The sequence below is a fragment of the Emydura macquarii genome, unplaced genomic scaffold (genome assembly GCF_026122565.2).
Source record: "Emydura macquarii macquarii isolate MOO-44397 ecotype Brisbane River unplaced genomic scaffold, CSIRO-AGI_Emac_v2 contig_1390, whole genome shotgun sequence".
NCBI classification, from domain to species: domain Eukaryota; kingdom Metazoa; phylum Chordata; order Testudines; family Chelidae; genus Emydura; species Emydura macquarii.
Window position 1 is genome coordinate 24383830 of NW_027131527.1, and position 576716 is coordinate 24960545.

The window sequence follows — 576716 nt, forward strand, 5'->3', positions numbered from 1 at the left end:
AGGTATTTCAGTATTTAGGAAAGAGCCCACTGCCATGATTGTTTTGGGAAGATCTGATTCACCAGAGGCCTGTTTCTATACTAAATAAATACCAAGACAATCTCAGCTGGATGGTGGAGTAATTGCAGCTTTTGAAAAGTAGTCACTCATCAGGTAGGGCAGGCACAACACAGGAACAGAAAATGCCCTGGATCAGGGTCTGGTACTCTAAAAAGCCATAGCGTGCTCTCCATTTAAGAGATGTTACTCGCATAGAGTCATAAAATGTCCTCATTTTAAGGCCTACTCTATCTGGCCTCTTTTTGTTAATTAGTAAGAAGATTACTTAAATAAAACTCCCAGTTTAGTTAAAAAACAGACCTTGATAGAGGGTTGAAAATCAGGACTTTAAAGGCTCTATTACGGCTCTGGGTGTTTGAGATCGTGAAGAAGAAGAGATGCAGTGACTGATCTGAGGTAGTCTTTATCTGCATAGAGCAGAAGCAGGTATTAATCTCCAGAGGCACTGGGGGAAGCACTCTCACCAATAGCCCCTGCTACAAAAAGTCAAAATTTTCCAAGGAAAGCAGACACTTTGTGCAAAATTTTGTTTAACTGAAAATCCAGTTCTCTGTCAAACAGTACTGACAGAAAATTTTCACCCAGCCCTATGAAGTAAGTCACCTATCTTCCAGGTAACATTTTCTGCATCACTGAAATACTGCAGGTTTCTGAAGTGCCTATGCTAAACAGAAACAAGAGACAGCTTCTCTTTGCTTTTCCAAATGGCACAGCTGCAGCGTGGGTGCTTCACACCAAAATGCATTCAGGGCACAGATACTATCTTCTGTTTTGTCTTGCAAAGTGCTAGGCACACCCTCAGCACATAACAAACAAACAATAAAACAACAATATAATTGTGGCTGGGATTAGATTGCAGCTATAATACTCTGCCATCTCTTTAGTGCTCTTTCATCTCACTTTTGGCAGCCCACTTGCCGATTTCCTATCATAGTTTGATAAAGGTCAGCAAGGCTATCAGTTACACACGAGATCAAGAAATCCAAAACATATTTCATTAAAATGCTTTCTGCATAGGAACAGAGTGCAATTTATAACATCCTTTCAATGAATTTTTAATCTCTGTATGCCATTTTCTCCAGAAGACAAAGGCACAATACACATCCTATTTCCTCTCCCTCTCCTCCAGGGTTTTTGTTTTTAACTCTATCTACTTTAATCCCAATTGCATATGTATGTAAAGTATATACTGCAAGGAAGGCTACCTCTATGGCCCTGTGAACAGTACTTCTTTTAACAAAGGCTGGTATATCATAGCCATAGTTTCACACTGCAGGAAACCAAAAGTAAGCTGTGTAAGCACTTGAGCTTCCCTTCCATGGCACAATAGAGTTAAACAATCCAAAGTTCTGTGACTGCTTCACCTTTACATCTTGTCTGACAGGTCTCTCTCTCTTTCTCCCTGGACTGTCATGTAGGATGTAACCCTTTTGCTCTGTCTGTTTACATTACACAGTAGCTCCTCTAGTGTGTCTCTCAATCTTTACCATACAAAATGCATTCCCTTGGATGCAGTCAAATCTGTACACAGGACACTTCCCAAGGCTTAGTGTTGCAGTGGCATTCATTAAACTTATGTGCATATGTATAAACAGTTACTAGATGTTTCAATTGTTATTTATTCATTGAGCTTAATAAATGAGTGCTTGCCCAATATTCTGGGAGCACCTACATAATTTACTATTCACAATATATATCTTAATAGACTGCCAACATGAAATTCCACTTACACAGGCCTGCAGCATTCTGCACTGGCTTCAATTTCCGAATGGTTTCAATGCATAGCATCATGTGGAGCACACTTTACAGTAGCATAACCTCATGTGACAAAGGGTTGGATAACTGACAAGACCCACGTTGGTGAGAAAAGACTGCACTTTTCATATCAAGGAAGAAGAAAGCAGTTTTGCCCATGGCCTCTACCAATATAAGATTACGTTAATACATTTTAAAAGGATTTGGTGCTAGTTTTTCTTTCAAAAGTCAATTGACAGGTGCTAGACAACATTAGAACATCTAAGTTTTGTAAATGAAAAGTCAGCATCTCCTTGAATAACTCTTTAGTCCTCCTCCTCCCTCCAACAACACTGGATGAGATCGGAGCTGACACACTGTGTGTCTGAATAGCTCTTTCAGCACTAGGTTACAGTTTAGATGTCAATATTCCGGACCTAAAAAACAATGAGATTCTTGATTATTTTTGTCAGCCCATCCTGAGCTTTTACTTCATTATAAAATTCCCAGAAATAGGAACATTGAGCTCTTTCCAACCTCTTATCAAAATGTTTCAAGAAAAACATTTTGAATAAGGTAATTCCTTAAAAAAGAAAGAATTTGTATATATCAGGAATAACTTATGAAGCAGAAAAGTCTACTTCAAACTTACTCTGTACAACTAAAATATCTCCTGTTGGATATACTGCTTTGACCTATTGATTTATTAGAAAAAGGAATCTAAGCTTGTTCATAAATGAAAATATATACTTTCATTGATGTTATCCAAGAGAAATAAGTTAGAACATCCATATGTTTTCCATCAAAAGTATAAACATACAAAAGGAATTAATTCTGAAAGGAACAACTTTGGAGGATTATTGTCTGAAATAGCAGATGCATTAGTGTCACAGAGCATTATCTCCTTCCATAGCAGTGGAGATGGCACCTCAATTACTCACTATGGTTTTTGCTCAGGCAGAGAAAAAAGTTAAAAAGAAAACTTTAAAAATTGATGTTTTTTAAAAAAATCAGATTTTTATTTAAGTCAGATTTTTAAATAAATATAAATTAAATACAGGTTTATTTTTAAAAATGAATTTAAAATTAAATTTGAAATGGACAAGGTCTAATCTTATTATATTCTATACAAATGATTTAAATTAAATACAAAACCAATATTAAGCAATACACGTTTGCTGCCGAATTTTAAAGAAAGTCAGACTGAACTGATGGAAATCACTGGCTAAGCACCTTGACCCAGAATTTGTTGAAGTGTTGAACCAGCTTTTGATGTAGTAGCCTCTTCTGCAAGTGCAGAGAAAGTATTTTCTCCATTTCACTTTATTCAGCTTGTTCACTTCAATGGCTCATTTATTCAAAGTTAAATACACCTACTGGGAGTTGAAAAAGGAGGAAAACTTGTTTTCTTCTAATCTATGAATAAAAACTAGGTGTGTGAGGATGAAGTCTACTAGCTCCAAAAATCTTGAAAGATATGGTGACTAGAAACAATCCGTGCAATTCACCAACTACAGATAATACTTCCTTTGTTTAATAAAATCAGTTAGTTTTACATGCACAACACATTTTGATAATTTTTCCCTTGTGTATCTAGCACATCTAATGTTTATTTAATTTCTTTAAAATGTTTTTGTGCATTTTAAATTTAAGATACATCTAAATAGACCTTGAGAATTTTTACTTGTAATTTAATCTAATAAATAAGAAATGCATCCTTCACTATTTTCTAACATAAAAAATGTGAAAATTAAGAATCTGAATAAATGTAAATTAAGCTATATAATTGCTTAAATAAGTATATAGATCTCATGTATCCTTCTGGTTAGAAAAAAGAAGCCTCTATAGATGTCCATGTTTAGGGGTTGGCAGGAGAGCTGGGCCCACCATCTCCACTAGGCTCCACTCCAGGGCTCAATGGGAGGCGGCTATGTCCTGCCTCCTGGGGGTGCTATACAACTGCTTCCCTGGATGACTTCCTACCAGTCCCCTCTCTTCCCACAGGGTGAAATAAACAACTAAAATACAAGGATAAAGACTCTAATCTTCAGAAAGTCACAGGTTTGGGCTTGGTCGGGTCACTGTAGCCAGGCCTCTGGCAGCAAGAGCTGCTGTGGTGTTCCTCCTCAGGAACTTAGAGTGTTGGTCAGCTCTCCTTCACTGTCTGCCTTCCACTAAGCTACTCTGGTCCCCTCTTGAAGCTTCTCCGCCAGCCTGTGCAGCAGGTGCAGTGGGGCGAGGCGACCCGGGTCCAGAGCACGGCCCTTCCTTTCCAGGGTGGGTTTGTACACTCCACCACAGAGTCACAGTGCCAGGGTTTCCTAATATAACTATTATAGGAACCCATGGACTGAAGTCCATGTCATGGACAGGGAAGCGGTGCATATATCCCCGCAGACTTGAGAGGAGGGAAGAGCAGAGTGGACACCTGCCAACCTGCTTCTTCTCATACCATTCACACCTGCCCCACCCATCAGGAAGCATCCACAGAAGAAGTTCCATGGGGTTGGGGAAATGGTAAGCATAGTATGGAAGCACCATTGTCTCTTTTGTCTTCCCCACTCCCATCATCTGCATCTCAGCTACCACCAGCAAAGGGAATCATTAGTGGTCATGACTTTTACACTTGATTTAAAAAAAAAAAAAATCAGAGATTTGCTTTTGCCTTAGAAAAATGATCATCTATAATTGCAACAATGGAAGGGAAAAGTTAACAGAATTTTTTAAAATGAAAACAACATGAGCAAAAGTGTTGAGAAATTATAAAGCTGAAATTAGCCACCAAAAACAGTTTATTTTGTCCAAAATGCTCAGCAGCAACATTTATTTCGACACAGACAAAGTAATTAAAATTGTTTACAGGATCAAACAAGCTGTTGTTAAAATATTATGATGTAGTTGACAGAGTGGGAGGGGGGGAACCTCTGAAGAATTGTCTAAATACTTTACAGATAATGCAGAAAATTTACAAGAAAAGCATGTGTGAGAGAGGAAAGCCGCTACAAGAAAATGCCAGAAAATACACAACAAATGGAGCCCAGCCCACAGGCGTTAGTATGGCAGTGCAAGTGTGCAATAATAAATAAATTGTGACAGCATTATATGCTACCACAAAGAGCAAATTAGGATACCCTTCTCAGCACTGTTTTAATGATCTCAATTTTATGTTGAAATGGGGAGAAGCTATAAAAGGTAATCCCAGACAGCCATTCCTGGCAGTTCCAATTGTGCAACCTCTAGGATTTTGCTCCTCCAAGCAAAAGTCTAAAGGGCTATGAAAATGTCTTTGAAATATAAGGCAAACATGGCATTCAGTAGGCTAAAAACTTTAACATCTCAGGGAAATCTAAAAGTGACATTTTAGTCACAAGTAGGAATTATTGTCATTACCGAGAATTATGAAGAAAACGTTTAAAAATGGATAAGACCATTAGGGAAATAGAGTTCAAACACAGAATGTTCATTAGTTTAGTTCATGATATCAGTGATATAAATCAATATTCTAATATTCTAAATCTTTTAAAGCAAAGATTCACTGTAGTGGTGACAATGCTGCATCACTTGATGGGTATAACGTTACCACTGGCATGGAAGTGGCTGTGCAAATAATGTCATGTTTCTGTGGAGATGACTATGCAGGTACCTGCATCAAGCTTCTGAGCATATCTTCTGTGAGTTAGACATTTCTAGAAGCTTGAGCAGAGTCATATTGCTTCTGGTAGTCATGCCATTAATCAAGTGGAGTGCCTTCTCTCCAACCAACTTGACTCCTCTCAAGTGATTTGCTAAATCTCAAACAGCTGTGTAAGTGAAATGTTACATAACGTAGAAAGCTGTAACATGGCTGCCTCCTGAATACAGCAGAGTGCCAGAGTGAGATTAAAACACCAAAAAAGAGAAATGCACTTTCAGAATTACATCTCCCAGGCAGCACTGTGGAACAACATGGGTCAGAGGAAAATTGCAGCTAGGGAAATTTAGCTTGGACATTAGGAAAAACTTCCTAATCATCAGGGTGGTTAAGTACCTGAATAAATTGCCTAGGGACTGTTGTGGAATCTCCATCATTGAAGATTTTTAAGAGCAGGTTAGACAAACAACTGTCAAGGATGTTCTAGATAATACTTAGTCTTGCCTTGAATGCAAGAGACTGAACTAGAAGACCTCTCTGTGTCCCTTCCAGTCCTACATTTCTAAGATTCCTGAAAAAAGTGATACAGCGCCTATAAGAAAAGGGGAAAAGAAAGTTAGACATGTGGTAGCTTCTTGAATTGTTAAATTAACCAAGACATAATAAGGGGTAACTTGATTTTCCTTCACCAGTTCATGACTCCTACTTATGTGTGGCTTTATGAGCCCATAGGAGAGGGACAAATTAGCTCTAATTGTTCTGGTTGGATTTACCAAAACGCTACATTGTGATTCACACCTGAAAAATGTCCTTAAGTAAAAAGCAAATAAAGACAATTTTATTTCAAAAGTTCTCGGTTGCTATAGACTCATAGATATTAGAGATAGAGGAAAAGCCCTATTTGGGACCCCCTGGTCCTTCCCCCTGCCAGTGCAAGATTGTCCCTATCAGACATTTTTGAGTGCTTTGTCCATTCTTCTTTACAAATATCTCCAGGGATGGGGCTTCTATCACTTGCCCTAGAAAATTATTCCATAATCTTATAGCTACAAGCATGAACCAGATAAGAACTAGTTGAAACATCGGCTCAGTCCCCAGTGCTCAGGACAGGTAAATATCCCATCCCTTCTGTCCTATCACCAGATTACACTGATGTATTGATCTTATTTAAACAGAACTGCATTCCCCCATCCTTCCATATCAGGTCAACCCTGAGCGCAACTGAACAAAATATTTGTAATGGTCGAGATCAGTGGTTCCCAGCCTGTGGCCTGAAGGCCAGCAATGGCCTGTGGGGGCTTTCAGAGTGGCCCACCACTCCCCGCCTGCTGGCTGCATAAAGAGGCACTGCCTAAGGACCTAGATGGAGTGTGTTGCAGTGGGACTAACAGACCGGTGCAGGCTCTTTGCTGCAGCCAAGGGGATGGGAAATCAGTGCTCCCCTCCCCCTGGCTGTAGCAGGGGGCACGGCAAAGTGCTTTGCCTGGCTCCCTCTGGCTCCAGCAGAGTGAGGGGAGGTCAGCGCTCCCCTCCCCCGGCTCCAGCAGAGAGCAAAGCGTACTGCCTGGGTCCCTAGGCTCAGCAGGTCCTTGCTGAAGCCAGAGGGAGGGGAGATCAGCGCTCCCCTCTCCCAGCTCCAGCAGAGAGCAAAACACTCTTCCTGGGACCCTAGGCTCAGGGATCCCTGCTGGAGCCAGAGGGAGGGGAGCACTGAGCTCCTGTTTCCCTGGCTGCAGAAGGGAGCCATGCCTAGGGACCCAGGTGGAGCCCAAGGGGCTGCAGGACAGGTGGGTTTCCATGCTGCAGCCAGGGGGACGGGAGAGCAGCGAGGAGGGAGGCAGCCTCCTTGCTGAACTTTTTCCGTCTGGCTGCAATGGGGGAAGAGGAGGGGCTGCTGGTGGAGACTGGTGGCCCTACAAGGTTGTAAATATGGTATCTTTGGCTCTCGAGCCAAAAAGGTTGGGAACCACTGGTCCAGATGAATCTAGGTAAGTGTAGTGCCCCTTTCAAGAGTCTCTTTCCTTCCCTCCCTGGCATCCCTAATTATTTGTTGAAGACAATGTCAGCCACCCTGCTGGGCTCTGAATACCTCTGACTGGAAATCTCACGGGTCCTGAATTGCAAAGGATGCCATCAAGGGACACCTTAGAATGTATTACACTTTAATTCCGGAGCAATCTTGCTGACATTGATGCTAATCACCACAAATAAATCCCAAATGCAAGTGATCTTTGAGTGTCACTGGGAGTTGTGCTGCACATGTTAGTGGAGGGCAGGGAGGAGCATTCAGGAACTGGGAGCTTTCTGTGGAGGGAGGATGTTACTGCAAATCTGTTTGTTGGGAGACCGTTACTAGGCGCCTGTTGGGTGTTAACTTATTTTGGGGGAAAGTCACTTGGAGCCTTGTCCACACTAGACTTTTCCCCTAACATTTTCTATTGTTGCCATCAACTGGTGTAGCTTCATCAGTGGTAGGGAAGCTAGCTAGGGCACCAGCATTTTAATCACTGTGCTATCTAGTTCTGCTCTGTGACAGTTGACGTGAGGCCTGGTGGTTAGCGTCATAGTCAAAAACAGATGCAAGGGTTGACGCCAGCTGTAGAGACAGGACCAGGCCAAGGGCAGCACTGAAACTGAGGTTGGGGCAGGTTGGTCACAATCCATAGACAAGCCAAATCAGGATTGTAGTTGGAGTCCAGATATTGGCCAAAGCTCAAAGCTGGGTGGGAATCAGTTCAAGGTTCTGGGGTGTCAGAAGCCAAGCACAGAGCTGGAGCATGGTTGGAGTAGGGCTCAGGCAAGACTAGAACAAGACTGGGCAAGAACTGGATCACGACCAGCCCTGAACCGAGGGAGTCTGTACCACTATGAGGGAGCAGGAGGGTTCCTGGCCAAGTAGTGCTTTTGCACAGACACACTTGCAACTCTGGTGGGGTCAGAATATTAGAGAGATGGATCTAAAATTTAATTTTGCAATGAAAATCTAATGTGCAGGTTCTACTACAGTGAAAGCAATACATAGCTAAAAAGCTGGAGACAGAGGTATCAGAGATATATGTATGTAATATAAATCAATATGCGGAGTAACTTTTGTGACCATGAAGAACTCCCCTCACATATTTCAGCAACATAGTTGGATGAAGGATCTCAAGTAGGAACAACAGTCAGTTCCATTTTAAAAAATATATTAGCATGTACCCTTGAATCTTTTCTAAGGCAAAAGAAATAAATCTCCTTAATGTGTTCACTGTCCTATAGTAAATTCGTGGAGATCATCAAATCACTCATTTTACTGAAGGCCATTTCCCATCTAGCTCGTTAGTATAATTTTCAATCCAGTGAAAGCTGGGTCAAACTGACATGAGCAACTAACGGACTGAAACATTTAATTTTGGCAGAAAAGTTTGCACGCTCAAAAAAATGTAATGTCTCAAGTGCAAGATCAAATGTTAGATGTGTTTATTTTGTTTAGAAGGATTTCAAATGTGCATCAGCATGTATTTGTCTCAGATCCCCTATGAAAAAATAAATGTTAAAAGGGAATTATGTTAACAAAAAGATATCAAGAGCCAAATCCTGCCTGATTTAAAGCACAGGCTTTAACCAAGGACAGAATTTTTGCCTTTGAAAAGTATAAAGTGGAAAGGGAATAATTTCGATTTTTTTTTCTTTTCCCTGCACACCATAAAATTAGCAAAAAGAAACAATCCTTCTGACTGCCAACAAGATCAAAGATAGATGTAAGAGCAAAAATACTTGACACAGTGGAGCTTAGAATGTTTATTGTTTTAAAAAAATACAGCAAGTTTGTGTGAGTATTTATATATAAAGATATAGTGTGGAGAGATGTAATGTGTATGAAAGAAAAATGCTCAATATACAAATATATACAAAAGTGTTAATAATTGCCATATATGCAATAACTTCTGAAGGTCCAAATTTTAAAAAGAAGAGAGGCTCTGGGCCGCATGTAAAAATGTGTCTAATTTGTGCATGTGATAACAACTGTGCATACAAATACAAGTATTTATGCATGCAAATGCCCCGTTAGATTTCTACAGGCCCACTTGCATATGCAACTATTCAGTCTGCACACACGACTAGGTGTGCAAACTGGGCATAGAAATGCACACTCGTTTTTGCACAGAACTCTGAGAATCTGCCCTTCTGAAAATCTAGCCACTTAATGTCTTTGTATATTTAACATTTACAAATATAATTCTATGTAATGAGTAGTAATAAATCATCATAGCCTAGTGCATGACATAATTATGTGGCCATATAATTGGTCATATAATTCCTGATAGTTGGAAACTGCTGCTTAATTATGCTCTGGTATCTAAGATTTTATTTTAAAAAGTCTCAAGTCTTTATTGTTGTGATGATAACTTTGAAAATAGGATTGATCCAAAACAATACTGATGCACTTATAGCTGCCGAGCATGCAGGCAGACTGGACAAACAGCTCTGAGAGAGGAGTGACTTGCTTTAATTCATGTTAATGGAGTGTGAACTCTGAAACCTAAAAATGAAATGCAAATATTAGCATTGTTAATTGTTTTACTGGTGATAATTTTGGCAGAAGTATCATATGAATATTGTTGTCTGAGGGGGCAGATATAGGGGTGAGGGGCAGTGAGGTAGCTAGTTGCTCTAAGAGTTATAAGGGTGTGGAATGAAGAATTCAACCCCACTCCTCTCCAAACGTGAAGTCATCTCCATCTTTACTCAAACAGGCGAGGAAAAGAGGAGATGCAGAGATTATAAAGCTAGAAGAGAACACTGTGATCATCGAGTCCGATCTTCAGCATAACATAGGCCATAAAATTTCCCTGAATTAATTCGTATTTGAACTAGAGCATATCTTTTAGAAAAACATCCAGTCTAGATTTAAAAATTTCCAGTGATTGAGAATCTACTTCAGCCTTTGGTAAGTTGTTCCAATGGTTAATTACTTCACTGTTAACAAATTATATCTAATTTCTAGTCTAAATTGTCTGGCTTCACCTTCCAGTCACTGGATCTTCTTATAGCATTGTCTGCTAGATTGAGAAGCAATCTGTTCACTGTGTAGGGACCTATAGACTATGATCAAGTCATCCCTTCCCTTCCCTTTAATAAGATAAATAGATTGAGCTCTTTGAATCTTCCACTATAAGGCATGTTTTCCAATCCCCTAATCATTCTTGCGGCTATTCTCAGAACCCTCTCCAATTCGTCAACATCCATCTTGAATTGCAGACAACAGAGATGGACACAATTATTCAAATACCAAATGCAGAGGTGTTATGAGCTGGATGAAACCTTGTTATGGGTTGTGTTAAAACCTCATTGAGACTGAGAAGTATGAACTCACCCTTTAATTAACATAACTTTAAAGATAAGCCCCCACCTAAGTCAAAAGGAGTAAGGGATCCCACCTGTGACAGATTGCTAGCCCCTAGAGCTTACCCAGTACTCTGGTCACTAATGTACTAGCTATTTCCACCCTGTTTTGGATGGGGGCAGGAGCAGAACAGAGGCAGAGGCATAAAGCAAAAAAGAGAGCAGTAGCTGGTGAGCACAGGGTGACCCTGGAAAAACCTTGAGAGAAAGCTTTTGGTCCGTAGACTGAAGAGGCTTCGGGCTGTAAGATAAGGGCTGGGCTACACTGGGAACCTTACATCAGCAAAACTGTAATGTCTCTCAAGGGTGCGAAAGAACCACACACCTGAGAGATGTAGCTATGCCAACCTCACCCCCCCTGGTGTAGATAGTGCTAGTTCGATGGAAGAATTCTTCTGTTGACCTGGCTATCACCTCTCACGAAGGTGGATTAACTACAGCGATGGGAGAACCCTTCCTGTCACTGTAGTGAGTATCTATATGGTAGTGCTACAGCACACTGCAGTTGTGTTGCTGTAGCGCTTTAAGTGTAGACATGCCCTATGAAACTGTTCCTTTTGTTCTTGGTTCCTTCTGCATTCGAAAGAGCAGGGCTGTGAAGTTTCTTTGTAAATAAACAAAACTGCATAAAGATACCAGACTCCATCAATTTCTACTTGCAACTGGAACATCCCCAAACCCTTGAACTTTGACTAGCCACTCGAGTCAAAAGGAAGCAACAATAACCTCTCTCTCTTTCTCTCTCTCTCTCTCTCCCCTCCCATCTCCCCCCCTACTTAATATGCCCCACTTTATATAGCCAAATAGCTTATTAGCCTTTTTGGCCATAGCATCACATTGGGAGCTCATGTTCAGCTGTTTATCCACCATCACCTCAGTCTTTTTCTGAGTCCTCACCCTAGTATCAAAAGCTTCTCCATACCTCACTGAAAAATGAAGACAAATATTTGTCAAAATTTTTTAAATTCCAAATAAGAAAATCCAAGCTGTAATTTGCTCCCCAAGAAATACGTTCTTTCAGTCTTTGTGTTCAAATTATACCAGATGTCTTGGCTTTGTATACTGCAACTAGTGTCAACAAAACTGCCTGAAACAGCTGAAATGCCCAAGAGAAACTGTCTGGAAGATCTACAAACCAAATCTTTATCAAGCCATTTGATCATTTGGATGATGGAGAAACTAGGATTTAGACCGCAATGAGATCACATGCCATTATAAATTCTTATTCTCAGGAAGTAACAATTTGTATGTACAAGAAGTTCGCTCTTTGCAAAGATTGGTCATAAAATGCTCTGAGCCCCAGAGGAAATGCTATTATACATAAAATATTTGGAAAAGCATGATGACTATTTTTTTAACTGTACAGCAAACATAGTGGTAAATGAAGAGGAAGCAGAACTTGGCTATACTTTTTTTTTGGGGGGGGGCAGATGTCATTTTTTGAAAGTTTGTATATCTCATTTCCAAAATTTGAATAAGGACGATTTCCTCTTTTCTGTCAGTAAAGATAATTGAATCATAACATTTATATTAAGTACACCTCCAGAAAGGACTCTGCCCATCTTTAAGAAACGTGAACCAACAGAATGGAGGCCTCTTTTAATGCTGGAAAACAAAAGGGTTGATTTTCAGAGCACTTACAATGCCTATTGACTTCATTTTGAGTTGGCTTTCCTCAGTATCTCTGAATATTAGCTCATAACAAGCAAAATTTGGGGCCTTCCTAGTACCTTTGAAAATATGAGGATCAAGAACATTAATGTACCCCATGCTGATTTAGCAACAAAGGGGTTAATGCTGGGAAATGCTGATTGGCAGGCCCACAGCAGCTGGGAGGATGAGGGGATTGGGAAGCAGAGGGGTAAGTGGCTAACCCAGGAGTGAGCAGACTGGAGAAAGGAACGCCTACCAGCAAGCCTGCTGAAAAGCTGCTCAGAGACAGCACCCTGAGGGGACTGGACCAGTAGGATGATGAGCCTATAGAAACCAGCAAGAGGTAGGAAGGCACTCAGAGCATGGTCAAAGTAATCAATCCTGATTCAGTTTGTCTAGGTAAAGGGCCCTTAACTGGAATCCAGTGGAGTGGGCAGGCCTGGGTTCCTCTACTAAATCCCTGAGGGACGTAAGAATAGAGGAGGTTTTCAGACCCTCTGAGCACCAGGAATTGATGGACAGAGCAACCAGACTGAGTGGACTCAGGTCCAATGTTCCTCCTGGCAGACAGGACACCGTTTCACTGACACACCAGTCCACAGTTACCATCAATCAACCAGAGATGTAATTATTCACAGAACAGTCTTTCTTGATGCAAAACCACTTCTATGCTCTACAAAAATGATTTTATAATAATCACAAATCTCAGTAAGAGAGGAATGCCCCATGTCTTTCAGAACTAGAGCTTCGTGGGAATGATTTTTTTCCTGAGAAAAATTTCAATTAAAATGACAATTTTTCTTTTAAATTAGTTATGTTTTCATTGAAAACCCTACTACCAAAAATGTTCAACTGAATATTTTTCAGGTTTTATTTCCTCCCCTTTTTGGCAAAAATTTCCATTTTGTCAAAAAAACCCATTTTTATTAGGAAAAAAAATTTTTTTGATTAAAAGTTTTGACCAACTCTATTTATATCAGTAGGAAAACAACAGAATAAACCTACCACTTAATAGTATGGATCAAGTTTAAAGTGTAAACAAGTTAGAAAATATCTACCCTTCTAGTATCCATATTTCTGTCCATACTATATCTGATTCCCTGTACAATTTATCTCATTTGACATTCTTGGGGAAATTATTTACAGTGCTGCAGGATTAAACTTGTGCCATTACTTAAACTCTTCCTTTGGATGAAATAAGCAAATCATTCGCCTATCCTTCCAAAACATTTCTTCATCCTGTTTTTGCCTCTGAGTTGTCAGGCTTGAGCCTGTGTGTACTGGGGAAAGGGGAAGAAACAAACAGCATCCTGCTATTGTCAAGAAAATTCTTTTTTTCTTACATACAGTCCATAACAGAGGCCCAGACCTCAGTTACCATAACTGACCCATTTGACTCAAACTTGTCCAGCCTGTTTCTCTATACTGAGATCTAGCGAAGATAAGTGCAAGAGGAACTTAGGGTAACTACAGCAGCTTTAGAAATAAAATCATCCATAATGTCACCAAGTCTCTGTGAGCCAGCAGTGCAGTGTCACTTTTTAACTAAAGAACCCAGCCTCCTGGTTGCTATGCTGGACCCTGTCAGCCAGCCCCAGAAGGCCACTTTTGTTCTAAACTCTGGTCTACACTGGAAGGTAAAGTGGATTTAACTACTTCAGTCAGGGATGTGAAAAATCCCCCTAAGTCCCTGGGTAGATAGTGTTAGGTCGATGGAAGAATTCTTCCGTCAACCTAATTACCGCTTCTTGAGGAGGTGGATTACCTACACTGATTGGAGAATGCCTCCTGTGGTGATATGCATTGTGGTTTTAAGCGTAGACAAGTTCTTAATTACTGGAGAAAAGGGAGATGAAGAAAGAAATGGCAGCAGCCTACTGCAGAACAGCAACAACCTGCAAGAGATGGTGTGTATGACTTACTGAGATGATCCTAGTAGAAGAAAGACAGCCCAAAAATGGGCCAATGTCCAATCATTTTACAAAATGAGTAAGTAGGAACAAATGATTATACAATTTTGTTATATATTTTACTTACTACACCCTCATGCATTATTCCCTGTAGCAGTAACCACTAATGCTAGTGGATACTGACCTGTGTCATGTTACAGGGCCATTGGTCTCCATAATCCTTACCTAGATCAGGTAGCTGAGGCCAGGACATTAAGTTCCATTGCCTCTTCCGTTGCAGTCCTGTGAGCCACATTATTATTACGTCCCCCTTCTAGACTTTGTGGTTTAAACCAAGCATTGAGAATGGTTCTGCCAAAAGACTATTTTTGCACTTCTGAAACCAATAAAAAGAAACTAAATCTACACATCCTGGGCACCAGAAAAGGGATCTCTCTTTTCCTTCAGTAGCCAGACTATTAAATTAGATTTAAACCAGGAAGAGAAGAGGGGGAGAGAAGTTGAACACATCATGTTAATTATTCTTCTCTAACATTTTGCACTTAACAAAATGCCATTGATCATATCACTACCAAGGCATCATTAAAAGCACACACAACCCTCCCTGTAGTTTCATGAAACAGATGTGTCTGCATATTAAATTATATCTTACTGTTCAACTGGGGCAATTTAGAAAAGGCGTCTCTTTTTAGTTTCACTATCAACACAAGCTGGATTGGAATTTTTTGGCCAATAAATCCCTACTGAATGACAGTGTAAGGACTTAAGATCCCAACGCTGAAAACATTATTTTTTCTTCCTTGTGGCATGTCAAAGCAATGCACAGCCCATACCTCATAAGCTGTCATAAATGCTCCCTTAAAGTCACAAATGCTGAATCCACTTTATGTGCATAACAGAAAACAGCCTTCCAATCCACAGCACAATAGGTTGTGTTGGTGGAGGGCAGCTTTCATGAATGATTTAGTGGTGTGTGTCGATGAAATATACATTTTCTCTCCAGCCATCAGTTTCTTAGCTGTGAAGCTTTCCCTACGAATTCTGAATGCCTGGCTTTTGGAAGATGAAGGCGGGTCTCTCAGAGCTTGTACCCAGAAAGAAGAGTTAGATTATTATTTTGCCTAAATTGTTTTGCCCATCTCTACCACTAACCTGACAGACCCTAATAGCACAGCTAGTCCACTCCATTGGGTCATATATTTGCAACCTAAAAATTCTGTAATCAGGTCTCCACCAGGTAGAGGCCATTAAGGTTTATCACAGTCTAAAAAGGTACTATATTTATAGCCCTTGTCATATAACACAGTAGAAGTTATTTTTGTATTGTATTGTTTTTATACTAATGAATCCTAGGACACTTCAGTGCCTCAAGGATCACTGGCACCTGCACTCAATGTCTAAAATGCAGTTACGTTATGTGGCCACATACATGGCCACTTAATTCCCCATTTTTGGGTATTGCCAGATAACTGTGCTCCAGAATCTCAGCTTCCATTACAATCCCGTTCCTCCTGGATGCCAAGAGCCCTAAATATCTGCTATCCCAGCTGTCAAAACCTACAGCTTTCCTCCGACATCTTCCATACTGAATTTATGTGGTGTTGTACAACAGTTTGTGGCACACTGATCTTTTGGGGGCAGAGTAAAATAAACTAAATTTAACAGCAAATTAATTAACTCCAGGGATAGCGTGCTGATTGTACTGGATAGAACTGGAGGTTGGGCAGGAAGTGGGAGGGCTGAGAAAGGATAATACTGCATCCTTCTAAGGTCCCTGCTGCATAATTTAGGTCTAAAGTACCACTTAGGATTCAAGTCATTGGCCATAGGACACAATCCTGTAGTGGCAGGATGATGGGCTAGATGAGTAAACAGGTCTTTTTCATATACAACATCTACATTTCTATGTACTACAAGTAGGTTGCGAGATACATCTGTATAAAACCTCTAGGTGTGGTAGGGCTAGGGAGTTCCTCTTGACCTGACAGAAGTCCATGACAAAACTCTTCGTGATTTCAATGGGAGAAAGAATAGGCCTTAAGTGCTGTGCTACAGACAAGTTGCTAGGTTGATAACTGTGCATAGGAAAACTGGAAGATTGACAAGAGAATAAAATTTTATTTTATTTTATTTGTTTAATTAAAAGAATCACATATTAAGCAGAAGAGAAGAACTGGAAGTCAGGTGAAGAGAAGCTGTAACTGATGGTGAGGATTACCCTGGGAGGATTTACTGTTCTCTGTTCAAACAGTGAAACAAGAAATGTTGTTTTGGTAGAGAATGAATCGGCCAGATCTGACCATCCTTATTCAGGCTTCTCCGCTTATTACTCAGAGTTTTGCCTGGTCTAGAAGTAGAATAAGTTCTAAGGCTACTCTGAAGTGGCACAAAGCAGTCTTAGCAGGGACCAAGATCCAGCCCTAAGAATCTATTAATTAAAATGTCTATCATCTGCATATTAGATATTAACTATGCATGAGAATCAGAGCTGTTTGATTTATACTACAGAGTAAATAATCCATGCTATAGAAATTCCAAATCAGTTATTAACAGTCTGTTCTATCAACTTTCATATAGTTGTAAAACCAATTTTCCATGGTTTCTTTTAGCATTAACAGAAAATGTTAAAGAAACTCCTGGAACAACAAAGCACATTAAACCAAATAAAAATTAAGTTAAAGAAATGGTTATAGTTTCACAATACTCCCCAAAGCAAAAATAGTCCAAGATGTGTTTAAAAATTCATGCTGACTTTTTAGATTTTTCTCACCTCTCACTAGGCAGATTTGTGCTGTGTTGAAAGAATGATCGTTACTGCTGTTTGGATCCCAATAATTATACATGTATGTTTGTGGCTGTTTGTACTTGATATTACTCCAAGTAGTCTATAATCTGTATCCTTTCTTCTGAGACTCTTACCACCAAAAGCGAATCTTGATAAAGAAAATGGAAAAATTCATGATGACACTGTCATTTACTCAGACCGATTACCATCTCATGGACTGTCTTGGCCAAGGTTAAGGATAGTATGTCAGCATTGACTTTATCCTTAATTTTGACTTTCTTTGGGTGTGAAGATTTGCATCCCACCCTCAACATTTTTTTACTATTGTTCTGTTTGTTTGTAATCACAGTGAAGGCGGTTTTTATACAATTTTTTTTTCTTTAAATAATACAGAATAGTATACAAATCTTGCAAAAAGGTAATCTGTGTATGTATATATGCAACCTAAAAAATTCCAGCTCCTGGAATGCTCATACAGGTAAGTCTCCCACTGAAATTAACCCTGAGGTCATTTCATAGACAGAGAAGTTAATGGGAGTTTTACTTGCAGTGTCAGACCTTTTGTGAGCAAATTAGATTTGTAGGTTTTCCATGTACAGTATCTCATATTAATCACAGAACTCTTCCTCTCACTCCAGGAATTTAATTAAAATTAAACTATCTGTAAATGTATAATTTCTATAATTGGAACACTTGAAAATATTGTATCTTGCCAAAAAACAGAAGAATACGTTTAAACACTGTAAACTTGCAAGTTAAGAAAGGTCTCACCCACTCTGTATATATAATCCTCACTCTACCTATATTATCCTGTAATCCTGTAATCCTTACTCAGCCATAGCTGCTGTGACTTCAGTGAGATTCCGTCACCGCAATGCCTCAGCAACAGCACTCATCACAATTTGTCAAAATGCTATTGTTTTCACTGAGAAGAAACTTCTGCCTCTGAAACATTAATCGGCCCAACGATTGTAGGTTAGGTAACACTTCAGGGATTCCCATTATGGTCACAGCAACTAAAACATTGTCCCCCATGCCCCTCCAAAATCCTGCAGGGTGTGTTTGCAAAGTCTGCAAATTGCTGTGAAAAGCTCTTTTACAGTGAAATGACTGCTTTGCAGAACCTAGAAGAACTGTAAATAAGTCAGTCTTTAGCTGACATCTGAGTTTAGTTATAAAATTTGCATTACTATCATCCCTAGTGAGCTTTTAGTTTTTACACTGGTAATGTAGGTTGATATTTACTGAAAACTAAAAATATAAAGCTGCTGACTAAACAAATAAGGCTGGACAGCCATGTCCTTCTGTCCTGGCAGTACTGATGCAATGAGTGTTTGTCAGCAAAGATAGCATTTACAGGTATTTACAGGTATTACAGTGTCTTGTGAAAGACAAGAGAGGTCTCAAACGTCATAAAAGTCTTTGCCTTAGGGAAATATACCCTTCTGGTTTTATAGGGTGTATTTTTTCACATGCTATTCAGCATATGCTTATGTGTGATGTTTATCCAGCATGAACTGTTTTTGTTATTTATATTTCATAATTTTTCAGGGCAGCATTTCCTTTCCTTCCCCAGGGCCTTGGCTGAGCTGTTCGTTTGACTGCCTCCGAGCCCAAATCTAATTCCTAAACTGAATGTGTTTTCTCGTTGCTCAGATAAAGGGCTTTAGCTTCAGAGTCATGACTAGCATGGGGCTGGATTTCATAACCACCTTACATCTAGACCCACAGTGATGATGACATGCTGACTCATCTATGAATGATCAAAGTACACACTCATCATAACACACAGAAAGTAATTCAAAAATAACCTTCCCAATCCACAGCCCATCTCCCTTATCTCTGCCATGCTTTAATTATTGGCCACTAGAGGAAAAATGTGCCATGATAAGAGCTTTAAAATTAAGGCCTGATTCAAGACAGCATCCATATTCAGGAAAATACGTAAGCATGTGTTTTAATTTTAAGCATGTGCTGAAATCTAACTGAAATCACTTTTGTGCCGTTTGAAGGGGCTTAAGTGCTTTCCTGGATAGGGGATGGATTTAAGAATCAGTTTAAGTGTAGTCCTGAATTGGGGTTTATCTCTATTAAAAATAGAGATACTATTATGACTGGCAATATTTTGTTAACAGACAGATCTGGTTTTGGTTCTGAATGAATAAAACCTGCTATATTGACTTACTTCTAGCCATGACCGAGAAAAAGAGGAGGCAAAGAAATTTCATTTGTACCATTTTGCCTTTGACTTTACTATAGTTTAGATGTGCTTTGGAAATAATCCTTCTTTGAACAGGGGAAGAGATTGATTTCACTTTAGCCCTATTTGAAGGTGCACAATACTGTCGAGCAGTTAGGATTATGTACCTGTGACTCTGGTAAACCAGCTGCCAGCTCTTGCCAAGGCTGTAGGCATCAGCTGAGCACTAACAAATTCATAGCTGGAAACCAAATGAGCTCACCGATATGCTGATATTGTTCAAGATAGGTGTTAGACTTGTAAGGATGTGTTTCGTCTCTCTACGAAGTGCTTGTAAATCACTGCATGCATTAATCTCACTTGTACTGCCTGTATTCCATGCTACGAGGTAAAATACAAATTTGTTTTATAATTGTAAAAATGCCTGCTCTGAACTTGTGAACTCATATAGAAAGAGGGGCTCCCGCTACCCATCCAAGAGGACTATCAAAATTAAGTGGGCCATCATAAGTCAAAAGCTTTATTCACTGCCCCATACGCCCCGGGTGGGGGGAAGTACATGCAGAAGGCCTTGTCCCATTGGTCTGAATGCTGGAAGAGGGAAATAGAAATAGCTAACATGAAGATTTTTCATCTCTTTGAAGTTTGGACTCTTATAAGGGCTGGACCTAAGAAACAAAAAGCAGAGATTCCCAGGTTCAACCTGGGATAAGTCCTAAAAAGACATTCAGTGCAGACAGATTACTACATCTCTGTCACCTTTTGAATCACAGTCTGAAACTCATTTGTGTATATATGCATACTATAACCTGTAAATAATTCTCATTTGTTTTCCAAGTTAATAAATCTTTAGTTAGTGATAAATGGTCACTTAGGCCAAAAATCACAAAATGTTTAGGTTGCTTCTAGTATAAAGACACCAGTCACTTACCCCAGGTCAGTTTGTACCTTAAATGTCACAGCAAAAATTATGGTTGTAGCTAATCCAGTAATAAACTAAGTCCAGCTTGCCTGGGTGGCAAGATAGACTGGAGTGCTCAAATGGACTGTCTGTGACTCCACGGTAAGACAGTGATTTAGGAGTTCACATTCGGTACTGGGTTGGTGAAATTAATTATAGAAAATACCACCAGTTTGGGGTGTCTGCTCTGATTTTGACGGTCGGCCCTGAGGTTGGCACTCTTGATCACTCCAGGCAGCATGACAGTACCCTTCATCTAGATAGCAACTTCTCAGAGCCTTTGACCTGGCACTCTGTTGGCTTTATTCTATCATAACATAGGTTCTAATCCTGCAAAGGTCTGAACGCTTCCCTGTAAGGTGCAAAGCAACCTCAGCTCTCATTGAATTCAATAGATGATGTCCTTTGTTTCATGTTGGGCAGGTACCGTGACCTGCCAGTACTTGACTTTACTGAGAAGGCCTGCAGCCAGTAGTTTCTTCAGAATTGGATTTTGATACCCCTCTCTGAGTTTTCCAGGGTACTAACAAAACAAGTCTAATGGAGACTAGTTTTTGTTTCAGAAATGACCAGATTTTGCTCTTCAACCACTAACTGCTGCTCGTTGTGTAACATAGTCCAACTGTACCTACTGCAGGACTGTTGTTGCGAGGGGGAAGGGGAAGGGAATTGTGGTGCAATTACTGAAACGTTAGAAATTATATTATTAGATTTCTAAAGTCTTTGATGTTCTATAGAAATAAAGCAATCCATTCTTCCTCCTATTTCACAGCCCTGGAAAATTCCATTCAATGCACCTTTCAGCTAATAGGAGTGTACACCAATCAATTCTCAACAATCCCTTGCAATAGAAATTGATGTTGATGACGATAGAGAAATCTTCTAATAAATGAGTCCCTTTACATTAACTTTATCAATTCTCAGTTACAAAGAACTCGCATTTATACTGAAAGGACCAAATGAGCCACCATTTATATGACAGGTTTTGTCATTTCAACCAGTGCAGTAGAGTTTAATCTCGTAAATAAAGAATGTGATCCTGTTGTTTAAAAACGTCTGAAAAGACTCCCTTTAGTAAACAATTTCTTATTGGAGTAAAATGCTTAGACATTACCCAGTAATTGGGATATGCTGAATGCACTTGCTGACTTTCCTAGGATAATAGTATTCTGATACTACGGAAGAGCTGAGCGTAGACGTTTTTTTCCTTTCTCAAGCTGCTCACCCGGTAGATTGAAGTCTGGTTTCCATTGAAAAGTTCTATTGCTAGAGCTACATTGATCAAGGTTATGAAAAAGATATGCCCCTGACATTGCCAGTGTCACCCCCAGTGTAGACCCAGCTATGTTGATGGAAGAGGGCTTCCATCAAACCAGTTAACTTTGCTCAGGGCGGCAATGTTTCTACACAGACAGAAAAGCCCCTTCTGCCAGGGCTCTGCACTATAGAGCTCTGCTGGCATAGCTATGCCGATTCAGCTGTACCAGAATAGTCTCTGCATTTAGAAATACTCTGAGCACTTTTATTTCTGTCTCCACATGGATGTGTCTATTCCATTATTGAGTCTCCTATTTAGCTTTAGTTTTTAGAAAAATCACATCTGGACCATGTGTCCCATATTCATTAGCACTGAATGGAAAATTAGATAGATATATTCTAAAGACTTCTTTAATAAGGGACTGGTATCAAAACGTCTCACTGACAGACACTTCTGTGAGGCCTATTGAATTTTGCTTCTGTTTTTTTCATCATTTACAAAAAAACTAAGCAAGGTGACCTTCCATCACATTGATTGCACAGAAGCTTAGGAGTGGCTTTGGGCACTGATATCAGCTGCACCTCAATTTAGTAATCTTATTGTCTCTCTCTAAAACAGGTCATCTGAAAGCCAATTCCTCACTCTTGCCTGTAGGGTACGGCTGTTGGTATTACATACCAGATATTTCTGTGACTAAAATGGAACTCTTAACTCAACATTGGGAGATTAGATTCAGATTAACAGAAATCAAATCAATGTTTTTGCAAATGCCAGCCATATGCATCATTGTACTGGATGCATTAATATAGTATTTCCCTTGTATGGTCTTTGCAAAAACAAAAAAAAATTTAAGATTATTTACCAACCCTCAAATTGTAGCATTTGTTTTGCTACTTAATAACCATGTTACATATTTTATGAAGACTTGCATGTGCAAAAGATCATGTCATTATTATATGCAGCTGTTAGAGACCTAGAGAGCAAACAATGTGCTACTGGCATACAAATTATATGTTCTGTTCATAGTTAAATATTTGTACTCTTTTTGCCAGATTTTAATCTCTTTTGAGGCCAACTGTAACATCTGAAATAGAACATAAAAAAAATGCTGTGGTGCAGGGGCACAGATGGTTGCAACTCAGAGTATCTCTAAATAACATTTCACTTTTCCTCTAATGAATGGCAAATTGTGGGAGAAAATAAATCTTGCACCCATAATCCCAGCATGCACGGGGGCTGACAGCTCGCAACACCCCAATAATGACTTTGTGACCCCTTTAGGGGTCCCAGCCCCCAGTTTGAGAACCCCTGGTGTATAGGAAAGTGACACCCATGGTGGCAACACCCCTCACAATGATAGCATCGCTGCCTGCCTCAAATATCTACAAGACAATGGACAACAGTGAACCATCCACCCCAAAACACATTGCCAAACTCATCCATTTCATCCTCACCCATAACAATTTAACATTCAACAACAAACATTTTGTTCAAACCATAGGAACAGCCATGGATACTAGTATGGCCAACATCTTCATGGGCCACCTTGAGGAAGAATTTCTGAACAAATGCACCATGCAACTGATGATATATCTGAGATACATCGATGATATTTTCATCATCTGGACAGATGACCTTGTGAAACAAACTCACAGCCAAACCAGGGCTGCTCACTCAGCTGCTGCAATGAGTCAGCCCTCAGGCATGCAGCAGCAACCTATCACTGAGCAGAGCCTGGGTCAGATGAACCCCAGGCTCAGGTATTTCCACAACCCCACCAGACAGAGCATCAGTCTGAGCAACAGTGCTACCCAGCCAGGAGCTCTCCTGCTGTCCTGCCATGCACCAGACCCTTGAGACTCCCAGTCTGCTCTTGTTCCCTCTCCTGCCCCAGCCTTGTTTGAGCCCTGTCCCAGTATAATCTTTGCCCTACTCAAGCCTCGCTACAGCCCTGTCACCAACCCGCTCCAGCCTTGCCTTCACCTTCTGATCCGCCCCAACCCTCGGACTCTGACTACTCAGCTCCAACCTATGGTCTATATCTGGACAACAACTTTGATATTGACTTGGCTTGTCTTTGGACTCTGAACACTCTGGCCTGCACCTGGACTCTGGCTATAGTTCCAATTTGGTTTTGACCATGGCCTGTCCCCAGATCTCAGTTTCAGTGCCACTGTTAGCCCAGGCCCAACCCTACACCTAACTGCGATCTACACTTCAACCACTAGGCTTGATCATCAGAGGCAGCCCCTGACCTACCTAAATTCCCTCATAGATTTCCATCACAACTTCAACAACCAACACCCATCCATTAAACTCTCTCTAGAACACTCCCACACTAGGCTCAAATTCCTGGACAGAATGATCAGCTTCAGTGATGGAATCCTACAGACAACTACATACAATAAACCACCCTGGTCACCACACCTACCTTCACAGATCCAGGTACCACCCTAAACACATCAAGAAGTCTGTTATGTACCGCCAGGCACTCAGATATCACAGAATATACCCAAGGAGAAAGTCTGGGATATACACCTTCCTTAACACACTAAAAACTGCCTTCATCAAACAAGGACCCTCCACCAGAGAAGTATATCACATCATGAAATGGGTTACCCAAATACCTCGAGAAAACCTGCTTCAGTATGGAAATAAACAGCTCTCCAACTGCACAACCCTAGTTGTCACCTACTACCCACACTGGAACCCATATGGGGTATCATCAAACAATTACAACTCATACGCCATAGGGACCCTGTCCTGAAAGAAAACTTTCCTGAACGTCCTCTTCTGGCTTTCAAACAACCCCTGCAACCTCTCCAAGCTCATAATCAGAAGCAAGTTCCCCACAGATCAGCACACACCAACTAAAAGTGGCACCAGACCCTGCCAAAACAACAGATACAAAACCGGTAGATATACCTCCTCTGCTATGATGATCAAAAACCCACCCCACAACACACCTTTCGAGATCCTTGCATCCTAAACATGCCTATCACAACATGGTGTACCTCATGCAGTGCACTACATGCCCCAATAACAACTATGTAGGTGAAATGAGACAATGGCTAAATTCTCAAATGAACTCACACAGGAAAACAACAAAAGACGAAAACACTTTATCACCTGCAGGTGAATACTTTTCACAAAACGACCACTATATTTCTGATCTGTCAGTCCTCATCCTCAAAAGAAACCTGCACAACACTGTCAAAAGATGAGCCTGGGAGCTTCAATTCATAACTTTGCTAGACACTAAAAATCATGGACTGAATAAAGACACTGGGTTTATGGATTATTACAACAACCTATAAGTCACTAACTGTCCCCTTCCCCATCTTTTTTCCCCCTCCTCTCCTCCCACAACTGGAAAGGTGTTAACTGGCCACTTCCTCTTGAATCCCTTGAAATATGTGTTAACAACTTATACTAAAATATCTGTTCCACCTTGTATTTAGCTATGACACTCGGAGTGCATTTTCCAGACCTGAAGAAGAGCTCTGTGTCAACTCAAAAGCTTGTCTCTCTCACCAACAGAAGTTGGTCCAATAAAAGATATTACCTCACCCACCTTCTCTCTTTCTAATATCCTGGGATCAATGCAGCCACAAAACCCTTGCATACACAAATAAAAGGTCTGTCCTTTAGAAAACTTACTTTGGGCCAGTGGTTCTCAACCTATTTACCATTGTGGGCTGCATATGCAGCTCTCTATGTTATATGGGCTGCATCCATGCAATATATATACTACCTGCACATCTACCAAAAAATAAGGTTTACTATTTGTTATCTGACAGCAATGTGATTCACATTGATATAGTACCTTTCATTTGAAACTGCCCACTGTGGCTGCCTTGTCAGGCACATGTCCCTTGACGTTTGCTCCCAGACAGGGGCAGGGGTGATCCCACCCAGCAAGCCATAGCTGGGAAGCTGCCGCTCTCCCCCGAGAGACAGGAATTACAGGGCAGCCTCCTGCTCTGGCTGTGAGCTCCAGGACTGGACATGGCCAGCCAAGGGATGGGCAGATAGTCGCTGTCCGCTGCAGGCAGCCCAGGGCATGTTGCAGCCTGGAGCACGTTCATCCCTCCCAGAGGTGACACATAGCTGTGGTTAGTAGGGGGGCACGTGCCCCCCCATTTCTCCAAATGCCTCTGGTGCAGATGCCTAGAAGTGAGGAGGTCACACTCCCCCTGGCAGCAGCACTCTGTCAGCCCCTTCTCTGACCTCTGCCCCAAACCCTCCCCTCCCCCTTTTTTCCCCATCCCATCTCCTTTCTTCCCACACTGTCCCCTGCCCCATTCCTCCATCCCTCTCTCTTCCCCCTGCCCTTCCCCATCCCTCTTCCTTCCCCACTGCTTCTTTCCCCCACCCCACCCACTTGCCCTGCCCCCCTCACAGGCACTCACCATTGTACAGAAACAGGACCCAGCACCCCTAGACGAGGATGACAACGGGCATTCAGATCTAGGAGGTAGTGTTCCGGAGCTGCCAGCCTCAGCAGGGGAGAGAGGCTGAGCGATCTGCCTCCCCCCACCCAGACAGGTTGAGCAGAGCAAGGCCTGCTCGGTGCTTGCCTCCCTCCACCAGTGTTAGCTGGACTTTTAGTCTGCAAGGTTCCCTTTCTGACTGGACTCCTGTCACCCATAAACACAGTGTGTCCCTGCAGCTCAGGCAGGGAGGGAGAAATAATCAAGTTACCTGCTGATGTGGTTCTTCCTGCAGCTCTGCAAAAGCGGAAGAAACTGTGTTTGCAACGCTCATGATAATAGAGCAGTGCAGGTCCCATGCTTCTGTCACAGATGGCAGACAGTGAGGAGGGCTGGGTAGTTTTATGGGATTTTTTAAAAAGGTGCTAAAATTATGGGATATGGTGATATTAAGGGATCGAGAGCGCTGCACGCTGGAAACTTGACCCCTTGCTCCCAGTCACTCCCGTGCAACTTGTTTCCGCCCAAACATGCATGACCAACTCCTCCCCCCACCAAAAACGACAGGGTGCTGGACAGTGGAACATTGCACACTGGAGTGCCTGTCCATGGAGCGCTGTGTTGTACATTGACACAAGCACTCTTGGTGAGTACACACAGCATCGATGCAAGGAGCCAAGTATGCATGCGCCCGAGTGATGAACGGCAGCAGCTTTATGCCACTGTAACGTGTAATGCAGACATGGCCTGCCCGAGGAGGGAAAAGACATGAAAAGTAGACTTACTAGCAGAATCCAGGCGGCAGCAAGCTCATTTACATTACATTTTTATCCCTCCAGGCAGCTCCACAATTTGGTGCTGCAGAACTGGGGGCTTTTGTGTTTTGCCATCTGCAGCGAGGCATCTTGTCTGCTGAAGAGGCAGGATTGTCTACCTTCTCTGGTCTGTGCATCTCAGAAGGCTTTGAATGGTTTTGGGCTTGAAATGGGCCCTGCAAGAATAGAAAAGCTGCTTCCATCGTAAAGGAAAAAAAGCCCTATTAGCTCTAATCTCAGCTCCACAGTGCTCATTACCTCCATTTAAAACCACCTCAGACTTTTCACCTTCAATGAAGTGTGCATCTCAAAGAGCTGCTTTGTAGAGTGTTTATTTTTCTCTCTAGTTAAAAGAAATGAAGTGCATTGAAATAACCTCACTACTTTACATAGCCATTTAGGCAGATTCTCTGCTCAAGGATAAAGTGCTCTGGGGAGATTTCATAGGGGTGACCTAAGAAAGGGAGAACTAAAGGGAGATAAAATGCATGCATAATACTGGGGACTAAAACACAAAGTTCCTCTTTTTATCTCTCTGCCTGTTGAGCAAAGTGCTATGAGCCAGATCACACTGACACATAGAGATGCCCTCAGAAGAGCTCCAGGGGACCAGGGATATCTGTGAGACTAAACTTGACAAGTTCAAAGGAGAAACACTAGGAGTCCTACAGCACAGGTAAGGGTTGCAGCCTCAAGATACTGCAGATCCCCTAAGATTTATGAGAAAGGGCATTCCTTCTACCGGAACCATGCTACCATTGCCAGAATCCCCAGCCCCTGCCCAGGCTACCATGGCTGCAGAGACAACCCAGGCCTGCTGATAGTGGGGAAGCAGAATGAGGGCAGCTGGCTTCATCACTGGCATGCTCAGTACAAGCCAAGTGGAAAATCTGCAGGGGACACATGAGCCCGCATGCCCTCTCACATGTCGTCTCTGCATGGCACTTGCAGCCATGAAGCATACCAAGCAGGAATGCAGGGGACAGACAGAACTGAAGGGGGAGACATTTTTATTTAGAAACATTGGGGTGTATGTAGTCATGTGACCTAGGGTGCTTGCCAGCATAGCCATTAGTAATTAAAAAAGCATTATTGATATCTATAATCATTTTAATCATTTAATATTTTTACTGATTGTATATCCCTCTTTAATCAAATCCTTACATACAATTTCCAGTTCATTTGTTTGTTTGTATGAATCTGAATTATTTGTGAGGTCAAGTGTGGTAGCTGCTGCCTTAATGTGGTTAACCTTTTGTCTCACTGGAGGCACTGCCAAGTAACTTTATATTTTAGTACTCCAAGAGAAGAAGTCAGGCACCTATGAGCAGCCCCATGAAATGAGCCCAGATGACAGAAACTTTGGAACTGTCCAAAGACTGTAAGGTATCACTCTGCTGTTTGCACATCAGACAGGAATTCAGCCAGCGCTGAAAGAGGGGTTATATGCCTTTGTCACACTTTTCTTTCTCATGAGTGATCTTAAAAACAAAATCACATAGATTTCAAACTTTAAATCTTCTGCACAGGAAATTAGGTTGTATTTAGGATAAATTATTAATGATTGATGTATCTTATTGTTATGGTTATATAAACTACAGACGGGGTCAGGTAACTCTAAAGTGGTGCCGTTGTGACATCAGAACTAACTCAAACAATCACCAGCCTTCATCTACAGCTGCTTTGCATAAAACAATTCTATTGGTTGTAATGTCTCTGATATGAGGGAGACTGGTGACATGCTTTGAATAGTTCTCACTGTTAGATTGCTTGGCTCAGCTGTCACTGTTCTTTAAAGTTTACATGACTGCATGCTGGCTTGAGCATCAGTACTTTAAAAATGACTATTGCACCACAGCTCTTTAAACCAGTAATGTAATTGCATATTAAGTGCCAAATTCACCAGTACCCTTCCACCGCTTTCTGCTGCCCTGACAATGCAAGTCAGCCCATGAACCCTGATTAACTGGCCAGGGTACTTTAACCAGTAAACCAGAGCAGTACAAAACTGCTAATTTGCTCTGGCAAACTGAAAAATATCAAAATTTAAAGTTGATATGACATATCTTCAGATCATTACAAATATTGCAGAGGAGCATTCACAGAGGGTTTATGTAGGACATTTTTAAAAAGCTAGGGAAACTCAAAGACAAACTATGTTAAAAGGAAGTTAAGATTGAGAGTGTGTATCAGTAATTTAAAACAAAATATGTCTGATTTTGTCAAACTTACACAAAATGCTAGATTTAAATATCAACATTATAAGCCACATTTTTCCTTCACACACGTTTTTACACTAATGCACGCTCATATATTTCCACAGATTTATGTTGTAAACCAATGTAAAAGAAAGGCTATGTCTATGCTATGAACTAGGTGTGTGCTTCCCCTGCTCATGTACACGTACTTGCAGTAACTCAGTGAGAGCTAGCACAAGTATAAATCGTACTGTAGCCACGGTAGCATATGCAGTGGCAGCAGAGATATGGCTGAGCCATTCTGAATACCAACCCACTGAGGCTTTGTACTTGGCACAGCTCAGCCATGCCTCTGCTGCCACCACCTTTGCTACCACAGCTACACTATTTGTACTCATGCTAGCTCTAATTGAGTTACCACTAGTATGTGTAGATGAGCAGGGGACCCCCCACTCAGACATAGCCAAAGAGGAATCAGCTCCAACCTATCTGCCCATAGCAAAAACATCTGAAGCCAATAATATGAGTTAATTCTTTATTAGAGAGACAAGATGGGTGAGATAATAGCTTTTATTGGACCAACTTCAACAATAAAAGATATTACCTCACTTACCTTATCTCTCGAATATCCTGGGACTGACATGACTACACCTACATTTAAGTCTTGATGACAGAATTGGTATATCACACGGTAGCTGGCAAACTGGACAGTGGGTGCAATTTAGAACTTCATTAGCAGCAAGATATTACCAGTACTGGTGATATCCTCTTCCATATATAGGGAATACCTGCTCAAACCAGGCAGACAAGAATGATTCCCTGTATGCAGTGCTACCTACATCTGAGAGAAAGGAAAGAGACTCTCAGATCTTCACTGTGATGTAATCCTATCCGTACAAAAGGCAGCACAGTGAAGTCAGGGCTGACATCAGCACTGTGCCTGAGTGGGAGATGAAGCCTAGCTCCTTTCCTGAAGGGATTTTTTAGTGTCTACATCAGGAACAAAGCAACTGGGTGCAGTCCCATTGCTGGAGGGGCACATGGGGGAACAGGAGAGTGAGAAAACAGAAATAAACAGAAAGAGGTACAAGAGTCCCAGTCTCCTCGCCTAGCCAGTCTTAGTCTCCCCCTCCAGCTTGCTGTCCAAGTCCCAGTTTCCTTCCCTCCCAGTATCTGACTGTCCACAGATGCACTCAGTCCTTGCCCAGCCAGTCCCAGGTCCCCACTCCCAGTTCCACGTCACATCTTTCTCCCCTCTCCCTGCCCACTGGATCCCTGTCAGAGGGTCCTCCCCGAGTTCCTTACCCAATTTCAGTCTCTCTCCCACGCTGGCTCTTTACTCCAGTCTCCTCTCCCCGTTTCCTTCTACCAGGCTCTTTGGCCAGCCAGTGCCAGTTCTTCCTCTGCACTCCAGCTCCTTGTTAGATCTGTTGTTCCCTCCCCACAGCCCTCCTACCTAGTTCCTAGTCCCAGTCTCCTTCTCTAGTCAGTTTCAGATTCCTTTTCCCAGCTCCTCAGCCAATCTCAGTGTTCCCTACCTCAGCTAACTCGCTCCCAATCTCAACCCCATTTCCCTCACTGGCTTCCAGTCCCAGTCTCCTTGCGTAACCACTCCCAGTCTCCTCTCACAATGTTGGCTCCCACTGCCAGTATCCTTGTCCAATGAATCCATCCTCCATACTGCCAACCACCAGCTTCTAGACCCTGCCTTTACTCCCTCCCAACCTCAGTCTCCTTTCTCAGCCAGTGGCAGGGAGACAGTCCCAGTCCTAGTCTCACCAGATTCCTTGTCCCAATCCACTCCTTTCCCTCCCTCCAGTCCAGGTTTTATCCACTCTGCATTTGAATAAGACAGCTTCCTCCTCTATGCTGCTCGGGTGCTAGCAAGAGGGTCATTGTGAGCACAGAAAAGACAGGCTGCTTGCTCTCGGTTCTGGTGCCTGGCCGCATCCCAGGACAGAGCAGCTGGAGGAGCCATTACATGGAAAGTGCTTCTGAACACCCATAGCCCTGGGCTAGAGCATGCTCAGTTGCTGTGGGGATGGTATACATATGCAGCATGCTCAGTGTTAGGAGCTGTGAGAGGCAGTAGTGTGCTCAGTGAGAATGGAATCTCTGGAGATTTAGTTGTCTCTATTGAAAATGTATGACCTGCAAATCTTCAAAGACTTGACCAAATTTGGGTGGATTCATGGTGATGATCAAAGGCACTTCCTTGATACAAAGGTCACCCTCCTGCCCAATTTCAACTCTTTGCTCCAAAGCATGGGGGAAGCAGAGCTGTTCAAAGAAAAGGTCACCAGAATTGTTTACCATGAGCAAAAAACAATATATTTCCCCCTAACCTCATTTGTGGTAACAACTGAGTGGTTTGTGGATGAAATTTTCCAAATAAATTCAGGCTGAGAGAAAATCGTTCATGGAAAATTTCAGCCTAAATTGTTGAAGTGTGGCAAAGTTGCAAACTACTGAAAACTGGGTCCTGTAACAGGAAGTGTAGGGCAACCTTAATATATAGTGCTACCGGCCCCACCTCTACTAGAATAAAAGATGGGTAATGAAGGCGTGCATTCTGCTAGGAATGAGTACAATTCACAAACCTGAGATTACCATTTTCAATTTTTCACCCAAAGTAACTCCCAAAGGTTAGTTGTTCCTTTTTCCAGCTGCATCTTTCATGTACTGCTACATCCCTGCGGGTAAGTGGATGGACGTATGGATATGCTGAGTCAGATGATTTGTCCTCTACCTGCCAGCTAGACAATGTACTTCAAGAGTGGAGGAGCAGCTATGACCAGCCAATGAAAGAAGTCGGTTGTCTACCTCAGAGCCCAAGAATCTTAGGTGATTGATTCCACCGTGATAGGCACCCTTAGAAATATAACAAAACAACGCTTCAAGACAGAAAGTAGCGGGAAGAGTAGCCCCTACTGCTCGGCAGAGGGCATGAGTTTAAAAGAAACCTCTCTCTCAGACTTGGCATGCTGCATGCCCTTAAGGCAGAAACTTATCAGGGAGGTTGGACATCTCTAGAAACTACAAAAGTTTGAAGGCCAAATCCTGACTCATCCCATTAAACAGCAGTAAGAGCTGCTTTAGCACTTTTATTTAATTTATGCTGTCTGCTTGCACCAGACCAATCCTGAGGACATTCAGGTTGTATGGGAAGGTGGGGATGAATTTATTCACTTTCACTTTGAGCTGCAATAATCTCTGCAGAGATATAGAGCAGGGAGACAAGGAGACCAAAACGTATCTCTATATTTTAAACACACACAGAGATTTATACCTTGATGAGAGTGCAGCTGGCTTTGAGGAATCATAGGGGGTTATGCCCTTCTCCATCTTCCAATCTCCATGGTGAGGTGATACTTCTTTATAATGGACCCTGATTTGCTCCTGATGACATCTCATTCTGAAACTTTTGAGTGGGTCAGAAGACCTGTTCTGTTTTCAAAGGCTGCTTAGACTTATCCAGACTCTCCAACTGATTTACTGAAGAAAGAAACGTGCTTCACTGTAGAGACAAAGGAGGACTGAGCACTAACAGGACCTCCACAACAACATCCTCAAGTGCTTAAGGGGTACAGCGTTACGGATTCCATCCCAGGGCAGGGACCAAAGGATACCAACCATTGAACAGTTTTGTGGTTGAACCGCAGGGGGTGTTTCCCTCATGATATACTTACACACCTCTGGTCACATAGCTCTACTAGACTGTTTAAGCTACATCTGGACTCTGGATGCTCGTGGACCAGGATTTGTTCTTGTGTGTCTAGGTGCAAGTTGCTTAGACTCAGGGGTGAGAATGACTATGTGAACACCTGGGAAAAGCACACATGCTCAGTGCATAATTTGCTAACTCATAATTTATTTCCATGTTGAATTTCTTTACACAAGGTTAAGCAGGAATTCCTCATGCAAGACTGCATATGTGCCATGATCCAAGTCTTAAAAGAAAGCCACTCTGGGGTGCCCAAAATTGAACTAATTAAAACTGGAAGCTGTGTACACACACAGAGTGAAGAATACATCCATCCTGAGAAACTGGAGTAATACATTTGACCCCTGTTAATTACCTTTATTTAGCATTAAGTATAAACCCTCAAGTGATCTGTCAGGCAGAGAATATTTTGAAAGTTTATGCTTACTTGGATTATATCATCATTGGAGTTACATAGGAAACAGTAATTGCCATACTGGATCAGAGCCATGGTCCACCTAGTCCAGTATTCTATCTCCAGCAGTTAAGGGTAAGACAGAACTTTAATTCTAATTCTCTATTTTCAGTTGCCTGTATCAGTCTCAGAAAATTACCTTTGGGGCTGAAATTTGTCATGCTTGGTCTAAGATCAGAAGTGTACTATAAAAATCTGTTCAGCCATTTTTGTGTTATCCATGCACAATTAAAACTAATATTAGTATTCAGGTGGGTTACATGTGCATGTCCAGGAGGGAATTTATTGGTACAATATATCTGCTATACTATATGTATTTCACTGACTATTTTTATGTCATAAAAAATCAGGTAAAGTCATAATGATTCACTGACTCTAAATAACAAAAAAAAAAAAACCCAAAAAACAAAACAAAAAAACCCACCAAGGAAATGATCCCATTTATCTTGGAAAAAAAGTCAAAAGCACAGAAAGAATTTTGGTCAAATCTGATGTTATAAAACATTTTTTAATTTATTTAATATCATGTTTTCCTACTCTGTAGTTATATATTTCTGAAAAAATAATATGCAAACAGATTATTGCATAACACATCTTTTCCAAATTAGCCCCGAAATATTTACTAAATTAATATTTTAACACAATAAGAAAGGTGTTTTCATATTTAATGTTAATTTTCCAGAGAGTTTTATCACATAAGATATTCTGTGGAAAGCAGCACCTATTTTACTTCATTGTAAGCCATTATGAAGATCATACACAAGCCTCTCAGACAAAACCACACAGACGGAAACACGAACTAAATAAAGAACCTCACTGATGGTGTTCTTGCAAAGTGAGTATTTCACCTGGCCATGTATGTGGGATATTTTGCATAATGGTCTATAGACCCTCTAGGATTAATCTATTACAGAACAGATATACACGGCTGAGATACAGAGAAGTGGTATTTAGCATTATGTCTATGCTTGCTTAGGGCTCACTGTCTATGTGAAATGAGAATAAAATAATATTAAAATGAAAGTAACCATTAAACAGAAAATATTGCCTTATGCAAACAATGAAAAATACTGTATTTTAGTTTTGAGACAGTTCAAGCACATACAGCATATACATAATAAAGCATAGTTCCTCCACCCACCCACCGTCCCCATCATTTAATGAAGCAGTCATGAAAAGGTTGTATACTGGTTTAAAACTCAACAACCGACTAGTGCATTCTGCCTGCTCACCTTTTAAAGACACACATAATACGAAATGGATACATTACAGTGCTGTAGTTTACAATATATATTTTAAATTTACAAAATACAGAAAAACAAGATTTCTTGCACTCAGATACTGAGCATTAACCCTTTGAGTACTAATTCCCACCTGCAACACTGCAGAACACATTCATCTGACTTATGTACTTTTATAACATTGCAACAATTATAATTGTCATCTATATGTACACTGTTAGGCAATGTATTCCTATATAATTTAAAAAAAGAGTAGGGACTAATAAACTGCTGCTAATAGACAAATGATGGGTTAAAGCACATAAAGATTTCTGCAAAATATACACTGTAAATTGATGCTCCATCAAGGGGCTTTTACTATTTGTTCTGCTCTTTATAGCAATGTATCAGTTACCCAAGCCTGTGTTAGGATATGACAGACTTGTTCACATGGCCATATAGCATTGTGCTTTGTCTTTTTATTTACAGAACCACTTCTCTCCTTTCATGGTAGACATTTTTCTTCCAGCTCTATATTATACAACTCATTCTGACTTTGCATCCCCCCCTTTCTTATTTGAAAAAGCAGTTTCAATTCACATAAGGATCATTATAATTCAGATCTGTCCTGTGAGTTGATGCTTTGTGTCCAGACATTCATGGAAATATAAAAAATTTCTTGCCGAAAGCCTTGTTAACAGAGAATGTTACTGACCCTAAAATGCCCTATGGTTGAGCAGAATTAATGAACACAAGTAACAGCTTTTGAAGGTCAAATTTGCATTAAAGGATAAAGACCATCTGAAATTTGCTGGGAGGGAAAGTGGCTTTCACAAAAGATGTGAAATTAATAAATTAGTATATGGAAAGTTATGTTTCTTGAAAATGATTAAACGTTCACTTTCCTAACAACTCTGGACTACACTGTTCATATGATTAAATAGACAATATAATTTATACAGTCTCTCTGAACTAGAGTAAGTTATTTTTAAGAAAATCACAGTAGTCCTCAAAGAGTTAATGATAAAACTACTCTACCTAAACAGATGTTGAAAGGTTATCGTGAAACAGCTTACAGATTTGTTCAAAAGGCATACTTTACAAAGAGGTGTAAAACTTGTTGAGACAATTGCTATTACGCTGCACAGTGTCACATACAATGAGTAGTGCATGCTCTGTAAAGACATTAGAGTGGACCCTTATCAAAGCTATTATATAACTTTATACACAGGATTGTGCCACTTAAACTAGTGCAGTAGTGATATTTTGTAGATTCATAATGTTCTAGATTAATACCAATAAGGTTTCCACAGCCTTTTACAATACTTTTTTTTAAACACATGTAAACACTAGAAAACAGCAAATGGTATATCCTGACATATGTCATGCAAAATACAACCAATACAGCACCATAGATGTAACAGACATTACCTAGTACTTCTTTCCAACAAGAAAAGAGACATAACAGAGACTGTACATTACATGATTTTACAGGCCATATGCTACAGAAGATCTTTAGAGGCAGTATCGCTTTGTAAGTCTAAAAAGCTGTATTAATCATTTTATAAAATCCTGCTCCTCATTTCTATTGTTGTAACCTCTGATTAAAATCCATGGCACAGTAATAATATTTTGATACAAAAATAAATAAGTAAGATGCTAAGATGCTGATATGTATATAAAAGAGTCTGAAGTTATCACAGAATTAAAAAAAACCCAAAATAATGAATTAAAAGTGATGTATTTCTAAGAAATACAGTTCTTTGTAACAAAAGGATATTGCCTCTTATATTCAGTTCTCTAGGCTTCAGTTTTAAATTCTCTCCCAAACCAATTTTCTAACATTCTTTTAAAAATAACTTCACTTTTAAAACACTGCCGCTACTTTTCTTTTTTAGTCTCTTATTCAGAAAAGAGAAATAAAAGTGGAAAACCTGTACAATTTGTTGATGTGCTACACAAACATGTAATCTTATTCAGTTTAGAATAAAACCAAAACTGAAGATGATTTGAGTTGAAAAAGACAATATAGTGGCCCATGAACTACACAGTAGTTTCATTCTTCCAAGGGCCAGTTTTGATATTTCCTATACTATCTGAATTGTATATCATGGCTTCATGCACATTTCCCTTGAGAATTCCATTATGATTAGTTGTATTAAATGGCAACGATTGTGTCCGTGGATGCATCTCAAAATGAGCTGTATGGTGCACACTGTCATCTTCTGGCATTTTAGCACAACTGTATATTACAGTACTTGCATCGCTACTTTCAGGCTGGTTGATGGTAGGATATGCATCACTTTTTGCACAGCAAGGCCGTCTGTGCCCCGACTGACTATCATGCGTACTGTGCGGACTGTCTGTATGTGAACTGTGGATGCTGCCATCAATGCTTGAAGGAATGTGATAGGCATATTCTCTTTCTCCTGCAGACCTATGTCGACTGAAGTAACGTGGTTTAGTTCTGCTTTTCAGACATCTGTGAATGTGCATGTTGGGCCTGAAAGTTTCCTCGTTATGTACGTGTATATGAGCTTCATCATCCAAAAGTTGATCACAGTGCATTTTTGCACAACATGGTGTAACTGGTGAAAGGCAGTTAACATGGTTTTGTACAGCTTGTAGATTAGTAAGCTTGCAGTGACTAGCAGCCTGATGATTAAAAGCAGCTGATTTGTTAGGACATGGTGACTCTTGAAGATAAGGTGCATGAACCTGCATGTCCCCATTGACATTAACCTTTGGGCGGACGTTAACTTGCACAGAATATGTGCTTCTTCTAGACGGACAACAGGACCACCAGCAATGCCACACATCATCTCGCTTTGCACAGTGATGGATAAGGAGGAAAAGGCCTAAGGTCACACAAAATGCTCCATAGAGGCAGCTAAATATCATATCCAAGAAATGTCCTTGAGATACAGCGAGTGCTCCAAAGGTCCAAGTGGCAGTAAACAAGAACAAAGTAAACGCCGTGGCTCGAAGCTGAGCCTTAAATGAGTGCTCATTTTCCAACAAAGAAGAAGAAATCATGGAGCATGTTGTCTGGGAAACTGACCCAGAGTCTGTAATATGACTATGGCCCACTTCGGTACCTGGCAACTTCTGCTGATCTTCTGTCCTTTCTTTTAATTCATACTTGCGTTCTGGATGACGCTTCAATTGCACATATGTGCAGAGAAAATAAAAGCAGGTGACTAGCACAATAAATGCTACTGGCCCATAAAATGCACCAAGGCTAGGTTCCCAAGCCATCCAACAACTGCAAACAAACAAACAAAAAGTAAAAGTCAAATTAATTTTTAAACCCAAATTTGACATAATGGACAAGAACTTCTCCTAAGTAGAATACATCGATTTTGGCTTAGAAGCATGATATCCTCCTGATGTGTATGAAGAACTCCCGTTAATGTCAAGGAAACAATTAAATGTTAGTGATGGGAGGGACAGAATGAGTATTAATGTTTATTATTCTGAGTCATCACTTTCAGTCCCACTAAACACATATTTGGAACGAGATACTTGGAGTCTGGATTTACTGACTTTTTTTAAAAAAAGGGACTAGTACATTGTAATGTAGTATATTAATGCTAGAGTTCTCCCAGGAGGTTATTTGAGTTGGGCACCCAAATCCCATGGAAATTTAAGGACAATAAGCCACCAGATTCCTTTAGACTCTTTTAAAAATCCCAGCCTAAATAAATATCTTAAAGACATAATGAAGATATTAATTGCAGGTACTGCATGAGAAACACAAATGAATACAGTTCACCTATTTGTATCATTCCAATTTTCAGTATTCTTTTTGGTAGGGGAGAGAGGAAAAAAGCAACAGTAAAATAAACAGGATATAAGAGGAAGGAGAGAGAGACACATGCCCAGCCGTATATAAGCTCTGATCATCAGATTCTGCACTAAACACAGCTCATTGGACACAAAAGTTGGAATATAAAGATAGCTGCATATCACCTTTGAGCTCCCCCAGTTTTTGGAGTTGCTATGGGCTAGTTTGGCGCTTTGTTAAGTTTGAGATGCCTCAGAGCTTTTAGGGAATTTTTATAGACACTGTATTGCTCAGGTAGTATAAAATGGCTGTAGCAGGGAACAATATCTGGACCAAACTATAAATATCACAACCATATATACTTTTAGAATATCAACTTCATACTTAAGGTTAAAATCCTAAAGATAGTCAACATGGCAGTATAGGCTGCAAATGACTCAGTTGGTCATATAAGCTGGCTGTAAACTGAGCAGAACTCTCCTGGGGATGAATGGTCCAGTGAGTAAATGTATGCAAAGGAGAATCTATGCTTGTGTGGTAAGGAGCTGCCAGGCAAGGAACACCTTTCCCTTTGAGAAACCCTGTACCTAACCCTTGATATTCTTGCTACCTGTAAGGATCCATGAGATTAGAACCTGGGTCTGTAGAGCCTGGGACAGCTGATATTCCCAAATCACCACTGGGAGGCCAGGCAGAGCCCTATCCAAGGAGCCTTATGGAGATTAGGCACTGCAGGAAGTACTGCCCAAAGAGTCAAGATTGACACCGTTCTACAGCCTTTTCACTGGCCCCTGCTCACAATTTAAACCTGGAGTGTGGCCCACGGAGTTGCCTGGGCAACCACACAGATTTCTGCTCTTCTGTGACTCTAGACTCACCTTACTTTCTGACCTCCAGTCTCCAACCCCAGCCTGACTGACCCTGACTCTTCCCTCCTGATTCCTGACTGGTAACTGTTGCTGGTATCTGAGTGGTGTAAGCAAGAAAGATCACATGAGGAATATGTTTGTTAGAGACAAGCTCAAACGAACATTCATGAATGAAAAAAACAAGGAAATACAGGCTCAGAGGGTTGGGTCATGTAAAGCACAGTCCTGACAGCCATGTGGGTAAGAGAGTCCAGCAGATCAAGACTGAAGGAAAAAGACAGAGAAGCCACCCCAAGAGGAAGTGTTGGGATGTTATAAAAGAAGACATTATCATGTGGTGTGATAAGGCATATGGCATTAAACAGAACACTTTGGAGGGAGAGGATTCAGAGTGGACTCCATTTGATGGGACTGATGCAAGGAAGAAAAGCCCACTGTCCTGTTGGGAGGTAGACGAGATTCATTGACCTTCCCAAAGTCATTGTCCAGAGCTCACTCTCTACACAGGGAGTTCAGAGTGAGAGGTAACTCAGACTATTTTGTGTGGGCTCCATAATGCAGAAAATGTTATGCATGCCAACAATGGGTCCAAAGTGAAAGAAAAGTGGACAGGAAGAGGCATAATACTTTATTTACAATTCTTATTTAAAGTCCACTAATAAAAAAATATGGTCACTCATTTACAGCCACCGGTATGCATAGTTCTTTACAGGAGAACAGAAGAAGTCCCCCGTATGGGATGTGATCCATCTAATACAATGGTTCTAAAACTTTTCCATGCTGGAACTTTCAGACAGCACACTATCATGTAGCTAGAATCCCTCTCCACCCTGCACACCATTTAGTAATATGAGTGATCATACTCTCCAGGTTCAGAACCCCTAATCTAACAAGATTCAACCCTGTTGTGTTTTGGTCAGCCTGAGTAGCATTTACATTTGATTATTACATTTATGTTTTTGGTTCTGGACTCTGATCTTTAACAGATACACACAATTTTTTATTTATTTCATAAGCACGTCAGGGATTAAGTATTCTGCCCTTCTGACACGTATGTCAAAAGATCAAGGTGATTTTACCCCCAAGGTTGTAGGAAAAAGTGGATGCCTACTTTTCATTTGGTAAGTGTAAAGCACTGATATATGTGCACATATGAAATAAGTTCCAGTGTTGCACATCTGATGCAAAGTGAAAACCAGAACATTCCCCAGTGGAACATTCTCTGAGGATGCTGTTGTTTCAAGTGGAATCTCATCATGGATCACTTCAAAAATCTGTTCCTCAGTTCCATAAAAAACACATTGAAGTTACTGCATCTACATTTTTATGTATTAACATTATTAAAAATTAATCAGGCACATATCCCACTGTGCTGTTGTTCTATTGGTATCTTTCTTAGAGAATTTTATAACCATACCTCACCTTCTTTCCATTTTCTGTGCAGATTGTGATACCTGGTATTGATTGTCTATGGTTAAAGTGATTAAAGAAGTAATCTGTAATTGTGCCAAAATAAAAAAATTTCTCACAATTTTATGAACATAAATAATCAAATCTGTAATATACTGTTGAATATAAGTGATTGTCGAATTGTACATGTTTGAATAAATATGTTTTTAATATATGACACGGATGGTCTGAATAAGTGTCAGGATAAGCAGATAAAGTTTGCCCAGGGTCTTTACTAATTTACTGTCAGGTTTTAAAATGTAATTCTCTATGAAAATGATTATGAAAGGTCAAATATTTCATTATTATGCCTTTCACTTTGTTTCCAGACAACTCTATTTCTACTCATTCCATGGCTGCTTTGAGATATATCAAGATGCATTTTCAAAGTACCACAGCATTAATTGAAGCTGAAGCCTTTCCAAGAATCAGTAACATTGTATTGACACAATGGACCGAAAGATCCATTAGCGCACCGGTCACTGGCATGATGTATCATCTCAGTGCAGTCAGTTTCAATTGGTATTCTAAGCCACTTCCTGTTTGGCTTTTCTGGAAAAAGCCAATTGGGTCTTTCTCTGGCACTCTCACCCCCAGACAGCAAGAGCAAATAACGTAGCTAATGTGCCTGAAGCACCCACACGTGACAGCTGTACAGCCAGCTTGGACAGACTGGACACTGGAGGGTTGGCTCATAACTGCAAGACAATATTGCTGGGATGTTTCTGGGTTGATGAAAACACAAGCATGTTTTTTAAAGGGAAAAAAATCTATAGAGGTTTTTTGTTTTTTTTTTAAATAATTATGTTGACATTACATTAAATAACTCTATAGTTACAAACAATTGTTTTTATCTCCTTTTAAAGTGGGGGCTAAAAGTGTCAATAGCACCCCTTTAAAAATGCCATTGTAGCAGTCTTAATGATATTAGGCAAAATGTGCAGGGACAATACGGTGGGCACCAGATAGGTACAAGCAAGCAGAGGTTTCTGGTCAGCTCAGTGAAGTGTGGAATGTATTCCTCTTACACCAGCTTGTGTACAAGTGGGTGTTTTTCCATCATTGCCCTCTTTGGGGTCTCACTGAGGAGAGTCAGACAGTGAGCACTGTGATGTCCACTGCACAAATGAGCAAGGGGTAGGGAAGGTCATGTTGAGCTGTCACTCCCCATCCAGCACAAACCCATGCAGAGCCAGCTACCGTCTGGTTGTACTGTTTTAAACAGGAGAATACACAGTAAATCAAACAGTAGTTAGAGGCATAATGAAGATTTTGTTGTTTCTGATTGGCTGGTGTAGTCCTTTTTATACAATATATGCAACACCAATACATGATCACACTGAATGTGGAAACAATCGGTCTGATTCTCTTCTCACTTACACAAGTGTAAATCAAATGTAACTGCATTGATATCAGTGGAGTCAAACTGACATAAAACTGATAGCAAGTGAGCAAAGCATCAGGCCCCAAACTGAGACAATGATCTTTCACAGCCTTTATTCCATGCAAGTTAATAGGAAATTTTATCTTAAGCTATATGTCTCTGTCCCTTATGAAGACAGTAACATTTATCAGCATCTAACAGAGACCTATGACTTATTTCAGAGAGTATTTTGTTATAATACTATATACTTACTATGAGGCATTGCCTTCAATTCCATAATTATTGATGTTGGTTGCTGCTGTAATTCCACATATAATAAAAGGAACACCTCCACTAATTAGATAAAATCTGTCAAGAGATAACAATTGATGTTTTAATTTTCTTGGTTTGCAATTGCTAGAATTGTTTTTAAACAGTTTTTCTTTCTTTAAGTTTTGTAAAAAGGTAACAAGGCACAATACAGCCTGAAACATTAAATATCAGAGACATAAGATCAGAAAATCAAGAAAATAAAATAGTTTTTAAAACCCTGCACTGTATAAAGTAAATAGTATTTACATTGATCCATTTCAGAATTTCCTCACAATCTCTTGATTTGTCATTTCAATATGTATAGTTACACTCAAAAACAAAACCTCAGTAATGAGAGAGTTATCCTAACATCTCAACACTAATATGTATATTATAACATTACTGGTGCGAAGATTATGAAACATCAACTTCACTGGGCTGGTCATTGTGTGCGGACGGCTGATACTCATCTTCCAAAGCAAGTCCTCTTTTCTCAACTTGGTCATGGTTATGAGGGCCCTTCCCGCTTAGGTATGGGAATCTGGTGATAAAACTTCCCTCTGCCTACTGCTTCTCACCAGTGAAAGGTGGTGGAACAGCACCCTCACTAACAATGTAATGCCCTAATCCTGCATCCATGTGGGCACACCTCTGAGCCCCTGATCAAGGCCTCACAAAATCTAGAAAAATATACATTTTAATCTTTCTGTGGCAACTTGTATTAAAAGACTGGAACGCATAATTTCACACTCATTTAACTGGTTAAACACCACTTTACCTGGAACCCAATTAATCCCAGTAAGGGGAATTAATGCTAATACTGTCTCAATTAAGCAGCAGTCATTACCATTCAGTACCATTAGGCTAAATCAGATTCTTAGGAGATGTCCCTTTGAAGCAGCCATTCTGTTTTATTATGTCCAAATTCAGCAAAGTATCCTATATTTTACATTTGTATAGCACCTTCCCACCCAGTACAAACAACAAATTATGCATATATGCAGCACTGAACTGCTGTCAGCTCTGAAATAGAGAGCAGCAGCCAGCTGGTGCACAGGAGACTGAAGAATAGTTGTTATAATGAACAGGAATTTTGTTCAGTGGCACAAGGAGAAAACACTAGTCTTACTGACAGTGTTAAATTGTTTAATATCCATACAGAAAACTTCAGTTTGTGGAGTGCTGTCTGAAAAATCCATGCAGTAAGTGCCAGTCAACTTGCTTTATCTAACTTTAGGATGGAGGTCTGAGACAACCCTGCCTAGATTTGAACCTGTGGCTGCAAGGACATTAAATATTTCAAACAACAGAACGAAGGCCCTCCAGCAGCCCCTGGAAGCTCTGTTGCTACTCTCTTTGTGCATCTTCTCTCTTCTCCGATTTAAATCAGCTTTTCTTTCTGCAGAAATAATTCCTCTCTCTTCAATCAACTGTGGAAGGCAGTAGAGTTAAATTATAGGAAGGGATATTTTTCCTTACCAGGCAGTACTTTCTGCTCCATCAAACGAAAGGGTTACTTATACATTATTGTGTGAGCTTCTGATCTGCCTATATTTTCCAAAATATTGATCAAACATTAAATAATCTCACACTCACTGTAAAATAGTAATTGTACAGATTGCTGAAACTGAGGTACAGTGAGTGGAAGTGACTGGCTCAAGATCACACAGCAGGCTAATCAAAACCAAGATTAGAATCCAGATTGTTTTGGCTCCCAAACCCAAAGTTAGAGATCAATTTATAAACTGAAAAATCTCAAAGCAAAGCCTATAGAATACTTTGCGCTAAGGTTCCAAACTGTAAAAAAGGCAAAGAAACCTAATAGAAAATCACCCTGCATATGCCTGAAAAATCTTTCAGCTTTTATAACTTTCAAAACTATTAGGTATATTTCCTTCAAAATTGGCTCAACTATATCTCAATGAGTTCTACAGAATAAGCCAAGTCCAGACAAAATCCGTTCAGTCTTTGCTACTTTAAGATTATGCAATCATTTTGTGATCTGAGCAGATAGGACAAATGTAATTTAATTAATTTATCTTTTTTTACACACATAATTCAAAACTGGATGAATGAAGTTTTCTGAAACTTTAAAAAAATTACTCTGGGTAGAGACAAAGCATGGAAAATTTCAGCCCAATTTGAAGAAACACAAAAACAGATGTATAGATCATTGTAGGAAATCACATTTCAACCTTAAGTATAATAGTCACAAAAATTTCACTATATTACAGTCTATAATCTCACTTTCTACCTATACACACATTTCTTACAGGTTGAATATACATTCACATACATTATATATCCTATAAACATTTTTATTGTAGAGCTCTGAACACTATGAAATATGAATCTGTTTTAGATTTTCAAATGAAGTATATCATGTCAGTATCACATGGGGTATTGTGCTATTCTGTATACTGGTAATTCTCAGATGCCCTGGAAAAGGTTAGCGTCACAATGCTTCAGAAATGTGACCATATCCAGCCAAATTTCTGTCCTGTCTCATTGCTAAAAGTAGGAAAATATATTCTAGAAATGACATAAATGCTTTCAATGCACCTGAGGTGCACTACACTGATATCCATCACAGTACAGTGCCTGCCCTATCTCATTGCTATTAAAAACAAAAACAAAAAAACAGGCAAGAAATGATCCTATGTACAAATGATACTTCAGCTATGGTATCAGGCCTCCTCAGGGATAGGAAATAAACCCCCAGAAGATATGCTGCAGAGAAATGACACTGGGTATCAGATGAATGGCACAAAGCAAAAGGAAGACAAAATATGGAGAAATGGGAGTTAAAGTATAAGAGCTAGGTTATAGTCACTTTGGGGCAGAGATCATGTATTATTGTTTATCTGTACAGAGACTAGAACACTATGAATGCTATAAGTATTATATAAATGAACAAACAAGTAGTATCTGAAGGGTGAACAAAGAGGAAGAGGCATTGCTCAGGGTGGTCCAGAAGAATATAACTAGTAGTTTAGGAAATTTAGACCATTTATAATGCGGTCTATGAAATATTAGAAGAATCTGCCAAAAGAAGAAGTGGATGAAGGCTCATTATTTGAGTCATTTAGAATGACTGGACAAAACACTGGGGACAATTTGGCAGGAGACTGGACTATGTGACGTAATATGTCTTTTCAATCATTAGCCATTATGCAATATTTTATCATTAAAAGGAGAAAATGTATAAGTGCAAATAATTTCTAAGAAGAAGCCAAAAACAGAAATGACAAATCAGAGAGAAGAAAAACCATAAAAATGAATAAAAAAGTGAGGAAAAGGTTGATAATAATTAGTAATACTTGGTACTTATAGAGCACCTTTCATCTGAGGTAATTAAAGTGCTTTATAACATTAATTAATTTAACCTTACAAACCCCCTGTGTGGTCGATAAGCATTATTAACCTTGTCATATTGATGAGAAAACAAACAAAGAGAGATAATGTGGTTTGTCCAAGGTCACACAGAAAGTCTCTCACTCAGAACCAGGCTTCTTGATTCCATTAAACACAAGACTATCTTTCCACCTTGTTACAGTAAAATGAAGGGAATGGGTCACATCATTCCATTCAGGAAACAGTTTCCACATCAAAGAATTTCCAAGGAATAAGATTTGCCTCCCCTTGGAGTGAACAAAGGCATCACCCTTCATTAAACTCAGACATCTCCTGGATCTTAGCAGAAGGACAGATGATTCACAAGGAGGGCTGGGTTGCTCTGTACTATTCCCTGCGGCTTGTTGGTGCCTGGGTGTCCCTGCTCATATTTGGTCATTACTCCTGAAAGGGTTTGACAGCATGGAGATGAAACCCTGTGTGAGTTAAGCCCGACAGTGTTAATACTACCTTCCATTGGTATTTTCTTCTTGGGTTGCCAGGGAATGTCACAAGCAGCAGCTCCTTGCCACCCAAATCAATGGAGACCAAACATACAGATTATACCCAAAGGGAGTTCCTTTGAGATCAGTACAAGGAGGGTACTGATCCGGTTCAGCTCCTCTTCCTGCAACATATTTTCTGCTGTTTCAACAGATTTTCAATTATTTTCATTTACACAGCAGGAAAAATCAGGGAGAATATTCTTGCCCAATGATACAGATACACAAACTAGTACAGAATTCGGTTTGTGGTGTGAACTGCAATTATTTTCCATAGATTATACAACACACACATCTCTCCATCATATTTTATTCTCATGTTTACTTTTCTAATACCATCAATCTTTTTTCATTCAGCTGCTCAGAGTTTCCCTTACTAATTATGTACTCCCCAAAACCTAACTTATCTCCCTCTAAAATGGGTACATGTTGGTTTCAGAGCTTGGCTCTGTACCCTCTGGTTCAGTAAGAGGCTTTTCACAGATATGCAATCAGGAATCTCGTGGGTTCATATAGTTCTGAAATTTTCTTTTATCAACCTGCTAATTACCTAATTCACTAATTACCTTCCTCACCTTTGCATACAAGCCACTTAATTTTTTTACAATCCATTTCTATTTGTACCTCACTCTCCTTAATTAAGCTTGGTCTATTTTTTATAGTTTGCGTAAAAGGCTTACAGCCAAACCAGCGCCTCCACTTTGAATTTTTATTTCTCCTGTGTTTTTAATTGCTCCACTTTTTATTTAATGTGTGTACACTGACTCATCACCAGATTCATCTGGTGTGTCTGATCTATGGAATAGATGGCGTTATAACATCTTAGAACTATTTAAAAATTGGTAGATATATAGGCTAACTGTTAAGAGATGGATACGTGACATTGGCTTGCCTAAACTTCAAACAACAGATAAAGGTGCTTGCTGTTCAAATTGTGACCTTGTTGGATGCATACAAACTCAGCAGTTGTATCACCCACAGGAACACAGACTGCTAGCTAGAAAAAAGGCTTCCCATGATCAGGAACTCATTTGACATCTGTATATATATACTTACTTACTTGAATGATACACTCCTTCCATAAGGAGGAGTGCCTATCCTTTGCTTCATGACATACATTACAAAGTTATAAAAATAGACTAATCCTGTAACCCCTTCTGTCCAATCATACACATATATAATAACCCACCAGCTGAAAACATATTAAGATCTTTTCAATCTCCCACTAGACTTCCCAATCCTTTGCAGACATGGAAAATAAATGGCCTTTGCAATGTACCCTGCAGGTTGATAAAAGACAATTTCAGAACTATCTGAACCCACGAGATTCCTGGTTGCATATCTGTGGCCTGGTGAAGATGGACTGGGGCGGCTGATGAGAAGTTATTTTTCTTATCTTTCTAATTCCCATACATGGACTCTCTCTCTGTCTCCACAGGAAAACATCTACTAACATCAAGGATCAGAGCTAGTTTCACCACCTATTGTGGCTATTTCATAGCTCATGTAAGTTAAAGATGACAACTTACGCTATCAGCAATGAAACACACCAGGAAATAGTAAGATAGAAGAGCCATGTGAGTGGGTGAACCCAAATCTGACACCGCTGAGTGTATTACTGTGGAGCTGGCTAATATGTGTAGGAGGGTCTAGGGTGGGAGTGATGCACACACATGAACAGAGGAAATGACTCGAGAGACTCAAGAAAAACTACAGAGAAGAAATAAAGGTTTTATAAATAAAAACTGATTTTGACACACTATTTATAGAATATTGTAGAATGGTTTTAAAGGGAAGTTAATCCATGGGGGTAATTCCACACATAAAGGCAATTGCCAAGCAATGACTTCAGCAGTCCCTGAGGAATGCTTTTTAGTATTTGCACGTTGTTGTTAGTATTGGGCTACATCCTTGCCATCACTCTGAGTCAGGGCCTGAAAAAACACGCAATGCAGAGAAATGTTAAAAACGCCCACGCTAATGTTTTGGAACACGCACACTGAATATTAAAAGTTCCTGGTGCTGCTGCCCAGAACCAGCACGACACTTTCTATTACATATTGTGATATTAAAAAAATAAATAAATTAGGCACTACTTTAGGTGATGTCATTGTCACCTCGGTATTTGCTGTTTTCCGGCTTCCTGTCTGAAAGATCTTTTTGACTAAGGTAAGGCCTATTACAAAATCCTTAACACTGTACAGCTGATCTGGCAGAGATGGGCTAATATCACCAAGAATGAATGCAGCAACATCAGTTCTTCTAGCATGTAATACGTAATACATTTTCCCAAGTTTATTTCCATAAGTGCTGATCAGTAAGTCACCACTGAATCAAAAAAAAAAGGTGAGTTCTTTCAAAACAAAGAGTTCCTTGGTATGTTCTTTCCAAAGAAAGTTCTTCCAAAGTTCGTTCTTGTCATGCATCCGAAGAAGTGGGTTTCTGCCCATGAAAGCTTATGCCCAAATAAATTCGTTAGTCTTTAAGGTGCCACAGGACTCTTGCTTTTTTCCAAACTAAGAATTTCTTGGCTGACAGTTTAGCTTCTCTTTAACCGTAATCCAGTTTTCAGCTGAATATCCTCACCTCTGGAATTTACTTGTTCCAAGCTCCCAGAGAGCCCAAATTTGTTGGCATTGCAGGCATAATGCAAAGCCTATCTATTTTCCTAAACTTTTACTGCAGGGGTGGCGGAGCAGAGGTGAATAGAATGAGTGGGAAGCATGAGTTCAGTATTCTCACCTGATCTTTATTGTTGCCATTGTGTTGATTAAAATGTGAACATATTTTAAACCTATTTTGATATGCACTTAGAGTTATAGATAGGTACATTTTAGAAATATAAAGAGAACAGTGAAACATTGATCCCCTTCCTCCTCTCACTCTCTCCACCCTCCAGAAATGTGTATCTTTGTGAAGAGAGACAAGGTGGGTGAGGTAATATCTTTTATAGGACCAACTTCTATCGGTGAGAGAGACAAGCTCTCTTTCTCTACTATCATGGGACCAACACAGCTACAACAACACTGCATATCTTCATGAAGGCAGACATCTATTGAGCCCATTAGCTTCAACGACAGTCTGTAGGGGTGCATGGCCTACGTATCTGAAGGCTGCTTAAAGAATCAGGGCCTAAGAAAGGAAAAAAACAGAGATGTTTTTCTTTTTTGGGGGGAGGCATCTAATTGTTTTATAATTATACCTGGGCGGAGATTGAGGGATTCGGGCATTGTCTCCCCAAACTGGATACAAGGCAGAGGTGATGCATGGGGGAGCTGCCCAGATTTCTCAGATTTTTCACACCCGAGTGATGTAGTACACTGCAGTAAGCATGTAGTGTAGACCTGGCCAAAGACTCCTATTGACTTCATTGGGAATTAGATCAAGCACCTTGAAAAATTACTCTGAAAATCTATAACAGAGATATAATTTTCTGTGAGATTCTATAGGATGATGTAAAACACCTATGGAAAAGTCACTCTGTGACCTTTAAAAGTTTTAACTTGAGTAAAATATTACTCTGTTTTAACTTAGGTCCACAAAATTATTTTATTCTATCTAAAACTGAGAAAAGCTAAAATGGACATTCAGAAGTTTTTTTTGTGAAAGCAACTGTTGAACTGTCGGTGGCTGATTCACTGAATGATTAAGACACCGTTTATATATATGGAAAACCAGAGAAGACATGATTCATAGTTACTTGAAAGTATGAAAGTACTTCGTTCTGTTTTTTTAAGAATTTGTTTTCATGCTAGTGTTGATTTTTAAGTGGCAACTGGTAAACATGGCAAAAAATTAAGTTAAGATAAAAATAAGGGTGATTAAATAATGAACGTAAACTGTTTTATGATTTCAAATACACTGTAATTTAAGTACCACTAACAATCGGTAGATCCAGATGTTAGACCTATATGTATTATTAATAGTAATAAGCCCCTTGTCTCTCCAAATATAGAAGTCAAACTATGCATATGAAATTATATTGGATTTAATTTTAAAATCTTCATGAAAACACTCAATAATGGTCAGAAGCTTTTGAGCTACTCGGATGCCATGGTGATGATAGACAGACAGACAGACAGATTAGATAGATAATGGAGCTGTGGAAGTTGCACCATGGTTATGAGCTTGATTTTTATACTCCTCCTCCAAGAAACCAATCTCCCTGAAATTTTGCATGCTGCAACTCATCTCATGGTAGAGTTTTTCCAGGAAATGTGGTAAAAATCAGAAAGGAGTTTTAGGAGTCATGGAGTTTTGCAAATGGATCTGTCCTTCACTTATAAAAATATCCATATTTTGGATCATCAGGTCCCCAAAATATCTTAGCCTACAAACTCCAAGTTCAGTTTTGTTTTGTTGACCTTGCTGAGGGGAAATGCCCATTAGTTTTAAGGTTTTTTTCTCTAGATAAGTAAGGGTGTAAGTAGGGGGATTGCATACAAAAAGCTATGTTTAAACAAAAAGTTAACGTTGCAAAATCAAACACTCAGAGTTAAGAAATGCCAGAATTAAGACTGGATGTATAACTTAATATACTCCTTTTGTGTGAGTACATCATGATACGTTTAATTACTTGATCACGTACTATCTTTTCCCACAAGACCCCTGCCTCATTCAGTGCACAGGCTGCATGGTGCTCACTAAAAGAATAACTATTTTTTTTAAAATCCTCCTTATTCAATGTGTGGCTTTATATCTTATTTACCACACACCTTTCAAGCTCTGAACTAACTACCGAATTACTAACTTCCCCTTGGGAAAGATAAGGCGACTGAGGTAATATCTTTTATTGGACCAACTTCTGTTGTGAAAGAGACAAGCTTTCGAGCCACACAGAGCTCTTCTTCAGGTCTGGGAAAGGTACTCCCAGCATCACAGCTAAATGCAAGGTATAACAGATTGTTTAACATAAGTAGTCAGCGCATATTCTAAGGGATCATTCAAGACAAGAGTGGCCCATTAACACCTCTGCAGTCATAGAGGGAGTTAGTGGGTTACAGATTGTTGTAATAGACCATAAATCCAGTGTGTCTGTTCAGTCCATGATTTTTAGTGTCTAGCAGAGTTATGAATTTAAACTCCCAGGCTCATCTTTTGAAAGTGTTGTGCAGGTTTCCTGTCACTGTTATTTCATTCTTTGTCCCCTGCAATCATTTGCCATCTGGGCGTTGTGGTTTGTCCCTCTTCACTGAGGGGGTGGGCCTTTAGTTTTGAGTAAGCATTTGGCCACCCTTCCCAGTATCTGCAATAGCTACACACCCTCCAATTTCTACAGCAAATGAGGCAGGTGTCCCACAAACACACACCTCCTTCACTAAACCTTCCTGATCCTGAATCACCCATCAACCTAAATGGTTAAAGTCTAGCAAAGTTATAAGCAACAGAAAGGATAAGGCAACCTTAACTATAGGTTAGCTCGGCCTATAATAGATATCTTTATGGCAGGAAAGGGGTTAACTCAGGGACCATTACAGCACAGACAGAAATCTTCTAAGGCATAGAAAAGCAAAATGAAGTGCCATACAAAGAATGAGTTGTCTCTCCTCCAAAGTCCAAGCAAGGAGAAAATGGGAAAATTAAAACCTCTGATACTTCAGAGTCGTCAGATTTTGGTGTGGGACAAAGCCACACCGTTTTGCTTCACTGTCATTGGGAATCATCCAAGCTATATTCAATTATAAAGGAACAAGTGGTAGGTGAATATTTTAGCTTAATAAATATACAGATTTTTTAGGTACTCATTTCACTTAAAAATACATTTTTCCCTCCAATACTGATAAGTCAGAGTTGCGTCAGCTTGTTGGAAAATTTTAGCATTAATTTGAATCAGGCTGCTAAATAACAGAACCTATACTGCCGTTAGTTAATAAAATGCAGTAATTAAGTAGAGTGTTCCAAGGTTTCAAAATCCTTGTGGAAAAAAAAAAAGTTATTACCTTAAGCTTGTCTGAGTTTTCTGAGTAAACTACCTGCCTATATTCTGTTCTATCAAGCTAGCAAGATTTTGGTGCTGACAAGTTTATTTTCATAAATATAAATAAATAAATATAAATCTATATATTATGTATTTATAAATATAAATATATAAATATAAATAAATAAAAATCATAATATTATGATTAGGGGGCTGGAGCACAAGACTTATGAGGAGAGACTGAAGGAACTAGGCTTGTTTAGTCTGCAAAAGAGAAGAATGAGGGGGGATTTGATAGCAGCCTTTAACTACCTGAAAGGGGGTTTCAGGGAGGATGGAGCTAGGCTGTTCTCAACGGTAGTAGATGACAGAACTAGGAGCAATTGTCTCAAGTTGCGGGGGGAGGAGAGGGGGGGGAGGTCTAGGTTGGATATTAGGAAAACGTTTTTCATTAGGAGGGTGGTGAGGCATTAGAATGGGTTACCTAGGGAGGTGGTGGAATCTCCATCTTTAGAGGTTTTTGAGCTGCGGCTTGACAAAGCCCTGGCTGGGATGATTTAGCTGAGGTTAGTCCTGCTTTGAGCAGGGGGTTGGACTAGATGATCTCCTGAGGTCCCTTCCAACTCTATGATTCAAACTGAATACATAGCCTGCCACCAAAACATTTTTAATGACAACAGTATTTCACAATTGCAGACCAAAGATTCGGAGAATAGAAAGATTTTGAATCTAAACTCCAGTGCACTAGGTTCACTCTTGCCAGTTCAGGGAGGTATAATTTGGAATGCATTTGCCTACACTAACAGCCGACTTTGTCTTGGAAGGGGGTAAGAGGAATTCACTTTAGGGAGTGCACCTTTAGCTTGTGCCATTAGCCCTCCCAGTGCAAGTGGCCTAGCAGAAGCACTAATTCATACACAGCTTCCCTGGTTAAGCTACTTCCATGGTCAGTGCCACATACAGGATCTGTTACGGCTTTTTGCAAGTGGAAAGGAATTTATAGGCATTGAATGCAGCTGCAAACTGCCCTTGTCTCAATAGATTTTCTGTTGCCAGTGCCCCAACAGCAGAGTCTGAGCTAGCAAAGGAAATCAGGCCCAGAAAATTTGTTCACCAGAATAGAATTAAATTAATAACTCCAACACCTCAAAGAAAATAAAAATTGGGACAAAAGATATTGAACAAATTGCACTTGCACATAAGGGACTCAGTTATTTCTTGGGGACAATGGAACTGCACTGCCCTGGAAGGGCACCAGGAGGCTCTTTTCCTGGAGCTTCCAGGCATGCAGAGGTTGCACACTTGCTAGTCTGGCCCTTTGCGGGGTGCTACAATTCCCTGGTGCAAGTCAGTTTTGTTGGCCCGTACACAGGGAGGGAAAAGTCATGGCCCTGCCTCTTCTCCAGCCCTTTAGGAGATCTATGAGTCCCCCCACTGCCCAAGAGACAAGGGCTGGAGCAGATCCTAAGTATGGGGTCTGCAATCTATGTGGCTCTTACTGGGACCATATTAGTGGGGAAAGCTCTCCTCATGTAAGGGTCGAGCAGAATCTGGCCCAGAATGAGGGTGGCAATTGTAGAGACTTTCACTCAGGCTTAATGAATAATAACTAAGTAGCAAGAATGAGTAAGGAACTAGTCATGTGAAAATAAGTAAATACAATATTTCTACAGCCTATTTGTGATCTGTAAAATATAAGTAAATGCACAAAAAATCATATTTTTCTAAGCAAAGGACAAAAGTAAAGGAGTGCAAAATGAGGATTCAAATTACAGAGAAAAGATGATTGTTTTAATTCTCTGAGGAGAATTATATAATGTAAATAAACACCTTTCTCCCAAAATACTCGCATTTGATTCTCCTCTACCCCCACATGCATTTTCACTGTCATCTTCTCCTTAGGAATTAAAATAAGTTTTTCAGTGCTGTTTAAATGTTAATTTCTAGCCGTAAAATGTCTGATACTCTTGTCGTAAGCAATTCATTGCTTCCTCCTTCTTCCGGGCATTTGACTACATCAGTATATAGCTGTTATCTAAAATTCTATTGCAGCTCCAGTCTGCTGAATCACACACAACTGCATCACCAGGCATCACAGAGTACACCTTTAGAAAGTCAATTACCACCAAGATGTCCTTTTGCCTTTCAGTGAGGAGAAAAGAACCATTAACCTATCAACCCTCATCTAGGCAAGAAATTCTGACAACTGCCTATTTATGACAATGCCATTTTATATCATATAAAGCTGAATGGAAAATAAAGCATACAAAGATAATGATAATAAGTTCTATGACCTTACATTCTGCCACATTTAATACATGGTTCACATTATATTAGCATCAATGTTGCACAGCTGTCAATAGAATCAGCTTGCATTTTAAATAGAAAATATAGATTTATTTGGTTCAGCTTGATATAAATTGTATTAAGTCTGCCAAAGAAACCAAATCAAACTATCAGCAAAGGGAAATGCATTGTACTTTTGATCAAGTATGCAAGTCCTTGATAGTGGTTCCCAGTTTATGTTCCTGTACAACTGAAATAGGAAATGGTAAGTTTTTAAATGTAATTTACTCTAATCTTTTATATCATTGTGGGATCATGAGTGCAGTTTCCTGGTTAGCACTGAAATGTATCTCCTATGCTACAGAGCTATTAGTTTATTTTGGCCATAAAATAACATTTTGTTTATTTGGCAGAATTCTCTCTCCTGTATGAATTCTCTTATTTAAAATGGAATAGTCAGTCCCATGTTTTGTAACCTATGCACACATCTTAAAAATCTTTTCCCACTTGTATAGGAAAAAGAACCTGTAGAACTCTTTATACAGTAATTGATTCAGTGTGGGGATTTTTTTCCTCACAGTAGAGTCACCCTACTGTATTAAAATTAAATATCTGGACAATAATTACACCAGGAGTTATATTTATGACTCCAAACGTCATTATTTGAATCATGGATTTCACAAAAAGTGTGTGGAACTGTTCATTTGCCATGACAAAAATGTAAAGTCTCCAAGAAACACATGAAATTTTAGCTTTCTACCACTTTTCTTTTACTATACATGCACAGAGAGAAGCTGGAGAAACATGGAAGTGACTGAGCAAGCAATTTAATTGAGTGATGGACCTTACTGGTGGAGCCAGATGGCCAATTCTTAGGTTCCCTCAGCGAAGCCTATAAACTAGATCTCTGAAAACAGCAGAGGAAGAATGGAAGACAATACAAAGAGGAGGCAAAGGGATAGGAGACCCGCTTCAGGGGACCTGGTCTATCCCCTTATCCTAAGTTCATGAATCTTCTTTTCCCTCCTCTCTTACAGCAATGAATAGTCCAGCTTGAAGGGTAGGCTCCTTGTTCCAATAGCCAGAGAGATTTAAATCACTGAGAAGTGAGAGAGTGGAAAATATCTCAAGTTATACAGAGAAAGGAGACCTGATTTTTCACCCTAGTCTGATATCAGTGTTCCAATTCTAATTATTTGATTGCAAGTCCTGCAATACTTGATGTTTTTCTTAAACCCCAGACCTTGGAGAAGATGATTGAATGTGAATCTCAGTCTTCATTAAAAAAAAATAAAAGTTTCTAACACTGGTGGTTGTGGAGAAAAGCTGGAAAATGGGAACCCTAGTGGCTCAAAAACCAAAGGACAAATATAAGGAACATCAAATTTATTATATTTAAAATCTCATGATTTTTTACTTTAATTAATTATTCTTGAATGATTCAGGTTAGCAATACTGCCTACTGGAAAGAATGCTGTTAGGAACGTACAGCTCCAACAAGCTAAGAAGCACTTGGAAATTATTTTTATCTTTTTTTCAGATACCAAAACATTTCTAGCAGATTATAAAGCTTTGTTTGAGTGATAACGGCCAATAAAATAATGTGTTTAGGAAATTTAATATTGCCCAATGAACTTTGCCATTTGCTCCATAAAAAATGGGCTATTTTCAATTAAAACAAAAATTACAATCTTACACATATGGTATGTAAAATAAAGGTAAATACATCAGCTGACTTCCTTTGCATAATGGTCAATAAATGATAAATATTATAGAGATTAACCTGTCAACTATTTTTAAATTATATGTACTCTGAGCATAATGTAGAACATTTTTAGCTATCTGGCACTATATAGTCATATTTTCCAACAAAGCTCTTTATTGTGAAGTCAAATTTAAAGTGAAATGGTATATTTTGTCAATTTTACTGGATTTGTAGTGCATATTATATGCATATCTATGAATGAGGGATTTTTTCTACAACACACAAAATATATGGTTATGCTATATGTACATATATATGGAGATATTTCCATGGACTGTTGAAAGATTAAAATATACCTTTTATTTCTGTGGGCATAATTCTCAAGATACAATGAAACAAATCTTTAAAACATTCCTAAAGGGTAGTTGCTACATCACTAAAATTAAACAGAGATAGTATGTCGGGCTACTGTATCTTTTTTCTACAGTTATGGTCTAATCACAATTTACTCTTTCCTCCCATCTATTTAGGTATTCAGATTTATTTTCAACTTCATGTATCTAAAATCTAATCACAGACAGCTACAGCTACACAGCTAGAGCTACTTTTGCCTCAGGCAAAGTGAGAGAACAAATAGCACTGTTTAAGACAAGAAGTAAACCAAACAAATAAAAATAATACAATTGTATTATTAAGTCTAGTTGGTCTAATTGAAAAATTCAGTCACAAACCCAGAAGGCAATTCAAAATTGAAGAGACTTTATAGAAATGCCTCATGGATATCATCAAAACCCCAGCTGTTGAAACTTATTAACTGTCCGTTTTTGTTTTGTCATGGACAAAGCCAGCCTGCACTTTACAGAACAGATGAAACATTCTCCAGAAAAGAATGATTTAATAGATAATAAATTCCTCTCAAGTTCACATTCAGAGCACCACACAGAAAGCAGTATCGACCCCTATATTTAGGTTGCCTAACACTTCCCATTTTAAAAATGTTTCCAGTTTTTTTGGAAAGGCTCTAATGCTTCCATGGTTAGCAGCAGGAACTTGAAATTTGGCAGGAGGTAGTCTTGCAGGTGGGAGGGTCAAGAAAGTGCCAACTTGAACCACTGAGGACATGATTTTCAGAGGCGTTGAGCACTAACAACTCCAGATGAAGTCAATAAGAAATGCAAATATTTAGCACTTCTGAAAAATTAGGTCCTAGCTGCCTCAACTCAGCCACCTAATCATTGGGGCACTCAAAATTAGTGAAAATGTTGGTCTAAATGACTTGCCCAATGCCGTACCATGCCATAGAAAATAATTACTATTGCCAAGGTATCTATATGACTGAAATGTGGAAATATTTCATCATTTTTATTTCTCCCTTTTCATTTCCACTCTCCGTTTTTCTCTGTCCACTAATATTGGCCAAGCAAACATCTCAAGCTCAGGACTGAAATGAGAGAAGAGAGTACCATAGCTTGAAGAATTTCCTTACAGAGCATGAAGACTGGAAGTCCAAAATCTTTTGATGGAACAGTGGTATGTAGGAAAATGCAATTTCCTCTAAACATTCCATGGGAGCATGTCAATGCCAACAAAATTTTCGATGGGAAAGTCAAAATGTTTTTAGATTTTCCTGTTTTATTTCAATAATGTTTAAATGTTTCATTCAAATAATGTCAAATGGTTCATTCTGTGTCAACCTGTATATAATATGATTTTATTATGTTATATACACATATCATTTAATATACAGTATATATTTTTCTAATATAGTGTTTTGATACCAGCAGAACAAAATGTTTTGATGTTTCTGAATTGAAATTTTTCAAAATTTCCGTTCCATGACAAATTTTGAAAATTCAACTTTTTGCTCTGATTTGGAAAAAACAAACTTTGAAACATCAAAGTTTTCTGTGGAACAGAAATTCCATTTCCTAACCAGCCCTAGTTGGAATGTACAGTGATGAAATCTGAAGTGGGAGGTCCATATATTAAATGTTATGTGTGACTAGATAGACACACCTATGAAGAATACAGCAGAAAACCAAAATCTTAGCTTGATTAACTGTAATAAAATGGTTACTTTGGATGCTATTTTAATGTTATGTCAAATGCACTTTATCATTTCCAGTCTCTCATGGTGAAGCATTAGGTGTAAATGCTCTTTACAGATACACTGTAATGCCAACATCACTGCTTGTTTTCCTACTATAAGCTTTTAGTTAGCTTCAGTGTTTAAAATAGGATATTCTTTTATGAGCTTCCCTCTTTACATGTGCTAAGTGAATGGTGGACCAAGTCATTATTTAATACTCAAATATACAAATCCAGATGAATATATTTTGATGGTATTACTATGGAACAACAATGGCATCCAGTAGCCCAAACCATTTATTCTCTAGCCTTTAAGAAATTTAATGCACCAGAGAGTGATTGCACTATGGCATAAATCCCCTTCCAAACAAAATGCTACGTTTAGGGTGTGTAGATGTGGTGCCAAAAGTGGCAAAAGTGAGTTAATTCAAACTTTCATAGCTTATAAATCCAGAAGGGACCATTATGAGCAAGTAGTCTGATCTCCTATATAATACAAGCTAAAGGACTTCTCTTAGTTCCTGTTTCAACTAGAGAACATCTTTTAGAAAAGCACCAACTCTTGATTTAAAAATTTCGAGTGATTGAAAACCTACTACTGTCCTTGGTTAGTTATCCCAATGGTTAGTTATCCCAATACTCTCAATGTTAAAAATGTGCACCTTATTTCCAGTTTTAATTTGTCTGACTTTAAATTTCAGCCCATAGCTCTTATTATACTTCTGTCTGCCAAACTGAGGAGCCCATTATCAAATTTTTATTCCCCATGTAGATTCTTATAAACACTGATCAAGTTACGCCTTAACCTTCTCTTTGCTAAGCTAAGTAGAAGTCTATCACTGTAAAGAACTTTTTCCAAGACTTTAATAATTCTTGTGGCTCTACTCTGAATCTTCTCCACTTTACCAACATAAATCTCTTCAATCTCTTATGATATCTGTCAGACTAGGTTTTGATCTCACAGTGATCAGAGAGTTTTGGAAGGTACTACTCATAACAGCCAATGAGGTAAAAGTCCACTTAGAATTGACTGGCTTTTGTCAATTTGATGTGTTTTTTAAAAACCAACATTGATTGAAAATATATAATTTCTATTGAGGTTTATATATTATTATACAAACATGGGCTTATAAGGTTTTTTAAGGATTTCTGAAATCTTTGCAAAGAAGGGAACTTGGATAATTAAGTTTGCAATACTGATGAATTGCTGGAAGATGGGTTGACCAACAGTTAAGTAATGAAGCATATCTCTTAACCCAAGATTGGCTAAATGGCTATGGTGAATACTTACATCATGAATAATTTACACACATTTTTATGTGCACATTATACAATCTATGAACATTACATTACATGGGTTATGCATTTGTATTAGGACTGTGTAAAACTCAGTGACTTCAATTATCAGGACCTTTGGTGAATTCTTTTCAAGTTTTGCCTCACATTGGTTTGTAATCTCTTGAGTTTTAGGTTTGAATGAACCAAAAAACACAAAGCAAAATTGAATCACATAAGGGAATTAACAAGGGCATGAGAAACCTTGTATCAAGATTTAAGATTGGTATTTTAGCCATAGGAGAACTGAATTTTAGCTCACCAAAAAGATGGGGGAGAGAAGGTATTTCTGTAACCTTCTTATGTACATTATTTAACTCTAAATGAGATAATAGCTCATCTCAATGTTTCATTTGCAGTGTGCAAATATCATTCTTTATAAATATCTGTAAATAATATTTTAAAGTTATTCGCTGTGGTATGAACTTGTGATTCAATTCCTAATGGTGAATCCTTTACAGGATAGATGTTATATGTATAAAGGTTCGGAACATCGGGTCCTAGTAAACCCATCTCTTGTACTGATCAAGAGGGAGTACAATGAAATCCAGAGTGTTATATTTTTTCCATCCCCAGCAACAGCTTTTGAGACCCTCCAGTACAGTGTGTGTTTTGGGAAAGACATTCTGGACTCACAGTGCAAGTCCCATAGTAAGTCCAGTACAATGTATACCTTACCAGCCTAGTTCTCCTTAGTTTCATTGATAAATGATTCATGTAATTAGTGGTGGGCACATATTGTGTTAATTGTACTCTATTATACTGTTTCATAATGCCAGTAAACAGATAGTATTGGGAGATAAATTACGTTTTGTTGACAGCCAGTGGATTTAGTTTGAATTGAACAGGCAACATCTCATATTATAGCCCTGGGACTGAGGGACAGCGAGCTCCTGCCAGGGTCAGGGGAAGGGGCGAGGGGGAAGCGAACACCTCCAGGTCCAGCAGAGCACAAAATGTGCACCTCTAAAGAGGTCCAAGTTAAATTTCTGCACACACCCCGACAGCAAGCAGCTATATACTCACATATATGTAAATGTATGTGGTAACCATTCAAAAGTAACATTTGTCAATGGTTACCACACTAAAATCACCAGTGTCTTCCTCTACTCTTACAATAAGAGATATCGACATGGTAACATTTGGCAAAAGGTGACTTTTTAAATGGTGACCACTCATTTCCCATATCACTATATAGCAGGCAATAATTTAAATAGAACCACAAGGACTATAGACTTAAATCATTTGGTGTTATGAGCTCGCATTGTATGATTTTATTATTTGTTTGGCCATGACAGAGGGATTGGTGTTGTACTGGACCCAAAGATAAAGATTGTCCCTGTTTACAGGCTAAAAGACACAGGTAGGTGGAGTTCACACCGAAATCTAGAAAGTGTGATGCTTAACTTTTCTTTATTCCTTTCCTTTATGAACTCATAATTTATAGGTATTTAGGAGAAGTGAGTTTTATATCTTTCTTCCATCTTCTAGCTTAGGCTTTTTTTCATATCTTTTTTGTTGGATTCTTGTTATTCTTTAAATCATGCCAGTTATTCCTCCTTATCAGTTGTTCTCTGTTCTATGCAGACAAAGTCTCTTTAGCACTACACTTATTGTACTATTATATCACAATGTAAATTGGAACTACACGCTATTCAGGGGATTGATATATTTGACATACTAAGTTCAGATAAATAGATAGTGATGCCTTACGTACAAGCTATAGATTAACAATCTCCCACTGTACAAAATTGAAAGAGGTCTTATATTACACCAGGAGGATCACCGCCCAAAAGACATATCAGGCCAGATTCTTTTCTGCATTCCAACCCTTTGCAATGCTCTGATAGTGCAAGGGGTATGGAAAGCCACTGAATCCCCCCAGGAAAGGATTCTCCCAGTGTGGGGAAATATGTAGCTGGCATAAATCTGGCAGAACCAGACCTATACCACATGCGTTGAAACTATGAACATAGAGGTTGGGTCAGGGCTACAGGAGGGTTGACAAAGCTCTAGCTATCCTCCTATGGTATAATGGTCCTGAAGGGCTATAGTTAGACAGGGTACTTTGAGGAGCCCCCAGCTTCATTCAAGCATGCCTGGGCTGCTGCAGAATTACTCTCAGATGTCAGAAGTCACAACCAGCTTCTTTGACACTTATCCCTTCATTCCAGAAGACAATGCATGCAGCTGAGTATGTAACCCACAGCCCGAATATTTGCACTAAAGGACATGTTTAATCTAAAGCATATTTTTTCTGTGCTGACTATAGAACCTCTCTGTTACATTACAGGCTCAACTATGGAACCATTACTCATGCTGGCGAATACATACTGTGAGACTCATGCAAGTAGTCCAGCTGACTTCAGTCAAGCTATACAAGTATATTCTAGACACACACACAATTCAGTACTACAGACATGCAAAGTCTCACTTTTTATTGGTGGTCCAATTTCACAGTTTACAATTTATAATCCTGAACGATAACTAAAGATAACCAGCAACTCAAAACCTTAACCAGCTGCTACTATTGAATATAACAAAGTAGCATATTTGAAGCATGAAAACATGATGGAAACCACTCTCCCTGGTGACTTCTGACTCCTTCCTAGAGACCTTTCTCCTTTTCTGCTTTCTCCAGAAGGCAGAACTTCCTCCAGTTCATTTTGCTAATAAAGAGGCAGCATAAAAGCATGCTCTTTTAAAGTCATACACAAAGGATATATATTATGGATTACAATGCTACTAAGCTACAGAGAAACTGTATTCAAATAATGATTTGAATCCACAAAACCAAGAAGAATTAGAGTTAATGGCAAAAATTCAGGTTGACATTTCATCCTTAGCTCACCCTATTAGAAAGTAAAAAACAAAGGTACAATGGCAGAAGTTCATGAGTGTCAGCCCAGATTTTTAGTTTTAATGTTGAATTATTTTGCTATTGTCAGTTTAAGTTGGATACCTAACTGGAGCTACATAAAAACTTTCACATATACAATGAAATTCATGCATTCTGGCTTTCTGCTGTTTTTTAAAAACTGTGACACACGCACAAATCTATTTTTGGTAGCTCCTGTCCCAGATTTTTAACTACAAGCAAAAACAAAACTTTTGCATGGTATATAAAGGACAAAGGCTAAATTACAGAAAGTCACAAGATTTTGAAGAATGAATCTTTTTTTTTCCCTAGCATTCAGACTAGCAATGATGAAAGACTTCAGAGAGAAAGAATAGAAGAAGAAAATAATATGGCTATTTTGATGTGCTGTCGTGTTTTGTTTGTTTTGTTTTGTGTTTTTGAGAAACACAAATTTGAGGTTAGAAACAAAAATTGGCTAAATTGCCTAAAAATGTTGGGCTAATAATCCAGTGAATGGGAGATTTGCTAGAAGAGGAATAAGCAACTAGCGCTGCCATCATCAACAAAGCTGCCAGTCTCAAAGTGCATGTTTCTGCACAGTTTCCTGTTCATTAGGCTGCTTAGTTTACAACCAAATGAATTTATTTTGGCCAAGGCTCATGATCTTTTTGCATTCATTTTTCTTGGGGATTCATAAGATTGAGTTTTAATGGCATGAACACTCACAAAAAAGAAATTTCAAAGTGATATGCACACACATTTGTGGAAAATAAATTTTGTTTGCACAGGTATTTGCGCTGGAAGTGCCTGCACACTCAGGGAGCAGAAGCAATACCATGTAACCTGTTTGACAGTCATCATCAACATATATAGCAATATCAAATATTCAAAGGACTTTTCACAATCAACCCATAAATTAACACATTTGGGATTTTTTTTTTAAATCATGAAATAATTTAGGACAACAGATAAACACAAGTAAATGTAATTTGTGCCTAAATATTCTGAGATAAAATTTGAGAGGCTATATTTATTGGATAAATTAAATTTGATACTCAGCTCTAGTGATTGTATACAAGTGTAGCTACAGACCAAGGCAACACAGAAGAGAAAATTGTGCTCTATGGCTATAGCTTCCAGTGTCTTTCACAATAAACAATAGAGCCTTTGGAGGTAAATGTATGCAGCAGTTTCGCATGCCCAGTTTTGCAGGCACTGTTGAAAAACCACAGGTACTAACATGAATTATTCTGTGAAACTGATTACTGCACAATAGATTAATTTACAATCAGATAACGCCCAGTGTCATCTGGATTGTAAAAGAAAAAAGATGGGCCAATTTTCACTCTGAGGTACATTGGTGTAAATCTGGAGTGACTGCACTGATAACAGAATTTGACCCAACAAATACGGCATTACCCATTTAAACAAGGAAAGGCTCAGTAGGGGCATAAACTGCATACTGGACATTGACCAGTATTGTTGGAGCACGTGAAATATGTTAAATTGCGAGACTATTTCAAACTATGGAAACTGTGCTGCTGATATGAATAAGTATAGGAATATGCAGGTAGTTACTATAATTTACTGGCACTAATAGAGGGGAAAATATACGTGGATCAAATACTTCCCTGGGTTAAACATGTGCAGCTGACAATGATTTCAGTGAGAAATCTCAGTATGTATGTGTGTCTCAGAGCAGAACTTGGCCTAAATATTTGTTTTGTTTTGCAGAACTCTACAGCAGTGTGGTACCTGAACAAAAATACCTGGAGGACCAGCAGCCAGCTTCTACTAGACTCACAACATTCCCGAACACTGCAGGCATATTTGGAACACATTAGTTTCAAAGTCTCTTCTGTCAGAGCTTGGTTACATAATAAAAGACTATAGGTTCCTACTAGTTCCACAAGGCTGTAGGAACTCAGCAGTACACAAAGGCTTTTGAAAATGAGAACACGGTTAACAAAATGCTTAATTTTAGATTCCATATCCCATATTCATAGTCTTTCCACAGAACATTTTTTTGATTTATTTAAAAATGCACACAGCCCCCCAATATTTTCTAGCTGACAGCGACTTGCCTCCTCCCTCTTTTAGTTCTGTCCTCCTTTCCCTCATTCTCTGACTACAAGACCTTCCTCTTTTTGCCTGCCTCTAAACACCACTGCCTGCCCACTGATCCCTAGCCTGGAGACCCCTCCCTCTGCTGATTCCCTCTTCAATCAGCTTGTAGGGAGCAGTTCATATGAACCTGCTCCAGCAGAGGCCCAGCCTTTCAACCTTCTCCCTATCAGCCTATTATAAGTAGGTGAGAGATATACAAGAGTGCCGGTAAGAAAACAGTCTATTTCCCAGCTCCAGTTACCAGTTATGGACCAGAGTTCCAGAAGGTCATAAACGGGAGAGGGGGAGGGTTGTGTGTGTGTGTGTCAATGTTCACTGACTCCCAATGCTGCAGTCACACTGCCCACTAAAAAACTAAATCTATGATTTAGGCTACCCAAAAAAACATGATTGTCTTAAAAATCATTAGATGTTTAAAAATAATGTATTTTAGGTTCTTCTTGTTTTCTTTTTGGTTTCTGTGTCTTTAGAACACACACAGGCCATATTTTCATGGTTTTTCCTGCAACCATGAGGACTAGAAACTTTTGTTTTTAAATAAAGCTGAAATTCTCATATAATCACATGAATCCAGGAGTTTTAAAGGACACATGAAGTATCATGAGACTCATGATAAAATGGTGAGAGTTGGCAGCACTGCACTCCTGCTTTCTCTTTCCATCGCCCATTTTCTGCCATCAAAAGTCCTCTAACCTGATTGATGACGGGCCCTTCAGCCTGGGACCTAGCCCACAAACAAGATGTTAGCCAATGCATATAGGTAATAGTCACACACGTATGTACACCACATGAATAGGCATTATGCACATGGTATTATTGTAATATATATGTGTACTGAGTTGTGTAAGATAAATTGCACTATGCCTATTCTTGTTCACTTATGCTAAGGCATATAGCCCATGATGCCCTGGGACAAGTATAGCTCAGCTTTCGGCTTAAGCAAATACAAAAACTGGCAAAAATATTTTCTTCCTCCTCTGCATTCCACTAATATCATCCTGTCATCAAATCCCTTCATGCCTTCCTCCCATTTTCTGCATTATATTCTCACTATTACCTTTAAGGATGTGGACCATTCTCCCCGAGACCATGTCAGCCTTTGTTTCCACCTGCACCCTGTCTCAAGCCCAAGGCCTTCTCAGTTCCCTCTCTCTCTCTCTCTAAAACTTTCTTTACCCTCTCTGTTTTGTGCCTTTTTACACACTGCTCCTACCCTTGAAACAGCTTCTTTCTTCTGTGCCAAACTTCCTTCTCCCCGTGCGCCTCTTCACATCCCACTTTCTTCACTGGCTTTTTCATTTGCCCTCATTCCTAGCCCTTCAGTCACATGCATTGTGCCGGTCCCAATTACAATGTATGCTTCTCGGGACGGGGAACTTGTCTATATGTGTTTGTAAAGTGCAATGTACCCCCATAGCACTGTATAATAAATGTGGGAAGTAAAATCAATGTGAGATTAAGGCTGAGAAATCCGAAAAATGAATTCCATCACATTGAACAAGATGTATAATTTAAGGTGTATAATTTATGATACACAACACTATAAAAATTGAAATGTTGAAGTTAACATTTAAGAAACACATAACAGGAAAATACATGTAAAACATGTCCTACTATGTAAAACATAATGGAATTAATGTTAAGAACACAAGAACTGTCATATTGGATCAGGCCAGTGGCCCATCTACTCCAGTATCCTGTATGAGACAGTGGCCTGTATCAGCTGGTTCTAAGGAAGGCGTAAAAAACAATACTGTAGACAGTTATGGAGTAATCTGCCTCCAGGTTTCCTCTTAACGCCCAATAGTCAGTGATTGGCTAATGCTCTGAAGCATGAGGGCTTTATGTCCTTCCAGTACTTACGTTTTAATATTTACTATTATAAGTCTGGACATTGCATAAGAAACCTTCATTTGTCAAGGTCAGTGTTGCATTAACTTTAGTTATAGCATTTAGTTTTCTTATTTTTTTTTTAAAGTTAAAAGAAAAGTGAATATAAATGCAAAAGGCAAGTTAAATGCTTTCAATGTCTCTAGATGTAAAGTGCTTGAGGTAGATATGCACAAAAAGCAGTCAAACGCTGAGCCACCATACAGGCCTTAAGCACCTAGCTCTCTATAGGTGGCTTTGTTGCTTACAGACTTAATGGTTTAAAGGCAACATCAAATGACTCCGTGCCTGCCCAACATTTTTAATTGATTTACCTTTAGGGTGTCATGAAAACCAAATTAAAAATACTCTACCATAGTTCTGTGCATAGTCCAACTTTAAACATTCATAACATTAAAACTACAGGTGGAATTTTCATTTAGATGTCTTCACATTTGGATTCTTCAATGAAAACTATAAAAAGCCAGGTTTGCTAACTTCACCCACTTAGAATGTACAAGCACGAAAATGCCATCTGGAACAAATGGGAAAATACATATAAGTGTATTTTTCCATGCTTTCATAACACAAAAAAACTGAGTTAATTTAATTCAAACCTTTTCCCCAAAACATCAAAACTAGCCAGCCAAAATCACACACTTCTGGCTCTTCTGGCTGGAGATTAAGTATGGAAAATTTCAGCCCCAAGGGAATTTGTCAGAGGATGTTATAAGCAACCAAATAAAAGGATGTTAAAATGGAAGATAGATTTCAACTTTAAGCATCGTATTTGCTTCTTGCCAATACAGAAGCAAATACAATAGTACTTATAACAATAATCACCACATATTGCATAGATGTAATTAATAGCCATGAAGACCTGTAATGCTCTGGTGACTACAGGCAAGTTATGCTTTGGTTTGAATGCATTACAAGACACCAGTGTGTCGTTATCTCATGATAATTCACATATTCTATGTGCTTACCTGTTCTTTAATTTTTAATTGTATTTACTACTTGTGAAATGTGCTGAATTGTCAGCACTGACAGACTGAAATATTCTATTTACTCTATTCTCAAAGCAGATTATCACACAGGAAACTATACCATAAACTGCTCAACATTATCTCATCAATGTGCCCAATCCTTTTATCGAGAGACAACCTTCACAGACTGAAAGGTAGCCAAGGTCTCCTGCCCATTTCAGTTTTGGTCTCTTGGCAGATACTACCAAAAAGAGACCAGTTAGTGCCAACTGTGATGTGACACCTTTCCACAAGGAATTGATCTAAAGCCTCCAACTCATTTCACATAGGCCACTGAATTGGCAACAGACACTGAAGCAAACAAACATTTTAAAAGCTAGTTGTCATCTCCTCCAATTCAATTTAGGCCATATTCTCAGGGCTACAAACCTGCGTTAGCTGAGCAGCTGAGGATATTCCCCGCATTGGATAGTATAGAGCTGGCATAACTGTTTCTACAACATCCTCTCTCAGTCCCTCCATTAAAGGGGGCATAGCTACGGCAAGTGTGGCCAATGGAAGGGGATAATCCCCAGCTGGTGTAAATACCTCTTGGGGGGTTATTACCAGCGGGCACAAGTTAGAGCAGCCCTAAGACTGCCCTAAATTGTGCTGGAAACTGAAGCAGCCTCTGATGGGCCACAGGATTGGCAGCCCTAAAGGTGACATCAAGCTGCATTTGTTCCCTCAACCCTCCTTGGGTTCTCAGCAGAGTCTATCTGGAGATCCAAAGACTGGGACAATTGAGTAGTGCAGACAAGAACATTATACAGAAACTGTGAATTAAACTGTGCCAGCTAGGGAGTTGTACTATATGCAACAGTCCACTGGCCATAGGCTTATTCTAAAGCAGCAGTTCTCAAACTTTTTAAATGGAGCCCCCCCATGGACTTTTGTGCAACAATTGCGCTCCTCCTTCCCCTGATCCTCCGCCCACTTTCAGAAAAAAAACAGGGCCTATATATCATAGGCAGAGTTTGACTGCTTCATTTGGGGGAAGGAAGGGGTAACAACAGCTCCCCTGCAGCTCTGGAGCCCGATGTGACCCGCCAGAGAAAATGGCAGCGGGGGCAGGGAATCGCATCTTGTCGTTGGGATTTTCCTTGGGCAGCAGTGCGGATGCAGCCGCCACCTCCAGGAGCCTGCAGAGCGGCAGTGGCAGGTGGCTGCTGCTGTGGGAGGTGGCTGCTGGGAGCAGCACTCTGACAAGAGACGGAAGCAGCTGCGCAAAATGTGGAGCATTTTGCTGGACCAGCTCTGTCCCCCGCCAGCAGTGCTGGGCCTGCCACTCACAGCAGTCTCCCCCCGCCTCCGCTCCCCTCCTAAGGGTCCCCCACTCCCAACACCTGCCCGGAGCTGCCCGTGTTAGGCACCGGGGTCCCCTTCACCACCCGGCCCGACTCTCAGCCCAGTGCCCCTCACCCAGCAGGGGGTGACGGCTCCATCATCATAAGTTTGGGGGGTCACTGCCTCCTCATGCCCCTCCAGACTCCGCCCATGGCCCTCCCCCATGATCCATCTCGCACCCCCTTGGGGGGCCCGCCCTCCAGTTTGAGAACTGCTGATCTAAAGGATGGTGATGTTACTCCAGATCATACTGGCTATAGCCACACATACTATAGCCATGCACATATACCACATAGCGTCAGCGTATTTTCTTTCCAGTGTATATTTCTTGATAATAGTACTCTTTTCTTTATGCCTTTCTCCATCATATGATAAAGCCAAGCAAAATATTTTGAAATGTAATAGCTTAAATCAATTATTGACAAAGAAATTGCATATATATATATATATATGTTTGTGTGTGTGTGCGCGTGTCTATACACACACACACACACACACAGATAAGTGGTTTTGATTGACAATGTATTTTAAGAATACCCTTTGTTCCATATTCTGCATTGTATCTAATAACTTCTCTTGGTATCTTATAACATCTTTTATTCATAACACTTTAAAAACTAACTGTAATGCAGCACTAAAATGCTATAACCTTTCTGTACACTTACGTTATGCTGTCACAAACACATAGTGCTTATACTATATTGTAATTATTATTGATTACTGAATCACATATTGTTAGTTGTTTGCTAACTGTGTTCCAAGTTTCTGTAATGTTTCAACCAGTCAGTTATATATTATACTTATTAGTTCCTTGAGTCACATTTTGCTACACTAATTCTTTAATCACTTCACTGCTTAGCGTCCCCCCCCCCGTCCCCCACACACACATATCCCTACCCATACACACAGCTGAAAGTTTCTAATTGGATGCTATATTGGGAAGTTTCTAACTGCATTATTCACACCATGCCAGCTGTGCCAACTAGAGAGTTGTACCATCCTTTATCACATATTCACAATTTTCATAAGCAATAATTTTTATCCTGTATTTTATTTAAATAAGCCAAATATTTTCATTTTCTTATTTCCTTAATAAATTGTATCTGTACTAATCACCTCCAATAAAAGTCAAAATGGCCTTTTCTGTAATTGTAGTGGATATTATTCCCTAAACAGAGGAATGGTTGATCATGTACGTCACAAACCTTTGTCTTTATTATGGCAGTACCATAGCCATAATATAAATATTTGAAATATATCCTTATGCATTTGTCTTTAGAACTGTTTGCGTAATCAAGTTTCTACCAATGCAACACGGTGCGTTCATCACAGAAAATATCCAGAACCTCCAAAACTGACAGTGTTTTCTATGAAGCCCCTGCTGGAGTTTGAATATATTATTTTCAAGGATTTTCAGAACTTGCAAAATTTCCAGTCACCTTTTTCATTTTGCCTGGAGCAGCACATCAAAGTTGTAGTTTTATCTAGCATACTTTGCCCTCTAACTTACCCTCTACAACAGGGGTGGGGAACCTCCGGCCCGCGGGCCGGATCCGGCCCGCGAAAGAATTTGAAGTGCGCGCCGCCGAAAGCTTGCCGCCGAAACCCCGCCGCCGTCTGCTCATTTTCGGTGGCGGGGGACTTCGGTGGTCCACGGCACTCCGGGACTGTAAAACCGCGCCGTCGAAAAGGCAGAAACGGCGGCGGCATTTCGGCGGCGGGGGTGGAGTCGGTTTCACGGCGGCGGCGGGCACTCGGCGCGGACATGGCCTGCGAATGATGGTAGGCATATGAAAATGGCCCTTGGCAGGGAAAAGGTTCCCCACCCCTGCTCTACAATGATGTATATGACTAACTCAGAATTTGGAAACTGTAGAAATATGTGCGAGGATTACAAGAATTCTGAATTTCTAAGAAATATGTAGATGTGGATTTGGGACAGAGCACTGAAAACTCAATCCAAAGCATAATATTCCAGAGCAGCACATTGTGGTTACAAGTCCAGCCAACCTGATACAAATCACAGCAGTCATAATAAATCCCACTGAACCTGTGTTATTTTGGAAGCATAACCATGATGATAGCTTTAATAGTTTCCATATTACTAGCATCTTAAACCTAACCTTTTGTGGTTTTCTTAGTAAAATGACAGTGTATCACCCATATGTTGCCTCATTTTTTTTCTTCTGCTAAAAAGTTTGTACAGATTCACTGAATACCCTCAGAATTTGGGAGATTTCAAAGCATGCCTTCTTGCAAGTCATCTATATTCCAAACTGATAGCTCAAATGGTCCCAGAGATATACATCCTTCACAATGCTTTTAAGTAGCTTGTTTACAAGTAATGAATTTACCTACATAATTTTCCCTTTGAAGTGCCTATCGAGCTGCAGTAAGTAGTTCATTTGCTGTTTTTAATATAGAGAACAAACTTCATTGTATTCCCAAATTACCAATCATCTCAAAAAGACTGAGTATTATACCACCTTTTATTATTGCACATTATATACATCATAAATACTGAATACTGAAACTTAATAAAAAGGCATAATTTTGCTGAATACATTTATACCTGACCTTTTAAAGCTCCTTTCGCGGCTCTTTATTTATTTATCTATTTATGGTGGTATGGGGTATTTTAGTTGGTTTTTCCACTCTCTCGCTCGTATTTCTAGCATGCCCATCACCCTGGAATCTAGGCATCATGTATACCCCATTTGTGCTTTCAAACATAAAGCATCAGCAATAAAAAGAATACTTTTTTACTTTGGCTATAACAACCAGAGATGTAAAAATTTAAAAAAATCTATCATGGCGACACCCGCAACACTGTGATGAATCCTCTTAGTTCTAAAGGGTCAGCCACTTTCATTTACTTGTTCTGTGCCCCCAGCTCTATCTGTTTTTACCATAGGGATCTTTCATTTTCACCTTCTCAGTCTTTATCCTATGTTCCTGGCGAACAATGCTCCTGGGTGTATTCCAACATCTAATGCCCATATCAGAACAGCAGCCTTTTAAAGGTATGATCATGTATCACATGCATGTTAAGTAGTTTGTAATATCAACAAATAACAGGACCATTTTCTGAAGTCTCAGATGAGCCTAGAGATATCTTTCTTTCTGGTATCCCGTCTCCCATCCTATCCATGATCAACACACTCATAAAGCTGGATTCTGTCCTCTATTTGGTACTGTCAGGCCTCTCTCTTTCCCATCTCTCTTCATTTTTCACCCTGTGCAATGGCCTCTTTTTGTTTCCCAAGATTCTGGCTATAAATCCCAGCATCAACTGGTCTTCTTGGGATTTGGTCATCCTGATATAATCTGTCCTCTATGTTGCATGTTCCTATGACAACACTGCTTAACAAGATAGGGAGGTAATTTCTCAGACAGCCATCATGAGACAGTCAGCATTTTTGGTGGTGTTAATGTCGCACTGACCACATCATCTTTGCCTGTCAGAGCTGCTAAAAATTTGGTGGGGCTGCCTTCACAGAACGTGGAATTGTTCAAAGATTAGGTTCTGTAAGTAAGTTATTAATAACAAAACAAAATACCTAAGTGGGTTCAAAATACCTACCTGGGTTCAAATATAGTATCCTGGCACAAATTTTCTTCTTTAATTTATATTGGTGGTTGTTAGCTACTGTATTTTATATTTCAATATATAATGGATTAGTAACTCCTTGTAAAGTACTGTATCTTGCATGTTTAATTTTCATCTACTGTACTTTAGCCAGTGCAAAAATTTAAAAGGCCATATTTATTTCAGCAAACTGGCAAGGACCTTCCTGGCAAATATATCAAGCTTTAAGCCAAGAGCTATAAGTGTTACGGAAATGTAGAGAATGTGTCTGAAAGTAGCTATTATGCACTGTGTCCTCTGAGAGACTTCTGGTATTCAAGCAATGTGCAAGCTTGGGAATACATGAGAATTGCTAACATTTCCATTGTTCAATAATGAATTAACCCAATTACAGCATGATTTGAATATGATCTAAAAATATACATTACAATTATTGGAGAAAAAGAGAGAAGTTTATAGTGTTAACTTCTTCTTAAGATTTTCCACAGCTAACATGAGAAACATACTTATGAATGTCTGAGGCATTAGTTATATTCCTTGTTTTGTTAATGTACCAAACTTGTCTGATTCTACCAATGCTAAAATTCAAGCTAATGGTCCAATCTATGTTGTCCACTAAATAAGAGAGTGCACTTGGCTAGGACATATGGTAAGGCAAAGTCATGTGGGACTAACTCACCAGTATACCTAGAAATAGAAAAAAAGCGTTCTCTCCCCCTAACTATTAATCAAAACAAAAGTGTATAATGTATATATGAAAATTGTGAATATCTGATTATACTCCACTGTCTTCCTATGTACAGTGCTTAGCATAAAAAGGCCATTACATGGAACCCCAGTACAAATAATAATTATTACTATCAATGTATTTTTAATATACCAACACCTACAACCTAGGCATCACAGATTTTTCACTGGGAGGCAAAAATCATTGGGCTAGTCCACTACTACTGTGATTATGAGAAGGCTTACTCAAAGAGACACATCTTTCCATTTAGACATGAAGGTGGTGAGACTCTGGCTCATCCTGACATCTTACAGAAGAGAGTTCCACAGCCAACAGTCCTTCAGGGAGAGGGCCCTGACTATGGCTCCTGAGAGTTTTGCTCTGGGCTTTGTTAGTTGTAGCATGCTCTATTACTTGCAATATCCATGAGTTGTAGAGGATTGGGAAGGGAAGGGAAGGGCAGACAGTCTTTCAGATAATCAGGAGGACACTTGTCAAGGATTTATGAATGAGGAATGGTACATTCACTGTAGTATGAAAATGGACTACCATGAAGGAAGCTTAGAGAAATTAATATTTAAGGACACAGAAGAAAGAGGAAAACAACAAGCAGTTACTGATGCTTATCTAGTGACCCCTCTTTTCCAATTATTCTTTGACACTAGGAGACATGAATTCCTAAGATCCATTTCTAATGAAAAATGCACTGGAACTTAATTGAATACATTTCAGAGACACTGGTACCAAGGGGTTAGTACTGTCTTTGACTGTCAGAGTGCGAATTATGCCACTTCATATGATTTGACCTGAAGATGACAAGACTAAAGATATGAACATGGCCAAGCAGATGACATGGCCCATTTGGCGAAGTCCACACATCTATGAAAGGACCCAAATTGCAAAGTCCTTACATTCTGTAGAGGATTTGCCTCCCTGGGCCAAACTTGATCCCAAAATAACTTCATTACATTGATGGGTGTTACACAGGGATGACTTTGTACTTATGTGGTAAAGATTGATAAGGGAAATTTTCTAGACCCTGTGGTTAGCGAGATCTCTTGCTAAAGAGACTTGTAACTTCAAGTATATTAAAGATTGACACTGCCTTATAAGTGACTGATGTTATTGTGCCTCAGAGAACTAAATAAGACTCCTGAAAAGTTAAAGGAGCATTTCTTATGCTTATACATGCTTTGACTCTTAGGTACCAGAATTCTAAACATTTACTGCCTCCCTTATAGTCCAGAAACATTGCACTCGTCTTTTTGTGATGTAGCTTAAACATACCACATGTGACCAAACTCAACCGTGCCACAGGGTGGTATGAGGTCATTTATGTAAGTCAATGTAAACCACTGTGTAAACAGATGTAATTTACACAGTAAAGGGTGAAACCGGAAGGGCATATAAGGAAAAGCAACTAAAAAGGGACAAATAAAGTAAAGAGTAAATAAAGAGAGGGTCAAATAAAGTAAATGAAACTCTTGTATCATCCTGCATAATTAGATTCAGGCTCCTTCTGCTTTACCTCACAACCACTTCTTAGTTGCTCTTCTTGTTACTCGCTCTCCAACTCCACTGAGTTGTACCCATTAGCACCAATTCACTGGTGTGCAACTTTCACAATGTTCAAATCTCCTTCCAATTTGGCCTTTTTTATAAAACAAAAACAAAAACCTGGCCTGCTGATAAACTGGGATCTACGGCAGCAGTGGGGTCAGGGAAGCTGCCTACAGTATTTGCAATAAATGGAGGGGTGATCCATAAGAAGGAAAGGGTTTGCCAGTCATAAGGGCAGGCCTTAGGGCACTCAGCCCTGGCATATGTACCCTACATGACCCACATTTTCTGCAGCGAGGTAATTACTAACGCACATCTTTCAAACTGAACAAAAAGGGCTGTTCTACTGGTTTATTTGGTTATTCAATAGAAGTTGCAGCCAACTTGACTTCCATCCAGTCTCTCTGGGTATTCACAAACTCGCAAATGCATTAGCATATAGATGTAAAACTTTAGACCCACTTGCACCTGTGGTTTAAGCACTGTGCTTGTCAGTATTTGAACCATGCCTCCATTGCTTCATATGATTCACACTGAAACAAGCAGGGCTAAAACAATAGGACAAGAGGCTAAGTAAATGACCTGACCCATATGGCTTCATTTAAAGATCTGCGAAAAGAACTGAGCTGCAAGGCCAGAGGTTTAGTGAAGGACTTATTACCAGATGTCAAACGTGATGGGGGAGATTTTCTAGACTTTGTCGCTTAGCAAGGCTTCTCTCAACACAAAAGGCAAATGCAATAGACAAGTTTAAGTGCTAGATGGATACAGCTGGATACCAGTGACTGACTTTAGGATACCTGAGAGAACCAAAGGTAACATTATATCCTTGAAAGGACTAAGGGAGCACTGATGCATATTAATGTATTTTGTAAGTGTGGGTTTTGGAAAAAAGTACCTGTAATTTAGTGCATTGATTAGAAATTAAGTAGGTTTTGTGGTTGATTTGCTTTGCTGTGATAATGGTATGATAGGGAAAGCCTTTTTGGCCTTATCTTTTATATAAAACTGAAGAATCCAACTGAGTTTATGTAGGAACATAAAAGCCAAAGTTATACTGTAACTTTGAATGAGCTTTCAAATTAGCTTTTCTCTTTGTGATCAATCCTATTTTCTAATGAATTATATCATTTCTGATAACCTACGTCAGCCAATGCTCTGTGTGTATATATTATATGTATACACACACACGTGCTCACATGCAAACTTTATATGAACCCATTCTCATGTATGATGGCTTGAGTGACAGCTGGAAATAAAATTGTCTAACCATTCCATTGTAACCCACTGTTTTCAGTCATTCACAGTGTTCCAAAATGTTGATTTCTGGAATGAAAATTTCCAGGCCTGCTCTGTGCCAAAAGATGAAAAGTTTGTTAAATGTTCTTGTCATTTTTTGGAAAGAGTGAAAAATATGAATATGTTCCCATTAATTATTCTTAAATTATAAACTTATTATAAAAATAAATATGGTTAAACTAGTGCCATAAGAAAATTTAAATTTAGCAGGTTACTAGTGCTCACTGAGAAATGTGACTGAGTATTCGGGTGAAAACAGATTTAATTTGGCTGAGTTCTGACCTGCTGAAAATTGCATATGCACATTTTTAATGACAATAATGCTAACCTAGGTGAGGTGTGTAGCAAAGGAAGGACATATTGCCCATTCAGTAAAGAGCTACTATAGCTATATACTGTAAAGTTTGCTGTAGGAATGCAGTGTATGAAGCAGAGATCCTAGAAGCCCTATTGCGTTCAGCGGGGCCCTCGGAAGATGTGCATTTTGTACATTGCACAAGGAACAAGACAAAGCTCCACAGAGACGATGGTCTCATTCATTGCACAATTTGGGCCTGCTTGGCAAGTAGAGTTGCATTTGATGACACAAGCAGTCCTTGGGACTATTTGTGTGAGCTACAGTTTGCCAGGCTAGCCTCCCGCAAAGTAACAAGTGAATGAGGTAAACGGGAGGAAACCAGAAGATCTGTTTGTCTTGCAAACAATTCTCAAGTTTTTTGAAAAATTCCACCAGCTGAAAAATAAAAAGGCAACTTAAATGCCTGCTTCCCAAATGGGGTCTTTGGTCTTATTCATTATTTTATTTATTTATTTGTTCAAATTTTAAAAATTCAATTATAGGGGCCCATCCAATGCTCTAGGAACCTACCCCATAAACTAAAATCCACACCATAAACAGAAGGACCCCCATAAACATACATACTGAGCCCACATCCTTCCATGCAGTCCTTTTTTTTTTTTTTTTTTTAAAGAAGGAAACAGATGCTCAGAAGGTTAACAAATCTGAGCTTTGGCAGACCAAAAGGGGTTACCTTTACCTTCTTATTTATTGCTACTAGAGAAATGAGCCAATATTCCTGCAGTGATCTTGCCATACATTTGCACATCATGTCCAGATCTTTTTAGCAGGCAGAGTTCTTGTGAAGTTAAGTACATTTGTACTTAAGTACATATTTAATTATTTTGAAATAGTCTACATACCTTTATTTATGTACTTCAAATAACCTTTTTAAATGCAAGTACTTTTCCAAAATAGTTTTTTTGAAACAATCACATCCCTCTCAACTGTCCTGAATTCTGGCTGGTTCTCAGAACCCACTGTCCTGGCTTGGGAACTTCAGGCCCTGTGTTCCAGCTGCCAGGGAATTTCTCTGTTGGCTCTGCTGTTGCACCAGCTGGGAACGGTGGTGGCCCCATCCTTTCACTTTTGATTTGCTCACTGCACCCAGCAGTGTGGAGACTCGCTCCCCAGCCCAGAAGCAGCAGGAAGACTTGCAGCCCAGCCCGGCCCAGTGGAAGAGTGAGTCAGTGTGTGTGTGTGTGTGTCAGGTGATTGGGGGGAGGAGGGTAGGCAAAGCAGATAGATACATACCTCTCAGTGTCCTGTGCATTGAGAAAGCAAGCTCAGTACCTGCATCTCTCATAGGGTGGAGGAAAGCAATATGGGTGTTACCTGTCACTGGACTGATCCAACCTACCTAACAAGAGAATCAGCAGCCTTAGGCTTCCAACGCTTTGCTGGAACACATTAGTACAACAAGAACGCTTTTCGATTGACTGAGATCCACTAACAGTTTGATCTGGACTCAATAAAAATAACCTTTGTAGTCATAGACAATGGTAACAATTTTCTTAAAGCCTTCAAGCTGTTTTCAGATTCTGGTGAGCTGGAGAATGATGCTGATAAGGAAGTGGATACACAAGATTCTGATATAGGTAGCTTTGAGAGTCCCAGTGAAGTTTTGTCAAGCGACTGCTAGTGTATAATTTACTTGCACACATAGGACCTATTTTTCATACACTCTGAATTCGGTAGCAACTACTGATGCTTTTGGGGCTGTCACCAAGAATTCTCCCTACAAGTGGTCTTTTCAGAAGTATGGCAGGTAAGTGCTCTACACTGCACACCAAAGTTTAAAGTCTGCTGAGACTGTGAATGACACACTTGAAAAAACAATTTCCAAACCTACCTCCATGAGCTGGAATTCAGAATTTGATTGCTTTCCCCACATTTGTGACATGAGTAATAGGATTTAAATTGTGATGGAGCATCTCCAGCTGCCAAAATTCCCCAACCCAGAGCTGGAATTCTAGGTGAGTTGTTGGACATGATGTCCCCAATTTCCACTGCACTTGACAAACTACAGGAGAAGGAGAAGAACATGGAATCTTTCTATGGTGCAGTTCTGTCTACTGGATTTCAGTTAAAATCCAGACTTGACATGTTTTCTCCAAAATACAGGTCTTGCTTGGTAGATAAGTTGAAGGAGGGACTTAGAAAATGGTTTGGGCATATTTTGACCCTTGATGTAGCAGTGAGTAACAACAGTAAAATGTAATTCGCTGTCATTTCTGTGTCATACCATTTCTTAAATTGCATTGACTGCAGAATTAGGATGAGAGAAAAATTGCAGAGCAACTTTTTAACAAGATCTGATTTGTTGTGACACGCACTGAAACCTGTAGATCAAACTACAATATCCAAAGCTGCCACTAATTTATATGGCTTTGATGATCAGGAAGGCATCTGCATCTGACTCTTACTTAAGAATTCTTGGGATGCAATTCCTCAACGATCCATTGTATGAACTGAATCAACTGAAACGATATCCAGCAGTTGCTATTCTTTTTATCAAATTTAATACCAAAGGGCCAAGCTCTGCTCCTGTGGCAAGACTATTCAGTTGGGCTGGACAAATCCTTTTGCCAAGAAGGAACAATATTCAGGATGATATATTCGAGATTATGCTGTTATTGACAAAAAATGTCCTCTTCATGGAATTATATGCTGTACGTAATATGTACATATCTTATGCTGTGCATAATATTCTTATATTATATACAGGAAAGGAAATGTAAATTATTTACCTTTATAAGAGATTTTTTCACTGTTATTCCATGCTTATTTGTGTGTATGAATGAAACTTTATTGTTGCTTTTTTTCCCTCTCTCTTCCACTATGTGCTTATTTTACTGGAGTGACCAAACTTACTGACCCCTCGAGACCTCGCTCCTTGCTGGGCAGAATCCTCTAGGCCTACCCCCCTGCTGCAGGGCAGAACCTCCGAGCTCTCTACCCTAGACTGGTAGGTGAAGAATGGGGGGGGGGGGCGGGGGGGGAGGGGGTGCACACGAGGCTCCGCAAGCTGCACTTCAACTATAGAAGAGCCACATGTCATAAGCCGCAGTTTGGCCACCCCTGCTATATTATTTAGGTAGTAGTCCAAATATTGACCAGACAATTGCAGGGAACACAAGAGTTGAAAATACTTGCACTTACTCTTGTACTTTTACTTAAAAACACATAAATACTATTTCCATAGCACATTTATACTTGTACTTACAAGTGCTTCTGTAATGCATACTTGGTGCTTATACTTAAGCCCTTTCATCAGTTCTTATGGCAACACTGCTCACAGGGCCAGGATAGAATAACGAAACAAAAAATTCACCAAGGCTGAGTGGAACACAGTCCCCTTTTCTGGGCACTGTTTTATTGCAGAGGTTCTGTTTTAATCTAACCTGACACAAATTTAGCAATTGTCTCTAGCTACACAATCCTTCTATACATTTTTAAATATGTCTTCTATGCAAGTATAATTATGCAGGTTAACACCCATATTTCCAGATGCACTAACCCAGTTTATAGTAGTCTAATATTATTCTTCCCACACACAATGTAATAATTCTAACAGAGCTCTTTAACGATGGATTTTCCGCCTGCCCCTCTTATGAATCTCTCTAAAATACATTGTGCAGTATTCAAACTAAACTAGTCAGTCCCAAGAGACCACATATGAAGCCCAAGGATGCACCATGTGCACAACCTGATCCTATCCATGCTTGACACTGAGTTGATGCCAAGTTTCAAAGCCCACAGCCAACCAACAGAAGAGGACAAAGAGTTGGTGTTTAATCTGCCAGCTGAGTATTCCTTCTCTGCCAGAATAGTGGTGGGCACTTTACAAATGTCATACATAGATAGGCAGACAGAATAGATTTAAATAGTTCCATTCACTCTGAAACAAATCGAAACTATGTTTGTATAAACACATGTACAGCAATGACTTCTTTTTTGCAGTGTTAATGGTCAGAATTTAACTGCACAAAATGTAGTGAAGCATTCATTTGATACATGTCTTATATGCATTCTAAAGCATTCAATTGAAGAACAGTTTGGAAAATGCCAGAATTTTAAGAGTTAATGAGTTTCTTTCACTAAATTGGCAGCTTGCAATGAAAGCTTGCATTTTATATAATCATTGAATCATGCAGAAAAGAAGCCACTATACTCAAAATAATATTGCCGAGGAATAAGTTTCAGTAAAAATATACTAGTTATATAAGAATTTCCTTTAAGTTCCTAAAGCATTTCAGTTTTGGTCACCGTACCCATTCATATCAGGAAAATAATCTATAGATGGCTAGTATTTCTTTCAGCAACCAAACACCCTTATCCTTAGTCAAGAAGCAGAGAAAATCTCTGCTTAAAAAAAAAAAAATCTACAGGGGAAATAGATTAAATACTATTGTAATTTACTTTAATTTTTTCAAAATTATTAAATGCTATAGTGATAAAGCAGAAATCTTTTTGCAAGGCATATTTTAACAAAATAATAGAATAAAAAAGAAGTTATAAAATTCAAGTCCCAATAAAAGCAATAAAATGGTATTGCAAAGACCCATCAACTGCAAAACTGACAAGACAAAAAGTTGATAAAAACCACAACAGGTCTACACTGATTTTTACATTGCTGAATTTAATAAACATCTCTTTCTGGGCTAAATTTATCTTTATGAGTCAATTTTTTTAAAATGGCACAAATAGGCTAAAAATGTATATCTGTAATTGTACACACAATTAGTATAAAACTGCATGCCCAAATGGTTAAATGTACACGCAAATGGCAAGACAGATTCCTGATTATTTGCACACATAAATGCAGTAATAGTGTGTGTAACTTCAAGTGTCTTTTACACACAGAGGTCGGGTCTCCATTTTGAAAATTTGGCCCTTTGGCATTTATTCAGTATTTCCTACTACTTCAGCTGCTTAAAAAACTGAATCAAGCTCTTTGAAAAATGCATTATGTTTTTTTAATTTCTTGGTAAATATTTGGTAAATGCTGTGCTACTGAGTTATTGTTTAATTTCCTGCTGTAGAATCCTCCAGTGAATCACAACAGACATCCTTACGTTTCCTACAGCAAGAGTACATTAAAGGAGTGTATAAACATCCATATGCAAACTGGGAAGCCAGTCAATTCTACACATTCATTGAGAGGAAAGAAAAGCTGTAGAAGAGCAGCAAACTGTGCAGTTTTTGCCATGTACACTCATAGATATGTTCCAGAGGGGTAGCCATGTTAGTCTGTTTTTAGCAAAACAGCGAGAATCCTGTGGCACCTTAAAGACTAACAAATTTATTTGGGCATAAGCTTTCGGACAGAAATCCACTTTGTCTGATGCATGAACATAGATATGTTCAACAGAAGCAGAGATACCAGCCAAACTAGACCTATACACCTGAATTACTGATAGCAATTTACCTTGTAGTTTTTTTTAATTGCCTTTGCAGGTCATATTATATACATTTTACAAATGATGGCCCTGATATGTAAAAGGGCCTCACCTCAGCATTTATTATCGTGAGCACTATTTTGCACAATTATCTGTGGGTGCCAAAATTCAGGTAATCTTTTTTGTTTGTTTTTACAAAAAATCAGCCCTGAAAAAATTTCAGTATTAGCCTTTACTTATGTGAAAATATTTCATGCATTCAAAGGTACGACAGCCAATGTCAGCTTTCAGGTAAAAAAAAAACCTAACATTAGCTGGTTAAAACTGATTTCTTATTAATATACTAACAATTTAAGCATTATCAAATGGATTTTATAGAAATATTATGAAACTAGTATTAGCCATTATGGAATCGCATCGGACATTTCAGCAGTTGCATCTCTAAGACATATGATACTCCGAGTGAGAAAAATAACTGTAGAATCATTTTAGTTAGCTATTAAACAATTATTTTCATGTGCTCTTACAGCTAGAAGTAGGTCTATCATATCTATTGTAAAATTTAAAATACCTACTATTTATTTTCACTGGCTGAGAAACTCCATACGATTGCCACAACCAGGGCTCTAATTAGAATAATCTTTTCTGTAACCTGATTGTCTGTTGTTTTCTTCTAGCTCTAACAGAATTTGAAGAACATTCAATACACTGGATCTGTGTAACCTGAACAATTTTCTTCCTTAATAACCTCACTACCACACTTGAAAATTGGCAATTATTCATTTCGCCATGAGCAAATAACTGAATGACTCAAATTCACATCTGTGAAGAATGGTATAGTAAATCACAGATTAGCACCCTCAAGATCTCTCAACAAAAACATTTCCCTTGCTTACACCTAAAACAAGGCCAACATTCAGTGTGAGCCTTCTCTCTACTAGACACATTTTACGTAAGCTTTAATCAATTTCATCTTTGGAAAGAAAATATTTTAAAAAGCAGAGAACTAATGACAGTAATAAACATTTCATTCAATGAGGTCTGGATTATAAAACTCAAATCTTTCCATGGAACATAAGTACACAATGAATATTTTTATATAATTTTAACTATCTGGATCAGGTCCACACAGCACGGACTATAAGGGCCATATAACAGATTTTATATTCTCAGTAAGAGCATAAGAATGGCCATACTGGGAGATCAATGGTCTATCTAGCCTTGTATCCTGTCTTCTGACAGTGGCCAGTGCCAGGTGCTTCAAAGGGAACGAACAGAACAGGTAATCAAGTGATCCATCTCCTGTCACCTATTCTCAGCTTCTAGCAAATAGAAGCTAGGCACACTTCAGAGAATGGTTTGCATCCCTACCCATCCGGGCAAGTAGCCATTGATGGACTCCATGAACTTATCAAGTACTTTTTTAAACCTTGTTATAGTCTTGGCCTTCATAACATCCCTATGCAAAAAATTCCACTGATTGACTGTGCATTGTGTGAAGAAATACTTCCTTTTGTTCGTTTTAAACGTGCTGCCTATTCATTTCATTTGGTGATCCCTAGTTTTTGTGTTATAAGAAGGAATAAATAACACTTCCTTATTTACTTTCTCCACACCAGTCATGATTTTATAGACCTCTATCATATCCCCTCTCAGTCACCTCTTTTCCAAGCTAAAAAGTTCCAGTTTTATTAATCTCTCATCATATGCAAGCTTTTCCATATCCCCAATCATTTTAATTGCCCTTTTCTGTACCTTTTCTATTTCCAATATATCTTTTTTGAGATGGGGCGACCAAATCTGCATGCAGTATTCAAAATGTGGGCATACAATGGATTTATAAAGAGGCAATGTGATATTTTCTGTCTTATTATCTATCCCTTTCCTAATGATTCCCAACATTCTGTTAGTTTTTTTGACTGCTGTTGCACATTGAGTGGATGTTTTTAGAGAACTATCCACCATGACTCCAAGGTCTCTTTCTTGAGTGATAACAGCTAACTCAGACCCAATCATTTTATATGAAAAGTTGGGATAATGATTTCCAATGTGCATTACTTTGCATTTATTAATATTGAATTTCATCTGCCCTAGTCACACAGTTTTGTGATGTCCCTTTGTAACTCTTCGCAGTCTGCTTTGGACTTAACTATCTAGAGTAGTTTTGCACCATCTGCAAATTTTTCCCCCTCACTGTTCAGCCCTTTTTCCAGATCATTTATGAATATGTTGAACAGTACTGGCCCCTCTACAGACCCTTGGGGGACACCACTATTTACCTCTCTCCATTCTGAAAATTGACCATTTTTTGCTATTCTGAGCATTTTTCTACAGAATTGACTATTTTGGACTGAGTTTTCATGAAATTATGGTCCCCTAGTGAGAATTCTTTTGAGATTATCACTGCTATAAACTCAGAAGAATTCTTTCCAGATGGTCTCCTCTATTGAGCATCTTAACAATCTCTCAGGAAATAATAGATCATTTCTGGTGTGGGGTGAAGTGGGTGGTAGGAGGACTGCCATAGGATTTCTATGGAATGAGGAAGAGTAGGAGTATGATTTGTGGGCATGAGGGGAAAGTGAAAGTCATTATGGACCAGTTTCTGATAATGGAATAGTACTATACTCCACAAGCAGCCACAGGATTTGGCTCAACAGGAAATCAATAGGACTCCTTGGGTAGGTAAGTGCTATCTGGCATAAATAAGGGTATCAGAATCTAGCTGTATATAACTTCTACATATTTCAATGTTTTGAGTGATATTAGCCACCACCAGCTCTGTAAAGTTGTAGATTTTTCCACATATTCAACAGACATTTCTGAAGTACTCTAAGGGATTCAGGTTTTCAGTGGTGTTATCTACAGTTCGCACAACTAAAGATGACAGCACAAAAAAAAAAAAAAAAAAGTAAAAAAGAAATGCAATGACTGTTTAGCATTTTTAACAATTCTTAGGAACTCAGAAAAAAAAATATCAACCTTGAATGTTATTAGTCCATACCTGAGCAATGGCTGTTTTGGATAAGAAGGCTGGTCACTGTTTTGGCATGGCTGAGCTTTTTTTGTGACTTGCTTATAAATATTCCTTGCAGTTACTCCAATCCATAGCATAGTGGAGAGGGTGGAATAATGCAATACTATGCCAACCTAAAACAGGGTGATAGTTATAGAAATCAGCAAATGGCCAGTAAAATAACAAGACTTTGTAATTTAAGCCAATTGTACAAATGCACAAGCCGAACCAGAATAATTTTATTTTAAATGAACTGAATTTGTTATTACCTTAACAACATTTTTGCATTTCTCTGGTTACTTCTAATCAGTGCAAGAGAATTAAAATGATTTAAAAAGCAGGTGGCATTTCTTACTTAAACTAATGCTTAAATTATAATTGCTAATATCTGAGACACCAAGTAAGATGATATGAAATCAGAACACACAAAATCTGTTTTCTGAGAACATCATTAGTGGCTACTCTCTGTATGTGAAAATTTAAGCTTATGGAAGATTGGCTTGATCCTCTAAGTTTTGTGAGCAAAGACTCTGCCACTGTTTTGCTAATTATGCTGCCTATAATGCAAATTTAAAGTCTGAGGTCAATGAAATGGCAAACTTCTTGTCTGAAATTATACTATCAGCATTAATTTTAGTAAATTTTGTAGGAGCAGTGTATCTTATTTCTCTCTCAACTAGATACAGCCACATATGACCTCATTAAATGACCTGTTAGTAGGTTGGGATCAGATCCTAGCATTTCAGACATGCTAAGAAAAAATATTTTTGGTGTCTTTTAAGGATCTTGCCATCTTTGCCACATCATAGCCAAAAATAGATGAAGAAGACTGGCATCTTTCAAAACAGCCCTTTGTATAGAAATAAAAGAAAAAGGAAGTACAAACCTAACAGCGTGGCTGTCCTGATCTTTCCAATAAACTGCCATGTTGTATCATTAAATGTAATACAAAAATACCAACAATGCTAAGATACTAACATCTGTACTATGCTAGTAACTGTTATTCATTACTGTGGAAACAATAATTGGAATTTTATCCAATCTCCAAAGCTTTATTACATTAGCTAAGTCTCCATCTGATTATATAAAATGAGGTTACCTTTGAAACAATAACCTGACATTTTGCCATGACAAGTAAAATATTGCTATAATTGGAAAGCACATAAATTTTTAGGGAATACAGAGAATTGCTGAATAAAGCTAACACACATTTATTATAATGATTTATCTAAACTAAAGTTCCATTTTTGCTTAAGCTGAAACAAAATAATTGATGGAAAGAGGAAATTTTGTTTAGGTTTAGTAATACATCACAATACTTATACACACACAATAAATATTAATCAAGAGAAAGACCATTGGAATTATTTTCTTTTTCCTGGACTTGTCTGACACATAACACAGGGGAGGGTATGGACTTCACAGGGGCTGTCGCTTGAGGTGAGAGAAGCAGAAATAAGAGAATGAGACATCTATGTACCATCAGCTGGCAGATGTTGCCAATTCAAAGGCAACTGCTGTTTGGGTTTAGTTCATGTGCAGCTTGCATCACAGTTTTTCAGGGACCCAGTGAGTACGAGTATGAATCCAAGGCTGGGTGTATGTGTGTGTGTTTGGGGAGGAATAAGGAGGAAGAATCAGAAAAAAACAAGGGACCAAGTTGATAACGTTGTTCCAGTTATTTCAGTGTAGGGCTGAGGTTGTGTATGGTAAGATTATTCAGCAAAAATATTTCAAGAGTTTCACAAATGCATGCGCATGAGGGATAAGTGTACATGAATGTGTGAGGTTCAGAAAAAATATGAAATGATAAGATTCACTCCATTCCCTATTGCCGCACCAACAGATATGACCAACAATATGAATTACTGTGGATCCTAATAAAATCGTATAATAAAATATTAATAGTGGCCACTTCACTGCAGTATCAAAGAAGCAACAGAAAAGGGGGACAGAACAGAATTCCTGTGTGTCACCCTATCCACATGACTTTTCTTTATATCAAGCCTGTCTTTCGGAGACTAGACCCTTCAGTAACATAGGAGGAAACATGCTAACAAGGAAGAGAGACCAGAAATACTATTAGCTGTTATGCAACCACTTAAGTAATAAGTCTATTTAAAAACCTATTGGTATTTCCTGCCTTTAACAGAGGAGAACATGTTTTCTGGCCCTGAATGACTGGTAAATTTGAAGGATGATGGTGGCTCCAGACTTCTTATTTAGCCAGACATACATGCAGGCATTCATGAAATATGCTCAGTGCAGATTGGGTGGATGCATTGGGCTCCTATATTCAAGTCAGAGGGCAACAATGCCCTTTTTCTTCAGAGATTCTAAAGCCAGAAGGGACTATTATCATCTAGTCTGACCTCCTGCTGCCTCTTCCTGCTGATGGTTTTGTTTGTGCCTTACTTCATTCCATCAACACTGGATTAGAGGACAGAATTTTTTTGCTGTTAAATATGTATTCAATAGAACAGAAGTGTTTGTCATGCCTGGCTTTGGAATATCTCAAGTTTTGTAAGGGCATCCTCATGCAAAACCAGATACAGGATATGGGAGTTCAAATGTATGTGGTGGGTACTGAAAGTCCCAGTGGGTTACATGATTAAGTGGTTTAGATTTATTTGTGCATATTGTGTTATCGGACTTGAGTTGGGATACATGGACAGATGCCATATAAAATCCAAACAAATAAATAGATTAAAAATTAAATAGTTTAAACATGATGAAAATATGCTTGATGTGGATGTGGAGCTCAGGTTCATCATTGTGTACAGATGATGTACATACTTGTGAGAAGGGCCCTGTTTCCAGTATGGAGAAAAGGATAAAGATTGGAGATATTTGAGTAGTGATGTTCATCACAAGAGAGTTTTGTACTGACAGTCCCATGTGTGCTTTCACCGAAAACTAGAGGGAGACCAGCCAGAACCGTCTGCATATGTTATAGCCAATATTTCCTATGTTGTCTAATAACTTCAGTTGCTAAAGCCAAAATCCTCTTTTTTTCCATAATAATTGCATGATCTCAGTCTTTTTAAGGGTTTTGTGTTCTTGGAACTGCATCACTGGAATACACACCATTTACCTGAAAAACTTATTACACTTTTTTAAAGCAAAAGTTTTGAGAAAATGATGTATTTATGTCCTCCTTTAAAAATTTGTTCACTGTCTTAGAGGTAGCTTAAGTACCATGTGATGTTACAGTTGCTATGGTAATGACTGGTCTCTTATTGATTACCAGAACAATACTTGGGTAAACCCACATAAAATATTGGTGTTTAATGCTCCCTTGGACAGCCTTAATTTGTACTTCTTTCTTGTTGTCAATTTTTCCTTTTTAAAATTGCAGACATGTTCTGGAGAAGATTGGTTTTAATTCAGTTGCTTCGGTTTGGTTGTGGCTGCACATACCCCCTGAAATCCTGGAGAGGTAGGAATTAAGGAGTTGATTAATCTATTTTAGGTACTTATATAGTCACCATCACCACAGTAGCTGGGTGCTTCACTCTCTGTAATGTAATTACCCTCCCAATATCCTGGAAGGTAGGGAAGAATTATTACCTTCATTTTACAGATGAAAAATTTAGGCCCAGAGGTCCAGATCCACAGAGGTACTTGGGTGCCAAATCCCCAAATTTAGGTGCCACCATTATGCACAAAACTTCCACTTGGTAGCTGCCTACCCCTTAGGCACTTAAACTAATTTGGTACCTAAGTTTTTGGAGTACAAGTTCCCTAGAACCTCTACTTTTCTGCCTCTGGGCAAGAGCACTGCTGCTTCTCTTTGGGTGCTCAGATGCCTATCTCCTACCTAAGTTCTAGTTTTTTTACTGAAGTTGTTCCACGTCAAGTAAATAATTGAATAATTAAGTATTAATTGGGCCAGAGAAAATGTGAGAATGACTCTATAGCTTAGAATACTCCCCTAATCGATCACTAGCAGAGATAGGTGCCCAAGTCCAGGCAGCAGGGAAGCACCTATCTCTGAGAGGGACCAGGGTCTAGGACACATCCATTTCATCCGCATCTCTAGAGCTCTGCAAATCCATGGATATTCACGGACCATTTTTTGCAGATTGTGGTGGGATGGTCCCGACCTCTGTGACTTCTGGGGCAGAACTGGAGCAGCTGCCAGCCAGGGGTGCAGCCAACAGCTGATCAGCTGTTAGGCTGCTGGCAGGGCTCAACAGTGGATCAGCTGTTAGGTGGGAGGGACAGCTAAGAGGGCTCATCAGCTGTTAGGTGGAGCACAGGGCTATCAGCTGTTAGGCTGTGGGCAGGGCTCAACAGCTATTAGAGGGTGGGGCTCATCAGCTGTTTGGGGTGGCAGGGGCTCAACAGCTGAAGAAGGGATGCTGGCTCCATAACAGTTGATGTGCGGATGCAGGTAAATATTTTAGAGGGCGGATTGCATGTGGGGTGAAAGTTTATTCCTGTGGATGAGGATCGGATGTAGATTCACAAATTTGTATCTGCACAGGGCTCTATGCATTTCTCACTGGATATTTAGGGATCTCCCCACCTACTAGCATGCTAGTTTGTGGATTGCATTTTAAGGTACCCATCTCTTCCCACTCATGCACAGGCAGCTGAGTGCCTATCTCAGACTTTAGGGATCACAGTCTTGTTCCTATGATTTTCTAGGTGCCTAAAAGTGAGGCATAATGTTGCAATGCTGTACTACAGAGGAAATACTCTGTAAATGCTGTACTACTGAGGAAACTACTTGTTTTTCTTTAGTTCAACTATTTGACTTTCAAGGAGATAAAAAGGTGCACCAGTGACCTAATACAGAAAACAGTCCTTGTTCCGATCATTAACTCTTTCTCCTTAAACTGGGATCGTTGTGTGACACTTAATTCTGGGGTAGAGGGACGGTTTAATGTAAATATTCTGCAAAGACACCTGCTGGCTAACGAGGAAGGGTCTGAATGGAACTCAGTTTATTATTCCATATAGGTAAAAGAGTTGTAAATGAGGTTATGTCATGTGCAAGAGAAAGTGCAGGGGGTGTGGAGCTGAGCATGATGAGAAAGCTAAGATTTCATTGAAGAGAAGATTCACTCCACAGCACTGAGAGCAGTGACTCCAGGTTTATTCCATCAGAAAAGGCTGCATTTGGAATTTTCTACCAAGTACTGCACTATGAAACAACAGTGCAGACTTCTCTCTGTCCTTTCCTTTGTTCCAGGGCTGCATTTATAAAGCAGGGAGAGACACTGATGGTACTGTAACTGTATCCCCTATGGAATATATATTCAATTGTTTTAATGCTTCTTTGAGATAAATAATTTGAAATAGTATCTTTACAAAATGTACGATTAAACAGCAGTGTTATGGTAATATTTTTGATGGATACATCCTATCTGAAATACTATCAGATAGTTCTGTACCAGTGTTCTTTACAAGGGGCTGTTTCTACCCAGGTCCAGTTGTGCTTGGAAGAAAATAAAAAAGGATCAGCCAATCCTGGTTTCTGCTTACACAGTCCTGAGGGACACCTGAGCCCAATATGGCTATGTAAATCGGTTGTGCCCTGGGTTGACTGATATTGAGGATGGTTGTACTCATTGTGTGCACCCAATCCACAGGGCCTTGTGTGGAGCTGCTTAAGGAACTATTGAGTATCCTCATATAAATGAGCTCTCAGACATCCTGAGAAGCCATCTGCAGATCCCCCTTCAATCCAGCATGGGCCCCTTACAGGTTACTTCAAACCCTGCTGCAATAATGCCTACAAAGCTGTCACAAGAGGAGAGAGGTACCAGGACTGGGGACTCTGAGTGACTCTTTTACATGTGTGTTGGCAAGCAAGGAGGTTAGGAAAAGTCTCTGGTGGTGAAACCATGTCTATGAGTGGAAAGCTTGTTCAGTCTGTGCTGTTAGCTGAAATATCCCCATCATGGGCTGTTCAGTCCATTCTATTTTCCCTGCTGTCAGTGAGCGCCTCTCAGGGAATCAGAGAAGCAGTGCACATGCTCAGTGAGCCCAGTGTCATCCCTGGACCGTAGCTGGAGTATGGCGCTGACATTGTCCATAGACAGGGCATGATGTTACGTGGATGAGTAACCCTAATGCAGCTGTTTTGGAGGGCATGTGTGTGGGGTCTCAGGATCTGTTGAGGTTTCTCTAGCTGCATAGTGTGACCATGCTTTACAGTGGCTCAAGATTTGGCTTAATACCATGACAGGAAATAAGTACCATATGCATTTCATTTTATGAAAAAATGTGTGTAGTTTATGTATTACTCATAACAGAATTATTAATAACTCATTTAACTAAATCTATTTTTCATTATTACTGTTAATATTGTTACTGTGCAATCTGCAAGGTAAATAACCAGACAAAAATTGTAACAACAGATGGTCAATTTGTGACCATGTAATTACATGGCCATGGCTGTCCTGTAAACTAATCTGCTACCCCCCACTTGCAAACTACAGATAAAAAATGGTAAATGATGTTAAGAATTGCTAGAATTTAGAGATTAATTACCATGCAATTGGCTAGATATTAAGATATATTTATCTCAGAATAATGAAATAGACAACCATGTCATATAAAATAATGTCATATAAGACATAGTTCACAATTTTGAGCTTACTGCATTAGAGAAGCTTATAATATTTATAGGTGCTGTCTGCTGAAAGTCACATACAAATGTAAATTTTCAACTTTCAGAATAGGTTACAGAAAATTAGAAACCTCTTCCTAACATTGGTTATGGGAGCTGTATTATAGAAATTTCTGTTCATATTTAAAAAATAGTCTAATAGTATAAAATGTAAAGGTCATGTTTCAAAGAGTGTTTGAATTTTAAGTTGTGAAGAACAGGAGAATACTAGCATGGAAGTGTTGTCTTGTGGTTAGAACAAGAGAACATGAGTCAGGATTTCTGGATTCTCCTTGTGGCCTTGTAATGTGACTTTCACTTAACTTCTCTGTGCCTTGGTTTATCCACCTGTGCAACTGATATACTAGTAAGAATGTCACTTGAGTATTTTGAGGTTATTTGTGTTCATAAAGGACTTTGACCTCCTCCAATGACAGTACTATAGAAGTACAAAGTATTACTTCAGCAAGAATAGCCTTGAAAATTCTCATTGGTATATTACACAGATCCAAAATATTTGACCATGATTTTAATTGGATTATATTTAAGAATTTCATAATACATTAAGCACTAACTGTATTAACTATGGGTCGAATGCTGCCTTTATTTACACCCATGCAGTGACACTGAATCCGTTATAACAATGGGGAAAATTTAGTCTCTTGTTTGCTTCCCTCAGACAGCAATAATTCTCAATTAAATTTTTACTTTATAAGTAAATTCTGAGAAAATACAGAAGGGCAGTTTACATGCTGCTATTTTTAGTAAGCCTGCTGAGCAATTATGAGTGCTTAGAAGAACAATTGCAACACTTTTTGACTCTCGTCGTTAGCAACAGAAATATTATAATGCATGAATGAAGAAATATTTTTTTAATTAAAAAAGTGGGCAAAGAATAATGAATAAATTAGCTAAAAGAGGCAAGCAGGCAAGTTGGGCCTCTATTCTCAATTAAGACTTATTACTGGGGATGCGTTTTTATCCTCTTGACTGCTCAAACCCATGAAGCTCTGCTCACTTTTGAATTAAATGTGAGAATAGAACTTCTAGTATATCAGTACTGTGGCTAGACTGTGCAGACTCACTTCCATCATGAGTAATGGAAAGAGATCATCCACACATTCATTTTCAATGGGCTGGGTCTCAAAACTATAGCCTGTTGAAGTAAAGGGGAATACAAATCTCATATTAGAGGTCTCAAGGCTAATACCGTTAGATAAAAGCCAAGTGTTGCATTCACAGATATTTTTGCCTAATGAAATTCTGTAGCAAAGGTCAGCAACAATATCATTCATTAGAACAGGGGCATATGTTGTAAAAAACTCCAGAAAAAATTATCAGAGATACAAGGCTGGATTTTAACTGGCCTTGTAAAGCTTTGCTGAGAGGGGAGGACTGATGCAGCCTCCTTCCCTTCCTGTCCTGCCAAAGGGCCGGTCAGAACCTCAGTGTCTGTATCCAGCAGAGCACAGAGACCGCTCCCTCTGTGAGTGTCTGGGGATGTAGACCATAAAGGGGGTTTAACATGAGGAGCAGCAGCCTGCACAATCTCCCGCCCTCCCACCATCTACATACCAGGAAGCTCAGTGAAGCTTCCTAATACACCCAACACTTCCCAAGGTGTCCCAGGCACAGGGAGGCACAGAATTGCTTCCCATGCCTGAGCTGAACTTAAAAGACATAATTATATTATAAACATTAAGCTTCCAAAATTATATTCAGTGATTATACAGTGGGCATAAAGGGCCTACACTACATGCTGAAACAGGTAGGTTAGGATGATGATAAGCAACCACAATACTAATAATTCTAACTTTGCCCTCCAATCCAAAGATCTCGAAGGGCACTACAAACATGAATAAATCATAGCTCCCAACACCCTGGTAAAGAAGGAAAATCGTATTAACTCAATTTTGGTTTTGGATAGGGAAACTGAGGCACAGAGCTGTTACTGTATTTGGCCAAGTTCACACAGTGACTCAGTGGCACAGATGGAAAGAGAATTCAGAATTCCTGACTTCCAGGGCTGCATATTAGCCACAATCCTCATAATGATTACTAATTCTGGTGCATATGTCTGATAAAATACAGAAGAGTCTTTGATAAGAAAGAATATTATCGGTATTAAATCAACACATATAATTTCACGGTCTTTTTTCTTTTTAAAATAAGAATAAGATAACAAAAGTACTTACAGCTTGACATATAATTGGGTATTTTATCCGATTGATTCCACCAGCAAAGACAGCAAAAGTAAGAGCAGTATGGAAACAGAAGTTGAGAAGCATGTGCCATCCTTTTCTACTGATTCGGATTGTGCTGTTTAAAATTAACATATTTTTTTAATTCACATCTCGATTGTGAAAATCTTAAAATGCATTCTCATATTTTTGGAAAAAATATTTTTGAAATATAGATTTCAAACTCTCAGATTCTTGACTACCAGGCTACCTGCAGCATAGAGGGTCTGATATGAAGCCCATTGAAGTCAATGGGAGTTTCTTTTTTACTGACTTTAATGGGCTTTGAATCAGGCCCAGAATGACGAGTGATACATGAATGTATGTCTTTCTGCATGATGTCATATATACAATAGTCTAAATATGACAACGCTGAAGGATTACATGTAAACTAAAGATCAAAATTCATTGCATTAAATACAATCTTGATTAATGTTTATCAGCTTATACACTAAAATACACTCCTGCTCTTTTAAGTTGCTAATGACTTTTGACTACTGTACACACACACACACACACACACACACACACACACACACAGTTAAAAATCTTATTCATATAAATGAAAACACAAACTTTCTAAAACCAAAGCGATTCAAAAGCAAGAAAACAACTCTCTGAGAAAATGAGATTTATCAAACTCTTTGCATAAGGTTGTTCTGATTCCAATACAATTAGTGTACCTTTCCAATGGGCTACTGTGGAACTGGAAGCTAGCATCCAGTAGTTTGATATCAAAGGTGGCCTTATGTCCAGGAGCTTTATATTGCAGTGTCAAGTGATAAAGAATACAGGAAATTTTAGGAACAGTATAAGGCTATCTAGACATACATCTTCTCCTTTTTAGGGGAAGCTACAGCGTGGGAACAAGGTCACCATAATATTTTATGGATTTACAGTTTTCTAGTCCTTAAATTTTGTGTTTCTGTGTGAAACCCAATATTTGAATGGGTAATTTTTCTAAATGTAGTCAAGAAGGACACATTACCATATGTTGCTGTTTAGAAGAGCTTGTTTTGGTATGTGTTGTCACATGCAGAAAGATTAATTATTAATGTTTTTGAGGGCAAAGTTCAGTTTCCCTTTTCACCCACAGAGTTTAGTGTAAATAAAACCCATTATTTGGCTTTCTATAGATTTTTACTTTTGAAGTACCTTTCTCTACTCTTTTTTGGCTATATTATACTGTAAATTTTAGTAACGGAACCATTTAAGCATTTACCTTTGCACAAAGAAAAGATAGATATGGACTGCTTCAGTTTAAGGCTGACCACTCTAACATGAAAGTGTATTTGCTTCTGTATTGAATTCCTACCTGTGATGCACAATGTAAGTGATAATGGACGCAAACAGGCACAATAACATGACTGCAGTACATGCATATACCACAGGGTGCAGGAACTCCCCTGGGTACTGGGGAAAGGAGAGCACTGTCTTCAAATCCTGCCGAGGAAGGAAAATAAAATTAGCATTTTAAGATAATCTAAGACTTCACTGCAATACTCCCATCATTCCCTATTACCCCCCTCTAGATTTTCACATGCTGTAATTTGGAACAGAAAAGTAGATGATGAACTTTATCTGCATAAAGTTCATGAATTTACAATTAGATCAAACTGCTCTCCATTCGTCCGCATATAGTAAGGGGGAAATTAACTTTCTTCCAAAGGCAAGTCTATCCTAATTAAAAAAATCCAGAAAGAAAAATGTGCAAAATTCTACAGCAAGCCGGCATCAGTAACGTCTATGGTATCTGATAGCATGATCCTTATGCATCTATTTTACTATGATAGTGAATACAAAATATCTATTTACCATGAAGGTCCCTAGATGGCAAATATTCTACTTCCAATGTACTCAATTCTTCTTATGGAAACAGAAATGTGACAAGAGATCCAAGATAACTAACTGAGAGGATTCTTTATTAAGATACTACAGGAGTCGGATCCTCAGCTGCTGTAAATCAGCATAAATCCATCTGGCCCAATAAACTGGGGTGAAATGTCTTTCCATAACAGGGTCAAATGCCACCCTTTGATACAGGCATGCATAGCTTCTGTTGATGTCACTTCAACAGCAGCTTCACAATTACATCTAAGGGCAAAATCTAGCTGCAAGAGTTCTTTGTAGGTATGTTGGAGATGTTGCCACAATTATTCAGAGAAACAACATGGCAGCGAGAAGTGAGAATATTGACAAAGGACATATTTTGGTGGACTTAACCATATCAGATTCCCATACCAACCTGTTGGATACTCACCCTGGTTGTGCCTGGCATAAGGTCCCAAACACAACTAAGACTCTTGGAGATAACCGGAGAAGCCACATCAGCATGTAAAGTGGATTGAAAGGCAAATGTAGCCTTTGTTATAATGGAAGACGATGAGGTGTCTCTGGCCATTCTGGGTCAAACTTGAAAAAACAATAGAGGTCCACTGGGACACACTAAAATGCGCATGTCTGTGTGCCTACATTTTTGCAAGCAACTACTACAACTGTGCATATCAATCATTACTTGAGCTAATGTACATTGCAATTTGCTGATGTCAGTTTCCATACACAGTTACATTAACTGTGCATGCAAATATAAATAGGCAAATGTGCATGACCTCTGGATCTGTAGTTTTAAAAAAATTAGCCTTTTATATTTGTCAGTTAAAGGATGGAAGAAACTCATTAACAAAATGAACATTTTCCAGTACTCTTAATAAAATGAAGCCTGTGTGGTAACACTCAGGAAAACCATAGAGGGACTGGAAAATTGAAGTCACCTAGAAGCTAAGTAGGCACATTTTACAAATTTTTTTACAGTTAAAAATAATGTAGAGACATTGGGAAAAACTAGAGTTCCTGCAGGTGGATATGAATATATTTGGGGTAACAGCACTTAAGGACAAAGAATGAAAATCATGAAAATTTCATAAACTACAATGACTTGATGAATCCTCAGCTTAACAGTTAAGAAGGATTTATAAGTATTAAGATTCATTAAAAGGAGTTTTTCTTATTTGTTGGTTCTAATTTTTGCCCCGTGAAGAGAGTCAACCCATTTAATGACTTGAAAGAAAGAGATTAATCGGCGTCCTCTTCTGGGAAAACCACAAATCTGATACTAATGACTATAAGGACTCTAATCACACCTTGGCTTGGTCTACACCTAAAACGTAGGCCAACCTAACTACAACACTCAGAAGCCTGAAAAATTCACACCCCCTCCCGAGAGATATAATTAGTCGACCTCAGCCCAACTGTACACACTGCAAAGTCAATGGAAGAATTCCTCCATGAGAGAGGCTCCTAGCTTTGATCTGGCAGCTCTCTAGGTCTAGAGACCTATTCTTCTGTATATATTTAAAATATAAATTCCATTTATAATGAACTTGTTACTTTAAATTAATTCTTTAAAATTTTAAGAATTAACCTCCTCCCATTCCGCCCCCCCCTCCCCCCCGATTGGCTAAGAATTGTGCAAACAGTTAGTCTGTGCTAGAACATACAAAATATTAACTCATTATTCTCCTTCCAAAGCTTCCTTAAAACTCTTCTTTGCTGTGAAGCCTATATCTTGATCACAGTTAGGCTGCTGGTATGCTGAGACCACAGACTACCATAACCAATACTGTTCCACTGTTTCCTTGGACTCGTATCTGTCTGTTGTCTCTTGTCTTATACTTAGATGGTAAGCTCTCTGGATCAGGAACTGATTTTTTTGTTCCTAGTGTTAAAATAATACAAATAATACATAATAAAATAATAATATTAACATCCTAGTCTCCCACACATCTGTTTGTATCATCCACCTGTTCTGGCTTATCTTTTAGATTGTAAGCTCTTTTGGGCAGGGACTGTCATTAACTACAAAATACACTGCCTAGCAAAAGGGGGTTGGGTGTGGGACAGACCTCTATGCTACTACTGTAATATACATACAATAAAACTAGAAGTGCTCTGCTGACAAAGATAAAATAGTATCAGCTTCTAGCTCTCATTAATGTGGTCACATTTATGGTGTATAGAATACCTAAACCATGGTTAGAATTTTGTTTCTTTGCCCTTTACTTCCGTTGAAATGTATATAACTGCTACCATAGCTGATATAATAATAGTAATACAATTATTTAAACAAGTAAGAAGAGAAGAAAGCACCTTTCTTATATATCTGCTGTAACCTATTATTGAAAAAAATTATAAAAAGCTAACAGAGTAGAAAACAGGAATAAAAAAAACCCCTCAATGCTGCTTTAAGATATATGTAGTATAGAAAACTTAAAAGGCTTTAATTGACATGGCATCATTTCACATATTAAAGAGTTAGCCTTTAATCTAGTGTAATAGTGTAGATGCAGGATTCGACCAATCCTTCTACACTCGAGTGCTTTCATGAAACCAAATGCCATATGTCTTGCAGTAATACAGCCATTTTTTGCCTGCAGAAAAGTCATGGACAATCAGCCTTTTAAACCTATTTCCATTAGAAACTATTAATAGTTTAATCTTTATCTCTTTTCTGATCTTGTACAGCAAGTCTCCTAAGGGGTGAAATTTTAAGTAAAAGTAATGTAATGTATTATTGCCATCGTAGAATATCCTTTTTTAGAGTTCTGAACACTGAAAACTGATTTCATTACAGATAAGTGATAAATCTATCCTGTCTGCTTTTTAATGATAATTAAAGCTTATTGATCTGTCAACCTCCCCTGAGTGATCTGGGAGAGACAGCATGCAGAAGATAAAGTTAATTTTTTCATGCCTTATGCAAAGTAATATAATTGTACATAACATTTAAACAAGTCTGTTTTGATTTTATTTCCTGGAGCAGATTCAAAGAATGATAATACTGAAAACTGGCAGGAAATATCTGAGGGAAAAATGTATATACAGTCAAGCATTTTGACATTCTAAAGGAACCACTGTCTAGAATTATACGGCCAGTAAAATGCTGCCCTAATCAGAAATCTCCATTCACTCCCACTAGCAGTAAAGATGTTAAGCTCACTTATCACAGGTGTAAATGGCTACACCATATGAAAGGCAGTAGACAATCAGGCCCATAGAAACTAGAGATGGAAAAGATGTATTACATCATCTAATTCATCCCTACAGGATTTAAAAAAAAAAATTCACCACAAACGGTTTTCACCACTTTCCCTTTGGAATTCATACGAAAATCAGTTGTCTATTGCACGCAAATCCATAACGATGGCCTAAAGGGTAATATAAAAAGTATAAAGTGTTGATAAATTATATAACAATAGATAATCCAGCGATATCCAACAGCAAACCCTGAGAAAGAAGGGGGAGAAGATATTTTGCTCTAGAAACCAGGTGTGCACAACATTGTCTGTACTCTTTCACTAAAATATATGAATTAACAAACAAGATAGTGCACTTTAGAATAGGTACATTTTTGTAATCCTTGTATTTATATTGGCTAGTTCTGATTTTATTTTTAATAGGATTCAAAGTCAGATAAAGTGCTATGATTGAAGAAAAATATATAAATATGATTGGCCTAAGCTTTTAAAAAATAAGTGCCTGAAGTTATTCTTGTACGGATCTAGAACTTTCGCTGACTCTTATTTTAACTATCTTAACTTCACTTGTTCACAAATGTGGACCACATGAACAGGCTTCATGAAATTTCTGGCACTTCCTGCTTCCAGTCAGAATGAAAATATTGTGAGAGCACCCTCTTTTATAATATTGTGATACTTCTTTTCACCCTGATCAGAATCAGGAGAGTCAAAGGGTGCATGGAAATGTAATGCAACAGGAAAAAGTCAATCAAACTCTTTAGAACTGACCCCGTACCACCCTCTCCTTCTTCCCCAGTTTTCTCCAAAAGAGAGTTCAGGGTTGTTCCAAGGTTTATGCTGAGCTAAGATTCAGATTGGTTCTATGGTTGTGAAACTGGCCTGGCCATCCCTGCTTATCAGGTACCAAATAGATGACCTCTGACTATGCCACTCTTCTGATCAAAGGAGAATTATTGACGTCCATGCCAAGAAAATCAACAATACTTTAAATAATTTTTAAAAACTAGAGTGATACATTAAGTCCTGCTTTACTGTGATAAAAAATAGGAAACAATTTCAAACTTCACATTTGTTTGGCAAAACTTCATACATAAAAAAAGGAGGAGTTCTAACAGCATTTATTAATCAACTTTCTCTTCATTTAGAAGCATGCTGTTTAGGCGAATTGGAGAATTTCACTTCGATTTATTTACTTAATGTGTGGAAATTATTATGGACAAAAGCAATCTGAAATGGACAGGAATGCATTGTACACAATTACAATAATATTCATCCCCATTAAATTGTGATTGTGTTCTAAGAAAAAAGAAAAAAAGAAAAACAAAGGAAAATATCTGACAAAGATTTAATCTCTTTCTACACAGATTTCAAAGGTTGTCACTATCTCATTAAGAGTTAGAATTCTCTGAGCTATATGCTGTGATTGCAAGAAACTACACTACTCAAAAAAAATAAATGCAGTTTTTGCAGAAATTAAAATATATTAATATAACACTCATATTTGTCTACCCTTATTAAAAGCTTCTGCTTGTTACAAAACAAATGTTGGTAATTATGTATATTAATGCTTTTGAATTTACACATTTAAAATGCTACAATAAATCAGAACAGTTTGCATTATATAGGTGAAGATCTCAAATTAATTATTAATAAATAAGATTCAATAATAAAGCCCCATAACACCTCTGCGAGAAACTAAGCATTACTACACCCCTTTTATACACAGATAAAAGGAGGAAGGGAGAAGGTAAGGTGACTTACCCAAACCCATAATACAAATTAGTGGCAGATGCAAGAATAGAACTCAAGAGTATTGGCTCAGGCTCCAAGTCTTCAGTTCTAACCACCAGACCTCACTTTTCAGCAACTGATCGGGGGAAAATAATGTTATGCAAAAATCTTGATATTATGCTCTCACTTCTAGCCACTTGCCCAGGCAAAACCAGTGTGAAGTGAGGGTACAAATATACCCATTTTAATCTTACTCCCAATTAAAGTATTGAAACTTTCTCTCAAATTTATATCACTTGAACAACATCATGGAGAGAAAAACGGCTAAACGTAAACACCTACATAAACATATTACTCATAGTTATTAATTATTATGGATAAAAATCTCAAATTATATTTACTAAATGAAAACAGTATTAAACAGTCTTTCTGAAGAAGGCCTCCACTAAACCTAGATCTTAACACTTTGTGGATCAGAGACAGCAGCAACTCTAGAGAAATAACTCAACATTCCTCTTTTGATATTCAAAAAAGAAGACGTCTCTCTGTCAAATACATAATAGCTATGATGAATCTGAACATGTGCTGTGCTAGCAGTTCAATGCACAGCTGGATTAATTTAGGCATCTACCTCATCTTGTTCGAGAGTAGGGTATACATTATCCCGATAGTAATGCAAACCTTCAGGATCATTGTAACTTTATTGCTGCACTTCAATTTACTTATATTAGTTCAATTTACTGCTATTGCCCCACAATGTAATAGTGCTTTATGACTTTTTATTGTTCTGTAGAGTGTATATTACACAGCTGGTTTTTTAAAAATACCCTATACGAGTATATTACATCCCATTCTGACTCTCAGACAACATGCCACCTATTTTTAATTTACTGTTAAGGTTAAATACATTAGGTGATCTGGTTAGATGAAGCTATGTATTTTATTATAATTTAATAGATTACTATAATAATAAAATGCTTCACTATTCTGATATGAACTACAAAACACCTGGGAAACCCTTAATCTAAATCAGACTCAACAAGTCTTTCATTTTATGCCCCAAAATGCCACATTAACAAATAAGGCACTAACATTTAAAACAATTAATGCACATTATTATGCTGCTAAGGTTTTCCATTGGTTCTTCTGGAAGATCTTGGGTCATATCTGGATAACCATTACAAAGTCACTTTTTATTTCTTTTCTTAAAAGGGATTGAGAAACACAGGACAGGTGCCATATTACATTATTTAGAACTGTACCAACTACTAAGGCAAAGTAGGATGTGAAAGATTTTGTTTTGCTGATACTTTGCACAGATCAAAAAGGAGATATATATATATAGGGAAAAGAAAGCTGGATTAATGAGACAACAAAAAAACCTAAATCAAAGTAACAAATTAAATATAAAAAACCCTAGGAAATCCACCATGTTACAGTTCACCAAATGATATAAACATGGAGTAAATTTGATACAAGAGTCTAAAATAAAAATAAATTAGTCAATCTTTAAATTGGTATATGATTTTTGTAAACAAAACAAGCAAATGAGTTGCTTGTGTTTAAATGATTAGTTGCCATTTAACTACTAAGCAAATTTTAAGTATGGTAAGTTGAACTGAAACAGTTCTAGAAAGAGACAGACATTTTGGGTGTGGTACCTGCAAAGTCAACAGGTGTTTTCTTTAAAATATTTAGAAAAACACCTTCAGAACAAAAATAGGTTTCCTACTTGGAAAAACACACAAATGTCCAGAAAAAATAAGTCCATATAAGCTATAAAAAGGTGAGATATGTTTAACACCATCTGATCTTCAGCAATAGGATGTTAAATTCTGAACCATTTAGATCTGGAAGAAAAAATGATCAAATAACTCTGAGGGAAATCTGTTCTTATAAAGTAGATAATTCCGCATTTAACTACTCATTGTCACAGCCTTGTGCAATGATTGGCTGACATCTATGCTCCATCTGACAACAGCAGATTGGTATTCTCTGCACACGTCCTCTCAATTCCTGTCGTCTATGTTTGCTGTCTTTTACAAATATACACAATGCATTATTTACTCAACTATAAACCTTTCAAAAACATACACAAGCAGTACCATCCATGCAAGAATACACCAGCATTTAGGAAAAATTCAGTATTAGGCATATACAAGTGACTAATCAATTTACCATCAGTTCACAATGACCTTTTTTAATGATGCAAAAGATTGTCAACAACATGTTCTTCAGTCAGAAACCTTACATTTTTTTTGTTTGCTTTTCTTTCTTTCCTCAACCAAGAAGCCATTTATTATTGCGTATGTGTGCCTTTTGTTTTCATTAAAGTAACTTTCTGTTAAGCATGGTAGTTAACTGCAGCGTGAACTGCAAGTGTGACTGAGAACAGACCAAAGCAGGCTGATGTGTTAGCATTGCACAGAAATATTTTCCTTCATGAACTGCGATTTAGCAAAAAGAATATTATCATCAATATACAAACTAAAGCTCCCAGAACACCAACAAGGACAGAAAAGTCCTTGTTTCAAAGAGGGTGAGATATTATTCACTTCCATTTATTAAATGATTCAACAATGCGGTATGCCTGCAACTAATTAGTATGATCAACACAGTGCAAGGCAGGAACAAAAGCAGACAAGCCTTCTGAGATATATTGATGCAAAAGCACAAATGAGTATACATTTCAAAAACCTTCTCCTGTAATTTACAACCTTCACATATTGATCATTCCTTGATGGAACTTTCACTTGACAAGTTTGAATTAAATGTCATTTACAATTAGCCTAATATCTAGAGAGAGGCCTGAGATAACCATCAGGTTTATTCATTTACTAGCAGATAAATAATTTACTTTTCTTTATGGCTGTCTTGTATAAAACATCATGAGAAATGAAACCTCAGTTACTGGCAAGCGAAGATGATATATGTACATATAAGAGGAATACATCTGTGTATGCGTGTATGTGTATATATATATATATATATATATATTTACAGATATATTTGCTAAGACACATACTCACCATTAGCACTGCAAAGTTACTGAAGTGTGTACACTGAATGATGGTAATATTGCCTGCAGAGCTAATTATGTGGCACCCTTCTCCCCACCAGCCTCCATGTCCATCTAGAAGGTCAAAATCCCAAAAGGCTGCAATGGGGTCTGTACCCTGTGCAAAGTGCCTCAAACCTATAGTAAGAGGGGTGGTGACGTTTCCAAAACTGCATCCATCTGCAAAAGCAACAAACTGAATCAGAGAAATAGAGTGGAAAATCCTTTATTGCTGAATGCTGTATATTCACAGAATCTAAAATGTACTCAATTATGGAAAACCAAGCAATAGCTATATGTTCCTGTGTGTGTGAATTAAAAGCAAAGGGAATGTTCAAATAAAGAAAAGTTTACTACAGTTTAAATTAATCTGAATGACCATTCAGCCTGTTGAAGTGTCAGATTGATCTGATCATCATTTATCAAGCTGAATTTGTTGTGTAACAGTCTTAAATTAAGACTAACGTTATACTGTTCACTCATGTAACTGAAGAAAGAGCTGCCCCTTAGTATGATTAATAGCTAAGGTAATTTTGCACTTTTAAAGTTACATTAAAACATTATTTTAAGAGCAAATGGAAATGTGAATGGTATTCAGAATAAAATAAAACTAGTACAATTGCCAAGGTGAATAATTAATTAAAATAATTACTCACTGGTCTGTAAGATTAATCACATTGAGACAAAAACCTCTAGCAATACCTGTTTTAGATACTTCATATAAAAAAGCATGCTGGTGAATATTAAGTTACATTCAACAGGGCATTAACTCCCCCAATCTTAATTTTTATTTGAGTCCAGAATGTCGGTATTACAATTTTCCTTGTACAGATTAAAACAGGGTTCTTTTCTATGTCACCCGGTTTGAGATATAAGCTTCTGTCACAACAATATAAATAAATAATAAAACCAAATTTGCATTCTGTTCCTAAAATAATTACATTTCTCTTATGAACAAGTTAATTTGAATACAAGCTTTCAGATCTGAATAAATCCAAACACTTGTGTTAAAGAAACAGACAGATCTCAGCCTCTCAGCATAGTGTATATCCTGCTGCTCCATTCTCTACATAGTCATGTGAAACCACAGCTTTCAGATTCAAAGAAATAATGAATAACACTCCTCACCTATTTTAGCAAAGACAGCTGGTGTGGTAACCGTCCTACGTTTCCCATCATCTGCAAGATTTGATGAGTTTCCTGTGCTAGGAAAGAGTTTTCCATTCCGAAAGACAATAAACTGTAGCTTGCAAGTGGAGTTATCAACAGATTGCAAGGCTGAAGACAGAGAGAAGACAGACGGTGGCAAATGAACTGAAGCTACTGCTACAGCATTCTGTACAATGAGAGGAAAAAAGAAAAATTTTAAATGCAAATCACAACAGGGTTGCTTTCAGTATGTTTTAAACTCCCTTACAAGAAATGTATGCTGCCTCCCTTTTCCGACAGACTAGAAGCAACCAAAGAAGCAGGAGCAGTAACCATGGGAATAGGATTGGTACAGTGCATATTAAAAGGGAAAACGTTTTGATTGAATGTGTGAGTCTATATGGTCAAGCTCCCTGCTGCAGAGGTGAGAATGGTTCTTACCATGCCTGCTAGAGGGTCCATCAACACTGCAGATCTGATTTAAAGAGACAACCTCTACCAGGTTTTCTCCTTCATTTAAAACAGAATCAGACAAGTTACATTAAAATCTTTCTGTGAAAGCATACTTAAAGAGTACTGAAATAATTTTATTAATACAAAAATTACATCAGTGGAGAATTCTAAACAGAAAAAAAATGCAGTGTAGTAAATATATTTTATGGGTAGTATTTCATTCTTGCTTCATATAGAGAAAATTATTCATCTAACTCCATGTTTTAATAAATCTGGCATTAAAAATATATCAAAGTATCAATGTACCAGAAGAAAGCAATGTTAATCTGAAGTGAATATAAAGACGGTCAGATCATGATAATGGCTTTGAGTTGCGAATGTCTTACACACTATTGTGCGAGTAGTGACTTCACTTACAAAATGCACACACCATATATACAAAATATAAACACACCAAAATGAATGTTATGCTGATTTAACTCATCATTCATTCTTCTTTCTTCTGCACAAGAAGCAACCTTATCAGTAGGCACTTAGATACATACAAGAAAAAAATAAAAGGAGAGCAGAGGGTAAGCAAACAGGACAAGAGACTGGCCTGACTCTCAATGTGAAAAGTCTATTTATTTAAAAACAAAAAAATTGAAAAAATGTTCTGAGTTATTTACATTTCCCCAAAGGCAAAGTATAGCTTCCAGGCACATACTTTGCATAAATTATCACAAAATGTTTTTCTAACACATGTGCAGTACCTCTTTGAAAATTACAAAAAATCATCTGTGCAATTATGTAGTAGACAAACATGACATCCATATATTTATATGTGCTGGGAAGGACACATGTGGGATAGACAACATAATACTATGCAGGTGACTGAGCTGAAAGGCAACAAAGTCATAACAGATGTTTCTTGTGACATCATAGGTATGAGAGCAAAGCTTGAATGGCCTGTGATGTCATCAGAACTCTAAGATGAGTATGTATAGGCTTATTTACAATTTTCCTCTGTTGCAGTGCATATTCTGGAAGTGTAGCAAGATTTTAACAAGACTAAAGTGCTTAAAATTATACAAAAGTCCCTACACTGGATGGCATTTTCTTGCCTGGAAGATGCCATTTGTTAGATAAAGACATTACAGAAAAACAGAACGAAAACAACAGGAGAACATTTTGTAGATGTTTTTAACCTCACTATTAGATTTGAAAACAGCTAAGGAAGTAGCCATTGTTAGGATGTTGGAATTGTGACATTAGCAGTAAGTCAGCCAATCATCATGCATTCAACTTCAGATAATTTTTATACTGCAGTCACATTGATTACAAAACTGTAACATTTCTCATAGGTTATTCCCTCATGCTTCTAAAAAAGTCATATTTCACTGTTATAATATAAAGTAACTGAAAATATGAACCTCTGATGTCATCGCCTTAGCCACAAAACTGTTTTCAGCAACTAGAAGTAATGATTTTTACTAGGTCCATTCATCAAATTTCAGCAAGTCCCTATTGAGGACTTCTCTGGGGCTCCATGTGAGCATGACTGAGGTTATAATTTATTTATATTGTTCTTTTATTATTATTACTGTGTGCTGGAATCAACAAAAGCACAACATTACACAAATTATTTAGTACATAAAAAGGAGAAAGCTAGCAGCCCTTGCATAAGATTATGATAATGAGACTGACTCCTAAAAGCGCTGGGATAAATAATGAAGTACCATGACTTGACAAAAGCAGCCCTGAATAAACTGGATGAACTAGATGAAGGGGGTTTTATTTACTGAGATAGAAAACTACTAAGCCAATGTGATTCTCAAGCTCTTCCATATTGTGACTTCATGTTACAGCCAGAAAAAAAAAAGTTATGGATCCCCTCCCTTTCAACTAAGTATAAAGGAAAGGAAAGTGGTAACAATGCCGTTGGGCTTCCTCAGAATCCCCATATTGAAAAGCCATTATGTAAACCAATCAGACTTGGAATGCTGTCCATGTATTACAAATGATTTGTGGACATACCTAGAGTTAGCTGGGGAAGTATGATGCGCATAACACTACAGAATGGCAAGTCAATCAGGTAATAAAGGACAAAACTAATTACATTGTTGTATGCAATGTAGTTGTAGCCCTGTTGGTCCTGATTATTAGAAAGACAAGATGGTAATATCTTTTACTGGACCAACTTCTGTTGGTGAGATACACTCGAAAGCTTGTCTCTCTCACCAGCAGAAGTTGGTCCAATAAAAGATATTACTCACACCTTGTCTCTGTAAACTTAATTACAGACAACTGAAAAATGTTTTCTTCATCAGTAGAGCTGAGAAAATAATCTGTAACAAGACACTTCATTACTGAATTTTGTCTCTTTTTCTCTTTACAAAAATTGCCCACAAACAGATAGCAATTTTCAAAATTATAGCTATTATTTTGAAATTAACTTCCAAAAATCTCTATGAATAATTCTAGTTCTGTAGTTCATTCATGAGCAGTTCACTGTGAGCATTTGATATGTGAAATAAAGGTTGTTTTGAGTGGACATACAGGACACGTGGTATTTTTTGTTCCCTGATTGGAGATGTGTAAATCTAAAGAGCAAATACTCATGATTATGCGTTCAAAATTTGTTTTCCATGGATATTCTGCAATGTTTATTAAAACTGGCTGTTTCAGCACACATTCCTGCCAATAAACTCATCTGCTAGAATATTAATGGAACACACACACATGGAACACACACATATTCATATTGCTGTTTAAAAATATGAACAAATATTTGTAGACAATTTTTGCATCTGAACGAAGTGAGAAGACTTTTTTCAATAGCATTGCTCATATGGGGAAGGTATACTATACATTAGAATTCTCTCTCTTCTGTAACAGAGGAGGCAGCACGGTTCCATGGATAAAGCACTGATTGGAAGACTTGGCCTCTATCCTTGACTCTACCGTAAATCTTCTGTGTAATTGCAGGCAAGCCACGTCACCTCTCTGCCTCATTTTCCCCACTGGAAAATTCAGTAATGATATTCACTTTCCTTTGTAAGGTGTTTTGAGAGCTACAGCAAAGAAGCACTATAGAAGAACTAAGTTTTATTATTACTGATAATATTAATATTACATCTGGGGAGACTTTTGACTGAATGAATCAAGTGCCAATTGCTGTACTATATATAAAAGTTTTATTATGGTTGAATTGAAAACATTTCCCCGGTTACAAATTTTATTGGAGCATTATAGTATGAAACCGCACATATGTGGCACTCTACAAAATTCAACTAACAGTGTTATGAGAAGGTGCTCCACTGCTATGATAGCAAATACAGCACTGCCCTAAAAATGCCATCTGGTGTCCAGCAAGGGAACTGCAGCTTCACAAGGAAGTGTAGATTTAGCAATGATATCTGGCATTTGCACAGGGAAAGGCAGGAAAAGCTGCCAGCTTGTGCAGTTGATTTAACAATTTATGCACTCTGTGGGGTTTTGCAAAATAACCATGTAGGTAATCCAGTCATGACAGCAAGGTTGTTTGCTTTTCATGTCTCACGACTGTATTCAGGCTAGACGCACCCTTGAAAAGGAAAACACTACAGTGATTGGAAATAGTTCAACAAAATGATTTTCCACTGGAAACACTGATGGGTTGAAATCAAAAAGTTCTGTGGGAATGTGAAATTCAATGTGAAGTTCTGTGGGAATGTGAAATTCAATGAAACTCCGATGGAACTCTGCCTGCCAGGAATGTTTCAAAACCCACCTGGTTTCTTGCCAGCTCACCTGCCTGGCTCCTCAGCAGACCACTGGAGGAGCTGAGAGTCTGCAAGCCCTAGCTCATAGCTCCTTGAAATCCAGGGCTCCCAGAGTTTCTGGCTTTCTCTGCCTGCCAGGTGGACTGTCCTGGAACCAAGGCTCCCAGCCTCCTCGTCAGCCTAGAAGCCCTGTGAGCCCCAGCTCCCTGGCCTGCTTGGCTCCTTCTATGGCAGGCAGTTGGGACTCCAGGGAGCCTCAGAAACATTTAGAAAAGGTTGAAACAAAATGCCATTTTGACTTTTTCTAAATAAAATTTCAGCACTCTCATTTTGTGGAAAATTTTGACATTTCAATTTTCGTTTTATTTAAGAATTTTATTTTGGAATTTCCCACAGAATAGGAATTCCAGTTACCAGCCAACTCCAGAAAACTCTAAAAAGTTTTCATAAGAACCCAAGAGAACAACACGGAAATCAAAAATTTTGTCTGCAGTGTTGTACCTGTGCAGTTGCAAGGATATTAGAGAAACAAGATGGGCAAGGTGATATCTTTTATTGGACCAACTTCTGTTGGTGAAAGACAAGCTTTCGAACTACACAGAGCTCTTCTTCAGACACCATCCACCTACTTTGCCTATCAAAAAGTCTAACATTTGAGTGGATAACCTCATTCCATAAAGCAAATGATCCTCAGAATATTGAGAGTTACTGAATCTTGACATTTTTGCAGATCACACATGTGTGACTCTTATTAAAAATGTTTAAGGAAAAAGATAAAAGATTTAAAGTGCATTTCTTCCCCAGGCAACTTTACTCTGGCCTGGGATCCACTTTCTCATAACTTATGCTAGCATTCACAAGGAGTTTTTAAGTTTTTAGAGAAGACATCGCTTAAGGTGCCTCTGTGATATAGTGACCCCCTTCCTGGTTGTCTTCTAATTTGATGACCTTTACTACTTTAAAGAGACCTGCTTCTGTTTTCGGTATTCCTTGTCTGTCCTGCTTTAGCTAAATGGAACTGCAACGTGTAAGGAGACAATGCATCCATTATCAGAGATTGGTTATTAACATATTTACTTGGTTACCCTGTGTTGGAGTGACATCCATTGGACAATTAGATATACTGCACCAATCCAAATTCTTCTCCTAGTGTTGTCCTTGCTGTTGCCATTACTATATTGCTGTGGAAGAATAGGAGGGTCTTGTTCCACTGAAGCTGGAGTGCTCCCTCAGCTGTAGTGAGTCATGATGTAACAGAAGCTCTCCCCTTAGCCTGCATACGTCTTGTAAGGAATGCTGTTGTACATTTATTTTTCAAATATTACAATATAATATCATCAAATACTTTCTGTGAGCTTGTTAGTTGAGGTTTATATGGTGAGGAGATTGAGGCAGAGACCTGCAAGAGCCATTGTCTTCATTATGTATCTCAGAGATAAATGGATTTCATGGACACCTGTTTGAGTTGTACACACAGGCCTGGTGTACATTGATAATGTATGTCGACAGAATGTGGCTTCTGTCGACCACATAAACTATGCATCTCCACTGGCATGTCAGTTCCGCCGACCTAAATCATGGTAAAATTTGACTTACTAAAACCACCTCCGCAAGTGGTGTAACGCTGAAGTCGAATTGTATGGGTCGAATGAGCATCAGTGTAGGCAAAGTGCAACCTAAATTGATGTCATTGGCCTCCAGGAGGTATCCCATAATGCTCTGTTGTGACTGCTCTGGGCATTTGCACTTTGCTGCACTGTAGCCATGTGCACAGGAAACAGCCCCACCCCTGAAGCCATGGGAAATTTTAAATGCCCATTTCCTGTTTGGTCTGCATGGAGAGAGCTTTGTAGCTGAACTGCTCATGAAGACTGCATGACCCAAACACACTCCAGCATGGAGTTGACCTGAGATCTTGGATTTCATCAGCCTGTGGGATGAAGAGTCTGTTCTGGCTCAGCTCCAAGAAGATATCACATGGTATGGTGGAGAAGGGCCACAACAGGACGTGCAGCAGTGCTGTTAAAATCAAAGAGCTGAGGCAGGCATATCAGAAAACTAGGGAGGCAAACAGTCGTTTTGGCTCATCACCAAAGACTTGCTGCTTTTATGAGGAGTTGTATGTGATTCTTGGCGGTGACCCCATCACTGTACCACCACGCAGCATAGATACCTCCGTAGAATCCCAGTCCAGGATGAATGAGGAAGACTCTGTGGATGAGGGGAGGAGGATGAGGAGAACAGAGGGCAGGCGAGCAGGGTATCCGTTCTCCCTGAGAGCCAGGACCTGTTTATTACCCCAGAGCAGCCCAGTCAGATGCAGGACAATGTGACTGACCGAGATGCCGGGGAAGGCACATCTGGTGAGTGTGTATAGCAAATCATATTTCTGTGGTTATGGCACCAGTCCAGCTTCTTATTTCTGTGAAAAAAGGAATCTGTGTGTTTGCGGGGATGAGCTTCCTGGGTGTTGGTCCACTTAAGCAGAGGGTTACCCCCGGAACAGATTATTTATGTGCACAGGGTTGCTACGAGAATCCTCCATGGATACCTCCAGGAAACTTTCCTGTAGGTACTCTGCAATCCTTTGCAGAAGGTTTCTGGGGAGGACAGCCTTATTTCTTCTGCCACGTTAGGACACTTTTCCATGCCACTGTGCTATTAAATGAGCAGGCATCATTGCAGAACACAGCATAGCATCATAAGGGCAAGGCCTGTACCCAGATGCTTATGGCAAATCTTCCCTTTCTTCCTGTGTTACCCTCAGAAGACTGATATCACACATGGTCACCTACGGAGGATGGCACAAGTTTACAGTACTCAACCAATATAGTCACTGAGTGTTATTCCCCTGCCATGGACAGTGTCCTGGGCCCCAATAAGACAATCCCTAGCCATGACATTCTTTTCATAGGTGGTAGGGGTCCAGGAAAGGGTGCCCCTATGTTTTCTCCAGGGACACTTCATGCACACCCTCCTCCAATCCCTTTGAACCACCTCCTCCCAAACCAGTCTTTGGGATGGTAAAGGGGAGCCCAATGATCCTGGTCCTTGGTTAAGTGTGGATTGAGGAATTTAGTGCTACAGAAACTTCCCTATACTGGATGTAAGGGCCCTTACTTACCATGGCTGGAACGCCACTCCGACCAGTGCAATAAGTACAGATTGGTATGCAGGCCTGGTGTTGCCTTGTGAGTATGAAGGGAAGTTCTTTTTACATTGTAACATTGCTTTTTGTCCATGGGATCAGCTAACAATGGGAACTTTGTGCTTTGCTTGCCTTACAGTGGACAGCTTGGCCTTCACCCCAGCTTCTACTCCTGCAGAGTGCCTTTTCCAGATTAGAAGGTGAAAAAAAAACCTCGGGATGACATGTTCAACGAACTAATGAACGCCTCCGCGGCTGCTGACACAGAGCCTGGAGGATGTCATTGTCAGAAAAACTGAACATGGATATGGAAAACAGAAAATCAGCCCAGAAGCAGGAGTGTGCAACGCAAGAGGAGATGTTGCATATTATGAGGGATCAGTCTGACATACTGAGGCATCTGGTAGAACTCCAGGAAAAGCAGCGGCAGGACAGGCTCCCTCTGCAGCCCCTCCAAAATGCTCAACCAACAAGCACTTTCTTACTAGCCCCCACTCCCCCAAGTGCTCTAGGAGGAGGTTGAGCAGGGTGCAGTACGTGCTCCACTCCACGCCGGTGGAGGGAAGCAGAAAGAGGCGATGGCTCCTTTAAGAACTGGGAATGTGCATGCTTTGCTGTTTGCACAGTCACTCTTTGCTCTGGATCCCCTAACAGCCTTATGACAATGTTAAAATATCTTCCTTTCTCTCCACTGTAACAGATCACCAATAAAACTTTACTGCTTTAAAAAACATTACTCTTTATTCATTGAGAGCTCGGGGATTGTCGGTGGGGGATGAGGGGGAAGGGAATGATGGAGCAAGGGCGGGGGATGGGAAGGGAAGGCACAGCACTGACATACATACATTACTGCTGTTCATTGCAAAAATGGGTTTTCAATGCTTCCCTGAGGCGCAGTTCTCCACGGTTGGCTCTCAGCATTGCACTGGTATCTGGCTGCTCAAAATTTGCGGCCAGCCTATAAGCCTTCACGACCCAACCCAACAGGAACTTTTCCCCCCTTGTTTCACACACATTATGGAACACATAGCAGGCAGACAGAACAGTTATCCCTGAGGTTTAACCTAGTGAGCAAACTGCACCATCATGCCTTCAAGTGGCAAATGCACATTCCACCACAATTCTGCACTTGCATAGCCTATTATTGAAACGCTCCTTCTAACTGTCCAGGTGCCCAGTGTAGGGCTTCATTAGCCAGGGGAACAAGGGGTAGGCAGGATCCCCCAGGATCACTATTGGCATTTCAACGTCATCAATATTTACTTTTTGGTCAGGAAAGAAAGTGCCCACCTGCATCTTATTGAACAGACCCAAGTTCCTAAAGATGCACGCAACATGCACCTTTCCAGACCACCCCACATTGATGTCGGTGAACATCAATGCCCTTTGATCCACAAGGGCATGCAATACCATTGAGAAATATCCCTTTCAGTTTATGTACTCTGTGGCAAGGTGGTCTGGTGCTAAAATAGGGATGTGTGTGCCATCTATCGCCCTGACACAGTTTGGGAATCCCATTGCAGCAAACCTGTCCACTATGTCCTGCACGTTTCCCAAAGTCACTACCCTTCTTACCAGAAGTCTATTAATTGCCCTGCACACTTGTATCACAGCAGCTCCCATGGTGGATTTACCAACTCTGAATTGATTCCCAATTGACCGATAGCAGTCTATGATTGCTAGCTTCCACAGAGTGATGGCCACTCGCTTCTCCACTGTCACAGCAGGTCTCAAGTTAGTATTCATGCATTTCAGAGCTAGAGACAACTCTGCACAAAGTTCAATGAAAATGGCCTTTCACATACAAAAGTTCTGCAGCCACTGCTCATCATCCCACACCTTCATAACGATGCAATCCCACCAGTTAGTGCTTGTTTCCCGGGACCAGAAGCAGCGCTCCACGGATTGACGATGGTACATGACAGCCTGCAGCTAATGGGAATTGTTTTGTTCTGTGGCTTGTAGTAGAGCGGCTTTAGTAACATCGCAATTTTCCACGCTTCGGCTCCTGTCTCAGCCTTGAAAATACTGCAGGATAAGTCATGAGGTATTTGTGATGTTCACAATGATAGTGCAGAGCTGAGTGGGCTCCATGCCTCTCTGGCAATGGCATGCGCGCAGCAGAGAAGGGTTTGGAAAAATGGTGCAAAAAAAAGTTCGTCTGTTTATTTTGGACAAGAGGGGAGGAGGGAGGGTGCACATTGCATCATGGGAGGATGACAACCTTCCCAAAAGGCACTGTGGGTAGTTGCACTGTGGGATATCTATCCACGGTCTACTGCTTTGATTATCAATACAAGTGCAGCTGGTGGGGATGCAACCCCCCCAATGCAATGCACGTGGTGTGATCATGCTCCTCCAACTTCATAAGTTTGGTGGGTGAAAGTCGACTGATATTAAATTGACTTCACTCCGCAATGTAGACATACCCACAGTAGTACACAACACTATGTAAAGCACGAAGGATTCTTTCTCCAAGAATCAGGCAGCACAGACAATACTGAAGAGGTTTTTTCATGATACCAGGAAGTCTGATAAATCAGCTTCAACTTCATGGTGTTACAGTGGTCAGTTATATACCCTTTCTTATCAATTACATAGTACATTTTAAATTCTTTATCTATTCACTTACAAATACAGACATTGTCCCATCAGGAGAGAATAACAGTGATAATGGTCATTACATACATGCAGAGACACTTTTAATCACTTTACCTACATCAAGGATGCTAGGGTTACACTCGGTGGGGGCTAGGGTGGAGGAAAAAGGGGGGGGATCCTCACAGATAGGTGACAGACAGACAGAAATTCTAAAAGCAAATGTGCTGTTCTCATTGGAATTAGAATCACTAAGAGGACATCTGGCTTTCTGAGCCATCAGATGTTTCCTTGAGGATCAGGTATGCTCGTTAGCCATTTACATGAGATTCGATTTACAACTTGTTAGCTGAAAACAGTCTCAAGCCTTACAACTACAAGAAGACAAACACATATCTAAAGATGTATTTTATGATAGTATATTAAGCTAGCTGAGAAACAGCATGTACTCATATAGATAGAGGTTGTGTGACAAATAATTCAAACACCCAAAAGGAAAGATTTAAAGCGGTGCACGCAACTTTAACTTTTGTATTTCCTGACTTTTAAGTGCTTCAACTTTGCTTGACTTAAATTATTCTTCAAGTGCCGGGGAATCCACCACATCCCTAGGTAAACTGTTCCAATTATTAATTCCCCTGATTTAAAAATTTGCACTAGAATAAGAGATCAGAACAAAACTGAAACTCTGGCAAAAATGGAACAAATGTAGCCACCTCAGTCCTACAGTCTGAAAGGCAAAGAAATGTAGGAAATAGGTGCAGTGCTTCAAAACATTAAAGAATTTGATGAGCTGTCTAATGGATTGGGATGCATTAAGGATATAATACATCATATTGATACAGATCTGAGTGTGCCGCCAGAAATATATGCACCACATAAAGTTGCATTAGCAGTAAGGGAGCAAGTAAAAACTGAACTTGACTGAATGGTAGTAGCAGGTATTATTGAACAAATACAATGACTGACTGAGCTAATTGTATGGTCACTATGATAAAATCAAACTGAGGATTTATGAACAAATAGTGAATATCCAAAAGATAAAAATAAGGACCTAAAACAAAACTGCTGCTTCACAAAATTTGCTGAGGAGGTCATATCTAGACTTCAAAATAAAAGAGTATTTTCAGTTTGGGATGCATGCCAACAGTTTAGGCAGACTGACTTGATACAAAAAGTGCAAAACTCCGCACTCTGTACTCCCTATTTTGGTAGGTATTTGTTGAAGCAAATTCCCTTTGGGATTTGTCTCAGCACATGAGGTATCACATCCCAGATCTTTGTGGTTCTAGATTGGGCAGAAGTAAATGTTGATTTGCTGATTTGGGATAAAAATAATTAACAAAACAATGAGAGCCTATGTAATGTTCTGCAACATGCCAATTAAAGGAACTTTAAATCAAACAGAAGCAAATGACTTTTTGAATAGAATGTATTAGTTATAAAGAACACATACTTGGTGACAAAGTTTGACAGGACCTAAGAAAAGTAAAGCTAATTGTACAAATGGAAAGTCCCAAACAAGGAAACTTTACAGAGAGTCATGGCCAAGTCAATTTGTTCCTGATTTGTGACAGTCAAATCCTCCACTTAGAATGCTGCTTGCATATGCAGAATGGTATGGAGATGATTGGCAAGAAAAAAAGCTTATGTTCTTGTAAATTAAATGACAAATATAAAATGATTTAACCTTACAACAGGTCAGCCGGCGAGAAAAAAATAGGAACCTCCAAAATAAATATTTATTGAGTCTATAGAGATGGAATTGCTGTATATGACAGGATAATTGTGCCCTACAGACATTATGTAATAACAATACTGCACAGCATGAGGTTGAAAATACATAGTCCACATCCACCTATGCACTGAGAAATGTAAGACTGGAGTCCAAGAAGTCTCATTCTGGCCAGGCATGGATTTGCCATAAGGTATAGTGAAAGTGTGGAATCTACAGTAAGTAAATACAGAAAATAGAATGCAAAAAAACCTGAAACCACATGAAATTCCAGATCCTTTTGTATCAGTGCCAGTGCAAATGTACTTGAATTTAATTGAAAGATCATACTATATATAAAGTAATGGACAACTATTATGTATTTTTAATGAGGTATTACAAAATATACCAAGTAGCAATACTGACACAATGCAAACCAGCTTTCTCTCCATGTGATTTCAGAGTTGCTAACAAATAATGGCTCATTTCAGCATTTCTCTTTGGTATATTACCTCAAACACACCAAGTCACATCCTTTTTATGCATAGTTAAACGTTTTAGCAGAAAAGTCAGTACAAATAGCAAATAATTTTGTTTTAAAAAACATGGTCGATTCAACTGATCCATACTTAGACTACAGCAACCCCAATGCTGTATTAGAATCACCGTTTCAGAAGTGCGGAATCCACTGAAGTCCATTGAAAATACAAGTGCTTAGTAATTTTGAAAATCAGGCCACTTATTTAGTTGCCCGAATATGGATTTAGGAGTCTAACTACAGGTACCCAGTTCTCAAAATTTCCACTTTAATGCATAAAAATTAGAACTGCTACAGACATGTTTTAAACCTCAGAGTAAACAACTTTCTTTTAGTTTTTAACTCATTCCTAAGTACCATGAAGAACCAAGAGACCATCCACCCCTCCACTAAGAAGCGCAAGCTTCCAACCACCTTGAAGTATGTGATAGTCTGGCCATTCCACAAAATATCACTATTCAGTGCAAATAATCTAGCTAACTACTAGCCCATATTCAGCCAAATATTCCTGATGCAAAATCACTGAAAATGTGGTAGCAAGTAAATTCTAACAACACTAATCTTCTGCCACTGTCCTAGATTTACCATACCCATTTAGGCTAAGATTGGGACATAGCATGGAGACAGTACTGGTAGCACATCCCAGTCACTTGTCCTTTATTCATGGTAGCCATGGATATAGCACAAACTTCTGTGCTTATACTGTTGCTTCTGTCTGCAGCATTTCATGACTGATGCACATAGAAGTAAGCTCTGTTTACTCTGTGACTTGGCGGCCATGATATTTTTCATATTGAAACCTGAAAATGTATGAAACATTATGTCAACTTAATTTAATATAAAAATAAATTGCATAGGGCTACTGTACAGACTGTATTATTTACTTTCATATTTAATTTAAATACAAACTTTAATTTTAATGAACCTGCCACATAACTTTCAATCTGCCCCACCAGAGCACTCCGAAATTGGCGACCTTGCTGCAAAATTTAGGTACAGCTTGATACAGAATCTGCAGAGGCTTATATACAAGATTTTGCAGGAGTAAATGGTACATTCCAAGTGGATAGATCTCTTAAAGCCATGATAAGCAATCACTCATTATTGCTAAGATCCCAGAGATGAGATGCTTCCTGAGGACACTGGACATTCCATCTGCTCCTTGTTCTCCCACATATGGAAGATACAATGACCCACTCTGGCATTGCCACAAGATGACAAAATCAAACAGCTCATGTTGAATGGCTGTATCATATGCAGAGTGCTCCTTTATTTGGCTAGCATTCTAACAGGGAAACAGTCGAAGCACTAGCTCAGTTTCTGAAGCCCGATAATAATTATTTATTTAAAAATAAACCTGAAAATTAATCAGAATAAATGAACACAAGCTTTCCAGAAGTGTAGGATTAGGACCTTCAGAATTGTGGCTTGTTTGGGAATTTGTATCCTTCTCTTCATTATCAAAGGTGAGTATGTGTGCAATCCCATGTGTCCTGTTCTAAAAGGGGATGTTGCAAAGGAGAAGGGGGACAGTTGGGGAAACTGGGAGGACTTACACATTGCAGGAAAGGGGAGATCTGTCAATCAGAGGTATGGAAGGAGGGAGGGGCCGTTATCTAAAATGAAATATTCTTAAAAATTGAAATTTGGGACTATAAGGGGAAAAGACTGTAGTTTGGATTATTTCTTATGCTCTCAAAACTAGTTCACCTGTCCCGAACTGTAAATCCAAGATAGCCTCATTGTGCTTGTCACAATGCAGTGGCTTGCTTATTGAGTGGACCATCACACTGAGAATGCATGTCACTGATGTTCCTGGAGCTGCACTGGCAGCTTTCAAGTGGAATGGAAGGTGCTGTTTTTGACCTTTTAAGTCTTAAAATGGTTTGGGACAAAGTTACCTCTGATGACATAATATCCCTGTTATATAGTTTGTCTTTGCAGAGAGAAGCACACATGTTCTCACTGGAGCTCCCTTTCCATAATGGGAGGTAGCAGTAGGCAGCGTGTGCTCCAGAAAGTTCCATCAGGTCTGGAATTCAATTCCCCCTGGGCCTCTTGCAGCCTGTATTTGTTAACCTCTGGGAATTATACATTTTCTCCCAGAAATATTGAGTGAAGGTTGCCTGAGGTGTGGGGATGTATTTCTATTTTATAGGAAATGTTGTTTGCCACCTAAGGCATATTGGGAGTGAGGTTTTATGGTGGAATAAGGAAATTATTATTATGATATTGATGGGATTATAACGTTAATTGTTACAAGGGCACCCAAAGAATAGGATGGGCATCTGTTGAATTCTTGAATTTATTTTATTTTTTTATAAATAAAAATAAACAAACAAGTAAATTAATAAATTTCATTTGTGTAACTCTCTTGATGGCTCCTATAGCCACATTCCATAGTCTTCAGGGCTAGCATCATGGGACACAGGAGATATGAATCACAATGAGACCCAATAGCTACCCAACCAATAGCCTCTCAGCATTCACTGAATTGAATTATGGATGAGCAGTGCCAGTTTTGAACAAGGAATCATGTGAATTCCAGCTCTACTATATTACCAGACATTCTTTTTTGCACATGAACACATTTGATTTCCATTTACAACTAGTTAAACCCAGTCAATGCACATGCCTCAGAAGCTTTTAGTTTTTATTTTCCACTCGGGTTCATAGAAAAAATATTTAACATTGAGACTCAATGAAATTGTATTTGCATTTGGATAGAACACCATATTTATAAAAGGCAACAGTCAAACTTTTACTGAAGTCTTACACAATTTAGATACATCTGCTTACTGAATCTGATGTGAACAGATGCAGCCATTAGATGATGTAATAATTTCAGTGACTGAATATTACAGCTCTTTAAGCATATCAGCTAATAAGATTCTATATTTCACAGAACTATATTCACATTTTGTTTAACTAGATAACTATAAAGTTCATCAAGGAACATGAGTGGGAATGCGATGCAAAACAAAAATTCACAGAACTCTCTAACGCAGTTAGTCATTAGAATGTTGAGACTGAAAAGGACGTATAGTGTACTGAAGTATTGGTATTACATGATTTTTAGCATTCTTAATTTTTTTATGTGGATTAACAGGGTGTTGATACATGTTGTGAGATACTGATATTATTGCCCAAAGGTTACTGAGGCATTGCTACTTTTTGTTTAAGGAAGAACATAAAGGACTCATTTGATGCAGTCAATGAGAGTAATTTCAGTTATCTTTGGTTTTTCTGGAAGTGGTTTGGAGAACTTCTGTATCATAAAACCTCCACCCATCGTTCTGCCTATTTTGGTCCAATTCACATCAGTCTCCTGGATTATCTAGCACCAAAAATTACCAATGACCACAATTTCTTCCTTCTCTTAAAAGTATGGATTACCTCATCGATTTAAAAAAAAATTACATTTGATGTTGAACAATTCACACACAGTATTCCCCAAACTGCAGGGCACCACCACAGAAGGATGTGGGTTTACCACGGGTCATAAAGGCACTTCAGATCTCTGTTCATGTGATAAGAAGGAGATCTGAAAAGGGAGAAGCAGTGAGGCTGATGTTAAGTTCTGCCTCTATTCTAACAGCCATTTGCAGACCCATCCCATCTTTTACAGTGTTCCAAGAAACAGCCTTGCCACCCCCACATGATTAGGGGCTCAATCATCCCCAAAGAGGTCACATATTCTTTTTCCGGTCCTTCTCCCTCCCCCATGAACCAATACCATCTCCCTCTCCCCAAGATGGACAGATATCAGTCTCTCGTTTCTGATTTTCCAAGGGAGACAAATAGCAGTCTCTTCTCGATCTGACAGCTTCTAGAATGCAACTTGAAGGAATAAGTAATTGAGAGAATTATCCCTGGGTCAAAAGGCTTCATTAGCCTGTTAATAAAATTCAAATGTCACAAAGGTGGTGGTTCTTACACTGGAAGGTAGACGTAGCCCAAACCCTTAAGAAATGTCTTCAAATTTGTATGAACAAAAACAGAAGACCATTGGACTGTGGGTTATACAGTGAAATAACTGACGAGTGGATTTTAATAGTGGCAAGAGCTAGACATAACTTTTTCAGAGAAAACATGCAGTCCAAGACATTGATAATGGAGGAAGATAGAGGCTCTGCTTTTGCCAGATTGCAAACCACCATTATTTCATAGCATATGTCTTTTTGTAGAACTCTTATGAAATTCTTGAAGAGCCAGCTGGACCTAACGTGAACACTATGGGTGAAATTCTGACCCTACTGAAGGTAACAGGAATTTTGTAATTGATTCATTTGGGCCAGGATTTCACCATAAAAGTCTAAGTCTAGCAGAGTGTCATGCTAAGGGTCTGCATGAACTGAACACAGGCCTGGGTGAAGGACCTCGCTTTGTACTCGGGACAAGAGACCTGGAGCTGCTACACTGGTAAGTGATACAGAGGTTCCAAAGCTATGACTACAGTTTCCAATTACCAGCACTGTTGAGCCCCGTTGGAAATATAAAGATGATGTGAACCTTGTCCTTACTTTAGCTTTCTGAAGACTTGAGGGTGATGTGGTAGAGAAGAGAAAGCTTAGCTGTGACATCAGTCCATGGGATCAATGTCCTTTAATAAAAGCAGATCCTTAATAACTTTTGAACAATGTAGAGGACACTTAGTACTGTCCTAGAAAACAAAAGATATAATTGGGGATGTCCCCATTTTTAGAATCAGCCTTTAGAGACACTTGTGTTGATCCTGTTGTTTCAGGTCCTTTGCAAAGAAATTATCTTGCAAAGAAATCTAGAATCACAGGGAAACCCTGAATAAACTACTGCCGGAGCCATGTGAACAGGGAGTAGTAAACCCTTCTTGTAGTAGTACATTCAGACTGTGCTGTATGTCAGAATATATGGTGTCAGACTCTTGAGTCAAAGAAGAAAGACATTCTGAACCACACAAATCACTCACAGGTCTAGCTCACTCATTTGAAGTCTGGATTATCTGATAATAAATTGTTAGTCAATCTAGGTTAGCTCTCCAACATAGGATGGATTGATGCATACAAACATTGCATACAAACATTGATGGAGATGGCTGACAAAATGGAAGCCTCTCCTCACCCTGAATCAATCTCACTAAGGTTTTTCTAAGGCTCTAACCAGAGAGATATCTAAACATCAAAGAACATTTGCTATCACTACCAACAAAGGCAATGACAAATATCCTGAGGCAACATATGTAAGGTCTTAATGTTCCCTTTCTCAGGCTTGGTTGCCACTTCAGAAGGTGCTTTTAATTGACAAGGGTTTTTTTGTGGGAGAAGGGGAAGATCTTAGTTAAAATTTCCAAAAGTGCACAAGTGATTTAGGACTCAATGATTTTTGAAATGGGACTTAGTGCTTTTGAAAATTTTAACCCATTATTTTTGCAAAAATAAAAGGATAGTTTACACAGCCAGTAAAGTTTTATTTTGCAAAAGTAGATTGACTTGAGAGTGATCAAGCCACTATAGTATTCCAGAAGTGAATGGAAAGCCCTTGTCTTCTAGTTCTCTCTTTTGCTTATGAATTAATATAAGTTTTCACATAATAATGTTGCAGGGACCTTATCCTTCAGAGAACAGTGTTCATACAAAATAGCAGTCTATACACCATACAGTACTTATTTTTGAATCTTGTACATTAGGAGCAAATTTGCAATTTAATCAGGAAAAAAAAAAAGAATTGTTTTACATTATTATATACAAGCATTTGCTATATCTTGAATATTTTTGGTCCTCCCATCTTGCTGTACTGATTTTCTAATTCCTTTCAGTAAAGGTCAATTTTTCTGGCAGCAGTATATTTAATGTGTTCATAAATTCGTACCAAAGGCCTTTAGATTAAAGGGCTTCATTTTATCAGTCAGACACATCAACACTTTGTATAATTCAGATTTTCTCAAGGGCTTCTGCTGGTACATCAAACTAATCTTTAATTAAAAAAAAAAAGGCAGCATTTTGTCATCTTTACTGAATCACTTCCAGTCTCCTATTAAACTGATATACCTTTTTTAAAAGACATAGTGAAATTCGTTTTCTATCACAAAATCATAATATGTTCACCATTTACCTATGTATTATTTCCCCTTCTTGAGTCTCTAACTTTACTTTCAATATTAGTGTACTAAAAGAGTGGGAGTGCTTTAGTGAATTTGGCACATGCATTTTTGCACTCTCACTACTATTACAAGTGGAGGAATCAATTATTTAAGAGCCAAGAGCTGAGAAAGCATGCTCAGAGTGGAGGGGGGGAAAAATCAATAAAGAAAAAATTGGGTCTCTGATGCCAACTGAAGGGCTAACACGGTGTACAAAATTAATAACCTTTCATTATTAGCTGAAAGACAGTAGATTTGAGAAAGTTTTGCAGAGTCCTAAATTGCCTATCTCAGTAACTGGAAGAACCATTAATTTTTTCTCATCAATGATTCCAGGTCTTGGAAACTATATACACCTAAGGTTATCAGAAAATGCTTCTGACAAGGGCACAGAGTAAACTAATGACTAAATTCTCATTAATTTCCTCCTTTCCAGCTCTGAAAGTCTACAGTATAACCGGGCAGGATAAAAGAAATATCTGCGATGATGTCTGTTGTGGTTTAGATGAAACTAGACTAGACTAGGCTCACAAAGCAACCAGTCAATTCTGATACAGCTCTTAAAAACTAACTATAGAAATTTGGTGCTGCACTTCTTCCATGAAACATATAGCATCTACAAAGCAAATGAAGATAATGCCTCTCCTAAGTTTTCATTAAATAAATTGTTTAATTTTGATTAAATGAAATATATAGATTGAGGTGTCCCCTTTTCCTCTAGATATAAAAATAAAAACTGAACACAATAAAATTGATTGAGTTCTTTTATGCTCTTCTGCTACTCAGAATGATGATGCTACTACATTCCTTCTATAGTACATACTAAAAATACATTGACACCCATATTCAAAACAACACAAGTTTTGATTACAACTCATCTCCGTATTTTATAACCATGCTAGGGCTCTTGGAAGAACCTTATTCAACGCCCATTTTCTGGATTAGCTTGGGTACCCTTTAACTTATTAGATTTTCAATGAAAACATTTATTAGCAATAAACCAAAATGATGTGCTCTGTAGTGATTGTTTTTGTTTGTTTGTTTTGTATGTTGACATGGAGAATGCAGGATACTTGTACTTGCTAAGCCATGGTTTATACCATAGTTTCTCAACCTGTGGTATGGGGTACGCGAGACACAGGCAGGGGGTACGCGGCAAAAAATACAGTGAAGGGAGACGGGCGGCAGCCGCCAGCTTCTGGGGGAGGCAGGTGGCAGCTGCCGGCTTCCTGACTGGTCCCACCTCCTAGCTGGGAGGTAGACAGCAGCTGCTCCAGTCCTGGGAAGCTGGGCGGCAGCTGCTGGCTTGGGCAGCAGCCACTGGCATTTTGGGAGCCTGGCGGCAGCCTCCTGCACCCTGCAAGCTGGGCTCGCAGATGGGTAGTTGCCCCCTGCATCCTGGCTCTGAGCCGAGAGACAGCCTCCCGCACCCTGGCTTGAAGACGGGCAGCAGCTGCTTGCATCCTGCCCACAACCTCGTGTCCCAGCCTGTGCGGAAGCCTCCTCCACCCCAGCTTGGAGCAGGTGGCAGTCGCCCATCTCCTGGGTTGGCAGCCGGGCGGCAGCCGACTACAACCTGTCCCAGTGGGAGCTCCCCTCCCCAGGTCAAAGCCCAGTGCCCAGAAAGTCAGGCGGAGAGCCCAGCCGCTTGCCCAGTCCTGAAGCCGGGCTCTACCCGCAGGCTTACTTTTCAGTTTCACTGCTCTAGCTGAGAAGTGAAATTGACAACTATGATAGGCCCAGATTTTACCAATATAAAATTGTTAAGAGGGGCCCACACAGTGTGATTTGCCCCAGGCCCGCACCCCGCTAAGGACGGCCATGGTGAACGCTGCTATCCACTCTGGTGGGCCGCTAGTACCTGCTCGTATCTCACAAGTTCTTGCCTGTGTGAGGAGATCACCACGTGACCCCGCCATCAGGCCATAGTGATTGGCTGGCGTTGATCTTTGCTCCTATATGGAGGTAGGGGATGAGGAAGGAGGAGAGAAACAGCAGGGGATTTTGTGATATGCCACAGCCACACAGCACTGCAGAACTCAGAACTCTCCTGCTTTACGAGAAATACAGTTGTCCAGCGGTAAAGGGGAAAAAGATTGTATTTCTCAGAGTGGAAAATTGAGTGTTGGGGTACTTATTCAAATTTTCAGAAGTTAGGGGGTACTTGCTACTTAAAAGGTTGAGAAATACTGGTCTGTACAGCATCATTGTGTTAGCATTACTCACCAAGTGGAATTAAAAACTGCACTACAGTTACCATGACAACCAGCTGTCTCCTTCATACAGCATCAGTTTGAATTTGTGCAGACCATTTCTAACAAAGATTTAAGTCAACAAATTCAGTCTTGCCCTGAGGTAAAAACCTGGTTTAAGAACAAATAAATAAAATTACTAAACTGAAAATATTTAAGCTCCATACACGTTTAGCCTTTTCATATGACTTTGTTCTTCAAATATCTGCAGTGACTTTTGTCAGAAATTAAAGGTAAACAGAAATCTCCCTGTTCAAACTATAGCTGAGGGGCAGTGAAATTCTTGACCCAATATCTATCCAAGGTTATTTAAAAGCTACAAGAAATTTTTGATATACTGCGCTCCCAGACATATTACGCTTTTCAATTTAGTATTATTTTTGCAATTCAGCCACATAATGAAATAAAATATAGCAACACCAATGTTTATAACTGCGTTTCAAGTCCTGCAGTTCTTGAAGCAGTGAAACTATAAAGTTAGGTATTATGAATCCTTTGTGTTTCAACAAATCTGCAAATTAGCTTCTGAATTGAAGAGTAGAGCTTGCATAACCAAATAAATAATTTAGGGCAAATTGGGTAGAATAGATAGCACTGTTCTCAATGGTCTAATATATTATACACTAATATTTATCATCATCTAATTATGTTTTAAAATGCCCTTTCCTCCAAAGCAGGCAGTACATCATTATCTATTCAGAGACACCACTACTAAATATAAATTTCCTTTTTTAAGCTATCTTTTTAAAAAATGAAAGAAACTCCAAGGTTAAGAACACATTTTCTTTAGGGGAGGGGGGGGAGGGAATCCTAAAAAAATCAGAAAATACAAAATTGAGGCTTACACTCCCCCTGAAAAGTGTGACACTGTGACATGCAATATGAAACAAAACAGGCAAAACACCACAAGTTAAGCACAACGTTAGCTTTAAATCTTGTTGTTGTTGATGATTTGTTTGATAACTGCATTTAAACAGCATCAAAATTTTGTTCTGATTAATAAAGGAGCAAAATAAAAGGAAAAAATCTTTCATAGAAAGACAGCAAATATATATTATATTCACACAGCAAGTGAAAGAAAGAGCTATTTTGTCTTCATCCCCAACTTGTTTTCAGGTAAGAATGCGTACGTGTGTGCATGTGTACGAGAGAGAGAGAGAACAAACAATAATGTAAACATCCACTCTTCTGACCAGAATTTTTTGGATAAACAAATTATGTGTCTCAAACATAAATCTGTAATCTGAAAGTATCTGGAAAACATATATTAATTAATCATACTTATTATTATAAAACATTTATATTGCACTGACTATATATTTCCATTTTGCTTTACAGAACAGTAAAGACATTCTGTGTCTTGAAGAGCTTACTAAGCCCTTACTAAGAGCTTACTTTTAGGCTCCTAGAAAATCACTGAGATTCAAAAAGCCCGAGTTAGGCACACAGACTCCCTGTAAAATGAATGGGGAAAGACACGTGCCTTTGAATATGACTCACAAAAGCCATTAGGCTACGCATGGAGCTGCCTAAGCTAGCCAGTGGGAGATACCAACCAGAGGGATGTATGCTAAGTCTTACCCCTCTTGTGGAGATAGGTGCCTAAGTCCAAACTGCAGGCAGGCACCTAGCTCTGTTGGTGATTCTCAGCTGTGAGCCCTCTCTTGAAATTAGCCCCACATCAGAATATCTACAGCCCAATGGTTTGAGCACTCACCTGAGAAGTGGCAGATCCTTGTTGAAATCCCATCTCTCCTCAGGTGGATGGGGAACTTAAACTGAGGGTCTCCAACATCTCAGGTGAGTACCTTGACCACTGGACTAAAAATTATGAGAGAACTTCTTCAACTATCTCCTGCCCACCCCCTTGCTATTTTGTGTGAGCTCACCCAATCTGGTAGGCGTGCCCAGAGGCAGTCTTAGGCAGCCAAACACCTATCTCCCCTGGTTTGTGAATCTCTCTGGGGCTTCAATAGGAGATAAGCACCAGACGCCTAGAGGGAGGAAACAATGTGCATGCTGAGAGGCAGAAACACAGGCATCTAGGAAATTTCTAGTACAAAAAGTTAGGTGCCGAATGAGTTTAAGAGTCTACGGAATTCAGTGGGAGTCTTGTGCATCGCGGTGGTCCTGAAACTGGGACTTAGGCACTTAATTCTGATTGTGCATCCAGGCTTAAACAAGAAGGCAACAGATCCATTCAGAAGAGACAGTGCCTCTTGGGTAAACTATTAAGAGTTCTTCACCTCAGTTTTCTAAGAGGTAAAATGGTAAGAAGAAGAATATTTCCTGTGCTTGCAAGTCCTCTCAAATCTTTGTATATAGTTTTCTTGTTCTGACAATTGTAAAACTCCAATTTTATAGTTGGATACACTGAGACACAGAAAAGTTGCAACACATCCACAGGGACATTTCAGAGGGAACTCAACTGCTCTGTGTTCTTAAGGTTCAAAGGAGTTTGTGTGCATGTGCACAGTAGTAGTGAGATTTGACACTATCTCCACACACTGCTAAACTTTCCTGCTAAAAATTTACTTTTATCTCAAAAATCTTAGCGATACTTCTGAATTTACTTACGATTTTACTTATTCATTTTGATAGACTCAGATATTCACCACATTGCCCCGAACAGCTTGATTGTGGGTTATGGGTGGTTGTTTTGTTTTTTTAAAACCAATTCAGACAAAGAAACCACCTGCCCAAACCATCCATCCTGATAATGGGACAGCTCATCCCTTACTCCTGGAAGTGAGGTATCAGGGAAGAAAATCTCAGCAAGGATCCCTGTGTAGCGATTCCCCAACCTTGTCTCTTCGGCGAGGTAGCTTAAGAGATCACCAGAGATCGGCAGAAGGCCAGCACCATCCACAGACAAGCCTTGTTACTCTACACTGGCTGTAGTCTGCAGCACCACTATTGCCTTGTGTTCCTGGCAGCATGATTACACTGGAGTCACACTACCAGGTACTTCCCTGTGTTGCTGCTGACTTTGGGACCCCGAGGGTAAGGGCTCTGCAAACACAGGTAATATAGGCTGACCAAGCCCCACATGGCCAAAATGAGGGACAGGGGCATTTTTACCCAGGTCGCAATCCATACAATCCTTCCCTTGTCCAGTCCAGTCCAGTCCAGTCCAGTGTCCACCCCTCCGACCATGGACTTTGGTCCCTCACAAGATTTCTACAGGATCCAGAGAAGAGAGACACTTTTATTTAGCAGCTGAAGTTCACTTCCACATGCACATTCTTGTGCATGGGCATTAGGGGTGAAAGCTATAAGTTACTCTGGTCAATAAATATTACTCAGATCACTTTGCAGAAAGAAAAATAAACTCTGAAGAAAGCCATAGTCAGGGTCATTACATCAGCACTAGCAGAGGTGGAACAGCCAAGGGAATGAGGTGGGGTAGGGGTTGACTGACATTAATAAAAGTATTTGACAAGGGGCAATTGTAAGAGAGCCGCAGACTCAGAAGTTTGTAAACCATGAGTTTAATGGGTTAGACGTGGGCCTGCTAGTCAGGGTCTTAATCTACTCAGCGCAAGTCGTAACCATGGTTTCTGAAATGGTACTTAACACTGTATGTCCCATTGGTTACATTTGTTGTTAAATCATGTTCACTGCTGATTCAACTGCACCTGCTGGTGATAGCCATTGTTAACAATGGATAAATTTTGATAGTGAAGACAAAGCTTTATTACAGCTGAGATGACAACAGGCCCCCCGAGACAAGGCTTCCATTTTACATGCTATTTTGTCATGTTTGTGCTTTTTATAGGTCTGTTTTTTCACATTTGAATACAAAAAAAAAAAGGACAAACCTTGTGGAATTGGAGATCAGCAAATGTTGAAAATGTTGTAGTACAACAATTGCAAAAATAGTTCATTTATTAATTATTATTATTATTAATAATAATCACAGAGAGGTGGTGGGATAATATGCATAACTGGAATATTGGTACAGAAGGGTACAGCTTGCTCAGGAATGACAGGCAGGAAAAAAGGGAGGAGGTGTTGCCATGTATATTAAAAATGTATATACTTGGACTGAGGTTGAGATGGAAATAGGAGACTGACTTGTTGAAAGTCTCTGGGTAAGGATAAAAGGGGTAAAAACGGTGATATTGTGGCAGTCTACTACAGACTACCTAATCAGGAAGAAGAGGTGGATGAGGCTTTTTTAAACAACAAACAGAATCATCCAAAGCACAGGACTTGGTGTGGATGGGGGACTTCAACTACCCAGACATCTGTTGGGAAAATAACATTATCCAACAAATTCTTGGAATGTACTGGAGACAATTTTTTTATTTCAGAAGGTGGAGAAAGCTACTAGGTGAGAGGCTGTTCTAGTTTTGATGTTGACAAATAGGGAGGAACTGGTTGAGATTTTGAAAGTGAAAGGCAACTTGGGTGAAAGTAATTGTGAAATGGTAGAGTTCATGATTCTAAGGAATGGTAGGAAGGAAAACAGCACAATAAAGATACTGGATTTCAAGAAGGAAGACTTTAGCAAACTCAGGGAATTGGTACATAAAATACCATGGAAGCAAGTCGAAGGGAAAAAACGTTCACGAGAGCAGGCAGTTTTTCAAAGAGATATTATTAACAGCACAAGAGGAAAGATAGGAAGTATGGCAAGAGACCACCCAGGCTTAATCAGGAGATCTTCAATGATCTGAAACTCAAAAAAGAGTCCTACAAAAAGTGGGATTTAGGCCAAATTACAAAAGATGAATATTAACAAATAACACAAGTATATAGGGACAAAATTAGAAAGGCCAAGGCACAAAATGAGAGGAAAATAACTAGAGACATAAAGGGTAACAAGAAAACACTCTACAAATACATTAGAAGCAAGAGGAAGACTAAGGACAGGGTAGGTCCTTTACTCAAGGAGGGGGAAAAACAGTAACAGAAAATGTGGAAATGGCAGAAGTGCTAAATGACTTTTTTGTTTCAGTTTTCACCAAAAAGTTTAGTAGTGATTGGACATCTAACATAGTGAATGTCAGTGAAAATGAGGCTAAAACAGGGAAAGAACAAATTAAAAATTACTTGGACACATTAGATGACTTCAAGTCACCAGGGCCTGATGAAATACATCATAGAATACTCAAGGACTGACTGAGGAGATATCTGAGCCATTAGCAATTATTTTTAAAAAGTCATGGATGACAGGAGAGATTCCAGAGGACTGGAAAAGGACAAATATAGTACCAATCTATAAAAAGCGAAATAAGGACAACCCGCGGAATTACAGACCAATCACCTTAACTTCAGTACCTGCAGAGATAATGGAGCAAATAATTAAGCAATTAATTTGCAAACACCTAGAAGATAACAAGGGGCTAAGTAATAGTCCCTATGGATTTGTCAAGAGAAAATCATGTCAAACCAAACTGATAGATTTCTTTGACAGAGGGAAGGGGGGAAGCAGTAAACGTGGTATATCTTGATTTTAGTAAGGCTTTTGATACATCTCCCATTACCTTCTTGTAAACAAACTAGGGAAATACAACCTAGATGGAGCTACTATATGGTGAGTGAATAACTGGTTGGAAAACCGTTCCCAGAGAGTAGTTATCAGTGATTCACAGTCAAGCTGGAAGGGTATATTGAGTGGGGTCCCACAGGGATCAGTTCTAGATCCAGTTCTGTTCAATATCTTCATCAATGATTTAGATAATGGCATAGAAAGTACACTTATAAAGTGTGAAGATGATACCAAGATGAGAGGCGTTGCAAGTGCTTTGGAGGATAGCATTAAAATTCAAAATAATCTGGACAAACTGGAGAAATGGTCTGAAGTAAATAGGATGAAATTTAATCAGGACAAATTCAAAGTACTCCACTCAGGGAGGAACAATCAGTTGCACACATACAAAATGGGAAATGACTCCCTATGAAAACATACTGCAGAAAGGGATCTGGGATCATAGTGGATCACAAGGTAAATATGAGGCAACAGTGTAACACTTCTGCCAAAAAAAAAAAAAAAGCAAACATAATTCTGGAATGTATTAGCAGGAGTGTTGTAAGCAAGACACGAGAAGTAATTATTCCGCTCTACTCTCAGCTGATTAGGCCTCAACTGGAGTATTGTGTCCAGTTCTGGACACCACATTTCAGGAAAGATGTGGACAAATTGGAGAAAATTCAGAGAAGAGCAACAAAAATGATTGAAGGTCTAGAAAACATGACCCATGAGGGAAGATTGAAAAAATTGGGTTTGATTAGTCTGGAGAAGAGAAAACTGAGGTGGGACATAGTAATAGCTTTCAAGTACATAAAAGGTTGTTACATGGAGGAGGGGGAAAAATTGTTCTCCTTAACCTCTGAGAATAGGACAAGAAGCAGTGGGCTTAAATTGCAGCTAGGGTGGTTTAGACTGGACATTAGGAAAAGCTTCCTAACTGTTAGGTAGTTAAGCACTGGAATAAATTGCCTAGGAAGATTGTGGAATCTCCATCATTGAAGGTTTTTAAGAGCAGATTAGACAAACACCTGTCAGGGATGGTCTAGATAATACTTAGTCCTGCCATAAGTGCAAGGGCCTGGACTAAATGCCCTTTTGAGGTCCTTTCCAGCCCTATGATTCTATCATTATTATTATTATTACTATTATTAATAATAACAAACATTTATATTGTGCTAGCCCCCATCAGCCCAGTTGTGATTGGGACTTCACTGGGTTAGGCATGTACAAACTAAGACCCTATTCCTACAAAGACTTATGCATGTGATTAACTTTATCCAATGCGACTAGCCCCATTGACTTCAGTAAAGTTCATTATTTGTAAAGTTAAGCACATGCAAAATCTTTGCAGGATTAGAAAAAGGACAATCCCTGCCCCCAGAGGGCTTCATTTCACAAGCTTCCCAAATAAGTTTGGGAACCTTTCTGTCCTTGTAATTTAAACCCCTGGGGCAATTCAAGTTAGAGGGATGGTGAGAACCAGCCAAACAGAAGACCTGTTACTCTCCACTGGCTGTAGCCTGTAGTACCCTCCATTGCCATGGGTTCCTGACAGCATTGCTCTAGCTATTCCCCATGGTTTCCCAGTAAAAAATGAGATGAACTGCTATGACTAATAATAAATCACACCTCTGCCCCTATCCTAACCTACAAAAAACAAAAAAGGAACAAATGAAGAAAACAAACAAACAAACAAAAAATGACTTAGGCTAGCAAAAGTGGGCTATTTTTAATAATACATATACACTGTATCTGTGTTTCCCATTAGATTTTTTCCTCAGGTCTTCTGTCTGCTCTTTTTTTCACCGATTCTGTGTAAAACCCTGCCCTCATTGAAATCAAAAGGAGTATTAACATGGCCAGGATTTCATTCTCTGTGTTTGGCTTTCAATCTGCTGATCTGTTCCATTTTTCATCCTTTCATTTTCTTTCACTTGCTCTTTATTTCATCGTCTCCCCTGAGCATATCAGAAATACAACAACATTCCAATTCAAGGTGAACTTCTGAACCCTTGATCTCTAAGTGGGTTTGATATTAAAAGAAACAAGTTAATCTATTCCAAAATAAAAATGCTTGATATATAAAAAGAAAAATACTTTAATTCAAGCCATGAGTGGTGTTTGACTATTTGCATAGTTGAAAAATAGATTCTGGGTCTTTCGGTTTTATTCCTTGCCTTTTTGAAGAAGAAAAAAATGTATTTGCCTAAACCTGAATAAATAGCATGCCTCTTTACTGGCCTCATCCTGCCTGTTCAAGTGTGTGTGTGAGGCCTTCCCCCTCTTCCTGTGCCATAGATCCACCACAATGGGATGTGGAGGAAGGGGTAGGGTTTGACTCATTGTAAGTAGTGAAAGAAAAATCCAGTCCTATATTTTGAACTGCAATAAAGTACAGGGAATACTTTTTAAAAAAAAATTCCTCTTTCTTTTTGTGAGATCTTCTCCCACTGTATGCAACTAAACCAATCTGTTCCTGGTTCTTACTTGCAGATGAAAGTGGTTAATTTCCCAAATACCATGCAAATAATGTTCCATAGTCATTCGCACCTGTGCATTAGGGTGAACACTACTACTAAAGCAGAATTCTCTAGTTCATACCTCCCCAATGCAGGATACAATATGTAACAAAGATGTGATGAGACACAAAGACATTATTCATGCAAGAAACTTAAAAGGCTGCAGGACTCATTTCTGTAACAACAGTAATTCTTTCCATAACTCATTTTATGATTCTGTATTTCTGCTTTAAATAATTTTTTACAAAAAAGTGCTGACAATACCCATTTTGCATGGAACCAATGTACGTTTGGCACTAAAATAAGAGAAGTCCCTTAAAAAGAAGGCTTGTTTGAGGCTAAGTCTTTTCTATGAGCTAAGGATGCATATTCTAATACTCATGGTAGCTCTCACCAAGCTACTGTGCGTATAAACATCATTGTAGCCAGGGTAGTAATAATAGTGGCAGCAGAAGCACAGCTTAGCCGTGCTGAGTATATACTCATCAGTTTCAGGCAGGTTTGTACCCAGCACAGCCTAGCTATGTCTCTGCTGCCCTACCATTGCTATCGCAACCACAATGCTATTTATACTTGCACTAGCTCAACCAGAGCTAGCACAAATATATGTACACGAGAAGGGGAATTACATCACTAACTTGCAGTGTAGACATAACCTGAGAGGTATGCTCTATTTGTACCAAAGGTAGGATTTAACATTTACTTTGTATGAATGTAAAGGACTATACAAAATTCAGAGCAATGGAGAATATAGACCTACAAAGAATTTTGGGATAATCTTACACAGTTCCCATATTCTGGTCAAAAGCACCTACAAATTCCAAAAACTGTTTTTGAAAGAACCTAGTGGAAAATGTGAAATGCATACCAAAGGCCACGATCGTACTGATACAGTAGCTTGTTCTAAGTTTCAGACACAAAACTTGCAAATTTGGCTCTTTTAAAACATTTCTGAGCTTTGAGTTCATGAATTGAACTAACATGCTCATTTACCATGAAAGGCTTTTCTAGTAAATCTTTGCCTCTTTTTGGATTTGCATATCACCCAGCACATACTGATTGAAGGTCTGACTAAAGATGCATAGAAATGCTTTTGTATAAGTTACACAAGAACGGCATGTTGCTTGATTGTCTTTATAATGTATTAATATAATATACCTTATTATGAAGCCCTATATAAAACAAAAATATCAAACTATTAAGATTAAGACACAGATAACGATCAAAAATCATAGACAAATAAGCTCTCAAATAATTTTTATGTTAGACAAGGCCAGGTCAGCAAAACATGTCCAAATGCCATCGTCAAATTGCCATACTTAGGGGTTTAGACTCTATTGCCATATAAATGTTTTTTTAAAATAAAGTGGTCATGAACTTAATTTTTGCTGCGCTTTCCCTATTGGATCCCAGAGGACAATTCTTAACATATGCTTCCTATTCAAAGGCGGTGAATTGAAATTAAAGCTAGAAAAAGGCTTTCTTCCCAAGAGTTGCATCACTAATTAAGATGTGGTCAAGAAGATGATCCAATCTTACTTAAATAACCCTGGCAAAGTAGTAGTTGAGAGGCATCTACATATCCTGAGACAAGATCTTGAGGGTGATGAGTATTCAAAAGTACTCTAATTTCTTGCATGCTACCATCAAATACCAAGTCACTGATTTCTATATATAGTACTGTACAAATATATTCTATTCAGTGCCCTTGTTTAGCCCGAAAGAATAATGTGTTGTATATCTAGCTGTGTATTTACTTTCTTTCACTTATTTATAAATGTCTAGGAGTCGGCTTTCTGCAGGACTACCTACCATTTGGTGAATAAGATGTGATACAGAATGTGACACAAGAAGGTTACTTCTTTCTTTATAGGTTACTTCTATTTCTTTTATTCTCATTTGTTTTACTGCTCTCCTTAATCTAAGAGTCATTAAAACAAAGTATATGACTGGTCACTCATTGGGTGTGGAAAACACAAGAGAATTTTATATTGTTCATAGCAGAGTTTCTGCGAACAAACTAAGTTTTAAAATCACCCTATTGAACTATTTTGTAAGTCTAGATGTGAATCATTGTGTGTTGATTACATTGGAAAGCATGGCTAGTGTCACCAAGCTCACCCATGGAGGGAGGAACTTGCAATCCATGTTCATCTGAAGCATCATGAGGCAACTGGGCCTGCATCAGTTTAAAAAAAATCTAAAACTTGTTAGTTCTAAAACAGGATTTTTTCATTAAATTTGACGTGTTTCACTTGAAATTGAATAATGGGATTTCTGCCAAGCTTCTCATATTTTAAACAACTTGAATATAAAGAGGAGGCAGCTAAACCCTGCCCTTGCCACAGCTGAGCTAATAAAGGAGAGGGGAAATAGTGATTGTTCCCAGCATATCATCATTACATTCTCTAGTGAAACTGCAGTAAGATGAATGTCTGGTCATCTGTATGAAGTAGAAGTCCAGCAGTCTTCAAACTCTGTTGATCACCGAGTACACTTACAATAGGAAATGGACAGTTTTAATTCTCAGTACATAAACACATAATGCAGTGGCATCCGAATTCTGTTTGCAGAAGATTTGTCAATTTTGAAAAAGGAAAAACAAATTGAACAAATTCCTACCTCCAGAATACAGAAACCAACTGTACCAAATGTAACATCAACACAGTGGGCTGGAACAAAGGGCTGGAAAACTCTGAAATAATGACAGCAGAAATCGATAGATTGTTAAAAAAATTGTAAACACAATCTAATCAGAGGGGATAAAATAAAGGAAAGCATAACAAAAAATTAAAGAGTAATTCTTAAGATGGAGAATTAAGATAGGAACTCCCATAATTATTAGTGGAAGTAGTAACAGTATGTGTTCAAGTCTCCACATATTAATGCTATCTCTCCAACTCCTGACTCAGTGTTCTGGTAAAATAATGCCATGATTTAATCTCATGCTTATGATAGTAATTGAGGTGCTTCTGGTTTGGAGTCTGACATAAGACCAGTAGCATCACAGAACTTAATATACACAACAAAAAAGAAAACAGGATGAAATCAATATAAAACAATTTAGCCCTGAAAACACCAGACTTTATAAGAGCAGATGCTGTTTGTGAGCACTTGTAATCTGTGACCGAAGGCTATCAAATCTAACCTGCAACGTAACACATATTTTATCCAAATGAAAGCTTTTGATGAGTGCATATTATTGCTTGAAATTTCAGATTACTTTTCTTTACCTGGAGCACTTGCCAAAGGACAAAGTTAGAAAAATAAACAAAATCTAGGAAGACTCAGAAAGGAAATAGCACAAAAAAGCATTTAGTCCTGGATCACTGTGGACACATTTTTATTAGTGACAGGTAATATGAAATGAAGCATAAACTGAAATCAAACCCATCTTTAAGGTTACACTAAACTGAACTGACAAGAACACTACATGCAAGGTAGAAAAAGAAATGGATTGCTATATAGTGCTTTGATCTTCAAATGGGAGTGCACAGTACTTCAATTTAAAATTAGAAGAAATGGTACAGGAGAGATGGAAAATGAGAGGAGGTGTAAACTATAACCTAGAACATCAACTCCAAAAGTCCAGACTGTTGCCAATCTTTGTTTGTAAAGGAATTGAGGGAGAAATAACAGAAGTGGGTTACTGATATTTAACTGTTGTCAATATGTACTCAGTCCTACATTTAGCTGCAGCGTAAGACCATAAAAAAATAAAGAATAGAGGAAAATCAAGTAGCAGCCCAGGCAGACATGTATGAGTTTACTCTGAGTCTGGGATTGATTTCTGAGGTTATAAATGCCATTAAAGAGTAACATAGCTAAAAACAGTTAATGTATATACTCGTGGGACATTTCAGAAAACTATAGACAATGTCTGTAAAAGGAAACATTTTCCTAGGTGATTTATTGAATCTAGCAGCCTAAAATCAGGCTTTATAGATTGCTATCTTGAAATGAGAAAAGAAAATTAAAATACCAAGACAGGAAAATCAACCAGTTATGCTCAAACTTAATATTCCAGTACATATCTGCAAACATTCCCCACCAAAGCCAACTTCCAGTAAGGCATCTGCAGAAACCAATATGGGGAGTAGTGTTCTTTAGCAAGTCAGAACTGCAGGCATTTGCAGCTTGAGGAGGGAGGCTGAAACAGGTGTTGTATGAAATGAGTGCTGGAAGAGTGAAGTGGGTTCTCAAGTTATTTTAGACCCGATTCATCAGAATCTCTGGCCTTGGTACTGATCTCCTTATTCTAGATTCACTATGGCGTAACTTAAGAGTTACTCCTAATTTACACCAACACAAGCAAGGCAGAATCAACCATTTGGCTCTCAAAAGAAAAAACAACTATTTTATATTACTGGAAGGGGAAAATAAAGCTAATTTTAGTCTTACAAACAGTACGTCACTTAGTGGGACAGGTCTACATTTGTTTCTGCTGCCCACATTCTCTCGAGCCCCTGTGGGTAGAGGTGCTGGAGAGATTTGCAGTGTGTTGTCATCTCAGTTCTAGTCCTAGTAGAGCCATACAACAAAAGTCACCTTAGCAATAGGCACATTTGTAGACACTATAAGTCTGCAGAGACTTCAACTACCTTTTTTATCTAGAGGTTGGCACTACATCTCAGTATATAAATACATTAACAGAAATATTTTGGAATCTTTCAATGCTGGAGACCTGCTGTAGATAAACTGAGTGCTTCATCTCTAGTGGTATCAGCCTACTATGCTTTAAAAGTACACAATTAATTTAATATTTTTAACTAAAGGTTTTGGTTTTGTGTTTTTACTTTAATCTAATAAACATGGCACAGAAGAATTAGTTTGAATCATGAAACATTTTTGCATCCCAGCAATGTAATGGCAGTAATCAATGCGATTTGTTAAAAGACACAGAAACAGAAATGAGTTTTGATGTCTGACTTTCTGATTGGATCAAATCAATGAAAGGAGCAAGTCAGGAATGTTTATTTTCTCCTGACCAACTTAACCTCTTCTCAGATATATACAAAGAGAAATGCTGGATGAGATTTCAATTCCACTCATAAGGATGAAATAACATTTTTGTTGTGCAGATAATCAAATAAGATATTTATATATATTTATATTTATATATTTATATTTATAATACTTGGCTGACTGAACCAATTATTTCAGCCCACGCTCTGTGTTTCAGATAAGCAAATAAGTATGTAATGAACAGCCTGTTCCTAAGAGAAGTGCATAATTGTCCAAGGTGGAAGGATGTGAATTGTAAAAATGAGTCTGAAATTAGGTATTCCTGCATTCATCAATTTCAATATCTACTGCAGTAATAATCCTACCTATCATCTTTGTCCTTTTCATATATGGGTTCTAATACAAGGGAATGTTCAACAGATTTGTTTCTAGTCTATGCCCTTACTTATGCTGAGTATTACCATATTACTCATAAAGTAAAGTCCTTAATTGTCAGTAAAGGTATCAGAATTTGGTCATATGTTCAAATGCATAATCAGTCACTATTATCCCATGTAGTTCACTGCTAATCACATGGTGACAAATACGGTTGTGGTTAGTCTTTTAACATCTCCACGATAATGTAGGATGCTAGTAGTTCAGTGCAACCTATGGACCTATCTCCATGTTCTGTTATCTTACAGAGATCGTCACCAAATAAATGTGCTGCATGGAATGATGGAATGTATACAAACTGAAGCTGAAATTGCTAGGCTATAACCACAGATTGAAAAAAGATTGAGCGACAACACCCAGTGTAAACAAGACCATGTCCCACCACTATAAAGGCTCAGACCCAAATGTGTAGGCAAAATAATAGCAAATCTTCTAAGATGCAGAGAGTATTATTAAATTGATTACAAATTTACTGACAGGTCTGTTTAAGAGCATATAATACTCTGCTGTTCAAAGTGAAACTCTCCTAAGAATAAGTATTCCATCCTTGACATTGTTTTTCAGATCTGATAAGAGACTAGCAGATACTCCAATTCGTTTTACTTATGAAAGCAGGACATACATAAAAGGAACGTTGGGAATGAAAACAACAGAATGCTGCTAGAGATTACTTACGTGGGCAGGATGAGGAAAACTTTTACAGAACTGGCAAAGATACTAAATAATGTTACTTTGACAAAGAGGGTCAAACACATCAAGTGAAAAATGAACGGCATTAAAACATTCAAGGAAACGTTCATAAGCTAGGCATTAGAGCAAGAACGACTTAACACCTCTCATTTACCCCTCTCAGCACACTTAGTAATCTCATAATTTTCAAATATGAAATGTGAAGCCACGACAGATGTATCTGCAAAATTCTAAGTGCCTGTCTCTTCAACTTCAGACCTTCACTTACTCAAATGCATTAGTATTCTTAAGGCGCCCACCCCCCCCCTTTTTTTTTTTTCTGGTAACAACATGGACAGGAAAATGTCATAGCAAAACACTACTTTAGGAAAGCTGTGGGCATTATTCACAGAAGTACAGAGGACCCATAATTGCAAATGAGATCACTGGGGGCTGCAAGTTCCCAGCGCCTCTGAAAAGCAAGCCTATATCTATACTTCATCAAAAAGGAACTTTAGGAAAATGTCCAGATCACGTGGTTAAGTGCTCAATAGTAAGGAAACAACAAATGCACAACCTTAACTATGTCTTGTAGTAAGTATGCATTATGATGCTGTCTTTAATTATACAATTATATACTATTTTTCAAATTATGCAATGTCATACCATTTTTTCAACACTCAAATATCTATGTGAAGAGTATTTTTATATTCTCTCATTCTTTTCTACTTACACTAACTTCCGTAATGATCCTCCTAAATTTATTGATGTAAATATTTCATATAATCTTGGTAACTATGATGTTTATTTCCATAATTTTGCCAGTTCCTATGGAATGTACATTTTCTTTTCCATCAGCCCTACAGACTTGCAACAATTCACAGAATGAAACTGTTGGCTATGAAGCTAACTTAGCTACGTATGTACAGCATGGACTTCCCCTCCTGCAGTTTGGGGCATGAGATTGGTAGCTATGAAACCCTGCCTGTTGCATACTGTGAGCCATACTTTTTTTTAAAAAAATCATAATAAAAACTACTTATACAAGATGTGACACTGAGCCATAAAGGGTGACGCCACGAGCAGGCTAAATGACCCAAATCCAACCTTTAAAGACATATTAGAAAAGTTTTGAAATGGTAATAAAGGCTATTCCTTGTAGATAATTAGCCAAGCCATGTTCGTAGACGAGAGTGTTTGAAATGCAAGTCTATATTGTTAAGGAATCAGAAGTAAATACTAACTGTATTTGCTGTATCTTGTTAGAGGTTAACAATGTAACCCGATGATTTTTGTTTGTCACTCTATTCTGTTGATTCAGAAATCAAAAGGGAATATTAGCGTTTAGATGAAACTTGGGTGTAATAATATCATTGTTTTTATTTCTCTTTGAAGTTTGTAGTAAACTACCTTTGAATGGTAACCTTATGCTAATCAATGTAACTAGTTACCTGTGTATACCTAGGAAATGGGAAGCTTTACTTCATAGGACAATGTACATTACTATTATTAACTCAAGGGACAGTTATCGATATACCTTTCAGAGGTCTATAAAAGGAGTCTATGGCCCTGATCCTGTATCTCAGATCTGCTTAAGCTTTGACAGGAGAAGCTTGAGTTGCAAGACTGAGGTCCCAACTCCAGTCTGGATTACCCTGGTAATTTCTCATGGAAGAAGTTATGCAGACTCTACACAAACTGCCTAGGTGGATTATACTCTATGAACTAATTCTGGAAAGAACTTCTTGCAACTCAGCTGCTTACCATCTCCACTATAAAACTGACCTAAAGAACGTTATTCATGTTTATATGTATAATGATCTTTTAACCAATACTCTTTCTTCTTTTTTTAAAATAAAACTTAGTTTAGTTAATAAAAATTGGCTGTAAACATGTATTTGGATAAGATCTGAAATATTCATTGACCTGGTGAGTAATGTGTCCGGTCCTTTAGGACTGGTAGAACTGTATATATGATGAATAAGATTTTCAGTAATCCTCATCATATTTGGATTTCCGCCAAGTTTCAGAAACAGGCAACTCAGGAAGAGTTGCAAAGCAGTATAATTTTGGATTTGGCAGTACAACATTTATCTTTTTCATTGGGTATGAGGGAGAGTTAATAATTTTATATGTATACTGTTAACACTAATGATCACTTAGTTGCATGTACCCTGTGGAACTAAATTTCTCTAACAAATGCTCCAATTTAAAATGAGGAAATTGCTAAAATGTGCCTGTTTTGTTATGGAAAGAAAATATGTACCGCTAGTAAATTTTTGCTCCAGAGACTAATGAACTGCATCCGTACAACACCGAAAGTTCAAGATACAGTGAGGTAGATCCCCTGCTGCTGTAAACTGTCATAGTTCCATTGAAGTCCATGGAGCAATGACAATTTATACCAACTACTATCCCAGTGTCTCTCCTCTTCTTTAGAGCAAAAAGATTATAAAAACACTGCAACCTTCCAGACAAGCTTTGTATTTCCATAACAACTTATCAATAGCTAAAAGGGCCTCATCTTAAGTGACCGAGGGCCTGGTCCTGCTACAAATGAATGAATAAATAAACTCCCACTGATTTCAGTAGAAGAAGGATAGGGCTCTGAGTGACTAAGCAACCTTCTCCCTAGTGCAAATGGCTGGTGTAAATCTCATCCCTATTTAATCTCTCAGCACCAAATGACCAAATTTTGTAATCTTCACTTGGACAAAACAATCACTGACATTTTTGTAAAGGGACTACTCAGTGCAACAAAAATAAATGTATTCACTAGACTGCAGGCTGGGAACTTGCTGCTTTATTTATCACAACAGTGAGGGAAAAACTGACTAAACAGGAAGTAACATTGGGATGGAGCATGGCTCCAACCCGTAATACTCTGAGTAACCCACCTAACCCCCTGATGACCACTTTACTACAGAAACCGGTGGGAGTTTGGCCTGAATAAGGCCTACAGGGCATCATCCAAGTGATGCAAAGGGGCTTGCACAAGTAAATTTCCCCTTGAGATTGTATGTACATTTGCAAATCTCACTATATTTTTATCTTCGTTCAGACACCCTCTTTATCATATTTAATATAACTCTCTGCCACACTTGACTTTGCATTGTACTTTGGTCAGCAGTGTCATTAAACTGATTCATTTGAGCTTTATGAATGAACCATCAGGAATCTTAATTCCATGAAATACTCAAAAGAATCTGAACTTAAGTGGAAAGTTCAAGAACTGAATTTTTAATTCTTTCTTAAAATCTCTGGTCCAGAAAACAAACTATGATTAAATATTTATCATCTATTTTTTAACAGACCATTTCAAAGCGCAAAATTCTGCTCCCAGATGTACACATTGTTTCACTCTGGTATTCTGCTCTCTCTATAAACACAGATCAAGGGATTGTCATCCATGCACAATATTACAGTTGAAAACCACTGTGTGAATCTGAGAGCAGAATTTTGCTCATGCTTTGGTGGAGTATTTAATCAGTTGCATGGAAGGATTATATGACAGGAGATAAAAAGATAGAGATCATCTCTATGGAAACCACTATGGTCTACTTCAGCAGTAACAGATATCACAAGGATGAACTATTCTCACATTACAAGGAAGTCCAGTAATGGAGAAAGTGCTTTTTGAAGCTAGTGCCTACATAGGCAAAATAGAATTATATAGAATTACATAAAATGGTCCGCACAAATTGCCCAGGAGATTTTGCCAGCAATTACCACCAATGAAGTGGTGCTATAATGCTAAAGCTACAATGGTTCTGTTGTGCTACCGCAGAATGATGAGGTCCCTGAAGTTCCTGTCACTGTATATGTTTAAATGAGAAGAAGTAAAGAAGTAGTAAATTATCATACTAGCTGTTTTGGAAGATGGCTTAATCTTAGACCTCATTTAATACAGCAGTAATCGTTGATGGACTTCAGTCTTACATAATAAAAGAAATGACCAGTGCAGTGCAAGTCTACACTGCAAAAATGGCACTGTCTTATTCAACAGATCTGCTTCCTGTGTATATTCTGCGATATATTTGCTTACTTCAGTGACAGCAAGACATTTTTACTGATATTTATTCTTGTTAGTCCAGATCTAATAGTTAAGGCAGGGTGAACTAGATTCTGTTTCTCCGTCTGCATCATCAACAGAATAGTTCACTGTGTTCCAATCAGTCACACTTGCACAAATCCATTGAAAACACAAATGTCAGTAATGACGCATTTTGCTAGTTGCAAAATTTCAAAACTTTCAGTGTAAAATGACAGATTTCTGTGGAAAAATTTCCCCACTTTTCAGCCAGCTCTGATAGCTGGTGATGATGCTTAAGAAGGAAGGAACATAGCTTTTATTATTAATTATTATTATTACTGGCACGGCACCAAAACATGCACTAAACTAAGCAACGTAGAGAACAGATAGTTAGACTGTTCCCTGCACCAAGGAGCTTATAGTATATGTAACCCTTCTGCCAGACCAAGTCAGCAGCAGCAAGGGCCGGGTTCTATATCTAGGGGTCCCTGTAAATGATACAACACCAAACTGGCTCGAGTCCCCACCCAGTCACCTGGGAAATTACACACTATCCCCTGGGCGCCCTCCAAAGGGCAATACTTCCCCTCTCGCAAGCACAGAGTCTGAGTGTAGAAAGAAACCTTTTAATAGCAAAACAGAGATAACACCGCACTGGTTTGGGAAACAGTGCAAACAGAGTTCATGAACTCAATGAGCCCAAACCCATCCCAGAGTACAGGGCGTGTCCTTCGCCTCTCCCTTCCTTCTTGCCCTTGTAGACCGTCATAGTTGCAATATCCACCTCTCAGGTGTGGCTCCGCCCCGTATGCCGCACCAGTCCCACACAGGCTTGTCCAGGCCCCCTCTGCTGCTGTCTCCTATCGCCTGTGGGCCTCACTGAGTCCCCCACCACTGGCAACGACCACGCCGATCTCCCACCGACTGCTGGCACCAACCGCGCCTGGCTCCTGCCAACCACTGGCCGCCCTGGGCTGGCACCGACCGTGCTGGCCCCTCCGCCGACCGCCCTGGGCTGGCACCGACCGTGCCGGCCCCTCCGGGCTGGCACCGACCGTGCCAGCCCCTGCCGACTGCTGGCCGCCCTGGGCTGGCACCAACTGTGCCGGCCCCTCCGCCGTCTGCTGGCCGCCCTGGGCTGGCACCAACTGTGCCGGCCCCTCCGTTGACTGGGCTGGCACCGACTGTGCTAGCCTCCCACCAGAGTTGCCTGTTGCCCACTCAGCTCTGTTAGTGGTCAGGCAAAGTTTTCCAGTTCCTCTACTGGTTCAGCTCTTAGTGATTTCAGCTCTTAATGATTCCAGCTCTTAGTGATTTCAGCTCATAGGTAAACTTCTGCTGTCATACAGGAAAGGTCCCTGCTTTCAAGAAACAAAAGACTCCAAGGTGAGTCATTAGGTCTATCTTTTAACAATGGGAGGCGAGGATCACTCCCTGCCTGGGAGCAGCCCTTTCGCTTGGTCCCTGCAAATCCCAATAGGAGACTCCTCTACCTTTTCCAGGCTGAAACATCGGCCTGCCACCCTTGGGAAGCTCTGTCTAGTTTGGGGTGAAGTGTTCTATCATAACAGACTAAGTACAGTTGTGCTGACATCTGTTCATACAATTGAAGGACAACATTTCATTACCCCAGCAGTTAACACAAAAGTGGTTTGTAACCCAAACCCAGCCCTGCTAACCATTTCCCATTATGCTCCGCACCTAGGTAAATTATGCTAAGTACTTAAGTGTACTCATGCAGATACAAAGCCCATGCAAATAATGTGCCCCCCTTTACTCAGACACTCAGACCTTGCTTACATCTAGAAGGAATAGTTAACATATGTGAGGAAAAGGGCAATCAAGAAGAAATGGGTCAGGACTGGCCAAATTCATAAGATCAGGCAGAGACTAAGTAGTTCCAGTATATTTCTTAGTGAATAGGTTTTATTTTCTTCCTAGTCTCCCAAAATATTTATTGTGTAAGTTTAATTGATTCACTTCTAATAGGCTTTGTGTGAGGGATTGCAGGCCTCAAAACCAGGCCTGCAGGTTCCCAGATAGTGCTCAGACCACAGCTGCCACCCATCTACCCTTTTGAAGCTACACCCTGGGAAGGAAAACTCATTGTCTGCTAATTGCCTGCTCCTGAAAACTCCAGTTCAAAGATCCTTGAACTGCATAAAGGATGGACTAAACATGTTATGAGTGTGCTTGTTCTGAGATGAAGCTGTGATGAACTTGTAACCACATGGAATCCCATTAGGTGAGGATTTGAAGGGCTCCTTCTGCCAGGATCCATGTTAGGGTTAAGTGAGACCTGGAAAACTTATTAGCATGTATGTTGGTTCCTTTATCGTTTTTAATATGTTTTCTCTGTAGTGCTTTTTAACCTTAAAAATAAAGTAGAAAGGACTGTATGGTACTTAGAACCATTGACAATCACTCTCATTAGTCTCTGAACAGGAAATAAGCTGGTGCGCTTGGGTAGCCTGCCTCTGCTGGGAATAACACAGAGAAGGCAGGAAACTGCAGCCTAGACATACCCAAGTCAGAAGGGAGTGAGACATAGGTCTCCATCCAAGAAAGGCAATGGGTAGAGAAGAAGCAGCACGAGTAAGTGCCTTGCTGGACCACTGAAACAGAGGTTCATTTGCCCTAAACTGTGACACAGGGATTCAAAACCAGCTGCTCAAAATTTCAACTTTTCCATAGACTCAGTCAATAAGAATGCATGCCTTTGACATATTCAAAGAAAATTTAGTATAGAAATATCTGGAGTTCATGCACTTGTACAATCATTTGCTCTAAAGGTGTTTGAAAGAAATAAATCTCTTGATGGTCAGAGGTATGGTGATGTTGATGATCCCAAAGAGACTTTTCTGTTTTAAGTTTATCCATCACTTTACACATAATTGAATGTTTATTGGTTTTAAACTAGACACAGATGAAAAGCCAGAGGATTTTGTAGCAATTAAAATAAGCTGAGCCAGTCCTCTGATAAAATGTATCTTCTAATACAACTGTAAAAATATCGTCTGCTTTCTGACAGAGCTTCCAGTGCTTCTCTACCAAAAATTGATAAGGAATATATTTGTTTATTTTGTATAAACATTGTATTAAGTTCCTTTAATGCCCAAGAAGAATATGAAAAGAAAGCGGAGGATAAATCAAATTCAAAACATCCATCTAATCTGATCTTCTTCCCATAGGAGAAACACAGTTTTTTAAGCAGAAATTGGAATATATTTTCCAAACTTAACAGTAGAAACTTTTAAAAAGACAGATGTTTTCTATTATGTATATGTAGAGGTTATGCTGATTCAGAGAGACAGAAGTCTTTCTGTGGCAGGGCTATACTGGAGTGTTGGGAGATGCTAGTATCCTTCCAACTAAGTTGGAAAATTCCACCTTACTAAAGGAAGGACAAAACTACAACAGTGCTAATTGTTCACAAAAAAACAACAGCTGATGTGAAATTTACCTGTTTTCATGTTTCATTTATAAACTCAATTCAGGTTCCACAAACTTCATTTAATGCCCATACTTTCTGTTCAGCTTTGCATAAATTTGGGATGAGGTATGTTGTTACATTAAATCATGGCAAATTAATGGTTTTGATGCAAAAATCAGGTGAAACTCAGTGATTTAGAGTGAGCTTCATGTTGCGAGTTTGAGCTGCTTCAATCAACAATACAAAATTAAAGCAACACAAACCCCTGTGGAATGAAACCAAAGAATATTTGCATGAAATACAGGATGTTTAACCGACAAATTTTGAGTCAGCTCTCATACTAGCAGCCCTGGCTGACAGACGGGGGTTAATGCTGAACGACTTTTTATATTTGTCAGGTATCTAGCAACTAAAAATCTATTTGCATCTATTTGTAGAATTACATTCTGTTAGCCATAGGAATAAAAGGTCTAGGAACAGAAGTAATAAAATAATAAGGCCTATCTGTGAGATTAGGAAGGTGTTTAGCGTTTTTTGTTTTGTGAAAGAGTTACTGTGGTTCTTTTAGTTAATGTCAGTTTTGATAATGTGTGATGATTTTTATTGTAACTGAACCATATCTTACACATGTAAAATAGACATTGTTGAATTCTTAAGTGTATCTCCCATTCCACCTCATCCCAAAGCTCTTGCAATCCTGCCCCAAATTCAATATAAAATAGTCAAGAGATTCCCAAAGTGTGGTCTGTGGAGCAATTTCTGGCCATTTAGTGCTGGCTTTACTCCTTGGTTTCCAGCTAAAACAGACATGATGGCAAGAGATTGAATACAAAGAAAAAATGGACTTTAACATTTTTCAAAAAGTATAAAACCCTACCCGAAAAATACATGCATGCTTTCCTACTAATACTTTGCATTTAAGCAATTGATGTATTTGCCACAGTGGTGATGGGAGATGGAAAGGGATGTAGTCTGAGCAGACATGAATAGAAAGACAAAGCAAAGGAGATGATTTTGACTGATGCAAGGACTCAAACCAATAAGGGTTTTTAAGATTAAAATTAAAAAACAATAGAATCAAATGACCCCTATAGAGAGCCACTGGAAAGAAAGCAGGACAAGAGTAATTTAATCATGATACATAGCATGCTTTCCTTTGGATTTATTCCCACTTTCTGCCAATTCCTTATACTGATAGAGGTAGAATGATGAATTGAAACAATCTGTCTTCAGCTGTGATTTGCTATAGTCAACAGAAGGCATTAAGGAGAGGTCTTTGTCTTTTTCACAAAACACATATTGGATGATCTGCATTCAATAAACCTGTGAAAGGTGGAAAAACCTCTAAGTGGCTACAGGATGGGGTAGAGGAATTCCTTCCTGACCCAAACTTTCACCAGTTGACAAGGTAATTTTACAAATGAGTGCTCAGTGATGTCAGCTAGAGGATTATTTCTTTCATATTACAGTATGCTCTGGAATTGTGCCAAAATCAATAGGATCTGGCTTATATTAGGAAAGGAAATTTCCAAGCCCTCTAATCTGTTAGTAGAAGTTATATCCGTGTGTGGCTTACTGGGGAAGGTTGGGAGGGGAAATGGGATAAAATACTAGGATGTAGGTCAGACTATTACCTATTTTTGGGTACCAGAAAAAAATAATTCAATAGCATGTTAGGTAAACTCTTCCACTGGAGTACATGACATTTAAGATATAGAGTTTAATAGAATGAGGGATCCTTTCATAGCATATTTTATAAGCCTGTTTACAATATTATTCAAGATTGCTGCTCTGGGATCAGTGGAGTTAATAAACTATGATGCCTTGTATCTGTCTCTGTTTTTGTCTGCCTTTGACTCTGCTTTCACGGAAGGATTGTAGGCTCCTGAACAGGAAGTGCTGTGTTATGCAGTTGTTATGTCAGTTCGGTTTGGTTTTACATTGTTATTTTAAACAGCTAGGTTGCTGTACCCAATTACTCCCACAGCAGTACTAAAAGCATTCCTGGTAATTCAGCTAAATGGAAAATGCTGCATTTGTGTCATACATTTGCTGAATTATGCTGTTTTCAAAAATTTTATTAAAGAGAGAATTAAAAAAAGATAGGTGAAATTGGGTGATCTGATTAGCTAATATCAGTCCTGAGTTTTGACTTTTACAAAGCAAAATTCACAGGTCAGAATTTCTTTAATTTCAAATGGAGAATTTTGCTGTACCATATTCACTAGTCTGACCTAGAGAACCTCTGCCTTATTTCACAATGGGATAAATCCTGAGAGGTGATGAGCACCTAAAACATCTTTTGAATTTAGTGTCATCTGTCAGTATTTGGCTCAATACAGATGTTACTAATAAAGATGATGTTTCTTAATGGGAAGTATGCTTTGTCAAGTATATTGTTGCTACAGATCTAAACTCTGGGTTTCACTCACTTACTGCTGTATGGAAAGCAAACCATTGGCGGGTGCACATATGTCCCCTCATGGAACTGAACATTCTTTCAGACTCAGGGGTATTAGAAAAACTGTGGGCTCAACACTGTCAGTTCACAACCATTCATTCATTCAAAGATCCAACATAGTATCTAGTTCATCCCAGAGCAGGTCACATCACGTTGGCAAAGTGCAGTAACTAGATGGCTGGGCCTCTCATTCTCCCACTCAGCTCTCTCTTTTATTTTGTTCTGATGATAGACCTACTGGAGTCCTGTGAATGCTATAAATATCCTTATAAGCCTTTTTGGAAGGACCAGCCAATCAGATATAGGAAAACCAGTAAGAAAACAAACAAATTAGAACACAGATGACAGATAAGATGACAATCACAGCAGCTGGGAGAGATGTGGACACTGAGTTCTCCTTGTCTATAGCTATTTTAACAATTACTAAAAGCACTGTGAATAGTTCTGGAAGGAAACTCAATGACTCATTTGATTCTAAAATAGATGATGCTATTGACTTTGAATCCCTGGCTACTAAAGTTATACTTTTGATTCAGGATGCCCAGTTTTGTATTGTCAACATAGAAAGGCAGCTGGAAAGGTCTCTGAAACTGCTAAATGTTGGAGAGCTTTGGCATGAACAGTAACTATGTGCACATGTGGTGGAATTGTTCTGTTGTTAAAACATTCTGGACAGCTGTTCATTCCAAGAACACCATACTGCTACAGGCTGACTTGCCATTGGACCTTGCAACATTTCTGTTTGGATGATGGACTTTTAAAATATTGAATGCAGTCTACTGAAGATTATCAAACCACCTTATTCATGCAGTACTGTATAAAAAAGTCTCAGATAGCCTTCATATGATCACTCACAACCAGACATCAAGAGGCTGGATGGATTATGAATTTGCATGGAATCTGCTCAATTCTAGAACTTTGTGAGGCTCTAGTCCATTTTCTCTCAAGCTTTCTGGTTCTGTTTACTAATGTTCACCTCTTGTTAACTAACTGCTGCTTCTACATGCTTGTCAATACTGTGATAAGATTCAATAGTTGTGCATTAGAAAAGCACATAAAAAACAAGGAAAAAGAGAGGTGTGTCTTAGCCATTTAGAATATTGACACTATTTGGTGTATGTTAGGGACTTTACTCGCCATATGTTTTCATATTCATCTATTTTATTTACATTTCCCCCAAAGAGGCTTTAATTGGGTCAAAAACAAATATGTGTAGAAGATAATACGAATGAAATTCTACTATGAAAATTTCCATTTGGATTGAAAAGTTATCTCAATGCATTTGGAAATGACCAAGGGCTTGATCCTACACTCTGGCCCCAATCCAGCAAAACACTTAACTTTAAGCACTTGAGCCGTCCCACTGAAGTCACTTAGTAGACAGTGACATGAATTTGTGACCTTTAGCATAAACGACAGAGCATTCTAGAAGGATGTCAGCTCCTACAGGGAACTAATATTACTTATTGTAACTCCTGTAAATAGAAAGGAGATTATGGGGGATGGGAGGAGAAGGGATATTCAAACTCTTTATAAAATTAGGTATGGTGGTCTTCATTCACAGAAAGAGTTAAGCAGCACAGAAATCTAGAAAGTGCTTTATCTCCAGTGTAGGCCCAAAGGCCAAACAAACTCCATATACAGCAAAACATACCATTAGTACTGGGCCATTATTGTGAGTACTTGACTGCCTCCATATTTGTATCCAGAATTTATTTTCTTAATGACTGCTCCACAATCTTTCAACAGCTAAGAAAAGTATGGTTTAAAAAAATAGTAGCAGTAAATAAATTATGCAGTCAGCCATGGGGTATGTTCTACATATACAAAATAATCCAAACCCATAGATCTGCATTCTTGAATTTCACATTTTGTGCAGTGAACCTTTGGAGAACTGCATAAAAATGTAAACTCGTACAAACATTTGGAATATTCTTATTTGACAAGCCCAAAGAACCTTTAATTAACCATGCTGTTAAAAGACCCTCTGATTCTGAGAAAACCCTTCAAAAGCAGATTATCACAGATTAATTTAATCATACTAATACACACACTATATTCAGTTTTTCACCATCCCAAGGACACATGTCAATTTCAGGAAGATTAAATAAAATCTCAAATCAACCCTAGGATTCCTCTGCTTGCTTTGTTTTATTTTGGGACTGTTCCTTTATGACTTTACAAAACAGACATTTACACTTAAAAAGACACTATTGGAGAAACCAATCATCAATATAATCCAATAAATTGTTTAAAGTGGGTACATGGACAATGCCCAGCTTTTCTGTTCATTTAAAACATAAAAATAGCAGCATTTTTGTTAACTCTTCAAAGAAATATGAAGAAATTTGTATTTAGATAACCATTTAGGACCAAATCCTGGATGGCTGTGCAAAAATCATGTCAATTAGCTTCATGCAGTGCAGACTGAAGCGGAGCAAATTCTCCCCCTGGGGTATGGAGCATCAGAACAGCTGCTCTGCATCCATTATTACAGTCCGTAGGCAACAGAAGCCACAGCTGCTACACAATATCCTAAACAGGAATTGGGGGGAGTAGATCCGTGTAGCCACAGACCCAATGACCATGCCTCCATTTTAATAACTCCTCCTTACTGCCCATAACAAACAGACAACCAAACAAACACACTCACACACCACCACAGACAATTGTTCTGTATGGAGCAAGGGTCCTCATTATGGCCATTCTGCAGTCTTGTCCTCAATAACAAAATTGCTCTGTGCAGAAGGACAGGATTTGGCCTTCTGGGCCACATTGTTAAGTGAAGGCATGTTAACGGTACCTGTAAAGCATGTGCAGATCTACTGCTTATGCAAAAGACATATTTGCATATGCAAAATATGTTTTGCAGATGCACACACATTTTGTGACTGTATCAAAGACATGGATAATTTAAATGTGCCTCTAAAATGAAATCTGTTCAGCCAAAAAAACCAACTTATCCCTGGATCTTATTCCCTCAAGCTTTGCTTCTCAACCCTTATCCCCAGGAATAATCAACCACTTAATGTCCACTGCCCCTCAAGAGCTCTGTCTTCAAAGCACAGACCTTCTCTAATGTATATCACTACTAGGTACTAAATATGAAGTATAACCCTCTCCCCCACCATTTACTGCCTTATCTGTAAATCTCCTTTTCAAAATCTTGAAATCTTTTCCCACTTATCTAACCACCTATTCCTAAACAGTATCTTGACTATATTTCCACTCTGTTGTCCATCCTTTTCACAATGGTGAAAATACCCTTTTAAGAGTGGTTAATGGTCTTCCTTTTCTTATCCAGCCTCATCTTTTCCTTCCTTCCTTCTTTGACATCAGGGCTGTATTCGGTGCTAGTGGCCATGACATAGTTCCCATCCACTTCATGCTGTTCAGTAAAGCTATGGGGTTTCATTCTGCATATTCAGTTGTTGCCTTTTTTGTTTTTGTGTTTTAGCTCAATAGACCATTTTCTGCCACACAAGTTCTCCACTATCTTGTTTAGCTCAACATGCCCTCCTTCTCTATATGTAACTCATTGCTCTTAACTCATTTTTGTTTGTAAGATTGAGTTTTGGCAAGAAACCAGGCTAACAGATATACTGTTAAAAAGTTATCACGCCATCACCTTTTGGACAGCCTGCTGCAAAAGGACAGCTTAGAGAGAAGTCAGTAGTTAGCTAGCCCATAAACAAAAGATGGCTTCTTAAATTGAGGCTGTGATGACCGCCTAGTTGAAAGATATAGTCACTCTGCCCTTCTTAATCTCCACAAACAATAGATTCAGAACCATTTACCTAATTTTAGTAGCCATGAGGGGCAGCTCTGATAACAACCCAAACTTCCCCCAGTGTTTCTAGAACATACAGAGTGACATTCACCAAAACTGGACCGGAGCCAACATGCAAAAAAATGCAGTAATGTGTCTCTTCATCAGCCCATGAAATGAGGAACACAATGCAACTTCCATTTTGAACTCTGTTTTTTTGGCAGTTGAACTTGGAGCTAGTGCTCGCTCAGAGATTGCCTTAACACAGAGCACTTGGATTTTATTGTATTCTTTTTTACATACAACAATAATTGGCTTAATTACAGTACAGTATGCTGTACACAGCCACCAATGCCAGCAATCTCTGTATCTGTTGTCAAAATGTTTTGGGAGATGGTTTCATGGTAAATTTACATTGCAAAATATTGTGATCCATTATAAAGGGCATATGGCATCAGTGCTTACAAATTGAACAGACTATATGATCAGGTCATAGTTGTCAGCCAGAATATGGTTACATAGGTAGAATTAGAAAATATTATTTAAAAGCACATGCTTTTTAACTAAGAATTTATACAAAATAACTTTGTTTATAAGAATACATATTATCTTTGTTAATTCAGGGAATGATTTTGGCAAAACTATTCACAGGGAAATTAAAAAAAAAAGCAAATCACAGTATTTAGATTGATTGAGCAGAAAGATTCCTGAAAAGAAAAAACTGCACATTTTCAGTCAAAGACTATCAGGAAGGCATATTGCTGAGATTTAAGTGCATGGAGTTCCTTTGTGCGCTCTCATTAACACAACCTGAAGAACATCCTTTAAAGGACAGGATAAGGACACGTGACAAACTGAGACATTAAAGAAGCTTTTGCTCAGGTTTGGGTTTGCTAGATAATCTGATGACCTTGAGAGCTCTTGCGGTCTCCATCTGAAGCAGTACGCAGTTATAACCTCATTAAAGGATTTTAACTTTATTTTCTGTAAGCTTTAGTCTGAAATCAGCTACAAAATAAGGAACAGATAAGTTCTACAGACTCAGAACACAAAGGTTCTTACAACTGTATAGTTCTCTTTCGGTGGTACAAATTAGGGGGAAATTATAAGTTTTATAAAATGACTAAGGAATTCTTTCAAAAACAACTAAAAATGCTTTTGAACTTTCACAACATTCAAACATTTAACTCCCATCGTGAGAAAAGAGCCTAGAAATGGAAGGCACATATTCTGAAAAAATCAAAACAAAAAGAAAAACATCCCTTCCCCTCCTTTCTTCATAAGAAGAATTATTTTCTGTTTGGAGAGTGAGTGGATAATTTGCTATGTAAATCAAGAAAACACTTTAGTAATGTTTATGCCTCGATAATGGAAAGTGCTCAGCACCCTCAGCTAGTTAACAGAAGTATCAGGCACTCAGCAGTATCAGGACCATATAGATCTCCTGATGGAAAAAGTGTATGTTCAATTCCCATATAGCAACTCCCAGCATGCAATACATTTATCATCCTCATTCTAATTAAAAAAGAAGAATAAAATATCAGAAGCATTTTAGTCAATTTACAGACAGTTAAGAAAACAAAGTCACCACTTCAAAAGTCTTAGAGATGCAGTACCATTACTCAAACTGTAAAGTCTTCATATTGTACAATAGCATATTTCAAATTATTCTCCTAGCCTCAGTGTGTGTATATGCACAGAAGTAGAAAAATAAAAATGACCTGGAGCAAAGACTATATGCTCAGAGTTACTTGTTTTAATGTGTTTTAGTTTATTAATAAATTAGTTACTGATAACTAAAAGCATTTTAAGCTTTTAATGAATATACAGCATGACAAGATCGTTCTGGCTGCAAATAATGAAGAGGTTTGTAATAGTCTCTCAGCTCTTTGCAAGAGCATGGGAGCTTTCACTGCCCTAAGAATATATACAGTTCTGATGCAATACACCTTTTATTTGTACAAACGCTCCAGATTTCCTGCAAAATGTTCTGTGTGCATTTTGCAACTTTAAAGTCTCATCCTGCAAACACTCACTTTTATGCAAATTGTTCTAGGATTATTTGTCTGAGTACAGATTACTCATGTAAACTTTTGAAGGAGCAGGTCCTTGGTTTATTCGTTATTGTCATAAGATAATAATAGTCCAAGCAGCTGCTTATTATGTACAGCATATAACAAACTTTTGTTTCAGAAGCTGCACTGAAGCTATACAATGCATTTAAATACAAACAATATACTACTACTCATAAACTAGAGAACTAGAATTCCCCAAAGTTTAAAAAACTAATTTTGACATTCATGATAGTAATGTTTTATAATGTGATAGATATTTTCTTAAGTCTTTGTTTATTCATGAGCATGTCTTCCTAAGACACTCTATACATTTTTAGTTCCTATCTTGTCAAAACCATTAAGTGAATCTTTGATTAGAAATTTGGATTTGATTGCACATCACACTGGAGCCACTCTTCCCATGCATTAAAAATCAATGCTATTCTTTAAAGGATTTGATATGAGGTTAAGGAACAATGGGACAGCCTTTCTTTTCTATTGCTTAATTTTGCTGATGAACCAATATTTTCCTCTGGGCCCTTGTGACATTATGTCTTACTTCAGTGTATTTCACTCAGTATTTAATTGCAGATGGAGGCAAATCTATTTTTTTCTTGTAAATAATAGATCAGTAAAGGGGAATCCCTAATTTTTTGCAATCTTTATATAAACATATAAAACTTTGTGCTGGAAATGTCTATCTGTATATTACTCAATTACTCTTCATGTGATATTTTGAAGAACAGTGGTCACCGTTAAAAACTTGCCAATCGACTTAGATCAGAGGTTTTTAAACTGTAGTCTGTGAGAAACACTGTCCATCATTGCAGAAAAGACGGGGTTAATAATCAGTTACAAAAGAATAAATCAATGGAACCCCAGCAACTCCCAACTCAAGCATTACCTTAGAAGGCAAAGAACAGAAGAAGTGAGTCAGTTCACATACCTTATCAGTAACATGCAAGCCAATGCGGACATCCAGAAGGAAATAATGTCATGAATTGGCAAGGAGGCAGCTGCATTCACCAGTTTAAACAAGATTTGGTCATCAACAAATTAAATTACCAGTTTAAACAAGATTTGGTCATCAACAAATTAAATGACCAAACTACAAATCTTTAAGTCAAATGTTATTTCCATCTTAACCTATGCATGAGAAAGTTGGAAAGCCACCAAAAGTACAACCAAACATATCAATGCCTTTGAAAAATGTTAGGCATTAAGTGGAATCAATTTATAAGATATGCTAAGATTTTGTCAGAGTTCAACAATCCCATCTCTCCAAAGTTATTCAGAAAAGAAGATGGAAATATCTGGGACATATGTTAAGGATGAAGTCAAAGAATCTGCCATGGCAAGTACATCACTGGGCAACTGGATGAACAAGCAAAAGGATCTAACAAAGAATCCCATCATCGAACACTTCTTAGAAAGGGAAAATATATGGAACTTAGCACTGAACAACATAGAGGACATGCAAAGAGCATCCCAGTATAGATAGGGATTGCAGAGCCTTGTTCATGCTCTATGCAACATCTGATGGCACAGGAAGGATTCCAATTCAAAGTGCCACATGGATGCTGCCTGTCCACTAGGGTTGGTCAAAATTTTTCAAACTTCAAACAGTTTTTTGACTGAAACTTTCATTTTTTATCAGAGAATTGAAAACCTACTTTTTGTCCAAAACTTGAACATTTTCAGGTTTTGTGTTTTTAACTAAAGAATAATATATCGATGAAAATAAACCTTTTCTGACCAGCTCCATTGACCACAAATGGAAGCAGAGATGTCCATGTGACTCCAAATAGAAAAGGAAGTGTGTCCATGAAAAAGCCTTTTTACAAAAAATGTGATCCACCCTCTGAGAAAGTTTGAGAACCTTAGCTGTAGTTAACTAAATAATTTTACCTGAGTGTTTTCGGTATTCCCTAAGCAATCTTTACAGGGAATACTAGAAATACTGAGACAATCTTGGTATTAATTCAAGATAAAATTGGCACATTTTTAAGGCTATATCAAACCAATGTGTCTGTGTTGAGATTAATATTGTAGCATTAAAGTATAGCTATGTGACTAAGTGAAACAGGACTGAACAGTTTAAACCCACTCATTGGCCAGTGAGATAAACAGAATGAAGTCAAACAATCTGCAACCCTTTTCCCCATAATGCATAAGTGCAAAGGAAGTCCTCGCATATAACACACAAAGGCCATTATAACACTTGAATTGTGTTTTGTTAGCAACTAGCACTAGTTGTGATAATTCAGATTCGGGAGATTTTATTTTGATAAACAGGCAAGGAACAATATGAATGATGGCAGGTTTCCAATATCAACCTTTACATATTTCAATTGAATGATTGCTGGCATTACATTAAAATAATGACTATACAATTGTGCAGCTGTCATATATGCTCCTTTAGAGAAGAAGCACAAGATAACAGCAAGTGAGAATATAGGATCTGCTGCTTCAAAATGCCCAGTCTCTAGATACCCCTCTGGAGCAAGAGTTTTATATACTGGTAATCAGGACAGTTATTCTTTTTGACTACAGAAGACCACTTCCAGCATACTGTAACTCAACACAAACTACTTACAGTCTACTAGAGTAAAATGCAATATTTTTAAGTTGCTTGAAAAACAAATATGTACAAAAGGTATATAATATGTTTGATCCATTTTTAAAGAAATGCTGGGTGTTTTATTATATGTTAAAGCAAACATCTATCTGATCCAACACATTTCGCATTTCAAAAAGCAAAGTTAGAGAAAGAAAAGTTCTTCCATTTAAAAAGTTATAAAAGCTGCCATATTAGAAGAGGACTATTTCAACTACTAATTCAAGATAAACACAACAAGCAGAGCTAATTTGGTCTCTTCCTTGTGATTTGTCTTCTCTAGAACTAAATACTGATTAAAATGTAATCACGTAATTATCTGATATTATTTGTGTCAACCTTATTCAGATGTCTGAAACTAAGATGAACCATACATTTTATATTAACCAAAAATTACTTTCTTAGGATAACAACATTTAAATACTTTAGCTTATGTTTTCCCTTTCCTTATTTACTGGTCTACTAGAACAGGCAGGCAATTGCTTCTGAAAAAAATGCTATTCACAAGATCATTAAAAATAGAAATTAAAAAATATTTGCATCTGAAAGCACTTTGTGTATTTCATACATCTTAATTTAGAGCATGTTGTAGTAGAAAGTAAGAGCCTGAAACAGAAGGCCTGACATAACAGGCCAAGTATAAGGCCTGAGGCCTAGCATAATAGGTCAGATATGAGGCCTGAGCTAAAATAATGGTCAAGTGTGTTAGCAGGAGTCACGCTGGGAAAGCTGGCAGGCTCACAGTAACTGGCAAGAACAGAACTGGTATAAACACATTCCAAAGAAGCATTAGGCACAAGCACATTCCAGAAAGGAATCAGGACATCCTAATACCCCAGAGATAATGAGGGTTCATTGACCACCTCAAATGACACAATAATGGATAGAAATGTCTTGTTAATATGATGAATAGAGATGTTTTGACCGAACCATCCAGTACAAGGTAATGGGTGGTATTATATGACGTCAGAAGGTGGCAACTACATGTGTCAAAGGGGCAGAACGAAACTTGTCTGTAACACTGTATAAAAGAGGATGTCCGGCCGAGGGGATAATGGAGAATCCTGCCGTTAACTGAGCCATTCCATTGCAAAGGAGCACTTTTACATTAAGTGTACTTGTAAGCTATAGCTCGCTTCTCATTGTGCTTCACTGCAATACACCTGGCCGGGTGCCTTCGTTGCTCAGCGGATCTGTGGTTGTATTGATTCATTCAGTTGTGGGTGTCATCTCAGTTATCTGCACAGAGCTGAGACAGTACATACACAGGGGACACACACACACAGAGCCAACAACTGACAAGTACTGACAATACATCACTCTAAGATATCCTCTATACAGAATTAGCAACTAGTTTCACAAAAGAACTACACAAATAAAACCCAGTAATCAGAGTACCAGACATAGCAAGAACTTACAGTAGTCACTGTGACAGAATGCACCCTACACATTATTGTAATAATCTTTGTACAAGGCATGCTTTGTGAGGTATCATCTGAAAACTCAATAACTTGCTGATCAGTAATATCATGGTAAAATGCATATAGCAACATTATGTGTAAAGTTATGAATATAAGCAGAAATCATGACTGAACTGTGTTTCCCAGGTAAGTCTGGAAAGTGGCCAAACCAGTTTCTCAAAGACAAAGGACAAGGTAACACTTCAGCCAGATGTCAACAAAGCTGATGGGCCATCACTTATCAAGTGGCTATTCTTTGGCAAGAAAGGGTGTAGGAACAAAGAGATCTGCATCTTAGCAAAGAAACATCATGGGGTCTCTTTCCTACATCAGACCCCCTGTCTCTTGATTATCAGCTGGAAATACTTTTCAAAGACAGACCTAAACTATAAAAATGAGGTTCAAACCCCCTCTCTTTCTCCCTGACAATCTCATTCTCTGCTTCTAAGATAAAGGAAACACCCATTGGACTCCGTGGGAGGGTCCTGACCTGAAAATTAGATCAGTAATGCTACTGGAAGCATAGGGTTGCCAACCACCCGGTTTTTACCTGAACAGTCCATTTTTTTGGTTTGTGTGTCCGGGTGCCATTGAGGGTTGCCAGATGCCCAGTTTTTGGGGACTTGGGAACCCTAAATGGCATCCGAACTAAAAGTCTGGTTACCATGGAATGGGGGGGAAGCACCAGGTCATTTACCCACGCTAACCCCTACTCAGCTGCGGCCGCCTCTTATTTGCAGGCAGGGTCCTTGAGATGATCCACAGAAGGGGGGGGGGGGGGAGAGGGGAGGGGAAGAGGAGAGAAATGAGCTATGGGGGCAGGGCTTTGGGGGAAGAGGTGGAGCAGGGTGGCCTTGGGGGTGTGGTTATCAATTAGAAAGTGTGGCAACCCTAAGCATATGGTGAGAAACTTTGCTATGAATCTAATATAGTTTGTTAAGCTTGGCACTAGAAAATGTTTTTATCTTTATTTTCCTGTAACCATTTCTGACTCTTATGCTTCCTTATACTCATGTAAAATCTCTTCTTTGCAGTTAATAAACTTGTATTATTGTTTTTATCTAATCCAGTGTGTTTAAATTAAAGTGTCTGGGTAACTATTTAAGGTAACAAAGCTAGTGTATATTATTTCTTAACAGGAATAATGGACTTATTATATTTGTACTGTCCAGGAGAGGGCCGGGCAGTACAGGACATACATTTTGGGGGCAAATCTGGAACTCAGAGAGTATTGGGGTCACCCTGCAGAAGTAACCAAGGCTGGTAAAAACCAGAGTGTAACCCAAGTGTGGCTGGCATGTTGCAGTTACACACAGACCCTTGGGGTGTGCTTTGCATGCTGGAAGGCTGTTTGTGAGCAGCTGAGGTGGGAACTACTGAAGCAAAGCATTGTAAGGCACCCAAGGTTGGAGGCAGGGGTTATACTGGTTTGGATTGCACCCTGGTATGTCACAGCCACCAACAAACCATAGTGAAGAACCAGAGAATCAAATTATTAATTCCAGCTTTCACCTATAAAATGCCATGAGAGCAAATAAATTATTCAGAAACGAAGAAGCCTTTAACTTAGCAACATAGTTGTGAATTGTGAACTAAGGTACAACAGGAACACTACTGTTATCATGCTGTTTTAACATATTTAACCCCCAGGATAGAATTCTGCATAAAAGAGACTGCGCCATGTGAAGACAAAATAGTTTCTGAAATTATAGGAACTCAAGATATACACTATAATTGAATATATACTGTACACTGGGATTGGGACTAAGTTTCTTTTCAAGTTTGTATTGCCTTTGGTGTCATTAGTTTTTTTTTTAAATGAAAATGTTTTTTAGCTATATTTTTGCTAGGTGCTCACTTTTAGGAGCTCAGTAGAAATGAAAATATATTGTCATTATTGTCTGTGTTAAGAAATGAAACTATTGAAAGTTCTCTTCCGTGGCATAACAAATAAGATGACCAACAGCATGATAGCATTATCTCCTTGGATGTAACCCCTCTATCATGTGTTTAAGTGCACCTCCATTTATTTCAGGGCATTGACACTGATGTATCAGGTCACACAGTGCGCTGCTAGTCCAATGGGATATTAATTCAACACATTTTGACAGCATTCTTACTATGCAGCAGTAAAAGTACTCTAATTTCCACTACTAATGGAAAGGCTTCCACAAATCTCTCAAGATTTTGCCATTGCAGTTTTCTCATTTTCTAATTTATTCACACACAAAAGTTTAGCGCAGATATGAGATATCTTTTCCATTGAAGTCCAGCTTTTTACACAGTTCCAGCTGGGTTAACTGAGGCACAAGAAAGTTAAACGATTTGCCTACATTCACACATTGAGTGAATGACTTACATGAGATTAGAAACCAGTTTTATCCTAAGTCCCAATTCTGTTTTGAACTCTGAACACTAGAATTCTTTAACAACAAATTGTTCTGAGGTATTCTATACTTAATCAAAACTGTACAATTCCAATGCTGCTGCAGCTTATAGATTTATAGTTAAGGACTTTTAACCTCTCTCTCTCCTCAAAGCACCTCTGGAAGGGGCTCAGATACCCTGGGGACGGGTATAAGAGTAAGTAGAATTTATAACTTCCATTTTCCAGAGCGTCTATTGAGTATATAAAAAATGCATGCACAGTAAACCATGTCATAGAACTCCGGAGTAATTATTTGCTCCATAACTTTATTTTCAGTTTTAAAGAGCAAAACAACAGGCCTGAATAGCTATATATGCTTTTATTAAACTTATATGACTACATTTTGACATTACGGTTTTTTAAAGCGGCATAATTTGGCAAGCAATTTGTCCAGTAATTTAGTTACTTTTGATAGAATTGAAACAATACAAACAAAATAAACAGCGTACCTGGTGTTTAAAATTTGGCCATAGCCCACTGCACATGACATTTCTCATGCAACATAAAAACAAATTCTACAGATATCAGTAAATTCAAACACAGTAAACAAAAGTTTCTTTTAAAATAATTCCTAGTTAAATCAGAAGTGTAATATCTCCTCTTTCATTGTCTCTAAATCCCAATAAGATAAAGGGGAGCCATATGTATGGAGCAATGAGAAAACACATACCTATATGTCTAGTATACACTATATATAAAAAGTCTCCTTTTAGATAGGATATACATTTTCTCAGTGTAAATATTATTTGAATTTTTTTAAAGGGTGTCCCAGGATAATCAGTAATGTCCTTTCTGTATAACTGACAGACTGCCTACACACAGGCAGCCATATTTCTTTAAAAGGAAAAAGTAAACTTTACCTTCAGGGTTTTGTTCAAATCAGCATTTTTATCACGTTGGCAGAATGAATAGAACCACCAGGATTGGAAGAACTCTGAGAAAGATCTCTCTCTGGCCAGAGTATCACTTAGTCACACAGTCAACTTGCCAGAAAAATAAAGGATATGTTGAAGATGCAGACAAAAATCTTGTAAGTAATGTTTAAGTTGTTTTTCCTTCCCTTAAAAATACTTCAACAAACAGCCATTATTCCACGTAAAGTGCAGCAGACCATGCACAATTCTGCATGTACTGTTCTCAGAAGCAAATCTAAATACAATATTAAAATAGATCATCCTTGGGTATTTTATATATATATATATATATATATATATATATATATATATATATATATATATATATATTTCCATACAAATACACTTAATTGAGGTGAAATTAAGGTTGAAGGTTCAGTTTTCCCACACGAACCTAATCATTAAGCTCCTTGGATTCTTAAAGATCCCACAAACATGGTATTCATAGGGTGGGATGGCTGGGGAGCCTCCTAATATTTGTAAGGACTTTAGGGCTTTTAACAAACTTTATAAGGGTTGCGAAGGGGTTGATAAACTCTGAGGGGGGCACTAGTTAATTTTGCCTTTCAGCAGACTGTAAGCAGTGCAAACCACATCTTACATATTAGTACATTGCCTAGTACAATGTGGTTCCACTGCATGACTCAGGCCTTTGGATGCTACTGTATTATAAATAAATCATATAACATGGCAGCATATATATTGTGATTGCATCTACATAGACGATCAAGTCAAATGTGTTCATCTATGTGTCTTAACCATTCAATAACTGAGGGAAGAGCACTGTGCAAATCCATGAGGGACACAGATAGGCCTTGCCAATGGATGCAGCTTGCAAGTACGAGGTCTACATTTTCTAACTGACAACAGGGGCAAAGTGGGGAATCATGCAGACCCCATTTATAGTCACCAGAAGCACATCTGATCATTCCACACCATAGCAGTTAATCACATGCCTGTTCCCATATCTCCCCACTCCTAATCCATTTCTGAGACTGGCTCTAGCATTCCAAATAACTCCCATTAAAACACAAAATCAACTTGTTAAAGAAATGTCTCCTGTGGTATCCCAACAACATGAAGATCACTCAGATTGTAAACAAGATCAATCTTCATTCCAGGGATGTTACTGGCATCCCTGTTAGGCTCTTCTTCCTCATGACCCCAACTAGGGCCCCTCCTCTTCCTTCTTCTGGCTCCGCTTCTGATTTCTTAAAGGAGCCATGCCTTATAAGCAGCCATTCCCAAATACTACCTCTCCTCCGTCCTCCAGCAAATGTGGAATTTCCTCCCCAGGCTGCACCTGCCTCAGGCCCAGAAAACTCAAGCTTTAGTGATAGTCCAGTAACAGCTTCTCTGTACCTAAAAGTGTCATGTCAGTAAAATTTGATATCGTACATTCATCCCTGCAAGGCAGGAAAGTTTTTTTTTTTTTTTTTTTTTAAGAAATCAGTAGAAAGGGAGGAAATTCCCACTCAATGGGGGAACTCAGTTAGGCCTGGTTATTTATGCATATCTAGAAATACTGTTTTAGTTCATTTTTGGAAGATTTACATTTTTTAAAATTTAACTTCTCTCCCCCTCTTATTTGGTCTCATTGTAACTAAGGCAACTGGCTTTTAAAGGCAGAAAAAAAAACACTGATATAATCCCAATACATTTTTTAAAAATAAAAACATTCCTAGAATATATTTTCTCTAATCTCACGGTATACACAAAATTTCTGACCATGTAATATGGTATAATAGTATATTGGCTCTTGTTTGGGGGTGATCTGAAAAACACTCCACTAGTGGGTAATGCAACCATCCTGAGAAAACCATTACATTGCAAAATACCACCACCATATCTAGCTAAGCCTAAAGCCTGCTACTATCTGCAACTGCAGGTTGCTGAGAAATTTAAAATGGCAGTACCTATTTTTTCACAGTGATTCTTTTTCTCCAACCTGCACATTCCTCTGCTTTTCTGAGTACCCTGTTTGCTTCCACACTTATTACCATGATACAAGTTCCACCCTCACTGTTCTATATGCCTACCCCAGGAGATCCTCCACTTTCATGGGAATAATAGAAGTCTTACTTCAGCAACTACATGCTTGCTATAGAAATACCTGGTTACCTACCTGTAACTGTTGTTCTTCAAGATGAGATGCAGACATATATTCCATGTAGGTGTGCATGCCTCATGCACTGGAACTGGAAAACTTTGCCTAGTAGTACACATAGGGACAGTGCTGGCATCCTGCGACTGTAGCCCGTCTACTGGTTGTATAAGGGCAGTGCCACTCGTAACACCCTCAGTTCCTTTGCACCAAACATCAGGAGTACAGACTCCGATGCAGAGGGGATGGAGGGCGGGTCGTGGAATATACATCTGCATCACATCTTGAAGAACAATTACAGGTAGGCAACGGTTTATTCTTCCTTAACTAGATGCAGCCGTGTATTCCATGTGTGTGAAGCAGTGCTTCTAGAAGGTGGGGCTTGGAGCCTATTTTAAGAATTTCATGACTGTCTTCCAGAAGTTTGCATCTGATCTGGATGCAGCCATAATGGTATCGTGGTTTGTAGAAGTATGCACAGAGGACCAAGTGGTCACCTTGCAAATGTCCAATATAGCAATTTAGAAATGCCACTAATGTTGCCTGAGCTCTCATGGAATGAGCTTGCACCTCTTGAGGAAGCCTGGGCTACTTCATATATGGACATAATACAGGAAGTTAGCCACCTGGATATAGTCTGTGCAGAGACCCCTTGACCCTTTATTGGGTTTGCATATGAAACAAACAGATAAGGTGAAGAATGGAAAGGTTTGAGTCTATCTAGATAAAAAGCTAAACATCATCTGACTTCCAATTTGTGAAGACACTGCACCTCTGGTGTTGAATGCTTAGGAAAGAACACTGATAAATATATAATTTGGTTCAAGTGAAACTGGGAAACCAATTTAGATAATAATTTTAGGGTGTGGCTGCACTGAAATAGTGATTACGTTTATCAGTCTTTACCTAAGAAGCATTTCCCAAGAAATTCACAACTGACCTCTACAAAAATGCAACATCACCTCAGTAACTATGGTATCAAGCACAAAATGGTGTCTTTATGCCATTCAAGAGCTAATGATCTAGTCGAGAGAATGAACAGACTAGTGAAAGAAAGTTTGCAATTTACCAATTTGCAAGCAAGACCATGGAATGAAGCTTTATGTGAAACATTGTTTGCTTACAGGACCACTCCGGACAACAACAGAAGTATCATCCTTTGAACTGTTAAGAGGACGCAAGGCCAATACACAACATTCTACTTGTCAAGGGTTTACATGTTCTACTTTTTCAGCCAAACCTTCTGACAAAACTATTTGTGAATGTGTTAAGAACAAAAAGGAGAAATACAGACAGTGTGTAGATCATTAGAAAGGTGCTGAACCTCACAAATTTCAAACTGGAGATTTTGTTCATTTGAAGCTGCCAGACAGTCAAAAAAGGATGTTCAGGATATTCATGTCCTTTGCAGATAACAGAAATCTGAGGAGATTCTGCTGTATTAATAAATGGAAAGAAATGGAACATTTCAAGATTGTTCATCATCTCTATTGGTGTCATCGATGTTCTGTGGTCCAAGGTGGAAATCAGCACTCTCTTCTTCAGCTGCTGGCTGATGAGCTGCAGACAGACAATCTATAGTCTGCTCCACTGCCTAATCTTGTTTCTGCCTCTCCAGGTATTAGCCAAAGTATAAGATTCTGTCTACACTTACCTCCGGCATTCGGTGGCAATCGACGGGAGTTACGTAAGCTACGCAAAAAACTTGTGTAACTCCCATTGACTTCTGGGCTCCTCTTCTGCGCATCGTCTTCACTGCACTGTGCCAACAGGAACCACGTTCCCGTCGATGCAGCGCTACGCCACTTGCGAAGGTGGTCTCAGTAGGTCGATTTCTGGATTGACTGAGTGGGTCTTCACTGACTGCTCCGTTGATCCAGAGCAATCAATCTGATGGCGGCAACTTTGCCGCCATCGGTGTAGCTGTAGCCTAAAATACTGAAAGACTTCGTTACCCACTCAAGTGACTGAAATTTTTATAATTTTATTCTAAAGGGGTATTGTTCTAGCTAGGTGCAGATAGCTATCGCAATTTGTGTTTGTGAGTTTGTTCCCAACTGGTTCCTGTAGCTTTGAGTGCAGGAACTACAATTCCCAGCATGCACTGGGGGAGGAGAAGGAGGAGAAAGAAGAGGAGAGGAAGAATATGAGCTCTGTGAAAAATGGAGGAGAATAAACCTTACTGTTCCTGTTATCAAAGGTATCCAAGTCTTCCTCAAAGAGGTTCAGGTACAAAAACCACACATTCATATATTCCCGATGTGTATGAATACAGAAATATTTTGCATTGTAATCCTTGCACCTTGATTCTCCAAGGTCTGGGTATCATATCTGCTGCAATAACTATAAATAAAAATGTGAGTTAAAGAAGGAATGTTAATCCTAATCCTGAATTTCGTTAATGCTATGTATATTTTAGGACAGATCCTTGGCACCATTAGTTTGTTTTTCATTGCTCCAGCAATGCAAATCAGCCTTAATGTTATTTTTATTGGCAAATGGAGAAGTCTCTATGCATCCCCCTGCTGCAAAAGGGCATGTCTTTACAGAAGTTCAGTAGTACCAGAGAAGGATGTACCTACAAATGGAATAACAGAGGCCACTTTGAAGAAGTAGCTTCCATTTGCAGCCCTACCAGTGCCCGCAGCACACGTATATGGTATGACTACACAAGGTCTGAAGGGGGATTAGAGGGAGGAAATGATGTACAACAACTCTATTGAGAATGCAGTGTTCAGTCTGTTCTCACAGTGATGCCTGGTGTGCATGACATGCACAGATCACAGCTGTGAAAGCCTGGCACACATGTGGTTCATGGCCATGATTATAATGCTCTGGGCTATATTTATGCAGATGTAGATACTACAATGGTCACATCACTTCTCAAAAAACAAACACAAACAGTGAAGAAACCATGGAACAGATTTAAATCAATTTAGTAACTCTGAATTTATCCTGATGTAACTGAGATCAGATTATGGCCATAAAATGTGAGGGCAGTTAAAGAGTTTCTTTTAATTTTTTACTGATATTTCCTGTTAAATGTAAAGGGGATACCTGCTCAAGCCAGCAATCTCTCACATACTGGTACAAAGTTAAAAGAAAACTATTTACCTTTACTTTACCCTCTCTCTCTCTCTCTCTCTCTCTCTGTGGTACAAGCACAGTAGGTAGAAATAAAAAGTTTTGACTTTCCCCATTTATTCTTTTGGAAAATGATTCAGTTTGAACTTTCAGGAAGGTGATAAATACAGTATATATTTTAAGATCTGAATTACTCATACAACAGAGTGAGGGTTGAGCTTATTAGATTCACTTCAGTTCACATCAATTATACCCACCATTGAAGGTGATATAACTATGATTCCAGCTAATTAAGAGTGTACTATTAAGATAGAGTGCTTAATAAAGCTTAGCATGGGAGAATCAAGTTAACCCTGTCAATCTCCTTTGTAATAACACATTTCACTTCTAAACAGTCAACATAGCTGTGATTTGCAATGTTGCCAACTACCAATGCATTTGGGTGCTTTTTCTACAGATTTTAATAACAACAATTAGGATAGAAGCTCTTGAGGTTTCCAAATGTGTCTCTTATGTGTTAACATAATTATTGGTATTGTAATGAAAGATTGTCTAAAATACAAGGGGGAAAACACTTGTTTTGTATTCTACCAAGTCTATACCTTTCTCTGTGTTTTGTTATCCATAAGAAGGAAAGTCAGAGTGGTATTTTGATAATAGAATTGCTTTCTCAGAACTCACTAAAGTAGAAGCTAAGCAATATTACACCTATTTAATGACTGACATTTTCTTTTAAGATTCACATGAAGCCAAAACTTTTCGAAACAAACTTGAGTAGTTTTGTCTCCTGTTTTCTACTCACTATCACATCACAGTCATCACATACAAATACATATACAAACCTATGACTACCATTAAACCTGTTAAACAGTAGGTTTAGCGCAGTATAGAGAACTCGACAGCAATTGTCTGATATTCAGTCCTTATGTATAAAGATGAATATAAAGTATAATGGATACTGATGATTACTTAATTTGATAAGAATGAAACATACACATACTGTGCAACAGCAAGTTTGCCTTAGACAGATCAGTCTGAAGGTCATTACATTATTCACTCTCATTATGGGTCCGATTTCAATTGAAATTTAGTCTTTGACATTGATTTAACTGGGAGTAGGATCTGGCTCGACAATAAAGTCCATTCCAGTGTTCTCTGGCATTAGAGTTTCTAATCTTCAGTTACTCTGAACAGCATCTTAATCAAATCTACAGTGAAAGGTATCCAAAAAAAAAAAAAAAAAGAAGTTCCACTATGACAAATCAGTGAGCAAAAAATGGTACCTCCTTTAGCACTGCAGAACCAACACAGCTCAGAGAGTGCACACACTAAATTCTATTCCTTTCTGTGCATCAACAGAATTATTTATTAAGGTCCAAGAAATTATACCTGAATAAACATCCAGTGAAGGCAATTTGAAGACAATGGGTTTCAAAAATATAAGAGAGGGCCCAATTTGGCTGCAGAGTGTTTATTACAGGTGATGATACAGAAGACGGGGCGGGGGAAGCCCTGCTTGGTTCTTGGAGTGTAAGTAAAGTATGAAGAGCAAGTAGTGAGAAAAAATACATCTTTTTACTTGTGAACTGAGAATATTTGTTATGGAGTCATTGAGAGACAATAACCATAAAACCTTCCAATGTTGTCATTTTCACACAATCTCACTTCCAAGAACCATACTTCAAGTGACCATTGAGAGGACCAACAAAATTTGGTAAATCTTCTAATAAAGATAAAGAAGAATAATTCTGCCAAGTTTTGCTCTCTTAGACTGGTTTAAAGTTTGGAGTGACTCATTGAGTTATACTAATATGAAACGTGTAAGAGAGAGAAGAATCAGGCCCAACATAGTTAGGAATTCTTTAAGGGAATCTCTTAGAATGGGTTAAATATGAAGGGTCTTTTGTAAAGTTATTACTGTAATTTAAATCCTTCAGGCTGGATCCTTAGCTGGGGTAAAAGGGTGAGTTCCACTGAAGTCAGTGAAGCTATACTGAATTACGCCAACTGAAGATGTGGTCCTAATAATTTCCATTTTAATAACATCATCAATACAGAATTAATTATATTTGTATATTCAGCTCTTTACTGAAAATGTCTTTATCATAAGTCCCTTAGATCCAGTGATCTTGGTTTTTTTTAAATGTATTTTTGTGAGGGCTGTGTACACTTACAACACTCTATTAAATATTATTTCAGTAACTTCTTATTGACAACATAGGATCCAATGTTGTCTTACTTATCCCATGATTAACAGAAATGTTTTAGTGTTATTCTAACTTACGCTTAATATGAACTAATAATTATATCCTTCAAACATAAATGTAATATTACAAAGGCTTTCTGTTTAATATACAGAGAATGCAAAACCCTTCTATCAAGATTTAGATGACAAATTAACATTCAATCCTTGTCACTAACAGAGTGACTAATTATGCCTAGGCAGGCACGACAGAGATAACAGGTGTCCGCAATAAGGTCATACAGAGGGCTTTATGTTCAACTTCAATGAGAAAATGATTGTTATAACAGTCTGGATAGCAACAGCTAGCCTCAAGCAGCATGCGTATTTTGAAAATTGCTAATGTTTCTAAACAAGGAAAAAATATCTTCATTTGATAGCTCCAAGACTATCCTTGAGTTTCTGATTATTAGACATACATAAAAATACATGAACACAGATATTGCTAAACAGAATCGGCCCGAGCAACATTAAAACACTCTACTACAAAAGTTGGTGTTCCACACCTCAACATCTCTTTATTAAACGTTTAATTTTGGTATTCCTTTAGGCACTCACCATTTACTACTGGCACTCAAAAGGATAAATGATATCCTGTAAGTTATTTATTCTTCTAGTCAGAAGGCTAGTGTTACTATTTTTATATAAGAAGGTGCTAATTATATAATAATAGTAAAAGTAACAATTTTTTAAAAAATTATTATTCAATTTAATAATTATTATTCAATTATTATTATTATTTAAAAATTGAGGTGGTCTTTGGTTTTGCTATTAAAGATGGAATGGAGATGTATTTAAGTTGCCCAGGAAATGTTAGCAACTATCTTCAAGAACTCACAGAAGACAGGTGAGGTTTCAGAGGACTGGAGAAGGGCAAACATTGTACCTATCTTTAAAAAGAGGAACAAAGAGGACTCAGGGAATTATAGACCAGTTTAGTAAGAACGTAGAGGATGACAGGGTGATAAGGGATAGCCAGCATGGATTTGTCAAGAACAAATCATGCCAAATCCCAGCCCAATTTCCTTCTTTGACAGCGTTACTGGTCTAGTGGATAGGGGGAAGCAGTAGATGTGATATATCTTGATTGTAGTAAGACTTTTGACATTCCCACGTGGCAGTCTCATAAGCAAACTAGGGAAATGAGGTCTAGGTGAATTTACCATAAGGTGAGTGCACCACTGGTTGAAAGACCACACTCACAGAGTAGTTATCAATTGTTCAGTGTCTGAACGGGAGGGTGTATGTAGTGGGGTCTTGCAGGGGCCTGTCCTGGATCCGATACTATTCAATATTTTCATTAATGACTTGGATAATGAAGTGGACAATATGCTTACAAAATTTATGGTTGACTCCAAGCTGGGAGGTGTTGCAAGCACTTTGGAGGACAAGATTAGAATTCAAAATAACTATGACAAATTGGAGAATTGGTCTGAAATCAAAAGATGAAATTCAATAAAGACAAGTGCAAAGTACTTATTAGGGGCTGGGGTCTATTACAGGAATGGTGAGTGAGATTCTGTGGCCTGCACTGTGCAGGAGATCAGCCTAGATGATCATGACGGTTCCTTCTGATCTTAAATTCTATGAGTCTGCTTCTCTTAGGAAGGGAAAAAAATCAAATGCACAGTTACAAAATGGAGAATAACTGGCTACGTGGTAGAGCTGTGGAAAAGGATCTGGGAGATGTAGTGGATCACTAATTGAATATGAGTCAACAATGTGGTGCAGTTGTGAAAAAGGCTAATATCATCTGTGGTGCATTAACAGAAGCATTGTATGTAAGACATGGGAGGTAGTTGTCCCACTGTACTCAGGCCTGGTAAGACTTAAGATGGAGTAGTGTGTCCAAGATGTGGATAAATTGGAGAGAATCCAGAGGACAGCAACAAAAATGATCAAAAAAAAAAAAAAAAAAACCATGACTTACAGTGAAAAGTTAAAAAACTGGGCATGTTTAGATTTGAGAAAAGAAGATTGAGGATGGACCTGATAGTCTTCAAATATGTTAAGGGCTTTATAAAGAGGACCATGATCAATTATTCTCTATGTCCTCTAAGACAAAAAGTAAAGAGCTTAATCTGCAGCAAGGGAGATTTAAGTTAGATATTAGGAATATGTTCCTAACTATAATAATAATTAAACACTGGAACAGGCTTCCAAGGTAAGTTGGGCAAACACCTGTCGGGGATAGCTACATATCTTAGCTATTTCTAAGGTGCCTATTTCCTTGGTATCTAAGTGTCCCTTATCCCAGGTACTGAGAGAGTGATACAATACCTCATTCATATGATCACCTACATTCAAAAAGCATGCTTGTCATTCAGTTTTATTAAAGCCTTCATGCATTTTAAAAAAAACCCTGTAAACTTTTATGATTTGACTTTGTCAGTACTAGTAATGTTCACTGTCTGCAAATAGAAGCTTTTGTTCTGAAGAGCTGTAATTAATAGATCTGACTCAGTAGAAATACATTCTTTTAATTTCATCATCAATATACTTTTTCTCATATTTAATATCCATGACAATGCTAAGTTTCTGATTTTATACCGTGTTAATGAGACCCACAGTATTATTTTTTAATGAACAGGCAACATTCCTTTTTAACAATAACAGGACCAACATTATTCATGCTTCATTTAGGAGCATGTTTCAGATTTCAGTTTCTTTCATGAGAATAGCAAACAGAGAGGATAGACCAATCCCCTCCTTCCACCCAACTGATTTGCACGTGTTTCATTGAAATGCACTCACTATATGTCAAATTCTAAAGAAAATATCACACACGTTGTAGAGTGTACTGAAAGATGTGTGAGTGTGCATAATGCTGCAATGCACAACAAAATGAAAAGTTAGTGAGAGAGAGTAGTGTGCACATATATATATATATATATATATATATATATATATATATATATATATATATATATATAAGGGGTTTACCATTTGAATTTATACATTTGTTTGGAAAGGAAACAATGAATATAAACATTCAATATTCTTTTGCTTCTTTGTATGCCATAAACATCTGTAATGATTCTGATCACAGTTTCAAAAATTTTCCAAGCAGAGGAAAACTCTCCTTTGACTGAAAATGCAAAATTCAAACAAACGTTTTGCCTTTCCCAACTCAAAGTTCTTTGGAATGTTTTGTTCCATGAACATTTTGATACTTCACTTGTTCGTCCTGATTTGTGACAAAAAACAAATGTTGAAATATTGAAATTTCCCTGTGGGATGGAAATTTGCGATCTTAATCAAGTTCTTAGCTGACAATTGTTCACACAAAATAAAACATCCACACAATTGGGACTGGCAGCCATATTGCCAATCTCACCAGAGAAGCCAAGGACTAAATGCACATGGAGACTGAATTACCCTCTCATTCCTAGAGGAGCTCACTTCAGATCAGGGTTGAGGCATATCAGGGAAGCAGTTGGGAAGCTTGTACCATCACTTCCCTATGTGCTAGGTCTAGTGTTCTTTCCATACATAAATAATTTCAGTCTCTAGGGATTTCATTCTGGCAAATCTGCTCTAGTTAAAGCATAACAAAATTAAATATGAATTTCTTTCTCTTTCTAGCATAAGTAAACATAGGAAAACAAAATTTCTTTCAGATCAGTAGTGTCCAAGAAAATTGTGAAACTATGAAAATTGGGCTACTTCTTTCTGGTTAGAAGAAACAATGCGAGAGATCTTAGTTCAGACAAACCAAACAGATCAGTTAAATGGCTATTGCATCAATGACTGGAGCAAATGCACCACCCCTTAAGAAATGTCCAGGCATCACTACAACTCTGATGACATGATCAGACTCAGAAAGAGGAAGATTACAGTCAGATACAATATCATCACAATTTTGTTTCAAGATATTTTAACACTGAACAAAAAACAAACCAAACAACCCTGCATGTAATGTTTTTATTAAACCTTTTAATCAGTGCCAGAAATGCTAGTTCTGCTATGTGTGTTATGCAAAATTGTGCAAGCAAAGGCAGTGATTGGATATTTTAAAGTTAGAGTTCTTTAAATTGGCACTTCCACTTATGTCACTCTACAATTTTCCGATCAGCTTAACCAGAAGTAGGTGAAGATACTGACTGTGAATTTTCTGAACCAAGTGAGAACATGGACTAAAAGTTCTCTGGTGCTAATTCCAGCTTTTCTACAACATTTCAGTGTATTCTCACTATCTATGTGGTTCCATGTTCTTAGCACAACCATAACAAATGTGAGAAAACAACTCAAAATTTATGAGACTACTAGCCGTAGGAAAGAGAAGACATCTAGTCAGTGGAAGCCAGAATAAGAAAAATGGGAGCTGTGGAGAGGATCCACCTCGCCCTCCACAGCACTCTGGAGCTCATGGATATGTAGAGAAGAAAGTAAGGGTTTCTCTGCTAACAGAGGCAGGGAGTAGAGATTCCCACTGCTTTCAGCAGACATATCAGTGGAGATCTGGAAAGGAGGAACATCTTCAGGAGTCTATTCTACAGTTTGATACTATGACCAATAAGTGCTAAGAAGTCAAGGAACAAATCAAATCATTGCAAGCCTCACCCCACTGATAGCCTGAGGAGTGTTACAAGAGTGGCACACAATCCCAAATGGGTTCACTGCCGAAGAAAGATTATTATACAATCCTGGAAGACATTAAACATCAAACATTAAACCCAACAGATTACATAAACCTGGTTGTAAAATTTGACCAATCAACAAGTAGTGCAGATAATACTGAAATTCAAACATGGAAACAAATGAACAGACTGGATTTAGTTTACAAAGGGTGTCACAATTTTTCAAACAGACACTGTAAAGAAGACTAAAACGATATTAAATTGAAATGCTGAAGGTCTACTAAGGATGAACATTAGAATTTTGATATATCTAGTGGCCAGCCAGAGGAAATGCTGATAACATTTGTGGAGCAGTGACCACCTGGTATATTGTTTCTCTTCTTTAACAACAAACCTGTGTATACTGGCATGAAGGTATACACTGGTATACAGGCATGTGGCAGCCCCAGTGAAATCATTGGGGTATTGCAAACATTGGCAGAAAAAAGCATGAGACACTTGCAGGCAGTAACAAGTTTTATTCCAAACCTCTGGGTGACATAACTCACAAGAAATATCCTTACCTTTTCAGGGGATATACTACAACTACTACAAAAGTCCAAATCAAATTAAGTTCAGAGTTGCTTGCCTTCTTATGCCGTTCTACATGCCTAAAGGCAAGTAGCCCAAGTTCTGGGCATCATGTCCCAACCTAGAACCAAGGACCCATCTACCTAATGAGGCCTAGCAGTCAGTCCCTTCATTACATGAACACTGAATAGCCTTTCTCTCCCATTGGTAGGGTAGGTATATACATTTTGCCATATGATGCTAAATGGCAAAAAGAACTCTACCCAACAGCAGGCTGACATTATCTGCAAAATAAAATCTTCCTCATAGCAAAATGTGGAATCACCATTCATACACCTTGTAATACTGTAGATTTAACACAATGGGGCTGCAGCATATCCAAGAAAAGTAGGAAATCTACTACAAGCATTTGGGATGAAGATATTAATAGCAGCCACAAATGGGAAAAAACTAAAATCAAAGAATGACCAAAGTATGAAAGCATACATTATAGTAAAGATTACTGTACAAAGTGGGTGTATAATTGCAAATTATTCTACTGTTGCTTTAAGATGCAACTCAGTAAATTGGAAGATGTTTTTAGTAAAATGTGATTTGATTGATTTTCATTTTGCTAGTGTGTGCTAATATTCTTCTGCACACTCTAGATATATGGAGGCATGAGCTGGACAAATAACAGTTAATAAGGTGGTTTTTCTGGATTTATTGTTCTTGCAAGCAATGAAGGGATTATCATGCCTATTAAAGAGCCAGTGGCTCCACAACAATATTTCCATAGTACATGCCGAAACTCCCATATCCTCCAGCCTCTGAATAAAGGTCACACTTTGGAAAGAAGAGGTTTGATCATTTTTTCTTTTGTAAATGCCTTTTAAGATTGAAGTTTGAATTCTCTATGTTAAAATTGACAAGAGGAATATATTTACAGTAGCTGATGGTTCTTGTTCTTTTATCCCAGTATGCTCCTTGTGACCTTTTGACACTGTATGATATTAAATGTTATATAACAATCATGAAACATTAGAAAGAAAAAGTGAATTCATTCCACACTGTCCAAAAACCTATGGAGCTAACCTAAACATCTAGAAGAAATTATAGGAGTAATATTTTTTCTTGTACTGGATTATTGGACATTGGCCATAGTAACATGTTAATGTATATTGAAAAACGCTACAATTTGCTATCATGTAAATATTTCTCACTATAGTTATGCCAATGACTAGAACTTGGGAAAGTATTTATAACAGACCAATTATTAGATGTACTTTACTCCTTTTTCCATCTGTGAATTGTCCATGAACAGAGTTCAATTTCTATTAAATATATTCATTATTTGAATTATTCAATCAGTGGTTTAAACTAATCTATTTCAAGATATGTTGCCTATGAGCTATTCCCACTACAACTATATTTGAATCCTTGCCATTCATAATTTACTAACTGTGCTGAGTGGCTGGTAAGCTAAATCACATGGTATTTTTTCAGCTTTCTGGTTGATGACTCACAAGCCCACAAAGACTTTTGTAGATGGCCACTGAGCACTTCCAGCCCAAATATGTGTATGCATACATATTCACACAAATATTTGCAAGACTATTTTTCTGCAAATATTCTTGAGAACCAACATTTGCACACACACATTTCAAAGAAAGCACGTCAAAAGGGTCTTACAAATATCACCTAATTGGTTGCAAAGTTTTGCAGTATTTAGTCTGTTTAAACTACTGTCTGTCACATTCTTGGAAAGGAAGGCATGTTTCAAAGGGATTAAAAGGTTAGATTTATTATTTATGATAATGGGGTTAAAGCTTTGATGTTATTAAGAGTAGTCAATTTTGGTTTTCCCATTGTTTGCACTTACCAATATTAAACTTTCTTGATTCTTATAAGAGAGACAAGGTAAGTGAGATAGTATCTTTTATTGGATCAACTTCTGTTGGAGAAAGAGAAACTTCTGAGCTCCACAGAGTTCTTCTTCAGGTGATCTGAAGAATAGTTCTGTGGATCTCAAAAGTCTCTCTCTTTCACCAACAGAGGTTTGTCCAATAAAAGATATTACCTCATCCACCTTGCTCTTTCCTATCCTTGGACCAACATGACTACAACAACAGTGCAAACAATAATGGTTGATTCTTATAAGTCAATGCAACATACGTTTGTCACTGCCAAGAAAATGGTTATGCATTTCAGCCTCTCCACCCAAATTGAATGCAATGAATGTTTCAGTGAGAAAATACTTTGGCAAGCCAACTACATCAAGATATACAACAAAATTCCATTTTCTACATGCTACAATGGTAACTGAGGCAAAAAGCAGCAGTGTGCAGTTACTGTTTGCTCTTGGCTCTGATGGGGGTAAAACTAGCATATCAAGAATGGGCATTAATGGAACATCTCTTCCTTATACTCAGTCCCTTTGAGACAGTCATTTGTGATATATTTTCTGACAATGCTGGTATAAACCAGGTCATTCCTCTTATCAGGTTCCTGAAACGCTACTTGAGTATGCTCAAAAAATCATTTAGGAAAAGTCAAATTCTTAATGCTATATCACTGGTTGATTCCAAGCAAGAAAGATTCATATAAGTGAAAATCATTAGTTTGATATAATCTAAGCAAGATGTCTTGGATTGGCCACTCTCAAAATCATATCTTAAAAATACACAAATGTTGATCAACCTCAGTTATAGAGAATTATACTGAGAAGGAACTGCCTCAGCCACTTGGTTTACAGATGCAGGGGTTGATGTAGAACTGAACAACTTTTTTCACTGCTGTACAGTTTTTGGACTCTGGTTATGGGAATCTAATTTGCATATCAATTGGGTGGATATATCTCAGTAACTGTATCTCAGTAAGTGAGTCCTTGTACTGTAGTTGGCTGCCAACCCTTGTTAGCTAGAATGTAATAATTGATATGACCACTGTCCAGTAATTTAATAATTTAGTAAAATGTACTGTGAATATGTAAATCTCTCTACTCTATTGGTTCCAGTAATTCTTTTTTTTTTTTTTTTTTTTTTTTTTTTTTTTATAAATTGGCTCCTGTACTTAGGAGAAAATCATTTTGTTATTGGAATACTGAACTACAAATAATAAATTTAATCTGACTTCTCTTAATTCATGTCAGAAGTAGTGGTTAATATAATCTAAGTCTTTATTAATTCTAATGCTGCAGTTGTTGAGCTATTTTTGTATGATTTATATTGTACTTGATTAAAATCTGCTGTTGAGCAAAAAGGACCTACAAAAACTGAGTAATAAAAAGAAGTTTGAGCTTCATCATGTAAACGACACAGAACATAAATGCACCGTTGAAGAGATAATCTATGAGAAAATGTGAATTCTGGCTAATAACCAAACATTGTATCAATTCTACTTTATTAGCTTGGAAGAAAATAATTAGTGTTGACAAAAAACCTCACTAGTGGCTTGAAGGCAAACAAACAGGTGGGTAATTAACACATCAACTGATTGCTAGTTGGTTAATATTGTACATAATGTATACATAATATTTTGACTGCTTTTCAAACGTTTCTATTGGGCTTTAAATATACGCTAAAGAGTTCATTATAATTGCTCAACTTGAAAATGTTAGGTACACCATTGTTATCTGCTAGTATTTTTCAAAGAAATGCTGAAAAGAAGAAAAAGAGTGATGCTTCCGAACCACGGAACTCAGAAAAGAGGAAAAGGGTCAGAGATCAATAACTCTTGACTGATCATTAGAACTGAAGTCATGCAAATATTCAGGTTGCTTTTGACAAATGTGAAAGCTGAATTCAATTCAGCATAATTTGACTGGTTTTGTTAATTTTATTTAAATCTTCTGATTTGTTTTATTACTGAATGTTCTTAGCTGCACAAACTGCAGCTGTTTCTTCTTCTCAATAATCTCTCAGTGTATCTGACAGCAATATTTGCTCTTTACTGGAGCATTTGTCTATGAAATCCCCGCAAGGTTCAAGTAGTGATACAATAACAGACCATGTTTTCTTTTATTTTACTAATGATAATTCAGGCATCTCTCTCCATAATACTGAGGTCATAGCTCAGATCTGCCACTTTATTCTAAATGTACTGGAACAGCTACCAACAATGTTAGGCTCCTAAGTCTTTAAGAAGGAGAAGGCAGAGGAAGGAGGCGATTGTATTGAATCATTCCTACAAATAGCATGAATCCTCAAAGTGAACACTAGCTTGAAAAAACGTCAGTGTGAAATTTTGGCTCCATTGAAGTTGATAGGGGTCTTACCATTTACGTCAATGGGGCCAGATTTCACCCTCAAACTATACTTCAAGAAAGCTGGTTAAACTATCTTTGAGGAAAAGTCTGTATTATCACTTTTTGATTTGGCTTATGTCATTAACTGACAACCACCTACATGTAAAGGAACAATCCTCCTTTTCACCTCCCAAAGAATTTTTATGTTTATCTTTGTTCTTGTACAAAGAGATAAGCTACTCAGAAAAAAGTTATGTAGCATGTTAGCTACTCAGAGTCTTCCATTTAATTGGGCTCATCCTCTTGAAACAGGCAATTTCTCCTGGTCTCCTGTAGGTAGCAATAATTTTTATCTCAGCATCAACCTGTTTCCAAAACTCCTGACAAAAGCAGTTAAAACTCTCAGTCTTAACTAGGATTTTTGCCACCATGCTAAATGTGACTTCTTGTACAATTTTTATTGACACATGGTAGTGAGTGCAGTATTATTTAAAGCTGCTGTTGCACTGACAGCTAAATTGATTTTGTAGTTCAGTTTTATGCAATAATGCAAGTATATCTTTAACACAGATACATTTTTAGTATCAGATGTTATGCTGATATGTGTAATACAATTTACAATGAGATTTTAGTTGCTACCATTGTGATTTAAACTTTTGAAGTATTTTTAAAAAGAACCTCCTCCACTTCAATATTGCATGTAATAACACACACACACACATTGAGATAAGGTATGGCCAAGTGGCTATGAGAGAGTCATGGAAGGCAGATATGTAAGCCTCAGATTGGTCAGAGCCCTGTTCCCGGCCAGCTGGAAAGGGGTAACCTTAGGTTAATGAGACCACCTGGGGCTAATTAAGGGCTTGCTGAAGACCTATTAAAAGCTCTTGCTCCAGTCAGAGGGCGGGGAGAGTTTGGAACTGTGAGAACGGGGAGCCAGGAGCTGAAGGAAGCAGAGTGAAAAACCAGAAGCAGGAGTGGACTAGGGGACAGAACCACGGTAGGGGAGAGTTGCCACTACCGGGAGGATGACTGCTAGAGTCTGGGGAGGACAGTGTGAGGAAGCAGCTCAGGGAAAAGACTGTAGCAGTTTAGGCTAGCCAGCAGCGGGAGGCTGCTGCCATCAGGGTCCCTGGAATGGTGTCCGAAGCAGAGGGTGGGTTTGGACACTCCTCACTGGCTGCAGCTGGAACGGCTAAAGCTCTCCCCAGAGAAGAGGTGAAGACCCTATGGGCCCCAGCTGGGGCTATAGGCTATGGTGAGGGCTGACCGCTGAGGGAAGCGCTGGACCCAGGGGCGCCGGGCAGATGCCCCATCAAGTGCCACACCACAAAATTATATATCTGTTAATTGAGATTAGAATCTATGATGCGCCCGCAAGGCCCGGTCACACCAACTTCAGAGTTCCATTGATTAACTTTGACAATTTCTGAAAAAGAAAACAGGCTTCAACATGAATAAGAAATGTGGGAGTTTTTTGTCAACAAACTTGCCAAAACCTGTTGTTAGTATTCAACAATAACAAATAAACAAATATATAGGCTCAGGGAATCTAAATAGCATCAACAGCAAATTTCCACAGAAAGCAGATTGCAAAGCTTGAGACAGGATAGAGTAATGGAGTCTGTTCACTAAATTTTTCAGTTTTCACTGAATTAAAAATACAGTTACTCCATCAGCACTGCTGTTGCAAAGACAATAATGAAATATCTGTTTGTATGTTGAAATGAAACTTTCCATGGAGACACTTGCCCAAAGTATCCAGTACAGGCTGGCTATGTCAACTGCACCAGACAGTCATAAAGGGTTGAACATATGGGTTAAAAAACATGCTCTTACATCTGGATGGAGACTTGCAGAGAATACATGTTTGGGGATATTGGTCCAATTTGTCTGAGTTACACTGTGTTGCAAAAGTGTTGCCCAGAAGGGTAAATGTAATGCTGAGTACTGAGAACAATTAGCTCCATTAGATCAAGAGCTTGTGACTTTGGGATTAGAAGTATTCCAGGTGAGAGTACAGGGGAATAGACTGCTGAGAAACAAAGAGACCAAAGGTGGGAAAGAGAGCTTTTTTTCTAGCTCCAATACTGGACACTGTTAAAATCTTTATGTGGAGGTAGCTGTGTGTAGCCTTGCTGTTGTTATTGCCATCTCTTTTCAAGGTAAAAGGGAGCTGAGTGACTTTTGCAAATAAATCAAACTAGGAAATACCCTGAGTCTCTGTTTGCTAAATTCTGTTCCAACAAATAATCATTCTACCCCAGAAGTGTAACTGCTCAAAGGGACATCAGTATAAATTCATCATATACATTTACAGTATATTCTCTGCCTATCACTTTTGGATATCCATGAATAGATCATTGGGGGTGAGAGTGACTTGATTTTGCCAGTACTAGACAATTACAGTTCATTGGAATTGATTTTTGTTGACATTTTTCATTGGGGAAAACCAATATTTTTTTCTTTCAAGTTTTGTAAAAACAAAAAATGTGTTTGGAATCTTTGGGGTTTTCACTGAAAAAACCCAAATAATTTTTTTTGGCTCCTAGCACCAAACCCTCAAATTTGTCAGTGCTTAAAATGGATTAGATTTTGCTTTTTTGAGGAAAACCTGAAATTTCCACTTTGCACGGGAGAAAAAAATCCTCTTTTTTCATGAAAAAAAAAAGTTATTGGAAAATTTTTGACCAACCCTCAATGAAATATAACTATACAATATATTTGGGCAGGAACAAAGCTAGGGCAGTAAGGTGACTTAGCAGGCAATACCACATCTAGATTTTTAAAAAGGACTGTCCCTGCAGTATAAAAAGCTGCTAAATTTCTGAAAATTCCTGCACTGGAAAATTTGGTATGTCTAGTCAGCTGCTACTCAGTGCATCTTTGTCTTGAAGTGTGCTGTCTGCATTTCCCCCTGCTACGGAGCTGCATGTCATATTGTCTGCAGAGTATGAGCAGATGAGAGCACAAGCAGTCCAAAGGCAAGACATGCCTGACAGTTTCTGCCACAAAGAGAAAAAGAGAACCAGCAATGAGGGAATAAAGATGAGAAGGATAAATAATATTAATTTAAAGAGACAAATTACAGGGGCAAAAGGAGGAAATGCATAAGAAACTGAAGAAAACATTAAACTCAAAAGAAAAGGGAAAACCGAAAAAAGGTTAGAGGAAAAGAAAAGCAGAAAATTTAAAAATAGAGAAAGGGAATAAGGAAATAAAAGGGGGAAATGCAAAAAGAGAGAGATAAAATGAAGGACAACAATTTGTACCAATTATATTGGATTTGTTCTGTTGACAAGTACTTCTCCATGACCAGGTGTGGAACTTTAGAAGCTATGTTTTGAATTTTAAGAGCTCCTATGAACTGACACAATGAACATAGGCCATTTTCTAGGAGACATTTCAAAGGTTCAAATTCTGATGAAAGATAAGCCTCAGAGAATACAAATGAGGGGTTTGATTTGAGGCCATTGGATCTATGGGCATGCAGATTCAACACATGTAGTGTCTTCTCTTAAATCAGAACATAAGATCCTTGGGACAGGATCCATCTGTCAATTGTGTGTTGGTATAGTTCTAGTACAATGAGGCCCTGATCAGGACTGCCAGGCCTCTGGTTATGACTGTAATACAAATAATTAGAATAAGGCCTGTGAGCAGCAGGATCCACAACACTTACGCAACCTTTCTATGAGTAAGTAGTAACCCTATACAGGTGACAGGCAGCTTCTAGGAATTAAATGGCAAGATCGAGTTCCAAACCCTGAGGTACTGAAAAGCTCTGGCATGTCCAGTGTTGAGGCACTTATGGCAGCTGAGATGGACAGGTCATGTTGTCCGTATGGCAGATCATCAGCTCCCAAAGATTCTCTTCTATCGTGAACTTAAGGAAGGGAAATGTGATAGAGGAGGGCAAAAGCTGTGCTATAAGGACGTTTTGAAAAGGAACTTGAAGAAAACAAATATTAACATACAGAACTGGGATGAAGTTGCCGGAGAGAGATGTAAATGGAGATCTGTAGTATATGATTCTATCCAGGCAGTTGAGGCGCACAGAGAGGCAGTGTATCAACAGCACCATCTTCAACGGCATAATATCAAGGAGCTCTCCAATTTCTGTTGCCCAAACTGTCTCAGAGGCTTTATTTCAAATGCTGGACTCGCTTTCATCCCTGAGCTAACAAGTGCTTAATTTCCCTCCTCCACAGTCGTCATCAAGTACAATGGAGAACCGAAGAAGTTACAGACCTGCTGGGTCTACTCCTCCTTTGTCCCCATCCCTGATCTTCAAAGCCCACAGTGTGCCGGAGTCAGTGAGTCATTCCAAAGCTCGAGATGCAGACCTCTTTCAAAGGATACTGGAATACGCCAGTCTCAGAAATAGAACGACACCATTTTTGCTGCAGGCAATGTCCTCTGTAGGTATGGAGGCCGGAGCTAAATTTTACCCCAACAAAGAGCATTCTAACTCAAACAGCATGAAGCATTTGTCATGCTGTTTAATGGCTTTAAGATGTTTGAATGACAGAAGGAGTTCCTGTGAATCCCATATCAATACTGTATGAAGAAAAATGGAAAGATATAAGATGAAAAAAAGCTTTGGGATATCTTGACTCTGGTTGTCAGGAACTTTATGAAAATTTGTTACACCTGAGGCATAGCTCATCCTAGATAAATTGCCCTTAATTCACATCTGTAAGCTTAGCTGCCTGTTTACCCTATCAAGATAAACTTCGAAGTATTAATATGTATTTTTGTTAGATACAACATTTGATTTATGATTTCTCTGTTTTCCTTGTATTCTGTGTGTCACCTTTAAAATAAATATAGGTACTGAGCTTTTAGCTGCAAGAAAACAATGATTCAACCTTTACTATCTTTGTGCACAATATTGGGTTTGTGACCTTAAATTTTACTTCGGCATTTCCTGAAAACAAAAAAAACAAAAATTAGAAGAAAGGAAAGAAGGGTGAATTGCTCCTTGTTCAGTATTCCATTCAATTCTGTGTAGTTTGTAAAACAACGAACTATGATTCAGCCTGACTTGACTTATTGACACTAAAAAAACTTAAGGATTGCGAATTTTGCTTCTCTCATGTGAAATTCAGCCCTGTGCTTAGATCCAACTCAAGGGCTATTAAAGGCCTTCTGCTGGCCCTCAGCACTAGGGTGAATTCCACCTAAGACACAGAATATTAATTTCTTTTGTAATTTATTTGGGCCAACAGAAAATTGATGGATTACACCTTTTGACAGTCTTTCTGCAGTTGCTTTCTTCCAAGTATAAGTTTTCATTAAAAGAAATGTTTTTTTCATAACAGAGCCTTAAAAATGTAAACAGATGCATGATTTATATGGGTTTGCAAAAACAATATACAATACTAAAATCGTACCCAAATAAATAACAGCAAAGTATGGTATGCTCCTTCACAAAGTACAGATTCCTGTAGTACAAGAAGTGACCAGTTATGTTCACTGTAAAGGAAGCTTGATGAATTTGCATCCTATCATTGCCTATTAGTCTGACCTCTTGCAACACGCAGGAAAAGAACTTCACCCAGTATTTTCTGCATCTAGCCCACAACTTCTGTTTGAGCTATAACATATCTTTTAGAAAGATATCCAATTTTAAAGACTTCCAGAGATGAAGAACCCACCATGTTCCTAAGTTAAGTTGTTCCAATGGCTAATTACCATTAATGTTAATTTTTTTGCCTTATTTAAAATTGGAATTTGTCTAGCTTCAGTTTCCAATCAGTAGATCTCATTATACCTTTCTGTGATAGATTAAAGAGCCTCCTCTACCTTCAGAAATCTCTTCTCTATGCATGTAATTGCAGACTGTGATCCAGTCACCTCTTAACCTTCTCTTGGACAAACTAAACAGATTAAGCTTCTTAAATTTCTCATTGTAAAGGCAAGTTTTGTAAAACCTCAAATTAATCTTATTCTCTTTGCTGAACCTTTTCCAGTTTTTCAACATCCTTTTTGAAGTGATGACACCAGAATAGAATACAATGTTCCAGTAATGATCTCACTACTTCTGTAAATAGAAGTAATACCACCTCTCTACTCAATCTTGATACTCCCCTGCTCTAACATTTGAGAATCATGTTCTTGCACTGGGAGTTCTAGTTCAACAGGTCTAGTTCAACCATGATTTCTAAATCCTTTTCAGTGTCAATGCATTCCAGGATACAATTTCCCCAACTTGTAAGCATGACCTTCATTCTCTGTTTGTAGATACAAGACCTTGTTTTCCACTGTATTAAAATGCAGGTTGTTCAAATGAGCCTCTCCCCCCAAACAAACTATATTGGTCTGTGTAAGCGACCCATCCCTATCATCATACCACCTATCATACCACCAACTTTTGTATCATTAGCAAATTTTGCTAGTAATGATTTTATATTTCCTTCCAAATCACCGATGAAGATATTGAATACAACCAGGCGAAGAACAGATCCATCTTCTACCCTCTAGAAACAGCCCGAATAAAACGACGATTTTTATCAGAATGTCATGCAAGACTGTGACAATCTGAGTACATTTCCCAGACCTGAAGAAGAGCTCTGTGTAAGCTTGAAAGCTTTTCTCTCTCACCAACAGAAGTTGGATCAATAAAAAGATATTACCTCACCCACCTTGTTTGTTTCTCATTCAGGTCTAAGTCAAATGCCTTACAGAAATCTGAGCATACAATGTCATCAATTACCTTTATCAACCAAATGTAATGCATATGAATATTTGTTTACATATGGCAAACTTAAGGAAAACAGTCATGCAAAGATACTGAAAGCAGAGTCAGGACCAGCGAGAGTCCTGGTGACATCAAACTCCTCCTTATCCTGGAAGGAAATTCTCTCTCTCTCTCTCTCTCTCTCTTTTTCTAAAAGCAGGATATCAGTGTTACTCATTGGAATTTACCCAGTTGGGGGCAAGCATTGCATTGCAAGACAGATGGAATTGTAAACGTTGAATACCGTGAACCAGTACTTGTCCATGTACTTCACTGGGGTTACTCCTGATTTACACTGGCCCGAATTCTCCTTTCACTTACACAGAAGTAAAGCATTCAGCCATAAGGGAGGGGGGAGAGAAATTCAGAAGTAGATAGATTTTTCTCCCTGGTCTGTTTTGTAGATTTGATTAGGCAGAGATGTGGTTATTCTATATGACAGACTTGGCATAGGATTAGGTTCTCACACCAACACTGATGAGACTGTGAGATGGAACAGAGAGGAAGCAAGTGCTAGAACAGAGTAGGGGGAACAAAGAAGGTCCAAGACGACTCCCTTTTAACTGTTGCTATGATCTGTTGTATCTATTCTATAGCATTTACATGCTGTGAAGTAACAAAATTTGCTTCTTATCTCAGGAAACTCGTAGATACTTCTGCAACCTGTCTAAGGCCCAAACAAATTCTCATAAATAACAATGGAAAGATTCCTATTGACTTTTGTCAGAGAGTGCAAAAGAGTCTAGGTTTGGCATTTCCACTTATTTCCTTACAGTTTTTTCCTGATTCTATTTAACCAACAAATGCATTAACAAGCAGAAGGGTTCCTCCATGTCCATATTTGATTTCTGCACAAAATGTCATATTTGTCTCTGCTTTCCGTACAAGCTACAACATCTCCATGCTGAATATAACTAAAACTGAAAAGGAAAATTATATAAAGAGGTTCAACTGCAAACAGGTATTATTTCATGTAGTGTCCTTAATCTTAAATTTCATTTACTGTCTGGGGAAAACTTTCCTTTCAACATATGTAATTCCTGTGAATTCTAATGACTCAAACTTATGTGCAATAGAAGAAATATACCTCAAATTTTTTAAAATAATTTATTTTGTAAGATGAAGTGATCTTCTGAACCAGAGGTTGGTTTATAGGAACCAACTCTATTCCTAATTAAGACATCCCAATAAAAGGATCTTAATAAAAATAACAGTATTTTCACCATATATACAACCTAGTGATGAATGGTTTGAAATAAGCAACAAAACAGTACCTTTCACTTTATGGTAAAGTTCCAGGGACTCTCTAGGGCCTGACATTGCAAACACTTAATACAGTTGTAACTATTTGCATGAGTATTCCCCTGAAGCCAGGCCACAACAGGGAAGGTTTCTGGTGTCCTTTGTATAAGAGGATGAAACACAATCTACTATTTAATGATTATAAGGTGGGTAAAATGCTACATCAATCCTCCCTCTCAATAAAATAAATGACAAATGCTTGGATTTTAACAAATATGTCTAAGAACTAGCATTGTGCAGTTAGTCAGTTTTACAGAACAATTAAATAATTACCTTGTACTCTCTTCTATATTGGCTCTAATACTGCTCTTATGGTATCACCTGAATGTCTTCCATAGGTTTTGATTACTCATTTGACCTCTCTGAGTGACTTTCACCCTTCTGCAGAGAGCCAGCTGAGTCCCACTTAAACCCTAAAAACAGGACTTAAACATTGAACAGGCCTTGTATTGGCCGCACAAGGGTGAGTTTCACCATTCTTGTAGAATATTTATTGAATGAATTAATAATGTAGAAATTCTTGCTAGTCGTATCTATTTGTCTAAGGACAGTAATTTTATAATTATTTTTATGTTATTTTAGATTTAGAAATCTTGATATATAATACTAAAATGTTATATGTTGAGGATTTTGACTTTCCTTTGTTTTTCTCATTTTTGTAACTAGAAATCATGCATAGAGTTGATGTACTTATTTGTATAAAATATATGTCCTGCTAAAGCAATTATTTTAATTTGTATTTTACAGAAATTTTCTTAATAAATACAAAGCACTCAATGTTTCAAGTAGCAAGCAGAGAATATGATATTCAGATTTTTTAAAATTTTAATTTTTACATTATTTACATATTTCATAACAATTTAATTTCTACATGAGGGCAAAATTTGTCAGTAGTAATCTGAAACTCAAAAGTTATTTCGAGCATAACTTGGAATATTTTTGCTTAGATTTAATGTATAATTTTACTGTAGCAATTTCTTTAGGGGGGAAATTATTTGGTTCCTATCCAAAATCTGCATTTAAAGTACGATTAAGATATAACTGATTCAGACCTCCAAACTGAAGTCAGCATGCTCTAGTACACAGTTGTGGTAAATATTAAATACAAAACTAAATTAACATACTATTTACAGGAGATAAAAGCAGTACAAATCAGGGTTATAATTGCCACTGTGTTTTTAAGATGAGCTACATATTTTTTTTCAAGAAAAGCTCTTAAGATTTTAAATCAGAAACGAAAACATACAATTAAAAGTACAAATAAATATAGTTGAAAAGAAAGGTGCAAACCCTTTTATCTGCCAGGATGTAAATTCCTAATCTTGCCAGCACTTATTGTGCTGACTTGTCATTTCAGTGGCCTACTCACAGCAGTAAGTATTAGGCCTGGCAGCAAATGTAGGCAAGTTTTGAACCATAGATTATCAAGTCCTCTTAGAGGTACAGCACCGGACTTGCAATGTGGGTTGGGGAAGTGGGGTGAAGGAAGGGTGCCAGGCTTAAAGGATTTTCCACCATGTGGCCACATCATTTTTTAATGTTAACTCACAGCTGAGTGAAAACATCACCAAAGCTGTGTGTGAGACCTGTGGCCTGTTCCTTCTTTGTACCTCAGATGTTTATATTTGTGCTCTAAAGTTAGGAACCTAGTTCCAACATTTGTTCAATGGTCTAAACAGACATTTCTTGTCTGACTCTTCAGATAAATCTGTTTACCTCCTTGCTTATAATAGATATATTTCAAAGTTCAGTTCTCCCATCCATTGCATTATTTCAAAGAGGCCCTGTCACTTTGCAGGAAGTTTGCCCTCAGAGAATGAGAATGATAAAAAGCTCAAGTTTCAGGGCTGATCCACCTGAGGTCACATAGAATATAGAGCAATATGTAAAATTTAACAGGCGAGAACCCCTATCAGCTGCAGATATTCCAGCAAATTGAGTACATACTAGATGTGAAGATGCCACCCAGAATTACTCACGCTATTGAGAGATCCAGGATTCCCAGGGTTTGTCTACTACGCAGTGATTCAAAAGAGGCAATGCACAGTAGAAGATTACAGGATCTCACAGATTAATTGCTATAGAAGCAATTTGTTCCATTCCAATGCTTATGCTTTAATCCATATTTAGTAAAGGAACACAATTCAATGCTCTTCTGTCTATCCATAATTCATAGCCTCCAGTCTACTTTACGTTTAAAGCAACTGCTAAGGATTTTTTCACAGTTATGTTGGAAGTATAGAAAAATAATTCAGTACAAGGATTGATGGTAGCAAATCAAAGAATGGTTACTTTGTTAGCAAACTAAAATTAGTAGTTTTAGTAAAAACTAAACTTTGTTAGTTTTGATGAAGTAAATGCTTATGGTTAAGTTAATGAATAGATTTTTTTTTTGGTGTCAATAACAATGAACAAGGCCATCACTCCTATTCTTAGTTTTTAAACATTTGCACCTTTGGTATATTAAGAATGATAATTTAGCATATAAATATCATGTAATACACAATTTTAATTGGAGATAAACAGAAAACAATGTGGGCAGAGCCCACTAAGACCTATTCCATTAAGACCTGCCAGAACTTCAAATCCATCCCTCTGTCACGACTGGGACATGGGCAGTCTGACCAAGAGGTCAAAGCAGGAGTTGGGAGTCAGGCGGCGTCAGATTTCCAGGAGAGCAGAAGCAGGTATTGCAGGGGAAGTAGTCCGAAGCAGGGTGAAACTAGCTGGATGGACAACTTCCTGTTTTTGTGCTGGGTTTCAATGGGAGCTGTGAGCCAATCAGTCAGGGTCTTCTATTAGAGTTCAGTTCTTCTTCTGACAACAGTTTAGGTCTTTGGTGGCAGACTGGAACTTACTAGTGTCAAAGACCTGTAGTCCCTGACATCATCCCTTCCCCAAGGGGCATCCTCAGGGTGATGTGGGACCAGACTTTTCAGGGTAATTCCTATGGAATGCTTGTAGAGGTGCAGGGGCATCGACTTTTTCCTCAGGTGTCCAGATGCACTCCTGAGGACCATACCACTTTCAGTCAACAAGGTACAAGAGCCTGCCACATTTCCATTTCTCATGGCTTTGTACCTGTACTGGTGGAGAGGGTGGCTGAGTTCTGTGAGGAGAAGGGTTTTTGGTGTAGGGTTTCAAAAGTGAGACATGAAACATTGGGTGGAATCTTCAGAAAGAGGGTAGTTGTCATTCAAAGGTGACTAGATTAACCTGCTGCAGGATCTTAAAAGGGCCAAGGGAAAAAAAGTCCAGCATGTGAGGAGGCCTGTCTGTGCAGAGATGCTCTGTGGAGAGCCATACTTTTTGTCCCAGTGAGTAGTTGGGGCCTTGCTGTCGATGCTGATCTGCATGCCCTTCATAGACTGCTTTTGCTTTCTCCAGGTATTCCTTCACTACTTCCTGAACCCGATGAATCTGCTGCATCGGGTCTGAGATGGCCAGGTTGGGACAGGACATGGGTAATTACTAGTGAAATTGGGGGTGGTACCCATAGTTGGCAAAAAATAGGGCTTTGACCCCTAGCCGTTGCTGTAGGCAAATTCTCGGTAAGGGAGAAGTGAAGGCCAATCATTGATTGATATAGCTTTGCAGATACTGCATAAGAATTTGGCTGGCCCTTTCCATTTGGCCATTGGACTGGGGATGGTAAAGGGAGGAAAGACATGTGCAAACTCCCAGTAGGTATAAAGTCTCACGCCAGAACTAGGCCGTGAACTGTGATCCCCAGTTGGAAGTGATGCGCTCCAGAGGGCCATGGAGATGGACTATATGGCTATATAGCTGGGCTGTCTCCTCAGTAGAGGGGAGAGCTATGCAAGGGATGAAGTGAGCCATTTTGGTAAAGTGGTCCACTCCCATCAAAATTGTTGTAAAATTCTTGGACTCTGGTAATTCTACGATAAAGTCTATGGCTATAGCCATTTAGAGTTGAGATGTGGTGTCCAAGGACTGAAAGAGACCCCAGGGCTTGTGGCCTCATGTCTTGGCATGGCCACAAACATTGCAGGAGGTAATAAATGCCTGTATCATTGGGCACATCTGGGGCCACCTAAAGGAGTGGGATATTAATTGTTGGATCTTGAAGCACCCCAATGCCTTGGACAGAGAATATTGAGGCATAGTTGCAGGACTGCAAGTCTGGGGGAACACAGACACAGATCGTTACACATGTGATCCCTTCCTGGGAGTTGTGATTGGCTTCTGGATAATAGCTTGTTTTTCAGGTGGAATTCCTGAGGCATAGCATATCAATCTGCATATATCTAGGAGACAAGCTGCACTGAGAAAGTTATGGGATTTGACAATGAGGGTTGGTTCCTGGCTGGAGCTTCATGGGTTGGTACCATATCTTGGGGACAGGGCATCCACCTTGCCATTTTTGGATCCAGGGTAATAGGTGATAATGAAATTGAATTGTGAGAAAAACAGGCCCATTGTAGTGGCTGTTGGTTTAAAGCTTTTACCCTACTTGGATATTCCAGGTTTTTATGGTCAGTGAATACATGGGCTGAGTGGAGAGCTCCTTCCAGATAGTGCCACCATTCTGCAAAGGTGGGTTTTTTTTTTATCACCAGGAGTTCTTTTTCCAGTATTTTGTAGTTTAGCTCCACAGGGTGAGTTTTCTTGAGTAATAAGTGCATGGATTTAACACTAGTTTGGGACCAAGTTGCTGGGAGAAAACAGCCTGGATCCCTGTATTGGAGGCATCCGCTTCTACAATGAAGGTTTGTGTGACATTGGGATAAGCCAATATGGGGGCTGTAGTAAAGGTGAATTTCAGCTGGTTGAAGGTATACTGGGCCTTGGGACACCAATGGAATTGGGTATTTTTCCAGAGGACAGCAGTGAGGGGCTCGATTTGTTTTGAGAAGTTCAGGATAAATCCATAGAGTCTTGGTATTTTGAGGGGAATTCAGATGTAGTGTCAATGAAATGTTCTGCCTAGAGAGCCACCCCATCTCAGCCTCTTAATATTTGGATGCTGGGACAGGAGACACTGGTCCCGAACAGTGCTGTCTACAAAACTCTGATGGAAAACAGTCTTCCTGTGCTTGCCATGAAATGAGCAGATTGTGGAGGGTCAGTCAGGAGATACCAAGGATCAGGGGACAGTGTGGAGTATGGATCATGCCAAACTATAACATTTTTCTGTGCGCTGGAATCACGGCCTCCAGGGTAGCTGTTTCCTCTGTTACTGGACAGAAGACAAAGGGGAACAATCAACTGTCTCTATAAAGTCAGGAGTGGCCATGTGTTGCAGGGAAAACTGGAGGATCTGGGCTGCCTCTGCATCAATGAAGCAATCAGCTGCACCTGAGTCGATGAGGGCCAATAAGACAGGATTTTGCAAGGACGCCCAAGGTATGTACAAATGGACTGGCACTTACAAGCAGCGAGCCCTTGAGCAGAGCTCTGGGTGTGTTCCAATCAAGACTGAACTGTGGGGAAGCTCTTTTCCCTGATTTCTTGGTGTTCATATGGGGCAGGCAGAAATGGAGTTAGCTGACTCACCACAGGAGAAGCGGAAATGATGCTGGCATTGTTGTTTCTTTTCTATGGAGGTGAGCCGTTGACAACCCACATCCATCTACAATGGCTTGGCAGGAAGCAGTGGTGAAAAGGTCACAGTACCAAGATTCCTGATTTTTCCTCTCTTTGTTCCCATAACAGATTGTCTATGTGGACGAAGAGATCTACGAGGTCATCCAGACTCATGGACATCTCTACCCAGGCTAATTCATCTTTAATTTCTTCTTGCAGCCCCACAGGAACTGGTACATCTGTGCTGCCTTGTTACAATCTTTATCGGCGGTGAGGTGGTGGAATTGCATGGCATAGGTGGATAAAATGTCCTGTTTCTGTTGCAGCTGCTTTAGGGAAGCCTCTGCTGTTTGACTGTGGTGCGGAATATCAAATAGCACCATCATGCCTTGAAGGAAGACCTCTCTGTTGGACAATACTGGACTGTTATACTCTAAGCAGGGGGTGGCCCAGTATAATGCTTCTCTGGACAGTAGGCTGATAACCAGGCTCACCTTCGCACAGTAAGTAATACAAGACTGAAGGCGCTTTGTGAACAGGAGGCAGCACTGGTTTATAAGACCCTGGAATAGTGGTGATTACCATCAAATCATTGTGGAAGATACAGCGGGGAAACAGGGCTCTATGAGCCATGTCTGGAGTGAGGCATTTTCAGCACACAACTGTGTGACTTGTTCCTACAATAGCATGTTCTCCATGGTCAGCTGGACCACACAGGTCTGCAGGGCTTTGTTCTCTTCCTGAAGGCAGATGGCCCACTTGCGTGGGTCTGGTGTGCCCAAAGGGTTAGTCAGATCCGTTCTGTTGGCACCGGGACCACTCCTGTGTGAATTGCTCCATTAGATTGAAGGTCTAATTCGTGAGGTACTGAGGGCTATCTTAGAATCAGAACCTCAGGAAACTTGTATAGTGCACAGTGTTTTACTTGTTTATTATTACAATTAATAGCATTAAATTAACTTAAAATATATTCTAACAACCAATGTACTATTTTATTAACCATTAAAATGTCAGTGTGGTTGAATATCAGATTTATCTTAATTAGTATACAAGCTATTATTTAACACCACATTGCACATTAAGAAGTTTGCTTTCTTGGCTCATAATAATAAACCTATCTTCTAATGCACTTTGGGAAATCATGAAAAGAACTTTCCATAATAGGGGAGCAGGTAAAGAGAATAGGAAGAATCTGTCTCACACACACCATTTGGAATTAGAAATAGATAGCTTGATCAATCTTTCAGATGTGTGTGACAAAGCATGTAAAATATGTATGACATTTGCACATGCATGCATAGTAGCTCATTTTACAAGATTTAAGAAAGTCAGAAGAGAGTGAAAGGAAAGAATTTCATGTGACATAAAATTTTACAGTTTTGTCAATCCTGTGTTTCTTTTGTCTAGCTTTTACCTATCCAAACTTCATATATATCTAAATTGGAAATGCAAAGTCCATATGTCTTTAAAGGACAATTTAATATAAATCATACAGCTTGATGAATAAAATTTTTTTTTGGTTTTCTGAACACTTATGTGGAACCTGAACTTTGCCAAATTTTGTTCAAATCTGATATTTTTTCCAAAATTGTGTTCAGTTTTAAAGCTTACAAAAGCCTACAGAAACATCAGTCCAGAGTGAAACTTATAGATGTAACAATTGCTTAGCAATTGATACTATTTACATATTGAATATGGGTGTGTTCATAGATAGATAAATGAAAATGTATAGACGAACAAACTACTAAATTCTAGTCTATAAACAGAACTATTATTACTTGGTTTTGACTTATACACTGAGGAAGTGCCTTACAACACTTGGATAAGAAAATCTGAAAACAATGGGAGTTACTGGTTCTTGGTATGTTATCATCTTCCCATCTCCTTCTTATCAGCAAAGAGTATAACTGCCTCCAGATGATATACAGTACCTGTAAATTTGAAAAGTCAGCCCTCTGTTGCGTATCTGTTCTGAAGTAGCACAAGCAAGAAAAGATAGTTTCTTACTAATCTTACATACACTTGCATCTGGACATTTTATTTGATGATACTATAATATTCCATCTGACGCCAGCAAAATGTTTACTAGGGAACTGGTGGTAATTAATGTGACTTACAGCACCACAACTTCTACTACACCCTGTGTGTACCTATCAGTTTACTAAATGTTATGCTGCGGTATCAGAGATACCGCTGTTCTCCATCTTCTAAATATAGAACTACCACCACGTATGTCTAATACTACTGTGAATTAAAGGTTGACTTTTATGGCTATGATTATGTTTGTGTGTGATGTGTGTATATATACCCAAAGATTTATACAAATCACTTCAAGTGTAACTGATGCATAGCCATCTCCGGACTGAAACAGTCATTGTTTAACAGCATAATACATTAAATGCAGAAGTGAAGAAAATTAGATCCAACTGAATTTACTGGGAGAATTTTACGTTGGCAGATTTGGCTAGGACAATGGGGTTAAAGAACTCAATCTTGTGAAAGTTCCATGAAGTATTTAATAGATGTGAGCTAGCAGAAAGAATCTAATTTCAGATTACATTTTACTAACTTTTACAATTTTTTCATTTCCCTTGAATTCTGAATTTCCTTGTCTGAATTCATCTTACCTATATTTTGTGTATATCCAAATTTTGAACAAAGCTGAACTGTATGTCTTAAATGGACGCACTTCATTTTGCAGTCAATGGGATTTAAGCACATGCTTAATTTTAATTGCTTTCTTGAATCAGATTTTTAGGTAGTTAGAGCTTTAAGGACTCGGTCGTGCATGCAGATCAGTTGTGGGCAGAAATTGCAACTACAAAATGAAGGCCATTGTTTTGAAACTTTATCCACCAGAGAGCTGCTTCCAAATGCCTCCCTGGCCTTCAAACTAACAGAAGAAGAGGTACTGTTCAAAAGCCAAGTCAAAACTGGGTGGTTTTATAAAAGTTCAGTATGAAAACCATTTTGAAACGAAGAGCTGGCGAGCTGCACATGTCAAATATTCTGGGTTTTGACACTTTCAATATAAATCATAATTATTTACATAAGAATTAGCTTTTGCTTTAATGGGAAAGTTAATTAGTGCACACTCTGCTAGGCAGCTTCAGAACAGATACAATTAATTATCCACAAAGATTCTGAAAAATTCACACATGCTGAATTATAGAGTTGAAGGCACTTTCATTATAAGACCTATTTTCTGGAGCTTATAACTTTCCCCTTCACATTCCATTTTGGGCTTCAATTTTCCATGCTTGATCCTAGCTCAAAATGTTTTCCCCCTTTTGTGGTGGAAGCAGTTATATTATATTCCATTCTCCATTCCTTTAACTCAAGCACTTCTACCTACTGACTTATTATTATCATCATTATTATTACTACAATTTACACATGATTTTTATAATTTGACATTCAAAATTGATTCTGGGCAAAAGGAAAACTGGTTCTCACAGGATGATTGCATATTTTTCAATTCAGAAGTCATTGTGATAACAGTTCCATTGAAAAAAAATTAATATCTCAAAATATCATACTGTAAACAAATAACCATAGGGTTTTATCAAGGTACTTTAGAATCTAGGGATGTTTTTTCATGGTTGACATGTTATAAAGTTATAATACCAATTTAACTTTTAACATTCCAACATACGGACATTGTCTGTAATGCAACCTGACAAATCAAAAGGCCAGTCTCACTACGAAAAACACAAGAAGTAAATAGAATTGAAAAACTAATAGGAATGTGTGGAGTGCAATGTGCCTAGCTTGAATTTTCAAAGGCAAGGCATACATACAGGAGATGAATATTGTTGTTGCACCTCCGAAGTGTTAACTCGATGATTCACCTCTCTGTGAGATGACCCTCTGTGAGAAGGTAAGGCTTTTTACTGTGGTTCATACTCTGAAACAGCCCTCACTTAAACTGAGACCTGTAAGTAAAATGCTTTTTCAAAGTCTATTTAGGATGCTTACTCTAAGGACTGGTCTATATTACTAATTAGACTGTGATATTAAACGTTTTTTAAAAAGATTGCTGCTAATATAATTTTAACAATAGTATAGAAGGTCTAAATATTTAATGTACTATACACATTTGAGATGGGTCATATAGTTAGTCTGGGTACAGATTAAGTTTAAAATGGACTTCAGGTCTGAGGATGAATCAGGAGTTGATTCAGATTTGACGGGATAGAAATTTCACAAGCTGTTCTCCAAAATGTTGGAATATCACTTCTTGTGATGTCTTGATAGCAAGCAATGCAGCCAGAGCAAGGGATAAAATCAGCCTTAATTGTGTGGTTTTAGAATAAGGGGCAATATATGGATCAGATGTTTGAAATTCTGGCACTATAAATGAGGAACGATCAAAGTTCTTCAATCTCAAGCATTGTGGAATAAAATCTAAACTAACTTTTCCTTTTTTGAATGAACACACATATATACACACACACACATATCTATGGTTCCAGTATTTTCCCTTAAGCCTGAAGTCATACTAAAATATTTTATTACTATTGACTTGGTATAATCAAATTGTACTGATGTTATCTCTCTTCAATAGAAAGAGGACGATGATAATAATGGTAAAAAAACGCTGTATGGGTAGGTGGGGGGGATCTGCACGGTGCCTACTTTCCATACATATAATTCTCACTATTAGATGCTCCCTTTCCTTTATTCACTTTCCATTGGATACTGGACTTACTGCCTTGACTTACTTTATGGAAAACATCATAAAGTTGAAATTAATATTAAATTGAAAATCTGTGAATCAGATAGGAATGAACCGCTGGCTTTAGGACATCTTGAGAACATTAATAGTTATTCTACCAGAAGGGGCCTTGCTGATAGTGGAATCAGAACTGGATGTTTAAACAGATTAAAAATTGTTTCTTAAAATTCTGTGAATGACTATTTTCTCTCCCTTTTAGGTGCCACTTTTGTAATTAGTTTTTAAAAAGGTTTTGTCCATATTATAATTTGTTTTGTTTTACCTGTTTAACTCAATATTCAGTACATAATGCCCTGTTTGGTTTCCCTCCTTCCTAAAGGCTAGAACTGGATGATTTACTCACAATAAACTATTTAATAATTTTGCATTATTTTTCTGTTTATGAAAATACAAACAACAGGCTACAAATGTTAGGAGTTTATTATTCAAATGACAATATATTTCACCCTATATCAGAAAACTGTTTGCAAACTACTTGTTGTGGCTACTGCTGGAGTATTCACTCTTCTTTTATTATGTAATTGGTCATCTATAGCACATGGCTTTTGTATATGCTCCCTGAATTGGATGACTGAATATTTCATAAATAAATTGCAAGATGGTTCTAATCTTCCAGGACAAAATTATGTAAATATTTCTCTTTCCACAAACATTTCTGAGGACAACAGTTTGTACTTATGTTGCTGGGAAGCAAGTAACAGGGATTAGTAAGAATATATTGTAGTGATTTTGCTACTTTTTCTCCTCCTCCCCCACCCATATTTATTCAGCTCTAATTAAGGAAATGCTAAAAGAATAATTAAAAACTGAAAAGTAGTCTTTAAAAGAATCAAATATAATCTTGTGTTATCTTCAAATCTAAGATGACCAAGCATACTGTCAACTGAGACAGCCTCCATCACTGCCACTGATAGGCCTGGTTCTCCATTTTCTTGCACCTTATGTAGTCATTTATAACTGTCAATCGATGAGATTTCAGTTTGCATCTACTTTTCATAGGTGTAAATGCTTTTTGCAAGCTGCAGGGCAGTGGAGAATCTGTGTGGATCAGAATGCTGGAATTCTCCAGCTCAGTTTATTTGGGGAGAAATGGAATATAACAGGTGAAATGTAGCTATTCAACTGTTTAAAAATAAATTAAAGATGACTGTTTAACTTATCAGTGACAGACAAAAGCCAGTTTATGGAAAATTCTCACTTCTCAGAATTAAGTTAAGGAATATGCTTTGACACTGCAAATTCACATGTTAAATTTCAGCTCTGAGTAATTTTTTAGTCAAGTAATAATCCCATTAAAATACGATAGAAACTGCCACTCAGCCTCATCTATGAACAGCAATGATGTGCTGCTATAATATTTATAAATTCACATACTCATTCACATGATAGGCAATGATCCACTTAATGAAATCACTTCACTCCAAATATCTAATATACTCCAAAACTGTTTTGCATGGTAAATAAGTAAAGCATTATTTTCAATTTCCATCTTCTTCCTTTAAGCAGATTCAGTGCTGAGGGTTTCCCTTCAGTACCGCACATGGGTTTGGAAGCAAGCTTTGGGTTACCCTATAGGAGCATGGTAACAGAAGAAATGTTCTTAGTCTCAGGCAAACATAACCACCACCTAATTCCGTACTTTCTCCTATTGACTAAGGGCTGGAGGTACAGATGAAACTTCATATTAGGCATGGAAATGCAATCTGTGGAAAGGGTTTTGGTGGAGAGGGAGGGGAGAAATAGAAAACGTGTCATTGGTGAAGGGCTTTAATAGCTATAAAGATGGCTGCTCAGTGCTCGTGAGGGTGCAGAGTCTTGCACCATCCATCAGAACATAGAGGAATGCTCCTCCCAAGTGCATTCTAGTGCCTTCGTTCCTCATTCGTCTCAGCCCCTTTCCAGATGACTTGCTTATCGGGGGAAGAAGGGGCAAACACTCCTATTATCATGGGTAGCCCTTGCACACAAAGATAGAGGAGACTCTTTGCATGCCTCTCTCTCTCTCACCCAACACAAGCACCACTCAGGAGTAGTTTAAATTCTCAATGTGCCAAGGGCTCATTTGTTTTCATACTCCACTTGATTTGCAGAGCTTAATATTTCTACATTTTCTAGGTATAAAAGTGTGAAGTATTAGTACTATAAAATGTAATGAGCTGAAAAAGCTTGTGTCTTGTTTCAAACAACACTGCAAACTCTTCTGTGTTGTGATCATGTCTTTTAACATGTCTGTATACTGCATAGCACCATGGGACCCCCAAAGTGTTTGAGGACTTTGTACGTTGCCACAATAAAACTGATGATGATGATGATGATAACATTAATTAACAATAAGATGGAAGTGGAATCTTTTCTCTGATAGTGCATGATACAAATGTATCAGGCCAAAGCTTACAATCTTCTCTCAAGTAAATGCCTCTTTGACTTCAGTGGGGGTTTTGCCTGGATAAGTACTAAGGTCTGCCAGATCTGTCCCATTGTATTCATTTTACAAATGGAAGGGAAAAGAGTGTGTTTGAGCATTACTTTGTATGATTGCTATGGGGAAAAATGCATCATCTTCTTCTAGAAACTGCTTATGTGATCATTCTGAGAATAAATTTCAAAACCATTTAAAAGATGTTCTGCTTGAGACATGGAAACATTCCCACCTAACACACAGAGATCAGGAAAATGTGTCAATACTGCAGAACTGCTTTTACTATGTTTACTGTTGTTGTAGCCACGTAGATCCTAAAATATTAGAAAGAGAGAACGTGGATCATAGAATCACAGAGTTGGAAGGGACCTCAGGAGGTCATCTAGTCCAACCCCCTGCTCAAAGCAGGACTAACCACAGCTATATCATCCCAGCCAGGGCTTTGTCAAGCCGCATCTTAAAAACCTCCAAAGATTCCACCACCTCCCTAGGTAACCCATTCCAGTGCTTCACCACCCTCCTGGTGAAAAACTTTTGCCTAATGTCCAACCTAGACCTCCCCCACTGCAACTTGAGACCGTTGATCATTGTTCTGTCATCTGCCACCACTGAGAACAGCCTAGCTCTATCCTCCCTGGAACCCCCTTTCAGGTAGTTAAAGACTGCTATCAAATCCCCCCTCATTCTTCTCTTCTGCAGACTAAACAAGCTTAGTTCCCTCAGCCTCTTCTCATAAGTCTTGTGCTCCAGCCCCCTAATCATTTTTGATGAGGTAGTATCTTTTATTGGACCAACCTCCATTGGTGAGAGAGACAAGCTTTTGAGCTTACACAGAACTCTTCTTCAAAGATATTTTCTCACCCACCTTGTCTCTGTACTACGTTTAACATAGCTAAAAGAGAAGCAAAGGCAGCTTACAATGTTTCAAGCTACATCAAGCTTACTTTCACTCTTTTTTATTTTATTAAACTGGGAATGAAGAATACTTACATGCAAATGGCATAATAAGAGTTGATTTATATAACCTAATATTGAACACGCATCGTTCAAAGAGAGTGCTCGGTAACTGAGAATGACTGTGTACTGACTATTAAAAAATTGTGTAAGAAGACTGGGAGCTAATCAGAAGTTTTACTGCTTTCAGTGAAAAGAATTGAAAAAATATCAATTTTTATATGAAGTATCATACAGAATCTAATCAAAGTTTATGATTATTATTGCTGCCTTAATTTTCTTTCAATCCATGTCTGAATTTCAGCTTGATTAGAAACAAGGGGAAGCACTTGTATCGCAAGTAAGAAAAACAGACAGGTACAGAATTTGATAAAGTGCATGCTCTATGTAACTTCTTGTGTACATGCATATTGGTAGACACCAATGATTACCTGCAAAAAAAATCCATAAAAACATAAGATTGGCCATATTAGGTTAGACTAATGGTCCATCTAGCCCAGTATCCTGTCTTCCAACAATGGCCAGTGCCAGATGCGTCAGAGGAAATGAACAGAACAGGGCAATGTATTGAGTGATACACTGTCGTCCAGTCCCAGTTTCTGTCAGTCAGAGTTTAGGGACATCTGGAGCATGGGATTATGTCCCTGATCATCTTGGCTCGTAGCCATTGATGGACCTATCCTCCATTAATTCATCTAATTCTTTTTTTAACCCAGTAATACTTTTGGCCTTCACAACATTCCCTGGCTATGATTTCCACAGGTTGACTGTGCATTGTATGAAGAAATACTTCCTTATGTTTGTTTTAAACTTGCTGCCTATTAATTTCATTGCGACACACCTGGTTCTTGTGTTATGAGAAGAAGTAAATGATACTCCCCTGTTCACTTTCTCCACACCATTCATGATTTTATAGACCTCTATCATATCCCCCTTAGTTGTTTCTTTTCTAAGCCAAACAGTCCCAGTCTTTTTAATCTCTCGTTGTGTAGAAGCTGTTCCATACCCCTAATCATTTTTACCACTCTTCTATGTACCTTTATGAATTCCAATACATCTTTTTTTGAGATGGGGCAACCAGAACTGCATGCAGTATTCAAAGTGTGGGCGTACAATGGATTTATATAGTAGCATTAAGATATTTCCTTATTATCTATCCCTTTCCTAATGGTTCCTAACATTCTGTTAGCTTTTTTGACTGCTACTGCACATTGAGCAGATGTTTACAGAATAGTGTCCGCCATGACTCCAAGATCTCTTTCTTGAGTGTTAACAGTTAATTTAGACCCTATCATTTTGTATGTATAGCTGGGACCATGTTGCATTATTTTGCACTTTTCAGCATTGAATTTCATCCGCCATTTTGTTGCCCAGTCATCCAGTTTTGTCAGATCCCTTTGTAACTCTTCGCAGTCTGATTTGGACTTAACTATCTTGAATAATTTTATATCATCTGCAAATTTGCCACCTCGCTGTTCACCCCCTTTTCCAAATCATTTACAAAGATGTAGAACAGCACAGGTCCCAGTACAGATACTTGGGGGACCCTGCTATTAACCTCTATCCACTGTGAAAACTGACTATTTATTCCTACCCTTTGTTTCCAATCTTTTAACCAGTTACTGATCCATGAGAAAACTTTCCCTCTTATCTTATCTTATTTACTTAAGAGCCTTTGGCGAGGGACCTTGTCAAAGGTTTTCTGAAAGTCCAAGTACACTATATCAACTGGATCACCCTTGTCCACATGCTTGCTGACTCCCTCAAAGAGTTTTAATAGCTTGGTGAGGCATGATTTCCCTTTACAAAAGTTGCGTTGACTCTTCCCCAACATATTGTGTTCATCTATGTGTCTGACAATTCTATTCTTTATTATAGTTTCAATCAATTTGCCTGGTACTGAAGTTAGGCTAACCGGTCTGTAATTGCTGGTATCGCTTCAGGAGTCTTTTTTTAAAAAATCAGCATTACATTAGCTATACTCCATCCATCTGGTATTGCGACTGATTAAATGATAGGTTACATACCATAGTTGTTAGGTCTGTAATTTCATATTTGAGTTTTTTCAGAACTCTTGGGTGAGCTGGTCCTGGTGACTTATTACTGTTTAATTTATCTATTTATTCCAAAACCTCCTCTATTGACACCTTAATATGGGGCAGTTCCTCAGATTTGTCACCTAAAAAGAATGGCTCAGGTGTGGAAACCTCCCTCACATCCACTGCAGTGAAGACTGATGCAAAGAATTCATTTTGCTTCTCTGCAATGACCTTCTCTTCCTGGCGTGATCCTTTAGCGCCTTGATCATCCAATGGCTCCACTGACTGTTTGGCAGGATTCCAGATTCTGATGTACTGATGAAAACTGCTGCTAGTTTTTATGTCTTTTGCTAATTGCTCTTCATATTCTTTTTTGGCTTGCCTAATTATACTTTTACATTTGACTTTCCAGGGTTTATGCTCTTTTCTATTTTCCTCAATAGGATCGGACTTCCAATTTTTAAAGGATGCCTTTTTGCATATAATTGCATCTTTTACTCTGTTGTTTAGCCACGGTGGCATTTTTTGGTCCTATTATAGTTTTCTTATGTAGGGAAATTTGAGCCTCTATTATGGTGTTTTTAAATAGTTTCCATGTAGCTTGCAGCCATTTCACTCTTATGGCTGTTCCTTTTCATTTCTGTTTTATTAGCTTCCTCATTTATGTGTAGTTTCCCTTTCCAAAGTTAAATGCTACTGTGGTGGGTCTCTTTGTTGTTCCCTCCCCACAATGATGTTAAATTTCATTACATTATGGTTACTATTACCAAGTGCTTCAACTATATTCACCTCTAGGACCAGATTCTGTGCACTACTTAGGACTAAATGAAGAATTGCCTCTCCCTTTACGGGTTCCAGGACTAGCTGCTCCAAGAAGCAGTCATTAATAGTGTATAGAAATTTTATCTCTGCATCCCATCCTGAGGTGACATGTACCTAGCCAATACTGAGTCAGCTAAATTCCCCATTACTATGTGGTTTTCTGTTTTTGTAGCCTCTCTAATCTCCCACAGCATTTCACAATCACTGTCATCATTCTGATTAGGTGGTTGGTAGTATATTCCTTCTGCTATACTCATTATTTAAGCATGGAATTTCTATCCACAGAAATTCTATGGTACTGTTTGAGTAATTTAAGATTTTTATTATATTGGACTATCTGCTTTTTTTCCACATATAATGACACCCCCCCCACTAGCGTGACTTAATATGTCACTCCTATATATTTTGTTCCCTGGTATTACTGTGTCCAATTGATCACCATCATTACAACACATTTCTGTGATGTCTATTATACCAATATTTAATACCAGGCACTCAAGTTCACCCATCTTGGTATTTAGACTTCTAGTATTTGTATACCAGCATAAAATTTGTCGGTATTTAGTTGCCTGCCTTCATATGATGTAATTGAATGGCACTCTTTTTCGTTTGAGTGTTTCTCTTCATTTCCTACCTGTACTTTATCAACTTCTATCCCTTCCTCTTTACTAGGATACAGAATATCCTCTTTAATAGATCCTCCCTAAAGAATGCATCTTTCCAAACTGTGTGCTTCTCTGCACCTGTCAGCCTTCCCCCAGCCCTTAATCATATAAAAACATCCATGTATGGATGCCCTTAAGCCACACAGATCCCTATGCCTAAAATAGTATCACTACTACATTCATTTGAAGAGATTTATGCATTTAAAAAAAATAATTGCTTTCATTGTTCATTTTTTCTGATTAATTTTCTTGTGGTTTCCTGATATTACTGAATAGAAATATGGATTTTATCTCTGTTCAGTGTTCTGTAGAATCATAGATGACTTAACAGCTGTGTTAAGATGCTACTGTGTAATGTATAAGTACAACAATAAAAGAACAGGAAGAATGTGATACTGAAATAAACCCTTCAGATGTCAAATAAAAAATATTCAGGAGACATTAGAAAAAAAAAGAAAAAGAAAAAAGTTAATCTTTTAAAGAATAATGAAACCTTGTATAGAATAATGTTCTTTATCCTTCAGAAACTTTATGCCATTTAGAATTGTTCATGTGTTTGAATATCCAAATCTTTCTTATTCTACATCAGTGTTTCTCAATTATATTTCCCCCCCGGAACCCTTGCCCAGCCATGCCAGACCCTCCGCCAAAAAGTCCAAACTATCTACCCCTTTTTGGTAGCGCGGTGAAGGCAGCTTTTGGTGGCGGGCTATCTGAGCCGTTTTCGGCGCCGCGATCAGCTGTTTTCAGGCGCGCGATTTAGGTTTATTTCGGTGGCATGGTTCCACTTTTTTGCGGAACCCTTCGACTTGTCCCGCGGAACCCCAGGGTTTCACAGAACACTATTTGAGAAACACTGTTCTACATCCTTTGGGCCCTGAGCCAGTAAACGCTTAAGCACTCATGTAACTTTACTGACAGGAAGTCAATAGTACTATTAAAATTACACACGTGTGTTTGAAACATCAGACCAAAGGATCACACAGTCACATTGAAGCATGGTGGGGGCAGAGTACCTTTGCATAAGGGCCATTCGCTGATTCTCAGCCTATGTGCATTTTAGTACATTTTTCACTATGTAGTTAAGTTAGTTTTATGCATGAATCTCAAACCCTAGTTAGCTATATAATTTAGAATGGCTCCTATAGAATGTACAGCATATGAACAAGCTGCACTTTTCAAAGTTTCATAACTTTGTTGAATCAAAACCAATGCTCACTAGAACACTTAAGGGCACTTTCTCCTTCTCACTGAGGCCTATTTCTATGCCAATTTTTAAGACTCAACCATTTTACATGTATCATTAGAGCTGTTTTGATTTGATTTTTTAATATCGCTAGAATTCTTTTTATAATAATAAAAGGAAAAAAGAGTATCTCCTCTATGTCCCTTGTATTTAAAAACCAGTTTTGCTCAATCTTTCTAAAACAGTTCAGCTTTGGACAGTGACCAAGGCTGGAGAATTTCCGCGTGAAAGGTTCTAAAAGTTATGAGTGACTGAAAACAGGGGGTTAGAATGGAAAGCATAATTTAACCTTACCTACTATACAGAGGTCACTTCTGGTCTCACAATAATACATAAACATTCAGTTAAGAGATGCTTGACTCATGCCCAGCTATAGTCTTTGAATTTACCACTGCATAGGTTAAAGGGATGCTGTCAAATTTAGGAGGGCCAAAATGTAACCTACTTTGTTATTTTTATTTGTTTAAAAAAAAATGGCAGAGACTCTGTAAAACAAATGCCTCAGTGCTCTTTTCTTCTGAAAAGGAATGATTGATTCCAGCAGCCCAGCACTCACGTGAAAAATATTTTTCACATGTGTTGGAAGGGAGATATATGTGTAAGGAAATGGTTTCATTTTCAAGGAGTTATTATAAACAACAGTGAAAAGAAAAATGAATGATAAAGTTATGAAAAATATCTTGACTGTTTCCTTTTAAGGAAGACTTGCTAGATTTGCACGACTTAGTTTGGTATCAAATTTAGCAGTACATTCTTGATAAAACTTTACATTTGGTTACAATTATAGAACAATAGGGTTCTAATGAACATTACGAAATACTCTGTTGCACCTGCACTTTAAAATATATTTTTGCCCACTGAAACTAGATAAGAAAATGCAAATTTGGATGGAAATTCTGACTTGGATGTTTTTCTTCTATAAACATGACAAAATATGTAAGAAAAGATTATAATGAACCCTTTATGCAGTGATGCACTGCCAACTTTTTATAAAAGGGCTTCAACCAAAATGTTCTGCCTTAGCCTGTGATAAATCTTGTGTGCCTGGCATATGTGAGGGATGAGGGACTGGGGAATCTATTTGTTTTCCCATTTAAAACAAAATGCTTCATCATAACCAAAGAAGGAGACCTCAGCACTTGGCAAACAAACTTCTATGGACTGCATTTACTGGAAATGTTTATATTTTGTTCCTGAAAAATATACAAAGCATGTTGATAGATTTATATATTTGAGGGCCAGAAGGGACCATTATGATCATTTTGTCTGATTTCCTGCATAAGATTGGACAAAGAACCTTACCGGTAAATTCTGTGTCAAGCTCATAACTTCTGCTTGAGTTACAGCATATATAGCATAGTGTTCAGTTTGTGTAGTTTGAAGTGTGTGTATATCTCTATATTGATAGTTTGTTTTGTAGGAAGGTGAAGGAGTATCAGGCCCTAGGGATCTTGCTTTTTTTCTTTTTAATTTAATCCCTGACATTAAATTCAACCTTGTGCATTCCAAGAGCAAAAATGTTGCTCTTCAGAAGCTTCTTTGTAAGTCATCCTTGATATAGATGGGGTTCCTCCCTCCCTGGATGCTGCTAAACTACCAAAGCTACCCAATCCTCCCTTCAATTTGGTGTCAGAATTTTTTCAAGGTGCTCCTGAGAGCTCCCTCCAGCACATCACGGCCATTACATAAGTTTCATCGAGGTTCGAAAGACAGCGTCAGGGAAATAACTGCAATCAAAGTACTCTCAGAGTTCAGTAAGCTTGTAATATTATCCAGAAAAGTATCATTTTGGAGTACTCAGCATTTCAAGGAATAAGCCTATTAAAATGAGATGCTGTTGGAAGATAACTAAAATTCAATTCTAGATCATTTGAATTTAATAACACACTCAACCAAATGCAAAATTTCCATGTCCTGATAAAAAATTTAATTGTTCCATTTCTTTATTTGATAATAATAGTGCATTATATTAAGAGGCTTATTTATTATTGTTTTCCTTAGGCTGTGCCAAAATTCCAAGGTAATGCTCTTCTTTTATATCAAGTTCTGGAAATAAGAAATGTAACAATTTAGTGAAGTAAAGATAATTTTTCTGGAAATGTCACCATCCATGCAAGCTTAACTCACCTGAGAGTTCCTTACTAAAACAAGTATTTTCCATTTACTTCAATGGGATTGTTCACATGTGTAGAGGTTTCCAGGATTGAGCCCATAAACAAAATATATACTCATTTCTGATTATATGTTGTATTTTTACATCATGCATGGAAACATTTATGCAATATCTGTAAACACAGCACTCCGGTATCAAGTAAAAATACGCATTATCATCATATTTAGTGTTAAATATTTAAGACCACTAACAATTTTCAATTACTTCTCTTATTAATCAATTCACAAGATTAAAAGCTCATATAATTATTTAATTTAATCAGTTGAATCCTGCAGTGATAGATTAGTAATATATTTTGAATACAAGATACAAATGAAAAATATCTATAAGAATCAGTTGTACACAACTGTTTATGCCACTTACTTTGGTAGAAAAATTCACCAATGAACCACTGAGATTGCCAGTGTTGCACTTAAAATTCAAATGTTGGTCTTGGTGATTGTCTGATTCCCAACTCCCCACATCATGGATCAGTGACCTGTCTGAATTTTCAGATACTTTCTGGAAGACAGTGCAAGTCACTCCTATGAAGCTAGATGGCTTGATCATAACGGCCTCCAGAGCAATATTAAGGGAAACCTGTCAAAACACATTGAGAAATTGGTATGTTGCTAAAATACTGTAAAGGGAATCGACAGTATAAAATATGCATTGTGCAGACACCTACACACATACACATATATATGAAAAAATAACTCAGTTAAACTGATCAAATTAACTGTAATTCTATAATAGTTCAGTGGTTTTGCTTGCACCTTTACTATGAGTACAATAATGATAGAAGAAAGAACATCAAGTAAAAGACTTGATGCTCCTTTCCCTTACGTCAATTTTATAACAGTGTAGCTACCCACATCAGTGGAGTTGCTCCTGACTTATAGCACAGTAAATGCAAGTAAAATAATGCATCTATTAGCAGTAGTGGTTATGTTAAATAACATCCAAGAATGTGCTCAGCACATCCCAACACAGATAATACAAATGAGGCCAGATCTTTATGCCCAGCTGTTGGCAACCAGCACTATTCAGGTATCTTGGCCACTTCCTGATTGTTAGCCCACCAGGCACCAGACAAGTCCCAATTAGTAATATGGAGCAGGATGAGAGTTGTTTTAAGTTACATAGGCTCCAGCAGCCTATAAAGGTCTTCTCTGGCAGTCAGGAATTGCTGGAGGGCATTTCTCTTGCCATGCCCGCTTTTCTTGGCTACACCCTCTACATAAAGACCTAAAGGAGGGAGATTCTCCTGTGGCACCAGTTATTGGTCAGTGTAGCCGGGAGGTGTGGCCTCCCTCTGAGACTGATGGGGAAGGAGAGCCAAACCCCCTGGGGGTGGAAACCCAGGAAGACAACACCAGGCCTGCTCACTCAGACAGGGAAGAGTGGCCAAGGGAGAAGGACGCCTCTCCCTTGGTGCTCAAGCCTAGGGCTGTGCCCAACATGAACCCAGAGGAGAAACTGCCGGATCTACCCATGGCATGGAGCCCTGCAGATCCAGAGAAGCTGCCTGAACCATACGAGCGGAGGGAGACCCCTGGACCATACAACCTGGAGGAAGGCCTGCCGGAGCTGCCTACTGTCTGGGGGCCTGAGGACTTAGAGGAACTACCCTCCGCAGAGGACCCCACATAGTTTCCGGACCTGCCGCCGATTGACGGTGAGGGACATGTGGGACTCCCGCACACCATCTACCCCAGCGACGCAGGGGGAGACGACTAGACCCAGGTACTCTAGGGAGAGGGTGGAAGGAAAAAGCCCAGGGAAGCCGACTACGGTCTGACTGAGCTGACACTCGCTGTGAGTCAGTGCGTTTTGGCCGGAGTCCCGCAGACCCAGTCCCGTCACTGACAGGACCCTGTGCTGGGACGCAGTGGAGACGGGTGGGCCTGCATCCCCTTTCCCACCTCGACCTGGGGTGAATGCCCATTGAGTGCCAGAACATGTCCCTTACTGCCTGCCACGCCCTGCCAAAGGCCGGGTATAGACTGCTTACTCGCCCTGCCAAGGGCTCAAGCCTGTGTGTGTTTGTCTGCCTGTCCTACAGAAGGGCCAGGCCATAGATGGCTGACTCGCCTTGTCCAGGGCTCGAGACTGTGTTTGCTTGCCTGCCTTCCAGAAGGGCTAAACGATAGGCTGCTTACTCATCCTGCCTGGGGCTCGAGACTGTGTTTGCTGGCCTGCCCTCCAGAGGGGCTAGGCGATAGACTGCTTCCTCGCCCTGCTGAGGGCTGTTTCCCACTGCCGGCCCGTCCCTGGCTGAGGGCCAGACCAAAGACAGCTGGCACGCCCCATAGGAGCAAGAGACTATTCCCCCAAAGGAGCGGCCTGAACTGAGTCTTGTCCTACCGAAGGCTGGAGGCGGCCCCTTTAATTTGGACTCCCCGAAGGGCATAGGCGCTGGGAGATGTGACCTCCCTCGGAGATTGACGCAGAGGGAGAGCCACCGGTGCCACCCCCTACAGGGGATCTTCTACAGTCAGTAACTCTGAAGTCAACCCCCACCCACTTTGATTGGCTGAGGCAACTCCATTTCAATAAAATGCCTAATACAGAAAACATGAAACATCCATACGTGTTAAATCTGATATGTATAAAATCCTGAACGTATACATATCCATTCTATGCTGTGCTGCTATACAAGGATAACATGGCCTTTTAGACACAGGCCTGGAAATCAGGGGAAAATATTATCCATGGTGCAATTTCCCTCTCATACAAAAGCTATTTTTATGTTTTTCATATTCTGGTTCACACACTGAAAATGGGAACATATGCACACTACAACTTCCACAGGTCAATCTAGCTCTGAAGTCATATGAGGCTTATAGTGGGCTCACATTTACTGATTGCAGTCAATGAAAGAGCACACAGTCTTTACTAGTCCTAGAGACAGTGTTTCATCTTTCATGACACAAAGTGGTAATTAATGATGATGGGGAAGTTTTGACAGCAGCACAGCTCCAAAAGAAAGCAAGTTTTCTATCCCTTGTTTTTTGTTAAAAAGGTATATTTGTGGCAGCAAAAAGAGTTTTGATGATTATTTATAGAGTAACAAAGGTGCATGTAGCACTTTATACATTTTTAATGGACCTTTGTCATTTGTGGGGCTGAGGTTGGCAGGGAACTTTTGCCCCTTAGTTTAGAAAAAGAATTCCAGAGTGGATTAGGCTCCGAGCATTCTCTGATATTCTTCAACCCATCAGGCAATCGTGTTTCACAATAAGACTCAACTCCACTCAGTACTGATTAGAGTGGGGTGAAACTGTCACATCGAACCCCAGCAAATTTGGAGCATGGTGCCAGTTCTGTTGAAGGGCAATGATTTTATTTTGCAGAACATTTTCACATGAGTTCACACTAGAGGAAAGTACTTTCTACATGGCTGGGGAGAAAAAAACCAAACCAAAACAAATTAAACAAAACTAACAAGTCAGGATTAATGCTGGATGGGAAACTGATTTCCTATCCCAGGAAAATATTTGAGATTTTGAAAATATCTCCTGTCCTGATTGGAATGAACAGCTGAATTTTTTTTGCTGAATTGATAGATCACAGTATTTCATTTTGGAAGCACTGAAATGTTGTATTCCTGAAGGGAAATATATGCACCAAGATCCTTGGATGCCCACCTGTTGAGCTGCAATGGAGCTGGGGACTCTGGAAGCCCTAGCCCAGCGGTTCCCAAAGTGTGGGTCACGACACCAGCTGGGGTGTCACTCTCAGCAGATGGGGTCATGGCGATCCGTCATTTTCCTTGCAGAGCATGACCTCGCATGCACAACGCATGAGAGGTCATGATGCATAGAGGACACCATTTTGCCCTGCTAACTGGCATCCTTTGCACAACATGACGTCACACACACCATACGTATGAGATCACACTGTGCAGAGGACACCATTTTGTAGAGCAAAATGGCATCCTCCATGCACTGTGACCTCACACGTAGGGTTCATGCAAAGTCCTAGTGTGTGGAGGATGACATATTGTTCTTCAAAATGGTATTCTCCATGTTGTCTGGGATCCTGGCAGGAAATACTTCATTAAAATGGGGTCATGCCGGCAGAAGGTTTGAGAACCCCTAGCACAGTGGTTCCCAACCTTTTTGGCTTGAGGGCCACAGATATAATTTTTACAGTCCTGAAGGGCCACAGCAGCAGCCCCCTGCACCTCTGGGGGAGGAGGCTGTCTCCCCGCTGATCTCCTGGTCAGAGTCTGGTCAGTATCACTACTGCTATTGGTGAGGGCAGCAATGAAACTGACAAGAAAAATGTCAATTTCAGCTCACTGTGGCCAGTCTTTGAAAGTCCTCCAGACCCCGCAGCTCCATGGCAGCTAACCTGGCGGGGCCTTTTAGGCTCCTGGCTTCTCCTCAGTCTGCTTGATGGGCTGAAGTGGAGCTGGGAGCCTGGAAGCACTGGCTCCTAAGTTCTGAAGCTCCCAACTCAGTAGACTGCCAAGGAGCTGATCAGGCAAACTGGAAGGAAACCAGGCCAGTTTCTGATGGCAACCTGACTGGCAGGCAGGTTTTGAAACCTGGGGTCTATTGGAAGTTAGTCAAAATCCAACCATTCCCACAAAATGGTTTGATTTCAATGAACTGGCAAATTCCAACGAAGACAGTTTTGTCAGCATTTTTCTGATGAGCAGTCTACTCAGGACATCATAGGCTTGGAGCCAAAAAATTAAATCCTCATTGTGAGGTGAGGAGGAGATATGGTGGCTTTGCTATCATTAGTTCCTGTCTTGCCAGCTTGGATTGCCTGGATTCTGTAATAAGGCAGGGGGGTGTCTCATGATAACTTTGCAGTGGCTGGTTTATCTGTGTGTGCTCAAAATGAAACTATAGTGTGTGGTAAACTCCTGTCAGCCACATGTGCTGCGGCCTCCAACAATGTCTTTTGCCCTGTAACATTAATGGTTAATTATAGCAGGAGCAGCAGCGTCCACAACAGTTAAGGTTTCATAATATTTCCATTTTAAGCCCTTGTTTTCAGTCGCTGCTAAATTTCTAAAACATTCACCTTTCCAGATTCTTTGAGTAAAAAGGATTCAGCCATTTTAGAACATAAAAGCAGATCTTTTCTCCATTATAAAAATATCCTGTGACTTTGTTTTGAACAGTCTTACGGCTGGGACAGGAGAGCTTTAAAACTGAAAAGAGGTTTGCCTGAAGAACTTTAGGTACCCTACACATATAGATTCCATGCTGTGCATAAAAGTTTCACTGGCACAAGTTATGCTTGTGAAAAACTGAAAAGATGTGGGTTCAACCCCCAGTTCTGCAAAAGACTTTCTGTGTAGATAAGTCATGTTGTGTCCCTTTGCCTCAGGTCTCTCTCTGTAAAACGGGAATAACAGTTGCCTACCTCATAAGATAATTTCATTAATGCTAGCTCAGATATTTTCAAGATGGAGGACGTCTAGAGAGAAGTAAATTCATTCAAAATAATGAACACTACTATTTTTATAAATAAAGTTTCCTACAAAACATATTCTCCATACTTAAAATATATTCTTGTAAATGCCATGCAGTTCTGAAGTATTCATGCCAAGCACAGAAAAAAAAATCAGTAAGGTACTGTACATGGTATGGTAAAGTATCCCAGTTCAAGGCTGTAGAACTTGATATATCATGGGCAAGGATAGGTGCAGAACAAAACTTTCCACCACCAAACTGCACTCCATCCATGCAATCATAGCAAGTCACAGTCAAAAAGGCAAGCATTTTATGGAAAACTGGCACGCTCATCTTTTTTCCAGGTGCTATAAATACAGAAAAGAATATAGTGTCCATGCACTTAACAGCAGGTCAGGGCAACACTCAAGAGGATGACAAAAATGGCTCCTTGGGCGTGCAGCTCAGGACAATGCCAAAGAGCACAAAGAATAAGCCTACAAAGGGAAAACTTCATTAACAATTAACCTGAAATACTCTGAGGGTTTCAGTGGGATTATTTAGAGAAAGATGTGAAAAAATATTACAGGAAAGGTTTTAACACTATTTTGTGCATTTCCTAAAATGGGCTGAGGAATTATGAGATGACGTTATTTCATGGCAAACAAGTTGCCAACAAGGTCATTACCTAGGTATATTTAGGCAGGATAATTTGCCTTTGAAAGCTACACGGTTATAACATGTATTGCAGACTATTCCGTAAATTACAGATACATTAGCAATGAAGCAGGTTTAATTTGGGTGTGTCAGGCTGGCACACTAAAATAAAAAAAAAGCTTTTTCACTTGTTTCTGACTCACTGGAAGAATTTAGTGTTCATAGGATTTTAATCTCTCTTTTTTACATAACAGACAGAAGAAGAGTTTCTTTTTCACTCTGCACTGTAATATTATTTGAAGGCATATATAATTTCCTACCTAAAATGCATTATTATGCATGGGATATAGCTATCTGAGATTTATGCATTTGAAAAGATGTAACAGATCATTCCGAATTTACAGAACAGTGTTTTGTTTACACCACCCTACACTGAGGGAGGCATGAAGAAATACAACCAATCTATTGCTCTAACTTTCAACTCGGGTTTGTTTGCCTTTGTGATCACCTGTAGTGTATGTGATTTGGAAAAAACATGTCTGTCTTCCCCAAAAATCGTTGCCGTCTAAGGAGTTTTTCACTAGATTTAGAAAGAAAATGGCCAGGTCCATGTCATACAATGGACAGATTTAGTAGGTGACTTAATTTTTCAGAAATTATATCTAAAACAGGTGGCCACTTCTAGCTCTTTGCAGTCTTACTCTGTTTAAAGAAACTAATGCAATTTCGATGAGTTAGTTTACTGGCTAATTGCTTGCTGGCTGGTCTCCAAAAGGAACAGAAGTTGTTTAGTATTGAATGAGACTACACAAGAAAGTCCACAGATTTGTTTATTTACAAGCTGCACTCAACTGTGCACTAAATCTCCTACAGAAAACAGTAAGAAGAAAAAAGATAGAGCACAGCTAATAAGTTAGGGATACAGATCTATAGCTTGCATAAAACAGAAAATTACTTTGGATAGGAATGTCAACATCCTCCCGAAGCAGTGACAAGAAAAATGACCTATGGAACTTGACATTTAAAATAAACCAGGAGTTTAGACACAGAGCATCCCCTTAGCTATTAAATAAAAAGTCAGCCCTGGAAAGGCACTTTATTGTATATATGTATTCTAAATATATACATACATAACAATGGGCATTGAAAGTGATTCTTTTCTATATATAACTATTCAAATTAACTGCTTTTTCCTTCTTTAAAGACAGACCAATCAGTTCCTCATGGAGTATAAATTGCAAGTGAAAAGATTGGCTATTCTAGGTCTTTCTCCTCTCAGGAGATGTTTATACTGAAATTAAAAACCCACAGCTGGCCCACGCTAGCTTACTCGGGCTTGGGCAAGGGTTGTTTAATTGTGGTGTAGATGTCCGGCTCAGTACTGCCCAGGCTCTGGGACCTTTCCACCTCTCAGGGTCCTAGAGTCCAGGTTCCAGCCTGAGCCTGAACATCTGCACTTCCATTAAACAGCCCTTTAGCCCAAGCCATGCAAGCTTGAGTCAGCTGGCACTGGCCAGCTGCCCGTTTTTAATTGCAGTTTAGACAAACTCGAAGTTGTATGTTGAAGGGGCTAAGAATATAGGCAGGCCATCAATGCCTATTTGTGGGTGTGCATGTGTGTTTGCAAATATGCACTGTTCTGTAACTAAAATTAACAGTGAATTCACTTTCAAGCAATATCCCCAAATAAATGCTGTAGATAACCGACCAAAACATGCAAGGTTTTGCAAGTTATTGGTTTTTCCTTTTTTAAACAAACCCAATAACTCTTTATATATTTCATTTAAAATTGTAAAGTGTTTCAATTTAAGCTTTGGATTTTAGTCAATTTCTATGATTTAAATATTGAAAAATTGACAAAACTATGCTCGGTTTCCCAGGGGTGAACTCGTGGGAGCTGAAGGCTGAATTCTCGATAGCAGGCCCATGCACCTACAATTTGCTCCCTACAGAAATAAGCTTAAACACAAAACTAGCTGCTTCCTTCACCCAGAGCAATAAAATGCATCTTTTTGGCCAGGTCTCTCTCACCAGTTTAAGCTATTAATACCTAGAATGCTCTCTGACAGCCATATTAAACGCTGCATGCCACGATGGAGCATGTTGTCTTATCCTCATTGAAAATGTTGATTGATCCAATCTGAGCCTTCTAAAATGAACCCAGATACCAACAGTGATGGGCAAACTGAAGTGAACACTAATACCGTATTTGAAGAACACCCCACAAACAAAGGGTCCTGTATAATAATAAATAGATAAATCATGTCATTTATTGAGCCTGTCAGCAATGTCAGATAAAGCTGTTGTATTTGTGTTCTTTCCCTGTCTTCCAACAGTACTTTAATGTATATAAAATGCTGATAGAAAAATGACAGCTCCAAACAACCCCAACAAAAATCTTTGTAATTTTATGATATACCTTTGATAAAACCTGAGTATTGTTGGTCAGCGTCTGATTTGTAATGCGCTCCACACACTGTACAATCCTGGTACAAGCTTTGTTTTCATTCTGGGCCATCCACAGCACATGGTCATCTACCAACATTATGTTGCTGGCAATTTCAACTATAGCATCTCCAAGCTGAAGGAAAAAGTAATTACAAGGGAAACTATTAGACCATTAAAATTTCAACAAAGAACATAAGAGTGCCACTGAAAGTAGGCACTTTATCTTACCTATGACAGTCATTTTAAGGAAACTAGTCATTCTATTAGATCATTACATTTAAACAAACACAGAGACCAAGGAGACAAAAGTGCCAAGTGATATCAAAGAAAATACTTTCTGATTCACTATTTAAATGTAATATCCCCACAATACTCAAGTATTTATTTATTTATTTAGGTATTTATTTGTGTATTTCACCATTTTGGTTTAAAGCAGGTCATGCTTTTTCCTATTAACTAAAATAAAGTAACACTCTCCATTTTGGCTTATTTATTACAAATATGATTATCTCTAGTTGATACTGTATTTTATTCGGCTCTACTCATTTAACATGTTCTACTCTACTGTTTGTCTTATTAATATGGGATGTTTATAGGTCTTATTTTTAAAGCATTTCAGTTCTCCTCCTACTGTCTCAGCCACCAAATCTTCCCTATGACATAAAATATTAATTGATTTCTTATGGATTTATCTCTTCCCAAATTAATTTTTTAAAACTAAATCTATTTGAGTTATACAAACCCAAGACAGTATTTTAAACAGATGAAGTATATTTTTTACCTGGATTTTGCTAAAAAAGGTGTAAAAATTCCATCACAATTCATATAAAACCAAACCAAAATTTACAAAAGCCAAAAACCAAGCAAACAAAAGCCCCCAGACTGTCTTGTTTTATGAATTATAATCCTTTTTCTTAAAACAAGAGATTACAATGGAAACAAGAAAACAACTGTAAGTGCTATAGTGAAACTTGCAATATCCTTGGATATTTTACAGCATTTTGTATAAGGAAGGAAATGCTCCATATGACTGAATACATGCCTGGCAACAGTCTCCATCAGAATTCTGGCAGTTTGTGAGAGTCTGACAAATTTCATCAGACAGCAGAGTGAATGATGCCCACAAAATGAACATATTCCTGGGATTCATATTATGGTACCCAAGATACAATCATTTTATATTTTGATGGGTACAGTGATTCATCAGAAAGCCTGAAATGCTTGACTTAGAAACACAATCAACTTAAAAACCCTAATTTCTGTCTGAAAAACATTTTTCATGATATCGTTATAAGTAATACCTACAATTACCATAACTGAAAGTGTTTTATGAAAACATATTTCTCTTTTTTACTTTGTGCATTTGACAGCATTTTGTGTAAAGTCAGTTTCACTCTATATATAGGGAATGAGGGCCTCATTTTCAAAAGCACTGAGAACTCATAACTCAATTGAAATTAATGAGAGTTGCAGATCCTCAATACCTCTGAAAATCAGGTCCATGGTCAATTTATACTTTTGTTTGCTTGCTTCTTTTTATGGATATTGCAGTAGTTCCAGGAAGCCTGTTAAGATCAGAGTCCCACTGTCCTACAGACCTTAAAGGAGTCCCTGCCCTAAATAGCAAAAGTGAAGAGAGAAACACTTTAGAAAATGTTATTGTAATAACACTCCAAGGATTTCATCTCAAATTGAATCAATGATGCAATGGCTTTTTTTTTTTCTTTTTTTTTTGGACTTTTTACTTTGAAATGAAAATATTTAGTTTTTTGGAAGTTCTTAAACTTAATTTTAATCGGATTACAAAGTAATATAATCCTGTAAATGTATACAGCACTTTTCAAAACACAGAGATATGGTATCCCAAAGAGATTACCAGTCAACTCTGACAAAAATGATGCATGGAAGACCGATTACAATCAGGGGCAAAAAAATAACTAAAACCATTTCAACAGAGAAAGATGTAAATTAATATATGTGGGAATATAGTTCAAAGTACAGATATTCAGTAGAAAGAAGAAACATTGAAAGCAGCAATATTGAGACTTCAGAGATGGCAGACATTAAGAAATTTGACAGGAGTCTGCAGTGCTAATAGTTACTGAAAAAGCCAATGCAGCTTTAAACTTTACATACAGCACTCTCACATTAATGGACAGAGATATAATGGGTCCAATAGCTCTTTTGCAACTCTACCTGAAATATTATATTAATTACTGGTAAACTAATTACTAGAAGATTATTGACAAATTCAGTTACTGATACTGAAGAGTAATAAAATGATTAGGAGACTGGAGGCAATGATTTATGAGAAAAGATTAAGACATATAGCTCAGCTAAGCAGGGAGGAGGATAGCCGCCTATAAAGAAATAAAAGGCGGGAAAATCAGGGAGAGGAAGCAATTGTTTAGCATAACAAAATGTGCTAACTAGAAGTAATCAAGAAAATTTGGGCTGAATGTAAGCACATCTTCCTGACAGTGAGATGTACTAGTCTGTGAAATTATGCCCCAAGAGAAGCAGTGAAAGCCCTATCATTTGGCATACTTGATACCAAATGGGACAACACAGAAGTAAATTGTGCAGTAGGAAACAAACCTGCAGTGGCTGCAATACAGAATCAATGATCTAACTGGTCTTTTTCTGCTCTAGGCAAGATTGCAACGCAGAAGTTGCACCAATTTAACTAAAATCGGTTTAAAAACAGTGCAAAACTGAGAACCCACTTATATTAGTTTGCAAGTGATTTATATCTGTTTAGCTTGTAATATGTCAGTTGGAAGCTGCTGTGTGTCTGCACAGGAGTTTGCACTGTTTAACTAAATCAGTTTTAAACCATATTTAGTTAAACCTCTGCAACTTCCAAGTGTAGAAAAGGCTGCTGATTCTACATGACAAAAGGAGAACAGTTCAGGTATTCACATTTTTTTTATACATCGCTAGTGAGATTAAAGCTTGAAAGCTGGAAGCTGTTCCACGCACAGGGAGAAGCATGGAAGAAAAAGTATGTCATCACTGCAAGTGAAGGTGTGATTGTAATACAGGTAGGCATAGCTATGCTAGCTTTAATCTAGCTAGCGTGGGTAGCAATAATAGAGAAGATGTGGAAATAAGTACATATTGAGCATCCCTGGTGGGCTTATCTTTAGGTGCCCAGCCCAAGTACAAGTCCATGCCACCACATCTTCTCTATTCTTGATACTCTGGGTTCGCTAGATTAAACCCAGTACAGGTCTGCCTACCCATGCTAAATCACATCTTCACCTGTAGTGAAGGCATATGCAAAATGTGAAGCTGAAAGTGGGAGCAGTAAGGAGAGAAGGTGAAGACAATAAATGGTGTGAGGGGTTATGAAAGAACTGGTGGAGAAGCAACGTGTGATGAGGGGTGTAGTTGTGTGAATGCTTTGATAGTGAGGTCCAGGAGTTTGAACCTTATGTAGAAGGAGGTGCAAAGCCAATAAAGAGATTGGAGCTGGTGCTGATTTATGTAATGAACGATACATAAAGCACTAGTACCAAAAGCAAAATCAAAGGATTTTTAAAGAGAGCGATAACTATGAATAAGACTGATTTTTTTGTCACAGAATTTTTTTTTTTTTTTTAAATCAGCATCATCATCATATTTGGATTCTGAGCCAGGAGGCTAAAATGCAATTGTAGCTTTGAAATATGACTCTTGGAAGCATTTAGCATGCACTTTATTTCTGGCATATGATGATGAAATTAAAGTTGAAGGCATTCTCAAAGTGGCACTAAAATGTTAACTATTCCCAACCCCAAAGACAGAATGAAATGAACAATGCCAAACCAAAAAAAAAACAAACAAAAAAAGTCTTAATTATAACTATCACGTGCTTAAAAATTACAGATTATGAAATCTTTATGCAAGCAGTTACTCTGAAAATTAACAGTGAAAACTTTCATGAATATCATTGCTGTTCTCTGTAAAAAACTATTTTCCCCCTTGGGGTTTGCATAACTCTTTGATTACATTTCCTTGTAAAATGTCATCCCCTGTGTTAAAAGTTTCTATAGAAAGTTATACTTAGAGGCATTTCACATGAAGCGATACACACACTCTTAACTCTTCACAAACACAGTGAAAATATCCTCCCTGGTTATTCTGTGAATAATACAGAACAAACAAAATAAGCATTTGTGACACTCAGTCATTGTCAAGAAAACATCCAAATGGAGCAGCACTTAAAGTTACTTCCAATACTTTTATCCATTGTATAATTTAAAATGACACGAAATAAAGGAAATGTGTGTGCATGCTAAAATATTTTGTTCCAAAGCAGCAATGGCTCCATCAGGCAGATGAGGAGGCTCAATCATCCTCTTAGACACTTTGCAACCCATTAATTTTTTTTGTACAATTTTGTACAAATCAGAGCAAATGCATTCACAAGAGTATTAAGCAATTCTAGAAGCTACACTGCAATGTGTATTAAAAATAGGACCATACCCTAAATGTAAAAGTACATGATTTCAATTTTAAATGGTAGATTATTCAGTATTCAAATGTTGTCTTACATCTTTGACTTCATCCGCGATGGCTATTAACTTTTCCATTATGTAAGCCAAATATATAATATCCATCTTATCTGCGAAGTTGGAAGCACCTCTTGTGTAGGCTGTAAGTTGGTGGGAAAATTCAAGAGCATTGGTGGCGTTGACATGCATCTGGAAATACAGCAGAATTGTTACTTGTAATATTCAGCTTTGGCTTTTATCCCCCTTTTAAAATTTCCAAGGCTACATGATTTGTTTGATGTGTACCAATTTAGGATTTGATCCTTCCAAAATCTTGCACACATGAATAATCCCATTGATCTAAAGTGAAGCATGTGTACAAGTCTTTGTAGGATTAGGGCTTTAGTCAGATGACTCCCACTAACATGGAACCATACAGCTAAGAATTGATACACTGCACTGAATCAGGACACCCTGGAACCTGTGATTTTTCTCTCATATACACAGCTGTAAATCTGAAATAACTTTTGACTTCAATGGCGTTTCTTTGGATTTACACTAACAGGAGGTGACTAGGATACATGGTTCTCAGAGTCTTGATGTCATGAAGTCTAAGTTTGCAGAAATTTAGCTAATACAGTAAAAATCCATTTAAAAGAAGAGGGATACTTTTTGTATTGATATGATAGGGCAAGTGTTCATTTCATAATATTTTCTACAAAGACAGCTACTTTCTTATCAGCTACAGGAATGTGGAAAAGTCACACAGGAAATTAGAGAGAACATTAACATTTCCATTGATTTTACTGACAAAATTCCACAATCCGATAATGGAATTCATATTTCCAGATTGTATTTTCTGGCTCTGTTACGAAAACATGCTCTTTTACATTTTAGTTTAACTCTGATATTTTAATTCACTGTCTTTCTGATATAATTCATTTGAAGAAGTCCAAAGGGAAGAAGAGGCAAGAGATCAAAGAGCAATTCTCTTCTTCCCCCTACACCTTTTCATGGCACTGTTTGTGTCAAAGTTAAGTATCATCCCATCCTGTCTTCTTTTTGTTAACAAGCTAGAATTAAAGGGGAATTTTGCAGAAAGTGGCTTTACCAGATACAGAGGAAAAATATTTAGGCTTACACATTTAAGCCTTGCACTGAGAACAATGGAATGGAAACAACGGCCCACTGTATACTAGTAACTTTTTCAGACTGAAAGCAGAGTTTATTATTGGTATTATTTATGCAGCACTATAGGTCTGCATCAGTAGAAATGCTCCCTGCCCCAGAAAATATATAATCTAAAGGTCTGATCTTGCTAACTGCTCAGCAACCTTAATTTCCAATGGAATATGTGAGATGGGGTGCTCAGCATCTTTCATTAGACTTTCTGCAATTTATAGCATCAACTTAAGCAAACACAAGGAAAGAAAACAGACAAAGCAGGTGGGAGAGAAAGGTAGGATGAGGGTTTCAACAAACCAAGATAATGTGACTTGAACTGTTATGCTGTGTGCAGCCAACACACTTAGGTTTGTATGTATGAATGTATTTATTTCAAAGGGAAGCAGGTGACAAAAGTGAAAGAGAAGCCATAGGAGTGGAGCTGTGGTGGAAATCTAGCCAACAGAAATAATTTCAGGCTAGGTAGGGTAGACTGGTGCACTAGGAAAGGGAGGCTGTTGTCACACATCAGGGACAGCGTATGAAAGGAGTGCATCAAAGGAGACAAAGGAGGAGAGTGGTGGAGTGAAAAGAGTGTGCTGAGCATTGAGGCATGGACTGGGAGGGCAGGGATGAGGGCAGATATGGAAGCAGGTGCAGAGTTGTGCAGTTCCACCCACCGTCCTCCCTTCCATAGACTTTCCTGCTCTCTCCCTACACCCCTTTCCCCATCTCACCTCACCTTTCCTTCTCCAAAAGAAAGGATTTGGCTTGTGCCCCTGAGTGACCCCTCACTTCCAGTGCCTTCTGACCTATTAACAGAGGTGGGGAAAAATTTTAGGGCATCTAGTTTATTCACTAAAAAATGCAGTTTGTCAGTCCGAAACTATTTGCAAATTTAATATGAATTTGCCAGATACTTTCAGTCAAATTTTTTTGGGACTTTGATGCTATTCACAAAACGACTGGAGGCGGAGGAGGCGATAGCAGCTGCATCCCTCTTATATCCTTTAATCTAGTGGTTAGGATGCCTAGCTGGGATGTAGGAGACCCCATTTCAAATCCCTACTCTGAAAAAGGGTTTTAAAACCTTTTCTGCCCCTCCTAGCTAAGTGCCCTAACCAACAGGCTACAGGGTATTCTGTGGAGGGTCTTTTACAATCTCTACTGTTGAAGCTGTTCCACTTTGTAAATAATTAAATATTTATTGGAGCAGGGACTTGAACTTGGGTCTCCCGCTTCTCTCCCTGGGCCAATAACAAATCAAGGGAGTGAGAATGACTCTATAGCTGTAGGAATAAAACTGTAATTGTAACCCTGTAGATTAATTCATAGCTTTTAATTCATACCCTTATTTGTGTCAACCTCTATATGGTTATTATTGAAATCGTGTCCCCAGAATGTATATCACCATCTCACAATTTTGTCTGTAACATTTGAACTTCTCTCAGTCATACTCCATATTGTGAATATAAAACCCCATTTTGACCCTATGTTCTCCATCTTGTGTCAAACTCTTTCTAAAGCTTTAGATGAATAAGATAGTTATCTGAACAAGGTATGAATGGAGGGTGTATGTGCATGTGAGTCAGATCCAAACTGCCAGTTTGTCCTGATGAAGTGTGGAGTCCACCCTAACGGCTGAAGAGTGTGAACACATCCCTAAAAAGCAAAAGAAGAATCCACCCCAGAAAACAAAAGAACAAACAATCAAAAACACCAAAGAACGAGCTGAAAGTCACGTCTGCTATTGTACCAGCAATCAATGGTCACAGAGAAGCGACGTGACACAGCCAAACTCAAAAACCTATAAAAGACTGGGTGAGATTACAAGGCTTTGGGGGAAAAAATAACGTTCTACACATCATCAAAGAAGAGCGTTGGTGCGCGCCCGACAAAGACCCTGCTCTCCTTGTGCCCAGCTTCCCTGGCCAGGTAGCTGCCACGAGCCACAAACTCCAGCAATGGACCTAAGCTACAACCTCAAGCCACGATCAGGACTGGTAGCTATATATAACTATAGAATGTTTCCTGGTGCGTTTGGGTGCGTGTATGCGTGTGTGTGTGCGCGCGCATAGGCTTAAGCTAGTTACTAATTTAGTTTCTGTTAATAAATGCAGCATACTGCCTTTTCCCCTTGAAACAGTCCCGAGTGCTTCATTTTGCACAACATAGCCGGGTGGTTACGACACTCACCTGGAGGAAGGAGACTTGTATTCAAATCCCTGCCCCAGAGTGACGATTTGAACCTGTTTCTCCTATAGCCCAGATGAATGCTCTTATCACAGTAAAGGTCGAGGGTGGGGGGGATAACACTTCCCATTCCCCAATTTTGTGATCTAATCCTTTGAAATTTTCAGAAACATAACATTTTGGATTAATGAAACATTTTGTTGGACACACAACAGACTTTTTTGATTCACTGAAATTTCCAAAAAAATCGGATTTAGTTCAAGCCAAACCAATTTTTTTTTCAGTTTTTTGGAACTGCCACAGAACCAAAATAATTAGATATAAAGTGTGATAGGGTCAGACTAGATGGCTACCGGAGAGTGCTACTATTTGAGATCAGGGGAAGTGATCTCTTCCATAAGGGGAGGAGCCACTGGACCCGTGACTCAATTGATTTCAGGGGATGACTAATGAGAAAACAGGAAAGGGCATGAGGATCAAAGGGTCAAACGGAGGGAACCGGAAGGGAACACCGAGCAGAGAACCCCGGCCAGCGCCCACTTCTCCTGGAAGGCATCTGGGGAGCCAGTGCCCAGAGGAACTCTGCCAGGATGCATGAACAGATGGAGGAACGGAAATAGGTCCCACAGTTGCAGAGCACCCTGAGCCGGCCTCCTCTCTCTGGTGTTATAGATGGCCACCTTGGCCAGCGCTAGGAGGAGGTTGACGACGAGGTCCCACGACTTTGTGGGGCCCCAGATGGGGTATGCACAGAGGAGCCGGAACAGGGGCTACAGCCTGGCGCACATGAGATAGACGTCCGCCAGGGTCTCCTTACACCGCAGAAGGGGCAGGTGTCAGGGCGATGAGTGAACCACGCCAAGTACATGCCCGTGCTCACGGCTCCATGAAGGAGCCGCCAACCGATGTCCTTGGTTGGCTGCGGGGTCAGGGTGGAATAGAGACTGGCCCACCAGGGGTCCTCGCCCTCCATAGGTGGTATCAGGTCCCACCATTTGGTGTCTGGGCAGGACACGAGGGCAAGGAAATGAAGGGTGTGGAGCACGAGCGTGTACAGATGGTCCCTGGGCACAGTTTGGAAACGGACCAGCTGAAAGTCTAGAAGCTGGCTTGGTGCATGGGGAGAGGGCAGTCAGGAGGCACATGGGGCTGGGGCCCAATAAAAAGCTCTGGAGGACTAGCACTGAGGGGGGCAGGGAGCGCCCTCTTGCAGGACCCGCTCGAGGTAAACCCAAGCAGCGGGAATCAAAACTGAGGTCTTCGAAGAACTCGGCCAGAGTGAGAGGTAGCTGCAGCCAGTCCCAGTTGCCCACACTGAGTATGGGGAGTTTGTTCCAGAGCACCTCGCAGGTGGTGGCTTCAGTCAGATCCGGGAAGAAGAGGCTAGCGTAGAAGGCCCTGGCCCTTCCATGCGTCTCTGCCGGATCCGCGAGGGGGACGCCATCCTCTGCTAGAAGGCAGGTGACATGCTTTTTGGCTCCCCTCCATTTCTCCGTATAGAAGAAGTGGGAGCCGCAATCCATCTCCAGAAGGAGACAAATGCGGGATCAAACAAAGGTGCCCTGAGCCCGAAGGACTTTGAGGGCCCGGAGTGTCTCCAGTTTCTCCCGGCACATTCCGCAGAGGGATGGATCCCTGGGGCTGGCAGCCAGATGCCTCTCCAGCTCTAAGACCTCCTGCTCCAGCTGCTCTATCCCAACATTCCTCCGCTGGCTAGCCCCCTGAGTGTAGTCACGGCAGAAGAGCCAGGCGTGCACCTTCTCCACATCCCACCAGCACTGCGCTGAGGGAAAGGTGTGCCTCTGCCCGCACCAGGGAAGCCAGAACTCCCCAAGGACACCACAAAGCCAATGTTCTCCAGCAAGCTGTTAAAATGCCAATAGGCCAGCCCTGGCCTCTCCGCCGTGAGAGAGGCCATCATGGTCACCTATACAGTGATCTGAGAATGAGGCATGCCAGATGCTGGAGGAGTGGGCCCACGAAAGATGGTGATGTGATAAATAGGTGCGGTCCAATTGGGAGGGATGCGACCAATCATCCCTCACCTGGACAGAGGTGAAAGTAGTGACGTTGTCTGGGTGGTGGTTGCACCAGACGTCCACCAGGGAGTGATAGCGATGATTTCCGGAGGATGGCTGCGCAGCCTGGCACTGCTCGGTTCCCGTGTGGTCCTGTTCTTTGAGGGTGGTGTTTCTTTGAGGGTGGTGTTAAAGTCCCCGCCCAGGACCAGGCACTCGTGAGGATCCAAGGTACCAAGGAAGGCAGACGCGTGCTGGAAGAAACGCATCTGCTCCGGGCCCAAGTTTGGGGTATAGATATTGACCAAATTCAATACTAGCCCCTCCCTATGGATCCAGAGGTGCAACAGGCTACCCAGCACAACTTTGGCAACCCCCAGCACCTCAGGCAGTAGGTCAGGGGAGAACAGGGTGGCCATTTCACCCACGTGGGTGGAGAGATGACTAAAAACCCCTTGTCCCCCACTCCAGCCGCCAGCTGGCCTGGGCGGCTGGATCCGTATGGATCTCCTGCAGCGATATCACAGAGTACCCTCCTTCCTGAAGGAAGGAAAGCACCTGGCACATGCAGAGACCCAACCTACATTCCTGGGCATTTAAAGTGGCAAAGGTGGTTGGGGCCATGATGAGGTCTGGGGAGGATCCTCAAGGGCAGGAGTGCTGGAAGCCCCCATCGGGCCCCACAGAAATCCGTGACTGAACCCAAAAGTAATTAGGGAGTCACAGAAGCCGTGGGCCCACTGGTAGTCTGCAGCATCCTGCTTCCCGGTCCCTTTGCCCTCCCTCAGTATAGCCCTCATGGTCCGGAGGAGGAGGTGGAAGTCTCCCCAGTGCTGCAGGATGAGCTGCACCATGTCCCTGGCCCCTCAGGAGTCAGCCAGGAAAGCATGCAACTCAACCGGCAGCGTAATGGGGTCCAGGGTCAAAGGATCCCGTCTCTTCCGGCCAGGTCCCTGTGGCAGCCCCACAGCCAGCCAAGACAGGCAGACATGGCGCTGATCCCAGATGCGGCACCAATGTTGTCAGTGCTATGCTGCCCGGCTCAGCCCCTGGCACAAGGGACGGTGACAAAGGGAAAACAGCAACCCCTGGTGGAAGGGGGACCACAAATGCCACCTCCCGGGAGTCAGTGGCTGGAAGGGGAAATGACACAACCCTGGGAGTGGCAGCAATATGGGTGGCGGATGGGGAGGGGACAGGGGTAATACTAAGGGCATCAGGGTCAGGGCTGGGATTAGGGGCCCCAGTGTCTGAGCCACTGGGGTGCGGCTCCACTTGACCCGTCACGGGGGTCAGGGGCATGGTTCCAGGGTGTGGACCCTTGCCTATGCCAGGCCCAGGCACCACGATGGACTCAGAGCCCGGGGCCACAGCTGCGGGCAGGGGGAGACACGGGTTAGGGTCATCGGGAGGGGTTGGAGGGAGCTGCCCTGCCTGGAATGGGAGCATGGGGCCCGGCTGTTTGGCGCTGTCCATCACCTCAAGAGGCTCGGCAGCCGCAGGTGGAGTGCTATCGGCAGCTGGGCAGGGGGAAGGATCTGGGGGTGACCTGGAGGTGAGGGCGGGAATAGTGGTCTGGGGAAGGGAGGAGATGGGAGGAGGAGGGGGCGGCGCAAGAAGGTCGCCACCCAGATCGAGGCCTGCTGCCAGGGGGTCGTCCTCCCCCGGGTGACCGGGATCAGACCCAGAGCCTCGATCTCCTTGAAGATGGAGCCAAAGTCCCCCTCTGCCGCCACAAGGGCAACCCTGCCGGAAGCCGAGGCAACAATCGTCTCAGCGCCGACGGGGAGCGCAGATGGCAAGGCGGCAGGGGTGGCTCCCTCCGAGGCCTCCCCAGGGAGGGAATCTAAAAGGGCCTCCAGGACAGGGGCTGTACTGCCCTTCTTCACTGCTACGACTTCCTCCTCAACTGGCATCTCCCACTGGACCTCGCTGGGGGGCGTGGCAGAGGCCCTGTCAGTAGCAACCCCCCGCAAAGACTTTTTGGGGGGTTCCCTCCCCATTTGAGATGGCAGGGAGGTTCTGGGCCTTCTTGTGCTTGTCACGCTTCCCATCAATGAGCACCCAGCACTCCAAGGTGTTGGCGGAGGGCTGGTCAGCAGGAGCAGGGCCAGACAGCAAGGACAATCGTGTCAGGTGTCGAGGGGACAGGGTGGGGCGGCAAGGGGACGGGAAACCTCCCCCTGGGGTGAGCCCTCTCCCAGACCTGGGACCAACCCAGCCACCCTCTCCTCCATGGGCCCCGCCCCAGAACTCTCTGAGGCGGCAACGGGACCCACGCACTCATCTAGGAGCAATGGGGGGCTGCCCCCACATCCCAAGCGGTGGTGGTGATGGGCACAGGAGGAGGAGAAAGGGAGGCCACAGAGGCTGAGCGCTCAGGGTTGCTGGTGGTGGCAGGGCCGGCGCCCACTGGGACCTTGGTGGGCTCAAGCGCTCTTCTGTGCCAGGTCAGGGGGTAGTCCCTCTGGACGTGCCCCGTTGCCCAGCAGAGGAAGCACTGGGACTTCCCTGGGGAATAGTGGATCTGATACTGGGCCCCTTGATGGGGTACCAGGAAGGACACCTTGAGGGCCTCCCCATCATGCGCCACCCCTGGTGGCAGCTGGATCTGGACCTGCCGACAGTAGGATAAAATGTGATGGAGGGCGGGGTCCTTGCAGCCCAGCGGGAGAGGGCTGATAACAGAAGTAGCAGCAGATTCCAGCTGGCCAGGAAAGGTCCCATACCAGTGGTAGTAGCAGCAGTGGTGGGACCACTCACTCCCTACAAGGAGGGAGGCAGGGAGGCCAGCAGAGCCCCCAGATGGCAGCAGCAGCAAAGGGTGCAGGGGGCTATAGCCCCCACAAGACAGTGCTGGCTTGGGAGCCCAGAAGAAGCAGCAAGTCCCTTTACCCCTGGTAGCTGAGCAGGGGTTACTCCAGGTTAATGAACACACCTGGAGCCAGTCAAGGCCCCGCCTAGGACTTGTTAAAAAGCCTCCCCTCCAGAGAAAGGATGTGGCTGGAGTTGTGAGAGTGAGGTGAGCTACAGAGTGTGTGAGCAGGCAAGATTCTGTCAAGAGCTCAGAGGGTTTAGGAGAAGGAGCAGAATGCTGGCAGAAGAGATCCCTGCAGGTACAAAGACTGTGGGAGGGAAAACCCTGCCTGAAGAGGGCAAAGGACCTTTCCCAGGCCTGGAGGCCTAAGGGAAGAGACCCTGCCAGAAGGGGAAGATTGAACATTTGGTTTGGGCACTACCACACCCAGTGGCATTGTCAGGGGTCAAGAGCCTTCCCTGACAAGGAGGCCAAGAAGGAACCCTGTGTGAGCAGGGTACAGACATTAAGTCAAGGGGCACAGGGAAGTAACCCAGGGAAGCTAGCAGCTTTCCTGAAGCCACAGCATGAGGCTGCTACTTGTTGGGGCTTGGAGTCGAGGTTGGGACTGGGCTCCTATCCACCTCCTTCTGGCCATTCATTGGAGGAGCAAGAGCCCCAGCAAAGAGGGAAGGGCCTGTGAGAACCAGAGACAGGACTGGGAGCTAGCAGGGAGTGGCCATCTTTGAGAGGCTGTATTACCCTCCCGTGCCATTAGAGGGTGGAAGAACACTGAGGAATGAAGCAGTTCCCTGACCTACCGCTAGGAGGAAGCGCTGGACCCACTGAGGTAGTAGAAGAGCTTTGACACAAAAGATTCAGCTTTACCCATTACCCTTGCTTCCAGTAGGTGTTGAACACTCTTCATGCCAGTCTAAAACTTTCTCTCTTCCTATTTCCAGCAACCCCTCTAATCTGTGCTCTGCCTCTTATTCCGAACTGAAATTCTCACAGAACCAGGATCAAAGCAATGATGAGAGGTACGCCAGGTGTGGAGTCAATTATATAAGAATGCAAGAAAAACTAACAATGCTGTGACAAGAATGTGTGTGTGGAAGAGAGAAGACAAATTGAAGTGGCACTCTGATATTCCGAAGTCCTTGTCCGTGAGTACCAGCACGTCACTCCATTACCAATGTTCACATAAGTTCCAGACAGAGAGAAAAACACATTGTAATAAAGGTGCTGATATGCTGTACACACTCATGTCCATGGCACAATTACACTACTGCATTACTGCAGTTTTACCTCTGTTTAAATGTAGTTACGCTTAGGTAAAACTGGAGTAACATAGGGCAAGTTTACACAGCAATAAAAGACCTGTGTCTGGCTTGGATCAGCTGACTCAGGCTTGCGGGGTTATATAATTGCAGAGTAGACAGACAGGCTTGGGCTGGAGCCCAGGTTCTGAGACCCCACAAAGGGGAGGGTCCCAGATCCCAGACTTCAGCAAGAATATCTACACTGCAATTTTATGGTCTCGCAGACTAAGCCCCACAAGCCCAAGTCAGCTGACCTGGGTCTGCCACAGCTCTGCTGCAGGTCTTTTATCACAGGGTAGCTGTACCCATAGTAGTGAATCAGGCCCAAAACATTTTCTTATATATATATATATATATTTACGCTCTTTTGTGATAGAGGAAGCTAAGTAAGTGAAGACAGGATAGACTCTTTTCTTAATCTGAAGCCATCAGTTTCTGCAAACCCTTCTAATGATGAGTGTCTCATTTAGATAAAGCACTTTGTTTTGCCTTGCTAGAACGTAGAAATCCCACATTTGTGCCTAAACTCAGGTTTGCTTGCAAGCTGTGCAATAAATCAAAGCTACAGCAAGGTGGCCTTAGTTGGTGCTTTAAAGCACCATGATCATATTGGTCCATGGTATTTTGGATCCTGACAGGAACTCAATGTTGAATACCCTAGCAACAGACATGCACTCTGTTTAGTGTGCAGTACATAAAATCACCTCTGGAGAGAATGGTACATATATACGTGTAACCCAATAACTACAGTAAATTCTATGAATAAGGATTTTGTAATCATACCTGGCTAAAGCCATAAAGGACTTGAGTTACTTCTTGTGAATATGGACATTCAGAATAGTTTTCTTCTGCCCAGCGTCCCGTCCGGTTACATTTACGCCATGCCTTTGACTCTTCTGCTCCATTGTGGAGGGAAATGGAGCTAAGTGAATACTGAAGACAGGAGTGATAAGCGGTTATCCCAGCCAGAGTTTTGGGCCATCTATGAAGAGGATAATAATAGTCAATTTTAACTTGACATGCCTTATTTAGAACCAATTTACAATGTGGCAGCAATATGGCAGAACATTTGAAAAAAATTGTCAGTACAAAGTAATAATTTAAAACATTTATCTTCTAAAAATAGTTTCCTGTTTTTGTGCTTTGTGGTAAATTACTTTGTTTTCCTGGGAAATGCCAAAAATACACTAACCTAGAGTCTGGCAGTCATGTAAACTACCAACTCATTTGTTTTAATGAGGCGTTTGGTTGTTTAAAAAAAAATATCGATGGCATGTTTTCTCCAAGTGTCTATGCAGCTCTCGCAGAGCAGAGCTAAAGGGCAACGAACTCTCAGAAAATGCATCATCTGTTATTAAAAACTGAGAGGCAAATGCTCCAAGAGGGGAGGGCCATTTGTACTGTGGATTTTCGCCCAAAGCCACAGAAGGAAGAGCATGAGTTCCATTGCAAGCTCCCACTTCTGCCTTGAGCACATGGAAATCCATTTATCAGGGGTTTGCAGAACTTGGGTCCCATGGGTGAGAAGGATGCTAAGCCCAAGGTGAAAGGGGGCTGTTATGCTCTAGCAGGTTTTCTAGCAGTTATGCTCTAGCACAGTGTTTCTCAATTAAATTTGGCCACGGAACCTTTTTGAACTCCATAAATAATTGCGAAACCCCACAAACTCTTAACAGTCTTCAAATGTCGAAATAAGCAAAGGTCAGCATTTCTCACTTAAATTACACTTACACTGGATACCCTCCGCCGGAAAATCCGAGACGTCTTCCCTTTTTCAGCAGCGCGGAGAACAGCTGCTCTTGGCGGCAGTGAACAGCTGATCGGCGGCGCAGAGAACAGCTGCTCGCGGAACCCTAACAGTGTTCCCGCGGAACCCCAATTGAGAAACACTGCTCTAGCAAGTATAGTAGATAAGCCAGCGCAAGTTAATGCATGAGCTCTTCTGCTGTGCTGTCAAGTCACTCCTGGAAAGAGGACCATAGGCCAACAGCAGTCAGCACAGCTTCATGAGACTAGAGGGGACCAGTAGGTGAAACAATGTCTCTGTACTGCTATTGCATTCTCAAGAGCTTCACAAATCTCAGGGAATCTGTTACTTTTGGAGCTGTATCCTGTGCAGTTTGCAGGGCAGTGGGGACAGAACATGTTCAAATGATTAAAAGGTCAGGGGAAATTAGAAGGAAACATAACTACAATCTCACAGGGTTTCAAATGGCCACCACAAGGTTGTAGAGCATGAGGCCTGTTAGCCTATGTCTACACAGCATTTCAGAGTGAGTCTCCCACCCTGGGTCAACAGACTTGGGCTAGCAGGGCTTGTGCTAGCACTCTAAAAATAGCTGTGTAGACTGCACTTCAAAGTTGCAGCTCAGGCGCTGAAGTCTAGGGAGCGGGGTGGGCTTCACAGCCTGAGTTGCAACTTCAAAGCACTGTCAACCACAGCTATTTTTAGAGCACTAGTACAAGCCCTGCTAGCCCGAGTCTGTCAACCAAGGCTGAGAGACTCACTCCAAAATGCTATGTAGACGTACCCTCAGTTTAAATTATACTGATGTAATTAGTCCCAAGCAGTCCTACAAATACTCAGCCTGTCGGTGACATGCAGCATGCCTCAATTATTAATCTTTGAATTAAACATGCAAATTAACTCTTGACTTTTGCTCAGTAGGTTGATTTGAACACTAATACATAACATACTGACAGGTTCTGAGCCATCCACATCTTTTCAATTCCAAACATAGCTAAGCCTAGAAGAAAAATCATCTTCCTCTTCCACAGCTGACTGCTGGAATAATTCATTACAGGGAGCAAAAACATTGGATGCAAAACAAAACATGAACAGAGTTTTAGGAAAAAAATAAAACAAATAAAATACTACATACTCTCCTCCTTGCATTTGAACTGAATGTTACCTTTTGTGAAAGTTTTGTAGCATACTGTATTAACTAAAGGCCCAATTCTTACTTAAAACAAAATCAACAAGGAGCAAGTAAGATGCACCTAATGTAAGCAAGGCTGGCGGAATCTGGCCCTTTAGTATTAGGAACAATGGAACATCAAAATTTTAACTTTAGCATTGAAGAACAGACTTCTAATGAATGGAAAGCAAAGTACAGCATCACACAAAATACCTTTCAGTTCATAGGTTCAGTTTGCTCTGATTCACAATGCATAATATTCTTTGCAACTGTTCAATTATAAATACCACCTGGGCTTGTCAACTAAAAGGACCAACCTTCCACAGCATTTATTGCTTCTCTTCCTAATAAAGAGGCAGTTCTTTTTAGTTTTGCTTTTGTGGCTGATATCTTCCTGCCTATATATTTGTTATGATATCAAAACTTCAAAGGTCTTTCCAAGAAAAATTACAGGCATGTTAGCTACATGTCAGAGGAGAAATCTTTGAAACGAGCTTCAAGTGTTAATGCTAAGTTTGCTCTAAAGAAGTTCTCTATAATTTTACATTAATTCTCTTCAAATGCCAAAAGAATCCATGGATTCAAGATGCTTTTGATCTATGCTTCAAAAATAAATTGGTGTAGACTTTCTGAAAGATGATCAATAAGGAGAGAAACATGTATTCCTGTTCTTTTGATTTATATAAAATGGCAAAATGCCCTTGGTGTTAGTTTGAGATACTATGTAGGAATTTATATATCTTTTATTTATAAAGAAAAGGATGACATTTCCTGGCAAGAGTGTAACGGGCTCCTGAAAGTTGCCATGTGAAAGATGCATTGTGTGGCACTCAGTACACTTATATAATCTATTTTAAAAGTGGTTCATTAAAAAGCATCCAAAATTCACTCTTTCTGGATTGAACAAAAAGGTGGTTTTGCCAGTGACAAATAAACCCAACAAATTCTGGTTGAGACTTTCAAAGGAATCCAAGGGATTTAGTTATGGCTTCCATTAATTTTAACCTTTTCCCTGCAATTTGTGGGAAAGCAACAGTATTTTCTGGAGGGGGAAGGGGATAGAACTATGAAAACAGAAGCAAATTCCCATGAAAAATGAATCATTCTCACAGATTAAGGAGAAATTAAAAAAGGAGATATTTATTCCAGTTATAAGCTTGTACAGAGAGCACTTCGCTCCCTCATGGAAAGATGGCATACTCCAAGCTCCCTGCCCTCCTTACTTTTCCTTTAATTAGTTATGCAACATCAACTCTTATTATAATCTACTGGCAACAAGTTACCTTTTAGTTCTTTGGGGATTGCTACAGAACACAACATTGGTGTTACTGCAGGACAGGTTAAAACAATTTATCTTACAGTTTTATACTCATCACCATCATATGTCAACTTCTTCCATTTAAAATCTCCAAAAGTCCACAGTGGGTTTCATGAAGTCTCTGGTTCTCCTCCCATTTTGGGGTTATAAACTTTTAAAAATATATCATATGGTTAAAACAGGAGATAAATCAGAAATCACATTTGACCACCACTTTTGTGCAGACTATAGGATTAATATGTAATTTTAGGGGAAAAGTCCACATAAATGTGACATATTTAGTGTCTTTCAAAATACAATTTGCAGGTGATAATATTTATTTAAAAACAAGTTTTTCAGAAGGCAGGGTTATGTGTTCTATTAATATTTTTTCAACTTTTATTATATATTTCTAGTTATTTTGAGAATTTAGGTACTATATTCAGAAAAAGTCATCTCAAGCAATCTGTTTATCTGAACAGTTTTCACTTTACATTTTTAGTACCTCCAGTGGAATATTCCATAACAGTTGTATGCTATTTCTTGCTCCTAATATCACACAAGCAAAACTATATAAACTGAAATGGATTCATCAGAAGTGTATGGAAGATTTTATTTTTTAATGTTTTAGTGCAGTGGTTCTCAACCTTCTCCTTACTATGATATCGTGTTACAACAGAAAAAAAATTCCTAGAAATTTGCAGTGTCCCCTCCTATTTAGCCATAATGAAAAGGAAGGTAAAATCTTTCATGACCTCAAGTTGAGAACCCATACTATAATGCAAGCATTTTAACAGAGGTTCTCAGAATGCATTCTATGAATCACAGAGCACTTGCTGCTGGTCCTCCGAGATCTAGCTAGTCACAAGGTGTTGGTTCTTCTTCCGGCTATATCATTTTAAAAGGACAGCAAAATCCAAGTGAGATATTTTCTTAATGTTCCTTTGCCACATGAGCACTTGCTGTAGTTGCCACACAGTCATATTTATATAATCATGGATGAGCAAGAAAATAGTCCATAGGTCAATTTCTTACATTAATATGAGGTCCATGCTGAGAAAATGTTTGAGAACCTATTGTAAGTAATATGTCCAGGATGAATTTACATTTTATAAAATACAAAATTATTTGCTTTCCTCATGTTTGTATATTTTAGACTTAGAGGAAATCATACCTGAAATCTCCTTTATTATTAATTATTCTTTCTTCAGGACAGTAGGGTGCTGCAGTTTCTAGTACCACAATCTCTACTTGCTTAATACTGGTTCCATAGGAGTTGTTGATGAGACATGCCCAATTTCCAGTCACACCAAATTCAATGCTGGACAAGATAAGCTCACTATACAAATAAAAAAAATACAAATTACTGACCACACCGAATCTATGCAGAGATAGACGTTTGTTAACTTCATATTTTTCAAGTATCTTTTAGTGCTTTACTATGAAGATACAAAACCATTTGTGTATCCGTATTGCTATAGAGACAGAGAAACATGGTGATCTGATATGAAGATTTCATCAGCATGAATTTGGATTAGCTGTTCTGACCATGACTGGCAAAGCCACAGATATTTGTACAGGTCATCTCAAATGAGTATCAGTTACATACTAAAAGCTACATGAGAAGAATGTTGTTTACACCGCAAAGTCAAGCAACTGAAACTTAGAAAATGCCAAATTTACAGATGCCATTGCAACCTTAATTTGGCCATGATGTCTTCCTGACCTCCTCCCACAGCTGTTTTGGCAACTCCCAGGTATTCTCACAGTCCAGCTGCTGTGGCAGCTGCATGGACCGGGCTCTTTATGATTTTCAGGGATTTTGGCAAACTGTCAACAGTTCCTGAGGAATGCAAGTGAGAAGATGAAAATGGTAATTTAGTATACAACTCAGGTATATCTGAACAGAATTTCAAGGGACAAAGAAAAGGCATTTATATAGTCCAGGGATTCTCATTGTCGAGTATGAAAAGCCTTCTGCAAACATTGGAGGTGTTACTACTTGTCCAAAAAAAAAAAAAAAAAAGGCACACAATCCTTTATATTGAAAGTGTTAAGAAACTTAAATATACAGATTGCTACCAACTTCCTCTACATTGAAACTTTTATTCAGTACCACACCATGCTAACATGTTGACTCTGCATGCCAAATATTCCACAAGGCTTGGGAATTATTTTAGAACCATTTCTAAATTTTATTGGTACTATTTTCAACATGCCAGCCCCGCTTCCATTAGTATAATGGGTGATCTCCTCTCCCCTGTTGAAGTCAAAGTCAAAGGGAGTTTTGCCATTAACTTCAGTTGGATCAGGATTTCACCCAATGAGTGCAATTGTGCAGACCTTATAAACAAAAAACAAAAAAATTATAAACAAAATAATTATATTATTTACATTTGAGGAAGCAAATGTAAATAGCAAAGAAGTAAATTAAATATTTACATCTTTATTAAAGATGCACTTCTGCTGTGCTATATACAGCAAATATTCTTGATCTGAACCCTACCTACAGCAAATCCACTTAGAAAAAACATTGTTCCCCTTCCTCTAACTTGTGGGTCTGTCCTCAGACTGGGAGATTCTTGTGGCATGGCCCATCCCTTTCAGAATTTCTGGGAGGTGTCTTGTTCATTCTAGTCATTACCATAAACAAATAATAAATAATAAGACACCTTTAGAAGGTACCTAAAAACTTGTATTAATATAATTCATATTGATATTTAAAGGTTTAAAGTGTCATGATCTACCATGAAAAATGTACATAATTGAAAACGGTTTGCTTCTAATAGCCACATTACCAAATAGCAGATCTTAAATCTGTGACTGCTCCAGAACTGAAACTGAATGCTCATTCTGAGCCTCAGGGCAGTGCATTTTTAGGAAGAAATTTTAGATTTCAAAAGGAGTAGGGAGGGTTGAGAAGGCAATGTCTCCCTGAAAGGTTTTATTGTTTTACAAAAACGGCAGCTGTTCAAATGTGTTTGGTGACTTACAGTGTTAGTTATTCTGGAAGAGGTGGATTATGGGCAGAATGCAGGGCAGGTGATAAATGTGCATGATAAAAACAATATCACATAGTTCATTAACTGTCAAACTGATATCAAAACAAAATTTGGGGTAGTTAAAACAAGACCTTGTCAGGAGGGAGATTGGAGGTCCTTCAAGTTTATCTGTCAGGAATTTGACAACTTTTAAAGGCAATGTATAGTAAAAAGAATTATATAAGAGTGATTGCATTTTTGTCATCTTAAACTTCTTGACAAATTTCCACTCTCTTTCAACTTAAATCATGATAAATAAAATAAACGACATGTTAGCTGCATGAAGGCATCCAATTTCCTCACATATAAATTAGCTGGACTGATGCCTTCATCTGTACCAAACTGGACTATAACTGACTGATTCACTCAGCAACCTATATTCCCATTTTCTCCCTTATATAGTGGAGGATGACCTTCTCACCTAGTCACTTCAGTACCATTAACCAACTGATAATGATTCTTAAATTAAATTTACTGTTTCAGACCAGAAAATACTTTCACATCACCTTCACAGTCAGCTATGTACAAAGAAACATCTAGCTGGTTGAAAAATTTCCACTGAAACTGTTTTTCAATAAAACAAACAATTTTTTGAAAAAATGACTTCACAGTGGTGTTGGGCAGAATAACTTCTCAAATGCATGGAATACGTGACAATCAAATGAGCTAACCTGTTGATATAATTGATATAAAAGCATATGAGCTCACTGTTAAGGTTTTGCATTTGAGTGCAAGTCTGATGAAGCTGAGTTTGCTTTTGGGTATCTGCTGGAGAGAGCTGTGAAAACCTTAAGGGTACTGGAGTGCATTATCAATAGCACTGTGGGGAATATAAAGGTAGAAAGAAATGTACCCGTCTTTCCCCTTGACTTCTTATCTGAATTCTTTTAAAAGTGCTGATTGCATGAAGTTTTGCCACAGTCTTAACAGTGGTCTTACCCTAGTTTTTGTTTGTTAATTAGGTTAACTCTTAATTTTCACATATCTCCATGCACAAATATTTACTAGTGTAACATTAGCTTTTGCATTAGAAGTACAAGAGATCAGTGTTCTCCAAGTTCTTATGGGGAAGCTGACATTCAGATTCATTTAGTCTTCTATGAGCCTTGACTCTAATGGTGGACAAAATAAAAGGCCAGATTTAGGGTTATGCAATGCAGAAGACCCCACATAATGATTAGGGTATGAAAGTTTCTTCTGAATTACCATCTGGCCATGGCAAATTAAGAATTAATTTATATTCCTCTAGGAACATTTTGGGTAGTGAGCCCAATGGTGAATCTATTCATTTTCTTACCATCTGGATATGAGAAATGATTAATTGATTTCATTCCACCCTGGAGGCTTTTTGGGGACTGGTCAAGTAGAGAAACTTTTACATTCTTAAAAACAGAAGTCTGTAAATGGTCCTGCCACTCAACATGATGTCAAACATTTTTCCCACCAATAATTCTTAGCAACTTCAGGTTTCTGGAAGACTTCAAGGGAAGTGTGGGTCTGTATAGAATTTTAAACTCCTTTGTAAATCTTTCCAGGAGGTACACTGCTTATGCTGTGTCTTGGCATTATTACAGTAGCCTTCTCAAAGATTCCAATCTAATAGCGTTTTTTGGCTCCTAACAACAAGCTGCTCTTCAGCTTCCTTGGGGATGGTGGTGAGTCACAGTAAGGGATAGAAATTCTCAGTCCCCACATGAGCCTGAAAGAATGGTGAGTTTAAGAAGCTTGATCAGAGTAAAATCAAGACATGAGGAGGACAGAGGCTCCTGGTCCCTCCCATTCACAAGAGACATGCATTTGGTTGTGCCTTTGGCTATCATCTCTCCTTCAGACACCTGGCTTATCCCACAAAGGCAGAGGATCATACCTAGAAGTTCACTCAGCAGACCTGGTGGCAGTAGGGAGGTTTCCAAAGGGTGGAGCAGAGGACAGAGACAGCCCACTGCAGCAGGCATAATGCCTTTCCTAAAATTGGATTGGTCTCTCTCTTCTTGAGAAGTGCAGTAGTTGCCATTTCCAGTAGAAGTTTGTGACATGTCAAGAGCTACAGTACAGGAAAGCCTAGGTGTTCACCAGAGGGGACTACTGCAATTTGGACTTGAAGTATTCTGATTGGAGAGCTGCCTGATGAGGTCAAAGGGCCGAGGAGCAGCTCCCTTGGCACACATTTTGTTCATTTTGATTTCACTGTCAATGTATCATGCACCTTATAACGAAGAACTCTGAAAGCAAGGAGAGGATTGTAGTGAGGTTCATTCAGACGCCAGCTAGGCCAGTGGGCATGCTGCAGCACAACACCCTCCAAAGTCCGGAGGGGTAGGAGGCCTTGTCAGGCAACCTCGGGGTTCTGCAGCCAAGTTACACTCGGTCCTTCTCCAGGTTGCCCCCTGTTGGACCAGGGGCAGAGGGAAGCTTAAGGAGACCCGAGCGCTCTCTCCCCAACCTATTCTCAGGCCATGGCCCAAGGGGTAATGGGTGTTCTGTCCCCTCTGGCTGATACCCCACACCAGCCTACCCAGGCCACTTCCAACCCTTGGCTCTCTCTTCACTTTGGGGCATGGTCACAGCCCCCTCTGCTTCTCTCCTCGTGGAACGTTGTTCAAGCAATCTCAGTGATTCAGATAGGCAGTTGGGGCTTCCCAGATCCTTTTGCAGTGATTTCCCCCTTGTCAGGGAGAACGGGAGAGAAAAAGGGTTCAAGGTCTCTGACTGACTGGTTGAGCTTTACCCACCATGCAGGTCCTTCCCCTGGGGATTCCTCTCTCCCTGAACGTACTAACTGGTTTTCTTTCTGTATTCAGCATCTCCCTCCCTCTCTCTCCCTGCAGCTTGATTTCCAGAGTTGCATTTCAAACAGATCCTTTATTTGGAGCATGCTCTGCAGCTGCTGAGGGGCAGAGCCTTCTTGGCCCAGTACTGTTCCATCACCCCTTTAGTCTTAAGAAGGGGTCTGTAAACCCCATCACAAGAATATACATATTTCCTCTTCTTTGTGCTGGGAAAACTCATGCATGAGAGGATTACTCTCTCAAATGTAATGATTGACATGCTGGAAAATTAACCACAATGTACAACTGAAACTGTTCCATGAAAAGTCGTTATAATACTCTATAGCAGCCTGCAGTGTTGGTCATTGCTAAGTGAGGAAGCTTAATACAGGCAGAAATCCTATCCATTTAATCAGTTAACCTATGGCAAAAGATTTTAATTTGAAGCACAGATTTTCATCGTTATAACTATGCATAACTAATTAGGCAGATCAGAACTAGGTCTTATTATGCAGAGTTACTCATTTCTTGTCCCCAAGTAAAACCTTAGTGACATTTATCCTATATTCTGATAGTCATTTATATGTCAGAAAAAACAACAACCAAGGAAGGGGAAGGCTACAGCAGCCTATTCTGATCATCTTTCCTTCAGATTCCGTTAGAATCTGACCTAATTTTCTTTATTACGCTGGAAGAACCAAACTCTGTACGGGAGAGAAACAAAAATTATTGGAACATGAACAGTGTTTTACTTTCTTGGTACTCTTCTTCAGACAGACAGACGCAGAGAATTGTTTTCCACAATTTAGGCAAAAAGCCTGCATAGCTGTATCTAATGCAAGCCTCCATAAATTATTAATACTAACAAAGAATTTAAAAAATGATGGTCCCTGGAGTCTGCTGCTGCTTGGAATGCAGTCCTTCACAGAGGATAAAAGGTTAAAGCATGAAAATCAAAAGAGAATGTGCAAGTCTAGGCATTTAAAACTAACTTATATTGTTAGTCTGATCTCTCTGACAAATTGTCAGAATTATCCATGAAATACATATCTTTAGAGAACTGATGGCCTTTTAAAGAAAATTTGTGTCAAGCAGCAGCAAGAGAAAGGGAAGATTAAAGTAAGTACTTATTCCGGGTCTTTTATGCAACACAGAAGAGGTCTAGAAAATATATTCCAGATATAATCAATTTGTCAAAGTCCTAGCAAATTCTATTTTCTATTTCTTCAGATCAAATAAATAAAACACATAACTAATCATTTAATTTAATCTCTATGTTAAAAACAGACACTCAAAATAGTTAATGTACTAAACAGTAAGTTTCACTGTGATTTAACTAGTGCCTAACTTGCTCATCTTTTGGCTTATGTTCTAAGAAGACCATACTACTCTGTGGATTAAATTTAAGAGGTGTTAATGGAATGGAGCTAATGATCTATTGCTACATTACAATAAAAATATGTTGACAAAAAAGATGAGACATATACCTCCAACATGGGAGACAAGTGATCCTGTACATTAATTTTATTTCTGTTTATTCCTATTCAAATGAATGATTCTGACTGCAGATACATCAATGGTCTAAAACATTGTCACAGATTAATACTCAACCTCTGCCACCAAGTACTTGGCCAAAGGTGAGATATATATTTTCAAAGTAGAGGTCAATGATCCTGTGATGCTCAGTGCTGTTTGGAATACTTTCTCGTAAATAAGAAAATAAATATCAATATTGGAGACAATTTCTCACTGTGCAATGGGAAATCTGCTGCATTCTGATTGACTGTAACACATGACAGATTAGTTTTTTTTTTTCTCTCTCAGCCCATCAGTTACATTCAGAGCTGAGATGCTCAGCTGTAGCTACGGGGTACTCAAAGGACTGCATGCAACAGTGGCTTTAAACCTCCTGGAGCCAATCTGTGCCAATCCAGTCATCAGGATGGTGGGCTGCTCTAATTTATTCCAGCAATCGGAGTTAGCTGGGGTAAAAGAGAGACTTGCCCCCAGAGAACTTTTCAAAAGAGCAGCTTCAAGCCATTCAAGGATTTCCCTGTGTTGGGGAAATCATCCGACAATTGGGTTTTGAACCAGCAGAATGCTATAAGGCTGCCTTAACAGGGCAGAATCTGGCCTAGTGTTTTTTTCTGTTTAAAGTATACTGCACATTTATTAATTAGCCAGTGGCTCACTAGTTGAAAGGTTTGGGGGAGGGATGTAGTTTGTTTTATTGTTGTTGTCGTCATTTTTAAAATCAGCAAACAATAGTCAGCTAGCTTGGAATCTGCTCGTCTGCCACAGCATAGCTAGATCTGTTGTACATCTTCCATTTGCACTCAGAGAAGAAATCTTCTGTAGACTAGAATGCTGTATCCAAAGAAAGTTTTATCCTATTTGCATAGTTCTTGTGACTTGTGCACCAGCTGAGGATATCAGGCAAAAGTACCGTTGCGACAATCAGTCCAACAGAGTCAAAATTGCATAAAAAGCTTTTTAAGTAAAACATTTCCCAGATGATTCATGAACAGTGTTAACCTCCTTTTGATGATTCTTGATTATTTGATTACGGGCCTTTGGGACTAGCGAGAAAAAGGCAATGCTCAGTTCACTACATTAATTAATTTTTAAATTTGAAATTATTTGTCAAGTTTTTAGTTCAGATGCTTGTACAGTAGTGTGTCTGAAGTGGGGCTGCTATGTAATCACTTGTACTCATGTTATGAATACTGAAATGTAACCATTTATGAATTCTGTATATAACCTGGTCAGTGAGGGTTACTGGGGTTAGAAGACTTGCCTGTGTGAATGCATTGATCTAGCAAGAGAAGGCTATGGGGATAGCAAACAGGGAAGCAATACAGTGGCTTGCCAAATAAGAACATTTAGGTAGACACTTGAAAGACAATGGTGCAAGCTGTTGACTTCAAAGATCCTGTCTCCAGCATGTTGTAAATCTTGTTTTGCCAGAGCAGGGAGTTGCCAGATCAAAGAGCTATAAACAGTCAAAAAATATCTTGATTCCTGCAAGGACAGTGAGTTGCCAAGGGCTGCCCAGGATGTTGTCAATGACTGGCTCACAGAGAGAGAGAGAGAGAAGCTCTGTGAGTCTATAAGGAGCTAGGGCTATTAGGGTTCCCAGGTGGCAGCTGGTTAAATACCTGGAAAACTAGACGCATGTGTGGCAGATATGACAATTTCCAGCAATAGCCTGGATAGACCTTACTGAATAAAGTTAAACCTTACTGAATTAAGTATCTTAGGAGTTCACTGTATTAGAAATGCAAATGATTATGTTATTGTGGGATTGTATTTAATGTCCCTAGAGAGGTGCCCTGACTAATGTAAACCCTGGGAAGTGCTGAGCTTCAAAAGGACTATCTGAAACAATGTGAATCTTTAAAAGTTAAGGAAAGTCCCAGGAAATCTTTATGGGGAAGTGTATGCAAATTTAATTATTCCAGTTACGCAAGAACTCAGCCTTTTGAAGCTTTGTCCTGAGGAGGAGACTTTTTGTCAGCTGCTCACCTGTAACATGACGACAGGCCAAATACCCAAACTATATAAAGAAGTGACTCAGAGATTCATAGGGTTGCTTGTTCTGAGCCAAGTTGGTTATGAACTTGTAACCACAAAAACAAACAAAAAACCCCACACATCCATGAATGAAGGACTGTTCACCTGCCAGAACCTTGCTGGATTTGGGTGATATCTGTAAGTTTATTATCACGTGTGTAGGTTCTTTTATTGTTTTACATGTTTTCTCTGTAACGCTTTCACCTTAAGAATAAATGTGCTTGGTTAGAAAGAACTGTGTGGTAACAACTGTGAGCAATTATGCTGTTTATAGCTTCTGAGGAGAAGGCAAGTAGGCCTGCGGAGGCTGTCTGTCTTGCTGGGGAATTCACAGTATAGGCAGGGAACTGTGCAGCCTGGAAATACCCCAGTCAGGAGGGAGAGAGACACCCAAGAGAGGTAACAGCTGGGGTGCCAAAAGCCTAAGAGAGGGCGCCCTTGCTGGCCCATGGAGGGGGAGAATAGGTACAGGTGCCCTGAACTGTGACAGCGTGTAATCTGTTTTATTGTTTTTAAGGAATGTCTTTGTTCTAAATAAATTATACTTTGCTTTAAGGAAGCTGTTTGGTCAGTGATTACCACTGTCATTGCCCCAAGGAGAACAGAACTGCAGGGTCTGAGCCTGTCAGATGTGCTGAGGCACTTATGGCTGATACAGAAGGAATTGCAAGTCAGCACCCAATCTGAGAGTAGGAGAATTGTGTGATGCCACCAGGAGTCAGGTGACAGTTCAAGACCTGAGAGCTAGAGGAAGAACACTTGGAGAGATCATGAGAGGTCAGAAATGCAGTTTCCCTGGTAACAGTGAAAAACAGTATATACAAGGACATCAAGACTTACATTATCTTCTGGTACTGACATCAAAACAACGTGCTATTCTCCCCTCAGTAAATACACAGCTAATGATCAAAGCTGCAGGCTTTTCCACTGAGAAAATGTGTGAATAAAAGATTGAAAGTTAACTCTTTAACCAAAACCAAATCATTGCTTTAAAGGGATACTGTTGAAGTGGTCAAGTTGAAAATAGGCCATGCCCGTTCCTCAAACAGAAAGCAAGTCAACAACCACAAAACAGTAGAAAGGAAGCTGAATTTGTAATATTGTAACAGTAGCTACTGGTGGAATGGGTAGTGATCCTGCCCCCACAACCTGGGGAATACACAGGATCATATTGGCCAAGATCTGTGCCACTCCATATGTGACCTTTTATGAAAAATACATAATGAATTAATTTGCATATTTGTAAATAATGTGCTTATCATCATAGACGTCAGGGTATCGGACATAACATCCTGCTCTGGTACATGCAGTGGTAGGACATAAAGCTGCATAACGCTTGGCAGTTATGGTGGGGTAAGTGGGAGTGAATGTGTGGCAAGGCTGCCAAATGAGCGAGTGTCACACAAGATGTATGACATTGGGCAATCCCTGGGGGGGCCTTGTCCCCCCTCCTTTCCCCATCCCTAATTAGTGCTACTGCCCCGGTTCTTCAAAGCCAGGGACTTCCAAGATAACCAAGTACCCTGCTTCAAGAAGCAGGCATAGACACAGAAGGGAGTTCTGCACCAAAGCAATAAAGCTTTGGCTGATTATTTTTTCCACGGATTTCCTGAGGCGAACTGTATGCACCACTGCCACCCTCCAACCCAAATCAACTCTTTCTCCACACACAGATTCAGACCATTCAGCTGATGGCTTGTGGGTGGGGGAAGTGAGGAAAGGGGATGTCAGCATCAGACAGGCAGCTGACCCTTCCACCATTCTCAAATGGGTAGGATCCCCTCTAAATACATCTCACAGGGAGATGAGTGGGCTCCAAGATAGCTAACAGTACCTGTTTTCTTTAGGAAACAAGACATTTTTTTCTTTCAGCCAAAATTTTAGTTCACTATACGTTTTGATTTATGTTCTTATCTCTTAACAATATTTCAGTATTCTCAAAATTAAATAGGTTGTTGTTATATCACAAGACAACTCTTTGCAATTGCCTTTATTTTCACAAGTAGAAGGTGCCATATCTGCTCCTATTGTTTTCCACAGGATTAGTACATTTATTTCGCAGATTTATTCTAAACTACTCCCAAGTCTTAAATAATTTAAAAACAGTAAATTGTCTCCCCTGCCACTGGATTTTATTTAATCAATTCAGATTATTTCAGAAAAATCCTACCATTAATTACTCTTCCAAATTAATTAATCTCTTGTTTTGCACAGATAATAAAGCTCTAAGTCTGTGTCCTTCCCCCCCCCAAAAAAAAAAAAAAAAAAACCCCACTGATTTTTAACAATGTTTTTACACTTTAAAAATGGGATTCTTTTCTAGAAGTATTAGCAATAAGGACTTTTCGTGCCTTCAGTATCCTTTGTTGCAGTCTGCTACACCGTCTGAGGTTTAAAGTAATCTCAAAACAGTGTAGGAGCATCGATTTACAAGTTAAATGGGTTTTTGCTCTGCTAAATCATTTTACCTAGCTGTTCAGCAATTAACTGTCAAGTAGAACCCAAGATTGCTGCTCAAATAATGCACAAATAAAATAACAGTACTTCACAATTTCTGCTGATTACCACTGGCCTCTCAATATGCCCCATAGTTGCTCATCCATCTCCAAGTAGTCACTGACAGCAGTACATAAAGTTCTTCTAAAAAAATCTATGGGATGAATCAGATTCCTTGGTCTCTCCTTTTATCCTCACAATTGTCAGATTTTTGTCTTGCCTAGATTAAGTCTCCCAGTCTGTCATCACTTTACATTCATATAGTCTTATCTAATCATGCACCTGGTTTTCAATCTATTTATCTCTAGAACACAATTCTCAAAATGCTCTTATCATTTTAGCACCACCACAAGCCACTAGTGTCTGGTTCACTCACATATCTTCCGGAGGAAATGTATGGTTGGCAGTTTGCCACAAACTGGTAAGAGAATTTGAAAATCACTAGTTCCCCTCTGCCTTTCTACCAGAATTTCTGCAAATATGTCATTCTTTCTTCTGCATCTCAAAAGTGCCATGGAACTGACAACCTACCTGTTGGCACCTCTTGATGCCCACTGCGTGTCCTCTCGAAAGAGCCTCTTCCTGTAACTCTTCCTCTCAGTCAATGAAATTCCTTTGCCAATTGCAATATTGTCAACCCCAACACTTTATAAATAATGAGTTGGATACTAAAAAATATGACATGGGCTTTAAAATCATGATATATTTTGTAAAATGTGTTGAGTTCTTTTTATTTGCCTTCTAGTTTTTGAGTCTTTGTGGGTCCCGTTTTCAAGCTTTCCTCTGTAACCCTGAGGGTTATAAACTTACTTTAAAAATAAAATATCAAAAGCTGAGATTTTAACCTAATCACTCGCCTCCAAGAACAGGCACTTTAAGAATATGCCCTTAGCACTCTGCAGCAGGGCTTTGTTGCTGCATTTTATTTCACTCCTTTTTTCTCCTACCCTTGCATCTGTTAAAGGATCAATGGTAATTTTGTTTCTCATTGTCTCAGACAGCTGTTTCCTGTTTCCTTTATCATTTACATTCAGTCCAATCTAGCTCATCACAATATATGCAATGGACTCTAGTGGGAAAGCATGAGGAAATGCTACATGCAGTAAAAACTCAGATTCCTAGGCGTGTTTCCTTTTAGCAATGTATTCTAAATACTCTAAATGTACATCTATGGCAGCTCATAGCTCTACACTTTGGACATATTTTAAAAGGAAAACTATCATATGCAGTGGTTCATAGCTGGGACATATGATCATAAATTCCAAATGGCATTTGGATCTCAATAGCATGATGATCAAATACTTAGATGATGTGAATAATGTGTCTTCTAACAGCACCTACCATCTTGGCTTTAGTTAAGGGCATGTTAATTTTCCCATTAGCAATACCTACTTTCATGGGTTCTTAGGCTATGTCTACACTGATGGCGGCAAAGTCGCCGCCGTCAGATCGACTTATCTGGATTGACTGGGCAGTCAGTGAAGACCAGAAGTTGATGTACTAAAACCACCTCCTCAAGTGGTGTAGCACTGCGTCGATGGGAACGCATTGCAGGGAAGACGGCGCGCAGAAGAGAAGCACAGAAGTCGACGGGAGTTATGCAAGTTCTTTGCGTACTTTGCGTAACTCCCGTCGACTGCTGCCGAATCGTTGAGGTAAGTATAGACCAAAACTTAGTTTACTGCAGAATTCACTGTTTTCAAAAAGAGCCTCACAAAGCATAATAACCCCAGAGCACCCATTAATGTCACCAGAGAAATAAATGCTGTTAAACACCGTCTACATAAGTATTTACAGGATAGAACAAAGTATCTCTAAAGAAGTCATTACAGTCTTTGGGTAAACAATGCAATTATTTGAAAAAAACCTTTCACTAGTGAGAAGTCAATGAATTCATGAAAACTATTGTATTTTCTCTTTGAACTGAAAATTTTAAAAATGATCAGTATTAAATTATGTAATTGCAGTATCCGCCTACTGGCAACCCCCTAGAACAATAAAGTACAAGAAATGGGTTCAAGTCTGAGGAGATTGTTGTTATTTGCTGCACGTAACTCTTCTGTTGGCAGAAAGGCTGCTTTTACATGGAAGTAAAACTGAGCAAGTCCTGAACCTGAAAAGAATTTAAAAAAACCAAACAAACCCCAAAACAAAAACACATTATCTTCCCATCCAATGGAAAATAAAAACCAAAAGAACAGTTTTAGAAAAAAGTGCTGACAGTAGAACAATGTGTAAGTCTCCTAGAATTTTATTTGATCATAAAGTGTTATCAAACCATTTCATAAGCTATAATCCTGAAATAGTTACACATGGAAATCACTTTACATATGCAAATAGCCCTCAATGGTACTTGTCTGTCTCAAGGTTTGCAGGATTGGATTCCATGTGTGTAATCTCAAAGGACAGCAAGTAGAATGGGATAAAAATGAGACAACCGTATAAATCAGAGTGTCAATGCCTTCGTTGTCTGTATATCAATCTTGCTCTTATTAATATACCTTTACTTAAAATTGTCACCTTGGTTTTATTTTAAAATCCCAATTTTTAAAAGGTTCTTAAATCCCCAAAACCTCCTTTGTTAATTCACCAGCAAAAGACTGGCTATCTAAATCAAACCACTGGATTTTTTTCCCTACCAAACTAAGAACCAGACTGTGGCCACCTTGCACGCAGGCAGCTGGGAATACAGTGGGTGGTAGGCATCAACCTTACTCCTTTTGTGCTAATGCACTGTATTATAGCTTTCTGTGAAAGTGGGAAGCAGACTACATTTCCCGCCCTCCCCCCAAAGGTGGTTGGGAAGGGCTGAAGAGAGTGGTGGACTCCACACACACACACGGAAGTTTTAGTTACGCCAATATATCAATAATCAATTTTGTGACTCCCTCTACAAAACAGTGAGGAGACCAGGAGGGCAACTAGGCTTCAGTGAGTCAGTCTCCCTTCCTGGCCTGCTTCAGGGCTTGCATGTTATTGCATTGCCCCTTTCCATGAGCTAGGTCCCAATCTAATGGTCTAGCCCTAACAAACTAGCACTGCCTCGGTACAAACATAAGTCAATTTCTGCTACATCTGTTCACTGATAAAAGGAAATTAGTTCTGAATTACATTTACATTTTCATGTATGGATATGACATATATATACTGGAATAATGAGAAAGTTCAACATGAGCAAAATCAAATACTATTATTGTTGGCAAGAAATGGTAAATGTGAGCTAGCAGCAGGATTGAAAACACCCTCTTGAATCTCCCATAAGGAAATGCCCTTTGCCAACAAAAATGTCACAGGACAGAACATGGTTTCAAAAATCGAATTTAATTAGCATAAGAAAAAGTGTTTATTTTAGTTTATTCTGCTTTATCATTGAAAACATAAATATGTATTTGGATATTCTATCCTTGCATGGTGCCAATTAATAAAAAGGAAAGATTTAGTAGGATATTTGTGTTGCAAATCCATGTCTAGAAATATCTGGAAATCTGGAGCTACCAAATAAAATAATCATCTACAACTGTTTAAATAGGTTGCTTTTGGAACAACGCCTTTTTGTTCCAAGTCAGCTTTTGAAATAGAACCATAAGCCGCTAAACATTAAGGACTAAATTCTGCCCTTCAGTGCAATCACAGGAATGAGATTGACTTCAATGGGAGCTGCATACATAGGAGGGCAGTATGTAGCACTAGAAGAACCACTTGAAGGTGTAGTTTTATTTATATACTGATACTATAGTCTTATCCTTAGCATGTGAGTTCCTCAGGGAAGGGGAGTCTTCTGGTTCAGTGTTTGTACAGGGCCTAACACAAAGAGGGGGGTCCCAGTCTATGACTGGGGACCCTAAGCACTACAGTAATGCACACATCTTAATTGCAGCAAATATAAACAAAATCATTCTATACAGTATGCATGAAAATGATGCAAAGCTTAGTAAATGCTGTCCAGTAATTTTAGGTCCAAAATTTCACAACTTCTTTTTAATATCTGTTTGCCGAGTCCAAACATGTTTGTGTCTGTGACTGTTTTAAACATTAACAACTTAAAGAATAGCTTTCTGTAATAAAAAAATAAAAATTTAAAAAGAGCAAGAGAGACCAGTTGCAACAGCACTACACTCATACGCAACTGCCCTGGTCCTGCAGTGAGCTCCCGTTTTGGTGAGCCACAGCATCCACACAGAGCCATAATGAGTTCCATGGCAGCACTGTGCCAGCAGGATTGGGGCCTTGACCTACAACAAAGGGAAGTATTACCAGGATGAGGCTGTAAATGTATTAAAAAGTGAAATATTCAACCACTAGAGAAAATAAATTCAGTAATGAAAATTGTTCCTGTTTTAAGCTTCCAATTTTTAAATATTCTGAAAATTCCTTGACAGTGTCATTTTGATAATGTACATCACACAGCATTAGCATTGTACCAGATTAAAAAACTTTCTAGTCTGCAGTCCAAAAGCAAATGGCATAAAATGTTTCCAGAATTATCAACAATCCAGTCACCAATGTCCATTATAACATGGCAATTTTAAGCACCTGTTTAAGTGCACCCTTTAAAGTGGTAGATAGAAGCCCAGTAATCTTTATGAAAATATTACTAGTATAGGCACAGGATTTTTATTTTATTATTGGACAAAAAGCTAGCAATAAATTCAGTTTGATTGCTCCATAAACTAACTTTTTAAAGAAGCAGCAATAGCAATTTTGCAGATCCTAATATGATCAGACAATTTAATACTTCAGTGCACTATGACCCTCTACCTTCCTACAAATTGCTCATATAATATAAAATATAATTTGGTTGAAGAGTGTAATGATGGTAATTAATGATATGACTCTTAATTCTGATAGCACGGAAATAAGGAGCACATGCTTAAATTAAAGTGATTTAGCAGCACTACACCAGCTCATACACTTGGCATTACCATATTAATTGGTATAATATTCTTGCTCATTATCCATTACACCCCTTGACATTGCTATTACAAGTTAATAGACAAAAGAATAGATCGCTTCCGCACCCTTCTATCTATCAAAAACCAAAAGGGGTCAAAATTGCCAGTAAGGAGACATAGCAAAAATCACTAAACCAGGAAAGTCGCAAATGGTTTGGAAGCAATTTATTATATACAAAACCACCCTTCCATAACCTTAGTTTGACAGTTCAAGAAGCATTCTGGGTAAATTACATTAACAGAAAGTGGTTGAGGTGGAAATAAATTAATGATATTCCAAAGGAAATTAGTATGGTTACTTTCATTGTGTTTTCTAGATGGAGAAAGGTGATGGTAAAGAATACAAACAACCTTGAAGGATTGATTCTTCCCAATCACACAGGGAAACTGACCAGGGATCTGCTGAAAGTATGCTTGCAGTAGTTTAGTAGCTTTCAGAGCTAGTTTTTGCTATCATGATGGGAACCCAAAATAAATATATGAATAAAAAATAAAGGGACGGAAAAACTAAAAGAGAAAATAGAGGCACAAGCCAACATAGCATGTTCACTATCAGATAACCCTTTTACTAGCTGCTAATTTTAAAATTATGTTTTTTATGCAATCAACCTTTTACTTCCATTAAATTCTACTCTATTCTTCAACACTTTTTTCACATCTGGCTTCCTGTGCCTATATATATATATATATATATGCACACAAAGAGAAAGAACCATCCTCATGGATTTTTCTATCTTTCAGAGACCTGTAAAGACAGGTACTAGCCAAATGCAAAAGAAGAGATTATCTAACTAAAGTAACTGTAGGACACCCATCATAATAGTACATATGGATGTATGCTGGATCCTAAGTAAACTATTCCAATCTCTTCTATTTATAGTTCTTTGTAGCTGGATCCCACTTTGCTGTTTCAGGAAAAAGTAGTGTGGTTAAGAGTAAAACTTCTCCTAGGCTACTGAGTTATTAAAACTTTATTTTATTTTTTCCCATTCCCTTTCATCACCCTATGTGTCAGAAACATCGATCACTATCCTGGGTTGTCTCTAGCTCCCAATTCCAGAGCGAGTCAGAGACAACTCTGTGTAACTCTAACTCTCTCAGTGATTCTTCAAGTTCTAATCTGAATATAGTGGCATGTAGAGTAAGAAAAATGAGAGTTCGACTATGCATCCATGTGTAGCTATGGAGCTTCCATGCCTCCATCTCTTAAAGTTCAACAGCATGCATATGGAACATTTCCATTTCAAATCAAACTAATCTTGCTGCACATTCCTGTCAGGCTTGTTATTTGTTTTGCATGTGTCTGCACTGCCTGCAATACTGTACATCACTAAAATGTGTATACATTACCGTGTAATTAAACAGCAATCATGTATGATGCTGTCCTCCACAAATACGCCACTCTCTTCATCAGTTTCAATAAGCTGACCATCATGGTACCAATGTACCTGGGTAGTGTTGTCAACGTATGTTGCAGTGCACTGAAATGGCAAGCGGTCTCCATGAAAAACCACCTGTCTTTGTGATGGTATCAGTTCAAAAAGAGGCAGTTCCAAAGGTCCAGCTGTAGAAAAAAATATTTTCCTCTGTTATTTAGGAATGGAATACAGTTCATAGTATGCTGCTGCTGCTTTTTTTTTTTTTTTTTATTATAAAGTGCTTGGATTTTGCTGATAGTTATTTTTACGGATGTCAGCATGCATTATAGAAGAAATCACGTGTTCTACAATTTAACACTTTCAGATAAAATCAAACATTTTCATGCACAGCACAAAATATGCAATAGTGTATCTACTCTACATCTACTGCCACTTTTCTTGCATAAAGCAATAAAAATACAATATTGGCTACACACCATGTGTGATACTGCACCCGTTATGCACAGAACAGATTTTTTCTGAATTCTCTAGCTTGTGAGTTTGTTACATTATTACTTTTTCATTGATTGGTATTCTCTGAGGTAAATTCATTCATTGCTTCTGCATTTCTTTCATCAGAAGGCAATGGCACAATAGCTGCCCAAGGCGACTTTTGTGCCCCATGTGCATTGCAGAGATGGGCTCAGCACCATCCCACCATATGCCGAAGCAGAGGGAACTGATGAGGGTGAATTGATCTGCTTATATGGATGCGGTGATCCTCACAACAGAGTGGATGTGGAGGGGCTGAAGCTGCTACTCAAGCCTATAGCTAGGGAAAACAGCTTCCAAGGAACTGACCTTCAGATTTATCATGGCTTACCCCACTACATAGTTTCTAGCACAAAGGCTGAATAATCATAAAATATATTTTCTTTACAATTAGCTAAGCACTTACACACACACACACACGCAGTGCAGCCATGTTTAAGTGCACTTCTACAGATTTAAAGATATTGTCTATCAACGATCTTCTGTAATCACACCTTCTGAACTGTTTGTCAGCTGACGATTGTCTAGCTCTGCTTAAGCTAACTTTAAAAGACACGCCCCCTAAGACAACTCACTGCCAATGGAAACTCTCCTTTAGCTTAACCGTAACTTGGTGCAAAATGTAGATTTGTTTGCAATCAGCTGGCAACCATGATGTCTAAATCCACAGGTTATTATAGCCACTCACATACAGTATAAAAAGTTAGTGTTGTTGTACAACAGATGTTACTGCTGATTATTAAAGCAAAAACAGGACAAGTTAGAAAGTTTATCTTTAAATATGCAAATTATTACTCTTGCAAAGCTGTATTGAAAAAAGAATTAACAAAAATTAAAGACTTGTAATGGTTGCCATAACCACTGAGAAGGAGGAAGAACAATGAAAGGAATTAAATTGTATTTAGCTGGAGTTTAACAACTGAACTGTGCTTTTTGGATTCAGTTCCATTTTCCAATAAATGTCACCACATATTTGAGTTAAAAGATGGCTTTCAAAGTAATCTGGTGATCTGAAATTCTCCTCCTCAAATGCTTGAAAAAAAGTTGACCATACTTGAGACGATCAGATAGAAGTTTACCCAGAATGAAACAAAATTTCTCCTTTGTCCAGTAAATTATGGCCCCCTATGCAAGGATTTATTTTTACCACGAATACTGTAGTTGGATGTTTGAGTTATTAGTGGAAAAGCCAATAAAACTGTTCTAGTGACCTTAGTCAGTGCAACATTCAGGGTCTAGACACCCTAAGGGGAGAACAAAAGGTTTTAACCTCCCAAAATGAGCAGTTAAAGCAACTGATTGCATACTGTGTTACTGTACAATAAAAATGTATCAAGTAAGCTTGTAATGTTGTGAACTTGATAGTTAAGACTGGTTATGAATTCATGTATTTGTGTATATAGAAAATTGTGTGCATAGTCTTTGGTGCAACTTCAACTACACTTCACAGCAGAGAGGCAAACAGTTAAGCAGGGAGGGACACCTCACAAGCCAGTTGTTTACATGAAGCCAGCTTCAAGTGACTCTCTGTTGTCCAGCCCAGGAAAGGCAATGGTGAAAAGACACTGAGACAACTCAAAATTGAAAAGAATATTCTGGATCCTGAACATCAAATCAGGAGGGAATTTCCCCTCTCTGATTAACCAAGAGTCATGATGGACAGAGAGGTGGGGGTGGGAAAAAGGAAAAAGCCTTTTAAAAGCAGGTTTGGGATTGAAGGTTTTTTATCTAGAACTTGGGGGACAGTTGAGGCAGGAGGCTGTCCATGAACAGTAAATCCTTCCTACTGGTGGGGAGTATGCAGTGAAATTGTTTTAAGGCAACAGGTAACTCTTATTAGAAAAGGCATTTTATCTAAGAAAGTGTAAAGCCTGAGGTTGCATCTTTATCTTTATTTTTTTGTGTAACTTTTATGTTTGCTTTCCCTTACTATTTCACCTTTCAATCTGTGATTTTTCTATTATATAAACTTTATGTTTATTTTTATCCCAAGGTGGTCTCTGGTGTGCAAACTGCGTGGAGTGTGTATGCCAAAGGGAGCTGATAACTGGGATCAGGTTTTCACACCTTCTGTGGTGATGAACCAGAGGAGAATGGTCCACATGTCTGGTAATTAAGAATTCACAGAAGACATATTTGGAGAGACTAGGGACTGGAAGGACTGTTTATGTCACCCTGCAAAGAGCAACTGGGCTGGTGAGAGCCCGGGTGAGACCTTATGCTTGTGGGCTGGCTACTACTGGGGTCAGGGATCTGAACCATAACTACACAGCACAAAAGCTCTCAAGGTTACAGGGCATGCAGTGACACAACCCCTTACTGACCTGGGTAGTCCCAAACCGTCACAGTCAGTAAACATCATTTACTGTGGTGGAAATAAGCCACATTGCACAAATGATTCACCAACCTGTATCCAGTACTTTTAACATTGTCTTGTGCCTTTTACAGTATAAAACAGGACAACTTACAATCTAAAAACAAGGTTTCAGTGCATTTAAAATGTTCTTTAAAACATATTACAAAGACTGCTAAAACAAACTATGTCCATTTGCTACATCTTTAGATGTATGTTAGTCAATGATAAAACTACCTATGGGATGCTTCAGAATATTGGTTGTTCAAACAGCAAGCCTGCCCACCACAAGCCCCACAATCAGTGGGTCACTGTGGAATAGTTGTTAATCTGATTAAATTGACAGATTTACTAATTCTTTAAAGGTGCCCAGCTGTTATAGTCTGAATAATATATTGCAAAGTGAACCAAGTGTATAAAATTCTAGCTTCCACCCTCTCCAATATTAAAAGCACTTAAATAAAATGTAAGCCTATAAACTACCCATATATACTTAATCATATTTTCAGCTTTGGCAGCTCACATAACTTTAAACAGGCTGAGGCAAGACAATTATATGATTATTGGAAAATATTGCAGTAAATAAAACATTTTTTGCACGTGCCTGGCTGTGAAATGAAGATGAGGTCAATAATATTTTACAACTAAAATTGTTATAGCTTATGTTGAACATATTTGTACATGAGTACAAAACAGAATTAAGTCTTACAGCTCCAGGATCAGATCCTGCCACCCTTCGTCAGGTTGAGTAGCACTTTACTCTGCAAGTAGTTCTATTTATTTCAACAATACTGTTCACATTCCAATTTGACTATTCAGTGTGCATAAACATGACCAAAGTTTATTCCTACTTAGTAGAAAGTAGCCTCTGTGGATGCTGGTCCATCAGGGATGGTAGATGTAGATGCTGCTATACACAAAATCTGATGAGTTCCTGGGTTTTTCATTTTGTGGAGAAGTAAAAATATTTAGCCATTCCTTGGCAACTGTAGAATAGCATATTAGGCATTCTGTGACTCCTCTTTGCTCTGCCCAGCTCATATGCCTTATAAATGGGCAACTGGCACTTGAACAGTGACACTGTGGAAAGTCTAACTTTGACCAGGAAAGAAGCAAGACTCCCTGCTACTTGAGTGAGCCCTTCCATGCCTGAAACAGATATGGCTAGCCTCTTACACCAGGGAATATTTAAAGCATCAATGTTTGACAGAGCATGACGACAGGTCCAGTCCATTAGCCAGTGAGAGCAATTTATGTCAGCAACTTGTCTCTTGCTCCTTTACTATCAAAGGACACATACAAGTTACTAGATGATATGCAAACTTCTCCATGTCTGATCTTGGTGCAGGTCTTCATTCTACCAGAGTCCCTGCATCTTATACAGAAATCCAATTACACAGCCTGAGCCACATCTCATTCCTCCATCTTTTATCACTGAGGGGATGGTCACAGATTGGTGTTATGAGTATGCAGAGGTTGGAGGACCCGTTCATAGGACAGGAGGGAGCTGGATGTGACTGTCTGTTTATATGACTCCCATCACCACAGTATCTAAATTCAACACAATCTGTAATGTATTTATTCTCCCCATGCCCCTGTGTATCTGTAGCTAACAAGTGGGAAAATGAGACCCAGAGAGGCTAAGTGACTGTCCCAAGGTCACATAGGAAGTCTGTGGAGGAGGAACAAATTGAAACTAGGTCTCTCAAGTCCTAAACTAGTGCCTAAATCACAGTACCACCCTCTGCCTCTCTGTGTGGACCATACACTAGGTGCTATAAAACCTAGATCTGATCCTATTTGATCTAAAGAATGGAGCTTTATGCAGACAAAATAAAGAATATGAGGAATAATACTAACATTGGAGATTTACAAAATTAACTGTCCATTGGGGGTATGAATATTTCCAGTAAAAGAAGGTGCCTTTCCCATAAATGCAGGTACATTTTGCATATATAATAGCACTTCACTGTAAGTGGCTGGAGTTCCCACCTTGCTCCAGACTATAGATATACACTATATATAGGCTAAGTATCCCACAAGCTTGGGATTTGGGTATTGGTAACTCTCAAAAATAATAAAACCAACCTCAGCATAAAGCTTTTCCCCAAGCTTGGCTATGGTTTGTCTTTTCCCCACAAGCTTGGTTCCTACAGTTTCCTTGCTTGGTCTCCTATGTTTCAGTCCTCGTTTCCCTCTGTCTGTAAGAGATTGCCACCAACCCCCTCTTGTTCCCTGGCTACAGTAAAGAAGATGCACATTGCACTAAGACTCAATAGTAATTATTTTTTGTCTTTCTGGAGGATTTTTTGTCTTTCTGGATGATGGTTTGAGTGTCAACAATTATTTAACTTTAACTTGCCAGTTAATCCCTTCATGCTAATAGAACACAATGCCATTCATGCTAATTTTCATGTTGTTGATTATCATGATGTTACTCATAACATGCTATGCACTATACAAACATCTCACACATACTCTTCAATTTTAATTCCTGCTGAAATAAATGCACATGGTTTTATTTATTGCCAGCATTCTACAGCATTTACCATGTCAAGTGAATTTACTTGGAATGCGTCAGTGTCATACTGAAAAGATTAACCACTTTTCTGAGATATTCCATGAGGCCAAAAAAGGTTATTCATATATTTGGCAGTATTCTCTTGACATATAAATATATAAATTAAGGAATTTTTTTCTATTTTTGTGTACAGAGACAATTTCACTGAAACATTGAAGCAGAAAATAATAAAAAATGTGTCTTATTCCATACATCTTATTTTCAGCTAGGAAATCCTTTCCTCCACATTCTAATATATGGCCCTCCCTCTTGTTAACAATTCCTTCCCCTTTGGTTCCTACACGATTTCTATCTCTCTCCATCCCCCCAAACTTCCACCACCATTAAACACTATACCCATCTCTCTCCCAGGTGTTCTCTTTTATCACCTGCTTTCCCACCCTTCAGGGCAGAAACCAACTATTTTCCCCAAGAAATGGCCTGGTAATAGGAATACTGCACATGCCTGCTCAGGTAAATTGATTTTTCCATGTAACTACACTTCACAGTTTCTTCTAACTTTTTGGCCTTAAAATTAATAAGAATTTCTTATTTTTTGGGGAGTTTGGGATGCACCTGCATCTTGCGGTCAACAGTTAAACTCCTGAAGGTAAATTATGTTAATTTGTTGAACTTCAATTTATGTTAAAGACCATCCCCCCTCATTCTTGAATCTCTGCACTGGTTTCCCTTTTTTTCCATTTACATTTCAAGCTCTCTAACAGTTGTGCATCAGCATAGTCTATGTCAGTGGTTTCCAACCTTTTTGGCTCGATGGCCACAAGTATCATTTTTACAATCCTGAAGGGCCACCAGTCTATCAGCTCATAAAAATGTATTGACATACACACCATTAAGGACTACAAATCACTACATGTTTAAAGTAAACATTTTGATGCTACTGTGCTCATTTCTACATTCACTATTTTACACCTACAAATTACTCTCAGTGTGTCACACACTCACAGACAAAGTACTAGTGTAGATGAGCGACTGCCACTATACACTGAAACACATGGCCTGGCAGCTAATTCATGGTGGGTGGGCTGCTAAGTGCAGGCCAATCGGCAAGGCACTGATTTTGAGAGTCCTGCCCCTCCTTAAGCATGGTGGGTCCTGGCTGCTCCACCAGCAGTGCCCCCTCACCAACTGCAGCCAGATGGAAGAATTTTGGCGAGGAGGCTGCCTCCTTGCTGATCTGCCGACCCCCTGGCTACAGCAGGAAAACTGCACACGTCCTGTAGCCTTGTGCCCTCCACTTGGGTCCCTAGGCAGTGGCTCCCTTCTGTAGCCAGGAGGACAGGAAATCAGTGCTCCCCTCCTTCAGGTTCCTGCAGGGACCCCAGTGCCTAGGGACCCAGGCGGAGCACTTTGCCATGCTCCCTGCAACAGCCAGGGGAGGGGAGGACTGATCTCCCTTCCTTTGGCTGTAGCAAGGAGCCTGCACCAATCTTGTAGCCCCATGGCAACACGCTCCGCCTGGGTCCTTAGGCATCAGCTCCCTGTGCAGCCAGCAGGAGGGGAGTGGCAGGCCACTTTGAAAGATCCCGTGGGCCACAGGTTGGGAACCACTGGTCTATGCACAACTATTTGTACACACCCTCATTATCTCTCTCTCTGTTATGCCTCTCTACCCCAAGCAGAACATAGGGCCTTCATCACTGCTTTCCACCTTTGTCGATCTCCTACTGCAATCTTAGGCTATGTCTACACTAGCAGTTTTGCTGGTAAAACCTTTTGTCAATCAGGGGTGTGAAAAAAATACACCCGACTGACATAAGTTTTACCAACAAAAGCGCTGGTGTGGATAGCACTGTCGGCAGGAGATGCTCTCCTGCCAATACAGATACCGCCACTTGTTGGGAGTGGTTTAATTATGCAAATGGGAGAGCTCTCTCCTGTTGGCATAGAGCAGCTCCATGGGAGACCTTACAGCGGCGCATATGCAGTGGTGCAGCTAGCCTAGTGTAGACATAGCCTAAGCTTCTTCCCATATCATTGTGCTAGCTTTCAAGTCTGCTTATATTGTGCATTTCCATGTTATTCTTGGTCTACCTCATCACCTCTTGCCCTGGGGGTTCCAATCCAACACTTGTCTTGTTATGTGTTATGAGAACGTGTGTACTGTTTCTTTAAATTTTATAACAGAAAACTAGGCAGGAATGGGGAAAATAATTTGGGCTGAAGCTCCACAGTGAAGCCAGGAGAGGCAGAGTACCTCCAAGGATAATAAAATTTCCATTTTTCTAATATATATCCTCATTAGGTGATCATTTTCTTTTACATGGTACCATTCATACTCAAGGTATATCAAAACTCTTTATAGAATAAAGGATTAAATTCTGGAGGTAGAGGAATATAAGTAAACAGAAGCCATTATACTCTTGGCCATAACTCATACATTGCCTTGGTCATTAGAACTTGTCTTATGTACTTAGCCAGTGCAACACACAGGATTCAGATGAATGTATGAAATTGCTTCCTGGGGACTGGCCTGCCGGGGATTAATGGATCTGCTGATATTACCTGGTAAAATGGTAGAGGTCCATTCTGGCCATGAAGGACAAGAGTTTAGTCCCCACTCCCTGTATGTGTGTGTGTGGGGAATACGATTTAACTAGTAATGGTGTTTGTTGTGTGCAGACATTAATTTTTTTACACTAGGTTGCTTGGAATATACCCTAGAGTTTTAAGAAGTATTATGTAATTTTTAACATACATCTGAAGAACTAACAGATAACAGAAAGGAAACCAATTTAACCTCTCATTTAAAGGATAGCACTGCTACTACTAAGAGGTTATTGCATTGTTGCATGGTGTCAAGCAGTATATATTAGCAGAAGTCATGACATGGGAGGAAATCCATGACCTGGCTGAATGAAAAAAGAACTTACCAAAATGTAAGTGTCCATGATCTGAGAATATGGAAAAGTAACTTAAGAGAGGCCACAAAAGTTGAACATACCATCACTACAGTAACAGCAATTCATTAAACTAGCATCATTTATTCATAAGGTGCTTTCTGTGAGTGTGATCACTGTTTACTGAGGGTGTATTGTACTGCTGAATGTAAGTGTTCATTAGTGCAGTGACATATTGTGTCACAAGGCAACAAACTAGTAGAGCATGAAATATAACATCAATATTTCATAAGTCAAGCTAAATAACTTGTATGGCATATGGATTTAGAGTAATGTTGGAACAGCAATACTCTGAATTTACTTCTCCCTTCACAACTGGTCTTAGAGACACTTTTCTATCAGTACTTTGCTATTTAGCCTTGGGAATCAAACCAAAATGAGAAATGAAATAAGCACCAAGTATTCTGAACAGATTTTCTAAATTAAAGATCACAAACAAACTAAACCGTTATTTACAGCTGGATGTCAAAAAAGGAGAAAACGATCTTTTGTTTGACATCAAACATACCATATTCATTTTCTTGTTATTTGCAAATCCCTGGAAGCGTGAAGAAACATGCCAAGTGATGCTCAATGAAACCTGCTACTGGTTTACCGCTAATTTCTAGAACAGCCTTGTAACCTTCTGAACTCTTGCAGAATGTAAATTTTTGGTTTGGCCAACTTTACAAAAAAATTGTGCACACCCATTTTTGGAGTGAAACCAATTTAATCACTTACGTATTATGTCATTTGCAGAGCATGGAAGATGCATTTAAGTACTGCTTTAGAACATCTGTTTTTCATCCTTGGGATGTCTCTGGAAAAATGATTAGTATATTTAATCCTCAGCTATCTCTTGGCGATAATCTTGATTCAAATGATTGAGCCCGATCCTGCAACTATTACTTATGCAAAAAGTCTCACTTGCTTCAAGACAATAATCACATATGCAAGGATTATTCATCATGAATAAGGGTTTCAGGATTAGATATTATACCCTTAGTCGTAAAACATCTGCATAGCTGCAGGAGCAGTGTAGATGCAGACACTTGTTTCTAAAACTTAATCTATGAATCCCTCAGGTTTTGGAAATTTTTATAATTTAAAGTGTTTACTTACTGATAGAATACCCACAATTTCAAACAGTACACTTTAAGCAAAGCACAAAGTAGGAAAGACTATATTCAGAGGCAGTTTATGGATCTATTCTTAGTTATTTTCTGGTTATCTTTGTAAAGCACTTTGATAGCACTTAATACAAAAATGCTATGATAATCATATCCTGGCACTAGCACAATTTATTCATTAATTAAATAAATATTGAAGACACATAAGTATATAATAAAAGATCTAGGAAGTTAATATTGTGAAGATGTTGCATCAAACTGTTACAGCCTCATTGCTGAGTTTTATACGGTAACTGAGAGAAAAAAATATTTACAGTAACTGCCAAAGAAGAGTTTTTTAACCAAGTGAAAAATGTTCTGCTTCCTAGGTTCTCCTTCCAAACAAACCCACCCCCCACTCCAAAAATTCAGAATCAATAGCACCTTTAGGAAAAGAGAAGAGTGATTCTGTTACAGGCATTTAGGTAAAGAGCTGCTAAAGTATTTTACAATAATTTCCTATCTTGTCTGTTCTGTCAGCACAATGATTGCAGTGCAGCACCACAGGAATCACTGATTACAACATGCATCCAAAGATCTAACCCATCATTATAATAATTACATCTTTTTCTTTATTTCTCTAACTAATTTCTGTGTAAAAAGTTTTTTGTTACCTGAAAGCTGTATCCTTTTAATTCTCTATATTAAAAATGACCATTATCCAATCCTAAATTCCAGATTAGCTATGGTTTAGAACCCCGAGCAAAGATGGAACAGGAGTCAGCTAGGTTCCACACTAAATACTGTGGTGGTGAGTTTGAATACTCCTAAAGGTCCCTTCTATAATAGTACATTTTAATATAAAAATTAGGACAAGGTGACTGTGAGATAAAGTAGAAATGATATGACATACAAGATCTTGTTGTGAAGTGTATCTGAAATATGAAAAGCTTATTTGGAAGAGTATGGACGATTAACTGCACATTTCTAGGGCAACAGAAATTCTGTCCCAGTTTTTTTTACCCTCCCCCCCCCCCACCACACACAAACACACAGTCTTAATAACCTTATAATGAGATTGAGAACACAAACACAGAACCTTACATAATTTACTGCTTGTACCGTACCGTTAAACCTCAATTTTGACTTAGCAATTAAAAATATTCCAACTGTAGTTCTCACTTGTTTTCCTTTTAAAATTTCTATTTTAAAAGGTAAGTAGGGGAAGAACGTACTGGAAATAAACAGGAAAATTCTAAACTCCTAACTTTGTGAATAAAAGAAACACATGAATATATGTGACAGATGTCACATAGAATACATCTATAACTCTGAATTTTAATTACATTTTAAATATTTTAAATATAGCTGTTTGTATTTGAATAAATTAAGCATTAATGTATTTTTAATGGACAAATTTTTTTTTTTGCTGGCTAAGTGGTGAAAAACAAAGGTTCACGCTCAGTAGCTGTCCTACTATGTCCAAAATAGACATACTGGGAAATGTTCTAAACATAGTATTTCATCATTCTTTGGCGAGGCTGACCTTCGCAGCATGCTGGAGCATGTGGGAACATGATCAGAGCAATTGTAGGCATGTCTCAACCACAATCTAAGTCCTTCCATGCTGAATTCCACATGCATAAGCTACAGCATGAACAAGATAACTTCTCACAGCAAAAGAGTCAGCAAGTACACTGGGCTACCAGTCTATAGCATTTCTGTTGTTCAGTTTGCCACTGATTGCTATAATTCTTTCTGTTATAACATTTACTGAGCCACATTTAGCTTCTTTTGCCAGTTTGGGGCAGATGGATGTTGTAGTGTTAGTGAGAAGAAAATCCACAGATTTTTGTAGGTGGCCAACCGTGCTTTCCACACATGCCACTGTTAGGGTGCTTATGCCTTAGAATAAAACAGTGAATTTGTGCCTCTCTTTGTGTAGGTTATTCAGTTCATTATAGTCTACTGTGAGATTTGGAGGCATGGAAACCAGAGTTATTTTATTTGTTGTTAATCACTTGATTTGTTGTATTGCCAATGGGCCTTTCTATTTGAACTGTATATGCCCACTGTAATGTGGCATTTTGTATACAGTCTCAGTGGGAAAGAAATATGCACGGCAGAGTTCAATGGGAAGAAATTGGAAGCCATGACGAAGCAAAGGAACAAGTCCAATAATGAAGACAAATGAAAAACTGGAGGACTAGAAAAAACAAATTTAAAAATGTTTTAAAAATTAAATTGCTGATAAAGCATATTATCTCTGGTGACACTGACTACACAGAACTAAAGAAAACAGAAAACTGGAATGTTTTGAATGCAGGGTCTGCCAACTATGTCAGTAAAACAATGCCAATTTATGTACTGCAAAACATTGCTGAGAATGACACACGATTCTGTGTAGAAGGTCAAAGATCATGCCACAGCCTGAGAGAGATTAGAATGAGTAGAGAAGTGGAGCCAAGTTTCAGTTTAATGAAATCCTAGCCTGTCTCTGATTTCAACATAATTTATAGAAAACGTATCATGACAAGATGTATTAAATGCATAAAAACAAGTCAAATTTTACTGGGCCGAAGATAAGGAGATTGTGTACCATACACATACTGCTCTCTAGAGAAGGGAAAGAGCCTCCATTCAAGTAATGGTTTCTCATTTCTACCAACTTCATAATACCAACAGGGAAATTGGGATTCCAAAGCATTTTAACCATCTCTTCCTTTTTAATACAAATTCTCTAGTCAGTAATATAAAATGGAAGTTGTTTTTGCAGTATCTCAAAATTAAATCACAGCTTTATTTTTGTTTCTCAGTGTGCAGCTCTACTCTGAAAAGTGATTGTATAAAAATGGCAGCTGCTTACTCAAGAGAAAGGCTCCCTGTGTGTATTCCGAGTCATATTGGCTGTTTGTAGAACCAAAGTTTTATTACATTTACTCCAGTTATCTCTGCAGAGCTAACACAGCTGAGAGAGACAGATGGATTCTTTAACTTCTTGGGCATCCAACAGTATTGGTTACATTGCAGTTGATTACACCTGTGCAAAAACCATTGAATGAAGCCGAGTAACAAATAAGGGCCTAATCTTGCCTGCAGAACCTTTATTGCTGGAGTTGATATATAAAGTCAGAGTAGCCTGGAGAATCACATTCTAACACTGGCTCTGTTACTGACTTTATGTGTGGCCTTTGGCTGGTTACTTCACATTTCAGTCTGTTTTCCATATGTAAAAGGGGACACTTACAGGGATGTTGTGAGGATAAACTAATTCTGTACAGTACTCCAAACAGAATAAACACTATATGAATGCAAAATCTTATTATAAAGAGAAGAAAAGAACATAGCTTGACTTGTAGACCCTAACTTCAGTATGCATGGCTGAGAGTAAATTGAGTATGGCTGCTATGGAAGTCATTGAGACACAATCAACATGGCATTATCATTTTCAGCATAGAATTGCATTCTGCAAGTTCTTACTGGCTCTTTTTATTTCATTAAAGGCAATGTGTACTGTGCAATACATTTGGTCTCTACAATGTGAGAGAGAAGCCACAGAAAAGTTAATGCCTCAGAGATTGGGGTAGCTACTACACATCTCTCCCCATTCCCCCCCATCAGCCTCCTATTTATGCATTAGGAGTCTCTGTGTATGCATCCTGGGTGAACGGTTTCCCATGTTCCCGAGTTTTGTTTTTTTTTAAACAACTTTGTATGTAGCATTAGGAAGTAAGGCATTAAAAAAATTGTTTTTCTAAAGACACTCTCACACTATGGCAGTATTTTACTTAACCTGCACAATATGGAAATGCCTCAGACTACAAAAGGAGGGAAAATGCTGTGGAGTATGGCCACTTATAGTAAATGAGCTACCAGTTGGAAGAAAAACTGATTGAGGACTTTGGATTTACAGTGGTGTAAATGATTAATAATAAATTCCTTTTGGACCAGAGGCATTCCACTCACACAACAATTTACAAGGTATCTTAGTTTGAAGTGGGACTATGTTCCTGGGAATGGAATGGCATCTGGTAGGACAATTACCTGAACCACTTTTATTTTCTGTTTCTATTTATGTTTCTTACTTTTTTTTTTCTTTTCCCCAACAAATTATGTCAAATCTACTTATTTGATTAGACCTGACCTGGAGCTACAGTTAAAGCTCCAATGCAGTGTCCATGATAACCCACTGTTTTCCAGGCACTTAACTTGTTGTAGCTTACACCTTTTGTGCTGACATTTTCCAGGCGTGGTGTCATCACAAAAAGTGATTTTTTTTTTTATTTTTTTTTTTAAAGTTTGAGCAGAACTCTTCAAATTGGTAGATGAATCAGCAATAACTTGCAGGAGAAAATCTTTATCAATGTAATTTAAACCAAGTTATCGTTAGCAAATCAAACAACTTCCAGCCCTCGATAGCTGGGTGTGGAGTCCTTCCTTGCCAAACTCATTCTCCTGCTTTCAATTCTCCAACACTATAGCACTAAGCATCTGTGAAAGGGAGTTGGAAACGTAGCTTGAGTTAATCCCTTTTGCACCAGAGTTAGGTAGTGCCCTTGGCCTGTGTTGGACCCCTTCATCCAGTTTTGAGTAAGGGAAGAGCGAAAATATGCTTTCCCATCTAACAAAATTACTGTTATGTTTAGTTTCAGGGAGGGGTGAGGAACCGTTATAACAGCTAACACTTGAAATCTGAGATGAATATCGTTCTCAGTGTATAGTACATGCTCTGCTGAGCTTCAGAAAACTCAGTTGTAAAATAGCTGTAGCGGTTTGAAAAATCTGCATGAGTGCATGCACAGTAAGAAATGGTAAATTTTAACCATTTTAGTCCCAAGTGTGATCTGAAACTAAGGCTCTGATCCTGTAAGTGGCTCATACAGGAAGAGGGGACTCTGAAGGGTGGGCAGGGCAAAGGTAGCTTTATGTCACTCTTGTGGGCCCCCAGATCCTTGGCTTTTACATTGCCAAACCAGTCTCCTGCCACACATTAAAGAAGCTGGCTCCCAAACGCCATCCAAGAAGCTGGAGATCAGCAGATTGCAAGGATGTTCTGGAGCATGTGGTAACACATCTCTAGACCATCAGAGAATTCCCCATTAGAGGAAGACTCCTCCACTGGTCAGATCAACAAGGTTTAAGATATATTTAAACTGGGAGATTAGTGCAAAATTTCCCTGACTCATCCTAGAATCTTTACTTTAGCCTCCATGTAGCTATTGGCTCAAAACTAATCAGGATTACTCACAATTTTATTTTTAAGGCAAACAAGCTGAGGCTCTGTTGGCAGTGTGTGGATATTTCAGCTTATGGTCATAACAGTGATCAAGCAGTGGCAGAGAGTAGGACATGGAGCTGCTGGGGGTACTTGTGGGTGTCTGGGATGCTTGGATCAATGAGTGCTGAAGGGTGCCTGAAGGATGCCAAGGTTGGGGATGTCTGGGTTTGCTCTGGTGGGAACTGGCTGCTGTTGGAGTGTCTAGGAGAGAAGCTGGAGTTGCTGTCAAAGAGAAACCGGGGTCTCCACAGGGCTGTGATCTGGCTAGGTACAGTTTGCAAAGATAGCTGGGGTCTGGATGGAAGTCGGGAGGTACCATTGTAAAACCACTGCCTTATCTCACTACTAGTCAGCTGCCTACCACCATCATCTCTTCTCGCTGCTGCCACCACCTATCCCGTCCATGCTGAGATCCATTAGGGAGAGCAGCAAAAGAAGAGGCAGAGTAGCAACTACCCCACTGGCCTGCAGTCCAGTTGGCTGCATGAGGATCTGGCTGGACTGCCAGAATGCCTTACAGGGCTGCCATATGTATTAATATCATGTGTAACACTTCAACAGTCCTATGGGAGTAAGAATTTGTCTCATTGTCCTCTCCCCACTGCTCTGCAGTGCCTTGAGCACTAGTTGACTACCATGTCAGCTACTGCAAGTCCATGGATCTGTGTAATTATATTTCTATAGATACATTAAAGAAAGTACTTTGAAATGAAAGCTGTTACGTAAGTGTAATATAGCACTACAGCATACTTTGTAACTGGGACACGGGATGGTATTTCTATTGGAATGTCTCTCAATAAAATAATGTAGAGTACTGATCGTGAACAGTAATAACTGCTCAATAGTATAAATTTAGCTAAGGAGTTTGAAGCATTTTAAATTGGTGTTATAGGAGTGAAATTCTTAACTCTAGTTTTAAGTGCACAGGCTGCCAAATTAAGATCAAAGACACATTTTCCTGGGCATTCAGAAGGCCTCACTCAAGGGTGGCTGTGTTCTCATTGTCTTGGTTAAGAGCAGCTGGCTTCTGGAGGCATCAAGTCAAGGCACTTGTGCTTGGAGAATGAAGCTCTTTCCTTTGCAACAATTTTCTCCTCTCCCCCTCCTGCAATTCCATCTTTTTTTGAGAGAGAGATTGAGGGAGGAGGAAATGTAGTGAATAAGACACAAAGCTATAGTAACAAACATTAAGATAGTCTAAACTTAGGCCATATGAAAAATACAGATGAGATATGCTTCCACATATGAGAGATACTGAAAGATGAAATCTTTAAAAAAACCACCCACATTTAAATCTCTTTCTGTGTATTTCTCTGAGGAACAGCATGAGATACTACAATAATAAAATATTTGCTATGCATGCACAACTCATTGAACTCTGTGAGAGTTGCAGTTTGTATCTGAAGGCAGACTTTGGATTTAAGTCCATAAAGATGTTCTGGGAAAATATAAACAATGAAATTAATGCATACAAAAATGAAAACAATATATTACAAGATGTGTAAAGTTGTAGAAAAATTAACTACATTGACTTACACAATATACTGGATTTCAGGAATAGTATGTGATCATTTAGTTAAAGGCTATTGCAATGCATATGCACAAGGGAAAGGTCAACATAACTTTGGTACTTCCTAACATTTCAGTGCTTAACCATACCTTGATGGTACATTATGGGTTCTTTTTTTAAATCAATCATATTTACATTGAAAAATTAGTTACTTTTTTAAAAAACAAAAACTAGTCACAGGGGGATAGTCATACAGACTAGTCATAGTTGATTTATACATATATCTGTTAAGAGGCATATATTGTTAGAGCTACAAAATCTTGATTTGCTAAAAAATTGACCAATAAAATGCTACAGGATATATTTTAACTGATTATTGGTAAATGTATCACAGTTCATCTCTTATAAAACCTGAATCACGTATTAAATAATGATCAGATCCTGCAAAACATTACTCATGTGCATATTCCCATTTACATTTAATTAGACTTATTCCTGAGAATTCCCCACAGGCGGGGTCCTAACTCCTTGATCCTGCAGCTTTGTGAAATCAATGGAGTTCTGTGAGGATGCAGCAATCCATCTGCATGCAAAACAATGCATGACTGGAACCTTAATTTGGATAATCAATCCATCCATACTTTGTTCTTGAGTCTCAGTTCAGCAAATATTTTTCAAAAAACACCAACGTTTACACGATACCAGATTTATTGTAGAGTAAAAAGAACAGCCTGTATTAAGAACTTGTAGAAAGAATGTCCTGCCTTGAGTGCAGGGGACTGGACTAGAAGAGCTCTTGAGGTCCTTTCCAACCTTGGGATTCTATGTTTCTAAGAACTAAGTTATTGGAGCACTAACCCTGGAAAAATCGACCAGTACAAGTACCATACAACAGGGGTTGATTCAGAAAATGGGAAAGTTGAATGCTATGATTATATAAGAGTTATTAACTGCCCAAACGGGGACAAAATTATCCGTGGTATAACTCCATTGAAATTAATGAAGGAAAGAATTTACTCATTTATTTTGAAACAGATTTTAATACCGTAGTACGTTATATATGGGAAGCATAATTTTCCAGAAGAGGCACCTAAATCTACACGTAGGTAACTATAACTGTTGTTCGGTTGACCAAATGTCAATACGGGCAACCCATTTGTGGCACACATTACAAAACATTTCAAATCACCACTTCCAAGCAATGGTTGGCACATGCTATCTAACAGTAGTCTGCAAAGCAGCTGATTTTACAAGGTGCCAAATGCCCTCAATTCTTACTGAGTTCAGGATTGAAGCTCAGTGCTAAAAAGGCTCTATTCAAAAGGTAAACTTTCCCATCATCAATCACTCTCTATTTTTGTCATTTTAAAAGTACAGGCCCTTCAAGGAATACAGGAGCTTCTAATTATACACCCATCTGAAACAGCCTTGCTTTGTTAGGGACAAAGGTGAAATTACATGCATGCATGTCAAGTAAAAGATCACAGATACCTCAACACATCTAGAACATGAGACTCATTAATCAACTACAGTTATGAAAAGAGTTAGTGCCATATTAGAAATACATCACTGGAGGAAAAAACGACATTTCTAAATAGGTGAATACTTCATGACAGAATAATACTTAAAAGGAAATTCTCGTTATAAAGACCCCAGAGCTGTAACTAACTCAGTTGTCTTGCATTTTCTACATTGTTGTGGCTTTGTATATACAACTGCAGTATATATTTCTTAGGAAGAGAGGTTAGGAAGCTGTGTACTGACCCGACAAAAATATGCCTTAGTGTGTTGCTGACACTCAAAGGAGTGGAACATAGATTGGAAAATGTCATAGTGGATAAGGAATGATGAAAAGAACTTGGCGTCTTTCTCATATATAACAAAACAAGTCCTAAAATGATTAAGAATTGTATGACTGAAAATGGAAGAAGAATGTGAACATGCTCTTCTCCTTTTTTGCTGAGAGTCAATTTTAGTGTGAATAAGCAGAGTGCATCAGAGCATAAACTGCTTACTTCTTTACCTGATTCTGATCCTCTTGGGGATGAATACTTTTGATATTCAGTGAAGTGAGGGCAACTGCAGAAGACAGGCTGGTGAACTGTCTCACAAATCATTCCCTAACAAATGAGTGCTTTTTTCTAAGCAAATGGCACAAAGATTTAATTGAAATGTCAAATGAAACTTTCAATGAATTGGATCCTAAAACATACAGCAAAGAGTAAGGCAACCTTTTGCAAATTCCTTCATAGGCATCTTATTAGACAAACAAAAAGCATTTCAGATATCATTTTATGTCACTACTTGCTAATTTCACTCATGACTTAACACTTAAAATTAAGGTAGTTTGCAAACTATACATACTGGAAAATCATTCAAATGCTGGTGGTTTAAAAATGATTCTCTGTCACTTAGAATGGGTACATTCCTTCACTCTTTTCATGCTAGGCCTTAATAAGAGGATTGTTGTGGTCTTTAGTATTAACACATTGCAAAGTATATTCTACTCTAACGCCCACAACAGATGCAATCCCACAGACCTTACATGGGCTGCAAATCTCCCAGAGAAATATATCCCAAGTGTTTTCTCCATCAGAGAAGAAAGTGTGGTTTATTAGCAATTAAGGCTATATGTAAATTACAAACCAAATCAATAAGTAGATTCCCAATACAAATTTAATGTAATCAGTTGCACTATTATTCAAACCCAGCAAGAACAATTTACTAACCTAGGAGTCTCGTATATTTGTAGGGTTAGGACATATTGCCACCATCATTACGTATCACAATTCTTGCCATTCGCAGTCATTGAACAATAAACCCTGTAAACTCAAGAGTATACGCACTTTTTTCATTTAACATATTTTTTGCCCATATAGTATAACATCCTCAGTGGAGGTTGAAATACTTTGGGTCCAATTTTCAGAAACATCCCAGAACTCCAGTTAAAGGCAATGGCAGTGAGGGCACTCAGCACCTCTGAAATCAAGTTCTAATGACATATAGCTGAGGGACAACCTCAAACCCCAGCATGGCCATCTTTATGGAAAAAGAAAGCTGTTTTATTGTGTGTAAGTTACTTTAATAGTCATTGGAGCATAGATTAGCACTTGGTTCTCCCATGTTGCAGGCAAGCATCCTAACCACCAGGATATAAAATCATTCTTGTTCTCTGACCCAATATATATTTGATATTATTTATACAAAGTGGAACAGCTTCAACAGCCCCATTCAAGAATATCTCTATAGCCCAAAGGTTAGGGCACTCCCCTGCATCATCACTCAATTAGGCAGAATGGTGATTCAAGTCTCCCACATGCCAGGTAAACACTCTAATCACAGGGTTTTACAGTACCTCCTCCTCCTCCCTCCATGAACGATATTTCCAAATTTCCTTTGTTTTAATGAAAAAAGTGGTTAAAAATGCCCAACATTGAAAAAAATTAAAAACAACTACATTAATTTCAGGTCATACTAGACATTTTATCTGACCCGAAATGAAATTCTTTTGGTTTTTGTTTCACCGACAGAAGTCTACCTAAAATGATTTTTTGGCTTGGTCAGCAAACAGAGAAATCAATTATTCACACAGTTCTAATTAGACCCAACTTCAAAAAGAAACAGTCCATGTAAAATATCATTATTTAATGTTGCCAAGATACTGCCATGAGTAGGAGTCAAAACATGTTAAAATATATATGAATGTATAATCTCTGTATCTGTCTAAGAGGGAGATGCAATTTCTCATGAAATATTCAAGGCTTCTTCTCACAGCCACCAACCTTCGAACTGTCAGGCACCTTAGGTCTTGCAAGGTTGCCAAATGAGAGACTTGAGCTCTGCACCACTTCACTGCAGGGCCACATGAGGAAACTGTGGTTAATGCTCCCATACCAGAGGCTGCACCTTCAGGCAAGTAGCAGCAGACTGGTGATCAGACAGCATCAGCTATAATGCTTCCTGTGTTCTTGTCCCACTCCTTGTCTGAGCAACTAGTAGCTACGCCTGCTGCTGGCCAGACCTCTGAGACCAAATTCTTGCCTACTCATCTGGTTCCTGCTCTTTGCTCCTGTTACCACACCTTGTTCCTAGTTCCTACTTCCTTGCGTGGTTCCTTCCTTACTCCTGTACCCTATTTTGTTCCTAGTTTCTGCTTCCTCACCCTAACTCTAGTTACTGACTCCAGCGTAACTCTTGATATGACCTCTGACGCCAACTCTAGTTTCATCCGTGGTGTAGTTTCCAACTCTGGCTGTGACCCTTGGCATAGCTTCCAACACTGATTCTGGCTTGACCCTTGGTTTGGCTTCAGGCTCTGACATGACTTCCAACCACAACCCTGACTTCACCTCTGGCTCTGATAACTACGTCAGACCGCCCCCTGTGGGACCTGATACTAGCAGAGGATAACTGAACAGGAACAATAGGAGAGTCCTCCAGGCAGAAAAATCTGTGTGGAGCATTGTAAGATACTCCCCTCTTTGTAGGTGCCATTAATGGTTCCTCAAGAGATGCCCTGTTACTCCAACAAACAGGAGACCAGAGCCAAAAATCTAACCAGTGCTTTCCACAGAGAAGTGCAGAGTATTACCACAAAGTTGTAAGGCCATCCCAGATTATAAAAGGATGCCACTTTATTGCACTTTTATTCTAATAAATATGTATTTGTATGCATCTCAACAACAGTTCCCTGTTTAGTGAAGGGTGGACATGGAAAGAATATAAACCAACTTTAGGAAAACACTAAATTACTTTTTAAATTAAATTTTGCAGGTCTGCAAAACCCTCGACAACAAGAAAATAATTAAAAACATTAATTGCCTCCACATTTGGTAAACAGAAATATGCTTAACAATATAGACTGAAAATATAAGTTTGTGCCTCTACATAGAGGAAAGCATCAGCAAAAAGGATATTCTGTAACATCATGTCACTTTCTCCTCTTAACTAGAAAACTGAAGCACACAATGAAGCGATTATATCATGAAATAAGGATATCTCCAAGAAAAATGAAAGCATTCACAGCCTCATTGTTTCAGCTACCTGAAACAGAGCCAAAATTAATGCTAATTAATTACTCAATGTTATTAATGAGGAAACCCCAAATACAAGCTAGGATTTTTTTTAAAATACCAAAAATAATAGTATATTTTTATTAAGTACATGAATCCAAAACAGAATTCTTCTCTAGTACTATAAGAAGTCAGAACCATTAAGGCTAAATGAAAAGTGAATTAATGTGCTGGCGTGACACACTGGACCTCAAAATAGCATCCTGTAACCCCCATATTCATCATTTGTATATGGTTATGATATATAATACAAAGAATGCCATGTAAGATACCCTATGAAAGGTCATGATCTACGGAAACTCATTGTTCTGTCAAAATGTACATCATTAGTGTGTATGAAGTTATGCGATCTTGCTATATGTTTGTTATTGAAATATGTTGTGAGTTTGGGGGAGACACTCTACCAGCTCTCCAGTGACAACAAAGGTAGTGACCCACACCCAAAGAGGTGTTAAACGACCATCACGAGCCACTGACCAGCAGGGGAATTGTAAAGAAGAGATTTACAATTCTCTAAGAGACAGTTGCATAACCACCACACAATTAGGATTGCTCAACTCTATGACTCAGGCCCACCAGGACATGCCTGTGCCAGTATCTTTCCTGGGGCATGAGTTGAGAGTATAAAATAAGGGACAGTGGCATCATGAGTCCACCTCTCTCCTCCTCCACCTATTCTGAAGGCAAGAAGAACACTGGGAAGACAAAGTCTTCGAATTGAGGAGATTGGTCCCAGGCTGAGAATGAAATTCAGCCTGTGCATTAAGAACTGTAACCTACCTGCAACTTCCATTGTGCTTAGAAAAGCTGCTTGATTCAAATATTGCGTAGTCTAATAAGGTTTAGGATTCAGTTTGCAATTTTATCTTTATTTTCTTTCTCTGACCTTAATGCCTACACTTATAATCACTTAAAATCTATCTTTCTATAGTTAATAAACTTATTTTAATGTTTTATCCTTACCAGTGAGTTTGTCTGAAGTGCTTGGGAATCTGCTCAGATTGCAAAGGCTGGTGCATGTCCACTGTCCTTTGACAAAGTGAACTAATTAATGAGCTTGCACAGTTTAAGAGAAGGACTTGAGCAAGGTAAGATGGTACATTTCTGGGGTACAAGGCTCGGGGAATTTGCTGGTGTTTCCCTGTGTATGGTTCATGAGTGGCTTAGAGAGCATTCATGTAATTTTGCTAGGTATGACTGTATCTTAGTGGCTGAATGATAACACCTGGAGTGGTTGGCTGCTTGTAACAAGCACAGCATCCTGAGAGACAGTCTAGCCTGGACAGTTAAGGGGGCACAGTGGTCCCAAAGTTCCAGGTTGTACCCCAGGGATTCCATCACAGTTGGTACCTCAGGAGACCCAGACTCAAATCTACTGTGGTGCTAAGCTAAAGCCACTGCCATGATTATAACTTAGTTCCTAGCAGATAACGTGCACTTCACAGAACAACCTTACAATCAGCCAAAATTCAGGATTCTTTACACAAAAGGTGACTAGAATTTGGATAGCTGAATTTGCAGCTGAGATGAAGTGGCAAACCTATTGTCTGTGACAAAAACTTGTCCAATGACTGACTATTTTTACAGGAGGTTTTGGCCATTGCTATCAGTCCCTTATTTTAATTAATCTATGAAAATAGAGAGCCAAATTACTCGAGCTCTGAAGTCAATGGCGTTTCATCTGGTGACAACAGATATGAATTTGGTTCATAAAGAACTATATTGCTTTACCCTAAAAAATGACTGTGTAAAAATTGTACCTTTTTAATCAACAGATCTGCTCCCAATGTGCAGGTGCAGCAGAGCGGGGTGAAAAATGGTTTCCTGTGCCATGAGGCATTTTCAAGATTTTGAAATTTTTTCCTTTCCTGAACTGGGATAAAGTCAAAATCTCAAAAATGCTTGCAAACCAATAACCATAATTTTTTTGGATCAGGTCAATCAAAATGTCTTGCATCAATAATTTTGAAACATTTAGTTTTTATTTTGATCATTATTTAACATAACTAAAATTTCAAAATGAGTCATTATGAATTGAAAATTGAAATTTTGTCTAAAAATTTTTAAATGGGACATTGACAATTCTGAAACATTATTTAATTTTTGGAATGATCAAAACTGATACTTTCCTGTAAACAATTTTGGTTTTTGATAAAACATTTTGGATGAAAAAAATGTTTCACTGGAAAATTCCCAATTTGTATTAGGATCACTGTTGGGCTCCACCTACCTCCTTCCATAGTGATATTAGCAGTGCCCACTCTTTGCTTTCATGGTTTTTAGCATATGGGTACGTCTACACAGCAGCAGGGAGCATGCTTCCTAGTGCAAGTAGACAGACACATGCTAGTGATGCTTGTGCTAGCCTGCCAAAAATAGCAGAGTAGATGGAGGTAGAACCAGTGGCTCACACTAGCTACCTGAGCACATCCCACGGCTCTGGATGGATTTGTATCAGCTCTCAGCTGCAGTGTAAATGTACACACAGAGTGCAACTACTACATTGGTTGTCGAATTGTGTTTTCATAATATATTTATTGTGCATCCCAACAACTTATTGTCATTCAAGAATGTCCTCAAAGATAATTTTAATATTGGAGAAACTGGGAAGTGATATTTCTATCTGTGTTAAGGTTTTCTATTGAAACCATCACTGTGGTATCTCAGCTCTTCCAATGTACTTTTTCTCTGTATAGCATGGTCGCTTTGAGTCTGTTTTAGTCCCTTCTGTGCTATAGAAGTCTCAGCTTGATATACTTTTTATTTATTCATTCATATTCTTCTATATCACCTCCTCCCTTCCCCCATCACTTTGGTTATGGTGCAAAAGCTTTTTCAAAGAGCTATTTCCTTTATAGGTTTTCAAATAATGTCTTTTGCCTAACTTGAACTCTTCTCAATGTAAAAAATTCTATTAATCTGTTCTATTCAATTCAACTCAAATTCTATTCAATACTGTGTAGGCTTATAAATGAGAGAGAGATAGAAATGTGGTTTGACATTTATGCCATGCTCTTAAGAGTATAACTTAAAATATATTGTTTTAATCCCTGCAGGAATACACTGTTTCATGTAGAACTACCACTATGGATTGATGTTTATTTTATACCGTAATTAAATATTATTTCATATATGGGACACAACAGTTATGTTTCTATGATTTACATATTTTGTTTTATATGACACAAGACAGCTGTATTTTTTCCAAGTTGTCATTTCTTTCAAAGTTAGTGCTATTTTCAGTGTGCCATGCCATGGTTTTCTTGTGCCTATGAGAACGCTAGACATCAGCACATTCTGTTTGGCATTCATTCATCAGCTTACACCTTTTCCTGGGAAATCCACTTCAAATTATAATGTTAAATTAGTATACAACTCACCACATATCAGCTGGTTTTCCTTCAGGTTATAAAATGCCAGTCCTCGTAAAGTACTGGGGTAAGCACAAACTGTTTCTTCTGCTATTCGAACTGAAGCATTTCTAGCCCACTGCAAAACCCATTTTAGATTACAGTCACAGATGAGTGAATCAGTGTTGAAATGTCTAAGACGACAAAAAAAAGGAACACTGAAGGAACAGAATGCACTTTTGCTGAATAAAGTAACGTATGCAGCATAAAATTAGATTCACAGTCTGCAGCTAAACATAAAGACAGGCATCATGTGACAAGTGATGTATACATTCACCCGACTCGTATGGGTTCCAAGATACTATGCCCAATTTTACTCTCAGGTACAACGCAACACTCTCTGACTTCAATGAGAATTGGGCTCACCATATTCCATATGCACATGACTACAGTGACACTAATTGGCCACTACACTCTTGTTAATTTTGCATCAGTGTTTGCACTCAAAGCTGAAACTTGGTTTAAGCATGCTGAACAAAATGATCATAAGCTATTACTTTGTATATTAAAAATTCCTCTTAGGGTACACGTCTACACTGCAATAAAAGACCCATGGCATGATTCGGGCTCACTGGGCTAGTGCTATAGGATTAAAAATTGCAGTGTAGATGTTTGGACTCTAACTGGAGCATGGGCTCTGAAGCCCCTACCAGGGGTGTGTGAGGTGGAGTGGGGGTCTCAGAGCCCAGGCTCTAGCCTGAGCCTGAATGTCTACACTGCAACGTTCAACTCCGCAACCCAAGCCCGGTGAGCTTGAGTCAATTGACCCGGGCTCTGAGACTCGGTGCTGTGGGTTTTTTATTACAATGTAGACGTACACTCTGTCTCTAACACCGTGAAAACAATATTTACACATTTTAAAAACTCTAATATGTGTATTTACTACACTCAGTTATGAATGATTAGGAATTTTCAAATGAAAATTATTTGATATTAGTTTGTTTTTCCTTTTTTTTCCTTATTACCATAAAAAACAAAAGAAAATTATTACAAAATGCAGTACATTTTAAATAATTAGAAACTGACAAAAGCAAGCCCATTCAAATTAATACTGCAACTCTGCCATGCTGGTTCCGAAGAGTTCTCAAATTACCTACGGTATCAACAGAAGGAGTTAATATGTAGTTTCAGCCTTGACTATTGAACTTCTAAGCTTTTAATATGTAAAACTGGATAATGCCAAGATATCCTAGTTACAGTATTGTACCCATATATGGCAACAACAGATTTGTAGGATATCCAAAATCAAATTTTATACAATGAAGCCATACTTACAAGGCTTTCAGAGCTAATAGCTCAGAAAAAAGTCCATTCATGAGACTTGAAAAAATATTCCCTGATAAATTCCTAGAAAAGAAGCAATAGACTGTTACTATGACAAATAAAATATGCAAACAGTTAATTAAGTTACATGAAAAATATTTTGCTGCTGTTCATTATAAAAAAGGTTAGAACCTTGCTGCTTTCTTCCATGTTAAGAATAAAGAAGATATACTTTCTTGAGGTTACACATTGCTTTTTTGATTAAAAACAATATATAAACACGTAAAAAGTAAACCACACACATTTTCAATTTGCTTTCACAGCAAACACATTTCTACGATGCAGAATCTTCTAATTAACAGCTATTCATAGCTGTACATAGTCAGTTCCAGTAATATTTCAAGAGTTTAAAATTGAAGTTATTGTATAGTGTCTTAAACAGACCTATGTTAGAGCTATATTGTGCTCTTTTAAATCTATGTAACATGACACTTCTTCAAGGTAAGCCAGACCTAATTAATTAAATTAATTAATTATTCAGAAGAGTTTAAAGCTCACAGAACATCTGAATATGTTTTATGTGTAAAATAAGACTGACTAAAGGACAAATTAGTTTCATATTCTAAAATTACATTATACTATACCATCATGAAAATAATATTTTCCATATCACACTTCTAAAAAACTACAAAAAATCCAATATTATAAGGTCAGTCAAGAAAGCAGCTTATTTTAATGTCTGTTGTAAGTGGATTTGTATGTGTGATTGCTTTGAAAATTTGCTATTGTTTTTAAGGAACTAGCCTGAACATCTCAGTTCTAAATAGCTCTAATTGTCTCTGGTCATTGATTCCTGAATGGTTTTTAACTCCATTCCTATAAACATAGTAATTTCCTTTTGCACAGTCTAACAGTATTGTTGTTCTCAACACACTGTTAATGTTAATGGCAAATGCCTAAATGTCAAGTCATATTCTCTACTGCTATCCTAGTTAACTAAAAATTGGTGTAGCATCTGAGATCAAGGTTTCCTGTCAGATAAAGCACATATTTCTGGATTGCTGACAAATCTGCTCTTCTATCTATGCAAATAAATAAGTGCCTGAAGCCTTCTGAATTTCTATGACTGAATTCAAGATGGCTGCAAAACTTCATGTCTCAGAGGATTGTTCAGCAAAAGATGTGCTGTCGTCAAGAAGAAAATAAATTGTATCAAAAAATAAAAAAGGTGTAAACCTTTTTGACACAAAAATTGATTTTTTTTTTTTTTTTTTACTGATTTATGTTTCTGTTCTGTCTACAAAGTAAAGAATTCGAACAATACTGAAGGCAAGGATTAAGTTTAAAAGCACTGTTTAGCCGATGAAGCCTTTGGCTAGCTGCAAAAAAATCTGATAAAAAAAAATCTTTGCAGTGAGATTTGTCACTGCATTATGTACAGAGACATGTGCCCTGATGAATTTATGCCAGAAAGATGAGGAAGTATCACGGGTAGAAAAAGTTTATGGATTTCTTTTACAAAAATCACTTATTTTTGAAAGATAATATTACTTTTAAAGTGTTTATTCAAGAAAACGGTACTGTACACAAAGCCCAGTAACAAATATGTAGCTTGGATGATAATGTACGAAATCATGCAGATAGCTGAATAAATACTGTAAAGATGGGAGATGCTAAAACCTTTTTCCATCCTACTAGAAATTTTAGTCCAACTTTGTGAGGTGCTGAGTAACTTGCATTCACAGCTATCACAGTGTAGTAGAAGCTGCACCCTATTTAAGGCTGTGTTACAGAGCTCAGTTTAAACAAGAACTTTATATTTTTATTTTGTAATAATCTCATTGAAATGGAAAAAAACTGAAACAGACAATATAAACTTTGAGTACTATATTAATGTTATAATGGTTTGTTAAAAAAATGAATTTATATAGAAAAATACATTGGTATTTTAATTGCACACCCAAAACAGTGACCTCAGCAACGTTACGGCAAAAGAACGTCCCAACTGTATGGAATGTGAGAGTCAGATGTGCTGATCTGTTGAGCAACTTGATATAAAAGCATATGAGGTCACAAGGTTTTGTGTCACCCTCCAAGTTTGATGAAGTTGTGGTATGTATTGCTTTTTCAGGTATCTGCTAGTGATGAAAGTAAAAGCCTGATGGGGTGTTAGAGTGCACTATTAATTGTAGGCAATATGAAGATGTAAAGGAATGCACAAGACTTTCCCCATTACTTCCTATGTCTTTGCATTTAGAACGCAGTATGGATGGAGCATGTCTTGTGCAATTTTAACTTGCATTAAATATAATTTTTGTTTGCTGATATCAATAGGAATTGAGGGCACTCGGCATCATATAGATTATGTACATGCTTAACTCTAAAGTCAATGGAACCATGCATGTGCTTATAGTTAGGCACATGCTTAAATACCTTGCTACAGTCCTGATGGTTCCACTGGGAGACCTAGGCGGATCAGAATTTGGCCTACACTATGGTAACCTAAATATTTCTGAACTTGCCATCAAGAGTTTTCTGTTTTTATCTGTTGTAACAATGAAGGATGAGAATATTTTCTTGTGTTTTAATCAAATGTTAAAGCTGCACAACTCGAACACTTCAAAATGTATAAAGTCAACCAAACAGTTTTTCATGTTCTGCTTTGCCACAACTTATTTTGCAAATTCTACATTATTACTGCTATTTATTAAACTTTGAAAGTTCACAGTCCTGTGCTAGCCACAAAGAAACACAGTCCCATCTTTAAGAAGTGTAATAATTACAATCGGAGCAAAGAGAATATTTGAAGGTGCATGCACAGACCCAGAGGATTGTGCTAATTTATTCTTCCCCCCCCCCCCCTTTCAAATGATGGAGTGATCCCAGCATTTTAACTGGGGGGGGGGAGGAGGAGGAGTTGTTTGTGGATATCACAGAAGTGAGGTTTGAGGAGGGATTTAAGTGAAAATAGGGAGGACACAAGGAGCATTTGAATAGGGAGTGTGTTCCAGGCATAAAAACAGTATTGAAGGAAGTATAAAGATTAAAGTGATGAGGAGATAAAGGGAGAGGCAAGGAGAGATTCATTAAATGTGGGAAGAGGAGCGTGTGCGGGAGGGTGGGGAGGGGGAAACGAGAGGAGAGGTGCAGGTTCTAGTGTATAGTTTCTTGATACCACTGCAGCAGTGTCAATTGGATTCCCTATGTTACTTGTTTTGTACTTTACCTCTGCACTGTACAAAATGATTAGCTGCCTCAATGACATTAACAAAGTCACAAGAGAATTTATTATATGCTATTATCATAAAGCTAACTACTGATGATGATTCAGAGTCAGGATGAAATATAAATCAGATGTACTTTAATCAAATAATTGCAAGTAAGAAGCAGGGTGCGTTTCATACTTTTAAAAAGGGAGATTCAGCAGTAACTGTTTGTCAAAGCATGTTTCAGGCTGGAACATTTTACAATCTGAGCGGCTAATTTATCCTGGCTCATCAAAATAGACTCTGATATATCATTTAAGTGATACCCACAATCTTCTGCTAATCCTGATACTTAGTTCTAAGTATAACAGGTGTTGAAATTATTAAGAGTCCCATTACACACCAGAAATCTATTTGCATACATGGTTTCTGGAACAAAACATTGAAACATGACCCTTGAGAAAGCCAAAAGGAGATATGAAAGACTTGTTACATTCAGTTACGTCACTTATCATCATATTTAGGATATAAGCACCTTACCAAATATAAGCATGGCTAAGGGACAAATATACAAGCCAGGAAAGCCAAGCCAATATATTAGCATGTCATAAAGCATCTTTTGAACTATCTGAGATGCAGTCAGCTACACCTGTCATATAAGATGAATATATGCTGTATGATCATTTTGGTACACTCTTCCAAAGTGCAAATTCATCAGCTTCAAGTAAGTGTAAAACCTGGATCAATCTCAAGGAAAATAATCACAAAGCATGGATAGGTAGTGATAATTCCTGGATGGTGTGAAAACTTTGGAGTCCACTACTAACCAGAAGTTCAACTCCTATTTATTGCAAGGTATGAGACTTTTCTGGCAAACTTGTATCAAGCTTTGGACAAAATCCTCTCTCTCTGTGGATGCCATCAAGGAGATTATGTTTTTATGCAGATTCAATGGTTGTGACTGAGACTCAAACTAGCTGAAACATGGCACTTACTGATGAATATATTAACTAAAGCAAGTCTGTGGTTTGGTTAGGTCTAAAATAATTGCCCTCTCTTTCTGGTAGTGATGAGAATATACTGTACCATGGCCCTTGGCTTTCAGAGCCAGCAAACAAAATCCTGCCCAGGCCAATGAAAATAAATATTCTTCTCACTCCTGTTTTGAAGACAATCGGCTCCAAATTGCCCTCTATCAGTCCTTTAATTAAACTAGTTAAACGCCTTTGCGTTACCTTTGGGGCAGCTCAGACACCTTTTCCAGGGCAGACCACGTTCTCCTCCCTAACTCAAGCAAAGGATTTAAACCCTTCCTTATGTCACTGGGTATGGGTATAGATACACCTTACATCACTTGTTGAAAAACCAATATGAAATAAGACAGAAAGCCAGGGGTATGCCAAACTTCCTGCAAATTAAATAAACATATAAATCATAAAATACCTAGAATTATGTTAATCTAAATGCAATATATTCCAATTTCCTTTTTTCACCTGATATTTATGCTTGTAAACATTGTAAGAAAGCCCAATCTCTGTAGTTAGCAGAAGATGACTACAGATTTACCTCCCTTACTCTTGCCAGTGGACTCATGGCTCTCTCTGCTAGTTCTAATAATGGCCTACAAATGATTCCTTTGTACTTTGTCATGCTAAGGTAGCAAGAGAGCCAAGAAGAGTTTCCACAATAAGTAGTTGTATCATTCAAAAAGTATATATGTGATTTCCACTTTGCTGCTTCAGTTACCTGGACCACGCTTGATTGCTTTATCAGGGCCAGTTACTAGTTTAAGAATTTGTCACGTTCTCATCACTTGCTTATTTTTACTGCTTCAGTGCTTTCTAAAAAGTGTACATCAGCACTACAGTTATGCTAAATAAATGTTTCTACACAGCTCTTCTACAATATAGCTGTCTTATGCTCCGCAGTTGACTAGTAAACATGTTTCCAATTATATCAGTGGCAAATGCATTACTACCAGACAATTTTCTGCATTTCAAACAGGTGCTAAACAAGTGAGTATCTGGGAAGTATTTGTTCTTGAACCTTCAAGGAAACTGCCAGGTGCTGCTGTCAAGAATCAATAAGTGGCACCGGCACAGAGTTAAGAGACACTGCACTATTACCGCATTTTGGACAAGAGGTAACACTGAGGTCCTGACCATTTGTCACAATATAAAAAAATATCCTGACACTTTTCACAAGAGTAGGGTACTAACCCCAGTGTTCCAGGCTAAATTCCAACTTCATTCTACTTACATAAATAACCCTGGCAGTTTCAAATAGATATGCGATCAGAGAGACTCCTAAGTGGCGTCTGGGAGGAGCCCCGGTGGGAAGGGAAGTTAAGGAACTTTATAGAGTAGCCGTGGCAGATGATCTCCAACACCCAATGATCCGTGGTGAACTTGCCCAATAGTGGGCAAATAGGGCAAGATGGCCTCAAAGATGGAGGAGGAGGAGACCAGAGGTGACACTGCTCTTGAAAGATGAATCAAAATTGAAGCTTCAGCTACTGCCGTGGCAGAGTGGATGAGGTGGCGTGGCAAAGGGGTGCAGACGTTATGATCTGGAGCAGCATCTGGCAGGTTCCTGGTATTGCGTGCAGGTGGGTTGTATGGGGGGTAGGGGCATAGGTGGAATGGAGACTTAGACTGCCATCAGTGGGGGAGGGGGGGTGGGTTATAGATCCCCAGAAACTGAAGTCCTTCAGGGAATGGAGGGCTTCGTTTGTCTTGGCAGAGAAAAGTTTGCCCTGGTTGAAGGGGAGAGCCTGGTGATGGACTGGACCTCCATGGGGAATACTGAGGATTGCAACAGGCTTCTTGGTGTGTAACGATGCCCGTGGCCAGAAAGTGGGAGGATGTGTCCCCCACATCCACCGCTGCCTGGAGGCTGACCTTGGCCGTCAAACAGCTTTCCTCTACCAGGATCTGGAAGTGGTGTCGTTTACCCTGTGCGATGTCCTCCAAAATTCTGCCAGCTTGGCATAATTATTAAAATCATACTTTGCTGGCAGAGCCTCTCTGGTACTTCGAGATATGGAATTGTAGGGCTGTGGAGGAGTACAGTTTGGGGCACAGTAGGTCCAGGCACTTCGCTGTCTTATCCAGAGGAGTGGAGGTAGATGAGTGCTGTCATGGCCATTCCACAGCAAAGCTGGAGGGGGATGGGGCAACGAAGTCAGCCCCTTTGGAGACACAAAGTATCTATGTTCCACCTTCTGATGTGTTGGGTTGCACGATGCTGGCATGGGCCACACTGCCTGTGACGGTTGCAGGGTGGCCTCATTGATGGGTAGATCAATGCACGTCGGTGCCCAAGACTGGAGGCTGTCCAGCAGCTGATGAGATTGGTCCTGGACCTCCTCTAAGGAGATACCCCAGTTAAGGGTTACCCTCTGCAGCAACTCCTGGTATTGGTGGTGATTGTCAGGAGGCAAAAGGGTGGGGGAGGGGAGAGATGAAGCTACTCACTTTGTGCAGTAATGATGGTTCTTCAAGATGTGTGTCCCTATGGGTGCAGTTTTTGGTAGCAGTCCATCCCATCCACACATGCACTGCTCCCTGCCTGCCATGAGGCTAGTCAGCATGTGCGGGCAATTCCTCTTCAGTTCCTTCTCTACCGCAGAATCAACTACTAGAACTCTGAAGTAGAGGGCAGGAGGGTGAATCATGGAGCACCCACAGGGGGACACATCGTGAAGAACTCTTTTTACTGAACAAGGTTGCTTTGTCTTCTTCTTCATGTAGTGTCCCTATGGGTGCTCCACTGTAGATGACTCCCAAGCAGCACCCACCACTGGAGGTCAGGACTTCGGAATTGAATCCAATGTGGATGATGGTACTGTAACACTGAATTTGGCATCTGCAGCCGACTCCCCCAGGATGGCATAGTGCTCTGAAAAGGTGTGCGCAGATGCCCAGGTAGCTGCTCTGCAGATTTCAGATATAGAAGGCGATGGACGAGGAGACTGACCTCATAGAATATGTGCATATTGAAGATGGAGGTGTTACGTTATGCAATTGGTAATGAAGTTTAAGTCCAAGACCCAATTGGAGAGTCTCTGAGATGAAATCACTGTACCTTTTGACCTATCTGCAATGGAGATGAAGAGTCGCAGAGATTTTCTGAAGCCTCTTGTCCTGTCCAAATAGAAGGTCAAGGGTCTCCTCACGTCAAGTGTATGGAGGTTTGGGATAAAAGGCTGGAAGCTGAATGAGCTGGTATATGTGAAATGTGGAAGTCACCTTGAGAGTGAACTAAGTGTGACCTTGTCAGGAAAGAACACAGTGAAATGGTGATGTGCCATCAGAGCCGCTATTTCCCCAATCCTTCTTGGAGAAGTGATGACTACGAGGAATGTCATGTCATCTTCATTGAAAGATGAGTTAATGAACAAGTGGCCATGGGTTCAAATGGTGGTCTAGTCAGACTTTTCAATATTAGGTTGAGATCCCAGTGAGGAGTGAGAAGTCTTGATTGAGGGAAAGGTTCACTATGCCTTTGAGAAAAAGACAAAGTCCTTTTCTTTTCTTCTTCAAGGCAAGCTAAAATTAGCAAGTCTACAACAGTTAATGATCTGTGAACAGACAGCTCTAACTCTGTCTCTAGCCAGGGGTGGTTGAGAAGGAACTGAGGAGGGATTGCCCGAACATGCTGGCTAGTCTTGCGGAGGGTGGGGTGTGGCACATGCACAGGTAGGATGGACTGTTACCAGAAGTCTTTGATCAGCAGTGCAGACATACCTATTGTGGGGCACCCATGGGGACACTACTCAAAGAGGAATCATGGCCTGGTCCAGAGATGAGGAGACTGCAGTTGGGACCAGAGGAACTGGCAGCACCTGTTTGTGCTCGGGGTCCTCTCCTTGGTCCAAGTTGAGCGGTTCTGGAGGAGGGGACCGGGTGGAATGGTACGAGGCCAGAGATGATGGGGATGGGCAGTGATAAGGGGCCCATGTAGGCCATTGCTGTCACGGGGTCATTTCCTGGGGGCACTGAGGGCACCAAGGATATGGGTACCACTGCGTCGGGACCTGAGCATAACCTGCCTGGTATGGTGCCTGGTGTGCCCAGGAATCCAACCTACACAGGGAGACTGAGGATAATGACGGCTCTTCCGCTGAGAAGCCCTCCAAGTCTGAGGAGGCCTCCGGTAGTGCGAAGCCAGCGGCGCAGGCAGTGCTGTGACAGTGGGAGGAGGCTCCTGGCTGAGGAGGATCAGTGCATCCACCGGCGTAGGAGGCTGCAGAGTCGAGAGAAGTGGCGAGGATGGGTATAGCAGGTCAAGGTGCACTGCAAGAAGCAACGGTTCCATCCATCCAGGAATCCAGGGTATGTCCCGCTGGCCACTGAACCAAGGCGGGGTGCACAGAGCGGAGCACAGTAACGTTTGTCGGGATTGAGGAGCACACCCCGAAGGCCATCATGCTGCACGGTCGGTGCGGGAACTGGCAGTACCAGCACCTCCTTCTGCTCCTTGACCTTACCCCTACATGTGTGTTAGGAGATGGTGCAGCGGGGTCTGCACATGGCATCTTGCCCAACCGGGCCTGGCTCAGGGAAAAAATGCTGTGCATTGCAGTGAGCGGTCCATGACAGGGACCTGCTGTGGTGTCCATAGGAGCGCTTGCAGCGCTCCTTTTTTGCCTTGTCAGGCTTCAGCAGTGCCGGTGGATCCAGGTGGGAGGTAGAGGAAGGAGCGCACTCACCCGACGGTGAACAGTGGTGCACTGCTGGTACCAATGGTCCAGGATCAGACTCTGCACAGGACTGGAGTACTTCTTCCATGAGGAAGTTACAGATTAGCAGGAGATGAGCTTCAGGGATCCGCAACAGAAAAGATGTGCACACATCGCAATGATCCACAAGATGTGCCTCTCTCAAGCAGCAGACGGTGACTGTGCTCATCACTCACAGAGAACAAGTGAAGGCGTGAGGCACAGTTCTTAAACCCCAGAACATAGGGCATAATCCCCCAACAAGGTCAGGGTGGGCCTCGTATGGGATAAGCATCTAAACTAACTAACTACAGGTCTATTTACAGAATTAAGAGAAAAACTGAACAAACTGTGTACAACAGACAATCGCTCTCACAGAGACTACAAGCAAGTGAAGAGATGATTCTGACTACGACCATGTGGCGGTAAGGAAGAACTGAGGGCGCGTCACCCCGCATGGGCTCACGTGGAGCACAAGGCAACGCAAGACACACGTGAGGGTCAACAGACACTGCTGCTGAAAACTTTCAGCTCCAGTGCATGACGCACATGCACACCCAGCGTTTGGAATACATATAGGAACCATCATGCGAAGAAGAAAGAGGGGATTGTTTTTGAAACTTAAGAAAAGAAAAGGATTTTGAATTCAAATATTAGGAAGTGCCAGAATTAAAGTGTGCCCATGTAAACCTTAGTCTGGTCCCCTTATGCATAATGAAGATCGTCTTGCCCCAAAAATCTGTGGCAGAACCAAGAAAAACATCCATTTATCCGAATCCAGCATTGGGGGACTTAAATATAGAGAATGTCCTTTTGCTTTTGTACTGAGTGGAGGCAGGGGTCTTGTACAAATTATGTAATCAGGTAATTAAAGACTGTACCATGATGCATAGGCAAAAGGAGAGAGAGTAAAGGTTTATTTTTGCATTTAAAATTAGTTTTGACTTTAAAAACATAAAGGTGCAGTCTTTCCCTAATTCTCCATACCCCAATGTTTTGTTTACATAACATACCAAACAAATCAGATAATGTCTGGTAGGGGCGTGCACAAGTGGAGACAAGCAGGGGCACAGGCCTCCCAAGTAATCATCTCTGCCTCTGCCCCCAGCTTGTGCCCATGTCCACTGTCCCATCCTCCTCCCCTTTCTGCAAGGGTGGGAGTCGGGCTGAGCATGGCTGCAGGGACATGCCTGGGAAAGGCACTGCAGCTAGCGCTCCCGCTGAGGCCCACTAGATGGCGACCAGAGCAGTGAAGCCTGGAGGGGGCACAAGGAAGCCTTCTGAGTCCTCCTGACCCTTGCTCTCTGCCTCCAGTGTTTGGAGCCCATCTGGGGTGTGCAGAAGGGAGTTTGGGGCAATGTGGGAAAGAGGAAGGCAGCTGGGCCCAAGGGTGCTGGGGGGGATGGATGGGGAACCTGGGAAGCAGCAGAGCTCAGGGCACAGGATGGGTGGGTTGGTGTTTAAAATGCCCCTCCAAAAGTAGTCATATTTAAATCCCTGCGGACGCCCCTGGCAGCTGGTTTACTTTTATGTTCTTCTGCTTCATTCGTGTTCTAGCAGGCTTGAGTGACAGGATCTCATTCTCAGTTTGCCATTAAGTGTCCAGGGGAAAGTCATTGAAAAAAGTTTGGATTTCTCTAGTTTAAAACGTACAGACATGCCTCATTTTAAAATCCTTTTGAGATGGTCCAGTCAACATGAATAACAGACAATTTCTTGTTCTCCTAATTGTAATGTGTTAAAGGTTTTTTAAAAATAATTATTACAAAATGGCATTATACTCACAATTTGTTAAGATTGTTAAGGCCCACAAATATTTCTGATGTTAGACATCCAATTCTATTATTGGAAAGATCCCTGAAACAAAAACAAACACAAAATATTAGTTGTATATTACTGGAGTATACACCTACATAACCCCATACAGCCTTGTTAGTTTTGATCTTAAGGAGTTAGACATGCTACATATCAAAGAATAAAAATATTTTTTGTAATGTAATATATTTGAATGTGACTGATTTTCTAGTTTTTTATTTTGATTATATTAACATAGTTATGGAACCCTCTTAATAGTTAAGCTTTCTTGTAACACTTGAATTGAATTTTACATTAATTCCTTTGTAAATGTGTGTCGTGTGTCTAGAAGTCTCAAACAAAGTAAAATCAGTCTTCATCTAAGTCATTTTTCACTTAGTTTAATGAGAAAATGGCATATATTTTATAACTGCACAGAATATAGCCTTGACTGAATGCTAAATATCATATTTTCCCCCCTTATTAAGTCACTCCATATTCGTGGCCTCCTATCATTGCCAATATTCTTCCAGATGAGGAAGACTGGATGAGAGTTTCGAAACCATCACTGCCACTCTTTAATTAACCAGAAATGTAACTCTTGAGCAATGCAAACAGTGTACTGCTGCCTCTGCAGCATGCCTAGGCTGTGCAGGTCAAAAGTTGAGACTCACCCAAGCCATAAATTTTGGATCTAGATTTCAAACATCCCAAAAATTCAGAGATGTTTGCAACCAGGAGTTCGCTTGGGACCTTGGATTTTAAGAGGGAAATAGACTAGGACTACAAAACTGAAAAGCCATCTCCCACATGATATTAACAAATAAGCCATGATTGTCTGATTGGAGGTCCTTATTAAAAGTTATAAAAAGCAAAAAAACAAAATATTAGTGTAGGGTAAGTTTTCATTATTATGTCCATTTATACTCTAATTTCTAAGCTGACTGGATAGCCATAATACAAAGTTTAAAGCACTAATTAGTAGTTATCATTAAACCAATGTGCGTTGTAACTTATAAAACCATTGTGAGGGCTTTTAATTTCTGCTCCTCCTCTGTTTGAAGGAAGCTTGACAGGCAGGCTGTGTGTGGCACTAGTGAGGTATTTCTTCTGGATTTTGTGTCACTGGTTTTTTTCATCTCTTTTTCCTTATATTCCAGGGTGTTTCTGACACAACACACAAAACATACATGTAACAGGGACAGGATATGAGCAGCTGGACAGAAAGATCACAGAAAGCCCAAGTGAAGGGGGTGGGGAATCAACCTCTCTGGTTCAAGCAAAATAATTCAGCAAAGTTTCTGGTTAAATTTCTTGCAGTTTAACAATCTAAACTCCACAATTAATATTAACCAGACCAAAATAACAAACAGGGCAGCTGGTATGTCTCTACAGCCCCAAGTAGTGGTGTTTGGTTAGTAAACTCTCTCACCCTCCCACAAGACTATACTTTGTAAAACTCTAATCCCCATGAGGATCATCTTAACCTGAATGCCTCCTGCTCAAGGGAGTTGCCTCCTGCCACTCTCAACAAGGACTCCAAAAAACCCTGTCAAGGTGTAATCCTCAATCCTACCCCTGCCAACCTCCTGCCCCCCTCCCCAAATTGTCTGCCATAGCAGTGTCCGTTCCTAAAGGAACTGATGGGATGGGCTGCAGTAGGTCTGTGGGACCTTCTCCAGGGTACCAAAAGGTCTGTACAGTTCATCCCACCAGAGTAATAGCATGAGGCATAAAGTCATTATGTTAGAACTATAGTCTCCGGAAGAGTGTATGCAAGATTACACCATAAGTAATTCATAACTGCAACAGGGTGCACTTTCAAGAGGCAGCTACTGGGGCTCTCCCAACAAAATAACAGATGCAAGTAAGGGAGCCTTTGCTGTGTATTTCCAGATTTTCCAGCCTGGGTGTATACTAAACTACAACCTTCTAATTTCCTGACTTTCAAATGTTTGGTTTGTAATTTTAACTTAAATTTCTTCAAAATGTGTTTCTTTTTTGATAATTGCAATGATTTAATAATCTTTCAAATGAACAGATAACCTTTTACAATGTTAAATCTACTCTGTTTGGGAACTAGATTGATATTGCTTCAGGTATCGTGCCACCTTTCTCTGCCTCCCTATTTTTATCTATTATCCTCTGCATCTGTCAACACACACGTCCAAAATAAGAAAGCAAGAGTAATAATTCGAGGAACGGAGTTGCCATCTTGTAACTAAATCCTTAGAATCTTGGAGAGTTATCCAAAGAATTACTGAAAGAACAAAGCAGCTTTAAAAAAGATCTCACTGTGCTTCATGTAATACTTTAAAAAATGAGAATTGGATAATCAAACATTACTCTGTCTTCCTACTAGACAATGAAAATATTTTTGTGCAGCTAAACATTTTAAAATCAGTTTTAAATACAGTGTAAGTTTTTCTTACATATTTCTCAATTACATTAGATGGACAAGTTCAGAAAAAAGCAGTTTGTGTAACAATATTAAACATTTTAATTTACATTTTTTTCCAACCTAAAGGCTCATGACCCCATAATGAACACAAGCATATGCTCCACAAATAAAAAAATTGAAATTCATCAGTATTTTTCCTAATATGTCAGTGTCACTGATTATCCAGGAAGTCTGTATCTTCATTTAGAAGAAGAAAAAGGAGGTGGCGGTGGCAAAATAGCAGCCAAATCCTAAAATTCTTACTTCGGCAAAACTTCATCTAAATCAATAGAAATTTTGCCAGAGCAAAGACTGAGTAGGGATTTCAGAATATGGACCACTGTATGTGGCAAAATTGGGTAACAAAAGTAGACTTCAGCCAACTGAAAAACTCCCCACAAAACTAAAAACCATCTTGCCATCCTATCCATGTAGTTGTCAAAAAGAGACGTGCGGTAACAGGATATTTCTAACAAAGCTACAGCACATGTATCCCTACCTCCACCTCTATAACAACAAATGCTATTTTTCACCTCTTGCACAGGTTGGCAGTCACTAAAATCTGTCCATTGTAAACCATTTTTCCTAATGAACCATTAGCAAAGAGAAATGACAGCTTGCACCAGCTTGCTGCACATACCTTTCCATTTATCGTTATTATTTTAGGCCCAATTTGCCGCATGTCACAAAAATCTGGTCTTCATTTTTAATTGTAAAATATTTACATCAGAAATGTTGAGTCATGAAATTGATCTTACAGAAAACAAATATTCCTCTGTTAAAGAAAATAGTCCCACATTTTTGTGCTTCCCAAACTTATTTTTTATATATCCATCATTCTGTGTTAACCCATATGGTAACGCAGTTGCCATTGTAAATAATTAATTATCACAACACAATCAGTTCTCAGAAGGGGTTATACACAGGATAAACTGTTAATTTTTATATGAAGTTAACAGCCTGCAATTTTCCTAGCTGACTCACTGTAACTGTGTGTCTTCTTCAGCTGCCTATGTTACATTAGCTTCAGCTGCTTACTGTATTACTCATTGGACATATGTGAAACAATAGGAAACAAATGCAAGTACAGTCCAAGTAATTACAGCAGACTTCTATGGAGTTTTTTATTTAGAGCTAGCTTTGGTTGATCTTGTGCAGTGATCTTCTACTACCCAACAACATTCTTCTAGTGGATAAGAGTGGGATATATCAGCACAAAACACAGAATACATCCTTTTAAAGCTTGGTATGGTGAATCTCAGGATTTCTGTGACAAGAGCTTCTGCTGCAGAGTCTTTTTGCTAGCTGTTCCATCCCCTAATAGCTGTTACTTTCTTTGACTTCTCTTCTGCTGTCAACTTGCGACTTCCTCAAAATTTTCCTTATTTGTGAGCCAGCAGTATTAGATCATGGCTTTTACAGGTTACCCATTCTTATATGACCCCACCAGTAATTAACATTCACTCTCATCATTGCATTACAATGTGTGTATGCAGTGATCGAAAAAATTCAAATATAGAGATCATAACTAAACAGCAAATGTGTATGATTATATGATCAATTTTTCATAAAACTGCCATCCATATGCTCTAATTGAAGAACTCATGTAGTATAGGCCGTTACTTATGAACATAACTGCATTCACCATTCTTTGATGTTTATTAACACTCCTACTTATAAGAAGTAAAATTAGCAGAAATCAAAGTCCTTTACTAAAGCCACAGAATGTTCATTAAATATGTTGTTAGGGAGTTAATGAATTAAGAATATAAAGGTATATGCCAAAATGTACTGTTTGAAATCTGACCCCATTATTTTGCATCAAATTAGTAGGGAAGTAATATTTGAAAACCTGACTTCATAAATACACAGTTATCACATGGTCTCCAGTATTCAGAAAGATATGGTGTAGAATATAACCAAAGTAATTAAATAAGAAAAAAAAACCAAATTTCCCTTCAGGGAAATTGTTCTATAAACCTGGCCTATGGTACCAATGAGTAAAAGTGGACGTCATACAACAAAAAAAGTTAGTACCCAGAATTTTTATTTCAGTATCCTAGTTAAGTCATTAGTTATGCATTTTTATAAAACTGATCATCCACAGACTTATTTATTTAGACATTTAATAGGATGTTTCTTTGCTAGAAGACCAAAAATATATTTTTAGATACTCCAAAACATGCCCCAAAATAGAGCAGAAAATAGGAACAAGACTTATGTAGAAGAAAAAAGATAAAAAGGATCCAAGTACAGTATGTGGTTTTATGTCCTTTGCCCGAAGTCCTTATGTTGTTATTGCTTGGTGGCATACTCAAGTTACCCAAGGACAAAAATGTTGATATGAACACAATTTGCAAGGTAATTCAAATGGAATTAATACTTACAAGCGCTTCAGTTCTGAAAGTCCATGGAAGGCTCCAGGCTCAATAGTGCTAATCAAGTTATTCTTCAGATCTCTAAAGATATATAATAGGAGAAGCAATTAATTATCACTTTGCCTACAATTCTATTCTCATACATGAACAGAAGAACAAAAAGATAACATACTAAAGCTCATCCCAATCTGTGTCTGGTTTAACTCAAAATGAGAATGCATGCATTTTAGATAGTAAAACTGAAAAAAATATTACCATGCTTACAGTTTGGACCTAAATGGGGGAGATTTTGCAGTAAATAGAGTTGGTTCAGATTGAGGGAAAACCTATGTGGCAAACACACACATATTGCTCTTTGTTTTAAATTGTGCTTTAAAATTTCCCCAAACAAGTTTGCCAGCTTCACCAGCCTAGGGAAAAATGCATTAGTCAACAGAACATTTTAAAGTGAGTGAAATAATTAGATCAGACTATTGGTTTGCTTATTCATTGTGCTGCGCACTTTTACACTCAACATATTCTTCCTTCCCACCTACAGAAAGCAAAGCAACAGGCAATTTGATACTTTGTGCAGATAAATCAACATAGTGCATTGGCACGCATACAACTTCTCCTATTTGGCAGAAAAGTGCTTCATTTTGTACTTGGTAACTATCCAGGGGGTCAGATGTTGTGGAGATAAATAATATTTCACTAGCATTAGTAACCTCATCTGCTACTGGCACAGCATTTGAGGTAGTGACACTGCTCTCAGTTCAATCCCTATTGAGATTTACTATCAGATTTTTTGATGCTCTCCAGGATTTGGACTCTGAAGAGAGAGTTTTGGGGGTAATTAGAAAGGTAAGCATAGGGGATATCTGCTGTAAATTCTTTGTAGACTCTTGGTGTTCATCTTTTAAAGAGTTTGCAACTCATAGTGGATGGCTGGCATACAATATTACTGATGTTTCTCTCAGATTGGCAACAACCAACATTCTACAAGGAATGCAAAGCTTCTGGTAGTACCACAGGGCAGCAGTGTTAGCCTCAATATGAGTCACCCTACCTATGGCTTTGTATTTTATTTCAAATACAATACATACTGGGTGTAATCCTGGTCCCACTGAAGTCAGATTTCACTCGTGATATTTATCCCTAGTGGAACATATTTTCAAATAAGATTCACATATGATAAACTGATTTTTTTGTATCTTTTGCTAACAATGTAAGGGGACCTTTACATTCACTGTTTCAACAAGGTGTTGTGTATTAATGCTGCTTAGCTTTAATGCTGGTGGCCCCTTAATACTGTCTCCCTTGTATTCCTCAGTCACTTTTAACTTAAAGCTCGTTTCACAGAACTACTCCCCAATTCCATTAAGGAGATCATAACCGCTTACATACAAGGAGTTCCAGTAACTCCGACATTTGTGAACATTTGAATTTTTCCTATTGACTTGATGCCAAAACTGTTTATACGGTTTTTGTTAATGCAGTAAAGTACAAAGCTTTCTGGCAAACAGCAGTAAGATGGAGGATACTGAAGGAGGAGTGAATGCCTCACAGCATTTCTACTATTCATCCCTCACCACAACCTGCAGAGCATAGTTAGGTAGTTACTTGTTGAAGTTATAAATATAAACCTGGGCCAGGAAAATCCTACTGTGATTATTATTGCATCTAATTAAAAAATAAATAAATAAAAAAAGCCTAGCCAGCTCAAAGGTTCTCAAAAAATCAATCTACAAATGGCACATAATCAAGAACTGAATAGTCTAATATTTATATTTACTCCAATATTCATACTACCACCATCAAAGATATTATTCGTGGATAATAATAGTTCATGTTTATCAATATATTTTATGTACTGATGATTTATTTACGTGCACAGAGCAATAATATGACAAGACCCAGATCTGCCTACAAATAAATATGAAAATAATGTGAAAACCAGACCTTTAAAAATGAGTATTAACCAGTCTTGCTTATGTTTAATCCAACATGGAAAACCAGCAAGTTATTAAATTATTTAACAATGCAATTTGTGGTTAAATTGCACTGTATGCTGGAGTGATTGGTAATGTTTTAAAATAAACCATGTGTACTGTATTCCCCCCTTGCTTCTACCAAAAGATCATGTATCATAAAAATCAACTACTCTATTGTTCTTAGATCAACTTTTATTCTTTGCTTCAACTTGTTCTACAGGGGAAGGGCTTTCATAATGAAAACATATCATACCTTTTAACCTTGTGACATCATTAGAACAACTCCCATGAAAAAGATGAGACAGGAGCTACATTTTTACAACGGAGCTACAGCTGGGCTAACCTAGTAATCCTTTTAAATGAAATGTAGGTAGTACAAGTAGTCCATGTTTATGTAATTTCTCTAATTAAATACTCAATCTAAAAAAGCGAAAATTGAAGAAGAAAAAGTAATATATTGTCAAACATTTATCCATGCCTCCCCAAATATCGCAAGTGTTTTATTTCATTTTTAAAAATTATTTCATCTCCAGCCCTAATTTCCACCAATATCAGACATACATTGATCATTGCCTTATACAAACAAAAACAAGTGTTACTCAGAAGACTAAATTAACCTTATTTCAATCAAAAAAAATTGAACATTATGACGACATGTTGACAAATACTAATATACTTTGGCTGAGCTAACACTGATATAACTTTTTAAATAAATATCTGTTCGTGTGTGCATGCACACGCACTTGCACACTCAAATATGCACACATGTGAACATCCAGCATTAGATGTTTATTTCATTTATATATGTTTTGGCATGCTCCAGCCTCCCATTTCCTTGAACCATAATTTCCTTGAACCACCTACTCTTGCTGGCTGCTAGGTAGGCAGGAAGCAAGCAGCAGGCCCAGAAACTTCCTCTTTCTCCTCCCCAGTGCAGTCTCTCTGCAGGAAGTGAGCATGCTAGGGGTTGGCTGAGGAAAGGAGAAAACCAGAGCCCCCTGATGTGAGGAAAGTAATTGGGCTGCAGTACAGATAAAATGGAGCAGCCAGAAAGGGGCAAAGGCCTTGAGAGGGGAAACTTGATAGTGGCTTCATAAGGGGAAGGGAACAAAGCGCATTTAAATAAAGGAAAAAAGAGGAAGAGATGAAATACAGAGTAAGAGACAGTGGTTCTGCCCCGCAGTGGACGAGAGGTGCTACCTCTCAAGTAGCGTGGAGTGGATAACAGATCTACTATCTACCTCTGCAGATACACATTTTTATTTCAGGCTTTTTATGGACCCAAAGTAGACATGTCCTATGATCAGTTTCCACATAAAGGTCAATGACTCAATAAGTATAAATCTAAACTATCATCTCATGCTTGGAGGTTGTCTCTCCAAGTCGGTGGCTGGACAGTCCAATTGCCATGATCACTGAGGTATGGACCTCTAGTAGTCCTCTTATTCCCTTAGTCATAGTAGTTTCCCAAAAGCGTGCAGCAGATGAAGTGGGATGGAAGGATAATGGAGGGCAGTCAGTAGTTACTACAGTGAGAGGAGAAATATATATGCACAGACTTGATTGGAGAAAGATTTGAGCTAATTTTGATCAACTACAGCATAGTCCCCTCTTGCTCAAAGTATATGTGATGCCACAGCAGATGACTGTGAGGAATTATGGGCCATAGTGTCATCATTATGCTGCTGATACTCCACTCTTCATGTCCTTGTTATCAAATCCAGACACTACCATTTCCTTGCTTCCTCAATGTCTGGCAGAGATAGGAAGTTGGATGAAAGCTTCTGTAGCTGGGTGAGACAGAGATGATATTTATTAGTAAGGAGACACACCCTCAGGAATCAGCAAAGTCTATGATCTCGTCTTTTATTTTTTGTCAAGGTGGTTTGCTGTCTAAGGATAAAATAGATTAATTTGCATGCCTGGGTCTCCAAGGAAGCAGCAGTGGCCAGAAATGCCATTTTCCACCTTCAGTTGGCCAAGAAGTTGTGACATTTTCTTTCAGATAAGAACTTAACTGTTTATATATTGAGTGATGTAATATATATATTTTCCTCCAGACTAGACTATTGAAAAGCTCTTGAATAGTGTCCCACACCTTTCAGAAGACATACTTAAGCCTTTAGTTAACATTAACTTAAATGAGTTTATTTTCTTTTGGTGATCCTGGGTAATTCACCCTGTATCAACTTCAAATCTTAACTCTCAAAAATCCAAAATAAACCTTGCGACCTACTGAACTCTGTCAAAAAAACCAACAACAACAACAAAAAATCAAGAGTTCACTTTCTCTAGTCAAGACTAATTAAAAATACCTCAGCAACTTGAGTAACTTTTTGCCTGCTTAATGCATTCAGTCTGCAAATATTCATGTTAGAGAGTGTCTTTTGGCTTGCAGATATGAACACATCTCTTCATTCCATTAGACCTGAGTTCTTGTCCTCTTACAGTAAAGTCTTTTTATAGAAGTTGTCGCAATTATAGTCCAGCAGTTCCACTTTCTGCCTTTTCTTGGATGTCTCTTTCCTGTCATAATGGTATCTCTACCGTCACAGTATACTCTACATCAGTGCTTCTCAACCTTTTAAGTAGGAAGTACCCCCTAACTTCTGAAAATTTGAATAAGTATCCCAACACTCAATTTTCCACTCTGAGAAATACAATCTTTTTTCCCTTTACCACTGGACGACTGTATTTCTCGTAAAGCAGGAGAGTTCTGAGTTCTGCAGTGCTGTGTGGCTGTGGCAGATCACAAAACCCCCTGCTGTTTCTCTCCTCCTTCCTCATCCCCTTCCTCCATATAGGAGCAAAGATCAACACCAGCCAATCACTATGGCCTGATGGCGGGGTCACGTGGTGTTCTCCTCACACAGGCAGGAACTTGTGAGGTACGAGCAGGTACTAGCGGCCCACCAGAGTGGATAGCAGCGTTCACCATGGCCGTCCTTAGGGGGGTGCGGGCCTGAGGCAAATCACACTGTGTGGGCCCCTCTTAACAATTTTATATTAGTAAAATCTGGGCCTATCATAGTTGTCAATTTCACTGCTCAGCTAGAGCAGTAAAACTGGAAAGTAAGCCTGAGGGTAGAGCCCGGCTTCAGGACTGGGCAAGCCGCTGGGCTCTCCGCCTGACTTTCTGGGCACTGGGCTTTGAGCTGGGGAGGGGAGCTCCCACTGGGACAGGTTGCTGGCAGCTGCCAGCCCAGGAGGTGGGCGACTGCCACCTGCTCCGAGCTGGGGTGGAGGAGGCTTCCGCACAGGCTGGGACCTGGGGTTGTGGGCAGGAGGCAAGTAGCTGCTGCCCGTCTTCAGGCCAGGGTGCGGGAGGCTGTCTCTCGGCTCAGAGCCAGGGCACAGGTAGCAGCTACCCAGCTGCGAGCCCAGCTCGCAGGGCGCAGGGGTACGCGTACCACAGGTTGAGAAACTATGCTCTACATGTATATAAATTTGAAGACCATTTAGCAGCTTCATCTAGTGCAGTTGTCCACTTTCAGACAGGGTAAACTAACAAGAACACATTGCAACAATGATCCATATTCTACATTGGTTGCCAAATCATTTAAATGTGCAATTCAAATGGTTGATTATAATCTGTAAAGCCATAAATGATATACATATTAGCTAACCATCCTCTCTCATGGTTAACAGTACCAATGGCTAGTGACGAATCTAAAAGGACCAGAACTGAGAGAACATAGTTGGTGGCATGCATTTTAATGTATGTCAAAATGGTTTGGGATTTATTGAAATTTGTTGTGTATTTCCTTACGGAAACTCTGTTCTGATTCTTGGTAACTTAAGAAAGCTCATAGGAAAAAGAAGCATGATCCTAAACTATCATCTGCAGGAATTTAAAAGAATGCTCTAATGTTAGTAAAAAATCCAGACTGTTTCCAGGAAAACTGTCCATCGATTGTATGGCCAAGCTAGGCCATCTGCTCTCTTTATTTTAGAAATTACACTAAAATTTGGTAGGTCATTTTAGTGAAGCCTGTTCCCAGAAAACTGTAGATTAATATACATTACCCACAGTCTTGGCACCATATTGATAAGTATGTTCTTCTTGTGATCATTCCATAATGTGTCAGTACACTGTTAACGTAATCTTTTCCTATCTAGCACCCACTAGAGACTACAATACTGTGGAAATAAAAACGTGAAAATTATCACAGTTGCATGCCATTTATATTTCTTATTTCTGTAGTAGGAATGTTACTTTATTATTATAATTATTTCCATACCTTTAACTGGTGTTTTTGTTTCAAACAGTGAGCTTTGCCAAAATATTAAACACAGGCCTGCCATTTTCTACTTTAGCTAAAGCAGCTGGTTACAGTGAAGCTTTATAGTAGTTAGTATCAACTTTCACTGAATTAAATAAAGAAACCAGGGCAAATTTGGTCGCATGTTTAAATTCCCCCCCAAGAAGATATTCCTGAGGTTTGGCAAAAGGCTTGATCCTAAACATGGCAAGCAGCGGCCCAGGCCACCCACCCACTCCATGCAAGCAACTCTGGCACCAGTCAAGTGTAGGAAAGAAGGAAAAAGGCCGACCACTCAATGGCCACAGTGTGACCCAGTTAAAGTGACCCAAAAATGCATTTTATAACTAACAGTTATGGTTTTATATAATTTTGACAGCGAATTCTAACTTCTAAGTTGCTGTTCTGAGTCTAAATGATGTGCCATTGTGGTGTGGGTGTATACATCTGGTGGCATAACCTGAAAATAAATCAAAACCAAACTACTGTTACAATTACAGATACATGAAGCTACATGAAGTCCATCCTTCCTCTAAGAATTGAAAAGTTTATATCAAGGTTGCACGGTTGCAAAACTATTACTAGAATATTTATTAGAAAGTGAAGTCTTGCATTGTTTTATTACTGTTGTTAGAAGTACTTATGACTTAGTACCATGACCTTGACTAAACATGAATGGGAAATATAACAGGGTGGAGTTACTTAGAAGGAATTGCCTTGTCAAATTCTGAAAGAGTTTTTTGTCTTTGTTTTTTTTTAAAGAGATATCAGAAGTTTCCTTTCCACTTACAAAATGGAACAGAACATGTACAAAATGTGATATAACAAGCTTCTTGCCACTCCCCCCACAGTTTCAACATCAGACACACCTATGCAGACTAATAGTCCCCCAGATTTAAAAATACAATCACTTTTATCAAAATCACAACATTTTGAAAAATGTCCATTTTGACAAATTGATTGTTTTAGATTATTGGTGGCTATGTTTTCAGCTACCATGGAACTTGCTCCCACCTAAAATGTATGCACTGTAAATATTTTGAATACATATTTATAACAAGAATGTTCATTCTTTGTTCAAGATCTTGACATCGATACATCTTTCAGAAAAATTATTGGTTGTACAAAGAGGACATCTGTGTTTGGAAAGTTGTCATTATGGTACTACAGACATTCCAAAAAAGCTCTGAGAGGTTCAATCAGTCATGGAACAGTTGCCAAATACCAGTGAAATGTGACTGACGTTGCTTTTTCTGTTTTGTCTGTTACGATGAAACAAAAACATTCAGAGGCCAAATCCTCCACTCCTTACTCTTACAACACTCCAACTGAACTATTTGGGTGTTATACCCAAGTGTGACTGTAGGATCATGTACCTTAAAGAACGATATGCTTTTATAATATGGCTATTATTAGTGGTGGTTCGGAAAGGCCACAGAAGATGCAAAAAAAGAAAGGGCCAAGCTGAGATAACACATCTAATGCATATCATGCTAAGATGATCATTTTTCATCAGCTGGCTATGGAGACCAAAAACTAAGGTGAGTTGGCAAATCTACGTGAAGACGTTTCAGGAGCCTCTGGCCATATTATGTCTGGTTCGAGCCAATGATTCAGTGACCACTTTTCTTTTGATTGGGTGGATATTGTGATGTATACTTTCACCTCCCATTATATAGCTCATACATGTTTGAGAGAGAGAGAGAAACTTTGTATAAGCCAAGTCTCTCTATTAATGCAAAGCTGGTAACATCTTCAATAACAATATGGCACACAATGCTTCTCTGAAACTCCTGGGGTTTGCGGTTTTGGTTTGTTAATTTTTTATGAAGATTAAAGATGTTTACACCACCTTTCAGGAAAAGTTAAAGTTGCAATGAATGTAAAATTTCAAGAGATAAGCATACATCTCTGCTTATCTTAAAAAGACCCCCAAGAGATATTTGTATTCACCAGATAGACAATAATTGCTTCTTTGGTTAAAGTGTTTTAGGTTAAAATTAATTAACTTTTAAATGTTTGCCTTCCTTGTTCAATTTCCTTTATTAAATAATTTGGAATTTTATGAATATTAATTTATGGCATGCTGGCTTCATACAATGACTTTGACTAGGTACAAGTTCTAATCCAAGTTTAAACATGATGCCAACCAATCACAAATTGTAATGCAGATGCACAGAAATTAGAATCTGTCAATCACAGATGGAGTTTTAACTTAGGTTTGGTGTTTTATTACTGCATATAAAAAATATTGGGAAAGTCATCTTGGCTGAAGCTAATTTAGAGCAAAAAACCCAAGTTAAGCACTACGTGCAGCTTTGAATTCATATACTCCTGTAGGATTGATACAGTAATATGTTGTTAAAAGTGACAAAAGTGAATATACTCCAGATTGTTGTTACTAATTAAAAAGCAAATTTTAAATGCAGATATTTATTCTACTAGAAAGGTTTCCTCTCATTCAACTCCTACATACAGAGATCTCCAAGAACACAAATGTCTGCTCCTGTTAATAATATGCAGACCACAGTTTTAAACACATACATACACTAAAATGTCCACTAATTAAATTCACATGTGTAGTATCCCACCTTTGAGTCACAAGATTTTTCTGAGCCCAGCTGGTCCATTCCAGAGACAATGAATGGAGAACTGCTGCACTGCAAGGAGAAATCAATCTGAAGGCAGGGACAACAGCCATTCTGGCTGCAGACAATATGCCTCGTCTTCACTACAAAATGTGTAAGCACAGTTGTGACTGACCATGTTAACTGACTACAGTTTGGTCACCAGTGTAAGCCTGAATAAAACATCTTCAGCATAGATCAGCCAATTGTGATTGAACTCTGATCTCAGTAGAATTTAATCATGGTTAGCCATATCATTTGTGCTGGTGTACACAGAGTGCTAAATTGTTAGGATGACCATTAACAACAGTACTTAAACAGTAATATTGTTTGTAGACTAGACAAAGCCACAGAAGTTGCTAGCAGCAAAGGGAGTAGTATACAAGGGAGCTTAGGGCAGGAGCTGAACTGTTGTGGGTGTTTCAAAGAAGAGAAAGTAGGTGAAGCAGAATCTTCTGCAGGGCATGGATCCAGGAGTTAGGTCCAGAAATTATATCAAATAGCAAGACACTTTTGAATTAGGAGGTTGTAATTTCAATAAGGATTCCAGTGACTATATAAACTACTCAAGCTTTCTTCTCATGGTTTGTGGAGTCACTAGAACTTCTTGATGGAACTAGAGCCTCATCATGCACAGTTACCTGCTTATAAATTTTGTTTTTAACATCTTATCGAAATAGAGCTTTTCTGTTAAAACTTATGACAATAACTCGTTAATGCACCTATTAGCATCTCAATCTTTACCAATTTTTACATTACTTGAGGCTGACTCAGAAGCCACAGGCTAGCACTAAGAACAGTCTCCATCCAGGCAGAAGAATAATTTTACCTTTCCTACATAGAATTAATGAGATAGTAACAAAGTATCTGACAGATGTTTAGGTTCTACCAGTGAACTTATTTAACCTTTCATTTTCTAAATGCACAGTTCCTTCTCCACAAACAGAACAGACACATATTATTAATTTCCTTACCCTAGGTCTTTTCCTCACTATCTGGAAAAGACCAACAATGAAACAGACACAGAACAGATGAGAACAGGGGTATATACCGGGCCAGCTAAAGTCCATGAATTAGTGGCTCGAACTATTGCAAAACAACTGCCACATGTGGCTGAAGTTAATAACTAAGAGAACCAACCAGAACAGCTTGTGGAGGGGGCCATGAATTAGTGCTACAGGGAACAAGCAGAAATGAATGGATGGAGGCAATAAATTCCAAGGGAGCCACACAGAGTAGTGGAGCTCAGCCTACATCAATGTGTGGGTGACTCAGTGATCAACAGGAAACAGGATTTTGCATGCTAGATATCAACACTGTACTGACATGCAGTGAGATGTCTTGCATGCTAAATCCTGTCCTCTGCTGATCACCACTGCTGATGGCTGTGTTTGTACATAACTGGTTTTTTATGGTCCCCAGATTCTTTATAACCAGCTCTTAGAGAACCACATTGCATTCATCAGGCATCTTTTCTTCTACTGTCCTGCACATGCTGTCTCCACATCTGCCTGTCTGGGCCGCGGCTAGACATGCACAGCAGCCTTCCAGGAATCTAGACATTTCCATGGAGACACTGATGAGCATGAAGAGTTTGGTAGCTGAAAGAAGCCTGAGGTTTCTTCAGTTTTTGCACCTATTGGGACCCTCAAGCATGCATGCCCAGAGCATCATTTTGTGTGGACTAGGTTTCCTTAGACATGCTCTGTCCTTTTTGTAGCTGACTAACTCACACATCTGCTTCCCGGGCACATAAATTCAGAGCACAGTAGCAGCAAATGAACAAGCTGCCTGCAATGAAGATGGGGAAATGTGCACCTGACCCCGCCCTCCTTCCCCCCACCCTTTTTTTTTTAAACCAACAGTAGGTGATGATTTCACATTTATATGTTGCTGTGTTCCCCAGGGCCACCAGTACCCACTGCACCTTAAGCATATAGAACAAATGAAATATAAAGATTGGGTAAATTAAAACAATTAAAAAAATAAAATAATTGCTGTTTGTGTGGCAGAAGATTTCAAGTCTGTTATCAGAATGGTTATTCTCTGTTCTAACAATGCATTTATTTGCAAAGTTCCAAAAATATTGACATAATATTCTCAGAAATCAAATTCCCATCATCCTTCTGAAGTTACTGGTTAACAACAGGAATTTTTGGTACACTATATTAAATCTCATGTCTGTATTTCAGAAGTATATTTAAATTCAATTTCTATAATAAATTAGGGAAGTGGCATTTTTAAACTGAATTAACAAATACACTGGGTAAGTGAGCATGCATTTTGTTTAATAATTTGAGAACTATAATGAATGAATCGAAATATGGAAATAATATTTTAAAGAGAAATGTGCTTGATTTATACTCTAGTTTTGCTGTGGAAGATTATCCCAGATTGACCTTGAAGAAAATACAACAGGTCATTAAATTTAATGTAGAACTTTGTAAACTATGTTGCTTACAGTGGGTAAAATGTCAGCACTGGGCCATACTAAAAATAGGAGAAATTCAGCCCTCAAGTGTGTGTGTTTGCACACAACTACAAGTATTTATCTGAGAGCAGATTTGAGTCAAAAGTGAGGGAATTTACTGTTCTGTATAAATCAAACTTGATAATTAATCTTTCCAGAAATGTTTCAGTTGCTCTAAATCTCTAAAAATTACTAATTAACAGGTTTAAAATATAAAACCCCACAGAAGGGAATCTGTCTTCCAGTCCACACCTTACTTAGTTCAGTATAATTCTGCAAGAAGATTGAGAATTAATGTGCATACATAGTGTCACAAAGAAGCCAGTCAATTTGATAAATTAATCCGAAATGGGGTTTTGGCCTAGTTACATCCTGCCAAAGTTTTCTGTTGCCTCCTATAACTGTCTAGTTGTTTTTTGCTTATTTAGAAAAAAAAAATGTTGCCCTTCACAGAACTTCAGCAAGGACTGTATTCAAAGCTGTTCTTCCCATCTACATGGACAGTTTGATACCCAGAAGCGGTAACTGTGGCTGGATAAATTTTAGCTATCTTAAACCAGAACTAGAAGGTGTTTCCAGAAAAAATATTTTTAAATTCAGTTTTACTCAGCTGAACAGGGCAGAGAGAGCTTTAACTATGAACAGAGACTTTCAATTAACTCTCATAATTAAAGGTATTTATCAGGGAAATTGGAAGTGGTTTTAGAACGAGGATAGAGTGGAACCATTTGTCTGCAGTATTACCACCAGGAATTAAATTCAGCTAAACAGGTGGACCAGGAACTCTTCCCTTGGAAACATTTGTGGATATAAAATAGTGGCTTTTGAAAGTAATTTCAAAACAGATCATGCATGCAAATGACAGAGCTTGCACAGTAGTCTTATACTGAATAAATGTAATTAATAAGCTCCCTTTTCATATAAATAGAAAAGAGTTCACAGGGGTTTCCACTGTACATTCTGCACAGATGAACGTGGAAAGAAAGCAACACCTCTAACCACGGAAGTACTTGCAAGAAAACTTTATTATTTCTTACAAAAAGTTCATTAACTCTACAGAGAAGTACAGCACACTAAAACATTTGCAAAGCAAGGAGTGAGTGGACACATGTAAGAATGGTGTTATCTATTGTTCTACTATTCTTGGATAAATTGCTTGTTATGAGATCTGTGCCCTTGTGCCATTTCTAGAGCAACAGCTTTTTTGAATTTCACCTACATTGGTGAAATGCCCTTTAGACCATTTTTCATGCCAGGGCTTCTCTTAATTAGTACTTTAAGGGCCACATTTTCAAAAGAGCTCATCTGAGTTAGACACTTTGGGTGTGTCTACCCTGCAATGTAAGCCCAGGCTCAGGCTCAAGCCCATCCTACCCCATTCTGTCTACACAAAATTCTGTCTAACTCGGTCCACCTCCAACACAACCACCCCCTCCCTGCCTCCCACACAACTAGATTAACAAAATAATTAAAGGAGTAAAGTTTACTCTATTATGAAGCACTTAAGGTACTATAATGATGGATGCTATTGAAATGCCTATGTTCAAAAACAAAATTCTCCTGGCTACCTAAGACACACAAGCAGCCTTATAGGATAACACTACAACATAAGTACAGCCAACTCATGAAATTATTATGATTAGAGAATTCTTCTAGCTACTTCATGTGAATTTGCCACATGCCATTTGTAATGGTGAGCAAAGGACTGACTAAGTGAAACAAAACTTATCTGCAAAGTGACTCCTGCCTCTGTTCATAAAAAAAAACCCCACTTTTCAGATAGAAGTAAACTGGGGTTTACATTACAATAAGAATTGGGGAGTGCACTTTGACCTTCTTACATTTTTTTTTTCATAGAGTCATAAACAATGTGACCAAGTCCAGGATGGGATGGATTTAGTTGGGGTTGGTCCTGCTTTGAGCAGGGGGTTGATCTAAATGACCTCCTGAGGTCCCTGCCAACCCTAATCTTCTATGATTCTAACAGACAGAACAGTGTTCATTTGAGAAAGAAATTAGGGAGCAATGTCTCATTCACTATATATTTTAACTTACACTGGAATTCATAAACTAAGTTTTTACAGATGATCTTTCACAAAATGAGTTAACTCATTTGGTGGAAAGATGACCTTCAGCATCTGTTCTTTTTATTCAAAACCATAAAAATATTGCCTTTTCTAGAACAAATTTTTTAAGGGAAAAATTGCTATTTCAAGCTGGGATTTTTCCTTTTCAAGAGCAGCATTTTACTAAACAATCTCATAAAGTTCATTGGCTTCCACATCTGAGAATCAGTTGACAACTTTGCTTCATGCTGATTCAATATTTAAGTGATTGTGCATTAAAAGACGTGCTCTGTAATTATTTGTGAATACAAAGAAGTGGAGGAATCTGACCTTTATTTCTTTCTCCAAATATGTCTTTTTGGCTCTGTGTAATAGATGGACTAATGTGAACATGGTTTATCCGGGAGCAGGTCACGGATTCTCCTCTAAAACTGATCTCAGATCTCATCATTTCTCTTGGGGACTACACAGCACGTACATATGACTTTATAAGCTCCGAAAATAACTCATCTGACCAAGATCAGCAATTGTCCAGCCATGCCAGAAAAACACAGGAGGTAATGCATGTGGTTTAATTAGGCTGCAACTTTATTCACTTAAAATGTCTGGGAACACCTGGCACTGTATTTTGTGTTACTGATCATCATGATTTCCTTAACTGTTTCTATCTATGTGGCAGTGCTGCTGCCAGCTCCTCCAGTTCTTAACCTGGTTCCAGTCAACCCATTGTTGGGACTTCTCCCCTTTGCCCTCTCCCTGAATGAGAGTTAAAGAAACTGGAAAAGGGGGCAGAGGCTGACTCCCCACTGTACCAAATGTTAGGAGCCCCAAACCCCCTTTTTCCAACTTCATAACAGGATACTTTCCTCTAAATCCCCTTTCAGTCCAGTCCATTTTATCGGATAACCCTATCCCTTCCATAATGAGTCCCTGCATTGGACATCTGCCACATTTTTTTTGTTACTAACTTGTGACATTTTAACCTAACCTCCCTGACCACCCCACTGGGTCCCTAACCTGTTGTAATGCCCACAGTGGATCATGAAAAGACCCAGTACTAGACTGATTCCATAGGTGGGAGGGTGCGTGTTGCCAGCCCAATCAAAGTGAGAGGGCTTCTCCAGAACTGCCCGAGGTATAAATACCTCTTCACCCCTTCCTCCAGTCACCTAGAAGGGTAGTGCCTCCCCACCTGGTCCAGCCACTCCTTGTTCTATCCTAGTAAATTTTTCCCTTCTTCCTCGTCCCCCACCAGTTGCAGAGGAACCCTCACATAGGACTTTTCTTCTGGCCTGTCATACAAAGGACCCAGCGCATACAGTTGTGGTGATGACATTGTTCCCAGCGAGCTCAATAACTGAAGCATATGCTATCCTTTAGAGAGTACATCCTTTTTTTGTAGGTAATTTTCACACTCAGAACTAGATTTATTTTGGCAGTTTCATAAAAGAAGTTTGTGACGTAAGCCACCCTGAGCGATCTTGCTCATGTCAATGGTTTAAAGCCTGGATTCTATCTGGAGCCAGATAAAAAGCAGAATGAATTAAACTTACCTTTTATCAATGGACCCTGATGGACACAAACTACTTTCAATACCTTTAAATAGCCAGAACCATATCAAAATGAGGAACCAAGTTAGAATCACTTGGGACCACAAAACCCTCTAAAAACATATTATGAAGGAAAAACAACAACAAAACACTAGAGACTCCTTTGCCCAGCATGGGCCACACATGAGATTCGGCTTCATTCCAGCGGGTTAAATTCTAGATTGGTTGCTCCCAGTTGGGTATGGTTAAGTTCAGATATGTTTAAATCATCCATAAAATGCTAGAAACCTAGTTCTGGCAACAAGAACTAGGCCAAGTCTAGGGTGAAACTTTACGTTCAAATTAACCAGTAGGGAACCACCATGAGTGTGGTGCAGCCTGCCCCTTCTCCCAGAGAAGAATATAACCAATATGACACTGCTCCCTAACAGTCCGTGGAGCAAAGGAATGTTACTGGGGATTGCAATTTAGACTCTAACTAATAATAGCACAGTGTGATATACCTAATCCATCAGAAATGTCATGGATAGCACTTTAAAATACAGAATTCACTTTAATTCAGGGAAGTGCTAGTTATATCCCCAAGCATAAAACTAAACTCAAACAGAATAAATCAAACCATCTTTATACTCAGCTTCCCACATCTCATAGGCTGTTTTAGAAAGGGTTAGTCTCTGAGGATAGTGTTTTCCAGCTGTACAATATGTTTTAAGCACATATTCCACCCTCATCCCCTCTCCTCTGCTGATAAGTGGTGGGAAAGGGCAGCTCAGAAACAATGTCCTGCCATATCTGGCTCCCACTCAGTACACACTAACCCCATTCTCCCACATCTCACCACAGCGTTACAGCTCATTAAATTCAACTGAAGGATGAGAACTGAGCAGTGCTACTAAATCTGCACAGTTTGTGTTTACCAGCAAGAACACTGCATGTAGTGTTGCTTACAACGTAGCCCTGTAATATGGAAGCACTCTTGTTGGCAGCTTTGACAATTTATCTATTCATATCAAAGTGAAACAGTGGCTGCTTTAAAACTGTTGCTCCTTGTACTAATGGGAAAAGAGGAATATTAAAAACTATCACAGTGAAATCTCTGTTGTCATCAAAAGGTCGTTGATCCAAAAGACAAACAACCTAGTGTTAATGATTTAACTAAACATTTTTCACACAGATTACATGCTCATCCATCAATGTATAATATTTTTCACATCATGAATATAATGGCCACTTCCTTCCAAATGCCAATTACAATGAATTATGCACAAATCAAATACAGAATAGAAATGATCATGTTTTTAATCTAAGGAAATGCATTATAACACACACAGAAATAGAAAGGAAAAATGTTGCCATTGTTTGAAAGTTAGACAATTCTCTGGTTAATGAATCTAAAAGGGAAAAACAGTATGGTAACGGGGAATATTTCCTTCATTGACCTATTTTCAAATGGGAAAGCAAACTTTAGGATCTGATAAAGTGATTCTTTCTCTTGCATGCCCCACTGACATGCCCTTTTTCTAATGGAAATGTGCACAGGTCCATTTTGCAAAGGGAAACTGAGGAACCGGTGTTATGACTTTAGCATATTAGCACATAAGGACCATAGTCAGATTCAGAGCCCCACTGGCCAAGCACTGCATGAAATAAAATAAACTACCACCACACACACACTCTCTCTCTCTCTATATATATATATATATACAGATAGAGGAAGAGAGTCTTGCCATTTGCCAAAAGTTATGTATAAAATTTGTGGGAGAAGTAGGAAAAAAACTGAGAAATTCCAAAAGCAAAAAACAAAACAAAATTAATAAAAAAGAATTAAGGTTGTTTAGCTGACAGCCTATTACCCTAATATATCATTTGTAAAACCCAAGCTTTTACAAGCAAATAAAATAATGTTAAGGATATCTTAATTCTTCAATTGTTCACATAACACACACAGATTTTTCTCACCACTTATAAAGAGATGCATATGCAAACACAACACAACAAGCTTAATTCTGGCCCTTAAATCACTAAACTCAGAATAAACAAACCACAAAACTCCTTTGGGAAAGCAACAAAGACAATATGCATACACCTTAATGACACAGATTGATCAATCTCAAATGCAAGTCCTCAAGTATTTTTACCATTAAATTAACAAAGCTATGAACTTTTCCTACTAAACTACATATACAGCACTGCTTTCAAGGAACTTAAAAGATAACTACTTTACCAAAATATATACCATCAACTGATAAATATATTAACTAAGTATTTACCATATTACAGTATGCCTTTAAATAATATTGAGATACTACAGACAAAATTTTTAAAAAATACATTTTAAAACACCAACAAAACTCCTCATAATCACAATAGAACTTTACCATTTACTGATTGTGGTTGCATTTCTCTATAATTGATTAAAATAATGTTTGTTTATTATTTAGGCAATATAAGATTTATGATGTCTTTAACTATTCATTTTTCTGCTTTTAAGGGCTTGAATTTTTTAATTGTTGTTACTTAACTATCTTAACTGATTGTAGAAAAAGTGTTTTTTGGTTTTGGATTTTGTTTTTTTGGAATTTAAAGGCACCAGTCCTGAAAATTTCTCTGTTTGGCAGTGAGGCCAAATTCAGATCATACTATCTATACATAAAACAACAATATTTAGATAATATCTACAGAATTTCAGATATAATGTATTAGTAACTCAACTGAGAAGAATATTTGGAATGACAACTTTCCCTATAACAAATTTATAGCACTAGTTGATACACTAGCTGTAAGTGTTTTGGTATGCAGCAAGATTACCTATTTAGAATATGAAATGGAATTTCCATATATTAATGGATTCTGGAATAGGTGAGGTTCAATTTTTAACAGTTTCAGCACGGGATCTAAGTGGTTCGTGGGCAACATGCCTAACATTGCCCAATTCTAGCTGTGATTTGTTCCATATCCAATATTTCTTTAATTTATTTAGATACAAATTCACTGTAGGAGTTGCTTTCAGGAGCTGAACCAGTGTGATTAATTGAGTGACAATTGTTATAATTTATACTAAGTTGTCATTCTTTGGTACTCTGAAGGTTTAGCTTGGGTGGGGAGAGCATCTCTTTTGCTCTTCTAATGTTAGCAATTTTTAATACATATGACCTGTCACAGACATACTCAACTACATGATGTTACATGGAGAAGTCTGGCTATTGATGTTCAAGTTAAAAAGCTAGGACAACGATTAGAGGCTGATATACAGGAGAGTAATTTCAGCGATTATGTTGACAAGTTTTTGAGCAGGTGGTATTTCTTCATTTTGTATATTTTTAGTTAAATAATTTGTCTCCAGAAAAAAAAAAACCACATGAAAATATTTAATATTTATATTATGCAAGTGCCCAGAGGGCCAAATCAAGAGTGGAGCAGCACTGACTTAGGCCTGGTCTATACTGGCAATGGAGGTCGATGTAAAGTCACTTACATCGATCTCCAAACACCTGCATCTACACTGGCACTACAGTTAAGTCGACTTAAGTCGCTGCAAAAGTCGACTTAATAAGACCACCTCTGCAAGTGGCATAGCGCCTAATTCAAATTTATTGGTTTGATTTAGTGTCAGTGTAGACACAACTTCACTTAAATCGACTTTATTGGCTTCTGGGAGGTATCACACAATGCTCCCTTGTGACCGCTCTGGACATTTGCTCTCTGCTGTACTGTGGTCACGTTACCTGGAAATATCCCCTTCCTGTCAAGCCCCAGGAACATTTGAATGTTCATTTCCTGTGCTGCCAGCGTGGAGAGATCTTTGTTGCTGTACTCCTCATGGCTACTGCAAAGCCTAAACGCACTCCAGCGTGGAGTCAACAAGAGGTCTTAGATCTCATCTGGCTGTGGGGCGAGGAGTCCGTTCTGGCTCAGCTCACAGCCAGGAAAAGGAATCTGGACATTTATGGGAAGATATCCCAGGGCATGCAGGAGAAGGGACACAAGAGGGACGCGCAGCAGTGCCGCGTGAAGATCAAGGAGCTGCATCAGTCATATCAGAAAGCCAGGGAAACTAACAGCTGTTCTGGCTCCTCGCCCAAAACATGCCACTTCTATGATGAGGTGCATGCAATTCTCCGTGGCGATCCCACCACGGTGCCGCCCCGCAGCATCGATATCTCCGCTAGGTCACAGTCCATGGACAATGATGAGGAATCCATCGACAAGAAGGAGGAGGAGGCTGAGGAGAGCAGGGTGCATGAGAGTGGGGTGTCCATTCTCCCTGAAAGTCAGGACATATTCCTGATCCCAGAGCAGTCCAGCAGCACACAGGACAGCACTAATGATCCTGGGGAAGGCAAATCTGGTGAGGTTTTTTTTCTTCTTAGCAGTTCTGTCCTTTTCATTAGGGGGGGGAGGGCGGCAGGAACGGGATTTCAGGCATCCAGGTGACTGTACTGGGGGGCTACCCAGGGAACAGTTTATTTATGTGATGAGATATGCTCCAATAATTATCGGTTGATATCTCATGGAAACTTTCCTATAGGTATCTGTTATCCTTTGCAAAAGTTTTCTGGGGAGGGCTGCATTGTTCCTTCCTCCATGGTAGGATACTTTGCCGCGCCCCGCTGCCATCAAGGGAGCCTGCATCATGGCGGTACACAGCCAACTCCAATACAAAGTAGCTCTTGAAACTAAACTTCACCTAAAACAAGATTTGTGTAAAAATGTAAATTATCCAAACTACCCTAGTTTGGAGGCAGAGGTGGGAAGACAATTTTAAACTAGCAAATGTTCTGGCCTGTGAGCATTTGCTCATTACACAGACTACATTACTGATCCCACTCTAAGTTTTCCTTCCCAACAAGTTTGCACTTCCTTATTTAGGAAATGTATTTATGAGACATATATTTCAGGAATCATACAAGATTTATATGCTACCACAGTGTGAGCTCTTGCCAGTAAAGACTATTAGTTTCAGAGGAATGTGGATTGCAAAGAGCATGTTTATTGTTGTAACCTTTTTCTTCTTCTTTTGACAAACAAATGTGGTTTAGAGGACTCCCACTGGACAAAATATTCATAAAATCACTACAATGCAGTAATTACTAAAGAAAGTATTAGAATTTCACAACTGTTTCAGTAGCAAAAGGTCTCTCTCATCTTGAGAGAAAAAATAACCTGGCACATCTTGATGTTCCTGACAGTCATAGATGTTCACAGTGCAACCCAGAAAACAGATAGCTACTGTACAGTGTACTAAGATTCTTGGTCCATGTGGTCTATCTTTCCTTCAACTTTAAAATCTGTTTCCAAAAATACAAAACATTTTTTCTAATGGATTTGGATTTCAATGGTCCCTTTCTTCTTTTATATATAAAATCACCAAACAGAAGGACGTTTCCCTGAAAACAATCTGCTATCCAGGCCCACCCTCTCACCCATGTCCCTTGGAGCAGTTCCCAAACTATCTCCAAAGCACCAGCATTTCAACAATTGGAATGGCAACTTATTTTTAATTGTCTGAGATCCTGCAGGCTTCTATCTGAAAACAAAGCATGCACGTGCAGCACAGTCTATGGCAACGATTCAAGTCCTTTTCAAAATAAATGATATACTGCAACAATGCTATTTTATATAAAAACAGTGTGTCCTCCCATGGAACACTCAGTAACATACCTAATCAGAGGCAAGTTCATTTCCCAAACATGTAATAGATTTTAGAGATTTAATGAAAGTTACATAAATATGATCTAAAAAAAAAAATCACTTTTTATTTTGAAATTAAGGCTTGGCAGGAGCATGGAAAGACTTTCATATAAGAAGAGATTGAAAAGATTAAGATTGTTTAGAAAACAGACATAAAGCAGTCAGATAAAATAATTAATGCTTTAGAGGCAGTCATTTGGGCACTGTTATTTACACTTTCTAACACTACAAGAAGAAGGAAGGGGGAGGGGGTCCAATGAAATTCAAAAGGAATACGTTTAAAGATGACAGAACAACACTTTTTTTAAATTCAATGCATAATTAACCTGTAATCTCATTACCATAAAGAATCACTGTGGTCAAAGATTAGTAGGATAAAAAAAGAATTATGAATTTGAATGGATAATGATAATATCTATAGTTACATTCGAAAGGATTTAAAAAGATGTATATAAAGAACAAAACTGCTAAATGATAGGGGGTAAGATAGGGGCAGGTTATTCCATAATGATCCATTACAGTGTTTTTACATTTTCACCTAAGACATGAGAAGTAAAATCCTAGTTCCACTGAATTCAATGGAGCCAGGATTTCACTCCAGGTATTGGCAACTATTGGATACAGGCTATCGGTGCAATTGCACATATGGTCTGTTTTAGGGCATATCTTTATTAATATTTTCTAATTCAACCAACGCAAACCCCTCATGTAGATGCATTAAAAACAGCTTAAACCTAATTTAAACTGCGTTTAACTTGTGCAAGTAAATTACAGAATTAAGCTAAATAGATTTAAATAAGGATTCAACTGGTTTAAGTTTGTATATTAAAATAGATGTCAAACACAGAGCACCATGTATATGGTGCAACTCTTCATCTCCCTACCCCACAAAAGTATTTAGTTACCTGGTTTTTAATCCAGTCCCATTTATTTCATGGGCTAAATAGCTCCAATGTAATAATGTTAACATGGCGACAACTAATTTTGCAATTTAGATCAAGTCCTCTTACCTTCCACATCCCATATTTAAAAGTTGGCATGTGTTTCAGAGACAATATAGAGATCACATGTATTAAATTAAGCCTTGGGCCTTCAGAAAACTTTACAAAAGGTTATGTTTGTAATCTTCAGTGTTTATTTTACTATGAAACGAACACATTCAGCAATAAGTCAGATTTATTGTGAAAATAAACACATTAGGGCCTTATAAATAGCTGTTAGAAAAGTTCCATATGGTATGCCAAAAGCTGAAAACGATTGGTTCATGAACTTTTCCACTCCTGCTCTAAGGGCTTGAAAAAAATTGTTTATTTTTTACTACTTATGAAGAAATAAGGATTGTATTTCAGCTGCAGCATTCATTAAAGTAACAGGATTTTGAAATTTTTTTTCCAAACTCTTAAGGAACTCATATTTTAAAAAAATGGTTGACAACAGATATGTTTTAATAGGTTTACTGAAGGTGCAAAGAGGGAATGTTATTTTAAATGTAAATTTACAAAATGGGTTTCTCGGTTCACCCCATTATATCATCTAAAAAAAATAAATAAATCAATGCTCCCAAGATACTGAGAGACTTTCCAGGGGTCTAGCCAACTCTACTTAATGCACATCACTGCTGCAGCAGCAGGGGTTGATACACATTTCAACTACAGAACTGCCCACACTTCACCAGAAAGAACACTTTATCCCTGGCCTCTAGAAGCATATAGATGAGGGATCACCTAAGTGATGATCAATTTTAAAGATAACCCAGATTTATTATTTAAAAACCAAGCACAGCTGTCATTTGGTTTTTCAGATGAGTACCTAAAAACACAATTTGTTGTAGTATAAGATCCAGCCTTGGCATGAGCAGATAAGTAGCACTATGATGCATAGAGAACTCTGCATGTGAGACTGGAGGAAGATCTTCTGATGAAAAAACAACATCTGCTCTGCAGTTTAACTGTTTGTATCTGAGACGTTTCCTTCAGGGCAAACCTTCTCCTTCACAGCAATGGAGGCACAAATTGATAGTGAAACCAGTGGAGTTTCACTGTGCAGAAAGAGGGGGTCAAGATACAGTGAGCTCACAGTTGCTTGTGCATCACAGAACATAGGTCCACATGCGCTCCCTGAGCATGGACCACCAAGAGTTATGTTAAGAGTTAAGTAAATGCCTTGGGATAATGCAAAGGCACTTGAAAAAGAGACATATTTAATACCTCTTCAAAGAACTGCAAAATGTAAAAAAGAGTGACCAGACAGACCTCCCTCTCACCGTCTCTTCCATTTCTGTTTCCAGGACCTCATCCCTCTTTTTGTCTGCCTCCCAGAACTTCATCCCTAAGTCTAGTTAGGGCTTTCTTTTCTTAGGCCTCGATCTTTGCTACAGAGATTCTATGGTCCCTGCAGTAAAAAGGATACTTGCTCCTTCCACCAAAGAACCACAAATCCCTGCATTTGGCCATGTGAATCTTTACCACTTCCCTCCAAGACATCTTCTGATTCGTTGCCTCCCATTGTAAGTCTTCACATCATTTTGTGGGACAAAGGATGTACATCATCTTTCTCTCTGTCCTTCACAAAATAAATATCAATGCCAGTCAATGGAAGGACAATACTATTAAATATAATTAGCAAACGGTTATGATTTTCAGCAGGATCAAAGTTTCAACGTTATGCTGTAAAGCCCCTTTGAACAATTTTACCACAACATACATTGTATTTCCAAATATAAGATTCCAAAATTCAGGGGGTTGATATTTGAGGAATAAGGTTTATTTGAACATATTCTTTTATTTCTAGATTTCTAGGTAAGATTTGAACTGGAAGGATGGAATCAACATCAATAGAGATCAGTTAAATCATCTCAGATTTGCAGATGATATCATGTTGATTGCCAAAAACACTATCAAACTACAGAAAATGCTGCAAGAACTCAACACAAAAAGCAGCCAAGTCAGACTGAAAATTAACCGCTCTAAAACAAAATTTATGTGGTACGATGCCAAGCCAAAAGCCCAAATAACAGTTAAGGGAGAACAAAAAGAAGAAGTTGAAAATACATCTATTTGGGCAAGGAAATTAATATGCACTACAATCAGAAAGGCATACTCTCGCAAAGAAAGAAAGCTAATTGGTGCGCATTTAATTCTATCAAGGATGTCTTCCAAGTTAAAAATCAATAAGGCAACATGCGCCAACCTCTTCAACTCAACAATACTGCCGGCAATGTTGTACAGCAGTAAAACATGGGCACTGACGAAGACAGAGGGGCAACAATTGTCCATCACAAACAGGAGGATGGAGAGAAGAATTCCAGGATTTCAATCCATGACCAAATCCCCAATGAAGTGATCAGACTGCAGAGTGGAGTGCAGGACACTGCTGTTGAAAGCAGGTACAATAAAAAGGTGATGGGCCAGGCATATAGCTAGGCCCACTGACAATCAATAGACTGCAGCTGCCACCAAGTGGTACCCACAGTCATTCAAATGACCATTCGGCCAACTTCCAAAGAAATGGGAAGATTTTGTCATGAAAAAGCATGGCCGCACATGGAGAAGGAAGGCCAGGATAAGAGAAGAATGGAAGACGTGTTGTACTCAGCGCAATCTATACAAGGGCTGAAGGACCAATCGATCAAGGTAAGGTTTCATGAAAATACAGATTATGCATGTAGTACTCATATTTTAATATTAATTTTGCCTATATTAATAGCTAAGCTCTTCTATAAATATAGAGAATATACAGCCAATGATCCCAGCTAAATCTTGATATAATTCAGTTTTGAATGCAGATCCCTTTCTGAACACACAGAACACTTTATATCCAAGTAGGAAAAACAACCATGTAAAACAAAGATTTCATTCCCTCCTGGATTTCTGCTGGTTTAACCACCAGAACTATGAGCCAGTCTTTGCATTACATAGTTGAAAATAGGTCTCTCTGTAGAAAGCAGGGTTCTATGCATTATTTTACATTCCAGACACTTAGATAACTTCGGTTTCAACTTTCTGTTTATATTGCTTTATCTAAAAATTCTCTGAACCAATATCAGCACTGTCTTATTTGAAACCAGTTATTATTAAAATTATTATTATTAAAAACCAGTGCAGGATCTGACCTTTTATTATTATTGAGGTAATCATGTCCCGTCAATAAGCAAAGGATTTTTCAAGTTGTCCTGCCTGCTACATGATGACAATACTCAGAAGCCACACACAGGCACTCCTTAAAAAAAAAGAATATATCCATAAAAAATAAACACTTTTACAAAATATCTAGTGTAAAATGTGTATGCAATAAATCTGTGGACAAGTTTATTTATTACTTTTTACCTGCCTGCTTACCTGATTTATATGGGCAATGTCTTATCAAAAATGAAAGGGGAAAGAGTCAGTACAATACTGGTTTATTTATAGGCAATTATCTGTATATTTACAAAAGCCAAGTTACTGTGCCCTGTTGATCTGAAGTCTAGCTAGCTATCACTGCGTACATATGGTGGCAGAGGAAGTATTTTAGGGTACAGTATTGCACTATATATAAGTTATGACATAATATCTTACAGTAGAGGAACCCCAGAAAGAGCATGAGAATTCCCCTTTTCCAGCTATTCCCCACTTCCTAGAAGAGGAAAAGATTTGAGCAGTCTTTACTTGCTACAGGCAAGTACATATTGTTTTCTTATATTCTGAATTACTGTTTAAGCTTAAAAACAACTATTTGGCACTGTGAAATTTCTTCTTGATTTGTCCACATATTTGAGTCAGAAAATTAAGGGTAGTATACCAGAAAGATCAATGAGAGAAGGCATTAGACTATTGTGGTACACTGAAAGAAATTTAACAGTAGTGAACATAGAAAGTATAACTAATATCCACATCTAGGATCATCAAGTGTCCCTGAAAAGCAGAAACATCACTATTTCCAGGGCCTGTTGGTTTTAAAAGGTGTTTTGTCCTGATTTTTTACACTCCTGCAGGACCTATTAGTCAATTAAGCATCTATGTGGCAGGATATATTACTTTTGTGTCAATAGGCCTTTAAGAGTGTGGGGAAACATGTAAAGAGGAAACATGAGAAATCATATAGCATGTTCAATTTAAAAATAAATCACCCATACATTCATATATACATATAGGGGATAGAGCATGCATCTAAACCTATGGGGATAAGGAATACTCATTTTGCTTTTAAGAGCAGATTAATCAAAGGATAATAGAAAATCAAATACTATTGTTTCCGTTTCCCAAGTAAGAAAACAAAGATAGAGAGAGAGGAGGTGATTTGCCTAGGGAAATACAGTATGTCAGAGAACAGATTTAATGAACCCAATCTTACATGTTTAGCTAGAAAGATGCTTGAAGAAGCTCTAAGTGAACATTCTACAATCATATGAATCATGTATACATTAAGAACAGAGAAGATTTATTTAGTGTAGTATACAGCGGTATAACTCGAAGTACTGAAATTGAATTAAGAAAGGCAAAATTTAGGCTGAAAAATCAGAAAAAGCCTGTCAGTGAGATGTATCAGGCCTGTGGAATAGCTCCCAAAGTAAGCAGGGGAAGCAGTGACAGAGTGCTAGTAGGAGCACCCTGGTCACAGGCTACTGCAGCATGGAGAATAATTAACCACTTTCTAGTGGGGGATTACAAGCATCTGGGTGACAATTACTAGGCTATTGATACAAGGTAGTAATTGGGAGGATAAAAGTGGGAGGAATAGGAAGGAGGAGCTCAGAGGGTGAACTGTGTGGAAATCTCCTGCTGCACGATGCCTGTGTTTTGTTCTGATTGCAAAGAAACCATGGAATAAAAGGTACATGGGGTGAAAGAGGAACAATCTGGGTGTGTTTATGACCATGAGGTGACAGAAGCAGGACAGGCAGCACAGCATACTGAATAGCTGAGGGAAGGACCTCATGACAAAGCCTATAGTTTGAATTTGAATTAGACTGGACAAAGCAAATGTACTGTGAAGAACAATCTTCCATTGGCAGTGAGATGGATTGGATGAAATAGTTCCTTTCTGTATCTAACTTCTGTGTTTGTATCATGAGACTTCCTTCCGATACCTAGCACATTCTAATGTGCATCTTTAAAATAGAAAAAAAAGAAGCCTGCTACAGAGATTGTACACACATGCACATTTTCCAAGATGCACATATGTAAATTGCCACCTAGATCCTAATCAGATGATGGCTCAGTGATGGATGACCCAAAGGAAGCACTGGAAGCAAGAATGCCCTATGCCACCATGTTATCTTGCCTTACCTCTCCATCTGAATGCTGATCATAGTAGACAACCAACTCCAGGTATAGGGGAAGAGGGTGCCACATACCTGCTGATACCTTTGAATGTCCTTTCTGCTTTAGGGAAAATTTATTGGCCTGGTCCATCTCAATATGGAGAGCCTCTGCTCTTGCACCCAGTCTGGTTATTAATCTACTAGAGTGAGCCATTCCAACAGCTCAGGATGTCTTGCACTGGCAAGTCCAAGATAGTTGCTGCCTCAGAAGCCATGAGAGGTTGCAGCTTCTGCTACACAATCACTAAATGAGAGTTGGGGGAAAAGAGAAGAGACATCACCCACCCACTACCAACCCACCGAATCTGCTACCGGCCCCACATCTAGCACCAGCTACTACAACCAAAGCCCATCTGTCACAGGGCTGGGCATGTCCCCAGTTCCAAACCGTGCCGCAAGATCCCGTAATTTCTAGGCTACTACCCGTGGTCGGGCCCCTTGTGGGAACAGTTCTACCCAAAACCTGTGTCTATACAATTCGGAAGTCAGCTCTAATCATTCCAGTTTGGCTGCCTTCACCACTAGGTAGGAGTTTGCCAGCTCAGCACTATTGCCCAGTAAAGCCACCTGTGCTTCACCTGTCAGGAACGGTGCTATACGGGCCACCCAAGTAGACTCCTCCCAGTCTGCTGCCTTTGCCACCCTCTCAAATGTTAGGAGGAAAACCTCAGGTCATCTTCTGGTCCAAGCTTTGCCAGACTCAGAGCCAACCAAGCCCGTCCCATCAATAACTGTGTTATTGGGCGTGGCTCAGCCTACCCGTTCCTGTATCCATTCCTGTTGTTTGGAGTAGACTTCTTGCCACATCTGTTGTGCAGCAAACTGGGTCTCCTGCTGATTTTTTGTCAATTGCTTCGTCTCTTGCTGCTGCTGCTGCTGCACAGTGGCCACCTCTTGCTGTTGTTCTGCCACTAAGAGGCAGATCACCTCCTCCCTCTTTCCCCTTATTCTAGGGGTAAACCAGAGGCCTGCTTCCGGTACCACATATCACCAGGCCAGATCTCCCCACAGCACCAAAGCATGTGCTGCCATGCCCCATCTTTTGCACAGAGGTTTATTTCTTTAACAGAAGTTAGCAACAAACAGAAAAGCCTTTTAACTCAATGTCTGTCCCCAGGGTTCAGGGCCACCTCTCCCAGGGACCTCTGGCACTCCAATTCCTGGGAGCTTCCCAGTCTCAGGGTATGTCTACATTGACGGCGGCCCTGTCAGCGCCGCCAGATCGATTCTGAGGGATCGACTGAGCAGCAGTGGAGACCCGCTCAATTGATTCGGAAGTCGACGGCATTACTCCACCCCCACAAAAAGAGTAACACTGCGTCGACCAAAGGGCATTTCCAGTCGGCGCAGCGTAATGGGGATGCCACAGTAAGCAGAAGTTAGGAAGGCGACTAGAGATACCCAAGCCACTCTACGTAGCTTGCGTATCTCCTGTCAACTGCCACTGAAATCTGCCAGCAGTGTAGACCAAGCCTCAGTCAGCTCTGCTCTCTTTCTAGAGCAACAGCTCCAGGGAAGCTTTCCTGAGCCAGTGGACCCTTGCTTCAGTGGCCCACCAGAGGAGCTAACTCTTCTTCGCTGGGGCTTTCCCTCCCGAGGGCTCAGGCTGGCTCAGTAAGTCTCTCCCAATGGCCCATTAGCAGCTCTATGTAGGCCCAGGTGCAGCCCAGACCCAATTGGCTGTATTGCACACACCTGCTTTGTTCACAGGAGCTGGGCTTAATCTGTCCAGCTGCTCTGTGTCACCATCCTCCCCCCACATCACTGCTTCCACTACTCCCCTTCCAGCCTTATACACCGCCCTGAGCAGCTCTTCGCAAGGTGTAGCGCTCCCAGCACCAGACCCACTAGAAATCACAAACACCAATGCTCAAAAGCTGCCAACCATGGTTTCATTACATGATTCCATGTTACGAAAGACAGAGATTTGAGACGTCAAGGCAAGAAATCATAGGTGACGTTAACCATTAGGAAAGGGATAGATAATCAGACAGTAAATTTCATAATGCCACTAAATAAGTCCATGGTACACCCACACCTTGAATACTGCATGCAGTTCTGGTCACCCCATCTCAAAAAAAAAAAAGATGCATTAGAAATGGAAAAAAGTACAGAGGGGCAACAAAAATGATTAGGGGTATGGAACAGCTTCCATATGAGGAGAGATTAAAAAGACTGGGACTGTTCAGCTTGGAAAAGACAGGACTCAGGGGGGATATGATAGAGATCTATAAAATCACCAGTGTTTTGGAGAAGGTGAATAAGGAAGTGTTATTTACCCTTCACATAACACAAGAACCAGGGATCACCCAATAAAATTAATAGGCAGCAAGTTGAAAACAAACATAAGGAAGAACTTCTTCACACAATAACCAGTGGAACTTGTTGCCAGGGAATGTTGTAAAGGCCAAAAATATAACAGGGGTCAAAAAAGATAACTGAGAATAGGTCCATCAATAGCTATTAGCCAAGATGACCAGGGAGGTAACTCCATGCTCTGAATATCCCTAAGCCTCTGACTGCCAGATACTGGAATTGGATGATAGGAGGTGGATCACTAGATAATTACCCTTTCTGTTAATTCCCTCTGAAGCAACTGGCATTGGCCACTGTCAGAAGACCAGATACTGGGCTAGATGGACTGCTGGCATGACCCAGTATAGCCATTCTTATGTCTTACGTTATCTTATGGGTCCCAGGTGGAAAACAAATTGCAAAGCATTGTCTAGACAATGGTCCCACTCAGTCCCAGAATTTTTGTAAGAGCCTTTAAGCGGTCACCCACCATCCCTCCACGGTCAGTTGATAAGCCAAGTGTAGAAAAATAATGTTCCATTATTCCCATTAAATGAGCAAAATTACCTCTTTTGTAATCAAAGGTAATCTTTTTTTAAGTGAGCTTTGTGTGCTGCAGTAGATGCATCACACAGATATGCTTTCTGCTTGAATGACTAATGGAGACATGAGCACTTATATAAACAAGGAAAGGGATTTAATGAACATACTGTACATAAGAAAGTGGATGCTTTCCTTTGTAAAAGTGCAGAACGCATTCTTCCAAGTGCATAAAAATCTGACATAAATGATGCATGCGTTTCCTATGAACTGGGCTAGTCAAAAATTGTCAACTGCACTTACAACACTAAATCAAGTATGGTAATTGTTCACTTCAATTTGATGTATAAAAATAGAGCAGAGAAATTTTCTAAAATGATACTACTATTTTTATGTTGCTTTTCATTAGAGGCCATTTGTTTATGCTCTTTTTTTTTTTTTGAAGAATCAAGCTTATTGGCCTCAGATGAATGTGTTTCTCCAGAGCAGCAACTTCACTTATTGTATTCCTATTCATTCTTATTCCTTGTATGTGAACAGTGATATTTGTAAAACAAAAAGGACACAGCAGTTGGAACCTCATATTTACAGCACATAGGTCACAAATTTCTTAAAAACTGTATTCGAATTTCAGGAGACTGTCAGAAAGAGAGAAAGAAAAAAAAAGAAAGATATGTGAAAACATCACGCTGTGATACTTTTGTTCACAAAAATTACAACAGGAGGATGTCTCTTTTCTTGATTGCCTTTTCATCATTCCATTTACTGCAGTCTTCCCTCATCCAGTATGAGGATGCATAAAAGGATAAAAATGGTCCTCTGTTAAGCATGGGGCTTGGATTTGATTTCTATGGTCAGCTGTGTCACAAGCTACCTATGTAAACTTAGGCAATTGGTTTAATTATTCTATTATCTCATTTCTAAAATAAGGATAATAAACCCAAGAGGTCTGTGTTTAACAACAACTCTACCTCCCTACAATTTTAAATTCACCCTCTGTACCTACCTAAAGGGAAAAGGAAGAGGAGATGAATCCTTCCCTTTCTCGTACAAAAGCTTCAACTATCATGTACGCCAAAAAACAAAGTTACCTCTCTCCACCTTTGTGGGTGTCCCCTCCCACCCACCAAAGTTATAAAAGAATTAAATTGAAAATGTATTGCGTTTTCTAGCCATGGTTGCCCAGACAAGCATAAAAACCATGACCCAAGTTTGACAGTGTGTGGCTTCCTGAGTCTGCACACAGCCTGAAACAATAACTCTGAAAGATATAAACACAAAGGAGCGTTAACTCTGAAACAGTAAGATGGCAATGTACATCTCAAGGGTAATATTTTCATTATTTAATTGCCAATCATTTGGCAATGAAATAATTATTATAAATTACTATCATTATTATTGAAGGTACAGCAGCAATTATCCTGATGCGAAGGAATAGCAAGAAACCAATATGCCTGTATCAGGAGCTCTTTAATGACTTGAAAAATCAAAAAAGGAATTCTACAAAAAGCGGACATATGGGCCCAAACATGTAGGGATGAAATCAGAAAGAGTGAGGCACAAAATATGTTACACCTAGCAATGGACATAGAAGACAACACGAAGAGGTTCTATCAATACATCAGGAGCAAGAGAAAGACAAAGGAATGTATAGGTCCACTCCTTAGTGCAGAAGGTGAAGCTAGTAATGGATGATACCAAGACGACTAAGGTGTTTAATGCCTATTTTGCGTCAATCTTCACTAAAATGGTTAATTGTGTCCAGATGCTGAATACAATTAATTGGAACAACAAGGGGGAAGGAACACAAGACATACTAGGGAAAGAAGAGGTTAAAGAATATTTAGATAAATCAGATATATACAAGTCATCAGGGGCTGATGAAATTCACCGTAGAGTACTTAAGGAACTAACTGAAGCAATCTTGGAACAATTAGCGATTATCTTTGAGAACTCATGGATGGATGAATGATGTCCCAGAAAACAGGAGAACATAGCTCTTATCTTTAAAGCAGGGGAGGGGGAAGGAGAAGACGCAGGGAATTATACATTAGTCAGCCTGATTTCAACAGCTGGAAAGATACTGGAAGAAATTATTAAACAATCATTTTATAAGCACTAGAGGATAATAGTGTAATAAGGAATATACAGCATGGATTTGCCAAGAAGAAATCATGCCAAACCAACCTAATTTCCCTATTTGTCAGGGTTACTGGCCAAGTGAATAGGAAAGGAACTGTAGATGTGATATATTTTTATTTTAGTAAGGCTTTTGACACAGTCCCACTTGACATTCTCAAACAAACTAGGGAAATGTGATCTAGATAACATTGTTTTAAGTTGGGTGCACAACTGGTTGAAAAATCATACTCAGAGTAATTATCAATTGTTCGCTGTCAAACTGGGAGGATTTAACTACTCTCATCCATGTGTTTTGTGGAAGGCACACACAGAACTCTTGAAATGGTACTGCTGCATAGACAACCATCCTGCTATATTACTCATCTAGTTACCAGAAAATAAAGACACTAACTTTCTACAGAACACAGAGAAACAGATTATTTCTGCATAATAGATTCCTAAGAGAGGACTCATCAATGTCAGGATTAACCTGATAATAGTAACATTCTCTACATGTCTCAGTGGCTTATGCAGATAATGAAAGAAGATCTGTTAGGTCAAACTGATTAGTAACATTACAATAGAATCTAAACTACAGTTGATTAGATGTGACTAAAGGTCAAATATTGATTGACTAAAATTGTAAATCCAGAATTTAAGATGATCGCTTAAGCCATTAATTCATGAAGGTGAATGAGAAGTGGGCAAGGAAAGAAATCTGATTTAATATTCTCTTGTATCTTGAAATCTTAGACAGAGTTACAAAGGGGGCATACATCAGGATGAGAAAGTGATTTACTCAGCTGCTCCCTTTAGCGGTTCTGCCTTGTGAAGTGCAATTTAATGCTTGAACTTCTTTTCTAGACTCACACACTATAATGCAGTACATCTGAGTCATCTGAAATGAGTACCAGTTAAACAACTGAACCAGAAAAGCCATATACCTTATAAGTACCAAAGGGCTGAAAATGAAAGTCTCCACTAGGAAAGGAAGTAGAATGCTTTTTTAAAAATGCACAGCTATTCATAATGTCCTACTTTTCAATTCTATTTAATTGTAAATAACGACTTAGCTTACCTTACACTGTAAAAACTGGCTGTTTACACAATGAGTTTGATATACATATGCTGAATAACTCATGGGTGCTTTCACAGTAAGATTGCTGAAGAAGGTACCAAAATTATTCAAAGTTTTGTGGTTCCATACATTTTTATAAGCATTGAATGGAGACGAGGGCGACTCCCTGCAGATCACTGAAAACTGCACAGATGTTCTTACTTCTTCCTATTTGATCAAGCCACACTTATAACTTAGCAAAAAGATACTTTAGGAGAAACTATTTTGATGTCTTAGTCACATTACATTGAGTTACAAATGAATTGATACCTTCAGACGCTATGTTCAGTCACAAACATATAAGGCTTTTTAAAAAAAAAAAAAAAGATCCCTTCACAAAATTTATAACCAAATATGAAAAACTAACTGGAGAATACCTATAAAAACTAATGATGCTAAATTGTTGTATACACGCTGTTAAATTAGTACCCAGATAATCCAGTATACCTGCTCCATTGGGATGACTTCCAGGATACAAGTTCAGTATAATGCTTTTCATTGGCAATAAACAATGGATAAATTGGACATCTAGTGCATTAGTCTGGTGTTGTCTGTATCCCTATTTACAGTAGTTAACAGGTGTAAATCTGTGTTTTGTTTTAACTTCATATTGTTTGTACACTTTGTTCTGGGTAATAAGAGTAACTTGTTTTAGTATATTTTAATCCTTTGCAGTATACTTATTTTTAAAGCCATTCACAAAAGTATCTAGCAGCAGTGTATTTCTTTGATCGCCCGAGAATTGGCCAGGTATAGCAGGTTAATTGGCAGATTTTTTCCTCTCTAGAGGGTACCATTTAAGATTCTACTATAGCAATTTGTAGAAGTGAGGCACAATAAAGGTTGTAGCCACATGATGCCAAATAACGCTCCACTTAAGTCCCCCTCAATCATGGTTTAACACTGCATAGTCAAGGTCAAAAAGTTTTCAATGCCTGATGCAAAAAATATGCTTGCCCTTCCTTTCCTTCTTCCCAAAGAGAGAGCAATGTTTGACATTGGATTTTAAACACAATTCACTGTGGAGTTTGGAAACAGGCAGAGAGAAAAAAACAATAAAATCCTAATAAAAATGAGTTTGGTTTGAGTAGGACTTTTTAGGTGGGTATATAGAGATGAATGACTAACAGAGACTAATAACAGCAGCAAACAAGTGAGGTGGGGGGCTAATTGAGGAGGTGGGGGCTAATGATGGCTGCCAAAGGAACCAAGGCAGGAGGCAGAAGTGGTGCAATGTTCTTATTCACACACACACACACACACACACACACACACACACACACACACACATTTCCATTTTGGTAGATCAACTGCAGGGATTAACATCTGTACAGGCAAAGAAAGAAGTCAAATCAGACAGATCAAAGACATTGCAGGAAGAACACTGCCTCTTCAGATGATAGTTGGGTGAACATGCAGGAGGATCAAGGACGATGGATGACTTTACAGTAGCAAAAAGGAAGGGGAAAAGGGCACACGTCAGTCAATGAACAGATACTCCAACTCAGTAGTTGAAAGCACAGTCAAACGGATAAAACAGAGACTACACTACAGTCTGAACATTGCCGTAAACAGGTAATTAAATGAGAAGTGTTAGAAAGAAAAAGGCAGCAAGTGATCTGGACTGATGACTTGATAGTGAAGAATGTACCCCAAAAGTATTTGAGACACACAGACTTGGGAGGCTAACTTGGATGCCAGAATAGAAGATTTGACAAGACAAAGTGCATGTGATTTTTAGGGACCTATCCCAAATATATAAAGGTAACATCCCCACAAAAGTTATTCCAAAATCCCCAACATCTGCTACCCTAGCAACAGGGCTTGTCTTTCTCTTGCTATATCCATTCTCTTCTTACATGTATTCTTACAGTTTGCACAAATACTTCTGTACCTGTGGACATTTCTCAACTACTTCTTCAGTTTAGCCAAACCAAAACTTGCACTTCAATCTGATGAAATTCATTGTTTGGTTGAACATTTTAAAATGCAGCAGGATTCTTTAAGCTACCATGTGATTAGCTAAAAATATATATGTAAGAGTATAGCCATTATACTCAGAGTACATTAATCCCTAACATGTGAAAATGGATACCAAATTTTTGTAACCCCTTATTCATGTCAGGTGACTGAGGCCAGAAAATGAAGACCAATCTCATATCATCACTCTTGGATGTTACATTTATTATACTATATACCATAAAAATTATTTTCAATAGCAAAATATTTTCTCTATGCAACTGAATTTTATATATACCCAAGCTCCTGGCTTGTTCAACTTAATCTAAAAATAATATGTTGCCTAGCACAAGTAGAAATACAAGTGAATATTGTAGTTCCACTGAAGGGCCTGTTTGTGAATGACAACACTTAAAATGTTCCAGAGGCTTCAAGCTACTGTAATTATGATATAACTACAGACCAATTAGAGAAGTACATGCAACTTTAAAAGTGTCAAACGTGTTCTGCGAAATTATGAGAGCTGTCCCCAAAACAACCCAAACTGCTAGCCTTAGTGGCAAAGTTAAGATCTGTTTCTATCGTGATACATATATTTCTCATCAAGCCTGGTTACACGATAGTTGGTTGAAAAAGTTCATGAAAACGTGATTGAGAAGGGAGCTCACAAGGAATCTGGAGTGTTGGGAACAGCCCTGCCATAACCACTTGTCTACAGCACACTGTGATGGGATGTATATATCCTGCCCACAGCAAAGGGAGCCAAGGATAATTGAGCTTTACTGAAAGGGAGGGAAAATACCTGTCCCTTCCCCAAAGAGAGTGCACAAGCTGTCATTCCTGGAGGGAGAACTGGGCCAAACAGCATCATTAGAGAGACTGCCTTTTAAAAGGAAGTGTTGGATTAGGGGCGTGGTCCTTGGCCTCGGGCTGAGAGGATGCATTATGAAGCACAGAAAGGCTTGCAAGTCTGCTGAGGCCTCTCAGAAAAGTTGGTATAATGTCTCTGGAGAAGCAGAGAGGCCTAGAACAAAACCCTGCTCAATGCCAACCACAGTGCTGGGCCTCACCATGTGAACTTTGAAGTCATCTGAACCCAGTGATCTCACTGGCCACCCCCATGCACCCAATCCCCAGGCAAAGACATGCTGCTTAACAAAGAACATAATATAATGGACATCTATATTAAGCACAGTAAAACCATGTCATAAATCCACTCTCATAAAACTAGGTATTGACTGGATGCATTTACACTTATTTTAAAAATAGTCCTAAATCACATCATAGTGTTTATTTATGATTTAAAAAAAAAGTTGTGTGTCAACACTGAAAACTTACTAAAGACTTAATGGCTACAAAATATGGGATATAAACAGAATTTTTTTTTTAACCTTTCTCCACTCTATCTTTTGCACTCTTTAAAAACCCTATTTTATATTAAAAAACCCCCCACTCTTTTGAGCACATTTCCCACAGTGGAAACATGTTAATATGCCTCCCCGCCTGCAGAAAGGGAGTGTCTTTTAGGTATAGTGGTCAGTGGAATTCACTACAAAGAGCAGAAAATCCCCGACAAAAATAGGAGGTTTAAGGTGCTGTTACTATGCTCTATATGCTTCTGATCTGTTAGAGTTATTACACAGATGCTTGGCTTTACTACCCACTAGTCCCACTATTACCCAGTAGTCCCTCTGAAATCAATGAGGCTTTTCAGGAAACTAAACCAAGCACACTGTAAGTCTTTTCAGGGACTAGGCCTTATGTCCCTCTGTGCCTCAGTTCCCCACCTGTAAAATGGGGATAGTAGCACTTCACTACATCAAAGGGGTGTTGTGAGGATAAATACATTAAAGACTGTGATGTGATCAGAAACCATATACATATCTAAAATAGACAGATTAGCAACTATGCTGAATAATTTTTCCAATTAGGATTGTTTACAGAACAAGCTAACAGCAGTCTAAAACATATACCATATGATAATACTTCTGATGATTTGGTAGTCTGATCTGATACACGAGTGCACATTGCTACATATCATGTGAAAACTGCTAGACTATACTGACGTATGCATGAATTAAATATTGGTTGTGGGCCAAAAGCGGGAAGATATTTTTTTTTCTATCTTCAACAAGTGTTATAAGATACAAATAAGGTAATAAAAATAAATAAAAATGCAAGATGGTCTACACTAGAAAGACAAGACAGAATAACAAGTTTCTCTTTTAAAAATTCTTAGTACAGAAGGGCACAAAAATGAATAATTCTTTAATAATATAGTTAAGGTGATAAAAATAGAATTAAGAGAATTCTATTAAGAGAAACTTTCTCTATAGGGGAAGGCTATTCTGTTGAGAGAATTCTATGGCTTGCTGCTCGAAATACAAAGTTTAAGCTTTCTTGCTTAATCAGAATTGGCAACAAGTCACATGATATTTCCGTTCCATGATTGGACAAAATTTAATTCTTATCTGGTTTCTGATTGTGAATGTTTTTAGAAAATGGATTTAAAATGTGCTTTGCACAAGGTTTCAAGTGATAAATACTTCAGGTTAAAACACACTATTTTAAATCAAACCCATTTGTACACAGAACATAAGACTGTGTCAGGATAGTAGATTTAATTCATATTATGTATGTTTATGATTTTCAGCTGTGTTGGGATTTGATCCCATTCTCAAGTGTGTGTCATCTGTCCACAACTCATTATGTTCTTCTGTGACTATCCAGAAACATTTAAGAAAATCCCAAAACTAAATGATGAACAGATGACTCGAGGATAATGTGTTTGAAACATTTTGGCATTTTTTTCTGGTGGTATGAAAGCTATATTTAGATTAGTATAAATATATGAACTACAAAGTGGGCATGCAAAATTTCTTGCATCACGAGATGTTCTACTTGTATAAGAAAGAGTCACTGCAACTGTGAATGTGCGGGGAATACTTCCGCCACCAGTAGACAGTGTCAAAAAAGAAAAAGCTTTAAGTACTTCCACTCTATTTTGAGAATTTTTTTGTGGACACAAATTCTTAGAGCACTGTACTGCTATCAATTATGCAGAAAATATCAGATTTTCAATCATATGACTTTCCATTGCAGATTTCGTTTTAAGTATGCAAATGTGGTATTCTTCCATTTGTATTAACATGAACAGCTTGGCTCACTTTATATTTCCAAAAACAAATACTTGTGTCCACTCTTAAGGACTGAGCCAAAAGGAATGGAAATACCCCAGTCAGTAAGTTTTTAATGTTTTCTTTTTTAAATACAAGAATGTCAAAGAGTTAATATTCACTAGTGTATGTCAAAGAGACACACACCGTTAAATCAAAATTGTCCAGGAAGTAGATTATGTAAAAAGAGGCTTTTACCAATAAAACTAGGATCAAAAGAAATATTTATATATTTTTTAAAAATTCTAATAAACTGCTATTTTAAAACAAACAAACATTCATCACCATGGTTATAACACTAGTAGTATTGTGCTGATTAATTTGATTCTTAAAGTTAAATCAACTAGAAACAAAAGCAAAAATGGGTAGTTTATGTTCTTTGTCCTGGTGTGGGAGGCAGAAGAGGATGGTGGGAGTGAGAGACAAAAGAAAAAAATCTGGACTATCCAGCTTCCAAACACTGGAAGTCGCCCTCAATCAAGTACCCCTAAACACAGCTGTCCTTAACGAAAGCTTGCTATCTGAGCTAGAATTATTCATACTGTCATCTTAAACTATAATATTTCTATATACGTGATGGCTTGCTTTGATCTTGTAATGGATTGATTACTTGCCTGTTTGTACTACTAGTTATAATTTTGAGTCTAATCAATGTTTCATTGAAAAATTTCAATTCAGAAGTGGTAAAATGTTTCATTTCGGTTTGTTGAACCAAATGAAATGTTTTGTTTCAAGTAAATTGGACATTATATTGCATAATCCTAAAGATCACATGCAAAGTCTTACAAAACATAACTAGAAGCTGTATGAAATAAAACAACCCACCTTTTGCAAAAGAATAAATTGCAAAAATTAATTAAAGCCAAGAAAAAGAGAAAGATATGGCAGGCTTGATATAGAATAACTAGCGTAGAAGCAAAAAACTGTAAGTAGTATTTTGAGTTATTGTTTACTGTGTGCCATTGTATCTTTCATTGTTTACCAACCTCACATGAAAAAACATGCAAATTACGTTAAACACTGAGCAATCCAGTTATAACATACTAAAGGACTCGGATATCTAAAGGATGTTCTTGGTGTGCAGGGGTTGATGTTGTTTGAGTTAGCATACTAACCATCATGCACATCTTTCACACATCTTCATGCACAACTCCTACAGTATATTCTTTATGTAACACACTGAGGGTAAATTATTTACAGCTACTATTATACTCCCGTTAGCGTGACCAGATGTCCCAATTTTATAAATATTTGGGGCTTTTTCTTACATATGTACCTATTACCTCCCACCCCCGTTCCAGTTTTTCACACTTGCTATCTGGTCACCCTAAGTCCCCTTTCTTGCTGGCAGCATTCACTCCTTTGGTCAGCCAGTGACTTGCTCTCCACAGGTTGTGGTCAGACCAGAAAACTGTAGCCAAAGCACTGCAGGCATTTGAGATCCAACCACAACAGCAGGCTGACACATTTCCTGGGTTTGTACTGATCAGCTGAATGTGCAGCGCTCTTAATAACGCCTATATTTATAAGCTTCTCCCACCCTTAAGCTGTGACTGGCTCAGCTCACAGAGCCCATGAATTTCACAAGCTATGAATGTATAACATATGCAAAATTGCCTTTCCATAATGTTGCCTTTTCATCCAACCTGAGTGAAACATCAGTATTTCCATCCACAGACATTTCAACTTTCTTCCATCCAGCATCGGGTCAACAAACTGGAATATCAAATTTTTTCATAGAACAAAGTTCTGAAAAATTTCAACTCAGAAGAGGCAAAATGTTTCATTTTGGTTTGTTGAACAAAATGAAATGTTTTGTTTCAAGTAAATTGGACATTATATCAACATGCCCTCATTCTTCCCTTTGGTCTCGGCTCCAGCGCCAGACTACATCTCCATAATGTCTGGTAGTTACAAGATGTTATGATGTACCATGCAGCATAGTCAGTGGGGAGACTGCAATGCATCATTGGAGACGTAGTCCAGCAAAGGAGCCTGGCAGACTGTTGGCAGAGAGCTGCAGTTTATTGTCAAACCAACCCAAAACAAAATATTTTGTTTTGTTTTCTCTGACATATTAAAATATTATGGCAAAATTACTAAAAAAAACTACTGATTTTGCAGATGCTACACTTCCATCAAAAAATCCTATCAACTGAAAATTCCTTACCAACTTTACATCTTCAGGAAAAGACACAGAGCACGCCTAAGTAGACATCACACCTCTCTGCTTGTTTCTAGGCACTTCACCTATACAGTCCTACAGATTATTCAGACAGATCAATAGCTCTCTTCCCCGCTACTGCTTTCCTTTTCTTTGACAAAATAAAATTTTTAAAAATGCAATATAGAGCACACAAACAGGTTATATTTACAACCACATCTGGATTTGGATGAAATACAAATTGTGTTTCTAAAATAAAGATCCCCATTAAAGGATCTGCCTAGAAGCCAAAGGAACAGCACAATCTATTGGATATCAGCAAATGGTTCCATGAGGTAACTTTTTCAATATATTCCATGTCTTTCCCCAAATACCTCTCCATATCTAGGGCATGTAGAAATCCATTCCCAGAACTCCTCAAACTCTCAATTTATCTAAACGATTTTCGTTATATAGTTCCTAGACCTAGAAAATTTAAGTGCAAGCACACTACTTCTTGACATCAGCTTTATTCTTCCAGACTAAAGGAGTTATTAGTAATAGTTTCAAGTGTCTCAGTTATGTGGTTTGGTGAGGTAATAATAAAATAAATAGTAACAATGAATAATAAACAATAATGAATAATAAACATTTGAGCAAAAATTGCTTATCACCCTTGTAAGCACGATCACTATTCACATTCTTGAGTAGAATTCTGGCCCATCCTAGGAGGTATGGGGATTAGACTCAGTCCACACCATCCTGTGGGAAAACCAAGTTTGATTTTTAATTCTAGTCTCTCATTTACTGGGAAAGCAGGGGCTAGCCCTCCTGTACAGACAGAGACAGACAGTCAGACGGGCTACTTCACAGCACCACCTCCACAAGAAGAAAAGCTTTGAATAGTTCACCATCTAGTCCTGCTGGTTGCCACCATCCTTCTAGCCAATGAGGGTCACCAAGGGTGGACGTTAAATTGGGAAACAATCAGGGAGATATGAGGTCCCAGTCCCAAAGAAAAAGGAGGGGGAAAAATAGTTCTAGTAGAAGAGCGCTCATGCTGAAAAAAGTTAAAACTGGAACGTTAAACTGCAACTATTGTCCCATCTTTTTGTAAGTGCGCAGTATTTGTTCAGATTAGTGCTTCTTGCAAATACGGGAAGCCAACTATATCTTCTATGTTAAAAGCAGCACTATTCATTATACATAAAACCCCAGTCCAGCAAACAGGGCATATAACACCCTACTATCAGTGTTATACTGTCACTCTGTTTCATTACAGTAATGGGGAGCCATACCTTACAGCAATACTTGGAGCATTTTTTCAGCTTATACACTAATCATTTTCACTAAGCTGACATTCTGTCTAAGTAGAGACAGTTTTCTCAGGGGATGGAAGTATATCATCATAGCAGAAGGTTATTTCTTTGGAAAAAGATTGTTTCAATAGCAAAGGAAACTGATATGGATTTCATTACTTTGCTTGCTGAAATGAGCTTAAAACGAGTCTTTTTTTCTCTCATACAAAATTGACTTATGTAACCAAAGACTGCATTAACAAACAATTGAGACAACAGTACTTAAAGATTAAGAGGTCTATTTTACCATCAATGCTAATTAAAATTAATAGGATTCCCATGTGTGCATCACTGGCAGAGTAGGCCCCAAGGAATTTATTAAACAATACCTATCTTTAGCAGGAAACAGAAGGGGGGGGGGGGGGGGAAGAAATGCAAGGAAAGCTGTCTGAAAGAGCTGGCACTCCAGCAGTTCTTATTAACATACAATAAGAAGCTATTTCTCCATTTTTTTCTCATTATGCTCTTGCTCAGAAGAGTATGTATGTAGCTATTAAAAAAAGTAAGAAGAATTATTCACCTGTTAACAACATGCTGCTGCATTTTATTTGGAATGCATAATACTAAGAATGCTGACTATGTGCAAAAAGTGCTTATTGGAAATATGGACTATGCATAGTGTTTCAGTGAATGATATTCCTACGGCATCACTATGGCTAATATACAGGAACCAGATGATGCAATGTCAGTTTAGCACATGACATCAAATACCCATGACAACATGCAACCGCTAGAATTGGTGATCTATTTTAACCACTGGTTCAATCCTACAGAGCAGCATTCTTCAACCCATTTGGTATGACCCAGAAGTGAGTTATGATGGAGCTAGGGGAAAAACAGACCGGGGGAAATATTAAGCTATGCCAAGTAGCTGCTAAGATCCAGTCAGAGCCTAGAGAGGACAGGCAGGGAGCAACTCACTCCGATTTCTGGCGTTCACTTAGTCCTTGCTCTGACTCCACCCAGCTCCAATCACTTTGGAGCTCACTCTCTTCGATCTTTTACCAACCTTTACAGCACTCAGTTCTGGGGCAGGAGAAATGGAGCTGAGCACCAAGTTTACACAGAGGGAGAAAGAAGAAAAGCACTCTCAGCAACCAGCATCAGCTCCCTACCTACCTCCAGCCAGCCACCAAATAAGTCCCAGAAATCTCAAGCAGCCCACTACCCTAATCACCAGGTAGGCTGGCAAAAATAAACCCAGCTCCAGCAACCACCATTAGCCTGACAGCTGCCCCCAGCATTGCTGTCTAACCTCCCACCCCATACACACACCTCACAGCATCAGTCACCCTACCTCACAGCACTATCAACAAATCACACAAAATCATCCCACTGTTTCTTACTGAAACCCAAATCTCACAGATTTCACAAATCTTCATAGCTGGAATATGTTGTGATTTTGGATGATTTTTGACCGTTTTATGGGCCATGAAGCAAACACTTTTGAGGACCACTGCAACACAAAACAGTCATACACATAATAGAAGAAAAGCTAGTATCACACCATGTCTCTGCTTACAGGATTATTCAGTGGACATGTGCATCTGTCCCTTGCAGCAATAGAATGTGCAATAAATTGTCAAATATGACGCCAGATCCAGAGGTATCATAAATGGAGAGCCCCCACCTACTTAATAACTACAGGGTAAATTAGGTGGGTCGCCAGAAAATTTCTAAGATTGACCAAAAAGAGATCTGATACTGTCAAGCCCTCTTGTGTCAGAGGTCAAAATTGTACAAAATTGTAGGTGGAGTATGACTTACTCAATAGAACCCTTTTCTAAAATTGGCAAGTCAAGCATGAGAACAAGAAGCCTGTATTAAATATTCTTTCACTCAATAGAGCAAATCTTGCTACATAGAACAACAGGTGGGAGGTATAAGACTTCTAACACAGAGATTTGAGAGTACAGCTGTCCAAAGATGAATAAAAGACCTTATCCCACCTCCCATCCCAAAATATACATACATACACTTTGTGCTTTCTGAAGAAGACCTGCAGGACTAAACACTGGAGTTGGAATAAGGAGGCATCTGTGGAGTTTAGCAGATTAGTATGCGATAACTAGACGTTCTCAGAGAGAGCTCTCCTGTCCAACAGTGGCGGGGAAAGCAAGATAGCTGATAAAATGAGCCCTGGATTACTGCAGTTCTAGGCTAGAATAAGTCTGATCTCTCACGTTCCTTATTCTGGGCATGAATTCTTGCCCCTAGGAACCAGTATGATTTACAAAGCTGCTGCAGGCAATCAGAATTTATTCTTGTAGAGTATATCAGGATTTATTTTGCTGTGTTTGCTTAGAAGCTCATAAAATCTGGCCCATTAGTTGGAATAAATGATTTTACTATATTTAAGCTTGGTGAATAACTTGTGACAAAAAGCTGGACAAAAACAAAATAAAAAGGAACACAGCTTCTGTATCTATTGATTGCATTTAAATTCTGAAAATTGTTGCACATGCAGTTAATTTTAAAACCAAACTTCAACAGCTGTCAATGGAAGTTTTTTGTTTGTTTTTAAATAAACTGAGGAAATGCTATTGGTATGTAGCATCTTATCCCTTGCTATTTGGAATTTTTGCCTCATAATCAATGTATTTATAATAACCTTTTATTAGCATTATATTACATATTATACACACCCAATTTCATACCATCATGGATTTTTTTATTCCCAATTTGATAATCTTTTTTTTTCTTTTTTCAATCAAATAGCACATATAGGTATATTAATTTAAAAATCCAAAACTCATTAATTATGAAGGGTTTTTTTCTTTATTTTTTTTCTTGCATTTTAACTTGACATATATAGATGTCATATCTGTAGATAGATAGATAGATAGGTTTATAGATGAGAAGATATTTAGGTAAGTTAACCATATAAATATACTTCTGAAAATAAGAAAAAATAAGCTGACTATTGTATAAATTAATACCACTCAAAATTTAGTCATGACTCATACATTAAACCCAAATCAAATCATATTTAGCGCCACTCACTGAGCTGAAAATATTTAGAATTACAACTATTATACACTGTAACAAAGATTTTCACAAGCACTACATCCTCACTAGAAGACAGCTTGTACATTACACATCTGATGATGTGCGAAAAACAGAACTCTTTCTGTGTAAGAGCTTTCTGTCTAACACAGCAACAAAAATAAATATTTCATCAAAAAACAAACCTGTAAGTGAGGCTACTTTTATTAGTCATACAGTATCTGCTTTATCTCTTGGGTGGCCAAATATGCACTGGGCAGAAGAAAATGGAGATGTTCTGCAAAAGGCAACTTTTGCATAAATACTGGCAATAGAAACTTTCCCTGAAAAATCTGAGTTATACTTCAGAAATCTCTGCACATAACCTGGCATAATGTGTATTCAAGAGGATTTGTCACAAACCAACCTCTTTGACATTTCAAAACATTTAAAAGGCAACCTACTGACATATAACAAATTTCCATGGACAGCGGCAGCTGCATGGCCTAGTGCTGTTGCCACTATTAACCTCAGTTACAATTTGATGGCTGAATTAAGTTGTCTTCCAGCAGTTCCAGCTGGCATAATACATTACTGTGCGGTGTCATGCTGTTTAACCATGGTCAGTGTTGTGACATGCTGAGCTCCATTTATTTATTCGATTTTTACAGATAAAGCATAAATACCAGGATCTCATAGAAAATGCCAATTTCTTTAAGGACTGGATAAGACGTGATTAGATACACTTAGAACTGGTAAAAGTACATTGAAACAAGCTACAGAACTAAACTGTATCCCCTTCATTTACGCACCACAGCCACGATTCTGGGAGGTGACTCCTGAGGGCCACAGAACCGAAGATAGACCTCAGAGGGAGCTGGGGGAAATAGAGTTTTATATCACCTTTACATCCTCTGTTTTCTGGGCTGCTATAGTGGCTGAAACAGCCTCTGGCATAAATCAGAGCAGCCACTGGATTGTGCTCATTTATGGTGGCCTCTCCAGGGCTGGATACATACTGCACTGCAGCTCACAATTGTCCCACCACTCTCCCACCCCCAACATTTTTATTATCTTAAAAAACTATTGTCTTAATATAAACGTACATAATATCAGAAAGAAATGGATTGGCCTGGAGGCAACCTATACAATTTATACATGTGATGATCTCTGCAGCCACCAGCCCTTTTAGATCTTTAAAGCAGATAACTGTATTATCTGAAAGCTTCTAAGTCATCTCACTTGTATCATCTGCAGTTCCAGATTCTAAAGCAAATAAATTAGCCTCTGAAGCGGTTGATCCTCAAATTCTGCAGGTTTCCTTGGCTCTGCAACAATGAAGGCTAAACACAGTTCTAGGGGGAAGCCTTGTTTTCAGCAGCTACAGAATCTCTAGAGTAGAGTTTTCAGACTCAGCCCAGCTAAACTGTATTATTACTACAAAATGAATAAAAAAGGATACGGGATGATTCAAGTAAACATGGTCTGGCTCTCTCCCAGTTAGCTTAACACAGTGATAAGTTCCTTACTAGAGGCTCAATGCCAGCAAAGGAAGAGATTTAAAATGTACTATGTTCCGAAGCTGTGCCTCTTTGGGTTTCAGGTTTGTTTCTGAGTTCAGCCTGAAACAAGGGCCTACTTTTGGTGAGGAGGTACACAGCAACGTCTGTCTTCAAGAATACATTAGTTAGTGAGACAAAAGAAAGAGAAAAAAAAGCCATGGATAGGCTGATATCCCAGGAATAAAAAAGGGTGGTAGAATATTCACCTTCCTAAGGCTTCCGAGCTATAAACAGAAAACCATTTATAAAAAGCAAACGTGAACCATTTCTGAATCTCCTCACTACCAACACCCTGGCAGTCAGACAAAAGCATATATATTTAACGATGAAAGCTTTCTGAGATATACACTCAATTTTAATCACCTTCTTTGGCAAAGGAGATCACAGTTAAAGAAAACTTGTAATTTTCCAAATCTTACAGGTATTGATTAAATTCAATATATATTTACCTCTGAGTAAGGTACAGATTAATTTTGAATTACTTATTTGATACTAAACTGCTTTTTGTTATATTATGTGAGTTCAGCTTTTTATTCCAATGCTATTTTTAATGGCACTGACCTTTATTATTCCCAATATTTAATCAAAACAATGAAGCTGTTAATTGTGGTTCCATGTGAAGTCAACAGGAAACAGCCTTGCCTCTGCCATTTCAGTGACCTCTCAAGATGTGACTGGACTCATTGCTGCTGTCTGCTCTGAAACTGGGCCTGTTTTCCTCCCTAATTACAGCAGCATCTATAATAAAACGTTTAACAGTTCTAGCTAGCACCACTTTGGTTCAGAGCACAATAATTTCTATTATCCCACTATTTTGTGGTCATAAAAATTCACTTTTACCCTGGCCATACGAAAAATCTCAGAGAATGCTCAAAGAAAAAACTCTTTTCTGTTTTGAGATCAAAATGGGTTTGATTTTTGGATGCCTCTCAAATTACATGAATGAGAGTTTTCCCTGAGCAAGCAGTGGATAATGAGTGCAGAGCAAGGCCCTTCATGTATATGGGGGATGGTGAAGGAAACACAATTAAACTGAGATCCTTTGGTTAAAAACATCTAATTTGTACGTACACAAACATTCTCCTCATTAAAAGATGCATAATGATTTTATAGTTGTACTGCATATATGGGCAATGTTACAATTCAATTGCCAGAACTTTTAAAGAGGAGAGAAAAGGAAGATGCTACCCTTCCTGTCTTTCTAAAGAACCTAATGACCCCCATCATTATAATGTCAGAACATGCAAAATCTTTAACTTGGCTATCCTCACAACATCCTTGTAAACTAGGACAGTATTATCATCCCCATTTTACAGATAGCGAACCGAAGCACAGAAAGACTAAGGGTTGTCTACACTACAAAATTAGGCTGATTTAATTTAAGTCGACCTGCAGCCACCATAGTAATTCAATCAGCTGTTGGTGTTCACACAACCATCTTTCTGTTGGTGGAGTGTGTCCTCACCAGGAGTGCTATACTAGTCTATATATCTTACAGTTAGTTTCCCAGTTTTGTCATGCATGCATACACAAATCCAACAAGAATTGTGAGAGTCCCCTTTCAATGGAGTTTTTATATATGATACACATGCATGTAGTGTGCCAAATGAATATTGGCGGATATTAATTGTATTGTTTAATAGAGGCCTTTGTGCAAGTATGAAGAATATTGTTTAAACCCTTACAACTTAGCCAAATGAAAACAAATCACTGGACCATGGAAAGCCACATCTGCAACTGCCAGATTTTAAGTTTGAGCTTAAACGTGTTAAGAAAAAAAGTCACAATTTTGCAATTTTTTTAATACTGTCCAAAGAATTTTTTCCATTCTGTTCTTCAGAATTACCCAGCCATCAGCATGTGTAGTCAGTGCAAGCACTGAGCCATAGCAGCCTTGCCCTGTTCTGGGGGATTGCAGTCTCCAGATTGGGGGTCAGCCTCACCAGGACTGCCCACTCCAGTAATTTGTTGTTGTACAAAGGAGAGCTATAGGACAGCTACTTGGGGAGGACAGGCGGGGGGGCTCATCAGGCAGCTTTCCAGGTTTTAAAATGACAATAATCTTCTGTCATCTCCAAGCTGCAGGGAGTTTGCTGGTGGTGGTGACTTCGTGAATAGTGCTGCCACCCAGTCATGCTCTCTCAGCCCGAGATATTGTCAATGCCAGCTGCTTTCCCTGCTTCGGTAGCAGAAAGGACAGTGTGAACCCCGATCTTGTGAAGGATACACGGAGATTTGACAAAGGGGGCAATTCGAGCACAGGATTCCTTAAGAGCTATTTTCACTTCTTTCCATTTGCTGGCTTACAGTTGTCTTTACATTTCTTGGTAGGAGGCTGGAAAAGCTGTTAGCTGTGATTCGTGGTATGTGTGTGTGTGATGGCATGGCTCCACTTAGGAGTCAGTGCCCTATATTCATGGCAGGATAGCATGACCCATAGCATCAGGATGGGCCACAAGAATGTGTCTTGATCTGTAGCTGATGTTTATCCCAACTACATAAATAAAATAAAACTAAGATGTGTCTTGCGGGGAAGGGGGAAGAACACAGCAATAGCACTAAGGAACTCTGCTCTAAGCAACAGCTATATAGGACCACATTGACATCAGACGTAACTCCAGTGAAGTAAATTGAGTTCTATCAGTGTAGAATTTGGCCTAATGTGCCCACTCCAGAGAAGAGACCTGTCTAAACTAACAAAGAATGGAGATGGAACCAAGAAAGGATAGGGACCAAAATAAAAAAATCAGTGTACATGTCATGGTTACAGAGAGAGCTGCGCTTTAGACCCCAGTTAGTACCTCTTGGGGGCACACCTTGGACAAGTTTCACTATCTTCACCCGTTTCTGGGTGGAACCACCTGGTCCTACCACTTTTAGACTGGATCGCTGGGCTGCACTTCCCTGTTTCCCATCTGTTAACCCAACAGACACAACTATGTTTGGCATTTGCAAGCCTTTTCCTATAGGAACTTGCAACAGTGACTGATTAAAGTGACTCAAACAGCTGCTTCAAAACAAAGCATCATTTATTCATACAACCAGAGGTACATAGCACACAAAGCAAAGAGTAAAAGCAATAAATGTCTATGCACATACTTCCCCTTTCCTTGCAAGCTTCTGGTAAGTTGCATTAATCCTAGTTACCTCCATCTCTGGGGTAGGAGCAGCAGACTGAGAAAGGGAAACTGCAGCAAGGCAGTGTGTCTCTGTTGTCATCTCCCCACTGGGCTGGTGCTGACAACCCATCTCAACCTCCTTTCTTCCCTAGGCCAGCACCTTTAAGGTTTTACCATCCCCTTTAAACGTAGGCTCAAGCCTGGGAAGAGTAAACCAGCCTCGCTGGAGCCAGTTATAGGTATTCCTCAATTAACAGTGTCCCCCCATTGTTCCCTTAAAGAGTTTTATCTCTGTCATTATTTTGTTTCTTGTTTGCTCCCCTCCTGACCCCAAAAACTTCCTTTGATTGCAGTCAGGTAAGATAAATTGAGCTAAACTGAGGTGCATATGATATTTATAAAATAATACACAGAACTGCCTCGTTCTCCACAGTATAATAAAATGAAATAGACAGCAGATAGGGTTACACCAATGATTTAGCCACAGAATCAGGAGTACACGGCCCCAAATGTAAATGTAACATGCAGTAAGTACAGAGTATAGCATCCAAATGGACAACTGCCAGCAAAGAAAGAAATATTTGGTCTGACTAACATTCTGGAATCCGGATGGCTTGCTAGATAATTGGCTGATTGACTGTACTGCTAACTTTCTGGGTGACTGGTGAAGCAGGCAGTCTGACTCCCTCCAGGCTCACTGCTGGCAAATTGGCATTGATATTATATTATGTGTACAGACACACACACACAATTTTCTTTGACTACCATTTATTATGCTTCATTCAAAAGCATGAAATTCAGAAAATTTTACCTGCACTTATGACAAAGATTTCCCTCTAAGATTGACAGGGTTATTCTGATCTCTCAACCCATACCACTGAGCTAGGCTTACCCCAATGACTGAGGTGGGGGTTGGCCCAGACCTATAGGAGAATTCTGTGAGCAGTGTGAGACTATTCTCTCTGCCAAGTCATTATCTTGTGGGTGGTAGGGCTGCAAAAAATATGCTTGAAATCATACTGTATCCGAAGAGCATGGAATTTAGAGCTAGCAAACAGTAGCTCGTTGGCCATCACGATCTTGTCTATAATGCCAAAACATGAGAAGATCCCATTTGTAACTTTATTATAGACAGTTGACTTGAGAGTCTAGAGTGAAGTAATCAGTGGCTACCACATAAGTATGCTCCTTTTCTTTGCGTAGGCCCAGTATAATTCCTCTCTAAGGCCTGTCGGGAAAAGTTGTGGGTACAAGAAGTTCTTCTGATCATCCTGCAAGGCTTGCATGATTGCATCTTATGTTATGCTTCCACCACACCAAACTGCAGTTCATACCTGGCATGCATATCCTTTCCAATATGTCATCCAGTAAGGGCTGATGGACTAGAACAAGACTCTAATAGGTAATCAGATGGTCAGCTTCAGAGAGTTCCTTTCATTGTACAGAAGTCTAATTGTGGGATACCCAATAGGTAACTTTTATGAAATTGGATACAGTTTGCAGCATACCACCCCTTCCTAGCTAATTTAATCTGTTTTAATTTTAGTTTCAAGCGTAGCAGGCCAATCAAAATAGCCCCCACATGTGCTTCTATATAGAAACAAGCCTCTGGATTATATAGATGATCAATAGGGTTCCTTGACCATGTGTCAGCAGCCACCAGTACATATGCAGCCACAGGTTTAAATCTTAAAACTCAAGAGCAATCTCTGGCATTTAAGGGGCACCATGTCTAACTCTTTATAGCTTATTAACAGTCCTAGAAGCTTATGATCTGTCCTTAACTTGATGTTACGAAAACCTTGCAAATATTTTGTGAACCAAATGCTCAAACATTCTCTCTATTAGGGTGTACCTAGTCAGAGTGTTAAGCCCTTCTGCAACAAAATGGTCTCCATGTAACTGGAGTAGCACCCCACCAAAACCATACTGTAATAGCTATATGCTTGAAATCATAAAATGGCAGTATTGAGGATATGGTTAGTATTCCTTCCTATCATCAGAAGGATTATTTATCTCAGATCCACATGGTCTGTTTTAAGCAGTTTTTTGAAAACTTGGGGTGAAATCTTGATCCCATTTAGGAGAATGGCTAAATTCCTATGGACTTTAGTAGGGCCAGGATTTCTCACACAGCTTTCTGGAGACAGGTTAGATATGAATTTACTCCTCATACTGAGGACTTGCATCAGTCTGATACATTTTTACACAGTGACATCTGAACGAACCTTTGATTTTTTCCAGGTCTGCCCTCACCCTGTTTTCATCAGAATTGTATGTGAGTTTGTCATAGAATATATATTTCTCTATATTTAATTTGAGGCCAGCAGCTTCAATTACCTTTCAAACTTGTTTTAACCTTACATTATGTTCCTTTGATTTTCCATAAACTAAAATGTCATTCATATAAACTTCCACTTACTCCAGTCCTTGAAGAATCTTATTAATTTTCCTTCAGCAAATTTCTGGGGTGCTGGCGAAGCCAAACCAGGGCAAAAAAACCCCCAAAACAAACAGCAGCACAATTAGCACCTTTCAAGTTGTGCTAAGTACACCCTACCTACTTTCCCTCCTTCATAGCTGGAGGGCCTGGGCTAGCCAATCCTGATTACAGAATGAGCCCCATCTGAGAGGATTCGGGTGATTCCAGTACAAAACAGCAGGAAGCTTCTGGGAAGGGGAAGAAGTCCAGGAAACTGTGGCTATGCCTGCAGAGGTTGTAGGAAGTAAGAAGTCTCTTGAGTCAGCAAGGGGTAAGGCCCGTGGAGGACAAACTCCAGGTGGAAGGTGCTGGGAGGCCGAAACACAGACCTTCAGGGAGGCAGGACTATGCCCAGCTGAAACTGGGATGAGGACTATGAGTTTGTGTTCTATTTGGAAAGACTACATGTTATTTTGGATTATCAGGAGAGACACACAGAATTGAGGTTTGGACCTGGAGGGCCAGTGGAGCTGAGGGCTGAATAAATTGGACCCCAGGTCAGGAATGTTTAATTTCCTTTGCACTGTGAAGCCCCAAAGAAGGGGAAAAAGCAGAGGTAGGGCACTGCAGAGGCATCCCCAGCCAGAAGTGGGTGCTCTGGAGGCAGTTGACCCTATTACACTTCCTTATAATTGCCAATGGTTTTACTTTAAGGAATCCATTTGCACCCCACATAGGCTTACATCTTCTTTGCATTTGGTAGTGATCTCTTATAATGGCTGTATCTGAATCTAGGAGGTTACTTACTCTAGCTCCATTAGTGATAAAGGTGACAAATACATCTTGCCTCGGTACCCACTGTGGCCTTTGAACTAACTCTAGCAACTTATCTGTTGTAATAAGCTATTGAATACTAGCCTGGCTGCTCCAGTTTAAGGCTAGGGTTCGTGTCCTAAAATGTCTTCTTACACAATCAGAGTCATCTGTGTTTTGAATCCATTTAAATTTTAACAGCATTACAAATCTTGAGATGAACAGTCCAAGCCTGCTCGCGAATGCTGTATTTAGACAGATCCCAGGATATAAGCATCATCCACCCTTACTTGTCTGTCTCTTCTTATTACTTTTCTGAAACAGATGCCCTCCCAGCCTCTTCCGCCTTACATTTCTTTCAAATGCTGCTACTAGCTCAGCTGACCTCATTTGTCTTGTGTTTTCTCCCTTGCCACACCTGCCACGTATCCACCCGGATATTCAGGGCTCCAAAGGGGCATTTAAAAAAAAAACAACACAACCCTGAAGTTTCACTAACTCAGAGCACCATACTAGTTGCACCACCCTTTTCTAAAAGTCCCTCCTTTAAAATCCCAGCCACTGGATGATCTCTTTTTTGAGATTTGGAAGTCAGAGACACATGGGACTGGTTAGGCAGTCATAGCCAAACACAAGATGGATTTGGTCAGAAACATTTGCGAGGGGAGTATGGGGGGGAGCCGTCGGACCAGCCCACGTAGACAGGGCCCAGAACAGCATAAAAGTTGCCAGACTCCCTGGATTCAAGTGGCCCACTGATCACACACAAGGACATCTGGTACAATGTCCCAGAGCTTTTTTAGGGATGATGGAGTGCACTTGGCAGATTCAGGGGCTGACGATTATGGGAACTGGAGGATTGATTTAGGCTGGAAATACCTACCAGGTGTGCAGGTGGTAGATGTGACCAAGCTAGTTGCTGGTGCTCTCAGTGGCCAGGACAAATAGACTCTACACAAACATTTAGTTCACGACAAGCTGGGGTCTGAATCCACCCTTCATTGGCCTGCCATGCACTGTCTGTGTAGACCCCTGCTGATGCTGTTAATGCACTTTGAAATAGACCTGTTTCAGAGACTAGTAGATCAAAATGCACTAACGATTGTTAGTGTGTGTCAACAGGGTCCACAGACAGACAGACAGAGTATGCAGTTGACTAGTGCAGGGAGTTTCACATCACATTTTTCCACGAACTAATTATTCATGTAGACAAGCTCAAAGGCTAAAAGTAGAAAGGGAATCACAACACAGAGGTTTCCATTGGTACCCTCTGTTCCCCTTGCTACGGGGAAGGAGTGAGAGGATTCAGAAGTGAGCCGAGTCTTAAGAGCAGGCTGAAGAGGGTCTACCCTGCGTTATTGGTTATACAGTAGAAGTCCTGTAATCCCACATTGGACCCACTTAAATCCCTGGTGTGTGGGAGTGGGCATATAGCACCCCTCCTTTTTGATATGTTAATGAAGTTCCAGTCTGCCACTTAAATCTATCCCTCTGTCTTTCATTCGCCCGCATGTCCTGATCAAGTTCTCTGTTTAAAATTGCAACCACTGGGTGATCTTTTCTGCAGACTTCCTTACGAACACCAAAGTCACATGGTTCTCCTTATCCAGAGCCCCCACAAAAGGCTCTGGTCTCTCTCCCTGGTAACTCTATAGCCATGCCACAGCATGCTCAAAGGACCAGGATGTGTTGCCGCAGGGAGCTTAATAAATATGGGAACTTCCGGGTCAGAAAGTTCTCTAGTTGTTGCTTAAAGCATGGCTCTCTCTGTGTCAGAAGTGAGTGAATCCCTTTCTCTAACAAAGGAATGTGGGAAACAAATGAGATTTCACTCCCCTTCCTGAGACTACCAAAGTGGTGAGTAAGTGGGGAAAAGGGAACATCAAGGAGAAGATGTGAAAGCTAGAGTAGAAAGGAGGCACAGCCCTGTCTTAGTGCAGCAATAGAGCCTACAGTGCAAATGGCTCTGTTAGAGAACATTAATTTTGTCAACTCAGGCAGCTGGCCATGCTGGAGCCAGAGATCTGAGTGATTCCAGATGGCTACTAGTTTAGCAGAGAGAGCTCAAAAATACCAGGTAAATGTCATGATATTTGCCATGAGTGCTGCTATTGCTAACAGCTTCTGTGCCCTACTCATCATTGATGAGAAAAAGAAAGACTACACCAAAGTGAAAGGTTTTTGAAAGAGACTTTAGATACCCATTTCATAGGTAGACACATTATATATGAAAGGTCTAAATTTACTAGGAAGTGACAGGAAGAAGAGGGAAAAGCTGAGGCTTTTATTACTACAGTTCATGATCTTGCTGAACCTTGCAAATGTAGAACTTTAAAAGCAAAACTAATAAAAAAGACACGATAGTTGTGGGTATAAGAGACACCAATTTATGAGCACAGCTTCAGTCAGACCCCAATCTCACACTAGTTAAAGTGAGAATGCAAGAAACAACAATGTGACTTACATGCTAGAAGCATAGGGGAGAGTGCATCACACAATAATGACATGGTAAAGAGAAAAGACAAGGTGTAAGGAGCAGTCAGACCAAATTTACAACACAAGAACAGTACACAACTAGACAGTGGGAAACCAAAGAATTTTAACAGAAAGGAAAGTTAGAAAAGCTGTGGGAGATATGGCAAGACACCAAGTCACAGCTGGCAACAGTGTCCAGTTAAAAAAGGCAAAATATAGAAGATGACACAAAATGAGACATTTTGCAAGAGCATGCAGGTTACCAAGAGTAGTAGAAACAATCCAAGAGGGAGTGTTATCAGATGACAATGAATCCAGCTTCTATGGGCTATATCCTTAATATAACATACAACATCTTGGTAAACACAAGCATGACTCTAAACAGTTAAAATCTTATATTCAAAATTGATACTGGGAAAACAGTCGCTGTAATTCAAAAAACAAAATTGATCCTGGGATGGAGATCTGCAAAGACAAAATAAGATTCTACATGAGGCTAGTGACAATACATTGGAGGTTTGTCGGCAGTTCCCTAGGAATCTGAAGAAAGGATGGAAAGTCCTTGAACAAATAATATATGTATAAAAAGGACTAACAACTAGGGTTGGCAGCAGTACAAGGAGTACTAGTAAAGAAACTGGAATGCATTAATGGCAAAAAGCAAACAGATGTATCCACACATCTTCTCAGGACCAGGAAAACTGCCAGGAAAGTACAAAATAGGATTGGTGTCATCAGCAACTCCCTTTGGTTCTCAGCCCCACACCACATCCCCGTAGCTTTGCAAAGGAAAGTCAAAGAAGAATAACTGAAGAGAATGGAAGACACGGGGGAAGACATTTCCTAAACAGAAAAAGCCACTGACTGGAGTGTTGGGATGGTTGTAATATTGACGCCAATTTAAAAAAATTCAGAATTGTGTGGACCTTATACAAGGTAATAAACGTATGCTGACCACTGTTGACCAGACTTTAGCTCAGTTATCAGAGGCCAAAGTTTCAAAGTTAGATGCTACATCAGGCTTTGGGCACATTCCCATTGCTAAAGAATCTATACAATTAATTACCATTTATCACCCAGTTTGGCAGGTATTGTTTCAATCATCTTCCATTCAGTATATTGTCAGTACCAGAAAATTTTCAAAACTGAGCTTCATAAATTTATGGAGGGGATGGTATGATGGGACCACCTAGTTTGGCAATTGACTGATCTTTGACTACTGGTGGTAGATATGCCAATGGCGTGTGATGGGACATTTGATGGGGTGAGTTCTGAGTTATTACAGAGAATACTTCCTTGGGTGTCTGGCTGATGAGTCTTGCCCACATGCTCAGGGTTTAACTGATTGCCAAATTTGGGGTCGGGAAGGAATTTTCCCCCAAGGCAGATTGGCAAAGGCTCTGGGGTTTTTTTGCCTTCCTCTGTAGCATGGGGCACAGGTCACATACTGGTGGATTCTCTGTATCTTAAAGTCTTTTAAACCATGATTTGAGGACCTTAATAATTCAGTCATAGGTTAGAGGTTTATTACAGGAGTGGGTGGGTGAGGTTCTGTGACCTGCATTGTGCAGGAGATCAAACTAGATGATCATATTGGTCCTTTGACCTTAGAGTCTGAGTCTATGAGCATCTCCCAGATTGTGTCACATTTGCTGGTGTCCTTTGTCATGCAGTTGATGTGTTGGTATATGGCAAAGATAAAAATGATTATTAGCAATTACATGCAGCTTTAAGATACAAGACAGCCTCACTCTCAATGAGAAATGTGAATTTGTAAAGAAACAGCTAAAGTGTATAGGACAGTTAATTAGCTAACAGTGAATTAAGCCAGATTCAGACGAACTCAAGGTGTTACTTGCCTTGCCGAAACCCCAATCTGTTTCTGCTGTAAGAAGGTTCCTCAGATGACAAATATTTTGGGGAAATTCTTATCAAATTTAGCTCATGTTACAAAAGCTAGCAGAATGTTGAGATAGCTAACAGAATGGTGGGAATCATTAGGAAAAGGATAGATAATAAGGCAGAAAATATATTTCCTCTTTATAAAGACATACTATGCCCACATATTGAATACTGCATGAAAATCTAGTTGCCCCATCTCAAAATAGATATCAGAATTGGAAAAGGCACAGAAAAGGACAACAAAAATTATTAGGGCTATGGAACAGCTTCCATATGAGGAGAGATTAATAAGACTGGGAATTAGCTTGGAAAAGAGATGACTGGAGGGGGGATATTATCGATAGAGGTCTATAAAATCATGACTGGTGTGGAGAAAGTAAATAAGGAAGTGTTACTCACTCCTTCTCATAACAAAAGAACTAAGGGTCACCAAATGAAATAGGCAGCAGGTTTAAAACAAACAAAAGGACGTATTTGTTCAACACAAGAGTCAACCTGTGGAACTCTTTGCCAGAGGATGTTGTGAAGGCCAAGACTATAACAGGGTTCAAAACAGAACTAGATAAGTTCCTGGAGGATAGGTCCATCAAAGGCTGGGATGGGCAGGGAATGCGGTTTGCCATGACAATGGGCTGGATCACTTGATGATTACCTCTTCTACTCATTCCATCTGAAGCACCTGGCATTGGCCACTGTCAGTAGACAGGATATTGGGCTAGACGGACCATTGGTCTGACCCCGTATGGCCGTTCTTATGTTCTAAAGGGATTAAGAGATCTTCTTAATGGGCACAATATGTAGATCTGTGGGAGCAGACAACAAAATGTGTTTAATAGACTAAAAGAATGATCACCTGTTTTGGCACAATACTTGGTAAGCTTCCCAACAACACTAGTAACAGAAGCATCTTCATATAGTTTAGGAGCAGTGCTCACATTAAAGGAGCCACAAGACCTGTTGCATTCATGTCAGGTAACCTCAGAAATCAAGCAGCAGTACAATTAAGTGGAAAGAGAAGCTCTAGCAGTCACATGGTTATTCACTGAGCCATACACAATGTATTCACCTTGAATTTTAAACACAGAAACAGACTATAAGCCATTAGTGGCGTTATTGGGTTTAAAACCATTAGATGACCTTCCATCTAGGATTCAAAGTGATTTCAATTACAGCTGGTGCAGTTTTCTTTCAAAATCCAACACATACCACGGAAGGTGTTCATAACAGGAAACACTAGCCAGGGCCCTAATTAAGTAGCCACCAATAGAAGAAAAGACTTTAGAGAAAGATTTCAAAGTCTAAATTGACCTCAGACTGGCAGCACTTCCATCTCTTCAAAAAAAGATGCCCTCCAAAATTCACCAAAGGGACACCAAAGTATGAACAAGTGCAGGGCATGAGCACAATAATCTGTATTGTGGCCTAGTCTGAGTAGGCACATTCACAATTTAGTAGAGGGTTGCAAGGTAAGTAAACCACCATCACCACGCCAGAATCATTACTCTCTACAAAGCTACCTGACAGACATTGGCAGCAGGTAGCAATAGATTTGTTTTTCTGGAAAGGGTACCTGCCCATTAATTGTAGTCAATTTCTTCTCCAGATATACTGACTTGGCTATCCTTGCACAGACTTCAGCAGCACAGGTCATCCAAAAACTGAAGTATTTGCAATCCTGAAGTTCTCAGATGACGGGTCTCAATTTCTCTCTGAAACATAACTAGCATTTGCACAGGCCCTCAATTTTGAGCATCAAACTAGTAATCCCGATTTCCCCCCAGAGCCAAGGGAAGATGGAAAGAGCACTGCAGACTTTGAAAAGAATTCTACAAAAATCAGTGGACCCACACAAAGCGTTCCTAGCATATTGCCTCTGCACTATCTGCAGCAGAACTTCTGATGGGAAGATGATTAAGGATGCTTTTGTTTGTGGCACGGATACACCTTAAACCTAAGTGGCCCAGCCTGGAGGAATTTTGAAATTCAGCAGGAACAAAACTTCAATGTTCAGCACAGAACAAAAACACAACCTGAACTGAGACCCAGGGAGCAAAGCTTGGTTCAAAATCTCCCAGACATTGGGAACTGTTCAGAACAGGGCAGAAACTCCCAGATCCTATCTAGTGGGGACTTCAAAAGGACCTCTCTGGAGGAATCAGGTTCATCTTTAGTATTTCCCAATGCAACAATCTGGGACCTGTGGGCAGTGAGCCTCCTCCACCAGGAGCTCCACACACAAACTCAACAGAAGTGAGAACATGGTCTGAAAGACTGATCAGACCCCTCAAAAGACTCGATCTTGAGCATGCTGCCCAAGACTATTTAAATGGAATTGAAAAGGGTAGTAATGTAAATAGTTTTATGGAATTTGAAGTTTATTTTGAATTGTTTGTATACTCATTGGTTTATAATTTAAGTTTTAATCTTTTAGTATAAAGAAAACAGAGATGAAGCATAGTTAGAGTTTCTAGTCCTCCCAATTACCAGAGAGGGCCAAGTTGTTCTTGCAGTGGGGAACTTAATAAACATGGGAACTTTCTGGTCAGTGAGTTCTCCAGCTGCTGCTTAAAGCATGCTCTTTGTGTTTGTCTTCACAAACTCTTAGGAACAATCTTATAATTATCACTTCAGTGTAAGCAAATGATCATCTTTTTTTTCCAAACTTCCCTCTCCATTGATTAACTTAATGAGCTGACCTCTCAGTCACTGCAGCTCAGGACCCGGTGAAACTCTTCTACCGAAGCGATCTCACACTGGAAGTCTAGCGGAAGATTAAACTGACTCTCTTTTCCTTTTGTTTATGCTTTCTCAGCTGAGAGAAGTTTTACTTGGCATGTGGAAAAGGAGCCATATGTAGCAGGGCATTCTTTAAGAGTGCCCAGGAACATTTAAAATAAGAAATGAGTGAGGAAAAGGAATAATGAAAGAAAATTGAAAGAAAGTAACTAAGTAAAAGGAGAGAGAAACTGAAAGGCACAGAATAGGAGAAGAGAATATTGAAAGTAGAGGGCAATAGGATTCCTACAAAATTTGTCATCCAGCAGCAATAAGCCTGTCATTATGGGAACATTTTAGAGCTCAGGCTTGTTTCACCATCAGAACATTAGATCCAATTATTATTATTTACATAGTGCCATAAATGAGCATGTAGTGTTAGACAAAAAGCAAAAGCATCTGTCCTGAAGAGTTCAGAGTCTGGGTAAGACCAAAAAACAACATGAGGATGTGGACAAACAAACACTTTGGGGACAGTAGGAGGATGGTAAAGAGAAGGGCTGATGAGGATAACAAAAATGACCATGTGTAAGCTTAGGTGAGTAGAATACGTACCTTGAGGGTTTCATCTTTTTTTAAAATGGAGAGGGGGAGATGAAGTATCAAAGAAGACACCTGAAGGGAGAAAAGGGAGCATAGGAACAGGGTAGGAGTTACCAAGCACGGACATGTGCATGTAAGAAGATACAGCACAGAGGTGAACACAGAAGAAGTCTACTTAAAGAAGTTAAACCCAATTCTGAGTTGTGCCTCGTAGGAGAACACCTTTACACCTTCAGGAGTCTGGGACTGCTGGATTTCAAAGGCCCCGATCCCACCAGAATAGGGACCATCAAGAAGCCCACAATACCCTGAGAGCTGAGTGCTGTGGTCACATCCACTCCTTTTCACCACACCTCCATTGAGTGCTGTGAAGGTGCGTGGCACGGAGCTGTTCTGCTGGCCCTGTGCTGCCCGTGTAACCACCCCCCCTTATTGTTACTTTGTAGTTTCAGGAGCCTGGAGAGGCAAAGAGAATAGCAGTCTATTGAAGCCTAAAGAAGTCAGTATGCAGTCCAGAAGTAGGTCCATGGCATTACAAAACAGGATATTTTATAAACATATCCTATACTTTGGTGTTTATATGGGACAGAGTCAACTTGAAATATAGACCATTTCAAAACAAAGTTAAGTAGTTTCAGATACTCTACCTGGGTACCCTGCCATTTTTTAATGGCATTGTAATCACATTTGTGTTAAATGTTTTCTCTTTATGGTTGCTGTGTAACAGTCCCACAAAAACAGCAGAGCAAGGCAGATAAGGTTAGGGTAGAGAGGAAAGCAGGACAAACCATAGTGGAGCTGTCACTAAAATGAGTTTCTCCTTTCAGGCCATGGGGACGTTCTGTATGACAGAACACAGACAGATCTGTGTGAACCTGGGAGCAGCTGTTGTGTGATGGACCAAGAGATCTAATAGGAACAAATAAGCTGAAGGTCTTTTTTCTGCTGTATTTTATTTGATTTATACTGAATTATGAAGGGATTGCCACTGACAGCAAACCAGGCTCCTGAGTGCAAGGAAATCAATTGAGAAGGCCCAGGACAAAAGGTGCCAGAGTTCTACTCCAGACACGTGTGCAATGCGATTGACAATTTGAATAAATAAAAGAAACAGTTTACTGAATTTGTGATTCTGGTGACAAAATGAGTTTCCTATATTGTTAAAGCTGGTCGTGAACATGTCTCAAAAGCAGGAAAGATACAATTAAAACTTCATTATTGTTGTGGAAGCTCCCTGTTTTGTCTGCATTTCTCTAACTTTATCTAGTTAGCATTGGCTAGAGGCAAATGCCAGTGCACACCGGGGATGTAACATCCCAAGCCTTTCCATTGAGGGTGTATTGCATCTATGATGCGCACAGGTTGACACGAAAGCTATTCAACATTAGCCTAAAATCATCAAACTCGTTTTACATATTCCATACACTAAATTTGAACCCAGTCTTCAGGAGTTATAAAGGAAATAGTGTACCAGCACTCTGTGTAAGATAAATATTTGCAGATACATCATCATCTTATTGCAGGTAAATTATTTGAAAGTAAGCTATATGTTTTGTCTCTCCAGAGTTCTCTTTTAAGGATATATATATATATATATATATATATATTTTTAATTATTGTACTTTTCATGAGGTCTCAAACACAGATTCCTTATATTGAAGACCATATGCAGCAAACATTTATGCAAGCAGACCCAGATCTATACAGTGGGAATTGCTTAATACAGTACTTAAACTACAGCCTAATGGAACAATTGTCCCTAGTGAGGTACTTGTGCTTGGGGGGGCGGGAGGGGAGGAACAAACGAACAAAAAACCCCACAAAACTTTGCAAGCAATTAGTACTACAAAGAAAGAAAAGCTATCAACATTCTGAATTTAGCTGCCACACAGTGCAGAAAAACAGTCTTTTGTTCTGAATATGATGTACCTTTAATTCTTATTTCAGCTGACAAGCTTCTTTTTAGGGACATATTTCTAATTATTAACTTAGTTTGTGTGAAGAAACAAATGTGAATATTGAACATTAGAAAATAAAATGAGCACTTGCTGAAAGTAATTAATTCACTGTGTGTCTGTAGAAGGTACATCTGCTGTAAAAGTTTCTTTCATTTGACAGTAATTATAGCATCACAGCAACAATGCAATACTTATGGTTGAGAAGGCACCTTTTAAAAAAAATAAGTTAAAAGCACCTGAAAATGAGAACTTTTTTTTTTTTTTTTTTTAAATCTTTTTGGATTAGAATTTCTCATGCTTGTTCACAGCCAGACCTGAATTGAGTTGAAAAGTCTCAAACAGTTTTATTTGGCCATTTTTTGAGTTATACAAAATGATAAAATGTTTTTCCATGTTTTAAGAAGCTTTTTCACTATGATAACTCTAAGAGCTTATTTTTAAAAGATCAACATCCCAATCGTTACATCTAAACATCTCACTTTACACATTCAAGTGAGTAAATAAAGAAACACGCTGAATTGCAGCATTAATTTCTTTTCTCTTTATTCCTCTCCTCTCACGTTTTAAAACAGAGTACAAAAGAAATTCCATTTAAAAAAAAACCACAAATAGAATGTGTTAATATTGATGAGAATTTAAAGAAACAAAACAGAGCACGTGCTAGGGCTGACCTAGAAACAAGTCAGCTACTTGCAGCATATTCAGTAGTTCATTGTAAAAATTATAGGCCTAGATCGTCAACTGCAGCAAACATAAACCATATGTAAGACACATTTCTGTTTTCCTAATTCCCTTCCTGCCCCTGACATGCCCTTTCCCTACCTCTGACATACCTCTTACGGCAGGCAGGAGCAAGTGGCACAAAGCTAACTCAAGTAACAACAGAAGCGAAGCAAAGGCTCCACAGACTACACAAGCCACCTCTTGGTATGTACTCAAGAGGTTAGCCTGTGGTGTAGCCTGCATTGCTATGGCTTCACTGCTTTTGTTACTCAACACATTTTATCGGTACAAAGAAAAGCCCTGTGTATTTTATACCTGTATTGTCGAAGAAATCTCACCATGCAGCATATGCAGAGAATATGTGAAAGTGGGCCAATGGATATAAAAAGGCCTATATAATTTTCTTTGAAGAATAGGCATTGAAACAGTCAGATAATTTAAAAAAACCTAATTCCTTACTCTCAAAGAAGTGTTAAATTGAAGTGCCGCATGCAAGAAATGTCACTTTGTTCTATTTGGCATCTTGTTCTAAGAGTACATTCTCCAAAATGTATGAGACTGTTCAATGGATGACTCTAAAGCAACCAACTTAATTATTAGTTACTAAAAGTTATAGCAGTTATTAAAAATATTAACATGGAGATGTGAGGGAAAACACTTTCATGAAATGAAACTTTCTAACCACATGTAAGGTGGCAGCAGTCAAACACTTCTGACAACCAGTGTCATGTGAAACCAACTCACGTATCAGAAGGTTTATGGGTGTCTAAATGAGTGTAACAGTGTCTAACTTATATCACTCTATGCATCACTTCCAAATGTGGCTCCATGGAGTTCTTGTAATATCAAGCTCTTAGAGTGTGAAAGTAGACGATAATTATTTCAACTGTAAACTCTTTAGGATGGAGACCACCTCTTGTGGGAAGCACAGTGGGGCACAGTCTCTCTTGGGGCCCCTAAGCATTACCATAATATAAATAAATAATACACAACCTGGAACCAGCAGAATACAGGTTACCTATTAAATATACTCCTTTTTACTTTAAATTTAAAGCACAGTTATCTTACTATTACTAACTGGCATTCTTTCAGTAAGTCTGCTATTTGGATTAGGGTAAATAAGAGTCAGTAAATACTGTACTTCGGTACACCATCTCATTAATTGCTTACAACATGTAGAGGTACAATTTAAGGCAGCAACACAATATGTGAGAAAAAGATAGGCTTATATATGTAGCCGCCAGGAAGGACCCTTCCACTTCTTAATTTATGCAGTAAAAGTGGGAAGAGCCACAGACACAACCCTCAGGAACAGAGCAGTCAAATTTCCTTCACATGCTGGAGAGCGTGCAGCTGACTGGGGAATGGCACCCAACCAGACCCCAGTAAAGCCAGACACTTAGAGCTGGTAAAAACTCTGGTGGGAAACATCAACATTTCAAAATGTTTTTCATCCAAATCAGAATGAAGAGTCACATTTTCAAAAATTCCCACCAAAGTTTTGAAAAATGATATTTTGGAAATAAAACCTTATCGAATAGCTTTGTCTTTTACTGTTATTTTAATATAATAAAGTCAAAATAATAAAGTTGAAATGAAGCACTGAATATTTTTCTGTGAAACAGATGCATTCCAGCAAAATGTTTTGATTTCATCCACTCGGTATTTTCCTATGGAACACTGTTCTGTCAGAAAATTTCTCAATCAGCTTTACTCAAAACACAGATGGAGAGCCTGGCATTCACAAAAGTGTTAAGTATCATTACTAGTACTGCATATGTACACATAGTTGGCAGCTACGGCCATAGATTAAGCAGTTATGCCATGCCAGAACTGGAGGAACACAATCCCAGCAGCACATTCAGAAAGACAGAAAATTCCTCCCACGTAAATGAGCAACATCTGTGAGTGAACACAGTGCTGCCAAGTGCCAGTATCATATAGAAGCATGGGCAAGAAAAGCAATGATTGGACTGGTAGCCAGAGATCTGTGCTGTAAAAATACATTACTGGAAGGAGAGAGAATAGTAATGACTTCAAGGAGAAAGCAAGAAACAAAGGCCATAGAGTAGAAAGACAAGCCTAAGAGTATAGAAGAGTGCATGTAACAAACAGAACAAGAGCAACAAAATGATCTCCTGAGGTCCCTCCCACCCTAATCTTCTATGATTCTATAACAGGGTTAAGGGTGAATGGACAAGTTGGGGATAGATGAAGAGTACAGCTGATCATTATAGAGCCAAAAATGCTCAGAGGAGATATGATGCAGATTCTGATTTTCTTTTCCAAAAAGTGTCTATTATTGCTAGATTTAAAGGACTGCATTGTAATCTGGAAAACAGCATCTCCTTTTCTTTTAGGCTTTTTGTTCTGTTCAACATTACAGTATAGAAGTCCTACAGCAGTTAAAATATAGGGGATTTACCAGATGTATCCTCCCCTAGAACATGAAGTGTATGACCTCTAACAGCTTATGTAGTGACTTTGCACTGGAAAATAGCAAATGACTAGAGGGGGGAAAATACATTAGCTTTCTGTCAGATTACATTACAAGTGCTTTGACAATTACTTCGTGCTTGTAAGACACAGTACCTACACTGATTAGAAAGAGTAATGTAATCTTCCCTTTAATTTCCAAGTCTGATGTTTCTGACATAGAGAAACAATGGTTTCATAATTCCCAGTATAATACTGAATTTCCTCCTCCAGCATCACACTGGAGCATATTACTTAGCATAGCAGTTAAAAATATCTACTGAGCCTCTGCCTTACTAAATCATCATTACCACAGAGAACAATACATTTGTCAATCACAGGGTGGAGAGGAGAAAGGACAATGATTTTAAAGACAAGAGGGACATAACAAGATCTTGCTCAATCTAGTGTCTGACCCTGCTGCTGTCTGTTTCTTTTTTCTTGGGCGTCTCAGAAACTGCAACCGGTTGTTTGCAAGTCATTCAACACCCCTTTTTCATGGGGTCTGGTTTAATAAAGCAACATCACAGTTCAAATGTTAACTTAAATCAGAACAAGTCATTCCCTCACTCCAGTTTCTTCTCCCTTCTATTGGACTCAACAGTTCTTTCCCCAAAACCTGTGGCCTAGTGTTTCCTCAAGTTTCTTCAGGCTTCTGTTCACACCGCTCACTGCAGATAGCTCCACCCAGACTTTTCCATCTTGCTGGTGTAGAGAACCCCTTCCACGGTCTTCTCTGGGTCCAAGCCAAACTCTCCTCTTCTTCATTATTAGAGCCTCCCTCTTATAGAAGTCCCACCCCGAGGCTACTATCAAGTGATCCTGGTCATCTAACCCAACCACCAACCCAAGCCCAAGTCCATCCTCTGATGCCAGATAACTAGGCATGGGGGGCTGGGCCCAAGTCCCTTAACTGGCCAGCACGTCCTTTGATATGTGCCTTGGAGTAAATAGATTTGTAAGGTGTTTAAAATCCACTACGATTCATCTGTGTGTGTCACAATATCTAACCACCACGTTATATTACCAACAAGATTCACGTTCTCAAACCAAATCAAAACATTACATCAAAACCTCCTAAAGACAAGAGACAGTGAGGAGGCAGAGCAGGAAGGAAGGCTAGGAGGACGCACGCGCACACAGAAAGGTAAAAAAAACAAGAGAAGAGGCAAGCTGGGAAAAGGAGAAATTTATTTTTCCTCCCTTTCAATTTTTAGTTCAGCCTTCATTCATCGCAGTTCCAACCGCTATCCTTACTTTCTACTTGTTCTTTCAAAGCAGCAGCCTTCCTTCATCAAATGGGCATACTGATGAACTTTTCCCTAGAATGGGTGAAGGAGAGGAAATTCCACCCAAACTCACCAGAAAGAAGTTTAAACTCTTTAGAGATTCCTAGACCTTGTGCTGATTTGAAAAATCATTCTTGGAAAGCTGGAATGGCTCCAACCCATATTTTGGTATTTACAATATTAATTATATCAGACTCACTGAAAACTATGGGCCTAATCCCATTCCCACTGAGTTTCAGAGACTATTACCAGGATTGACTTTATAGCACTGCTTTTTTATCATCAACTTCTTCTATGTCATATTTCTGTTAGACACACTATGCTCATTACCTGATATTTTTAACATGATGTGCTGAAATAGCACCATTAATTATGTCTAGTGTTACAGCTTTCCAATATTTTACTTTGACTTTAACCTGTATAATATACTAATATTATTTCCTATTCACTAGCTGTGACACTGATGGACCATGACATGAGACATGATAATGCCAACTAAGTAGAAGTGATGGTTTTTGAAGATCAGAAGTCACTTTTCTGTGAGCAATGTCATCTTCCTGCCATTTTGGTATAATGTTTCAAACTGCTGTATGGGAGATGCAAATAACAGATTTTTGCATTTACACTAACTCCTGCACTTTTATTTGTCGGGGAGAGAGGACAGAGAATGTGAGCTTCACTAACCCAAAAGCCAGCTCTGATCCAAACAACTTGTTTTCTTCAATAAATGTGCGTACTCTTGTTGATTAGAATTGTGATTTTACACATTGTTCTAAAATAAAAAAATTATATTCATTTAGCGAAATAACTGCTGATTTTAATTCACTCCTAGAATGATGTACACAAATTTCATCTCTACACAGAGCCATTTCCTAGTGAGATTCTATCTTTGTTCCCCTATGATAATACATTAAATTAAAAAAAATGCTTTACAGTTTATCAAGCTTACACTAATTTTCACTGTGAAATCTGACTACATCTAGAGCATGTTGCCTTGGACGAATAGAAGAAATAAACATTTGGAATCAAAAGTACATCAACACAGCCATCAGCAGAGCTACCAAGTATCATGTATCTAGTCAATTGCATTGCATCCTTGAAGCCCAGCTGACATTTGATTCATTTAGCTGAACTCCAGAGGTGCCTGCATCTGTTCTTCCTGGCCACTAGGGGCAGCTTTGGCACCAAAGCAGTAAGCCATTCTGCCTCCCTGTCTCACTGTTTTCCAACCTGGATCCAAGCAGGGAAGAAGAGGCTGGAGATGGTGCTAGCAACATATCCAAAATGTGAGAGACAAGGGCCCTGTACTGGCTCCAGTCCCCAGCCAACCTCCATGTATATCCCATTCATCAACCAGCTACCCTATCCCTTCAAGACACTGAAAGCATTGAATCCAGCATTGCCATACACCCACACCCTCCCACAGTTGCCAAGTTTTCTGTAACTCCCTTCCTGCCCTTGCCGCTGTTTAGACAGTGTGTCGACCGTAAGCTGAAGTTTATAGTTATATGCAAATATTCAAATTACCTAGATAAGTGGCATAAAGTGCTACACGTGGAGATGCACAAAGCACATCAGCTGTGCATCAACCTATTTTCTCCTCATCCATTCACTTACACCCCATAATGTTGACTGCCAATCGGGATGGGAACATGTTGTCATAAGGAAGTGGCCCCTGTCCAATCATGTGAAGTTGGGAGAAAACAAAAAAAGAATCTGTGTAAAATAATCCAATATCACATAATCATCCTAATATCATGCTCTTATAACTCCTCCCTCTAAGCATCTCAAAGCTCATACAAATACTAATGCATTTACTTGTGTCAGGTAGGTATCTGTTTTACATATGGGAAAACTGTGAGGGCGCAGACACATTAAGAGATTTGCCAAAGACTACACTACAAGTCTATCGCAAAATTTAGAATAGAATTTAAGTCCCATATTTCCCCATCCTCTGACTCAAGCAGAAGACTATCCTTCCTCCATAAAGTTACATTACTAATGGCAATTGCTTTGTTTTAAACCCATGTATAAGTAATTCATTGGTGAAAGGGACAAAATCCAGCACATTTGCTACATGTAAATCTCATTTCACAAAGGCATTTTTATGATTAAAAATACAATTGATAAATTTGCAGGTATTAACACCTGTTAAACATGAGTCACAGTGACTATACAAATATTTTTTCTTGTTATAGCACAGTGTCAATATTTTTGCTGCCTCTGTGAAATCTTACAGGATTGTGTGGTAACTCACAAAAATTTATTTGTGAATAAACACTGAAGTTCACAAATCATTAACAGGCAATGTGCAACTTATACGCTGTATCAGACAAAATAAATTGGTTCCTTAAGGTAACAGTGGAAACCTCTTATTGAATATTATTGCCACTTAATTTTATTAACTGAAGTATTCATCTGCATTTTCCAAAATTCACAAGAGAGAACTAAAATGCTCCTGTAGTGCTACAGAAGTGTTACGTACATCAGGCAGAGTCAATTTGTAAGCTGAAGATGTTATATTGAAACCCAGCAAGCTGCTAACAGCATTCTGGGGAATCTGTGTTACAAGAGGTAATTTTTGTACCTCATTGAATATTGACAACAGACTTGTATCAATCCAACCAATCTAAATCAGATTATGTCATCAGAATTATGTGGCACTACAATGCTTCCGCAATGTTTTAACAGGAAAAAAGGAGGCTTTTAAATTCTGCCATGCATTTAATTAATTTAACAACTAATTCATTTAAAAGCTACAACCTTCATTGATAGATATGTAATGTTTAGTATTTAAACATATTCATTTATATATTTGTATTTAAATAAACCTCACTACATTGTTTTAGTAATAAGATATAAAGCCTTCCATCTCTAAGTCACTGGTTCAGACAGCAACAATGCTTCTGGAGCCTCACAATCAAGCTTTTGTGCTGGTAATTTTTCAGAAACTACCCAAATCCAGGACACAAATGGCCTTTTCCTAGCTAGACTTAAGGGTCTCTCCTTTATCCTCAGTCAATCTCTCTGCTGCCTTCTCTTCTGTTTTCTCTCATCTTTGGCTTCCCTGATTCCCTTCCAACCATTACAGTGGATGTGCATGAGGCAGCAGTCCTTTACAATGGATGTGCATGTGGTGGTAGAGTTAATGTGGCATATGCAACCTTAACTTCAGCTTTTCAAGGTTTTTTAGTGTTTCACTTTTTGACCTTTATGTTCAACACTGATGGTGTGTTAATATAGGATATATTCAATACAGAGCCAATGTCAGAAGAGAATTTAAGTGACCAGGATTATTTATGCTCTCTTGTTCCACACCCAGAAGTGGCATAGGGATCTATAGTAAGGCAATGTCTACACTGATGGTGGCAAATTCACCGCTGTCAGATCGATTTATCCAGTTCTATAGAGCAGCAGTGAAGACATGCTCAATTGATCTGGAAGCCGATCTAATAAAACTACCTCCCCAAAAAGCATAGTGCTGCATCGACGGGTACGCATTTCCCATAAGCGCAGCACAGTGGAGACAGCACGCTAAACAGAAGTTATGAAGTCAACGGGAGTTACACAAGCTACTCTACTAGTCAACAAACACAGCAGCAGTGGCTCTGGTTGTTGCTGCTGTACTTGACTGGGAAACAGCTAAATCTGTGGTTTATAAGTTGTTTTATAATGTGTAGCTTCAATTTATGGTTTCATTATACAGTAGAGTAATAGAAGTTTTAGATTTTCAATTATTCAGATCTTATAAATTGTCATTAATTAAATGAGTTTCTGGACTGCTGAGCTCTACTCCTTGTAGGATTGCATGACCGTTCTGTGATTTCAGAAACCTATTCTGCAGCTATGTTACAGCTGGGCTATGCGAGAGATCTGTGATAAGCCCTGTCCTGTGCAATCCAGCATCTCTCTCTCTCTCAAGAACACAAACATTAAGGTGAGAAGGGAATTAGAGCTGGGAAACAATAGAAAACCCAGGGCTGATCGCTCCTGAGACAGAGGTTTCAAAATCCATATTGAAATTTGAACCTTCCCCAATGTCAAGTGGTCAACATTCGGCACAACACAGAGATAGGATGGAACTGCAGATCCTGATCAGGGGGTGTTGGCACACGTTAACACTAATTTACATCTGTCAAAGTTTTACTGTTTTTAAACATTCACCCTACTCCTCCCACCCTCCAAAAAGAGTATTTCTAATAAGTTTCCACTTAGATTCCTAGTTGTCCCTTGATCCTTAGTCAAAGCTGTTGGGGTAGTCAAGGGTTGTAATTCAAATGAGAGCAAAATACAGATCTGTTCTTTAATACACTGGTTAGCATTACATATCAGGCCCAGTGGCACAGAAACAATAGATCATGATCTAGATATCGTAACAAATTTGTGATTCAATTTAATGGCAAGCAGTAATTCTTAGTTTGAAGAGACCGTGAACTGACATCCCTACAGAACACTCTTGTGGCTCTCTCTTCACATGTCTACATGGAATACAGTTCCTACAGTATCAGCACCTTCAATACAGTATCTTCCAAAGCATCATAAATATCAGTAATTCATAAACACCGTTATTTATGTTGTCCTGTAACAGTCTATTTTAGCTCTGCATCTAATATTTATTAGTGAAGCAACTGTACCCACAAAAATACTGCATTTTCCTTACCAATGTTGGCTAAGTACTGAATACACAGTACTCATTTACATATCACAGCAATAATAGAATGTAAAGAAATGCAAAAATTGAGAACTTTCTAGCACTAATATTTATGAGGCAAACTTAACTTCATGAGAAGTATGCAGAAACAAAATGTAATTACTAAGGTAATTCAAATACACCAAGTTACATACATTTAAATAACACTGCATTTCATGCATAACTTAAGAGCTCTTCTAAATGATTAGGATTTAAAAAGTAGAGTTGACCTGAATCTGACAATGAGCATTTTACTGAGAAATATTTTACCTTCTAGATTCATTTGAGAAAAGTTGCAAGGAATGAGGAGGAGGAAGCTTTTGGTTAAGAGACAGCAATTTCAAAATGAGAGGGCGATTCTTTCTTAGGTGCTGTCGTGGGGTATGTGTATTCCACGGTGGCCCAGCAACCAAAGAGTTAACACAGGCACACAGCTGGTCGCTACTGATTGGCAGCCTCACAGCAGCTGGGCAGATAAAAGGGCTGGGAAGCAGAAGGGTGGGGATGGCTATCACAGAAGCAAGCAGGCTGGAGAAATGAATTCCTGCCAGCAAGCTAATAAAGAACTGCCCAGAGACAACCACCCAGGGAGGAAGTGACCGACAGCCTGGAGAGCCTGCAGAGATCCAGGGGCAAGTAGGAAGTCACTCAGGGAACTGTCAGGGTTGAAGAACCCCGATCCTGCTTATCTAGCATGAGGGCCCTGAGCTGGAACCCAGTGGATTGGGTGGGCCCAGGTTCCCCCGCTAACCCTGGATGGACTTGAGAGTAAAGAAAGGGTTTTCAGACTCCTAGGCAACCAGGAATAGACTGACAGCTAGGCCATGTGAGCCCAGGGGCTGTGCCAGGCTTGGCGAGAAGGGGCGCCATTGCACTGATGCTTTGCCTCACAGCTGCCAAGAAACTGGGAAAGTGCTATGAGCTGAGAACATGGATGAAGTTTCTGAGGTCCAATTCCTGTTGTGACAAGCATGAGAAGATGAGACAGCACAAACCTCAGTGCTTCAATTTCTTTCCCACTGCTTTTGGCCTCATTTTTAGAGCCCATGGTTTTGGCAGACAGGGAGCTGTATCCTGATTAATGCAATGTCTGCACCTAAGGAAGATTTAAACATTGGTGAGATTCCCAACTGTGAGAGACCGAGCTGTGTGTCCTCTGGTTAGTTCCTCTCTCTACAGGCATGTCTCATGTAACCTGAGCCACAGGCGTAGGGCTAGGTGTTGCCATCTTCAAGGGGTTGTCTGCTCCAAGGATGGATTAATTTGAGTGTGTATTTGTGAGTTCTAGGATATGATTAAGTTGGGAATAGCTATAATGTACAGATCATGCCATTGCACTTCAGAGCTCCCTTCTACATTAAACAGACTCTATTCCATTCTGGCACTGGAGTTACCAAGGCTTATTCACTGTGATTTCACTGTCCACGTGGATAATAGCTCTTGATTTGTCCCATGATCTTTTGACTGCTATAAAAGAACACTATGGGTATAACCAAAGTGACTTTTGGCTTTATACTGATGCCATAGAGCTAGTTTAGCCTTTTATTTCACTTAGCAGCAATGCAAGGAATTTACAGGCCTGTATGCTGGAAGACATTGGCTTAAGCAAGTTAGCCTGAGTAAAGTAGGCCTATGACCTTTAGCATATAAAAAATGCCCTGGCAGTTACCTTAGATTTTGGGGAACGGGGAATAGCTTGCTCAAGAGATGGAGCTGGTACAAAACAATAGCAGGCAACTGCAGGAACAATGAACTGATACTGGACTCAGATATTTTAGGATAGAATCATTGGCAGATGTTTAACCACAAATTTGCAATAGACTACATACATGATAATGAGCTAAAAGGCATTAATATGTTAACCTTTAGGACAGTGTTTCTCAACCTTTTAAGTAGCAAGTACCCCCTAACGTTTAAAAATTTGAATAAGTACCCCAACACTCAATTTTCCACTCTGAGAAATACAATCTTTTTCCCCTTTACCGCTGGACGACTGTATTTCTCGTAAAGCAGGAGAGTTCTGAGTTCTGCAGTGCTGTGTGGCTATGGCAGATCACAAAACCCCCTGCTGTTTCTCCCCTCCTTCCTCATCCCCTTCCTCCATATAGGAGCAAAGGTCAACACCAGCCCATCACTATGGCCTGATGGCGGGGTCACGTGGTGTTCTCCTCACACAGGCAGGAATTTGTGAAGTACGAGCAGGCATTAGCGGCCCACCAGAGTGGATAGCAGGGCTCCCCATGGTTGTCCCTAGGGTGGTGCGGGCCTAGGGCAAATCACATTGTGTGGGCCCCTCTTAACATTTTTATACTGGTAAAATCTGGGGCTGTCATAGTTGTCACTTTCACAACACAACTAGAGCAGTGAAATTGACAAGTAAGCCTGCAGGTAGAGCCCGGCTCCAGGACTGGGCAAGCCGCTGGGCTCTTCGCCTGACTTTCTGGGCACCGGGCTTTGAGCCGGGGAGGGGAGCTGCCACCTGGGCAAGTTGCACGTGGCTGCCATCCGGCTGCAAGCCCAGGAGGTGGGTGACTGCCACCTGCTCCGAGCTGGGGTGGAGGAGGCTTCTGCGCAGGCTGGGACCTGGGGATGTGGCCAGGCGGCAGGCAGCTGCTGCCCATCTTAAAGCCAGGGTGCAGGAGGCTGTCTCTCGGCTCAGAGCCGGGGCACAGGTAGCAGCTACCCAGTTGTAAGCCCAGCTCGCAGGGCGCAGGAGGCTGCTGCCGGGCTCCCACCTGGCTTCCCAAAAAGCCACTGGTTGCCACCCAAGCCAGTGGCTGCCGCCCAGCATCCCAAGAAGCTGGTGGCTGCCACCCAGTGTTCCAACTAGGAGGTGGGACCAGGCAGGAAGCCGGCAGCTGCTGCCCACCTCCCTTAGAAGCTGGTGGCTGCCACCCACCCCCTTTCACTGGGTTTTTTGCTGCGTACCTTCTGCCTCTGTCTTGTGTACCCCTGGGGGTACGCGTACCACAGGTTGAGAAACTATGCTTTAGAATAAGGGCAGCCCAATATTATGAGGATGAGGAAGTTAGATTTGGAGATGGGAGTCTGGGCATCTGAATAAATATTCATGATAGTACCCAGGCCCCACTATAGGCTACGCCACCATGTAGCAGGGGCTACCATTCAATCATCCACCCTGCAGCTCTTCATTGTTATTATCTACTGCTGACCTTTGGGCACTGCGGGTCTCAACCATTGGAGTAATTGGGCATGCCAGGGACAGGGATGGTCCTGTGTCTCTCACCACCAGGTCTCCAAGGAAGGGTGAGAGTATACAAGCATATGCAGGAGATGATACCACAGATATCCTTAATATTATATTTCTGCTACAGTAGAACCTCAGAATTATGAACCCCTCGGGAAGGAGGCTGTTCGTAACTCTGAAATGTTCGTAACTGTGAACAAAACATTATGGTTGTTCTTTCAAAAGTTTACAACTGAACATTAACTTAATACAGCTTTGAAACACTACTATGCAGAAGAAAAATGCTGCTTTTCCTTTATTTTTTTAGTAGTTTACGTTTAACACTGTACTGTATTTGCTTTTTTTCTTTTCTCTCTGCAGCTGCCTGATTATATACTTCGGGTTCCCAATGAGGTGTGTGGTTGACTGGTCAGTTTGGAACTCTGGTGTTCGTAACTCTGCGATTCTACTGTATTTTTTATGTGGTTTGCAGTTCTCCATTCTTTACTGATGGTTTAATTAAAAGTAGCTAAGGCTTTGCTTTGCCATCAGTGTGAGTGTCACTGCCATACAGCTCAGGGTTCCTTACAAGATATTCAGCTGGTTAGTTTTAATTCTGTGGAGCCTGATTCTGGGATGAGAACCCTATTACCTCTGGCTCATTACATTAATATCAATTGCAATCAATACCATTATTAACAATAAAAGGGAGCAGGCTACAATCCATAACATTCCCAGCTATTTTTCAGATAGTTTTCCTCAATGGGAGAACAAAAAATGTATGATAATGCACAAGGGGACAGAATTAGGGCTATATGGGTAATCTTAATCCTGGAATACCATAACTTTTGAGTGTTTGATTTTGTACACTTAATATTGTTGTTATACGGTTTTGGGGGGGATTGATTTGGAACCTCCTATGCATTTTAAAAGTCGTTAAAAAGAAAATGAAAAATATGCCATTATGTGCAACTGTAATATCCCTCATCAGCAGGGTTTAAATCTGGGACCTTTAAACCTGTAGCAAGACCTCTGCTGATGGAACTAAGACAGCAATTTAGTTAGGCAACAATTGAAGAGGATCCAGTAACTATCTGAACTAGTTGGTGTAAGGGTCCTCCCCCTTGGGGTTTGGTATGGAAGCATGGCCTAGTGGTCAAGGTCACAACCCGTGACCAGCAGGGGGGTTGTGGGGAGGGGATTACCAGTGTCCAGGGTCCACCGGTGGGAGACGGGGAGATATTTCCCTTTCTCTGATTATCTCTGGGGTGGTTCCTCCCTTCTCTCAGGGAGGCCCTTTTCGGGGCAGAGACTCTAGGCCTGCCTCTGCTCTGTTCTGCACTGCTGGAGCTGTAGGATCTACTCTCTTCCAGCTCTGCTTCCCAAATGAGTTGTTTCTCTCTTTTAAATGCTCCACCAGATGAAGCATTTGCTGCAGGTGGGTCATACGGTACTAGCTGGACCCAAAATAAATTCCTTAACCTCTTGATGCCCAGTGTGGGGTTTGTATAGTTCATCACAGTTGCTTATATACTTCCCCTCTAAGTAGGGGCTCATTTTGAGTATATGAAATCTGCCAAAGTTCTCCTCAGGAGGCACATTTGGAAAAGCCCTCTGAATAAATCATCAGTAAGGTTTGAAACCCAGCATATTTACCACTTCCTCAAAGATGCCTGATGACTTTTAGCCACTGTAGGCTAGTCAACAGAAGATAAACACAAGACACTACACAGTGCATAACATATGCAAGAGTAGCAGATTTAAAGACAGCATACCCAAGTACATAGATTTGGCAGATTCTCTCTGACGTGTATCATGGCTAAGACTTGAGTCTGGCATAATACAAGTCTGGGTTCAAGCCCCAAGTCTATCTGAATTGAGCTTGTGCAATCTTTTAGTTATTGCTTCTGTAATATGGAGAGGGAGTATACGGCAGCATGGTGGGGGATGGAGAGAAGAGTATGAAAATATTTGCTTGCCTCATATGATAGGGATATAAGGTCTTACTCAATAATAAGGGTGGCCAATAGCACAAAACTAATAACCACTTTGTAGAAGAGGTGGAATCAGAACTCAATATTTTGTCTTCTGTGCAAGTTCCTACTCCCATAGGCCTAATAGTATTTTGCTAGAAGAAGATGGCAGGAGTAAGATCCATTATGTCAGTCTCATGCAGAGGTTCAGTTCTATGTAGCTGCTTCTGAACAATTCAGAAAGCTCAGTGGGACCTAGATTCATGCATAGTACAGTTGGAATGTTCAGAAAATTAAGCAGCAACTCTTTAATGTTCCACTGGACATGTGCAAATGGCCATTTTCCACAGTTTATAATTCAGTCAACAGATTTAAACATCTCTGACCTCAGAAGTCAGTTTTCCCACTGCAAAACTTGGAGCCCCTGCTCCAAACAACAGAAGTGTTTTAGCACTTTAAAGAAGTCAGAACAATTTTGCCCTACGCTAGGTCCTAGTTGGAATAGGGGGGTACCCTCTAGCATCAATAGTTCTGCCTCCCAACTCCAACCTATCCACTGGTTAATTCAATGGAGTGAGGGAACTGGACTCCCAGGGCAGCCATTCTGGCTATTGAAAGCCATATTGCCCTTTAAGCAGTGTAGTTGTCAGAGCTGGGTTTCACTGTTAATTAGGGAATTTAGAAAATCAGATGCCAGGAATCACACTGGCTATAAATAGTTTGATTGCCTTTACTTTTTCATCAATAGGTTTTTTTCAAGTAATAGTTTACTAATGGAGAATTAACTGATATATTTTACTTTTGGTGTATAGTTGCAACAGAAATTCATTAATCTGTTTCATTATTTTGGAAATGGTTCATCAGTTTTAGAAGTTATTATTTTATCATACAGACATGTTCCACCTCAAAATAATTTGAAAAGAAAAAAAAGTCAGTATATATGCAATTATTGTTCCACTGTAGTGATTCAAGCTGACATATTGGGATGTGAGAGCAAAATTTTAAAAATCCATCAGTTAGGTGCTCAGATACCATGGTAATGAGCATAGCATAGATTAGATAGAGTAATTTATTTTAGAGCAATTTGGAGACAGAACTAAAATACATGATGAATGTCAAAGAATGTCACAGTATAATTTAAGCATCTATAGTAACACTATTTACACACAGAATATTTTAGTGGAAATAGATTAATTGGTCAGCACACATGAAAGTAAGTCATCTCAACTAGTGTTGGAGACCTATCATAAAGTCATAGAATTTAAAACTAGAAAGGATCACCAGATCATCTCATATCAAAAGGCCACCAACAGAACGCAGCACCTGCTCATTAAACCCAATAACCAAAATTAGATCTAAGTATTACAACCAGTAGAAGACTAGATTATGTGCCACAGGCACAAACTAGGTACACCAGTGGCCAAGGCTCCTTGCAATGGCAGATAAATGATTAAGTGAGAACACCCAGATCTTGGTGGTCATCGAATTCAAATAAATAAAACTGATCACAGTTAAAACAACTCTATAATTAGTGCTCTCAAACACACCTCCTTTCCCCTTCCCAAGCCCTTCTTACTTCATAAAGTAGAAGCTTTTTCCTCTCCAATCATCAAATCATTTTGTACTACATTCAGTGGGAACCTTATTTCCCATTGCTGTTTCAGGACAATTTGTCTAAGGAAATCGAGGGACTCTCCAATATCCCAGCACCTGGCAGGGCCCTCCAGCATTGCAAACAGAGTCTCTTTGAATCCCTAGGGATCAATAGGTATCAAAGTGCCCATAGAGTGTTGAAGGATAGCTTGCTGGATCAGAGAAGAAATCATAGAAATTTAAATACATCGAATAAAAAAATTAAATAGTTAGCTCTGATATAACATTTTTCACCTTTATCTCAAAGTCCCCTTATAAAGGAGAGTAATTATCTCCAATTTATAGATGAGGTAACTGATGCTTGAAGAGATTGAGGGTATGTCTACATTAGAGCTATATTGGCATACCTATGTCAGCATAGTTCCAAGAGCAGATGCAGCCTACACCAAAAGAAGGGGGTTTTCTGTCAATATAAGTGAATCACGTCCCCGAACCAAGGTACCTAAGTTGACAGAAGTCATCCTTCTATAGGCATAGTTGCACCTATGGTTATGTCAGCATTGCTATGTTGCTCAGGGGTGTGGTTTTTTCACAGCCCTGACTGACCTAGCCATGTCAATATAATTTTTCAGTGTAGACTAGGCCTAAGTGACTGCCCATTGACTCAGTGCATAGTTTTAAGAAAAAGCTTGAAATACAGAACCTAGGTTCTCTGACTCCTACTCTATCACCTTATCCACTGACCCACTTGGCCTCTGATAAACACTTTAAAACACTAAAGCTCTTAGTAGTCTCTTAGCAAAGCTATAAATTTAGATCTTATTCTCTCTTCATAAATCAATATCTTTGGCTCCTAATCATTTTTGTTTCTAATTTCCAAACTCATCCAATTTTTCAGATTCTTTCTGGGATATTGTCCCCAGAAATGAATACAGCACTCCAGGTGAGGTCACACTAGAATCTTAGAGAGGAATGATAATCCATAAAGGAAAGATGGTCCTTTGTTTATTGTGCTAGTCTGCAACATGGAAGACATCCTGTATGACCTTGGGCAAAATTTTCAAAAATTCCTAAGTTGCTTAGGATCCTAAAACCTATTCATTTCCATCTGAGAACTTTTGATAGTTAGATGTTTGGAAAATTTTACCTTTAGTCTGTGTCTTAGTTCCCCATCTGTAAAATGGGAAGAATACTTCCCTACCTTTAAGAGATATTATGAGGATAAATACTTTAAAGACTGTGAGGTTCTCAGATACTATGGTAAAGAGGGCCACACGAGTACCAAGATAAAAGATTTCCTCCTTACTCCATGGTAGTACTGTGTTCCTGCAAATCCAACCCAAAAAATTACATTACTTGTTTTTTTGGGGGCGGAAGGGTTGTTTGTTCTGCCTTAATGTATGGAAACAAGATATCTGAAAAGCTATCCACATTCACCTTTAGTTTTTTTCAGTAGTATTGCATGCCACGTTTCTTCTTCCTGCCGATTACCTGTGTTTTTCAGATCATTTGTCCAACAAGGTATCTTGCATTTTTAAGAGGAGTCACACTCACTTATTTTCTACCTATGAAATTGATCTACGTCCTTTTTTGTATTATCTCTGTTTTCATTGTGGTTTGAAACCCATCTACTAGTTTAGTATCACCCATTTATTTCAGTATTTCTCCAACTAGATAATTAATGAAGATGTTAAATCAGAGCCGACTTAATACCAATTCCCAGAGTACCTCCAATAAACAACTTGTTCAATCTCAACACACATCAATCTCTATATTCACCTTTCTTTATAATCCTACAGTTAATTTTCAGTTCATGTGACCGTGTTCACATACAAAGCAATTTGAATAAATTGTGAGTGTAAGATTTCATGAAACACTAGTATATAAGATGTTTTACTGAAATCCAAATGTATTAAGTTTACTGCCTTCCTTTCATCCAGTAATTGTGTCATTCTAGAGGGTAGGGGAAGGAGCAAACAAGTTTGTCTTAAAGAATTTCAAAATTTTGTTTTTATATACCAATGAAGTGATTTGTTATAGTTTAGAGAGCTAAATAACTGTTCATCTCTACATCACAGCTCTTCCCCATTTAATCCATAATAATTAAACCTAACAATATTAAAAGTATTCATTAGCTCTGTAACCACATAGTAAAGTATTTATGTGTTTTGGCATATACTTATTTCCTAAATTAGGCCTTATCCATCAGGATACTTAAATACATGCCTACATTTAAGGATTTGAGTAGTCCCATTGACAACAGTTTGATTATTCACATATTTAAGTACCTCAATAACACACCTTAATACATAACTATAACAAATCTTAAATGTAAACAACATTATTCATGTCGATTTCAAATGTAATTACTGATGAGATTTTATGTAGCATTTTTTATTCTGAACAATCTTAAAAATCTCTGTAGAGATTGCATATAAAAACATGATTCATACATCACTGAAATGCAGTCTCTGAGGTTGAGTACAATTCTTTCTGAAGCAACTCCTTATTGTAGTTATTTTTAGGAGGGGCGATGAAAAGATAACTTCTGTGTATTTTCAACTGAACATTTTTAGACAGGCACTTTTTTTACCCAATTTGGATACACTGGCAAAATTAGTTGCCCACGGAAATAGAAAAAATAACTCTGTAGATTAGTTTCTAACTCTCTAGATTATTTTCAAATGGTTGATCTAAATATTAAAAGGAAACAGTTTTATTTCATGTAACTATAAAAGGAGGTTACTTACCTGCTCTGTAACCAGAGTTCTTCAAGATGCACTGGTTCCTGTCTGTATTCTCTATGGGGTATGCATGCACACCATGTGCCTGAGATCAGAAATTTTTTCAGCAATGGCCATTGTTCCATGCCTGCATCTTTTGCCTCCTAATGCTCCAATATAAGGTCATAAGGGGTGGTGCAGACTGATCACCTCTCCAGTTCCTTCGCTATGAACGATAAAGCAATGATTTGAAGCAGAGGAGAAGAAGGGCAGGTAGTGGAAGACAGACAGGGACCACACATCTTAAAGAACAGTGAGCAGGAGGCTGATGGTTCAAACTGAATTTTCATGAGTGATGGTAGGATGAGATTAAGATCCCACATTGGAGTTGGCTTGTTTACAGGAGGAAAGATCTAAAGTAAGCCTTCAAAGAAGTGGATAGTTACCGGATAGGCAAAATTGGAGCAGTTATCAATCAGGGGACAGCAGGCGCTGAACCAAGTGCCAGGTGAACATGTACTGAGTTGAATGTGTCCTGAAGTCCTTAGGGATAGGAGGTAGCTCAGGGTAGCAGAAATGACTGATTCTTCTGGATAAGTGTAGAGGTTATGAACACTGATGGACGATCATTTCCACTGGGCTGCACAACATTTTCTAGTAGACTCCCTTCTTTTATTGTTGGGACTAGAACTGGACATCTCTTGAGTGCACAGTCTCTAGGCTGATGCCCATCCAAACACCAGACTGGCAGGTACAGTGGGTCGGGATCAGGATGCTTGATTCTACCTTTGTGCTGCATCAACAGGTTCTGGAAGGTGACATATGAGTTCTCATGGAGTTCTGACACAAGGTTCCCCTGGAGCAGTAATTCACACACTTTTTGTTCTTGTGGGAAGCTAAGAGATTTCAGGACAGGGAATCCCAAAGATGTAATATTGCCTATTGAGTTGTGAAGCTCCTACCTGTGGGTCCTGGGAGAAACACTTGCCGAGGTTGTCTGCCCAGGTGTTGTGTACTCTAAGTATGTGCACTGCTGACAGAATTTTCTGATGTCAAATACACAAGTTCCAAATACATTTACAGCTTTCGCACAGAGGGGTGAATCTCACTCCTCCCTATTAGTTTATATAGAATATCATGGCAATGTTGGCCAACGTCACTAGAATGTGGTGAGACCACATGAGGGGGAGAAACTGTTTGGCAGCCTCCCAGAACACTCTCAGTTCAAGTTGGTTTATGGGTAGTGTGGCTTCTTTCACTGACTATATGCCTTGTGCTAAGCATTCACCCGGATGGATATCCCAGCCAAAAACAGAGATAGCCATTAGAGAGACTGCTGTGGTAAGGTCAGAGCGAACAGGACTCACACACACATGTGGTCCTTGTTCTCCCATCAAGTCAGGGAGGCCCTCACCTCTTAACAGAAGGAGATTAATTTGTTTGAGCAAAGCCAGATGCCCAAATGGGGTTACATAAGTACAAGACACTGTTACCCAAGAGGGTGAGACAGGAGTGTATTTGTATCTGTGGGCTCTGAATTGCATGGGCAAGATGTTTAATACCTGGAACCTGTCCTGTGGGAGGAATGCCTTGGCTGCAATCAAGTCCAGGGTTGCTCCTATAAAAATCGATAGACTGGGTTGGCATCAAAGAGAACTTTTCAATATTTATGCACGGTCCTAGAGACTGCAGAATGTTATCCTTGATGGCTGATAGCACATCATGGTAGGATTTCCCTGTTGGTAACTAGTCATCTAGGTAGGAGAAGACTGACAACCCATGATAATAGAAGTGAGCTGCTGCAACTGAGATAATTTTGGTAATCCCTTGGCACTGTTGCCAGGCTAAATAGAAGTACCTTGAATGGGAAATGGTCATTCCTCAAAGTGAATCACAGGAACCATCTATGAGAGGGGTGGATGTCTATGTGAAAATAGGCATCCTTCTGACCTACAACCATGAACCTCTTCCCTCTGGACGGGGATGATAGATGCCAAAGTAAGCATTCTGAATCTCAGATTGCAAATAAAAATATTGAATTGTCTTAGGTCTGCAGCCCCCTTACTTCTTTGATATGAGGAAGTAATTTGAGTAGAATCTCTTCCCTCCGTGTTGTAGAGGTACTGGTTCTATGGATGCTTGAATGAGGAGGGAGATTACTACCTAGAAAAGCCTCCTTTTGTGAGAGGGGTCCCTAAAAAGGGATGGGGAAGCAGGGTTTGGAGATGGAAGAGAGAGGAATTCAGTGTAGTCTGATTAAATCTCCATCTGTCTGTTGTGATGGCCTGCCAAACATGGAAAAAGTGGGCCAGGTGACATTCAAACTGAAGAAGAAACTTGGGTAGTGTGAATGGCATCAATTGATCATGGTTCCTGAAGGTCTCCATCAATAAAATTTCTTGTCCTGGGATTAAGGCAGGAAAGATATTGTTGGAAGAACTATTCGTTTATTACGGTGTATCATCTGTCCCTTCTAGGTTGGCTCATAAGCCTCTTGATGGTAGAAAGGGTGGGCACTGTCTGAGCTCTGTAGAATGGGGTTTTAATGGTACTCTCTCTTCAGACTCGGGTGTAAATTCCAAATTGACCACAGGGATGCTCTTGAGTCTTTTAGTGAGAGCAAAGATTTCATCTGTCTTGTTGCTGGAGAGATTATTCCCTTCAAAGGGCAGGCCCTCCCTGGATCATACGTCGTGAAGAAATCCCAAAGAGTGAAGCCATGACGTTCCGTGCATAGCTATTGCTGAAGCTATGGCTTGTGATGCTGTCCAGCTGTATCCGCAGAAGACGGCCAGGATGATCTAACTATCAGCTATCCTTCCTCGATCAGTGCCTGGAGCTGCTCTCTGTGTTTGTGGTAGCTTGTCTGTGAATTCTTGAAATTTAAAGTCATGTTTTGAAAGTAGAGCTTGTGTGCTGGATATTCTAAACTGCAGACTGGTTGATGTAAAGTTCTTCCTGCCCTACAGCTCTAAGTGGTTGGCGTCTCTCTCTGACAGAGTAGATCTGGTCTGGTGCTGTCTGCTCCTTCCAATCATTGCCTGAATGACTATAGAGTTTGGGGTTGGATACGTAAACAAACTCTGCACCCTTAGCTGGTACACCATATCTTTTCTTTATACTTTTAGAGGTGTGGTACAACTTGCCAATGTGTGCCAGTTAAGCTTGCTAATTTCATAATGGCTTCATTGACTGGAAGCATGACTGTTTGGTCCTGCACTTTGCAGGATATTAAGAAGTTCATGAGGAGTTTCTTGAACTTCCTCTAAGGATATCTGCAGAGCGACAGCTCCTTTCCTCACAAGATCTTTAAACTGCGGGAAATTGTCAGGCAGAGATGAGGAAGCTGGTGCCACAGCTTCATCTGAAGACAATGATGACAACATTGTTGCTGGTGGTTCTATCAGATCAATCTCTATTAATTCTTCCTCCTCCAACGGCGGATGAGAAGGGACTGATTCCTCCTTTTGCAGAGATGGTTGGTGTGATTTTCAGTGTACTCAAATCAATTCAGGATACCATGCAACCAATCTCACAGTTCCCAGTATGGCCAGCATGCTGGCTCAGACACAGGTTGAGGACAATGCAAAAGCATGGGTACCACTGATCCCAGGTGGGGTATATTGCCCTAGGTGGGTGAGAAGGACCCTCTGAGGTCATGGATACTCTGTTCAAATTAAGGGTTTCTGAGGGTGGAAAGATTCTTTGCCTGCATCTGATTCTCCTGAAAATGAAAATGTGGGATCCACCTGCATCAGCAATGCCATCAGGACCATAAATGATGATGAACCCCAGCTGGTAGAAGGGATCAGAAAACAGCTCCTTTCACTCCATCCCAGAGCCAACAGTATCAAAATCTCCCTGATGAGGACCAGGTCTGAGATAATAGGGGACACCAGATCAGTGAACATAATAAAGTCCTCCTGTGCTGTGAAATTGTCCTTACTTGCAGAAGGACAGGAGCTTTTCTTTTTTGCATTGTCGGGACTGGAGTACCAGGAGGTTTTCGTATGTTATCCTCCTTGCTAGAATGTGGCAGAACCAATGATGTATGCTTGTCTCTGGACAGTGCCATCAAGTGCTTGCTCTTGTGGTCCCAGTTTTTAAGTTTAGTCAGTGCCAGTATGAAGCCCACCAGTCCTGTCTTTCCTTTTGAAGCCTACAGATCCACGGAGAGCTCCTTACAGATCTTCAAAGTTCCATGAGCATCACCCAACTTAGAAGGTGTTAGGGAAGAGATCTCCCTATTCGGGAATGTTCTCAATGGGGGTCTCCCTGACTTATTTTCTATTTTCATGAAGAGATTTAGAGGAGGAGTCCTTATATCTACTCCTGCCTCCTCCACATCCTATACCAAGCTTGGTGACATGCTTCTTGGCATATGAGGTGAGGGGCTCTGATCTGTCTGGGACAGACTGTGGCCTCAGGGCATGTTCCATAAGGTATTTCTTGAGTCTGTTTTCCCGTACCTGTTTAGTTCAGCTGGGAAAGGAGTGGTAGGTATTGCAGTTGGAGGCATTGTGGGCTTCTATAGGGTAATATAGACACCTCTGGTGCTCCTCTGAAGCCAGGAACACCCAGGGGCAGGAGGTGCAGCTTCTAAACCTGGAACGTTGGGCATAATAGTCCCTGTACGGAGGGATAGGCCCTCCCCACAGACTAGCTAACTATCTAACACTAATACTATACTATACTAAACCAAACTAATGGAAACTATGTAAGTGCTCTAAAACAATATATTCACAGTATTTATGGGTTCAAAAGGAACAGCTTTGGAAACCCTGGAGAAATTCCATCTCAGATCATGCAGTGGGGTTAGATGGAACTGGAGCTGCAGATGATCCACACCGCCCCTCGTGCCCTCAAACTGGAGAACAAAGAGACAAACTGCACAGACGCAGACCAACAGACATTTCTGAAAAAATTTCTGATCTCGAGCTCATGGTGCACATACATACCCCACAATGGAATAGACAGAGGGACTAGCACTCTAAAAAGAACTATTTTATTCCTGATTCGTTCACAGGAGGTTCTTAGAGGTTCTTTTTCTAAATTCATTTGGGTACTCCTGAATAGATGATACAGAATAAACACTGCATCTTTCTTCTTAAAATCTGTGAATTATAAATAATCTGTAATGGAGCTTTACCCATTTCATGACCCACTCAAGAAATAAATGCTGCCCAATTTCTTTTCACAGAAGATGATTCAAAATGGAAGGAAGTGTAGGGATCTAGAAAGTTAAATAAGCCAAGCTATATATCAAGTACATCATTACTATTTACATATGCCAGTCTTCACTTTGATTGGGTATGCAATGCAATGCAAGCCTTTGGCTTGATATTTATTTTAGTTCCAAATTGATGGTAGTGCTTTCCTGCATTTTTCATCTCTATCTCAGTTCACTCATTTCTCTTCTGTTATTAACTTGATTGTCTAGAAATCCTATTCTGATATACATCTCAGAACTTCGAAAGTTTATTACCTGTTTATTTTACATTTCAAATATGAGAAACATTTTGAATGAAAAGTGAACAGAGGCTGATCAGTTACTCACAGTCTCTCCAGGGATCTCAGTCCAAAGAAAGAGCCATTCTTTAACCACAAGATCTTGTTATTATTCAGAATTCTGCAAGAAGTCATGAAAGAATCTGGTTAACAGATCATGATAATTCTGCTGATTAAGAACATGTAATTACAGTAAATTATGTCTCTGTAAAATACTAATCACAAAATTCTCTGCTTCATTTGCATTTTCCTTTATAGTAGTAAATAAAATAAAGATTATCATTTTCACAAGCGGAAAGTTACATCTTCAACATGCTCCTGTTTAACAAGCAAGTCAACAAGTGCAGTGTGGTTCAGCATGAAAACTGTGAAATTAATAGACATCTGCACAGCACATATTTGAAGCACAGCTGGTGAATGTTACTTTTTATGCTTGCATAGTCAGCAAGCTGGTTTGTGGGTGAGGATGGGGGGAAAAGTGGGGATTCTGAAGAAACCTCTTCCTCCAGGCCACAGGACAATAGTGGAGTTACTTGGGACCTGCTACTACAGTGATGAACTCTTCCCCCATCTCCCCACAGTTCTGGGTTTTGCAGGAAATGCAGACAACACTCTGCCCGCCTACACACGCTACATCTGGGCCATTCACAGCCAGAGGAGGGGACAGGATTTGACCCTAATTCCAATCTACAAAAAGTTTTGATATTTGGCCTCACGTCACCCTAATGCCTATTAAAAATGTTAATGGTACCATGATAATTTATTAATGTTTTAATATTGAATAGTTCCCCAGTAATTTCATGTATGCAGAAACCATGTTTTAAAGCAGCAGATAAACTGCAACTTGTAAAGGTAATATCATTTGGGCACAGGCTCCCTCTGAAGAATGTTTCTTTCAAAAAATCTAACAGTATGTGACAATAATTCCAGTTTGTGCTGGAAGGTGAGAAGGTCTTTTTGAGCTATTGAATTAGTGACTGTACAACACCACAAAGCTATACAGAGGAAATTTTATCAATTTGAATAAATACAATCTCCAATTACCTGAGATTTTAGACTTTAAAAAAAAAGTTGTTTGCAGTGTTGTTATAGCCAGGTAAATCCCAGGATATGAGAGAGACAAGCTGGGTGAGGTAATATCCCAGAATAAGTATACTGTAATGGAGTTTTACCTATTTCATGACCCACTCAAGAGATAAATGCTGCCCATTTCTTTTGCATAGGAGATTCAAAGTGGAAGGAAGTGTTGGGAGTTAAATAAGCCAGCCTATATATCAGGTACAACAAAAATCCAATAGGACGCAGAGCTCTGTGTAAGCTCAAAACACTGGTCTCTTTCACTGCCAGAAGTTGGACCAATAAATCATTTTACCTCATCCACCTGGTCTTTTTAGAAACAGGACACATACTATAGAACTGACGATAGTCTGCTCCAATACACAGAATTCCCTTTCAGTAATTTAACAAGTATATTGTTTATAATTATGCCACAAAAGTAAAACCAAGAGGAAATTTATAAATCTTGCATTTTCTTGAGTAGCAGACCAAAAACCCTTCTACATTTATCAGAGAACAATCTTTTTTTCCTCTCAGATAGCATGTTATTTTAAATCTATCAGATGCTAATTTATCTGCCTCTGAGTATTTCCTACCATAATTAAAATATAATGAAAGTTTATTTAGATAATGCGTGGGGTCTTGCCAAAACAGACTGCTGCTGGAGATGTGAACATCTCAGCGCCATACTGGCTCACATGTGCTGGGACTGTCCCAGGATACAATCCTTTTGTCTTGAAGTACGCAGGGTGATTAATATGATAATGGATACGGCCTTAAAAATTACTTCCCAGAACTGGGTTTTGGGATCTATCCCATCACCTTGAAAACTCTCCAACTTACAGAAAGCTTGGTTCTCTAGAGCAGAACTTGCAGCCAAACCACTCATATTGCTTAGGCCTGGTCTACACTACAATATTTGGTCAATGGAAGCTGGCCTACGTTGACCTAATAATGTATGCGTCTACACAACCAGGTCCCTTCTGCCGATCTAACACGACTGTAGCATCAACTTAATTACTCCATCTCCACAAGAGGTGTAGCGCTTCATTCGAGGTTGATGGGTCGAACGAGAGTCAGTGTAGATGCAGAGTTGCATAAGTTGACTGAATTGGCCTCCAGGAGGTGTCCCACAATGCTCTGCTGTGACCACTCTTGAAATGTTTTTCAACTCTGCTGTACTGCAGCCAAGAACAGGAAACAGCCCCTCCCCTGTTCAAGCCCTGGGAAAATTTGAATTCCCATTTCCTCTTTGATCAGCGTGGAGAGCTCACCAGCACAGCTGATAATGACGAATGAATGCCCCAAACGCACTCCAGCCTGGAGTAGACAGGAGGTGGTGGATCTTATCTGTCTGTGGGGAGACGAATCTGTGCAGGCATAGCTCAGATCCAGCCAAAGAAATATAGATACCTACAAAAAGATCACGCAAGGCATGAGGAGGAAGGGTTACACCAGGGACACGCAGCAGTGCCAGGTGAAGATCAAAGAACTTCAGCAGGCGTATCACAAGACAAGGGAGGCAAACAGTCTTTCTGGTTCCTCATCACAGACATGCCGCTTCTATGATGAGCTGCATGCGATTCCTGGTGGCAACCCCACCACTGCCCCCACAAGCAGCGTGAATACCTTGCAGGATTCTAAGTCCTGGGCTAACGCAAGAAACAATGAGGACACTGTGGATGAGGAGAAGAATGGGAGGCAGGAGAACAGGGAATCCATTTTCCGCAAGAGCCAGGAGCTGTTTTTTACACTGGAGCAGTCTAGCCGGTCACAGGATAGCATCATGGCCAACCATGATGCCAGGGAAGGCACCTCTGGTGAGTATGCTATTCTAATCAAACTTGGTTTTCTATGCTATTCTAATCAAAGGGACTACTTCCTCTTTTGCTTTATATTTAATATGGAGAGAAAAGTTAAGAGCAGTGGATAACTGCTTCCCAGTAGCTGCTCCAGCTACAGAGGAGATGCACCCCAGAAAAGACGGTCTATGTGCACAATGATGACCCAAGAATCTCCATGGAGATCTCCAGGAAACTTTCATGGAGGTACTCCGCAATCCTTTGCAGAAGGTTTCTGGGGAGAGCTGCCTTATTTCTTCCACCACAGTAAGACACTTTCCCACGCCACTCCAGTATTAACTCTGCTGGCATCATTGGGGCACATAGCATAGCAACACAAGGACCAGGTCTGTACCCAGACATTTGCAGCATCTGCTCCCTTGCCGCCTGTGTTACCCTCAGGAGACTTATATCATATAGGGTCACCCAAAAGAGACAGTGGAAATTTTCATTACAATTGCTTGTATTACATACAACAAACTCAAAGGTGTGACCCCTTCCACCCACCCATCTTGATCTCTGGGTCCCTCAACCTAGGTTTCCTTAGCATGCTGGTGGCTTTGTTGGCAGGGATCAGGCTTAACCTCAGAATCTGCAAGTCTGGGATGACTACAACCAGCAGTGTAAATTGTGGGAGGGGGTGGGTGTTCATTTATTCTCTCATGGCCACAAATTCTTCCTCTTTCCCCAGTGCCGCCTTGGACAAAGACCGCAATTTTGGAGCCTTAACGCTGTTGCCTGGTCTCAAATATATATCTATGTTGCTAGGGTCGGGGGGCATTGTCCACCAGCAATCCTGTGCTCCCAATTCGGGTTTCCCCCAAGTCGCAGTACAAGTCCCATGCTGCTGGGCTATACTCACCACAGTGCAAACAGGATCATGGAATAGGGAGGGGTTCTGATTATGTTCTGGTTTGCACTTGAGTGTGATAAGGGGAGTGACCTTTTAAATAGTGACCTTGCACAAGAACCAGGGGATGCACTAACAATGGTTGCCTTATGCTTCACGTGCCTTGCAGTGGAAAGCATGGCCTTCAGTAGTGCATCCTCCACACCTGCTGAGAGGCTGTCACAGATTAGAAGGTGGAAAAAGAGAATTCAGACTCTCACATAGTGACTAGGTTTCCAACAGTTACATTTCCTTTATACTGTCTCATTTTGTATATAGTATCAACTACTATGAAGGTTTTATAAACATGATAATGTAAAAACAGCAAATGCTTAATTAAGTATAATTGAAATATGCAATTCAAGCCAAAACCAAAAACTTTGCTGGGTGGAATATTAATAAGTCATGGTTTCAGAATACTGTAACATCCAGATAAGGCAGATGAAAATGGTTTCCTCATAATCAAAGCCAAGTCACTTAGTTAGGCTTTTTATTCTATTAATAGTATGAACTTCAGCATTGGCAAAATTTAAGTTACATTATGTTGTATTGTAGAATATTGCTAGATATTCCATACTAAAAGATTAACTCAGGCTACGGCTACCCTGATGGCAGCAAAGTCGCCGCCATCAGATCGATTGCTCTGGATCGACTGACTGGTCAGTGCAGACCCGCTCAGTCAATCCAGAAATCAACATACTAAGACCACCTTCACAAGTGGCATAGTGCTGCGTCAACGGGAACCCAGTTCCCGTCGGTGCAGTGCAGTAAGATGACGTGCAGAAGAGAGCAGAGACGTTGACGGGAGTTACGCAAGTTTTTTGCATAGCTTGCATAACTCCTGTTGACTGCCACCGAATCTCCGAGGTAAGTGTAGACAGGGTCTCAGTCTTATTTTCCAAGGATATTCACTGTGGGGCTAGGACAGTGGCAGACCAATGGGCACCAGCCAGGCCCTCCTCGGAAGAGCTACCCCCCACTGTCGCAGGTGGCCAGGAGCTGCCGGGCTTTGACATCCCCGGGGGCCGCACCGACCCCAGCTCAGGCCTGCCAGCAGCTGAGGGATCCCACTGTGAGGGAAGCCAGCATCCTCCCAGCCCCTTTGCCCGCACGCTGGGTGCAAGGACACCAAGGAACCGTGGGGATCCCGGCCGCGCAGGGGCCAGGCAGCCAACCCAACGGCAGGGCTCCAGGGCACAGCCCATCACCCCCCACCCCCGCTGCCGGGTGGTCTGGGGACCTCTGCCCAGTCACTCCTACTCCCAGCCACACCTGCCACCCCCACAGCAGGGGAGGAATGGGGAGTGGAGGAGAACGGAAAATGGGCCCACAGACACCCCCTCCACAGGGCGCTGCTGCCACGGACATGAGGGTGGGCGCCAATGCAAGCTTTGGTCCCCATGTGCTGGAGACCCACGGTACACCACTGGGATAGGAAAGTGTCATGGTCATCTGACGAAGTGGGTTACAGCCCACGAAAGCTTATGCCTACAGAAATTAAATGTTAGTCTTTAAAGTGCTACAGGACACTCGTTGTTTTTGCTGTATACAGACTAACACAGCTACCCCTCTGGAACTTTCCAGTCATATTATTGAGTATCTTGATACAGAAATAGGACTTTTAAATATAGAAGGTTAAATCACAAGCCCTTCCATGTAACAGATGCCTAGCCCAATTGAGGTATGTACTTGAAGTTCAATTTACTCTGAAGACTTCAGTACCTTTTTTTTCTTTACAAAAGCAGCTGAAAGAACCTAAGATGTACCTATGTGAGTAGAAGAGTGCTATTCATTCTGTTCTGTCCGTATCCCTTTTTCTGTTCGCCTGCTTCTAGCAGTATTTTGTTTCTAATTAGAGAAAAATCTAGAAGTGATGTAGAAAAAACAAAAACACAAAGAAGCAACTTTTTTGATGTAGTTACCCACTGAATTCTTGCTTTTATGTATCTAGATAGTGAATTATAATTGGCAGGTGTAACACATGCAGTGTTTTTATAACATCAGCAACTGATGCACTTGTGATTATTTGATAAGAGAACATCAACCTTAAACTTGGGGCAGTTTTTTTTCTTTTTAATTAGTCACTGCAGAATATTATATGTTAAATATTTCACACCTGCTATCCACTGTTCTCAACATTTTCACTTGTCCTATTTTTTTCAGATGTGTTAGTTGATTTCAGTGATAAAACACACACTGCTAAAACAGCTGCCTAGTTCCTCTGTTTAAGTAATTATCAGTTTCCAGCTGTGCGCTAGGGACCTGGCATTTCTAATTTTTTATTCAAATGAAACTAACATTTAGAAGATAAGCAAAACCTTTTATTTCTCCAAGTGCCACTTCCAAAAGTGTTTGGGCTTAAATGTTTTACATTTTCTAAATAGTTTTCAGGCAGAGTCTCATCGCCCTACCTACATTTCCCCTTGCCTGTTGAGGCAATAGTGTTAGGCTAGTAGGATTTGGTGAAGGTATAGAAAGATCAGCACCTTTCCATCTCTTTAACTGAGCATCCCTGACTCTAGCAAAGTAGCAGTTACAGAAGGATTAAAATAACCTTGACATTCGGAAGACATGGGCTTTCAAAGGAACTCCTCATTCTGGTGGAATGAGGTTAATTTACAGGCCAGAACCCTTAGAGATTAATAGATTCCAAGGCCAGAAGGGACCATTGTGATCATCTAGTCTGATATCTCCTGTATAACACAGGCCATAGAACTTCCTCAAAATAATGCCTAGAGCACATCTTTTTTTTAAATCTTGATTTAAAAATTGCCAGTGACAGAAAATCCAGCACAACCCTTGGTAAATTGTTCTAGTGGTTAATTACTCTAACCATTAAAAATGTACACCTTATTTCCAGTCTGAATATGTCTAGCTTGAACATCCAGCCATTGGATCATGTTATACCTTTCTCTGTTAGATCGAAGAGCCAATTATTAAATATTTGTTCCCCATTTAGATACTTAGGGACTGTAATCAAGTCACCCCCTATCTTTTTCTTTGTTTAGCTAAATAGATTGATCTCTTTGAGTTTATCACTATCAGACATGTTTTCTAATCTTTTAATCAATCATTCTCGTGGCTCTTTTCTGAATCTTCTTCAATTTATCAACATCCTTCTTGAACTGTGGGCACCAGAACTGAATATAGTATTCCAGCAGCGGTCACACCAATGCCAAATATAGAGGTAAAAGAGCCTCTCCACTCCTTCTCAATATTCCCCTGTTTATGCAGCCAAAGATCACATTAGTTCTTTTGGTCACTGCATTACCCCAGGAGCTCAAGTTCAGCTGATTATCCACCACAATCCCCAAATCATTTTCACAGTGATTGCTTCCTAGAATAGAATCCCCCATCCTGTAAATATGACCCATGTTCTTTGTTCCTAGACGTATACATTTAGCCATATTAAAACACATAGTCTGTTTGCACCTACTTTACCAAGCAATCAAGGTCACTCAATCAGTGACCTATCCTCTTCATTATTTATCACTCCCCCAGTTTGTGTCATCTGCAAACTTTATCATGATGATTTTGTTTTTTCTAGGTCATTGAAAAAAAATGTTAAATTGCATAAAGCCATGAACCCATCCTTTTGGGGTCCCATTAGAAAAATACCCTCTTAATGACAATTTTTCATTACAATTGCATTTTGAGACAATGTATGCATTGTTTATTTTATATCATTCTACTTTTTAATCAAGATGTCATGTGGTAACAAGTCAAATGCCTTACAGAAGGCAAAGTTCATTAAGTCAACACTACTGCCTGTACCAAGCAAACCTGTAATCTCATCAGAAAAAAGGAGAAATGAGGTAGTATTACAGGATCTATTTTCCATAAAACCATGTTGATTAGTATTAATTAAACCCCCCTTTAATTCTTTATTAATCAATTCCCAGATCAACCACTCCATTATGCTGCCTGGGACTGATGTCAGGCTGACAGGCCTAGAATTACACAAGGAATCACATTCTTTTAAAAAATTGTCACAACTTTAGTATTCTTCCAGTCTTCTGGAACATTCCCATTGATCCAAGATTTATTGAAAATCAGCATTAATGGTCCAGCAAGTTCCTCAGTCAGCTCTTTTAAAACTCATGGATGCAAGTTATTTGGACCTGCTGATTTTAAAATGTCTAATTTTAGTAACATCTGTTTAGCTTCTCCCGATATACATATGATGAGACTATATCCCCCCCCCCCCCAATACAGGACAAATATTTACTGAATACTTCTGCCTTTTCTGCCTTATTACTTATAACTCTACCATTTCCATCTAGTAATGGACAAATACCATTGTCAAGATTCTTTTTGTTCCTAATATATATCCTTAACTCTACTGGCCATAGATTTCTCTCGCTGTACTTTTGCTTCCCTTATCAATTTTCTACAATTCTTAACTTCAGCTCTATACTCATTACTATCAACTTCCTTTTTCCATTTGCTATCTATATCTAATTTTTTATAGCTGCTTTCTCTTCTCCTCTAAATCAGGCTGGTTTTTAAACCACTATGGCCTTCTTTCTTGGTTATGGCTTTTGGGACATTTAGTAAAGTACTGTATTCCTAAGTTATTCCCAATTATTATTCACATTTTTCTGATTAAATTTTTCCTCTCAGGTGATTTGGCTCATAATGGTTTTCAGCTTTATGAAATTGGCCCTATTAAAGTGCCAATTATATATATATATATATATATATATATATATATATATATATATATATATATATATAATAAAACTGATCTGGATTTCATTCTGCTTGCAAATTATAAATATGATCAAGTTATGATCGCTTGTACCTAAGGTACCATTAATTTTTAGTTCTATGATGTTCCTCTTTATCTGTTAAGATTAAGGTCTAATAAAGAATTCCCACATGTTGGCTACAATACTTTTTGAGTTAGGAAATTGTCATCTATAATATTTAGAAATTCCAAGGATGTTTTAGTATTGGCAGCATGAGATCTCCAGCATGTGTCACTCAAATTACAGTCCCCCATGACCACACAGCATTTTTTCCTACACATTACAGATTACAATTTCCATTTTGGTGGCCTGTATTAGACACCAACTAATACCCCATTTTGTGCTTTATCTATTCGGACATTGACCTATAAACCTTCCAGAACATTTTCTTCTGAGTTATCAGTGATTCAGAAACAGGTAATACAATTTTTGACAGAGTGCTGGTACCACTCTTCTCCTTCCCCCCTTTTGCTCATTCAATCCTTCCTAAATAGGTTATATCCCTTCATGTTCCTTCCATTAGAATGAATCAAGTACAAGTCCTCTCTTACTTTCCTTAAATGGTATATCATCACTACAGCTTTCATGACACTTTGTAGAGCCAAAAAGAAGGACAATACTCTAATTCTATATGACAAAATCTCAAGAGGGATTGATTGGGGTATAAAATGTGTCCAGTACAAGTTCCTCTGTGCATGTTTATAATTTGTTTTAAAATTACTCCATAAAAAGATAATTGTCAAGTAAACACATTCCCATAATCCAAAAAACAAAAAAACTCTTAAGAGTGAGCAAGAAAGAAACCCTACACCATGCCTGAAAGTCAACAGACATCTTGAACCCCAGGCAGATAAGCTTAAGTAATGTGAAATCAAGTGTTCCACTTAACTTCTCTATTGCAGCATTGCACCAAGAGAGAGAGCAGCTCTAAGATAGCCAGACCCAAGTCAAGTAGTGCATTTTCAACAAAGACTGCCATCTCCAAATGCACCCAAAAGCTAATAGGAAGTTAGTCCTGTCATTAGACAATCAGTGTCACAAGTATTTCTTATGTTCTTAATATGTATTGGTGCTGTACATGAATATGAGAATGTAGCAAGTCCACTTGACATTACATATTTCTGTAGGCTCACTGCCTAGGTTACGGTCTGAAGAGATTCCATTTCAAATCTTGTGCATAACAAACTGACAAAACTATTTCAATTCCAGAATCAAATGGTTGCCCTCATCTTTTATTAGAACAAAATTAAAGCAATAAATGTCAATGAATCACTCTTTGGTGGGCTAACAATGGACCTGATATGTCTTGAACTAAATGATTTCTTTTCTTTGCATTGGAACTGCAGAGACAGGACAGTTGGGTAATGGGGAAAGGAGGGGTATCCGGGCACCATATAAAGCAGCAGTTGGAAAAAGTGTGGGAAGTGAGGGTGACACTTAAAAATATCTGTACTGAATTGGCATGAAGTGGGGTGGAGACATTTACATTGAGACGCTGTGGTATAAAATGAAAGACTATTTTTAAAGGTTTAAAAATACTTCTTCCAAGTAAACAACATATATTGTTTATCCCCACAGTATGCATAATTCATTTGACAGCTGTAGTATAACAACAATTTAGAATAGAGCTTGCAACACAAAATGACGGGGGCAGGAGGAAGCCAATGCAATTGTCAGCTACGTGTGCAGAGGTAAGTATCACTGTCCAGGATGAAGGCAGTAATAGTCCTATTCTTTAAGATACTGGTTAGACCAAAACTAAAACAGTGCATGTAGCCTGGTAACTGAATACCAGGAGGATATTAACAAATTGGAGGGAATTCAGAGAACTATAACCAAAAAAAAAAAAATTTAAAGATCTAGACAAACTGACTTACAAGGAAAGAGTTAAAGAATGAAGTATCGACAACTTCAGTAAATGAATATGTAGGATATAATAGCCACCTACAGATACTGATGACTGAACAGGAAGGATGGAGAACTGGTGTTTGAGGTGTGCTATGACAAATTAGAAGTATTTATTATATACACACACAACGTTTTGTATGTATGGCAGTTTACAAACAAAGTAAATCATGATGCCTGCCCAGATGAGTTTGAGCAGAAGGAAAATCAAACAATTTCAAGGAACATATTTTTTTAAATGTCTATTATAATATCATAAGCGTGCATAACATTTCTAAACAAGTGTCAGGTGAACTCCTCAAGGAAGAGACAATTTAAGCAAGCAAGCATCTTACAAGCTATGTGTTAAGAATATAGATAACATGGCCTCTACAAAATTTCTCCAAGTAGCCTGTGATATGCTCCAGCCCCCTAGCACCTCCAGATCCTCACACACTGCCTTCAATACCTCCCAATTCTTTCAACAAACTTTCACCTCTCGACAAAATTCTTTTTTCACTAGCAGTATTGCCAACCCCAAACATTCAAAAGCTATGAGTCTAACACATTCACAAGATTAAAAGGAAAACCTCATGATTTTTAAGACAATTTTACATTTAGGAATCTTTTTATTTGCCTTCTGTTTGAGTCTTTTGGATGCTCTTGGCTCAAGTTCCCAAGCTTTTCTCTGCAACCAGAAAAGCCAGAAAATAACTTCTTTAAAAAAATGAAAGCTGAGATTCTCACCTCATCACATGCCTCCATGTGCTAGGGTTTTAAATTAAAATCAAATAGTTTGTGACTCATACTAAAATTGTGAGAACTGGCAATACTGTCTAGAGAAAATTATGTGGCTTGAACCCTCCCTTGCTCAGCCCAGTTCTCCTCCTTTCCACTTTGATAGCTCTGGAAAGGGAGTGAATGGACTTCCTGGCTGGTTACGGGCTAAAAGGAGGATATTGGTGAAAGACTGGCACTGCATGTGCTTCCATAGCTCTGTGCATGCTCCTGCGGTTGTACTTCAGGCTGAGGGAGCACCGAGCAGCCTTGTCATTAGTGCAGGTGAAGAGGGAGAGGAGCTTTTCATTAGGAAGGAGGGTCATTCCAGGTACAGAAGTGTTGCTTCGCTCCTTTTGCTGCAGTAGAGTTCTGCAGCCATGTCCCCTGCTGCTGTTTTCCCTATGCTCTTCTGCTCCTCAGGAGAGCAGCAATGTGAGGTGAAAGTCCGGTGCCATTTTCACAACATTTGCATAAATGTGGAATGGAGCAGTGACGAGAACAAAGGGCATTTGCAGAAGGGGTTCATGCAAGTCCCCTCTATCACCTCTCCACCTCCAACCCAAAAACCCTAATCTTAGAGCTAATCTAGATTTGAGCACCACTACCTTAGCCCTCTCTAGTTAATGTTACGTTCTCTCTCTATGCAACATAACTTTTACTGAAGCCCCTTAGATAGATGTCACGATATGGAGAATCAAGACTCCACAACTTAAATGATTCCTTCTTGGGATAGCTCAATCTAGAGCACACCCAAAAAGGCGCTGTTCTCAATTTAAGGCTTATCTACACTTGACAGAAAGATGGTCAAGTAGTTAGGGCACTAGCCTACTACACAGGAGACCTGATCAATTTCATGACTCCACTACAGACAAGTCACTTAGCCTCTCAGTTCCCCCATCCATAAAATGGGGATAATAGTACTGTCCTAGCTCACAGAGGTGTTGTGAGAACTACATTAAAAACCGTGAGGTGCTCAGACACTACGATGGGAGCCATATAAATATGTAAAATAGATTATCTGAAACAATTTTTTTTATCTAACTTGATTTCCCCCCAACCCCCAAGATAAACTGCCTTGCGTCCACACATACAGAATATGTCCTCCTCTCTCCTCCCCCCCACCACCTTTGAAGTATCTGCTGTCTCAACTGGAATTAATCAATCCATGTTGGAAGTAAATTTACTGACATTCAGGTTGAGTTTTTCTACAACAAGGTGTGGATGCATCCCCATTTTAAATCAACTGTTCTGCCTCTGGCAGTCTTCCCACTGCTACCCCACACTGTTTTGGTGCACACCAGGGCTGGCCTGCCTGTTTACCTGTGAGCCCGTCAATTACCCTAGGGTCACCTTGACCAGTTGTCATCTCCCCATTCAAATGCTGACACAACCAGATGCATCCGTTTGCATGTTCATACAGCCTAAGTAAGACACTGATTATATAGCAGCCACATCCTATGATTCCTATGGTTCCTTGCTGAGGTCATATTGGTTCCTTCTGACCTATGAGGTCCTGGACTTCCTTGCTTTCTGAGGAAAGGAGACAGTCCAGTTCCATCTTACAAGCAGTCACCAAAATGCCAAGATATACGTGAGGATAACCAAGCCAGATGAAGGAGAGGGGGCTCTCTCAGGACACAAACCAATGCCACAACAAAGAAAAGGCACCACAACATGGTTATAAATATATCAGGGACAAAAGCAAGTAAAGCTCAGATGGTCTGTGCCTACCATGAGGAGCTGAACCACGTCTGTGAAGGACACTACCACCAAATCCCAGCATGTTGTGGACACCACCAAGAATACACCAAACATGACCCTGAGCAGGAGGAGATTGACCTGGACAGCCAGGGCCTCTTTGACCCACAAAACCCTGACATAGAGAAGAGTGCCAGAGAGCACAAGGCAGAAACCCAATCTGATACTGCTGGGGAGAGGAACTCTTCAAGTCAGTATTATGACCCATAGCATAATGCAACTGTAGAAGGGGACAAACAATTTTTTTCCAGGTAACATCGGGGTGCTTCCCTGGTGAGCTGATGTAAGTTAGGAGCCTCTCCAAGTAATTAACCAGGGTGGGCAGTACAACTGCCAATGCATGTACATCAGCTAGCTTGTATTAGTGACCACCCGGAACACAGTACTCCGCAGTGTTTACTCCATACCACCTGACATCAGTTTGAAAATGGCACTAGCTGGCAAATCAGATGAATTATGGGAGAGGAATCAAACATCTTGTAGGGATTAAGTATTGTTTGTAAGATATTTTGAGTTATTTGAATGAAAAGCCCTTCAAAAGTGCAAAAAATCTTTAATCATTTCACTGCACATATAATATTTAAGATGAAAATGAGATGCTAAATTGTAATTTATACCACCACCACCACATATGAGCTTGTGGAAGGTGTGAAAGACACATTTGGTGTGAAAGACACAATCAAAACCTTCAGCTGAAACTTACTGGAAAATAAAACTCTAAGGTTAAAAACGTAAACAGTATTTTCTTTAGAACACAAGTGTATTGTTCTCTCACTATCCTTGCTGGATGCTTTTCCCCAACACTCCTTCTGGGTGCTATGAGACACTGTTAGGTCACATTCAAAATAACAAGGTTGCAGAGTTTTTGCATAAATCATTGTATATCTGATTAAATTAATTAAAATACATTTGAGAGCATGTTTATTCAAGCAACACCACAGTCCATACAGTGAAACAAAACATCCCCATCACTAGCAAACACAGAACTTTAGTTCTATCCCAGATATTGGTTCAGTTGAAGAAAGCCTTCAAACATTTAAAAACAAAAACAAAAAACAAAAAAACTACTAGCTCACTGTCTGTCTCACATACAGTGTAAAATCTTAGTATGATTCCTTAACAGTGGGGAGGTTATAGTTCATAGTTTTTGAAACAAGCTCCCTCAGCCACAAGGCCACATTCATTAACTGAACAGGACAAAAAACAGCAGGAATCAAAGCATTACTAATGGAACTGTTAGTACTTCAGAGAAGCAATGTGATTGGCTCTTTTACTGTATCTGTTAAGCACTGGCAAACCTTTAAACCAGACTGAGCCACTTAAGTAAAACATATTCTTTTTTCTGTGTTTGTATACTGATGAATTTGACTGTCCAAATACCCTCAGTCCTAAAGACTGAGTTTATAGAGCTGTCATGACAGGAAACATTGCAGAGAGCTTCAAAAATGAAATCAACTGTATCCAAGAAATTCAACACCTGGAAAATCTACTGCATTAGTGGTTGACTATGGAAACAAACTCTGCTAGTATAAACAGTGGTTAAAGAAATCCAGACAGCACAAAAAATGTGCAATCACATTTCACTAAAGCTTATACAACGTTACAGTGCTATAAGCCTAAAGTATGCCTACATTTATTTTGAATCTCTACTATATATTTCACATTTAGTATCCTTATAATATGTAGATTAATTTAGCCTAAAAAATGTATACGACATTAAATATGGACAGCTTTTTTTAAGGTGGTCTCTTAAAAATTTAACCATGATCTGAAATGTTCCTTGAGGAGATGATGCTAGTAGGAACACTTATCTTGCTTCATAAGTTACATATTTTGAAAATGTATAATTTGATAGAACATGGGTAGCACTGAGCCTCTGCGCTATACTATCACACCTACTGTAATGTTTTCCTGTGTATGGTCCCATTCCAGTGCTTAACTTTACATAACTAGCCCTATTGATTTCAATAGGGCTACCTACCTGAATGAAGTTAAGCACGTGTGCAAGTGTTTTCAAATAAGGGCTTAAATCATCGTGTGTCCTTTGGAATAAGGAAATATCCCAGTTTGCCACTATAATCAGAATTAAATCTCAATATCCAGACTCTCAATGGTGATTGTTGTACAGGTTCTACTGAGCAGAATATAGGTCAGGACACACGAGTTCTATTCCTATCTTTGCCTCTGACTCACTGTATAATCTTGACTAAATCACTTACCTCTCTGTGCTTCAGTATATCTAAAATGGATATACTGTAGTAATACCTGATTCTTGTGGGAGTTATAAGAATGTTTGAAAAGTGCTTTAAGAGCTTTTGAAAGGAAAGGTGCTATAAACTGTAAATGGATATAAACTTTGTAAAGGTTATACATGCATTCTGATTACTAGATGGGTGCATTTTTATCTTAAAAAAGGGTTTATATGAAAGACTAAGAATACAGTAAATACAAATAGACAGTACTTCTCTTTACTGGGCACCTGACGTGGAAGTCAGTTTAAGGGATGGGGATGTAAAGGGATTGCTGAGGAGCATGCTATTAAAAGAACTATTTTTGTTTTGTTTGTCTGAGTATTCAGCTGAGTGGATTTTGTGTTAAGATTTTAATGAATGTATGAAATGCAGACACTTCCACAATGCTGTGCACACTTATGATGCAGAGGCTATAAGGAGGCATGAAACCACTAGCTGAGAGTGGGACAATAGTCACCTGCAGATGGTGGCAGGGCTGTTGGGTTGTTTATAGTCTCTACACTGACCACACTGCCTGGAGTCAGAGGATGAAATATTGACTCCATTGAAGTCAATGGGAGTTTTACCAGTGAAATCAGTGGGTCCAGGATTTGACCTAGAGTCCAACTCCTTACACATCCCATTCTCCATGAGCATGAGGGTTGGCTTGAGATCACTTGCACAGGAGAAGGTGAGGTGAAGGTAACAACATGATAAAGGAGGGAAGGCAGGGATTTTCCAGAAGCAAAGACATATGTGCTCAGCTAACCTGCTGTCAACCTCTATGGCTTAGCTGACCAGCAGCTATTTCAGGTAGACCCTGGCCAGAATCTACAATTGCTACAAAGAGTGGTTTTGTAAAAAGCCTGGACACGACACAGAAAAAAAGGATATTCTCTTTTTTCAAGGCCATGAGGACAATCTTCTTACGTGCAACCAGGAGAGAAACGGTTCTAATTCTCTTTCCCGCCTCCCCTGCTGCTGTATGGAAGTCTGCCTCTACCTTTGCAGCTGAGCTCAGAGATATTACACTCCACAGAACTGCTGATCAGTGAGCCTTGTGACAGAGGTAGTGAAATGAGCACGGCTGCTTCCATAGCTGAGCAGCATTTCTGCATGTGGCTCTTCAGTCCCTTCCATCCCCTCTGCGCTAGGACGGAAGTTTGGGGGTATTGGAGAAAAGATATACTTGCCCCTCCCCAGACTGAAAAATAGAACACCGAGGAGGTAATTGCTCCCTATAACTACAAAAATGGTACTATCGAATATAAGGAAACTGTTTCCATTTATTAATTTTATAGCCTGTTAGCCCATTAAAGGTGATGTTTGCTCTTCTAGAAACAATAACAACTTGAAATCACAAACAGGAACATAGGAATTGGCATAGCTGATCAGACTCATGGTCCATCTAGTCCAGTATCCTGTCTCCATATAGTGGCCAGTAAAAGCTGCTTCTGAGGAAAAGAACAAGAAACCCAATACTAGATACATATGGCATAGCCTGCCCTCCATATGAAAGTCTCATCCTAATCTCTAAAATTAAAGATTGTCCCTTTCAATATATTGTTGTTAGCAATAACTCTGGATATTGTAATCTCTATAAAATACTCAATCTCTCCTTCAGTTTTGCTGAGTTCTTGCCCTCAATGACATCCTGGGGGCAACAAGTTCCAGAGTCTAACTACATGTTATGTGAAAAGGTATTTCCTTTTATCAGTTTTGAATTTGGCACCTTTCAATCTCATGGATTGTCACTCTGATTTTGTGTTATGAAACAGGGAGAACAGAAGCTCCAGATCTACATTTTTTATATCATTAGATATTTTAGATACTTTCATCATATCCTTTCTTATTCATCTCCTTTACAAGGTACAATTCCAGTATTTTTAGTCTCTCTTCATACAATTGTTTTTCCATGCCCTTGTTCATCACCATAGCCCTTCTCTGAACTCCCTCAAGTTCTCCAGTATCCTTTCTTTATCTACACTCTTTCCATTTTCAGTTACTTAAAGTACATCTTTCCAGACACGTCTAAATCTCTCTAAGAAATATGTACTCAGAATTTTCTCTTAAATACTCGTGTGTCTCAGATAGATAGGAGGCATAAGCAGAATACTACTGAATACTTAAAGAAAAAATAGGAAACACCAGTCAAACTCTTCATCAGTGCAGGCATTTATTTCTTTCCAAAATGGCTTGCTTATACAGCTACCATATTTGAACCCAAAGGCACCATTAGGAGATTAATGGGGTTTTGGTGAAGACGTGAAGCCTGCAATGGCATGTTTTTTCCCCAAGATGGTGTGTATTAACTGCTAATTCACTAAATTCATGCCAACCCCCACTGGAAATTGAAGGGCTCATGACATTTTCACATTTGTTGCATGACAAATACACATTCCTTTCTGGCTGAAACTATTTTTTCATAGCCTAAGGAAAATTAGAATATTTGAAAGAGCAAGATTATCACATCTAAATTCTGTTTGCCCTTTACTCCTTGGACCACTTGGCAGTGAGGTGGGGGATGTCAGTAAAAAGCTAATATTCAAAGCTCAGCAGTCCAGCAGCATTATTTAAGATTACATGGAACTACACAGATTCCAAAGAGGATAAAAAGGAATGAAGCCTTAAGTATGAATAGGAAGTGGCGGAAAATCTTTCTCCAAAATAAACACACCAGTGAAAGCTTGATGACATCATCCAAATCAGATCCTGGTTCTATATTGTTCATATATGATCTGGAGGATGGGGTGGATTGCACCCTCAGCAAGTTTGCAGAGGACATTTAAGTTAGGGGGAGTGATAGATACCTTGGAAGGTAGGGGTAGGATACAGAGTGACCTAGACAAATTGGAGGATTGGGCCAAAAGAAATCTGATGAGCTTCAACAAGGACAAGTGCAGAGTCCTGCACCTAGGACGGAAGAATCCCACACACAGCTACAGACTGGGGACCAACGAGCTAAGCAGCAGTTCTGCAGAAGAGGATCTGGGGATTACAGTGGATAAGAAGCTGGATATGAATCAGCAGTGTGCCCTGGTTGCCAAGAAGGCTAATAGCATATTGGGCTGCATTAGTAGGAGCATTGCCAGCAGAACGAGGAAAGTGATTTTTCCCCTCTATTTGGCATTGGTGAGGCTACATTTGGAGTATTGTGTCCAGTTCTGGGGCCCCCCACTACAAAAAGGATGTGGACAAGTTGAAGAGAATCCAGCGGAGGGCAACAAAAATGATTAGGGGGCTGGAGCCCAGGACTTATAAGGAGAGGCTGAGGGAACTAGGCTTTTTTAGTCTGCAAAAGAGAAGAATGAGGGGGGATTTGATAGCAGCCTTTAACTACCTGCAAGGGGGTTCCAGGGTGGATGGAGACAGGCTGTTCTCAATGGTAGTAGATGACAGAACAAGGAGCAACGGTCTCAAGTTGCAGTGGGGGAGATCTAGGTTGTATATTAGGAAAACGTTTTTCACTAGGAGGATGGTGAAGCACTGGAATGGGTTACCTAGGGAGGTGGTGGAATCTCCATCTTTAGAGGTTTTGAAGCTGTGGCTTGACAAAGCCCTGGCTGGGATGATTTAGCTGAGGTTAGTCCTGCTTTGAGCAGGGGTTGGACTAGATGACCTCCTGAGGTCCCTTTCAACTCTAATATTCTATGATTCTATCATATAAGTTAAATTACAAAATTATCAGGTGATAATACCAAGTAGCAAATTACTAGTATACAATTACTATTCTCTCTTGCACTTGAAGTTACTGAAATTTTCATAAAATATTGGATTGTTTTTTAGAAGTGGTGTGTACCAGCATCTTTTACCAACATCACTATTATGCTTCAAACATAATTAGAAAAAATAATATTTCCAGTTATATCATCTGAATATCAATTTAGAATGTAAATTAACAGAGATGTTCTTTGCAACTCAATTAAAAAAGATTGATAGTGAATGATTTTCTGTATGGGAACATACATTTATCCCTACCCCCCAAAAAGTGAACATTTGTATCTGCATAATATAGCATCAGATGGATAAGAAAAGAAATTAAAAGTGGGTCTTTGAATCTACAATATTCTTGTAATCAAAAATATAAGAATGTGGAATAGAGCAGAGGGGCAGTTAAAAGCTACGTATTGTTGGAAGACTAGGTTTAAACACAATCGTAATAGCACAGTAATGCTGTCCCCATTTGTCAATGACTTAAGTTTGCTATTATGATGGCCATATGAAATAATCTACAAAGAGTAGTCCCAACATAATACTGTACTTTCAGCACCAAATTTGAAAAATCCACCTCAGAAATTGCAAATGGATATTTGGTTTGTAATTCTACATCTAACAATTACACAATATGAGTGCATAAACAAAATATATTTATACAATTTGGGAGGTCAGTTTGAGGCCAGTTTGAAAATGTGGCCCTCTTTTACTCACTGGTTGACAACAGAAAATTTATTCATGCATTTTAAATAATCCACAACATATGCTGATACAAAGTCTAAAAGGAGAGTCATGCATGCAGGTCCCTCTTATAAAGTCCATGATGAAATACCTAACTCTAGACATTCACCTTTTAGGCCTGAATTTAGGAAAGCACTTATGCTCCTGTTTAAGGCCTGAATTTAAGGCCCTTTTAAAGGATGCTTTCCTGAATTGGGGCCTTACAGATAAGTTTCAGTGACAAGTTTGAGAGACCCAACAGGTAGGATATGAACCTGATTATTAACAGGGCATAGCTAGGGTGGTATCCAGTTTCTGGTGAAAATCAAAACATCTTGGACAGTGTAAATCCAAAAGGGATATGAAAAGCTATAACAATTCATACAGGATTAATTCCTCCTCATTCTTTATTCCTCCTCAAAATATGAATACTAATAAATGAAGTGAGGTTACTTTAGGATGAACCCCTACAGCTTTTTAGAGACCCAATAACCTCAGATTACTCATTCTGGAGAAACCGTCTGTTGTTTCAGTCTTATGGTTAATATATAATATCAAGCTGTTTTGTCAAAAAAAAGGGTGTTCATAAATTATATTTTTATACAAAATGTTCCATTTTGATTAATATTCAAGTTTTCATCAAATAACTGAAAACCTAAATTTTATCCCATACATCAACTTTGCTTTCCAGTCAGTAAAAGCTGCCAAATGTTGTTTTCTAGTCTTAAATATGAAAACTCAAAAATTTCATGAACATTTTTTGGTGAAAACCTTTTGGTTTTTGCACTTTTGTAAAAGCTTTTCAAGAAGAATTAATCATTTCCTGACCAGCTCTACTCTACAAAATGATTCAGAACTGTAAAATTCCCTCTATATTATTTTAATGACAATAATAGGATTTTGATTCTATTTCAGGAATTTTGTGCTTCATACCACTATATAGTCAATTGAGAATTATGACAGTTTTAGGTTTATTTTATTTATTCTTTTGCAACAGCCTAGATGGTTGTGCTCTAAAAGAACCAAACCTGGCCCAGAGAGTATACCTATTCTTTATCGCTAGAAACCATAAAAGGCCTTTCTGGAACAAGAGGAAAGTAATTGTTGTCTACCCTTCTATCCCTGCCCTTTCAATCATGAAAAATTAGGATAAGGAATATTTCCACTGTCCAGCTTCCTGCAATTCTCTTTGGCTACCTAGGAGAAACCAAGGAAATGTAAGAAAAACCAAACCAAACCAAAAACATTGATACGCTGCATACCATTTGACTGTCTAACCTGTATTTCAACAAGAGCATCCAAACTATAGGCCATTTGATCAAACACACCAGCACACTGTGAATTAATAACTTGGCGGGGGGGACAGGACTCTGGATCAATTTGGACCCATCTTTTACTGGTCTCAAGCTGTTACTGAATGAAAGGATAGCCAATACATCACCTACTTTTAAATGGAAAGTTGCAGTAACAGTCACATGTTCCGTGCCCCTTCTTTTCTGTGATTTTGCAGAACCTGGTGCAGAATTTATGACTCTTTCCTAATTTTTGTCATGCATAATTGCAAGAAACACTAAAACGTTGCATCAAGTTGTTGGAAGAAAAAACTAATTCCAGGAGGGCTATTGAGTAATAATACATTGGTTTTTAATGTTAAAACTAGATCCATTTTAATTTAATTCAAACCTTTTAAAAATATTTATAAAAACAGCCATTTAAGACTCGAATATTTTCATCTGCCTTGGTGACAGGCCCGCCAATGGGGGGAAGCCAAGGGGGCAATTGCCAAGGGGCCCGGCAATTTAAAAGGGACCGGACAGAGGAGAGGATAGATACATATCCTCCTCTCCGCCACGCATCCCTCTTCCCCAGAGGCCCCCACCACTCATGCTTTCCACCCCTCCCTTGAGCTGAGCTTATTTATTATGCGCCATGCAGGTTCCCGGGTGGCTGAGGAGGTGAGGTATATCTGCTACTCAGCTTCCCGGGTTCATCAATAATCTCTCTGGGGAGTCCAAGGGACCTGGGAAGCAGAGTAATAGATACCGCCTCCTCAGCTGCCCAGGAACCTGTATGGTGCATAATAAAAAAATAAAAACTTCAGCCCACTCAGACCTCAGCCATTCCTTTCTAGGGGGCATTGACCGTTCTGCCCTAGAGCCCAGAATTGCTATTGGTGGGCCAGCTTGGTGACAAGCAACTCTAACCATTTGTTCCATTTTTTAAACATACTGTCTATGAAATACATCATCTGAATCGGTTTGGTTCTAAATTTCTGCCTGCATACAAATATGCTGCCCATCTAGAACATTCACTATTGAATGCTTCCTAATAAAAAGTATAGTTGATTATTAGAAATCGGGGACCAGTTCTTCCAAATTCTATGTGATGCCCAGTGTGGGAGAGGGTCACAAGGAGTCTTCTCCCTTCATTGTACAGCTCATGTAAGGACCGGACAAAACTGCAGGCCTGCTCCTTTGGCGTCAGGTGACAATTCAAAAGGGGGAGAGACAGCAGGGCCATGCACCTATCCCTCTGCACCAGTCCACACAGTGCAACCAGCACAGTAGAAATGTGTTTTATGGGCGCGTTAGCACTAGGGTGACCAGATGTCCTGATTTTAGAGAGACAATCCTGAGATTTGGGGGCTTTTCTTATATGGGCACCTATTACCCCACTCCCATCCCAATTTTTCACACTTGCTATCTGGTCACCCTAGTTGGTACACGTGATTCCATATGCTTTACGTGCTCTGAAAGGTAGCTTGATTTCCTCAGGGAGAATTACTCCTGCCCCTCCCTCTATGGACAATCTAGTTTTGCAGCACCTCCAACACAGAGCAAAGCTAGCCAGCAAAACTGCGTTAGTATTTTCTATTATTGAAAACAGGCAAACTCACTCAGACCCCGCTTGGCCCTTCAACTCCAAATTATATGTTGCCCCTTCCTTGGGAAAATAAAGTTTTGCTCTCTTGATATAGCTCTTCATTGGTTCTTTGACTTTATATTAGAACAATATCCTTAAAAGATAATAAAATATCAATAGATCACATCTTAAGTACTATGTGTATGGGACAGCAGGGGCATGTATTCTTTCTGCATGTATTCTGCTAGTAGTACCAAATGGTCTCATTCAGTTAGATCACAATCTATAATTTGAAACAATATTACTAATTCAAAAGAAGCTGAATACTTAATAAAAAAGCCTAAGGATCAAGGCACATGAAAGCCTTTTTATCCTAAAAGATTAGTGCTGTTTAGTTATCAGCTACTGGTTATTAGAGATGACACTAAAATTGAAGCCTGATGCTTTGTGAACAGAGAAACTCTAATGGATATAATCTTCACTTTGTACAATAAAAGGAAAAAATGGAAGCTGTAGTGATAGCAACAACCATTTGTATATTTTAATGAGGAATTAATTATATGTGTATTAATTAATTTATAGAACTGTCAGAGTATGTTCTTCAGTTCTATTTGTTTGAGTCTCAGTTGGGAACATGTCTGCTTTGGACTATATAAAAGCAAAAAAATTTGCAACAATAGAGTTGCTGTGCCCATCAGACTGGCTGTCTTATGCTTTCCTTGTTACACAAAAAGTTGTTCAGTTACAGTGTTCATTTTTGTTTGCAGTTGTTGTAGTCATGTTGGTCCCAGGATATTAAAGAGACGACAAGGTGAGTGAAATAATTTCTTTCATTGGACCAACTTCCATAGGTACAAGTGACAAGCTTTCGAGTTTACAGAGACAGACCTGAAGAATAGCTCTGTGTAAGCTTGAATCTTTCACCAACGGAAGTTAGTCCAATAAAAGATAGTACCTCATCCGCCTGGTCTCTGTAGTACTGATTTATTATAGCGGGATTGTAACCTGCTATTGTTAAGGTTGCATAACAGCAATATTATAAACGCCAATGTTCAGTTGCTCATATTTTTCTGAAAAACTTTCACCATTTCGGCTGAATATGCCTGAAGATTTTCAGAAAGGCAGATGGAGGTTGAGCACAAACAACCCAGTTGTTCTGGAGCAAGAGGAAAGGAGGTTGGGGGAAGGAAAGATAATTGCTCCAACCATACTCTTCATAAAAAACTGACCTTTTAAAACTGCTCTTCAGGATACTGCCATAGAAAAATGGTTTTAGATTTGATGGACTGCAACTTTAATTCTGTCCACTTCTATGTATCTATTACAATAGAAGTTTGAATCATGTACTCACATATTCTCTCAATGTTACACATTTTTGTTTACAATCTTGTATGTGTAGCATCCTGTAGTATTGTGCACAGTTCTCTGAATGCCAGATGAGTCCATAAAACTCATATCTTCATTGCCTATGTGGAGGTTTAAAATTAAATTTGATTGCCTCGGTGTTTAATTCATTAAAACTTCTTACTGTTAATACATTAATACTCAACTTACACCTAGAAAACACATTTTCATGTGAGCTTCTAAAAATGTCTAGTTTTCAGTTTACTTGTACTTGTCCAATTAGAAATATACTGAGGAGTTTCAAATCAGTTGAAGAAACTTAGTTCTATATACAAATTATTGCTTATTAAAGAAACACAAACCTTTTAAAAATATACATCCAGTACTCAGCGAAAGTAACATCTGAATGTTAAGACAATTTGTGCACAGGTAACAAAAGATACAAGATATCTACACTTATCCATAAGACACATATTCACATGAGAAATCATAAGAAATACACTAATAATATTACTTTGTACCAGAACATGTTTATCCTAGAAACACAAGAGATAAAATAATTTGTTCTCACAGGTGTACTTTTTGCAAAAGAAAAGATGATTGAGTTAATAAACTACAACGCTGTAGAACAGATCATATAAGAAGTCTAAAGTCAAATCCTCAGAGATGCTCAATATATGCAGCTCCTGATCACTTAAATAGTCAGCATCTCTCAGGATTTGGCTCTAAGCCAATAAAGAGGCACTCTAACTTCATTAGAAATGCTCACATTTTTACTAGACTCTCATGCCAATGCAGCAGCACAACGTAGTGAGGGAAAGGGAGGACAGCACCACACTTACTTTAGTGCTACCCAGAACTTGGATTAGGCTCCTGAGTGAATTTAGGTCTCAAAAAAAAAAAAAAAGGTGGCAGACACTTTCAGAGACAGAAGTCCACTATTTCTCTACAGACCAAAGACAGTATATATTGTAGCAATGTAATTTTTTCCCCCACACCAACATGCTTCAATTCTGACTGGAGGGACTAGCTCTATTAATAAACACTTAAGTCTGTCTCCAAGTCCAGCCAGTCCCCAATGTTTCTGCCAAGACAGTTTTTGAGAATAAAAACAATCTGTTTCCAACTGCATTTGCCCATCTATCAGCTCAGGTACTTAAATTATCTTTCGGAGGCTGACTATGCTGTTCAATATTTGATGTTCTTTCCATTTTAACAATATCTGCAACCTTAGAAACCATGCTTTCAACACCACTGTTCACACCATTTATATAAATAATACAAACAAAAGTACTTAACACTTGATCCTACTTCCACCCCAATAAGAATGTTTGATTCATGCTTTGTCTTTGTTTCCCTCATATTAGCCAATGGTCAATCCATTCAGCCACCTTTCATTTATTCCAGGACTATGAAGCATTACTCTACCATGTGGATTCCTGCCAAATAGTTCCTAAAACACTTACATGTATAGTTACTGTAATTGGTTTTATCACTTTAAACAATAATGAACTCCGGCAGTAATATCCACAAAGCCTTTCTAAGGACTCATGTCCTGAAGCTATAGTACCATGTTAAATGTTATTCCAAATCCTAGAACCATAGTGTTCAAAGGGACGCAAGGGTCATCTAGTCTAACCCCATTCCAAGATGCAGAATTTGTTGTGTCTAAAACATTTGTGAAAAATGTTTCCCAGTTCTTTACTTTTAGTGGTTTTTAGAATTTTCCTAAAATGATGAAACTGTTGTGCCAGGCACAGCTAATCACAACTGCCTACAGGTTCTGGATACCAGGTAAGGAATAAAAGCACACCCACACCAATTAGATACATTTATCTTTAATCATATCTTAGGCTCCAAACAGCCGAGGGAGACCCTAACGCTCTGCAAAGCGGCTGCAGGGGAGTGCCAAGCAATCTAAGTTGGTTCATGGCAGAGTCTCATTGCGTAGCTTGCAATTTAAGCTTTTATATACGGCATAATATATTTATTCTAGGGAACAACAAGCATTGGCTAAATTACAACACATGACCTTCTTCCCCCTCATCCTCTTCCTTGGCACCAAAGCAGTGTGAAACTGGTCACATAACCTGTTTACTGTGCACCCAATCCTGACCAAACTAGTCCTGACCAGACCCACCACGTCACTATCTCCAGCGCGTCACAACATCTTCCGCGACCTACTGCTACAGAAACACACAAGGTAGGTGAGATAATATCTTTTATTGGACCAACTTCTGTTGGTGAGACAACCTTTCCAGCCACACAGAGCTCTCCTTCAGGTGTGGGAAAGGTACTCACAACCCTTGTCTACATTACCACTTACTTCAGTATAACTCACGATATTCAGGGGTGTGAATAATCACACCTCCTGGGCAACGTAGCGTTACACTGACCTGTGGACCGCGTTATGTCGATGAGAGAACTTCTCCCACCAACATACCCACCACCTCTTGGGGAAAGTGGAGTAATTATGCAGATGGAAGAGATCTCTTGCGTCGCATATAGACCATCTTCACCAGAAGTGCTGCAGCTCCATAGCTGTAGCGCTTCTGGTGTAGAGAGCCCCAGTATTACAGTTAAATGCAAGATGGAACAGATTGTTTAGCATAAGTAGTTAGCACATGTCATGAGGAACCATTCAAGGTTGAGTGGCCCCTTAACACCTCTCCAGTCACAGGCCAAAAAAAAAAAGAAAGGGGGGGGGGTTGGGTTACAGACTGTTGTAATAAGCCATAAATCCAGTGTTTCTGTTCCATGACTTTTAGTGTCTAGCAGAATTATGAATTTAAAGCTTCTAGGCTTGTCTTTTGAAAGTGTTGCACAGATTTCCTTTGAGGATGAGGACTGATAAGTCAGTTATAGAGTGATTACTTTGTGAAAAGTGTTCAGCCACAGATCCCAGGACTGTCTTAATGGGTCACTATATTGTAAAGGACCATTCAAGATGTGCTAACTAATTATGCTAAACAGTCCGTTCCACCCTGAAGTTTGCTAGGATGCTGAAAGTATCTTTCCCAGATCTGAAAAAGCTCTGTGTGGCTTGAAAACTTGTCTCTCTCAATCAAAGTTGTTCCTATAAAATATATTACCTTACCTATTTTGTCTCTCTACTACCCTGGGTTCAGCATGGTTAGAACTACACTGCATACTAAAATAATGATGTCAGACTAATTTGTCTGTTTCTCTGGAGTGTATTCCTTGTATAAATAAAGGCATAGTGATTCATGGACAGTGGCCAGCACCATGATACCAAGGTAGACTTCCTGTAGTTGAATTTAAGCAAGCCCAGTTGCACTTATTTTCGTCAATGATTAAGAGGGATGAGGAAGTGAGAGAGAAACTGGTGATGGTGTAGGCCCTCTCCAGAGTTACTACCAATGATGCACTTGTGAGTTTTCACAGCTAAGAGGACACTGTAAATGGTTAGATGGATAAAGCTTAGTTTAATGGGAGATTTGTCTTAAACACCCACTTCTGCTGTGCTTCCTACAATGAATCTAGGGGGTGTATTAAATATTCCCAATTTGTTGGACTCCCTCCTCTAACCATTGTCTACTTGTCTGTCCGTCCTTATGTGATGAGTTCCTCAGTGCAGGGTGCTTCTCTTCTAGAGTGACTACAAAGCATCTACTGAATAAAGGATGCTCAAATAAGTAAGTAAGTAAATGCTTTAGCACAACAAAACAAATCCTGCAAAAACGGTTTAAAAATTATGGAAAGAAATACTAAGAGACCTCATCTACAGAGCAGACTAATGATCTACATAATTTAATCTAAGTAAGTGTATGCAATTCTGATGAAAAGTGAAAGCAAAAAACATGGGAACAGCTATCTTCATCTTTTTCATTTTTTGGTTAATTACTAAATGGATAACTAATTTTTATAAGAGATTTAGTTGGGGAAAAAATGTTCCATTGAGATTAAAATTCAAGACTGTGCCCATACAAATTAAAATTGTCCTAGTTAGAAATCCTTCAAAAGCCTCAAACAATGCTGAGCCAATTACAAAGAGTTGCTCCTGTGCACATGAAAACTGACAAATTCAGTGGTATTAAATAGGTACAAGAACAGAAAATTATATGGGTTTACCTAAGTATCTTAATTAATCAAATATTTATTACTTGATTAAATACTCACTTATGTGTGAATCTGTTTTAAATAACTTCAACAACATCTATGGTGAACTGTCTAAGAGTCCTTGACCACTTACTTCACAGTCTGTATGATCGGAAAATATGAATGCATATTCCTAGAGGAATGTTTTTTCTATAAATCAAACTCAAGTCAAGCACAGAGGGTATTTACCTACAGCAACATTATTTTCTGTTTAATGCTAAAAGTTTCTACCCCTCATCACTGTGGAGAAAAGCTTGAAAATGTGACCCAACTATACCCTATGGGCTTAAAAACTAGAAAGCAAATAAAAGAGCCCTTTTTCATTATTTTAAGATAATCTCATTTTAGGGGGGCTGACATGATTTTTGGACCCTGGAGGTTGGCAGTACTGCTTGCTTTCTCTCATAACTTTTACTGCAGTACAACCACAGTAAAAAGGACCAGATCTTGAGGTCCTGAAATTCAGTGGACGTTTGCCTAAACAGGGAAACTTTTTCCCCCACCAACATTAGTAATATAGTCAGGACCACCACTATGCCCCACCCCACAGCATATCAATTTGTCACCTCTGCAGCACTGCCCACTCCTCTCCCCTGCCCCACAGGGGCACATCTGAAGAGATTAACCCTTTGCTAGGGGAGGGATGCCACAGGTGAGGGGGAAAGACAGGTCTGGGAGACATCTGCACAGTCCACATGGGCATTAGTGGGAAAACTGACAGGCGCTTACTGAAAACTGAGGTCTGTTCCACAACCCCTCTGCACCAGGGAAATGCTCTTGTAGGGTGGGATCCCAGAGGCAGCAGAGCTGGACTGTCAGAGCCAGGATGTGGAGGGCAAGAGTCCAAGAACGCATGCCTTTGTGTTGATGGCCCTGAAATCCACAGGCTTCAAGAATGGAATACCCTCTCCCACCTCCCCAGTTGGAAAAACTGGGAGGAGAGCCTTATGGTACTCTGCAAACAGAAGTATTTTTCACGTGCCAGCCACCTGTGTGATCGTGAGAATCTCAGGATGTGTTCTTCCGAGAAAGAGTTTCATTTTGCGAATTGCCTATGGAGATTGTTGTAGTACTAACTATTGCTTGGACTTTTTTAGCTCAGAAACAGAGAACACAGATTCTAAGGAACACAGACATACAAAAATCACTAATTTGACAAGTGCACAAGATGTTTTTAATTATACTAAACAGCTGCTCTGGTGTAATCAGAAATTCAATACAGCCAAGAGTTTTTTTTAAGTGCTGTAAATCTTTATGTGGAAAGAATAAGTAATAAACTGTTAATATATGTTTCCCAGATTGTACTTTTTCAAATCAATTATAAACTAAAGTACATTTGTGAACAACCTCATTATAGCGATGGGGCTTGCAAACACACAGTTTGTATTACTTTGTGTTAATCTAATCACTACCTAATGGTAGGCAAAGGTTGTTTGGGCTTTTAAGTCACTGCCATGAAGTCATTCATATTTTTTTCACAAAAGCATTCTTCAACTGTTTTGTGGTATCCAACTGTACATGTGTATCATCACATTACCAATGAACAATTTTATAGAACTGTAATGCAAGAAATTGTATATGGACCAAAATTCAAACATCATTTTTTTCTAATTGAACTGTATGGATAGCTAAAGTAATTTTCTTGTGTTAAAGTGTTAACTTGTTATCCTGTTCTCTAGGTGTTGTAAACCCAGGTCTCAAGTCATGGACCAAAGGAAACTTGTGAAACCAAAGGAGAAGACAACAGTGTCTTAGTTTACTAAGTCAGTGGCTTAGTTTGTTCATGAGTCCACCAATACACACTGTAGGCCCATAAAAGTAGTAGCCCTTGCCCTAGAAGAACAAAATTGTATTAGGTCAACTAGAAGTTTAGCCTTCATTGACAAGATGCAGATGAGTTTCTTAGCCATTCAGAAAAGTTCTGCAATGAAAAGGAAATCTGACATCACAAACTCAGTTGGTGATGACAGCTGAGAAAAGAAAATGTTTTTTCTTTCCATTCTACTATAACAACAATAATTTGTCTGGGTAAACAAACTCTGTAAGACACAGTTTAATGGGAAAGAATTCTTCAGTTAAACTACAGGATGTGTCTAATTCCTATATAATAATTATTAAACATTATTATGTTGTCCTATGATGCATGCTTATTTGAAATTATCCAAACAAGTTCTTGCAGCTGGAGAAGAGAACACTAAGATTACAGAAAAATCAAATTGTCTGATGAAAGCACAAAAAGAACATATAATATAATCATGCTGACAGACCTTGGACCAAACGTTCCAATGATTTACATGCACACAGGGCAAGCCCACAGAAGCCACTGAGAATGCACAGGACGTGAATCAGCACAGAATGACAACACCTTTAAGTGGGGGCGAAGGGAGTGTTGTCCAGCTTGCCAGGGAAGAGGGAATAGCACTTTATGGATGGAGGGGGTGGGGGGGAAAGCTCAGAAGCTGCTGAAAAAGGGGCAGTGGGTCAACGCGGCAACGCTAACCATCCCCAGGAAGTGGAAGGACTGGGGAGTTCAAAAGTGGCAAGCACAGCATGAGAAGCCCCTTTTCTCTCGGCCCAAGTAGAGCAGCACCCACACTCCCTCCTCTTGAGGTGGCAAAATACCAGGTTTGGTCAGGACCTGCTGTGGGCATCGCGCTGGCGCTCCTTCTGGGGGAGTTGGGAAGGAATTTTTCCTTCACCACCAGATTGGCCTAGGCTGAGTGGGGCTTTTTCACCTTACCCAAAGCAGGTAGAAGGAGGGTTTTGTTATGATGAGAAGGAAAGGGAGTTAGGCTATAATGTGTGGGGCAGGTGTCCAGTACAGGTATTCCATAGGAAGGGATACAGTGACCAGATAAATGGCTTGGTAAACGACTTAAAAAAGAGCTGCTGGTTAAAGGAGCAGAAGGGGGTGGAGGAGGGAAGAGGTAAGGGGCTGGGGCTCCTATGCCTGCAACAGGGAGCTAACCCCCCTTTTTTATAGCCCACCTTAACCCTTGTTCAAAGGGGAGGCTAGTCGGGTACCAGCAATGGATTGGCTGGGGGACCTGGATGAAAAAAGAAGGGGGCTGGCGGAAGCCCCCAGGTAGATATTGAATGAACATGGAGTTACCAGCCCTGTACACTTTTATCTGCTGGGTAGTCCCAGACATCCAATAAAGTTGCAACCTGATTAAAACCATACCAAGAGTCTCTTGTCCTTCTTTTGATATAGCCAGACAATGCTCATCTTCTCCACACATAATGCACAACTGGGTAAACTCTAGCCAGAAATTGGCCCCATGTTAATAGGGTGCAAGGGAAATTGCAAAATTGTTTCAAATCTCGTTATTTTTCAGCTTCGAATTAGTTTTTGTGATCAATGACAAAAACCAGCTAATGTAATATTGGGGGGTGGAGGGGGTAAAAGGAGGAAAATGTGAGTTGCTCTTTACTGCAACCTTGCTGTTGCTCCATAGAAGTCAAAGGGAGTTTTGCCACTCTCTTTAGAATCTATGTAGCTACTCTCATGCCCCATATCACTATTTTATCTGAGCACCCCATATTTATTAATGGATTTTGTCCTTACACCACCATCCCTGTGAGGTAGGGTAGTACTATTCACCTCACTTTAAATACGGTGAACTGGAGCTCTGGGTAGATTAAATATCTTGCTCAAGGTCACACAAGAAGTCTGTGACTGGGCTGGGAATTGAACCAAGAACCGAGGTCTCAAGTCTCAGTCCAATGACTTGTATGGTAGACTCTCCTGCCTACCACATTGACTTCAAATACAGAACGATACAGAGTTAGCTGCCTTCTGAAAATTACTATGCACCATAGAAAGATGCCATTTCTCAATTGTGGGAATAATCTTACTGAAAATAAGGTGATGTACAAATCAGAAATAAAAGTTCATCTCAGGCTTATGAAACTATTAATATAATACAGTTCACACCTTAAGGCTATAGTTTGGTTAGAATCAGGTGTGAGATCACCTTATTATGATGTATTATTTGTATTACAATAGGGACTGGAGGCTACCATCAAGGATCAGTGCCACACTGTGCTAAGCACTTCACACACCCAGTAAGAAAACATTTCCTGATTTCATGACAAAAATCTAGCAAATGGATAAAACAGAAGAACTGTGGGGAGGAGAAGGGAAGTGAGGAGTGAGAATGGAGAAAGGTGATGAAACAGTAAAACAAGCACAGTTTTGTATAATTAGCAAGAGTCCCAGTTCCTCGCCTGCCTCCCCATTGGCAGACAGCAGTGTTCTGTAGACATAAGAGGAGAAATGAGACCCAAGAGATTCAAAGTGGAAAAAGGTGGTTTGGACATGCATTTCTGATAAGCGTTGCTGCCCCCCCAGCTAAAGTACTCCAGGGAAACGTGGACTGACAGGCAGATGAAGACTGGTCTCAACTGCAGAGCAAATATTATGTATAAAACTAACCCGTATCTATAACTATAAACTGAGACGTTAACATAAGCATATAGTAATTTAATGGCCTTAAAATAGAATATAAAAATCTGTTCTGCCATCTTTCTTTATTTAGAGAATGATTCATTTAGAGTCTAACTACTTTAATTGAATGAGTTCACTGAACCCAGGAACAGCGAGAATGCATTACAAAATGCAGAAGCCTGATTCTGAGTCTTTATCACCACTATTGAGGTATTAAAATGATGAAAATGTGGTGCTTTGTTTCACTTACATAACATTGAGAAAAGTTAAAGATAAATCTTTATTCTTATCTATGAAGCACAAGGGATACAAATGCTAATATGCAGCAGAAAGATGCAATCTTGATTATTTCAAATAACACCTTAAATTAGATTTACATTTTCAAGATCATTCAGCATATGCTCTTAAAACTGCAAATTAGCTTTCTATTTTTGGAATGTAGTGATAATTATACAGAAAATAACTTTTAAAGTTAAGGGTTCACTTTATACCTACATGGATAATTTTACCCCTGGGGAAAGCAGGAGGAATGCCTTCTATCTCCAATGAGAGATGCATCTGTTTACACCAAAGCTGAAAATGGCTCCTAATATCAAACTCCTTACCAAATCATCATCGTGGCAACTAAAAATATAGATATTAATTTAATAGTGTTCATTAAACCAACTGTGCTCCACTAGAAGCATAACTTTTTTTTTTTTTAAATATCTGGATTTCCTCTATGCTATTTATTCATAAAACAATGATTTATAGGATGCAAATGCAAGATATAAAATATGGAATCCTGAGGTTATGATTATTTGAACTACAGTATTTTATGATTGCAAATGTAACAGAAGTCCTGAGAAATACTCCACACCTGAATGAAAAACAAAACAAAACAAAACAAAACAGAGGAGATAGATACTTGGGAAAGTTTTACGTTATTGTAGAATATCACATTGTTTCTTGTTTTGTTTCATTTTAGGACTTTGTCTCAAACATATCTGTTTGAATCCTTAAATACACAAGAAGTAATGTTTAAACTAGAAATTCCAGTTTCTAGCTGTATATAGAAGTTAGTCTAGAACAAAAGTGATTTAGGGTCTGATTCTCCCACTCTTACTGAGGTTGAGTAGTACCTGACTAAATAGTCCCATTGAAATCAAGGCGGCCAGATTATAAACCCCTTTCTCACATTTGTGAGCAGCTACTCACATAAATAATCCCTTTCAAGGCAGTTAGAATATGAGTAAGAGTCACCAATGCGAATGAGGGTATCAGAATCTGATGAATGCACCAGAATGGCACTTGTCTTATTTGGCTCAGCATGGGCGTAAGCCACCCCTCCCCCACCTACCATCTTGCTCAACTTCTCCAGATCTTGGTCTGGTGCAAAACACAGTTCTGTTCCACAGATACTACCCCATCAGCAACTGAGTGGGGAGAGGGAGTAGGGGGAAAGGAGTGTTCCAAATAGCATCCCATGCAATATAAAATACTGCTTCTGATGCAAATATTTATATGTACAGTCTTAAAACATGCTTTCCACAACATTTCAGAAATTAAAACTAAAACCAAGATGGGTGTGAAAATGACCAATCTGAATATATGTATACAAAATTTGAATATTTGCCCTGCAAAAATGAGGAAGGTATTCAGTATAAAGAGAACTTACTCCAAGTACCTTGCTATAACTACTTGATCACACATCCTCTGAACAACTATCAAATGGTAACAGTTTAATATTATGTACCTGAAGTATATAGGAATCGACCATCTAGAAGCAAAAGGCTCCGTTAGCTATCACCTAAACTATCTTCCATCCCATCTGTAAATCGTTGTCTAACCATTATCTAGTCAGCCACCCATTTTAAGTAGCAGTTACAAAAACATTTTTATAGCAAACCATGTGTTGTTTTTTACTGAAAGCTTTAAGAGATGTAAGAAATTTACTAATCTCACTATTTAGTTAATTGCCTACAAGGTGATGTGAATTCTGCAATCAGCAAGTTTAATAGAGAATGTACAGTACATGTGCTATTATTTTATTTTTATTTCCCCAGGCCTGCAGCTAAAGTTTTTACTTGCACTAACCCAAAGTTTATATCACTCAAGAAATGAGGACAAATACTAGCTTCAAAGTTCCTTTTCACATTATTTTAGTTGTATCCTTTCAGAAAAAAAAACTGTTTAAAAAAAAAAGTTACCCTTGATCACAATCATGTTGTTCCCATACATATTATCACTTAAACAAATATAAATTATATTTTTTTATTTGAAAGTAACTCTAATTTTGTTTGTTTTAATATACAGGTAAGTATATTCAAAGAAAGCTTGGTACTTCACAACATTCACTCTGTCCCCAGAGAGGACTAACAAGAGCTCCTAGTAGTTCCATAAACTCAGAATAAAAGGAGTTATTTTCCATACCTCTTTGGAATGTTAAGTCTGTAAACCAGACAAAGTATTTTAAATTCTTAGGGGTGATTTTCCTTCTATAATAAAATGTATTTAAATTCCTAAAGCCTATGCTGATATTATGAAGCTACAACACAATGGGCCTTTATCTTTAAATTCCTTCAACTTTCTTACTATGTTTTTTTAAAGAGAAAAAGAACATTTATAAGGCTGATTAAAATATTTTAAGCTATATAGTTTCATAAATGTTTTAAGAAAGAAAGAAGAGCTCTTGAACTCAAAATGGGCAGCTTTAGAATCTAGAAATTCAATTTCCTCAGAGAATAGCTGAAAACCACATTACAGGAAGCTATGGTTCCTGACTTAAGGGAAGTGGATGGAAAGAAAAAAGTAAAATAACAAAATGTGCAGCCGACCTGAACGTGCCAAAAAACAAAAATAAATATTACCCTGAATATTCTGTCCTGAGCTCAGGTTATATTAAAATAGCAGTATACATGTGCTTATAAATAAATCAGGAAAGAAACTTCTTTTTAAAAAAAAGTCAGAACTCAACAGACTACCAAATAAACATAAGCAGCATTAGCTAATTGCTTTTAGCAGTGTTCAGGTGTTACTGTTTTTTGCATTTGACTAACATTTAAAATTAGACTATTGAAGGTTGGTTTATAATTTACTTCCGATTGTTCTGAGTAACGGATATTGAAGAAACAAAAGAATTGCCACACTGGAACAAAGGACTGGTCCATTTATTTCAGTATCCTGAATCTGAACACAGGCAATACCAGATACTTCAAAAGAAAGGTGCCAGGAACCTACCAGTTGACAGTTATGGAATAATCAGCCCACAGGGGTTTTTCCTAAACCCATCAATTAATGGATATAGTGTTTATAGCCTAAATCATGAAGGCCTATATCCTTTTTAGTGTGATCTAATGTAACTAGATTTTCTCATCAAATAAGTTTCTAGACTTTTTTAAATCCTAGCACTTTCCTTGATATTTTTGGTCAGTGAGTTCCATACATTAAACATATTTTGTACACATATACTTCCTTTTTATCAATTTTAAATCTGTTGAGTTTCACAGAATATCCTCTTGTTCTTATAGTCTCATAAGGCTGAACAGAACTACCCAATTTAGCTTCTCTAGTCTATACGATGCATTATGGTGTATGTAGGAATATAGGAATTGCCAGACTGGATCAAATCCCAGATCCATCTAGTTCAGTATCCCGTCTCTGATGGTGGCCATTACCAGAACTTCAGATAAAGGTGTAAGAACCCCACACTAGGCAGATATGGGATGATATGCTTCCTGCTTCCGGCATACTTACATAACCTCTCGCTTGTTTTTAAACACCTTTAGCAATTTGCTCTTCAAATCCATTTTGGCCCTTCTAGGTTCCCCTCTTATTAACTGCATGTTATAATTTAGGCTCCTGTTTCCTGGTTTCACTAGGATCAGATTTCCAAATTTTGAAGGATTTCTGTTTGGCTCAAACCTTTCCATTTAGCCATTGGTTTACTCCTGGCCTCTCTGCTTCCCCTTTGGTTCAGCAATACTCTTGCCATCTGAGTCTCTTATTGTTTTTATAAGTAACGTCCATGCCATCTTAAAGGATTTTACTCCCTTTACTTTTCACTTTAGGGTATTTGTGATTAACCATCTCATTTTACTGAGCTGCTTCTTTCCTAATGTTGAGTGTAATAAGCATAGAAATAAGCGGGGATGTGATAGAAGTAACACACTGACACTAAAGTCCCGATCTCTTTCCATTTTCTCTTCTTACAGATATTGTTAAATGCCTCTGTGATGACATGCTTACTCCACACACACAACACGAAGGGATTAATATGGTCCTGAGGGTATGCTTACACATGGATAAAAGACCCATAGCAGGGCCACAGCTGGCCCGAGTTAGCTGACTCAGGCTTATGGGACTAAAATTTTCTGTGTAGATGTTAGGACTTGGGCTGGAGTTGGGCCTGAGCCCAAATATCTACACAGCAATTTTTCAGACATGCCAGATGCAAGTTTTTCATCCCTGTGTAGATGTACCCTGAGAGGCCAATTACCCAGCCTGGGTGTACCTGGAGGGTGGGCCAGGCCTAACTAAACATAAAACTCAGCAAGGGGGAGCTGGGTTTTTTCCTCATAAAGGCTGATTTGCAAGGGGCAGACTCATAGAATAGGAAGTGGAGAGCATCCTCTGTCTCTCTGGAAAGCAGCCTGAAAGAAGGCTGAGAAGGAAGAGGAAGCAGAACAGATAGGCTACTCTAGGAATGAATGGGATGTCTGACTGGAGATAGGGACCTGAGGACCTGTAGCTAGCCTGAACTGCTGAGCGAGGGGAGGAGTGTGCAACCCTGGACAGTGGGGTTTCTGAAGGTAGAGAGGACAAACGATAGTGGATGAGGCACACTTGGAAGGAAGAGAAGGCCAACCGAGTCCAGCTATGCTGAAAGTTTGTATTCTTTACATTTCTGTTGGACTTTGGTACAGACTCTATGGCCCCAAAAGAGGGAGGACTTTGCAAAATGGTCTAGTTGAAGAATCAGGACAGCTGTAGACAGAGATGGCCACAAGACAATGGGGGAAACATTGTTGCAGGCCATGTTGGGGAAGCAACTTTGCCACAGCTTCTAATCATTATTGTCTCAAGTGTATTCATTTTCAAAGGAGAATGGTTTCCCCTAGAGAGAGTTTTACCTGTAAATCCTGTTTTAAACTAATTAACCAGCGAAGTGTTTTTGATCAAATTCTATATCTTAAAATAGGTTTGCAGCCTATATAACTAGGAAATATATTTAACTGCTGTTTTCTTGTTCAACTGATAGGACAATATGCTTTAACTGAAGAACTGCTTGATTTAAGAGAGGTGCTTAGATACCTCAAAACTAGCATGTAAAACAGAATTTAAAAAAATGAGTAAAACTTCAGAAGATGGTTATGCTTTTTCAAGAACCTTCTTCTAGAATCTTGACTTTCCAGTGTACATTCTTAAGATGTCGTTGCTAGTTCTAAATCCTCCTGCACATAGTCCTTGAATGTTTAACATTTCTACGTCACATTTTGTATTCCGCATTTGAAGGTTAATTAAGCAATAAAGTTAGGGTTAGTAATAAAAGGCATGAGATCCTTCCCCAATTCTCCCCAATCACTCTTAGAATATCACCATGGAAAAAGGAAACTAGTAACCATATTTGAAATATATGCTCTCTCACCATAATGTAGTTTTGTTATACTAGATCTTTAAAACGGCTAAGGTGTGCACTCCAGAAAGCTTTTTTTTTCCTGTATTGAATATTGATACAACTAATACAGTCATTGCTTTGTTGTTATAAGCTTTTGGCCAGATGCTGGTCTTTTCTCAGGCTCAACTCCCATAACGTAAGTTTTTGCCTAAGTTTGGGTTGCAGGATTTAGCCCTTTGTGATTTTTCAGAGTGTCCCCCATATTGACTCATAAGAGCTATGCACCTCTAGGGTGATGAATGACAATTAGTAAGTTCAGGAACTAATCATCAAACTAGATTTTTTCAATGCCTCCTTGAAGTATGGCAGGATGCCAGCTTCACTGAAAGAAGCAATTGTTATGTCTTTGCTCAAAAAGCCATCTCAGCTCTGAATCTCAGATTATTGCCCTTGCTCAAATCTTCCTTCCTCAGAAGATACCTTCAGCATCTGATCCATTTTCCATTAAAAATGGACCACATCCGGAACCATTATCTGAAACCATCTGCTCCCCAAACATTTATGTTTGGAGTATGAAAAAAATAGGGAACAAATCAGAATCAGCACTAGCTGGGATTTGCAAAACCAAAGCTCAAACACAAGTATTCTCTGTTTTTGCACTCTCTTCCTCATGCATCACCAGAGAAAAAATTGCAGCTTTAAATGCATGAGAAGCTCTCAAAAAACCACAATAAGCAAATAAGTTTTAGAGCATTTGGAAGCCTGAGGTGAGGCTATGGATTTTTATGAATTAAGAAAAAGGCAGTTCCATGCAGAAAGGGTAGACATATGAACTTTGTAGCTATAGAGTAAAATCTGGAAAAGGACTGACTGTATAGAGAAAAAGAGAGAGATTAACTGATTCGAGGCTACAACTAGGTGCAGCAATTGGTACTATGCATGAGAAAGAGAAACGTGTCTCATCAACGTGGATAAATATTTATGTTTTAGTGTGGGTAGTAAAATCCAATATATTGTTTTACATATTGAGAGATGAATTTGTGCTATCACCTGATCTCCATGAATACATCCCATATGTACATTTTTCTATATTTAAAATGTGTGAAATGCAGCTTTCCATGTGTTATACACCAATCATCAGTAACCCTCAGGTTGTAATACCTTGTCTAAAAATATATTAAAATCTTAAACAGTTATTCTTGCTTCAGAGAGATTTCATTTCCAGTCAGTCAATCTCACTTTAAATCATTTTAGTTCTCCACCTCAAAAACTTCTGTTTGTCAGCTCCATTGCTTCCCCCTTACACTCCCAGTTTCACTTGAACACAAACATTGTGTCCCATCCAAAAGGAATCCACTTCTGTTTCTAACCCACATCCTTCCTTTTATATCTCCAAACCTCTCTGAACAGATTATTTGCCCATTTATTTCCTCTCCTCCAGTCTGGCTTCCATCCCCTCCACTGCACTGAAACTACCTTCAAAAAATTCCCTAACAACATTTTCTTTTAGCTCTATGGGTCTGTTTACCTTAATCTCCTCTGCCTTTGACCCTATCGATGACCAATTTCTTAATGAGACTTTTTCTTAGACTTCCATTATTCTCTCTTTTCCTGATTATACTCCTACCTTGTTGACTGCTATTTCAGAGTTACCATTGGTGGATCCTCTCCTTCCCCCTTCACCATCCCACTATTACATTTCCTTGTGAAGTGCCAAACACTTAGAGTGTTATCAATAAACATTAATATTGAGTGCTCACTTGGGAACAATTGAATCCCCCCGTGATGTATGGTCTGGATCAAATTATTATCCTCAGTTAACACTATAACCACTGCTTTGAAAAATGTGACCCACATTTTGAATATGTATCTGTAATCGCCTGTCAAGGACATAGAACCATAGAAGTTTAGGGATGGAAGGGTCCTCAGGAGGTCATGTAGTCCAACCCCCTGCTCAAAGCAGACCAAAGGCATCTTATTGTAATATCTGACACTGCCCTGAAGGACTAATCCAAGAGCTATCAACTGTGACTGTCTTTGAAACAAATGAGTCCATGCTTAGATCAATGGTTTTGCTACAAATAGTGGCTGGGCTGAAGGAAATTGGTTTTCCATGCTTGGATTCCATAGGGGTTGGGCCTAGCCACCTGACTGGATTTCTGATGCTAATGACAAAGAAAACAGAAACCTTATTTACGGGCATGCTCCCTCTCTCATCACCCCTCCTGCCCAATGGCTGACTATTGGCAGACAACAGAAGGCAGAAGAAGCCTACCCACCTGACACGAGGACATGCCTAGGACTCACATGAAGATTTAAGGGAGAAAGCATATAGGTTTTGTTTTTTTACACCTCTGTAACTCCTGTATGTGGTTAAACTCCTATGCAAAGCTTATGTTGTTCCTTCCTTTCCCTGCCACTTGGTCCCTGAGAAGTTAAATTATAAACCAGAGCACCACAGCAAAATGTAACCTGGGGTGGGCATGGAGCATGCATAAATGACTGGTGAGGGTTTAAAGGTCTCATGACTGGCTTTAGGGGCTAGGGCAGTTGGATTGTGCAATTCCAAATCCCAAGGAAGTGCGCCAGAAAGGAGGTCTGCAGCAGGCGTGTGCCTTATAGGTCCAGAGCTAGAAACAGTGTCTGGAACATGCCCAGACCCAGCTGGCTTGAAAGCATGTTGGATCCATCCAAAGGCTGAGTCCAGTTACAACAGATTGGTGACTATCCACTAGGGGAAAATTCGCTGGCCCTGTAACATATTTCTAACACCCTAATGTGCAGAATATCAGTAAACTAAGGATGAATTTTAAGGAGACTAACCTATGATAAGTCCCTCTTGGCTGGCAGCTTTATTTCCAAAACCACTTTATTGACAGGTATTAGGCTAGAATTATACTGGCCTGTGCTAGCTAAAACTAAAAGACTCTCTGCAAGTAAATAAGGGTTGAGTTTCAACTGAAACAACTCCAGCAGAAGAAAGGAGGAGGAGGAGGAGGAGGACTAAAAACAGTGTTTAAAAATGGTTTCATGTTGGGGGGTGCGGGGAGAGATCTCATCCTGCAAGTTTCATTGTTGGTATTATTGGTTTGCAGATCAGTTTCTTACCATTTGTCCTGTATGATTCCCATCTTTATTACTTTCTCAACTTTTGTGAATTACACAGTAGTTTTTGGAAAGGGTCAGAGAAATATTCCTGTTTGCCCAATGAGTTCTTACCCCAAACCAGACTTTAGCCTGAAGCCTTCAGGATATGAATAGAGAGTTAATTTCTCCATGGAGAAGTGACTGTTATGAGCTATCATACTGTTTATGCAATTTCTTTAATATATGAGAATTAAACCTAATTTTGGTGTTTTAGATACTGTGTAAATCTTGTATCTGATAACATGAAATTTCAATTAAGATGAATTAATTGTGGCAAGTCCAGCTACTGTAAATTCTTCTGTCTTGGAATTCCTTCAAGAGTCAAAGCACTGAGGTTTTCAGATGGTTTCAAGTTACAGCTTCAGTTAATGAGCCATTTTCCTATCTGGCTACTCCAGGTTGTGCTTTTTCTTCTCCCAGCCTTTATATTTATTCAGCATCTTGCTCAAAATCTGAAGTAACTGGTACTGGGAATTTAAAAGGCCCTAAGCAGTCTGCAAATAGAAAAGCTCAATTCCCAGATAACTTGATGTAGTAATTTTAGACTGCAGTACTGACATTACTGGCAAAAGCAAAAATAAATTGTCAGTGATCTTACACACTTCTTCAGGAAAGGAATGGATATCACTGGGTCAGTGCTCATCACAATCAGCTTCCATTGATATTCAATAGGTGTGAGAGAGCTCAACAGCTCAGAATCAATTCCACAGAGATCCCAAGTAGCAGCATGTTACAGGCACTTGCAAGTAAGCCCTGATGGTCATGCCACTTCTGACAGTTCAGTGATGTGACAGTACCTTAAATTTCACTATGGCAGGCATGTACACACAAAATACTGTAGAGTCTGCCACTGCATTCAGAAATGCCAACTCAGAATGTATTGAGTTAAAGTATGTGTGTGCACAAATAAACCAGAATTTCTGAATACACAGAATGATTATCTACTATTAAACAGGCTTCTGTTTTATTAAAGTCTCCAGTATTTTACTTTGAGTAATTATATAGCGGGTTGGAACATCATTTATCTTCACATCTGAAAATTACACCTTAGTAGCGCACTAGTGATTTCACACTGAGAGAACAGCCAACTAAAGTAATGACGTGATCTATAGGAGGTAATAAAAAGAATCCATTTTAAAATGTTATGCAAAAAACAGTGAAAAATAATTCCACGTACGTGTTTTCATTTCAAGAAATCCATCCGCACTGAGCAGTGCATGTGGTGCAATGTATATCATCTACATTACCATGTTTGAAGAGCAGGAGGCCTATTCACTGTTGGATTTAGGGCAGGGCAATAGTCAGTGGTGAAATAAGGTACTATGGAATAGATTGGTTGACCTAAGCACCATGATGTGAAGACACACACACGTACTCTTGTGGATTTGGTTCCTGACTATTTCTCTCAGTATGCTCTTGTGGATTTTTTCCACTACTAAACTGAGCTCTCACTCACGCACAGGACTCTCAAATTGTTTTCCAGATTCACTACCAGCTGGGGAAGTCTCTAGAGCCCTACGTATTTAAATCAATTCAAGTCACACTTATCCTTAGCCTATCCTCATCTAACCAGAGTTTAGATATCTTCCCAGTAGGAGTGAATTACATAGATGCAATCCCACTATCAAAAGACTCTGCCCATATTTTATTTAAAATAAAGTGTGTTGTGGACAGCTATCTATCAGATGTGAAATCTATCTTTGGCTAGGACTATTGAGAATTATGTGTATTACACTGCCAACTGTTTCATCGAGATGTTGAAAAAAGAAAGTGCACTAGGCTAGGGGTCTCATGCACACCAGGAAATTCTGAACTAAGACAAATCCTCTCTTTACCACGCCGGTGGTAGATAGGTATTTGCCTATTAGAACCCTTATAAGTCAAAGACTTGCAGGTCATTTTTAATGTTTCTGTGGCCTTGTCTACACTTGTAGGCAGTGTGTAGGGTATGTGAAGCTACACACTGCAGCAAAAAGCAGGATGCATCCACACTCCAATGTGTAGCTACACACGGCAGTGAAAGGCTCCAGCAGGAAGGAAGCAGTGGGGAAAGGCTCCAGCAGTGGTGAGCTGCCAGAGCCTTTCCTCATTGCCAGAGCCTTTCCCTGGAGTGGAGAGGCAGTGGGACTCTACATTGCTAAAAATGGAAGGGTAGACACTACTTGAGTGTTTAGAGAGCCGTGTAGGGTATATATACCATATGTCTCAGGTATCATAACTTCAGGGCTAGACACAACCCTGATGTGCTCCTCTAATTATTTTAATCATGCCTCTAATGCTGATTTTTTCAGGCTAACACATGTACCTTTCAGGGAACAAAATATGGCTAGATATATCTAAAAACAAAAAAGCTGTATTTACAGAAAATGTGAATACAAAATATTGTGTCAAATTATTTAAGAAGAAGTCACACACTGTTCTTATCCCTAACACTAAAACTATATAAAGACCTCTTGAAAAATCATTCAGAATATATGTACGTAACAGGATCAGTAACCCATTAATTCACAAAGTGAAGTGAACGGAATTAAGGCCATTTTAAATCTGAATGGCAGCATCCACAGAGATTAAATGTATCCCATTTAATTAATCCACTTCAAATTCACACCTTTAGTTAAATTGGATTAAAGTTCAAGCATGTCCACAGGGCATGCTCTTAACCAAGCTCTTAAAAACAAGAACCTCTCCTGAGATGAGAGGCTCACTTCAACTCTGCCAGACTGCTTTGAGCAGCAAAGCAAAGCGTGTGCTAAGATCATCATCAGGACTTGCTGTTCTGACAATAACTTCAGTCTTCCCATTTAACTCTGTGGGCAAGGGAGGAGCCATTGGACTAGCATACCACAAAGGACTACCTTTATGGCCCTCCACTATCTAGCCTTAACCTGCATATGTATGAGGGGCTGTGATATGTCTAGGCAGAAAATCATAATGGTCTCTTCTATTAATTGGCTCATATACTGAGCCACTGACTCCTAGATTTGCTTTGCCAATGATATGAGGCTTTATCGGCCTTTAGTTCCATCTTCTTCACTCTTCAAGCCATGCTGCCTCCTGTAATTTGTAAGGAATAACTGTAAACATCCATAAAGCCAATACATTGACATCCTTTAAATCCTTCCCTCAAACTCTTCTCTGCCATGATCCCTAGAAATCACTCAGTAATGGCTAGACAGCTAGTGTGTTGACACGTCTATTTATTACGCTAATCAGGAATACCCTCCTACACTAACTTGTTTTAGTCTCCTAGCTTTGTGGTCTCATAAATACAGATTGTACATTCATTGGGCAGGTACTTTGTTATATTTGAACCACCTAGCACATAATAAGTCAGGCCTCTAGGTGCTACCCTAATAGAAGTTAATGGTAATAATGTGGTGTGCAAAAGTGACGATAAAAAAAGGATTGAAAGGAAATACAAATGCACCCACCATGAAGAATGAAACCCAACAGCTATAAACATATTTCTAGTTTATGCTTGGCAATGGTTCACCACAACTGTTGCAAACACCCACCTGCACATGTAAACTGTTTAAAAATCATCCAACAGTCCTAACTTTTCTGACAAGGTTCAAGGTATATGATGCTGCTCCAAAACTGAGAGATGCTTGTAGCTGCTCCCTTTACAGGATTTGTCTTCTACTCATTTCCTCTCAGGAAAAAAAAAATACAGCCTGAAGACTTTATCCATACTATTTAACCAACAGAACTATTAACCACTCTCATTTCTGACCAATGAGTTTTATTGGCACAGAAATGTGGCCATGCTACTTCTAAATGTCTTGACCTCTTCAAAGTACAATACAGATTATCATTTCAAAAGTCATTTGTACCATGTTGTCTTAGGGTACTCACTCACTGCTGGGTGGCGCCTCCTTCCAGAGATTAGTTCTGCCTGGTTCAGGGCCTCCTTTCTCCCCCTCTACCTTTGCAGCTCTCCTCTTGCTCACAGAGTTGTAATGTGAAGCATGTGACTCTGCCCTCCAACCAGGTCACACTGCGATTCCCCTTCCAGGGAAGTCTTTCAAAGTCTCTCTCTCGAGAAGCAGCATCAGGCAGTCCTCATGCCTGCTGCCTTGACTATGTAACTGCCGCTGTGACTCCAGCACTATTCTTATTCACTGCCCCTAGCAAAACTACTCTGCAGTGGATGGCAGGGAAACCCAGGCTCGGTCCCTACTTTGGGTTCCAGTCCAGGGCTCTACAGCAAGCCATTAAGGTGTGCGGCTACACCTACCTTACTATTCCCTATCATGCTTCCTCAAGCTTTTCATTCTCCAGCCTTCATAGTCAGACCCCTTTCTCTTAGGCCTGCTAGATAAACCCTTTCTCAGGGGCTCCTTTTCTCCCCTTCCTTCCTTACCTCAGGGAGTGATTGCAGGACTGTTGCCAGCCTTTATAGAAGCCTCATCTGTTCCCTCACAGGTAATCAGCAACCTCCCCACAGCCTAAATTTCCCCCATTTGCAGCTCAGTTGGCCGATTGGGCCTACCTGACCTAATTCAATTCTCTCAGGGCTGGTGTGGGGAGCACACCCCATCAAATATGCATATGACAAATTGGGAAAGGCTGTTTAATTTTTTTTAGATTTACACCTGAAAATGTATACAACAGGGATGAAAAAATAGCATATTTCAGAGTTTCAGGCCAGACTCAAAACTCTGACTAAAAGCAAAATAAATGCTTTGGGGGGAGTAGCATTGAAGGAGACAACTAATATTACGTTTGAAGGGAAACAGGACAAAAGCTATTGCTTTCATTTATTCTGGGCAAGTCAACTTCTGTATTTTAAATATGTACAAAAGCATAAACATTCTTCGAGAATATATGGTTCTTGGGTAAGAAAACTGGACCACTGATGCCTTGAGACTATAAGAACATTCTCCCATGGTTAATCTGCTCAGCTTCCAATACAGAGAATGGGAATTTTTAATCTACTCATTGTAGGATTAAGACTGATCAACAACTAGCAAACTAGCATCCTGAATCAAAGGAATGTGTCCAGAAAGTGTCTTTCTGAATCAATGCATCATACCTGACTTGAGAGTTCACTATTAAAATGATATATGCTGTTCTTTATCTTGAGGACACTGAATATAGAAAATAGGCTGTGCACTTCAAACTTTGGTCCATATCTTGCAGACATTTCACACACAAATATCATTGAAGTCAGGCGATGGCAATTTTATGCACTGAAGGACTGCAAAACCATCCCCCACAAATATTCAGCATAGTTAAAGCACTGTACAATATATGGGCCTTTGGGGAAGACTTAAATACTGAAATTATTGTTAATGACTTAAATTGTGAACTCGCTTTATAAAGTTATTAGAAATCCCCAATGGAAATCAATCTACTAATGCTGCCAACTCTGTGTGGCAGTTCCTACTTTTTCAGTTAATGTATATTATGCTCAGCCAATTGTCAAGACTTATAGACAATGATTATACATAATTTACTTCCCCAAAATGCTATGAAGGTTTATAGTTTGCCATTCAGTATCATGTGTAACTGTAACATTCTTTGAACATGCGTGCTATACACTAAAAATGCCATGTCTCTTTCCCATACACACACTGTTAACACTGCCTTTAAAAAATGTACAAGACAGCCATTCTAAGAAATGCTGACAGTGTGTAGTCATCCCTGTCCCCAAGTCAGTATAGTTTTCCAATTGCAGAAGGGAATGAGCAACATCTCTTTTCAGCTACAGGACCCTATCCAGCTATTCAGAAAAACTCCAAATGAAGTAAATGGAGAGTGCTGGACTGAGCCAGTGAATAACAGCTTCCCCAAATGCTTGTAGCACAGATGCCAAAAGATGTTTCAAGATTCTGCTACTGAATTCTGGCAAAAAAAAAGTTTACTTTTAAATATTTTATAACAGTTTGCACTTTGTCTTGAAGTCAGTCATGCAGGAAAGCAAAAATGTACACATTACTGATTTCAAATGCTATTTCTGGTGCGCCTGTAACATTAGATTTTTTTATCTCAGGTGAAGTTATACAGCAGATTAAATGTAATTCCTCTTATCAACTGTGAAATTGTGCAAAAGAGAAAGTTGAATAACTAAGTTCATTAAGAAAAAAAAATCCTAAAGACACAGTTCCTAAATGGCAGCCACATTGTCAGAAGTGTCTTCTATAGTTCATAAATGGTACACAGTTGTCAGAAGAGTCAAAGTTAGATTTTCTTTCTTCCTTTGGTATCTTAAATGACACCTTTAGTGTTACAGTTTCTGTTTTATATTATTCTATATATAGAACACACATTAAACAGATTTCTACACATGACCAATACTAAATTTTAGACTACATTATATATAAGCATTTGTATCATAAACGGCTCAGATATTAAGATTGTTATGTAAATTGTTATTTAAGACAATTAAAACATTATTTCATACAGACACTAGATTTTCCAATTAGCTATTAACTTAGTTTATTGAAAATAAAAGCAACAACATGAAAACAGACATTAAAAATTATGAAATTGTGTTTAGTGTGGTTATTTATACGTTACAGAATGTCACTGGTTTTCAAAAATATAAAAACAGACTGAAGGAAATCTTTTTAATATGACCAAAAGGTCAGATTTCCTAGTACAGGAAATGGACTATGCCAAATTGCAGCAGTCATTTAAATTTTTTTTTTAAAAGGGGTGGAAGAGGGATCCATTGAAGAAACATGTAAACACAATCTGATTATTCTGAAACTCAAGTTCTCATGCTGATATAGTTATCAATCTTCAGAATTTCTGCTTTGGAGAAGTCAGGATTAAAGTTGAGGAAGAAAGTGAAGCTGAAGGGTAACATCAACAATAAATATCATTAAAATTATTGTCTGAAATGCAAATTGGAGCCAGAGGTTTTGGCAGAATTTGAAGCAGGGAAATTGTTCAAAGATGAAATATGCCTGATGAAGATGTTTGTCAAGCATCAATCCAGAGGCCACTTGGAAGCAATCCAGTATTGAACATTTCTGAATGTACTGCATATATAAATCAAGTTGCTAGTCTGATGATATTTCTGTATTAATAATCACATATATCCATGAGTATAGAGTATTAAATTGTCAACTTCAATCATAATCATAGAAGAATACGTAGGTTATTAGGACATGTGAGTGTCAATAAAACAATAGTAACTAAAACTAATAGTATAGTATAATGAAAGGTGAATTTTTTTTTAATATATATACATATATACACATACACATATATATATACATACACACATACATATAAATACACATATTATGGCGAATGCCTGAAAGTAGGTTCTCAGATTCATGTATTTTAAGGCCTGAAGGGACCACAAAGATCCTCTAGTCAGACCTCCTGCATAAGACAGGCCAAATAACCCCATCCTCACCCAGCAATCTCTGCATCAAGCCCATAACTTCCATTTGAGCTATAGGCACAGTTTCTGATCTTAGGTTTTAACACCAACGAACACTGAAAAAACAAACAAACAAACAAAAAAAACACACCAGATACAAAAAACACATGTAAATTGGTGTGATTTCTAAAGCGCACTAACATGCTGTGCATTAATTGTTCCGTGTAGACCCACCTGGTGCACACAAAAGATTCCCTAGTGTGCTTTAAAGTAGTGCTGTTTTGAAACAGTACCGCATTAAAGTGCACTAGGGAACATTACACAGCTCATTCATTACAACATATACAAAGAGAAAGCCCTGAAAACCTTGATTTTTGAACATCTATGTAATATCCCCAAACTGCTAAAAATAATACGCACATCCCAAAAGAAATTAATCAACCCCACAAGCAGAAGCCCTAGTTATAAGATATCTTTTAGAAAGATATCCAATCTTGATTTAAAGACTTCAATCAATGAAGCATCCACCACAACCTTTGGAAAGTTGTACCAATGATTAATTACACTTACTGTTAAAAATGTCCGTCTTCAGCTTCCAGCCACTGGATCTCATTATTCCATTTTCTTCTAGGTTAAAAGCGCCACCCACCTTCTGAAATCTCTTCCCATGCAGGTACCCATAGATGATAAAATCACCTCTTAACTCTCTCTGGGATAAACTAAACAGCATGAATTTAAGTTTGTTGCTATAAGGCATGTTTTCCAGATCTTCAATCATTCTTGTAGCTATTGGTTTAACACTTTCCAATTTGTCAACATCCTTTTTGAAGTGAGGATGCCAGGAGTGGGCACAGTATGCCATTCATGATCTCACTAATGCTGCATGTAGAGGTAACACCACCTCCCTACTCCTACTTGATATCCCTTGTTCAGACATCCAAGAATCACATTCACTCTCTTAGCTACAGCATCACACTGGGTGTTCTTCTTCAACTGGTTATCTACCATTACAGCGAAATTCTATTCAGCAACACTGTATTCCAGGAATAGTCCCCAGCCTGTAAGTATGACTGATATTCTTTGTTCATGGATATAGGACCCTGCATTTGGCTGTGTTAAAATGCTGGTTTGTTCAAATGAGCCCACCTTACCAAGTGATCTGACCCATTATTTACCACTCCACCAATCTGTGTGTCTTCCGCAGATTTTTATGAGTTATAATTTTATATTTCCATCCAGCTCATTAAAAATGATGCTGAGCAGCACTGGGTCAAGATCAAATCTGTACAGGCCCCCGCTAGAAACAGTCAGTGAATGAGGATTCCCCATTCACAATTATTTTGAGATTTATTAGTTAGCCAGTTTTTAGCCCATTTAATGGTCCTGTGATTTTCTTTCCTCTTCTTTAAATCGGAATTTCATGCGGCGCTAAATCAAATACCTAAGAGAAGTCTGAATATATTATATCAACACACTTCCCCTTCAGCCACCAATCTTGTGATCTTATCAACAATTAAACTTGTTTGAAAGCCCCAGCTTCCATAAAACTGCACAACATTTTGATTTAAAAACCCAGAATGGTGAAAATTGGCTTAAAGTGGATTAAAACCTGGTTTCACTGACAGGTTTCAAAATGGGGAATCATCATTGAGCAGGTCTGTTTCCAGTGGCATACCGCAGAAATGGGTTCTTAACCCTACTCTGTTTAACATTTCTATCAATGAGCTGGAAGAAAACATAAAATCACCACTGATAAAGTTTGCAGATAACACAAAGACTTAGGAAGTGGTAAATAATGAAGAGAACAGTATTACTGATAGTGATTTAGAATGATTAGTAAAATGGGTTGAAGCAAACAACATGCATTTTAACACAGCCAAATGTAAAGTTATACCTCTAGGAAGAAGAAACATAGGCCATGCTTACAGAATGGGGACTCCTGAAAATGAGGTCTCAGTGCAAAAGGGCTAGTGCAATCCTTGGATGTATAAACTGGGGAATCTCAGCTAAGAATAGGGGGGTATATTGCCTCTGTATTTAGCGCTGATGTGACCACTATTAGAATACTGTGACAACTTTTGGTGCCTGTGATTCAAAAGAAGTTGATAAATTGGAGAGGGTTTAAAGTTGATCCACAAGAATGATTAAGGAATTGGAAAACATGATTTATATGCTCAAAGAGCTCAGTCTATTTAGTTTAACAAAGAGAAAGTTAAGGGATGACTTGATTACAGTTTGTAAGGTACCTGCATGAGAAACAAATATTTGATAATAGCCTCTTCAGTCTAGCAGACTAAGGTATAACAAATCCAAGCTAAAGCTAATCAAGTTCAGACTGGAAATAAAGTGGTGTTTTGTTTGTTTGTTTTTTTAACCAGTGAAGGTAATTATCCATGGGAATAACTTAACAGGGGTTGTGGTAGAGTCACCATACCCAGCAATTTTTAAATAAAGATTGGATGTTTTTCTAAAAAAATATGCTGTAGTTAAACAGGAATTAAGGGAAATCCTATGACCTGAGTTATACAGGATCTCAGACTAAATTATGACAGTGGTACCTTCTGGGAGGTATAAACTAGGAATCTACGATTTGCATCAATTACACTACCAATTGTAGCCCATCAGCATTTGCATTATTTTGCCGGGGATTAATATCAGGCTAAGTAGCCTATAGTTACCTAGATCATTCTGTCATTCTGCTTATCCTTTTTAAATATTGGCACGATGTTAGCTTTTTTCTCCTCTGTTTCTCTGGAGCTTCAAGTGTTCAGAGATTTGCTGGGTTTTTTAAAGAAAAAAACCCCACATATTAATGGTTCAGAGTGCCCTTTGGCCTAATCGGGTGCAAGTTATCAGGTCATTCTTATCCTTAACCAAGATTTTTTTTTTTTTTTAACCTAAAGAAACCTTCTTTTGTAATTGCAGAATTGGGAGGGTGGAATCTAATCAAGCAATTCCCAATTATTCACATTCTGGCTTACATTTTTCTTTCCACTCAGTTTTACTCATGACTGTTTTCAGTTTCAGGCATTTTTAAAGTACCAAGTACATATCACTAATCAGTACCATATTTTGTTTGCACGTAACAAATGAAATTAGGTCATGATTATTTTCACCTAAAGCAACCATCAACTTTTAGTTCAGTGATCAATTCATCTTTATTGCAGAATAAGGTCTAATATAGAACAACAATGAGTTGTTTGCAATACTTCTGGAAGTTAACCCTTGAAAAATCGCAGTATGGGTGTGCATGCCTTTACATTTATCCCCTAAACTCAAGGCTGCCAAGTCCTGTTCCACAACACCAAGCTAAGGATACAAGCCACCAGACTGATTGCTTATGTTAGCCAATGAAGAAGCAAGGTATGCAGCGAGCCCTGTCACAGACAAAACAGCCATCAGTCTCTAATGATTGGCTTATCTGCAGGAGTAGTAAGTCTACCTTCCATTCAACCACATCAATGTAAGTCAACAACAGGGAAGAAAACTAGAGCCCTCTCCTACACCTGAGCACAGGGAAAGGCTGGTACCATGTGACAAACCTGCTCAGAGACACAGATCTTTATAATCTGAGACTCTGTTTAACTAGGCCACCTGGACATAAAAGTGACATGGAAAAGACTAATTGCCTCAAAAACGGGGAAAGTGCTTTTGCACAGGTGCATTTTAGAACTGGTTGGAAAACCTTAAAGCCATGTATGGAAGTTTTCAGATATTCTCTCCCTTCTCCCTCTGCCCCATCAAAAATGATTAATTTTTGGACTATAATCTTTAGTCAGACTCAAAACAGATTTTTTTTTTAGTTATTTCCCCCACATGCACTTTGGCTTAAAAGAGTAGTGACCCATATCCAACTGGTGGAATAATATCTATCACCATCAGCATGTGCTGAAGGCAGCCTAGGAGTGGTGAATTTATGTATCTGCAGAAAGGGAAAAGCTGAAACTTAAGCCTGGCGGCATCGACACAAATAGTGGCACAACCACTTTTCCACAAGGTCTCTTTTTAAACATGTAACTGACATCCACCCCATTAACAATGGTTTACCAGTACAAACAAAACAAGGCCCTCTTCACCATTGCTTTGCACTCTGAGTAGCCATTTACACCTGTACAAAGAAAGAAAGCCCCATTTTTGCTATGTGTTGTACACTTTTCAGATTTGGTAGCTTTTACACCCATTGTGCACCTACATTTCACAAGTGCAAATGACTACATAAGGCTGTGAAGAATTGGGCTCACAATGTTTATGGACAACTAGAACTGGATCTTAGATGCAGGCAGGCAGCGGGGAGCAGGAACAAAAGGCAAACTCATATATCCCCATATCAGCCATCAGGAAACAAGACCAACAAATAGGGAGGGTGCCTTTTATTTTTTATTCATATTACAGTAGTGCCTACAGGCCTCATTTAGGACTGGAATGCTTTTTTTGCTAAGTGCTGTACAGACACATAGCAAGTGAGCCTGAATCCTGAAGAGTTTTCAGTTCAGCTCCCTGGTAGCCAATCAGAAATGAGATGAAGCAGCATCCCTGCTGCAGCTCACCCTTCCCCCTAAGAGGGGTATTGGACAAGTTCAATAGGAGATGCTGTTTCTTTACTCTTACTTCCCCTTTGCCATGCACATCCTTACTGAATTCTCTCAAACTACCAATACAAGATTGATGAGAGATCATATCTAAGTTTTTAACTAGTTAATAACCACTACATCAGAAGGGTCTATTTTTACCAAATCTATTGATTCAAATCATGATTTTGAATATCTCAATGTGCTATAGTCATATTTCTAGTAAATAAAAAGTTATGCAAAGTGACTAAAATATCATCTAACTTTTTTCCTATACTCCATGTAAGAAGACCATACAACTCATTTTTGACAGAACTCTTAGAAAGAAAGAAAAAACAAAAAACAAAAAACAGTTCGGCCTCTATTCATTATGTTATATCCATATATCCTTGACTATGACTAATGTGTTGTTCTACTCTAACAATTGACAGTGTAGAAATGTTTAAATCCACTTCTTCGGTGCAGCAAAAAATCAGATATACTCACTTCAGTTGTAAGATGTTTTTCTGCTTTTCTCTTAGTTTAACAGAGAGTTTTATTCTAGTCTTTCTAGTATATCAACAGAATAATTTACTCGTGTCTCCCAAAATCTAATCAGCTGACCATGCTTTGTAGTTTGCCAACAATTAACTGGATCAACAAGAAAATAAAGTAACAAAAAATTACAGCAGCACAGTGAGTTAGAATCCCTTGTGTATAATCTATAACAAGTACCATTTCATCCTTGGGTTCAATCTGCAACCCAGCTCTAGTTGCAAAAACATCCAATGACAAGTCCTTTGAACTCTGCCAGCCCAGAACGTTCCAGACTGCAGAAGGTGCCGTAACAAGACATAGCCTTCACAGTTCTTAAAGCTTAGGGTGACCAGATAGCACGTGTGAAAAACTGGGTAGGGGGTGGGGGAGTTATAAGCAGCTCTGTAAAAGACTAAGCTCCAAACATTGGGACTGTCCCTATAAAATCGGAACATCTGGTCACCCTACTAAAGCTCCATATACCACATTTAGTAAGTTCCAAGCAGGATCAGTAACTATGCGAATCCACTGAAGGCAATGCAGTAACATCTGTGGCAACTGAGTCCCTACATTGGCCAACAGAACCTATATTACAAGAAAAAAAACATCCAGTTTGACTCTCGAAGTCCAGACTATTAGTTGTAAACTTAATACATGTTACATGGAAATCATTGAGCCAACATGTAAAGGCCATCTCACCATTTTTAGCCACTTTTCAAGAAAGACTCCATTTTAATCATTTATTAATATAGGACTTTATATTTTTTTCTGTAAAATACTCACTTTGCATAAACTGAAATAGTGCTTTGAAAAACTATAATTTAAGTTTTAAAATTACCTGCTTTAATTTATTCAAAATTTCATCTTGCCTTTAATTATTTTTCATTATCAAAAATCTTTGAGATCAAGTATTCCATTAGTAAATTAGGTGCCATAATGATATCAAATAGTAATATTAGGCTAGGATTTTCAAAGGATCCTAAGAGACATAGGCACTTAAATACTGTTGAATTTCAATGGGATTTGGGAACCATATTTTCTTAGGCTCCTTTAAATATTTCTACCGTATTTTTAATATATTATAACGAAGCATTCTATACAAGTTACTGATGCTACTGTAATGCTTAAGTAAAGCAAATAAATATTTAAAAATCAAGATGTCAGTGAGCAATTTATATTGTAACAGTATATAAAATAAAGCCTTTATAGCAACATTTTAAAGTGATTATATAATGAACCAATAATTACATGGAGGCACAAATTAATTATTCAGGAATTGTTTCTGGAAAATTATCCAATTAGAAACAGGTTTATAATGATAATCTGATGAGCATGAAGTATTCTAAAGCAATGACTTGCCTTGAAGTATTTAAGGAGATAAACAGCTGATGTGTATCTGTAACAAATATGCAGCTACCATTTATTTACTGCTTATTGTTGCTTTTTGCTTCATAAAAAGCTACTGGTTTTACATTAGTTTTAATGAACAAAGAATCTTGCACAAATGGAGACAATATAAATTGCACAAAATAAATGATCATTTCTGCATTTTTCTGCATATTTGCTATTACTGAAGTGTTTATCTATGCATCATGTTTATTGTGAAATTAATCGGGAAGTCAAAAAACATACCAAGAGACAGTGAAAAATTACTGTAGTTGCTGGTTTTTGAAAACGTTCTCACTTTTTTGCTTTGATAACAAAAAGTGTCGTTCTAGATGTTCAAGTTCTATGTTCAGGAAAAATCTTGAGTATTAATGGGTACAAGAGATATATTTAATAAGATCTTATTTAAATAAGCAGCAATTAGTATTAATTCAATGCATTGTCTGGGTTAGCTCATATACATTTTATATTTTATGAAATATTAGTAAGGCTAGGCATCTGAGATTGGATCTTCTGACATTTTTGTCCCAAGTCTTGAATCCTCATGGGTTTCGTAAGGTGTACTGAGTACTCTGGAGTATCCATGAGATGCTCTCACCCCAAATTCTAAGAGGGCAGCAGTGAACATAGCATGAATGGCCATGCGGCTGAAGAGGAGGAGTGAAAGCAAGATCACGGAACCATCCCTTGAAGATTGTCTCCTGCCAGTGTGCTTGCCCAACCTTCCTGCTAGTGAAGGGAAAAGGCTGTGGAGACTCCCCATGAGACTCCTTCAGATGAATACAGGGCTGGTTTGACCACCCTCAAAGGCTGCTGCTACCGGCAGGGGGAGGGAAGACTCCCCACAGTGAAAGTAGCCACACCAACTGCTCTGAGATATGCCAGTGCATTTGTCTCAGGGGTTCTCAAACTGAGGGTCGGAACCCCTCAAGGGGTCGTGAGGTTATTGTGGGGAAGGGGGTTGCAAAATGTCAGTCCCCGCACATGCCGGGGCTGTGGCTGTCAGCCCTGTGCATGGCGGACAGCCAGAGCCCTTCAGAGCCGGGTTGCCAGAGAACAGCGACTGCTGACCAGATGCTGTGAAGAAGTAAGGGTGGCATGACATGAGGGAGGGTGGTAAGACACGCAGGGTCGTCACTTTTTGGGAGGGGAGGTCGTCACAGCCTGAAATATTTTCAAGGGGAGTCCCAGCAAAAAAGGTTTGAAAACGCCTGTAATTATCTGAATTTGTAATCTCATCAAAACTCAACTGAACCACCGCATCTCTTGAATTCCAGGCATCACTAATTCCACTACATCATCACAATACAAGACAATAAACACTATTCAGTGCATAGTACAAAAAGTACAACTGTGCCTTTTTCGATATGTAGAATTTTACATCGCTGAGTATCAGATGTGTGATCATGTTATGAGGACCTTCTTGTTATATGTAGGCCTAATGGCGAGGGGGGAGGGGAAGGAGGAAGGTTGATGGGTGGAACCCACATAACTTCTTAATTTTTTTTGTTTAATTTTACTCAATCACCAAGTGTAATTCCCTCTGCAAAGAAAATAATCATTGTCTTCCTACAATGGAAACCAGACATTGTTCCAATTTGCTTAATAGTGTAATGCTAGTCACAAATCAGAAATTCAGAATCTAGCTTGTTAAAATGCTCACACATTTCTGATCAATAAATGTAACACTAGTGGATTTTTCAACTGTTTGATTTCCTATACACCAGCTATAGCATAAAATAGGAAACTGCGGCTTTTGCAACATTAGTATGGATTTGTCAGCCACAGCCCCCATAGCTGAGAACAATTCATTAATTTGATTTAAGATGAAATGCCATAATACACTTGTAAAAGGCTGTGAGTGATACGACATACCACAGCAAAGAGGAATACTGTCATTTCAACCTAGATTTGTTTTACATATCGAAAAGGTTACTTTTTTTGCCCAAAGACAGTCACTAAAGTAACAATGCATTCTGGAGAGATCTTATCCTCAGTTGCTACACTTTATATACATACTGCATGCTTTACTGTATTTTCTGTAACACAATCATGGGAGTAGTTACATGAGGGTGCAGAGGACTGAGAGGGGAATGCCCCTCCTTCTCCCATATGCCATCAACATCCAGCCCTGGGTGTGGGGGGCAAGGAAGATTGCAGTGTCTATCCGCTGCAGCTGAGAATTGGCAGGAAGGCAACAGAGTCACCCCGTGAAGCTACTGCTTAGTACAACCACACTCAGAATTCTCCTCCCATTTCCTGGCCACAGTTTAGGTGATGAACTGAGAAGTACTTCAGTGATGGCAGTAGGACTGCTTTGGTCTTCTACTGAGCAGATGGAGTTTACAAACCAGCAGTAGTCAGTGGGGAATAGAGGAACTGGAGAACGCAGAGATGAAGGCAGAGCAAAGAAGCGGGAGGAAATAGATGTAGTTAGATTAAAAGAGATTAGAAGATGCCCTAAAAAGGATGAAAAAAGGAGTGGGAACTGGGAATGCATGAAGGAAGAGCCGGGTGTGAGAGACAGGGAAAACTGGAATGGGGACAAAGAAAAAGTAGGCATAGGAGTGCAACCCACAGTCTAGGACAGAGTGAGGGAGGGTGAAAAAGGGAGACTGAAGAACAGAAGAGGGCATTGTCTGGAGACTGAAATACAATGGAGCAAAGCAAGGGAGGCCACTATAGATGTATTTCTGAAAGACCTTTGTGGCAAAGGGACATCTGGGGAAGGAGGAAAGACTAGAATGCATATGGGAAGGAAAAGAAGAAAGCTTGTGAAAGCAACAGTGCAGAGGGAGAGTGCAACAGCAGAAAAGAGCAGGGGATAACACTGGCTAAATGCAGAGGTTAGTCAGTGGGAGAAGTAACAAGAATTAGGCTCTTTTCCAGTAGTCAAAGCTGAGCCTCATAGCAGGATATTCTTTAGAATAAAAGGAAAAAAAGAAGAGGAGCAAGGCTCATGTTTTGGGAGATGGGAGGGTGAAGAGATGCTCAGAATGCGTACACTTATCCAAGAATCTCAATACTGCATTGCTCCAGGATGTAACTTTTAGGTACTATTGCAAGGAAACAGATTCTTGGTCAGCAGGGACCTTGCGTCCTAAGTGTTAAAAGCTGAAGCTGGTTTTTGTTAGGCTGTTGATAAGTCACCATAACAGAGAGAAAATTTCATACACTCCTTCGGTGCATCCATGCCATCATTTTTGTTATATTTGTCCAAAATGCTGCAAGTAGAGCTGGGTGAATAATGACCTTTTCAGTTCATTGGCAATTTTGAAAAGTACATTTTTTTTTAAAAATAATTAAAAGGTAATTTTTAAACAAGTGTTTCAAACTGAAAAATCAAAATGTTTCCTTTCAATTATTTCAGAATTATTTTCACCCTCAAAATGAACAATTTGGCAAATCAGATATGAATTCATGTTTCAATGTCACTGATTCTGCATATTCGCCAAAATAGGTTTCGTCTAAAACAAAATTCACAAAGTTCTAGCTGCAGGGCTTGCCACAGTCCGAGCTGTGTTCAGGTTTGAGGTCTGGGACTCTAACCCCCATTTCTTGTATCTACCAATACATGGGTCACTTGCTGATTTGAGCTAGGGTAAATGATGGATTCTCTGTAACTTGAAGTTTTTAAGTGATGATTTGAGGACTTCAGTACCTCAGCCAGAGCTTATGGGTCTTTTACAGGATTGGGTGTGTGAGGTTCTGCGGTCTGCAACATGCAGGAGGTCAGATGATCACGATGGTCCCTTCTGGCCTTAAAGACTTTGAGTCTATGAGCTTTTCCAATGAGATTGTAGTGCATTTGTTCTGCCCTCATACAAAATGCTAGAGTTAATGTTAATTTTAATTTTAAATGAATATCTACTGTCAGGAGCTAATAAGGTATAGCAAATTTGACAGAATGTTCAGCTCCTCCAACGAACGTGTATTCTGTTTCCATTTTTCCAGGTCCAGTTTTAGAATATTACCAGGTTTAGGTTTATTTTCCATTCTATTATTTAGCTTTGTCTTTACTTTAATTCACGTACATATAATCCCTTTATCTTTCCAGTTACAATTCTGGTCTGTGAAACAAACACTGAAGCACCTATTTTAAATTGGAATTGGTTCATCTTTACATAAAAGAGGCTATTTATCAGTCACCTCTGCTACCTTGATTGCTGCAAAAGGAAGAAACTACAGAAACACCTTATTAGCCAGGGAGAACCCTGAATGTCCATATCCCAGTAGCCATGGAGGACCTAGGCAAATAGGTTTTTCAAAGCCATAATGCCGCATTAATAATGAAGAAAATCTCAGCAGGTTTGAGTCTCAGTTACGTTGCGGCCCATCTACATTGCCAGAGGGGCCTTAGTGTAACAGAGAATTCAAGACAGTATATTCACAACTCAAGAAGGTAAAATACAGTCAACTCCAAATCCTGAGGCTTTACCAAGGGAGAGAGTGTTAAAGGTTTAAAAGGACATTTTTATTTATGTGCTACTTGACAGCAAGAGCTCAATTCTATCAGACCTAGAGGTACATCTCAGTTTTTTCATAGGTTTTTATAATAAAACTACCAGCATACAGCAACAAATCCCACAAGTCTTTGCCTGCCTGTGTTTTGTTACTGACAGAACAGTTTATACATTGGACATATTGTTTTTCAGATAAGATTAAGTCCAATTTAATATAGACAAGTAACTATCAAAGTTATTAGACTATAATAAAAACATCAGAAATGGAGCAATGTCATGAACTACATTCACTGTTTGGAGATCAAACTCTCAGCTCTGTTTCAGGCATGAGAATAAAGTAGGAACTACTAAAAATAGTCAACAGTGGCATGTTACCTCAAAATTAAAATTTAAAACCAGTATTCGCTATATTAAAAAAAGGAGAGAGAGACAGAGAAACAGAGACAGAGATACGAGCGGGCAAGCGTTTGAGACATCTATAACTCCACATTAACTTCAGAGAACTAGAAAACATGTGTTGCCCAAGTTTACTATCTTGGCCAATGAAATAAAGATTAGTCAAGTATAACTAAAAAGACATATAGCCAGCAGACTATTTTATGTATTTCTAATGCTGTAGAATTACTAGTCAGGGACAATGAAAATGAAGGAGGAGCTAAGAAATCAAGTGGCCGTTGTACATAAAATTAGAGAGAGAAAGGGCAAGTACAGCGGCTTGAAAGCATTCAGAAAGATTATTAAACAAGTGGTGAAAGTCAAGCCAATTCAGTACTCAAATCTCAGGTATGCATGAGAGAAGTGAGTGAGCCTCACAAATACTTCCTAGGAGTGCTTAGAGCAGAATAGCTGTCTCACTGGAGAAAATCCACCCTTTTTAGCTTCCAGATTTATGCCACAAAGCTGCTGTGTATAATAGAAGCAGGTCAAAACGCAGTCTGAGGAAAGAAGGATGGATTATCTGGAACAGGGCCGGCTCAAGCAGCTGTGACAATGCCCCCCACATGTGGATGGTACCAAGATTTCCAGCAATGCTGTAAATGTCTCAATGTTCCTTCTGAGAGCCACTTTCATCACCTGCTTTTTAGGGAAAAATAAGTCTCTTTCAGTGGTTGACAAAAGCTATTATGATCCCCAAGAGGCATGAACTCCTGCAGGCTCCTTCAAGGGGAACTTCCACATGCATAAATTACCTGTGAGAGCTGGAGTAAGACATACAACCAGATGGTGGACAGGACTTTACTAGTGACCCAGGTTAGTGACCAAAGATGGGATCCACGAAGGTACTTAGATGCCTAACTCCCATTTTTAGGCACCACTACAATTCACAAAGCTCCCACTTGGCTGCCACCTAAACCTGTAGGAGCCTAAACTCATTCAGCACCTAAGTTTCTTTCTCTGGGCACGCACACTGTAGCCTCACTTTAGGTGCTTGGGTACCTATTTCCTACATGAGCACATGCACTATTGCCTCATGCCAGCTGTCCAGACGCCTATCTCCTGCCTAAGCCACAGAGTGATTCACAAACCAAAAAAGATAGGAGTTCAGCTGCCCAAGTCATGTGTGAGGGCCCAGTCCAGTAAGTGGCCTTTGAGCATGCCTACCAGATCAGGCCCCTCATTCAAGTTCACACAAAAACAGCTGGGGAGGGGGACCTCCTTTGTAATCTTTAGATAGGGTATTCGAATAGGGGGTCTCCACATCCTAAGTCCCCTTTTCCTATTGAGGAGAAAGGATTTGAATAGGGATCTGCCAACTCTCATGGGAGTGCCCTATCCACTGAGCTATAGAGTCTCTCTTAAATATTAACTGGGCCAGAGAGAGAGAAAGTACTCCACTATTCAATTCAAGTGGAACAATCTCAATAGGAGAGATTGAGGGTGCCCCACATTAGAATATTCCACAGCGCAGTGGCTAGGGTACTCACCTGAGAGATAGGAGACTCCTGTTCGAATCCCTCTTACTCTCAGGGGAGAATTTGACCTCTTGGTCTCCCACATCCTGAGTGATTTATGGTATCCTTAAACCCCTTCGTTTTCAGTTTAAACCAATTTTTATAAAAAAAATCCTGGGTTTTACAAAAAGTATGTTCCCCCCCCCCGATTTTCACCCTACTTTTGTATCATTCATATATATAAAAAAAACTTGTATTTTCCTAATAAAGCACATTACAATAATACATTAGTCTGTGTGTGTATATGCAAAGCTGCCTGTTGAAGTAAGACTATGTATTAGTCTAGAAGATACACACAAACAGGTACGCACGCAAGCTCTGAAGTGCATGCGCATCTGAATGTTCTGATGAATCTCATGCCAATCACGTACACGTTTCAAGCTGTTAGCAGATAGCAGTTTAAAGATTTGGCACACTAAAATGGGAAGAAAACAGAAATTTGTATCAAAATACGTTTCAGAACACAAGGAAGTATTTGAAACTTTAAAAACATGCAAAAATAGAAGAAAAGGATGAAGTTGAGTGTATGTGCTGTAAATGATGTGGCATCAAAGTTGACACTTGGGCCGACTGGATTAAAATAAATTTGGAGAGCAAACGACACTTAAGACTAAAACAGGAAGGCAAAAATAGAAACAAGCAAACATTGCAATCAGCATTCATCCAGGCACGGCAGAAAGAGCAAGATCAACATGATGTAGTAAGTAAATTTGTATATGCCCTCTGCTTTTCAGAGCAGCCTCTAAGGCTTGCTGATGGTCCTTTCGGGGACTTTGTGCAAAATTTCTGTCCAGCTGAAAAATCCTTGCCAAATTCAATCAATCAATCTGACCAAGAAATATTTGGATGAAAATGTTGCTCTGACCAACAAAATTAAAGAGATGTTGGCTGGAAATATAGTTAGTTCTTTGACGAATCGACAGATGTTCTCAACCACCCCACCCTGGTGATTTTGTTTTCATTTTTTTGATTTTGCTGTGGAGAAGCCCACACTCATTTTGGCAGAATTGGAGTTTGTAACAGCAAACAGGTAAACAGTTGCAGCTTGTGTCAGTAAAACTTTAAATTAATATGTACTTATCTAGAAGGATGTGGCAACAGTGACGGCTTCTTACTGCACAAAGTTCACACAAGATGTAAAGATGAATGAAAAACTGTTTGCTTTGTTTGTCTTGCCCAGTTCACCTGTGACATGTTGCTGTCTCTCATGCAACAAGCATTCCCAAAATGGCTGATTTTAAAAGGTTCGTAACAGATGCTGGTACAGTTTTTAAGCATTCAAGTAAAACAAAAACTTCTTCTATGATATTTGCAAAAAGATTGTGTTTGAAAGCAGCATTCCAGTTCCAGTTGTACAGATAAGACTGTTTAATTGTATTTGGCTGCGCAGAGTGTTCAGAAGGCCTGGGGTGTCTTAATGAGACTTTTAGATCATGAAGATTCAACAATGGAAAGGATGAAAACAAGCGGCTTCGCAAAAAATTGGGCAAAGCCTTCGTACAAAACTCGAATTCTTGATTTAAACACTTCAACCACTTCATAAAGCGCAGAAGAAATTGGAACCAATTCTTTAGCAAAACAGCACATTTTCTAATACAGAGATGTATGGCATTCTGGTTAACAATATCTCTGCAGAACTTTCTCGTAAAAGCACACCTGGGGAGATTCCAGAAAAAAACCAAATCTTTTCATGTCTACGTTGCCAGTCACTGAGCAGGACAAACGTGCAAAAGCTTTCAAAAGTTTTTACAAAGAGCTGTCAGAGAAGTGGGAAGCTATTGTCACTCGCAATATGCCCCCAGAAGCTTTTTACAGTAAATCATCATTCTGGAAAGTCATTGTATTGTTTGGCCCTCATTGTAAAAGTGTGGCCTCAGCTGATAAATTTAATTAATATGCTTGTATAATGGCTTCTAATGAAGAAAACACAAAACTGGAAAGCAAATTCCGCACCTACATGGAAATGCATTCCCCGGACAACCGCTTTATCACTACTCTTGAATTCTGGAAAGTCCAATGCACTGACTTTCCAATTTTGACCTGTGCTGCCTCTCACATCCTCAGTGTCCAACCTGGCTCAGCTGATGTGAAGAGAGTATTTTTGAAATTTGGCTACATCCAAGATTGTAAGGGTACGGGCCTTGGAAAAGACTCCTAAAAGAGATAGTTGCAAACCTACGCTACACAGGACTTTTGGAAATTACACTGAAGGACTTCACATAAGACTGAATGTTTATAAATATTTTAAAATATTGGACCCAATTATTAAATGTAAATATAGGTTAATAGTTCTAAGTCTACAATAGTAAACTGTTTATTCAAATAAAAGGTTTTATTTGGAGATTAGATATGTATTGTTTTCTTAAACTCAGAACTGGCATCGTGTTTTGAATTCTCTTTTAGTTTTGCAGCAAACCATATTGAATTCCATTCACCAAAGCATTAATCTACTGCATACCTTTTTCCCTATCCTTCCATCCCCCCAAAGAAACCCTGATATTTACCCAGAAAAATTATTAATAGTTTTTTGCTTTGATTGTCAGATGCTTTTGTTGTTGTAGTAGTAATAAACACCGATACATTCCCAGGAAAAAATTAAATAAAATAAAAACTGAAAATGAAGGACCCAAAGTATCCACTAAATTACAGATTAAACAGGAGGTTCTCCTATCACCCTAGCTGTTTTGCTTCAGATTTTACATGTAACTAGGCAGCTGAGCACCTATGTTCCCTTAACACATTGATCACTAGCAGAGTTAGGCGTCTCCCTGCAGCCCTGACATAGGTGCCTATTTTGAGAGAAGGGCAGCGCTTAGCACATACCCCTCTTGTTGTTGTCTCCCATTAGCTATCTTAGGCAGCTCCCCACCTAGCATGCTGGCTTTGTGAATTACAGTCTAAGGCACCTCTCTCTCTCTTCATCATAGTACAGAGAGCTTAGGCCCCTAATTCAGGCTTTGTGGATTGAAGAGGTACTCCTGTGATTTCCTAGGCCCCAAAGAGTTTGGCATCATAAGGCTCAGCATTGCAATGCATCCTTCTCTTCATGAATCCCACCCCAAGACACTGACTGCTTTAGAACTGCCAATGGTCCAAACATTGGTCTCTACCCAGATGCAACAGATGAGGGTATATGCACTGGACACACAATTTAATTTTTTGCTCAGTATATCCACTGGGCATTAAAAATAAATCTAAGCAGAACATATTGGCCTAACTTAGCAAAATAAGCAGTGGCATTTACCAAATCTCTTCTTGCTTGACAGTCAACTAAGGTCAATAATGGATCAACTGACAAGTTATCCCGTAGGGCAGAGATCCACATTTGAGGGAGGAAATTTACAATATGACACTTTACCTAAGCCTATACACCCTGCTAAAGCAAGTTTATACAGATTTTTTTTCCCCCAAAGCATTCTTGTTTAAGTCTTTTGTCCCTCTGGAAAAAGTCTACCCCAAAATTAGAAAGTCATTGATGTGCAAGTTGATACACATCCTATGTCTGTAGGTGAAATGATCAAGTGAATAAGTGGTCCAATTAATAATTCAGCAAAGACTGCAGTCCTGGCCCTCTAAAGATCCACTTGTCTAGCAGAAGAAGGAGCACCGAATTTTTAGGCTGTGGAACTGCAATGATCACTCATTACCCTTAGGTTAGGTAGAATGAAAAAGGCAAAGAAATATATATTTAAGAATTTATTATGACAAAACTTAATCTAAATTATATTACCAAGTAATATAATAGTATGGTAACCATTTATTATACTTTGAATCCATTTAGCAAATATGGGTACCTTAATATAACATCCAGATCCTTCACTTAGGCTCTCATATTGTTCCTTTGGCATGTAAAACTGGCATCAGTGAGCCTAAGTGTCAATTTGACCACCAAAATGTCAGGATTTCATTATTATATTAAGATACTGCCAAATGAAAGAGAGAGTTCAAGGCCCCATTCTCCCCTCCCCAAAAATAAGATGGAGAAATGAAGTTGGTCCAATAACAGATATTACCTCACCCACCATGTCTGTCTATTGGAGTAAATAAAACATGTACATTCATGGCATTCTGTAAGCATTCTGGCCATGTCTAGACCAAAAAAACTAGTCAATTTTAGGCTGACCTACAAATGCCCTATACAATCTCATCCCTTTCATCCAGTTTCCCCCTCACCTCTCCCTACCACTCCTTTTCTCTCTCTCTCATATCTTCTGTCAGTTTGCCCTGGCTGATTGTCCACCCAACAAATTTTTGAGAGGCTGCATGGACCAGCATATGGAAAGGGAGCCAGAAGACCTGACTTTCTATTCCGGTCTCTGACAATGATCTATTGCATGACCTTGGACAAGTCACTTAGCTCTCTCCACCTTCGTTTCCCCATCTGTTTAGTGATACTGTAATAATTTATTTGTCTATATAAAGTGCTTTATGAATGATCTACAGATTACAAGTGTTATGCGGGGGCTAAATATTATTTTAAAAAATTGTAAAACCCACTCTCAGAATCCTCCTTTTCCATTAGCTCCTCACCAATAATCTTTTTTTGTTCATCCCTTCCTAAAATATTGTCTTGAATTTGCTTGACATGCATATCTCAGATTGTACACACTTAGGGACATGAAATGTGTTTTAATGCTGTAAAAGTACAGTGCAGCGAAATTTATTTGCCATATAATTTATTAACAACCACCATTATGAATCGCAGCAGCATAGAACAAGAAGACACAAAATATTGGTCATGAAAAAAAATGAAGTTGTATTTTTTAAAAGTACATAAAACCAGCATAGATGTGACAACATTGAAGTAATTTGGGAACGGGGGAAATGGAGTAAATTCAGCATTGAGAGAATTGGGTAATGTTTGTAAAGTGCTCTGAGAATGAAAATGCTATGTATCATCATTAGAGCCACACAGCATCTCTCTGAAATTAAATATCTGAGTGGCTCGTGACTGCCACTATCTATGGTTAAAATGTGCTTCTTCAGCTTGGCACGTTCACTGTATTTGTAATATTATTTACTGTAGGCCAAGTTCTACCTTTAGTTAAATCTGTATAGCCCCATTTAAGACAACAGAGTTGCAGAGGGATAACTGAGGGAAAATGTATCCATGAAAAAGGAGTTGGTCTGGGAAAAGTGCTGGGTTTTCTTCTGAAGGAAAAATAAGTTAATCATATACCACCATCAGAAATAGGGGGATTTTAGTAATCTTTTGTAATTATATCACTTTCCATTCAAGGATACTAAGGCATTTAATGAATAAAGATTCACAAGCACTAGAAGGAAGACTATATTATCACCATTTTACAGAAGGAAAAACAGAGGCACAAACAAGATCAATAGCTTACCTTAAAAAAAAAAAAAAAAAAAAAAAAAAAAAAGACAGCCAGCAACTCTGTGGTAGAGCTGAGAACAGAACCTAGATCTCCTAACTACCTACATGTGCTTTAACCTCTAGACCACAGTGCTTTGAACATGCTTTGCAATGAATGAGTTGCCTGTGTGTATCTGAGGTCAACAGGGCCAACGATCATATGGTGCAACCAACCATATCTGGAATGACTCCTGAACTGCCTCATAGCTAGCCAGGACCTTTCTGACTGTGTCTCTACACATTTTTCAGTTGCATCAGAGATCCAAATGCAAAACAAAGCAGTCTAGTGCATCATAAGGATTTTCATTAATACACATGTATTATATAGGTCCGCAAGGCAGTGAAGGCTGATCCAACATTCCCTGTTTATCAAAATTCTCTGCTGATTTCTAAAAGCAGTTACATGTGCATCCAAGGAGTGCTTGGTCCTGAACGGATCCCTGTAATTCATTTACCAATAAATCTGTACATCTAGAATGTCCATCTTTAATATTACTGGACATTATAAAAAAAATTAAATAAAATGTGGTCATTGTTTCAGGGCACGTTTAATTTTAAAAAGTAAAATTTAATGCATGTAAGTTTTTTAAGTGTATTTAACTCGTTTCATTGTCTCATAAAAATGTGTTCTGTAAATGGTTATTATCCAAAAAGTTGCAGTACATATTGCTTATTTATATTGTGAGAGCTTGGACCATCAGTTCAAGTTCAAGCTCCCACATCAACCAGAATTTAGAGTGCTCTTGAGGGAAAGAGCATCTCATATGTTGCACACCCTAATGAGCCTACCAACATGCTCAAGAAATAGCATGTACAGGATCTGAAAGGACAGTTCCTCAGCCAGATAGGAGGTCACCACAAAGGAAGGTCTTCGTGATTCGAAGGAGGAAGCATGAAGAAGTACTAGGGAGCTCAGAAGGCCCCGTCCCACTAGGGAAGAGTGTGTAATGGAGTGGACAGCCAAAACAAGTTATATGGCAGACAAAGGCTTCCAATACCTAAATGGACAGGGTCACAGGATACAGACTGATCTTGTCTGGCAATAGCAGGAGTAAAAAAACCTCACTCAATCAAAGCCGAAGGGAAATCAAAGGACAGAGATTTGCCTAAACTTTAAGTTAAGTGTGCACTTCTTCAAAACAGCAGACCATAAAGACACAATAAGGCCATTAAAATCAGATCATTGGTCCTTCTCATTTAGCATATTGTCTCAAGAAATGGATGATACCTTAACCAACTATGGACTGGTCTACGTAGATGTGGAGTAGGAAGACCTTTCCTAATCTCTGCAATTTAGGGCCTGAAACATGAGATTGGAGTACCCACATTATTAATTTACATAACTATAATGGTCTTGACCACCATCTTGTCCATTTTATAATCCAGCCTGATGTGTCTTTATTACCTTTCATGATAATGAATATACTCTCTCTCTCTTCAAAAAAAAAACAAAACCCACCAACAGGTTATACCACTTGTATTTTACAGAAGTGAAACATGGGCGCTGAGGACGGCTGAAGAACACCAGATTGAGGTGTTCAATTCTCGTCATCTTTGTCAACTGCTCCATATTAAGTGGCAGGACAAGACCAGATATGAGGATATTAGAAACCAAACCCAGCAACCACCTCCATCAGCACAGGTTTGGTTTCTTCAGATTTCTTGGTTCGGCATTATTATTAGAATGGAAGATCAATGAATCCTGACGCTTGCGTACCGAGGAATGCCACTACATAGTTACTGATCACGTTAGTGCCAAAAACTCCAGTGGCACAATCAGATTGCCAGGGATGGACAAAAACTGAATATACAGCTAGACCACCTTAAGCACCTTGCCAGAGATCAAGCCAGGTGATGTGAAATTTGCACTGAGCCACATCCCTTGGGGATTTGTCATGATGACAACGACAATGAATTTCACAGGCTGACTAAACTCGTGTATTATAGTATCATTTGCTTAATACATTTTCTCAGTTTTTTGTCCTTTAATGTCACTAAGTATTTCGTTCTACTCAATTTGGGCCATAGGGTAACAAGAAGGGCCTAATCAGGTTTAACTATATCCATCATAATTTGCAAATGATTCTACATCTACAATCTTGAAGTGGGATTTTTCTTCATCTTTTTCATTTTAGGGTGAGAAAATCTTAAGTATAACTTTGGAAACAATGACATCTCAGTTTTTATAATGTCTTATTCTACATGTCTTAAACGTCATCGAGTCCATCACTGTTGTAAATGGCTAGCCCTTCCATTACTTTCTTATTCTTCATCGTTAACCTCCTTCTCCACAAGTACACTTTCAAAGGCCATTACAGTAAAAAATAAATAAAAATAAAGTATACAAGCCAAATACACAATTTAAAAAACATATAAACAACTACCATAAAAGTTTTAACATGATATAAAAATCCAATGTCTAAACATAAATTAATTAAATCTGCCAAAAGCAAAATCTACACATCAGTAATTATTGGTATCAATGTGGAAACAGTGAGTGCCATAATTTAATGCAGCTTTGTGACAGCAGTATCACGCTGTAGAAAGAGGAGAAGTAATCCCACTGCTACAGAAGGCACAGAAGTCTCTGTTGCAAGTCACTGAGAAGTATCGCTGTAGATTGGTATAAACTCTCATTTCAACAAAAGGTACACAGTTACTTTTAGAAGCTACAGTAAAATTAGATAGCTGTTTTATCCATGTTAAGTGTTTGCAGTTCCTATTTCAAAGGCAGTGAAATAATAATTTTAAATACAGATAGTTAAATACTGCATCCAGAACATTTTAACAAATTTCTTTAAAAAAAATATTTGGGTATCACAGCTGATTTATCAGAACATGTTCTTAATTTTATTTCCAGTGAAATTCCTTTAATTTATCGGGATCGCATTTTATAGCTCAGACATCACTGAATGTAAAGTTTTTTAAAACCGTATGAGCCGGTTCAGTAACAATCTCTCCCACTACTCAAACTGAAGATAAATAGGTTAAAACTTCATCCAAAGCTCACTGAAGTCAACAGGAGTCTGTTAACCTCAGATCACACCCTAAATTAGCAAAACATTTAGTAAATATGTCAAATCCTGCCAAGTCCGCCCGTCACAAGCAACGTCAATAGTTAGTCAATTAGAGAAACTTTAAGACTACGTCACTTCCCTCACAACACACACACACATTGTGTTAAATTAGTTGATAACTGCATTATAAAGCATGTAAAATGCTACATATGTACTTACAAAGGATAAGTATGCACTACAACTTCATGTCATTGATTTAAGAGATTTGTATTACCTATCAATGGTGGTAATTTTTCATAACTGCCTATTAGAGTTATCAGAATATTGTAACAATTTGTCTTAGATCTGCCCTTCCAATAAAATAGCACTGAAAAGAAAACTATTATTGAATGAATTATTAAAATCATATGAAATTTTATAATCATTCACTACAATTGTCTTATTACTGCATCTGCAACATACATTTCCTTTATTCACATCTATATTTCCTAATTGTTAAAGCAATCCAAGACTTTATATTCCATATGTTACAGCTTTCTCTAAAGCCCAATAAAACTGAATGGATATAGGCAGCATGTCTGCAAGCAAATGCTCTTTTCCTAGGTCTTCTATGAAGCTAGAAAAACAAATCGAAACACACCAGTGTTTGAGCTTTTTGCCACCAATTTCTGCAGCTGGCCAAATATCACAAGTGTAACAAAGGTTTTCCACAAGGAAACTGTTTATGATGAACTGACACTTTCAATCAAATTGTCAGCTACATGATCCATTAGTGGGGGGAAAAAACTGAGATAGGAAAAATTTACACACCTCAAGTTTAAAGGTTTTTTGTTTTTGTTTTTTTTACCTTCAAGCATTAGCTTATATTTACATTTTCTCCAAGCCTAAATCTATAATCTCCTTTAAGTAAATTTAGTTTAAAAAGGAACAGGAGAAGAGTATAGCATTTAGCAGGCACTAAGACATTGTAGTCGCTTAAAGAGAGCAATTTTGAGCATAAGATATAGAAGACTTCTAAAACACAATCAGTTTTGAAATCAGCAGAAGTTGGTCCAATAAAAGACATTACCTTACCCACCTTGTCTCTCACAGATTTAATCAATTAGCTATAAACAACAAGTTACCAATTAAGATTAAGTGACTTTCAAAAATGTAGTACTTGAACAAGCATTTTTGGCTTTCATGGGAACTGTACGGTATTATCTACCTTGACACTAGGTGCCATAAATCTTAGATATTAGTGGGCAGGTCCTCAGATAGTGCAAATTGTCATTTTGGAGCTATGACAACTTGCACCAGCTGTGGATTTGCCCTTAGAAATTTATTCCCTCCCTCCCATGATCTCTCTTCCCTTCTTTTCCCAACCTCATTTCTTCCTTTAATAGCATGCTCCTATCTCATATACTTTAAGTATTAAGTATGCTGAATTCACTTGCTAGTACAGTTAAAAAGTATAAGTGGTCACAAGAGAAGTGTTTCCAAAAAGTCTGGAGAAATTTGTGAACATATATATTTAAAAAAGAAGCACAAGAAAATAAACACCTTGTAGACATGCAAAATTTGAGGCTTTCTAGAAATTTCTTAACTAATGGAGAAAAGTAGTTGTCAGCATAAATCTTTTTAGAAGTTAGAATGCTTTATGTTCTTAAAGAAAATCATAAACCGTTATGGAAATAATATTGCATTTAGGTGGTAGCTACAAACGTATGTTGATTTAATAAAACTATTGTACCTCAGTTCAGCAAAATTCTGCAAGAAGTTTGGTTATCACATCAGTATATTAAGAAGCGCAAGCTTCCCAGATGAAAGATCAGCATAAAGTCACTAACCAGTTTTAGCAACACCTGAACTGGAGCACACTAAGCAGCACATCTGTACTTTTACAAGCACAAATTCCCCAGAAGTTATAAATGACTATCTTTACCACTTGTCTCCTAAAAGTGTTGACTTAAAGAAAGTGCTGTGAACAGTGGAGATGTTCACAGCATGAATTCTCAAATGAACTAAATTCAGCAGCATAGGATCAGTTGGATTTATGCATGATCAAAAGGGCAAAATGTCATCAATGTTAATGCTTGGGTGATAGGAACATTACTTTAACCTCACAGTGATAGAGGTACAGAAATATCATTGGTTATGTTTACTTATAATGAAATGAAGACCTATTCAAGTTAAGGTATGTGCAACAGGCAACAATATCTGTTGTCTATTTCCAAAACTCATGAAAGTCAACAATGTACCATATTGTGTCATTTTCAACTACTGAACTACTCAAATAATACAAACCTCTGGAATATGCCAAACAGTATGTACACAATCAAAAATGTATGCAGACAAAAATATAGACATCTCGGCTTCCAAACTTAGAGGGGAAAAAATTTTTTTCAGATAATTTGTTAAATAACCCTTAAAATGCAGCTCAGCAGTACAGACTGCATGTTTTATCATTCTTAGGGTTTGAAATTAATCCTGTTTAAGTTTAAAAGTGCACCAGTTGGTCTAATCATTTTGCTACCACTAACATTTGCAAATCACCCAGCACAGTAGTATGCAGTTGACATTGCAGTAGGTCGTGCTTCCCAAAAGCAAACAAAATATCAACAAGGGTTTCAAATCCAGAAGTGAAAACAAACTCTTAAATATTTTTAAAAAGCAGGGTACTGCGTACCCAGTTTGACTGGCAAGACAAGATGGGTGAGGTAATATCTTTTGCACGACCAACTTCTGTTGGTGAGTGAGACAAGCTTTCGAGCTACACAGAGTTCTTCTTCAGGTTACTTCAGTCCCACCTTGTCTCTTTAATATCCTGGGACCCACCGGGCCACAACTCCAATGCACATATCCACTTTGATCTCAGTTTCTATTCTTATTTGACTGTAATTAAGATGTTTGACGTATATTTCATACTGCATCATTTTTGTTGCTCGCACTGAACCATTTCCTCTTTTGAGGCAGAGAAGTAGCTTCCTTTCAAACTTTCAGACAGGAGAAAGTTTGGGACAGACGTACACTAACAATTTGGGCAGTAACGTTTCTTCGTAGGTGTTGCTTTCTGATCCCCCTACTATCATTTCTCCCCCAGAAAGGAAATGACACGCTTTTAGAATCCAAGCTGCCCTGTCCCCTTAGAAGCTGTAACAGTTGTCTGCACAAACCAGTGACTAGATTGCTGCCAATCGTTTACATCGGGATGGGGATACTGTTTGGGAGCGGGAGTGTGAGAGGGGAGGCGTCCCTGCCTGGGGTGAGTGCACAGCACGGCGGGGGATGGCTGAGGTCTTCGGCTCTCACACGTCAACTTCCAGGCGCTCAAAGTGCCCTTCAGCGTGGGCTCTCCCCCACGCACGGCCGGCTAACTCCTGCATTGAAGCCCGGCTCCTACGTACGGCCCGAGCCGATTGGAAGAGCAGCAAAGACGGACCCTTGTCAGCTGGGTTTCCTTTCACACGCTCGCCTCGCCAGCTGCATTCACACCCCCCCGCCCGGCCCAGACTCCACACGTGCCCCCGCAGCCCGGCCGGGCTGTACTTACAGAGACACCGTGCGGTTCGGCAGCAGAGAGGGCGGCAAAGTTTCCACCAACTCCCCGCCGCTGCAGACAACTTTGATGCGGACGGTCTGGCGGCCGGGCCCCTTGGCGCGCTCCGCGGTGCAGAGGCAGCTGTCAACGCTCAGGTCCGGGCAGTTCCTGCTGGCCCAGGAGAGCCCGGCCAGCGCGGCCACGAAGCAAAGGCAGCGGCAGAGCCCGTGCATGGTGGAGGAGCCGACGCCGAGGCTCTGCGCTGCGCTGCGCCCGCCCGGCTGAGCCGCTCATGGCACGCTCCGCACAGCCAGCTGCGAGGGCGGCTCGGTGCCCGCCACGCCTCCTGCACTGACCCGCTCCGCAGCCGGCGGCCGCAGGGCAGGGCAGAGAAGGCGAGTCCCCCTCACCGGGCGGAGCCGCAGCCGCTCTCCGCTCCCTGGAATAAAGCTCCCCCCAGCCCCAGGAGGGCAGAGCGGCCTCCCCCTCCCGCCGCCAGCTGAGCTGATGTCAGCGCGGCCCGCCCACCGCCAGGCTCCGGCCGGCAGCCGCCCAGGGCAGCGCCCCGGGGCCGAGCACCGGCCGCCTTAGCGAGCCGGGCTCTAGCCAGCCGGGTTGCAGGCGGCAGCGCTCGCGGGGGTCGCTGCCTTCTGCTCCCCCGTGCTGAGCCTGGGCTGGTGCGCCACAGGGCGAGCAGCCCCCGGTGGCCCCTGCCTGAGGCCGTGACAGAGGCAGGGACGCCCCGGCAACCCCCTTTACAGCCAACCTATTCCCCCTCCCTCCCCCGGCTGTGGGCTTGGCGAGGGGAACTGAAGGGGGAGATGCCACTGAGTGACCACGGCCTTGTGGTTAAGGCATTGGAGGAGGACAGTGGCGATCTGGTTTCATGTCCCAGCGCTGCCACTGATTTCCCCTGTGACTTTTGGCAGCTGGCTTCCTCTCTCCCTGCTGTAGTTTCCCATCTGTAAAATGGAGACAATAGTTAAGGTTAAGTTCACCTTAGCCTCAGGGACGGTTGCTGCCACAGAAAAGCTTACACCTACAATAAGTGTTGATGCATGAGGGCAGCATAGCAAAAATACACAGAAGCTCAAAGAATAAGAGACTCCGCAAGATATAATGTTTACTTTCAACATGTGTACTCCAGACAGCCATGCAGAGCTGAGCAAACTGGGATGGGGATATTCAAACGGTTTTGCAAATTCTTCATTTTTTAGTGTGGCCGCACCCAGTTTTTCATTCACTTTTTGAGAACGCTGGTATAAATTTGTTTGTTCAAAGGCGGCCAAGTTTAGGCCCCTAGCAAAGATTAATTGATATCAAGAAACAAAGATCCCCATCCTGCCCGAACCTCTGTATGGGTAGACCCCTGCCCACAGTTCCATTGACTTCAATCAGGCTCCATACAGAGGTCTCTTGGGTGTGGTTTATTCTCTCATTCTCCATACATATGTGTAATGTATATTTACTTTAGGCTGAAAATTACTCACAATATGAGCAGTCAGACGTGATCTATTTGCAGACAATTCAGGAACAGAAAAGAAGGCTAACTTCTCAGCATAAATTACAACCAACAATTCATCTAGTTCTAGCTGAGAGTGAATGAAAAGACAGTTTGTAACAGAAACCCCAATCCTGCAATCAACTGTACTCTGACAGACCTCGGTGCCCACAAAGAGTCTTATTTAAATCAATGGAGGTCTATGGCCTCGAGCTCATTGCCGGATCTGGGTTAAAGATTGTAAGTTTCTAACATTTGTTACCATAAATACAATACATAACTATTATAAGTGACTAGTTTTGAGGGCAATAATGATGCTGTAATGTTCCCCAAAGGCAAGGGCTGCTTTTTGTGTTTGTACAGACCCTAGCATAATGGAGCCTTAATTCCTAATCTGGGCCTTCTGGGCCTAATATATTAATTAATATTCAATAATAGAAAAGTTACTGCTATTGTGAAATACAATGATCAAGGAAATTTTATCTCTAGAGCAATCTGTTTTGTAGAGTTTTTGCTTTAAAAATGTCATTAATGTTACACTTCTTTGCTCTTTTTAAAAGCAAAGTGGTGTAAATCTTACTCAGAGAATAAAATGGGATGTGTGTGTTACATGAGTCATCTCAGCATCATAATAGCTGTGCCCTTTTTTCTTTTTTAAGGTAAAAAAAGCCTAAAAAGTATTTAAATTCACATGCATTTTTAACCATGTTAGAAATTCAGGTCAACCCTGGTTTTTTTACATCTCTCGAGACAACTGGAGAACTAATACAGTTATATATATCAAACAATTAAAACTGCTTTGTTTGTTTTTAAACACTAATCTAACTCAAGGACTCTATGAAGTGTTGTACATACGATTAAGGGACAAGAAAGTTCACACTGTACATCCCAGTTGTCTGTAAAATTCTGCAGTAAGAACAGGAAAGAAAAGACTTGACATTCCTAATATTTAAGGTAGAAAACAAACAGGAAGGTTCCTCTCCAACCCTCCAAAAAACCAACCAGCCTTTCAGGCCATCCTTATAGATCATAAAGCAGCAAAAACAGGACACAAACCCACATTGCCTGTCACCTTTAAACATTTATATAATGTCAAATGTATATGATATTTTACAAGCATAGATACAATGTTTCCTGCCCCAGAGAGCTTACAGTCTTCTAGACAAACAACATGAGGTTACTGTGCATGTAGCTCAAAGGGAGCATACCTATGATTATCTTCCTGGCTATAGTTTTCCCATTTAGTTTGATCAGCTGCCAGGATTTTGCATTTGTCAGCTTTATGAAATGCTTGAGGGTATTGTTAAAATGAAGGTGGTGCCTCCCCTACAACAGCCTGCACTAGCAGAATTTGAGAAGCATAGAGAGTGCTAAAACAATGTGAGCCCAGCCCAACTCAGATTACTTTCCTAGAGCACAGAAGCAAACCCTGGTAGCTTTGACTGAATACTTAAGGTCTGGACACTCGTGAGATATGGAAGCCTAAAACCATGTAGTTTAATATTTCTTTGCCATCTAAATACATGCCTTAGTTATTGGACAAAATAATTATGTGCAAAGGGACTAGATTTTTATGCGATATACAGGTCATGGCCAGTATGGGTGTGGACAAACAAATATGATTGTTTTCTATTTATTCTTTTGCTGACCAGATTTTTTTTTATGTGCATTGGAGTAATCCTGAAACATACAAGTCTTACTCTCTGGCAGAAAGTAGGAGTTAAAAAAGAATGTTTATAAACATCAAGTAAAGTTATGGATAATCCTAAATATTGAAATGCTGCTAACATGAGTGAGGGCTGAAACAATTACAAAAATTAATCAGAATTTAGAAATATAGGCATTTCTCTGATTTACAAGTTTACATTCTACATGGATCACTTCACAGTCACATAAGACATGCGGCAGCACCTGTTTAACTGCTTGGTAACAAGAGATGAAGAATGTTTCATACAATAAATAGGAAATTTAGAGAGGCACAATGTAATTATCTAAATTAGAACTTTGACAGGATTTCCAAAGAGCCATGAAAACTTTAATGTCACAAGTTTGTTTTACCTCTTGTCCAAAAGATGGCACCTTCAGCAACCCTCTAACTGCTAGGACATTGGTTCTATACCAACCAGAGTGAAGCAGTCAATTGTCTACCTCATTTCCTGCAGCATCTTGGTATTTTATCACTGCTTTGCATCGAGGTAACAAACTCTGCTCACTATAGTTTGAGAGTTTGGACACACTCATACCGCACGATGGTATGGCTATAAATCATAACAAAGAAAATGGACAGAAAAATAACTACATGAGATATAACTTAGGAAAAAATGACTGGTAAAATATCTGGGGGAAAAATAATCCAGAACACATTTTCAGTGGGCTGAAAATACAGATTCTTAATGGGCAGGAAGAGTGACAGGGAAAATGCAGAATGAATATGATCCTGCCTTATGGTGTTTGGTGTGGCAAGAAAACAAAACAAAAAAAACCCCACACAAATATCAAAACACCAATGATTTTTAGCTTAAATGTATAATGACTTTATGTCACAAATGAGGAAAGTGGTAGACCCTGTCCATGAACATCTAGTATAGAGCACTGCACACAGTAAGAATATTAGAATCACAGAAATGTAGAGCTGGAAAGGACCTCAAGAGGTCATATAGTCCAACCCCCTGCACTGAGACAAAAGCAAGTATATGTAGGCCATCCCTTACAGCTGTTTATCTAACTTGTTCTTAAAGACCTCTGGTGGCAGGGATTCCACAACCTCCCTTCATAACCTATTCCAGTACTTAACTACCCTTATAGTTAGAAAGATTTTCCTAATGTCTAACCTAAATCTCCTTTGCTGTAGATAAAGCTGATTACATCTTGTCCTACCTTCAGTGGACATTGAGAATAATTGATCACCATCCTCTTTAAAACAGCCCTTAATGTATTTGAAGATTGTTATCAGGTCCCCTCTCAGTCTTATTTTCTCACAGCTAACCATGCCTAGATCCTCATAAGTTAGGTTTTCTAAACCTTTTAAATTTTTGTTACTCTCCTCTGGGCTCTCCAGTTTATCCACATCTTTCCTAAAGTGTTATGCTCAGAATTTAACCCAGTACTCCAGCTGAGACCTCATCAGTGCTGAGGAGAACAGGGCAATTACCTCTCGTGCCTTACACCTGACACTACTGTTAATACACCCCTGAATGATATTAGCCCTTTTTGCAAATGCATCATATTGTTGACTCATATTCAATTTGTGATCCACTATAATCATGAGATCCTTTTCAGCAGTACTACCACCTAGCCAGTTATTCCCAATTTTGTTGTTTTGCATTTGATTTTTCCTTCCTAAGTTTTGCACTTATTTTTATTGAATTTCACCTTGTTGAATTCAGGCCAATTTGCCTATTTGAATTCAAATCCTGTCCTCCAGACAGCTTGGCATCTTATGCAAATTTTATCAGCATATTCTCCACTCCCTTGTCCAAGTCATTAATGAAAATATTGAATAGCATCGGACCCAGGACAGACCCTGTGAGACCCCATTAGTGTCCACTAGCAAACCATTGATAACTGCTCTTTGAGTACAGTCTTTCAAGCAATTGTGCACCCACCTTATAATAATTTTATCTAGACCACATTTCTCTAGTTTGATTATAAGAAAGTCATATAGGACTGTGTCAAAAGCCCTACTGAAATGAAGATATATCACGTCTACTGCTTTCCTCCCATCCCTATCCTCCAGGCCAGTAACCCAGTCAGAGAAGGAAATTAGGTTGGTTTGGCATGATTTGTTCTTGAGAAATCCATGCTGGCTATTCCTTATCACTTATTATTATCCTCTAGGTGCTTACAAAATGATTGTTTAATAATTTGTTCCAGTATCTTTCCGGGTACTGAAGTTAAGCTGACTGGTCTATAGTTCCCCCTTTTAAAGATGGGTACTATGTTTGCCCTTCTCCAGTCCTCTAGGACCTCACCTCTCCTCATGAATTCTCAAAGATAATTACTTCATCAGGCCTTGCTGATTTTAATACATCCACTTATCTAAATATTCTTTAACCTGTTCTTTCCCTATTTTGGATTACATTCCTTCCCCTTGTTAGTATTAATTGTATTGAGCATCTGATCACCACTAATCTTTTTAGTGAAGACTGAAGCAAAATAGGCATTAAACACCTCAGCCTTCTTGATATTGTCAGTTATTAGCTCTCCTCCTTCTCTAAGCCAAGAACCCACACTTTCCTTCATCTTTCTCTTGCTCTTAAAGTATTTAAAGAACTTCTTATTGCCTTTTATGTTTTTTAAGCAAAGTTGCATATCTGAAAGCACAATATATTTTCAATTTTTTTTGTCTTTAAAAAATGATTTGTTATCACAAAATTTGCAGTCAGGTTTTTCAAAAATATTAAATAAAAGTGTCCCTGAAGTTAGAGTTCTTCTGGAAAAATAAGTTATTCTATTTGTTATGTAGCAGAATGGAGACGAATATATGATTACATTTGAAGTTGTGATGGTAGTTGGGCAATTATATACTATAAGAGGCGTAAATACAAATTCAGAAATTTTTGGAGAACAAAAAAAGACCAGGCGTTGTTTCCCAAGAATGAACTGAGCTTTTCCATGAAGTCATTAGAATTATTGCAGGAAGCCAAATATAGATATCATTAAAAGCTTAACACTGATTTTTACTTGCTAAATGAACCTCAGCTATCAATAAAATCCCTTGCAGTATGTAGCACAAAGACCTGGATTAACATTTCTTCATAATTTATTACAAAGTTATTCATTCCATAACCTTCAGTTTTATTGAAGTTCTAAACATTCAAAGTGAAACTCTTTTTCATTTTTCTTTCTTACTTGCATATTATTTATTTGCATGGTAGCAGAGGAGTAACTCTCCAGCATGTCTTAGAAGCTCCCCTGGAGAGCATCTTTTTTAGACTATACACTAACTGGGGACTAATGAGGGACCAGGACCATATAGCATCATGAGCGGCTGGAGAAGCTGAAGCACTTAGGAGAAATGGGAGAAGTTCAAGAATTGGCAAAGTTAGACCACTGCCACCTAGGAGTCCTAAACCACACAGAAGAAGAGGTCCATTGGATTAGGAGTTTTCATGACAGCCACCTCCCATGTTCTACCCAGTTTCTAAGATACGTGTGATCAGGGTACATTCTTTTTGCACTTTGATGCCCCACACGGCAGGTACTTTCCTCTACTGTGTAGTTCCTAAGACACACAATGCTCCTGCATGGCTTAGTATTGTAGATGTACCTTGTCTTGCTGTGCATATCATGGAGAGTACCTAACCCTTCAATGGTGGAGCTCTGTTCTGTATTGTTTAGGAGCCTACTTCAAGCCTTACCTTTTCCCCCAGAAGATCATGCTTCACCACTTTCTGTCTCCTCTTCCCCCTCACCTCCACCACCACTGAGAAGATCTAGTGGGACAGATCATTCTTGTCCTTACAGTCCTGACTTGTGAAGATCCTGGTCTGTCCTGTTTGGGGCAGCAAGGAGGGAGGAGATGCAAAAAAATGTGCAGAAAAGTAGCAAAATGTCAGGAGGACAAACCGAGTATGTGGAAGAAGGCAAGAAAAACACCAAAAATAACTAAACACATTTATGAGGGGAAAAAATGTAAATCATATGAATTTTGTACAGCTGTAAAATTGAATTTTATACAAGTACCTGGCTGGAAACACACTTTTATAGTAATCAATAATAGGATTTGGGGTCTTTTGAATGACTGCACTTGTGATCATGTATTAACAGTGCTACATACAAATAGTTTATGTTCTATTACTTCCTATTTTAGTCAGCTGAATATCAGGAGATTGTATCAAGGATATTCAGTGAATTTCTAGGTTACTGTGATAATGAATTCAGTGAGTCACAATCACATTACTAACTCAAGCCGTACTTTGCTGTGTCTTATTTTTTCTTTCCTTTTAACTGAAAAATTGCTGTGTATGGGAAGAGAATAATTTATACTTTGGAAGAGAAAGTAGAAAAGAGGAATATCCTCATTCAATGAATATGTCCAAGTGTTAAGCAGCCTATGTTATAACATTTTTCTCTAATAAAAAATTACAGTACCTTGCCACCCAATTATGTTGAATTCCATTTTAAAGGCTAAGGATAGTATTATAGAGTTCAGTACATTATTGGTGGTTCAAATAGTTAATTTGTTTTATTGGATGTTTTCTGGCCAAAAATCTGTATAAATGTATGGGAGACAAATAGATGAAGGAAAAGCACACACACTTATTTAGAAGTGAACAAACAGTTTTAAAAGTTACAGACTATTGCACTGAAGCTAAGGTTTTGTTTAATCAAGAATTTAACCAGAATCACATTTTGCAACTAAATTAGAAATTCCATAAAATAGAAGTGTCAGCTCTTACAAGCTAGATATCTAATTATAACAATGTGAACAGCTATGCAACAATCCTACCAACTACAACAACCTCCTATCCTAACCAGCCTCCTACTGCTACTTCTACCTTTACTGTATTTTTTAAATGTACCCTTTGCTCTAAGCCCCACTGCCGAAACACAAGTTCACATACTAGTTTCAACTTCACAACTGGAATGCTGCAACCTTCTTGTCTCTAGACCCCCATTTCCTATCTTTCTCCACTGCTGTCCACACAAAACTGTTGCCACCAAATTTTCTTTCCCACAGTTCTGATTCTACCTTCCCTCTTTCAAGTCCTTCCAGAAAGATTTCTTTCCCGCACAAGATTCTCCTCCTCAGTTTCAAGACATTTCATAAGCTGATCTTCTTATGCATCATCTCAGACACCTCCTCTCCTGTGTTCTAATATCATTCTTACTTGCTCACTCATCCTTGAACCTTCTCTCATTTCTCCTCACATGCTTGAAATAGTGGAATGCTCTCTCAATGTTCTCCTTCAAAAGGCCAAGACCCTTAACCCACGTCCCCCATGAAACATTTCAACCACACACCACTCTTCCTGTACTGTATGGTTCTATTTTTTACTGTTCCTGCTTGCTCTTACAAAAGGAAACCCTTCAGCATTAGGGATTTGTTATATCCATAGTTAGCTGAACTGCATATGATTAACTTCAGAGTAACATTTTCTAAGTTTCCTCCTAGCTACTTGAGTTTACCTCACGAGTTGGAGAGTGCCAGCCTCTTCCATTCCAACATCATTAGGCTGAAAATAATCTAATCCTTTTTGTAGCTAAAGAGTAAAGAGGTCCTACTACTTATGAAGTTTTCAACAACTGCATAATGTTCAAATAAACTGGACTGTAAAATATGTGGTGTGTTAAAAGAGAACAAAATGCAGCCTATTGTGAAAATGCAGCTTCCCAACGTTGACTACAAGTTTTTAATTTCTGAAATCCTTTAGAATGTTATGAGGAAGATGATTAAAACCAAATTAAAGAGTTGGATTTAAAATGAATCTAGACATATACTACAAGAGGAAAAATAATGTTCAGGAGAGCCAAATTGCAGCTGTATAGGGATCATTGAAACAATTGTAGTTGCTGATTAATAACTGCACTGCACAATGCATTACAAAACTGGTTATCAGTGCTAATATTACAATAATGCACAAAGCTTAGGATCAGTTTTAAATGACATCCCTCAGCTATTGAGAATTGCTAAAAACCTATTGTTCCTTATTCATTTCACTCTAAATGTACCATTTCCCCCCACCCCTTTTGCAAATGTGCTTTCTTAAACATGTGGGAGTGCATTTGGAATTGTCATAAAATGAATCACCCTCCACAATGGTAGCAATTGGTATTCATAAAGTGTTAACTGAGACAGGAAACATTTTTTACTAGACTGATGAGGACTTTTGTGAATATATAATAACTCTTTAAGAAGCCCAATAGAAAAGTGTGACGTAGGGACCTCTTGCAGATGGCTTTCTGAGACAACATTGCTAAAAGCAGATAAATAGTTCCAATAATTGGACATGTATTCCAGCACACAAAAGGAGGTAGTGGAAGCAGAGGCATAGAACCCAGGACTCCTGATTTCCAGCCAATGCCTACCCCGTATTACTGCTTATCAAAGTTCTGATGAATTCCCTGCACTGGACCATCCACATAACATTCTTCATTATCTGTTTTCTTTATATTTTCAGTACTGCTTTGTAGACTGCATATGCTTTTTCTCATAATTGCTTGTGACCTTTGTTTATTTATATTTTAAAAGAAGTCCTGACTACTTCCAGACACTATTAGAAATAAACCATTGTAATTGTTCTGATATTTTATGCCTTCCTCCTCTTTCCATCCCAGTCTGACAGGATGGAACATTGTTTTTGCTTGGGATATAACAACTTCTGCTAGAGGAGGGAGAAAGAGAGAGCTGGAGGGAATCAACAAACAGACAGTAATAGAAGTTCCAGTCAAGTGAATGCACCTTGTCTAGGAGCTGTCAGGTATCTAGGCATATACATTTGCTTAATGCATTCACTCCTCATGGTGTCTTTACCAGATAAGCCATCAAATACATGTACTTTTTCATATGTGCATGAATCTCACTGCCTTCAATTAAAACTGCAAGACTCACCTCTGCCATTGCTTTTTTCATAACACCCATAAAATTCCATACTAAATAATAAAGATGCATGTGCTGTCTTCTCTACAGGAAGAGGGGCAAGTAGAACAAGACAATCTCTAAAGGTTAGTGATGGTCCTTTGTAAGGCACCCACCATGGTTGTAAGTACAAAATGTTTATGTAGATTCAAGAATCTCTTATAGTGCCTTTTGATTATTATACCGCATCCCTGATTTTGAACTCTAATTAACCAAGACTCCTGGTTTACTGAATATCCCACAAAGCAATAGGCACCATGTTTTACCATGCCTTGCACCCCTCCCCAACAAAACCCATTTCTATTAAGTTTCCTGAAGGCTTTCAGAAACTGGGTTGTCCTGTATTTGTAAAAAACCTTCTAATATTTAATGAATTTAAGGAGGATTTTGTGGTTGAGGCACTAGACCAGGGGTAGCTAAACTTACTAACCCCCTGAGATGTTCCTCCCCACTGGGCAGAATCTTCTAGCCCCACCACCCTGCTGCAGGACAGAAACTCCAAGCTCCCCACCCGTCTGGTAGGTGGAGAATGGGAGAGCTTTGGGGGCTCCATGAGCCACACTTAAACTGTAAAAGAGCCTCATGCAGCTCACAAGCCACAGTTTGATCACGCCTGCACTAGACTAATCCAGGAGATCTGGGTCAGACTTCCTGCATGACCTGAGGCCCTCAATAGGTGCCTCAATTCTCTGAGACATGGAGATAATATTTTGATTCTCTCACCCTTTGTCCGTCTGTCAAATTTATATTGTAAGTTCTTCGGGTCAGGGACTCTCTCACAATGTGTTTGTGTGATGCCTTGCCCATTAGGGCCCTTATCATCATTGGTGCCTCTAGGGGAAACTGTAATAATAAAATAAAGCCATGTAGTAATAGCAACAAGCAACTTGTGCCCAGAGGGTTAAAATAAGGGGTAATATGGGAGAGGATAACTTCTCCTCTGCCAGGAAGAGTTCTCCTATCCCCTGGTCTCCTAGGCTTGTGGAATCTTGGTTCCTTTTGCACATGCCACTTCGCTGGTTGGTGAACTAAGAACTCCTCCAGTGAAGTGCAGATAGAAAGAGTTCGTGTCTCATTAGGGCCTTTACAATTTCAAGTCCTACCTGTAGGTGATGTCAGACCAATAGCAGGTGTGAGAAGAATTATTCAAGCTGAGAGTCCACTTTCTTCTACAGAAAGCTCTCTCCCCTTTGCTGGTTCTCCTGCCCCTCCAGGAGATAGAAGGGAAGAGACAGACCGCCCCTTCCTTAGGAAAATGGAAATACTGTCACCCACTTCCCCCTGCTAGTGAAAATCCAGGGGAAACAGAAAGGCCCTCTGAGTTTCCTCTCCCCTTCTGGCTCTCCTTTGCATGAGAGGAGAGGAGGATTTGGGAGCAGCCCTACTCGGTTTCATGCTGGGCGCACACAGGAACACACAGACTTTTGTTTGGTTGCCTATGGCTTCCTTGGGAACATGTATTTCTTTTTCCTTTGTCCCTTTTTACTTCCTGATGTCATGCTCCCTCACACAAGACGCTGCAAATCAAACCCATGACAATATAAGACCATGAGAATTGCTGATCTCCCCACTCTTATTTTGATCTACTTCAACCAGTGGTGCTAAGTCAGTAACATCACAAGCCTGTGCCTTGGCTTGAGAAGTAAAACATGCTTTGCCAGTGAGCTGAGAGTCCATGCCTTGAACTGAGCCTGGCAAGCTACAGATACTGAGCCAATTTTGGAGGCTTATTCCTGGACCTTGGCCCAAAACATGATGAGCCCTGGTGAGAGTTACTGGCCCAGAACCTGAACCTCCACATCAACCTTGACCTACTGGGAACAATGTTTTAACCAGATGACACTAGGTTGACTATGACTTAGCCTGGTCTATGCTGAATGCAAAATCATACTCAATATAATGTTGGTGAATGTGACACCTGAGTGTCATATTCACTGGCAAATGATATTGAATTAGAAGACAAGCCTTGAATAAGTTTCACACAAACTAATTTAGTTCAAGTAAAAATATGATGTTTGCACCTGTTGGTGCTGCCATTTATGTCTGCTGTCTGAAAAGTGCCCTGGGATCTTTCTGCTTTATATACAACGCAGTTTTTCTGAGCTTGTTTTTCTGCAGCTATTGTTACACCAGGCTTTCTTGTGCTTATTATTCAGATATTGCTACGATGATACATTAGTGGCAACTAGGTAGCAGCAAGACGACATTTATCTGACCATAAATGTGAATAATAGTGCCTGTGTTGCAATAAGACAACAAATTCCTCGTTGTTTTTCACCCAAAAAAGCCAGTGTTAGGGCCTGAATGATGAAGTAACTTGCAGAGAATGTTGTCTAGTTTTAGCACGTTATTCTTCAGTGGCTTTGGATACTTAGAACTCAGTAAAGAGTGACATATTGGCTCCATTTAAATTAATGGCAAAATTCCTATTGACTTCACTGAGGTCAAGATTTCACCCATAAAATACTGCTGAAGCAACTGAACATTTCATTGATTAAAAGGCCAGAAGGGACCATTGTGATAATCAGTGCTGATCTCCTGTATAACAGAGGCCTTGGGACTTCCCTGAATTAATTCCTGGTTGACAAAGCATATCTTTAAAAAAAAAAAAAAAAGCCATCAAATCTTGATTTTAAAAAACTTAAAGATACGGAATCCACGAAAATCCTTGCTGGCTTGTTCCAATGGTTTGCTATCCTCATTGTTAAAAATTTGCACCTTTTTTCTAGTTTGAGTTTGTTTAGCTTCAGCTACCAGCCCTTGATCCTGTTACACCTTTGTCTACTAGACTGAAAAGTTCTCTATCAAACTTCTGTTCCTCACCTGAATACCTTTAGAGTGTGATCAAGGTTACGTATCACACTACAAGCTAGGGGTGTGATTTCTAGATCATATACACATCCTCACGCTAGCTCAATGGGAGCAAGTGAGAGTGGAAATAGTAGTGTAGTCACAATAGCACAGGCAGCAGGCACACACCTTAGTCGTGCCAAGTATATATCCACAGGATTCAGAGGGTTTGTATGCATCAACTTAGCTGCATCACCAGTGGCTATAGCACCAGCAGCTATTTACACGCGCAGTAGCTCTCATCGAGCTGGTGTGAGGCTGGGTATGCAAGTGAGGAATCACTCCCCTAGTTCATGGTGCAGATATAGCCCAAGTCATTCCTTAACCTTCTGTTTGTTAAGCTTAACAAATTGAGCTCCTTGATACTTCCACAAAAAAGGCATGTTTTCCAATCTTTTAATCGTTCTCTTAGCTCTTCTCTGAATCCTCTCCAGGTTTCCCTGCTTGAATTGTGAAACCAGTACTGGACACCATACTGCCATAAAGGTCACCCCAGTACCAAATAGAGAGGTAAAATAACTTCTTTATTCTGTGAATGAGGTTAGGGTTGAAATTCAACATTTCCTTCAACTTTGAATGAAGGCTTTTAGGAACTCTCTTTTGAATGCCTGTAAATGGATGAGATCTTGTCCTAGAAATAAATCTGAGTACTTGCAACTGGAAACAAAAGGCAAGAGCTCATTGTGCTTTAATGAAATGTACTGTTAGTATCATTTTTGGTAGATCCTGGCAGACAACATGAATAGCAAACTAAAGGTGGTATCACACTGAGATGGTACATCCAAAAATGTATATAGTTATTGAGCTAGAGGAAGATAGAAAACGGTTGTACAAAATGTAGAACTAGGCCAATAAGAAGGATATAGTCTCAAAATCCTAAAGACCAGGAGCCAAAGTCTCCTCTTGTTAACACAGGTGTGAATCAGGAGTAATTCCATGCAAGTGGTGCGTAACCACAGATTGGTAGAAGTAGATAAACAGGCACATACATTTATTTGTGGTCCTTATAACTAAGTCAGAGATTCCACAATATGTCTGTATCTACGCACCTCCTTTTACTGTTATTGGCAGTTGTACACACATCAACAGGCAAACATGTATTTTAGAATAATAATCTAATGAACAAGCTTTGGAGTTGTACACACTGGCTTTTAAAGACAGGGCAGAAGTTTTCCAATTTATTTATAGGAAGGTGAGGAGAGACAAGGATATCCTCTGAATTACTACAGCTCAGAACTTGGAGAAAGCTTCCTCCTTCCAGCTGTGTAACTAGGAAACAGGAAAAGACCAAAAAAAAAAAAGATTTATTAAAAAATTTCCTCCAGTTGGCCATGTTAAATCTAACCATTATTACTGGAATTATAATAAAAGCCTACATCTGACACAACAAGCCCTGAAGAGGCTTTAATACTTCTTATTACCATAGACTTGTGTCATGCTTGTGAAATCATGGTCAGCACAAATGAAGTTCTACTGTTTTCAGCACGCATTCATAGACTGGGAATAGCTGTGGTCCACAGAGGAAATAAACCAAAGGGATGAGAGGGCAAGCAAATTAAAAACATATCCCAAATAATCCAAGAATGTAGACCTCTGATAAAATTAGTTTTTGGTTTAAATGCATCTCCTTTAAAAGGTAATATTTATAGTTGGTCAGTCATAACGTACTGATTATAAACTTACTGAGGCCCTAAGAGTATTTTTAAATTGACACCAAGCTCACCAGCAGAGTACTGGAAGGAGATGGGAAGGAGGGAAGCAAGAAGGCTTATTAATGAATTTTCCACCCCCCAGTGAGTATTAATTCTGATTAATCCAAATTTTAATGGCACTCTACAATCTGAATTTTTTGTTTTAAGTCGTTACCACAACAAATAGCAAATACCTAACATGGCTGCCAAATTGGCCTAATCCTTTAGTTTACTTTAAATAACAAAAACAAATATTGCTCAAGTTTTTCCTTCTTTTTACTGCAGGACAGATGATGTCCTTATCCATCTTTATGTACACTTTTTGTCAGAGATATGGATCTATGTTAAAGGACTGCCATCCTATACAAGAGCACTCTAGATGATAATCAGGTAGGATTGGTACTTTGTGCAATGGACATGAGAAGGTTCCCAGAACTGGGGGTTTCCTGATGCCATTGCAAATGTCACATTCTTTAAGTGTCCTAAGTGCGGCAAATCCAGAATCAGGATTATCCTTGCAGGTACTCAGGTATGCACAGGGACAATTTTTTTGCTTAGTTGAGGCCTTGGTCAGGGCAGCATAAAAGGCTTTTGAGAAGACTTTAAAATCCAAACATGCCCATTAGGTTGTGCATTTGCTTTTTCCATTTGTTGTAGAGGTGAGTATTCTGCTACTGCAGAATTGGCAGATGGGCTCAGTTCACTTTAAAAAACCTGGATTCAGGTATTGTAATAAATGTATTAGCCTTGCACTAGACTTAAAATTCCATATCTATTAAGGTGTTTCTGTCATGCTTCAAACAGGTATTTGTCAACATTCTATTGCCTTCAATATTTGCACCTCAAATTCATTGACAGCGTTGATCACTCGTGGCCAGCCTTCCAGTACAGTGAAGTTATAATGTATGTAGTGTGTACCACGTCTAGCTATAAATGATTTCAGTCTAGCATTCAATAAAATAAATCACCAATTTTTTTGTATAAGTTCATGGTGGATAAAGAAAAAACAAACCTTAAAAATTAATTTTTAAAATTAATTGGATATGTATGGTAAAACAACAGCTGGCTAAGAATGTTTTAAAGACATACAAATGAGGCGGTTCAGGTAATGTCATAACTCATCATAGATAAGACTATTCAGACCATAAAATTGCACTGCTGACTTGTAATACAATTCTTTGTACAGCTAACTTCTTTAATAATTTATATTATTTTAAAATCATCAGTTTGCTGTGAGTTTTTCACGTGTATGTTTCAAAGAGTGGGCTAAGTATTAGGACTCAGTGTTCATAGATTCAGAGTTCAGACAGGGTCATTGTGATCATCTAATCTGACCTCCTGTATATCACAGGCTATAGAACTGTCCCAAAATAATACATAGAGCATAATACCTAGAGCATATCTTTTTGAAAAACATCCACTTTTGATTTAAAAATTGTCAGTGATGGCAAATCAACCATGAGCCTTAGTAAATTATTCCAATGGTTAATTACTCTCAGTTAGAATTTTATGGCTTAAATTTGTGCTGAAATCAATATTCAAGTTTGTCTTGGTTTTTAATTTTTTTTTTTTTTGGCCAAGCTTTGGAGTACAAATTAGACCTGAACTGCAGTACAAGTTAGACATGTTATTTCTGCCCACCTACCTTCAAACAATCTGGCCAAAACACTCATCTTAAGTATTATCTAGAAAATTAAAACCATTTTACTACCAACCAAGCTCTATGTTTCCAGAGGTCCCTCTTGCCATACATCTCAGTATTCCATGGTGGGGGTCATGCAGAACTTCCCCTCCAATAAATAAATAATCCCCTAAGCTTTGAAGGAGCTCTACTGCATTGTTGCCCAGGAAATACTTTTAAATGTCTGCCATTTGTTCAATTCCCAAGGCAAAAGTTTGCCCTTCAGAAGTTTGTTTGTTAAATGGACAGGGGAATGTCATTTCTGATGATCTACCAGTAGCTAGATATGGAATGATTTAAAAGGCAGGGAAATCATCCCAACCTTCCCTTCTGTTTGGTGGTGGAATTAAAAAAAACCCAAAACCCTCACCTACCCTAACATCTGAGTGCATAACAGCAATGTGCCAAGGAGGAGAATACTGCTACTCCTGTTAGCTTTTTTTATCACTCTTTCTGATTTTTCACCAACTCTAAAAACTTTGAGAGAGACCATATTTTTCTTCCTCTCCCCAGAATCTTAGTTTAACTAAATCTTTAACCATTCTAAACTGGATCCTAAAGTTTGGCTAGATCAGCATGTCATAGTGCATGAAAATTCCTTTTACGATCATGGATATCAAATGGCTTGCACAACAATCCTTTTGTGGGATGTATGGTCATTATTGCACAGTCCATCTTCCTGTGCCAGCAAGGGCCTCTGCCTCTGGTAGGTAAAGGGAAAATTCATCCCCATGGGAGGACAGCCAGCATTTCCATGTTCGTCAAGGGTGAGCAAGCTTTGTCCTGTGTTCTACAGAGGCTGCTAGAGTGATGCACAGAATCAGTGCATTTCCTGCTCACTATGACTATGCCCCATCCCCAGCTTGCTCCTTTTAGAGTAGAGCTGATTAGCTTCAGTTCTGCCAGTGGGAGGGGGCTTGTGGACATCTTGTGTCATCACTAGCCCTTTTCCTCCTGGGCGGACTTCCTGCAACCAAGAACCTTTTCTAGGATCTGGATCAGCAGAAAGCAGAACAGACCCTATGTGAATCACTATGCTTTAGCAAAGAGTTACGCGGCAATGCAGGAAAGGGGAAATGTAGTAGTACTGTACATAATCGTCCTTCCATCATCTGCTGTAACTACACTTTTTACAGTGTACCTTGCTTAAATCTAGAACGGAACATCCCCACTTTAATCTATATAGGTGGGAGATAGTTCTCTTATACCACCATTAGATAAAATGAAGGGCAGAAACTTAATAATTAACTGAGTTTAAGGCAGATGGGATCATTAGATCATCTAGTCCGACCTCCTGTCTAGAACAGGCCATAGCATTTCACCCAGTTACCCCTGTAATGAGCCCAATAACTTGTCTTTAGCTAAAGCAGATCTTCTAGAAAAGCATCCACGTTCTACTTGGCAGTTGGTTCCAGTAGTTAGTCACCCTCACAGTTAAAAATGGGTGCCTTATATCAAATTTTAAATTTCTCTGGCTTTAGCTTTCCGCCATTGGTTCTTGTTATGCTTTTCTCCAATAGATGAAAGAGCTCTTTAGCACCCAGTATTTTCCCCCTGTGAAGGTACTTATAGACTGTAATCAGATCACCTCTCGGTCTTTTTGAGAAAATGAACAGATTGAACTATTAAAGTCTCTCACTGCAAGGCATTTTCTCCAGCCCTCGAATCATTTTTGTGGATCTTTTCTTCTTCCTCTCCAATTTTATTAAATCCCATTTTATTTGACGGGGCCCATTTTACCAAGCATCCCAGATTGCTCTGTATGACTGCTATGCCCTCAATATTGACCATTCCATCAATCTTTGTGCCATCTACAAATTTTAATCAGCAGTGATTTTATATTTACTTCCAGATCATTGATGAAAATATTTAATATCTTAGGGCCTATTAGCAATCCCCCTCTGGAACGCAACTAGAAATACCCCAAATATAATGATTCCCAGTTTTACAGATCTGTCAGTTAGTGAGTTCTTAATCCATTTAATGTGTGCTCTATTGATATTGTATAGTGCTAATTTTTAGTTATACTATCATGTGCTATGAAGTCAAACACCTTACAAAAGGAAGTATATTATATCTTCATCAATAAAATCTGTAATCTCAAAGAGAGAAATCCAGTTTCTTTGGCAAGACCTGTTTTCTATAAAACCATCCTGAATGGCATTAATTATATTCTTATTGTTTAATTCTCTATTAATTGAATTTCATATCAGTTTTCCATTATTTTGCATGGGATTGACATCAGGCTAACTTACCTACAGTTACCTGGGTTATCCTGCACGCGCTTTTTGAATATTGGCACTACATTAGCACTCCTCCAGTGTTCTGGAATTTCCCCAGTATTCCTGGATTTATTAAAAATTAACATCAGTGGGCCAGAGAACTCAGCAAGCTCTTTTAGGACTCCTTGGTGCTACCTATCAGACTCTGATGGTTTAAAAGTATTTATCGATATAGATTTTGGGGATTTTTTACATCCTCCTTGGTTACTAATAGATTGGAATGTACTTAATCCTCATGTGACATGACCATATCATCCTTTTTTCCAAATACAGGATAGAAATATTTATCAAACACCTCCTGCCTTTTGTGCATTTACCATCTCCATCTAGTAATAGATCTATACCATTACTAGAATTTCTTTTGTTCCTAATATACTTAAACTCCCTATTGTCCTTAGCCCTGGCAGCCATGGATATTTCCCTGCTGTCTTTAGGTTCCCTTATCAATTTTCTACACTTCATAAACTTTTAATTTATATCAGTTTGTATTTCCCCTTTTTCCAGTTGCTATATATTCCCTTGCCCCCCAACCCCACTAATTGCTGCCTTAGTGTTGTCACTCAGCCAGGATGGGATTTTAGGCCAAAGGCATCCTCTTTCTTGATTGTGGAATCCTGGCTTTTTGGCCATCTAATAAACTTTTCCTTAAAAAAGGTCATCACAGTTGGTAGGAACAGATCAGTTTTATGGTGCCATCTAAATTTGGTTTCACATGCAAGAAGGGTTTTTTATTATTTCAGGAGCTTCAACCTTTTAGGTACCAGATTCCCACAGACTTACAGAACAATTAAAATTCAGTTTTCTGCAAGCATTTCTTACTTTTGCATATTACCTATGAGATGCCATTTGAAAATATGATAAAAGCCAACTGCCTACATTTTTCAAAATGCATTCAGCAAAGCTGCACCATGGTCAAGACACACATCACAAAATGTTAAACTGATCTCTGCTTTTCCAAAATAGAAACCAATGAAATATGAAGTTTCTGAAAACATGTATGCACTAGAAGGATGGTTTTCTACCCTAAGGCACTATGGAGATTATGAAAGTAATTGGACAGGGAACAGTTTTAATAACAGAGAGTTACACAAAAACAGGCTTAGGGGGAAGACATTTCACTTCTACTCTAAAACCTTATTTAATTGAGGTAAGGCCCCTTTTGAAAGAGTGTGTATAAAGAAAGATGTAATTACATGTGCTGGATTTAGGGACACAGCTAAAAATGCTCTGTGGCCTAGTGGCTAGGGTACTGATGTGGAACTTGAGACCTGGGTTCTCTTCCTAGTTCTGCCACTGGCCTGTTGGGTGACCTTGGGCAAGTCACTCTGCCTCTGTGACTCAGTTTCCCCATCTGTAAAATGAGAATAATGATACTGACCTCCTGTGTAAAGTGCTTTGATATCTGCTGATGGAAAAACCACAGTGTAAGAGCAAGATATTAATACAGCTGGAGATTTTGTATCCACTCCTATTCTCATTTCAGTCAAGTGAGAAAACTCTGAGCTCAACAGTAGCAGAATCATGCCTTCTGTCACCAAGTTTAGGAAATGTAACATTTGCCTGCTACAACTTAGATTGACACTACTGATTGTCAGATAATTAGGGGTAGTTCTGGTCAATAGTTGCCTAAGAGATCTTCCTGAAAATCCTAAGCTGTGGAGGAAGCTTTCCCCTAATGGTATGAGATGCTGCCTGCTTTGTCACACCTGCCCTGGTAACAACTGAATATGAAAATACAACCCAAATATTGTGTTCCTTTATGAATCAAGTCATATTTTTGGGGCCTAACAGCACAAGGCCTGATAAAGAGTTTGCTTTAGGGGGCAGCCCATGCCCCAACCGATACTTACATCTTTACTTCAAATCACTCCCTTCCTCCCAAAATATGCTTCTTCCTTCAACTAATCCAAAATTAAAATGTTTCAAGTGATTTTATGGGGATTTTTTCTGAAAGAAGAGACAGCATATTGCGATTATTATTTCACCTTAATCTTCCCTTTCCCAAACCCAATTAATTTGAGTTTTATTCTGCATCATCCAATAATGGGCCATAGGACCCCATTATATAATTGACAATTCTTCTGATATTCCAGAAACTCTACGGTATTTAACTTTGTCATAAGCTCATCTAGATTGTGGTGGAGCTCTTAGCTCTTCATTAGGGAAGCCATCACCTTCGCACAGTTGAGTAGCATGATAGAACCTGCTGTTCTTCAGTTCCATGTTGTAAATAGCTATGAAGTTACTCTAAATAGATTTAGTTTCTTGAGTAGTTCAGATTTACAGTAACCATATGACATGAGTGTAAGACTACATTCTTAACAGAGGATATACACGTAAATATCAAAACCAGTAAATCTTTGTTAAACTAGAGAGGAGTGAGAGTGAATCTCATTAAGTTAAGGATACAGAAGTGTGCAATATACGGAGTTGCACTGTCACTGGGTATGCATGTATCTTTTATTGGGTGCCTTCAGACATTGTAAATGAGCCAGCAACCTGATGAATTTGGTAAAGCATTTTCAGTGTCTGGAACAAGCAATTTTATACCTAGGATGTAGCAAAAAACCCAATCAAACTTAACACATTTAAGTTACTGCCAAGACATTCCCCCCACCCTCACCCCATGTCCCACATGTTTTTAAAACAACTTGTCTGAATAGCCTCAGATTTGTTCTAAGAAGAATTGTCAGCTGGCCACAGACCACACATACCATATACGAAGTGGAAAGGAATGCGGTTGGGGAAGAGGAAGGAAGCCAGGCTCACAATTGGAAGCAAGACTTAGCTAAGAGCAGCTGATATACACTATGTAGGAGTGTTAATTCTATAACCAGGCTATGTCCTGGCACTCAAAGTAGTGAGAGTGCCACTATAAGTTATTGTCAGTCACACTTGCATGAAAACACTTGTTTTTCCCTTATTGAATCAGTGTATTATCATTCTGAGATGCTAATGCAAAGGGGTAAATTTGCATGTTGCAAGCCTGAGCTGGAGGCTTTCTACACACCCCAAAAGACTAGGTTAGTAGCTCATTGACTTGCAACACTTTATTCAGGATGTTGTAGAACATTAGATGAGTTTTAGGACCCTTGTAAAGTATAGTCAAATTTGAGGCTAGTTAATTAAGGATCATAAATATATAAGCCTGACAGCAAGTGTGAATATCACAGGAGATTAGCATACAAGTCAATTATAAACAGATTGGGGTTATGATGGAGACTGAAGGTTTCTAATAGAACCAATGTAAAGCAATTTCAGGGGATTGTTTACTGTTAAATTAGTATTGAGCGAATCTAGCATTTCAGAAATAATTGAATGTTTATCTGAACTGTGACCTTGCTTCCTGCCTTTCCTCCAGTCCAAACAGATATGACCTTCGCCCCCTCTAGTATTCAGTTGGGGCGGGGGGGTGAAATGAGAACTTGGCATGGCCACACCAATCCCTAATCACTCTACTAGGCAGAAACACCACCATTTATTCTCCCACTTTGCTGCTCCTAAATCTCCTGGAAATCTCTCCCCCTCCTCCATTTCTCATCTGATGCTCATAGCTGACACCTGCTTTGTCAGCATGCCATCTGTTTCTGGAGTTGTCCTAGCGCCACAGAGCCGTCCCTAGGGTAGGGCGAATAGGGGCAACTGCCCCAGGCCCCACGCTTTGGGCCAGGACCAGCCAGGAGGCAGGCTGCATTTGCCCGCCTCCTGACTGGGAGCAGGCACTGGACGGGAGGCGGCGGCTACAGCCTGCCTCCCGACTGCACGCCGGGACCATTTGCCCCAGACCCCGCACCCACCTAGGGACGGCCCTGCCCAGTGGCAAGGCTCCACTCAGTACCACAAGCACAAACTGGTGGGGTCAGGAGAAGCAGGAAAGAAAAGCTCAATTTATTAAACCAAATTTGGCTGGCACCACAAAACCCACCAACCCAAGAGGGAAGAGGAAGTAATTTTGAGAGGAAACAAAAAAGGACGGGAAAGGACTGAAATTGGGATAACAGGCTCAGACCTGGGTCCACAGAGGGACTTAGGTGTTGTGAGCCAGTGAGCAAAAGAATGATTATAGCCTGGAGGTTAAGGCACTTGCCTGGGAAGTAAGCAACCCAGTTTTGAATCCCTCTGCTCCTATAATTATTTATCTAAAGTGGAACCATGCTAACACGAGACTGAGGGAGCCCAATATCAGAAAATCCCATAGCCTAGTGGTTAGGGCATTCTCCTGGAAGACGGCCGTTCAAATCTTTTCTCCACATCAGGCAGAGGGGTGAACTAGACCTGGGTCTCCCACTTTTTGGATGAGTTAAGGGAGACACCACCACTTCTTACAGCTGGATTTTGTATATGGACTGATCTTCTGAGCAGAACTACAAAATCTATCTCCTCCTCCCCCCAGGAGAGATGTGGGGCACACTTACCCTCATGTGGTTTGAGGATCCCACTGAGGCGTAGAAGTCAAGACATGTAGAATGAGACATTGTGCACGTTCCTAGAGGTAGAAACTTAGGCACCTATGGGACTTTTAGACCAAAAAAAAAAAAAAAAAAAAAATTAGGCACCAAGGGATTCGGGGGGCCTGCAGGATTAGGTAGCAGCCAAGTAGGGGTTTTGAGGATCTCAGCTGCACCTAAATTTGGACTTGGGCATTTTGTAGATCTGGACTTAAATGTCTACTTTTTACCCATGGAATACTAGTTTAACATAATCAGAGTATGAGGTATTCTTTTGCCTTCTCACGAAAGGCAGCTATAGTAGATTTTAGGAGTATATCCAGCCATTGCTCTTACTGAGGCAATACAACATTGTAATTTTCAGATAATGGCGTAGATAAAATGGTCCAGAGAAGGGGAGGGAGACTCAGAACTACTGTGACATTATCAGTCTCAACCTGTAGAAGAATAACTCAAGAGCTTTCCCTCTATCAATTCTAACCTGTAAATAGTTTCTTCACTAAGCAAGCTCTGTCTCCACACACCTGACACTAATTCCCTAGGAGCTGGGAAGATTGTTGCTGTCCTCCTATTTAGCATGCACCTGTGGAAGGTTCAGGCATTATCATGCAGGAGGAGGTTCCAAAAATAAAATAAAAAGTCATGGCATTACTTGAGAAGCACTAATGTTTTTAGCTTATAGGGAGGGGATACCATTATTCAGAAGATAAAGAAAAACAGAGTGAGGTTCCATTTTTGTGACAGTCTGCCTAATAAAGTGCATTCATTATCTTTTATGGGAGCCTAATAAGTGTTTACTCATCCCTAGTTTAAATTTTTACCCTTTTTGACTTGGTATTAATAAAGGCAGCTTGCACTTCAAATATTCTCCCCACCTGTGACCTCCCTTTCTAATTCTAAGCCACCAAAACTGCAGTAAAATTTATAAGATTACTTACCAAACATATTGGGGTACAAGCCTCTAGTTAGCTTCAGAAACTTAAAAGTTAACCTTAATCATAAAATATTTAGATCTCATATGTTCTGATTACAAAATGATTTCAGCAGAAGTAATCAGTGAAACTAGTGTAAATGTACTAAACCTTATAAAAACTCTAAAATTAGCAGACAACTTCCTTTAAAATATATCAAAGTCATAATAACTCACATACATTTCATGAGAGGGAAACATTAAGAGCAATTTAAATAGGCAACAGAGTAAATAATAAAGAATCCTACAACATCTAAGAAAAACTTCATTCAAAGGCTAGAGCAAGTTTGATACCTTGTTTCACAATTCCAGTTAAACCTTTAGTTTGAAATAATCCAATCTTAGCAGAAAGTTTAGTAGTCCTTAACTCTTTAGCAGCATTCTTCTGGCTTACCTAGCCTCTGCTGTCCCCATCCACAGCATATATAGCTTAGTTCACAAGTTGTCTACTAATTGAAGCCAGCTAGCCTCTAATATGGGCAGGGAGAATCCAAGGTCGAGGATTTTCACAGTAGGCTAGGGGATTTAATTTTAATAAATGATGTGTTTAAATTCTCTGAACTGCTTTGAAAAGCCTCAGATCAAATCCCTAGGAGTTTGAGTCACAGGTAAATCTATTATTACATCAGTCTGTGGAAATTTGCTTCCTGAGCAGGGAAAGGAAATTAGGAAGAAGGATATTCACTATATTCCAGACAAGAAATTTCTCTACTATGTGTTTTAGGATCCTTTTGTTTTTAATTTTACATCACTGGTCTTGTCATTTTATTCAAATCTTTTGAAATCATTAGACTTCACATTATGTTAACAATTTTATATTTGGAAACAGCAGATTTTGGTTTTCTACAGTGCTTACTGTAAGTGTGATGGAATCCTACCTGACATTTAACATCACACTCTGACTGTACAGCGCCTCACACAATGGGTTCCTGGCTCATAATCTCACATCTCTACAATACAAGTTAAATGTGGGGTTAAAAACTCTAACAAGATCTCTATATAGGTGCAGTAGATGTAGATATTTTAGAGTGGGATACTTTCTTCTGTTCAAGAGATGTAAGCAACTATCACAGTTCTCTCTGTAGTGACTCCCATACAATACAGTACATTGCATAGCTTCTTTATAGTCTGGACATGAAAGCAGAAGTTTAAAAAAATATTACATAATTTTCTGGCAATGACTGAATGCATATTAAATATTGTTAAATGTCTCTTGGCAATATATTGTGTCTTCTAATACATGAGTGATCATGAGAAGCAATGTCTCTCACCCTCAATTTGTAAAAATGGCTTCAGTGATATGATACAAATAGTGTTATAAGTACATCTGGAAGAGCAGCTCCCATAACAAGGACCCTATTTATTTATATGGGGCAACAGCTGGTCCTGAAAATGTGTTCCCTGGCAGACCACCTCATTTAGGCCCTGATCCTGCAAGTCAGGGGCCATTTAAAGTGAGGGGAGAAGGCATAGATTTGCTTCCCCACCTGACCTTTCTCTCTTCCCTTTTCAGCCAGCCAAGCTCCATTAGCCTCTGCACCCACCCCCTCCAAATCTGAATGAGTGGCATTGCAACCTGACATGCAGGGTCACAGCATCACTAATTGTGACTGTCAAAAAGTGGTTGGACCATGGCCTTGATGGCCCCCCAGGTCCACCATCTATGCTGCAAATACTTAGGTACATGCTTAATTTTAATGCATGTGAGTAGTCCCATTGAGTAGACTCTGCAGGACTTCAGTGGGATTATCCAAGTGCTTAAAGTTACAAGATGGGAGACTCTATCCTGGGACACAGTAACTCAGAAAAAAAAGATTTGTGGGCCATGGTGGATAATGAGCTCCCACTGTGACTCTTTGGCCAAAAGAGCTAATGAATCCTAGAATGCATAAACAGGGGAGTCAAGTAGGAGTGGAGAGGTAATTTTACTTCTATATTTGACACTGGTGTGGCTGCTACTGGAATACTGTGTCCAGGTCTCATGCCCGCAATTCAAGAAGACTATGTCAGAGCCAGGGATGGGCAGCCTGGCCAAGAGGTTAAACATTAGCCACAGATCAACGGTCTGGGAGTCAGTTACTAGGAATCAGGCTAGGCTAGAATGTCAGGAGATCAGCGCTGAGAGACAAACTAGAGGGCAGGCATCAGGAATCAGTTACCAAGTCAGGCTACCAGAGGAGCAGGAGCAGAAGACAGATTATCACCAGACCAGGGGTCCATAGCAGGCTGAAACCCAGTTGTACAAACAATGTCTCAGTTTTTCATCTGTCTTAAATAGGGGCTGTGGCCCAATCAGGAGCCTGGAAGCTCTCCCAGTCAGAGCATAGAGGTGGGGCTTGTGTGTCAGGTGGACTTCATGGAGTCCAGTCTTAGTTACTCTTTGTGCACTGCTGGCTGGAGGATTGGAGTGTGATGACTCTAGGACCATCATGGACCTGGATCCAAGACACACAGGGTCTGTCAGGATGCCAATAAATTGATGAGGGTTCAAAGAAGAGCCACAAGAATGATTAAAGGACTAGAAAATATGCTTTATAGCCTCAATCTATTTAGAATAACAAAGTGAAAGTTGAGGGTTGACTTGATTACAGTCCCTAAGTATTTACATGGGGATCAAATATTTAATAGTGGGCTCTTCAATCTATCCGAGAAAGGTATAACACCATCCAGCGGCTGGAATTTGAAGCTGGACAAATTCAGATTGGAAATGAGGCATAATTTTTTAACAATGAGTGTAATTAATCATTGAAACAATTTATCAAGAGTCATAGTGAATTCTCCATCACTGACAATTTTTTAAAATCGAGATGGGATTTTTTTAAAGAGATCTACTCTAGGAATTATTTTGAGGAAGTTCTATGGCTTGTGTTATACAGGAGGTCAAACTAGATCAGTGGTTCTCAACCCACAGCCCGCGGGCCGCTTGCGGCCCTGTCAGCACACAGCTGCAGCTCATGTGACATCCTCTGGGCCATACAGATAGCATATATATTGTGTGGATGCAGCCCACAAAACACAGAGAGAGCTGCAGATGTGGCCTACAATGGTAAATAGGTTGAGAACCATTGGACTAGATAATCACAACAGTCACTTCTGGACTTGAAATCTACTGAAGTTAAGCACATGTGCAAGTTTTAGCAAGATCAGGGCTCTATAATCTGGACATGAGAGCAAAAGTTTAAAAACTTGTGAGATGAGCCTAGAATGGCTTCCCCCACTGGCTGCAAAAGCTTTTCACAGTGGTTAGCATTTGTCCAGATAAGTTTATTATTGTTTGTTGCTGGATTGTGTCAACTGCAGATTTAAAGTTTAGATTTATGGTTGTATGTATTTCTGGGGCTGGTTATCAATATTATCCATTTCCTTAGTAAAGGTGAGTAATGAAACTTATGTGGACAGAGGGGGAAAGTTTTCCTTCCAGTTCCCCTAAAGATTTAGGATTTTCCTACATTAATAAGTAACTTCACAAGGCATGCTAGTGCAGCCACATTTGTGATATCAGAAATATAATATGCCATGTATGCTAGTTGCATGTAGGGTTAAGGCTGTTAACTGGAATGCATTAGAGATATTGAATATGTGTGGGGGACAAAATGTTAGTGTTTTGAAATATGCTTGACAACCCAAGGGATATAGGAGTAGGGAATAACAATGACATAAGCGATGCACAGCTCTGGCAAGTGATAACTCAAACACCCCCCCCCCCCCCCCCAAAAAAAAAAAAAAAAAAAAAAAAACGCCATTAGCTGCAGATGGGAAAGATGTTGTATATGTAGTGATCTACCATAGGGAACGGAGCCCTAATCCTGCAAAAACAATTTTGTGCCCATTCTGTTCAGGTCCTTATACTGACTTCATCACTGTAGTATCTGAGCACCTTACAGTAGGCATTAAATGACATGACAACCATTGTCATGCATGGTTCATTCTCTCTCTCATCCTCTGTGGTGAGTGGTGGAGTGTTTGCTTCGGTAGGGTTTTGTTTGTTTTAAATGTACAAACTGCTATGTGTTTGTGTTAGAGAAGGCAAGATGGAAGAAGCGTACTTGGAGTGGAAAGTGGTGAGGTTGTCATGGTTCTTAGTTTCTGGGGTAGTTCATTCCACAGTTTCAGATCAGCCCCTGAGAATGCTCAGTCTCCTGCTCAGATGGTGGAAAGTTCCACTGGGCCTGAAGAGTGAAGTTATTGACCATGATCTTCATCTCAGACTTACCTATCCTTTAGATATCCTGGAGCTAGGACATTGAGACCTTAAAAGATAAGTACTGAGAGCTTGAACTTGATTTGATGTTCTATAGCAGGGGTGGCCAAACTGTGGCTCTTTTACAGTTAAAGTGCATTTTGAGATGCCTCCAATGCCCACCTCCCATTCTCTGTGTACCAGACTGGGGTGGGGAGCTCAGAGCTTCTGCCCTGCGACAGGGTGGTGGGGCTAGAGGAGTCTGCCCATCAGGGAGGGAAGTCTTGGAGGATCAGTAAGTTTGGCCACCTGTGTTCTTTAGGAGGTCTGTGTGAAGAGCAGAGGAGAGATCTGATGTGCTCACTGTAGCTTGTGTTGCTGAGAAGATGTACTCCAGAGTTTTGTAGTAGCTGGAGATTCCTAAGGGCTAATGGGTTTATCACCAGGCATATTGCATTGCTGTAATCTAAACGCAGAGTAACAAAGACTGTATAACTGAGGCCAGGTTATGGTTGGAGTCTCCTAGTCAATCAGCAGTGGTAGAAACTATTACTCAAGGATGTTGCTGCAGTGCTGATGTATTTACTTCAACAGCCATACTTACCCAGTATTTGTAGGATCAGGGCCTTGATTTGTTCCCCTGAATCTGATTTTTTGCAGTTTCATTCCTTTAAAGTATATTAAATAGCTTTCACTGATTAAACTACCATTTCTTAATATACACAAATCAGACCTAGAAATTCAGGAACTCTCTTTTCCGACATCTCATTTCTAGACACACACAGACAATAAATGTATTCTGTTATCTCTCTAACAATAATTTCCAGCTGTAGAGGCCCAGTCCTGCACCTGAATCTGTGTGGGGACAAGCTAAGGTCAGTGGGTATCTATGTGGGCATAAGAATCTGCCTGCTCAGATCCAGTTGCAGGATTAGAGCCAATGGTCTGACATCCTTAAAATGAATGTAGTTTCCACATTCCCCAGTACTTCCAAAGCATTGCATGAGGCTTTAGCTGTTTCAATTGACTTTAATTCACCAGTCTTTCTCATGAATGAATGAGCAGTAAAGATTAATGATACCTACAGCAGATGAACTGCCATCCATGATGTTACAGAATACAGGGTCTGGTATATTCCACTTGACTGGGGAAGTCAATCATTTCACGAATGCTTCATTATTGCTGATAGTTTTATAGCCATCTTTTAAAAAATTATGGGAAGGTATTAAGGAATACATTTTCAGCTTGATAGAACTGTTTAATAATTTAGGAGTAAATATTTAGCTGTATCCTCCAAGCTCTAAATTTTATCTTTTGCTCCATTTATTTGCAGGCTGTCTTTCTCATGCCATTCATGTGTCTGGCTTTATTTGCATATTCACATAGCTCTCTATGAGCACTTATGTAATTAATAGCTGATATTTCAGGACTACACATTCATCATTAGAGTGGTTAATTATAAACAAATTCTAAAAGAAACCGAAACCAAAACCACAATCCCCCCACCCCCAACTCTTAAACTGACTAAAAGCATTTAAGATAACACAAACTACAAATACTGACAGTTTAAATGTCAGCATATCAGGCTGTGCTGATTCAGATTTTAGCGACTTAAATGAGTCAAATGCAAAGTAATTATTAAAACACAAATGCCATGGAGTCTAAGATTTGAAAGATAAACCTTAAGCGTCCTGTAGTTCCCTCTGTAGGTCCTGCTTGCAGACACATGGGAGGGTAGTATGCCACTGTTGCCAACATCCCATATAACTCACTCCACAGGGACTAGCTCGGGAGGGAGCAGAGCATAGGGCCTTTGAACGCCTATTCCAGTACTTAACTACCCTTGTAGTTAGAAAGATTTTCCTAATATCTAACCTAAATCTCCCTTTCTGCAGATTAAGCTCATTACTTGTCCTACCTTCAATGGACATGGAGAACAATTGCTCATTGTCCTGTTTATAACAGCCCTTAACATATCTGAAGACTTATCAGATTCCCCCTTCCGCCAGTTGTCTTTTCTCAAGATTAATCACACACCGTTTTTTTAACCTTTCCTCATAGTTCAGGTTTCCTAAACCTTTTTTAACCCCGTGCTTTGGGGGGCCCCGCTCCAGACCGGGCAGGAGGCAGGCGGCTGCAGCCAGGGTCCTGGCTTCGTGCCGGGACCTGGAGGGAGCCAGGCAGTGGTGTATCGAAGGGGCCACGCCACTTACTTGCCTCCTGCCTGGTCTGGAGCAGGGACCCCCAAAGTGCGGGGTCCGGAGAGTCGCCCTGATCCACCCTACCCTGCGGATGGCTTTGGCACCCACCATATAGTAATTACATCTAGACCTATTTTCCTAGTATGCTTATGAGAATGATGTGGGACTGTGTCAAAAGCCTTACTAAAAATCAAGATATATCCCATCTACTGCATCCCCTTATCCATTAGGCCAGTAACCCTGTCAAAGAAGGAAATTAGGTTGGTTTGGCATGATTTGTTCCTGACAAATCCATGCTGGCTATTCCTTATCACTCTATTATTCTCTAGGTTCTTACAAAATGATTGTTTAATAATTTGTTCCAGTATCTTTCCAGCTATACAAATTAGAATGACTAGTCTATAAACCCCTCTGGTCCTCTTTGTTCCTCTTTTTAAAAACCAGTGCTATGTTTGCCCTTCTCTAGTCCTCCAGGACCCCACCATCCTCCATGATCTCTTGAAGATAATCTCCAATAGTTTTGAGATTGCCTCAACTAGTTCCTTAAGCACTTTAGGCTGAATTTCATCTGGCCCTATCAACTTGAATACATTCAGCTTATCTAAATATTCTTTAAACTGTTCTTTCCCTATTCTGAACTGCGTTTCTTACCCATTAATATTAATTGTATTAAGTATCTGATCATTATTAATCTTTTTAAGGAAGATAAAAGCTAAATAGGCATTAAACACATCAGCCTTCTTGATGTTGCATTTTGAACAATAGATAGCTGATCCTTTCTTCAGTGGCAAAGATTAGTTCAACACTCGGGTTCAGTGATATCTTTGAAAAGCTTAACAAGAAGCTCACACATTTCTCCCCATTAATGTGTGAGAAAGGGGCTGTAACCAGGTTCCTTCCCCGGGGCATCCTGAGGCCTGAACCAGGCCACTGCACTCTCCCAGGCCTGTGCTTTGCAATGGCCAGGTGCTCTAGTATGCCAGTCCGGTTGTGAGCATCTCAGCTCTCCAGCTGAGCCCCAGACTGCTCACCCCTTCCAGCGCTGGCAACAAAGAAACTAACTGTCCCATAGGTGGGGCAAGGCTTTTCCTTCCTTCGGAGGGTTTCTGTTAATGGCCCCAACCAAGCTCACAGGCTAATGTAGAGAAATAGTCCCATCAATGCTGAGTCAGCACTGGGCCCTCCCTTCCTCCAGAGGAAGCCATTGGGCAGGCAACCAAGGATCTCTTGCCTTAAACCAGTCCTCTCTCCAAGAGCTGATGATTCCTGTCTTTTCCCTTTTTAAGCTCCTTCCTCCAAGCCTGACATCTCTCACGGGTGTGGTGGGACAGGGCCAATTTAGCCTGTAATAGCTCTTTTACCCTGCGTTTCCCAATGTGGGGGTTTGTATACCCCGTCACAGGGGGCCATGTAACAGCTAGAGAAGTAAAGAGATAACAGGGGAGCATGTGCTTGTAAAGGGCAGTGATTGGGGGCCTGAGGAATCTATTCATTTGTTTTCTGATTTAAAAAAAATCTTTCTTGTAACCAAGGAAGTGCCACTTGACAAACAAAAATGTGTCACATGCCAAAAACTATTTCTTCTTAAAAACTGTATTGATTTGATTGATAGTGTTAATTTTGTGCAATTTGAAATGGATGACGTAGATGTGTCTATAGAAGTGTTCAGGGGAAATCTGTTAAGCATACTTGATATGTAGAGTAGCATGTGGTGCATTTCAAAGGGAAAAAATTGCTCTCAAGTATTTTTATGAGTCGTTTTTGGTGGGGATGATACAGCAGTGCCAAGGGAAAGGGTAAACTCCATCAAAGGTCGGCAAATCTCTCCAGCCCTCTCTTTGAATTGGTGGTGGGATTTTAAACTAAGGGTTCACTTACAACTCCATCATAATTCAGGTTTCTGTGCCAACAGCTTCACTGCTGACAGGGCAGGGTCTAATTCATCATTCTCAGTGACGTTTTAAAAGCAAATTAATTGCTCTAACTTTAAAAATGTCCATTCAGGTTTGTACAGAGATGCCCAAATTGTATTCTCCTTGCATTGATATTCTGTTTTCCACATGAAAGAAGAGTCCAGTAACCTCCATGATACTATTCCTCTGTACATGCATCTCGCCAAGGACACTCCATGAAAACAGAGATGTATGCATGGAGAGGAGTTAGGTCAAGCTGGACATCATCCTCACTGTGCCAACTTCAAAGGGAATCCACAGCAAAGATAATATAATCTGTAGCTGCTTTATTAATGCTTACACTGCTTCCTTCACAGGTAATAAGAAGTTAAAGGTTCCCTATTAGCATGGCTCCATTGTAGCAATGCTGCCACGGTGTCTGAACAACACAGGTCCTCAGAGAGATGCAAATGCACAAGGCTTTCCAAACAAATTGCCGAGGCCCCTGGAATGCCTCCAAATTATCCTGACTTGCAGATTCTGAATCCCTGGTTTCTTTGGGCCTCTGTTCCCCCATACCTGCCAGAAGACTCATAAGAAACAGTAAAAGGGACCTCACAGAGTTTCCATTCCCTTTTGTGGGTTTTTCCATGAAGGGGATGGTTTGAACTCTGAGACCATGTCATTTTTTCAGAAAAATAATAAAGAACCACTTTGCAGCTTGCTGAAATATGCAGAATATCTTGAGCATTTTCATTTCTAGAAGGGTTTTGTCATGTTTCATGATATGCCCGTAGATCTGTTTCCATGAACCACCTGTACAGCTCAATGCACTGAAAGGGTAAAATTAATTATTCGTACATGGCAACTGAGGGATGCCACTGCCATTGTTTTGCAAAACATTAGGTCTCTAGGAATTCCATTTCTCGCACTGGGCTGCATTAACACAGTTATAAATTGTTACAAAGTGTCACAAAGGGCAAGAAATTCCACAAAGTGACAGAGAATTCAAATGTCCTTATGTGTATGAAAATAAATCTCACAAATGAACCAAATGAACCAAATGAAAGTTTAAATAGGCATTCTGCAAAATACAGCGAAGAATGGAAAACAAAATCATCAACATCTTCAGTGGAAATCCAAGAGTCCTTCAGGAAGGAGGGAAGCTGACAGGATCCTGTCAATGCATCTGCAGAAATCCAAAATATAGCTGCCAGAGGATGGGGATCATTGAGGCAAAGAGCACCCTGGCTAATCCCCAGATTATATTCTCTTTCTCTTCCCTTCCTCCAATGTGCACACATGCAAATGCAAGAGAATGCAATTTTTTTTCCAGGATTAATCTCTGTGGACTGAACAGAGAGCAGAGAGACAGTGATAATCCATGGAGGGCTGCTGAGAGGCAAGGGAGCTCCCTATTCATAAGCAGCATGCTGGCTTGAGCCAGAGTTGGAATCTTCCCACTGTTCCGGGCTGTCCTGGGGATTGTTGAGGACCTTATTGCTTCATAAAGTGGGCCAGAATTATATCCTTGATGCTTAGCAAGGAGCCATTCTTTGTTGTGGCTGGACCTGATATCAGTGCTACGAATGTAATCCTGAGTTCATATCCAGACCTCCACATCATGATGAATTGATGGTGTTGGCCCATTTTAAAAGTGAACCTCTTTTGACATTTCCCAGTCTTTTGTAATTTCCTAGTTTAGTCTATTGTCTCCCTTCCCTAGCATCAGTGTTCCTAATTCTTGCAATTTTATTGCAATTCTTGTGAAATTTGGTGTTTTCCTTAAAGCCCGAGCTCCTGGGATCATCAGATTACGTGGGAATCTTGGCTTTCATTTTTTTAAAAACAGTAAGTGTCTAGCCCTCATTGTTAGAGAGAAAAGCTTGAAAAGGTGAACTCTAAAAACTCAAACGCTAGAAGGCATAAGACATAAAATGAGCCCAGAATTTATTATTTTTTAAAAATATAATGAAGTTAAAGCTAATTTCATTATTTTTCTAGGACCGATTAATCATTTTTGAATGCTTGGGTTTAGCAATACTGTAAAATTGGCTTATGGTTGTGTATAAAAACTAGATTAGTTGTACAAGATCTGTAAAATAAACTAATACACATTTTTTAAAAGTTAATAAAGAGATGTGACTAGTCTTGATTACTGTGGAGAGACAAACTTAATGGGTCTAGTGAATCAACACCACAAGATCTGCTGTTGAACTGTAGGAAAGTGTCTTCTGTTTACCAAAATGTGCAACTACTTTGAGGGGAAAAAAATAAGATCGATTTAGTTCTGAATAAGCAGCGATTAGATTATTATGTTTTTTTCCAGAGGCAAAATGTAATAGCTCTCAGTGGCCATAGCCTTTGCTTGATTTGAGGGACATGAATGATAACATGAGAAACAGTGTTTACTCTTTAAATATTTCCCTTTTCATCATGAAGTGAAGAATATGTCTGTAGTAATGCGAACATTTCTGGCAGCATTTCCACAAGAAGGAGAAAAAAAAATGTAAAGCAAAATTTTAAGCAAGATGTTGGCTCTACAAATTATCCCCTCATTGGTGAACTTTGCATTTCTTTTCTATCTAATAGTGAATTATGAGATAGCATTAGCAGTCAGGAAACCAGTGAAGCTTTCTGATTGGATGTCCATGATGCTATCATATTCCCTACCAAGAATATTTTATGTCTCCTTACCTTCTTTTTTATAGAAATAGTTCCATTTCTTAGCAACAAGAGACAGTAAGTGTTGCATTTTTAGGGAATTACATACAGTACTCTGTGAGTGGCTAAATGAAAATTCCAGAAATCTGTTACGCACTGAGGTTAAAAATGCTTCAGATGGCAAATATTTATTGTTAGGCTGAGGTTAGGTCAACATGGGTGTACAAGGAGATGGGAGAAGATGGTGCAAGTACCCATCTATCCTTTTCTTCCATGTACAGGGGCCAGCCATAGTCTCAGTGTTTGAAAAGCCTGAGCAAAAGCACTGAGTAAGTCTATCACCCTGGTACCCATAGAAGTCCCAAAGGGCCAGAGACAGATTAAGATTTATTGGGGCCCTGGACACAAAGAACATTTGGGCCTCCCACACCCCGAGGGCCCAGGGGAGCCAGAACCAGGGGGTGAGGGAGGCCCACTCCCATTCCTCAATTCTAGGACCACGTTTGACTCAGGTCCAACCCTATGTCTAGCTGCAACCATGGTTCAACCACTAGGCGTGATTGTCAGAAGCAGTGCCTCACAAAGTGGGCAGCACAGTTCATCCCCCCATTATTTCGTTCACCAATTAAACCCATTTCCATAAGACCAAATTTGGCATAGGCAACTTTATTCCCAATTTTTCTTATTTATTATGTCCAGTCTCAATATAGTCCTTGAGCCGTATCAGCTGGCTCCTTTTGTTTGGACTAATTCTGTTTGTCTGGTTTTCTTGCGCCTGTCTATAACATACTTTATTGGAAATAACTCTACCTACTTTCCCGGGTTAATTCCCAAGCAGGCAAAAAAGTTATAGGTTATTGTGACATCTTATGAGCTTTCACATACCTTTCACAGCTGAGCTCACAATTAGGGTAAATGTATAGGATCATTTATCACAACAGGACATACCAGAAAACATCACAAATCCCCAGTGAGCTGCTACTTCTGTGCTCCTGAACTCCTGGCATTGACTTCGGCTCAGACTTGGACTATGACTCCAGACTCAGAACCCCAACACAAATTCTGACCTCTGGTGCTGATCTCAGCCCGGAAATCTGACCATGAGCCTCTCGAGTCCCACGCCTTGCCCAGGACCCTGACAGTTTGCCTGGATCACCCCTAACCCATACTGAAGGCCAGCTTTGTGGTAACATGGAAGCAGCGGATCATTCCCTCCCCAGAATGTCTGAAAGGGTGCCAGAAATGCATGAACATGTTGACATCCCCAGGAAGAACTCCCCATTTTGAGAGCACAAGTGTTGTAGCTCTCATTGGAGAACCAGATGCTGCCAGTGCAGACTACCCACCTACAGGAAGATAAAGCTGCTCTGCGGACTCAGCTGGCACAGTACACCACTGAGAGTCAGTCCCTGCGCGAGCAGACTGTCCCAGTTCTGAGGCAAGAATACTGCACTCCAAACCTGTGTGGTGCCCATGCCCCTGGATGTTCTCCTCCCTGAACACTTCAGAGGAGTGAAGAAGATGATGGCAAAAAGTGACGCTCTGTCTCTTCCTTGTCCCACTAATTTTGGATTTGGCAACAACAAAAAAGGACTGTGTACATCTCCCTTCAAAGCTAACTCCTCAGCTACAGATGCTGGAACATTATATTGTTGTTTCAAAATATTTTAAATGAACTTTTAAAATATTTTAAAATTGTTTTCATCATTGCCTTTCAAAACTGTTTGGGGACATGTGAGTCTGAGTTGACCTTTTGATGAAGTATCAGAATAGATCACACAGAGAATGATTTGTTTGGTTTCTTTATTAACTCAAGCTCATCAAGAATGCAAATGGAGGAAAGTATAACATTTCAAGAATCATAAAATCTAGAGTAATATGAAATGATGAAGGCCCAAGACAGCACTTAGCCATGGAGAATGTTAATGAAGTCTTTTGCCATATGGAAGCTTCAAATAAACTTTGGTTCTTCAATAACTCGGAGAAGTTAAAATGTATTTATGCAAAGGGGGTAGAAATTTCCCCCCTACTCAACCCTACTCAATCAATAGGACATAGGCTCTTAAGTGATTTAGGCTCTTTTGCAAATTTTACCCAATATGACTACAAACTTTTGCCTTTTACACAAGGGAAATCTTAAAAGATCTTATGAAAACTTCTTATTGCTTTATGAAAAGCAATCTATTAACAAAGAAGCGTATGTATGATAACATTTTCCACATCCCCCCGCATCTTCTATTTTATTACTAGAGACCTTTATGAAAACATAAAGAGTAATTTCCACAACTGTTAACTGTAAAGTCACAGGCAAGGACTGTGACTTCAGATGGAGAATAAACAGCAGGAACAAAAGAATCCTGTTTTCATGCAAATCTCCTTAATTAAAAATAAATTAAAAAAATCCTTCCAGCATAGTCAGATTTGTCTCTAGAGAAAATATTTTTACAATTTTCCATGAGGTGTGAACTGGTGTAATATTTTAATTACTTTTTTCATTGGCAAAAATGTAATCATTATAATGATTATTATTATATTTTGTGGGAACTTTACAGAGCAAATATATTCTATGGCTGTGCTGTAGTTGAGCTGAGCTTGAGGCAGGTTAGAGGGAGAAAGAAGCATTCAAAAACTGTACTTCACCTTTGCAACCGCTCCCACCACTAGATTGTGGAACCAGTCGGGATGAGTTCCCAATGTAAACCAGAGCAGCCAAAATTTTAATATGGTGTTTGATTGTATGAGAACATGGTAAATTTAAAAGCTCCAAGAACTAATGAAAACATTATGTGCAATTGTAAATAAAGAGTTTTCTAATGTTGAAATCACTGTTGGAAGATTGTTTTGAGGTTTTCTTTTTCAATAATAAAGCCTAGATATTAACTTCTAAAATGGAGCAGGCCTTTTTATTTGGTACTAAGAAAGGAACCAAGTATAATAATGAGACTTTTACAAAGTTCCATTCTGACAATAAATAAATCATATGAAAGACCTGATTCCACAAGGTCCTGAACTCTGCCTGTAAGATGCTGAGTGCCTTGAGATCTCATTAGCATCCACAGGAGTTGTGGATTCTTCGCATCTGTCAGGATAAGGCCTTTGATGGATTTTATATGACTTTGTAAGTACAGTCAAATAGCACATGATGAATAACCATTTTCACGCTATCAGAGTGTGAAAAGTGACGATTTTTCAGAGTTGCATCCTTTGGTTTTGACTCAGGAAAACTCCCAGCAAATTCAGTGAGAGTTTGCCTGTGTAAGAATTGAGTAAAGTAGTGAAGACCCCAGGCTCTCCTCCTGACATACACAGTGATAAGTTGTCTGCAGAGAGAGGGTGCTCCATCTGGCCCACATGCTTTCCTTTTTCCTTCATTTTGTGGAAACCTCTCACTACGGCTTCTACTGCATTGGAGGGGGAAGACCAAACACAGGGAAAGTGAGCAGGTTAGGCTCACCTAAATTCCCTTTCACCAAACCCACGGGGGGAAATATATGCTTTATTAACACCCACTAGTTCTGTTGATTCCCACAGGTTTGCTCATGTGTGCTGTGGAACCTGCTTGTATGGTGATTCTCTAGTTAAAAGTAGGCAGGGGTATCCCTAGTAGCATGGGTCCAAGGAACTGGGGGTGGGCAGGAGGCCCCAGAGGCTTGTGGGGAGGCACTGCATGCCTATGTGAGTGGCCCTCTTCATTTGGTTGGCTCCAGCCTTCACCAGGACCCATGAGATTAGCAAGTCCTGGAGGCTAAACTCTTGGCTTCTTTTATGGGGGGCTGAGGGAGGAGGCAAACCCCCTCTGCTCAAAGGGTGTTTGCTAAGAAACACTGAGTTGAAACTCAGTTTCTGTATAGAGGAGAGGAGGGCCCTAGCTAAAGACCTCAGAATTAGTTCCTCAGGTTTTGAACAAGGTATTGTATGTAACAGAAATCCACAATTACAGAGTACAGTGTGTTAGCCTTTTACAGTGTTTTGATTTAAACTGCAGTTAAACTGAATAAAAGGTTTATAAAAGACTATACTGCCTGGGTTTTCTCCTATTTGATAGAGTGGCAACTTTTTAATTCTCTGTGTGTAGAACAAGAGTTACAGTGTAACTATGTACAGCGGTAGTAAATATTGTTTAATATTTTTAAATTAGTGTGACCAGATACCAAGAGAGAAAAATTGGAACAGGGCTTGGGGGATAATATGTGCCTATATAAGAAAAAGCCCTGAATATTGGGACTGTCTCTATAAAATCAGGACATTTGGTCACCCTACATTAAATCCACATTTTCTGACTCGCTGTCATTTCATGGACTCTTTATTGAAATGTCCTATGTCCCAAAATAGGAATAGTCAGTGAACCTTCTTTCTTTAATAATCTGTAACCAGAATTAATTATCACATTGCTGCTTTTGCTTGTAACTTGTCATCAAGCGATTATTATGGAGCAAGAATGCAACAGCACAGTGAATTAGTCAGTGACCTATATTTTCTGGAACTTCTGCTCTGATTTAGCCATGATCCAAATGATGGAAGATCTGTCCAATTGCATTCTTGTTAAAGGTTTTCAACTGAACAAGTCTGGTTACCATCATTCAGATTATAATGGAGTTTTTCACAATACTGTCACACATGGTTTGGTGTATTGATAGGAGTCTTTAATTGATGCAGCCATATCCCCACCCCACTCCCCAAAAGCCGTGTGCAGGAAATAAAGGGTGGGTCCTGCTGCCCTGAAGTCAATGGAATTTTTGCATTTGAATTCACTGGAAGCAGGACTGAACCCTAAATTATTAAACTATTCTTTTCTTTTACTTTCAATCCCCTTAGGAGTACTATGTACTGGAAAAAAATGTCTCCCTGTCACAATGAAATCATCCAAATGCTGTGCCAGTGAGCAGTAATCCAGCACTTAAGAATCAATGTACTGCAGCAGTTCATTAGTACCACAGTGGATGCCCAGGAGAATGGAAAATGTGATAGAACTCATAGCAACTGATGGCTGCTGATGCTAAACAAAGAGACTATAGTTATTTTGAGAGATCCACTCTGTCTCGCTTCTGTTTAAATACATGGGTGCAAAACCTGCCATATGAAACATTTCCAAAAGAAACAGCAGGAAAGAAAATTACTAAATACAAAATACATATTGATACAGTATGAAGGCTGCACAGTTAAACCCCCCAATATTCAAGAAATACAAAATTAAAGGTTCCAACATCATTGACTTGGTCGGATGGCACTTCTTGGACACTTTACAATATACAGTTTAAGATAAATTAGTCACTTACTAAAATCAGCAATGTTCTGTGCCAAGAGGAAGAAGAGTGTGGGAAGGAGGGGAAGATTTTAAAGGACTGTGTTGAGGCTGGTGGCTATGCAGCTAGCCTGGTGGGCACAAGACATGATGAGACTGGAGAAGTTGTGCTGTTTGGCCAGGAAGATGGCGGAGCTAAAGGAGGAGAGAATAAATGTATAGTGGAGTCAATCCACGTAGTCATGGGACTTTCTGCAGAGTTGCTCAGCAGAATGGGAACAGGAAGAGGAGCAGCAGATGTTGGGAGTGAGACAGAGTTGAGGGTTAATGGGACATATTTTTCAGTGGTGAAGGGGTAAAGCATGGTGGTGTGAGTGGAGTGAAAGTTCAGTATGTATTGTTTCTCTGGCCTTGAAATGATATTATAGCAATACCCTTCAAGAATCACAACATCTACCCATATACAATAAAGTCTGTAAAAGAGACCACCCTTATTAACCCATCTCCTCTCTTGAGACCACCCTAAAAATATTCCCAGATAAAATGGGCAAGATTTTTAAAAAGAGGATCCTAAAGTTAGGTTCCTAAATCCTGATTTAGCTATTGATTTAAGTGGGCTGATTCAGAGATGGCCTGGGCCTTCCGATAGTGAGGGGGAGGCCAGAGTGAGGGCAGCCGGCTTTAGCAGTGTTACTGAGCATTTTAAAGCCATGTGAGCATGCTCAGTACCAGACAAGCAGCAAATCTGGAGGGTGTGGGGACACGTGACCTATTGACATTCAGCAGCTCCCAATTGACCTCATCCCACAGAAAGCTTTCTCCAGCAGTAGAATATGCTACCATTATCACAAAGCAGTGCTAAATCATATCATTGTCTCTTCTGCACTAATATCAATCATTCCTACTCTTATGGTGATGACCCATTTGGTTGTCCAGAATTGAGTTATTAGAATCTCCACCTTTACCCTGTTCATTCATTGCTTTATCAATTCAGATAGACATAAATATTCCTGTCTCATCACTTGTTCCATGTTGCCAAGCAACAAAGGCAACCAAAAATGTCACCAAACACTGGTCTCAGTTTTTGAGGGGTTGACATTTATTTTCACTTTCTTTAACTACTTATCTGCAAATGAAATCCTCTTTGTAATGGTATCAACTTAATCCAGTCTTCAAAACCTCAATGGAGACATTTAAATATATCTCTTATTTGTAGATGTGTGTCTCTCACACATACACGTCTCTCCCATATACCCTTAAAACTTGCTTGTCAGCTTTGGCTCCACCAGCCCAGGGCTTTGTGTTTCTGACTTAGTGGGGCAAAAATTATCATCACCAAAGCAAAGAGCCATCAGGCCTTACAGACACTGGAAAGAACCAGATGGACTCAAGGCATGTGAAGAAAGCAGTCAAAGAATCATAAGTTTGCCTCACTAGAGCACAGAGTTTGCCTAGTATAGATTTTGACTTTTTTTCCCAGCAAGTCTGTTTCCTGTTTCACTCCATACTCCTCTGCTTTGTTGAAACAGCTGCATCTTTTCAGCATGGTATGAATGGATATCACAAATAATATTTGTACAGCAATTTCTAGCTACTATGCAAACAGAAAAATAATCACTCTCTTAATTGCCTTTTTTCCTATACATACAGTACATTCTTTCTTAAAAGATGCGATGACAATTTATGAATATCCATGGAAGTGAAAAATTTTACCTTCTATAAATTCTGTTGCAGATTATGATACCCTCTGCTTTACTTTTTAGTGAGAAAAATGAAAAAAAAATCTTGTTTCTTTTTATGGATAGCGTAGACACAATATCTCAAAGACAATGGTACCTTTTAAAGATTTCTTGGAGTAAGGAAAACAAAAGATGGTGCATCTCAGAGGTAGAACAACATTTTGAACCATGCTTATTTTGCTACCTAGTATAGTACATGCAACTATCTGGCAGTACCATCTATTACTATAATACACTATTAATTACTACTATATACAGTGCATCATGTGGACTACACAGACAATACAGAGCATGAATAACTTGATATTTGAGGTCTTCTAATCAGAATAACATTTCTATAATGAGATCCATAAATTGTTCTAAATCTATATGTACAATTCCCACTGACATCAGTAAATTATGCATGTGGATACATTTCGATATATAGCCTTTGAAATGGAAACTAGGACTAGACTTCCTATTTAGGGTGGTTTAATGCCTCTTTGTATCACTGGACTAATGCAAAGGGGCCCTACTATGGGGTAGGATTTAGACCTTTGGGTCTAGCCCCACTCCCTTGAAATTAAGGAGAATTTTACTGATAACTTCAATGTGAACAGAAATGAACTCCAAAATACTAAATCAATGTACAAACCATGATGGCAAATATCAGCATCAAGAGACAACCTAACTAATTTACAAAATGTTGGAGTGGTAGCACTTTGTAATTGTGGCTAATATTTGCTCCATATTTTTATATGTAAAATAATTTACTAACAGACATCTGACCAGATTGCATCTTTACATTCCATTCTTCATTTCACAAGCATCCCCTTTCCTCTGACTTCTATCAGGGACATGATACTCTAATTGTTATAGAAACAAAATTTGCTGCTGGGCTAATGCCATGTGAGACTTGGAAAACACTGATAGTTGAACATCTGCTCTTTGAAAGTGAAGCTGGGCAAATTTTCAAGCTCAAGGAATGTGATGAATTTGTAATATTGGCTGAAGCCAGTTAATGTATCCTGCAGGCAGGTGCTGGGTGAACTTTCCCAAATGGTTCTGCTTAAGTCCTGCTGCACTCCTACTCTTTCAGGTCTTGAAATTCTCTTCCAAAAAAGAGTGGAAATGATCTCAAATTGGCTTTATAATGCAGGAAAATGCTCAGGATGGAGGACTAAACTATTAATAATAATACTTGTGACTTATATAGTGCTTTCCATCCAAATATCTCAAAGAGATTAACAAATACCAATTAGGTCTCACAGTACCCCAATAAATATTAATATACCCATTTTTGAGATGGTCAGCTGAATCACAGAGGTCTTAAGTGACTCATTTAAAGTCAATGGAAGACCTGTGAATAGAACTTACTGTAGAAGTTCTGATTCCAACTTCTGTACACTATTAGCCTATACTCACTCACGAGAATGAGACTGCTAATATTGCTTTATTTTTTGGCTGATGCTGTGTTTGTGTGTGTAGCCCAGTCCTGTAAGGTGCTAGGATGTGCTGAGCACTCTCAAATTCATGGCAACTGAGCGATCTCAGCACCATGCATAATTGGACCATAGAGAGAGAATGAATAATACGTATATAAAATATTCATATTTGAACCCAGTTTTCCAGGTTCACCAGAGCTGAAAGGATAATGAATGTTTAACTGATATTTAGGCTTGGGAGAATTACATTTTTAATTGATAAATGTCCATTTTACCATACACACAAAACCAACAAGAAATATTTTCATTGATAATCATTGAAATTTACAACGAGACAAAATAAGAAAAATGCTGCTTGAGAACTTAGAGTTTGATTTAAGGATATTTACTGTTTATATTTTGACGTGATGTTAACAGAGTGTATTTTAAAAATTATAAAATGTTAACCTTCTGAATCTCAGTGTCCACTCTCTGGGCTCCCTCACAACCCCCATAATTTCTCACAAATGTGTAAAGTTAAAATCAATAAAAACTGAAAAAATGATTAAAATATATATTGATATTATCCATCGAAATTATATATATAAAAAATAAAAAACAAATTCTGCCAAGTCTACTGATATTTTTGTGAGTAATATATTGGCTAAGGTTGTCACTAGTAGCTAGTTCTAATAAAGGATAAGAGCCTACTATTTATTTTATCTAGTTAAGGTGTTTTGCTAGGTTCCTGATAGGGACCTGTGCTTTGACTTCTAGAAGACGTGAGTTCTATCCCACTAATGATATGGGATAGTGTTCATTCATTTGCATCTAGTTAAAAACTCATGTATGATACAGCATTCCTTTGGATAATTATATGGCTCATCATGCATGCTTACAATGCTGGCAAGCGCAATCCAATGTCTTTCCTAATACATTCATATAGATTTGATTCTATGTCTGAACAAATAACTTTTGTAACTTTTGTCAGGAATGGCACAGCTGCCATTGAGATTTAAAAATCACAGAGCAGGATGCAATTTTTCATCAGGAGTGCAACCAAGGAACTTGGTCCAAAGCTTGATGAAAGTGTCAGACACAGAAATATATCTTTATAAACTGCCTTTCATGATTTGTTGCTAATTCACTTGACATTTCTGTTACCTAATGGAGAAAGGTGTATTTTTCCTCAAATACTTTCAATCATTGCTGCGCAAACATACTCTTCTTTGTAGCCGCCTGTCAGCAGCACCTAGTTAAGTGGCCTCTGCAAAATGACTTTAATTTAACTGAAAGGAAACCACTCTGGAGCTGTGTGCCATATTTAAACAATGGAGCCTTAAAACACATGCAGAACAAAACACACCTCTGTCAAGTACCCTCTACACACATTTTGAATTATTTTTATAAGTAAGAAGGGTCTGCTCAGTTGCCCTGGAAAATGTTATTCTACATAAATGCCAAAAAACTGCATACATAGCAATGCTGTAATTGATATTTTAGACCCATATGAAGAAATTCAGGGGTACAGATCCTACAGCAAACATAACTTGTCCTCTTTATGGAATGCTGTAAAAAGTGTTAATGTTCACTGTGTGTTATGCCTCCCCATTTGTGCCTGGTCCACAGAAGATATGACTCTGTTATAACCCTCAGCAAAAGGACTTAAGGATGGATTTTTAATGACATTTAGACACCTAGTGCAATTTTCAAAAGTACCAAACGCCTACAGATTTCACAGAGCTGATGTTGAAGTTCAGTGCTCCTCCTCCTATCCCGGATGTGGGGAGTGTGGGTAGAGTGAGTGCCAACGTGTTATGCTGATTCTTGACTGGAGAATGGCCCTTTGAGTCCCTTAAAACTGCTCTAAGTTATTCTGAGATTCAAAGTAGCATCTAGCAACTTAAGAACTTCTTAAATCCACCAGAGCACTTTCCTGTCCTGCCCTACCCCAAATCCACCTCAGATAAGCCAGAGGATGTAGCCCATACTGTATGGCCTGACAAAAAAGGAGAATTCTCATAACAGCTGAGCAATGAGGTAATACTCCTAGACCAATATTTGTCCAGAAGCTACAAAGATTATGTCTTTAAGTAAGCATATTCTCTGAGATTCCTGAGAACAAGTTTCCTTCTTTTTGTCTTATGTCCCCCCATTAAACAAATCAAGTGCCCCTCTCACACTGATCCGTCTCACACTGGCAGGAATGGGAGCTGTTGGGTGATCAGCACTTTTGAAAAATCAAACCACTATTTAGGTGCCTAAATGCACTTTTTATATGTCCCCATATTAAGGGTATAGAACACCTGTGGCTCACTCCATTGATTTTTCACTAGGAACAGCAAAAATCTGTGTGGGGTTATGTGAAAAGGGACCATTTTTTGATCAGGGGGTGTATGTCCATCAACATACAGACCATGACCTTTGACCCATAGACCCTATTCTAGAATGGCCCTTCATGGTTCCTGTCATGGAATGAGCAGAGTTGTCTGGTTTGGGATTTGAGAAAAAGCTCAGATAAGCACACAGTTATGCATGCCTTCAGTTGGACTAAGGACCATCACAAACCTTACCACCCTCCATTCCATTTCTTTGACCTTGCTAATACATACCAACATGTATAATTAAAAAAACAACCTTACAAAAAGAAGACACTCCACTGTACCATACCCACTTCTCCCCTGTGGGGAGGATGAGAGAAGAAACAACACATGCCAGATGGTAGTCATGTCACTTAATGCACTACCAGAAGGCATGGCGGTTCATGATGAGCATGGTATAAGAACCTACATAGAATGGAATAGAAGATGGACAGTTTCCCACCTGCAGTACTGTTGCTAGCTGCAAATTTTGTTTTGGCTGGCTAAGCATAGTGCTTGTTAATTTTTGGTCCTAAAACTGACTGTTTGCCAGATACAATAACTGAAGGATTAGATCAGCTGCAACAAAATGAACAATGATGCCATAATACAATATCTTAGAAATTCTTCCTTATTTTAGTGATGCATGAAAATATTAAAATGTGATATTTTTAGACTTGGCTTTGGAATTCTGGGGTGATTTTGTGAGAAGATCATTTGTCCATAGCTGTATAACAATCACTTTCCACCAGTCAAAACTCTGGCTACAATCTGTTTCTAATTAATCAACAAGACAAGACAGGTTGAGCGTTCTATCAGGACACACTGAATTCACTGTAAAACACCCCAGACAAAAAGTGTTTTTAGTATCCCAAGAGGTACATTTTAATAGTCAGAAATGCCAAGTTATTTTTTGCTGTGAGTGTAAAACAACTAGGAATTTAGATTTAAAAGCAAAAGTTTCAGTTTTTAATTCTTTTGAAAAAAAAAAAATAAACTGATTTAAAAATACTGTAAATGTTTTATTTAAAACACAAACAACTGTGTAATAACATAGCAATAGTAGTGGCCAGGCCAATATATTTAATGTAGATTTACATGGCCATCACTGTCGAAGTATCTGATCATCATTCTTGCGGGATATGCAGAAAATTCAGGAACACTGAAGATTCAGACTGTTTCAGACCCATACTCTCCCATTTAACCCAGTCCTCTCATACCAGGTGTTATTTTTGTTTGAAGTTGATATAGTTGAAAGTTTTTGAATTTTCAAAATTCTAACCTTCCCCCCCAAAAAAACTCATAGAGTGGTGAATGTTTTCAAAAATTAAAAATTGAAATGCTTTTTTAAAAAGAAATATTTTTAAAATGTTCTGTGAAAATGCTCCTTCATTTCTTCCAACCATCTCTAGTTTTTAATTGCTACCATGGGATTCTATCCTGCAACCCTCCCTCAAAGTTCATTTGGAATGTCCACATAAGGGCTATTTGCAGGATTAGACCTCTAGAAAGACGAAAATGATTTCTTTTAGAAATTCTGAATTATGTAATTCTAAATTATAGAAAATATTCTTTATGTTACATTATAGCCAACGCATTTTAACATTCCTCTACTATTGTTGCTGTTACATCCCTGCTTTTGGATGTGATTTGCAATATCGTGAATGCTGTGTTATTGCTTCTCTAAGTCATTGTTGTAACAGGACTTATTCTTGCAACAGGGCTCAGAAAAGTTTGTCCGCTAATATGTGTATGAGGGGGGAATTATGTAAAAGTTTATTATTCTATCTTCTTTTGAAGAAGACCAGGACTGTCCTGTTATCTCTTGAAATTAATCTTCTTTCCATTTGTTTCCAGAAAAGGATTTCTGATTTTATTGGAAATATAACTAAAAAACCTCAATACATTAGTTCTATATATTTTTTTAAAAGGGGTCTGATATTTCTGTTGATAGATAAAGTAATGCACAGCCCTGTAGACTTGTGCGTGAGATTGTCTTTATACTCATATTGGGACATGAGAATAACAGAGGTGGTAATGCTATGAGCAGGTCAATTTAGATGAAGGAGAGGCCTTTATAGCCTGTTTTGTCTTCCCCTGGTGGCCAGACATTGTAGTGGCTTTTCTAGTTTGTGGACTCCCGTCTGATGTTTGGATTAGCTTTGTGCGCATTATCCTCCCCTAACTGAGACTTGAAACTCCAGTTGCAGCTGTACATAGGTGAATATAGGTAGCTTCTTTCTACCTAATACAGTAGAAGCTGAGCTGAGCTTGGGTCCAGTATGCCACTCTGTGCATATCTCACAAAGCCCACTCAGACAAAAGGAATTGTTTCTGCACTTTTAGTAAAGAGAAGAGAATGGGTCTGAAAACCACAAGCTTCCCATCCCTCTCTTCAAGACCCATTTCCTCTTGAGCATAGCCCAGAAGAAATGAGTCAACGAAATTATTTATTAGAGCGAGATACCTGTAATCAAATTGTTCCATCATGGTGTGTGCTTGGCCTATCTGGGTAATACCTATCTCACTAATGCCACACTTGGCTTTTCTTTCTTATCTGCTTCATACAGTTGTTGTTTTCCTCTGTTGTGCCGGGTCTAAAATTAGATCGTGCTCTTTAGGACAAGGAAGTTGGGTGAATCCTGCTTCCATTGAAGACAATGGCAGTTCTAACATTGACTTCAGTGAAGACAGGATTTCACCTCTTGTCTTTTTATCTGTGCTGTAAAGCACTTAGCATGCCTTTGTGCCCTATAAATATATTAGTAATAGTGAACAGGAAAAAAGCTACCCCACAATGAAAAGGTAATTGACACCATGCCGATCAACATGGTTCTATGGAAAATTGGTCCTGTCAAACAAACCTGATTTCATTCTTTGATGAGATTGCAAATTTGGTTTATGAAGGTAACTGTGTATATATAATATACCTGGACTTCTGTATAACGTTTGACTTAATACTGCAGAATATTCTGATTAAAAAATTAGCACTATGCAATATCAATAGAGCACATATTAAATGGATCAAGAACTGGCAAATTGACCAGTATGTAAAGTAGTTAAAAACGGGGACTCATCATTGAGTGGGTGTGTTTCTAGGAAGATTCTGCAGGGATTGGTATTAGGTCCAATGCTATTGACTATTTTCATCAATAAACTGGAATTCACTGTGTTAGCCACAAATTTTGTCAACAAAGGTTGATGGAATGGATTTCTGGATTACTTGGTTATCTGGGTCCATTCAAACAAAATGTGTTTTAATACAGCCAAATGAAAAGCTATACACCTAGGGACTGGGAATGCAGGCCATACTTACAGTAATTGGGGACTGAACCCTGGAATGCAGTGACTCTGAAAAAGATTTAGGAGTCATAGTGGACAAGCAACTCGTTAATATGATCCTTAGATGTATAAATAGGGAATCAGTGAGGAGAAGTCAAGAAGTGATTTTACCATTGCATACATCATTGGTGAGATGTATGCTGGAATACTGCATCCAGTTCTGATGTCCACCATTAAAAAAGATATTGAAAAGATGGAGTATAGAGAAGATGCCTCTCACCTCGAAATCCAAAGGCTGGAGAAAATCCCCTACTTAAAGAGCTCCAATCAGTTTATTTTATCAAAAGATTGAAAGGTGACTTGATTTAGATGTGCAAGTATCTTCATGGGGAAAAATAGTAGGTATTAATTTAGGAGAGAATGGTTAGAATGGTAAGAAGCTTAAATTGTACGAATGGTAAGAAGCTTAAAACAGATAAATTTAAATCAGAAATTATGCACAGATTTTTAACCAAGATGATTAAAATCATTGGAATAAACTAAGCCTAGTAGTAGATTTTCCATCTCTTGGTGTCTTCAAATCAAGACGAGATACCTTTTTGGAAGATGTGGCTTAGTCAAACACAAATTACTGGGCTCAGTACAGAGGTAAATGGGTGAAATTTAATGGCCTGAGTTATACAGTCGGTTAGACTAGATGATCTAATGGTCTCTTCTGGCTGTAAACTATGCATCTATGCAGCACTTGCTGATGGGCTATGAAGAACGGTGTTATGAAGAACTGGTTGGGCTATGAAGCATGGTGTTACTCCTTATTTCTAACTGCTTAACTGAATTAAAAGAAGCTCAAAATGTATAGAATACTTCCCTAATTACTATTCCATGTATCCACAGGGATGTAATACAGTTGTGAATGGGAGTGGGGTTAATCTATTTGCAATTGCAAATAAGAAGGCAGGCTGTTGATGGGACAATCTATATTCAAATGTGTCATGCTATAGAGAATTCTGCCTCAGTCTGTATTCTTTTCAGGATAGGGCATATCCTGCTGGAAAAGTGTACTTAAGTAACTAATGTTATTCGATTTCTATAAGTACTATGATTACACCATATCTTGTTTACATACACCTTATCTGTATAAAATATGCATGGTTGTTGCAATTAAAATACAAATAGAGCCTAAAGATTTTTATAATGTTTCTTAATTAAAAAATACAGTAGTTCTATCTGAACTACCTTAGTTTTTGGCACTATACCGATAATTACAGTAATTAGCTTCAGATACAAAATGAATCCTGAATGAAGAAGTTATTTATGGAGCGCAATCTAATCTGTGCAATTTTTCTATAAAGAAAATCTATAGTTTAGGAGCATATGATTTCATGATAAGCACAACACATATTGCTGACAGAAGTGAAATGGAAGCTAACAACAAAATAATGTTTTCACCAAATAAATAGTTTCATTTATTATATCTCCATCTAGTGATCAGAAGCATTGCAAAGAGGCAGAACATTTGCTCAGCCTAATGGAATGACATGGCTACATGAATTTTTGGAACACACATATCTCATGGACGGTAGTTTACTCAAGCAGAAATGACTAGACTCATTCTACTTTTAAGGACAGATTTGTTACCCCTTTTTTCTTCTAAAGGCCTTCTGACCCCTTGACAACAATTTTCTTGAAAATACAATAAAAAAAGGCACAGCAGTCCCCTAATACTGTGAATAAACATTTATATGTAGCTCTGAATGTACAAAAGGTAAAATTTTAATTTGTGCAGCACTTGAACTGAACATCTGTGTTTTTTACTTTACTTTAGGTAATCAGCCAGCCAGTGCTCAAATGGTAAAGATTCCAAACAACAAACAGCTCCCCTTACTTTCTAATCTGTATTCAGGGTTATTGTGTTAACTCCATTAGGTGTTTTATCAACGGAGGTGTATGTGGGAAGAAGGAGTCTTCAAAATAGGGGACTGCTTGAACCTTAAGATATGTACATACAATTCCCAGCTCTACCAGGTGACTTTCTGTGTGCTTTTGGGCAAGTCATTTAATCTCCCTCTAATCTTCAGTTCCTCTTCTCTAAAATGGGAATTAGTAATACTTCCTTACCTTAAAGGGAGGATAGGTCCATTAGTATCTGTGAGGCATTCAATAATGGTACTATAGTAACACCAACCATGTAGATAGATAGATATTCCTCCTCATTCCATATCAGTCTCTTTGAGCCTAGCATATAAGACTAAACACTAGGTTAAGTTTAGCTAATATTAAACTGCTGACTAAAATTTCAGACAAAGCTGTTTTTCTTGCCTGTGATTTTAAGCTGATACTTCAGTTTTACTGCTAGAAGCATAGAGGTTGAGCATAGCAGCTTTCCTGACCCTGAAGAGAAGTACTTTCTGTGCTTGAATGATACATTTCAAATGACAATTCTTGCAAAGGGACTGGCAGCAAGGAGAAATCAATACATAGGAACTCACACATCTGGAAGCAGTAAATGAAGCAAGAACACACACACACACACACAAGTCTTAAATTCCACTCTCCACAGATTTATAAGAAAGAGTTGCCCAAATCAGGCTCTAGGTAACCTGAGAATTTAATTTCATACCTCAAATACAAGATCTGATCTCTAGAAATACATACCAGTGGGGGGAAAACAACCAGAGCAAAGAATGGCCATGCTGTGTCAAACCAGTGGTATATGTAGGCCAATACCATGTCTCTGATACTGGCCAGTATCAGATGCTTCAGCTGTAGGTGTAAAAAACCCTAAAGTGGAGGTTTATGGAATAACCTTTGTATAGAAGTCATTTCTTCCTAACCCCCTCCCCTCTCAAAGGGGCACATTAACAATTTCTACCAACAGAGGACCCTACCCCTGTTGCCTCCTTCACAAGATTCCTTAAACAAAGTCAAGACAGTCAAAAGCAAATTAAAACATTCCTCATATGGGGTCCAATTTTTTTCACTCCTCAAGTATACACTGGCCCCCAGGTCCCAACTCATTCAATATCCCTTTCCCCTTAAGGGGGGGAGGGGAGTGTCCCTAGTCCTCTTTCCCAGAGGTAGGCACAGTTCACTCTCTGTAAGAGCTAATCTTGCTAGGTGCTGGTGCCTTATCAAGCCAACTACAGCTTTTCAAGCCTCTATTTCCCGAACATCCCACCACCCTTCCCTTACTGCAGCCACCTGCTGCCCTTTATATGGAATTTCCTGACCCCACTGAAATGGGGCTCCTTCTGTATCAGGGTTTCCAGATCCTGGGGCAAGGTATCCTGTTTTAATGGACATACACAATCAGATTTAGGAACAATAAATTTCTAACATTTAAGGACAGATACAAAAACATAGCACCTGTTTGATCTCTCCACAGGGAGTATTGAAACAGTGTGTGTGTGTTGATCTTCTGAATATTCCCACTTATTCTCCCTCTCCCTATCTTTTCCTTTTTAGAGATCAGCTTTATAAAAAGTGTGGGCCAAGAGGTATTCAAAATAACATTTAAGAGTGTGATCACTATGTCAGCAAGTTACAATATATTGTAATGAGGGTTCTTGTGTGTGCATAATTATGTCTATTAAAATAACTGTATGTTAGCAGAAATACTGATGTCCAAAAATATATATTGAGTTTTTGACAACTCTGACTAAAAGTACTGTTTTCTCATTTTTGGAGCTCATTGGTGGTAATGGAACCCATAGACTTTCAGTCTAGAGCAGTGGTTCTCAAACTTCATTACACCGTGATTCCCTTCTGACAACACAAATTACTACATGAGGTGTAGATTACTACGTGGGAGGGAGGTGAGGTGGCGCCTGAGCCCCACCCTGCTTTGGCTTTGGTTTTGGCTTCAGCTCCCGGTGGCTGGGCTCAGGCTTTGGCTTCAGCCACAGGCCCCAGCAAGTCTAAGACTGGCCCTGGCGACCATTAAAATAGGGTCACGGCCCACTTTGGGATCCTGACCCACAATTTGAGGACCGCTGGTCTAGAGTAACCATTGAGTTTCATATCTGCAGACACAGTTTCCCCCCATGGGAAGTCTGTTTGAGATACAGCCCAGAAATTCACAACAGGGAGGGATAAAAGAAATATAAGGGAGAGGCATCTTTTTGAATGATTGTATAATTAATCAGTCATGTACATTATGAGCTCAATTCAAATTTTCCTCTCTGAACACATTGACATCTACGTTCCACTGCACATTGTATACAAACATTAAAACAAAACAGAATATAAACAAAATCCTTAGTCTGTTTGTGGTTTGTTTTTATCTGTGAGAAACACACACATGCACACAAACACACACTCAACAATGCATCCCTTTGAAACTGACTTCTGTGTGCTCAATTGAAGTCAGAATCTGTTCTAAATGAAGGCAACTGGAGTTTTGCCATTGACTTATGTAATGGCAAGATTGGAGTGCTGGTGGGTTTTTTCCCCTGATTTATATTGTCTATCTAATTTCAAATGCAAACTCTTTAGAACAAGGCCCAAACCTTCCTTTATGTTCATTACATCCTGGAACAGACTGTCATAATAAATGCATTAAATAATAAGTCTCTATTATTTCCAAACTATTTGTTTTAGTAAAAGAATGTGTCATGGGAATGAAAAGCAACTTGGTACAATGTATCTTTTTCCTATAGAAAGATAGAATTTGTAACCCCAGTAGGGGACATGGGGCATATGGGTACAAATTATCAGATAAATTCATTGTAATAGGAAAAACAGTGCTGCAGATTCTCTCACAGGATGGGATTTTACTGCCTCTTAGAATATTGCCTAAAATGTAGAGAAAAGCACAAAGTAAAAGACAGATTTTGGAGGAGGAGAGGGAAAAGTAACTGAACAAGTCTGTGAGATTCCTTACTTAAATTGGGTGGCTCCCTAATTAGGTGCCCTATGCCTTAGCAACTGGGCTCAGCTACAGTTCACTGCTGCAGCTGGATTCAGTATCAACTGTCTGCTTCTTTCAGGGATAAAGCATTGTTGACCTGATTCTCTTGGGAAGTTGAAGATGTAGCTTTTTTCTGTTCCTGCAAAGTGACTGACATGTTCCAATGTATTTATTTGGCTGTGCAAGAGGTATGTGTATCTGTGTCTGTTTCCATAGACCCAAAGTTTTGCCCTATACCTATATTTACACGTAGTTAGTTTAGGTTAAAGGGGAATGAGAATCTTCACACTCTGCTTGTTAGGGGCCTGAGAATTTGCAGCACAGGCACTCTGTTTGTATGTATGTATGTATGTATGAAGCACTCCTCTAGCTTTTACCCTTTCATATGGATTCTTTCTGAAAGGTTGTTCAAGATTCTACCCTTCATGGTGACCATGCATCTAGCTATACTGGTTCTAAGCACTGGGCCTGAAAACCCAATCGTAGTATTATTATGTGTGCATGTACTTACTACCAAGATCATTTGGGCCATTTTAGAAGTCACAGGGACTGGGCTGGTTGGATAGGACGTTATCGTTTGCTTGCTAGTCTGGGTGATTTGTTGTTTGCTATAGTGATAATTCTTTATTTCTCCCTTGATCCCTTCCCCATGCTAAATTTCGTCTGTCATGCTTTGCAGTAGTAGTTCTTTTACTCTATTCTATTCAGCTTCTCAACTTCACCCATCAATGTGGTATCTAAATGCCTATCAATCCTACACTCAGTGATGTAACAATATGTTACTTTGTCCATTGATTCCTTCAAGCATTAGGCAGGCTATACTGTTTGTTAAAATAATTTTGCAGAACATCTGTTGTCTACATATTCTCATGAAACTTGGCAGTACCATGTGAAAAACTCTGCAGACTGATGAACTCATTTGCAGTTACTAGAGAATTAGATGGCACTACAAACAAATCTAATAATACTGTGGCCAAAGGTCCTAAACCCCTCTTATATTAGCTATTTAATGAAACAAGGAATGATGTGATCTTGATGTATCTCCATATAATTCTCATTCACAGTAATGGCAGGTAAATTTGCATAAAGAGGAAAAGCTGCTGTTCTCAGCATTATTACACCTAGATTATGCAACTATAAAACAGGATGTAATTAGATATTTGCTGTTAAGTCCAGAAAAAGAAGAGAGAATTTGTTAAACCTGTGGCAGTACTGTGCAGTACCCTGGGAGTAATGTTTCTGAAATAAATCTCTGTACCTCATGAAGCGGGCTATTTGGATTTCCCAGAACTACTGTAAATGTCACTGCATTATTGCTCAATATTTGGAATTCCCAAAAGCTAGATCCAAGGAGTTAATATGAAGTGTTACCTTAATGATAAATCTGTTAGCTTGAGCAGATCCAAGAGATAAACCTGAAATCATTCTATCAAGCTGAAACAGCAGGCACATGTTTCTCCTCTAGATGCTCAAAAAGTAAAGCTTTCATATCAGTTATACATGAATAGTTACCCAAGTGTTACTGTTCAGTATCTGTCAAGGTTGAAAAAAATGCCTTGCAGCCTTAATTTTCTCAGTGAGCACACTAGTGAGTTAGTTAGCATTTGGAGACAAACACATTAGTTTAGAAGTAGAACGTACACTCAGGCATTATGGGTAAAAATACCATTAATCATTTTAGTGCATAGGTAAGAAAGAAAGAGAGACAATTTTAGCATATAGCAAGCGAAATAATATTCCTACAGCTAGCAATGAAGTCAGTTAAAGATAAACAGAAGGGAAGAACCAGTGGGATGTGTGGAATGGTTCTCTAAGTATAATTATCTATGCATTTGTGCACACAGGAATTAAAAAGCAATAAAAGGGAGGTCTGGGAAGTTTTCCCCTGAGACCATTTCATGTTAAATGGTGCATTTTGGAAGTAAATTCAAAACAAGCCATGCATGTAAATCTTTGGGGCATGCAGAGGGCTTTGTTCTGGGCAAGCTCTGGAGTAATAACCCTCTATTTTAATAAGAGGGAAGAGGGAACAAGATGGCTTTTAGATGGGCAGATTCACCACCGCTTGCTGTCTCCATGTTGAATTTCTCACATCAGTAGTGATAAGGTCTGCAACTTTTCCCTTTCTAGAAACAGATCACTGGTTAACATTTTTCCTTTTTGTTGGAATAAACAGACCTTCTTGTTCCAATGACAGGTGAATATAACTTCAGCAAGCTACCATCCAATGAAGTGGTGGGGTTTAGACAACAAAAGACACATGAGGAATATCTCCTCATGCCATATGTTTCCTCCATTGGCTTTGGACCCAATAAGTAATTGTTTCTCATCTACCTCAGTTTTTTTCACTCCCACCAATTTAATAATTACTGAGATAGATAGGACTCGTGGCAGCTTTGTTTCTTTCATCTGTATTCTTTTTTGTCCAAGATGACAACAAAAAACAAGCAGAATCTTCAAGATTCCTCTAATAACATGGAAATACATCCACTTATAGAGGGGACCATCTGTAGATGGATCTCCCCCTCTTGTGCAGAAAGAAGGCTCACACACCTCCATGGCAATCTCCAGCACTTATTGGATCCTGCTGAGGATAGGTCCAAGGTCTATGTAGGAGGCAGGAAGTGGAAAGAGTGGACAGGCTGGGGACAGGACCAGATGAAGTGGCCACACAAATCGTTCTCACCTATGGCTTATCTTGTTTCCTTGCTGCTGTATTATCTTTCTCATGGAGGGCCCCACCTTTCCTGTTGTGTGTTGTGCTGCCAGGAGACTGTCAGGAGTCAGAGCTGTTAGCATCTGCCAAATCTGGGGACAGGTCCTGTGCCTTCTCTCTAGAGGTCCTCCCACTAATGGAATGATCAGGGAAGAACTCTGAGGGGATCCTTGCTGGCAACTCTTTCCCAGAATTTCCCACAAAAGAGTATGATTCAGGACATGGACTTTAGTGTGGGTATTGTAATGGAATCTATTGAAGGATTTAAGAAAGCCGGGTCTATCCCTGAGACCAACTTGGAGATGTAGCAATTGGTGGTCAAAGCATGAAAGTCAATATTACATTATAAAGAAGAAAATAAAAATTTAAAAGTTCCCTTCAATACAAAAACTTAAGCATCTTTCCAAGTCCCAGCTATAGATACAGCTGCCAGAACTTTTGGGGATTACGAAGAATTTTTTTTTCTTCTTAAAACTAGGCTTGAAAGGATTAGATTTTTTTTTATTGATAAATGTCAGTAAGTGTTGATTTCACTATACGCACACACTGACAAAAAATATTTCCATTGATAATAGAAATGTATAGATAGACAAAGAAAGAAAAATGCCACTTGAGAATTTAGATTTTGATTTTAGGATATTTACTTTGTATATTGTTGACGTGTCATGTTGACAATGTGTGTTTTAATGCTTACAAAGCTTTCAACTTTTTTAATCTTAAATCTACTGTCAGTAATAATTGTCTGATGCCCCCTATAATTTCCCACAACTGAGAAAATTTAAAATGATAAAAATTAAAAAGTGTTTAAAAATAAAAATTGAATTATTTTAAGCCTACTTAAAATATATTATTTACGGGGACATATGTAAAAGACATACATCTTGTGAATCTGTCAGGCTGCCCTTCATGAAGTTTCTGTCTCTAAAACAGTGCCCCAAATTTCTGATTTGGATTAAATATCAACAGCAATCAAAACCTTTTCTTTTCCTCCAGTCTCAAAGAGACATCTACATTCACCCCAGGTGTTAGTAGAGGCAAATTCACTGATATTGAAAGCATTGCACTTGCTTAGATCAGGGCTGAATGGGCCTAAGGTCTCATGCTTTTTCAACAATCTCACAGCATTTAGTTTTGTGGGGTAATATCCCACGTGTCCAAAGCAAGAAGCACATGGTTGCAATCAACACAGGCACAGGCAAAGGTTCTTAATCCCAATGCAGAATTCTCCCTATATAATATATGTAGATGTCATATAAAGTATCAAGATGGTATATTTAGGTTTTTTTATCCCAACTTGTTGTCATCATGTTATTAAATGAAAAGCAAATCAAATGCAGTGAAAAGACACATCCATTTTTACTAGTTTAAATTGAATCTATCTTCTCAAACAAGTGTTGATCATCTAGAGAATAACTGTGATTGATTGAATCTTTTTAAGCTTTTTTCTTTCAGGCAGATTTAATTATATTTATTTGTTGTGGATATATTTCAGAAGATAATGTTTGCTTTATGAACTTACAAGGGTACTTTGAATAGGAGCTTGTCTGCTCAGATCCATTTATTCCTGTCACATAGGCTATATTTGCTTTGAGGACTTAGAGGTCAATCCAATTGCCATTGAAGTCCATGGAAAGATTCTCATGGGCTATAGTGGAAGTTGGCTCAGGTTCTTGCACTGCAAAATGGTGTTAGCCAAACATTAATATAGTTGAGAGTATTTTTACTTTGTTAATACTCACAGCATTTCCCGTATCTATGGGGAACTTTTGCATGATTTATATTTGAAGTAAAATTTGAAAAATGTAAAACATAACTCCAAGCCCAGGTTGTTTCCTTGGAATGTTTGTAAATGCCCTATTAAGTGATCCACTTTTGCCTGAAGGAAGTGAGTCCTGTTCTTTGCCAAAAATTATATTAAAGGCTTCAAGTCCTGCATGCTTTCTGATTTAAATGCTGGCCCTCAGAGGGAATTGTCATTGACTTCAATAGGGCCAGAATTTCCCTCTCCTTGTGTGGAACTCCTGTTGAAAACAAGGGGAGTTCTGCACCTGGATTGCTTGCAGCATTGAGATCTATGTTAACTAAGTAAAACATTGAGAGCCAGGCATGCTAGAATATAATTTAAACCAGGGAAGCGGGCCCCACCAATGAGAATTATTTGATTACTAACATCATGAGGGGCCACAAGAATGGGACCAGATCCTTGCTGTACTGTGCACCCCCTATACGTATAGGTGAAAGCAAAGGAGAAATTGAATCTGGAAGACCAAGACCTATAGCACTGTGGAGCCCTGAATCAAATAATAGCAACATAAAGCCAGATAGGGCCAAACTGTGGTATTGAAGGGCCAGAGGAAAATTCACATCATGTTGGGGAGCTCTCCACTAGCATAAATCCAGAGGAAGCATCTGCTGCACATCTGCCCCACCCTAGCATAGTGAGTTTGCCAGAGGAGGGAGAAGTCCTGTAAGTGTTGGGATTGGGCATGTCAGGGATGTGGCAGAGCAATGCTCTACTATGCTGTTCTTCCAGTGGCATAAGATCCTCTATGTCATGCTGGTTAGATTGGGGTGGGTGTGTTTTAACATATGGGTTAACATCAATAAGTCAAAATCATAATAATTCATGTGAGATACGCCATGTCAGGTACTGTTAGCTAAGTCAGATGATAATACTTATGTTCAAGTGTAATATGTGAAATGGAAGTTATAGATATATTTGAGATATCTGTATTTCAAATTGTGCTGCCTAGGCAACACCCCAGACAGGGTGGCGGCAGGACAATAGCCTGCTTAGTGGCCCATTGAGACTTCCCCAGGTGCAAAGGGCCCAGGGGGAGAAGCTGAAGATATGCCTGATGAGGCACCAGGACTGGCCCATGTGGCTCTGGACTCCATTTTAGTTCCTGTAAAACTCTACAGACCGCATGGCCAGGACCAGAGGGTATATAAGGCAGAGGCCTTGGGAATCCATTTTGTCTTTGTTCCTATTCAGCTAGAGACACATACCTGCCTCTGGATCAATTCATTTTGCAACTGAACCGAAGGACTTAGACCCATCCAGGTACTGGATGTGTACCAGAAGAACTGTACAAGCTTGCAACTCCACAATTCTCTCAGAAACTGGATGTATATGGACTTATAATCATCTGTATGTATTTGATTTGCTTTGACCCTTTAACATTTCTCTCATGGTTTGTTTCTTTCACAATAAACCTTTAGTTTTAGTTACTAAAGGATTGACTGGCAGTGTGGTATTTTTGGTAAGATCCAAACTTATATTGAACTGGTACTGTGGCTGACCTTTTGGGGTCAGAAGGAACCTTTTTAGTACAGGATATAGAGTTTAAAGAACTGATCTCTTTATTGGACCTAGTGGCTGATTTGGGAGCCAGGAACTGGAATGCAGTAAAGGGGGCTGTGTGCATTTGTATACTGGCTTCTGTGGGGATTCAGAAGTGCAGTTTGTGGCTGGTTGGGAAGTCTGGCTTCAGTGCTACCCACCAGTGCTGGGAGAATCTGCTCTCCATTTGCAGCCTGCCCTGACCTTGGCATTTTCAGGTGGCTACCCTGGGCACGGGACGGGTCACACCCTACTCCCTGCATCAAGCCAGAATCATTGAGCTGTAATCAACTCCTTAATACCCTTCCCCTGTACCAAGCTGGGTTCAGATACAGGGGAGAACTAAGCCTATAATGTCCACTCCAGAGACCTATAAAAATTACTCAGAAAGAAAAGAAAACAAAGCCCCTGTAAGGCTAATACTAAAACAATGCTAGCTTTTTAAATAATAAAATAAAATTGTAACTGCAGTATCCAGAGTACGTGGCCATTAATATGAAATTCACATGTGTGCACAGTGAGGCAAAGGCATCAGTATCAGCAGAGAAATGATTCTGCTTCTGCCAGTATTGTTTGTGGTCTAGAATCTAGTAGAGGAGGCAGCCAAGGGGGAGCATTCTTGGGAGCATTCTTGCTGGTTGGCTAGACTAGTTGACTAGTGTAGCACTCTTCCTGGCTGACCAGCTGGCTGAAGCACAGTATGTCTGTGTCCAGGCTGGCAGCTGGCAAACTGGACCGATTACATCCCTTTCCTGTGTCCCCCTTTGAAATCCCTTCAATTACAACAACAATCACTTAAACCGTCTCTGCTTCCACATCAATCTTTGATATTTGGGGAGCGGGGAGGGAAAGAGAATTACCTGCTTCTGCAGCATGTCATTTAAAAAATGGTCTGGTCCATTAACTAAATAGCAAAACCAACGGTAACTGTATAAATCTTCAAGACTGAAATCCCCACAGCAACATCATCATTCTGTCAGCCCTCTCTCCCAGACTTGCAGAGCTGTGAGATGTCTACCAGGGAAACACAATACAATGCTGGAACATGAATAAATAAAACACAATTCCCTAACCTACAAGTTCTGGTGTATTTTTTCCCCTTTTCTTTAGTTTCAAGTCCTTTCTCCAGTTACTCTTTATGCTCCAGTGTGTTCAGTGGTTCTTTCTTTCTCTTTTATCTTCTCCTCACCTTTCCCTCTGCATCTCTTTATCTTCAGAACTCCCCTCCCCCTTGAGAGTGCAGCAAGGGGCAAGGACCTTTGTATACCTGACTGCATCACCCTCTCAAGATAGCATAACTCCCTCAGGAGCTGTGCTGCTATTGGTTTCTCATTAGTCACTGTCCCAAATCCCCATCAGGAAGCTGCAGAAGAAAATACTGGCTGGCCATGGCAGCAGCTTTATCTTCCACAGTTGACTGGAGAGTGTATTGATGCTCTGGAAAGTGGTCTTCTCCTGGCCTGGCCACCATCACATACATACCATGCCCTACTGAGTCTGAACCCTGCTGAGTGGCCTGGATGGGCTTCCATGAGAAGTAAGCTGTGTAGCTACCTCTTCCTTCTGCCTCTCCCTGGAGAGCTTCCACAGGCTTTGTCCCTTCCACTCACGTTAGCAGTAGGGAGTTTTAGGGCCTTATCCTAGCCTTTTAAAGTCAAAGGAAGACTCTCCATGGGCTTTGAGTCAGTCCCTCTATTAGATTATCCACTTATTTTCAAAGGCCTATTTACAAAAGAGTTCATTTGCATTCTATGCAATCAGGGGAAAAGAAAACAAGTGCTATCCTTTGCATAATGGCATGTATGCTGTTAGTTGCTGTACAGATGTCAAAGAACAAGTTAATATGCGAGAACACCTTTTTCCTATATAGGAGAGCTTTCTTAAGCAATTATAACACTTTACCTTGCAGTGCTATAACAATGGTAATGATCAGAATGAAGAAAAACCTCTTAGTTCATAGTGTGTAGCTTCTACCACTGGCAATGTTGCAGGAGAAATTTTCAGGTTATGAATAGTATATATCACAACCACATCATCCTAGTAGTAGTAGATACTACTAGTATCCTAGTAGTAGTAGAATACCTAGTAGTCAAACCAGGAGGCTTATATAGGTAAACTATAACACATTTATTAGGGGATAAATGAACAATAAAAGGGGTCACTCAGAGGGGTTATAATACAGCGGAGATATACTCCAGGGTTTCGCTATATAATCAGTAAGTATATACCCAGGCTACAGTTCAGATGTAAATACTCAGGATTTGTTCTTCTCCCTTCCACGGGGTGTTGATCTCGACCTTCCTGGGGTGAGGAGTTGTCCTCTGCTTCAGGACTCCAGCATCGAAACATGATACTTCCATGATAAGTAGCTGTGTCAGCATGGGGGCTGCCCTGGATCTCCTCTCAGATCCTTCAGTCTTCTCCAGAGTCTTCTCTATTGTTGGTCCGCACTGACACTAGAATGGACAATATGCATGCGTGCTTGTCTGCCTCTGGGATGGACAGCCCCGAGCTGTCTGCCTCGCTTTCATTTATACCCTTCGGTTGCTGAGCAGATTCTATCTGTTCCCGCTCTCTATCTTTCCCGCCCTTTACTGGAAAAGGCGGGCAAGCCCACAAAGAAGGCTTCCCAATATGGAGGTCTTACTGTTCTTTTTAACAATCCATTATGGCGATGGGCCTGCATTTTCAACTTAAACCACACTTTGAGGGGGATGTAAACTGTAACAGTCATTTCCAACAAAAGTATCTAAACATCCTTCTCCATCAAAACTCTTATGGAGTGTCAATCAACATTTTTAAGTCATTGATAACTTAGTATTGAAGTCATATCCCTTAAATAGTGTCTCAGAAGTACAAGAAAAGAGGATTGTGCCCTTGAAAACAGTGAGGGTGAAATTCTTTAGAAATTAGCCATATTACTCGATGAAGAGACTCTCCTAACACAGCCCTATAAATGGCTGAAATCACTGTTGGTGTGCATTAGGGTTTTGCAAATTGACATTCAGTCATTTAGTTCATCATAATTCTGAAAAGAATTAAATTTACATGAAACCAAATGGTTCTATGGGGTCATGTCTCTGGGGTATTTGAAGCAATACCATTATACTCATTGTGATAAGGAAATAACTTTATGGCTCTTTATACATATATTTTAACTGTAACATTTTCATTGTATTTTTTATGATTCTTGGAGAAAAGGAAATTGACTTGTACAATTGCATATTTTAAATCAAAATTAATCCATTATGTGAACTAGGAACTGTTTATAAACGTCTGGTTTTAAAAAAGCTGGATCCTGTAGCATTTAATCAGGCTGGCAAATTACCATTGAGTTCACTGGCATTGTAGATTGAGCAAAGGCTGACTGTAGGATCTGGTCCTATATCTTTTGCACTATATTTATTACAGAATTTTGTATGATGTGAGTTTGTATGGTGGAATCTCCATCCTTAGAGGTTTTTAAGCTGAGGCTTGACAAAGCCCTGGCTGGGATGATATAGCTGAGGTTAGTCCTGCTTTGAGCAGGGGGTTGGACTAGATGACCTCCTGAGGTCCCTTCCAACTCTAATATTCTATGATTCTATGAGTTCTTTAATCTGAGATCTCTTCTAGGATTCCTCCATTTTTTCTCCCCTGTACTTCCTCCTGAGCCCTCAATGGTCCCACATCTCAGTGACCCAGACTCTGGGCAAAGGAAACTATATACTTCCCACCACTTACACTTGTAGCTCAATGAGGACAGGGTGAGTATCATTCAAGAACTCTTAGCCTCTGTTGATGCAGGGATGATGGAAAGTAAGAATTAAATGCAGGACTTTACATTAGTCTGTTAGATTGGCCAATTTTTATATTTGTGTAATAATTAGAATAAATAGTGTTTCCATAATCAGAAGGCTTCCTGAAGCTGTAGGCAGCACTAAAATAAATGTACTGGTGATATTTTATGTAGAAATGTTGGTGACTAATAGTTAGGCTGACTGACTTCTTACAGCTTTCAGATTCTTATGAGAAGGAATATATTTATTAGCAAACAATGTAAGCTACACAAAAAAATAATTCTAGGCTTAAATCATTAGCTGAATCATATTGGGTAATGCACAGAGCTCTACTTTTGTACACAGAATCAAGTCATGCTTCCAGGATGAGCTATAAGAACAATGCAAGTAGCAAATGTGATTGTCTGAGAACATGCAAAGCCTTAACAACTTAGGGCTTGTTTCTCCCTCAAATATTGGGGCCAGAGAAGCTGCTAGTCACAGCCCATTTACTTCCAGTGCTAGTGGGGGTTGAAGCAACTAAAGGCACAAATATTCAACGTACATTTTTCTTTGGGGCTTATGAAATAGAACACTGCCCTTGGACCCTTTTAATAATGAAATAGTTCAATTACCCATTCTTTGCAGAGTGAGGCACTAAACAGAGCAAATGTTTATAAGATTTCTGCTGAGAAAACAATCCCTTTCCACAGAGCTATAAAAAGTTTGAAATATTTTACTTAAATTTGCATATATGTAAAAGGTTTTGCTTGAAAGCAAAGTGGTTTGCAGCTAGGCATGTTATACATGTTCTCAGCTTTGGTAGCAGATCACATTCAAATAAACAGGAGGGTAGCTTTCGTAATAAATAAATTGCGTCGCTACACATTCATGTGCCTGTTTTCTAGATTATTAACAACACTTTTCTACTGAGAAGCTAATTCAAACAAAAATGGGTACCTCCAGCATGATATGTTTGTACTAAATAACTAAAAGAGCACTGCAATGGGTGTCATGCTGCCTAGACTGTGATGGATAACAGATAGCAAAGCAACAGCTCTCTCTCTGGATTTTTGGATACAGCACACAGTGACCTCTATAGATTCAAGAGTGAAAATTTAAAACAACAAACAAGACAATTTTTAGAGAGAGAAATCATGGAGCAGGTCCTCAAGGAATCCATTTTGAAGCACTTTGGGGAGAAGGTGATCAGAAACAGTCAGCATGGATTCACCAAGGGCAAGTCATGCCTGACCAACCTGATTGCCTTCTATGATGACATGACTGACTCTTTGGATGTGGGGAAAGTAGTAGACATTATATACCTTGACTTTAGCAAAGCTTTTGATACGGTCTCCCAGAGTATTCTTGCCAGCAAGTTAAGAAGTATGGGTTGGATGAATGGACTATAAGGTGGATAGAAAGCTGGCTAGATCATCAGGCTCAACAGGTAGTGATCAAGAGTTCGATGTCTGGGTGGCAGCCAGTAACAAGTGGAGTGCCCCAGGGGTCGGTCCTGAGGCTGATTTTGTTCAACACCTCCATTAATGATCTGCATTATGTAATAAATTGTACCCTCAGCAAGATTGCAGATGATGCTAAGCTGGGGGAGTGGTAGATAGGATACAGAAGGACCTAGACAAATTGGATGATTGGGCCAATAGAAATCTGATGAGGTTCAACAAGGACAAGTGCAGAGTCCTGCAGTTAGGGTGGAAGAATCCCATGCATTGCTACAGACTGGGGACTGACTGGCTAGGCAGCAGTTCTGCAGAAAAGGACCTGGGGTTTACAGTGGACAAGAAGTTGGATATGAGTCAACAGTATACCCTTATTGCCAAGAGGGCTAACAGCTTATTGGGTTGCATTAGTAGAAGCACTGCTAGCAAATTGAGGGGAAGTGATTATTCATCTCTATTCAGCACAGGTGAGGCCACATCTGGAGTATTGTGTCCCATTTTGGCCCCCCACCCACTATAGAAAGGATGTGAAGAAATTGGAGACAGTCCAGTGGAGGGCAATGCAAATGATTAGGGGGATAGGGCACATGTCTTAGGAGAGGCTGCGGGAACTGGGCTTATTTAGTCTGCAGAAGAAAAGAGTGAGGAGGTATTTGATAGCAGCTTTCAACCACCTGCAGAAGTGTTCCAAAGAGGATGGATCTAGACTGTTGTTAGTATTGGTAGATAACAGAACAAGGAGGAATGGTCTCAAGTTGCAGTGGGGGAGGTCTATTTTGAATATTAGGAAAACCATTTTCATTAGGAGGTTTGTGAAGCACTGGAATGGGTTACCTAGGGGGGTGGTGATATCTCCATCCTTAGAGGTTTTTAAGGTGAAGCTTGACAAAGTCTTGGCTAGGATGATTTGGTTGTGGTTGGGGCTGGTCCTGCTTTGGGCAGGGGGTTGGACTAGATGATCTCCCAAAGTCGCTTCCAACCCTAATCTTCTATGGTTCTAATATCTGCAAACACAGGAAAAACTTTCACCAGACTAATCTAAAACCAGCCTGGGCCTGGGCCTGGGCCACCTGACATGCTGAGTTCTGTTGAAAATCTGGCCTTTTATATTGGTTGAAGTGAAGCTTTCTGAAAATCTGGTCCAGAGTGTGCACTTTCTGTCCAGTCCCTACTGCCTCAAATTAAAAGTTAGCGTGAAAGAAAGAATTAAAATTCTTGTGGGACAGGGTGTATTTCAACCTTCCCTATCATCATAAGCCTAATTTGGAGAAGGGCACATATACTGGAAATCACTGACACATGCCCATCTTCTCCCCCTGCATTCTGCTGTGAGTTCTAGTAAAGCTAATTCCTAATGAATAGTTTCAGGGGTATTTACTCAGTCTGGCATTGTGTGTGTTTCCAGAACAACACCGCAGAGTCACTATAATAATAGAAAAATAGCAATTCATAAATGTCATCTCATTACACCTGTGCCAGTTTTCTTCCAGGCACACAGAAACAATTGCTTACATTGTTATAATCCCTTAGATGAAACTGATTGAATTCACTAGGCAATGTCTGAAACAGTGTGTTACTAGCTCTCGCATCATGCCATGCATGTGTTTGTATTGGTAATACTTGTGAAGGGCAAAATGTTATCTGCTGTAAGGATCACTAGTGCATATTCTGCCTCTCCAAGTCTGAGTGATGTCAAGGGGAATTCTGTGCACAATCCACGGTGAGCACCAGGGAGTCACCTACACAATCAATGTGACTAAATGAGATGTATTTTCTCCAGGTGTTCCTCAACTGTTCACTCGCTCTTATGTCCTCCCAATGCATTCTCAGTCCTGGTTTTTTCTCTCCTCCCTTACAACTTTTAATGTTGTTTCACCACTTCCACTCCAGCCATTGTAGAAACCTAAATGGATTAAGTAATAGCTTCTGCTCCTCTGCATCCCTCCACAGTGTGATTTCCATTAACTCAGCTGCCCTTCCTCTGTCCTGCCCCTAGAGTCCCCCTCTAGACTGGCCTATTCGGGACTGATGTTGAGACCGTTCCAGCTTGCAGGGGTGGGATGCTGATGCCCCTCTGCCCGGCTACTTTGCCCTTGTCCCATCACCATAAAGAGGGCTCAAGCAGTGCTAATGCCTTGTGTGGTTGCTGGGCTCTTGGATGAACCTCACTCAGAAAAGATGCAGAATATACAGAAGAGCCTAGTGGGTGAGGCGAGGGGGTGGATCAGAGAAGGGAAATTGTCCTAAACCACAATAATTGTGGTAAAAAATGTTTATTTGCTATATTCTGTTTGTCAAAAGCAAAACTTCACAGGAAAAACAAAAATGTTCTACAATTTGTGCTCTTTTATTGTTCTGCATTTTTCTTCGTAACACCAAATGGCATGAGCCTGAATCTGAAATGACTGTAGACAGATTTTCCTCACAGCAGAGCCCTATCCAATATCGGCCATTTCCCCATTAGTGTAAACAGACTCAGTGGTGCAAGGTTACTATATTTTTCTTCTCTTGCTTTCTTAACTCTTTCCCTAAAGACTACTCTGTGGAGTAACCTCTCTCAGCATGTCGACACCCAGGAATTCTGTTTATTACTTGGTTTGACTTCTGCCCTGATTGTTGATGCTGGTAATTGAAAAGCAGTCTCTTAAGTGTTTGAAAAATCTACCAGTTAGAATGCTTGTCCATAAAGCCATATTTTTCAAGTAGTGTGTGTGTATATATGTAGAGTGAGAGTGTATCCTGTTAAGATTCATTTCAATCACCGTTAATTAATATAAGGAAGCACAAAAAGTCTTGCTTTATCCCCAACTGTTTCAAGAATCTATATTAGGGGTGGGAGATAGGTGTACTTAGGGGGTTTTTTGGCCATAAATTGAGATTTTACTGCATTTCATCATAATGCTAGATTAGATTCAAATACTGTATTTTGCATGCAAAATCCATACATTCCATATGTACATATATTTATGATTAGACACTCATTTAACTTTCAAAGCAGATGCAATTGCACGTGTATATGAATATTTCTTTCTCTCTCAAAAATGACGAATGAAGCTTTGATTCAACACAAGGAAAATTGTAGGTGGCATCTTATCAGGCCAGATGACGTTAGAAGAATAAAAATACTAACCTAAGAATTTTCATTTTAGCTACTCAGATGGTTTAATGGATAACCGTTTTTGAAGGGAGTGGGAGAGGAGGAGTCTCTGTAAGTAGATGTGAGAAATCAAGATACATATGGCTAAGTTGTACCAGCAATGGAAAAAATAATAGATCATCTGTTCTGAGCTCTTGAGTTCCCCAGTCCTATGAAGAACTACAACAAATGTGAGAGCTCCACAGAGGTGCTTGACAGTACTAGATGTATACATTTTAATGATGATTAAAATACCACAGCTGCAAAAGAGCAGCTGGGAGAAAGAAGAAGGAAAATTTCACAGTGGTTGGTTCCGGAGAAGCTTTAACAAAGTAACTACAGTGTAGTTGTTTAAACAAGCTTGATATAAAATGCAGGGGCAAATCCTTGAGAGGGTGTAGCTGCAAAGTCCTCTGGGAATAAACAAGGCTGTAAAAAGCGCAGGCGATCACATTCAGGGTCATAGAGAGAATGCTGTTGAGACAGGAACTTTCTTTCCCAGGACTCAAAGGGTACATCTAAACTGCAAAAAACAACAACAACAAATAGCCCTGGCAGCAAGTCTCAGAGCCCAGGTGTGACACAGAGACAAAAAAAACTAAGTGACTTTGCAAGTGGTATGGCCCAAATCTGACCTTTAAAGACATATTAAAGGAAAATACAAATAGTAGTGAGGGTCATTCCTTACAAGTAGACAAGAACTTTGATATGCAAGTGTATTGTTGGGCGTTATTTGATATTGTTTACTTATATCTTGTTGTGCTATGGGGCTAAAAAAACCTGTGTAGATGTTCCTGCTTGGGCTCTGAAACCGGCGGGGGATGGGAGGGGGTGTCTGAAAGCCCAAGAAGGAACGTCTACACTGCTATTATTAGCCCCATAGTGTGAGCCCAAGTCAGTTGACCCAGGCTCTGAGACTCACTGCTGCAGATCTTTATTTTCAGCAGAGATGTGCCCAAAGATGTCCAAATTGAAGTTTGAGATAGAAGAACTTAATTATGGGAGAAAATCCATCTAAGGGTTGAAGAGAACTGGCGGCAGCAGCCTAGTCCAAGTATTTTGTGATCTTTATTATACTGTGTTGTATTTCACTTAGGTGCAATAATAAACATCAATATCTATATTTTATTATATATTAATCACACACCATAGGTGTGCAAGGCACTGTGCAGATAAATAGAAGACATGAGGCCTGATTCTCTCATGCCTTGCATCTTGTGTAGTCATTTGCACTTTTACAAAGTGAGACTAAAATGCTACCATTCTGATTTAAATGTTTTACACCTGCTTTGTAAAGGTTTCTGTGACTATACTTGGTGCCAGGGTGTGAAGAATCAGGCTCATGGTGGCTCCCCCAAGATCAGCTCACAATGCTTCTACTTCGCATTCGTCTCTATTTCTTCTTTCTTCCACTGATGCCACAATTGGGATAGCATGCGAATGAGAAAAGCAGGCTCCTGGAAAAGCACACTCAGATGTGTGTTTCCAAAAGTATGTGTACACATGTGAGGAATTGTGTGCACACACACATCTATATAATGACACTGAGTATTGTGCATTACTGATTTGCATGTTTGCAAGCTGAGAATTCGGAGGCTGCCTGGGTGGTGCCAGTACAACATTCTTTATCTTGGAACACTGGTACCTCCAAAAACTTGAAGGAGCCATATATATACATCATAGAACATTTCAATAGGTTTGCTTCTATCATTAATATTTGAAACGATTTTATTAAAACAAATCACATATCAACTACCTGGTATTTTCAGATCACTACCGGTATGCCTTAAATTTAAGCCAGTGCTTAAATGCTTTGTGGAATCGGGGCTCTTAAAAACCAAACCAAAATTGATTTACTGATGGCGCTGACTCTTCATGAAGTTAATATCTGGTTTATGTATCTGTACAATTCAATTAATCAGTCATCTGTGGATAGTCATAATGTCTTGGCTAGTAGTAATTGGTCCTTTAAGTCATATGTTATGGTTTCCATTTCATGATTAAACATGCAGTAATTATGGTATAAATATGTGCTCATGCAAATTTAAAATTTGTTTTCCAAAAATACTTATTCATGGATCTTTGGAATTCACTTCCTGCAATAAAACATGACTGCATGCATGAATGTGCATGGAAAGTAAACATGCACAAAGGAGGTGAGTATAATGAGAGCAAATACATTATAAAATAACTTACATGAGTATTATGGGGAAAAATGTCTAATATTTACAAAGCTCTAGAATTGATCCACTTGTAGTAGTCAAATCAAATATTGTCTTCACAGTACAGTGTGGGGAATGAAATATCTAATATAATAAACTTTTCAATTGTTTCATAATAAACATTTTATTAATCCCAATTGATGATTAAAAAACCTCTGCAACGTAACACCAAAATGATCAAAACAACATCCAAATAACAATTGAGTGACAGCACCCTCTTCTGATTGCTAGATAATTTTACAGGCTCTGACTAAAACCTCTACTGCAAGTATTGCAAAGTCCTTAATCTCACTGAATTGCACCATAACAAAGATTAGAGAAACAAACTGTTTGGAAGCAGAATGCAGTAATTTCATTTCATCTAGCAACAGCTCAGTTCTTCATTGTGAGATGGCCACAGCTGACCACAAATTTGGTATAAAAGGTGTGTAAAATGAGAGTTTATTAGGACTACTGGATAGACGTTTTCATGTTTGGTTTTTTCCCCATTGAAAAATGACCTTTTTCAAAAATAAAACTGAACCTGTATAACTGGATTGTTTTGAGTGGTGATGCTTTCTCATGTCGATAAGGCTACAGGTGCACAGGACCACCCTGGGATTCAGAATGCATAAAAAAAAAATGCTTCTTTCCCACAGCCTCAGAGGTGGGGAAGCTTCGCTTGGGCTTGCAGGGGAAAGAAAACCCTTGGCCCCTTTAAGGACTGCATCACCCTCCCTTCTGTGTGGGCACTTAGCCTCCTCTTGGGCTTGAAGAGGGGGTCCCTGTACCTGGTTGGATGGATGGAAGGGTAAAACAAAACCTATTAGCACCCATGGATCCAAGCGAAGGGTTTATAAGCTCTTCCTTCAGCCCAGAGCGACCAATCTGCATTGCGAAGAAAAGCTGCAGTTCAGGGAGGCAGGCAGCAGAGGAGCTTGCTGTAGTTACCAATGGCTATGCATCTCCCAAGGAGCATAAGGGTGACCAGCAGGGTTCAAGCAAGGACTGGCTGAAAATCACCCAAAGGGGTGCAGCTAGGGCAGCAGGAGAGAGCAGCTGGGGCAGGCCAAGGGCTGTGCCTCACACATAGCAGAACCCAGAGCTTTTTCCCTTGCAAGGTGACACAAACCCTGCTTACCCCAGGCAGAAGCATAGGGTAAGTGCCAATGTTTTCCCCTGGTGGAGGTCTCTCCTTGGTTGGGAGGGTGTCTGAAGGGGCACAGGGGTAGGTACACTTGCTGAGCTCTCCTCCTCCCCAACAGCAGCGAGGGGCCGAAAGGAGTAATGGGGAAGAGTTAGGGATTTTCCCGGGGTCTGAAATGATTGACCTGGTGGATCGGAGAGACCCCCAAGTTTCCCAAGAAGGGAGTATCCCCAAAGCTGTGATGCCCATAAGGTTTCCCTAGGGCAAGGGGTTGGGGGCTCCTCTACACAAGGTTTGGGCTTGAGAGGGGTTCTCTTTTCCCCCAGATTCTTCAGGAGATGGTGTGCTAGGCTGCTGCTGTCTTCACACGCGGCCAGAAGCTGGGCTGTCAGACTAGGATGGGATTGTGGATTGCCTGTGGCCTAGTGTTCAGACATTAGGGGCTAAGGAAAGCACCCCACTGTGGTAGAATCTGAGGTTTGGCCCCTTGCAAACCGTACATAGGTGCAGGATCAGGGTAGTGGCAGCAGCCATCAGAATGTGGATCCTTCCAGCAAGCAAATGTTTACAGAGCAGCACCTTTGAATCCACCTTGGAGAGGGAATGTAGGGACAGAAGTAAAGGCCATTCAGATGGCTCCCACTGTGTGTGTGTGGAGGGAGGTGGGATGTACCGTGTGGTGAGTGCCACCACAGCTAACAGTCCCAATCTTTCTTTCAGCAAGGTAGGCTTAAACAGGATTGGCTGCTCCAGTCATCTGGGCACCTTCCGAAAGCCAATAGAGAAAATATTAAAAGGGCAATACATAGAAATGATCTCTGTGTGATTGTGAGGGCATGATAGCAGGCAGAGCAGTCAAGCTGGAGACATGATCTTTGCAAGCAACTATGTGCCTTCAATGAGGGCAAATGCTGTGAGAACTTACACAAATATAATGCAGAGGTTAAAAAAAATATTGGCACCCACAGAGGACACCTTTGCCCCAGCATCCAGAGAAGGTGACACTCCATTAGAATAGGGTGTGGGGGGAGTCAGGCAGGGTATGTGATTCCTATGTGGGTAGACAGACTTATGCTAACGGGGTTTGAGCTAGTGTGTTAATAGCAGTGTGGACACTGCAGCCAGGATGGTGGCTCAGACTAGCTACCTGAGCTCAGACCTGGGGGTCAGGCAGGCTTGGACTTGGGTGGCTAGCCCAAGCTGCCATCCCTACCTCAACATCCACACTGCTATTTTTAGTACACTAGCTCAAGGAGAGCTAGTGCAAGTTTATATAACTGCCTGGGGAATCCCAGCTGCAGTGTTGACATATCCCCAGGTGCTCTCCATGGGTATAGGAATGGCCTCATTGCACTGAGTTGAAGGTGCTGCGGGTGCTCCTGTGAGATTACCCTGACAAGGGAGAACATAGTGTGGGAAGGGTGTTCAGTCGAATAAAATATATCCTGTAAAGCTGTAGTTTTGATAGAATGATTCCAGACTTGCAAGTCCTTAGAGTGATTACATCGCACAGCAAGAGAGATTTATTTTAAAAAGAGGGGGGGGGGGAAAGTTGCAGGGTAGCGAATATGTGAGTCTCTCTTTTGATGTGGCTGCTCAGAAAGGTACCTGGGGAATATTGTTTGAGCTGCTACTTGTACATGATGAAATTAATGAATGATGAGACAGACACAGAATAATGATCTGTCTATTCTTCCCTCACCCTGCTCCCTCCTGCGTGGGCTTCTAGATTAGAGCAAGGCTCACATGCTTTTCTGGCTACTCCCAGGCCCCCTTAATCTGATACAGTTTTTTTTTATTATGCTTTTTTTTATGTTTTTTTGACAGGTCAAGCCTACGGATGCTCTCATAATGTTAAACAAAACCCACAACTGAGGGATGACAAGATGAGACCTAAAGCTACAAGAGTGGGGGGAAGGGAGGCTGGGATTTTCCAAGTCAAAGCAGTACCTGCAGACTGGCCTTGTGTGGAGTTGCTGATGCCAGGCCACTCTTTCTTCACAGGGAAGGTAATTACCTCAGAAAAGAAAGTGTCAGTCCATGATTGTATCAACATTAGATCCCATTTATTCAGGACTAGAGTGGTTACATCCACAGCACAGCTTGGAACAGGAGCCAGACAGCTTCTTACTCACAAGAGGCCCCTGTTGGGAGGGTCCATTCAGCAGTATAAGTGTGCTAAACGCTTCCTGTTTATCACTTCCTTCCAGATCAAGAGAAGAGGTCACAGGAATTGGTGACTGGATGTGTGGGCACAGTACCGTGCATTTGGCCCACAACTTGATGACCAGTCCTCCTGGAAATCACAGCTGGACTTCTGTGGTGAGGCAGCTCGGAGTTGGCATGAATGGAGGGACACATTGTGCAATCAGTGGATGGTGCTTTTGCATTCTTTGGTCAGGGAGAGGCCATGTGCATGGATCAGTGTATATCTGGGTGGAAACAATTAGGGGAATTAGTAAAGGATTGAAGCTAAGGATTAGGACAAGGAGACATGGGGAGTGCAGGGTGTGGAACTTGATCTTTTTCCCAAGGGTTATTGTAACCTGGCCTGCGATGCTGCAGCAGAGGATCTGGCAGGCCTGCCTGGCCTTTGCAGGTGGACAAGGCCATGAGAGGGGTAGATCAGCTGGTGGGTAAATTGTGTGAATGGAAAACGTTGATGGTTGCCTATTGTGAAATTGCATATCCAATACTAGAATTATTCAATGAAGAGGCAGTTCTCCTCTCTGAATGGGGTGTGGAGATTCTGGCTGCCATTGAGAATGGAATTGTTAATCTGGGAATCTAGCAGGAATGCTCACCCAGCCAAGTAAATTGCTGTCACCTCCTAGTGGCAGGTGCCCAGAGCAGGTAATCATTCAAGAGTGGGGTTTGGTTCCCAGATAAACCAGAATCGTAACCAGATTAGGACAAGGCATCTCCTAAAGAAGGTGTGGAATGGAATTTGGGCTCCTAATGTCTGAAACAGTGAGGAGACAAACCCCTCTTCCCCACCCTCTTAACACTCATAAGAGGGGAGGGTGGTGGGGTCCCAGCAATGGTGGGGGTTGGGGGCAGACAGTAGCCCTGCACCAGGTGGAATGGATTACAATAGGAAGGATGTCCTGCACTGGATGAGTTATTGCTGGGTAGTTCTGACAGAGCTGCGGCCTAGTTAGATCACAATCCTGGTGTCTTTTCTGTCTTCCTGTGGTGTCTGGGGGGGTGGAGGGGGGGAAAGGAGAGATGGTTATATGAGCCTGCTATAATGTGTGTGGGGAGAAACATGACATGGCCAAGTCTGAGCCTGGGTATCCAAAATGACAAACAATGATCACGGTATCAGTCATCTCCACTCTGGCATATTTTCATGCAAATTTGCTACTATTTCTAAAACACAACGGATGCGGATTGTAATAACATTAATGCAAGTGTAGTGGGTTGGGGCATGTGTGCAGTAAATGATGTTAATGTGCATTTCTGGCTATAAATAAATCTAATAGGTTCATTTTGTTGTTTTTTCTCTCTTCCCTTCCTACCAACCCCTTCTATCCCCCCAACTGGTGTCAGGATTGCATGTCATCTTGTGCTTTGGCCCATCCCAAGATGGATAAAGTCACACTGGACTTCTTGCCTGGGAGTCTTATTTAGAATTCAGACTCTTTCATCACCCTTCAAAGAAAGCAATACAGTTATGAATATCCATGATTTAAAAATATTGTTATGGATGAGCATAGGCTGAAAAGGTAAATCTGGATTAAGTTTCATTTGAGAGTAGGGCTTGATATTGAATCAGGGCTTTATGGTTTGTGTTCAAATTTGATGGTGCAAAAATCTCATGGTTTGTTTTTTTTTCCCCAGAGATTTTGGCTACATTTGAATTGGATGGGGACAATCATAGGAGCAAGTTCTCATCCAAGGATTCAAATACCAACAAATAGCCCGCACCCCTTTCTGTCTCCACGTTGGAAAGATGGTCAAAATAGTTGGAGTTGGGGAAGAAAGATGATTCCAGAGGGAAATGGATGAAAAGTTGAATTTGGCGATATTATTAAAGTGGAACCTGTTTCTTAATTATAAAAACAAAAACAAGTAATGCCAAATGCTTTAAAAGGTCTTCAAACTCAGTATCAAGTCTATCTGGCAATGTAGGATTGATCCGATGGAAAAGAGAACCTCTTGAATCAGATGTGAGAACCAAAACTATTGGTACTCTTTCCTTGTAAAAATTGCCTTAACAATTCTTTCATGTCTTTGCTGATGGCAATTTAGATGGTAGCTAATGTCAATTCTTGCAGGCATTTACAGCTGTGCAGAGTTCATTCCAGTGCTCATCAGCCAGGTTGAGATAATTTGTTCATGCAGTGACCTATTTAATCAGCCCAACAGAATCCTGCTATTCAGACTCCCAATGTTTCAACAACCTCTTTTTGTAAGGAAACTCTTTTCCAACAGATTTGTGTTGTCTTTTATGTTGATCCCAGGAGTGTCAATTGCTTGTGGTGATGCAGTAAATTACACTACTTGGAAAAAGTTTATTCAGGATTATTAAATCTTTATAGAAAAAAAACGGATATTTCTCAGTTGGTCTGCAGTGCAGCTGCCAGACTGAATCTGAAATGCTAAAATGATACTGGAGGCATATTGACAACCTGTGGGAAGAATTAGCTATGTTCAGAGTGATGGAAATAAAGAAAATGCCACGTTCAAGTCAGTAAATCACTAGGGTGCTACGGTTATGATGTAAATTTATACCCAGGCAAGTAGTGGTGAGCATATAGATGGTTTAAACAATCCATAACTAGGTAGGGTGGTCTGGATTTGTAAGGAGGACCAAAATGTCTGAACTCTGGAAGAGAAAACAAGAGCCCCCAATAGTCCACCTGACAATGTTCCTTTGTTTGCTCTTAATTAATCTGTCACTGTAAACATGACCTAGTTGTCATATACAGATGTCAATTTGTAACAACCTCTCCCTAGAGTCATCCATAACTAGAATTTGAATTTATATCTGCTCACCCAATCTTGAAGAGTAGTTAATTAGCTCCATCTACTGCTGCATGAAGTGAACTGTTCTAATAATAGTAAGTTCTTCAGTGGGCTCCTTGGATTGCTCTCTTCACTGTTACTCTAGGGTTCCCAGCTTCACCACTCAACTGGCAAAATATTTTAGTGGGAAGAAGAAAGTGGACATTTTAATTAGTTTTCTGTTTCTTGTTATCCCTTTCAGTTTGTATAATGTATCTTTTCCTCTGTGTGTGACTTTTTGGATTGCTTGTTTTGAGTTTTTGAGTAAAGTTGGGTTTTGGTTTTTTGGCTTGCTTTTCCCTTACTTTGATGATGGTGCCACAATTCTTAGGAACACTGTACAGAAGAACAAAGATAAGTGAGATACCTATTAGTGTCTTGAATAGAGCTAGCCCAACAATTCTGTTCCATGAAAAATGTTGAGGTTTCTAAATTTGTTTTCCTTCTGCATCTGTTTCAAGAAAAAACAAGATTGAGAGAACGACTCACTCTAGAATAGCCAATAACCTGGTGGTTAGGGCCCACACCTGGTATGTGGAAGACCCAGGCTCAAGTTCCTGCTCTGAATCAGGCAGAATAGGAATGTGAGTCTGAGTCTCTTACATCTCCATGTGTGCTGTACCCACCAGGCTACTGATTATTCAAGGGGTGGCTCTCAATCTCTCCCATTGCAGCTTTTTCACTTTGTATAAATAATTAAATATTCATTGGGCCACATAAAGACAGTGAGCTTGAGTGACTCCATAGGCTGTTGGTTGTGACACTCAGCTGGGATGTGGGAAATCAAGGTTCAGGACATACTCTGAATCAGCTATTGGCTATTCTGGGGTGTCAGTGTCTCTCTGACCAGAAATTCCATCACAGATTGGAGAAGACTTTGACTAATTGGCATTTTCCAGTAAAAAAAAAAAAAAAAAACATTGCATCAAAAATTTTCCATACACCTCTAGTTCTGAATACAAAATGGGCTATAACTGGACACCAGAATGCTGCATATGGGCACTCAGACCAACTCCTAAGTAAATAGATGCCTAGGTAATACATTTATGTGCCAATTTGAACATCCAAATAAATCTTCTCCATATTGATTGCAAATACACACTTTGATTTATTAGAGAGATAACGAACGTCTGTTCTAATACTTCTTCCTTCCTTAATACTACCTTTCTGAATTCTGCTGAATATTCCAGGTACATCTAACAGAACACATCTGCTATACCGGTGACTAGGCTTCATTATGTACTTATTAACATTCCAGTGAATGTCAATTGAATGACAACAACAAAGCAAATAATATGGAAAACTAGTAGAGAAAGATTAATACCCCCAAATGCCTGACTAACACTGAGAAATTCCTTGTTATGATGAAATGTAAAGATGACCTAGCAGAGTATTTTTAATAATACATAGAATTGGACCTTGTTAACGTCAGAGCTATGTATCTAATCTATGTGATTAAGCAATCTTAGGGAGCTGGATAAACCACAGGAAAGGAATTGTGGCTCAATGCTTTTCAAAGTGTATGTGTGTGGGTAGTCATATTTATTGCACTAAATAAATAAGATACTTATGGTCAGCTCCCATTAAAAACCAGTGGGAATTCTGCCAAATGAATGTATATAGCAAGTAGCTGTGCTACTATTTTGTATGCTTTTGCACATTTGGTGCTGACTACCAGCAGAGACTTACCCATCCCTGCTCTAGCCCTCATATCTTATCTTCAAAACTTCTTCCATAAATTTCATGTATAGTATTTAGAGTATCTATTACAGTCACTGCCCCAGGAACCTGGAAATGGCCGCTTGTCTGTGCGAGATAGGGATCATACAAATTCTGTTACTAATTCTTCATGCAATGAACTGAAATCCTTTCCCTGGTGCCAGATTACAACCACTTCTGCTTCAGACGCATTCAAAAATCAAGTTTTGTTTTTGTGAATTTATCATTATTACAGAAATATGCAAATTATAATTATATATAAGATGGCTTTTCAGTCTATTATTTCATGAGTGCATGGGGGATTTCCATGTCTAATTCCCATTACTATTAGTACATCAATGGGAGAGCAGATCCCACTATTGGTTTTTGCGCGTCAAATAAAGTCACTTTGACCTGAAGACCACTCTCAAAGAGTACATTTACTATGAATTGTTGCTAAAGTAATTTAAAGTTATATTACCCAAAGGAGTTAACTTGTGCTTCTAGCAAAAATAATCCCCAAATTTACTATGTTAATATAACCAGTTTGCCAAATATAAATGAGCTATTCAAATAGATACAAGATGAATTTAAGCTACAGATTTGAATACAGAGCTTTATTTTGTACTTGCTAATGAAATAATAGAAGGAGAGAAAAAACCTGGAAGTTGATCCCAAATAAAGCCCAGTCCCATAGCTCATACTCAAGTGCATCTCTCTTGGAATCCATTGCATGAGTAAAGACTGGAGGATCAGCTCCATAAATTCAGTATATTAAAGGAAAAATTGTTTCCTTCGATAATGTCATAATATATAATTATTATGACTATTCTACTGATAGATGTCTTCTTATTTGTCCTTAATGCAAGTGCTCCTACCTTGGTGTATCATTTCCATATTCTTTTATATGAATGGCAGGAGAGGCCATGCTGAATCCAGAAGCCTTCAGACCAGTGGTAGGCACTCACCGTTCCTTCAAAAGGTTCAGGAAGAGAATCTGGAGTTGCCCTTATGCGGTCCTTGTTGACTGTGAACTTGTGAGGCCTTAGATGTTCTGGAAATCAGGCACCAAGGTCCAGATCTTCTAAGAGTATGATCTTACTTAGGGTCCCAACTGATTGTCTCTTTCATTGGCTTGTATTTTAAAAACACTCCATTTTATATATGGCACTATATCAAATATGTTCTAAATAATGACTTAGTATTGAACCTGCTGTTATTGAATTGATGGTACCACTCCCACTGACTTAATAGTGGGTGGGGAAAACCAGTGCCATATTAAGAACATGAAATTTTCCCCCATAACATGTGAGGGAAGACATCACTACAAGTGGAAAACTGATGGGAAGATATGAACCCATGGGTGTCAATATTCTGCACAAGTACATATATGTGTGCATTATAATGTAAAATTCTTGTCGATCACTGCACCTTCTGTGGCATACGGTATACATATGCACACATGTGAACTGCTTAGTGAATTCTAGTTAAAGAGAGACGCTATTTCTGAATTTTTGTGTAGCAATATAAAAAAGAGTCACAAACCAATAATTTCCATAATATTACTGATGCTGTAGATTACTATTTCGAATGATTGACAAGATTTATCATCAACTGTTCTGTTAGCTGGGTCACAATTTTAGATGTGTAAAACTATCAGTTTGCACTTCGAGAACTACTGCATGTGAAAATTAAGATTTGTTTGAATTTGTGAATTAGGCTAAATAAAGGTGAAATATTCAGTGGAGATTGATTTAAATGGAAGTTGTCCCTTTAAACTAAGCACATCAGGTTTGGTTCCAGCATCATTATCTGGGATGTTGTGACTGAACACAGCAGAGAATGTTAATGGCAATATAAATGGCCATATTCCATTTGAGATTGGCCCATAACCTAAATCCCACATCTAAACATCTTTCCTTGGGAAGAGCACAGATCTGGATCCAAGCTCTTTGGCTTTGGGCATCTCTCTGTTTAACTAAACACTAATGAGCAGAGGTGCCATTGATGCCAGTGGGAGTTCTGCATGTTTTTAGGGCCCAGTGTTGTTAATTATGTATGGTCTTGAAAAGCAGTACATGTGGTTTTTGATTGTGTTAATAGTCCAATTTCTCAAACCAGTTATTTGCTGTTTAAACAAAGTTTAATCTCCAGTGATAAGTGTTGTTACATAATATTCTTGGAGACATGCATTATTGACAAAGCCAGAGGGAACATAATGTTGGAAATATAAAGAAAAATAACACTTTACTGGTTTTATTTTTAAACGTATTCATTGCAGTCCTGAAACTAGTGTTAAATAACTCTCTCATTTCACAAAATTTAATATGTGAGGTTTAAAAATAGAACTTGGTTTTTGATAAATAGGACACAGGGATAGTCATGCTAAAAATTAGGTCAATTTTGGACTATAGTAATTTACAGTAACAGATTTTATACTACAGTAATTTTACAGATGAACAATAATTTAACCAGAAACTCAATAGAAGTACTATTTGATAAAATGGCAATTCTTTTACCATAATGCATTGTAGAATAAATATTTTTTCTGACAAAACCAGTGCAACTTCCCTTACTGTTCTCGTTATGCCTTAGCTTAATTTACATGACAGTTTTATAGTTTGATATTTAGAAATACAAATAATACACCCAATAAAATACATTTATTATGATAAACGATAATGGGAAAGAGAGTCTGGCATAGTTGTCTATGTGGTATGGGTTTTTAACATAGAAGCAGTCAGAGATACAGAAGAGTCTTTTCATCACTGTCATTGGTGAACTACGCCAACTGTGTTTACTTTTCTCCTTTTTTCTGCTACTGCTGGTATTGATGTTTTTCTTTGAATCAACCTTGTTAATCTTGTCAGAGACATTACAACTATTTGCAAGTGCTGCCAGTATTCCATTAATCTCTTCCTCAACCTCTTCATCCTCATCCTGACACGAAACAAAACAGCAGGACAGAGGCACTTAAGCATATGTTTCATCACACATATTTACATTTGCACTGAACTGAATGATTAGGTTTCCCTATGATTCACACATGATTTTTTTGGGTAAGGACATACATAGAAATACCTACTGTCAGTTTTCAAAATCTCTATGTTCAGGACAATGCCATGACTTACATAGTGAGCATGAAATCCTGTAAACGTATCAAAGGGATAAACAACTTTTTTGTTGGAAAGATCAAGTTAATTGTCAGCAGCTAGGAATTGTGTAGGAGTATATCCTTATTTTAGCAGATCATCTGTGGAGCTGCAGCTACCCCTGGTTCAATCTAGGTCTAGCTAGCTAGCTCAAGCACCTCTGAATTTGGGAGAATCTTACTCTTTGCACAGTAGGCTGACTGCTTCAGCTTCTTAGACTCATGATGAAGTGATCTATTTTAAAAAATAAGGCACTAATAAGTATCAGGAAGAGGAATGAACCCCAGAACTAACTGAATACTTCAATATTTCATAATCCCTTATTTCAGTTCCTGATCAGCAAAGCCCTTGAAACACATGCTTAAAGTTCAGTGGGTTAAAGTTAAGCACATGCTTAAGTGCTTTGCTGAAACAGCGCATCACTTTGAGCCCTACACAAGTATTTCAAGGGATTTTCTTTTGTGTTGATTGGAGAGGGCATTGAGCCAGAAAGTACAGGGGTGAAGTACTGACCCTTTGAAATCTATGGGAGTTCTGCTGTTGATTTCAGTGGGCTCAGGATTCTACCCCAGATTTAGACCTAAACTGCAGTGACTCAATGAAACAGAAGAGATGGAACTGGAAAAAGAATCATCACTGCTTTTTGTTTTTCAATTTGTCAGCAAAATCTAGTCTCTTCCATCTGACAGAGATAAACCATGCAGAACATCGTGGGTCTTCCCAGAAAATGCACCTGACTGTAAATGTCTCTTTTATCTGAAGTCTAGTTTCTTGCACCAATGCCAGTAATTTGAAACCAAAAACAGAGATTAAAAATATGCTTATAAACCACAGATAAAAATCAAGCCATGAAATTCCAGTCTGGATTTTAAACACCGCCTGAGGAAATGTTAGATATGGAGTTTTACTTTGAAGCTATCTCTACTATAAATTTCAACTTTTTAGCTATTCTACTTTAAAAAGTATACTCAGCACAATAATATCCTGATGATACCAGAGGAAATCCTTCCCAATAACATCTCTGACACTTTAAACAAAGCACCGAGGCTGAGTCTTAATGATTATAACTGGCACTTCAAAAGTTAATAAAATAAAGAAAACCGTCAGAAACCTGACTGTTCCCGTGTCCTCATTCATTAGAAAGAGAAAAGGAGCACAACAACATCTGTGCTTAAAAAATGGTGGGAGTTAGTGCATTGTTCAGTTTAAAGTTTGATTTCTCATCCAGGTAGAGTTGAATAAAAGTTGTACAGAATTACATTTTTATTGCACAGCAGGAAAGGACACTGTCTACGTGCCATTGTTCTTTTCACACAGCTGCACCTGAACGATTCACAGGTGCCTGATGCTTTATTAAGCTATTCTTAACTTCTTTCTTTTCCCTAAGAAACCATTAAAACTTGAGTGGAAAATGCTGTCTATTGCTTGGTGCATATCTTACTGAGTTACAATACACTGAGTTACAATCCACTCTTCTCTCACAGAACATAAAAAGATGCATTTACAGCACAAGTTTGATTCTCAAATTGCCCCAGTGAAAAGAAAGAGAATCTACAACAGAATTACAAATACCTATCTGCCTTACAAATCAGGGATGTTGGGGGACTTTTGAAAAAGAGGGGCTTTAGCGAACTGTGTGAGAACACAAATTAAGCTGTTTTACATTATGAAAACCTTGCATTTCAAGCGAGAGCCCAACTGCAGCTGTATTTTTAAATGTGATGCCATTTACTCTTCTCTCACTTCCAGCTCTTAAGGAAAGAATAGCAGATGGCACTATAAAGGGATTTGTTTGAATACAAAAATCAATGGCATCCATGAAAAGGTACTGTAGGAGAGCTGAAAAGTACTGTATATGGCATGTTTATACTAACTGAAGTGTTTGACATCCAACAGCTGACAGGATTGAGGAAAGATGTCACTTCTGTTGAATATTATAGATTTTCAAGATTAACAGTGTTTCAAGCAAGAGTGACGTTATCTGGGGCACCTGGAGATTCTTTTGGCAAGCCAATTTAAAATGTTTGTAAAGGCCACATGATGTTGGAGCAGGTGTGACCAGTAGATATAAGACATTCTGAGTGTTTCCGCTATTACTCCATTTTCAGTTTGTGACACTTTCCTCTTTTGGGATGAAAGTTTCCAGGTTTGTTCTCTACCCAAAGGTGAATTTAAAAACAGAATAAGGCTAGATGAGGATAGCTTTCTTTTAAAAAGGTGAACAAGTTAATAGAGCCCTAATAGAGCCTAATAGAGCTTAGTCAAATGATGGATTCTGTCCTTCAGACAGAAGAAAGCACAGGTGTGAGGCTTTTGAAAGGCAATCTGCTGGTTTATTCAGACTGTTAGGCAATGGGCTAATTGAATTGAAATGAATGGCACATGGTGCTTGAATTCCCATACATGAGGGGACTCCTGGGTTTGATGTTGTCTTTGCTGATCGTGGCTCACATGGTGCTACCTATTGCAGGAATCTGTACAGGGCTAGCTATTTCACAGTTTATATTCTAAACTGTAAATCCCAATGGCATCAAATGGGAAATTGGCACATTTAAACCCTATGCTGGATCTTGAGCAAATTTATTTAAATACTAAAACAGAGTGCAACATAGATAATTCTTGCTCATTGTATAAGGCTGTGATTTCAAAATGGTTTCAGTTTGCCTTCTGAATTTTGATTCTTTGCAATTTTGTAAGCACAATTTTTATACTCCAAGTCAGATTTGTACATGCAAACAGCAAATTGGGGAGGAAGATGTCTAATTACCCAGAGTACATGAGGGAATCTGCCATTTGTGGGCATACATTTAGCGGGAGATTTGGGGGGGGGGGGTGCAGAAATTGTGCCTCTTTATGACCTAAACACTTAGGCAATAGTCAAGGTCTTGCAGGATTCAGTGCTGTTAGGAGGCAAAATGGATTATATGAGTCTGTTGGTGCAATTCTGTTTCTTTACAGAGAATGTACACAAAGTCCTATTTCCTTGACAACAGTAGGAATAAACAGCAGCAGGCAGTTTCCTTGCTCACAATTTCTAAGTGTGCCCCTCTGGTCATTTCTGTGTCCAAGAAGCTCTGTCTCTGCTCTGTATCCACTACTGCTTTTCTTGCTTTCAGATGGCTTTCTACTTCTCTTTCACACCCAGCTTGCCAAACAAATCCCTAGCCCATGCATATTCCCAGAGAATACCCTCAGGCTATATGGCTTGGCCCTGCTCAGGCCCTGTCTACACTACAAAATTAAGTTGACATAAGTTAAGTTAACATAAAGTCACCTCAGTAATTACTGCAGTTTTTCATGTCCACACTAGCTCCTTCTGTCAGCGATGCACATTCTCACCGGAGCATTTCCACTGATGTAACTGTCAGTGTGGGGCATTGCGTTATGAATTTAGTGATTGCAACTGCTGCTAAGAATGGGCTTAGATGGGAAGCAGATTCTTCAAAGTAGAGACCATAGAAAGCTCAGGATATGCTGTAGCACATATCCTGGGCAGGTTCATGGCACGGAGGAGATATCACACTTAATACCCGAGCAAGCATGGTGGAAGATGAAGTATTAAAAATAATTTCATAAGCTATAAGAGGAAATCCTATTAAGTGGTTGTGACCCAAATGCTGCCCTCAGTTATGTTTAAACAGCCCTCAGGGTTATGGCCATGGTAAGAAGCAGATTGTGAGTGGCCTTTGTGCAGACAGCTCAGAGGTTTCCCCAACCCTTGTGCAGTTATGTAAGGGCCTCCTATAGCAGAAGTCCCTGCACTCCCAGGGAACAAAGTATTTACAACAGGGTAAGGAGGAGTCAGAGCCATGGTCTGGCCCCACTTCATGCCACACTGCTGAGCAGGAGTTATGCATCCAGGGAAATAATTTGCTCCATCTTAAGGGATATGGCAGATTGCTCATGTCCGTGTGTGCATGGAACAGCCCCAAACTGTGCCTTTCCTCCTCCTGGGGTAGGCAACTCCATGCCTTCTTCTACATATAATTGTGATATAAATGCCACAAAAATAGTGCTAAATACTTCAGTGATTCATTAACTATTCATAGACCACATGCTTTGTTAATGTCACTGGGTTGTGTGGATATAACTGAGAGTCATAAAACGTCTTCTAGTAGAGATGGGCCTGAGCTTCAAAATTCAGAGCTGGATTTCTAACTCTCCAAAGTTCAAGGGTGCTTAATTCTAGTTTTTGTCAGACCCATAGCGCCTTTAGTGTCCTTATTGTAAGAAATATTTCCATTAAATGTATGTAGGATTCCCATTCATGCTAATGCAGGTAATGAACTCTCCTGAAAAGGAATTCCCTAAGTATTTGTTCTATTCAAACATTTAACAATTTAATTACCTTTGTGAGTACCTTCAGATTGGAACGATGAAGAGTACAGAAATGAGCCACAGCATATTCCAACAAAGCCCCGAAGATGAAACTAAAACAAATACCAAGGTATACATCAATTGCTTTTATGAAGCAATTAGCATTAGGAAGTGAAGACCTGGCTCCCATCATGAGTGTTGTCATGGTAAGCACTGTTGTGACGCCTGTGGAACACAAGGAGTGAGGTAAAGTGGTATTAAATGCAGCTTAGAATGCCATAACTGGGATAGCTGCAAACTAGTGCTTCCTGAGCTTTATGGTCATTGTGAACTGCTCTATGCGTGCAATCACATTTCCACATTTACTGCTTGATGTTTTGGAAATAAGACTTTTAATTATCGGATTTTGAAATCACATGTACAAAAAAAATCAGAAAAATAAGGTTAATAATCCAGGGAGTCTGTAAACTAAAATGAGGGAGATTTAGAGGACTCATGCTGTACAGTTGTGATTATTACAGTATTATGCAAATGGCCTGGATATTCCCTGACTAAAAAGATGGTTCATAATGATTTCTTATAACCACAGTGTAATTATATTTTATCTCTGCTGTGTGGCATCCACATGAAAGTAGGTACAGTGACCACTTCTATGAAGTTACACATAGGATGCCAGCACCATTCAATTGTGTTCACTCTATATGGACACCTTTCCTTCTTACACATCTAAAAGCATAAGGCTATACATTGTACAATTGTTTCTCCTCTGCTCTGAACACTTCATTCTTGTGGCAGCTGACTTTTCCTCTTCCCAACTCCATCCCTCTCTCTCATTAAGAGATTAAAATATTAATTTAAAAAGTATTTTCTCTTCTATTATTCATGTGTTAATTAGAATGTATTGTTCATCCTGACAAATACCTCATAATTCTTTCTTGTGTGCAACATGTTGTACTTGAATGTTTTGAAGTGAGTTCAGGAATGACTGAATGTTCTTTGTGTTTTTGTGTCATCTAGATTCCCTATGGTTCCCAAGGATATTTTCCTTGTTCAATAATACGCAGAAATAAAAATCCAAGGGGAATCTACATGATGTATTGCAGATGGCAAACCAAAAAAGTAATTGCCTAAAATACAGAAGTCTTTGCACCTTCTGGAAATGAGTGCTATGTATTGTGCAATAAAAAACACATTTTAATGTTTCAACCTCTGTTTTGTTTTTTCAGTTACTCACCTATGCAGATTCTGGCTGGAACTGATGACTGGCTTATCCAAAATGATACCCAGGAAAGTACAACTAGTAAGATGGATGGTACATATGTCTCTAGTATGAAATACAAGATGTTCCTCTTGAGCTCAAAATGGAATACTAACTTTGGATAGCGTCCTGTGAAAAGAGCAGCAAACAATCCTTTGGAACAAACAATTACTTAGTATAAGGTGACGTGTGATGCTGTAGCTTAGCATAATTTCTTGCAAATGTCAGTTTTTAACATAAAAAATGTTTTTTCTAAGTTTGTCTTGCACACTTCCCAATATTGTAATTCCTGTCAATACTGTTTTGCTAAAATTCCAGCACAGAGAGGAGCGCCTTACTAAATTCAGCACATGTGAGATTCACCCTTTCTTACAGTAAACCTGAACAAACTGGTTTTGTGCAGGGTATTAAATTGGGATAAGTGGAGTAGGAGGAGGGGACAAAACCCCCAATCCATGGGGACATGGCTGTGCACAGGAATTTAAATTCACTTTTGGAGGGGCACATTCTGTGTCCCCCTCCCCCACCTCCCTGGGAACCGAAAGAGCTGTCAGCTCCCACTGGGGGCAATAGGAGCATGTGCCTTCCCCACCAGGTCCCCAGGAGCTGCGAGGAGCTCTGTGCTTCTCTGCTGATTATTGGGAAAAGGGCCATCCCCTGCTTGTCCCCCTCGTGCACCTTCCTCTATTAAACTACTTTATCACAAGGCAACCTTAAGAATTTGACTTTTGGAAACATATTTAAATGTAGCTATTTGCAGCATATTAGCAATTGGCACCAACAAATATTATTTAAACTGATATGATGGTATTTTTATAACATAGAATCTAGCTGCTAGATCCATTCAGATTCATTTGTTCGGGACTCTGTTATTCCCCTATACGTGGGTTACAGGCACTTTCACAAATCTTGTGGGCTACTGTTAGTATTTCTCTTCAAAACAAAAAGTACAACTTCCTTGTGTCTTCATGGTCCACTCTTTTTTTTAAATTGCATTACAATGTTTGTATTTTTTGTGGCACAATTGTCCCTCTTACGTTTACTGCCTTCAACAGCAAGATATTCAGGGTCAGACCTTCAATCACTTTAAGTGATCATAGATCCAATAAATTCAGTAAAGCTATGCTGATTTGCACCAGGATCTGAACTTTGGAGCCAAATGCAGACTTGGTATAAATAGGGGAATTTTACACACCCTTGTACTAAGTCTGAATTTGGTCCTTCAGAGTCCCAGATCCCTAAGTGAGCTTTTGTACATCTGTGCAATTAAAGTTTGGGATGTAAATTTGTTTTTACCTCAAGTTCCCTCAAGGCTATAGTGCATGAAAATAAAGAAACAATCTGATTTTTGTTATTAACATAACTGGATCTACAGTTCACGTGCAGTACAGGCTTTATTTTGAATGTTACAAAAGGATGATAAGTTTTTAGTTTTTAAACATTCCAATTTTTTCCAACCTGTGATTACTACTTCTACCGGAATATCAATGAAAGGGTGAAACTAGGTATTCACCAAGATCAGTTGGTTTCAGCTATTTTTATTTGACTAAGTGAAGTTATGTGTTTGTTTCTAATACTGTGTGCCATGAGTCATGACTGTGCTATATAAATATGGATGCACTTTAGCAGTAAGCCACAACAGCAATATCTGCATTAATAGGCTATTCGTTCATCCCTTAGGGGCATTGTGAAGTATGAGGTTGAGAGTACTTTTTAATAGGCTATTGTTGCACTTGAAGCTACAAATGCTCACACAGGTGAGTCTTATTGTTACCAAACTAGAGTATGGCTGCTTACATTCAAATGTTTTTATGATATTTTTTAAATTACATACATAAACCAGTTAAAAGAAAGTTATTAATGTTACAAAGTGCTTGGCTACCACTTTAACTAGGTTGGTATAGTTCAGCGTGCAACCTCCTTAATGGGGTCACTTCTCCCACATCTCTGCCCTGAACAATCAGTGGCAATGGGAGGAGCCTGTAGGCAAAAACCATGCTACAGGGATGCTGCTTTTAGCGTTCTGTGTTCCCGTTCTCCTTTCCGTTTAGTGTAAGTGGAGGGGAGCATCTGGCCCACAGTTATTTCCTGTATACTTTCTGGTGAACTTTACTCTAGATAAAGTGCTACACTGAGCTCTTTATATAAGATGCACTTTTGTTTTCCCATGCAATTCCACAAACAAGTGTGCATTCAGGCACAAAGAACACATTCTCCTCTCTCTCATGAAATATGTATACTAACCCCTTGGGTACCAGTTAAGATGTATAGCGTACATCCTGCATAAAGGCAACACCATGGCTTTAGCATTGCATCCCTTGCTTCTCTTCTTGTGCCTCATAACGTGCTGCTTTTCACATACATGAAAGCACAAGGAGAAGAGTTAAACAGATTTGAAAGGGTGCCTCAAATATAGTTGACTACAGAAAATTATAACTTGCAGTATGAGACCAAAATGTGGTGGTACTGTTTAGAATGAAGTTCACCATCCTTGAATAAATGGAATCAGGGAAGTTTCCCCAATCCTCTTCCTGGCAACTGGGTTGTGGGACTGCAGTGTAGCTCCTCTATAGCTGCTGTTCGAGCTCATTGTCTAGAATAGCAGTCACTACTACTCTGTCCTTCCTATGCTGGGTTTCTGGGCCTTTCAATGTGCATAATGCATGGATCCACTCTCAAGCCATTCTCGCTTAACAGTGCATTTGTGATTGCTGTACTTCCACCCCTCCCCCCCCCCACCATTCCCCACTCACATGGATGGGCATATAATAAGTCCAGAGACTTCCCTTCATCTTTGCCCATCCACTGCCACTCTGTCCATGATTCCCCGGAGGCCCCCTCTGGCTTTAAGTAGTACCTATCAAAAGTTTTGCACTGTCTCTCTGCCCCAAGTAGAATCAATGATGATTTTCATTTCAAACCAAAGAACATCATTGTAAAGAAATATAACTCCTAGACATTGTTACTTTAGAATTCTGTTTTAAGAAGAATTTTGAATACACTATGGCCTACTAAAATAGCTAATGATAGCTGAACATGATACTTCTGTGAAATTACAAATGTACCTATCTTAACATTTTAAAGCAGAAGTGGATTTCTTCACCAGTTTCAACTATCTTTATTGTAGTTTTAAACAACTTTACATGTCTTTTATTCTACTTTTCTGTGTATAACAGAATTTAATTCCTTGTGTTTTCTAGATAAGGAAGGACAGCTGGCATATGAGTACAGTAGGTATCAAACTAGCGTTCTTTTCTATGCCCTTGTTTGTTACTCTGTGAATGCAGGAGAGGTCGCTAGTCAATTAAAAGAATAGAATAATAAAACCAGAGTATGTCAAAAGGCCTAGAAACACTAAACACACTTTGGCCCTGATTTAGCAAATATTTACACCCATGCTTCACTTTACTCACGATTACGCTCACAGAACTCAATGGGCCTATTCATGTGCTTAAAGTTAAGCATGTGAATGTTTGCAGAATTGGGAAATTAGTTAAGAAGTATTGTCTAAAAATCTAGCAAGTGACTGTAGCTCAGAATTTTCCTATTTCCAAAATAAAACTACTCTCCAACTCCAACAAAAACAAAAAATAAGCAACACCACTGTTAACATCCTCTTGAACTGGTTTATGTAATTTGCTTTTATTGCTTGAAATATAAATTGTTTTCTCCAACACTTCATATTTTGCCACCTGCTTTTCCTGCTTTTGTGGAAAGCTTTTTGTGTAACAGGCTTATGGGGTTACCTCCTCCTCAACTGCAGAGTTCTAATCTTGCAAGTATGCCAAGACTGTCTCAGCTTATCATTTGTAACGAGAATTATACACTTGTTTTTGCCTTTCACAGAAGTCTTGTAAGGCATAATTAATATTTATAAAATACTTTCAAATATATGGTTTTAAAAAGCTAAATAAGCTAATTTTGGTTTCTGTGTGCTCTTTTTATTATTTCAGTTTATATGCATCTACAATATTTTTTTTTTTTTTTTTTTTTGCCTCCAAGGATAGAGTATGCATTGTAATGCTTCCATGAAACACTGTAGGAAAACTGAACTGCTTCTGTTTATAAAACTGTATTCATAAAGGTTTAAAGAAGAATGAAGAGGATTATGGTATTTCATAAGCCTTGCTGTTAGAAATGTACTGCATAGCACTTCATAATGCTATGTTCTTAAACAGAAGAATCCCAAGTACAATTAAGTATGGAAAATTCTAATGAATGTAAGTTGTATTTATTAAAGTAAAACAGACTTTGACTTTACAAATGTGTTTAATGCTCTACAGCTAGCACTGAAACCAGGGGGGGGGGGGGCGGTGTCCATTAAGGAAAAAGAACGGCTTTCCATGTGATGTGCCTGCAGCTGCACTTCAGTTAGAGTTGGAAACTATCCGGAGTCCATTTTATGGAAAAATAATGGAATTTACTTTGCTCTTCTGATATGATGCAGTTTGGACTCTCCCTACATGTGATAGGGAAAGGGCGTAAGAATTAAACAGATTTCTTCTCTCTCTCTCTCTCTCTCTCTTTTTTTTTTAAATGGGGAGCAGGTCCTGCTTCCCTTCTGGGCAGAACAGCACTAAAGGATTATTCTTCTTTCACTGAGCCTGATGCTGTTTAGCTCGGAGCTGTGGAAGGGAGGAAGGAAAGCAGATGCGAGTTATATAAGTAGCAAGACCCTTTGTGATCATGAAGCCTGCTATTCTGTGTTTCATCTACATTTTTGTATCCATTTAGAGGACATTGATGCTTTAATCTGAGTTCATACTTCAGGTTAGATCATAGTGTTTCCTTCTGTGTCGTGTTATTCAAGAATAAATTCCTAACAATGCGATAGAGAAAAGAAATGGCAATTTCTGTGCAATTGATGGTTTGGAAAGCATTCTCCTGGATCCTGAATTGCATAAGAACAGCCATCCTGAGTCAGACCAATGGTCCTGTCTTCTGACAGTGGCCAATGCCAGATGCTTCAGACAGATTGAACAGAACAGGCAATTATCAACTGATCCATCCCCTGTTGTCCAATCCCAGGTTCTGGCAAACAGAGGCTAGGGACACTCAGAGCATGGTGTTGCATTTCTACCCATACTGGCTAATAGCCATTGATGGAGCTGTCCTCCAGGAACTTATCTAGGTCTTTTTTTAACTCCCTTATAGTTTTGGCCTTCTCAATATCTCCTGGCAAAAGGTTTCACAGGTTGACTGTGCATTGTGTGAAGAAGTACTTCATTTTGTTGGTTTTAAACCTGCTGCCTATTAATTTCATTGGGTGACCCCTAGTTCTTGTGTTGTGTGAAAGAGTAAATAACATTTCCTTATTCACTTTCTCCACACCAGTCAAGATTTTTTTATAGATCTCTCATATTTCTCCTTAGTCATCTCTTTTCCAAGCTAAAAAGTCCCAATCTTTTTAATCTCTCCTCATACAGAAGCTGTTCTATACTCCTAATCATTTTAGTTGCCCTTCTCTCTACCTTTGCCAGTCCCAATATATCTTTTTCTGAGATAGGGCGACCAGATCTTCATGAAGTATTCAAGATGTGGGTATACCTTGGATTTATAGAGGCATTATAATATTTTTCAGTCTTGTTCTGTATCGCTTTCCTAATGGTTCCTAACATTCTGTTAGCTTTTTTGACTACCACTGCACATTGATCAGATGTTTTCAGAGAACTATCCACAAATGACTCCAAGAACTATTTCTTGAATGGTAATAGCTAATTTAGACCCCATCATTTTGTATGTATAGTTGGGATTATGTTTTCCATTGTTCATTTATCACATTGAATTTCTCTGCCATTTTATTGCCCAGTCACCCAGTTTTATGAGATCCCTTTGTAACTCTTTGTAATGTTACATTACAATGTAAATGGGTGCATTATAGAATCATAGAAGATTAGGGTTGGAAGGAATCTCAGGATGTCACCTAGTGCAACCCCCTGCTCAAAGCAGGACCAACCCCAATTAAATTGTCCCAGCCAGGGCTTTATCAAGCCAGACCTTAAAAACTTCTATGGATGGAGATTCCAACACCTCCCTAGGTAACCTAGTCCAGTGCTTCACCACCCTCCTAGTGAAAAAGTTTTTCCTAATAACCAACCTAGACCTTCCCCACTGCAAATTGAGACCATTGTTACTAGTTTTGATATCTGCCATCACTGAGAACAATCTAGCTCCATCCTCTTTGGAAACCACCTTCAGGTAATTGAAGGCTATTCTCAAATCCCCCTTCATTCTTCTCTTCTGCGAATGAAATAAGCCCAGTTCCCTCAGCCTCTCCTCATAAATCATGTGCTCCAGCCACCTAATCATTTTTGTTGCCCTCCGCTGGACTCTCTCCTATTTACCCACATCCTTTCTGTAGTGGGGGGCCCAAAATACTCGAAATGTGGTCTCACCAGTGCCAAATAGAAGGGAATAATCACTTCCCTCGATCTGCTGGCAATGCTCTCACTAATGTAGCCCAATACGCCATTAGCCTTCTTGGCAATAAGGACACACTGTTGAGTCATATTCAGCTTCTTGTCTGTTGTAACCCCCAGGTCCTTTCCTGCTGAACTGCTGCTTTGCCAGTTGGTCCCGAGTCTGTAGCTGTGCATGGGATTATTCCATTCTAAGTGCAGAATTCTGCACTTGTCCTTGTTGAACCTCATCAGATTTATTTTGGCCCAATCCTCCAATTTGTCTAGGTCATTCTGTATCCTATCCCTACCCTCCAGCGTATTTACCACTTCCCCCAGCTTAGTGTCATCTGCAAATGAGCTGAGGGTGCAATTCACCCCATCATCCAGATCATTAATGAAGATGTTGAACAAAATCGGCTCCATGACCGACCCCTGGGGCACTCCACTTGATACTGGCTGCCAACTAGACATCGAGCTTTTGATCACTACCTGTTGAGCCTGATGATCTAGCCAGCTTTCTATCCATCTTATAGTCTATTCATCCAACCCATACTTCTTTAACTTGCTGGCAAGAATACTGTGGGAGACCGTATCAAAAGTTTTGCTAAAGTCAAGGTATATCATGTCTATCGCTTTCCCCACATCCACAGTGCCAGTCATCTCATTATAGAAGGCAATCAGGTTGGTCAGGCATGACTTGCTGTTGGTGAATCCATGCTGACTGTTCCTGATCACCTTCATCTCCTCCAAGTGCTTCAAATGGATTCCTTGAGGATCTGCTCTGATTTTTCCAGGGACTGAGATGAGGCTGACTGGTCTGTAGTTTCCCAGATCCACCTCTTTCCCTTTTTAAAAAGAAAGATGGGCACTGTATTTGCCTTTTTCCAATCGTCTGGGACCTCCCCTTATCGCCACAAATTTTCAAAGATAATAGCCAATGGCTCTGCAATCACATCAGCCAACTCCATCAGCACCCTCGGATGTACTGTATCCAGCCCCATGGACTTATGCATGTCCAGCTTTTCTAAATAGTCCTGAACCTGTTCTTTCACCACTGAGGGCTGCTCACCTCCTTCCCATACTGTGCTGCCCAGTGGAGTAGCCTGGGAGATGACCTTGTCTGTGAAGACAGAGGCAAAACAAGCATTGAATACTTCAGCTTTTTTTTCCCATATCATCTAGGCTACCTCCCCCATTCAGTAAGGGGGCCACACTTTTCTTGACCGTCTTCTTGTTGCTAACATACCTGTAGAAACCCTTCCTGTTACCCTTTATGTTCCTTGCTAGATGCAACTCTATTTGTGCTTTGGCCTTTCTGATTTCACCCCTGCATGCTTGAGCAATATTTTTGTACTCCTCCCTAGTCATCTGTCCAAGCCTCCACTTCTTGTAAGCTTCCTATTTGTGTTTAAGCTCACCGAAGACTTCTCTGTTAAACCAAGCTGGTCGTCTGCCATATTTGGTATTCTTTCTGCACATCGGGATGGTTTGTTCCTGCACCCTCAATAAGGTTTCTTTAAAATACAGGCAGCCCTCCTCGACTCCTTTCCCCTTCATATTAGCCTCTCAGGGGATCCTGCCCATCAGTTCTCTGAGGGAGTCAAAGTCTGCTTTTCTGAAGTCCAGGGTCTGTATTCTGCTGCTCTCCTTTTTTCAGGACCCTGTACTCGACCATCTCATTAGGAATCCTTAATAAGGAAGAGCTTTATGGTTGGCATGGTAGCTTGTGCAGAAGGCAAATAGTGTATATAATATGTACCATAAAACAGGCACAAAAAAGAGTCAATGAATAACTTAAGGAGTATAAAGCATGTTTGACAACTCTTCTACCCTTTAGCATCTCCAGAACAGCCACCATAACTTGTGTAGCAGAACGCTTCAGGAAGTCAAATCATACAGCTAAATAAATATCTGGCACAGCTTTTTTTTTTCTATGATGAATCAGAGGGTGACGAGATAGCAAGTGTGAAAAATTGGGACGGGGATGAGGTGGAATAGGCACCTATATAAGAAAAAGCCCCGTATATTGGGACTATCTGGTCACCCTAGAGTTGCAGAAGTCCTATAGAACATCTTATGTGATAATTTATAATATACTAGATATCTTAGGTAGGGTAACCCATACTTTTGTTTATTCAGGATTCTGCTTATCTAGATTTTACTGAAGCTGCAAAAGCCAAATAGCTGTGGTTTAATTTACAAGCCCTAGTGGCAAAGTCTGCATTTCTTGTAAGTTGTACAAGCCCTTAACATTGTGGGATAAATATTGGTTTATGTTTTCGGAAATGACTGGTGATTTTTGGCTTGCCCAATTAAAGAAACCTGAAAGACATCAGATTTCTGGAGGCCAAGTTATTTAAGGTGTCGTAAGCTTGTCACCCAAAATCACTAGTTACTTTTGAAAATTTAGATGCACATCTTTTAGAATTCCCTAACATATGAATGTTTCATTTCACAATCTCATTGTTACATTAAACACTTTTCCACCTTCTCTCTCTTCCCCACTTACTATGTATAGCATACAATGTAAGCGTCAGACAAGAGCTGCATACACAGAATTTTTCCCGATATTAGCTTCTTCAAATTGTATGTGACTTTCCAAGATGTTACCAAAGGAGTTGAATAACTGTAAACATTTGAACAGTTGAGTGCATTTTCTAAGAGACTAAGTATTTCCTAAAGAATATCATATAAGAAATATAGCATATATGAATGAAATTGGATGAGATTTTTAATTTTGGAGAATACTAAAAGAAAGGCAAATGGTTTATCCCCATATTCTGAACTTCAAGGGGAATGTTCTTGAAGGGAGCTCCTACCTGTTTCATAGACTGCTTCAGATACTGAAGTAAAATGATCTTCTACTGTATACTGTGCCAACCGGAGTGTGTCCAAGCCTCGAACTGAATCATTTCCCCTGGTCCAGTAAAACTGGACATCATTGATGTTATAGCCCCCTGTAGTTATAGACAAACCAACCAGTGAAAGTTTTTGTTAAATATAATAAATAGTTTGGGTAGAGCATGTTTATCTATCATCCTTCTCTATTTGTAAAAAAGTAAAATTGGATTATAAATAATGCAAATTTATTACAAATTTTGAAAATTTAATTTGAATTCATGGTCTCAAAAGAAACACCATAGATGGTGTAAGGAAAAAAAAACCTGGTGTAAACTGACAAATAAAAGGATGAGTTGTATAGGACATTTAAAGGCAAAGCCCATCAAGTCAGACAGGAAGAAAGAAAATTGCTGGAGCTGGTAAATGCAGAGCTACATATGCTACAAAACTGAGCCTTCTTTACAGGCTTACCAGTTGGCATACTTTAGGGAAGGCTTCTCTTAACTGGCACAGATGACTGACAAGGTGGCAGAAGTATCATATAACGGAAGGCAATTGTGCTGTATATACATTAATCAATACATGGTTTATACCTGGATAAAACATCTTTGAAGGTTTTTTAAAATTGAATTAGAGTTTGGCCAGTTAATATATTAGTCTACACAATCCACTTGAGAACATATTAATATACACCTAGGTATTAACAGCAAACATTTGAACGTCATTTTTGTTTACATGGATCAATCTTTTGCATTTGACCGGTTTGTACTGTACAAATTAATGGCTAGACTTGTATGACAGACCAGAAGCATGAGCAGATGATTATTTTTAGACTCCACTCAACTGTAAATACATTACAGTGAGAGACCTCACTGCAACATATCACACAAGGCTATCTTCTGCACTAAGAACATAAGACAGAGAAAACGGAAAGTTCTTAAAACAAACATTTTCAAGGTGGATGGTTTTGATTCTTTTCCTATCTGAAAATTTACTTATTTCTTACAGCTTTTTTTAATGAAACAAAAACTCAATAATTTTATTTAAATGTGCCTGTTCAAATTCTGAGATGTCTGCCACTGAAAGTGACAATTCCACCTGCAAGTACTTTTCCATGCCCCCTTCATTAAATGTAATATTTTCTGGTGCACGAACAATTTAAAAAATATATTGTGAACTAGGGCTTCTTGCTGGCATCTCCACACTTAGAGTAATTATGGCCAAATCATTACTTTATATCAGTAGTTTTCACCTTTTTTTCATTTGCAGCCCCTTAAAAAATTTCAAACAGAGGTGTGGACCCCTTTGGAAATCTTAGACATAGTCTGCACACCCGCAGGGGTCCACGGACTAGCATTTGTAAACCACTGTTCTATGGTAATGACAACCTTTTGCAGACTCCTTAGACAGTCTGGGGACTCCCAGTGGTCCATGGATCCTGGGTTGAAAACCACTGGTTTAGATGTTTAAACTAAGTGCATAGGTGTGCAAACTAAAGCCCTGATCCTAATAAAGTCTGCAGACAATAACAAGCTGGGAGGGGTTGCAAGTGCCTTGCAGGACAGGATTAGACTTCAAAATTATCTTGACAAATGGGAGAAATGGTCTGAAATAAATAGGATGAAATTCAATAAGGACAAATGCAAAGTATACACTTAGGAAGGAATAAAGAATTGCACAAATGCAAAATGGGAAATGACTGCCTAGGAAGGAGTACTACAGAAAAGGATCTGAGGGTTATAGTGGATCAAAAATTAAATATGAGTCACGAATGTAATACTCTTGCAAAAAAAAGTAAACATCATTCTGGGATGAATTAGCAGAAGTGTTGTAAAGAAGACATGAGAAGTAATTCTTCCACTCTACTCAGCATTGATAAAGCCTCAACTGGACTATTGTGTCTAGTTCTAGGCACCACATCTTGAAAGATGTGGACAAATTGGAGAAAGTCCAGAGGAGAACAACAAAAATGATTAAATGTCTAGAAAACTTGACCTATGTAGAAAGATTGAAAAAATTGGGCTTGTTTAGTTTGGAGAACAGAAGACTGAGGGGGGACATAATAGTTTTCAAGTACGTAAAAGTATGTTATAAAGAAGAAGGTGATAAATTATTCTCCTTATCCACTGACAACTGAACAAGAAGTAATGGGCTTAAAGTGCAGCAAGGGAGATGTAGGTTAAACAGTAGAAAAATCTTCCTAATTGTAAGAGTGTTGTTATGCACTGGAACAAAATACTTAGGGAAGTTGTGGAAACTCTGTCATTGGAGATTTTTAAGAACAAGGGTAGACAAACACCTGTCAGGGGTGGGGCTTAATAATACTTGGTCCTACCTCAGTGCAGCGGAATGAATTAGATGGACTAGATGACCTAACGAGGTCCTTTCCAGTCCTATATTTCTATGATTCTATGGGGAAGTTTCCCACAGAAATCAAAGAGGTTGGTGAAGATAAAATAAAATATCAAAGTTTAACCTACCATATAGTCAAATGACTGTATGATCATCAGGGATCCCAAAAATCCATTTGCCATGCAAAAACACACAATTTGCATTTTTGCAGAGAATCTTCAGTTTTTGCATTTTGTGAAAAAAATTAAAACATATACAGTAGAAACCAATGTATCTGAGCCTCCGTTATCTGGCTCTCCTAGGCTTCACAGTACCTGGGGTTTGGGTGCTCAGCCCTGGGCAGCTGGGGCATCCACTGAAAACTGACAGCTGCCCAAGCTCCAGTCACCTGGGACTGTCTGCCTGAGTCCCAGCCGCCTGGGGCTGACTGCCTGAACCCCAGCTGCTCTAAGTCCCGGGCAGCTGGTGGTTTGGTTAATATGGAGAGTCGTATAACGGAAGCTCGGATTAATGGGGTTCTATTGTATATCAATAAAACATTGTGTTCAACAGATATCTCTATGTATTGTGGCTAGGGAGACTAAAGTTCAGTGTTTCATTTTAATCATGGAAAAACACATATTTTTATGGGTATTTTTATTGGAGAATTTTGTTTTCTTATGGGAAAACTAGTATCCCTTGTGATCATCAGTCAAAATAAGAACTGCTCCCACAAATATTTAGACACATGACTCTAGGCACTGAGTCTCTCTGCTGCTCATTCGACTGCCCTGTGGAATAAATCAATTCCAGTTCACTGTAAAGTGACATTCACACTGATGTCCAGAATAGCTTGGAGTATCGTGGTCACTACTAAAACTCAGATGTTCATTTTTCCAGGTTTCATCTAATTTTACGAATTGGCAGGTGATAAAAACAATTCTTGAAGCCCAAGACAGGTGTGAGCAAGCACGCTACAGAAAAGAGTCTTTTTTGCTTTAATAGTCCTCATTCTTTGGGAACGCAAATAGTTCTATCTCAGCAATTTCATAGAGCTAGGGCATATATTTGGTATCACAATATATTCAAAATATTAATCTTATCCATTACTATTTATGAACAACTTTTGAGGGCCTTCATGAGTATCAGGCAATTAAATTTTGCATGGAAATATTATATCATTTCCCCACTCTAAAGTTGTTTTCAGAAAGGGTAGGAGCATGAATTTTGTATATCACAACATATTACAGGAAGTTTGTATTGACAATAGCTTTGAAACTGATAGGAACAAAACTACATTAGTTTTCTTTGATGGGTATTCTCGTCTCTTTAAATGACATTGAGTGGGAAGAACTAACTTTTGCATCCATACTAATGTTCTAATCCTGCAATGACTTACTCTTGTGCTTTGCTTTATGGATAGTAAGTAGTCCCAAAAAAGTTAATAGGATTACTCACAATGTGTAATGTTAAGAACGTGAGAAGGTCTTTTCAGGAACTTTTCAGGAACTATGGGTTTTCAGTATCTTTCATACTTAGGTTTCCTTTCTCCTCTGAATCTTTGTTTTTCCCTTGTTCCCTAGGATAAGTGCAGGGCCTTCACTGAACAGAAGTTGAAGAGAGAATTCAAAAAGGGAAGAACTGTTCAAAGGTGGGTTTAAAAGATGAATAACTATTTGCAAGCAAGATAGAGGCCTGTGTGGAAACCATAGTAATGTGATTGGACTCCTGTAGTCTCGATAAGAATTGAGACTATAAACTCTTTGGGGCAGGGTCTGCTTCTCACTATGTGCCTGTACGGTGTGTAGCACAGCAATGCCCAAATTGAGGTTGAGGCTTCTAAGTGATGCAGTTATATTAATAACAATAATAAATAATTAATAATTTCATAGTCAATTGACACTTGGTTTTCTAGGAGACAAATGGCTGAGAAATTTCTCATTGTGGAATTATTAAAACTGGTTGAAAGTATTTATGATTTCTATCAAAAAAAACCCAGTTCTTGTTGATTATTTTGTTGCCATTTTTCAATCAGCTCTAATAATTATAATTAAATAGCAACATTACAAATGCAGGTCACTAGGGTGTTTCATTACGTAAGCCACTGTAGCAATGTCCTCATATAATCATTATTTTGCAATGTTATTTAAGTGTTTATAATCATTTAATTAAAATTCCTAATATTTTATTTCAGTTAAAATATTTGCTTTATACTATGTATTTTATATATGTGTATAATACCCAGCAATGGTATTTACAAATAAGCAGTATCTGGAGAAGTAAAACATTATTCTTCTGCAAGTCAGTGTTGCTTATCCAGTAGGAAAACTAACACCATTGAAATTGTAACCAAAAAAAAAAAAATTGTTAAACTGCTCTTAACAAAAAAGTCACTGCCACTGCTAAAGACTTTTAATAATCTTTTCATTCTGCAATCTCTGTTCTTGGCTATTTTTCTAGAAACCAAAGAAGAATGCCATGGGAGCAGTTTAGATTATATTACCGTGTTTTCCCTTCAGTGAGGAGATACTTGTGGGTTGTCTGAAATAACAGATGGAATCATTCTAAAAATCTTTGTTTTCAATTAGACAGGGAATTCCTCTATTTTCCCCCATGTCAAATACATTTTAAGTTCCTGAGAGAGCTACAGAAACTGTTTAATGACTCATTAGGCAATGTTGTTGATGTAAGTACATTATTCAGTATTTGACTTACCAATATGTTCTCTCTCTCTCTCTCTCTCACTCTTTTTTTAATTTAAAGAAAAAATATCACTGGTAAATAGTAATACTGATTTATTGTAGCCTTTGTCCATAAAACTTCCACTGACTTTAGTGGGAGTCTTGTGTGAGTATGTCTTATAGGATAAAGCCCTTTGAGTGGCAACATAAAATAAAACTTTACAAGATCATCTTGATGGAAATTACCAATAGAATCATTTGCAAAATGAATACAGGGTGTGTTGTTGTTTTGCATAAACAAAAAAATGGAATAAAATGGGAAAATACTGCAAAAAAAATTCCACAAGCATTTCCTCAAATTTGAAAGTCTTTGCTTCAGTTATGCTCTTGCCCCTTTTTATATTCACTTTCAATTAACATTTGTGCAATTGAGTTTTACTTGGATGAATAATGGCAGAAAGCTAGTTTTAAGCTTGCATACTCAAGTACTCATGGATAGTAAATATTATACACATATGCAAGTATCACATGTAAAGTTGTATATTTTAATGTAGGATAGCACACTGCTTCATACAAAGCAAAGAACATTAAAATCTTAGTCCTTCCATTGATGATTCTCCTCCCACCCTCCCGCCTCTGGCCTGGAGACCATTAAATAAGTCATATAAGGATCTATCCACAAACTTTATAAATAGAACTATAGATGCAATTACTTTGCTTGAATGCGAAGAGAGAAGAGTAAATTTGAACTCTACCCCCTGCCAATAAGCTTTATACTAACCCATTTTTTCTATGAATGATGCCTCAGGGATGTCTTGTGTGGCTAAACATTGATACTATTTAAAATTCATGACTCTGCTTATTTGCTACTTCTCCCTGAGAAATCCAAGGCCCTTGGGGGGATTTCAAACCACCCTTCTGATTACAAGAGTTGCAATCATCTGATCAGGGAACAGAAATAATACCATGTTACGTATGTGACCAATCTTAGCTAATCAAAGTAGACTGAGTTTGGAATATCAATTCTTGAATATTTGCAACAAACTATTCATGATCAATCCACACAGATAAATTTGATGTGGAAACTATAGAATGTCTGTAGCAAATTTAAAATAAAAGAAGCTAAACTGACAAAATAGTGACTGCAAATTCTTTGCTCAGCTCTTCTAAAAAGATCATCTGCTTGTGGAACTAAGTCTAAGGAATTCTGCATGTGATAGAATGGAGGATCAGGCCCATAGTCTTTTGTGTTTCCCTTTTTCTTAATGTTTCAGTGTTCTGGGGTTGTCTTTTCAAATAATCCTAAAATAAATAGGTACCCAAATCCCATTGAAAATTCAACAGCAGTTGGTCATCCAATTCCCACTAGGTTTTTTTGTAAATCCCAGCCCTTTTTGATAATGTGATACTTATATAATGTATAATGTAATATAAATCCCAGCCCTTAAAACAGATCACAAATATTGTTCTAACTATATAAAAGTAGCAATAATAAAGTCTCTTACAGCTTTCCAGTTGCAAGGTACATGTCTGCTTATCCATAGGGTATTTGGTCAAATCCATACTACATGCAACAGTTGCAGTTATCCTTTAAACACAGAGTGCAGATGGTTATTAACGATTCATAATATTGTAAGTACTATAACTAGAAATGGGTTATCCTACTTTCTGGAACTAGTATTTGTGGGCAAATACATATACCTAGGAGAAGGTAACTGATGCCTAATGTAAATAAGGAACAGCTGAATTTAGGTTCAAACTATAAATAAAATAGATCTCACTTGTTATGTAAACCTCTGCTTTCTAAGTATCTATAGAAAAATAACAACAGCTAATAGTAATAGGCCATATACTGTGATTATTTGTAACATGTGCAATGACTGGAATTGCCCAGGATATAATTGCTGAATTTAGTCTCTACATTTAAGCAAGGTGATATACTTGGAAATCAATTAGTTAATATTGTAATTACATTGGCTTTTATTTTCTTAGAATTAGAGACAGAGACCAGAAGTGACCATCAGATTGTATAATCTGATCTCCTGTATAACACAGGCCACCAACACCATTCAGCCACCAATGCAATAACCCCAACAACTGAAATTAGACCAAAGTATTATAATCTGCAGGAGACTAAGCTATTGTGTATCACAGGCAGAGAAGAGGTGGGACCAAGGTGCACCAATGCCCAGGGCCCCTGCAATGTAGAAGAATTAATACTGATATTAATATCTACAAATTGCTGGTACCAATACCTGCATAGATATAGAACTGCAAAAATGTATATAGTAGATCTCTACAAGCAGAAATTTTTCTAAACTGGGACCAGATTAAGAGCAAATCACGCTAATCTGAAGAATTTAAAATGTAACTACATTATTTTTAACATGGTTTATGAAGTATACATACCGTATGGCATAAAGGACTGTTCCATTGGGATATATTCTTATTAGACGATTTTCAACAGTGATATCATGAAGAAATGACTTCTTTGAGTCTACTATGAAGGTGTCTGGTACCCAAAGCATTTCTACAAGTCGACCATCTAAGCTTAAACTCTTATTACCCTCAAAACAAAGTCGTTCATCAGTCCATCGTTGTCTAAGAAATATGGTAGCTGTGTAATCCTAAAAGGAGATAAACACAAAATGTCACAATTAACAAAACCATTATACGTCTGTTTTTCACAAGTAATTTAACTGAAAATGTGTCCTTTCTCTCCTCACCTAAATGCATGGAAACAGAACAATTGGTCACTCAACATAAACTGTGACTCTACATTTCTAATTCTTAATTATTGGCATTAAGATTAGCAGTTTTACTAGCTTGTTTTCTGCTAAATTCTCCAGCATTTGAGAATTCTTGTCATTTGGTGTGAGGCTGACATCCCAAATAAGTGTTGTCTCTAATGGATTTAGTCCCTTATGATTGAACAGATTCTTACAGTAAACATTGTGGGCTAAACAGTACGCAGACATAGTTGGCTCTGTAAATCTGTGGTCTTCAGGGTAATTTATGTAAATACTACAAACATCTGTTTGTTCATGTAAACTACTAAACACATTCATTTTAATATAGGGAAAGAGTTGTGTAAATTCAAATTTAGAGGGGTCAAGGAAGCAAATGTAATTCGAAATCAAGGGAATTTAACCAATCAATAGCAGAACTTGCACCTTCAGAATGACAAAGGTAACTTAATAATGCCAAAGACATCAGGACTTTGCATATAATCAGGGGCTCAGCTCACCTTTAGCTCTGATTCAAATATGACCTTTTACTTTGTATATCAATCAATCAATACTTGATTTTAACAAAGTGAATGCTTTGACCATTATATTACATTATCTTTACATTGTTTCTAACTCTTACTTTTGAAATACTGACACTTAAGGAAGTATATGTTAAAACATAAAGGATTTTGATATTTAATTTCTGATATTTAATTTCAGATTTTGAACGGTCAAGTGATAATACACAGTGATAAAAAGTTATTTAAAAAGATGTATTTAATTTAAATTCTGATATTGACAAAATTAGTAAAATCCTTACTTTGGGCCCAGACTAGCTCCTTTTGAAATTAGAGAGTTTTGCTACTTACTTCAATGGGAGCAGGATTAGACTTTTAATTAATTTTAATTAAAGTAAAAAAGGTATACTCTACTTGTCTCCTTCCCCCCCCCCCCCCCCCAGCAATGAATGTTTGCAGGGGTTTTTTATAATGAAATACATCCAGAATGAATGGTTGTTTGAGACACATGGCAAGAACAATATGATTTCTGCAATGGTTAAATACAAGGAGAGTGGTTTCTAATGCTCATATGTGGCTAGTTATCTAAAATGCACAAGGACTGAAATGTCTCTTTCAGGAAATAACTGCCATGCACGTCATTCAATGGAATAGCAGAATATTATGTAAACTACACATCCAACTGCTAGTGATCTTTGGGGAACATGATTTGCACTTGCACTTATAGAAGGCACAATCTAGCCTTTTTCTTTGTCGTAAGGTAACTACTTCATGTCCTGCAAATATAAGGCTCCATTTCCTAATATGCAGGGCATGGTGTTGGATGAACAAGAAGGAAAGCCATCTCAAAAGTTCACTGCTGGGGTCTGTAAAATAACAGGCATTAACTTAAATAATATAAGAAATATTACAAAGCTACTATACCATGTTTATTTCTGATATTGTATCAATGCTTGCTATATCCATACTCATTCCTACTGAGACAGGACCATCTGAAAAAAAATCAAAATCAAAATATTGTTTAAAGTAATTGTATTTAAATATTCAGTATTCATCATTTACAATAGATTACAAAATTGCAGTAACCTTCATTTTAGTTGAAGTTGATGTTTAGCAAGGGAGCTATTTTCAGTGAAAATACATGAAGCCAGCAATACAAATATAAATATCAATATGTTTAATTACTTAATGACACAATGATTTAATATATTTAGATCCCAAAATTTATTCTTTTTATTAAATATTTTTAGATCTCTATTTCCAAAACTTTTTAAAATGTTAGGCTTTTTAAATTTAAATAAAAGCTGTAGGGAACAGCTGATGTAATAAAATGCTGAGGCTACTATTCCCGCTTCACATCACACCATTTTGCTTCCAGATGCCCAGCCATGGAAAGAATTCTGTGGTTGCAGCATCTGGTTCTTCAGATGTTAGTCAGCTATGGAGTTGCTTCTGCATCTGTTACATGATTAATCTGCAGCTAACTATGTGAACTACCTTATATAGTGTCTAGTATAAGTATAATAGATTACTTTCTATTCTGTGTCACTGTATCATGACATCACTTCTTGCTTTTTGATCATTAGTAATGAATCATTTGTTTAGTTGTATATAATTAGTAGATCATTCCATTTTTCTCCTAATACAACACCTTTAGTGAGGGGTCGGCACATCAAGAACCCTTATATAACAAAGTGATTAAGCACTTTAGGAATATCTTAGTTAGATAGAGATACAGTGTTGTCGTTTTATAGTGATATTTGTAGCCCTCTGAGTCTAGGAAGGAAGTCTAGATTTACATAGTGTCAGAAGGAGGGTGACCAGCTGTGAATTCAAGTATTTTGGACTGTGAAGGGCTCCCATGAGAGCATGACAAACAATTGTCCTGGCTGAATGTATGCATAATGATTAAAAAAGAGCATCTACTAGGAAGCTGACATTGAATAGGTGCACAATTTTTTTAAAATAATTGTGAGAAGTTCAGCATATCTCACCTAGCAACGAGGAAAGGTTCAGATAAAATCTTAGGATGGTCCTATGCTGCTCCTCCAGCTCTTTGCAGTGCATTAATATCTTGTATATGCCACCAGAGTGACTTATAGGGTCCAAAATATGTCCCATGGAATATCACATTTTTTGTGTAGCATGCGAAGTTATAATATATATGTTAGTACAATTGTAGATGTTTTCTTTTGATAAGTTCTGGATGGAATGGCAGGGTCCTATTTTCTAGCATCCTATACCTTTAAGGGTTGGAACTCTGCTGAAGAGGTGAGAAGAGACATAGCTCTGTTGAGTAAGGTGTGATCATGGCCAAGTTTGGTGCTCTTGGAAGACACTCCAGTGGTGGCTTGTTTGGGATTCTGTCAAAATTTAATACAATGTTCCAGTTTAAAGTAGTACATTGATCTATCAGTATAACATTGTTTCCCTGTACATTGTACACTATATTTAGAGATGGAGGAATTGTTCCATTACTCAAACTAAACTTTTGAGGACTCCAGAAAATTTTTGAACTATCCCTTGGCGTGGAATATGAGTGAGGTTAAATAGCCTATTTAGGGAACATAATACTGCATTCTTAAAGACTAAACTCTGACAGTTCTTCCTATAGGAGGCTCTGTTCTTCCCCCACCCTCTAGGGAAATAAGGAAGTGATTGGGGCCTGGTTTACGCTACAGAGTTAGGCTGATGTGAGGCAGCTTACATTGACCTAACTAGTATATCGGTACAGCTGTGCTGATGGAAAAGCACTTGTGTAACTGCGTTATGTTAATGGGAGAGAGCTCTCCCGCCGACATAATAAAACCACCTAAACACGTGGCAGTAGCTATGTCAGCAGGAGAGTGTCTTCCACCAACATAGTGCTGTCCATACAAGCACTTATGCTGTCACAACTGCACAAAAAGTGCTAGTGCAGACATGGCCTAAGTGTCTACATTACAACGTTGCACCCATCACTGTAAGTCGTCCACTACGTCGACCTATTAACTCCACCTCCGTGAGAAGCACAGCACTTAGATTGATGTAGTTAGGGTGACACAGTGGCCATGTAGACACTGCATTACTTACATTGCCTTTTGGGTGTCAGTACATGCAGGGCTCACAGCTGGAGCCTCTCTGTCCCAAGCTGACAATCACAGGGTGGGGGAGGGGGCTCCAGCTGTGAGCCTGGAGTGGGGCTGTCAACCCTGGGGTGGGGGGGCTCTAGCTATGAGCTGAGCGTGGAGCTGTCAGCTCGGGGCAGGGGAGGCTACAGCTGTGAGCCCCATGCAGGACGTGTGAGGACGTGCACCAACAGCAGAAGGAGGGTAGTGTGGACATGGAAAAACTACAGGAATTGCTGAGGTGGCTGTACGGTGACCTAACTTAGGTTGATTTTATTTTGTAGTGTAGACAAGGCTCCCAGTGGGTGTGTGGATATCTTTTTACTCTGTTTTAATACTGATATAAAAATATTATGAATTAAAACATGAAAAGTAAGATACATAGATGAGTCACTCCACATTAGGGAATTTGATTTGTCTGTAATATTATCATCCCATCCTTTGAATTCGTTCTGACTTGACTGATGTACTGGTGCAAAAGAAAGACACTGCAGTAGACTGTTAGGAAATGGGAACATTATTGTTATTGTTAATAATAATAATAATAATAAAACATTTACCAGTTATATTACAGTAGCACCTTTTAGCAGCAAGGTTGGTGCCCTGTTGTGATAAATATTCTATGAACTTCTAGTAAATGAGAGGAGTGGATATGTACTTAAACAGATATGGTATAGTCAAACCTAAAACCCCTTGATCAATTTTACATCTGCAAAAAGCTGTGAGAGATTAGAATCTATTAACTACATGGATACTGCACTATACAAGAGGGGGAAATTACAATTTGTATTGCTGTAGAAGAATGGATTCACTATATCAGGTTCACTGTATTCACAAGAATAAATATCTTCATAGTCTCTTCAATGGTGATTCTAGCTTGATTTTTTTTTTCTTCATTGAAAATAATTTCCAGTCATCTGTCTCCATCAGAATAAATGACACACATAAAAAGGAACTGGCAAAATGGAGTCTTTGCTAAAAAGAAATTATGTCTTCTAAAAATGAATCATTAATTAATGATAACGGTACTTCTCTCTCCCTCTTGGCAATAGCAATGGGGAATCCACACTATCTGTCTGATGCCAATCTGTTAATAAATGATGTTCTCCTTTTAGAGTTAGAAATCCATTTGCTAAATGTTAAAGACAATTTAGTGCCAATTTTTTAAAATAGTGTGATCCTTGCATACTAGTATCACTCCAAGAAATTTCATGTTCTGCCTCAAGCAAAACCCCAAATATGAACACCTTTGGGGTTTTAAAATTCAGGATAAAAACTGTCCCATTTTTCAGTAGATTAAATCATATTATTAGCTCCCCTTATACTGATTTAATACTAAACTCTAAGCATTGTTGATGCCAGCAAACAGCACATCTAAACAAGATAATTTAGCACTATGACAAACTAATTCCCTTTTGGGAGCATATTTTTCTGTAAACATCTTTACTGAGTGTATAATTAATAGCAGATCAAACTGGGAGCAGATACAAACAAGAATATGCACACTGAAAACTGAGTGTGTTGCATTCCAATGTCAGTTTGTACAAGGAAATTAATGAAAAAAGTACAGAGATGATTTTATCAAATCTATGAACACTCTGATATAAGGGATTATACAATCTGCAGTCTCCTGTGTAATGTAAACAACGTTATGGCCCAATTCCAAACTCGCAAGCACACTTTTTTGTGTATCCAACATACATATGTGCAAATACTTGCATGTGCTTCAGTTATTGTACAGGCATACCTTGGACTCATGCCAGTGTGCATATACACTTATGTGCATATGCTCTTGAGAATGTGGGTCTACATGTTGTACATGGGACCAGATCCTTAGCTGACATTAAGCAGCATAGCTCCATTGACTTCAGTGGAGCTACACCCATTTACAGCAAAATAACCATTTGGTCAGCCCTCTGTCAGTATCTGTATATAATTATTAAACAACCAAACAGGAGGCACCCATAATAATAAGCCCCTAGAAGAGGTTTATGTGACAACACTGATCCAGTGGCTTAACCATGTATTTAGGGGATGTAAAGAATTGTGGACACAGTTGCAGCTCTGAGTAAAGTCTGTTATACCTTAGGCTTGGTCTACACTTAAAAGGTAAGTAGGCATAGTCTAGTCAGGAGCGTGGGAAAAGCAACAACAACAAAACCCACTAAACTATGCTGGCAAACCCCCACTGTAAACACAGCTATGTTAATGGAAGAAGACTTCTGTTGATGTAGCTAATGTTATTCAGAGAAGTGGTGTTCCTGCACTTACAGAAAAACCCCTTTTGTCAGTATAGGCTGTGTCTACATTAGAGACCTATGCTGCTTCAATAACTTCCTTATTAAAAATCATTATTAGGTGTCACTGCTGCCCATAGGTTATTCTCACAAAAATACATAAAACATAACATGGTGCCAAAACATTAATTCCTCAGTCACCTACATTATTTCCTGTTAAATTTCTTCTCTCTCCCAGCATGATTAATCCTGTATGAAAAATTGCCACCTGTAAAATGCATTTCCCACAGTCTCACTCCACATCTTCAGCAGACCTATTGTAACACAACCGAGAGGTCAGGAGCTCTGACCAAACTCCAGAAGCTCAGAGTTTGGTAAAATGTGCTCATGTGTTAGGTCCCAACTAAGGTGATTTTATTGAGGTGCTTTGTTATTGCTCTGAGTCTGTCTGTGCCAAGTCTCAACCAAGGCACATTAACAAATGTGTAGTGGTAGTGGACTAGAATGAAAGTCATTTACTGCTGATCCAGCCACATATGTCTGTAGTGGCCCCAGCAATTTTTATGCCTAAAAACGGAAGTCCTAATGGTAACCACTACTAACATATCTCATTGGGTATTGTCCTAAATGAGATGGGATGGACTTAGCACTCCACATTTAATAACATTGTTTGTTGTTTATCTTCCCCAACATACTATATAAATGACCTTTTAAAGCAGCTGTGTCAGCAAGTGGGGCACTTTGAATAAAAGAGAGAAACAAATGTAATATTTTATAAACTTTTAAATACAATATAGTAATGTTTATTCATATTTTATAAAATTACTCTTAAAAATTACATGTAGTATGACACGTTTTTGCTGGTAAATTGACGAATAGTCTCACCTCGTGTGTTCTGACATTTGGAGATAATTGCATAATTTAAGAACCTCTTTAGCCAATGACTTTAAGTGATTATATTAAAAGAAATAATTATGTCAGATTGAATGAAGCTTCTGAACTTCTAACTTTAGAATTATTGACTTCTTATGCTTCTGTTCATTTATTTTATAATGCCATACATAACCAGCATATGTTTTTAAATTTAAAACTAGAGACCTTCCATTTCAGAGTCTGCATGTTATTCAAGGAAGACAGACTTTTCTTCCTCTTTCCTGCCACTTGTGAGCAATTTCAAACGTATTCAATATGCTGATCCATGCAAAGAACGAATCCATCATTAAGCCTTCAGAGTGGTGGATATCATGTGCAAGTCAAAGGACCAGAGCTTTTTTTTTTTTTTTTTAAAGTTATAGCTTAATATACAATTATTGCTGCAGAGTGTGTTACAGTCAGGACCCCATAAATCTCAATGCCAAGTTCAAAGGCAGTAGTGAGATTTCTGTGGAGAATATTGATAAATGCACTAACATTTCTGTTGGCAGTAGTACCGTGGGTCTATGGAATCTACTGTTGGTTTCACAACACTAAGAAACCTCTTATCACTTTTTGCTGTCTTTGTATCTTACGTGTGTATGTATAACTGAATATATTTATACTTGGGCCAAAGTAAGAGAAAAAAAGTCACAGCTCACTAATTCCAAAAGAAGGTTAAATTTTAATACTAATCTTTCTTTTTCCATTACACTAAGAATTTAAGAACAAAAATTAGTGCTGGCTACATCTTTCCACTAGCACTGACTTATGATTTCATTTATTTTTAATTTCTTTTAAAAGGTTAATATTTAACTTTACCAACTGGAAAGCTTTAGAAATATGCAAATGAACCCCACGGTGGTGATTTTGAGCTGTTCTGTACTTGCAGTGCAGCAAAATTCAGCTCTGATGCAAGGGAGAATCTGGGTCTTTATATCTGGTGTGGGGGCCTTTGGAAATCTCTTCCCTTAGAACTCTGTCAGAGACCATGTTCAGTGATCATTAAGACACAAATGCAAGATGCACTTATTCAATGTTTGGTGTGTTGTGATCTTACTTTTATGTTTCAATCTTTATATTTAAAGCATCTACCTTCTGGGGTGATGAGAGCTATCATTCTTAGTAGTAGTAACAACATTGGTCTCCACTTTGGTAAAAGCAATTTGAGAAGCATTAAAGTGGAATGTAAAGCTCTTCTCATGTCTGTTACCTTTTAATAGTGTTACAGGTTATGTTATATGCTTCTAGATAAATACACAACTTAAATGATTACTTTATGTGACTGTCAGGAAGCATGAACATCAAATACTTGTGGGTGTCTAATATAAATAAATGAAATATTGAAAGGTTCGTTTATCATTGTTTGATCTTTATAAACCCATGTTAGTTCAAAAAAGCCATTATGTTATAAGTCACATTCTGATATTATAGGGCAGCATGCATCTTCAAATCCATGTACCACGGTCAAACGTGGAGAAACAGAGAAACGTAGAGAGAACAAAGAGATCTGCTCTCAAAGTTGGGCTACGTCTTTCAGATGCTATGTTGTAGACTTGTCTAAAACAATTTATATACTTACTATCAAAAAATGGACGTAGATATTTGTTGTATCCCTTCATTATTTTCTGTATAGTTGGAGGAAGAATTTCACCTTTTCCTTCAGCTGTGGACATTTTTATTAACCTAAAAGAAAAGAAGAACATGGAGGAAGAGTTTTATAGAGACAAAACTGAGTTTCCTGACATAAACGACTGCTTGCCATTAGATTTACATAACATGAAATGTTTGTGCTTTTGTATTTCATAATGCACACAGCTGTGGAAAAACAGTATCCTGGAGAATGTTGGATTTTATGAATCTGTGTCAATCCCTAATTTGCAGAAACTACCATTTTTATGCCTTAAATATTTTTTGAAAACTGAACTAATAACTGAACATTTGTGGAAACAGCTCAATTTTATTGCAGCACTGCATGTGTAAAATGAGGAAACAAACGGTAAAACATACAGTACCATTTATCTTTTCTGTTCTTTTGTTTCCTTATTTATAATGAAGCTACTTTTAATACAGTGAAATCGGCTTAATCAAAATCCCCAGGGCAAAAAGACAGTTTTACAAAAAGGAATATTTTTATATACTCTAATCCCTCAAATCCTGCTTTTCACTGCACCACATTTTAAAAGAGAGAGAAATAAACCTGTTGGGTAAATCAACTACAATTACAGTGGACAGCTCCTATGTACACAAACTTGCTAAGAGTACAATATAGGAAAGTAAACCAAATAAAACAGTATAACAAGATTATTGCAATGACCTAATGGCAGAGGTTTATGCAGAGATGAAGCAGGGGGTGGGTGTCCTGTGGATAGAAGCCATGACTGGAAATCAGGAGACTTGTGTTCTATTCCCCGCTCTGCCACTGTCCTGCTGTGTGACACTGGGCAAGTTTATTTCCTTCACACTCTTTGCTTGGAGGTTGCTGTATTTCATTGTCAGTTGTAAAGTTATTGCTCCTCAATGCAGATAGATTATATCAATTCTCCTGTCTCTGGAAATTGATTTATTAGATTGAGATATTTCATTTGTTTACTCCATTTTCTTTTAAGTATGCTCTTTTAACAACACTTGAACACAATTAGACAGTCTGTTCACTATAAGGTTAATAATCTTCTGAAGAAGAAGGAACATTTAAATCAAGTGTATATTTAAATATTAATGAAATGTCAGTGTAATTACTTGCTTTATAAGCATAACTTTTTAATCTGTTACATGGAGGCCATACTTGCTGAAGTTTTTCTGTCTTTCACTCAGTAACATATAATTCCAGCTAAACAGTCAATTAGTTGCATGAATTTTACAATTTAACCACATAGCTTTAATGGACTGTACAAGAAGAAATCTTATGTAGTTCTAAAAAAAAAAACCCTAAGGAAAATAGCCAGAGACAACATTCTTTTTCATCACATAACACAACATCGTTCTTCTGATCAATATCTGATTACAGATTGTACTTCAATGGTCTAGAGTGTCAACTTCGTTATAACTTATATAAGCTATTGCATGGAATGTATGTCCATTAAGTAATTGGTGTTTTGAAACAATTTCTTTCAATCACTTTTATTATCATCCCTGCTCTACGCTATTCCAAGATAATTCTGGTTTTATGTAATGAACTTCTAATGTGCAGCCTCGTTCCTTTTGTTTTTGATTAAATAATAACTAAGGGCCCTATTCAGTCCACAAGACCTCATAATCATTTGGGCATTAGGACAACCCATTGTATTCAGGTGGCTGGGGAATGGTACATTACACCTCTTCCATAGGCAGAGTAGCACTACCTCTTGAGTTTCCAAAACTCAAATGATTCAGGAAGATATTTAAGCATGTAGCTAATTGTCTAACTTATGAGTTTAAAATTAGGCATTTCGTTAAATACCATGTTTCCTTTGGGGCCAAAAATATGAGCCTACCAAGTGGTACTATTCTGTGATCGTGATGCTGTGTACTCCCTTCTTTACCCCACCTCAAAAGGAGCAAGAGTAACTACTTCTATAAGGCATTTTGTACAGCTGTAACAAAGGGAATTGAAGAAAGCCAAGAACTTTTCCTTTTCCCTTATGCATCTCCTCCACATAGGTATCTGAGCTTCCTTTGCCTTGGTACTTAATTTTTAAACATATCCTAAACACTCCTAAAATAAATTTTATTCCTAACTTTTCTTAAGGAATTTATCCAAAATACATTAGCACTCATCCTAACACATAATTACTTTGAAACAGCTGTCCCAAGCTACTATCTAGTGAATTTTTTTTAGAAAAAATATGAATATGTATTTATCCAATAGACTAGAATGCCTATTTGTTCTGGTCTGTCAGGTGTAGAATGCATATTTTAAAAATATTCTACATTTAACAAACCACAGTGGCTTCTACACAGCAAAACATTAATACTTTGAAATATATCAGCAATTGAAATGAAACTCTCGGATAGTTAATTCTTTCCTTATTAAAAACCCAATGATGAAATGTGGAGAATGCCCTCAAATCCAGTTGAAGGCTGTTAACATTTCACAGAAGGTGGTTGGAACCTCTCAGGATCAGTTCCTGTAAACTCAATCCAACAATCCTTACTTAATCTTTTAGAACTCTCACTGAAATAATGGGAGATTTCCTGAACAAAACCCACATGATCAGGCCCAATATATCTACCTAATCTAATTCCTACACACAACAGATACTTTAAGCCATTTTCTATATATTTTATTCCATTGGAAAATTATATACCAATTAAATTTAACATGAGAATTGGAAGATAAAATGTCAGTGGATTGTCATTTTGCTGCAGATACTATTGACCCTACATTAATTCTAAAGTGACAAAACTAATGGTTACAAATACTCCAGTATACTCATGTAACTTTGGTGTTGAATACTTTTACTCAATGTTTTATTTGATTTTTCTTTACAAAAATTGCTTGCTTGAAAGTAGCTATACAGGCTGTCTATTGGTTTTAATCAGAGTAATATATGCTTTGTAATATAGAATAATGTCAACTCCTAGAAATTAAATGAGAAATGTCATTTGTAGATATTAAAATAGGATATATTGAAACTAACTCTTCACCAGTTATCCAGATCCAACATTATTTGCAAGTAAATAGGTGAAGAAAACACAATTCAGATAATATACATGGAGGAGGAAGAGGTTGTTGGTAGTCTATCCCTCAGAAGAGAGATCTGTTCACTGTAAGATACCTTGAGCCAAATATCAACAGAATAAACTCAATGTCCAAATTCTTCTCAGATTTAAACCCTATTGATTTGCAAAAGAGTGTAAGGGCATGACTCTAGCAGGATAAATCAATTACTCTCCCTCATCTCATCTATAAATAAATAAATAATTATGAAACAAAAGGGCAAATAGAAAGGAGTTCCTGATTAAGGTTCACAGCATACTAATCTCAGAGAAAATGTCTGATAATAAAATAGTAGACATAATTAAGCATTACAGGGAATGTTTTCCATGCAACTGGCTCCTAAGTTATTTAGGTCCTTGTGAAATTTTACCTTATTGCACCACACTGCTTACTAGTGAATGAGTCAGATGAATCAGTATAAGAGTGTGATTGTAGATATTGATTGTCCAAAATTATATTCTAATTGGCTCACTGGCTGGCTAGCCTGACATTCTACTATTTGCAAGGGGAGGCTCTGCACTTTATGGGCTTCCTTAAGTCTCAATGGCTGGGTGATCAAAATGCAAGTCAAAAACCCCCATGGCTTCAGGGATATTCTCTCCCTGTGGTCCCAGCAAAAGGGGAAGGTGGGGGAAGGACAGGGGGGCAAGTCTACAGTGCAGACAACAATCCAGCCCAAACATAATGGGTTTGGGGAAATTGCTCTGGCTGGATCTCTGACTGTTTTAGCGGGGAGCCTGCTGTATTCTCCTCAGGGTCGGGGAGAAGGTCCCCTGCTGAGGAGTGCATTCCACAACTTCAGGAGTTGCTCCTGCAGACTGCTGCTTAGGGCAATGCTGGTGGTGTTGGTTGGTGCATGCGTGCTCCATAACTGACTGCAGTTTCCTTTCTTATAAAGACCTTCTTCCTATTACTTATGACTGACAGGGCCAGAGAGATGGGGCTAGCCCTACCACCCAGGCCTCTGTGCCCCTTCCTCATGTATGTGGCTCTATACATCTCCTCACAATGTATGTAAACTTTTCCTTTTTAATTTATCTTTTTTTTATTTTATTAGGAATTACTTTTCTTAGGGGAAGGATATGTTGCATAGACCTCTTCAAAATTCTTTTGTTCTTCAATGTTCTTTAAAAAGTGCTTTTTGTCTTTTTCTTTTTTTAAAAAAAAACGTTACATCCATTCAACCCTATTGACTTCAGCAGAATTACACATCTGTTTAAAAGAATTTGACCTATTAGTTAAGGGAGTCACAAAGGGAACTGGATTTCACAATCTATTCTACTGAACATCATAAGAACACATTCTAACCAAGGGAAAATATTTTCAAACTTCTCCTTCCCAAAAGCCTTTCAGTGATGAACAGATCAAAATGACTCAAGTTTGTAGCGTGGTTCATAAATTCCCCTGAAAACTGTCCTATCTGTGATGAGATAGATCCTGGCACGCTTCTGTGTAGGATGTATCAGATTACAGCCCCTCTTCCGGCTCCTCCACAACCTCTTACTAAGATTCTGGCTGCACTTCTCCCTGCACCTCCTGATATATGCACACTCTTTCCATGGTCCCACAAAGTCACAGGATCTCCTTGTCATCTCCTCCTGTCACTGGCCAAAATGGTCACCCATCACACCAGGAGGAGGAAGCTGCAACTATGGGGTCACTTCTGGTCTCTTCTCCACTAATATCTCCAGGCAGAGTTCCTCTGGGCAGTGTCCACTGACTCCTTTGACCTCACTCCTGTGCCTGTTTTCTCCTTTATTGTTCCCCATAATCAAATGGACTTGGTGGTTCTGCACCCTTAGTTGAGAGGAAGGGACTTTAGTTATGGGCAAACCTAGACCCGCCTGCACCAGTACTTCTAATAGTACCTCAAGCTTGTATTATCACCTGCTGTATTATGTATGGCTGAACTGCTTTGTCTGTGACTGAAATGAATTGTAATATGCTTCAGGCAGGGACCATGTGTCCATACATATTTGTATAACATCTAGCACAGTGTTCACACTCCACATATTTGTATAACATCTAGCACAGTGTTCACACTCCCTAAATAATAATAGTAATCAAATAATATCACTTTGTTAAGTTCATGTCCACTTTATTTCTGAAAAAGTTAGACTGATCAACAATATACTTAGTATAAAATATTATAGATCAGTGAAAACAATGAAGTTACACCAGAGATGAGTTCAGCTCTATATTTCCACTACTTTTAGATGAAGCAGGATTATCTCTGTAATAGTGAGGCAAGATTCAACCGGTGAATCCAATGTGTTCCTTTAAAATTTTTCCTTGCAGACCCTCAGGTACTTTTGTTACCAGGGCAAAAATTATGTTCTAACTAGAACATGTTTGGTAATACCCAAGTATATTATGCATGCATATCAAAGGAATAACAAGAGTTAGCAAATAATATTTCTTACCAGCAAAACATCAGCAGAAACAGGGCTTTGGAACACCAGAAAAAAGTGCACATTGTCAGACAAGGCTTCAAGAGTTCTTCTATCTCCTAAAAGCAAACACGGGAAAGCTTTAATAGTAAAATATAATGATAAATATATGTATTCTAAAAAAGTTTATGGTAGTTCCAACTTCAGATCACATGAAGATTTTTATACAGTAACAGTGTACACTAAAGCCATGCTAATTTATATCCTGAACAAGTGTTGCCACATATTTATTAGCAAATATCTAAAACAAGCAAAATAATAGTTTTGAAAGGCAGCTATATTTGATTTAACTCAGTAATGGAGTCACTCTCCAGTGAATTCAAATTCTGTATCCCTTTTGAGGACCCATCATTATTTATTTATTTAGTATTACTGTAGCACCTAGTTGTCCCAGTCATGGACCAAGACCCCATTGTGCTACGTACTGTAAAAGTACAGAACAAAAAGGTAGTCTTTGCCCCAAGGGACTATAGAAGAGTACAAGGAAACAGTGAGACAATACTGGTCAGTATGATAGGCTATTGTCTCTGTACACCCGCAGCCTAACTTTTGTTGAATATTTTGTAGGCCTCATGGTAAAGAAGATTTTTGAGGTGGGATTTGAAGTTGGATAATGAGGTAGCTTTGCAGATGTTCCTGGGAAGCACCTCCCAAGCATGTGGGGCTGCAATGGAGAAAGAATGCAGGAGGCTGGTGTCATGAGGTGATCAGAAGTGAGCATCAACAGCTTGATAGAGATAATAGAGTGGGAACTGACCGTGGAGGCCCTTGAAAGTGAATAAAAGTAGCTTGTTTGATGTGATAGAGAAGGGGGAGCTAGGAGAGGGATTCAACAAGGGATGACATGATCAAAGTGATGGGCTAGGAAAATTTGCAGCAGCATTCTTAATTCATATGAATGGGATAAAATTGCATATGTCAAGGCCAGAGAAAAGGATGTTGCCTTAATCAAGACATGAGGTGAAGAAAGCTTGGATGAGTGTTTTAGCTGTGTAGATGGATAAGAAAGGCTGTATCTTAGAGATGTTATTCAGAGCTATCACCTGGATGTGAGGCCCAAGAGAGAGATCAGAATAAAAAATAATACCCAAATTATGGACCTGAGTGGCAGGCAGGATGATGGTGTTGTCCACAGTCATCAAAAAAGGAGGTAGCTGGGAGGACTTAGGAGCTCTGTTTCAGCCAAGCTGAGCCTGACTGATGGCTACACATCCACAAGGATATGTCAGAGAGATAGACAGATTTTAATTTGGAGAGAGGAAGACAGGTCTAGAATAGAGAGGTAGATCTGTGAGTCATTAGCATGGAGATTTGTGTTTTTAATGTTTTAACATTTTAATTTTAATATTTTTTTTGAAAAAGTGGCATTATGCTTGAAAAATAACTGCATATTTTTGGTAAATTATAAACAACAAAAAGTTCAAGACAGTTTTAGCTTATCCCTACACCCACACCCCACAGGTGCATACAGGTGACTGTAATCTGTAATTTTCTTTTAACTATATTTTTCGCACATAATCTATTGCTATCTAAGAATAAAATTCCTGATATATATGCTGTAGTTATATTTGTTACACATCTCTAGCAAGATTTTAATTAATGGACAAAATTTAGATGACAGTTGAAAAAAATTGAGCAACATTTTTCTATCTCTAGCCATAAATAATCCTTGAACTGAAAAAAAAATGTGAACATTCACATTCATCAAAATGTGTCTGATTGGGGGTAGGTGTTTTAGTTTTAATATAGCATTTCCTCGCTTTTGTCAGCTTGATTTATAACCATAATGATTATTTTAAAGTACTTTGTAATGTCTATAATCCATTTCCTGACTTTAAGATAGAGAGCTTATCATTCAGAATGATTTTGTGCAAAACCACACAACAGATCTGAAATTAACTACATATCATCAAGTCACGGGTAGGAATAGTTTTGCAGGCATGCTTTAACTATTAAGAAAATATGTGCCAGAGAAATATTAACAGAAATTCTGAACAAGAGATTTATTTTGGAAGTGGATGGGTACAAGAATGTGTTAAGGTTAATACAGAACTCATGTTAGATGCTATGAACAAAACATCACATCTGACATGATTTTCAATTTTCAGCATGTATTTTGCAAGAGCACAGCCTCTTCCACTTTGCAGGTTCATGGAAAATTTAGTTATATCAAAGGATTTGTTCAGGCTTTGCACAGGCTTGTCACCATCCTTCAACTGATAGAGTGTGAACTGCTAATGGCCTATTTTACCCTAACATAACTTTTATATATATATAACTTTTGTATATATATGAGATATAGGATTGTATTATTTGTTGAATTACCACAATCTGAATGGTATGTTACTTCATTTGCCATATTAAAGAAGTAGTGAAGTGACAAAAGTAAAAGGTAACGATTATTATCTCCAGTGAAATGGGAAAACTATTTCAGTATCTCCTTTAAAACAATTGAAAAATTAATTAACTTTGGTTATTGAAATGTATCCATGAATATGGTAGGAGATATTGATGTCAAGATAAATTATGTACTTACACACATTGTCCACAGTGGACAATCATGCATAAAACATTATGGTGGCCCGTATTTGGGAGATCTAACTTAGAGCAAATGAGCAGATGGTGTTTTCAGAACATTTCCCTCTGAATTTTGATTCAGTTACATTCCTAGTTCAGCCAGAGAGATAAGTGTATCCCATCTCCTATCTGGAATAACCTGATTTAAAGCATGCTACCTCTGGATGACCTGCCTTTAACTACAAGGTATTAGGAACATAATTTCCAGTATGTGTGTGTCTATTTCTAATTAGGCTTGGGTAGCTAGAAATTCAGCCAAGATTGAATATAGATATATATATAGAGAGAGAGATGTATCTATATCTATCTATAGCTATAGACACATACAAATGCATATCTCCTTACATATTATCTGAACATACATTTCACAAGGATTATAGTGATCAGTGTGACACAAGCTTTCAGCAGAAACCTTACATGACCCTCTTTGGAGAATTAGAATGCAAATACCAATTCCAGGGGATCCCTGATTATGCACCTCTGTACCCTCTGCCAGTTGGCATCAAGAGTTCCTTTGGTCACAGTGAGTTTAAATGATTTTTACAACCTAAATCTTCTACATTAGAAATTTAGGAATATCTGTAGGTAAAGATGATTGCTTTAGAAAAGATTAGCAACTAATTCAAATACTCATTGATACAAACCAAGGATAGAAATACAGTCACAAAAATGTCTGCAAACTTCCTTATTCCATTTGCATATTTCCTAAAACATGTTCACAAGCCTATAGCAACAACACAAAGGCTAAATTTAAAAGGTTTGTGAAGCTGTTATAAAGATAATAAACAATTTCCTGGGAACGATAGATCAGAATAAAAATAGGGAGGCATTACTCTTGCATATAAGGAAAGTGTGCTCAAACGATGAACTATGGAGAATCAGAAAGCATCCATCCAAAAGAATGAAAAATATCACCACAACATTGATACTCCAAAGCATGACAAGTTGTGCAAAGTCAACAGCACAACCAAGTCATCAGATGTGCATACAGAGCAACAGACTGAACCTTTGGTGCTGGACAACCTGTTCTAGCTCAAAACTATGCTTCTGGAGCTAAATGGGTCCCTGCTACAGTCATCGCCCACGCAGGACCTGTTTGCTACACCATTCAGACTGCAAATGATCTCACCTGGCAGCAACTTGTAGATCGGTTGTTGCCAGGTCACACAAGTCCCAAGGACATGTATCCAGTTGAACTGCCTGACCTCACCATTGCAGGTGAGATATCCTCAGGTCAAGTGTCACCCTTGAGTCAAGAGTCATCCATTCCTGACTCCCCTCCTCCATCCATCTCTGCAGCAGATACAGCACCCTCACCTGTTTGAGCTACGAGTCCTGAGCTCATTGTTAGACCTGCACCAATAACACCTTCCGGTGCAAGAACACCAGAAGTCCACAGTAATTCATCTAGAGAGAAAAGGCCTCCTCAACAGTTAAATCTTTAGCTAGGGCAAACCCATGTTTATGGGGCCAAATAATCCCCGGGGTTTAGCCGGGAAATGAGGCGGTCTACCCCCATGGACATTTTCATTAAGGGAGGAGGAATATGTTGTGTATTTTGTGTCCTGCCTAGCTTGTCGTAGCTAACAGAGCGGGAATATTATGGGATAGCTCAGCCAGTTCTGTCTTGTCTTAGAGAAGGAGAATAAACTCAGTCTGTGTGTGTTTACGTCTCCCAGTGTTCCTGTCTGCTGGTTTCTCTCTGAGTGCAAGTAACTTCCAAGTATCCAAATATAACAGCAACAGCAGAACCTGGTAGTAAAAATGTGGAGGGAGGAACGGGCAGCAGAGTGCAGGGGACAAAATCCAGGTCAGAAGTTGGGAGGCTAATAGAGAGTGGGGCAGAGTGAGGGAGGCTGCACCAGATTCCCTAATATTTCCAGCAACCCTGCAGTCTGCAAGATCCCATTGCCCCTGGCTCACTTCCCCACCAACAACCTCCAGGTTCTCCTCTTTCCCCGCAATCCCTCTTCCTATAGTAAGCCCCCTCCCACCAGCCCCTGCTTCCATTCATTATCCTCCCCATTGGCTTCTCTAAAACCCTTGGCTGTCTCTGGTTCCCCTTGCTTCTGAGTTGTGTGAGAGAGAGCTTCCTGCCTCCCCTATACCTACTGCCACTGCACAGGGGGACCCTGAAGGGAAAAATCAATTACTTTTGCTCAAGAAAGGTTAAACAAGAAGCTGCACAAAATTAGGCATCTGTACAACCCATACTCACTGATGTACATTTTTATATAATTATGCAATATAATTACATAGCTACCTTCTAACTTGACTGTCTGCAACCTCCCCAGTTCCTTCACTTGTTTGTGAATCTCTAGGAACCAGAAGGAAGATGAAAGGAAAAAAAAGGAGGGAGGGAATTAAATGTATTTTCCATAAACTAAGACCAGCTAACACTGCAGATAGGAAGGACTGGAAAG

The 576716-nt window shown here is 39.2% G+C and overlaps 2 protein-coding genes and 2 long non-coding RNA genes across 8 annotated transcripts; 2 read left to right on the plus strand and 2 right to left on the minus strand.

Moving 5' to 3' along the window:
* Window positions 1-33730: 33730 nt before the first annotated feature.
* Window positions 33731-478149, minus strand: LOC137156180 (adhesion G protein-coupled receptor A3-like). Of its 5 annotated transcripts, XM_067552913.1 has the most exons (23): window positions 478037-478128; window positions 477254-477355; window positions 476740-476840; window positions 474734-474874; window positions 453751-454700; window positions 380511-380582; window positions 294107-294178; window positions 289271-289342; window positions 278570-278641; window positions 277265-277428; window positions 252543-252756; window positions 235537-235701; window positions 230931-231129; window positions 220714-220863; window positions 216147-216308; window positions 208038-208253; window positions 104402-104609; window positions 103245-103453; window positions 94764-94891; window positions 93404-93527; window positions 84575-84720; window positions 42163-42258; window positions 33731-37686 (listed from the first exon to the last, which is right to left on the minus strand). In XM_067552913.1, the coding sequence occupies exons 5-23, from the start codon at window positions 453969-453971 to the stop codon at window positions 36465-36467; spliced, it is 3912 nt and encodes a 1303-aa protein (XP_067409014.1). In that variant the 5' UTR covers window positions 453972-454700; window positions 474734-474874; window positions 476740-476840; window positions 477254-477355; window positions 478037-478128; the 3' UTR covers window positions 33731-36464. The 5 variants fall into 5 exon arrangements, 3 of the variants coding, with proteins under 3 accessions (XP_067409014.1, XP_067409013.1, XP_067409015.1); XM_067552912.1 differs by lacking the exon at window positions 477254-477355 and having other exon boundaries at window positions 478037-478149; XM_067552914.1 differs by lacking the exons at window positions 477254-477355; window positions 478037-478128 and adding an exon at window positions 477109-477218.
* LOC137156181 (uncharacterized) lies at window positions 179940-192435 on the plus strand. The gene is made up of 3 exons (XR_010920689.1): window positions 179940-180027; window positions 187410-187534; window positions 192338-192435. It is a non-coding gene; the product is annotated as an uncharacterized lncRNA (long non-coding RNA).
* Window positions 478150-534226: 56077 nt separating the features above from the next.
* On the minus strand, window positions 534227-571742 carry LOC137156257 (gamma-aminobutyric acid receptor subunit pi-like). Its single transcript, XM_067552980.1, has 9 exons — window positions 571690-571742; window positions 566150-566253; window positions 559236-559303; window positions 557474-557691; window positions 556570-556652; window positions 550031-550168; window positions 540787-540939; window positions 539584-539777; window positions 534227-535023 (listed from the first exon to the last, which is right to left on the minus strand). Exons 1-9 carry the CDS (start codon window positions 571740-571742, stop codon window positions 534712-534714), a joined length of 1323 nt encoding a protein of 440 aa, XP_067409081.1. The 3' UTR covers window positions 534227-534711.
* Window positions 542496-544990, plus strand: LOC137156258 (uncharacterized). Its single transcript, XR_010920727.1, has 3 exons — window positions 542496-542567; window positions 544011-544040; window positions 544813-544990. It is a non-coding gene; the product is annotated as an uncharacterized lncRNA (long non-coding RNA).
* Window positions 571743-576716: the final 4974 nt, after the last annotated feature.

What these genes read in the sequence shown, in the direction of transcription:
- LOC137156180 (XM_067552912.1), bottom strand. Translation starts at nt 453,971, where the DNA reads ATGCACGGGCTCTGCCGCTGCCTTTGCTTCGTGGCCGCGCTGGCCGGG. An exon ending in AGCTGTCTTTGCTAAAATAG is followed by an intron (nt 103,454 to 104,401) that starts GTGAGGAGTGTT and finishes TTGCTTTTGCAG; the next exon opens with ATGGATGCAGTTTTGGAAAC. An exon ending in ACTTACATTGTGCATCACAG is followed by an intron (nt 93,528 to 94,763) that starts GTAGGAATTCAA and finishes AATTTTAAACAG; the next exon opens with CACAATCCGAATCAGTAGAA.
- LOC137156257 (XM_067552980.1), bottom strand. Translation starts at nt 571,742, where the DNA reads ATGTGCACTTTTTTCTGGTGTTCCAAAGCCCTGTTTCTGCTGATGTTT. An exon ending in TTTCTGCTGATGTTTTGCTG is followed by an intron (nt 566,254 to 571,689) that starts GTAAGAAATATT and finishes CTTTTCTTTTAG; the next exon opens with GTTAATAAAAATGTCCACAG. An exon ending in CAATATCAGAAATAAACATG is followed by an intron (nt 557,692 to 559,235) that starts GTATAGTAGCTT and finishes ATCTCCTTTTAG; the next exon opens with GATTACACAGCTACCATATT.